Source organism: Cryptomeria japonica, chromosome 2 (genome assembly GCF_030272615.1).
Source record: "Cryptomeria japonica chromosome 2, Sugi_1.0, whole genome shotgun sequence".
In the NCBI taxonomy this organism is placed as follows: Eukaryota; Viridiplantae; Streptophyta; class Pinopsida; order Cupressales; family Cupressaceae; genus Cryptomeria; species Cryptomeria japonica.
The window spans coordinates 80,701,344-81,278,059 of NC_081406.1; the positions used below are offsets into that span (position 1 = coordinate 80,701,344).

Here is a 576,716-nt window from a genome sequence, read left to right on the forward strand (position 1 = left end):
GCAAAGTTTGAGAAGCAGCTGCCTAAGCTCTAAGATGACGCTTTCATCGGCGTTCACGTGCAGAACGATTCCGTCTAGTCTTAGTAGGAAGTTGAGAAGATTGAGGAGGAGGAATGTTCTCATCCTTATCACTTGGGTGTTTAGGTTGTGGTCTCTTAGGTTGAATAATAGGAGAAGAGGAAGGTCTCTTCTCTCCATAAGAGGAAGGAGGAGGAACTGCTCCATATAAGGGAGGAATATTCGGTTTAGGAAGGAGACCAAGTCCATCATGACGAGGAGGTATAGGTCTACTTTTAGGAAGTTTATTAGATATAGGCATAGTCACATTCATAGGGATGGGTTGGGAATCTTCTTGAGGAAAGACATTAGTTTTATCTTTCAAAGGAAGAACTTCCTTCTCAAGAACGATAGGAATGTCAAGTTTGGGTGTTCTAGGTTCACTTATAGATAGGATCATATCTTTCTTCCACTTTTGATAAGATTTAAAAAGATGATCACTTCGCGGAGGAAGAGATTGGAATTGTTTAGGCCAAAAGTAATCAATAGGAACGCTAGAAGTTCTTTCAGCTGGTTTAAAGAGACTATGATTGACAGTAACAACTTCACCATTATGGAGAAATTTCAAACACTTGTGAATAGGAGAAGCAATAGCTTTCATGGAAGATAGCCAAGGATAGCCTAGCTTCACACGAAATTGTTCGGATGATGGAATAATAGCAAAGTCCACATCAAGGGATTTGTTATGGACCTCAATAGGTAATGTAATAGAACCAATTGTGGGAGAAGAAAATGCATCAAATAATTTCACAACCACATTTGTTTCATCATAGATCACTTGATTCAATTGCAAAGTAAAAAGAAATTCTTCAGTAATGATATTAATCATACAAGAAGGATCAATAAGCACTCCACGACAAGGTGTATTCTTGACTTTTGCAACTATATATAAAGGACCATTAGGTGCCCTGATAGTTTCACTGGAATCAAATGTGATGGAAAGTTCTTTAGGGATTTTCTGCTGCTCCACAAAGTTAATCACATTCGGAGTCATAGACACAAGATCATCAGGTGAGATAGAGGAATCAGTAGTATCAATCGCATTAGAGGTATGAGAAGGCAATGGATCAGTAAAAATCTAAAGATTTTGGTTAGGAGGAGCTACAAATGTGTTGCCTTTATCATTCACACCAGAAACAGAGATAGTATTATTATCAATCAAATCTTGAATTTTACCCTTTAAAGCAAAACATTTTTCAGTATCATGCCCAGGATGACGATGAAATTGACAAAAAGATTTGTTATCAAAATAGGGTGAATTAATCTTTGCAGGATCTATTTGCCTTATAGGAGGAAGAGTAAGCACATTTTGTTCCAATAACTTATTCATAATACTATGCAATGATTCGTTCAAAGGAGTAAACTTTCTTTCTCTCTTGAAAAACTTAGAAATAGGAGGCACACCTGATGCCGCATTCACATTGTTGTTGATGATGTTTTCATTGAATTTAATGGACTCTCTGTTCGGTTTAAACTTCCCAAATGGTTGTTGACTACTATCACCCTTATCACTCGGAGCCATAGGATTTGCTTGTTCCATTTGGCTCACAGTTAGTTGATAATTGTGAAGAGTTGCGCACAACTGTTGGAAAGAAGTAAACTCAGAAAACAGGAGTTTTTCTCTAATATCTTTTTGTAAATTAGAAATAAAGATTCTTTGAATATCATTGTCAGGTACTGGAAAAGAAATTTGAGCATACAAATGCTTATATCTACCAATGAAATCAGTCACTTTTTCTTTAACACCTTGTTTACAATGCATTAAATCAATCAAAGTAACTTTAGGACTTATATTGTTTTGAAATTGTTGAATAAAAGCATTTGCAAGTTGTTCGAAAGAAGTAATAGAATAAGAAGGCAATGAGCAATACCATTGTAGGGCTTTATCTCTTAATGTTCTAGTAAACAGTTTTGCAAGCAACCTTTGGTCATAAGCAAAATCAGTACATATTGTTTGAAAGGTCTTAACATGTGTTAGAGGATCACCCTTACCATTATAAAGTTCCAAATGTGGAATTTCAACATGTTTAGGGGGGATAGCTCGGACAATGTCAAGAGAAAGTGGGCTTGCAACATCAAACGTGGGCACACTAAACTTAGATTGATTCATAGAGGCAATTTGTTGCTGTAAAGAAGAGACAGTTTGTGCAAGATTGTTAATGGTCGCTTCAGTCGAAGAGTTCATATTAGATGTGTTAGATTGTGATGGAGGTGTTATGTTATTGAAAGAAGGTAGAGAGTAAGGTGGTGGGACACTATGATAGTTAGTCATAGGAGATGATTGGAAAGGAGGAACACTACAAGGAGGAATGGAATGATTAAACGAATTGCCCCCTTGCGCCAGGTTCATTTGCGGAGATGTAATAGGAACACTCATTGAAGGAATGAATGAAGAAGTTGGATTGAATGAAGGAAGAGGGTTGATTGAAGAAGAAGGATTGCCCCCATGACTTGTGATCATAGGAGGAATGTCTTGTGTTGAAGTAGTCATTATGTTTGATGTAAAAGTAGGTATACTAGCAATAGGAGTTGTCAAAGGAATAGAATGATTGTCTTGAGTAGGAGGTTGTGTATAACCCAAAGTTTCGGCACAACTCTTCATAGGCATCACATTCAAATCCACAATGTGTGCAATACCATGCAAAATATCAATTCCATTCTTATCATTTTGAACCATACGTTTTAGACCCTCAATTAAAGGAAGAGCTTGACTATCGAGGTATTCTTGAGACATCCATTGTCGAAAATCATCAAATTGGTTATCCAATTTTGAAAGTTGTTCTACAGAAACGTCATGGAGAGCTTCTTCATCATTAAGAGGATTAGAGGAATTACCCATGTCCTCATTAAAAAGGCCATTCAAATTAGGTTCCATCTCCTCGGTAATTACACTTTGGAAAGACTTAATTCTAAGGCTTCGTCTAACGAGAATAGTGTAAGGAGGACTTATTGTTGTAAAACTCATGCACTAAAGAGAGAGAGAAGATTTTGAATTTTAGAGGTAGCAAATTTCAATAAAATCAGCCAATCTCCTAGATTTAAGCTATTAAATGCAATCAGGACAATCTCCCGATGTTTTGGAAAAAATGTCCGGGACCGTGGCGAACGGAGTGCACACGGTCCTCACAACTTTTTTCAAAATTTTCAGGGATGAAAGTTATGATGATTTTAAAGCTAATCTGAAAAAATTGAGTGATTTTACGATTTGTAGATAGGCCAAATTAAAGTTGCAATCTCAAAATTGAACCCTACCAAGATTGTTGAAAAATGTAAAATTTGAATTTTGAAAAAGAGAGGGAAACTGAAATTTTGAATTTTATGATTTTAGAGGGAATACTAAAAGCAATGCCAGTTTTGAAATTTAAAAGTTGACTCGATTTCATGCAAAATTCGAATTTGAAAGTGGAAATCAAGGTTGTTGCAATTAAAAACTTAATTTCAAAAGTCACAAACTGCAAAAATTTGAATAAAACACTGAAATTTTGAATGAATGCCAACACACTTTTCAGATTTAGGACTGTAAGAAACACAATTTTGATATGAATTTCAATTTCAACAATTTTTGAATGATTAGAAGCCTCAATCCAAGCAATCGCTAGACAAACTTTGACTTTAATTTTGAAAGTGTTAAAATTGATCAAATCAGCCAAAATTCTGGATTTTAGCAAAAAAATACAGTAAGATCTAGCTCCCGAAATTTCGAAAAAAATGTCAAGGATGATGGCGCTCGGGGTGCACACGGTCCTCGCAACTTTTTTCCAAATTTTCAGGGATGAAAGATATTGTGATTTTGTTGCGGAATCCAAAGTTACAACCGATTTGGAGGTGTTTTGATTAGTGAAATTATCAGTCAAAGGTTGAATGAAGAAGGTCTTAAAAATTAGGGTTTTGACATTTAACCACTTAATTTTCAGAATTAAAGCACAAATATGAATTGATAATTTGCAATAGAAGGGTAGATCTGAAACAAGCATTAACAATTAAACGTTTCACAAGTTTAATTACTAAAAAGAAAATTTTAGGGTTTTTTATGCAATCAACCTCTAAAATTTGCAAAAAATATAATTAGGAAAGCAAAATTTTCAGATCTAACCATGAATAATCAGAATGAGGATGTTCACGTCGGGTTCACCAAAATGTAAAGCGGAAAAATTGAACCCTAGTCGTTCTCCCCTCCCCCAACTCCAAGGAGAGAGAAGGGGGAGTCACTAGGGTTGATGGTTTTCACTTAGGGGAGACTTTACATTCAAAAGAGGGGTTGAAACCCACAAGATCCAATCCCACGCAATGCAAGATTGGATTCTATATGAGTTTCAAGGGTTAAGACATCAAGGATACCCTCTTTTGTAAAGAATGTAGATAGAAAGATTGAACTAGGAATGCATGTAAAGTAGGAAAGATTCGCTTATAAACAGAGATAGGGATATGGGAAGAAGCTACGGACCTGGAATCAGCAGTAAAATGTCGAGACGGTGCTGTTCTGCAAATTTGAGCGAAAGTTGACGGGACAATGGCGCTCGGCGTGCACACGGTCCTCTGAAAAATTTGCGAAACGAAGGGGGATCTGCTCGTCTCTGCACAAGGATTCCAGATCTTCAATTACAGCCGCGTACCTGCAACCTACACATAGAAAAGAGAGGATGATTGGGGGGTTAGGGATGAGGGGTTTGCCTTTAGGTCAAACCCCGGTTTTGGAATTAACCAAGAAATGAGAATGCTGTAAATGTAAATGTTTGTAATGTAAACAAGTACTGATACCTTGTTGTAACAATGTTTGTATTCTTACATGCGAAGGTGTAATGTATGTAGTATATTGTATGTTGTAAGTGATCTCCTCTTCAATGGTTGAATCCTTGTCTTGAATGCAACACTTAGCCTTGAATGGAGACTTAGAATGATCAATTGCTTGAAGGAAATGCTTGAATGCTTGAATGTTTGAATATCGTTTCCGCGTCTTGTACACATATATCCTTCCTCCTCCAAAATGGGAGAGAAAATGTAGTTTATATACTCGTCAATTAGGGCTGATAGACTGTTTTTTCCGACCTTAGGCCGACTAGGAAATATTATTTTCCAATTTGCAAACTTAAAGACCCGAAGCCTCAAAAGAGACCAGGCCCAAAATAGGGCCAGGGACCAGGGCGCTGGATGCCATGGTCCCACCTCCAGGGACAGCGGGGTGCAAGGAGGATCAGGCCAGGGTGCTGAAAAATGCAGTTTTTGGTGTCATGAACAAGTTTCGGGGTCTCCATTCAGGTTCAGTGTTGCGCCGCCATCGTGAAGACCCAAATGCAGTCGAAATTGCAAGTGTCGCAATTTTAGGACGCTACAATATGTAATATTTTGTTTATTATTGTAAGCCAACTTGGCAAATTGTAAAATGACTCTTGTATATAAAGGAGATCATTATAGACATTTGTAGGAAAAGTAAGGTAGCATAAATAAAATTATTAGACAGAACTAATGTGCGAATTATAGGTCAAGGGTATATGTAAAGAACAGAGCAAGAACCGGTACTGAATCTGGCATTGGAGATGCTATTATAATGCAGTACAGATCATTGGATTAGTTTAATCCTTATTGTAAGTCAGTGTGACTTCTCACTGAGCAGTGTGCTCTAGGTAGTTGGCCTTCCTGTATATGCAGGCCCCTATTGTAAGTAATATTCTCTTATTGGCCAGTAAGTGAATATTGTGGGTCACAAATCCCACCGAGGTTTTTCCCACACCGGGTTTCCTCGTTAAACATCTTGTGTTATGGTGTTCTTTTCATGTGGATGTTTTTTATTATGTTTATTACATTAATTCTTGCATACTGGTACACTGTTACTTTATGTTCTGCATGTTTTATCTTAAGAAAATTTTATTACATGTCAGATACTGATTCACCCCCCCCCTCTCAGTATCTGTGGGAACCCTAACACTATCTACCATAGTAATTCCTAGCTTGCAACATCTACTTAAAACAAAATTCTATTGAGCATTAGTAAAAGTAATCTCTTGAAAAATGCTACGAGGGAGAACAATCCAATGATATACAAACTTTTCTAAGAAATGTCCTTAAATGATTTCAAATCTTAACACTATAGGAATAAACTTTTGTAAACCATCATTTATCTTTTATGTCTTAAGTGTCTAGTTATTTCTTTATGCCCGTGGCAATGCTGGTGTTCAGTTGGGTTTTGTTAGCTCCGTTGTCTTTTGGCTACTGGTTTTAATGGTCTATTCTTTTTGGCAGCGTTGTTTTGTGGGTTCTAGGTCTTGGTAAAATTTGAGGGTTTCGAGTCCCTCTAAAACCTGTTGTAAGGGGTTTCGGGTCCCCTCAAAACCTGTTTTCCTATAATAAAAAACTTATGTAAACCATCATAGTTCATCTCATTTCTAACAACTATCGAATACCAAATGATTCTGAAATTCCAAATTAGTCTTGGAAAGGAACCATCATGTTGATGATGTGCCACTCTAATTTCAATAATTTGATTCTCATACGCAAACTGTATTCACCTCTTTTGGAACCGTAAGAAGTTCTCATTGTCTAAATCCAGAGATTCAATCCTGATTGATGGGAAAAGAAAATTGTGGTTACTAAACTCGTGAAGCCGGTCAAACTCTATCCTTCTAAGAAGCAACCTATTGTCATGCAATCTATCTACCATAATAATTCTTGGGTTGCAACATCTACTTAAAACAAAATTCTATTGAGCATTAGCAAAAGTAATCTCTTGAAAAATGCTACAAGGGAGAACAATCCAATGATATACAAACCTTTCTGAGAAATGTCCTTTGATGATTTCAAATCTTAACACTATAGGAATAAACTTATGTAAACAATCATAGTTCATCTCATCCCTAACAGCTATCGAATACCAAATGATTCTGAAATTCCAAATTAGTCTTGGAAAGGAACCATCATGCTAATGATGTGCCACTCTGATTTCAATAATTTGATTCTCATACGCAAACTATATTCACCTCTTTTGGAACCGTAAGAAGTGCTCATTGTCCTAATCCAGAGATTCAATCCTGATTGATGGGAAAAGAAAATTGTTCAACCATAAAATCAAAGTCTACATATTCTCTCGGGGTATGAAGAGGAAAATCCAAAGTTTTCCAATCTATTGCAACGGTCATAATGTAATAGGAAGAATTGTATAGCAATATCTTAGAATGTTTGCAGGAATTATTGTTCACTGAAGTGGAGGTAAAATTTTGAATTGTTCTTGGATCTCTAATTATAAGCTTTCATAAAGCTAGTTATGGTTCAACAACCACTTGGTCATCAACTAATGCTATTGGGAAAACAATAACTATTTTGTTCAGGAGGTATGGACATTGATATAATTGAAGTGTTGCCTCTTCTTTCAACCCAATTTAAGTGTCCAGCATTTGACTGTTGATCAAAAGAGTGAATTGTCCTATTGTGAGTTGCAATCTCTTGCAATTTGTTTGGAGAGTGATTGTCTCATAACTCCCATATTGCCTCAATACTTTATTGGTGGAAAATGTACTTGGATCCCAATTTCTTTGATTGACATCAATATTATCACAAGATTCTGGAGTAACTTTGTTATCCATCTCAAAAAATGGATTATCATAGATCACATTACCTTCAACTACAAACAAGGGATTATTAACAATTTGAAAGTTATCCTTGTTTCCAAAACCAAACCTATATTTTTCTAAAATTTTATTATCGGATTTCTCCAAACAATGGTTCGAGTCATAGGTCTCATCTATGTTGTCCAATTCCTTAATCTCATCATTTCTCCATTTGTCTTTTGGTTCCTTGAAGTGTTTAGTTACTACGTCTTGATTTTCTACTTGTAAGGTTTTATGAGGATTTTTCAACTTATCCTTTTCTTGCTTATATAGATATAAGGCCTCATGGCATCTAGTTGTCGATCTATTCTCTCTCACTATCTTTGGTACCTCATCCTCCAAGGCCTTCAATGCTATTTGTTGAGATCTTTGACTAGGAGAGTGTGGTTGTCAAACTCTTGATGAAATATTTGAATCACAATACTTAGTTTGAAAAGTCATCTCTAATTCCTCTAAGTGTCCATACTTTTGCTTGATTTTATGCAACTTATCTCTTGCTTTCAAACACTATCAGCTTGGTATGTTTAGTTTTCTCATTCCACCATTCATACAGTTGTAGAGTTTTCTCCACGTCTTTATCACTACCCATTAGTTTTCCTAGTTCTTTGCTTTCCATTGCTTCCCTAATTATTTTTCTCATCTACTTGTCTATATCCTCCTTTGAATTTTGTGCTTTTGTTGACCTTTTTCTTTCCATTGTCTCTTTTGGGACCCATATTAGTCCCTTATATTTTTATGATGTCAGAATTCTTTTTTTTATTTACCTCAAGGTGACTTGAACTATCATATAACATCTCTTTTGATTCACTTTTTCATGATCTTGATCTAATTGGCAGAACCTATTACGAGACTTTACAAATTCTTGAGCTTGAGATTGCAACCAACAGATCATGATTTCTTTATGGAGCATCCTCCCTCGCCTCTTTGAACAAGCAATCTATCCTTAATAAAATTAATTGATGAAGCAATAATCAATGGAGTAAATAATCCAATAAGTGCTAACTAATAACATTAACAAACATGAAGCATTAACCAATGGCATTAATCAGTTAAATATTGTGGAGGTTTGATTTTGAGATAAATAGACATGCTCTTCCCTAGTAGTCACAACCCTGAAGGGAGGGACACCACTCTATAGACCCAATGAGGGATATAAAAATGCTTCACCAACATTTGAGGAGAGTGGCAGGAGAAGTGAAGACATCCAATCATAGGCATCCATAATAGATCTGGTAGAAGAGGGCCAAGGAAGTGAAGGGAAGAAGTACATGTGACAACCTGTACAAAGGAAACAAATACAAACCAAGGTAAGATCATTATGAGAAGAAAATGCAAATTGGATTATACATGTAACAGATGAGGTCTAGTTCATTAAAGGACTTAATTCCAGGGGGTAATTGTGAAAAACATTCCATAGATTGTTCCCTTAGACTATGCTCGAGGAGGCGCATAAGATAAGTCTCGTTGTGTACAACTGAGTGATGAACGCAAATGGACCATTGAGAGGTGGGGTGAATCAATGGTAATAAAAACCTTGAGCTATTTGAATGATTAAAATATTAATCACATAAGTCATGCAACCATTCTAAACAATCAAAGTTATAACAACAAACATCAAGAAACCTATGTCCAGAGATCTTCAACACATTCACACACACACACACACACACACACACACACACACACACACACACACACACGGGAAACACATAACATCATAGATATGAGGAAAACCCATGGTGGGGAAAAACCTCAATGAGAAATATTGCTGGAGTCTACTGCTCCAATCTAGCCTCACAATGAAAAATAGGTTACAATGTTTATGGGCACCAACCTAAAGGAGCACCAACCCCTAAAGTTTATGGGCACCAACCCAAAGGAGAACCTAACCCTACTCTGAGCACCCACTCAGATAAATACAATGAAAAGCCTTTTACAATTGTGTTTTGTAACACTTATAAATTTTACCCTTGAGATTGATCTAATTCTTTTCAGCTCACAAGCTCTAACCTCTGATCTCTGATCAATCTTTATCCTTTGCGCTTTGTCTTCTCCCTTGTGTCTACAAATAGCTCTTTTCTCTCTCCTCCAATCACTCCTTCCTCTCTGCCTCTCATATTACATATAACCCACTGTGTTATCTACCACGGCTCTGCAATCTAATCTCTGAACTCTGCTCTTATTTTTCCTCTATTTTCCCGCTCTTTGCATGTGCTTCCTGCTAGCTCTTATGTCATCATCATCTTCTAAACATTTTGCATGCAATCCTTTTTTTGCAGTGTCATGTTTACACTAGCATCATGTTATGCACACCTGCAACTTCTCATTCTTTTCTACACTTATGTCTTCTATGTGCAAGGAAGTTAAGTAGCAGAGCAACTTCCTACACTAACCTTGAGAGGGGGTAATGCAAAAATTTTATAGATCATTACAATAGTTATAGAAAACAGAAATACTCATAAATAACTTTCATACCACAACACAGTGATTTGCATGGGGAAAACCCTTTCCAGAGAAAAACCTCACACTCCAAAAGCCGCCCAATATATTATTTTGCAATCAAAATAGATTAAAATATACTTGCAGAGAAAGAGCTTCGCAAGAGTACCACTAATCAGAGATTCAGAGGTAACTCAATAGCCATAAGAATCTTACACACAACCTCTATCTCACACACCTCATATATAGGAGATACAATATGAGAAATCGTCAAATGGTATTACAAAATCATGGGGTAAAACCACCCAATAAGGTGCAACTGACCTTATCTCCCTTCTATATTCCCTATGACATGTCCCTCCCTTTTTATAGCTCATTTATGTGTCTGATGTATTTTATATTTCCTATTTCAGGAGTACAAACTTCCAGAGGCCACAACTTATGAACCGTGTGTCTGATTGATGATCCCTTTGAAGCGCTGAAAATCTCGTGAAGTGCTCTATTGCCTCATAAACCAGTACAGCATTTATGCCCACTTTTTAGGGTATTTTGGGGCCTCTATAGTCCTCAAAATCAAATTTAAACCTTTCATTGCACCCCTCCAAAATGAAAAAATTTAATATCTTCAAAACTAGTTGTGATCTTGCAATGTAACTTTACTGGAATGCTTATCTAGCCAACCAAAAGCTTCGAGGAAAATTTCATACCATTTCGTGCCCAAATAATAACTTACTATAAATAGTAACCTTATGTAAATGCAATGTTGAGACACCATTTTGCCAACAAATCTCCCACTTGTCGAAAACCTTGCAAGAGAAAAGGGAGTATGAACACAATAAATCAGCTGCTAAGGGCCATGAGGCCCATAGACTCTGAACACCATCTAAACTTCTCTGTGCTCACAGCCTTCGTTAAAGCATCTGCAACATTCATCAACGTTTCTACCTTAACTAGCTTCACCTTGCCATCTTTGACCATATCTCTGACAAAATGATATTGAACATCAATGTGCTTGGTCCGGGCATGAAATGTCATGTTCTTAGCTAGGAAGATCGCACTCTAACTATCACAATAAACTTTGACGGCTCCTTGTTTTATTCCAATGTCTGAACACAGTCTCTTAAGCTAAATGGCTTCTTTACAAGCATGAGTAGCTGATGCAGAGGCCTTCTTACACCTAAGGACAAGTCCAAAAGGTTAAATTTTATCCCTTCCAAATAGTAACAAGGATCCTACAAGAAGGACTCCACAGCTTAAAGAATTGAACTACTCTCCACTACTCAAGCCCAACACCTACTCAAGATGAGCAAATGGCTTCAACTTCTCTAACATGCCTCATCGATGACTCTTTCTTTTGGAGACCTCGGATTTGGTCTATTCATACCATCTAGGAACTATTCCTAACAATGATCTTGGACTTAGGCGCCCATGCTCTATACCTCCTTTGGAAACCTACCCCCTAGGCTACTAGCCCTCCTAGACCGATATTTTGCCTTTAACTCAAAAATATTAAACACAACCTGGAAAACTATTTATCATTCCAGATACCCTTTATGGAGTTACACTCATCCCCATAAGGGATTGGCAAGATCTGCAACCTAAAGGTCTTAACCCCTTAGAAGCCTAGAGACCTAATTAGGGCGATTAGGCCTAATTTACAAAGAAACCCCCATTACCGGTTTCCCAACTTCCAAAAAAACTTTATGAGAATGTGGGGGATGGTAAATAACCTCTAATTATAGGGTTACATGCCTGGACTCCACTGCTATCAGATTTTAAGATGACTATCCTAATTTTGCTTAAGGTAGTCACATGGAGATGCCTACGTAGTTTCACTTCAAGTGCCTCACAACCAAGCCTTCCTTGCAAATACCCATGAAAACCTTAATTTACACTGACCAATATTGCACTCCACCAAAGGAATTAACTTCTAAAGGAAGGAGATGCAAGATATGGCCATTTTCAAGGAAAACCCTAGCCAAACCCTTATTTTCCGGGCAGCAGTCAGCAAAATGAAGGGTTCTCACTACTCACAAAATTTTTGGACCTCAGACCCCCACTAAATCAAATTTGATTCATCCCTCAAACTACTCCATGAATTTTTTTGTCCAACTCAATCCATACAAGGATGTACAATCTCTGCAAACTCAAAATTTCTAGGAAAACTCAGTTTATTCAATGTTTAATTGCTTCCACACTTCAAGCCACAACAACTCTCTCCTTGGGGACCTTCAAAAGTAGGTGAAGGAGAGATGGAAGGTGGATAGTTCTAGGATTAAAATTCGAGTGGGAATTCTGGATCAGCATCAGGACAGCATGAGGGAGATGATCCAAAGATTCCTGCGGAAGGAGAAGGTTCAGATGGTAAGGACCCCGATGATCCCGTGAACTTGGGGGACTTAGGGGGAGAAACAACACCATGTGAAGAGCAGTTAGCAATAGAGAGTGAGAAAGGGCAGGTTCAAACTTCAAAAATAGAAGACAGCAACTTGGAAGGAGCCCAAGGACAACAAACGACTTGTGTTTCAGAGAACACGGTGGAAGGTAAAGATCATCCGGAAAAGGTTCATTTGTCAACGGACCCTAAAGGGGGACCCAATGGGCAGACACATAAGTGGTCCTCGTTGTTTGGGGTCAAGCCCAAAGGTAAGTCCTCATCACCTCCTATTAAAAACTCCTCGAATGTGTCTCAGGGCAAGTTTGCTATCGTTGTTCCTGACTAAATCATTGATCAAAACATCGCTAGAATGGAAAACACTTTGATTGGTTATTTCTTTGGATCTAGACCTAATATAGAAATAGTTTGTGGATTTGTCAAAAGAAAGTGGAACCTAAAAGGTCAGATTGATGTGGTAGCAATGAACAAAGGTTGTCTATCCTTCTCCTTTTCTTGTGATGAGGATAGAAGAAACATTCTATGTAGTGGGTCTTGGGCAATAGGCAAATACATCATGTACATCCAGAAGTGGTACCCTAATGTAGTGAAAGGAAAGAATTTTTTGGCCCAAGTCTCGGTGTGGGTCAAACTCCATGGGCTCCCAATGGAATTTTGGAAGGAAGACATTTTTGCAGGAATTGCCAATACCTTTGGGGAGCTTATCACCATTGATTAGATCACGGCTTCTAGAAGAAGGCTGATCTATGCAAGGATCTGTGTTGGAGTTGGACCTGATACGAACTTGCCAAAGGAAATAGAGATAGAATCAAAACTGGGGAAGTGGAAGCAGAATATTGTTTATGAAACAATCCCCTTCGCCTATTTTCATTGTAAAAAAGTCGGACACTGGGCTAAAAAATGTCCATCTAAAGAGGATAAACCCCATATCCAAACTAAGGTTTGGAAAAGTGGACAAGCCACTAAAAGTTTGGGATTCCAATGATCCTAATCAGGAGAAGCAGTCCCAGATAGTAAGGGTGGAGGAAGAAATCACTAGTGAAGTGGGTAATGAACCAAAGATTCAAATGTTGGAACAGGGTGTTAAGGACTCAATACACAAAGAAAAAGACAACACTCAGCAAGAGGATCAGAAAGAGGACAAGACAGAAGTAGAGAAAGCAGATAAACAACCCACAAATAATAAAGAGGAAGGAGATAACTTCAACCTTGTCTCAAAATCTCAAGATCAAGATAAAGAAATAGACTAGTTCCAAGTGGCCCAACCTGATACCATTTTGGGCCAAGGGCTCTCGGAAATCTCATTAACCACCCCAGCAAAGGGAAAGTTGGCCTATTCAGAGGAACAAGATCCAAAATGGGGAGATGAAGAGGATATAAAAAAGGCACTGGGGAAGAATGAATCAAAGCAGGGGGACGAAGAAGTTGCAGAGGATAAAAGAAAGAACAAGCAAAAGAAAAAGAATAACAATAACCCGGTAAATAGTACACTGACTAGAAACACTAGAAGCAGGCTTGGTGATGTGGGAGCGCAACACACTTCTCCAGGAAGACACTCAAATGCCAAAAAAAGAACATTGGAAACAAGCAGGAATTTAGCAGATGGTACCCAAAGAACCATCTTTGAGATAGGTATTTCTAAAAATCCATGAAAATCATCTCCTGGAATATTAGGGGACTTAATAGCCCTCACAAACATAATTTAGTTAGAAACATGATTAGAGACAAAAACCCTGACATTTTTTTGATTCAAGAAACTAAGATAGTGAAAGATAAAGTTGAAAGTTTGAATATTTTCAAAAACGGAGGAGTCAGTGGAGGTAGTTCAGAAGGTGCCTCTTCCATTCTGGAACAAAAACAATATAGAAGGAGAGGTGTTAATTCAGGACAATAATCTAGCATGTATTAGATTTAAGCACATTAAGAATTGCACTACGTGGGTCCTAACAAATGTTTATGCTCCTAACACTAAGACTGGACGAAGCGAGATGTGGAGATATCTTACTGGGCTGAGAAGTGTTAGGGTTTCAAGCAGATCCGAAGCAAATATGAACTAACAATTATATGCAGATTTAAATACAAAAGATAAAGAAATAAAATAGGACACAGATAACATAGAGATTTAACATGGTTCACCCAGAATGGGTTACGTCCATCATACACAGCCATCCAATCTTTCTTATTATCCAACAAAAATAGTACATCAACCTTACAATGTCTTAAGCATCCCAGCCGCTTATAACGTGCGATTTTAGGGCAACAAACAAAGTTGGCCTTTTTAGGGTTTTATTACAATGTCGGTTTTCATCAACGAAAAACGGCAAAAAAAAATTTCCTCGGGGGTTGCCACCCTTGAACCCCCGCTTTTCTCGGGGGCTGTCGCCCCCAAACCCCTGCCCGGGGCCCAGCCCAGCCCTGGACCCCGGTGAGGATACATGCTGAGTGTACAGTACTTTGCTGATCAGTCACCACATTTCAACAAGAAGAAGATTTGTTGAGGACAGCTGGATAATAATGGGAGATTTCAACACTCCCTTGAAGGAAAATGAGAAAAAGGGAGGGAGTCATGCTAATCTGGATAGTAGATTGGACCTAATGGACTTTATAAACAATAATTCCATTCAAGATCTGGAGTTGCAAGGAATCAAATACACCTGGACTAATCGAAGAAGTGGTGAGAATTTGATTCAAGTCAGAATGGATAGAGCTCTTCTCTCCTTAGATTGGTTTAATCTTCATGAATGTTCTTTATCTTCTCACATAAGGGCAAGATCAGATCATTACCCTATAACCTTAACGGCTGAAGTAAAAAATAGAAGGAGACATTTCCCTTATAGATTTGAAAAAATGTGGACTAGACACTCGGATTTGGAAAGTAAGATTAAGGACTGGTGGCAGATCAGTATTGAAGGCAATGCCATGTATAAAGTGGTAAAAAAGCTGAAGAATGGTAAAGATGATATCAAGAAGTGGAATAAGGATTGCTTTGGGAACATCTTTACCTAAAAAGCATCGACCCTCTTAGAACTCAAGGAAATCCAAAATGAGATACAGCACAATGGTTATACCTATATGTCTAGAAACACTGAAGATGTTATTCTGATGAGATATCATGAAATAATAGCTAAAGAGGAAACCTACTGGAAACAAAGATCGAGAAATGTTTGGTTAAAGGAGGGGGATAGGAACACTAAATACTTCCATATGTCCACACTTAGACATAAGGCCATAAATAGAATTGTACAGATTAAAGTGAATGGCAGATGTGTTGAAGATGATGATTCCATGAGCAAGGCTGCAATGGATTTTTTCTCTAATCTACTTGCTAAGGTTCATAATTTGAATAAACAAGCCCAAAGGGAAATTCTGGACAGTATACCTACCATTCTGGGGGAAGATCACAATGACCATTTAACTGCCATTCCCTCCCATGATGAAATTCTGAAGCTGTTAAGTCCTTTGAGGGCAGCAAAGCCCCAAGTCCGAACGGCTTTCCCATGTTCTTCTTCCAAATGTACTGGCATATTATTGGAGATGATTTTACTAGAGTTGTGAAAGAGTTTTTTGGTGCTAGAAAACTTTTGAAAGAAGTTAATGGTACTTTTATAGCTCTTACACCCAAAAGATGGGGGCGGATTCAATGGATCTTTTCAGACCTATAAGCTTATGCAACTCTCTCTACAAGATTATCTCTAAGGTTCTTACCTCTAGAATTATCAAATTGCTTCCTTCCATTATATCGCCTCAGCAAAGTGGTTTTGTCCCAAGAAGGCAAATTTTGGACTCTATCATCTCTGTTCATGAAAACATCCATTCTCTAGCCTTTTCTAAAAAAGAAGGTTTTTTTTTTTTCTGAAACTTGACCTTTCTAAAGCCTATGATAGAGTGGATTGGGATTTTATGATGGATGTTCTTTCTGCTTTTTGTTTTAATCCTAGGAGTGTTGGCCTTATCAGGCAACTTGTTTCTTCGGCTACTTTCTCTATGTTAATGAATGGCTCCCCCTCTCCTTTCTTTAAAGCCTCAAGAGGTCTCAGGCAAGGGGACCCCCTATCTCCAGTGATCTTTATCATCATGGTGGAATTTTTGGGGAGATGTATTGGAAAACTGGTTGAGAAAAGAGAGTTTTGTGGTTTGAATCCTTCTTCGGCAGATCAAATATGCTCTCATCAGCAGTTTGTTGATGATTCTATAATAATGGGAATATCCACTGTGAAGGATGCTAGAAGACTAAAAAAGGCTTTGGATATCTATGGAGAGGCTACTGGTTATCTTATAAACTGGTCTAAAAGCTTTGTTTATTTTATCAATACCCCGAAGAGAAGGAGGATTAAAATTAGTAACATTCTGGGTGGCCAAATTGGTAGCTTGCCTGCCTCCTATTTGGGGCTCCCTTTAGGTCAAGATCCCCTGGATACCTTTTGGGGAGCCTTGGTGGATAAATTCCATAAAAAGCTATCTGGATGGAAGGGAGATCTACTTAGTCAAGCAGGTAAGGTTCAAATGCTAAAAAACACTCTTCAAAGTATCCCTCTCTATGCCATCAATATGTTTAGGATTCCTACTAAGTATGCTGAGGCCATTGAAAAAATACAAAGATCCTTTTTATGGACTGGGGTTGAGGAGAAGAAGAGAATGAACTTAATTGCTTGGGAGAAGGTCTGTAAGCTTATGAATAAAGGCAGTCTGGGCCTTAGAAGAATAAGAGACATAAATGAATACCTTATGGCCAAGCAAATTTGGAGAGGATATAGAAATCAAGGAGAGTGGAAAAAAATATGGGACAACAAATATAAAAGCCAATGTCCAAATCTTCAAAGTTTCCTCAAAGCGGAGATTATCCCAATTGGATCCAATATTTGGAAAAATATCTCTAGGACTAGAGACTTAATTATCAAAGGTACAAAATGGAAGTTGGGGAAAGGGAATCTTATTCAGTTCTGGGAGGACCCTTGGCTTATGGAGATCCCTTTAAATGAAAACCCTGAGTGGAACAGATATCAGAACCAATGCAAGGAAAGATTTGGAACCAAGGTGGAGGATTATTGGAAAGATGGACAGTGGAAAGACTTATCTCAAGTGGATCAGTCTTTGGGTAGTTTGAACAAAGTCATGAACTCAATGGTGAGGATTGAAGAAGAAGACCAGTTAATTTGAAAACTCAATGCTAGTGGTACTTTTCCTGTGGCATCTCTTTATCATCAACAGTACAATAACATGGAAAGTCCTTGCTGGGATAAAGCATGGGTGAAAGGCCTTACCCCCAAGATCAACATTTTCTTTTGGATAGCCCTCCAAGACAAAATTCTTGCTACAGAGAATATAAGAAAAAGAGGTATCAGCATACCAAGTTTCTGTACACTCTATAAGAGAATGAGGAGACAATAAATCATATGCTCTTTCATTGCCCCTTCTCAGCTGATGTTTGGGGAAGTTGTCTGGATCAATTCAATATCAGTTGGAGCTTCCCCAACTCGATTCAGGAGATTTTCAAGTCATGGCATCATCCTTCAAAAAACAGAACCACTACCTTACTATGGAGAATTGCTTTACCACACATGTGTTGGGGTATATGGAAAGAGAGAAATGATAGGATTTTCAGAGAAAAGAATACTAAGGCTAACATTGTGTTTGAAAAAATAAGAAGAAGCATAGTGGAAAATATGAATATTATAGGTGGTATTGGTAATCCTAACACTAAGGAGGATCAATTTGTCTATAAAAATGGAGATTAAAATCTCAAGAGAGTATCCAGAGTAACCCTAGAGAGGGAGTGATATGGACCAGCCCACCTAGGGGAGGAATGAAAATCAATTTTGATGGGGCCTCTAAGGGAAACCTGGGGGTTGCAGGATGTGGAGTGGTCTTAAGGAATGAATGGGGAATATGTAAAATCATAAAATGTATTCCTATAGGAAAACAGACCAACCATGTTGCTGAAGCCATGGCGGCTTATCATGGGATTATCCTTGCCAAAGAAGCCAAATGCACTAAAGTTTGGTGTGAAGGAGACTCCTTAAACATTATCAATTGTTTAAATATGAAATTCCTGCCATCATGGTCGATTAGTAATGCTATTAAAGCAACAAGGAAAATCAGCGAAGAGTTTGAAATGTGTGTTTTTACACATGTTTATAGGGAGGCCAACTCTTGTGCTGATTGGGTAGCCAACCTGGCTTGCCAATCGGGAGACATCATTACTAGTTATGGTGAAATGGAGATTGCAAGTGAAATGAAATCCTTGCTCAATCAGGACCGAAGCTATACAAGGAAACGTGGCACTTTTAATCATTATTTCTAATGACCTTTCCGCATTTTTTGATGCAGGGCTTGCTTGAAGATAATGAGCTATTAAATAGGTGTCATATCATCATTATTTGGCATGGATTATGGGCGCTCTTACAGAATAACCACAGAAACCAGAGGAAAAGTTATCAAAACAAGAGAAGGCATTGCAAGGAAGGTGCTGGAAAAATGGGAGGAAACAAGAAGAGATTTGAACCTGCATCCTGCTCTGAATGGAGAAAGAACGAAGAAGTCTGGAGTATCCTTCAGCACGGGGGTCTCAATGTTTTCATGGAATGACTGAATGGGAAGGACCCCACAATTACCAGCTACTTCATCAAGAACTGGAAAAATGGAAAAGTTATGATTGGATCACATATGATGAATGTAGACGAAGAGGTTATCGCTGAGGCCACGGGGATGACTACCGAGGGTATGAAATTTTACAGGGATAGAGGGGTATCAGATAAAGCTATAGAAAAGTTTCCTGTTATGGATGGTGAGAGAAGAAAGATGATCAAAATTGACAACTCCTACCACTCCCTGAAGAGAATTTGTAGGCCATGGAGGTTTGTCTTATTTGCTTCTATTGAATATATTACCTTAGATGGTAGGTTTACCAGGGCTTATGGGCATCACTTCATCCTTCTTAACCATTTCCGTCATGGAAAAAGGGTTAGCCTTCCCTATTACCTGGCCTGTTCAATGGACCATACTATAAAGGAGATCCAGAAGGACCCCAAAGGCGATCATGCCCTCCACTAGGGGCTTATGGTCCTGGTTTATAAAATGCTAAAGGGGAAGTGCATTGAAAAGCCTATTAAAGGCAAAAATGCTAGAGATGAGACAACGGAAAGTAAGGATAGTGGTTTCAACTTTGATTCTGAGACCGAGCAAGAGTCATAAAAAACTAGCAAAAAAGGGAGGATTAGGGCCAAAAAGAGGAGGATTATTGTGGAATCTAAAATGTCGGACTCTGAAACGGATTCCCTTGAGGAAAAACCTGTTAAAAAGAGGAAAGGGAAAGCCTCTAGAAAGAAGGCTCAGAAAAAGAATACTAAAAAGGGTAGCAATTCTGATCTCAATTATGTTCTGATTGAGTCTGAGGAGGAGGATGATGATAATAAGAGGATTGATAGTTAGGACAAAGAAGGGGAGGGTAACCCGGTTAAGGATAATTTGGAAACCGCGGAGACCGTGAATACCACTAGTCTGCATAACAAAGAAAAAGGGGGTCAAAGTGATACTGGTGACAAAGATACCATTAAGGCTTTCTGTGAGACCATTACTGCTTTGGTGAAGGATATTAATAGTTTGAAAATTGATACTCAGGCCATGGCAAGAATTACAGTTGGTGACAAGCCCTTGGCGGAGCATGTTAAAGAGTTAGTGGTTGTTCTGCATAATGTGCAAGCTATTGAATGTATGGTTGGAAAAATCTTAGCCACAGAGAAAAAGGTCAATGAGATGGGAGATAGAAAGGAAATGGACAACAAACTAAAAGATTTTGGCAACAGAATTGACAAGCTGGAGCACAATGTCAAGCAGCTTGCTGATCAAAATTTCCATATCCTCAAATCTTCGGTGGACAACATGAACATCTTTATCAATAGTGTTGGTGTAAATAATTATTCATCATGGATATTATTACACTTACTTAAGTTTACTTAGGATAATGCATTTCATAGTAGTTTGGATATGAGACACTTGGGTGTTTGTGCCACATTGGGATAGTGTGTGTAGGAGAAATTCCACCTCTTATGGTGTTGATCTTGTTATTACACTATCATATCCACTTATTGTGGAGTGATAATTCCACCTTCGGTGGGTGATCCACCTCATGTGGAATATTATATTATTTCTCCTACCTACCCACACCTATTTCCTACCTACCCTTGTTTCTTATTGAGCCACATGTCATGTTTGTGTGCTCATACATATCCCTAGCCTTGCCTATATAAGCAGGCTCATCTACATTGTATGCAATAGAGATAATCCAGTTGATTATTGATCATTTTTTATATTGATGAGAATACAGTTTATTCTTGTCCCATATTATGTCTCTATCTTGTACATTTCATGACCTCTTGATCTTGGCAAAATCCAACATGGTATCAGAGCTATTTGGGGCTTCATTGATTCATCTTGAAGAGGCATTATTGTGATGTCAAGAGGCAGATCTGAGGAGCATCATCATTTGGAGGCGTCCTAGACCAGATCCGACCTCTCCATTGCGTCCGGAAGGCCATTTCCATGAATTTTGGTTATAAAGTTGGCCTATTTTGGTGAGAAAAAAATTTTTCCCCAATTTTGCTATATCGTACGGATTTTTCGAATATTCTTTTTTTTTTTTTTTTTTTTTTAAATTTCATTTTTTCTGAAAAATGTTTTGAAAAAATTGAAAAATCAAAAAAAATTCGAAAAAAAAAAAATCAAAAAAATTGAAAAAGTGATCAAAAAAAATTGAAAGATCAAAAAAAAAAAAAAAAAAAAAATTGCATGTTTGGGGGTCCGCAGACCCCCGTACCCCCCGTTTTCCGCGTGTTGCAGGAATCGCGCAGACGACGTACCTGTGCCGCAGAGCCCGTACCATCCGCTCGCCCATCTCCCGCCGAGCACAGGCTCCGCCCGCCGTCACGACCACCGCCCGTCCTGTCAGCACCTGCAGCGCCGTGTTCCCGCCGGCGCCCTGCGACTCCTCCCGGCCGCGCCGCTTCGCCCACCGATTCTCCCCTCCTCTCCACCGCTTGCGCTGTTTCGTGCGCCGCCGCAACATACTCCGTCGCCGGCGCTCCGCCTTCAGCACCGCCCGTCCGTCCAGAGACAGCTCATCCGCCACGGGGAGATCCGTACGCAGAGTCAGAAAACTATACACCACATCATCTCTTCCGTACGCATAGTCAGCACGCCACATCAACCGTACGGACTGCCACATCACTCTGCACAGTCAGCATTTCCGTACAGTACGGACATACAGTCATCTGGCCACGCAATCTGTCCGTACAGTACGGACGCACAGTCAGTCAGAGAGGCGAAGTTTTGGCGACGGTCATACGGCCGTCAAATTTAAGAGAGTGTTTTGCTGACATCAGCGCCACATCAGCAGGGTTTGAAAATTTTTGGACCCCCTCTCATTTGCATTTTTGATTTTGCAGTTCAACTTCAAATGGCCATAACTTGCTCATTTTTGCTCCTTTTTTGATGCAATTTTTTTTTGAAATGGGCTAGAATTTCGTGCTCTCCGCAGTGGTGAAAGAATTTTTTTATTTTGATGCACAGATTTTTCAGAAAATGCAGTTTTTGGTGACTGTCCCTGAGTAATCCCAGTTTTTGCAACTTCAGAGGCTTCGTTTGGGGTCATCCGACCTCCTTTTTAGGTGCCATTTTTTTTGAAAGTGCGTATTTTTTCGTCTACTTTCACATGATGCTATCAGATTGATGTCATTGTAAGTAGAAATTGTACTTTCAGATCTTGGCCATTTTTGGCTATCTTGGTACTTGTATATTTGCTTGAATCTCAGTTAGATTCATTGCACTATTGATTGAAGTCTCTTGTATCTCATTTGGGAAGTTGTAAAATTTGCATCATAATCCCACTTTGCCTTGTTTTGCAAGTGGCTCATTGTAATCACACTAAGTATAAAGTGTCAAAATCATCACTTTTGGGGGGGTACTTTGATTGATTGAATTTGGGGGGTGTCTCTTGTGCTTTTGTGCTCTTGTGTTCTTTCCTTTTTGCTGCTATGGGTTCTTCTAAGTTTTCTCTCTTAACTCCACACAACTATGCTACTTGAAAAATTGATGCATGGAGTAAACTTATGGAAAAAGGACTCACTCATTACATTGATGGAACTATTGTTGCTCCAGCTGATCCTAAGGCTGATCCAGTTGGTCACTTAGATTGGCTCACTAAAAATATCATGGCAATTGGTACCTTAAGAAAGTATGTATCAAAGGATCTCATTTTTCATATTGAGAAATGTACTCTAATCAAGGATGCTTGGCAAAAGTTTCAAGACTTGTATGGTCAAGTTGATGAGATTAGAGGATATCAAATTGATAGTGATCTCACCATGTTAGATCCCAAGAACTTTGATACTATACAAGATTATGTCACTAAGGCAAATGAGTTGAGGGCACAACTCAAAGATTGTGGCATTGATAAGAAGGATACTCAATTGATATTCAACTTGATAGGGAAGCTTCCACAAGAATATGCAGCATTTGTTTCTAGTTTCCAAACTCATAGGATGACAATGGGTTCAAGCTACAAAATGCCTACATTTGATGCTTTCAATGAAATGTTGATGATGGAACAAACTAAGTTGATAAGCATGGGCATTCTTAAGACCTCTTCTAAGTCTCAAGCATTAGTGGCAAATCAAGGGAACAAAGGAAATCAAGGAAAGGACAACTCAAACAAGAAGAAATGGCAATCAAAACCTAAGGACAAAGCACCATCTTCTCCACAACAAGGAGATTCATCCTCTTCCAAGAGAGATAATTCACCAAAGAGAGAGAGACCTACTTGTGCTTATTGTAAAAAGATTGGTCATGAGGAACATCGTTGCCATACTAAGAAGATTGATGAACTCACACATATCATCAAAAAGCATAACATTGATTTGCCTAAAGTCTACAAGAAGGATGATTCATCAACTTCCACTTCCTCACATTCAAAAGGAAAAGGGCAAGCATTCATGGCTTCTACAAGTGGAAAAACTCACTCTTTTGGAACAAGAAAAGGAAAAGCTCTATGTGCTACAACAAATCATACTTCAGAGAGATGGCTTCTAGATTCAGGGGCTTCTCATCATATGGCATCTTCACAGTCTATGTTCTCTACATTTGAGCCTTGCACCATGCCTCAGATTTTGATGGGCAATCATACATACATGGATGTGATTGGGAAAGGATCTATTGACATTGGGGATAACTCCTTCAATGATGTGTTGTGTGTACCCCACTTGACAAACAATCTCCTTTCTATCTATCAAATCACACATGGCGCAACTAAGAGAGTTGTGGAGTTCACACCTGACTCAATTTTCATTAGAGACATGGAGACTAGAGCTATCATTGCAACTGGGGTGGTTGATCATGCATCTCGGTTATACTCCTTTTCAGATTTTGTTGATGATGATGATTTCACATTTGATGATTCTACACATGTTGATCACACTTATTATGATGATTCAGAATTTGAGAACTTTGGACACTTGAACATGGGGATTCTCACATGTAACCCAGTTCTTGAGTTTTGTATTTCATCTTCTCATATTGATATCACATCACCTATTGCACCTGATGATGCAGATAGTGCGATAGTTTTGCCTTCATGTGATTCAGTGCAGCAGGATATACATTGTCTTCCAGCTTCAGATTCATGGGATGATTACTTGACAGATATTGCAGGTTTGTTTATGGAATCCTACATTGCAGATTTGGGAGACATCATTGATGACATTCATCTTCTCTTTGATGAAGATGATCCTTCTTCGATTGTTGCGAGGGAACACTCTGACCCTCTTGTTCATTCTCTACATGATCATTCTTTCGAGGTTGACATGATTGTGGATACTTATGTACAACAGTTGGAGGAGGTCTCTTTATTCTTTGAGGAGACACATGAGTCTTTGGATATTGTTCTACATCCATCTCCACTAGATGTTGGAGTTCCTTTTTCAGCAGTGTGGCACAGTTTACCACCTTTGGAGGGGGTATCTTTCAGCATCGACATGGGGACACTTGAGCAATTTTCAGAGATTCCTTTCATCATGAGTTTTCTTCATACATCTTCCCTTCATGATTGGGGAGACTTCATGGATACACCTTTGGTATTGTTTCTTCCTAAGGGGAGGAATGTTGTTCGACGTTCGTGGAGCAGTTTCTTCATACATCGATCTTCTATCATTGGTGCAGATTCTTCATTGAGAGAGGATCACAGTTTGACTTCTCTTCTTCTCTCATATGGGGGGGACTTTTTCCTCACATGGGGTTTTGTTCCTCACATACTTCTTTGAGAGTTCTCTTGTATAGCTTTCATCTCTCCTTTTGGGGGAGGGTTTTTTCCCATTGGGTTTTTCTCTCTTTCCCCACTTTGTGAGAGATTTCATTGCATTGGTTTGCATGCATTTGCATTTGTTCATGGGTACCTAACATGGCCTCGTAGCCGGGACCCATCTTGCATTGCTTAGTTGCATTGTAGACTTAAGTGCATTCCCCTAAGTTGCACTTAAGGGGGGGTGTTGGTTTAAATAATTATTCATCATGGATATTATTACACTTACTTAAGTTTACTTAGGATAATGCATTTCATAGTAGTTTGGATATGAGACACTTGGGTGTTTGTGCCACATTGGGATAGTGTGTGTAGGAGAAATTCCACCTCTTATGGTGTTGATCTTGTTATTACACTATCATATCCACTTATTGTGGAGTGATAATTCCACCTTTGGTGGGTGATCCACCTCATGTGGAATATTATATTATTTCTCCTACCTACCCACACCTATTTCCTACCTACCCTTGTTTCTTATTGAGCCACATGTCATGTTTGTGTGCTCATACATATCCCTAGTCTTGCCTATATAAGCAGGCTCATCTACATTGTATGCAATAGAGATAATCCAGTTGATTATTGATCATTTTTTATATTGATGAGAATACAGTTTATTCTTGTCCCATATTATGTCTCTATCTTGTACATTTCATTGACCTCTTGATCTTGGCAAAATCCAACAAATAGGTACAAGAATAATGTAGAGAAGGATGGTGATAAAGAGCAGGTGAACAAGAAGGGTCATGAAAGGAGGACCAGAGCCAACACAAAGAATAAGGTCGACATCGAAGGTCGTGAGCTAGAGGATATGAAGACCTTAGCGAACAACATGAAACAAATGGTTGTTCACGCTGAGGAGATCCTGAATAGTATTTAGTTCTAGTTGTTGTCTTTGGTTCTGTCCCTTTGTTGTCTTTTGCTTTCCTTTTGCTGTCTGTTTTGAGTTTTATGTAATAATGTTTTAAGTTGTGCCCTTTCGGTGGGTTCATTTTGACTTTTTGAAGTGATCAGGCACTTTTTTAAGCTTTTCTGTTCTCCTGGCTTGTAAAAGGTTCGGGTACCTTTCAAATACCTATTTTTACTTAATCAAAACAACTCTCTCCTTGGGAATCATTTCCACAAGTATTATATCCCTCTCCAATGGTTATCAGCCAAATTTCAAGAGTTTGGAGCTGTTGAGAGGCTTACAACAACCAAACTTTGAAAAGTTGCACTTTTGCTCCCAAAAGTTGCACTTTCAAAAGTTGCATTTTTGCACAAAAGTTGTCAAAAACTACAAATTTGGGATCCACATAACTTGGATCAACCAAACACCACTAAGACACCCTAAAATCCTATCAAACACCAAAACAAACATCAATCTACCCCCTATACACCAAATTGTCCAAATTGGCTTATCAAGTTGCCTAATTCGTGACAATGGTTTACATGGTGGGGTCTTTATTCAAGACATGAAAATGTACAAACACAAGACACTAAGACAAACAATATGATCATATTCTTCATCCTCATATCCATGATTTGCTTGTTGAAGAGGTTCTCCTGCATCATACTCCTCAGGAGAAGAGATCTCAAGCCCACTTCAGATCAAAGTTTGGAGGTCTGCATCATGGTTAGAAATTTGTTTTTCTGTCATCCAAACTGCTTCAGAGTCTGGTTTTCCCTACCAATCCACTAAATACTCCATGTAATCCTTGTTCCTTTTCCTCTTTATGACTCTATTGTCTATAATCTTGCTCAACTTTGGTTAATCATGCTTTGGAATATCATCATCTGCTACAACCAACATTGGTTCTTCTTCTTCATTACCATTACCTTTGTAAGGTGTTAGATCACACACATTGAAAATGGGTGACAATCCAAGATCGAGAGGAAGTTGGATTTCATAAGCATTCTGCCCATATTTCTTCAAAATATGACATGGTCTAATCTTCCTCTGCATGAGCTTGGTATGCTTACCCTTTGGGAGTCTCTCCTTCTTCAAATGTACCCATACCAAGTCCCCAACACTAAACTGCACATCCCTCTTTTTCTTGTCAGCATAAGCCTTATACTTCTCTGCAAATTGTTGGAGATGAGACTTTACTTGATGATGTACCTCCTTTATGGCTGATGCAAAAGCTTCACCATCTGCACTAATGGGCTCTTCCTTAGGCAAATCCCTCAACTCTAATACACCCCTTGGGTGGATGCCATACACAATTTGGAATGGAAACTTCCCTATGCTCCTATTTATGGTATCATTGTATGAGAATTCAGCCTGTGACAGTATGTTGTCCCATTTTTCTCCATGTTGTCTTGTCAAGCATCTTAATAGGTTCCCTAAGGACCTATTGACAACTTTAGTTTGTCCATCTATTTGGGGATGGTAGGTTGATGAGAAAGTTAGGTTGGTGCCCAACTTCTTCCAAAGGGTCCTCCAAAAATGACCTATGAACTTCACATCCTTGTCTGAAACTATGTTTAGTGGCAACCCATGTATCCAGACTATTTCTTTGAAAACCAAGTCTGCAACATATGAGGCATCACAAGAGGTTTTACATGGCAAGAAATGAGCCATTTTGCTAAATTTGTCCACCACTACAAAGACACTGTCAAACCCTCTCCTTGTCCTAGGCAGACCCAATACAAAATCCATGCTTATGCTTTCCCATGGCCTAGAAGGAATGGGTAAGGGTTGGTACAAGCCTACATTGGTGGATTTTCCCTTGGCTTTTTGATAGATTACACATGTCTCCACAAACTTCCTTACATCTACCTGCAACTTAGGCCAGTAGTAATGTCTTTTCACAAGGTCAAGAGTCTTGTCAAGACCAAAATGACCTACCATTGCTCCACAATGCTTCTCCCTAATGATATTCAACCTCATAGAACACTTAGGAATACACAACTATCCACCTTTGAATAGAAATCCCTCTTGGATCAAAAAATCAAAAAATTCCACATGATACCGGTCACTAAAAGACTCGCATACCTTGTAGATCTCTCCAAAATCTTCATCAACATCATACATGTCCTTCAAGGAGTCAATGCCAACACTTTCCATCTTGATTTGGTTGATGGTTAAGACCCTCCTGCTCAAAGCATATGCAACTTTGTTCTTGACCCCCTTTTTGTGCTTGAGGTTGAAGGTGAAAGCTTGTAAGGTTTCTACCCACTTCATGTGCTGGTGGTTTAACTTCTCTTGACTTTTTAAGAAGCATAGAGCCTAGTTATCAGTAAAAAATATGAACTCTTTAGGCAATAAATAGTGCCTCCACTTCTTCAATGACTAGACTAAATCATACATCTCCAAATCATAGGATGAGTATCTCCTCTTGGCATCATTTAGGTTTTCACTAAAAAAGGTAATTGGCCTTCCTTCCTGACTGAGTACTACCCCAATAGCCATGTGGCTTGCATCACATTCTACCTGGAATATCTTGTTGAAGCTTGGTAAGGCAAGGACTAGTTGTTTTGCAACCTTCTTCTTCAAGGTTTCAAATGAGTCATCTGCCTCCTTGGTCCAACTAAACCTGCTCTTTTGTCCTCCTTTTATGGTGTCAAGCATAGGTACACAAACATGACAATATAGCACTTACCTTCTCCTGGTCCATCTTCAATTCACCTTATGAGATTACAAAGCCCAAGTAGATGATCTCCCCTGCATGAACAAACACTTATCCAAATTTATCATTAGCTACTCTTCATGTAACCTTTTGAGGACCATATCTATGTGTTTGAGGTGCTCTTCCCTTGTGTGGCTAAAGATCAAGATATCATCAAGGTATACTATCACATACTTTCCTATGAACTCCACCAAGACCTCATTCATCAACCTCATAAAGGTACTAGGGGTGTTGGACAGCCCAAATGGCATGACTTTCCATTCATACAAACCCACATTGGTTTTAAAAGTTGTTTTCCATTCATCCCCTGGCCTTATTCTAATCTAATGGTATCCATATTTTAGATCCATTTTGGTCAAATATTTAGCACTCCCCAAGGAATCAAGTAAATCCTCTATCCTAGGGATTGGGAACCTATCCCTTATAGTTATCTTGTTGATGGCCCTTGAGTCTGTGTATAGCCTCCAAGTGCCTTCTTTCTTCGGTGCAAGGACAACCGGTACTGCACATGGGCTTAAGCTTTTGCCAATTAGCCCTGAATCAAGCAACTCCTCAATTTTTCTTGCCATCTCTACATTCTAATCTAGAGTAAGTTTGTATGCTTCTTTATTTGGTAAGGTAGACCAAGGGATCAAATCTATGCAATGACTTATGTCTCTTACCCATGGCAGGGATTCCATCTGAGATGATTCCTTTTTACTTGTTAGGTAACTGTATGACTGCAGGGTCTATGTGCCTTTGTCTTTCTTCTTCCCTCTCTGCAAACTACTCCTTTGTCATCTTGGACTTAGGAATGAGGGCATAGAAAACTTCATCCTTCTCTTCAATCTCCTTTATGAGCTACTTGCCTTCTACCAACAATACTTTAGCATCCTTTCCCTTTTATTCTATCTCACTCTCCATCAGGGGTAAAAGCTCTATCACCTTACCATCTTTTTTGATTGAATAGGTGTTTCTAACCCCATCATGGTAAGCCTTCAAATCAAACTGCCAAGGTCTCCCAAATAGGACATGACATGCATCCATCTTGGCTATATCAAATAGCAACCTATCCTTGCATGATCCAATCTGAAACTCTACCCAAGCTTGCTCTTCTACCACTTCTTGTTGACCTTGGGTGAGCCATGAGACCTTGTAGGGGTAAGGATGTGGCAATCTTCTCAGCTTAAGCTTCTCTACCATTTCAAGAGACAAAAAAAATTTCAGTAGACCCGGAGTCTATCAAGACCTTGCATACCTTTCCTCCTGCCTTATAGGTAGTTTTGAAAAAAGACTTTCTTTGTGGGGGCTCCTTATTAGGTACTTTCATGGCAGTCACTTCTCTCCTCATCATCACAGCCTCTCCTCTTTCAAGGTAGCCATAGCAATCAAGAGAATTAACACTTAGTTATGTGTTTGCACTTGAAACACTTTGGCAATCAGATTCTTGCACCAAGTTGCTCCTCCTTTCTCCCATGGAGCTTGTAGCCTTCTATGAACACCTATTTTCCATGTACCCCTCTTGGTTGTAGTTGTAGCATCTAGGAGGTCCTCTGCCTTGGGATCTTCCTCTAGAGGGTGGTCTTCTTCCCCTAAAGTTCCCTCTTTGATTGTAGCCTCCTCCTTGGTAGTAACTACTCTCTCCTCTAGTGCCTTCTTGATTAGACTCGCCTTGGTATCCAAAACCACTTCCTTTGCCTCTGAAAGGACTTCTTCCCCCTCTTTTTTGTCTCCCTTTTCCTCTTCTATTTTGTTCTTGCCTCCTCTTTAGCTTCTCCTCCACCTTGAGTGCCAACTAAAAGCACTTTTGGACTGTCTCTGAGGTGTGGAGGTTCAAATCTTCCTAGATGGCAAATCTCAATCCATTGAGATATATCACCACCTTCTCATGTTCACTCTCCTTTACCTTAGTCTTCACACACAACTTCATGAAATCCTATGTATAGGAACTCACATCCATCTCCTTATGCTTCAAATTATGTCTTCTCTTATGCAATTGGACATTATAGTCCACTGGAGCATAGGCTTCCTTCACCAAAGCCATCATCTTCTTCCAAGTAGTCACTTTTCTCTTTCCCTCTTTCACCCTCTCATCTTGGATGAAATTCCACCAAGTCAGTGTAGCCCCTTTCATTTTGGATTGGGCCATCTTCACCCTTTGGTGCTCTGGTATGTCTTCACTCTCAAAGAAATTATCTAAGGAGTCTATCCACTCCATCACTATATCAGACTCCATCTTGCCTATAAACACTGGCAGATTAAACTTCACATCCATTGTTCTTCTTTCCATGGAATTGAGGACATTCATCAGGGGTCTCTGGTCTACAGGAACCTCTAGTTCTTCCTGCCTAGGGATCTCCTCTTCATCCCCTTCTCCATCTCCTCTAGAGTCTCTCTCTCCCCTCTCCACTTTGCCCTTCAACTGGTCCATTTCATTCCACAAGGCCTGATTCTTAGCCCTGACTGCTCTGCTCTCTGCCATTTTCTTCTTTACCAAGACAACCAACTCAGAATTGGTCATCCTTGATTGGATATCTTGGGATCCCTCTTCCTCTGACATCTTGTCTTCTCCTTCTATCCAAAGGGCACTCATAAGCTCTGATACCACTTGATGTAGAGGTCTTCTTACACCTAAGGATAGGTCCAAAAGGTTAAATTTGATCCCTTCCAAATAGTAACAAGGATCCTACAAGGAAGACTCCACACCTTAAAGAATTGAACTACTCTCCACTACTCAAGCCCAACACCTACTCAAGATGACTAAATGGCTTCAACCTCTCTAACATGCCTCACCAATGACTCCTTCTCTTGGAGACCTTGGATTTGGTCTATTCATACCATCTAGGAACTATTCCTAACATTGATCTTGGACTTATGCACCCATGCCCTATACCTCCTTTGGAAACCTACCCCCTAGGCTAGTAGCCCTCCTAGACCGGTATTTTGCCTTTAACTCCAAAATATTGAACACAAACTAGAAAAATATTTATCATTCCAGATACCCTTTATGGAGTTACACTCATCCCCATAAGGGATTGGCAAGATCTGCAACCTAAAGGTCTGAACCCCTTAGAAGCCTAGAGACCTAATTAGGGCAATTAGGCCTAATTTACAAAGTAAACCCCATTGTCGGTTTCCCAAATGCAAAACCAACTTTATGAGAATGTGGGGGATGGTAAATAACCTCTAATTCCAGGGTTACATTCTTGGACTCCACCACTATCAGATTTTAAGATGACTGTCCTAATTTTGCTTAAGGTAGTCACATGGAGATGCCTACCTAGTTTCACTTCCAATGCCTCACAACCAAGCATTCCCTACAAAAACCCATGAAAAGCTTAATTTACACTGACCAATATTGCACTCCACCAAAGGAATTAACTTCTAGAGGAAAGAGATGCAAGATATGGCCATTTTGAAGGAAAACCCTAGCCAACCCCTTATTTTCCAGGTAGTAGTCAACAAAATGAAGGGTTCTCACTACTCAAAAATGTTCACGACCTCAGACCACCACCAAATCAAAGGTGATTAATCCCTCCAACTACTCCATGAATTTTTTTGTCCAACTCAATCCATACAAGGATGTACAATCTCTACAAACTCAAAATTTTTGGGAAAACTCAGTTTATTCAGTGTTTAATTGCTTCCAAACTTCAAAACACAACAACTCTCTCCTTGGGAATCATGTCCACAAGGCTTATATCCCTATCCAATATTTACCAACCTAATTTTAAGAGGTTGGATCCATTGAGAGGCTTACAACAACCAAACTTTGAAAAGTTACACTTTTGCTCTCAAAAGTTGCATTTTTGCACAAAAGTTGTCAAACACTACAAGTTTGGGATCCACACAGCTTTGATCAACCAAAAACCACTAAGACAAAATAAAATCCTATCAAACACCAAAAAATACATCAATCTACCCCCTATACACCAAATTGTCCAAATTGGCTTATCAAGTTGCCTAATTTGTGACAATGGTTTACATGGTGGGGTCTTTATTCAAGACATGAAAATGCACAAACACAAGACACTAAGACAAACACTATGATCCTATTCTTCATCCTTAGATCCATGATTTCTTGTTGAATAGGTTCTCATACACCAGTAGCTACCATATACTTTGCTTCAGTAGTGGACAAAGCAACCACAGCCTATCGCTTACCCATCCAACTAATTGCACCACCAAATAAAGTAAACACATAAGCACTGGTGGATCTTCTGTTATCAATATCACTTGCCTAGTATGAATAACCATTAATGTCAAGGGAAATCACATCTCCAATTGAATTACCATGATAACACAAAGAATACTCTGAGGTACCCTTCAAATATCTGAAGACTCTTTTGACTGCATCCCAATGAACTCTACCAGGATTAGACATATATCTGGACATAACTCCCACTTCTTGGGCAATGTCTGGTCTAGTACAGACCATATCATATATCAAACTTCCAACTGCACTTTGGTAAGGCACTCTGCTCATGTTTTCCATCTCCGATGGGGATGTAGGACAATCTGCAACATATAATTTCGTTCCGAATGTAAAAGAAACACACAATGGTCTCCAATCTTGCATGTTGAACCTCTGTAACACTAAATTCACATACTTACTCTGGCCTAGCCATATCTTTCTGTTCACTCTATCTCTTCTAATTTTCATCCCAAGAATGTGCTTTGCTTCGCCAAGATCTTTCATTTCAAATTTAGCAACGAGATGACACTTAAGTTCTGAAATCATACCTTTCCCTTTACCAATGAATAACATATCATCAACATACAATGCAATGTACAGGAAATGATCACCATCAAATTTATAATAAACATAATGATTTGATTTAGAACGCTCAAATCCCAAAATCAACACATATGTATCAAATTTTTGGTACCACATCCTAGAACTTTGTTTGAGGCCATACAAAGATTTCATTAATTTACAAACCAAATTACTTTTACCTTTCACCACATAGTGCTCTGGATGTGTCATATAAATATCCTCCTCCAAATCACCATGAAGGAAAGCAGTTTTCACATCCATTTGCTCAACTTCTAAATCATAAGCAACAGCAATAGAAAGCAAAAATCTAATGGATGTCATTTTGGCAACAGGAGAAAATATCTCACCATAATCAACACCCTCAACCTGAGAGTAGCCTTTTTCAACCAACCTTGCTTTATACTTGTAGACACCTAAAATTGTCATGTCTAATTAAATAAATATTTTATTTATTTAGTTATCTAAGCTTAATTCTTCTATTAATTAAATAAATCTTTATTTATTTAATTAATTCATTTATCCTCTTCTAGCCTTATTTCTCATTTAAATAAATACATTTATTTATTTAAATTATCCTTTTCTTAAATTAAATAAATATTTTATTTATTTAATTGATCCCATTTCTTCCATTAATTAAATAAATCTTTATTTATTTAATTAATTCATTAACCTTTTCTACACATGACACATGTCATTCATCTCTTAATTCATACACTACCTACCTCTTTCATTATTTTTATTATTTCTTCTACCTACCCTCTAATCATAGCCGACCTCCTTTTACACCTCTCAATCTTATCCCTCCATTTCATATTGTGTCTTCTATTTAAGGAGATGCTTCCTTCATTATCAAACCCTAATGATCATTTTGACTACACTACGATCCTACTTGCAACCACATTCCGTTCTTTGTTAGAGCAAATATATCAAGCAAGATCAATGGAGATAGGAAGAATGGAGATCAAAACCCTATTGGACACGTGATGGTATAATCTTTGTGATTTTGTTTTATTTACATTTTCTTAGGTAATCTTCATATGTTATGGTGGATCTTTGTTGTTGTTAGGCTAGGGTTTTGTGGTTGAATTCATTTAGCCTTTCAATTCTGTTATTATTGTATCCATTTTCACCATATACATTTTGGCACGCCCGGTGGGACTCTTGTCCCTTTGCATCTAACCTCCTTGTTGCAGATTTTGCCTTTTTCAAGTTGCAGATCGGACATTTTTCGACAGCATTTTAGTTTTTTTCCGCGTTTGTGAACTTTCGGATCGCGTCTTTGATTTTCTGGCGCATTTGCAGGATCTGGAATCGCGTCTGTGTTTTCAACAAATTTTATTTTGCAGGTTTCAGAAAGGAGCGTCTGTGTTTCAGAAACGCGTCTGTGTTATTTCTACCCGCGTCTGTGTCGGAAAGGAGCGTCTGTGATTTTTAGGTGCGTTTGTGCATCACAGAACCGCGTCTGTGTTATCCAGACACGTCTGTGTTGAGGGTAACAGTGTCTGTGTATTTACTGTTTCAAAATTTTGAAGTTTTCATTGATTCAATTTTCGGATTTTGTATTTAGGGTTTCAGATCTGGTTTATTTTTGGACTAACACTTTCAGATCTAGCTAACTAAATTGGTGCAGCTTGTCTTGGAAGCAAAACGTTTTGTTGAAGGCCCCTATGTCACAAAGTCTTTTGGGTTTTTAAAATGTACCTAACTTGTGTGTTTGCAGGAAGGGGTGATTATGTCAAACAACCCAAACTACTAACAACTTTTGTTGCAGGTCCTTGGCTAAGGTTTTGAATTTTTGTTGTGTGCTTTGTTTTCATAGAATAGCAAACACTTCCATTGGTGCACTAAAATTGAATCATTGTCTTTTGTGTCTTGAGAAATAGGCTCTTTTTGTTTAATCTTTAGAGGGCCTGTCTTCCCGTGTGGTCATTAGGACTACTAGTGAGAAGAGAACGACCCAAGTGGTAGCGAGGAAAACCCACCTCTTCCGAACCACTATAATCAAATGTATTCATGGTGAAAACTATGAATAACGTGTGCTGATTAGTTCATACCGACACTATGTCTCCCCATAAACTCGTTTGAACAAATTTATTTGATCATTTGTAGGGTGTAACCCCTACCAGCTGGGAGCCTTCTGTATTTACAGAGCTGAAAGTGCCGCATGTATGGCCACACGAGCGGATGCCCTTACTAGCACCTTTTTGTTTTAGAAGCCCAAATCCTTCTAGTTGTTGGGGCAGGAGGTCGAACCTCTGGTAGCGGCCCACACACATACGGTTCTTAGTAGAGATACAAAGTTCGCCATGGGGAGTTTTCATGGGGACTGATGCTTGGCTGACCCGAGAAGTGAGTGTCGAGGGTGGAGCCAGTGAGGTCAAGCATCTAAGTATCCGCTCTAAATAGCGTAGCCTCGGGGGTAAAACCCTATGTGGGATCAACAACTATTGTCTTGGCCAGCCATAAGAATTGTGCTTGACTTATGTTAAACATTCAAACAATCAAGACCAAACAACAAAACATTGTGTCTTTTGTGTCTTCAAGTGTATGCAAAACAATTTTACATCAAACAACACACTTTTCTTAGAGTCATTTTGAGTCTAGACACTGGCAAACATTGAGTTCTCATCAACATTGTGTCCTCTTGTCACGACAAACAGTCAAACAGTCAGATTTGGTCACAACAAAATGACATCACATATTGGAAAAATTGCACAAAGTTTACAGAAACGCGTCTGTGTCTGTTTTAACTGCGTCTGGGTCATCTAAACACGTCTATGAAGGGCATAATAGCATCTATGTGTCTAGCAGCGTCTGTGTCGAACAGAGACATTTATGTGTCTGGGAATCGCGTCTGTGTCTAGAATTGAAAAATTTCACAGTCCAGCAAACAAAAGAAATCAGTTTCGAAATTCTTGAGCTTCCTAGGTTGTTTCTTCAGGTTTCATCTAGCATTCAACCTGTCTTTGGGTCTCACATAGTCCATCATTGCTTCACATCTCATTTTACATTCATACTTGTCTAAACTTGAGTCAAAAGGTCACTTTCTTGTCCTCATCATACTTTGTCAACATACTACATACAACAACACTTTGCTAAGTGGTCCCTCATCAAGGTTTCTTACCTTTGGGTCTCATTTGGTCTTACTTAGAGTCAAGGTCAACTTACCTCATCAAGAGAAACTATCCTCTCTTTGGAAGTCACACCTACTCTACTACATACATACTTGGTCTTACACTTTGGACATTGCAAGTACACCTCAGATTCATTTACATTTCATCCAACTCTTGGTCGTCCATACTTTTTCCATTTTCATCTAGTCTCACACATCTTGGTTAATACCTAGTTCATGGTTGAAACCCATCTTCAAAAATCTAGGAGAGAAACTAAAGAGGCTCAAGAGTCTGCAAACATGAGTTCTTATGAGTATGACAACGATTTATTTTTCAATCCTGAGCACACTACATTGCCTGACATGGATGTTTATAGAAACATTCCAAATGTGGAAAACGCAGACACTACAAACAACAATGCTACACACAATGACAATGTGGACAACTTTTCAATACATTCAGCAGATGTAGAAGAATCCATTATGAATCCCCATTTCAATCGATTGGCTGAGGAAATAATGAGGAGGGATAGACAATATTTTTTACACATGATGGCACAAAGTGGAGCCAAGATAACTCATGATTTTGACATGTCTCAAATAATGGAAAACCAACCTTTGCAACAAACTCACTCCAACATGGATCAAAGGAGACCTAATGGTGGAGGAAATGGAGGACCACATATGGTACCTGAATCACCATCAGCTTTGCTTCAAAAACCAGAAGTCCCACATACACATGGTCAAACATATGATACTTACCTTTGTAGACCATTATGGAAGTCTTATGCAGATAGATATGCTCAAGCTATGGATCAACCAAAACAATTGGACATTCAAAGGCATGCTGAAAATTTGGACACAAGAAAACCCCGTGTCAAATTTGGGGGCAACACAATAGAACATGACATGCCTGTAGAATATGGTATACATGCACAAAATAGATATGGGGTTCCTCAACATGAATCTATACCAAGTGCTCCATATATGCCGCATCAATATAGACCTCCTCCATATGAACATGTGTATGATCAATATCATCCATATATGCAATATGCTCCTCCTCCAATTGGTGCCTCAAACATGGGATATGGTTCAAGAAGTCGATCTCCACCTAAGAGCAATTTGGAGCAACAAATCAGGGATTTACAAAAGAAAATGGAGGACATAAATACACCAAAGCCAACATACACAATGAGAGACATATGTCCTTATCCATTTGACAAGAGCATTCCAATGCCTCCATTTCCTACACACTTTGTGACGCCTAAGTTTGACAAGTATAGAGGAAAAGGGGACCCCAAGGCACATATAAGACAATTTTTCACAGCTTGCATTGAGGTAGCTTCAGAAGAGACATATTTGATGAGATTATTCCCACAAAGCTTAGGTGATCAAGCTATGGAATGGTTCTCCCAACTCCCACCTGGTATTAAGTCATGGGGTGACTTAGCAGAGGCATTTATTCAACATTTCTCCTACAATATAGAGACAGACATATTAGTCACTACTTTGTGCAACACTAAGCAAAAAGAAGGAGAGTCCTTTGCATCATTTTTGCAAAGATGGAGAAATCTAGCTAGCAGATGCTCTTGTGAAATTCCACAAAAACAAATGGTAGAGATGTTCACACAAAATGTTAACAAAGACATTGGCTATGATCTAAGGAAAGCTTGTTTGTCCACCTTCAATGATGTCATTGAAAAGGGCTTAGCAACAGAAAAGATTCTAATTGAACAGGGAGTCATCAAGATATTCAAGGAAAACAAAGATGACTTTAAAGGGAAAGACAAGCCAAGATTTTGGAATAAAAACAAGAACACAGTCAATGATGGTGTTGTTGATGCCAATACAGTGCGACCCAAATTCGTCTTTTCGGGATCAAGTTCTACAAACAATCAAGTGAATACTCAAACAACTTCTAGACCACGAAGGAAGTACACCCCATTGGGAGAACCACTTGAATCAGTCTTCAAAAAGCTTGTGGCAAACAAAGTGATCACAGTTCTAGATTTTCCTCCATATGAACCAAAGGTCAAACCAAATTGGTGGAATGATGATGAGTATTGTGAATTTCATAAGAGCAAGGGTCATAAGACGGGAAATTGTCATCGACTGAAGAACATTGTGCAAGATCTCATTGATAGAGGTGATATTGAGATTGAGGGACACTCATCCAATCAAGAACATGAGATGTTTAAGGAACCATTCCCAAAGCATGACAAGGGAAAAGCCAAAGTCATAGATGATCAGGCCAACTATACTAGAGCACCTTACAACTATGATTCAACTATCAATCATATCTCGATGGACAATCATATCTCTACTATTACCATCAAGAACAAAAACCCTAAGAATCCTCCTCAGAGACCCAAGATTGTCCTAAGAGGTGTTGGATCTTCTTCCGGACCTACCTTTGAATGTCATGTTACAACTCATCGAGGTAAAATTACGTTGCCAGGTGCCTCCACTAAAAATACTGCTTCTTCATCAACCAAGCCTGAGTATGACCTTGTAGAACAGTTAGGGAAGACACCCGCGCTCATCTCCATCCTTGAGCTTTTACACATATCCCCCACTCATAAAGGTATTCTTGACAAAATCTTGAGAGACACCGCCATTCCTACTGACCTGAACATGGACCAGTTTCAAGCCATGGTGGGATACCTTTCCATTCCACATTCCCTCACATTCACAGAAGTCGATGATGCCTCCGTAAGTCAGCCACATAATGCACCATTACATGTTGAAGCCTTCATACACAAACATTGAATAAAGCGAGTCCTAATAGATGGAGGAGCTGGTCTAAACATTTGTACATTGAGCACCATTAAACAATTGGGATATTCTGATAAAGCTGTGAATTCAACAAATCAAATCACCATCAAGGCATATGATGATGAAGAACGCTCATCCAAGGGCACAGTCACCTTACCTCTAAGAATTGGGCCAGTCACAAAGGATGTGGTTTGTCAGGTCCTAGATCTGGATCTCACTTATAATATATTATTAGGATGTCCTTGGATTCATGAAATGAGGGCAGTCCCATCGACATATCATCAATGCATTAAGTTTCCTCACAACGGAGTTGAGGTAACAGTTAACGGTGATCCTAATCCGTTCATATATTGCAATAACTTGAGATCACATACTGAGACCATCATTCCCAGTAATCGTGAAGCTGTTCCTTCTTCGGCATACATTGATCCTGAGTCATTGAAACCTTCGACATCAAAACAAGGTGAACTTAAAGGCAAATTTCGGGACAAAGGCATGGGAGAATACACTTTAAATCAGACCATGTATTTACGACAAGTCATGAGCTCTCCAAAAGAATATGGAAGGCCACATCCTAACAAGCAAATATCCATCATGGTATTCAAATGGGATCCTACTACCTTTCAAAGATGGGGCGAACTGGAAGAGGAAGGTTTATACAAATTGCTCTACAAAGACATTGAAGATGACACACAAGATCAGATCAATATACCCTGTGAGAAATATGGCAAAGGCTTCAAGATTCTACAAAAATTCGGGTATGATGGAAAAAGCCCTCTTGGGTTACGCAAAGAAGGCGTTATGGAGCCCTTACAACCTGAATTGACTGTAAAAAGGGAACGCTCGAAGGGACTTGGTTTTCTGACTTCCAAGATCCATACTAAAAGGACAGAAAAGGCATCATAAATCAAAGTTGCCAAAGTTCAACAAGAGGAGTGCTATTCCACAGATTCCAACGAATGGGAATGGGGTTCAGACAAATCCTCCAGTGACTATGAGCTCACTGAGACATTCAGAGAGCCAGATGAACCTACAGAAGAAGAAGAATTTTATAAAAAGTTCAGAGTTGGTCAAGAAACAACCCATGAGGATTCCGCACAGTCTTCATCTCAAGGTTCTAGGTCGAAATCACGTAGGATGAGAACACCTATCCCAGAATGTGCTACTAGTGACGACAATTTGGATTCGCTCACAATCGAAACTGATGAGGAGAGTGCCATTGATGATCTCGACGATTGCCTTGATATACCCGAATATAATCACATCTTCACTCTTAGTCCCGCAAACTCCGAAAACATTACAGGCCTTCCCCTTGTTCACCACCAACTCATTGACTGGGATTATGAAGGACCAGCACAATTTGACACATTTCAAAATGATGAAGCTATTTTTGACTATCTTGGCCTACGAGATGATCTTCCCCCTGGGGACCACAAAGTAGGATACACTATAGAACTCAACAACATGGCATATTTTGGTGAGGGTGTCAGACCTTCCAGTCGCAAAAATGTGAAAATAAGAACAAATCAAGGGTCTTATGGCGAAAACCACACTGTGGCGCTATCTGATCCCAAAAAAGTAAAAAGAAAGGATGTATCTGAGGGCGAAAACCTCTCTGAGGCACCCGAAGATGGAAGGCTTGACATTCTCCTAGCCTTGTATGAGGAAAAGTCATCCATGTTGGTAGAAGAGACTATCAAGACAAACATTGGTACAGAAGAGGTTCCACACAATATATTCCTGGCTCAATCATTGACAGAGTCCGAAAGGTCACAGTTCATAAGCTTCTTCAAGGAACGACAAATCAACTTTGCATGGTCATACGCTGATATGCCTGGACTAGATCCGGATTTGGTAATGCATCATTTGACAGTCAAACCGGGGGCAAAGCCAGTGAAACGCTGGCCGTAATTGGCATATCCAACTCAATCCTGCACTTTGGGCCTACCGCACAAGTGTCCGCACACCTACAGGAGCTACACCCTATTCACTCGTCTATGGCGCTGAAGCCATCTTGCCTATTGAGGTTGAGTTACCTTCTTTACGGGTCTCTTTGCAAAACATCATCACTGATGAAGACTATAAGGTCTCTTGCTTACAAGAACTAGAACTGCTGGATGAACGGAGACAAACTGCTTTTAATCATCTCAAGGCTTACCAACAACGAATGAGTCGCAGCTACAATCACAAGGTCAAGCCTCGCACATTTGAGGTAGGTGACTTGGTTCTTCGAGAAAACCCCAAGAATCAGCAAGACAGAGAAAAGAAGGGCAAGTTTGAACCAAATTGGCTTGGTCCTTACATCATCACAGCAGCATATGGATCTAGGGCATATCAGCTCTCAACTACAGAAGGTGAACCTTTGGAGGATCCTATCAACAGCATGCACCTTCGCCGGTTCTACACATAGCTCTTCAGAGTATCCTAATTCAAAAATACAAAAAAATCAAAAAAATTCAAAAATAGAAAAAAAAAATCATAAAACAAAAAAATTGTTACTTGGTGAAAACCTGGCAAACAGGCGCCTTGTGACACAAAAAAAATTGAAAAATCGAAAAAAAAGTAAAGAGAAATAATTTTGTCCAACGGTGAAAACCACTTCGGTGGCGCCCTGGGCAAGTACCATGGTGAAAACTGGGTCACCAGTGCCATGTGTAGAGACATTGCTCCTCCCTCCTTCAGGATTCTCTTCATCATTTCACTTTGCACACACTCACAACCTATTCGTTCATAATAAACTTACCCATTCCCATCATGGCTTGTTATTGATCTACCCAAGATTGGTTAGCCATTCATAATAAACCTCCCTTTTCACATCTCTTTCCATCCATAATAAATCAGATCCTATCTGTGGCTAAGGCAAATCCTACGTCTAGTGATGGGTGTGGAACTGAGAACATCACATGTTTCAAGGAGTACAGTTTCTTCCAGCTTAGTCTATTCGCGTACAATCCACAATAAAGCAACATCTGCATCACAGATCCGCAATAAAGTTTCATCTTCTCCGCAATAAAGTATCAGTTTCATGGATTCAGTCAGTTTTAGATGAGACACAGCAGCAACAATGGGCTTCAACAAATCAAATCTTTCAACAGACTCAGACAACATTATGGTTCAGTGCTATCTGTCCTTTCTGTGAAAGTGAACATTGTGACCACAATCAAATAAGACTTATATAGGTGACAAGAGACACTAAACTTGAGGACTACAGTGGATGTTGGTGTCGAGTCTTGGTTTTCTTTTGATTTTATCTTTCTGGTGACATGTCTTTTAGCTTTTCCAGGATGTCTTTGACTAGAGATTCTATCTCCAGGATGTCTTTGACTAGAAAGGCGAGGATGGGGTATCGTCACCCATTTTCTTTTGTTGTCTGTGGATTGTCTCTTAGTAATGCTATGACTTGTCCAAGGATATGAGGACACTGTGAGTCCAGTGTGAACTGGGGCATTCCTTGTTTGTGACTGTCTTATCTCCATGCAAACAAGTACAATGACTTTATAGGTCGAACAAATGCCTCGATTGTCATAACCTATCTTTCCATAATAAAGCTCAATGATGATAACGCACAAGAAGCTCTTTCACGTTCATATCTTCTATCTTTCATCCCCATTTCTTGATTGACTCTCATCATCCTTCTTGAGTCCGCGTAGCCTGCTATCACATGACTGAGTATAATGACACACCAAAAACATTTGCATTTCATGTAGTTACACCTGCATTTCCACATATAAGCATTTCATACATACATATAGATATCACAACTGCATCACATCCTGCACACAACACCTGTTAGCACAACTTACATTTGCATTATTATATTCATCTACGTTACTTACATTATTATATTCATTTACATTACATACATTCACATTTGCATCATGCATACACATATAAAACATAAAAGAACAAAAATATATTGCATTACACCATGTACATATTTGCATCCATATCATAAACATACATCATGAAACATCTCATCACATAGGTACACATGCATATAGATGCCGCAAAAATGAATCATCTCATATATATAATCAAAAGTGTCATGATACAATGATGTCAAAAAAATCATATGGCTACAAAATCACCCGCAGGTGTCTACAATACAAAAATGGTACAATACTGATACATAGGGAGTCCTCTAAGGCTATGATGAACTCCCTCCCTCAGAGCCGCCTAGCCTCAATGGAATCTGAGCCCTTGAAGGACCCGCCCCAGGATCATCCCTCCTGTCCCCTCTATCTGGTGGTGGTGGAGGACCCATAACCCCACCACTCGATGCCCGTCTCCTCCAGCTCCCTCTCGTAGCTGTCGCTGTACGCAATGGTCTATGGAAGCTCCTCACCCACTGATCTGCTGGCACTGCACCATAATAAAGGTCTCTCCAGTAGGCAATCTCCTCTCCTGCCCACAGGACATATGCATAGCCTACCCCTGTGTCCTCTGCCACTTGCCTCCCTGCCCTTAGCGCTATCTCAGCCTCTGTGTAGCGCTGAATCGCCTGATCTCTCTCTCACTCAGTATCCCTGAGCCTCATCCTGAGTCGATCTCTCTCCCTCTCCAGATCTTGTATCTCATCTGCCTGGCCCTGGTAGATCTCCCTGAGCTCAATCAGCTCATCCTCCTCTGGATCTCCACCCTCTGCCTCTGCCTGTGGCTCTCCCTTAGCGGGTGCCTGCCCCTATCCCTGTACCTGTACTAGTGCCTGAACGGGTACCTGTCTCTGTACATGCCTAGGTCCCTTTACCTGTCTCCGTCCCTGCTCCTGTGCTGCTGGCACCTGTCCCTGTACCTGTCCCTGTCTCTGTCCCTGTACTCTGGGACCCTGTGCTGCCGGTACCTGTAGGGGCAATCCACCATGACCCCTCACCACCTGAGCCTATCCCTCCTGTCCACCCTCTCTCTGAGGTGCAACTCTCCTCTCCCCAAATACCCCCCTCCGCCTCCGTCGGCCTCTACCTCCATCACCCCCACCATCATCATCATCATCTCCTGCTCCATCTCCCTCCAGTAGCTCTCCTGGATCTGTCAATCGGGGGAATGGATGCGCTGCCCAATATGCTGCATACTCTGCATCCATCCCGGCGTCCTCGATCTCTGGCCACATATCCCAGGGTATGGGCACCATCTCTGCTAGCTGTGTCAGCGCCTGATCATATGACAATAAAGGCCCAAACTGCGCCTGATCCCTAATTGTACGGGCATACATACCCGAGCCTCGTGGCATCCTCTGGATCCTGCCATACTGCCTGCATACCCTGTCCACCAGCTGTCTCTCTAATATATAGGGCGTTCACCCAATCAGGTACCTACTCCGGAAGGTGTAGGGCAGCTCCACTGCATCATCCTCCCACTCCTTGCATCCTAGATATAGTCTCCAGATGACTACATCAATGTCATTTATCACTTGCCACCAATGCTCTAACCTGCCAATCTGTGGCTGCGAGGTGATCATGTCATATAAATGAACAAAGCTACGTCCATGACCTCTACCCCTGAAGTGTATCGGTCGGGTAATCGGCAGATGCTCATAGGCCCAAACCTGCAGTATTGTCACCCCGCAGCCCAATCCCACTGACCCATGGTATACAAACTGGTGAAGCTCATAATATAAGTGGGCCAACACACATGGTCCCCAAGCATATCTGGTGTGTTGGGTCACCAGTGTCTCCAGTGCTCCGCCCCAACCCACTGCCAATCCCCGTGTCACCCTATCCGGACACAAGAACCCACTGATAGCTCCTCCGATCACAGTTGGCAATGCTAACCCTGTGGCTGTCATGGTGTCCCATGCCACATGTCCTGCCCTCATGTCTAGGTCGGGATCCTGAAACACCCGTCTCAATGCCTCCCTGTCTCCATCATGATCATATGGAATCAAATCTCCATCAATCGGTATATGCAAAATCCTGTAGACATCCTCAAGGGTGACTGTCATCTCACCCATCGGCAAATGGAAAGTGCATGTCTCAGAATGCCATCTCTCGGCAAGTGCAGTCAACAGTCCCATGTTTGCCCGAAACTCAGGCACATATAGCACATGTCTCAAGCCCATCTCCTCAATGGCAGCTCTGTCCTCGAGTGACAACTCAGGTCGCAATCTCTGAGTCGACGGGAATCTTTCCCGTGACTCCAACATAGGCAAGTACTCTTGCAGTCAAGCAAATCAATCATGTCAATCATGGTGGCATTCACTGTTCATCACAAAATGCTACTTTTTATCTAAATGCATATGGTTATCTATCCTAGTGACACTCACTGTTCATCACAAAGTGTTGCTTCTATCCTAGTAGTACTCCCTATTCATCACAAAGTACTACGTGTGTGACACTCACTGTTCATCACAAAGTGTTACTCACATTTGCACTCCCTGTTCATCACAAAGTGCTGCTCATACTTTGGGTACTCCCTGTTCATCACAAAGTACTCTATCTTGGTGCTCACTGTTCATCACAAAGTGCCTTGATCTATCCTAGTCTTCCTAGAGGACCTGCTTGAGTGTATCCTCTCAGCAGCTTATCCAATCGACAGTGTATGTTCATCACAGAACTGTCGATTTGACCTAGAAGACACAACCTTGCATTTTCGGACATAAATGCGCTTTTAACTCACAAACGCGCCTATAGAATTCACAAGTGTGCCTAAACAACACAGACGCTCCTGTATGACATAAACGTGCCTATATTTTTCATAAACGCGACTTTGAAACACAAACGCCTCTGCATGACATAAACACGCCCACATTTGACATAGACGTGGTTCCAAACACAGACGTGCCTGGCATCGACACAGACGCGCCTATTGGACACAGACGCGCCTATTGGACACAGACGCGCCTGACACCGACGCAGACGCGGTTACATGATTTTAGACTTTTTTGTACCCTATTCCTAGGCGCATTTATTGCTCTAACTAGCATGCATTAATGACAAAAATAAATACGTCAAAGTACGAGGAGGTTTGGTGGTACTTACCGGCTCTCCTGCCTCTACTGGCCTCTGAAATCGTCGAACGCGGTCGAATCTGTGCACGAAAGCCATCGCTACTGACTGTTGCTGCTCTTTTCTTGCTCTGCACTTTGATCTCGTGGAGGTGTAGATGACAATGAGGATGTATTTTCCCCCGTGGTCTATCTTATAGCCTACCCTAGCCTTAGCCTTCATTTCCCGAGTCAGTCTTCATTATCCCGTGACTTTGTCACTTTATCTGGTCAATCCATTCTAGCTTGTCTTTCTTATTGAGAGATTGTCTGCAATCTTTTCAGACATTTTCATCCAATCTCTCGAGGGGGCATATCATTCCCATTCTGGGGCAACTTTGTATCAGTTCATCTTATCTTCTTTGAAACAACGTGACAAGCCGCATTGTCTCAAAGAGGGGCAAAATGTAGACACCTAAAATTGTCATGTCTAATTAAATAAATATTTTATTTATTTAATTATCTAAGCTTAATTTTTCTATTAATTAAATAAATCTTTATTTATTTAATTAATTCATTTATCCTCTTCTAGCCTTATTTCTCATTTAAATAAATACATTTATTTATTTAAATTATCCTTTTCTTAAATTAAATAAATATTTTATTTATTTAATTGATCCCATTTCCTCCATTAATTAAATAAATCTTTATTTATTTAATTAATTCATTAACCTTTCTACACATGACACATGTCATTCATCTCTTAATTCATACACTACCTACCTCTTTCATTATTTTTATTATTTCTTCTACCTACCCTCTAATCATAGCTGACCTCCTTTTACACCTCTCAATCTTATCCCTCCATTTCATATTGTGTCTTCTATTTAAGGAGATGCTTCCTTCATTATCAAACCCTAATGATCATTTTGACTACACTACGATCCTACTTGCAACCACATTCCGTTCTTTGTTGAGCTCTTGTGCACATAAAATCTGAGAGCAAATATATCAAGCAAAATCAATGGAGATAGGAAGAATGGAGATCAAAACCCTATTGGACATGTGATGGTATAATCTTTGTGATTTTGTTTTATTTACATTGTCTTAGGTAATCTTCATATGTTATGGTGGATCTTTGTTGTTGTTAGGTTAGGGTTTTGTGGTTGAATTCATTTAGCCTTTCAATTCTGTTATTATTTTATCCATTTTCACCATATACAATACTTCTCAATGCTTCCATTTGAACCAATCTTTTTCTTGAACAACCATTTGCAACCAATAGGCTTTCATCCTTCAAGCAATGGTACAAGATCCCATGTATCATTCTTTTTTAAAATTGTCATTTCTTCTTCCATAGCTATCTTCTAGGATTATGCATCATTCATACCTAGTCCCTATTCTACAGATTTTGGTTCATCCACATTAGTATTCAAAGAAAAAATACATCTCCAATCATCAGGTGAATACCTCTCAGGTGGTTGTCTATATCTTTTAGACCTTTGAACAAGCTGAGTTGGAGGTTCTTCCTCCTCTTCTAAAGATTCAAAGCTACACGAGCTCTCCTCAACTTCTTGCTTATATAGGGGTCTCGATTCAACTCTCTTAGGTGTAGAAGGAAATTGAATCACATCTTCCTTTTTAGTCTGTTATGGCTGCAATGTAACAAAAGGAGACTTAATTTCTCTAAAAATAACACTTCTACTATGCATTACCCTTTGTGCAATAGCGTCTGAAAGCCAGTATCCTTTCACACCATAATTATACCCGATGAAGATACATTTCACATCCTTCTTCTCCAACTTTGTCTGTTTTTCCTTTGGCACATACGCATATGCCTCACAACCAAAAACTCTAAGATGTCTCAATGAAGGCTTGTGACCCGACCATGCTTCCATAGGCGTTTTATCAATAAGGGTGGATGTAGGAGACTTGTTAATCAGGTAGCAAGCAGTGGCAACAATTTCAACCCAAAACTTTTGTTCTAGACCAGCACCACTTAGCATACTCCTAGCCTTGTCCATTTGTGTCTTGTTCATTCTTTCTACAACTCCATTCTGTTGTGGAGAATACAGAGTTGTCTTTTGTCTATTAATGCCATAGTCTTTACAGAATCTATCAAAATAATTAGAGCAAAATTCACTGCTATTATCAGTCCTCAAACTTTTAGTTTTCTTTCTAGTCTACAACTCAGCCATTACTTTAAATTCTTTAAAGCGACTAAAAACTTCAGATTTACTCATTATAAAATATACCCATCTCCTTCTACTAAAATAATCAATAAATGAAACATTATATGTAGATTTTCCAATCAAAGGAACATCTACAAGACCAAACACATCAGAATAAATAAGATTCAAAACACCACAAGTTTTATGAGAACTTCAGTAAAACTGAACGCGGTTTTATTTTCCATAAATGCAATGCTCACAAAAATCAAAGTCAAGATTACAATCATGCAAACCTTCAACAAGGTTTTTATTTTTCAAGGTCCTTAGACCCTTTTCTCCAATGTGGCCAAGCCTCTAGTGCCATAGCATAGTCTTCTCTATAGGTAACTTTTCTTCAGAAGAAAGAGTGCCCTTAGATACCCAAAAGACATTTCCATATGCTAAAGGTGAAACCCTCAAATATTCCACAAATTTATTTTTACAAAAGTGCTATTACACTCAACAATGTATGCATCTATCTTATACAAAGTGTCTAACCTAATACCTCTAGCAATTATCATAGTACCCTTAATCTGCTTACATCCTGCTTCATAAAAGGCTACCTGCACACACATCTATCAGTTTTCTCATAGATAACAGATTTCGTTTTAAACCAAGGATATGTAGCACACCATTAATCCTTTTTATTCTATCATTAGAAAACCTGATTCTAACTTTACCTCGACCAACAATGTCTAAATGTGAATCATCGCCCAAGTACACCTTACTTCCATTAAATTCTTCATATTCAAAAAACCAATCTCTATTGGCAGTCATATGAAAAGATGCACCTGAGTCAATTAACCAAGCATCATTATGTACATGAGTTGCCAAAGCTACAATAAATGCATCACCATCTTCCTTCTCAGACTCAGACTCGGAATCAATATTCTTCTTTTTCTTCTTCATTTCTTCTTCTTTTCTTCTTTGCAGTCCTTACGGATGTGACTTGGTTTACCACAATTCCAACAAATGACTTTGGACTTTCCATGAGATTTTGATCTCCCTCTCGATTTGGACTTATCACACTTCTCATTCTTCTTGCCTTTCTCCTTAGGTCTTCCATGAATAGTTAGGGCTTCTTTTGAACTAAGGGATACCTTCCTCTACATCTCTTCACCGAGTAGGGCACCCCACACATCTTCAAACTTCAGAACAACAGAAATACTACCGATAGCCATAACAAGAGAATCCCACGAATCCAGCAAAGAACAAAGTAAGATCTGGCATTTCTCCTCTTCGTTCATCTTAACACTGACATATACTAATTGAGCCACCAACATACTGTATGCTTCTAGGTGGTCTGCAATTCGTCCACCCTCTTCCATCTTCAAGGAATACAATTTCTTCCTCAAGAAAATATGATTAATAAATATTTCTCGTGATACATTTCACCAAGCTTAGTCCATAGCTTCTTTCTTCATGGACTTTGATCAAAACTAAGTCTACCAGGCACAGTCTGATTAGACCCTTAGCTTTTCGGTCCATAACATCATACTGAGTCATCACAGTAGGATCTGAGGGCCTTTGGATATTTGCAGCAACAACATCCCATAGATCTCGATCTATTAGCAGATCTTCCATCTTCAGCTTCCACATCTCATAATTTGTTCCATTAAATTTCTCCACCTCTATTTTCCCTGATGAACTTGCCATCTAAAAATTCTTGCAACAAGATCAAAAAGTGTCTTTTGCACAAGCTCCCACTCAAATCTGGATTAGTTCAAAAAACCCAACAACCCACAATTGAAACTAAAGGTGATCAAGCTCTGATACCACTTGTAAGCAAGTTAAGTAGCGGAACAACTTCCTACACTAACCTTGAGAGGAGGGTAATGCAAAACTTTTACAAATCATTACAACAGTTACAGAAAACAGAAATACTCATAAATAGCATTTGAATACCACAACACAGTGATTTACGTGGGGAAAACTCTTTCGGGAGAAAAACCCCACACTCCAAAAGTTGCCCAATATATTATTTCACAATCAAAAGAGATTACAATATACTTGCAGAGCAATTTCTTCACAGGAGTACCACTAATCAGAGATTCAAAGGTAACTCAATAGCCATAAGACTCTTACACACAACCTCTATCTCATGCACCTCATATATAGGAGATACAATACAAGAAACTATCAAATGGTATTACAAAACCATGGGCTAAAACCACCCACTAAGGTGCAACCAACCTTATCTCCCTTCTAGATGCCCTATGACGTGTCCCTCCCTTTTTACAGCTTATTTATGTGTCCAATGTATTTTACATTTCTTATTTCAGGAGTACAAACTTCTGGAGGCCATAACTTATAAATCATGTGTCTGATTGACAAACCGTTTGAAGCGCCAGAAAGCTCACGAAGTGCTCTATTGCCTTGTAAACTACTACTCCATTTACGCCCACTTTTCAAGGCATTTTGGGGCATCTAAAATCCTCAAAATTAAATTTAAACCTTTCATTGGACCCCTCCAAACAAAAAATTTAATATCTTCAAAACTAGTTGTGATCTTGCGACTTAACTTTACCAGAATGCTTATCTAGCCAGCCAGAAGCTTTGGGGAGAATTTCACACCATTTTGTGCCCAAATGAAAACTTGGTATAAATAGTAACCTTATGTAAATGAAAGGTTGAGACACCATTTTACCAACACTGTGTACACATTATTTCTACAAACCCACTATGCTTTGTTTGGCATTACAAGCCCTTCTAATTCCTTTTTATTTCTTTGCAATGATCTACTCTTTTATATTCTGCTTCTACTATTTTTCTCTCTACCACATACACCTTCTCAAGATGCATACCACTGTTCAATCTCAACACCCTTTTTTTTAGGCTCTCTTCCTGTTATCTCACCTTCTCCTTCTTTCCAACTCAAATCCACACACTTGGAATCCTTCTCATTATCTCTGTCAGCTCAATACATACACCCACTCTACATCATATCAAAAATATCTACCTTTTTCTCATCTTTGTTTATTGCCTATTTTACCTCCAAAACTATTCAAATATATTCCATCTCGAGATTCAAAGAAATATTATCTTCTGACTCTTTGAACTTCTATACATATCTTTCAAACAAACAGTCATCCATAATAAATTCCTCCTCTTGGAAATCATCTGCATTCAGATTATGTTTCTGAGATTGGATTTCTATACATAGTAACCTTTGGTTTGACATATTTTTCAAGCCTCGCAATGGTTTGCAATTGGTTATCCATTAAATGTAGCATCTTTCATTCTCAACCTGCCTAGATTGCACTTAATGGACTGCAAATATACTTCATTTATGATCAAAATCTCTCTACGCAATGGCCTTTGTCATTTTGATGCATCATCATTCATTTTGAGAGCTCCACGTTATCAAAATCTTCTTATGTCTTCTGGTCAATCAAATTCAACCCCCTACGTGGACCATGTGTCTATATGGTTGCATCTATGGTCTCAAAATCATTTTACCTAGTCAAAAATAGTCTATACAGTTTTATTGCTGAGAGTCTAAATTGTCATAGCAAAAAAGGTGATATCACTATGACCACCAGTGACTAGTAAGAGATAAATATTGTCACAGAGATAGGCTAACTTACACCGAAACCCAAAAGTCATCATCAAGACCTTAAGTCCATCACACCAAAAACAGAAGCATTGTCACCCAAACTTCTCCCGATCACACCGAAACTCAAGTATTTAGGTGTAGCAACAAAGAGTGGCCAAAGGGAAGAGAAGTCTTGTCGAAAGGGAAAGTCCTGCCGAAAAGGCATTTTTGTCGCCATTCCTCAAAGTGGCCCACGCAAACTGGGAGATCCAACCTGCAACCACCACATGGCATTATCGAGCACATAAGTGAAGGGGCCCACACGAAACTAACTCAACATGAATGGGCCAAAGAATAACTGCCATCTGTATACCTACAGACATAATTGAAGTGGGTCTGGGACTAAAGGGAAGACCATGTCACTGAGACTCCAAAGGGTCGCCTAAGTATAAAGTGAGTCTTTCTGAAGGGAAAGGTCTCACCGAACAGAGTCGAGGTTTCCAAGACCCGATGACAGTCTCACAGAAATAAGAGAGGGATATCGGTATGAAATGTAGAGTCTGTCGAATCCGATGGAGATATCGTTGAACGATGTGATCACACCGAAATGCACCGTGTTGCCAAAACACAATTACTGTCACACCGAAGAAGAAGAAGGCATTATCGACATGAGGCATCAAGGTCACAACAAAAAGAAATTTTTGTTGACTATCCAAGGGGTTGGCACAAAGTGGTTCAATTCTTATCGAAGCCCGAAGTCACTCTGAAAAGAAATTATGTTGGTAAGACACCTACAATATCATAGCGAAGAAGATTATGTCACTATATCTCCCAAAGGCAGGTAAGAGGCATTTATCATCTTGCCAAAGTCAAATGTCACAACAAAAGGGAAAGCTTCATCGACAAGACATGTTCATTGTCACTCCGAAGGAGAAAACCTTGTTGGCCAGACAATCATCTTGTCATACCGAAAAAGAGAAGTTGTCAGTATAGCTATAGGAGGTTGATAAGAGATAAAAGGGGTCTTAGCAGTATACCATGTCTATGAGACAAAAAGGTGGCCTCACCAAAATACTGCAGCCTTAGAGATTTTGACCATTTTTCAATCAACAACGTGCATAGATCGAATTTGATGGGTGAAACACACTAAGAAGAAAATATAGAACATAATGAAAACCCTCCATGATGTGAATTCAACCCATCTCCTCACCTGCATGTTATGTACTCCTACAACTAATACTCCCTATAGCTGCATAGTGATAACCTGTGTGTTATGAGCATCTCCAACCTATGTGTTATGCACAACCTTTCTCCTGTTGTAGTAGCCTTCCAAATGCACATACTCCATGCTTTTCTTCTATAACCCCCTTGTGTGACTAACATTTCCTGTAACTGAGTGGGACTAACCTGGTGTGTTATGTATTTCTGCAACTTCCCTTTGTGAGTTACCTACTCTAGGACACTTTGATCTTTACATGTTGCAACATTCATGTTGATCCATCTGCACATTCTTTGTCAAGATGATATTTATTGTTGACATTCTCTATGAGTTGCATCATCTCAACTGTTGACACGAATGACAATATAATCCAAACAATCTCCCCCTTTGGCATTGATGTCAACACTCTGATCTCATTCTCCCCCTTTGACAACAATGGCAAAGGGTCTGTCTACCTATAAAATATCCATCTTAGATGTGCAAAGGGACGACCAAATACAAATATCAATTAGTAAAACTTATGATATACAAATAGCATACTCCCCCTTAAATGTATAACTCCCTTGCATTTAATTGTACACCATTCAATCTGCATGGTAAATAATATGTCTCCCCCTCTAACCTTGCATCTCTGCAAGGACCAACTCATTTGTGATAATCTAAACCATCACACTACTCCTTAGACTCTTGTGTTGTGCCTCTGATGATACACTTTATGGTGCTCTCTGCTTCCTTCAAGCTAGATGAACCATTATTACAATATATGCCTTGATAAGTCACCATAGAGATATCTGCTAAAAGGATCATTATTACAATATAAAATTTGCAATTAGATGAACCATTATTACAATATAGAGTCTGCAGCTTCTTCTTATCCGTCTTTCTTCTATATCCTTTCTTATTGGTATGTCCTCTAAAACTATCACTTGAGCAGATACAAAGTTTTCTCTCTGTGATAATTGTGATTTGGACTATTGTAGACTCCTCTCATCTCCTTTGTCTTCTAGAGTCACAATGCAAAGTTGATCTGAATATTAAGTGCTTATCTATATTGTGTGTATCTTGGAAGACTATGGCTTTCATGCTAACAACTTCATGCTATAACAATAATTATTTTTTAATAGAAAAAAGATATCACAGTATTCACTTCCCTTGTTTTAGGCTGTCACATTGCCCTCATAAATTGATATGAACCTTGAATAAGGTCCCAAATGCCAAAACAACACATCTGAATCTTTCATACCATTATAGTCAAGTTTGACAAGAGATAGATGACCAACAATCACATACACACATGAGGTTTTATAGTCACAATTCATCATAGGAGGACTTAACTTTGTTTTATGACAATATTTTACATATTATATTCACCATCATAATCTGCACCTTATGACATATTCACCACTCATTATAGCTTCCATTCAAAATTGATGTGTTTGTCTATCTTTTCAATTCATTCACCATTGTTCTCTTTTTCCTTTATGTCTTTTGCACCAATCAATCCTTTTAAATCTCTATTCTTGCAAGCACATAGCCTCTATTGTTACATACACACAATTGTTGTCCCCATGCACACTATCCTTTTATCTTCAACACTAACATGAATATCTAATCCATCTTAACTAAAAAATCATTTCCTCATATGTTGAAATTACACACCTTCCTCATTATATTATAATAATCAGTCATTTCACTTTTATGCTTCACCATACTTATTCTTTCATTGATCCATTGAATTGTATCTTTCCTTTTTGAACCATAGTATTGTCACTAAAGTCTATGTAACATAAACAATGTGCTCAACCCTTTTCAAACCTATACACTGATCAATGCCAGAAATTATTTCCTTTATGAATGAGCTTTGATGTAGCACATTGTCTTCAACTTCTCAATATTTTTCTTTGTGGACTGTGTGCAAATCATTAAATGCCCTTTCACGGTGAACTGTATGCCAACAATGTCTAAATTAGATATGCTACCACGGGGTAAGCTTCTTCACTATAAGAAACCAAATAGATATGCACAACCTTAACTAATCACAACATCAATTAATATATGCACAAGCAATTTCCATTCTAATCAACTTTTATGTCACTTAATCTTCCAGTAATTTTGGGGAAAAAGGATGTTATCAGACTTAGCTCCCCCTAAGGTACTGCTTCTCCTTAATTTTTGGGAGATGCCACATGTGCATGAAGTGGACCATACTGGCCCATTGAATCATCCTTCTTATTTTGGCCATTACTTGTGTTCTATTTCATTATGCAAATTTGCTTCATCTCCATCCTTCTATTGGTTGCAACATTTGTAGCAACTGATGGAAAAAATGACCTTCTTGACCATTTTGGGATACTTCTATTTTTGTTCCATGTATTTTCTTGTCCCACACAAGCTCTACTCACTCTTACATGTTGACTATAGTAGTTATAGCTTGTGTTTTTTTTTAAAGATGAAGAGTAGGGGCTCCCATATAACTGAAATGATTTTCTTCAATGTTCATGTCTTCTATGACCAAAATCATTATAGTGATAGCATATAGCATTGACATCTTTGAGAGCAGTAAAGGAATTCTTTCTTTGTAACTAGGAGAAACCCTATGCATAAGTCTACATTATGAAAATCTATGTCCATATAGATTTCATTTATAACAGTAACCATGGAAATGAGGTGCATACTAGTGATTCTTGTTGAAAGTGTTTCTCATTTGTCTTTTCGAAGCAGCATGTCTCAGTCCTTTTGAACTCTTCCATTGTGACACCTTCATCATCCACCTTGGCTTTTCCTTTTGGATCAGTATGTCTGATCTTTCTAGCAGCAGTCTTAGTCTTTATATCTTCAACTATAGTGATTAGATCTATTTTCTTTCTTGGGCATTCTTGACTATGAAGGTTTGTCCATTACTCTTTTCACTTGAAGATGCAAAGTATATTTCCTTATTGGATGAGCCCATGCTAGTAGAACACTGACCATACTAGTATCCAATGCTTGTAGTATCCTTTGAATTCTTTTGTTTGCTCAGCATTTCGTCCAATGCATTGGAGTTGCCCTCATATTTTATTCTTGTCTTAAGATCATCCTTGCATTTTTCAAGTTCTCTTTTAAGAGTCACAATCTCCTACTCCAACCTTTGACACTTCTTTTCTTTAGTTTCTACTTCTATCTCTAACTCTTCACATCTTCTCTTCTTGACATCAAAACTTGATTTTAATGCTTCACACATCCCTTTAGCTTCTTCTAGCCGAGTTGTCGTTGTGTTGATAATCTTATTAGACTTTTCAAGATATTTTCTCACTTGATCACATTCCTCTTGGACTGACTTCTTGTAATTTTTATGCTCCTTCCTCAACTTCTTAACCTCATCAAGTGCACAATCAAGTTCTGCTCCAAAATCTACTTTAGCTTTAACTTCATCATCTTCAATACTATTAGATGAGTTATGATTTTCATATTGAGACCTACAATCTCTCCTTCATGAATGGCCTTCCTCTAGTTCCTCTTGTGCCATAAAGAGATGAGTTTTTTCTTCATCCCTATTGCTGCAACAAACTAATCTAGGTTTATCATCTGTACATTTCCCTACATCTTTATTTTTTTTTCCTTGCACAACTTGATCCAGCAGTACTAGGCTCTTCTCCATAGATCTTTCTCAATATCTCTCACACATCCTTTCCAAACTTACATTTCTTGACCTTCATAGAGACTTCATTAGACAACCCACTGAGAATAGCTCCCTTGGCTTCAGCATTGGCCTCATATTGCATTGTTGCTTTAGGGTCAGTTGGTGGAATAGCAGGAACAAAGTATCCATCTTTGACAGACATCTAGACATCATAACCTAAGGAGGACAAATAGACTTCCATTCTAATACTCCAAATGATAGTTTGATTCATCGAACATTGGTACACCAATAGAGGAGAACCTATTCCTAGCCATTGTGTTCACCCACCAAAATCGACCCAAGCTAGAGGAAGCTTATCTAATTGGGAACCTAGGTCTCTAATACCAATTGATGAAGACAAATGGACCACTAAGAGGGGGGATGAATCAGTGGTAATCAAAAACTTGAGCTATCTGATTGATTAAAACATTAATCACATAAGTCATGCAACTATTCTAAACAATCAAAGTTCTAACAACAAACATCAAGAAACTTATGGGCAGAGATGTTTGACGCATTCACTCACACACACACTAGGGAAACACATAACACCATAGATATGAGGAAAACCCACGGTAGGAAAAACCCTCGATGAGAAATGTTGTTGGAGTCTACTGCTCCAATCCATACTCACAATGAAAAATAGGTTACAACATTTATGGGCACCAACCCAAAGGATCACCCACCCTTACTTTGAGCACCCACTCAAATAAATACAATAATATCAAATTTTTACAATATAATGAAAAACCTTGTTACAAATATGTTTTATAACACTTATAAATTATGCCCTTGAGATTGATTTGATTCTTTTCAGCTCACAAGCTCTGACCTCTAATCTCTGATCAATCGTTGTCCTCTGCTCTTTGTACTCTCCCTTGTATCTGCAAATAGCTCTCTGCTCTCTTCTCTAATCACTTCTTCCTCCCTACCTCTCATAGTGTGTGTGACTCACTGTGTTATCTTCCACAGCTCTGCAATCTAATCTTTGAACTTTGCTCTTCTTTGTCCTCTATTTTTATGCTCTCTGCATGTGCTTCCTATTGGCTCTTATCTCCTCATCATCTTCTAAACATTTTGCATGCAATCCTTTTTCTATAGTGTCATGTTTACACAGGCATCGTGTTATGTACACCTGCAACTTCTTATCCTTTTCTGCACTTATGTCTTATGTGTACACATTATTTCTACACACACTATGCTCTCTTCATAATTATGCACACTTTTAATTCTTGTTTCTTTCTCTGCAAAACTCTACCTTTTATATTATGCTTCTACTCTTTTTTCTCTTTGCCACTTACACCTTCTCAAGATGCAGACCACTCTATTTGATCTCAACGCCCTTTTTCTGTAGGCTCTCTTCCTTTTATCTCACCTTCTCCTTATTTCCAACTCAACTCCACACACTTAGAATCCTTGTCATTGTCTTTGTCAGCTCGATACATACACCTTCTCTGCATCTATATCAAAAATATCTACCTTTTTCTCATCTCTGTTCATTGCAAATTTTCCCTCCAAAACTATTCAAATATATTCCATCTTGAGCTTCTAAGAAATCTCCTCTTTTGACTCTTGGAACTTTTGTACATATCTTTCAGACAAACAATCGTCCATAATAAATGCCTCCTCTTGGAAATCATCTGCATTCAAATTATGTTTCTCAGATTGGATTTCTATACATAGTAACCTTTGGTTTGACATAGTTTTTGAGCCTCACAATGATTTTCAATTGGTCGTCCATTAAATGTAGCATCTTTCATTCTCCACCTACCCAGATTGCATTGATTGGATTGCAAATCTACTTCATTTATGATCACAATCTCTCTACGCAATGGCCTTTGTCATTTGGATGCATCATCATTCATTTTGAGAGCTCCACGATATCAAAATTTGTTTATTTGTCTTATGGTCAATTGAATTCAACCCCCTGCATGGACCATATGTCTATATGGATGCATCTATGGCCTCAAAATCATCTTACCTAGTCAAAAACAGTCTTTACGATTTTATCGCTGAGAGTCTAAACTATCACAGCGAAAAAGGTGATATTACTATGACCACCACCGACTAGTAAGAGATAAGTACTGTCACATAGATAGGTTGAGTTACACTGAAACCCAAATTTCATCGCCAAGACCTTAAGTCCATCACACCGAAAAGAGAAGCATTGTCACACAAACTTCTCCCAGTCACACTGAAACTAAGGTATTTCAGTGTAGCAACAAAGAGTGGCCAAAGGGAAGAGAAGTCTTGCCGAAAGGGCAAGTCGTGCCGAAAAGGCATTTATGTTGTCATTCCTCAAAGTGGCCCATACAAACTGGGAGATCCAACCCTTAGCCACCACATGGCATTATCGAGCACATAAGTGAAGGGGCCCACACAAAACTAGCTCAACATGAATGGGCCAAAGAATAGTTTCCATCCGTATACCTCTAGACATAATTGAAGTGGGGTTGGGATCAAAGGGAAGACCATGTCATTGAGACTCCAAAGGGCTACCTATGCCTAAAGTGTCTTGTTGAAGGGAAAGGTCTCACTGAAAAAATTTGAGGTCACCAAGACCTGATGGCATTCTCACCGAAATAAGAGAGGGATATCGGTATGAAGCGTAGAATCTGTTGAATATGATGGAGATCTTATCGAATAATGTGATCACACTTAAATGCACCATGTCACCAAAACATGATTACTATTACACTGAAGAAGAAGGCATTATCGACATGAGGCATCAAAGTCACAACGAAAAAAATATTTCATTGAGTCTCCAAGGGGTTGGCACAACGTGGTTCGATTCTTGTCAAAGCCCGAAGTCACTCTGAAAAGAAATGATGTCGAGAAGACACCTACAATGTCATAGCGAAGAAGATTATGTCGCTATATCTCCCAAGGGCGGGTAAGAGACATTTATCATCTTGCCGAAATCCAATGTCACAATGAAAGGGAAACCTTCATCGACAAGACATGTTCACTATCACTCTGAAGGCGAAAACCTTTCTCAACCAGACAATCATCTCGTCATACCAAAAAGGAGAAGTTGTCGGTATAGCTATAGGAGGTCGATAAGAGATAAAAGGGGTCTTAGCGATATCCCATGTCTCATCAACAAGGAATATGTCAATGTGATAAAAATGTGGTCTCACCAAAATACTACAGCCTTAGAGATTTTGACCATTTTTCAATCTACAACGTGCTTAGATCGAGTCTGATGGGTAAAATACACTGAGAAGCAAATATGGAAAATGATGCCAACCCTCCATGACATGAATTCAACCCATCTCCTCATCTTCATGTTATGCACATCTCAGGTGTTATGTTCTCCTGCAACTAATACTCCCTATAACTGCATAGCGGCAACCTACATGTTATGTGCATCTCCAACCTACGTGTTATACAAAAACTTTCCCCTGTTGTAGTAGCCTTCCAAATGCACATACTCCATGATTTTATTGTGTATCCCCCTTGTGTGACTAACATCGTCTGTAACTGAGTGTGACTAACCCGGTGTGTTATGCATTCTTGCAACTTCCCTTTGTGAGTTACCTGCTCTAGGACACTTTGATCTTTAATTGTTGCAACACTCAAGATGATTCATCTGCACATTCTTTGTCAGGCTAATCTTTACTCAAGGACATTTATCATAGTTGCACCATCTTAATTGTTGACATCAATGACAATCTAATGCCAACACTGGGTATGTGCACTAAGATGGTGAACAAAAAAGTGGTGACTTACCTAAAAAAACCAAAGAATGCAAGTAACATGTTTGGGTATTTTGAAAATTCAAAAATCTTGAATGCATTATGACTCAAAAAATTTGAGCCTTAATGCATACGAGTTTTTGAATTTAAACCTTGTATGCGTTAAACTTATAACAAAATTGAGATCGGGTTTTTTAAAGAAAAAGAACCCAATCACGTTATTTTGATTATAAATTTGTTTAAAAGGGGCCAACTAGGTTATTTTCAACCATGGCCCTCAAAATAGCAACAAATCGCTCCTATATAGATTAAAAAACATGATCAGATTTTGAGTAGTTATAACTGAATTCACCATGCCATGACGTTGAAGTAGTTATTTTTTATTAAAATTTGACTTCTTTAATATTGTTATTTATTAATTTTCTATTTTTTCTAGTTTGACATAAAATGCTCAAAATCTTATGCCTAAACAAAATTTTCCTCATGAAAATCTTGAGGAAAACCCCTAGGATGGCCAACCCTCCAAATCCTCCAAGAAACCCTCCACAACACACCCAAGATGATTTATTAGGCCATTTACAACAACGCAAAGCCATAATTTCTTAGTTAGTTTCTAGAATAAAGACTTCAGAACACCAACATCATGCATCCCTTATTATAGCCTTGGAATCACTAGTCACAAATGTTGACAAAGTTACCAAATAAATAACTAATTGAAAAACTTATAGGGATTCATGTCACGATTATTATACAAATGGCTTGTCATATGATGTTGTGAAAGATAAAGAAATAAGCAAAGCACAAATATGTACTCTTTTCATTGATCCTAGAACCACTGAGCATCTTCCTCTTAATTCAAAGAGGTTTCTATGTGATGAAATTTGTGCTCAATATGTGAATGATTTAGCATAAAAACAAAACAAAACACAAAAATCAGACAAACACTTAAGATAAGGAAAAAGAGATCAAAAGAGCATATACAAACTATATCAAACCCCTTTGTTGAGTAGATTTGCCCATTATATTCTATTTGGATGTGTTCTCACCCAAGATTTCGATAACCTAATGATGCTCCAATGCAAAATGGGTGAGAGATCGATAAAATGGTTAAGGGTCGTATTTATATGATTTTGGATGAAATTGGATGAATGATTGAGATTGCTTGATGAGGAACAAGGGTTGAGGATGAAACAAAGGAATAAAAGAATAAAACATTCCTTTCTGGGTACTTGAGGGGACAAGCCCATGTGCTTGACATGATGGAAGGAATTGACTTCACTTAATCAAAGATTCGGTGTGTGCATGTGCTTAGTGGAGTGGGTTAGGTGGAGATTAGAATGCAAGTGGGAAAGTTAGGGGAATGCAAATGGATGAGGTAAAATAGGATTTTTCAATTAATTTAAATTCAAAATTGGAAGAAAGTGGGGATGGGGATCTAATTAAATAAACATAGACTTTTATTTAATTAAATAGATGAATGAGTAAAGATATAGATGAAATAGGTAAAATTAAATAAATTAATTCACCTAAAATGATAGAGGAATAGAGGGATAAATTTGATCCAATGGTAATGCTTCAGTTTAGGTGTCTATAGTTTCCAATACAATCTTGTAAAAACGAAGGCATCAAATCTAATTTTTGGGATAGGTGGTGACGGTGTTTGACCAACCTCCTTGCAATATGTTTGAGGTGTCTCTATATTTTTTGAGAAAACTATATTATGAGTTTATTCTTAGTGAAATTCCCATTTTTTTTAATATGAGGGAGTTCCAAGGTAGAGGTAGAGGCTCTGCCCAAGATAGACCAAGAGCTCGACAAGTAGATAAATGTCCAAATCAGAGACCACTAGCAATAAAACTCGTTGTTCATGTCATGGGCCCAATAGCCCTGAAGGATTTTGTGGAGGTACAGATTCTTTAAGAAACTGCCACATTGACTGATTCCATCATCCAGCATAGAAAATAGTTATCCTAGCCTCTTAACCCAAACAATGGAGCAACAATTCAACCATCTACCTCTAGTGCGCCTAGCTCTAACATTTGCTCTAGTTGTTATCATTTATGCTTTGGGAGAGATATCGATGCACATGTAGTTGGTTAGATCTCCCATGTGTGTTCACATTGCCAGTCTATATGTCAAGTCGGCACATCAAATGATATGGTGTTCACAAATGACTCAATGGAAAGGTGTTTGGTATTGAGATGCAAGTATGTTGAATTAAATTTATAACACTTTATTTATTAAATACTTAAAATTTTCAAATGAATTTATAGATTGAATTAAACTGATGCAAACATTATGCATTTTAGGATGTAGTGACAGAGGGTGATACATCATTGACCATTTGTGCCACAACTTGTCCAATTACATCTTCATTAGAGGTAAAAAAAAATTAACATGTAAAATAGAAGCAGACCTTGTATTCAAAATAAATTTTTAAAAGATATATTAACTTATTAATGTATATTTATGTGGGGTTTAATAGGTGTTGACAACGAACTAGATTTCATAGGTCCGTAATGCTACCATTATGGCCATTTCATTTGGCCTAGAAAGCTATCCAATGTCCTCTTTTGCATATACGTGAACTTAAATTTTTATTGAATATGCATATTATTTAAAGTTTTATTATTGAAATTATATTTTAAATTATGTGTTGATCTTATCTTACCCTTGTAGGGTACACCAAGTGTAACTAAGGTAGAACCTATGTCAATTTCTTCCTCAAGATCACCTGACCAAAGGAAGGTAATTGAACAAAAAATTAATTGAAATAATAGTTTAAACAGCTTATATGAGTTATTGTAGCATGATTTAGATGTTGATTTTTCAAATATATTATGATTATGCACATGCATCTAGATTGATAGTCTAACATATGTGTCCTCTATATATAGCAACCAATGGAGTTTACAATATTGATGACTGCACCTTATACATTGGAAGAAGAGAGGCAACAAGTATATGTTTTTTTTTAATTTTTATTTTATCAATATCATGATTATATGTACATGTGCATTCATTATATTACAATCTTGTCATTTTTTATACAAGAAATTTTTATACCTATTTCATCAACATTGACCCGTCCTACGACAACAAGAGAACGATCAGAAGCTTGGGTATACATTTATTGTATACTATAGATACTTTTGGAAAGAAGTAGATATATATTTAGTTTAATTTTTTTTGTCAACAATACATATATTAACTGTATGCGGGAAAAGTGGGCTGATAAAACTTAATATGTGAAAATATTGTTAAATACTAGTCCACACACACACACAGGACTTCTTGGTGCAAGCTATGGAGTAATGTAGTATTACTCAGCTTCCCAAGGTGGGTCCCATGGTTCTCTATCTCACAATGTCCCTTAAACCAATGTTTTTGCTCTCAGATCACTGAGCAAAATGGTTTAGGGATGGCAAATGCAAGAATGAGGAATGTTTTGATAGATTTTAGAATGAAAAGTGTGTTAAGCTATGTATGATTCTAGAAATGCAATAAACTAGATGATAAGATGACAAGGTTAGTATGAGTACTATCCTAACATGATATATTTAGTCTATGATTGAGCTAAATGATAAAGAAAGTATTCTAAACATGCATATTTAGACTAATTTCTACTCTGAAGAGAGGCTAAACGATGATCATAAAATGATATAAGAAAGCTTGAATGTATTTGAGCATAAGTGTGATACTACAAATTTGAAGGATGATTGTTGAAAATGGAGGAATGAGAGCTCTATTTATAGCAAAAATAGGGCAATGGATGGTCAAGATTGAAAGAGTTGATCAAGGGTTGAGTTTGAAAGTTCGGGATCCATGTTTGCAATTTGCACCAATGAAATGGTGACAAGTGTCAACATAGGGTTGGGTTGAGAGAAGGGGTTGGAGGCCTTAAATGCCTAAGAAGACCTCATGGTTATCTAGACGGTAAGGGTCAAGTCTAAGTTAAGATTACCCACTAGATTAAGAGTTAATCCAAGGATAAACCTTTGTGCAAATGATTAAGAGATAATCATGGTCAAAGCATTAAAGGCCTGATGAGACCCTTGGGTTGGATGAAGGTTGAGTCAAAACAAATGTTTTAACTATGTAGGAGGGTTTGAGTTAACCGTTAATGGTTATTGGAGACTTTGGGGGATTAAGTGGTTGAAAGTTGGAAGCCTTTAATGGTTATCAAAGACTTTGAGGAATTAAGTGGTTGAAGGTTGAAAGCCTTTAATGGTTATCAAAGACTTTGAGGTTTTGAGAAGTGACTTCCCTTTGCTTAGGGATGTGACAAAGTTTAGAGAAGGGGTTAGGTTAATTAGAAGTGATTAGAAGATTCTAGAAGGGATTAGAAAGGGGTTTGGGATTTTGCAAGTGGATGGAGGGATAATAGGATTTAATTGAAATAAAGTATTTTAATTCAATTTGGTTGCAATTTGGAGAAATTAAATAAATTAGATTTATTCAATTTTAGGATAACTATTTAATTAAATTTGAATTTAATTAAAAGTGGATAGGGGGGATTTAATTGAATAAAATGATTTATTCATTAAATGGGTATAGTGAATTTAATTGAGTAATTTACTTAATTAAATAGAGGAATGCGGGTAATTTAATTAAATTAGATTTAATCGAATAGAGAAATGAACATAAAATATTCATTTAGGAATATGGTCATTTTTATACGTCTACATTTTGCCCCTCTTTGAAGTGACGTGTGTGCACATGTTATTTCAAAGAAAATGATGCCTTATCATGATTTATGATCAAATGCAATTTTTGTGTCGCTCTTTTGATTTGCAAGTCGTGCCCTGGATTTGATTTGATGTGTGATGCCCCAGATTCGATATTTGATGGTGATGCCCCAGATTCGATATTTGATGGTGATGCCCCAGATTCGATATTTGATGGTGATGCCCCCTCGGGAGATGAATCAATATTTTGAAAAAAATTTATTTAATTTGATGAGTTGCGTATGATGTGTATGATTTCGTTTATGTGTAATGTGTGCAAATTGATTCATCTCCCGATAAGTTACAAATGTTATGGTATAGGGGAGACCGCGACCATATTACAGGTCCATTTGGCTAACCCTAATTTCATTTTCCTCCTATAAAAGGGGAAAATGGCTTGAATTAGATTCATTTGTGCTTTATTGATGTTGGAGAAAGAGAATTTGGTCTGCAGAGAGAATGCCTATTCCGTATCATAGACACCGTTTCGAGCGCGTTCGGAGGTACCGGAGACCTATAGCGCGTGGACCACCAGTAAGTCAACATTTTTGACCCTCTTTTGACTTTTCATTTTGTCGTTTTTAGTCATTTTTTTATTTTCAAAGTTTGGGTTTAATGGTTTAGCGCATCTAGGGCATAGATTAGCGCATACGAAGTTTGAAGTAGCGCATCAAGTTCAATATTAGGGGTTGCGTCTGAAATAGATAGGATAGCGCATAGCAATAATAGGTTAGCGCATATAGGTAGAATAGCGCATGGCAGTCGTCGGGTAGCGCGTCAGGTCAACAGGTTAGTGCGTAGGGTATACCTAGCGCATAGGGGTTGCAAGGGTTCACATAGGTAAGGGGGTTTAGCACATAGGGATAACCTAGCACATAGGGTCAAACGGGTAGCGCCTAGGAGGTGTAGATTAGTGCGTAGAGTCAGTCTAGCGCATAGGGTAGGGTAGGTGGCGCATGGGGGGAAAATTTTAACGCGTAGAGTCAGTCTAGCGCATAGGGTAAATAGATCAGCACGTAGGAAAAGCAGCCTAGCACGTGGGGGTTTTTTAGCGCATTGGGTATCTGTTTTAGCACATCGGAAAATTTTTTGCGACATGAGCCGATTTGAAAATTTGTTTTGGTTTGTCTGTCATGATTTTATGCTTTTGTCCAATATGAGTGTTGATATAACTTGTTTTGATTTGCGATTTTCCAAGTTATGTATAGATATCAATGTGTTGTGTTGATCAAAATATGATTTATTTGCGTGTTCTGTTTCAAGTTTAATGTGTGAAGCCTGAGTTGTGTTACAAGCTGATATGGGTTAGAAACTTGAGTTGTGTTACAAGCTGATATGGGTGGGAAACTTGAGTTGTTTTACAAGTTTATGTGATTGTGGAGACTTGAGTTGTGTTACAAGTTTTGATATGGTTTTTGAGAACTTGAGTTGTGTTACAAGTTGATATGAAATGATAGGATTTTGAACTTGATGTAGATGAGCAAATTGTTTCATGTTGTTGATATAAGTTTGATTTTGATATCTTTGTTTTGATGTGGAAACTGATATTGGATTTGTTTTTCTTGTTGATAGGAGTGATTGGGCATGGTTCAATCACAGGAGAGATTTTCCAGGCCATGGACATTAATATCGCAGTTGTCGCAGGGCGACCTTGACATTATTGAGAGATGTAGATTGACTTCTCTCTTGGATATGCCTCAGTTTACTATGAACCGGGGGCTATTGACAGCACTTGCGGAGAGGTGGCACAGTGATACGAACACCTTCCATTTTGCCACTGGAGAGATGACAGTCACACCAGAGGACTGTTACCGGATTCTATGCATCCCTGTAGTAGGGGCACTACTACCATATGAGCAGTCGGAGGAGGGTGGCACAGAGGCACTGCGCCGCATTTTCCAGGATGATACAGTCTGTGGCTATGAGATCCCATGGCAGGAGTTTCTAGACCTGGACTACGCACCACTGCCATCCGTACTAGCAGGGTTTATTGGTGGATTCTTTTGTCCTGATCGCAGGTCAAAGGGATTTTCGGTGGGATGGGGGCTGGTTTTGGAGGAGATGGTTACACAGGGGTGGAGGTTTGCATGGGGGTCAGCTATGCTGGCCCATTTATACAGGGGTCTGCATGAGGTAGTATACCTCGGTTACGGTAGTTTGTCAGTTGGCGTGACATTATTACAGGTATGGTGTTGGGAGCACATTCTAGCAGTGAGGCCACTAGCAGACAAGGACAGGCCCATAGGATGTGCATATGCCTATGGATACAGGGGTCTAGTTGTCCAACGTAAGCTGGGAAAACTAGAGCACTGGAGGAGAGTACTGGATGATATAGATACGGTCACCTTGCGACCGTATACAGGATGTGAGGTGTGGGTCGAGGATGGGCTGGAGATGCCCTTTGTATTTATGACCAGGTACCTAATCGGGAGGACCCCGTTCGTGATTGAGAGGTTTGTGGTCACCCGAGTTTTGAGGCAGTTTGGGCGCCAGTAGGGTATTCCTTAGGGAGCGTGCCTATATGCACAGTGGCAGCAGGATGTAGCGGATTGGGGGCCGACCATTGATAATGCAGTGGCGGTGGAGGAGTTTGTGGGGTTGGCTGGGCAGATATGGGATTATGCCCCTGAGATTCAGGATGCGGGCATGACGGATGAGTTTGCCCGATTGTTTGCGGCACAAGCGGTGGCCAGGATATCTAATCCTGAGGAGATGAGGCCAACCTTTGATTCAGATGAGGAGGAGGGAGACGGGGGAGACGATGAAGATGATGGGGAGGATGGAGGAGGAGGACGAGGGAGAGGAGCCAGAGGTAGGCGGGGAGATAGAGGGAGGAGAGGGGATAGAGGTGTGGATAAAGTGGTGAAACAGGGGAGGATAGATAGGGGGAGAGGTGGATTGGCGATCGGAGCCGGTGGAGAGGGGAGAGTGGGGGAGGTGCTAGCTGCGGTGGGTTGTATAGAGGAGGCTATGCGACCAACGCAGAGGAGGAGGACGGATGTACTCCCACCTCTAACACCGAGGACAGGTTGAGTGGGAGGGGTTCCTACAGCACAGGTACCGCTACGGGTTCGGGTCCCAGGTCATATGGAGGATGCTCAGATGCGGACCCTACAGATTACTATATAGTAGCTACATGCATAGATTTTAACCTATCAACGACAGATTTCTCAGTTGACCACTGAGTGAGATACCGAGATAGAGCGGAGGGGACGAGCAGAGGAGGTGGTGTCCAGCATGCAGAGAGCAGCGGCGGGTGGTCCGATGAGAGACACCCTGAGAGAGCTGGCGTTGAGAGCCCAGGAGGCAGAGTATTATCAGCGGCACTATGAGGCTGCAGTACCCAAGGACCGGCGAGTACAGAGCTTTGCACAGTCGAGATCTAGTCAATCTCGAGCTACTAGGTCACGGTCTGAGAGCCGAGGTGTTATGGGGCCACCGAGATAGGACCCTCTTGGAGATCCAGGGGCAGGTGCATCTGGAGCGAGACCATCTCCGTCAGGGGATAGTCATACTTGAGAGACATGGTCTCTGTTGTAGTTTTGCATCATTGTTATTCTTTGTATTGGACATAGTTTTGATACATTTTGTATATATATATACGGCACCATTTGCATTTGATCATGTGATGTGTTTATATGGATGCATGTTATGTGGGTTACCTCTTTATGATGATGCAATGCTTTTAAATATATGACATAATGTATGATGCAGGATGTATATTTTTATATGTTGTGAGATGTATCTTGAAAATGAGATGTATGATTTGATATGCAACTATGGTTAAATGATATGCAACTAATGGTAAAATGATATGCAACTAATTGTAAAATGATATGCAATGATGTTAAAATGATATGCAACTAATTGTAAAATGATATGCAACTAATGTTTTTGGAGCATCTCTCATTCTGTATTTGCCATCCGATATAGCCATTTGTTTGCTTTCTTTGTAGATATCATCATTGAGCATTGAGTTATTTAGGATATGTTGAAAATTTATACAAGCATAATGGTATAATTGAACCATAATGACCTGAGAAAAATTTACATGATGTTTGTTTTTGCAAGATAGCACAAGCGTCAAGGTATAATTGAACCAGGACGACTTGAGTGCGTATTGCGTAAACAGACAAGATTAGATCATTTGTATGTGTGAAGTGGAATCAGACCTTCAATGATATTCAATGTATCACGTCTTGAGGCATGTATTCACACAATACAAGTGATCGCCTCCCAGACAGAAGACTAAGAAAATATTGGAAGTTCCCCTTGATCTCTAGCTTTGAAGCGTTTTGTGAGATAAGAAAGAAAATCCCATAATTAAAAAAATTCAAAATGCAAAAATAGTCAAGATTCTTTATGCAATAATGCAACATTTAATATTTCAGAAAATCATCCATCCTTGGTATTTTTGTGATTTGTTTTGTTTTGGTTTTTGTGATGAAGTGTAGTTTTGGTTGTTGGATGTCTAGCTATTGATTTTTGCAAATAGCCTTAATGTCTTGAACGTTTACCAATTTTTAGATGATTGGAATGCCCCTAGCTGAGTGTGCCGCTTGATGTGAATAGGTACAGTGATTTCCAAGCCATGGTAGATTAGTGGTAAGAGGATATATATAGACAGTTCAAGATAGTGACTACGCTAAGTATGTCCTGAATGGATATGTGCTAAGTGTTGGGCGATGGCCGATAGTGTTTGTATGGATAAAATGGGATTGATATAGATGGAGGAACCATTCTTTTACAAGAGCGCCTATTTACCAGGTTTTCACCATTTGTTTTTATTTGTACTTTATGTTTTTGCTTTTGCTGGACTTTTTTTATTTTTTTATTTTATTTTTTTTGCGTATTTTGGCTTTTTCCGTGCACTAGGCCACTTAAGTGTAGTACCTCTTTAGATGGATGTTGTTAGTTGGTTCGTCAAGCACATCTCCTTCAGAATTAGTTAGCTGATAGGCACCTGATCCATAGACGGATATGATAACATAGGGACCTAACCAATTAGGTTCAAATTTCCCTTTCTTTTCTCGATCTTGCTGATTTCTTGGATTTTCTTTGAGGACTAGGTCACCAACTTTGAAGTTGTGGGGAATGACCTTGTGATTGTAGCTCCTGCACATGCGTTGCTAATATGCTTTGAGATGAGTATAAGCATGTTGGCATCTTTCATCTAATAGTTCAAGTTCTTGCAGTCGGTTAACTCGATACTCTTCATCTGAGATTAAACCTTTCAAAGAGACTCTGAGAGATGGGATTTCTACCTCCAGGGGCAAAATAGCTTATGATCCATATACCAATGAGTATGGTGTTGCTCTTTTAGGTGTGCGGATGTTGGTCCTGTATGCCCAAAGTGCTTGATTGAGTTGTACGTGCCAATATTTGCCTGCATCATTTACTGTTTTCTTGAGGATTTTCAGTATTGTCTTGTTAGATGCTTCCGCTTGACCATTGCCCTGTGGGTAATATGGTGTAGAGAACCTATGTTGGATTTTAAATTTTTCACATAGTTCTTGGACATCTTGATTCTTGAAGGGCCGTCCATTATCTGTGATGATTGAACTTGGAATACCATATCTGCAGATCAGATAATTGAGGATAAAAGAGGCAATTTGTTTCCCAGTCACTGTGGTCATGGGAACTGCTTCTATCCATTTGGTAAAGTATTTTGTTGCGGTTATAATGAAATTGTGTCCATTTGAAGATAAAGGATGAATTTTGCCAACTAAGTCCAGTCCCCACTGACAAAAGGGCCAAGATGTTGTAAATGGCTGCAGTTCCTGTACTGGTGCATGTATCAGATTGCCATGGATCTAGCATTTAGGACATTTCTTAGCGAAGTGATATGATTCTTTCTCCATTGTAGGCCAGTAGTATCCCATCCTTATAAGCTTTTTAGCAAGAGTAGTGCCACTTGAATGTGTGCCACAAATACCTTCATGAAGCTCGTGTAAAGAAGAATCGGAATCATTTCGATCAAGGCAACGAAGAAGAGTACCATCTAGACCTCGACGATACAAAGTATCAGCGGTAAGGGTGTAACGGGCAGCTTGTCGGATAAAGTTACGTTTTTGGTTACGGGATTGGTCAATAGGTAAGATATTGTGCTTGAGGTAGTCGTATATTGGTCCATATAACGGAGAATCTGAACGAGTCAAGGCATAGATAACCTGGGATTCAGAGTGGTCATAGGTGGGGGAGAACAGTTGCTCTACCAGGAACTCGTAACGACTCTGTTGTTCTGGAATTTGTAGTAATGAAGCGATTGTAGCCATTGCATCGGCTGCTTTGTTGTTCAACCTTGGTATTTGCTCGAAGGTGATGTGCACAAAATACTATTTGAAGTCATTCACCATTCGCTTGTAGGGTAGTAACTTGTCATCCTTTGTCTGATAGTCATTGTTGATTTGATGGACGACTAGTTGTGAGTCTCCATAGACTTTCAACTCTATGATTTTCCATTCTACGGCCATTTTGATGCCTATGACCAGTGCCTCATATTCAGCCACATTATTTGTGCATGGAAACATAAGCCTATATGATTTTGGTATAGTGTGTCCTTCGAGAGTGATGAACAGAATGCCAGCACCGGAACCATGTTGTGTATAGGATCCGTCAAAGTATAGGGTCCATTGTTTGGTAGAAAGAGCAAGAACATCCATGTCTGGAAATTCAAATCTCCATGGTGTGTTTTCCTGGTAGCGGTGCTTCAGCCAACTGATCTGTAATTGCTTGTCCCTTGATGGCTCATCTTTCTATGTATTGGATGTCAAATTCACTGAGAATCATGACCCAGTTAGCCAATCGGCCTGTAAGAGTTGCCTTACTGAGTAGATATTTGAGAGGATCAATTTTTGTGACTAGCTTGATGGTGTGTGCTAGCATATAATGTCGGAACTTTTGAGATGCGAAGACCACTATTAGGCAAGCCTTTTCAATGAATGTATAGTTGAGTTCATAATCATTCAATGTCCTAATGATATAATATATGGTGTGTTCCTTCCCTTGTTGATCTTCTTGTGCCAATAGTGCCCCTAGTGATATATCTGTTGTTGAGATGTATAAGATAAGAGGCTTTCCTACGACTGGTGGTACCAGAACTAGTGGATTCATCAGGTACTATTTGATTTGGTAAAAAGATTCTGCACACTTGGCCTCCCATTTGAATGGTACATTTTTGTGTAGTAAATGGTTAAATGGTAGACTTTTATCTGCTAGCTGAGCGATGAATCGCCTGATTGATTGAAGTCATCCCTGTAGAGATATGAGTTGACTGATATTCATTGGTGGTGGCATGTCCATAATGGCTTGTACCTTTGCTGGATCTACTTCAATACCTTTAGTTGAGACTATGTAGCCTAGTAACTTCCCTAATGTTACCCCGAAGACACATTTCTTAGGGTTGAGCCTAACCTAAAATTTCTCTAATCGATCAAAAATCTTTGCTAGGATGCCAAGATGTTCAGCTCTAGTGAAGGATTTAGCTAATAAATCATCCACATAGTCTTCCATAAATGTGTGCATCATGTCATGGAAGATTGTTGTCATTGCTCTTTGATAAGTGGCCCTTGCATTCTTTAAGCCAAAAGGCATAACATTCCAGCAATACGTTCCCCAAGGACAGGTGAACGATGTTTTATCTTGATCTTCAGGAGCTATTTTGATTTGATTATAGCCTAAGAAACCGTCCATTAGTGAGAGCATTGCATGGCCTGTTGTGAGATCTACAATTATGTCGATACTGGGTAGAGGAAAGTCATCCTTTGGACAAGCTTTGTTGACGTCTCTGAAGTCAGTGCAGATTCTGATACTACCATCTGGTTTTGATACTGGAACGATGTTGGAAATCCATTCTGCATAGTCAATGGGTTGGATGAATCCGACATCTAATAGTTTCTTTAGTTCAGTTTTGACCATGAGTGCCACCTGTGGATTCATCTTTTGTAGCTTTTGCTTGACTGGCTTAACTCCTGTAGAAATGGACAAGTGATGCATGATTAAGTGTGGATCTACTGCGGGCATATCAACATATGACCAAGCAAAGTTAATTTGTTGTCCTTTAAAGAAGATGATGAATGTCGATCTTTCTTCCTTTGTCAGGGATTCTGCAAGGTGTATGTTTCTGGCTGCTTCTGTGGTACCAATGTTGATTGATTTGAGTGGGCTCAATCAAAATGGGTGATCGCTCATGAAAGTGCTCAGGAAGAGTGTCAAGTCTCCCATCGTTAGGTGCCTTAAAAAGGTTTTCACCCTCAGATGCATCCTTTATTTTTACTTTTTTGTGATCTAGAGCTGCCATTGACTGGTTTTCAACATCAAATCCTTTATTTAGTGTATTTTTGTGACTGAGAGACTTGGCACTCTCTGGTTTGTAGACATCATTATTTTGTTCACTGGTAGAGCCTGTTTCTGGATTTACGGTACATAGGTAATGGATAATGGATTCATCATCTGGGAAAATTGGTATATCATGGATTTCAGGTTCATCCCAGTCGATGAGGTCAGGAAAGACAAGTGGTAAGGAATCGTTAGGTGGATCAAGTTCGGCTACTGTAAGTGTTAGGACAGAGTTTTCATTGTGATGGGCCTTGGTTTTAAAGAAGTCCAGGATTTCGTTGAGGTCCTCGATGGTATTATCTTCCACATAGACTTGTTCATAATGTTTTTGTTCGCTTTCCTTGGCATCATAGATATTTTGTGGTCCAAATTCAAGAGGTCTATCTTCTGCGTTATGTTCTTCTTGAGAAAGGGATATAGAATTAGTATCATCAGGGATATCTATAGTAGCATTGGAGCAGGTACCCCATTCATATTCATTGGAATCTGTCTCATAGGCATCATCCCAGATTCTATTAGTGCTGCAAACAGGTATGTTGTATGGTGAAAACAAATCTTTGATAATGGATACCATTTTGATGGTTTTTGTTGATTCTGTATCAGATCCGTCTTATACTTTCTGGATTTGTTCATAGATTGTACTTCCTCGGGGAGGAATAACGGTATCTGGAGATGACATGATTTGTTCTTGAGACATTGGTGTTTGAATATGAGCTACTGCTGCAGATAGGGCCTTTTTATGACTTAGAAGCTTTTCCTGATGCAACTTCTGATCTTGACGTTCCCGTGCCTTGTGGATTGTTTCTGCTGATTCAAACAGTGCTTCCTGCCATGATTCTTCTTTGTACTTCTTCTTCACCTTCCATTGAGGTTTTGTAGTTGTGTGTGGCAGCCTTTTCAATAGGAACGTGAGTTTAGAACCCAATCCTGCTTTGTTTCTACTAGGTTGTGAAGGAAGATCTATAGGTTCAGTGACTCCTTCTTTGCGTTTCCCAATAGGTCCTTTACCGCCATATCCCATTTGCTTCATGATTAAGTAGCCTTTTCCATACAGGTGTGTTGGTAGAACAATGTCCAGAGCGGCTGCTCCATGATCTTCTTCCTCATCTTTGTATAACCAGCTAAGAACATCTTTGTCTTCTGATTCATGTGCGAGAGTACCCAATTAGATGAAGGTACCAGCAAATTTAGTGATGGGCTGAGTGACCAGATGTGTCGATGTAGTAGGCAAACCATGCGATCTAGGTGATGTTGGCAATTTGGCGAAACATAACAGTTCCAAAGAGTATTCTCCCATGCCTTGGTCTTTGATTTGCATTTTCTGTTTGAAGTCTCCCCATAAGGAGTTTGATTTTGTTGTTGGTGGATCTGATGTTGAAGATCGCTGCTTTTCTCTATTATGAGGAACCAAACTGTCTTGGGCTGCCCCCATTGCGTTGCAATGTTGAAATGGATTGTGATCAGCTGATATGGAGATTTCTTGTCCATTATAAGGAAACTTGACACACTGGTCATAAGTAGAAGGTACTGCTTGCATTTCATGTATCCAAGGGCATCCTAACAAGATATTGTAGGTGAGATCAATATCTAAGACCTAACATATAGTATCCTTTTGTACTAGTCCTACTTGAATAGGTAATATCATTGTTCCTTTAGAGGATCTTTCCTCATCATCATATGCTTTTATGGTAATCTTCTTGCAAGGATCAATAGATTCTTTTGAGAAGCCTAATGCACGGATAAGCTTTAAAGTACATATATTAAGTCCGGCTCCTCCATCTATTAAGACTCTTTTAACTCGGTGTTTGCAAATAATGACTTCAATATGGAGAGGAGTATTATGCGGATGACTCAAGGAAGTATTGTCATGTTCTGAGAAGGTGAGGTTATGAGGTCCTGTCATATGGGTGACCATAGCTTGAAATCTGTCTGTATCCAGATTTTGAGGTACATTTGTTTCCAATAGCGCTTGCTCCAATATGTCTTTGTGCTTTGGTGATAGTTTCAATAATTCCAGGATAGATATCTGAACTGGAGTCTTACGTAGTTGGCTAACCAAGTCATATTGGATTTTTGGTGTGGTAGTTGTAGGTGCAGTATGTCCCTTCAAGACATATTTCTGAGTTCGGGTTGTTACATTGACAGATTCATGATCATGCCGATCTCGAATGGTGATGACATTGACTTGATGATCTTCAGCTGATATGTGATTTATGGTGTTATTGTAGATGTGATTAATACGAGCTCCGCGTGTATCATCCGAAGTTGATGCTCCATCTTTGTTGTAATTTGGGAGAGGATTTTTTAAGGCTTCGTGATCACCATTTGTTTTGAGACCATCCACCGTTAAGTCACCTCGATCAATCATGTCCTATACTATGTGTTTCAATCTCATGCATTCGTTTGTCCTATGACCCTTGTTGCGATGGAAATCACAATAGTGTGAATCATTCCACCAAGGTGGTTTGATTGGGGGTTCATAGTTGCTGATTGGAGGCAAAGAAAGAATCTTGTTTGCCAAAAGTTCTCTGAATGCGGATTCTAATGATTGTCCCAGTGGTGTGAAGATACGCTTTTGGAAATTGTTCGTGTTGTTGCGTGAATTGTTGTTAGGTCCTGGATTCATGTTTTTGCTTTGAGTATCATTGGTGTTGTTTGTGTTGAGTTGTCCTTGATCGGTGTTTGGTGCATATGTGTTAGCACTAGGAGTAGCATTTTTAGGATTTTTTGTATTTTGAGGATTTCCGGATAATGCAAGCACTGGTTGCTTAGATTTGGGATCATATGATTCATTGTTGCCTTCATTTTTGTTTCGAGTCCAAAATCGAGATTTGTCAAGATTGGTGTTGTTCTGATTATTGTAGTTTGATGAGTTTGTTCCTTGTAGAATTTGAGTGTGCCCTTTTTGACACATGCTTCTTCTACTTGAATGCCATTTTCAATCAATTTAGCGAAAGATGGTATGCATTGAAGTTTTAGTCTGTAACTCATTTCGCCATTCAAGTTATCAATGAAGATTTCCATTTTCTCCTTTTCGGGAATATCTCGAGGATATCGTGATACCATGCGTCGCCAGCGTTGAAGGAACACCATGAATGTTTCGTTGTTATTTTGTTTGGTGTTGCAAACATCTAGCATGGTTATGGCATGTTGGATGTTGTAGGAATAGTGGGTTATGAATTTGTTAACCAACTCATCAAAGGATCTGACAGGTGGCAAAATTTTGGATAACCATTCCATGGTTTGCCCTCCCAAGCTTCTAGGGAATAACCTCATCAAATAGGTGTCATCATGAGCAAATTCAAGGCTTAGTGTGCAAAATTCTCGAACATGATCTCGGGGATCACTTTTTCCATCATATTTATCAAATTTGGGAACGTCTGAGTTTGGAGGAAAAGGCACCATATTCAATCTTCTGTCAAATGGGTAAGGATAGATTTCGTTTAAAGAGTACCGCACTGTCGTCCCTTGTTGCATATCCTGTATTTTCCTTTGCAACATTTGCATTTGTTGAGTAAGGGCTGCCAAAGGTATATTGTCTCGTCGAGGGAAAAGTTCTTGCCTTGTATTGGTTCTCAGCTAAAAAGGTGTAGTAAATGGTATATTTTGCTCTAGTGTTTCTAGCTCAAGTATACGCATTTCTGGTATGCGCTGTTCTGGAATGTGTTGCTCTGGAATATGTTGCTCAGGTATGTGAGTTTCTTCTTCTCCTTGTTGTTCTTGATATGCATATTGTCGAGATTCGGTTTGAAAAATGTTTGGGTCTAAATCTTTGGGAAGTTTAATGCCTTTGCTTGTAAGCATGAGTAGATATTTTTCTTTGTCATTTTCCATGAGCTTTTCTACAAGTTTTTGGAAGAAAGAGTTTTCTTGATATTCCTGAAGAAGTGATTCAATAAGTTCAGGTTCTTCTATGGGTGGAACTTCAAAAGGATTTGATAATCTTCGATTCATACTAGACTCAGCGTGTGCCTCGCTTTGTTTGTCTCTTTGAGAACGAGTAACAGGCATTTTAGTAGAAACTTTCAGTGATGAAGGGGACAAAAGTCTCGTTGATATGTTGCTCGAGTGTTGGTGGTTCTGGTCGAGATGTGTTATATGTGATGCACTCGTCGGGCAAAAATGCTGGATTGATCTTTCCTCCGCGGTTTATGGTTTGATTAAAAGCAGGCTTTTGACAGTATGCTCTTGTTTTCAAAGGTTCTTTGTCAAATTCGCTAGATTTGTTTTGGATATAATGTTTGACGTGATGAAGGAATACCCGATGAGATTTGAAGAGTTGACGATTGATGTATAAAAACTTATTTCTCTTGATGAATTTGGAAAAACTAGGTTGTTGTTTCTTCAACGTGATGTTACGATAGCGGTTCTTTCTTCTCAGAATAAGGGGATTAGTCATGCATGAGTGATCAATGGTTTCCTTTGATTGGTTTGGATTTAGTTGATTCTTGTTTTTGAAAATTTCAAATCTTACTCTATCTAAGTGAAGGTTTAGATGCCCCTTCACGACAAAGTGTGTCAAATGATATGGATAAAAGTCTCCCGATCTGGAAACTTGATTTGACAATTTGAAAATTTTAAACAAGTGTTTTGAGATAAAAATCCGTAAGATGGTAAAGGATTCTGTTGATACTGATGATGAGATTTCCGGATTATGATAGGAGAGACATCCTCTATTGTGCAATTCGTTTAGGATTCTGACAATGTTCGTTTTGACACAAATTTAACTCAAGAAATAGTTTTTGTGGTTTGTTTTTGTCACTCTGGTTTGATGAAAAATGTTGTTGATAAAAAGGCTTCTAAAAATGTTTTTGAAATTTTCAAAAATTTTCCCGGTTTTGCTCTCTGTTTTTCTATTTTGGATCACGCGCTAGAACAGAGTCTATATGCGCTACTGAAATTTTTATATGCGCTAAAATAATAACCACACGTGCTAGGCTACCCCCAGACACGCGCTAAAGTTTTTGGACAGTTAAAATTGTTTTCCTAGCTGTTGCAAAAGCTATGCGCTATCCTGGGTCTGTGACGCGCTAACTGTTGGACTTTATGCGCTAATGTTTGGATGCCACGTGCTAAGTTGTTGTTTCCACGCACTAGACTGTTGTTCTAATGTGCTAAAGAGTGTTAGACTGTTTTGTCTTAAGATGGAACGCTACTGTTTTGAACCCACGCGCTAACTGGCGGTGTGGATGCGCTAACAGAAGTACTCTACGCGCTAAGAAGTTGCTCTTATGCGCTAAACTACCCTGAATTTTTTCTTTGGTTTGGTTTTTGTGAATTTTGAATTTTTGTTGCGAATTTTTCAAGTTTGATGGATGATTTTCTGAAGTAACAAATGTAAGCACAGCACAAAAACTACAACCATTTTGCCTAATCTAACAAAAAGTGTATGTTTAGCGAGGATGTGTTCAAATCCCCAATGTTTTAACAGGTTTGGATACAAATAATACACTTCAGAAAGACTCTTTAGTCAAGGGTCATAAATAACATCATAGCCCACTAGTCTCAATACTCCGTCAACTCAAACAGCCATGTCACCCCCTAGAGGGCACCCATTTTTTTGCCTTTTGCCAGAAATTAACTCAAAGTGAATCGCTTCACAGTTGAGTAGTTATCTTGGGAGATATATGGTGTGTAATCTTGGGGGCGAATTCTTCCCCGCCCTTGCACTATGATGTTATAAATGTCTAGTTACTGACTCGGTTCAAAGTTTTTATTTCTATGGTTCGTAATCAGGCTTCTCGTTCGGTCGTCAGTGATAAACTCCCTCAAGAGGGTTCCCAACCTTTAGAACAAAGGTTTTACATATCTCAAGGATACTGGGGGAAGGCTAATCGCTGTGCGCAACCGTTGAAAAGGACTTTCGTCACTTTCCACATTTGATTATAGTGGGTTGGAATTCTTGGCGTCAAAGTTGGTCCCCACTTAGGTCGTTCCCTTCACACCGGCCATAAACGGCTTTAAGAGTTGATTCCAACTCTTCGGGAAGGCAGGCCTGATAAAGGTTTTATTGCTTGAAGTAAAGAAAGCTGTAAGAGTGGTCTGGATTTTTGATCACCCAGTTAAGGGAAGAGCATATTCCTTCCACTTTCGAAACAAAGCAATCAAGTTGGTTTATTTTATCCTTTCAATTCAGTGATTTGCTAAAAATCTATGTGGAGATGTTGCTCCACAAAAACATGGTGTTTATTTTATCCTTTCAAAGCAATGATTTTCTGATCTATGAAAAGAAATTTGGTCAGCAAAGTAAATTCGATGTTTTGGTCAGCAAAAGAAATCACTTAAAAGAAAATGGCCCGCTCCACCTGCAAGAAAATTGTTAGAGTCCTGTCAAAAGTCAATGGAATAGTTAGAAAGTCTAGATTTTGGCGGACTTCTACAAGTCTAAATTTTAGTTCTGTTACAATTTTAAATTTTTGCTCTCTGTCTATAATGCGCTACAGAAAGGACAGTACGCGCTACACTACAACTTAGATGTGCTAAAATTATGTCTAAAAGCGCTAAACTGTTTGCTAGATGCGCTAAACAGTGCGTTGAAAGCGCTGCTCTATTTTTTTCTCCCGCGTTGAGACCTGCAGGAAAAGTGCTGGTTTGATGCACTAAAATATGGCCTTCACGCACTGGATGATGGGCTTTAAGCACTAGATTGTTAGCTAGATGCGCTATCTGACAAACCCGAAGCGCCAATATATGTTTCACATGTGCTACTCTGTTTTTCATCCGCGCTGAGACCTACAGGAAAAGTTTTGTGTGGGTTATGCGCTAAGGAATGGACTTTAGAGACCCCACACGCTGAACAATGGGTTGGATGTGCTACTCTATTTACGGGATGCGCTAAACAGTGATTTGAACGTGCTAATTCATTTTTCCCGCGTGCCTGCAAAAGAGGTTAGTTTCAAAAACCGATATGATATTTGGGGTCAGGCCCCACGGTGGGCGCCAGAAATATATGCGGGAAAAATGGGCTGATAAAACTTAATATGTGAAAATATTGTTAAATACTAGTCCACACACACACACACAGGACTTCTTGGTGCAAGCTATGGAGTAATGTAGTATTACTCAGCTTCCCAAGGTGGATCCCATGGTTCTCTATCTCACAATGTCCCTTAAACCAATGTTTTTACTCTCAGATCACTGAGCAAAATGGTTTAGGGATGGAAAATGCAAGAACGAGGGATGTTTTGATAGATTTTAGAATGAAAAGTGTGTTAAGCTATGTATGATTCTAGAAATGCAATAAACTAGATGATAAGATGACAAGGTTAGTATGAGTACTATCCTAACATGATATATTTAGTCTATGATTGAGCTAAATGATAAAGAAAGTATTCTAAACATGCATATTTAGACTAATTTCTATTCTAAAGAGAGGCTAAACGATGATCATAAAATGATATAAGAAAGCTTGAATGTATTTGAGCATAAGTGTGATACTACAAATTTGAAGGATGATTGTTGAAAATGGAGGAATGAGAGCTCTATTTATAGCAAAAATAGGGCAATGGATGGTCAAGATTGAAAGAGTTGATCAAGGGTTGAGTTTGAAAGTTCGGGATCCATGTTTGCAATTTGCACCAATGAAATGGTGACAAGTGTCAACATAGGGTTGGGTTGAGAGAAGGGGTTGGAGGCCTTAAATGCTTGAGAAGACCTCATGGTTATCTAGAGGGTAAGGGTCAAGTCTAAGTTAAGATTACCCATTGGATTAAGAGTTAATCCAAGGATAAACCTTTGTGCAAATGATTAAGAGATAATCATGGTCAAAGCATTAAAGGCCTGATGAGACCCTTGGGTTGGATGAAGGTTGAGTCAAAACAAATGTTTTGACTATGTAGGAGGGTTTGAGTTAACCATTAATGGTTATTGGAGACTTTGGGGGATTAAGTGGTTGAAAGTTGGAAGCCTTTAATGGTTATCAAAGACTTTGAGGAATTAAGTGGTTGAAGGTTGAAAGTCTTTAATGGTTATCAAAGACTTTGAGGTTTTGAGAAGTGACTTCCCTTTGCTTAGGGATGTGACAAAGTTTAGAGAAGGGGTTAGGTTAATTAGAAGTGATTAGAAGATTCTAGAAGGGATTAGAAAGGGGTTTGGGATTTTGCAAGTGGATGGAGGGATAATAGGATTTAATTGAAATAAAGTATTTTAATTCAATTTGGTTGCAATTTGGAGAAATTAAATAAATTAGATTTATTCAATTTTAGGATAACTATTTAATTAAATTTGAATTTAATTAAAAGTGGATAGGGGGGATTTAATTGAATAAAATGATTTATTCATTAAATGGGTATAGTGAATTTAATTGAGTAATTTACTTAATTAAATAGAAGAATGCGGGTAATTTAATTAAATTGGATTTAATCGAATAGAGAAATGAACATAAAATATTCATTTAGGAATATGGTCATTTTTATACGTCTACATTCATTTCTCTATTCGATTAAATCCAATTTAATTAAATTACCCGCATTCCTCTATTTAATTAAGTAAATTACTCAATTAAATTCATTATACCCATTTAATGAATAAATCATTTTATTCAATTAAATCCCCCTATCCACTTTTAATTAAATTCAAATTTAATTAAATAGTTATCCTAAAATTGAATAAATATAATTTATTCAATTTCTCCAAATTGCAACCAAATTGAATTAAAATACTTTATTTCAATTAAATCCTATTATCCCTCCATCCACTTGCAAAATCCCAAACCCCTTTCTAATCCCTTCTAGAATCTTCTAATCACTTCTAATTAACCTAACCCCTTCTCTAAACTTTGTCACATCCCTAAGCAAAGGGAAGTCACTTCTCAAAACCTCAAAGTCTTTGATAACCATTAAAGGCTTTCAACCTTCAACCACTTAATTCCTCAAAGTCTTTGATAACCATTAAAGGCTTCCAACTTTCAACCACTTAATCCTCCAAAGTCTCCAATAACCATTAATAGTTAACTCAAACCCTCCTACATAGTTAAAACATTTGTTTTGACTCAACCTTCATCCAACCCAAGGGTCTCATCAGGCCTTTAATGCTTTGACCATGATTATCTCTTAATCATTTGCACAAAGGTTTATCCTTGGATTAACTCTTAATCCAATGGGTAATCTTAACTTAGACTTGACCCTTACCCTCTAGATAACCATGAGGTCTTCTCAGGCATTTAAAGCCTTCAACCCCTTCTCTCAACCCAACCCTATGTTGACACTTGTCACCATTTCATTGGTGCAAATTGCAAACATGGATCCCCAACTTTCAAACTCAACCCTTGATCAACTCTTTCAATCTTGACCATCCATTGCCTTATTTTTGCTATGTGTGTGTGTGGACTAGTATTTAACAATATTTTCACATATTAAGTTTTATCGGCCCACTTTTCCCGCATACATTTCTTTGTCAACAATACATATATTAACTTGTATCAATTTTATTTACCCAATATAATCGTACTCATGATTTGGCCATGACATGGATCCTCTACCTCAATGATAGGGTAGGACTCCTGATCATCAAAGCAAACCATCATTTTCAGGATGCTTTTCAGCCAAAAAACAAAGACATGAGGTAACCAAAAATTTAATTTTAGATAAATTACAGTTCAATAGAGTTATTTTGACTTTTTTGATTAAGGAAAATCAGGTTTTAAGGGACCCGAAACCCACTTACAAAATGATATATGAGCAAGAAAGAAACAAGAGAAGATAGGACCAAAACAAAACAATTGCAAAAGACCAACACAAAAACCAGTAGCTAGGACAAAAGGATAGCAAGGAGCCAATGAGAAGTTGGCATCCAAAACCCAGCATTACATTTCAAATGAAAACTTTTATAGACTCCTTTGCATTCTGAACCAAAAGCATCATGGCCTTAGCGGCTTCTCTTAGATCATTGCTCTCCTGTTTTAGCTGGATGTCTTTCATTTTGGTCTCCATATCGGTGGTGGTCTGCCTGGTCCTTCACCTAGAGATTTGACGAGTGGAGCTGGAGGTTGGTACATCCTCAATAATTACCAAGTTCTTATCCTGATTTTTCCTCTCTAAGTGATCCACCAAGGCATTCATATTATGTGACGAGACTCTTAAGACCTCAAGACTGTGGTTCATGAAGCTTTTCAAAGCCTTCTCAGTTTGAGCAACCCGTGTGATGATGTTATCTTCATCCACCTCAGACTTTTATTTTACAATTCTAATAACATCCTCCAGATGTTTCAAATCCCCTTTTATCAGGTCTTTCTCCGACCAGTCCTGCATCTCAATTTCTTCCTCAGTTTCACTGGTTTCCATCTCCTCACTCTTTTTCTCTGAATTAGTTTCCTTAATCAAATTGTGTATCTTATTTTCCAGTTCCCTCTATTTGCTCTGAATGCTTGTTATGTTGTCAATAACCCACTTCTAGAGATTGAAAGACTCCAATGTGTAATTTTGGGCAGTATTCAAAATAGTATTCGCTGAATCCCTACCCTGCTCAGTGCTCACGGAATTAGGGTTGTCTTCCTCCATAGAGTTCTGGGCGACATTCCTGTTATCCGAACCCATAGGGTTAGAATAAGGGTTTTCAAAATTAGCATCTTGTTTCCCTTCCTCCTCTTCTCCAGCGTTCTCTACTTTATCACTCTCCATTTTTGTCTCAATATCCTTCCCCTTTTCCACCTCCAATTCATAATGCACCTCCATTTCCACAGTATCAATATTAGCTCTCTGTTTTTTATGGGTAGGGGCATTAGACTAGTCATCATCAGACTCAGAATCATTACAGCTCTCAGAAACATGTGCATTAGTTACCAGGTAATCATCCTTGTTAGCCCTAACTTTTTCTTTCAGGTATTCGTAAATGAGTAAAATAAGCCTCTGATGGGCTATGGGGTAAGAATTGGGCTTTTTAGCGTGGTCAGCTAAACTCTCATTTAGAGAAGAAACTAAGTAAAAGGGCAGGAAAATCTTAACTCCATGGCGGAAATGATTAAGAATTACAAAATGATAATTGTAGATTTTAGTAAATCTACCATCAACAGTAAGGAATTCCATCAAAACCCTTAACACTTTCTACCAAAAAGACTTTACCTGCTGGGGGAGGTAGTAGGAGATGTTGTCTTTCTTAGCAAGCCGAGCCTTCTCATCCTCAAATTTCAGGAATTTTTTAATCGCTTCAGCAGCATACTTCTGGTCTCTATAGAATTTAGTGCCCTCCTTCTGAAGACCCGTGACCTCCGCAACCAGATCCTCATCAATATTCGAGGTCTCCCCAAACAAGGTGACTCTATTGCTATTCCAGCCCCTAGCAAAGCCATGAGACACCGAATTTCTGCTTCCATGCAACTTTTCCATATAGTCGGTGAATCCATATCTATGAAGCCTCCTCCACACTTTCCACTCACTCTTCCAGTTTTCGCAACCAAAGAGCTCATTCCTGTTTAAGTGACCTCCCATATTGAACAGCAAGTCAAAGTACCCAAAGGTGTATCTCACAATCTACAGATTTAACCACAAGTTCTTGAGCAAAATTATGGAATAACATAATAGAGTCCCATCCGTGGTTTTAAAGATAATAATAATGGCCGCACAAAACCGGCACTTATTATTATAAACCCCATCACACATATGATCATAAAAACGATGCCTAAAAGCAATCATAACTGATAGTTCATTTTCTCCCAAACTTTGTCTTTGATTTCCGGACCCCAAAAGATAATCATGATTTTAAATTGACCCATTGATGCGATCAAGTAATAATTTCTCTCTAACATCCCTTTAACAATGGGTCTCTCCGATATATTTAACCTCCACCTCTAAATTGACCCCTTCATTAGCTAAGAGGTCCACAACCTTATTGCCTTCCCTTAGAGTGTGAGTTATGAGAATACTTACATAGTCATTTAATAACTTTTTAGCACTTTCAACTATATTTGTAATATTCCAAGATACAGAACTAGTACCTTTAAGAGCCTGGATGATGTTGAGGGAGTCCCTTTCCAGCCAATTTTTTTAAAATTTGAATTCCTGAGCAAGCTGGAGGCTTTTTAGCATAGCCCGAGCTTCAGCCACATGATTATTTTGGACCCCAAAAGGAGAAGCAATAGTAGCAATACAGGCACCTTGAGCATTTCTGATGACTCCACCACTGGACTTCCCAGGGTTGCCTTTAGCCGCCCCATCAAAATTCACCTTTATCCATTCATGATCATGAAATCGCCAAACAATATTATCTCTCCTAGTCTTATTGTCAGATCTGCAAACTTTGTGGATTAAGTTCCATTCAGTAAGGATGCCTTTTTCAATTTCATTCATATCTGTAAAAAACCATTGTTTATTATTCTTGTGAGGAATATTTATGTTTTCTTTTATAGCCCTTCAAACTTTTTCAAAGATCACCTGAAAGGTGCACTTAGCTTCCCTAAATATTTTGTTATTTCTCTCTTTCCAGATTCCCCAGCAAGTCATGGGGAGGATCAGGGACCAAAGGTTCTTGATAAGAGGAAATTTGGTGGGGAAGGTCCATTGCCAAATAATTTCCTTGAGACTCTTGTGCATGACCCAATCCACTTTCCAATTCACCCAAAACTTACTCCAGACTTCCCAAGTGAAGGAACAATGGAAAAACAGATGATCAACTAATTCTTCCTCTTTCTGGCATAGCTCACACCTGTTAGGGAACATAAAACCTCTTCGAACCAAGTTGTCAATAGTAAGGATCCTATTGTGAGTAGCAAGCCAAAGGAACATATTGACTTTAGGGATAAGAATTATGTTCCAAACTTTGCCCCATATAGGGTTACTGATCTGAGTGAAAGTGTTTTTGTAGGTAGAAGCAACCGTAAAGTCACCTCTTGGATTACTCTTCCAGAGGAAACCATCATCATAATCTTTGTTAATAGAAAAGGACAGCAGCTCCTGCTAAAGCAGGGAAAATCCAGCATAGACAACATCAAGCCTAACCCATTTGTTCTCCTTCCAGTAGTCACACACCATAGACCCAAACCTCATTTTACATTCCTCAATAAATTGACTGCTACCTTGATCAAAGAGAGGTTCATTGTTCATCCAAGGATCCTCCCAGAACCTTATTTTGTCACCTTTTCCAAGGATCCATCCAACTCCAGCTTTGGCCACTTTTATGGATTTGATAATACTATTCCAAATGAAGGACCCAATAGGGATGTCTTCAGATTTGAGGAGATCCTAGAGAGGCTGATTCTAAATATATTTGTCAAACCAGATCTAGTTCCAATCTTTCTTAATGTCATAAGCTCTCCATATTTGTTTAGCAAGGAGAGCTTTAATACCAAGCCCTCCTTTGCTCTTTGGTTTACACGCTTTGTCCCAAGCAACCAAGGATAGTGTCTTTTTTTCTTCAACCCCTGACCAGAGAAATCTCTTCTGGATTCTTTCTAATGCTTCAGCAAATTTAGTCGGGATACCAAATAGACTAAGAGCATATACAGGGAGATTTTGGAGAGTAGCTTGAAGAAGCTGCAACTTTCCAGCCTGAGATAAAATGGATCCTTTCCAACCATCTAGTTTTTTATTGAGTTTGTCAATTAACATATTCCAAAAAGTTTTTGGGGGGAGCTAATCCCAAGGGTAGACCCAGATAAGTGGAGGGAAGCATTTCCACCTTGCAACCAATAATTTTAGCAATTTTCTGTTGTCTTATAATAGGAGTGTTCATGAAGTATATAGCTGATTTGTCCCAATTGACTTGCTGGCCAGTTGCCAAAGAATAAGAATTAAGAGCACCTTTAAAGGAAGCAACCTCCCCAACATAAGAATATCCCATTAAGATAGTATCATCAACAAACTGTTGGTGAGAACAAAAAACATTAGCAGAGGAATGTTGAAGACCTTTGATAATTTTATTCACTTTCATTTTTTGGATCAGTCTGCTCATGCTCTCCACCAAGATGGTGAAAAGAATAGGAGATATAGGATCTCCTTGTCTGAGCCCCCTCGATGATTTAAAGAATTTAGTAGGAGATCTATTAATGAGAATTGAAAACATAAGAGTGGAGATCTACTCTTTGATAATTTTGATTATCTTCTCATCAAATCCAAAAGCCTCCATGATTCTAAAAAGAACTTGCCAATCCACTCTATCATAAGCTTTTGCTAGATCCAACTTTATCAGAAATCCTTCTTTACTGGTAGCATTGAGGGGGTGAATATTCTCGTGCACAAGAATGATAGAGTCCAAAATCTGCCTGCCAGGAACAAAACCTTTTTGCTCCTCGGAGATGATGAAGGGGAAGATAGCCAAAATTCTAGAAGTCAAAACTTTAGATATGATCTTATAGAAGGAGTTACATAGACTTATTGGCCTAAATTATCCCATTGAATCCGCCCCAGCCACCTTAGGAATTAAGGCAATAAAAGTGGAGTTGATTTCCTTAAGGATACTTCTTGAACCAAAAAATTCTTTTACCGCATTGACCGTGTCTTTCCCACAATATGCCAAAATTCCTGGAAGAAAAACATAGGGAAGCCATCAGGTCCTGGAGCCTTATCCCCTTGAAAGGACAAGACAGCTTTTTTAATTTCCCCAGCAGAGGGGATAGTAGAAAGGGCCTTATTCTGATTAGGATTAATAATCTTGGGGATAATGTCAACCAGATCTTGTTGTTGGGTACAATCAATATCCTTGCTACCGGTGAGGAGCTGAGAAAAGAAACTAACAACTTCATCCCTAATATCATCCTCATTAAGAATAATTTTGTCCTCGACAATTAATCTGGAAAATTTTGTTCCCAGCTTTATGTTTCAAAGAGGTCATGTGAAAAAATTTAGTGTTTCCGTCCCCAGCCTCTAGCCAAATAGCCCTAGATCTCTGCCTCCAATAGATTTCCTCCCTAGAGATGAGTTATTTTGATGTTAATTTGATAACTATAAACTATTACTGACATAGGTAATCTAATTTTTTGTTTGAATTATTATTGTGCAACCATCTTCAGAGCCACGTAATACTTCAAAGAGGCTCAATTTTGATGATCGACTACAATTATAGGATTTGGTAGAGACATATAGTGACAATTGTGGTCATTGAAGAACTGATACATGTAGCTATTCGATATTTTTAAAAGTTTTATATATCTTGATATGGCATATGTTGCATTTTTGTAAAAAAATTATTGAGTTGGCATATATGTCATTTTTATATATGTACATACACAATTATTCTACGACTTGATATATAAAAGTTGATATCGAATAGAAATTATTTGTTGTGAATGCATTCCTACTATGAAACTTAAAATTTGAATATATATTCAGTTTAGAATGATTGTGTGATGAACAATAGCATGTTATGGATTAATGAAATTGCACTTCAATAGAACGTATGGATTACAATTGCTATTCCATCTAAATTATAAGTGTTAAATTTAGTTGCCTTGGGCAACTTCACCACATTTTATGACCACTTTTGTAATTTTATTAATCATAACATGGATGCTTAGTTGAGACATATGACAAGTAATCAAAATTGGATTCAATTTCATGCCCTACCTCCTTTTCTCTTTGGAAAATTTCATTACATAATCAAACACATTACATACTATTTTATGACTAAATAGATTACTTAGTAAGTCTAGGATAACCCTCAAGTTGTAGAAGCAACATGACACCTAAGCGAGATGGAGCACAAATACGATTACATCAAGGCTTAATATAGACTTGTTAGTCTTTGTCTTTCTTTTCATCCTTATTTTCATTCAGATTCATTTACCATTAGAGTCACATCTATTACAATTTGCATTGGTAGGGATTTGAGGTTGTGGCACAAAAAAATGGATATAGGAACCTCATAAATATGTGAGTGCTTTTTAATACTAATCTCTCTCACATCTTTCAAAGTTGCACAATTAATCCACTCACAAATATTGTCACTTATCATATAAAAGGAGGAGAAGAAGTTGTTAAGCCGTAAAAGTTCAAGGGGACCAAAATGACGCTCAAAATACCATGAACAATGTGGCTACATTTGGAGGAAGAGGAGAAATCATATGATAAAATTTTAAGGTTAGGTAAGAAGGTCCAAAGTAATTTTCATCTTTTAGAGAGCATAGAATAACAGACTACATGTTTGAAAGGAACTTTATTCATAAATAATGGCAACACGCTATCTAAAAGATCATTTAGGTTCAGTCAATGTCTTTTAAGAGCCATAACTTTTCATTATCAGTTAATTACATTGCACATAACATAGACTTGTTAGTCTGTGTTATCCAGGTTAATAATATTCATCTCATTTATTCCTTTACATTCTTTTATAGTTTCATTATCGGTTAATTAAACTACACGTAGTATAGACTATTTAGTCTATGTTATCTAGGTTAATCGCATTCACTCATTTATTCGTTCAAGAGGCCTAAGTGTAAAAATTGTCAAAATTTGATGGCATGTTATTTTAAATTTGCAAAACAGAAAAAAAATTATTTGAACCTACAAGGTCACATGAGACCCCCCTAACCTATCTTAGTTTTGGAGGAATCCAATCCAATTGATCGAGGTGAAAAGATTTCAAATGTTGCAAAAAGTGTCTTATTTTGTTTAGTGGAAATTATAACATTGCAAATTTCATTGTTTTCATCATGAGCATGAACTGTTGGCACCAATGTGTCTGAGTGGGTGGGTGTATGCTAGGAATTCTCTTGTTTTTCTCCCCAACTTGTGGGAACATTTTAGGCCATACCCTGCCAATGCATTTTGTTGGTGTAAATAATTATTCATCTTGGATATTATTACACTATACTTAAGTTTACTTAGGTACATGCATTTCATAGTAGTTTGGGTATGAGACACTTGGGTGTTTGTGCCACATTGGGATAGTGTGTGTAGGAGAATTTCCACCTTTTATGGTGTTGATCTTATCTTGTTGTTACATTCCACCTCATGTGGAATATTATATTATTTCTCCTACCTACCCACACCTATTTCCTACCTACCCTTGTTTCTTATTGAGCCACATGTCATGTTTGTGTGCTCACATATCCCTAGACTTGCCTATATAAGAAGTCTCATCTACATTGTTTGTACGAGCAATCATTGAACATCTTGTAATGATCCAGTTGATCATATTTTGCATCTTGATATAATACAGTTTATTACTATCATCTATTTTGTCTCTCTTATTTGTGCTTTCCATTGCCTCTAGATCTTGGCAAAATCTCACATGGTAATAGAGTCTATAAGAGATTCATTGTGGTAGTTGTAATCATTGAAATTAGAAGTCCACTTTGTCATTATTTTCAAGTGCCCACATGATCGTTTTTATGGGGGGTCAGTTGTTCATTTATATCTCTTGGTGAAATTCCATTCGGAGGCATCTTCATCTACAGTATTCTATAGAGCTTCTTTGTTGGTGGCATCATTTTCATGTTTCCACATTTGAATATTTTATCATGATGTATGCTCTTGCTTTAGTAATGTTGTACTCGCACTATCATAAAGTGCCACACCTCTTTGTATCTTGTCATTGTTGACTATTTGATGTAATCCTCTTGTACACATAGATTAGGAATATCTTGTGAGACTTGGTGCATGGCTCCAATTGAGACTTAGATTGTACACATTTGTGCATGGCTCCCATGAGACTTTGATTGTACCGATATTTTTGTCATTTACGATTATCCAGATGATACTCAAAGCAAGTTGTCTCCATGCCTGATCTTCATTTTGTTGCAGCGAGTGATTCATCGTCATTGACTTGGTACCTCACACCTTGACATTATTTGTGTAGCATTGGCTCTCACTCTTCCTTATGGGGAGGTATTTTTTGTCAACATCATTGGACCATCTTTGTAGGAGATTCGACATTGAGGGAGGGCTTCATGGTCTCTTCTTCTCTCTTATAGGGGGGACATAGTATTTTCTTCGCATTCATCATTGAGAGCATTGTTTGCTTTCATCATCTCTCTTTTGGGGGAGGGTTTTTTCCCATTGGGTTTTTCTCTCTTTCTCCATTATGGGAGATTGCATTTGCATTTGTACATGGGTACCTAACATGGCCTCATAGTCGGGACCCATCTTCCATTGCTTAGTTGCATTGTAGACTTAACTACCTTCCCCTAAGTTGCACTTAAGGGGGGGTGTTGGTGTAAATAATTATTCATCTTGGATATTATTACACTATACTTAAGTTTACTTAGGTACATGCATTTCACAGTAGTTTGTGTATGAGACACTTGGGTGTTTGTGCCACATTGGGATAGTGTGTGTAGGAGAATTTCCACCTTTTATGGTGTTGATCTTATCTTGTTGTTACATTCCACCTCATGTGGAATACTATATTATTTCTCCTACCTACCCACGCCTATTTTCTACCTACCCTTGTTTCTTATTGAGCCACATGTCATGTTTTTGTGCTCATATATCCCTAGTCTTACCTATATAAGCAGGCTCATCTACATTGTTTGTACGGGCAATCATTGAACATCTTGTAATGATCAAGTTGATCATATTTTGCATCTTGATATAATATAGTTTATTACTATCAACTATTTTGTCTCTCTTATTTGTGCTTTCCATTGCCTCTAGATCTTGGCAAAATCTCACACATTTTCCTAAGTACACTAGAAGCAAAAAAAAATCAAACTTTGAGAGGAACCATGGCACTTACAAATATACCGTTTGAACCTACAAGGTCACATGAGCTCCCCCTACAATAATTTATCTCTTTTTTTAAAGAATACAAACTAATTTATTGCAATGACAAGTTTTCAAATGTTGCAAAAAGTGTCTATTTTGTTAAGTGAAAAGTTGTAATATTACAAATATTTCACTATTTTTGTTGTGGGCACAAATTATCAATGACAATACATCTAGTTCGGTAGGTGTATGCTAGGAATGCTCCTATTTTGCTCCACATTTTCTTGGAACGTCCCAAGCCATACCCGACTAAGACATTCTCCTAAGTGCCCTAAGTGCAAAAAATTGTCAAACTTTGATAGGATATTTATTATATGTGATACTTACAAATGTATGTTTGAACCTATAAAGTCACATAAGGTCCCCCTAATATAACCTCTCTAAGTTTTTGAAGAATCCAATCCAATTGATCACGGCGACAAGATTTCAAATATTGCAAAAAATGTCATTTTTTGTTAAGTGGAAAGTTACAATATTGGAAAGATTTTACTATTCCAACGCATCCAAGTGGGAAATTTTATGCTAGAAATGCTCTTATTTCACTCCCACGCTCATCGAAACATTCTAGGCCATATTGTATTAGCACTTTCCCTAAGTGCCCTAAGTACAAAAAAATGTTAAACTTTGAAACATTGTGTCTCAAAATTTGTGGCACTTACAAATGTGGTCACATGAGGTCCCCCTACAATAACTCATCTCAGTTTTTGAAGAATCCAATCTAGATGATTATGGTGACAAGGTTTCAAATGTTGCAAAAAGTGTTAATTTTATTTAGTAGAAAGTTGCAATATTGCAAAGATTTCACTATTTTCGTTGTGGGTATGAACTGTCAATGCCAACGTGTCTAGTCGAGCGGGTGTATGCAAGGCATGCTCTTATTTCGCTCCCCAATTCGCTAGAACATTTCATGTCATACCCTACCAGTGCATTCTCCTAAGTGCCCTAAGTGCAAAAAATTGTTGAATTTTGACAAGTTGTTTCTCAAACTCCATGGCACTTACAAATATACCATCTAAACCTAGAGGGCCAACATGAGGCCCCTCTATAGTAGCATCTCTCTTATTTCCAAGAATCAAACCCATTCTCTTGGGGCAATGATTTTTTGTTCATGTAAAAAGTGTTTGGTGCATGCAATGAATAGTTACCATGTTGTATAATTTTCGTTCTGTTTGTCATGGGACTGAATCGTATGTGCCAACATGTCCAGGTGGGCATGCTTATGATAGGAATGCTCTTGTTTCACTTGCCATCTCGCCACATCATTCTAGGCCATATCCTAGTTCCATGCTTGGTGAGTGATACTTAATACGCATGATGGGTTCACATCTTTGTCCAAATTCTCTAAGATGATAACATGTGAAGAATAAAATATTTTTTTATTAATCTTATACTTATATTGATCAAGCATTGTCATCTTCAAATACAATCATTGCCATTTCTTCTACTATAACATTATTTCCTTTGAGAATTGCATTTTGAAAATAGAAAGTGATTATTTTGCGAATGAATTACACTTTGACAAAATAATTGTACAATCATGCAAAATATCAAGTAGAATTGTAAATACAAAATTTATTAAAAAAATTATTATATATTTATAATCAAATGATGGTTAATATATACAAAATTTAGCCTCTAAATAGGTACAAATCAATTAATGGTCATTTATATATACAAAATTTGGCCTCTAAATTTCTACAAATCAGTTCATGGTCATTTATACTAACAAAAAATCAAATTTTCAACAGTTGGAACAATGAAAGGATGATATATCAATCATGTTAGCGTTAAGGTGCAATCAACGTTGTAAATCCTTTAATTTATTGTTTTCCTAAATATCATTTGTAATTTACCCATAAGAGGTTAAACCATTAAAGCAACAATGGTGGAAGAGACCATGTAAAGTCAAAGTTACATTTACCGTTAGTCCTCTAAGAAAAGGACAAAATAGCTAGGTGAACCCTCTTGGAATATTTTATTTTGATGTGCTTGGACACTTCTTAGAAGTTGTAAGGGAATATATGACATTTATGGCATTCATTATTGCTATGACAACATCTATGACAATATTTATGACATAACTCTTACACAAGTGTACATGCATGAGAGATGTCTTATGACAATTGTAAGAGGCTATTTTGGAAGATGGGTGTGAGATTTTCCAGGTAGATTTTCTACTTGTCATTTGGTGATACCATTGTGGTATTCATCCTCACAAACTCTTATAAATGAGTACCTTTAGCTAGTATTCTTCATTTAGTCTTGTTTAGTTTGCAAGGTAACAGAGTGTTGTTCACTTTTATAAAGGTATACAGAGAAGTGTATTGTTTTCATATTATTCATTAGATTAGTAATATATTTTCCTTTCTTTCTGTGGTGAAGATTATTTCAGAAAGGGTTTCTCAATGTAAATCTAGTGTTTCATGTGCAATGGTTTTCATGTCCTTATTTTGATTCTAACAATTTTTGTGTTAATGGTTAATCTTTAGTTTTAGTTTTGCAATAACTTTGAGTTTAAGTTCATGTTTCTTCACCTCATTTTATAGTGTTTGGTATTAGAGCTAATGGTTCTATTGAGAGAAGGACGCCTTTGTGTTGAAGTTTTTTTGTGTAGTGGGAAATTTAGTTTGTGGGTTTTTTGTAGATTTGAGAGAGATTGTATACCACGGCCTCCACCTTTCATCAAGATATTGATAAGTTAAATAGAAATGGTTACAATATGTGGAAGTTAAAATTTGAGGATCTCCTTAAAAAGAGATCAATGATTGATAGTTTCAGAAAAAAGAAACTAGAGGATTCTTTCTTGACAGATGATGATGGGAAAAAGTTAGAAAAGAAGCCACAAGGAACCATTCAATTGTATCTTTCTAAGTATGTCCTCTTGAATGTCTCTACATAAGACACTGCATAAAAGCTATGGATGAAAATAGGTGATATCTATCAAACTAAGAGTTTATCTAATAAGATTTATTTGAAAAGAAATTTGTATTCCTTGAAAATGAAAGAGGGTGATTATATAGTTGAATATATGAATGCATTTAATTTGATTATAAGTCAGCTTGCTTCAATAGATGTTATTATTGGAGATAAGATAAATGTATTCTTCTACTTTGTTCTTTTTGGTTGATTATTCAAAAAATTTAATTGTTGTCATAAGTAGTGGTGGTGCAAAGTCTAAGATGCACAATGTGATTCCCATACTTATTTCAGAAAAGGTGAGGAGAAAGACCTTGACTGCTGGCTCCCAAGATGCCTTGCATGTTCGAGGAGGGAAAATAGAAAAAGCACCTAAAGGACATAAAAAATGGATAAGTCAAAAGGATGTTCCAAGACCCCTGGAAAGAGAAGAGTTAAGTGTTAGAACTGTGGTAAAAGATGACATGTGAAGAATGAGAGTAGAAACAAGAAAAAGAGAACTGAAGATTCCATGGATAATTTCGTTGATGATGGTAATTCTGATGCTTTATTTATTTCAAATAATATATTAGTGATGATGCTTGGCTTGTTGATTTAGGTGCTTCCTACCATATAACTCCTAACACGGAGTGGTTTTTTTAGTATAAAGGATATGATGGAGGAGAAGTTTCTCTTGTTGATAACACCTCAGTGAAGATTGTTGGCAAAGGAAAGGTAAATTTGTATTTCAATAATGGGAATATTGTTTCCATTGATAATGTTTTACATATTCCAGATCTTGCAAGAAGTTTACTTTTGGTTTCCAAGTTAAATGATTCTGGAATGCATGTGACATTTGATAAGTCTAGTTCCAAGTTGGTAAGGGGAAATTTGGTAATTGCTAAAGGATCTCAAGCATGGACTTTGTTTAAGTTGCATACTTCTACTATTTGTAATTCAACTTTTGTAACAAGGACTAAAAATGCATGTACATTGTGGCACTATAAATTGGGTCACATTGGTGAAAAATGTCTTATTGCCATTCTAGATAAGAAACTAGTTGAGGGGATTTCCGATTATTTTGTTAATAAGAGTGATTTCTATGAACATTATGTGTTTGGTAAATAGAATAGATCTTCATTTCCTAAAGGAGTTAATAAAGATAAGAGACTTTTAAAGATTATTCATTTGGATGTATGTGGTCTCTGAGTGGATGTTGATTCTTTGAATAGATGTTGATATTATGTTTCACTCATTGATGATATCTCAAGATATACTTGGGTTTATTTTATGTATTCAAAATATGAGGTTTTCACTAAGTTTATGAAATTTAAGGCATTAATTAAAAAGTAATCAGATTATAAGATAAAAGTATTGAAATCTAACAATGGGGGTGAATATTGCTCTAAAGAAGTTGATGAACTTTGCAAACATGCAAAATTGTTAAGAAAAAGGCTACACCTTACACTCCCCAACAAAATGGGGTAGCAGAAAGAATGAACCATACAATAATGAAAAGAGTTAGGAGCATGTTAAGTAGTGCTAACCTAGATAAATTCTATTGGGAAGATGTTGTTGTTATTGCTTTTTATTTGTTTGATAGATCTCCTTGTAAATCTCTTGTTGATAAAACACCTTATGAAATGTGGTTGTGTAATAAGCCTTAAGTTTCACATTTAAGGGTCTTTGGTTGTGAGTCTTTTTTCATGTGCCTCGAGAGAAGCAATCTAAATTGGCTCCAAAATCTCAAGCATATTTATAGGATATGGTGAGAATGTAAAAGGTTATAATCTTTGGAATCCTCTAACCCATAAAATGTTTGTTTAGAGATGTGATTCATAGGGAATTTAGAGCTAACTTGAGTGAAGAACAACCAAAGGAAATGTATAAAACGGTGCATTTTAAAACTAAGCAAGAACATGCACATGTGGAAGAATAAATAGCTGGACAAGAAAATGAAGAAGAAGAATAGAGTTCAAGTAGAAATCTGAAGATTGAGTTGTGATAGAAGAAGTTGAAAATAATGAAGATGAACATGAGGAAGAACCTCTTACTCCACCTTTGAGAAGGTCCACAAGACTACAAAATCTAGTTAATAAGTATAGCCCACCAAATTTTTGTTGTAAGTTTTCTTTATTAAGTATTGATGATGAACCTAAATCTTAGAGGGAAGCACTCTCTTCTGAGGAAAATAGGTCTTGGATGCAAACCATGCAAAAGGAGATGACAACTTTAGATAGTTATGATACCTAGGATCTTGTTAATTTACCCAAAGGAATAAATACCATTGGATGCAAGTGAGTATTTAAGAATAAATTTGGAGCAAATGGTCCATTAAAGAGGTACAAGGCTAGATTAGTGACCAAAGGCTACTCCCAAGGAGAGGGATTTGATTTCAGTGAAATATTTTATCTTGTTGCTAAGCTAACTTCTATTAGATTTCTATTATCTATTGTTGCTTCTTTTGATTTTGAGATAGAGAAAATGGATGTTAAAAGTGTTTTCCTACATAGGGATCCTGAAGAAGATATTTATATGTGACAACTTGATGATTTTGTTGAGAAAGAAAAAGAAAAGTTGGCTTGAAAGTTAAAATGGTCATTGTATGGTTTGAAACAATCACCCAAGGTGTGGTACCAAAAATTTTATGCTTTAGAGTTAAATTTGGATTATGTTAGAAGTGAAGAGGATCATTGTGTTTATATTAAGGTTATTGATGTTTAGTTACTGATTAAATTGCCTTGTATGTTGATGACATGTCATTTATTGGTAATAGCAAGGTGATGATTAGAAAGCTCAAAACTTAGCTTTCTGGCACATTTGATATGAAGGATTTGGGGGTTGCTAGATATATTCTTGCAATGAAAATCAATAGGGATTGATTTCATAGAAAACTTTGGTTAAGTTAGAGTATGTTGATACCATTTTGGATAAATTTAAAATGCAGGACTATAAGCAAATAAGTATTCTTTTTTCTATTGGTACTAAGCTGAGTTTAGACATGTGTCCTAATTGTGATGATGATATTGAAGAGATGTCTAATGTTCCTTATGTTAGTTTCATTGGTAGTATAATGTATACAATGGTTTGTACTAGACTATATATAGCCCAAGTAGTGGGATTTCTAAGCAGGTTTATGTCTAAACCAGGTAAAGAGCATTGGAATTTTGTTAAAAGGGTATTAAGCCACTTGTGAGATACTTATAATTATTATTTGGTTTATCATGCGTACATACAATGTGGATAAGTCATTGGACATACAAGATTTTGTTGATGTGGATTGGGCAAGTGACATGGACAGTCAAAAGTCCACTAGTGGCTATGTGTTTACTTTGTTTGGAGGTGCAATGAGTTGGATGGGTAAAAGACAGCCTAAAATTACATTGTCCACCATTGAAGCAGAGTATATGGATGTTACACATGGCTCCAAGGAGGCAGTTTGATTGCAAGATAGTGAGGGTTGGATGTGACAGCCAGTGTGTCATATGTTTGGCCAAAAATCTTATGTATCATGCTTGTACTAAACATGTTGATGTTCAGTATCACTTTGTGTGAAAGATGATTAAGATTGAATAGGACCTGACTGAAAAAGTTGACACTTTGTATAATGTTGCATATTCTCTTACAAAGGCAGTGACCATGGATAATTTTTCTTGGTACAAGAAGGCCATGGGCCTTGATCACTTGATTTGTATTATGCATCTCTATGGGGTAATTTACAATGTATGATTTCAGGAGGAATAATATTTACCATCAACCCTATAATTCTTTAATTTATTATTTTCCTAAATATCTTTTGTAATTTACTCATAATAGGTTAAATCATTTAACAAACGGTGGTGAAAGAGAACATGTAAAGGAAAAGTTACTTTTATCGTTTGTCCTTTGGAAAAGGGAGAAAATGGCTAGGTGATCCCTCTTGGAATATTCTATTTTAAGGTTCTTGGACACTTGTCAAGAGTTTTAAGAAAATATATGATGGTTATGATAGTCATTATTTCTATGACAACATCTATGACAATATTTATGACAAAATCTTGATAGTTTTAATACTTAATATAAGTACAGATCTAATAGCCAACAAGATGAGAGGGGGGGGGGGGGGGTGAATCATACAAACTTAATCATTAATGAAAACATCAGATTCAACCTTGGTAACATATATCAGTCATAGAATAAAAATTTTCAAATATGCAAACTCAAAAGCATATGAGCAATATAAACCTCATAACACCAGATTTAACGTGGAAACCCAAATAGGGAAAAACCACTGTGGGATTTCGGACACACTAAGAAATATACTCTTCTAGAGTATGCTCGGTTAAAAGCCAATCTTGTTAAAGATTACAAAACACATTGCTAGATGTGACCCGGTTAAGGGATTTCCCTCAGATCTGTTAGGATCTTCACTTTGTTAGAAGTGACCTTGTCAAAGGATTTCAAACACTCATTTAGAATGTCACCTTGTTAGAGGATTTACTTATAAGACTGTTAAGTCCACTCGGTTAAGAGATTTCCTGTTACTTTCACAAGCTAATAGTAATACAATCTATCTGCAACTTTACATCTAAAATGCTAAAGCAGATTCTTATTTGTTCAACACAATCTAGACATAGAACTATTTTGGTCTATCTATTGGGCATCAATACTCTATTATTCCAATAGGTTTTCAAGCTTCTGTGCTCAGTGATCACTATGTAGCATCCCTGTGCATACACTTTCCCACATACATTGTTTATCAACAATTTCCTATTTATAAACAATCATCTAACCGCTTAATCTCCTTGATCACATTTCCCATGATCAATCATAGCCATCAGATCTTCAATCTTGTCCAGGTTCATTGTATCTTACGATCTAAAAAACATTTTACCATGCCTCAGAACTTGCACAATCATCTTGGAACTTGTGTTAGGGTAATGCGGTTCAATTTGAGCTGTAGATCTTCTTGTCGACTTTCCATTGCCTTAGATTTGTTAACAAACTTCTTCCACGGCTTGCCAATCATTGATCTGCTCCAGCTCATCAGCTTCTTTCATTAAATATCACATGTAACCATTTAATGCATTCTATTATAGCTCGATTACAACTCGGTGAATACTAAACTTTACTCGGTAGACATCCTGTCTTCATTAACCGACTGCGATAACCTTAGGGTTTACCGACTAGGTTCCTTAGGGTGATAACATAGTGTAGTATTAACCTTTACATTTTACAAAGTATGTATGATGTTAAAACAATCTAAAACATCAAGATCTCATCATTGTCTAACTCGGTAGAGTTGCCCATTGAATAACTTATCCCTTTATTCATCATATTCTTTCCTGTGTCTTTACCGACTTCTTTATAATCTTCATATCATATTTCTTAAGATATGGCAACATCATACTGAATTAGAAAATCAATTTCTTGACATCAATGACAAAATAATAATATCAAGACAGTAAAACATCTTTAATCAGTTATGTCCATAATCATCAACAACCTTCTCAATATCCTTGTTATATTGCCAACAAATCCTACATAGGTGCACATGCGTGAGAGATGCCTTATGACAGTTGTAAAAGCATCTATAAGAGGCTATTTTTAGAGGTGGGTGTGAGTTTTTCTAGGTGGTTCTTCTTCATATTGTTTGGTGATACCATAGTGGTATTCATCCTCACAAAATCCTATAAATTTGTGCCTTGAGCTAATGTTCTTCATTTACTCTTGTTCAGTTTGCAAGATAATAGAGTGTTGCTAGGTTTTACAAAGGTCTACAGAGAACTGTATTGTTGTTATATTATTCATTGTATTAGTAATATACTTTCCTCTCTTTTTTGTGATGGAATTTTTTCCTAAAAGGTTTTTGTTGTGACCTTTTCACACATCAACCTATTGCAAATGGGGATCTCCTATTTCTACCAAAATTTATAGGTCTTTGGCAATCTATTAGCAATCGAGTATCTCTTAGGTAAGATTGAAGTCATTATAGCTCTCAATGCTTAAGTGATAAAAAGAGATCAAGATTATCCTTAAGTGATGCTACACAATTTGACCTTCAAGTCAAGTCAGGGTATGAGTCTCAAGTGTGATGAGCTATCAAGGTAGCAAGTGGATGTCCTTAAGTTAGAGCATAAAAGTGAGGAACTATCAAGAAGTGATGATCAATCAACTAAGGTGAAATGTTTGACGAAGATAATCAAGGTCTAAGTGATGATAAAGAGAATGATACCACCAATTCAACCTTATGAGAAAGTCATTCTAAACTTGGTAAAATCAATGAGTGATGAGGTCAAAGTGAACTATCCATAAGTTGCCAAAATATGTGACCTTAAAGGTTTTAATGATGATGTTAAATGAAAGTGGAAAAGAGTGAGTTTTTCCCTTGAATCCTCCAAATTTGCAAGAAAACGTGTTGAAATGATTAACTTAGGCAAGAAATGAAGTGATCAACTCGAAGTGGAAGTAAGTGTTTTTTATCCTTCACTCACTCAAATCCAAGACCGAAGTGATTTTTATCCTTCAAATTGCCAAAATTCGTGACCTTGGATTCATTTATCCCTAGGTTGCTCAAATCCATGACCTTGATGTCATTTTTCCTTAAGTTTCTAAAATCCCCAACCTAGGTGATGAGGTGATGGTTTTGTCCTTGACTTGCTAGAATCCATGACTTGTGGAGGCTCAAAGATTGGAAAAATTTAAAGGCAACAATGAGTGAAAGAAATTCTATCCTAATGTCTTTATGAATGATGATTAGGTTGTCTTGGTTAATTGAATAAGGTGATATTCATGTTGAAAGTGAATGGAAATGATGAATTCATGACTTAGAATTAACCTTGACTTGCTAAAATATGTGCCCCAAACATGAAAGATAGCAAGGTTGATCAATGAAGAAAATGAGAAGTGATGAACAACTTGAACCTTGCTCGATGATTGAATATCAACACGATATTAAAAGTCGATGGATATATTAAGTGTTGAAATAGGAAAATTTCAATAATCATCAGATTTTATCCTTCACTTGCTAAAATCCATGACCTTGATCACATTTTTCCTTGACTTGCTAAAATCCACGACCAAGGAAGATTTTATCCCCCACTTGCCAAAATCCACAAGTTTAATCAATTTTTTCTTTTACTTGCTAAAATCCATGACAATGCTATATTTTCTCCTTGGGTTGGTAGAATCTGTGATCAAGGAAATGTTTATACTTGGGTTGCTAAAATTTGCAACCCAAGGTGATGAGGTAACATGTTTTGGTGTTAAGGCAAGCTGTCATTTAGAACATAACCATTTAAATTTAAATTTGAAAAAGCAAAAAAGCCTTTACATAGGAGTTTGAATAATTGCAAACCATTAAATTGTGATACGTCGGCTACATTGGGAAGTTGAAAAGCCAAACGACACACCCATAGGGTGAAGCGACTATAAAGGGGAGTTGATGATCATTTCATTTGATCATCAAGTCAATGATTTTAATCCTTCAATCAATGACTCTCACCAACATAAGGGAACTTCTAAATTGATTTCCTTCATCAACTAATGTGAATTTCCCATGATTGAATACTTATTTCTTTCACTAGGCAACAAACTTCTTTTATCAAAGGATAATTTCGCATTGTCTCAACAATTTTGATCAACATTGAAGCAGTTTCTTATAAACCCCTTCCATCAAATCAACAAATTTTTGTGTTGTCATAGTGAGATATTTCCTTCTCCAATCAAAGCAATGAATCCTTTCAACAATAATCAGTGATCCTAAAGTAGTTGGAGAAGGTAAACTCCGAATCATAGTAGTGATTTTGATCAATCAACATAAGGAAGAAAGAAAATTATATTAAGAAAATTAGACATCTTGGTAAATTCACTTGCATTGTAGATGATTTTTCTAGGCATCAACATCATTTTATTATAATTCAAGGCACATACTAGGTCTGATTTTTATGATTTTTGAAGTCATTTATTGAAATCAAGGTTATAAAGAGCTTTGAATTTTGAAATTCTTTCAATATCATTTGTTTTCAAGCCCTTAATTGCTAGTTTTGTTCCTATCAAATATTTGATTTTGTTCTTAATCAAATAACATTGCATTTTCATGATCAATAATAAGTAAGTTTGATTTTATAGAGGGTTATGCTTGAAGTCTAAGTCTAAATTCATAGCAACTCGTTAGGCTTTATATTGATTTTTTTATGTTTTCAAAATTGAATTGCTATTTTTGTTAAGGACTCCATGCTTTTACACCTTATATATCTATTTTAAAACCCTAACTAAGACAACTCTCACTTGTGAAAGATGTCAACCTCGAAGGTCGGAGGAGTTTCAACGCAAACTTTCATTAAGGAAGATTCAAAAGGAGTGCTACTAAAGTCAAAGATCATATCACTATGGGCTAATATTGGAGATATTAACTTAGGCAAGATCAACATGAGGAAGTTTCAGGGACCTCTCTACAAGAGAAAACCCTTCGGAGTATCAAAGAAGATGATTGAGAGTGGAGTTGTGCAAGTAGCTAGTTGTGCTTAAGCTATCCAATGCAATGAGCTGATAGTTGAATGTGCCAAACACTGTGATGCCAAAACAAGGTAAATGGTGGCACTTGATAGCAAGGTCTTAACGTTCCTACTAAAATCCACCATCTGTGAAGCATTCAACATACCTGATCACAAGGACGTGATATACAAGAACAAGGAAGGGGCACAAAAGATATATGATGACGGCCCTAAGAAGTGTTTGGGCATCATCAATAGATACTAGATATCAAAGGCTAGACCTCGTCCCTCCAAAATTCTTAACAAGCTTCATCAAATCGACTTCAAGGAGGAGTATAGTGACTTGATCAAATTCCTCAACTGAATCATGGGAAGTCATCAAGCCTCTTCTTTCGAGACTTGGATGTTTTGCTCCATGGAAGCAATGACAATAGTTGGAGAGTAGGTCAATCGGTCAAGGATCATAAGCAATAGCATTGACCAACAATTGAGAAGGTTAGAATGCACCAAGCAGTTCTACATGAGTTCCTATACCATCTAATCACTTGAAAGGGCTTATGGATACAAAGGATTAACATATAGAGGCCCAATTGGAAATAGAGAAGGAGAGATAAGGATTTGTGAATGTTATCCACAACTACACTTCCACAACAAGGCACATTTTAGGAGAGTGAATGATGCCTTCTCCATACATATAGTCAAGACATTGCAAGGTGGAATCCATCAAAGGCTATCCCCACAAGCAAAGGAATTAGTGAGGAATTATTTTCCTTGGTTCATTCAATGCCCCAAGTTTACCTACATAAGAGTTCAAGGATGCTCATCTCCACCGTACAACCTTTCATGGTATCCTATGGACAAGATGGTATTATTGGAACTCTTGAGGCAATTAGTCACATATGACAAGATTTAGAAGAACATGCATGAGGATGGGATTTCCTTCCCCATCCCAGTTGGACAATCAATGGAAGTATGCCCATCAAAACAAGTCGTTGAGAAGTCAAAAGAAGAGATGAAATTTTATCCCCTTGTTGGATATCCTTCACAAACCAACTTCGATCCATATGGTAACATAAGGAGGAAAGATGGTGGCAACCACAAGCACAGGCCGCATATAGAATACTATTGGATGAACGTCAAGGTTGAATTTAAGATGAGAAGGAAGGTGTTCTCCAGGATACCTATAGAGATCATGAGGACTTGTAGAGTATTCTATTAGAACATAATGTTATTAGGGATCACATCCTTATAACATTTATATATAATGTTATAATATAAGGTTATAAAATCTTATAAATTATATGCTTTATAAGCATAGCCCATTTGAAATAATTATAACCTAATAACTATTAGATTATTGATTATTTATGAGTGGGGGATATTGAAAAGGTGTGACTAGTGAAGCCACCCTTCCTCCTATATTTAAGGAGGTTCTCTCTCATTTGAGAGGTGTGTGAATTTGGAGCTTTATGGTGAGTTGTATCACTATGCACAAGAGGTATTATTGGCCATGTGGAAGTATTGGAGGAGTGTCCCCAGGTTCATGTCTATTTTATTATAGACTATATTTGTAAGTGTTTTAATTAAATGATGCTCTATGGGGTTTTTTACCCGAAAGGGTTTTCCCCATGTATATCTTGTGTAATGTGTACATCTATGCATGTATGTTTCATATTTCATTTACTTTATAATCTTGTTTATAATGATTAGTATCCTAAGATCCTATTTTCTAACATGGTATCAGAGCAGGTTAGGCTATACTAATCATTTTTATAGGTTATATTAAAAAATACATTAAACTTGATGAAAAATCTCTTTATGAAAATTCCTAGAATCCATGCAGCAAATATGAGTAAGTGACATAATTGTTCATTGCTATTTTTTTGAGGAAGAGATGCATCATATATTACATTAGTTCAGTAGCATGATTATAAGGAGACTTTTTCCAAAAAAAAAGAAAAGGGGCTAGCATGTTTAGGATTGCACTTCAAGAGGTAAATATTTTTTTTTCCAAGAAATTTTTTCTTTGAGAATACTAGACAAATGTTTTTTTTTAAATTATTACTTTCCTCCATCAATTTTGGAAATGTTGAATACAAAAAAATTATGTGCATCTTGTAAAATATAGGAAAAATGGAATTTTTTTTGAATTACATGTATCATCATATTAATTTAACATATACTTTTAAAGAGTTGTGAAAGGTGCATAATCATTTGAAATATTAGAATGCATTTTTTTTTCACCTTCTTAGGTACTTAAATGATATTAGTTAATTATGATTATTTTGAACAAGACTAGAGGATCTCAAATGCATATATATAATTTAATAATGTATCTAACTATATCTCCATGATAAAAAAAAAAATCCAATAACCTTAGAAAAATCCATCCCACAACTTCTCTTGCTAAAATATCTTCACATGATTGATTTTTGACATTAAATCAATTAAGAAAATTCTCATATATGGTATCTGGAAATAAATACATAAATACAACCATTATTAAATTTACCATATATCAAATAGTTTTTTTTTCAAACGTATCAATCAATCTTATTGATTTTATACATTTTTAAGAAATGTGTTCTCTTTATTAGATCAAAACTCTATGCAAAATCTAAATGATGTGTCTGTTGGTATTTTGGTATGGTTTTGTCATTGATGTCAACACCTACTAAACACTTATCAACTCTGGCACTTTGGAGAATCAACAACATTCACCAGCAAGCAATTGACTTATGAACAGTCACCGGTATCTGGTTCACCGGCGGGATATAATGATCACCAACAGGATATAATGATCACCGTCACTTGGAATGATATGGAAATCACATGGGTATGTCGAAGACATCATTTGGACACTTTGTATTGAAGTTTTGTTAATTGGCATATTCGTATTTGCATATTTGTTGTTACCAGCAAATAGGTCCAGGTTATGCACCGGCAAGTTTATCTTTTCCAGATCAGCACGACATGCTATGAAGATGACTTATTATTGTTGTAAATGCATTGGGCCGACATGTTGAATCAGTTATTGCATCAGATATTGTTTTGTTTGTAAAATGATTTTATTATATTATCTCTTAGAGTCGACCTACTAAAATTGGTCTTAGGGTATGGTATAAATGTAAGATCTTATTTGTAAGATTGGATGTGGAATGTGGAATAGAATTGTGTGAAGATATATGCGAGAATAAGCAGAGCTATACACGCAGACATCATTTGAAGATTGAAGGAGGGTTTTTGTGAAGACAATCAGAACTACACTAGTACTGAATCCAGCATATGAAGAATCTAGTTTGAGCAGTACATTCTTATTGGATTTAACCATCCAATTGTAGTCAATGTGACTCCCATTTTGTGTTTGAGCAGTGAGCTCTAGGCGCTTCGTTTTTCTACATGCGCAAACCCCATTTGTATACACTTACTATCTGCAGTAGTATCATCTGATTATTGGTAAGGTTTCCCACCGTGGTTTTTTCCCTTATAGGGTTTCCACGTACAAATATTGGTGTTATGTGTTGTGGATGACTTTGTATTTTTGTTTCATACATTAATCTTTACCGGTATTGCAATTATCTAATAAAACTATCCACTGGTATAACTGATTGTTTCACCGATATTAAGAAGAAAGTTGTTTAAGTTGTTTTTGGTTTAAATTCATTTGACAACTGATTCACCCCCCCCCCCCTCTCAGTTGTCTCCGAGACCTAACAGTGTCTTTTGTGAAAAGGTAACTATTCTTTAATGCGAATATCCTTACATATTGGTAACGATCCATTCTCACAACTTCCTAATATGAAGTCTATTCACCACACCAATGGTATAATAAATCATTTACTTTCCTATTCTCATTGTTGATGTCATACGGATCTAACTCTCTATCAAAATACATTGGCTTCCCATATATATTATTTATGTTAGAAGTTGAACTGTCATCGAGAATAGATGGTCAAGGGAATTCAATCAGTTCTTATTAGTTCGTGCCGACGACAGAAACTAACGCATCCGTTGGATGCATTTTAGTTTTGGAGTGGTGAGAATTTTTAGAGCTGGAATGTTGGAGTAAATGTTAAGAAATTTAAATTGGAATAAGAATTAATATAATAGTATTTATGTTTAATATGATTTGTGAATACCATTAAAATATTTGATTAAATACAATTAATAATAAGAAAATATGAATGCCCAAAAACTTTAAAAATTGAAATATTTTGGCTAACCATGACATTGAATTCTAGAAGTTTTCATTGAACTCTGGAAAAATCTAGAGAAATATTTTCTCATTCATGTAAATCCGAACAGAGCCATAATTTATTGTCTAGTTTTGTTTATGCTATTTGATTTTGTGCTTTGTTGGGGGCTTCCATCACTTCTATCGTTTCGGCTATTAGGTATGGTCTTTTCTTCTTCTGATGAATGATTCTCTGTCATTTTGTTCACTGTCTGTTTCAAAAAATAGGTTGAAGTCCCCCCACTACCCACATAGCGCATGCCATAAATAAATAAAACTGCAGGTTCTCAAATTCAGCCTTCTACCATCTTTCAACCTCGTCATCCCTTTGCTTTCTTGTTATGGGTGTTATCTGGCCATGTGAATGATCAAATATTCAAAGAGAATTTTAATTTTCAGTCAAGAAAACACAAAGGATCCATTGAATTTCCCCTACATTCTCGATCTCCATCCATATTTCCAAGCACTCCATAGCTTACTAATTCAATTCTACAGCTCCCCTATTTCGATTCAGGCTTCCTTGTTGAGTTCCATTAATGGATTCCAAGCTGAAATTTTTTATGACTTTTATCAGTTTGTTTAACGATCCCTTATTTATCGCCCCACAAAACCCATCTGCCTTTGATCCAAATCTCAATTTGGTTATGGCTAATGGAGGCACCCATGTTCCAAATTCCCAAATTAGGTTGCCCTGTGATGAGGCACCTGAGATGAAGTCATGGAGCTCCCCTGCAATCAATAGCACAACATGAAATTGATACACACTGTGTTCAAAAAGGTAACTTCTCATTCTACCAAATAAGACAAACGTTACCTTAACACACGCAGAAGCAGGAGAAAGCCTATCATCATGAAGAACAAATTATATATTGTGCACTTCATTCAGTCCATTAATGCCCTTCATAATTTAGGAAAAACAATCAATGCTTGATTGAAATCCAAAGATATGCTTAGCAAAAATGACTAATATTTGAATAAAAAATGAAAAATGTTGGTTGAAATGATAGTCCGTCGGATTTTTTAATCCGACAGCTTACATCTCTTCAATTTTACCTTTATTTTTCTCTCACGCAAACTATTTTTATTCGGATAGATAGATAGGTACATCACTACTGATAGAAGGGCAAAGTAATTCATCCATTGCATGTCAAAATTTCATCAACCAGAACTCTGAATTTTTCTCATCCTGGCAGACGGTTGAAAGGATTTTGTTCGGAGTTTGAAACTAGATTTTTCCAAATTGAATCGACAAGAACTGAAAAAATGTAGTATTAAATTCATATTTGAATAGAGCCTTGCAACCAAAACCACATCCCTCTGAGTCCATAGGCTAATATGATCAAACTTGATAGCAAATTCTAAAGGCATTACATGTCCTCGATGTCCAACACATCTTCCACACTCTTGTTATCCAAGACCACAGTTTTTTAGAGATTTTCCTCCATTGTGCAACCTGTCTGACCTTGCTTCTTTTGACCTCAGAATCAGATTTCAATTTAAGAAAGTTGCAATTCCCTTGAATATTTCCTCACACATGAAAATTCTGAGTAACTTCCTTTTTGGGTGTGCAATTTGCAAACATTTTCATGTCTTCTTGTTCATCTGTGCTCCAGGTATAATACCCATTATTATCATTATAGAGATTGGGGTAATAATATACCACAACATTCTACACAAAATGTGAAAGCATTTACCAGGCACGTCAACTATCCCAGAACATGCCACGCACCACAAGTATAACCCACGTATCATGCCTTCAACCAAAGGCACAAAAAATTCATTTATGCAATGCAAATGAGTAGAACTTTTTATTTACAAATTCATTTCCCTCAAAAAAAAATTAATATATTTATAATTTTTTATATCTAAAACAATATTGTTTGAAGATCAATAGTACAATTTATCATAAGATGATAGATAAAACAATAATATTATAATTTAATATTTTCTATTAAGAAATTTAAATTATTTTATAAATATAAAAATACTTAAATATAAAAACTATTTGATTTGATAAACCTCATAGTAATAGGTATGCTCGCACTGAGTGACCCTAATCTGAATTTGTTGTTAAAGGATGCGGTTTTCATTGTAAACAAATATTGATTGTCTTGTTAGTATTAGATCTTCTTTCAAGTGCTTCAGGTTATAATAATATTCTTAGCCTTGTTTATTACGTTAACTGAAATTCTATTTTATTTCTGAAGCACATACTACAAACATTTGCAGCAATTTATGAACTCTATAATTAAAGAATCATTGCAATTGTTTCAGGAATAGTTATGTAGACTATAGGGTAGATGTTTTCTTTAACATTGTAAAGAATTTTGCACAGAAATCGGGTAAATTATATAAGGATTTGGATATTATTATGAAGGATTTTTTAAGTATAAATAAAAAAGGATGACTATAGATTTGTCTTGTATATTTTCTTATGAAGTTTTTCCATTAAGAATTAGAGAAAGGGAATAATTAGCATCTAAACTATGACTTCATTCTGAGCTTATCTACGTAATTTGTCTCCTCAAGATTGTCTTGTAATTGTTATGGACTATGAACCCCAAACTTATTCTATGATCAAGTTTTCGTTATTAGATTGCACAGGCTCTTTCATGTCTGTAATAAAACAAAAAGAAATGGCACATAGTCTCAAGTAGACAAAGGATCAAGTGTATACACAGCTTATACATGCACCAAAATTTTAAACCACATCTCATTTTTCTAAAATATCATAAAGTTAATACCACTGCAATCCTCCATAATTCTTTACAATTCAGCAAAAAAAATCATTAAAGGATCCTAACTATATCAAAAATTTGTAAAGTGTTATTTGCCTAAACCCATCTCTACCTTCCTTTCTCTCTTCTACCTCTCACATTTCAAACTCTCGGCAGGAACATGACACTATGCGTCTCTTGTTCCAAATAGACAACATAATAAAATTCAATTGGCATTTAACATTTCGCCTTTGACAAAGGAATTATGGACACCATCATTAGAAAAATCTATCTATTAGCCAAGTATTTTGCATCATTCTCAATGAGATTTAACTTTCATGAACTAGAGAAAATGTTGAAATAATCTTCTTTTGGGCAAAATGGAATCAGATCTAAGTTTCTAGGTGAAACACAAACTTTCTTTTTCCACTGTCTACTCTCACATTCTTCCTCCCATCCATGAGAGGGTCACTCTTAATTGAAAGACCTTCAATGACATCCTCTTCTAATTGCTAAAGTGATAAGGCAAAAACAAATGTAGCAACACGAATTCAAGGAATCCATATTCAAATATAGTTTGTATTCCAAACTTATTGACTTTGCATTGTGTTGGGCCAAGAATAGTTAAAAATGGGTCTTAAATAGAATATTTCCTTTATGTGGAGTGAATCTCATGGAACACAAAAAGGATTAAGAAAAACGTATTTTGACCACAAGACATCTAGTTGCATGGATGGCATGTTACCTTTACTCTTCTCTTGAAAAAGCATGTAAAACTAAATTTGATAACGAGGTCAACATAGATTTTATGAGTTCTTCAAGAAAAAGTATGTATTACATTCTAAGTATAAAGAAAATATTGAGTACAATGGTCATTTTTTTAAATGTCAATTTCACAAAGCAATAATAGATTTATATACAAAATCTTCTTCATATTTTTCCCTTTTCTAAAGATCTAGTTGATAAATCATACATCTAAGACAAAATAATTCTGGATCAAAAGAAATTTACTTAGATAACATTCTTTGAGAAGAGAGAATCCGATATTTATATTATTGTTTTACTTCACAAGGAACTTATAGTTTCCTTTGATTAATAGAAAGTAATCATATATACACACTAAATTAGAAAGTTTGTCTACTTTATTTTTGGTGGTCCCACTAAAATAAAAATATTTTTATCAAAACCAAATAGACAAGGATAGTACCTTCTGGTGACATAACAACTCTAACTTTAAATTTGGCAACCTTCCAACTTAATAAAATTTACAATATAAGTGAATGAAGCATTGCATAAGACAAATTAGAAACTATACTTATGTCTAGCTAAGGACTTTTACCCAGTTCATTGAAATATTATGGCATCATTTGATGACATATTATCTCATTCCTTATGAATTTTTTAAATAATGGCATATTTTTCCTTTCTTTTACAACACTTTATGTTCTAATGAAAAGGGTGTATTCAAATAGATAAATAGATCCAATAATATGACATGTGTTTTTTTCACAAACATCTAAGGATCTCATTATTTCTATCAAAGAATTATCATTATTATTATATTGAAATAGACAAATTCATTCCATTTTGCTAAGACACAAGTATGACAAAATGAATTAAAAGGGAAGGAAAAAGGTTGAAAACACTTACACATCCATGAAAAAGTGGGATTGCTTAAATTATCAAAACATCTCTTGGCTACTATAATTTATCTTTTCTCTTGAGTGTCACTTTACTTAAATTTATTGGGTGTATATCAAGCCTACTTAAAATGGGTGGCTATCGCCCTTAGAAACTGTATGTGGAGCAAACCTAGAAAGGATAGCTCACTCGTCACTTAAATTTTTATGGATCATTACTATTTGTAGTAACATGTCTACTTTACTAATTATTCATGCTTATGCTTATGAAAAAATATGTCGATCTCCTTGATACCAATTATTGGACTAAAGTTTACTTTTGTGAGGAATATTATATGATATTTGTGAAATGACAAATTCATAATATTATGTTTTTCCCTTGCACCAAGAATCAAGTTTAATTGATTACTATGTTACTAACTATATTGGTTTCTTATGTGGTGAGATTATGCCCTCAAAACATTTTTGCAGGTGCTATTACATAGATGGTGAGCTATACTTTATTAAATAAAGACTATCTTCTATGTGTCTTTGAATCAAAAGGGTGAAATGTGAATGTTTCTCCTGAAGAATCAATATGACCTTGAAGATTTATGGAAGAGTTCCATTTGGATACATGTAAAATTACCATCTTACTTGAAGTTATTTTACTCTTTCCAAAGAATATCATTTTTAAAGTTCAAACCAAACTTCGAAGATTATGGGCACATGACTCAAGTGAAATTATTCTGTAACAAAGGCACCTTGAAGATTATGGGCACATCACTCAAGTGAAATCATTATATAATAAAGAAACTTTGAATATCATGGGCACATTCTATATATTGTAATTTTAGTCATCACTTTGAAATCCTCTGTGCAGTGATTGTTTTTAGGTGATGCCATTAAGGGGGAGTGTACATGACACCGCCTAGTGGCTAAATCCTAGATTTAAGACCTGATAGGCATAAGACCTTTAGGCATTATATGCTCCAAATTCAAATAATGCTTGGCCTTAGGTGATGCCATTGAGGGGGAGTGTGCATGTCAATGACACCACCTAGTGGCTAAATCCTAGTTTTTTAAATCCTACGGGTAAGTATATGTCCTAATAGGTATGAAATAAGACCTATATAGGCATTAGTAAGTCCTTTAAGCCTGTAGATAGACATATGTAAGTCCTTTTTTGTTTTAGTTACTACAGGTAGGCATTAGTAAGTCCTATAGGCACATTTGTCCTTAAGTCCTACGAGCATTTATAAATTCTTCTCCTTGTAAATCTTCCACTTGTAAAAGCATTGTATTAAGTCCTACTGGCACTATGTAATGAACCTGGGGAGAGGCTAATTTGAGGAGACCACGGCTCCAATATAATTTTTTAAGACCTCATAGCATCATTTTTAAAACACTGGGATTATAAATTATGACAAGATGTCTTTCATGTAGTCTGGAATGCATGATCTTCATGTTGGCATATATTTGTTTCCCTATTTATCACTGTCAAAGAAGACCTACGTTACTGGGGTACTTCATTTTTTTCTTCTATAGAAATTGACATGTGATCCCCTATTAGCATTAAGGGGGAGTGCTAGAACATAATGTTATTAGGGATCACATCCTTAAAACATTTATTTATAATGTTCTACTGTAAGGTTATAAAATCTTATATATTATATGCTTTATAAGCATATCCCATTTGAAATAATTATAATCTAATAACTATTAGATTATTGATTATTTGTGGGTGGGGGCTATTGAAAAGGTGTGACTAGTGAAGTCACCCTTCCTCCTATATTTAAGGAGGTTCTCTCTCATTTGAGAGGTGTGTGAATTTGGAGCTTTATGGTGAGTTGTATCACTATGCACAAGAGGTATTATTGGCCATGTGGAAGTATTGGAGGAGTGTCCCCAGGTTCATGTCTATTTTATTATAGACTATATTTGTAATTGTTTTAATTAAATGATGCTTTATGGGGCTTTTTACCTGAAATGGTTTTCCCCATGTATATCTTGTGTAATGTGTACATTTATGTATGTATGTTTCATATTTCATTTACTTTATAATCTTGTTTATAATGATTAGTATCCTAAAATCCTATTTTCTAACAATTCCCTATTCCCAGTCAAGTGCAAGATGATGGAAGGAACCTCCAACGTGCATATGAGAAAGAAAAGGACAAGGATATAGAAGTCAATTGGATTGACATTGAGATCATAGAATTAGAAGAGTTCATAAGGCTTGTCATGGCAAACACATTAAGGTGGGTGGATGCTTAAACTAACAAGATGAGGAGTCAAAATGTTCAATTAACATTTGATATGATGGGAGTTCTAGAATCAACTAACAAAGAGACAAAAAGAATAAGCATGAGTGATAATGCGAAGTTTAGCCATCTCAACCTAAGGGTTCCAAGAGGAAAGGAAGTCACAAAGAAGGATCAAGACAAAAGAAGCACAAGCCAAGTTCAACTCGTCCTTCCACTAGAACCTCATCCCTACAAGAAGTCACAATGAATTGAGTATCCACTAATGAAGTTCACTAACTCAAAAGATGTAGAGATGAAGCATGAATGAGTCCTTAGAATCTACTATACAAAAAATCAAGGTGAGAGGGTGGATAAGGGAAAGAAGCCTCAAACATAGGATGTCCAACAATGCAAGATATATTTGTAGATGAGACAGTTGTAGGGGATGAATGTTTGGAGATAGTGGATGAAGATGATAGTGAGAAAATAATCTCTCCACCTTGGGAAAATCAACAATTCAAGGAAGTGGAAGTAGAGAAGGAGAAATCCACTATCCCAACATGGCTTAGAGAAAGAGTGACTAGGAATGTGATAGTAGTAAAAGAGGAAACAAAAAATGACTTAGATAGCTTCTTGGAGAGAATTGGTAAGCCAATTGAGAAGAAGAAATCTACTAATCTCTCTATGATTACAAGAGATAATACAAGGTCCTAGACTATACAAATAGCTACTCCAAGAGTGGAAAAGCCAAAAGATCAAATCACTACTAAGGACTATGACTTAACAACCATTGAGTTAGGTCCTACTACCCTTGAACAGGAGATGGAAGAGCTAAGTGAGTCAATAAAGATAGTCCAGGATAGAATTGAGATTGTGCAAGAGGATAAGAGGAATCTAGAGAAAGAATTTAGTGTATTGAGGAGCTATGTCCAACAACTCAAGAATCTAATAAGACAATATAACCCTTCATGTATTCCTCCATCATTTCTTCCATTGAATTTAGTTGATGATTTAGAAGAAATGAGGACTACCTATCATGTAGAAAAGGGTTGGATTGATAATGCCTTCACCAAGGTAAATGAGTTTGTGGGAGAGCTAGCATGTGTATTTTAAAGAGTTTAAAGTATCCTTGATAGGACCCAAGTGCTTACTGCTTCTTATGATGTGTTTGATCATACTAAGGAGTTAACCATTATGACATTGCAAATATTTATGGATATCCCCAAATAAAATTTGGTGAATGTTGGAATGGTGAAGGATGGATAGTCATGCGAATCTATCAATGGTATTGCACACTCATGATGAAAAGAGATATTTTTAAAGTATCAAGAGTGATTGCACTCAAGTTGAGCATATGATTAAGTTAATAAATCATAGAATCATGGAAACAACTAAAACCATAATTGGGGTAGAGATAAAGTAAGAAGTAAACATACTTGTTGACAAGTTGACAGAAAGAGTAAGATGCATCTTCTTCGGGACAACATGATCACTTTTAGAAAAGTTGTTGGATGATATTCAGGAATTCATGACACTTTGAGAAACATCAATGACTTGGGGCCTATGTGGGAGAACATTTCCATTTCATCCTTAGCCAAGTTAGATTACATGGAGAATCAATTGAATATCATGTCAAGTGTCCCAATGTATGAGCTTGATTGCATCATGTCTATATTAATAGATTTTTCTCATGGAGAAAGAGATAATGGGAACACAATTCTAGATGATAGTTTGTTATGATCCCATGTGGCATTAAATTTTATCATTGGAGGATCTATCCTCATAGTTTGCATGCCAGAAAATTGTTCCTTCCTTATTGGTTGATATTTAGAGAAAATTCAATAATTAGGTATTTGTTGTAACAAACCCTAATTAGGGTTTAGGTGGCACAATCTTGGTCCTTGACTTTAGATTAATATTGACCATTCATTTGTATTGAGAGCTCTATATAAGCTCAACTCATTTTATTTGTAACTATTGAGAGAGGTTTTAAAGAATTGTTGCTTTTATGTTGCCAGAGATAATAAAATCATTGAAGTGTTGGTGACTTATTATGTTTGGAGTATTTACATGTATTTTCATCCTTTCAAATCAAAAAATCAAAATAAAAAGGGATATAATATATATTTTCTTCAAGTGTTTTAGATGAATGAAAGATAATTGTTGATGGTTAATGCTGAAATTTGTATGTTCATACTACTGGTATTTTGTTGATTTCCAGACTCTTTGCATGGCCAACTGAACTCTTTACACAAGATTAACTTTGATTGCTACTCACCTATTGATATTCATCACATTGATGGTGTATATTTTGTTGGTGGTGATTTGAATACCATTTTCTTACCTTAGAAGATCACACTAGCTTTGTGGAGTTGTTCTTTGAATGTCAAACTAAAGCCTAGTTCAATTTCACTAAAATTGTCCATTGTCCATTGTCCTTTCATTCCTAGAATTAGTTTAGGATTGCTAAAACCCTTGATCCTTTTGCACTTTTTTATCCATCAATTATTAGTAGCAGTAAACAAAGAGCCTCATTGAATATCATTAGAAAGCTTAAATTACACACATAGAGCATTGCTTGTGTTTGAAAGATTCATCTCCTAAGAGCAACTGCATAAGTCTCATTAGATAAACTAGTAATCACATCAACCATTGAAGCTATCCACATGTCAAGATTTGACAAGTATAAACCTTGGAGTCATCTCAAGTGATCATTTCACTTAGCATTTGAGAAGATTTTGTTTAAGAGATGATAAAGTATTCAATACTTTATTTTGTGTTTGAAAGTGTCATAAAATACACATAAATAGAATTGACTCTAGAAGGAGGGAATTCTCAAGGAGAATCATCAATCTAAGGATATTAACTAAAAAAATCTCTCACCATGATTCAAAATTGTTTTGCTACATGAGAACATATTCCCAGTACTTCAACCAAATCTAGGGTGGCAAATTGGTTGAGAGGATATCATTTCATAGTTGAACACTCTCATGTGGAACAATAGAAGAAGTGTGGCTGAATATATGCAAGTACAATTTGTTTTAGAAGAAGAAGAAGGGATAGGCTAGTGACCTCAAGTGGTTTTTGAAAGAGCAGTTGAATCATTCCCATGAGTGACCATCCAAAGGAATTCACAACCTCTCACACATCCTCAATAGATTCAAGGGAGCAATGTTGGATCATATCAATTCTTTTTCGCTAGAGAAGCATCAAAGAATACTAAGGTCTACACCAGGATCAAAGGAGATAGTTGAATTAAAATTTTTCTCCAAGCCAAGACATGTGAAGAAAGGGAACTCTTCAACTGAACAAATAAGTGGAGAAGATATCACAAGCTCATTCCAAACTTCACCACTTCAACATCGATTTCAAGCAGCTATCCAAGCAACTGTACAATCAGTTGGTTAAACAAGTTTAGTCACATCAAGTTGTCAATCAAGTACTCAAGGATTTCCCAAAATGGCTGCTCCAAATAGTGCTACATGGTTGGTCACCAACCCATCTCCACTTGAATTTATGAATTCTCATGATATACCAAATAATCCTGAGAGCTTTTTCACCAAATTTAATGTGTTTGATACGAATCAAATAGCTGAAGACCACATCAAGATTTTTGAAGACATCCTACACAATAGGAAAAATGAGTATGAGGATGTAGCCTGCAAGCTCTTCCCATATTCCTTGGGAGATGAAGTATATTATTGATTGATTCACTTATCCACAAGCTCCATTAGAACATGGGAAGCATTGAAAGACACATTCACTAGGAAGTTTGGTATTCCAATCACCCCTTTTGAGCTATATAGACAATTCATGGAAGTTAAAATACAGAAGCATGAACTAATCAACTCATTTAACAATTGGTTCCATAAAGCTTACACAAGGTTCCATACTCCTTACCTTGTCGTTGATGTCAAGGAGATATATTATTTGACCTTAGATCATCTCACCGCTATGTTTGTGATGTCTCATCCTACTCCAGTGGATTTGAATGCAACATATTACAAAGCTATTGAAGTAAGAAAAGGACTAGGATTGAATATTATTGGACCACTAGTTCACATGGGGCCACTAGCAACACACAATCAATTTATAGCAATATCACATCAAACCATTGAGTTATCCACACATCAAGACTTGACAGTAGAAACCTTGGAGTTACCTCATATGATCAAATAGCTTAGCATTCAAGAGGATTTTGTTCAAGTGAGGATAAAACACTTGGTATTTTATTATGTGTATGAAGTGCATTAAAAACACATCAATAGGTTTCTCCACGTAAATATAGTGTTTCATTTGCAATGGTTCTCTTAATCTTGTTTTGATTCTACAATCATTGTATTAATGGTTGATCTTTAGTTTTAGTCTTGTAATAGATTTGAGTTTAAGTTCATATTATAATCTTTCTTCACCTTGTTTTACCACAAATCAATCAACAATATATAAAAAATTCCAAAATCATTCTACTGTTCCATAGAACCAATCTTCATTGTAGTGCTCCAACACACTAAATACTTGTAATTGGTCCAAATTATATCTCTTAAAACTTGTGGATCAACTCTAACTCTTATTGTGTCAAGTATTTCCTTCTTGTCAAATTTGTGAACTTTTCATAATTTTTTATTAAGTGCTCTACCACGATATTTAATCAACTAAATATTTGTTGCAATAACAAGACCTTAGAGTAATGAAAAAGATGTTTGTGTGTATCAAATTCTTCAAACTATAAAACATTAGATTTCTTGATAGGGTACCTTCTAATCCATGTCCTCATGAGAACAACAAACCTTGTTAGATACTCAATATCCTCTCCATCAATAATTGTGGTAGTTTTTTTGTTGTCTCGATATAATGACACAAAGAATAATCTATTCCTTCGTCATTATTATTATCAACAATAACTGCATACACGTGACTTGCATTTTATTGAATGATGAATATTTCCAAAAAAACATGTAAAATATAATAAAATGAGTTAAAATTTGATTTGAACTATGTAATGAATCACAATACCTTGTTCAACTAGGTCAAATACATGGTCAAAGTCCACTAATACTTCCATTTGGTTCAACTACAATTCTTTTGGAACTTGATATATGTTAATAGGAACTAAATTTCTACAAGACAATTCATCAACCCACTTTTTTGATTCACATTCTTCCCACAAAAAAATCATACATAAAGAGAAAAAATATGTAATCTCTCTTGTATAAATTATCAAGGAACTTTCATTTGAACTTCTTAATGAGTGCAACTCACTCAATCCTGTAAGTGTATAAAAATCTAAATAGTTTGCAAAATTAGATTCACATATCAACTAAAAATGTCTAAAAACCATAGACTTACCTACATTACCTAGTCTCATCATGGAGCTACACCATTACACAATTGTTGTTGCATCAATCAACTTAGCACCCCCTTGGTACTTCAATTCTTTTTTAGCGAGGGCTCTATTTACACATGCTTCTGCACCATAATGCTCTCACTTCCCATGTATAGCCTCAATTAAATTCCAAAAATGTTGAACATGACTCATCACATGCATCGTAATCAACCAATACAACATCCATAAATAATTGAATTGTGAGGTGCAGTTATTTGACCATATGATGTATTGATTGTATTTGATATTTCTTTCTCTTAAATTATCATAGTAAATTTGAAATCATCCTTGCACAAACTCTGTGGAATGAGTATGATCATTGTTGATGTAGAATTGATACTCTCTTGATATACGTCTATACTCCTTCATTCTATCATGTGCATGCATGAATGTTGTGTGTACACAATTGTAACTTGTGTAGAGTGGTAATACTGAAATTGCACCTTATTTTGCAATTTTAGTGTATAATTATCAATAAAATCTATGTGTATGCATAGCATACTCATAAACTAGTTTCTCTTGAAAAAGGGTCATAAATTCAGCTAAGATATATCTATATTCACTTTCTTACATCTCTTCAACTTTTTACCATCTTTAACCCCATATGTTACTGACTTGTATTTTCCAAAAGTGACTAGCTTCTTTCCAATTTCATGTGTGCTCTCTAAATGTACACATCTTTCCAAGTGTAAATCACCACACATAGCACTTGATCCTTTCAAACATAAATTCTTATAAAAATGCAGCCATTGTCTCTTTTAGATAATACACTTGAAATAAAATCTCTTGATGACTTAGGAGAGACTTGTATGCCATATTCCTACAAAACATAATTAGTGTACAAAGTACAACATATATAATGATAGATATCATAATGCATGGAAAATTCAATATGCATCCTACAACAACATGTAGTGTATGCATGATTTATCTTAACATAAAAAAGGTTTGGTTGTTTCAAAAAATTGTTGAATAATTCTTACTTGAGGATAGCTTTGAACAAATTTATCATAAAATTGTGTTTGAGTCATATCCAAAAAGTGTTTGGGATGTGGTTCACGATTTCTAGATCATGTTCTCCTTCTAAGAACATATCTTTCATTGGGTAAAACTCTTACGTTGTCTTGCCAAAGTATTTCAATTAATGTTCTTAATGCATCAACAATGACCTTGTCTTTGTGTGGAAGTCTACTTGAGAATTCCCAAAGAGAATTATTATTAGGATCCTCAATTTTGTCATGTCTCCCTATGGCATAGTGTAGTGTTTCTCTACTTATCTATAGTGACTTACTTGTTTTGCTAATCAAATGAGATCTTTTTGTTTCCTTGCTCAGTATAGTTGATGTAATAACACGTCGATAACATCGCTATCTTTAGTGCGCGATGTTGAACCTATTTCTTGATACACAAAAATTCAATTTCTCACTGTAGTTATTTTTTAATATTGGTTATGGATGATCTTAAGCCAAGGATTTTCATAGTGTCTCTAAAATTCATATTTTAAATCATTTCAATGAACAATTGGAACCTTCTAGTTTGACTTAAGCTCTCAAATGATTTTTTACTTTTTTTCCATTGTTCTATAAGTGTGATTAGGAATTCTATCAAGCATTGGTTTCAATATGGTTTTCATCTATGTCAATTAGATACTTTGGTTTCGTATAGATAATTCTATAAGATGTTAAGATTTGTGTGTGTTCTTGCTTTACATTTGGTATATTTGATTGATCATTCCTTGTCTCAATACATAATTTGGTATTGTTCTTGATTTTCATTCGGTGAATTTGATCTATTATGTGTATCATCAATTCATGTTTTGGTATTTTATTCTATATTGAAATAAGTTGGTATAGATGGTGTATCTTCTCCTTTAGTTTTTCGCATTTCATATAGTCTTCTCATGCACTCCATTTGTCTTTGCTTTCTACCTCAAGTTCTTTGAGATTCCCTCACTTATTCCTTCTCGTTGTTGTTTTTTTATCAATAAATAGCTGGATAGGTCAGCATGTATGTATTGATTATAGAAAGGATTACATATCAGGGAGGTGTGATCTGAATTATGGATTCGGATGACAACACCTAAGTGAGAACTTGCGGTATTGTAAATTTTGTTACAAGAACCATAAATCATAGAATTGAAGTAAGCCAAAAAGTAATCTATTTCATTCGAAAACTCAACATATAGAAGTTCATGAGATTCCAAGAGTCACAAAAAACCTCTTGAGAATCGAAGTCCAACAGTCACATTTGTTCATTACATAATAAAATCTAAAAACTATGAAATTTTCAAAAAACTATATGAAATTTTATCCTAACTTCAACTAGACATAACTTTCTGCTCGGGACTTGAAATTACAAGCCGTTGATCTCGTTGGAAAGGTCTCAAACTAAAGTAAAAAAAAATATAATTCAAATTTAGCCCTTAAGACCTTAAAAAATGCAAAATACTAACATATAGACAAACTAAAATAAATAAAAATATAATTCAAATTTTCTTCTAATCAAGGTGTCTTTACACAGTTATCCTCCTAGACTAGAGAGGGAAAATCTGGCCATAGAACATATCAGTTATGCTTCATAGTATTTTCCAAAACTACCCAAAAAGGATACAAAATTCCTTTCGCTCTTTGTCAAAAATCTAGCAAAAATAAAATTGGAGAGTTTTTGATCTCTTGTACATACTCTAAACTAAAAATACAACTATTGCTAAAATAACTAATTGATATCAATTATTCCAATTAGACCTATTACTACCATATTTCATAAAACAAAAACAAAAAGAGATTATCAGCAACACTGGGGTGGGAACCTTTTTCAATCACCCTTAGATGAGGTTTGTTCATTTTCATGCATCCGTTGTGCTGAAAGTGTGTTCGCTATCACTGGTCAGTCTTGGCTACATTTGGCATGAGCCTCCCATCATCCTTTATTCTTAACTCTTCAGTTCCAACTCCCCATTTGTTCCCCTCTTCTTCCACCCCATTTTCATCTCACAAATCTCCCCAAATCATATGATTTAAGCCTCGCCAAGCTGCTAGTCACAAAGAGTAGGAAGGCTAGATTTTGGTTCCTTTCAGCACTATTATGATTGAAATTCTTCAAATCCATACTCTGGACCACCAAGAATTTCTTGACAATTGTTAATATCAATTTTCCCAATTTTTTTGTATATAAATATATGTTAATAAATATTGTAATTTGAGCAAAAGTAAACTACAATCATAAATTACTTAGATATGTATATGAAATCACTTAAACATATATGATATTACTTAAATAAAACACTCTATGTTGACATTTAAATAAATTATATATACAAGTTAATAAATCATCATAAAACACATGAAATAGTCATCAAAATAATCAAAAGTATTATAAAAACAAAAAAACATTGAACAATCATGAGTTGTAAAATTCCAAAGCATTTCAATCATTTGAACTCATGTAAAACAAAATAATCTATTATATTGTCGAGAAATGTTGTGGGGAAAGTAAAATCAAATGCAGTGGGACCTGAAACAAACTTCTCTTATGCTTTTTTGTCTATTGAGAATCCACTTTAATTAATAAAACACGTATGCATTATGCTCCGTTAACTCGTATGCATTTTTGGTCCTTAAAATGCCCATGGCCATATGACTTTGCAACACCTATAATGTTAAAAGCCCATACATGTTTTTGTGTTAAAAACCACATGTGGGTTTTTGATATTATATCTGTTGCTTGCTGGTATCGAAGATTCATGAACCTCTTTAAGAACCAAATACATGTACAAGTTAAGGAAACTTAACCCGTACATGTTTTTGGTCCCTAAACTTTATTGTTAGCACTTTGGCCTGCATCTAAGTGATATAAAAATTATGTGTTTTTGAGAGAGAGATCTAGAGGGGAAGAGAGGTGGGGGAGAGAGAGGAAGGGGAGATAGGGGGAAAGAGAGATAGAGAGAATTACCACAAGCAACATAGCACACATTGTCATCATTGACTGTACATAATTTTGAATCGTTCCTCACTTGCAAGACCATCATTGTGTGGAATCCAAATTTTTATAGAGTTCAAGGAACTAGGACATTGATGACAATGGTGAAGATATTTGTAAAGATATCTTATGACTTCAAAATTTATATGAATTTGGACTATTTTGGCAACTATTTCACATTCCATTTCAAACTCAACAACCACCCCAATTCGTTGGAGGGAACTCTTGAATTCATTTAATGTTCCTCTTGTAGATACTACTATCTACTAGTATATTTATATTTAAAAAATATAGGTACATTATGCCGAGAGATATCATATAATAGAAGGGAATCTAACGATTGCAACAATATTAGTAGTATACAAGATTTTTAAAAATTTGAAAAATAATAGAGTTGCTTAAGTATGACACTCTTCCATTATCATTTGAATGTAACGGTTTCATATAGTTGGAGACAAGTGGCAAGGGTTCTATCTTATTTGGAGTAATAAAATAACACTTCCACAAAACCCAAAAGATGGCATATTTCATGCATTTACCCGTCATTTGCATGTCAAATTGTTTCAAAATTGAGTTTTTGTTTATGAACAATTTGATGTCATTGTAGATGCCTCTCAAAATAATAAAAGAAAGGTCGTTTAACTTTAAACCAGGAAATTACCATTTGGTATTTGTTTGAATTATGAAGGGAAATCTAGTGACTATTTTTGTGGGAAGAAATGCATAAGTACCGACACCTACGTTGTTGCCTAGTGTAACTCGATCTTCACAAGGAAAAGCTAGTGTTATCACCAAATTGTTAATGGCTCTTCTCTTCTCTACCTATTCAATTTTATTGGAAATTGTTGAATCCACATGAAATAACTGCAAATTCTCCATTTGATTTCCCATTTTCCTTTGCCAATATATGGATACTAAATTATTTACTTCCCTCATTCTTCAAATTATGAAATGCTATATCCTAGGACATGGACACTGCATTCACTTGATGATTTAGATATTGAACATCTTCATGAATGAAGAGTCTTTTAATTTTAGACATAAACAAAATGACTCTAGATGAATGTGCGCAAGTTGTTCCTTCACGCCTTCCACCTTCTTGAGATGTAAAGGGAGAATTATAATAGTATTGAGAATCTCAACTTTGCATTCACTACCATATACCTTTTTGAGAGCTTCAACATTTGGCTTGTTGATCCACTCTAGAACTATAAACCCAATTTTGACCCCAATAGCTCCAATGGTGAGAGAGGAAGACATAGAAAGGGGGGGGGGGGAGAGATGGGGAGGAGAGAGGAATGGGGAGGGGGGGAGAAAGGGGAGATAGAGAAATTCCAAGATCTCTCCAACAAATTCATCTTTTTAAGTTTTACAATATCTCTAATCGTGTGGGGTGGGAAAGTTTGTTAGATATATGTATATGTATATGTATATGCACATGTGTTAACAATACACATGTGCATATGTATATGTATAGGTGGAGGCCACAATGCTAGTAGTTAGATCGCTGTTGACTTCCCAAACCTTGAGAATTGGTATATTGTTGACCTTGTGCATTTTATGGGGTTTTTTGTTGTACTCCTAGGTTTGGATTTTGGAAAACAACAATTTATTATTGATATTGGTCATAGATAGGCATCACGATGATAGGTCTCAAGGTAATAGTTTGTAAGTGGGATGATGGTGGCCCATGTATGGGAATATGTCCAAATGTATATACACTAGTGCCACTATCACTTTAATTGTTGGTCTCCTTAACTCGTGACACATCAAAGTTTGAAGGTAATTTAACACCTTGTTGGAAAAGTGACAAAAAGTAATGATTTGGATTTTAACTTAGCTCTACATCAAGGATTTTGTTGACTCTAGGATCTTATTGGGCACTCATTATGCCTTCTTGTGTGGGCTCATCCATGTCATCATTTGTTGGTGGTTCATTTCTAGGAGGTCTTTGACTGAAAGGATAGGTAGGGTTAATGAATTGAATATTTGTTGTTGTTCCATTTTCTTTATCTTTTGTGCTTTAGTTTGAACTTTCATATAAGAGTTTCAACCTATGGGATGTGGGAGAAGCGGAGTTAGACTCGAGGTGGTAACTCTAGACTTGTTTTTTAGATTAGATGAGGGGAGGTTGGATAAAGACTTTATTTGGGATGATAAAAGGATGTTAAAAGTTTCTATGGATATTAAGTATAGTGTGGTCATGGTAAGGACAACTTGAACTATGATGGATAGCCACAATCCAAGGATGAGAGTGGAAAGAAAAATAACTATGAGATAATGAACTCCAAATGAACCTATCCAAATCAAAGAACTAGAATGATCTCTCACTCAAGGATGGTGAAATCCAAGAAATAAAGACCAACTAGATGTGACAAAAGGGATAAGATCGAAATAGCTAAAGATAACTTTTGGTTTCACGAAAAAGACTTATTTGATGGTTTTTGGTTTGATTAAGGGGAGGCAATGTGATGAGGTAAGAAAGTCTAAAAGTGAAGCCAAATATCTTATGGACAACTATAAATTAAGCTATCACTATGAGGGGAAGTTATGTATTTGATTGACACTCAATAAGTTTGAAAATATAGAGTTAATGATCAGGATTTGTTTGGGTATTCTTTGTACGTAGGATCAGGAGTCAATAGCATAGATAGACAACTCAAATGTGCAAGAGCATAATCTTAATCACATAAAAAAAAGCTCAAATGCATGACTGAAAACTACAACTACATAGGAATATGAGGCAAACATATAGAAGTGCATGTCAAATGCACATCTAGTGGAAGTAAATATGCAACAATATGTGTCAAATACACCAGAAAATTGAAGAAGTGTATGAAAGTACATGACATATGCCTCAAACTACTAGAGGAAAGAAACAAATTGAGAAGCAAGAGCACAGGAACAGTTTGCAGCCTAGATTGTTAAACTTGAATATATTTCATTTGTTTCCTCAAGGTCACTAATAATTCTACAGTCAATACAAGGCTCAACAAGTGTCAGGTATTTTGAAAAGAACAATTGTAGTAGATAGATTGATTTTTACAAATGACAGATTGTATAAGATAGTTTACTAGTTTAGAAGAGAAGATAGATGGATCAATTGTGCAACAATAGGTCTCAATAGTGCTAGAATAAGGCTCAATTGCATTGACAAAAAGCTAAGTAGAGCAGGATCATAAAGTCAACTGTGCAAGAACATATTGCAACTATGTTGAAACAAGACTTAATTATGCAAATGAATAACTCAGTTGCATAGAAACGAGTCACATGCATAGACAAAGAGCTTAGTTAAGCAAAAATAGAGTCTAGTTGCTTAAGAATGCTACATTCTTGTATTCTAACTTGGTGTTTTGCCTAAAATCTAATTATTTTGGATGAAAATGGTTGAATGTGATTATTCCAATTTGGCAAGAAGACACATCAAATAATTTAAAACACAATGACTATTTTGCCTCTTAACTTGAAGAATAATAAGGCTAAGGCCCAAACAAGGCCAATGGATTCACTAGTATAGCACAAATAGAAGATACTCATAAGACAATCACAACCTAATTATTCAAGTTGGAGTGTATACTTACTATAGGCCCACATTGTAAGTTCTAATAGCTTGAGATAGATGTGAGAAGCCTTATTTTTTGAGACAAGATATCTAGAGGTCCAGTGGGACAAGGGCTTTCCTTTCTTTTCTCCCTAGGATGGCAATGAAGTCAAATCCAAAGAATTTCTATCTTAACTCAAGGGAGTACATCATGAGTAACTTTGAGGTGTGATATGCATCCCTTGCACCACACTAAGCAGTGACTAAAGGCTCTTAGGATACTACAACAAAGGTTCTCAATGGGGGACAATCGTGAACAAAGAGCCCATCTAAAATAGCCTAAGATTGGAGGGGTCTCCTCTTGCTCCTCACCAAACAAGTCATAGCAGATTGAGGGTCTTGAGGCTTAGCTTCAAATGATGATAGCCACTCCTTAAGGTAAAAATTTTACTCTCCCCCCTTTATATTCCCTAATTGGATATGTGGTTGAGGTCAAACTCAAGGGTGATAAAATCCCTAAGTAGTCTTCCTAGTTAGAAGGAAAAGAGATTGTTGTGTGTTTCTCTTGCACACAAATTCACATGGGCACGCAAAGGGAGGATACACACACAACCGGGATAAACATAAATGTGAAAGTGCACCAAAAATGAAAAACAAAGTTAATTAACTTTAGAAAACCAAATGTGAGCTAATCTAGAAATCAAAGACATAAGATTTGATTGTGTTGTCTCAACTTTTGAACTTTAAAAAATTTGACAACCCCAACAAATTTTTACTCAAAATTCATATTTTTATTCTCTAAGACATGTTTAATGAGGTTTAAAACTCATATTTGTTAGTTTCAAATCATCAGTGGGTATCTTGGTCATCATTGTCCAAGTTCTGGTTGGTTTCTGCTTTCACTTTCCTAGCTTTTTGTGCAATTTCAGGTTTTGAGTTCCTCATTGCAAGTAGGAACTTTTTGACCTCACTGCAAGAAGGAACTTTTTTCTATTACTACAAGTAGGAACTTTTTTCTCCCATTAAAAGTAAACTTTACTTGCAATCGGCTCTTAGAAACTCGATTACAAGTGTAATGGGTGAAAAATTAAGGTTTTCACCATAGAAGGATAATAACCACTAATTTTATCATTACATTCAAAAGAGGGGTGAAACCCAATAGATTCAATCACAAACCAAAAATATAAAGACTGAATACTAATTGTATTTCAAGGTGGTAGGATTTGTTTGCCCTCTTTTGTGAGTTGAATTGCTGAAATTTGGCTTGTAAAGTGCTGAAAATTAAGATAAAAATGCAAAAACAGTAAGCTACAGATGTGTGATTGAGACACGCACTTGGATCTGAGTAGTATAAGCATATTAAAATTTGATCCCTGAAAAAGATCCAAAAAATGTTGAGATCAAAATGATCATCGCTCTGGTCCTCCTAACTTTTTACACACCAAAGGCGATTGATTCCTCTTTGTGAATAATGGTTATTCTAAAGATCACAGCTTCATACCTATTTCTTGCATAGAGAAAGAAAGGGAAATAGGTTGGGAATAGGGGCTTGCCTAAGTCAAACCCCAATTTAGGAATTAACCTTGATTGAAATATTGCAAATATTGAAATAAAATAATTGAAGGATATACCTCAAATCTGCAATGATTGATAATGATGCTTTGCTTCTTAAATGTAATCACATGTGTTGTATGAAATAGCATGCACATGAAGAAACCCTAATCACACACACATGCTTGCAAATGAAAGATGTAATGATGCTCCACAATTGATGAATGAAGAATGCAACCTTGAAGACCTCTAGAGATGCTTGATGATGAATACTTCAATGCTTGAATGTTTGATGATTATAATTTCACCCCTCTTATGATGTTTGTATATGCAAATGAGAGGGGAAAGCCTCCTTATATACTTTCCCATCAAAAAAAATTCTAATTTTCTGACATGAGCTGACACAGAGAGAGATTTCTTGCTCAAATTTGATAATGCAATAGAGATTCAAAATAGGGCCCAATTAAGGAGAACCAAAGCATGGTACCCTAGTCCTGTGCTATTTTGGGGCCAGACCAAGGGGCCATGGAGTGTGTAAAATGAAAATAAGGCCATATCTACATGATGCAAGCATAATTAGGTCTTAATTAAACATTGGGAGATGAACACTAAGGTGAGGGCCCAAAATATGGACTAAATTGTAAGGGAGTACAATTTAGGATGCTACAACAAGTTACTTGCAAGGTTGAGTTTTTGAAGCATCATTAGAAGTTGTATTAAAGCTTGCAAGTCGGGTCTTAAGACCCAAAATGGAAGTTCAAACCTATAATAGTTGCAATTGGGTGTTTAGGACCCAACTACAACTAAATTCCCTTTGGTTCTACATTTTTATCAAAGTCAAATTGGGTTTTAAGTCCAGCATTGCAAATATGTAGGTATTTGTCTTTGATTTTCAAGTTGTGATCGCTTGCAATCAGGTTTCTAAAACCCAATTGCAAACATGTAACCTGGGGCCCTTTATTCTAAGTTTTCCTTTAGAATTTGTAGCTTGCATTAGCTGATTGGAAGCTTGTGCTTATTCACCATCCTGCACTTATAATCGGGTTTGAGAGACCCGACTGCAAGTATGCAAGCATCGTACTTCCATTGCAAGTCACCATCATATGAGCTTTCCATTATACACTTCCTTGGAATCAAATATGAGAACCTCGATTATAAATTTCCATCTATCTTGCTAAGCGTCTTTTATGTGTAATCGGATCTTAAGGTCCCTATTGCAAGATTACACCTATCAAGCAAGTCTTTCTTACTTGCATTTGGGTATGCAAGCTTACGCCTATCATGCAAGTCTTGCTTACACCCTTTTCCTACCCTATTTTGGGGCTAGACAAAGGGGCCATGTAGTGTGTAAAATAAAAATAAGGCCATATTTGCATGAGATAAGCATGAACAGTTCTTAATTAAGCATTGCAAGATGAACACTAAGGTGAGGGCCCAAAATGTGGACTAAATTGTAAGGGAGTACAATTTTGGATGTACATTTAGCCCCCACTTTAACAAGAGTATGATCTTGTGTAAATGTTCACGATAAAGTAGATGAAGAGAGATGAAGAAGAGGAGGAATGCGGAGCAAAATCACAAGGAGTATAAGACATCACTAATTTTGAGGAACCAAGCCCCCATATTAAGATCTTAACTCACTCAATCATATGCAAAGGCACAAAAATCAAGACAAAAACAAAAAGCCAAACAAAAACAAAAAAAACAAACAAAGGAAAAAGGCATGAAAACACACAAAAACTAAAGACCAAAACAAGACCTTAAGTCAACTAGCCAAAGAGACTTCGATATCAAAATGTCTCAACAACTAATATCATTCTTGGAAAATGCCATCTCACTAACAAAAGCGATCACATAAAAGAGAAAAGCATGCATCATCCATGAACTATCAATAGAAAAGCTACGAGTTCATGAGAAGAAGGAGATAGAGAGAACGGATACACACTAGAAGTATTTTTTTAGGTGATCCATGAGCAGAATGATGAGAAAGGACATAGATACCTCACCCCTAGATGTTTTTATATAGGTGATCCATGTTGGGGAGGAGAATAGGAATAGTCTAGCCATGTTCCGCTAGTTTCACTCATCCTTGTGCATGTGTGCAAGTGATGTCTGGTTTAAAGTATATAGCACCCCATATAAGAGTTTGTTTCCTTTGGTTTCGAGCATACACCAACCTGTTTAAGACATGTAATGTAAATGCAAATGCCAAGAGGCGACTGTGTAAATGCTAAGGGAAAAATGTCTAGCTTCAAGAACATCTCGCTCTAAGAGTTTCCTTTGGTTATGAGAATGTGTAACCCTGATTGAAATAGATACATGCCTAGTTTCGAAGACATCCCATGTAAGAGTTCATTTACTCTGGTTTTAGTGTTGTATAACCCTACTTAAGACATATATATTTTCTTCATTTGGTTTCAGGTGTGAAGCATCTCTCTCTCTAGGAGTTTGTTTACTCTGGTTCCGAGAATGAACACCCCATTTAAGACATGCAAAAACATGGTACAATATAGTACAAGGAGGGCAATATGGGCGCCCCTTCTTAAGATATCAACATAGCCCTATGTTGATGTCTTAAGGAAGCAAGAAATAAGGATACCTGCCTTCAACACTAAGGAGATATCCTTTAGGAAACAATACCATAAATCCAAGCTAAAGAGGAACTACTCTTCAAATAAGGATAAGATAGTTGAAAAAGAGATATCTTGCAACAAGTGTAAAGGAGATCTTTGGAGGAGAAGAGATCTTTTCTCGAAAGACATCTACCTCGAAGAGAAGTTTCTTGAAAAAATATAACATCTCTTACCAAAAGAAAGGAAGGAGAACAAGAATGCATAGCTTCCTCCTATTGCTAGGTGAAAGAAATTCTTGATGAAGGATGACACACTCTTGACCCAATGATTGGGGGTAAGTTTATAATTGATATAGATTGTGAAGTGAAGAAGAGGTTGTAGCCAAAAACTTACACCTCTTATATAAAAGAGAATCCTTGAGAAAACAACAACTTCACACAAGGAATGCCATCAAATCATAAAAAAACACTGCTCACAAAGGAAAAGTAGAGAGAGAGAGAGAGAGAGAGAGAGAGAGAGAGAGAGAGAGAGAGAGATCAATGCCCCCCAAGTGTAAGGAAAATGAGAAGAATTGCACAACCTCTAAGGAGAGATAAAACATTAGAAAATTCACAATATATTCACAAGAATAAATATCCAATGCAAGAAAAGATGTTAGTATATGTAAAATGCAACTCTAAAGAATTGGTAATCTTCAAAGAGAGAGAAAAAGAAAGAGAGATCACATATTCTCCTAAAGAGGGATTAATCATAAGAGACGTACCATTTCATGCAAGAAAGGATATTAACACATGAAAAATATAACCCCTAAAGGGAATAATGATACTATTCATAGCAAGAGAGAAAGGGGAAAAAATGTCATCCTTGCTCACCCAAGCATGAAGACAAGGATGGATTAGGGGGAAGAATTACATATTTCCTTAGGAGAGATTATTCATAAGAGACATGTCATTTAAAGTAAAGAAGAGGCACTAACAAGGGACACGTGTAATCGCACGAAGGATAATTCTATGCAATAAAGGCCATCAAGTTATGAATAATGAAATCCATAAAGGAAATGGTGAAACTTTAAAGATAAGAGATAGGATAGAGGTAAAATAAAATCATGTTGCTACCCCAAGATATTTGAAATTGAAAAATCACCACCTATAATGACAAAGAGCCCCCAATTAAGCAAACTAGTTGTGTCATAGGGTGAGGAGCAACATGAGAAGGAAAGGAGTGCTAAGGCACTACCTTTTCACCTAGAAAGAGAGCAATATCTTTTGAAACACATATACAAGCATGATCATATTGTTATTGAACAAATTACTTAAATGATTTACATGTTCCAATAGAATGAGAACCACCATGATGAAAAAGACAATATCCATGACCTTCTTTATGTTTAGTGCAAAACTTCACAAAAGGAAAAACAACATTCTTGTCATACTTCAATTTGTAAGAGATTCTAGTACCCAATTTTTCTTGATCGTCAATAGGTGTAGGATTATTATTTTGAGATTGAGGACAAGGGATATTATTATTAGAAGAAGGATTATCATTTATGATTTTAACTTTTCTACTATCAATAAGTTCTTCCATTGCATTTTGTAAATCAACACAATCATTAGCGTGATGATCGTAAGTTTGATGAAATGAACAAAAAGGAGTTTTTGAAGAAGAAGCACTTTTAGATGCACGAATGGCTTGTTGTCTTACAAGATGGTCTTTGAAATCTTGAATCCTAAGGAGGTCAGCCATAGGATATTTATTATCATTTCTTAGGCCTTATGTGGTAATTTCTATAGGAGGGTTTATAGGGACTCTAATTCCTTGTTTAGATTTTCCAAGTCCTCATCCTCTAAAACATTATTTTGATATTATGTTAAAGTCACTCTTATAAGAATCTTTTAATTGATAAGGTAGAGGAACATTGCAATAAATTTCTTTGAAGTTTGTAGTGTAAGGATGTTTATAAGGAATGAAGGGATTAGTAGATGAAGAAGGAATATCTTGTGAAGGAAGATTTTCCTTTCTTTCATCATGCATATCCTCTTTGGTAGATTGGGAAGGAAAATACTTATCATCTAAGGCCTCATCTTTACTTGATGTTATATGGGGAGAGAGATCATGAATGAATGCATAACATCATCTTATCTACAAATGTTTTGATGTTTAAGATATGCTCTTAGAGAATAAAGAGAATCTAGAGAGATGGAAACACCAATGTTTTGATCGTGCCCCCCTTGTGCTAGGGTATGTGTATGAGAAGAAGATGGGACCATGTTGCTCTTCAATGCTTGCTCTCCATTACAGAGATCATTCATAGGAGTATTATCTCTTTCTTCATTCATGCTAGATACCCTAGGAGAGGTACGAGTGTAAGGTTTTCCATTAACATCTCTAGAATTGGGATGTACAAAATCTTTGAGGTGGTCTATATATGAGATGCACTTTCCTAAAAACATCACAATAAAACAACATGCACTATAAATGAAAGCTTTTATATCAAATTGATTAAAAAGAAGGAGTTTTGAAACCCTAAAAAACACAATATGTCAAAGTGCTATGAATGAAAAGAAGCAATGTGAATTGAAAGAAGTCATTATCCAACACATGATTTTGATAAATATAAGTGAAAATCAAGGCAATCATATGTGAAATAGCAAATAAATCAGATCTATTAAGTGTCACGATGAATGTTTTAAAATCAAATCTGAAAATTGTTGTGACAAATTGAAGCAATTCACAAATTAAATTAATCAAAATAAATTAGGGTTTTTATGAATTAAACGTATAAATTTATATGATTTGATTAAAATGAGATATATGAGAATTTGAATTTTGAAATGTTTCTAAATTAGATCTGAAATAATTAATCCAAATTATGAAAATCAAAAGCCTAGGGTTTTTGTGAAATTAACCTCTAATGTTTTAAAATTCAATTGGAAATTAAAGATCTAAATGTAAATTTGAATTTTAAATTGCATAAAAACTCAGATCCAAGAATATAAATTAGAATTAAAGGTGTAAGGAATTAGGTTCACCAAAACGTAATGGGTGAAAAATTAGGGTTTTCACCATAGAAGGATGAAAACCACTAATTTTACCATTACATTCAAAAGAGGGGTGAAACCCTATAGATTCAATCACAAACCAAAAAGACAAGGACTGAATATTGATTGGATTTCAAGGGGTAGGATTTGTTTGTCCTCTTTTGTGAATTGAATTGCTGAAATTAGGGTAAAGTGTTGAAAATTAAGGTAAAAATGCAAAAATAATGAGCTACAGATGCAAGACCGAGACATGCACCTGGATCTATGCAGTATAAGAAGTTTTAGATTTCATCCTCAAAAAAGCTCCAAAAATGTTGGGACTAGAATGCTCGTCCCTCTAGTCCTCCTAACTTTTCACACACCAAAAGGGGTTGATTCCTCTCTATGAATAATGCTTATTCTAATTATCACAACTCCGTATCCATTTTTTGCACACAGAAAGAAAAGGGAAATAGGTTGGGAAAATGGGCTTGCCTAAGTCAAACCCTAGTTTAGGAATTAACCTTGATTGAAATATTGCAAACACTGAAATAAAATAATGGAAGGGTATACCTCAGATCTGCAATGACTGATAATGATGCTTTGCTTCTTGAATGTAATCACATATGTTATATGAAATGGCATGCACATGACAAAACCCTAATCACACACACATTCTTGCAAATGAAAGATGTAATGATGCTCCATAATTGATGAATGAAGAATGTAACCTTGAAGACCTCTAGAGATGATTGATGATGAATACTTCAATGATTGATGATTATAATTTCACCCTTCTCTTATGATGTTCATATATGCAAATAAGAGGGGAAAGCCTACTTATATACTTGCCCATTGAAAAACATGCTAATTTCCCAACATGAGCTGATACATAGAGAGATTTCCCGCTCAAATTTGTTAATACGAGAGGGATTCAAAATAGGGTCCAATTAAGGAGGACCAAAGCGTGGCACCCTAGTCCCAATGAGGACCAATGCACCACGTCCCGGTCCTACACTATATTGGAGCCAGACTAAGAGTCCATGCAGTGTGTAAAATGAAAATAAGGCCATATTTGCATGATGCAAGCATAATCAGGTCTTAATTAAACATTGGGAGATAAACACTAAGGTGAGGGCCCAAAAAGAGGACTAAATTGTAAGGGAGTACAATTTAGGATGCTACAACAAGTTACTTGCAAAGTCGGGTTTTTTCGAATCATCATTACAAGTTGTATTATAACTTGCAAGTCAGGTCGTAAGACCCGAAATGGAAGTTCAAACCTATAACACTTGCACTCAGGTCCCGATTGCAACTAAAGTCCCTTTGGTTCTACTTTTTTTTTTGTCAAAATCAAATTGATTTTGTTGTCTATCATTGCAAGTATGTAGGTATTTTTTTTTCATTTGCAAGTTTTGATCACTTGCAATCGGGTTTCTAAAACTTGATTGCAAGCCTTTTTATGGCCATTATATTATACTTGCAATCGAATTTGGAAACCCAATTGCAAGCATGTCACTTGACGCCTTTCATTCCAAGTTTTCCTTCAGAGTTCATAGCTTGCATTAGTTAATTGGAAGTTTGTGCTTATCCACCATCCTAGACTTGTAATCGGGTTTGAGAGCCCCAACTGCAAGTGTACAAGCGTCATCCTTCCATTGCAAGCCATCATCATATGAGTTTTCCATTATATGCTTACTTAGAATCGAATATTAGAACCCCGATTGCAAGTGTCCATATATGTTTCTAATTGTCTTTTATGTGTAATTCGATCTTAAGGTCCTTGCTACAAGCTTACGCCTATCATGCAAGTCTTGCTTACTTGCATTCGGGTCTCCAAGACCCGATTGCAAGTGTAAGTTTCAACATTTTTTTCCCTAACTTACATTCTTTCATTTCCGCATTCCAATTTCATTGCAATCCACTTGCACTCACATTCCACCTCCCAAGATCTAAAATTTACCTTGTCTCCACATACTCTCATTCCCATGTTTTCCCTTTGCAAGCTCATTCCCATGTTGTCTCCACATACTCTCAATCCACCTCCTAGAGACCCGATTGCAAGGCATTTTAATGCGTGTAAGGACATCAAGCAAAAACCAGTGTTGTCATATGTTGATGATATCAAATGCATATCTAATACATTGCCATATGCATAGAGATGATCAAAATGGCATGAAACATGAAGCAAAAAATAGTGGCTAAGTCAAGTCCTATCTAAAATCAGGGATGACAGTTCTAGTCTCACCATTGGGAATATTTTCTTTACTAAATGTGGAGGTCAATGCCATGATAAGAGATAAATTAACAAATGAAGGAGTAATGCAACAGAGGAATGCATTGTAGCAGTGCTATGTGGTTAAAAATAATGGTTTTCACTATCACAGTGGCCAACAAATAATGTTAAATATCTTCAAGTTTAGTGGTTGATCTTCATGAGGTCACTGTCATTACCATTCATGGTCAAGTGATGGAAGTTGTTGTTCCTGGAAAAATACCTTCACCGATCTTGAATACTTCAAATACCAGTATAATGAAGACCTCTTAGACAAAGGATGATGTAAATAAAGTCATGTTTTCGACACTTAGATTAGTTTTAATTATGCATTTGTAATTTCCCTTTGACAAATTACATGTAATGCCAAAAATTGTAATTGCAAGTAGTCACATTACTTGCATTCTCATAACTTGTGATTACATGTAAATAAATTACAAGTTGAAATGTAATAGGACTGTAATTTGGAATAAGTCATAGTTAGTTTTAGTGGTCGTGGAAAAAGTCTTAGTTAGTCATACTTTTCCCACTTTTTTCTCTCAACCCCTCTCCTATATATACCAAAGGCTGCTCTATGTAATTTGTATCTTTTCTTTATAATTTGCACCAACTGGGGTTACAACACCTTCATCTTTACTTTACACTACTTTTCTAGGTTCAAACCCTCTTCTTATTTCCTCTTAGATTATGTTAATCTGCCTCTAAAAAGTCCTAAATCCTTCCTCTATGACTGCAACATTTCTTCCACTATAGTTCCTATGTGGAGGCATCTTGTATTTCTCTTCTTACACTATCTACAAAACTTCTTAGTGCAAAGCTACCTCAAATCGATGATTATACTTCCACCTTGTACAAAACCTCCAAGTCCTAGTGTAAACTACCTCACTCTTTGGTGATCTATTTGCACATTCAAGAAAAACCCACACTTATGCCACCTGGTAGGGGTTAGCTCAAATAACACACACCACATATTTCACACATGCAAATATGACTTTCTTTATTAAAAATATGATAGATTATATAACATAAATATGACATGCAACATGAAATAGGTTTGAACACATTAAAACTTCATTCCCCATGGTTCTAGAGGCTTTGGTCTCTTTGTAACTTCCAAAAACTGAATTAGTTTCTATCTTTTCCCCCTTTTTATGACTTACCACTTTTCCCTTGTTTGGATTGGAATATGCTAAAAATATGCCCCAAATAGGTTTTGGTGCCCGCAAGAGTAATTTTAAATTTTTTATTTTTCCCTCCTAAAGCAGCATAACTTTCAGAAGGCCATAACTTTTGATCTAGGAACCCAGTTGAGCCCATTTTTTTAAACTAAAGATCTCAGAGTACACTACACCATTCTTTCCCCATATCAAGAATTGAACAAACATTCATCAAGGTCCTAGTCAATCATTTAAAGATCCTAAATTCAAGTTGAATATTTTTCATAGGATTTTTGAACCCTGAAACATTAGTATACCACTTTCTGTAAATGAACTCTAGCTAATTTATTTTTCCATAGGCTAATTTTACAATTCTAAAGCTCTAGGTAAGTTTTCAAATCTCTACATGCTAAAACACAAAATTTCTAAACATAAAATTTTTGTAAATTCAATCTTTTGAGGACTTTTTTAGAGGAAATGAGCTTCACAGGTAACACCTAGACCTACTAGGAATTAAATTAAACATTTTTTTGGGTGATGCAAGATTGCTCTTATAACTCTCGATGTTCCAAAATCAGCAAATTACACTATAAAATTAGGGTTCAATGTTATTTGTGTGATTGTGAAGGATTTTTTGGGGTTTACTAGATATGGGAAAAATAGATTAGGGTTTTTCAAGATTCACGACCAAACCTAGTTTTTGCTAAGCCTGATAAGTGTATTTAAAGCTTCACTTTATCGTTGATGGCGAACCCTACATGGAGTATTAGATTAGGGTAAATAAATAAAATTTAAAGTATATTTTTTATTTGTTAATGTTATTGTTTAATAGTTATGCAAATTAGGGTTTTTACAACTCTAATTTAAATATTTTTGAAATCTATTAAAGCCATTTATCCCAAAACTAGTTTAAGACATTACAAGGTATCACCTCCACTACAAGGTATCACCTCCACTACTACCATTAACTAGTCTTTTGCAATAACAAGTGAAGATGAGAAAGATGGTGCCAATTCAATTTGGGATGATGAATAATGATTACTATACTAGGGGGCCAAATTTTGATTTATATGAACCTTCATAATAATTTTGATATATGTAATGTGATGCTTTTCTTGCAGTTTGGGAGGAATGTTTACTCCTCCATAGACATAATTGGTGCTAGAGATTGCCCTCATGTCAAGAAACAACATACTATAAAAATTTAATACTTTATGACAAAGGTTGTGGTCTACATGACCACTTTTCATTGACCAGTAATAAGTTAAAATTAATATATACTACACACACACACACAATCCTATTACATTATATCACGTTCTAATGTATGAATTTTTGATAAATTATTCAAGGTTATTGTTTTAAGAAAATATTAGAGTTCACAAGTTCTATGAAAATTTACAAACTAATCAAATCACCTTGTCCTTTATTTTTTTTACATTTACAACAAACCTAGAAAATCTTATTATATTCAAAAATAAAAATAATCTAAACTTTAACATAGAATTGTTTGGAGCCATGGAGAGAGGGATATTGAAACAATTTAGTCTTAGAAAACCTCTTTTCCTCTTCCTATGATTTCTTTGTGTCAAAATATGATTTGTAAATTGGGCATATAATTGACTTGGAGTTCATCAATAAGAAATTTGTAGATGCTTGCTCTTCTCTAAAACATCTTCGAGAACATTGTTAAGTGCAACTTTAACTGCTAAAATATTATGTCAATCAAGTGTAGTATATAGTCATCAAATAAACATAAAAACAAAAATAATAGCACAAGAAGAAATCATGCCAACAATGGTACACATACAAGGCTATCATAGAGAAACCTTAAAAGTGTGAAAACTTTGGCAAGAGTGAGCTTTAGATCTCCATCTAGTTTATAATAATAATTTTTTACATTCCAATAGATGGAAGCATGACAAAACCAATATATTGGAATATTGTATGACCTATAACAATTGAAAGGAAGCAAGATCTATGAAAACACTTCCTACAACAATCTAATGAGAGGAGACAGTACAATTTTTTTTCTTAAAACCCTTTATAGTTATAATAATGAGATGCACACACTGCAAATAAAATAACATGCAATAAATAAATAATATTATAACATAAGATCTACATGGGGAGAACCCACACTCCAAAATATTACTCAATGTATTAGGATAAACAATGGTTTTACAATAACTTGCAGAGCAAGTCTTCTTAACAAAAGTTTATAGTGTCACTGTCTTGAGCTATTCGGGAATAATAATATTACTTGCAAATTACAACATACGAAATGCTCTCCAAGACATCTAATACATAAAGAAAACAATAATGGAGGAAGCTTTGACCAACCCAAAAGAGATGGACTTCCAAATTCAGGTGGCAAATTTTTCAATCACTTGTAAGCATGCCAATGACACTTGTACAAGATTATTTGGCCCCTCCTACATGCCTTCAAACTTGGGTGCCTAATTTTTTATATAAATAAACATGATAGATGCTCGAATACACACCTTACAATTATCATAAAATGTATCATAACTAAAAAAACTTATAGTTGTAAGAGAATCTTTCATAATCGACTATTAATAGTTGATTCTCTTATGGCTCATCATTACCTAATTTGGGCGCCCACCTTCTCCATGCAAAGATGCTTTTTGACACTAGTCTATTTTGTCATAGAATCTTGTCCTTATGCATCATGAATCAGGTCATAAGAGTTTTTCATTCATCATAAGTCATCATAACCTCTTACACGTTTCTCGAGATGTCCATACATGATAAAGAATCTATACCACAAAGTGGGATGCCTACCTACTCATGTGAGGACAAAAACATCTTTGTCATCTCCTCGCATGACGACAACTCACTATGCCAAGTCATGATGAAAGATGAAATAGGATGTGCAATAAAAATACATAGGCATAAATAAATATAAATAAATCAATGCTAGGAAATACTAAGGTTGAGACAACTTAATTCCCAAAATTCTCCTAGTTGTTGAAGACCTTAGTAAAACCAATATGAACATGACTTAATTGGCGTGAGGATCATAAACTTTAAACACCATCTAAACTTTTCCTTTCTTGTAGGTTTTATCAATGCATCTGCAACATTCGTCAAAGTGTCAACCTTTTTTAGTTTTAACTTCTCATCCTCCACCATATCTTGAAAAAAATGAAACTGATCATCAAAATGCTCTGTTCTTTGCTAAGAAAATGAAAGTTCCCTAACTATCACAAAATATAATAACCATCCTGGCATTAAACCTAATATTAGAACACATTTGTCTAAGTCAAATGTCTTCTTTACAAGCACGAGTAGCTACCATATACTCTTCTTCTGTCATGGACAAAATGACTACAACTTGTCACTTACTCATACAACTAATAACACCACTGAACATGGTGAAAACATAAGCATTGGTGGATCTCTTGTAGTCAATGCCACATGCCCAATATGAATCCACATATCCATGAATACTCATAGAATGTCGAGGTCTAGTAGGATAACTATGAAAATACATGGAATACTTGGAAGTACCCCTCAAATATCTAAATGCTCTCTTGACTGCATCCTAATGCACCCATCTAAGATTAGCCATATATCAACTCGAGACTCCCACTACTTGAGAAATATTTGGTCTAGTACTAATTGTTGCATAAATAAGACTGCCAACAACACTCACATATGGTACAGTAGCCATGCCCTCCACTTTAGCAGGAGATTTTGGATAATTTTCCACATATAACTCCATTCCTTATACAATAAGAACTATCATGGATCTACGAGTTGTCGTGTTGAATATCTCTAACACCAAATCTGTTGGACCTATCTCTTTTGATCTTCATTTCCAGAATGTGCCTAGTTGCACCTAAATCTTTCACTTCAAATTATGTTGATAATTGAGACTTCAAGTCAGAAATCAAATATCCATTTCCCAAGAGTAACTTATCATTCACATACAATGGAATAATGAGAATATGACCATTATTAGTTTTGAAATAAACACAATGACCAAATTTGAACATCTAAAATCCCCAAATCAACACATAGGTATCAAACTTTTGGGACCGCATTCTCAAAGACTATTAAAGATTATTTTAACTTGTGAACCATATTTTCTTTACCTCTTACCATGAATGTTTTGATTGTGACATATATATTTGTTCCTCCAAATCACCATGAAGGAACGCTATCTTGACATCCATCTGTTAAATTTCCCAATCACAAGTTGTAGTAAGTGATAACAAGAATATAATGGATGTGAAATTTGCAAAGAAAAATTTCTTTATCTTTTGAGTAGTTGGGTAAGACAAATTTCTTGTTGTCTTAAATTCGTCCTTCACCATATTCATTACTGTGATTGTAAACAAATTAGATAAGTATCTTAGCAATTTATATTAGTCCAGGTTGGTATTTGTATTGGTCTTCTCTATGTTCAATCTAAATATTTACAAGTTTAATGAAGGATCATTAAGTAAACATGTTTACATTATACCTTTTCTATAACTACTTTTTTGATATTTTAATGGTCACATATGACTCATAATAAGACATTAATTTTGAATAAAACATAGTTTTCACATACATTTCAAATCACCAAAAACCAATTACCCATCATATAGGGAGTAGGAGTAGATTAATACTTATTGTTTAAGATTTAGTATTGTGAACTGATGATGAATCTTAAGCAAAACAAAATGTTGCATGTTTTGTGAATCATCTCTAACATGTTTGCACTTTTCCAATGTCTACGAAGTTATTATTGAAACTTTCTCAAGGAATTGTCACATTGTCATTATCTAGAGATGCACGGGCAAAGTATTTATCAAATATAAAGAGGTTTACTACAACTAGTTAGGTTTAACCTAGTGACAAGTATGGGGGTTATATTTACATTTACATTTGAGTATAACTATTGTGGGTTGTATTAGATGTTCATTTTATTTGATTTGAATGCCTATTAAGACATACCTCTGGGATCAATCTCTCGAATTTAAATTGAGCTTAAAATTACAAGAGATTATTGACTCTCATGGTTGGCCTATCTTGAGTCTATTGATGGGCCTCTTTTTCCTTTCTCGAAGACAAATACTTCCTCTCAAAGGTCGAGAAAATCTCTAAGATTTGAGAGAGCGAATTTGGGTCCTAACAACTAGTACTAATCCTAATGCAAAATGTTACCTTTATTTGTAGTTGAGTTCCATAATAGTACAATTTTTTGTCACGATGCAACTATTAATAAATTGAACACTTCATGCTCATTTCATGTTCCCAACCTTCCAACTTCATTATTCAATATTATTTTGGCATTGACTAGATTGTCAATACAATACCTATAAATAACCATGTAACACCCACTTTGCAAAACCAATGTCTTGTTCATTTCATGGAAGAGTCTATTATTGCGCCTTCATCAAAGATTTCTAGCTCCCTGCCAACAAAACAATTCACTTTTGACATTGAAAATTCTATCGCTAAGAATTCTTGTATAGAATCAAGTTTGTTAGAAGGAATTTTGGATTCAAGTTTGTTGGATCAAGTAATCCATAAGTTCTTTTCTCAATTCAACCCCTTGAACAACAACATTGACTATGATATTAACCTTTTGTTTATGGGTCTATTAGTATTTCCACATTTAGCATTAACAATGCCAAGTCTAATTTTTGTATTGTTGACATAAAAAAATGAATACACTAAAATTGTCAATGTATATACATGAATTAGTAGCAATAACTACAATTCGATAAATACGGTATGTGTGTATAGGGAGTAGGAGTAGATGACCACTCAAAAAGACTTCAATAATACTAAAGAAGATTACCTTCTCATCTATTTCAATTATGTTTCTCAATATTTGTACATTGAAAGCACAAGCATATGATTTTTTCCAACACGATGATTAAATATAAACCAATATTTTATATTTGAAAACTAAATGGTTTCCATAATCAAACGTTATAATATCTTATTCCAATTAATGACATTAGATTTTCACAATCCAAATTGTTTAGATATGCTAAATCTGGCTTTGATTGTGTGAGAATTTTTGACATCGACATTTTGAATCACACTCCGTGAGAATGAGAGAGTGCATCAAAAGGAGGAGAAATATCAACAATTGACACGACTTAATTAAATTGCAACAATTGATTACACTTATAAAAAGAAATATCAATTATATTCTTTAATCAACATTAACTAATTTAATGTCGATTTATTGTTATAAACAATTAATAATTCAACAATTCCTTAAACATATTCTAACAAAAGTAAAATAAATAAGAACATTACTTCCTACTAACATATCAAACCAAATCATATTACTATGACTATGAAAATAAGTAGCCGTTAGTGTTGGCCGAACTCCAAGTTCGAACTTTTTGGAAAAAGAAGAAGAGAAATCTTCAATTATCAATCAAATATCTCTTTTGCGTGGCTGAGTTGCGCGCTGCACAGCGTTCTTTTCTTTCAAATCAGTACAACATTCGACTGTAGATATATATATATATATCTGCTTGCATGCTCGCATTGAATATACACACAGTTCTTGTAAATTACTCATCTTTTTTTCCCTCTTCTATCTCTTCTCCAAACTTGTGGAAACCGTTCAGAGTTCGAAATCCCTTTGCTGCGCTCTTTCAATTATCACAAAATGAAGTGGCTCAAGTAAAGCGACTCAGGCTGTACAGAATTTGGCTATAAACTCCATTCTTCAGCAATGTCAGACAGCTCAGGTTCGAACCCCAGCAACGACATCGACTCCTCAGCGCTCTTCGTTAATTCCTACAAAAACTTCATTCAATCCACATCAACCATCGCAGGTTCGAATTCTCTCCCGCAGCAGCCACCGCCAGAATCATACAAAATCCTCTCCCGACAATCCCCGCTGCCATGTTTTCCATCAAATTTTCCGCCATCAAAGCTCATCCCCAACACGCGCTTTATTGTCGATGGTTTCCGCTCTGCCGGGCCATTTTCTGTCACATACTTTTTAAGCCATTTTCACTCAGACCATTACGCGGGGCTAAACCCGCACTGGAGTAGGGGGCTCATTTTCTGCTCCCATGTGACCGCTCACCTGCTCGTCACTTGCCTCAAAATTCCTGATGCCTTCGTCGTCCCTCTGCAAATTGGGGAGCCGCTGTTGATTGACGGCTGCGAGGTCACGTTAATTGATGCCAATCACTGCCCTGGCGCTGTTCAGATACTCGTTAGGGTTTATGCGAGTGGTGGGGATATACGGAAGTATGTTCATACGGGCGACATGAGGTACGATTCTCAGATGAAGCTTGAGCCCGCCCTTTTTGATTTCATTGGTGCGGACACCTTATTTCTCGACACAACGTATTGCAACCCCAAATTTGTATTTCCTTCGCAGACGGAATCCGTAGAATATGTGGCCAATACGGTGCGTAGGATTATGACGGAACAACAGGGAGTGGATAAATCTTCTGTGTTGTTCCTTATTGCGGCGTATGTTGTGGGAAAGGAGAAGATCTTGACGGCCGTGGCAAGGCATTGCAATTGCCGTGTGTTTGTAGAGGACAGAAAGATGTCGATATTAAGTTGTTTGGATTTGGATGAGTATTCTATTTTTACTGTGGATGGCTCGGCTACTAATGTTCATGTTGTGGGGTGGAATGTTTTGGGGGAAACATGGCCTTATTTTAGGCCGAATTGGGTAAATATGGAGAAAATTATGAAGGAAAGAGGGTATAGTAGGGTTGTGGGCTTTGTGCCCACGGGCTGGATGTATGAAGTGAAGAGGTATAGTTTTCCTGTTAGAGTGAAGGGATGCTTTGAGGTTCATCTTGTGCCCTATAGCGAGCACTCGAATTATGATGAACTTAGGGAGTATGTGAGGTTTTTGAGGCCCAAGGAGATTGTGCCCACTGTAGGGCTTGAAGGTTTGGGGCTGGATAGCAAGCAAGCTGCTACAATGATGAAGTGCTTTGTGAATTTGGTTGATGAGACGGCACAGAAGCGGAGGTTTTTGAAAGGTTTTAGGCGCACGGATGTTGTTGTGGGGGCGACCAAGGATCAAGGCTCAGATGAGTTCAGTGAAGATGAGGGTGCTCAAGGAGAGGCAGGTAATGCTGAGGAAAACACCATGGAGATGGAAACTTTGTGTTCGGGTGAAGGGGTTACTGCTGGAAAGCAACGAATGGTAGAAGCTAGGAAATTGAATTTGACGCCAAAGTTAGTTTTGCCTAATGTAAAGAATGAGGACATTTTACAGACAAAGTCTTACTTACAACACGAATCGGCAACAGTTGGTGGCACTGAAGGAGGTACAATTGAGCCAGCTCCTCGGGTTTTTTTTGGCAAGAAAGCCAGGAAGCGGGGTGATAGTGGACCTGTTTTGTCGACAATGGATGTTGGCAATGCTTTAGATACCATTTGCAATCCAGGCAGTGCTTTAGGTGAGCTCCAGGGCCAGATGAATAATGCAGGCGATTCTTCTCAGAGTGCTGTGAATGGAATTGGTGGCATGGAAGATGATCCAGATTTTATCGGCTGTAATCCACTGCAGTCTATTGGCAGGATGGATGAAGCGATGGAAGAGATGAGGTTATGCCTACCAGACTGGGTTGTCAAAGATCAGATGTACAGCTTACTTGAAAAAACAGGTGGTGACATAACTGAAGCAGTTTCTGAATTCTATGAGCACGAAACTGAATTTTGGGAGCAAATTGTGGCTGTTACCAAAGCGAATCCTGGGGGCATTAATGATCCAATGAGTGAGAAGTGTGCAGGCGATAAATTTTCTGAGCAATCAAATTTAGTCTCTAGTGCTGCCATGGCCAGTAAACAAGGATCTTATTCACATGCAGCACCTGACAGTAAAGAATTTAAAATACCAGATATACATCCTTCAACTGTTAATCAGCATAACAAGAGCACTGGAAAAACTAGCTCAAAGAGGAATACTGCTTCCAAAGGTATTGACTGGAGTATTAGTAGTAAGCCCAAAAAGAAATCCAGGTTCTCTGTTAAGTCTGTTCCCAATAAAGGTAAACAATCAGCTATTACTAACTTCTTTAAGAAGGAAGTTGTGGATGGGAGTGTACCAGGCATTAATTCTGGTATTAAACAATCTTCTATTGCTAACTTCTTCAAGAAATCAGTAATGGATGGGGGTGTGTTAAATGTTGATTTCAATGTTACTGGTCCCGAATGTGCAGTTAATATTTCTAGCAGATCCCAATCAGTTGGTTTGGAAAGTATGCGCAGATCTAAAGATTCTAAACAGCCATATGGTGAAGGATTAACTCAGCTTCTTCAGATATTAGATGGCAATATGTCAAATGAAGATGCTTTGATCCTGTTGGATAAGGCAAAAGGAGATGTTAATACAGCATTGAATTTGTATTACACTGCGTGTTGTGAACCATCCATTAAGGAGACTACAAGGAATGAACTGAAGTTGGACAAATGTATTTCTCCTCTTGAAATGGGCAGTAACCTGCTTAACTGTATTATCAAGGAAAATTCAAGCTGCAATTCTGCTGAACCAACAGCACTGTCCATTCAAAAGCACTCAGAGATTTCTGCAGTGAATGTGAAGGAACGTTCTGTTGCACTTCCCCTTGAAAAGTACAATCCCATTGAGAATGGTAGGATGGCATGCCTTTAACGTGCTTTTTGGAAATGTGTCTGTCTATACCTTGCTTTTTTTGGTTCCAAAAATGGTCTCAAACTTGGTTCATTTCCATATAAATATATTTGAGATGGAGTTTTTTTAAAGGTAGAAAATAAAATGTCATGAGCAGCTTGCTAATAGTAATGTGTTTCATAATTTTGGTCCTTGTATGATGAAAGTTAATAATTCATATAAATATATTTGAGATGGAATTTTTTAAAAGGTAGAAAATATAATGTCATGAAAAGCTTGCTAATTAGTAATGTGTTTCATAGTTTTGGTCCTTGTATGATGAAAGTAAATGATTAAAGAGGATTTGTGTATGATAACATTTGTACTTTCAGCATGTTGGCGTGCAGGAGAATTAGCTCCTTACTTGCACTTAGCACGAACATTTGATTTGGTTGAACAGGAGAGCGGTAAACTGAAGACCACTATAATGCTATGTAACATGTTTCGAAGGTGTGATTGACAGTAGATTGATTACAATACTGATGTTTCCTTTTGTGTTTTAAATTTAAGAGCTTGATAACTTTCATTACACTGATGCATGCAAAACTCTAGCAGATGAGTGTTGACTTCTTTTTAAATCGTATATGCAGTTTGCTTGCTTTATCGCCAGAGGATGTACTGTCTTCCGTATACCTCTGTACTAATAAGATTGCTCCTGACTATGAGAATGTGGTGAGTTCTAGTTACTGCTAAAATATATTCATACTTATTCAAGCTGCAGTAAAAGATGTTCTTGGTTTCTAATTTCACCCTCTTCCTAGAGCTAGCACATATTCCAAGTGAGTAAGCTAGTGGCTCCAATGTATTTTTCAAGTTGTATTTTGTTGTAAAAGTTACTGCCAAAAGATTAGGTCTACTTTATATCCATACTTATTCAAGCTGTAGTGAAAGTTGTTCTTGGTTTCTATATTACCCTCTTCCTAGAGCTAGCATATATTTCAAGCTACTAAGCTAGTGGCTCCAGTTGGTGAGTTTCTAGTTACTGCCAAAAAATTAGGTCTACTTTATATCCATACTTATTTAAGCTGCAGTAAAAGTTGTTCTTCGTTTCTAATTTTATTCTCTTCCTAGAGCTAGCATATATTCCAATCTACTAAGCTCGTGGCTCCAATGTATTTTTCAAATAATATTTTGTTGTACTCGTATGAAACTTTCGTATTGTATCCAACTTAATCTTCATTTACTTACCTTGTATTGCTTTCAGAATCTTGTCTACTATACATCATCCTGTTGATTCTTTTTCCTAACCATGTAGGATCATAAATTCAAGCACTTGGAAAAATCAATACACCATTGCAAAGGATGTGCTATGATGTGCCTAGGATGTTAAAAATGTGCCAAGCAGAGCCACATGTCAAAAGTGTAAATTTTGAATTTCATTTGAAAAATTCCAATGTATTTGCAGGTGTAGAACCTTTAGCGCATGCCTCAACAAGGGATAGCGCATGCCTCAACAAGGGATAATTTTTTCAAAATTGGCAATGTAGACTATTGGTACCCACTTGAGCGTTGATGCGCACCAAAGCAAAGAGCCACTTCAAAACTAAAACGATCATCTAATGTATAGGTGTTTGTAGTTGGGGGTGTGCACCTATACTCAAAGATTGTGTCATGGTTATTTGGAATGCTTCTAGGAAGATAAAAGCATGCTGCAACAAAGAATGATGTTGTAGAGTAATAGGGTACACATGGTTGAAGATGCATGTCCTTCCTCTCTTTCTAAGGACAAAAATCTGTTGGATTTGTGAAGCAAAAAGGACGAAATCTTTCCTAGTTTTCTGCACTTCCATATAGGAATTGACAATGTGCTTCTTCAACTAACGATTTTCAAGATTCCAGTTTTTATTAATATTGGGGTTTGTAATTTTCAGTTTTGTGTGTGGGTTTTAGTTGATTTGAGATGGTGGTTTACAGAGTGAGATTTTGGTGATTATATTATATTAGTGCATATTTTGTGTGAGCCTAATTTGCAATTCAGGGCATACCAAGTCTACAGGGAAGCATGATGCTCTTCTTTTGCTGGTCTTACCTATTTGACTGGTCGTACCAGCCAATTAATCATTAATTTCAGTGATATCCTTTGCCCTTTCTACAGACCTTACTCATTCTGAGTAAACTGTACATTTCTGCTGGCACTTTCAAGGCCGTACTATCTGATAATATCATTATTGCAGTTTATTTATCATTTTCTTTGATCGCACCAGTTCTCATGACCTCGCTAATGCAGGAGTAGGAGGAATGTCTGAAACTGAACATTACACAACTTTTTATTATATTTCTGGCTGTACAAATAAGTACAGGCTATAGCATACTTGCAAAATTTTCTTTTTAATTTTATTCATTGTAAGACAGGGCAATTTGTTGCTTTAGCATTCATCACAATTAAGGATTATCTCTACTTTAAGATTAGCAAAGGTAAGTGGTCTAACCACCATGTTCAAAGGTCTATTCTTCTGGGCTGTGCATGTCTTTTGAGGAGCCTATGTGCAATAGCAAACCTAGGAAGGAGTTTATCAAATGGAAATTTCCACTTGCCTCCTCAAATATTTGTCCCAACTCCCAACAGAGATTTTCAGGTGCAAGGCCCCAAGGCATTTGGAAGTAAGTTTGCTGGTTGTTTTGCTGAATTACCTCAGCTGGACTTATTTGTTCTTTCATATGAAAGAGTTTGCTTTATAGGTTTAGTTCTATTTTGAATATTTTGGTAGTTATGATTGAGACAATTAACTCGTTGTTTTTGCTGTTAGAGACATTCCTTTAGAGCTTGAAGGCAATCTTTCTATGGTAGTATGCAAATAAGAAGTAGAGCAATACATTTTTCAAAGAAATCAATATCAATTCCCTTTTCCTGATTTCTTTCCCTGAACTATCTGAATGCTTTCGTAATGGTGGCGAAGGCAAAAATGTAGATTGTGTTGTCCTCTCTCACAACTTTTTTCTTTGAACCTTTAGCAGATTCAGTAGATTTGATGTGATAGCTATTGGGAGGAAGGGGGGAAGTGTCTAAAGAGATTATAATATCCTGTTGGCTGGCATAATTGCATGTGCCAAGTTCAGGAAGTGGAAAACTCAACTCCTACTTGAAACAAGACTCAAGAATCTCCCCAAAGGTCTCAGCATCACTAGGTCTTGATGTTGCAAGACAAATTGGTGGTGGAGTGAGAACCATTTAACAAGGGGCCTGATGTGAATCCTAATAGGTGTATCACAAGGTAAGGTTGAAGCTCAGCTTAATGGGGATGACAAATCAAGAAAACACACAGAAAACTATGTTAATCAAGTTAACTCCACACAGGTATACTTACTCGAGAGAATAACATGATAGAGAAGTGTGCAGATAAACACTCATTAACATGACATTATTGGCAATAATTGAGATAAAAATAAAACTGAAAGGCAATAAGAGAGATAAAAATAAAATTGAAACTAAGTAAAATCTACTGTTAACTATAAAATAATAAAAAAAGGAACAAAAGGTAAAAGGTTTCAGAGACATGGTAGTGCTTTATCCTAGAACTAAGTCTGATTCAGTGCTAGTGGTGGGCTGTTGTTGAAATCGATCTTTACCTGATTTGTTGTGACACAATCAGGGCATAACACAATGCTATTATCTGAGGAAGTTAATCAATGAAATTGAAACAGTTGTCCATCACATTACATGTGTAGGACAAAAATTAGACATCAAAGACCTTTGAATCAGAAAATGTTTTCATTGAGCAGCAACAGCAGTTCATTACACAACACATGGAATGCAAGATTGAATTCTAGAAGAGCATTACCGAGACAAGAAAAATCACCTATCAAGAAAGATGTAAGGGCTGTATTTAAAACACTAAAGCAGATGGAATTCCCAACAACCTTGAAATGGCATACAGTTTTCATTCTTATAGAGTTAGATCTACTCCAATAGGCAAGAAAAGTGAATTACAGAATGCTGGAAGGAGACATTAATGAGCAAGTACATTCTAGAGTATTCCCGAATATTTTATTTTTGGATCCTTCTGGCGTTGAAATAAAATGGAACCCAGAGAACCTCGAGCCTATTGCTTTGCAATCAAGGAGATTCTGTTGCATTTAATTTTTTGACATTCTCTGAATTCATATTCTTCTGAGTGTTTTTAAATTTGCTGTCAGTTAAATGCTATCCCATATCCAGTTGATTCTTCTCAGTTGAAGTTAATATTCTCTAGGCAATTTTGGTCATGACTTTCGTCTAATTCTGTAAGTCGTTGAATTCTCTAGAAAGAAACATTTAGCTCGTAAGGACAAATCTTGGTCATTCCGGTAATCTTTAGGCCATGAGCTTTGTGATATATTTCCCTTTGGAAGGTTTGAGTCATCATTTAAAAGATCTTGCACGCAAGATAAATCAATCAACATTACTAAGTAATTTGTGTCTTCTCTTCAGATTATCCTTTGCTTATCCCCTTTTAAATTTAATTGATGACTCCCTTTTATATTTATCAGGAATTTAATAATATCTTGCAGTCTTTTAAAATCCATGTTTGAGGTGTCAGGACTCAATACTCAACGAGTTGAGTCAAGGTGACATGTCAATAGTCTTAGGTTTTGACACATGGTGGGTGTTGGGCAAAGATAGGTCAATATTCAGTCATTGCCATAGCCTTAAAGGCATGAAACAGTGTCAATGCCTGCGACAGGTCATCAAACGACCAATTGCGATAGGGGATGCTGTCGAATTTATTTGGGTCAAAATCCACATGGCTAGTGTGGAAAATGGACACAGTAGCAGGTATCACGCATAGGTCTAAACATGGTGGCATTGAAGTTATCACAAGCAATCATGTTGATTTAAATGAGCCTCATGGTATAAGTGCTAGACTTGAAAAAAATTGCATTTTGCTCACATGGAGAAGTCTGAAAGAGATGGAGGAAAAGTCCATGTGAGTTTTGAACATGAGAGGGTAAGTAAGTTAGGGTTGATTGACAATTTAAAGATGGGTTTGACGTTGAGGGTGGATAGAATTGTCAAAATCAGGGTATTCCAGCCACATCTTTTCACATCTGAAGTGAAACCTTTGTGGCAAATAGTCTTCTTCCAAGTATAGTATGAAAGATTAGTAATTGGATCTTAATATTGTGAGTAATACATAACTGAAGATTAGTTTACAACTCATCCAAGCAGTTGCCATCAGGAACTTGTCCAATCTCACCAGAATATTTGCAGCATTGCTCCTTTCTTGGGTTTCATATCTTGGAGATTTGAGACATCAATGTGGGCACAAAAGGATGAGAGTCTTGATATTGGAGAGTTCCCCTTTGTTTCTTTGAGAGATCAATCCCCACGTTGAAGTCCCCAACAACATTCCACTACAAATGCGTATGTCATGCCCCCATTACAAAGAAATATGAGGTAAATCAAACATCGCTGGAGAAAAGCACGCAATATTGAACTTGGCCGATTTTATTGAAATCCAATAAATAATAATGAAATCATTATCATTATGGCCCATTCCTTCCTTGTTAAGCACCAAACCTATTCAATGAAGTTGACTTGAAATTATATTCATTTTGGTGGCTGACTTCATAGATATCATCCTATATAAGACATGCTGGGAAGTGATGACTCGATATATGGGAGCGATCAAACGTTAGTAAAAAGCAGAAATTAATATGATCACCAAAGCAAGATTAATTCTGTGAAGACATATTAGAGAAGCTAGCAATTATTAAATAAGAGATTGTGATTATATTTTCAAAGGTAGTGATTATGTTTAAAAGCAGCGGTTTCCTAGAGTAAGAGATCATTAAAATATAATGAAGTTTGCAATTAAGAGGAAGAGCCATGACTTTTCCAAAAGGGTAGAAATATTGAAGAGGCATGACTTCTCCCTCATATTGGAGGGTATAAAAGGAAGAAGAATTCAATTGAAGTGGGCAGGAATAGAGGAAATGGAATGATCCGAGTACATATTTGAAAATCAGAAAATTAGAAAATAAAACAAAACTCGAATGGAGTAAGCATTTGATCTGAAATCAGGCATCAAGCCAACAAAGAGCAGATTCTAATTTTATATGTGCAGACTAAAATAGTAAGTCTATGTGTGGAGATTAAACAGATTAGAGATCATTATCTATTTGAGTAAGAGCATGGGATAGCATTCATCAAAGAAATCACATCAAATTAGAGAAGGAAGAAACAGGAAGTTGATCAAGAGAAGAAAGTACATCAGCAAATAAGGAAGAAGATCAGATCAGATATTTCACTTGCAAATAAAGAAAGAGACCAGATCAGATATCACAGAATGGATATACCAGATCTGATAACCATTTAGGGAAGCAGGCTTCTAACCCAGCCAAGTTTGGTATCTGATATTAATAAATGATGCAATAAATCTATAATCTTAAGCTTGGTATGTAATATGGATAATGATGTCACGTATCTACAAATATTATTTGTCTTTGACCAAGATGTTAACCAGCTTTGCCAATCTATGATATCTCTATAACTAATGAGTTTATCTATTTCTTGTCCCACATGCACTCATACGTGGAATCGAAGGAAATATGTCAGGGAGAGGCAGCAGACCGATTCCCTTTGTAATATGCAGCCCTATTTGTGCTTTGTTTTTTTTGTTTTTTGAATGTATTTTTGACTTGTTTTTGCAATATAATCCATGACAATAATAGTGCAGATAAAGAGATAATAACGTAACACTTTTTCAGTTCAGAAAATGACTAACATTCAGGATTAACACAACTAAAATTTCCAGATTTAATTTCTGATCTGAAAATACATTTTTTTCTCAAAAATAACAACTCTGTTCATAAAAATACACAACGTATTTAAATCCAACATACACAGAAATTGAAGCAATGGTTTTGCTTGAACTGTTCACAAAAATCAGCAAAATATCACTTCAAAATGAATGCCAATCCTCACAATCTGCTCCTAAGGCTACGCTGAAGGTATGCAAGGAAGTGCAGGTCCAAAATGCTCCAAAACAGTAAGTGTAACATCCTCAAAACCCTAGACGCTCATCAAAAGAGTTAATGGCCAGCAAGGGAGAAGATACAACAACCAAAATAGAAATATACCCTCCTCAATCTTCTCCAAAATTACTCTTTTAAAATATGATATTCAATAAGCTTTGCAAATCTGAAAATGTGGACTTCAATATGCCTAAATGTGACCTCTGAATGAAATCACCATATTATTCTCCAGATTTTATTTCTCAACAACGTGGAGAATGTTGCCTGCAATGGTCTCTGTCCTCACAAACCAAGAGAAGAAGCAATCTCCCCAAATCAGAATCAATATCAAAATCAATACTTAACATATCCTCAAATGAGAGCCCCGATCCTTCTTCTATATTTTTTTGGCCTTTTGGTTGCTTTTTAAAAAAAAACACTTTTTTACTATTTTTTGGAAAGCTTTCATGCTTTTTAAAAAAAAAAACAATTCTTGCTTTTTCACTATTTTTTTTGGAAAAACACTTTTTTGCTTTTATTTAATAAAAGTCACTTCCTTCTTTAATCTCCCAATGTAGCATTAAATAATAAAGGTCCATCCATTAAAATAAATTACCTTTAATTTAATAGTTGGGGTCTCTATAGTCCCTTCATTAAATAAATTAAAATAATGATAAATTTAAATCTTTATTTTAACTTTATTAACTTATATAACTTATTGTTATTTAATTTAAAATCTCTAGACTATATCAAAAGTCGAGATGATCATCAAACCCACCAATAATACTAAAAATAGAAAGCATGCAAATTGACTCTGTTGGTGCCCATGCATGACTTAACCGACTTACTAAAAATAGTAATTGTGGGAGAATTAACCCGAAAAGACTCCAAAAAAGAGTGTTACGCTCGTCAAAAAAATCAAAATACGAAATCACACTTGATATTGCTTCTAAGATTCCCTAACCCTAATCAATAGCCCATAGGAATCTATTGAATAGGCTAATGACTCTACCATGCTGAACTAGCTTAGGAAGGGGACATTACAGTTTGCTCTTCACAAAATTGCTTGTTCGCAAGCAATCTCAACTCAATCCCACAATTATTAGTTTGATCCAGATTTAAACCAAGAATGATTCTTGAGTCCCAAGTCAAGCTAGGAGATTTGTAGCACCATCTGTAGAAGGCACTATCTTGCAAGCTACCAACATAAGAGACCTCTCAAAAACCTCCTGTAAGTAGAGCAATCGGATATTGCACCAACTTTGTCAACTCATTAGGGAATTGTTCTCCAAATGAACTGAACTAACACACCATAAAAACTAACTCAAGAAAGTCATCAAGAAAGTCAACATTGACTCTCCCATTTCCAACAACCGTTGGACTACAAATCAAAGTGATCCTAGGGCTCCAAGTGAATCTTAGAAAGGAACCACCATGCTGACGATGCGGTACTTTGATCACTGAGACAATTTAATTTGATCCATAACTGCAATCCTTGTAACTAATGTGATCCTGAGCAATTGAAAAAAATATCTGCTCAGCTCAAAACCATAATCCTCACTATATCTCCTCATGAAGTCCCAAACAAGAAACTAATCTATCACTGTGAAGGGACTGGCAATCAAGATGTGAGCATATCCAATTCTGAAATCAGCTAACCAGGTAGTGTCTTTGTGATTGCCAACTGAAATCGTATCACCAACGCTTAATCTCCAACTGTCAAGGGAAGAAACTCGAGTGTGCCAACAAACCCAACTCATTGCAATTAACCAATCTTCATCTGGAAGCATGCATACTAACATCATGAAGTGACTACAATGACCAATATTCTTGTAAGTGGAAGTGGAAAATAACTGAACTGTACCCAGAAGATCTCCTACAATTGAGTGCAATGAAATCTGCAAGAGCTCAAAATCAACCTGCCCATAGATTGAAGCCACCATAAACAATGTAGAAAAGAAAAGGCAACGGTAAAGAATCTGAAATCTCACTAAAAACATAGGAGATGTGAGAATGAAAATAGCTGAAGAATCAATTCCTATGATAAAAACACCTCTACCAACTAGCCACATCTATAAAGTACTCAACTGTTGATAAAAAAGAAACCATCCAACTCATTTGTCAGTCAAGGACTAAGTCATGCATAGGCCGATCAGACAGTGGATAGTGGTTCTAACACTCATTGTAACAACTGCAAGTGTAATGCCCCCACTTTGAAATATAATTTAATAATAAATAATAATAAAAAAAAAAAAATAAAAAAAATAAAAATAAAAATTAAATTAAAATATAAAAAAATATAATTTTTTTTTGATTAAAGTTAATGAATTGCCAAAAGACATGAAATGATAAGTTGTGACTCCCCCAAATATGAGGTCTAAAAGGGAGAAGATGTAATGACCCCCCTTCTCTTGTTGCTATTCAGATGCACAAATTTGCCTGTCATCTATCTTCGTAGGCAAATTCACAGTCTAAGGGGATGATTGGTTAGCCAAAGGGGACGAATACTTTGTCAAATTTTGCTTTGGTGAGCCATTTATAATAAAACTTTATAATATTATGTTATTAAGTTACTTTTTCTAAATTTAGAAAAAGTTAAAAAAGTAAATTTATAAGTTACTTTATTTTGGAATAAGTAAACTTTATATTAAAAGTTACCTTGCACACTTCCCTAGGAGGTTTGAATAACTTAAAAGGTGGCCACACTTAAATGTTATGTTGACCCCTCATGCTGGTCGAATTATTGAAAGGAGAAAAGATTCCATTGGAATCTTTAGAAGATGCCAAATGAGGTCGAATTAGGGATTGGAGGCTTAAAGAAGGTTGTATGTGCAAATTGGGCATTAGGTGATTTGGAAATTATTCATTCTTCTTCTCTGCAATATTCTGTCATAGCACATACAGCAGTGTGGAGGCCAAATTGGAGATGAAAACCTTCAATTTTAGGCAGGTTGAACGATACCCCAATCATTAATCCTTCTTCAGCGCTCAGGAAAGATCAGTTTTCAGGCCATTCAAGGGTCAAATCGTGTGGATTTTTGTATCAGATTGCAGGGTTAGCAATGTCAATCAGATCTGAGCAGTTTGGTCACATTTCTCAGCAAGTTTAATGCACATTTAAGCCAGCTGTACCTCTCCTAGGTCAGCCGTACCATCTTTGGAAGCCTGGGATTGCAAATAAATAAATAAGAAGGTTTTTGGAGCCGCTCTTGCTTGTGAAATCCTTGTTAGGAGGTAACTAAGGTATATTGGTGATCTATTTGGTGAAACCCCAGCACATTTGAATGATATCAGCAAATTAGAGGGGAAAAGGAAGCAATTTTGGTGATCTCTCCTGGCAAGATTTCAGAATAAGCTCCAGATCAGCTATTCATCCACTCAATTGTTTTTGATAATTATTGTTTTGAAGATTAAAACCCTTTGGAGCTGTTGGAACATTTTGGAAGCTCCTGTAGCAGCATTTCTCTTTAATAAAGTCAATAAAGAAACCCACAAGGCAAGGCGTTGGACCCTTGGTAGGCCAATTTCGCATGTTAGTGTTGAAATTATTCAATTCTTTGCATTTATTAATTGCTGATAATAAATCAGATATTCTGAAATTAAGTTTTAGTAGTCGTAATTTGTTCTTGTCTTGAATTCCAAATTGCATTATTCATTCTATCATCCCAAAACCCCCAAAAACGCATTAAAACTCAAAATTTCCTCAAAAACTCCAAGCTACAATATGCTGGTCAAAGATTGATTTTGAAACAAAACAAATCAGAATTGAGCCATCTCCAACATCTTTCAGAAGAGAACACATTTGAAGGGGGGATAATTTTTGCATCAGAAGTGCAGATCTGATTGTGAAAGGTTGTGTCCCTTTCAAAGGGCAGAAATAATGAAGAGTTGCACTCTTTCAAAGGGGGCTAATGGTGAAAGGGTGTGTCTCTTGCCATGAAGAGGTGTGACCTCTCCCTCACATTGAGAGATATAAAGGAATAAAAAGCATCCAGTGGGATCACCATTGATCGGATCAGATCAGAACTGTTATTAAGTTACAGGCAGTAACATCCTTGTTCTTGGTGGTATGCATGGGGATGTGCTTAATATGTATGCTTAATATATGAAGCTTGATAATATTCTTATGCAGAATTTAGTAGTAATATTAATATCGACTACAATATGTATGACAGCCATGCTTAATTTCATATACATTCATAGTACATATATGTATAGCCCAGTCCTTAGTCTTCTGCTAATGCTTACATAGGGATAGGGGGTTTGTGTAGGGAGAGGTAGAGTAATTTGATCACTAGATGGGTAAATCGCAAGATGGGTAAGGACATATATTTTTGAAGCTTTGAGGGAGAGTCCTGAGATGGGCATAAACATATGTTCCTAAGAAACCTTGAGGGAACCCGCTCGTAGACTGTTTACAAGCGCCCTAGCACAGTAATTCCACCATCTTCTATAGGGTTAGGGAAGAAGTGTGGGCGAACCCTAAATTTAATTAGCTATTTATTGCATTTTATATACTTACAATCTCAATAACCTAATTTAAGACATAATGATGTTAAATGATGTATGTAACTATTGGGAAACATGTAGCATTCTAATAGGGGACATTATACCAAGGGACTCTAAAAGATGAACCATAACATACAAAAGTTCGCTGTCCCAAACCAACTCTGAGGGTAAACTGTCAAAGCTTACAGCATAGACCTTCATAAGATGAACTCCTTTAGCTTGGAAGGTCTGAAATAAATAATAACTATTTCAATTCATGACTCAAATCAGTAAAGTACAATCTGATTTAAGTGCTCTACATAGAGGACAACAATAGTACTGATGAATTGCCCGAGAATAAGCATGCGTGAAAAACGTAGTGCTGCACCAAATCATCTCAGAATTGCTTAGGAACCACCTCCAAGCAATCACCAACTGAAAATCCTCACTACCTTGACAAAGAATAGTGTGCCAACTCCCTTGAATAAGAGCAAACCATGATGTAAAGTGACTGAATCGTAACCAATCAGCAAGCTCAAATCCGAAACTCTGATCGATTCTTTGCCAAAGAACACTCCCAAGAGTATCCATTTTATCAATTGCTTCAATTCTTACTTGAATACACTTTCGAATCTGCGTATAGATGAACCAATGGAATCACATAATGGCTGGTAAGAAAAGAAGCAGCATCTTTCAATTTGAAATTTTGATCCTTATTACTCCAAAGGTCACTCCTATGACTCCCAATAATCTCCATCAGTTCTTGTTGAGAATCCCAAGCATGAGTACCCTACCAAAAATGGTTTCCAATGTACCCAGAAAGGTGCACAACATAACTCCAAGAGCTATCCAGATCAAAATGTACATTATTGAAATTTGTTGGTAATCCCTTGTAGCCCATCCATGAAAGCATCAACAACTGAATGCAAGGATCAATTGTGGTTTTTAAAACTAACCCCAAAGAAAGATTAGTATGATACATAACATCACTCAATCTAAGAATGGATTGTCAAACATGTAGATATTTATGACCATTCTCCAAAGCTACATAAGTAGCAAGCTGGAAACTACCATTCCTTGCTATTGTTATGAAATTTCCAGCAAGCTCAAAAACAATGTTTGGCAACCTTTCAAAATCTGAAATGTAGAAGTCTCCATAAATCAATATATCCCATGAAAATGCTATGTTTCCAACTACATATGTAATGCATGCATTACTTCTTATCAACTCAAAGAAAGTATGAAATGTTCCACTTGTTGGCCAACTCCAAAACTCAAGACCAAACCTCATGTCAGAGTGAAGCAACTTAAAATAGATACTGACAAGGAAATAACTCTCAACTGAAATCATTAATTTGCATATCCAAGTTACCTTCCAATTCTTCATGTATGGAGGAATAATGATGCCTCCTAGTGTCGTATCACTCCATATGCAATCTCCAGTTGTCTCTTCTTTTGTCTATTTCATATTTGGTGGTCTCCCAAAAGGGTAACCAATTATCTCATGATGTGAACCAAGATCAAAACCAAGCAGAAAATCACACTCCAACCTAAGTTTTGAATCTTCTCCTGGATCCCACACCTTGATATTTTCACCAAGTGCAATGCTACAACTAGGATTAGTTCCATCATCCAACTCAAAAAGTGGATTGTTATAGGACATCTCAATATCCATCTCAAATAATGGGTTATCAATGGACACCACAAATTGATTATGCTAAGAAAGTGAACTGCTACTATGATGAATGCCAAAATCAGAACTATTATACGTGTCATCAGAGTCTGCAAGGCTGTCCCAAATCTTTGTGCATCTCCATTATCATTTTCAGCAGTATACTGTGGATCCAAATTATCAAAGTTCTTTAACTTCTGCTCAAAGTCAGTCCCATGCAAAGATAAATCAGATTTTGTTACAAGATCATCATCAGAAGAAATTTCATCCAATTGAAGATCCTCATCACACTTAGGTGCTAAAACACCCAGATCCCAAGTGCTAAACAACTGATTGCTCTGTACGTTGTGCTCATTGTTTTCCTCATGAATGGTAACCTTTGTAAGTAAATCACTCTCCAACTCCTTATTACTTAGAATGTCACAGTCAGCCTTCTCCATGGGCTTGGTTTGAAAGTCAAACCAAAAACCATTTGTGTCATCATTACTGAAATAAGATATGGAATCCTCATTAGCTGGTAAAAAGACATCATCATATTTGCTCTCATTATGCCCATCCTATAAAGGTGTATCAATGATCTCAACTATTCCATCATTTGCACTATTGTTGTCAGCTTCATTGGAAAGCTCTAAATGTGTAATTAAGGCTGCTACATTGTCTTTATCTTCATGCACAGTCTTCAACAGTAACTACACGCATGTCCAAAAAGTCTTCCTAAAATTTTGTTACATTGTCCTTATGTAACAAGGCACTATTTCCATCCGAATGATCTGCTATGAATCTCTTTTCATTTTTTTGTTTCTCATTGTTTCTTGCACTAGGAGAATCTTATTCATTTACTTCTGCTTTCTTTTTAAAGATGCATCTTAACCACACCCAGGATGCTCACACAAGTACTTTAAATTTTCCCAACTCTCCCTATAATTTTGACAACTCTCACTTTGTCTTTGATAAATTCACTTCAATTCTATCAGCCATTCTAGTTGTTGCTCTTCAAAAGTCATCTTCTTACTACCTTCAAGATGGCAGGTTACACTTCTCTGATATCATTGTAATATGCAGCCCTATTTGTGCTTTGTTTTTTTTGTTTTTGAATGTGTTTTTTGTTTTGTTTTTGCAATATAATTAATGACAATAATAGTGCAGATAAAGATAAAATAATGCAACACCCTTTTAGTTCAGATAATGACTAATATTCAAGAATAAAAACAACTGACAATTCCAAATTTAATTTCTGATCTGGAAATATATTATTTCTGAATTCAACATACCTAGAAAATGTAGCAATGGTTTTGCTTGAGCTGCTCACAAAAATCACCAAAATATCACTCCAAAATGAATGCCAACCCTCACAATTTGTGCCAAGGCTACACTGAAGGTATGCAAGGAAGTGCAGGTCCAAAATGCTCCAAAACAGCAAGTGTAACCTTCTTAAAACCCTAGACGCCCATAAAAAGAGTGTATGGCCAGCAATAGAGAAAATACAACTAGCAAAATAGAAATATACCCTCCTCAATCTTCCCCAAAATTATTCTTTTTAAATTTGATATTCAAGAAGCTCTGCAAATTTGAAAATGTGGACTCCAATACGCCCAAATGTGACCTTTGAATGAAATCGCCAATTTATTCTCTAGATTGTATCTCTCATCAATGTGGAGAATGTTGCCTGCAAGGGTTTCCGTCTGTTGACGTGTATTTTGTACACTATCAAACACAAAATAAAATACCTAAAGGTACCTTATCCTCTCTTGAATAAAGCCTCTGATTGCTGAAGATATCGCGGAAAAGGATCAATCAGGATGACTCCAAGGTTCTTGTATGTAGGGTCTCTACGTGTGGATAAGCTCTGTGTGGTATGATGTGATTTGCTGGAATCACAAGGGGACTTACATTTGATGATTGAACGTCTGATCTGCTTTGAATATTGCTGGAACACAGGCTCTTACTAGCTTTGATTGAAAAAAGGAAAAAAGATGAGGGCGAGGAAAGGATCTAATCCTAACACTAAGAATGTAAGAGCAATGAATGATCTTTGATGGAATTCTAACTAAGTCTTGTTTTGACATCCCAGGACCATCTCCACAAGGTTAGTGCGATCTTCGAAGGAAAGCTTTATGATGTTCAAATCATCACTGCAGGCATAGACACCATCAAGTTGATGCATATCAATGAAGAAGCGACAATTGAAGTTAAGCTTAAGCTGAATGATTCCAGTTGACTACGCAAGGCAAGTCTGCAATCAACAAACTGCTAGTAGTATGGATATACGAATTCCACCATCAATCAAGCACATTTCTTCCACTCATCTAATAACATGAAATCAAATACGAGAAGTATACCATGCAAATTGTCGAATCGACCCATAAATTTCACCATTTCTTCAATGAAGTTACAAGTCTTTTACAACAACATCTTGGCAACAATCTTTGCCTTCTCTCTCTACTCTACTCTAATTGCTATTCTATCAACTAGCTAATCACCTTCTAACTACTCTCTATCTGTCTTCTAACTGCTTCCAACTATATTCTAACTATCTATTCCTCCCTTTACAAAATGAAATGTCGGGGCTTATATAATGCCCTCAATACAATTCGATGGCTTAGATCAATTTGAGATCAATGGCCAAGATTCAACAATGAAAACCCTAATTAGGGTTTGTTACAACCATTACATAACATTTAATGCTTGACCAATGATAAAATTGTATTGCTTGGACACATGTCCTCTCTAGAAAATTCCACCAATGGATAGCTGGGGTAGGTACATCGGAGTTTGTGCCACCTTCCATGAGTTAGGTACATTGAATCTGGAAATGCTGAGGTGGACCACACTGACTGGAGAAGTGATGACTAGGATGCCACCTCGTCTGACACTAGTAACTTAGTAAATATTCAACTTGATGTTGTTGAGAAGCTAGCTTTAATTAATTCATCTGGAACTATCTGCTTCTTCAACGAACCCTTGTTCTAACTTCTTGTGTCCTTGATGTGCAGGATGATTGATGTACCTCGCCTTGAAATGCTGGATTGGAAGAGGTCGCCCTTGTCGATGCTAGGCTGGATCGAAGAAGGTCGTCCTTGTCGATGCTAGGCTGGAGGAGGTCACCCTTGTCCTTGCTTGATCATCCTTGATCTGGCTTGATTTTCCTTGAGGAGAGTCTTTCGACTTGTAGATCTTTCGAGCTTGGGAGTCGCCATCTTGATACCTACACAACATTTCACAATTAATAATATATCTTGAAATCTAAAAATTAAACTTTAAAAGGAAGATTCAAGATTTTAATTAGGAAACTTCATGATAAATCTTGAGTTATCATTTCCTAATTAACTACGCAATTTTCAAAGCAAAATTTAAATCTTCAAAAATGGTGCCAAGGTGATTACGCCATACCTTCACTTGGGAATTAATTCTAAAAAATGATGCAAAAATAGGAGAATTCGCTAGGCAAAATGTAGATCAAGACTCCCATTAGCAAAATGCGCCTCCTTTAGCTTGGAAAAGAACTCCATCTTCCACTAGCTTCTTCAAGATCTGGAAATTCGCCTTCAAATGTCTTCAAAAATCTGGAAATTATCCTCCAATCTAGCAAGAAATTTGCCTCTTCAATAGCCTTCAATATGAATTTCGCCCTCCTTAGTCTCCACACTTCGTAGAAATTTGCTCCACTCCAGCTAGATTTCGCACTTCTTCTTTGCCCTTCCAAATCGCATTTGAAATGATGAGTGAATGATGGATTAAAATCGCTCAACACACCTCTCTTATATAGGCGCTCACCATTTCATTTCCCATAGGCCGACTTGACAAAATAAGCCAAAAAATAAAATATAAAAAACACTAAGAAGAAGGCCGACTTGATAAATAAAGACAAAATAATGCCTTGTGCGCTCAACTTTTAATTTTTTATTTCACAAAAATGAATTTTAAATGCCTTTATAATAGAAATTCAATTTTTTGAGGCCCAAAATTAATTTATTAAATGCCAATTTAATTAATTTTTTCAAATATTTCGAAGTTGATGATTTTGGCATTTCATGCGATTTGGAGGATATTAACGCCCAAGTAGAAAATAGTGAATGCCAATAACTTCGCTCTGGTCCCTTGGAGAGGGACAGGACCGCTCTAGCCAATTTTCATTGAATTTTGTGGTCCTTGCAACTCCATTTCACCCCGAAGCACTTCAAGTATCATTCCAAACTTGTGCCTTGGCCTGGACTCGTCCCAATTTGGAGAGGAAGGCTTGTTAATGTGTTTTTCACCCTGGTCCCTTGGTGAGGGACAGGAGCGCCTTGGCAATTATGAGCTCACTTATGTTTTGCTAACTTTCAAAATTATCTTCAATGGACTGATTATGCCTCCCTTCATTCATCTCAAACATGAAACTTGCTTTACCTTTGCCAGAAATTTGTCTTGTGAGAAAATCGCTATGGTCCCTTGGAGAGGGACAGGAGCGCCTATTGCCATTTGGGTTGATTCTCTTCTTTGTGGCCTACTCAAGTTATATTCAACGGGCAAAACATACTTCCCTTGACCTCTTCAAATCGCGAAATCACTTAAATCTTGTAAGGATAATGCAAATTTGGAATTCAAGCTCCGGTCCTTCAGTGAGGGACAGGAGCGAATTTTGTCTTCTAGGTCAAAATGCTTCACTTTTCAACATGAAATGTCTTGGCTAAGGAAGATATCATCTTGTTACATGCCATGAATAAGAGTTCAAGTCTAAGAAAGGTCTAAAAATGTGTATATAAAGAAAATCGCTCTGGTCCCTTGGTGAGGGACAGGAGCGCTTTTACCTTTGTAGACAAAAACTCCATCATTTCATTGTCTTTGATCAAGTCTGGATGCTCTATCATGCTCATTTCGTCCTTCACCATGCCTTTGATGTTTCAATCTGACCAAACAAGGCTAGGAATGACTCAAATAAGCCTTTTCGCCCTGGACCCTTGGTGAGGGACATGAGCGCTTTGCCTTGGTCCCTTGGAGAGGGACAGGAGCGAAATTTGACCTTTTGAACTCTCTATCAGGATAATTTTTATGGAATATAACATTTAAGTGACATTTCCTTCTACATTTCCTTCTACTTCTATCTTTCTTCTTTCTTATACTTTAAGAGTTATATTCCATATATACTTTCAGGATGTTTGACAGTGGTTTCAGACCTCCAGGAGTTATATTGCAAAATCTAGTTTTTTGAGGTTTTTCAGTTTTCAGACTTTGTCAAATTTCAGGATCAGGACATTTCAGACTTAGCCAAATTTCAGGATTAGGACTTTCAGACTTAGCCAAATTTTCAGGATCAGGACTTCAGACTTAGCCAAATTTCAGGATCAGGACATCACTCAAGCCAGACTTGCTATCCTATTGATCTCCCCGACAGCACTCAAAATGCAAAGGCTAACTAACAAAACCCTAAAAGACCAAAAAACAATCCCTAAAAAGCAAAAAAGCAAGGGTCCCCATTTGCAATGGGGCGATGTGTGAAAATGTCACAACACCGTCCTCACAAACCAAAGAGAAGAAGCAATCTCTCCCAAATCCGAAGCAATATCAAAATCAATACTCAACATATCCTCAAATGAGAGCCCCAATCCTTCTTTTATATGTTTTGGGCCTTTTGGTTGCTTTTTCAAAAAAACACTTTTTTGCTATTTTCTGGGAGATCTCTTTATGCTTTTTATTGTTTTTTGGAAAAACACTTTTTTGCTTTTTTGTTAATTTTCAGAAAAAAACACTTTTTTTCTTTTATTTAATAAGAGTCACTTCCCCTTCTAATCTCCCAATGTAGCATTAAATAATAAAGGCCCATGCATTAAAATAAATCACTTTTAATCTAATAATTGCTACGTTACCCCAAGTTTCCGGGATGGTGGGACAGGGGGACGAGTTTCTGGGACGACAATTTTTTTTTGCCAAATTTGGGGACGCGTCCCCGGGTTTCATAGAATAATTGACTTCTATAGTCCCTTCATTAAATAAATTAAAATAATTATAAAGTCCCTGGACTATATCAAAAGTCGAGATGATCATCAAAATTAAACCCACTGACAATACTAAAAATAAAATGCATGCTATCTGACTGTTGGTGCCCATGATTGACTTAAAATAGTAAGTGTGGGAGAATTAGCCTTAAAAGACACCAGAAAAGAGCGGTACTCTTATCCAACTGTCAAAATAGGAAATCACACCTGATATTGCCTCCAAGATTCCCTAACTCTAATCGTTTGCCCACGAGAATCAACTCAATAGGCTAGCAACTCCACCATGTTGAACTGGCTGAGGAATGAGACATTACACCCTCAAATTAATTAGGCTACCCCAAGTGATTGAATTATCTTAGGTTGATGTTCCTGCCACTTGTGGGCCAAGGGGTTGAGTAGTCTTAGTTGGATGCTTAACGCTTTTGGGCTTAATTGGGCTGAATAGTCTTTAGGCACTCTTTCATACTTTTCCCTCAATAACATGGGTTCCCTCGAATTAAGTAGGCCACCCCAAGTGATGGAATTATCAAAATGGATGTTCTTGCCACTTGTGGGCCAAGAGGTTGAGTTGTCCTAGTTGGATGCTCTGTGCTCTTGGGCTTTATTGGGCTTAACAGTCATCCAGTGTTCTTTGACTTTCATACTTTCCCTCAAACCCTTACTATGTTTGGCTCTAAGGAATAATCTGTACTTTAGTTTCAAGTAGCAATATTATTTATCATTTCATATGATGTTAATTTGTTCATTAATTCTCCAATTCAATAACTTTAAATAAGTTAAGTTAGAATATGGTTGGAATTGTTAATTTTGGGCAAAATCAGGTATACCCCAATAGGGTACATTACAGCATAAGCATTTGATGCAATTGAACCCAAACAAACTCTTTTTCCTAGTTGCTTTGAGGGCTGTAGACATTTATATGACAATGGATTTGGAAGGCTGCTAATGGTTGGGGATTGGATAGCTTGCATTGAAAGAGCCAAGTCATTCCCAACTTTATAGAGGCACTGATAGCCTTTCCAGAAAGAGAACTAGCTATTCTAGAAACAAACCCATCCAAAGGGTCAGCTGATTTGTTTTTTATAGAAGAATGTTAGTCTTGTAAATTCCCAATAGTCTTGGGAGGGGCTTTGAGCCTTATAATATTCTAGGGGATGACCTTGATAGTAGAGATTTCTGTTTCTTGGTGCTTGCAGTTGGGATTGGTTTCTTGTAGTGATGTCTGCCATAGCTGTATTTTTAATGAAATCATGTTTGGATGGTCTTTCAGCTTTAGATTTCCCAATATGTCCTTTCCTCTTATCATTTTCCTTTTGCTTAGAAGGTGGATCTCGACTACCTTGTTTGGTTTATCTTGAAAATTGTATACCTTTCCAACCTTTCCAACCTAGTTCTGAGCTCTTCCTTCACACTTACCCAGGTTTGTATCTCTTCTATTTTCTTTATCTGAGAAGGAGTTTAGATCTTCCAGCAATATCTAATATCTCCTTTGAAACCATGCATCCAGTAGCTTGTCATTTTCCCTTTCGTTACTGTCTTCTTTGAATTTGGTTTTTGAGATGGCTTCCTCCTAGTCCAATTCCACGAGGGTCCTGATGACTTCTTTCACCTTGTTGGATCTGACTTTGGTACATCTATGATTAGTCAACTTCTTCACATATATGTTTACTTTGGTTTGGAGAAGCCATCTTTATCTTCTATACCTCAAATTTCTGATTTTTTCACGAAATCCTCTTTTTGCCTCATCAGGCATTTTCTTATTAAGTGACTGTATTCATGGCAGGCCCGAACTCTGAATGAGATCTTTTCATAGTCGAGGGCTTGCTTCCATTCTGCTTCCCTTGGTTCCAAAATGATATACCTTGGTAGAGATTTTGCTAAATCCAATTCCAAGCAGATCCAGGTATAATTGGAGAGTCCATCACCATGATAGGGGTTTGAGGTGTCATTGCTTTGCTCAAGGAATTGGCAATCATACCAAAACATATTTTGACCAGAATTCTTGAGGCAGTATGCACATATGACTCCAAACTAGTGTTGTGGAAGGGATTTCCTGTGTCATCAGAAAGCTCAGATGCCAGTGTTTTATGAAGAGCCCTTCATTTGTGAAAAAATATGGACCCCTTCCAAATTTTTTGTCTCTATTAGATTCATTGTCAAAGATAGCTGTAAAGTAACCTCTAGTGCAATTTCATGTTCTCCATTTGATTGTTAGTTTTTCTTATATTGTGCGTGCAAGTCCCCTAAAGAAAGTTGAGCCATCAGGAATTTGTAGCTACTATGCAAGGATGAAACAGTCTTTGTGAACTCATCAATGCCCAAACTGCTCACAAGTTTTTTGTCTGTTGCTGGGACTTGAACATTGCTCACAGATTTGCTGTCCATGATATTCCTTTTTCTGGTTTCTGCAATGGCCACTATAATTTCCTTGTCTAAGACACAGGACCTTGGACCCACTGTTACCTGACGGAAGGAGAAACCCTTAGGGGTGATGGTTCACCCCGATTGATCACATCTTGGAGAAAACAGGAACGGAAAGCAGAGCAGAAGAAAATGAGCCTATTGGAAAAGTATTTTAGTATCTGTAGAAAAGATGGATTAGCTCTGGATGATCCTAGGCATTATTTTAAAACACAAGTCAGATTCAGTGGGATAAGTTCTTTTGCATGTCTTCTGAGCTTTTTTACTATAATTTTTGGTCTAGTAGTTTTGTTGTGTTATTTTTCGCTTTCTGGATGTCATTTGGATTAAATTGGTCCTTTTTTGGTTGTGAGTGCTGATTGATTAATGTTTATTGCTTCTGCCAGTATTCAAATGAGATTATTCTGTTGTCAAAAAAAAAACTTGACATTTGTGTTATGATTTGTTATTATTTTTTTAAATTGTCTATTTTCAGGATTTAAATATTGGTGGCAGTACAGTTATAGCGGCAATTGAAGATGCTTTTGGTACACCAAAATCTAGACTGAAGGAAATGTACAATAACATGGGTGACCTTGGTACAAACTGCTATTTTATATATGACTTGCAATGAAACTTTCTTCATATTGGCATGCAAGTTGAGCTTGTGGAATGTTTAAAGCTTGGAAGGAGCAGATAAATTTCTCTTTTCTCATATTAAAATGCTTTTGCAAGGTGACGTGGCTCAAGCATGTAGACAAACACAATCCATGCTTTCTGTTCCACGGCCTCTTTCAATCCATCATGTCTTCATGGCACTGCTGCAAATAAGGTATGTAAAATGTGTTTAGGCATTTTGTTTTGATCATATGCTTTTGATAGTGGCATATATTAATTGTTTATTTCTGAACATCTGAGGTTCAGTATGTTATGCATGGTTTATGTATGTAGATGAGTTAATTGGTCCTATTTGTTTTGCAGATGCCTTTTTGATTCTCCATTTATTTTTCTTTTTACTTATTCTAGGGAATGCTGACTAGCAGTTCTTTTTGGCCAGAACTGGCCCTGAGAGATGACTCTAAGAAACTAGATTTTCTTTCAGCAATGTTGGCTGTTTCTGAAGAAACGTTTATTTCACCTGCAAATGGCATGAACAGCCAATGTTGCTTTCTTTTCCTACTATATTTCTGGTAACATAACATATAGTTGACTTCAAGAAAAGATTCCAGCAGAGTATTATTATTTTTTTCTTCTCAGGGATGATAGCAAAACACATGAAGCATGCTTAACAAAATTGATAACTTGTCGTGTGGCATGCAGATTATGCGAAAGCACTAAATGTTCGGAGCATCAGTTAAATTTAATTAAGGCTCTGTTGCATTACAGTTTACTCTGATCTAGGCCCTTTTGTCATGATGGTTACTTGGGGAGGACATTAACCATCAAAATGTGCATTTTAAGGATTTTATCACAGTTATCAGGAGATGAAGCCAAAATATTAATTCATTCTCTGTTGTAGCACACTGCTGGAGATTTTGCATTTCTGTCATGACCATAACTTGGGGAGGCTATCAACGATCAAAATGTGCATTTTAAAGGTTTCAGCACAGTAATAAGGAGAGGAGACTGGTATGGGAGATGGGACTGGGACCGGTATGCTATTTTTCAAGAAAGTGAGAGACAGGGTTGATATAATAAGCATGTCATTTTTCAAGAAAGTGGGAGATACTTGGAGATGGAAAACAGAAAATAGTAACATTCAACAATATTATAATTCAAATCAACCAAAAATAATGCAATAGCTATGCAACTTAAAAAATGTAAAATGCTTAACAAATTAAAAAATATGTATTAGAACTACAGAAATAGATAATGACAGCAGAGGTAATTATATTAATATCTGAAAATTACCATCCCGACATAACATAAACAGTTAAAGCTTAAACCATATTCACCTAGAAATAGTAAATGGGGACTAGGACAAGAATGGTATATTTAAAGAACATGGTATGGGTACTGGGTGACAACAATATAGATACACACAGACCATATAGTTTATTAGAATAAGATGTTATCATGGAGTATTCCTCATTCCCGTTTCAATCAATTGATACAATTTTAATGCATGGAGATTTTTAAAGCCTTGTTAATGTTTCTCATCTTATTAGGTCCTATTTGGCTCTTGATAAAAAATATTTTTAGCTTTGAAAAAATCTTGTAATGCTTCCTACAAAAAATATATATTTTGAGTTTTTTGTGTATTTCTTCAGTTATCTTAACTTTTCTCAATCAGATATCAGGACTTCGTGGAAAAAGCAATGTTGTTTATGTTGATGATATAGTGTCGGTAGAAATCCTACAGGCCGACTCAGCAAGATCAAATGTGTGAATGGCCTGTTGGCCTTACAACTTATGTTAATCCTTTAATATCTTTATTAAGTCACATATGCATTATTAGGTTCAATGATTAAACATACATTATCGAGTTTGACTTATCGGATTTGTTTCAAAGGGGCCGACTTTTGGTTAAAGTCCACCACCTCTCATTTCAAGGCATGTGATGCTTCATGAAGGTCGTGCCTCTTTGATGAGAGCCGACTCTTGGATATCTCCTTTCGACGGATATATATGGACGTGGTCTTCTCTCTATGGAATTGAGATCAGACAACAAGTTTGATCATAATCAGGCAGATCGAATTCATGTACAAGAAGTTCAATTGATGGTGAGAAATTTATGTAGCGTGCTCGGGGGTGATGATAAGAGCTTACCGTCTGTGGTTGGGAAGGCAAGAGATCTAATGTTTGCCTGTGGTTAACGAGCACTACCTTAAAATCAACATGGTATTAGAGCCAGGTTCCTTCTATAGAGCCTAACCGCTTGAAGGTAGATCTTGTGCTCTAAAGGGAAATTCGATTAGAAACAATTGCAGATTTATGATTTCTTCTAGATCGAAAGGCGACTACAAAAGATAATGCAGCGATTACACTCGCTGACCTCCGCCCTTCACAGTGGCGTCGGTTAGGCGTCTAAACAAACTAGGTGGCAATCAGGGGATCGAGTCTCCCCAAGCCTTGAGAACAAGTATGATGGCCCAAAATCCTTTTCGTTTGAAGTTCCGTGGGGGAACGCAGACACCAACCTATGCAAAAAGTTACCTGCTGCCCAGTCACAGGATTTCGCCCAAGATTTCAAAGCTCGGCATTGTCAGCGTTGAAAGATGCTGGCTTGTGACTTGAACTCGGGCTGTTGTGGCTGGAGAGGTTTTTGTGCTCGATACAAATTCTTTGAAGAAGAAGAAAGGGCTAGAGACGGAGCCCACAGCCTTGTGGAATTGGTACTTGGATTGGCTTTATCAGCACAAGGAGCTCGGATTGTATATCGATGTTAGCCGAATTGGGTTTACGGATGAATTCGTGGAGGCAATGGAACCCAAGTTTCAAAGCGCTTTTAAGGCCTTGGAAGAGCTTGAGGCTGGTTTGATTGCCAATCCGGAGGAGGGCCGCATGGTCGGGCATTATTGGCTCAGTAAGTCTGGTATTGCTCCCAATCCTAATTTGTGGCAGCAGATTGATAGAACGCTTGACGCTATCTGCAAGTTTGCTAATGATGTAATCAACATCAAGGACGACCTCTTTGCTCAGAGCATCGCCCGATTCTTGTTGCCAGCTTCCCAGTGTGAATTCACTTTGAATTTGGTTTTGGAAGAGTTGCAGAAGGATTCGTGGGCGGCGCAGACGGATGCAAGAGCTGCACATTGCACTGGCACTGCTCTCAGCGTGGCCACGGGGCTGGTTGGGGCTTGTGTGCCTGACACCGTTGCCAAAATTATGCTTTTCATTGGCGGTCCCTCTACCCAAGGTTCAGGCATTGACGAATCTCTATTCAAGGTAGGAAGATTGCTTGCATTTCTTCGCAGAAGAAGAATCAACATTCAGAGGGAGTCTGACATATCGTCAGAAGTAACCTTGGACGAAGAGATCAGAAGGTTGATATTTGTTTGAGAGGGAGCTTGTTTTTCAGCTTCAGAGGGAGCCTATCATTTCAGCTTCAGAGGGAGCCTGACATTTCAGCTTCAAAGGGAGCCTGACATTTCAGCTTCAGAGGGAGCCACGTCATCATGAAGATTCGGTTAATGCATTTTTCTCTGTGATGGAGAAATTTGAGGTGAAAGTGCTTGTTAATGAGTTCTTCTTTGAGAGAGAGAAGTTCGAGGTGCAATCCCTTGTTAATGCATTCTTCTTTGGGAGAAGTTTGAGGTGAAAGCCCTCGTTCCACCCTCTGCAAGTAGGTATGGTGGATCCACCCTCTGTGAGTAGGCATGGTGGAGATGCATTCTTCTCTGTGAGAGAAGTTTGAGGTTTCAGCCCTTGTTATGCATTCTTCTCTGTGAGAGAAGTTTGAGGTATCAGCCCTTGTTATGCATTCTTCTTTGTGAGAGAAGTTTGAGGTTTCAGCCCTTGTTAGGCATTCTTCTTTGTGAGAGAAGTTTGAGGTATCAACCCTTGTTATGCATTCTTCTCTGTGAGAGAAGTTTGAGGTATCGACCCTTGTTGTCCATTCTTCTCTGTAAGAGAAGTTTGAGGTTCCAGCCCTTGTTCCACCCTCTGCAAGTAGGTATGGTGGATCCACCCTCTGCGAGTAGGCATGGTGGAGATGCATTCTTCTCTGTGAGAGAAGTTTGAGGTATCATCCCTTGTTGTGCATTCTTCTCTGTGAGAGAAGTTTGAGGTTCCAGCCCTTGTTCCAGCCTCTGCAAGTAGGTATGGTGGATGTCATGTGAGAGACTCCATGACTTAGCATTTGTGTGTATTCACCCCTTGGGAGTAGCCATTGTGGTCAAACATCACGATGAGGTGATAAGCTTCTTTCATTCACATGAGGGTAGTCATTATGTTAGTCATCGATGAGGTGGTGTAACTTGTAGAGATTAAGAAGGATTCCTCCCTAGCTAAGAGGGAGTGTTGATGATATAGTGTTGGTAGAAATCCTACAGGCCGACTCATTAAGATCAAATGTGTGAATGGCCTATTGGCCTTACACATTTGATGAATCTATCAACTTATATTAATCCTTTAATATCTTTATTAAGTCACATATGCATTATCAGGTTTAATGATTAAACATACATTATCGAGTTTGACTTATCGGATTTGTTTCAAAGGGGCCGACTTTTGGTTAAAGTCTGCTACCCCTCATTTGAAGGCATGCGATGCTTCATGAAGGTCGTGCCTCCTTGATGAGAGTCGACTTTTGGATATCTCCTTTCGACGGATATATATGGATGTGGTCTTCCCTCTATGGAACTGAGATCAGACAACAAGTTCGATCATAATCAGGCAGATCGAATTCATGTACAAGCAGATCAATTGATGGTGAGAAATTTATGTAGCGTGCTCGGGGGTGACGATTAGAGCTTATCGTCTATGGTTGGGAAGGCACTACCTTAAAATCAATAGTTTATATGATATATTTAAGAAACTTCGATAGGAAATTTACCAATTCTCAAGCAACGCTTCCAGGCTGACTTATAGAGACACTAAGAAACATTATCTGAAGTCTCATGATGTTTGGAGATGTCCCCATATGTCTCAGATATGGGGACATTTCCTATATGGGAGACAAGAACTAGGGTAAGGTTATGAGAGTACATGTAATGCATAAGATATTGTTTGCATTTGTGCTTTGAGGAATGTGGTGAATTACTAAGTTTTTCCAAGTTGCAACATCTTTGAATTAATGGGCTTTTTGCATGCCAAAAACAGCAAAGATGCAAAATGCGATGATTATGTGGAAGATTACATAAATGTTGGAATATAAATTGGCAGTTACTGCAACTTTTTTTCTTTTTGAGACATTATTTCATTGCAGGAACCTAGCCAAGCACAACAATTCACATGTAATTTACAGGAGGATCCTAACAATAGCAAATTATTATACTCATGGAGGAAGAGAGGATTTGATCTTCTTATCTGAAGTCTTGAGGATATTTTCACATGCTATTGATGGTGCTTATATAATGAACAAGTACATGGGAAGATAATGAGAGTCACTCTCATGCAATGTTTGTAGATCATTGGATTAATAATGCTATATCGTAGCTGACATGTTATGTTTTGTTGGCATTTGGTACTGAGGTAACTTATTGTGTTTTGGTCATTGGCGGTTGTCTACCCAATAACTGTAAGCATTGTTATTTAAAAAGAAACTCTATCTTTTTGCAAGGGAATGTATGCTGTTCTTTGGGCACACGACGTATATGAAACGATTTTTCTTATTTGATATTCATTGTGCTCATTGTTTCAAATGTTATCATTTGCATTGCTTCAGTCTGGCAGTATAGAATTTGTAGTAAACATTTTGGTTTGAAGGAAATATTAGATAATATTTATTAATGGTGAATTTAGAAAGATAGCAAAATAAATGGTTAGGAATGTGAAACTGAATATGATCTTATTAGGGACCCCAAGTATTTGTGGGACATCTGTTTTTGAGAATATGTTTGCAAATAATCTAAAAGAAGTAAAGTACTGGAAGAGACAATGTGGAACAATTGGGTTGTAACCAAACTTGAGTGCGAAGCACAACGACAAATCTTATAAGAATACGAGGAAAGCTATTATCATTAGGAAGAGTAAAGATTAGAAGACTGATGTTGAATTGAAAGGAATCAAATGCCATTGATTCCAAACGTAGGTACTAAAAAGGGATAGATTGTCGAGGAAGTGGACCAAATTATTCGACAGTATAGCCAAGTTGTAGGACTTCAAGAAAGAAGACAAGGGCTGCAAGAGACAACCTCTTGATTTTGAAGCCGAGTTCAACATTGATTGCTGCATAAATAGACAATGCATGTGTCACTTTGAGGGAAGGGTCAAGTATGGGGATGTGTTTGACAGTGGTGAGGAACATTCAACATAGACCTTTTGTAGGGGGTTGGTATTGAGAGGGTCACCTAAGAAAAATCCCATGGTTAATCGATTTACTCCATCTTCTAAGATGCAGAAGTTGCTAAAATGTTATGTCCCCTCATTTAATAGGATTTAATTATAAATAATAATAATAAAATTAAAATACAAAACAATAAAAATAATATTAAAATAAAAATATAAAAGAATAAAATGAAAATATAATTAAATTTAATGAATGATCAAAACGCATGAAATGAAAAGTTGTGACTCCCTCAAACATGAGATGTAAAAGGGAGAAGAGAACCTCATTTGAAAGGAGGATGGGGGGAGGAAGAAGAAAGAAGGGAGCATGTGAAACAAGGAGGGATTAATGGAAGTAGAAAGGAAAGGGCAGAAATGATGAAGGGTTGTAACTCTTTCAAAGGGTGATAATTATTAAATGCTGTGACCCTTGCAAAGAGCAGATATGATGAAGAGTTGTGACTCTTCCTCACATGGGAAGATATAAAGGGGAGAAGATTTCATTTGAGGAATACATCCAAGGGAGATCAACTTGGGGAATAGAAAATAAGCATTTTAATGAATAATTAGAAGTGTAGATCTGATTTGAATAATAAGACAACATTAAGGAGACATGAACTCTTCAATGAGATATGAAGGTATAAAAAGAGCAAGCAATTAATGGAAGAAGATCATCATCGAATCGCTCAAGCAGAATCAGATTCCAAGCACAGTCAGTAAATAAATACATTTGCCAAGGAAGATCATAGCATTCAGCATTCAGCATAACAGCACTTAAGTCTAGGATCGACTCATAGAGGTTGAATAGCATATAAACCAAAGTGAATTCATTTTTAGATCAGGCATAATACGATAGACTGATACTATATCAGATCTGCCTTACCCAGTTTTGATGTGTTTTTTATGACACCATGCAACACAGAATAAAATACTAAGTATTCTACCATCTCTTGAACAAAGACCTCTTGGATGCTGATAAATAGAGGAAGGATTTAGAGAATCTATGCTAACTCGTAATTCCTAAGGACAATGGCAGTAATGAACGATGCTTCGATAGACAAATCCTTCGTGAAACTACTTTCTACTTAACTAGAGATAGCTCACAATGCCATAGAAAGAGTGCGATCTCCTAAGGTAGTGAAAGATCTTCATACAATAAACAATCCATTCAAATACCCAATACTGGCACGATCTAAATGAAGTATTCATAATCGAACTTAGCCACAATAATAATCTCATTTGAGGATATGACAAGAAACCATGCAATATGTAGAAGAAACACCACTATTCACCATTAATTCAATGAAAAAGTAAAAGTATGTTTCTTTACATGCCTTGGTAACAATTTTTGCCTTCTCCTTCTACTCTACTTCTAGCTAGTTGTTATCTAATGTTTGTTGATCAACTATTCTCTATTAACCCTTACAAATGAGGAGGGCAATCCTTATATAGACTTATCTTTACAAATGAGTGGTTAGGATCAAATCCAAACCAATGGCCAAGATCACAAGATAAAACTCTAATTAGGGTTAGTCGTAACTAACTTTGCATTCCATTTAATATTTGACTAATGGTTTCATTACATGTTCTGGACACATGTCCCTCTTTGAATTTGAACCAATGAGAGATGAGGTTAGGTAGTGTTGACTTGTTTTTTTGACAACGTCGAACACATAATAAAGCTACCAACGGTCACCTTACCCTCTCTTGATCAAGATTAGTCCGTATGCTAAGATTGCACAAAAGTTCAAACGGCTAATTCCAAGGTTCCTCTAGTGCGTGGACGTGACTCAGTTGTTTGATGGGTTTGCTGTTAACCCACGGGGCCTTACGTGTGTTCAATTGAGTTCAATTGAAGAAGATGATAAACTCATGCAAGCTCAAGGATTTTTGTATGGATGATTTGCAATGAAAGCCCTGGTTTTAGATTTTAGATTTTCGAATTATGCAAAAAGTAAATGAGAGTAGGGTAGAGAGAACTATGCTAAAGCTAATCTAATCCTAAGAATAGGAGACAAGATCACTCATGCAAAATCAAACCACGCTTCGCTTCGCCAACAGAGCACAACTACGTGAAGGCGGTGCAATCTTCAAAGGGTTTGTAGAGGTTTTCCAAATCACCAATATGGACCATCGGATCGAACAATCTTCACTGATGATCAAAGTTAAGCGTACACACATAACAAAAGGCTCAGGTTAACTTTGCATGGTATACAACAATCAGCTGCACACCAAAAGTTTGAGTTCGGATTCTGCAACAAGTACTCCTATCAAATCCAGTTCTCCTAACAACATGTAAGCAAATCTAATCTAACTGAAGAGAGCAAGACCATGCAGATTGCTAAGATAGAACAAGAGTACACCATCAAAATTGAACAATGTATTAAGCTGGCTACTTCAATAATCCTGATGCAACAATCTCAGATAATAATCTCTCCTCTCTACAAATGAGGGGGGTCACCCCTTTATATAGGCTTCTGGCCTTGGCTACATGCAAACCCTAATTAGGGTTTTCCCTAAAAGATTCTCCACTCAAGATGCAACAAGGTGGGAATCAACAATAAATACCCCATAAAGCCCATATACAATTAATTACAATCCTGCCAAAAATGGCACCCATAAAGCATTAATTAACCATCACATTCAAAAAGTGCCCACTATGCAATGAATGTACCCTCATGCAAAAATCACCCATGATGCCATAAATGCAGCATCACCTCCTGAACGTGAGGACCGCATGTAGAAGGAATTTGCCATAATGCCATAAATGTGACGACTGCATGCAAAGAGATGCTTTATTAATTCAACGTCTGTTGACTCGGCTACCACTTGGCGAGAAAAACTCCGGAGAGAGAAAACTTCAAGATGGAGAATCTCCGACTTTGGAAGTATTTTCTTGAAGTTTTTGAACTTGCCTTGCTCTGGAAAAGATTTTCAATGATTTTTCAACATCTCCTGTTTTTTAGGGACTTTCCTAAAATAGGGCCCGGATCTAGGAGAGAGAATTCCCTCATGATTCCAAATCTGCAAGAATTTTCAAATTTTGATAAGATTTGGTGTCCAAAAATGGAAATTTTAAAATTTTTCCTGAGGGGATTTCCTCTTTTCCATCCTCCTTGACCCTTGGATTTTCATTTCTTAGACAAATTTTTAAGACCCTTGGATTTTCATTTCTTAGACAAATTTTTAATTTTCAAGCTTAAGCATGGAATTCACCATGTCTTGGAATTTGATCATGTTGGTGCAAATAATTATTCATCATGGATATTATTACACCTTACTTAAGTTTACTTAGGAAATGTATTTCATAGTAGTTTGGGTATGAGACACTTGGGTGTTTGTGCCACATTGGGATAGTGTGTGTAGGAGAATTTCCACCTTTTATGGTGTGATCTTGTTGTTACACTCCACATTCAGTGGGTGATCCACCTCATGTGGACTATTATATTGTTTCTCCTACCTACCTGTTGACGTGGATGAAATCGCATTGCTGCAAACTCCATATGGCCAACGCAAAATAGAATAGCCGACTGATTATCCAACTCTCTCTTGAGATAAGGAAGTCTCTAATTCTGTTTTCTAAGTTTGATCAAAGGAGACTACCTCAAGGTTTCTTTTGTCAGGTCTTGACTGCGGGATCTCTCAGCGGCTTGATGTGTTTATGCTGGGAACACAAGGGGACTTATGATTTGCAACAAGCTAGCCTGCTGTGATTCTCGAATTACGCAATAAAGAGCAAAAGGAAAGGGTTAGGAGATCTAAAACTAACAACACGGGTATGCGGGTAGACGGATTCAACATAACCAATTCCTGCTTGGCCAGGATGGCTCACAACCTTGCAGAAACGGTGCAATCTTCAAAGGGACTTGGAAGATTTTCAGACTGGAGACGCACGGCTAAGCACCCAATTTTGGCGCAGCTCAGACGGACACCTGCAATTGAACTAAGCACAATCGAAGGCTCAGGTTAACCACACAAAAGGATACACAATCAACATATCCTCAGTGGTATGAGCTTGAATCTATCAAATACCTGCACACCCAAAATAGAAAGATCTATCTAAGATACTAAAAGAAACCATGCAAACAGGATGAAAACAAGACAATAAACACCAAATCAATGTTTATATATTGATTTCAACTGCCTATTACAACAATTTCTGCAGCATCTCTATGCTACTGCTAAGATCTAACCATTCTAACTCTAAAATCTAACTATCTAACCATCTCACTATCTAACAATCTAACAATCTAACAATCTCTAACCCTTTACAAAAGAAAGGCCTCTGCCTTTTATAGATATTACAATTTTGAACCGAAGGCTAGGATGGACTGTATCCAAGGGCCCTGATCCGTCTTCCAGAAGCTGACAGCTTTAACCCATGCCTAATTAATTCTTAGTTATCCAACCAGCAACTATCTCAACTACCTGCCACCATTTGGCTTTAATTCAGGTCTATCCAATCTTCTTGGTGGTTGGGAATAGTTATCCACAAAAATATCTTGCACGGGACCCATAGGCAGTTTACAATAAAGCAATTTCAGCTTTAAAACTGAATTTCTGGACTTAAATCCAGCTGTGTGCTTTTTTGAGAATGCATAAACTTGCAGCATTTAGAGTGTTCTTTGGTCTGTGGTCTCGGTGGTGGACTTCATCTTTGTTCAGCGGCACGGTTCCCAATGTTTGGTTGCTCTTGCGCTCCTGGATCTTTTCTTTTCCAATCTTCAGCGCCTGGCCTTGAATTGCGATCCTTCCTCGATTTGCGTTTCAGGTCTTTCTCCTGGTTCTTCGATGACGTCCTGCAATCAACCAATTTCACTTAATTAAATTAATTTGGAAAATTAAATAATTTAATTTTAACAAACATTAAATTTAATTACGACGTCTGGCTTGAGAAGCTCTTTGTGAGATGTATCTTGAAAATGCTTCTCTTTCTCTTCGATTGTGAAATCTGATCCTTGGGCGTTTACTTCTACGTGATTTTACCTTTGGAGTCTTGGGAATTTGAAATCTTCTTATGGTGCGATTCTGGAGGTTTGAAGAGCTTTTGCAAATTTTAAAACTCTAACTCTCATGCTTTTCTGGTAAATTTCGGAGAACTTAGACGTTTTGCAATTTGGAAGTGTTTCGGATGTTTTGCATGTTTGGAATTTTGCGTTTTTAGGCCAAATTCGGACTTTTTAGCATGTTTCGCAACTTTTCCAAAAACTTCGGACCACTGGGCATGTTTGAAATTTCGCGTTTTAACCCTCTAGCAAATTTCGGAGCGCTTAGGGTTTTTGTTCCAGCTGAAGGGTAATTTTCGGACCTTGAACACTTCTACAAATTAAAGAGAACTTCGGACCCTTCAACGTTTTTGCGAATCTTAAAGTGAAGTTCAGATTTTTTGGAGGTTTTATTTGGTGCCCAAAGGTATTTTTCGCGATTTTAACCTTCTGGAGCTTTCAACGTTTTTTAGCACATTTTGCGAACTTAAACAAACTTCGGAGCTCCCAGCGTTTTTTATAACCTGTAGAAATTTCGGACCTAAATGCCCTTTGTAAAACTTCGGATCTATAAACGCGTATGCAAATTTCGGAGGTTTGAAGGCGTTTTTGAAAATTCGGAGGTTTTCATGTTTTGGGCGAACTGGGAATATTTTCGGACCTAAACCACCTTTTGGCAAGTTTGATGGGTTTTAAAATTTCGGGGTTGGGGTCCGAAAATGGGTGTCTAAGGCGAACTTCGGACCTGGAGGAGCTTTGCAAGATTTCGCACCTTTATACCTTTTTTTCGATTTCACCCCATGGTCCGAAAATAAGAACCTTAAGCAATTTTCGGGGCTTTCACAATTTTTGCCAACTTTGGAATTTTCGGACGTTAAACGCCTTTTGGCGAATTTACCCAGATTTCGGACCATAAGGCATATTTCGCAATTTTAGAAGAATTTCGGACCTATAAACGCGTTTTGCAAATTTAGAAGAAACTTTGAATTTCGGCCCTAGGGTCCGAAATTGGTGCTTTAAGTGAAATTCGGACCTGAAGGCACTTTTGCAACATTTCACTTTTTCGGACCTCCTGCCAGTTTTATCAACTTTTTGACTTTTTGTCCCAGGGTCCGAAATTGGACAACTTAAGTGAAATTCAGACCTCTGGGGCATTTTCGTAACTTTTGAACTTTTTCACATTTTAGCCCTAGGGTCCGAAATTGGGCATTTGAAGTGTTTTTCGGACTTTGAGGGTCTTTTCACTTTTCAACTTTTGGCTTCTGGGTCGGAAATTGAGCATATGGAATATAACATTTAAGTATAAGAATTATACTTTAAGTTATATTCCATATATACTTTCAGGATGTTTGAGAGTGGTTTCAGACCTCCAGGAGTTATATTGCAAATTCTAGTTTTTGGAGGATTCCTCAGTTTTCAGAGTTAGCCAAATTTCAAGATCAAGATATTCCAGACTTAACCAAATTTCAGGATCAGGAAATTCCAGACTTAGCCAAATTTCAGGACAGGACAGAAAGGCACAAACTGGGGGGGTCCCTGTCCAAGACAGGGATGGGTGTGCGATTCGCACAACACTACCCACACCTATTTCCTACCTACCCTTGTTTCTTATTGAGCCACATGTCATGTTTGTGTGCTCACATATCCATATAGCCTTGCCTATATAAGCAGGCTCATATTCATTGTATGTATCGCTTGATGATCCAGTTGATCAGTATTTTCATCTTGATAGAATAGAGTTTATTTCTATCATCTATTTTGTTTTCTCTATTTGTGCTTTCCATTGCCTCTAGATCTTGGCAAAATCTCACATGATATCAGAGCCATTAGAGTGTCATTGGTTTGCTAATTGAGAGAAATTTGATGTTATTTAGGGTTGTGTATTTTGGATTTTTCTATTGCAGGTTATTATTGAAGCTTGATGGGTCAAGTCTGAGGTTACCATTGGATTTAGGAGGTCCAAGAAAGTTAGTTTTGCCTTTTGTTTTATCCAAATCGGACTTCGGAGGCCAAATCTAGAGGCATTTGATGTTTGACGCTATGGCGGAAATTTTCCATAAATTATAATTTTGCAGGCATTTTTCAAATAGCGATATCTCACTCATCCGGCAATTTTTTTTGTTTTGGGGTAGAATTTCGTGATCTGTACAATGGTGCATAATTTTTTTGATTTTCGGATACTTTGGAGGCTTCTTTTGGGCTCATATGGACTCCTTTTCAGGTGCTGTTTTTTTTGAAAGTGCATATTTTTTCATCTACTTTCATAATCTGCTATCTGTTTGCAGTGATTTTAAGTAGAAACTGTACTTTCAGTATTTGACCATTTTTGGCATATTTGGTACTTGCATTTTGCTTGGATCTCAGTTTAGATCACTAGCAGTATTTGTTGAAGTCTCTTAGATCTCATTTTGAGAATTTGTAAATTGAAATCAGAAGTCCACTTTGCTTTGTTTTGCAAGTGGCCCATTGTATATGCACTAAGTATAAAGTGCCAAAATCACCATTTTGGGGGGATTTCTTGATTGAGTATTTTGGGGGGGTGTCTTGTGTGATTGTGCCTCTCTCTATCTTGTGTTTTTTCCCCCATTCCACAGGGACGCATCCCCCCCCTTTTTGGGCGCGTCCCCCTGTCAGGGACGTCTCGGGGACGGGGGGACGGGGACGCGACGTCCCTCGCCGTCCCGCCACCGCCACCCAATCGCCGCTGGGACGTGGAGCCGTCTCGCCGTCTCCCCGGGAGACGTGGAGATGTCTCCTCGGAGACGTTTGGGCGACTTCGAGGGAGACGCCTGGGCGTCTCCCGCGTCCCCACGCCTAAACAAACAAAAAAAGCAATTTTTTAAAAAACATTTGCCTTTTGGGGGGATTAAGGGGTAACCCCCCGTCCCTCGAGAAACGCCCAGGCGTCTCTCGAGGGACAGGGAGACGCCTGGGCGTTTCTCGAGGGACAGGGAGACGCCCAGGCGTCTCCCGCGTCCCCACGCCTAAACAAACAAAAAAAGCAATTTTTTAAAAAACATTTGCCTTTTGGGGGGATTAAGGGGTAACCCTAATTGGACGTGGGCCCCACCCAACCCCCCAAAACAAAACAAAAGCATGTTTTTTTTAGATTTAACTCTCATTTTGGTAATCTGATTTTTTTTTCCAGCAAGCTAAAGAGGAGGAAAAATTTGAAGAAGACTGATTGAAGGGGTGAGAAAAGCTGATTGCAAGTGTGATAGGAGCTAGAAGAAGCAAGAAGAAGAGGAAGAAGAAGATTCTTCTACATTTTGGAGAGATTTTTCAAGCACAAGGTAGGGTTTTTCAACTTTTTCTTGTTTTTTTTTTGTTTTTTTTTGAATATTTTCTGATTTTCATTGTTCTATGTCATTTTTGGATTTTTTTTCCCTATTCATCTCAAGACTCAAATGAGATTTGATGTTGAATCTTGAGGGCAAAATGAGATTTGATGTTGAATCTTGAGGGCAAAATGATTCATCATTTTGCCCTCAAGATTCAACATCAAATCTCATTTTGAGATGAAGAGGAAAAAAATTTAAAAATATGTTGTTAAACTAGGCTGATTTTATTTTCATTTTGTGAAATGCAGTGTCAATTTCACAATGAGCTCCCAAGGCATGAGTGAAGATGACATGGAAATCCATTCTCATAGTGAGAATGATTCAGAATATGAACCTGAAAATGAGGGGGGTGACCATGGGGCTGATCCTGGAGCCCAATCTAGCTCTATGGCAAGTGCACCAGCTAGTATAGGTTGCCCTTTAGAGTTGTTGGCACCATATGCTAGGGGTCATTTTGATCCTAAGTCTCCTCTAAAATAGTTTGCTTCACGAATATCAGTACAAGGCACTGCATCACATTCAAGTGGGGGAACAAGGAAGTGGAAGTGCAATATTTGTGACACAGAATGGTTTGGTAGCATTAGTAGGGTGAATGCACACTTTCTGTTTTGGAGAGGAAAAGGCGTGAAACATTGTAAGTTTTTGGAGGAAGCCAAAAATATACAGTACAGAATTGAGTTTAACAGGATTTGGGGGGTTCCAGATGACACAAATATTTCAATGCCTACTACTTTGTCTGCTAGGGCAGCACTTCATACTTCTCATGCTTCGCAGACGGGAGGAATGATGTTTGGATCTCCATCCACTTCCACTTCTACTGCCGCCAGGGTTGGGAAACGTAAGTTGCAGACAGCACAGAGCAACCCCATTACTGATATGTTTAATGTGCAGCTGAGAGATGAGATAGATGAATCCATTGGCAATTTCTTCTTTGCCAATGACATTCCATTTCATGTTACACGGTCTCCTTATTATAGGAAGATGATGGATATGGTGGCCAAGGGAGGACCGTCTTATGTGCCACCAGGGGAGACGAAAATGAGGACCTCGATCTTGGATAAAAGCTATTCCAAGATCAATATTTTGATGGAGAAGATGAAGGCATGTTGGGTGGCATCGGGGTGCAGCATAGTTATGGATGGGTGGACGAACATTAGCCATCGTGCACTCATCAACGTCATGGTCACATGTGCAGAGGGCCCATACTTCCTTAGAGCTAGACTTCAGTTTCTAAACTCTTGAATCCAAGGAAGATTAGTGGAAAGCTTTTTCTCAAACACTCGACGGAAGGTGATCGTTGGGTCATCAGTTGGACTTACGCAAGAAGGAATCAAGCTGGAACCAGTTGAACGTTCAAGTTGAATCCGAGATATTCAAGATCTCTCTTATTCCAGAAAATCCAAAAAAAAAGTGAAAAATAGAAAATCCAAAAAAAAAAAATCAAAAAATCAAAAAAGAAAAGATTTCTCCATGGAGCGGCAACAGTTTCACGAGGAGCAACAAGTTGATTTTCCTGAACTTTGGTGGAGGTTAGATACACAACTTTATCCACGCAGATTGTCCGAGTTTGCAAGACCAGGGCAGTGTCGAGTTCACGAGACAGAGGAACATGATGAAATGCATTGCTTGAAGTACTTATCAAGGATGGAATCGGCAGCGCAGGGAAAAATCTTCTTTTGGGATGTCCCTAGGCCAGAAACGGAAGAAAACAATTTCAGTGTCTTAGAAACCAAAGATCCTCTTCTAAGCTTCATGTGGATGATCGAGAGTCGACTCATTTTGGATGGTGAAATACGTTTAGAGAACATATTGCTACCATTGTGGTGTAGAATTCACAACTCACCTCACTCTGAATTTACTTGCTCAGTATGTGAAATGGCTATCAATCAAGTCAGAAACCAGTTTGGAATAGCAACTTTGTCCGAGGAAGAGTGTATTATTAACAAATCTTGGGGTGCACATCTCGCAGCCGAATTTAGGAGAACCTATGAACAAGACATCGTTCCAGCATCTGAATGTGAGAAGGATCAAGTGTACGTTGACGATACTAGTGCACTTGATGATCAATGTATTACAATGGATAGCTCGCCATGCCTTGCACCTGAAAAGGAATACCATGAGACAAAAGTTGAAGAATTAGTTGAGAGTATTCAAGCCGTGATAAAGGAAGATCCAGGAGTTGAACAAGCAATTAAAGAAGAGGACGACTCATTCCTTGAAGAATTCTCACTTATGCTACAAAAGGAGATCCTTGAGATTGAATTGCAGGAGTTTTCAAATGGCCTCATTGAAGAAGACAATCAAGTTGAGATATTGAATGAAGAGATACAAATCATCACAAGTGAACCCAGGTATGAAGAACAATTCAAAGGGGCGCTTGAAGATTTCATCACCATTATGCTATTTGAGGAAACATTGAAGGATCTTGTAGAGGAAACGCAAATGGAATCACTGCCAAATTTTTTTCTAGATAAGCAAGTTACTGTGAGTAATATGATCCATCATCAGCTCCGACCTCCTGAGACTATGCATGAAGGAGAAAGGTCACCTGAGATTATCTTTGATCCACTAGAGGAGATGTTTGAAGCTCAATCTATCAAGGAGACTCTCATTTTTGAAGATATGCTAACAAAATTTCATGAAGATGCTTGGTTTATGCAAGATATCTCAGTAAAAACAGAGAATCTTGAGCTATTCGAAGGGGCGCTAAGCTTGTTTCAAGAGGAATTTCCTAATCTAGATCAACATATTGCGAATGCTCGTGGAATAGTTCATCATCAATGGCGACCTCCTGAAGCAGCTGGTGACCTCGCTTCCAACAATACAGTGCCGTCTGAGCCTGAAATATGCCAGGTTGTCTCTTTCCTTAATCCTAGCCTTGAAAGTTATTATGATTTTGATTATGGGGATTTTGGGAAAACAACTTGCATCTGGATTGATCATGGTCCTAATGAATTACCTCAGTTGATCATTTTGAGTGAAAACTTGCTTGAGTATGAAAGATGCATGGTGAGAGTTTGCCTTTCTGTATTTAAGGATGAATTTGCCCGATTGAGAACCATCACGTTTGCCATGCTCCTGTTGCACAACCTGAGAAATCATGTAAAGTCATGTATATATTTTGCTTCTTTGAGTCGTGTCGAGTCTAGGACTCTTGTATATAGGTTTAGAGTAGGTTTTCTTTTCGTGTTTTTAGATTAGAGGTCTTTTGAGCCTTGTTCTTAATTTGTCTTGAGTCATTTGACTCATGATCTAGTGTGGCTCAGGTAGTTTAGTTGTTTGCTTTCTTTTAGTTTGCTTTTGGTGTGCGTTTTAGTTTGGTTTGCTTTGGGTCGGTTTGTCGGTCGGTTTGCTTTAGTTTAGGTGTCTTGAGTGGGAGTCTCCATCTTGTGAGAAAGGCATTCGTGTTGTTGCTCACACACTGGCAATATCCTGGATCTTATGTTAGACTCATTTCTTAGATATCTATTCATGAAGTGTTTGGAATCCGAGGTTGTTCCTCTTTAGCTTTATCATCTGATCAGGACCTGTATTTGACTTGGAAGGGAATCATTTTCTATATCTTGATGCCGACATCTGTTGATTACTATATCTTCACACATTAATAGACTCCGAGTCATTATGGTTTTCAGGCAAAGCTGTGATTGGTGAAAAATCTAAAATCTGGCTTCAGCGCCACCGCAATCCTCAAACCCTAGTAAGCTTCACTGCTTACGAGCCAAAAGGAATTGACGAAGAGAAAAAGCAATATCAAAAGGAAAAAAAAAAAAAGAGAAAAATGAAAAAAATAAAATAAAATGAAATGAAATATCAAAATTGGCTAAAGGGAATATGCGAGTAACTCCATCGGGGCTATAGACGCCTGGCTGGCAATGGAGCAATGTTCGTGAGCTTGCGGCGATAACCTCGTCGGGACTATGGACGTCTGACTGGCAGCGGGGCTCTATCCAGGATGCTCTTGAAGTTCAGATAAATTACGTAGCCGATCACAGGGGAACCTGAAGGTTATAATTGTCTTGTCGAGAGGAATGAATACACTTGCACACTCCTAGGTAATCAAAGACTAAGTGTCTGGATTTGGTTAAAGATTCTCCTTCCACTTTGAGTGCATTTTCTAATCTCTTGATGAGCTAGGTTGAATCTTCCAGAGGTTCTAGGTGTCGATTGAGTCTTTATCTCTGAAATGTTTTTCAACATTTATTCAAGGTGGCGCTAGATGTTGTGACGTTTTCACACATCGCCCCATTGCAAATGGGGACCCATTTTTTTTTTTTTTTTGCTTTTTAGGGTTTGTTCTTTAGGTTTTTTAGGGTTTTGTTAGCTAGCCTTTGCATTTTGAACGTCGCCCAGGGGATCACATGGATAAGTAAGTCCGGCTTGAGTAAGGTCCTGATCCTGAAATTTGGCTAAGTCTGGAAGGTCCTGATCCTGAAATTTGGCTAAGTCTGGAATGTCCTAATCCTGAATTTGACTAAGTCTGGAAACTGAAAAAACCTCCAAAAACTAGATTTTGCAATATAACTCCTGGAGGTCTGAAACCACTCTCAAACATCCTGAAAGTATATATGACTTATACTTAAATGTTATATTCCATAAAAATTGTCCTGATAGAGAGTGCGAAAAGTCAAATTTCGCTCGTGTCCTTCTCCAAGGGTCCAGAGCGAAAAGCGCTCCTGTCCCTCTCCAAGGGACCAAGGCGAATCGCTCGTGTCCCTCACCAAGGGTCCAGAGCGAAAATGCTTAGTTGAGCCATTCCTGACCTTGTTTGGACGAATCGAGACATCAAAGGCATGGTGAAGGACGAAATGAGCATGATAGAGCATCCAGACTTGATCAAAAACAATGAAATGATGAAGTTTTTGCCTAGAGGGTCAAATTCGCTCCTGTCCCTCACTGAAGGACCAGAGCGAAATTCTTCATAAGGTACGATCTGGGCAAAGATCAAGTCAAGTTTATGTTTGAAGGCAAGGAAGGAGGTGAAATGAACTCATTGAAGATAAATTGAAGATTACCAAATGCCATCAAAGGACCAAAACCCCTAGTTCGCTCCTGTCCCTCAGGAAGGGACCAGAGCGATTTTTGTTGTAGATGATTTTCTTGCCCATTTTGAGTGGATCCCAAGGCATGGATGAATGAAAGGGGACATTACGAGACCGTTGAAGATAAATTTGGAAGCTGGCGAAGTGTGATGGAGACTACAAGTACAAATTCGCTCCTGTCCCTCTCCAAGGGACCAGGGCGATACAATGAGTATGTTGCCTTTTCCTCAAGTTCAAAACCGTTCTAAGTCAAGAGGAAGGGTGGCAAAGGCGTTTCGAAGCGTCCCAATGAAGAACGAAGTATCCAAAGTTGCTAAATTGAAAGGATTTACACTAAAACACCCAATTCGCTCCTGTCCCTCAGGAAGGGACCAGAGCGAAATTTGCATGAAGGCATAGATTTCAAAAGTTTCAAGCGTCCAAGGTGTTCAAAGGGACTTCATTCTACGCAATGAAAGTGATGGCAAATTGGTCGAAACAAAGACAAACTCAAAACCTTGAAGTTCGCTCCTGTCCCTCAGGAAGGGACTAGAGCGATATTGATTATATTGGCCAAATCTCTCAAAAATCACGTTAAGTCAAGGTTTTGTGGGGTCATACAAGGTCTAAGGCGTCATTTGAAGGTGATTTACAAAAGTTCCAAACGTCAAAATGCTATCAATTAAGCCAAGGAACTCATATCGCTCCTGTCCCTCAGGAAGGGACCAGAGCGATTTGCATAAAATCTTTCATGTTCCATCAAAATCATGACAAGGCAAGGATAGGCAACGTCAAAGATGCTATTAGGAAGATGATGAACGTAGAGTTAAGATCAAGAACGAAGTAATTTGAGCCAAGACATGGATCGATCCTTTCAATGTCTAAACGCCTTGTAGAATTCAAGTGGAACGAAAGGGGAACGAAAGAATAGCATTGTTTGTCCATCACAACAAAGATTAAAGTTCGAAGTCACAAAGATTAAGGAGAAATTATGAGGATCGCTCCTGTCCCTCTCCAAGGGACCAGGGCGATAATACATCCTAAGGCACTCATTCACACATGCAAGTCGATCTAGCTCGAAGGACTCAACAAACATGGCAAATCCAACGTAGAGATGAAGACCTGGGACGTAAAATTGTAAGAATCAAGACAAAAGTGATGAATCGCTCCTGTCCCTCAGTCAGGGACCAGGGCGATGAGGTTTGAATCTTCCCATTTTTTTAATTTTGGCGCTAAACAAACATTTTGAATTTATTTAAATGCTAAGAAAATCGATAATTTTTGAAAATTCAATTAAATGGCATTTAAATATTGTACTTAATATTAATTAATTGTTTTTGCCTTCTAAAAAATCGAAATTGTTAAATTAAAAAACGTTGGCAAATAATAATTAATTATTTTAATTAAAATTGAATGGAGCGCTTGGAATTTTACAAGGGTCGGCCTTTAAGTTTTTTTTAAATTTGTCTTATTTACCAAAGTCGGCCTAAGATCAATATGAAGGTAAGCGCCTATAAAGGGAAGGTGGTTTATTCATTTCAAATCATCATTTAACATCCTTCATTAGCATGCGATTTGGAGAATACAAAGGAGATTCGAAATTGTCATTCAAGAAGAAGGTACAAGCATTATCAAAGGAGTTCGAGTTTCAAGTTAGGCAAACTTGCCAAGGACATTGAAGATCACGTCAAAGTCATCTTATTTCAAATTTTGCCTAGGCGATTTTCCTCATTTTGCATTTTAGAGTTAAGCTCTTAAGTGAGGTATGGCAAGATCTCTTGTTTTAATTTAGAATTTTGATCGTCATTGCCTTAAGCTTGAATTTTGAATTTTGAATTGTATTAAATTGTTTTTTTTAGGAAATAATAACTCAAGGATTTATTATGAAGTTTCCTAAAAATTAATTTAATCTATGCTATTTGTTGCAAAATCATGTTCCTAATTTTGAAATGTTGTGTAGGCATCAAATGGAGATCTCTTCAAGGAAAATCAAGCCGGATCCAGGACGGTCTTCGCCAGGACGATCAAGAAAGGACAAGGGCGACCTCTTCCAATCCAGCGTTCCAAGGCGAGGTACATCATCCTGCACATCAAGGACAAAAGGAGTTAGGACAAGAGTTAATTAAAGATAGCCTCTCAACGACATCAAATTGAATATCTAGCAAGCTACAAGTGTCAGATGAGGTGGCATCCTAGTCATCACTCCTCCAGTCAGTGAGGTCCATCTCAGCATGTCCAGATTCAATATACTTAACTCATGGAAGGTGGCACAAACTCCGATGTACCTACCCTGGCTATCCATTGGTCGATTTTTTCTAGAAGGGACATGTGTCCAAGCAATACAATTTTATCATTGGTCAAGCATTAAATGTTATGTAATGGTTGTAACAAACCCTAATTAGGGTTTTCATTGTAAAATCTTGGCCATTGATCTTGAATTGATCTAAGCCATCAAATTGTATTGTGGGCACTATATAAGCCCAGGCATTTCATTTGTAAAGGCTAATTAGAAATAATTAGCAATTAGAGAGTAGTTAGAAGGTGATTAGCTAGTTGATAGAATAGCAATTAGAGTAGAATAGGAGGACAAGGCAAGAAATTGTTGCCATTGATTGTAAACAAATTCCATTTTCATTGAAGTAATGGTGAAATATGTCGTTTTCTTGCAATTTGCATGGTTTCTTGTTGAGTCTTCAATCTTAGATGGTAGATGATTAGATGAATGGAGGAAATGTGATTGATTGATGGTGGAATTCGTATATCCATACTACTAGCAGTTTGTTGATTGCAGACTTGCCTTGTGTAGTCAACTGGAATCGTTCAGCTTAAGCTCAATTTCAATTTGTTGCCTCTTCATTGATATGCATCAACTTGGATGGTATCTATGCCTACGGTGATGATTTGAACATCATAAAGCTTCCCTTAGAAGATCGCACTAGTCTTGTGTAGATGTTCCATTGATGTCAAAACAAGATCTAGTTAGAGTTTCATCAAAAATCAAGTCATTGCTCCTACATTCTTAGTATTAGGATTAGATCCTCTCTTCGCCCTCATCCTTTTTTCATTTTTTTTCAAATCTAAGCTAGTAAGAGCCTGTGTCCAGCAAAGCAGATCGGAAGTTCAATCATCAAATGTAAGTCCCCTTGTGATTCCAGCAAATCACATCATACCACGGCGAGCTTATCCACATGTAGAGACCCTACCAAAAGGAACCTTGAAGTCATCCTAACTGATCCTTCATGCGAATCTTCAGCAGTTAGAGACTTTATTCAAGAGAGGATAAGATACCCTTAGGTATTTTATTCTGTGTTAGGCGATGTGTGAAAACGTCACAACACAACCCCATTACTGATATGTTTAATGTGCAGCTGAGAGATGAGATAGATGAATCCATTGGCAATTTCTTCTTTGCCAATGACATTCCATTTCATGTTACACGGTCTCCTTATTATAGGAAGATGATGGATATGGTGGCCAAGGGAGGACCATCTTATGTGCCACCAGGGGAGACGAAAATGAGGACCTCGATCTTGGATAAAAGCTATTCCAAGATCAATATTTTGATGGAGAAGATGAAGGCATGTTGGGTGGCATCGGGGTGCAGCATAGTTATGGATGGGTGGACGAACATTAGCCATCGTGCACTCATCAACGTCATGGTCACATGTGCAGAGGGCCCATACTTCCTTAGAGCAGTTGATTGTACAGGGCATCGTAAAGATGCTGATTTCCAGTTTTAGGTCCTCAGGGAGGCTATTGAGGAGGTTGGGCCACAAAATGTGGTCCAAGTAGTGACAGATGCAGCCCATGTGTGTAGAGCAGCAGGGAGACTTGTTGAGGCAGCCTATAGACACATTTGGTGGACCCCATGTTGTGTGCATGCCATGAACAATGCACTCAAGGACATGGGGAAGATAGACTGGATTAGAGGAGTGGTCACTGATGTGAGAGATGTGCAGATGTTTATCTGCAACCACCACACTTCACATGCACTCTTCAGGACCTTCGCGAAGAAGGAGTTCTTGAAACCAGTTGAGACTAGATATGCATCCTATTTCATTCTCTTGGAGAGAATGATTGAGTTGCAAGAAGCATTGCAACTCATGGTTATGACTAATGAGTGGAATAGGTGGGCTGAGGCCAAGAAAGAGCAAGGGAGAAGGGTGAAGGAGATAGTGAAGAGTGATGTGTTTTGGACTGATGCGAAATACATTGTCTCTATCATTACTCCAGTATTCCAGGTGATCAGATATGGGGATGGGGATGCACCTAACCTTGGAGAGGTGTATGAGTGCATTGACTCTATGCTTGACCAGATGAGGGTTGCTGTGCGAGTGAAGGACCCCTCTTTAGCATTCTACAATGAGCAAATCCAGCCTATCATTCAGCGTAGATGGGACAAGTTGAACACTCCTTTGCATATGGCTGCCTTTGCCTTTAATCCTAAGTGGTACAAGGCTAGACCGGGTAGACTGACACCGATTCAGGATGATGAGGTGAAGGCGGGTTTCTTTAAGTGCATAGAGAAGATGTTTGATTCCAGAGATGCCGACACAATGCGCACTGAGTGGGGAAGATTTGCCACTCTTAGAGGTTATTCAGATGCGGCAAAGATGGATATAGACAACATGGCACAGGAGGACCCACTTTTATGGTGGAATTGTCATGGCCAGAAATCTTTGACCACCACTCTAGCCATCCGTCTGCTATCCCAGATTTCCAGTTCTTCAGCTGTTGAGAGGAACTGGTCTACATATAGCTTCATCCACTCTCTTAAGAGGAACAGACTTACCTCTAAGAGAGCAGAGAAGCTTGTGGCTGTACACAGTGCTTTGCGTCTCATTGACCGCAAGACACTTATGTACAAGGAGAGTCCAGCGGCACGATGGGATGTAGAGCCAGAGGAGCCTTCACAGATTGATGAGGATGATCCTACCACTTCAGATGCAGGGCTAGTTGGTGTGAGCTTGAGGGACCTTGATCCTCAGGAGTCCAGCAGTTCCAGTGAGGAGGAGTTCGCAGATGATTAGAGGCCTCCATTAGCTACAGTTTGAGTTTTCACTTTTCAGTTTTGTCATTTTGTATTTGACTCATCTCTTTTGTAATGCTATTGCTACACGTATTTGTATTTGGCTACTCATTGTAATGATGAATCATGTAATCATCTTTATTATTATAGACTTTGCAATGGCATTAGATATTCATATTTTCGTTTTCCTTTTTCGATATTCATATGATAGAAACGAGAAATCTCCAATTTGACAATTTCATTTGTCAAATTTTATTTACTTTTAGCAATTAGTTACGTATCACTAATCTAAGTAATCTTGATATTTCCTATAGTTTCATTTGAAATCTAATTCTTATACTGTTATACAGTTATACATCTTTTCAAAACTAGTTTTTCAAGTACTATATGTATATGTATAAGTATATGAGCACCACCACCCCGCCACCCCCCGGCCGCTGTCTCCCCGCCGTCCCCAAATTTAGACCCTTGGTCCCCTCGTCCCGGAGACGCGTCCCCGCGTCCCCCCGTCCCCGATGCCCGTGGAACATTGGTTTTTTCATTTTGGTGCTATGGGTTCTCCTAAATTTCCACTTTTAACTCCTCATAATTATGCATCATGGAAAATTAAGGCATGGAGTAAACTAATGGAAAAAGGACTCATTCATTATGTAAATGAAACTATTACAGCACCACCTGATCCTAAGGCTGATCCTAATGCTCAAATTGAATGACTTTCTAAGAATGCATCAGATGACCTCATTTTTCACATTGATAAGTGTACAACAATTAAAGAGGCTTGGGATATTTTTAAGAAATTGTATGGTCAAGTTGTGAGATTAAGGGCTACAAGCTTGATAGTGAACTCACAACTTTGGATCCCAAGGATTTTGATACAATCCAAGATTATGTCACAAACGCAACTGAGCTAAGAGCAAAGCTAAAGGATTGTGGAATTGACAAAAATGATGCTCAATTGGTTTATAACTTGTTGGACAAGCTTCCTTCAGAGTATGCAGCCTTTGTATCTAGCTTTCACACCCATAGGTTAGCTCAAGGTTCCTCATACACTTCTCCCTCATTTGATTCATTCACGGAGATGTTGATACTTGAGAAATCTAAGTTGACCATGATGGGGATTCTCAAATCTTCAAAGTCACAAGCTTTAGTGGCTAACAAAGGGAATCAAAGTAATCAAGGAAAAGGCAAGAATCAAAAGCAACCTAAGTCTAAACCACAACAAGATGAAGCACAATCTTCCTCTCCACAACAAGGTGATTTACCATTCTCACCTAAGAGGAAATCATATAAGGACAATCTTTTTTGTGGATATTGCAAGAAGTCGGGACATGATGAACATCATTGTTATAAGAAGGATATTGATGAGTTGAAGAATCTTCTTGAGAAGAATAGAATCAACCTACCTTCTAGAATGTCTACATCGGCTTCTTCTTCCAAGGATAAAGGAAAGGATCACTCTTTTGGGACAGATAAACGAAAGGGACAAGCTCTTTGTGCTACTACAAGTCATGATTCAGGGAGATGGCTTCTAGATTCAGGGGCTTCTCATCATATAACATCTTTGCAGTCTATGTTTTCTACATTTGAGCCTTGCCACATGCTGCAAATTTTGATGGGCAATCATACATACATGGATGTGATTGGGAAAGGATCTATTGCCATTGGGGATAACTCCTTCAATGATGTGTTGTGTGTACCCCACTTGACAAATAATCTTCTTTCCATCTATCAAATCACACATGGGGCAACTAGGAAAACTGTGGAGTTCACACCCGATTCAGTTATCATTAGAGACTTGGAGAGTGGAGCTATCATTGCGACTGGGGTGGTTGATCATGCATCTCGGTTGTACTCTTTTTAGATTTTGGTCCTATTGATAAGGTTGATTCTTCCTATGTTGATGATTCAGATTTTGAGGAGAACTTTGGGCATTTGAACTTGGGGATTCTCACATGTGACCCTGTTCTTGAGCCTTGCATTTCATCTCCTTCTATTGATATCACACCACCTATTGCACCTGATGATGCAACTAGTGCGACAGTTTTGCCTTCTTATGATTCAGTGTAGCAGTATATTTCATGTCTTCCAACTTCAGTTGATTGGGATGCCTACTTGACAGACATTGCAGGTTTGTTTGTGGAGTCCTACATTGTAGATTTGGGAGACACCATTCATGACATTCATCTTCTCTTTGATGAAGATGATCCTTCTTTGATTGTTGTGAGGGATCACTCTCTCCCTCTTGTGCATTCTCTACATGATCAATCTTTAGAGGTTGACATGATTGTGGATACTTTTGTACAACACTTGGAGGAGGTCTCTTTATCTTTTGAAGAGACATATGAGCCTTTGGACATTGTTCTACATTCATCTCCACTAGATCTTGGAGTGCCTTTTTCAGCAGTTTGGCGCAGTTTACCACCTTTGGAGGGGGTAACCTTCAGCATCGACATGGGGACACTTGAGCATTTTTCAGAGATTCCTTTCATCATGAGTATTTTTTCTCCATCTTCCTTTCATGGTTGGGGAGACTTTTTGGATACACCTTTGGTTTTGTTTCTTCCTAAGGGGAGGAACGTGGTTCGACGTTCATGGAGCAGTTTCTTCATTCATCTTCGAGCTTCTATCATTGGTGCAGATTCTAGATTGAGGGGGGGCTTCCTAGTCTTTCTTCTTCTTCTCTCATATGGGGGGGACTTTTTCCTCACATGGGGTTTTGTCCTTCACATACTTCTATGAGAGTTCTTTGTATCTAGTTTTCATCTCTCTTTTGGGGGAGTGTTTTCTCCCATTGGGTTTTTCTCTCTTTCCTCGCTTTGTGGGAGATTGCATTTTCATTTGTACATGGGTACCATACATGGCCTCGTAGCTGGGACCCATCTTGCATTACTTAGTTGCATTGTAGACTTAAGTGCGTTCCCCTAAGTTGCATTTAAGGGGGGGTGTTGGTGTAAATAATTATTCATGATGGATATTATTACACCTTATTTAAGTTTACTTAGGAAATGCATTTCATAGTAGTTTGGGTATGAGACACTTGGGTGTTTGTGCCACATTGGGATAGTGTGTGTAGGAGAATTTCAACTTTTTATGGTGTGATCTTGTTGTTACACTCCACATTCAGTGGGTGATCCACCTCATGTGAACTATTATATTGTTTCTCCTACCTACCCACACCTATTTCCTACCTACCCTTGTTTCTTATTGAGCCACATGTCATGTTTGTGTGCTCACATATCCATATAGCCTTGCCTATATAAGCAGGCTCATATTCATTGTATGTATTGCTTGATGATCCAGTTGATCAGTATTTTCATCTTGATAGAATAGAGTTTATTTCTATCATTTATTTTGTTTTCTCTATTTGTGCTTTCCATTGCCTCTAGATCTTGGCAAAATCTCACAGATCATTTTCCATGCCTCCTAGCACTCCTCAATAGGGCGCTATTTCCATTAGTCTAGGGCGCTATTTCCATGTGCAGAGGAATTCACACTTTGTTTGGAATCTTCCATCACTTCCTTGTTTTGGCACCTTCACCATGCATTGGGCGGAATTTCACTGAAGGCAAGGAATTTCGTTGAATATTGGATCCTCCATGACCCCTCCATTTTGGCACCCTGTTGAGTGTTTGTGTGGAATTTCACTATGGACCAGGAATTTCATCAAATGTTGAATCCTCCATGACCCCTCCATTTTGGCGCCTTGTTGAGTGTTTGGGCAGAATTTCAGTGTGGAGGAGGAATTTCATCTTTTCATGCTTCTCCTTGATACCTTGACTTGGGCACTTGCCTTTGAACTTGGGCAATGATTCTGCATTGGTAAGGAATTTTGTGATTTTGAAGCTTTCCATGACCATCAAGTTTTGGTGCCCTGGTACCTTCCTTGGGTGCAATTCTCCCTAAGGCAAGGAATTTTTAACTTCAACATTTTTCCATGCATCATCCACTTTGGTGCCCTTCCATGTCTCTGGGCAGAATTTTGCTAGGAAGAAGGAATTTCATCACATTGAAGATTTTTCAAGATAACACCTCTTTGGCGCCTTCATCATGGCTTGGGCGCTAATCTCCTTTAGGCGTGGAATTCTAAACTTTCTCCATTCTCCTTGAGCACTCCACTTTGGCGCTCTCCCTTGGAGTAGGGCGGAATTTTCACTAAGTGGTGTGGAATGTGGAATTCACAATTTTCCATGCTTTCCATGTCAACTTCACTTTGGCGCCCTTGGTGAAGTATGGGCGCTAAAACCACCTAGTTAAGGATTTTCACATTCTCCACGTTCTCTATGGATTGCGCCCTTGGCCAAACCTGGGCGTTGAATTGACTTGGGGAAGGATTTTCATGATTTTTCCTCATTCTCTTCATCAGGATATATGTGAAATATAACATGGAAGTATGAGTGGCATCTTCAATATGTCTTTTTCCTTTCTTATACTTTAAGTTATATTTCATATATATTGTCAGGGTGTTTGAGAGTGGTTTCAGGTCCCTAGGAATCATAATGCAAATTCTGGATTTTGGAAGATCTTTCAAATTTTCAGACTTCGTCAAATTTCAGGCCATTTTCGGATCAAGATCACATTGGTGGATTGATTTGAATTTCCAGACTTGGATGATTTTGCATGCTTTCCTCTTCTGAAATAGGAGATCCAAACTTAACCATTTTTTTGATCCAACTTGTTTGCCTTCTGACTCTTCCGGATTTAGATATGATCTTCAGGAACGTTCAGTCTTCAGTGTCTTCAGGGATGAACCCGCCAAAATAGATTTTCCCGAATAGTAAGTGTTTCAAAATGTTAGGGTTTGGACAAAACAGGCCAGGAAAGCACTTACTAAAAACAAAAACTTACTAAAAATAGAAATTACTAAAAATAGTAAGTTTTATTTTTGGCCAAATGAAGACATTCTGGGGCTCAGTTTAATCCCTAAAAAATAGGAACTTTCTAAAAATAGAAAGTTGCTCCGTTTTCGCTCAAATATTACTGGGAGGTTCCTTGAGGGGTCCTGATTCCAGCGATATGTTCTGTTTTTCCAAAACCCTAACAAAAACCCCTAAAATCTAGGACTAAAGGCAAAAACCTAAAATTGACAAAACGGGCCCTAGACTTCATCAAATTCACTCAAACGAAAAGCAGACTTAATCAATTCAATCCCCCAAACACCTGCAAAGCAAAGAGACTGATGAGACTGCTGCGAAAATACCGAAAAAACTAAAACAAAAGACCGAGAGGGCCTATAAAGTAGGGGGTCCTCATCTGGAATGGGGCGAGGTGTGAAAACATCACAACAGGTTACATAAACAATATTTGATAAAGTGACATGTGTTGCTCCATCCTTGAATGAGTGAAGTTCGTTGAACTTGGACAAGTTTGACCTCTTTGAGTTGGATGATGGAAGTGAGTTGTCTCCACCTCAGCATGTATATCTCTTTGATCATCACAAGTGTTTGTGGTTGAGCAATATCTTTTGATACTCAATATTTCAATTGCTCCATGATGAATGAGATGATGGTGAGAGATATTCCCAAATTGCATCATCTTATTTGATTTGATCACTTGTACCTATCTTTCATCATACTTGGGAATTTTGCCCTATGATGTGTTTCACCCTTCAGCCTTGGAATCCTCCACGTTGGAATGTATATTTGGTCTTGTGGTCAGTGAGACACAAAATACGATGTACAACCACAAGCTTCTTTGCTTTCCTAGAGGTAAGTCTGTTCCTCTAAAGAGAGTGGACGAAGCTATACGTAGACTGGTTCCTCTCAGTAGCTGAAGAACTAGAAACTTGAGATGCAAACGAATTGATAGAGTGGTAATCAAAGATTTTTGACCATGACAATTCCACCACAAAAGTGGGTCCTCCTGTGCCATAGCTGCTATATCCATCTTAGTCACGTTTGAATAAACCCTAAGAGTGGCAAATTTGGTCCACTCAGTGCGAATTGTGTTGGAATTTCTAGCATCATACATCTTATCAATTTACTTAAAGAACCCTTCCTTCACCTCATGATCTTTAATTGTTGTAACTCTACTAGGCCTAGCCTTGTACCACTTAGGATTGAAGGCATAGGTAGCCCATATGAAAGGGAGTATTGAGCTTGTCCCATTTTGTAATGTTCCCATTTCAAGTTCTCCAGCAGTGCAGTTGTCGCTGACTTTTTTGGGTTTGTGTCAACTTATTCAAAGGGGTTATTTGATGTTACTAGTGAGCTTAGATGGTTTAGAGGAGTCACTAGATGCTTTCAAATGTTTTTTTTGGCTTATGGTTTGGGCTCCAAGACTCTTGGAGGGAGCGTCTATTTATAGTAGGTCAGCCAATTGGGTTCGTTTATCATCTTTCATCATTGGGATCACTCCTACGCAATCAGGTTTCAATTCTGATGCTTATCGACCATTGTAGCTAATTGGGTGTAATATTGAGCTATATTTAATTAATTTCGCTAAGGTTGCTATTTTAATTAAAATAATGTATCGGGCACCTCAGTGTTATAGCTCGATGGAGAGAGAGCAGAGAGTTTTAAATATTGAGACACTTCAAAGTGACTTTAAGTGCTGGAAATGTTTAAAAAGTAAATTAAATCACTTTTTGGAGTGAAAAGGTTTAATAAATTAATTAAGTGATTTTAAAAGGAAGTTTCTAGAAAGTTCCCTAGAAGGCTTATATAAAGGTGAATTGAGAGCTCATTTGGTATGTTGAGTTTAGATTTTGATATTGCTTTTGTTTGGAGGAGATTACTTCTTCATCTTTGGTTTGTGAGGACGAAAAACCCTTGCAGGCAACATTCTCTACGTTGTTGAAAGATACAAACTAGACAATACTTGGTGATTTCATTTAGAGGTCATAGCTGTGCTCATTGAAGAAGATCTACATTTTAGTTTTGGAGAGTTTATTGAATATCTGATTGATAGAGATCGATTTGGAAGGTGATTTGGAGGGTTTTGTTGTTGTTCATTGCTAATTATACTTCCTAATGTTAGCACTAGTAGCACCATTTCAAGACTTTGGATGTGAGGGTTTAATGGCAGAAGATTGGTCTTTGAGGGTTTAAATCTGCATTCTTGGTGTTAATTATTTGCTGCTAATCAGTTCAACACCTAACCGTAACATTTTGGAGTCACTTGGTGAAGTACCTAGGGTTTCTGGACATTGTATTTCTGGTCATTGCTGTAGCAGACCTTTATTTCATCAAATCGGCAAATGGGTATGTTGGAAATAGATATGCAATATGGTTTTATGATTTGGGTTTCTCTTGCATTTGATACATTTTGTAAAATCAGATCATAAATTAATTTTGGAATCTTTCAGCTACTTGTATTTCTAAGTTTCTTTAATTTTCTGAGTTTTTCATTTATTATAAAGTTCTTTATTATCTGCACTTAATTTGGCAACTCAAATCCATTGCTAAAACACACAAAAAATAAAAGAAACAAACAAAAAAACAAAGTACAAACAAGGTAGCATATTACACATCTACACTAAATGATTGGTCGAATGTGCTCATTGTAGAATGCTAAAGTGGGGTCTTTCACTCGCACAACAATTCTCATCTAGTCAAGCATACAATTGATGCACTCATACACCTCTCCAAGGGCAGGTGCATCCCCATCTCCATATCCTATGACTTGGAAAACTAGAGCAATGATGGAGAGTATGTATTTTGCATCACTGCAAAACACGTCACTCTTAACTATCTCCCTCACCCTCCTCTGCTTTGTTTTGGCCTCAACCCACCTATTCCACAGACGCGGCTAAACTGGTTCCAAAATGGTCGTGTTATTGACTTTTTAAATTTTTTTCGAAAAATCAAAGCCAGAGCTAGTTCTGCTGATCACGATCAATGATCTTTAATTTTTGACTAACCTTTGTGTTATTGACTTCTCATGACTTTTTGGAGCCAGTTTAGTTGTGGCCCTATTCCACTTTGCTGTTATAACCACGAGTTGTAGTGCCCCTTGCAACTCAATCATTCTCTCCAAGAGAATGAAATAGGATGCATATCTGGTCTCAACCGGTTTCAAGAACTCCTTTGAGAAGGTCTTGAAGAGTGCATGTGAAGTGTGGTGGTCGCAAAAAAACATCTGCACAACTCTCACATCGCTGACCACTCCTCTAATACAATCAATCGTCCCCATGCCCTTGAGTGCATTGCCATGGCATGCACACAACATGGAGTACACCAAATATGCTTGTAGGCTGCCTCAATAAGTTTCCCTGCAACTTTGTATGCACGTGCTACATCTATTAGTACTTGGACCACATTTTGTGGCCCAACCTCCTCAATAGCCTCCTCGAGGGCCTCAAACTGAAAATCAACATCTTTGTGATGCCCTGTACAATCAACTGCTTTACGCCCTTTGCACAAGTAACCATGATGTTGGTGAGTGGACGATGGCTAATGTCTGACCACAAATCTATAACTATGCTGCATCTAGGCTCCACCCAATATGCCTTAATCTTCTCCATCAAAACATTGATCTTGGAATAGTTCTTATCCAAGATTGTGGTCCTCAATTTCGTCTCACCTGGTGGCACATATGATGGTTCTCCCCTCACCACCAATGATATCATCTCCTTATAATAAGGAGATCAAGCTACATGAAATGGGAGTTGCACATTGAACAATTCAGCTATGGGGTTACTTTGCATTTTGTGTTTCCCCTTACCCTCTAGTGATTTGGCCACACCACTGGAAGTGTATGAAGGTTGTGACATTATTCCATTCGTTTGACAATGCAATGTATGAGTAGAAGCATGTAGCTGGCTCTATTGAATCTATGCCCTACTAGACAAAGTAGTAGGCATTGCAACTGCACTGTCATCAACAATGCCCCAAAGCTTGTTGATGTCAATTCTATATTCAATATTTTTAGGATCTTCCAGAAAACAACACGGGTCCACACCTTTTCCTTGAAGAAAAAGGAAGTGAGCATTAACTCTAGTCATGTTGCGAAACCATGTAAGAGTACAAATGTTGCATTGCCACTTGTGCCACCACTTGTCCTTGATGTGGTTGGTATTTTTGATGCAAACCGTTTGAGAGGAGACTTAGGATCATAAGGACCCTTAGCATACTTTGCTAGTAATTCGGAAGGGTAATTTGTACTAGCTGTTGCACTTGCCATGGAACTAGATTGGGCTCTAGGATCAACCCCATGGTCACCCCCCTTAGCCTTAGGTTCATATTTTGAACCATTCCTACTATGAGAATGAATTTCAATCTCATCCTCACTCATGTCATGAGAGCTCATTGTGACACTGCATTTCATAAAGAAAAAATGAAAATAAATTCAATAAGCACCTAGTTTCAGTGTAGTGTAACAAATTTCAAACATTAATGTTGAATTTTGAGAGCAAAATGATGAATGAATCATTCTTCATTATGTCCTCAAGATTCAACATCAAATCTGATTTTGAAAATGAAACAAAGAAAAAATGACAAATGAAACAAACAAAAAACAAGAAATAACCTACCTTTTGCTTGAAATGTCTCTCCAAAATGATGTAGAATCCTTTTCTTCTTCTTCTTGCTCCTTGTTACTCCTCTTACACTTCCAATCACTCAACCTATCTCTTTTCACTCCTTCAATCGCTCTTTTCTGAGTTTTCTCTGCTCTTCACTTAGCTGTTAGAAAAATTAGAAAACTAAATGTGAGGAAAATAGAGGATTTGAGGGGGTTTTGTAAAGCATAGAGGGCATGGATGGGGCCCAGAACAAATTAGGGTTCGACCCTACCCCTAAAATTGCAATTAAATATTTGCTTTTTATTGACTTTTTTTTTGTCTTGCGATGGGAAACGCCCAGGCATCTTTGAGATGCTTGGGGGATGCATGTGCGTCCTTGAGACGCTTGGGCGTTTCACCGTCTTTGGACGTTCTGGCGGAGCATTGATGATGGTGGCGGGATGGTGGGGAACACCCTGTCCCCACGTCCTAAAGATGTCCCCGTCCGGAAAACGTGGGGCTTGGGGGGGAACACATCCCTGTGGTTCACTAGACTAATAAGCATCGGTATATCTTAAAAGTCAAGCAATGAAAGATGAAGTTTTGTTGTTCTACACCAGCAGGATTGACATCTTTGTCCTCATGAATGGATTATATTCTCCATGACAGCATCCCTTATTAGTGTAATTGTTGGGTAATTGATTATAGTCTCCAGTGAGAGACCTCTCTAAGTTTGAGTAATGGATTTTTTTAATCAAAATGCTTTTCGTAATCATTCAAATATGTGTCATAGCCTGTGACAAGAGGATTGGCCACTATCTGTCTTGTAAACTCATTTATGTTTTTGCTCCCTCAGGCAAGGGCTGGGGGATTTATTAGTTCACTCAAACTTATATAATTAATCCATTATCTATACTGATGTGTGGCATTGCAGTTTTAAACTTTTTATGCCCTAAAACTTCTTCACAGTATTTGACCTGCAATTTTAGGTGTCCACTAATTGTATGTTCCGTCAGCTTTTGTTTAAGCAAGCTTTATTATGGGACCATCACATTCTCTCTTGAAATTCTTATCTTGCCCATCCTGTTTTTCTTCTCCAATTCTTGAAAGAAAGGCCACGATAATGAAAAGCGTGATTACTTTTGGCTGGGCCAACTAGGGAATGTTTCTATTGAGTTTAGGTAAAGCAAAGACCTATTGAAAGATTCCAACTGTAATCTTGCACAAACTGATATGTTTTCTGAATTTGATTTCTTTGACCAGCGGTTGGAATTTTGGGTTTTAATGCGGTTTTTTGAGGTTTTATGCTTTTTTAGGGGTTTTTGCTTGAAGTTTTGATAACAAAGAATGGAAGATAAATGCAATGCATTAAAGAATAACTAGTGGAAATGAATTTCAGAGAGTTCTGATTTATTAACAGCAAATTATCAAACAAATTAAAATCACTTCTAAATGCATCCAGAGCCAAAGTTGGCCTACCAGGCGTGAGCTTCTTTATTGACTGAAATTAATAGAATGTTGACAGGAGCACCTCCTCTATGCACTAACAGCTCCAATAAGATTTATTATACTAATAAAGAATTATCAAAACAAACCTGAGATGAGAAATTGCACTACAATGTGATTTCTTGTCCCTTGCCAGGCTAAAACCCTTGAATTCAAGGTGCTTTCCCCACTAAAATGTTCGTACTGCTCTTACAAGTGACTGAAAGGTTGAAGAACCTGGTGGAATGCTGTCACTAACCCTCAACAAGGAATTCTGAGCCAAAAATCTGATTCAAAACCCCTGCAATTATTTTCTCTGTGTCCCTCGGCATGAAATAGTGGTATGGCCTGCCCTGGAAGGTACGATCTGCAAGTTTTATAGTTATATCTGCCCAGATCTATTAAGACAGACCTGTCAAAGCTGTAAATGGTGAATTTTTGCTGAGTAGGGCCCTTAATTACCAAATGCTGATCAATTAGTGCTGCCGTGGTGATGCTGGGAGTGTGGGGTTTCATCCACACAATCAGAATCTGGAGGGATTTCATCCTCCTATGGCTGCCAAAGCTGGTATGTGCTGTTACAGACCTCACAAATCAGAGAAAATAAAAAATAGTGAATTCAATATGCTCCAAAAATGAGCGGCCTCCTTCTCTTTATGCCTCTAAACACTCATCGAACCTCAAGATGGCATCCTTTAAATATTCCAAAGAATCTTATTCCCTCCAAAATGGCGTCTAAACTTGAGGGTGGGCTCATCATGGTAAAAGCCACCACATTTTAAAATAAACTTGGCCCAGGAAATCGAGCCATGGGGTGCAATTTTAATAAATTTGCTATTTATAGAATAAAGTAACTTATAAGCTTTTAATATAAAGTTTTCTTGATTTTTCTTTCACCCAATCGCAAAATTAATTAAATATGAGGCCTCCTGTAACTGGATAACGTCCTAGAAAGTTGGGGACATTACAGTCCTCCCTTCCTGGGGTTGCTTGCCCTCAAGCAAACATAAGCAATCTGCTGCTCCACTCTGGTTAAGCTATTCAACTCCACTAACCATGATGCATCATACTGTAATTCATACGTGATAACACACCAACAAATCAATCCCCGAATCCCATACCCAGATGAAGAATCGACTGTAGGAGCTTAATTAGGAGAATGCGACATCACACAAGTTATCAAACATACTGTCAAACCAATACCAATCAATGTAATACACCCCTAACTCTGTCTCTATCTCCAAGATACACCTCTGAACACTTCCATACTGCTGGAAAACTGATGTAGTCCCTGCCAAGTCCGAATGTGTCAAATGATCCTTACTAGGACAGTCACTAATCCCTCCGAAACCAAAGAAGATGTAATCACCAATCAGCAAGGATACTGCTGTCATGTGAAGTGGAATCGGTGACTAATCCATAGGTGAGTGATGGATACCTTCTACTATCATCAAGGGCACCTCTTGAGTAGCTGGGCCACTAAGAGTATTATGAATCACAACTTCATTCACATTAAAAGAGTAATCAGCAACTAAGTTTTCAGAATTAGACAAACTTTGTCCATCATCCAATATAGGATAGTGAAGGTCATGAATATGTAGGAGATGCTTCTTAGCTTGTTGGACTATCAATTTGGCTTGCCGTGCTCTTGCCAACCAATCTTCGTTCAAGCTCTGGCACTGCTCTATATCAGCTGTTCCAAAATACCTGAATTCTGTTCTGTTACAAGACGCACCATTATTGGCTAATGGATTTGACATTGAGTGAAGCAAACCAGCAATTTCGTCTGTTGTTTGGTGAATGCTGCCAAATTGCTGAAGATCCATCAAAGGTTTTTTCAGGGAGATTTTATACACAAAATATGCATTTTTGTAGTTGCTTTGAGGTGAATTGTCCAATTGACCACTTGAGTGATGACCACTGACATGCTTCAATTTGATTGATGAAATTTTACCATATGCTATATCATCGTTTGCTTCATTGTCCAATTGGCCACTTGAGTATTGAAAGTCATCTTTTGCTTCATTGTGTTAACATTTTTTAGAGTTTGTATTGTTATAGTTTTTCATAGTTTCCTCAATCATTACTTGCTGTCTTTTACTGACGGTGCAGATGGTTTTTAGAATTTATGATACAACAAAATCGGATATCATCTTCATTGTTGCCTTACGTTGGTGTTATTGAAAGACATTATGGTTCTACATTTTTTTTCTTCTTGTTGATAAGTTGTCTGAAAATTAGCAGTGTATGACCTGATTGTGAATGCAGCAAAGAAGGAGGAAGTGGAAGCAATGCTCGGAAGAAGGGTGTTATTTTGAGCTTGCTACGCTCTTGTAGAGAGAAAGAGACAAAATTTGTTGTTCGAACTTTGGTATGATGCTAGATTTCAATTAACTTTGTGGTTTTTGTACTTATTTTCCCTTGTACCTTGGAATATTTATCTTTAATAATAACTATAGGAAGTGTATTAATTTAACTAGAAATTAACTTTTATTTGTAGATGCAATCCTGTAACTGCTAATTATACTCTAGCCTGTTGCAAATGATCACAATAGAAACGTATAACTTTGTGGGAGAACAAAACTATTCAGAAATCTGGTCTGCAATTACATCAAAAGCAGCTATATGTCTTGAGATGACTCATGTTGCAAGACTTTGAGATTTTGCTAGATCAGGACTGCAATACGGACATTGTTATTTTAGAATGGATCAGCGTGGATTTTTGCAAATACATCTAAGTAGTCCAGAAGGTCCAGAATAAACATTAAAATTTAAAACCCATTTCTATATTTGAATAGTTTTGGTGCAAATATGCAACATAAATTTGCAAAACAGCTAAATAGGAAAAAATCCTTATTTAAGGAGTTTAACCAAGATGGGTTTAGTTAAAAAAGTCAATGACAAATATTGGATAAATGACATGATTTTTTTCTGGTTGTATTGTAAAAATATAAAATTAATAGAGCAAAGTGAGAGTGTGAAAAAGGAAATATTTCTGTTATAAAATTCAGATTTATCCAATTTCACACAAAACACGTGAGATCCTCATGCAAGCGATATTGGTCCATGCATCTTCTTACTAAAGGCATAGTAGGAGCTACACAAGAATTCAGACACCCAAACTTAATTACATGTTTCTACTTAGTTTTCAATTGATGCAAAGCTCCTACAATGGCTTCTAATTAATGTGTAGCTGCTACTTATTTTTCATGGAGGACAGATACTCTGAAAGAGCTATTCAAGTTTATCTGCAGCCAATTCTGGAAAGCATTTCTTGTTGTTTTTACAGGGAAAAATAGTAAGCAAATGGTACATAATAGTGTATTATTTAATACAATATTAAGAACATTCAAATTGAATTGCAATATATGCCTTTCCCACGAATTTGACTTCCAAACCTAACTTTCATTTCTTGGCACATCTTCCTCATTGATGTGAATCATGAATATAAAAACAAGGTTACCAACAAGCATATAAAAAATTATGAGTATTAGGTTTTCACAGTCCACATTCATAAACTTTTTAGCTTTTGGAAAAAAATTCCATATCAAATTGTTATATAAACATTTTTGATCATAGTCCATTGTCTATCACTAAGATGATTAAGTCAACAATAGATTGTAGAAAATAGGCAAACCTAAATAGTGCATTCCAAGATATGTGGGCTACCTTGTGATGTGTTAGGGGAGGTTAAATGATGGGTTAAAACATAAGGTGTAACTAGAAATTAAGAGATGAAGCTAGTGTTGTAATGTCCCCACTTTGAAATAGAATTTAATGGTAAATATTAATAATAAAATTAAAATTTAAAAGAATAAAAATAAATTTAAATTTAAAATACAAAATAATATAATTAAAAATTTAATTAAGTTAATGAATGGACAAAAGGCATGAAATGATATTGTGACTCTCCCAAATATGAGGTATAAAAGGGAGAAGAGAGCCTCATTTGAGAGGGGATAATTTGGGGGGAATAAAAAGTGCAAAACTGAATTAAATAAGAAGTGCAGATCTGATTGTGAAAGGTTGTGTCCCTTTCAAAGGGCAGAAATAATGAAGAGTTGCACTCTTTCAAAGGGTGCTAATGGTGAAAGGGTGTGTCTCTTGCCAAAGGGCATACATGATGAAAAGGTGTGACCTCTCCCTCACATTGAAAGATATAAATCACCATCGATCAGTTCGGATCAGAACTGTTATTAAGTTACAGGCATTAACATAGCTGATCATCTGATAAATGATCACAGTTATACAGTAAATATAGTGGATACTACAATCTCATACATGAACATAATCAGATATAATAAGAATATAAATGTGATGGGAATTAATTCTATAATGATGATAACTTGAAATATAATGTGATGAATTTAACTTATAAAGCTGATAATGAATGTAATTTAATGCTGTCACAAAATCTGATATAACACAATAATATGGACAATATAAGGACTGATTAATATGATGGTATAATAATGCTAAACTAAGGGAACTTGTAACCCTTACAAGACACTTATAAAATCATATCAATTGCAAACTAATTTCTTAATGTATGTGTGAGCCTCTCTTAGGTATGCCACTCCATAGTGGATGCCTAACCCCTGCCACATGGAGCCAAGAAGGATGAAGCATCTGCTCTTGGGCTTAAGAGAGGAGGTGGTTGTGATGAGGGGGAACGGTGATAGTACACCTCACTGGGTACGCCACTCCATGATGGATGCTTAACACCTGCCACATGGAACCAAGAGGGTTGTAGCATCTGCTCTTGGGCCTAGGGTGGAGGGTCTTTCAGACACCCTATCCAGCTAGCCTACCCTAGTGCACTAAGAATCGGATAATAAAGAATGGCAACTAACCTACAAATCTGATTTTATCTAACAAATATAATACTAATGGAAAACAATATACAAAGGTACTCCCATAAACTTAATTATCTATTTTAGATTTCGACAAATTTAGGTTTATTTAAAGTATAACTAATTAGGGGATGTTACAAGTGTGGTGAGAGGTTATAGACAAAAGCTTTGACTAGAAATAAAGAGATGAAAAAAGAGATGGTGGTTCTGGAGGTAGTCTGTTGTGGCAACCCAAAATAAATTTCTTGAATATTCTTCTGTGCTCACCCCTGTGTCATGTTGATAAACTCCTCTTGTTTTGTTTCTTTTGTGGTACCAGCTGAATTTGTACTCTTCTCTTTCCTCTTGTCCACTTATGTCTCTGCCCCTTTCAGGGTATCCAGATATGTTCATCTCTCCTTTAATTTAAGACAGTTTGGTTTCGTTCCTTTCTCTCTATGATATCATTCCAACTGATTTTTGCCAAGCTTCCCTACTTTTATGGGGTTACTTGTTTGTGTTATTCCTATAATAACTTTACTCACTTTTCTTCTATTATGTTTTTGTTCTTTTAACCCTTTCACTCTCTATAGGCCTCACCCATTCCACTTCATTATCTCTCTCCTCTATCGTAATGCATATTATCCTTTGTCCCATTAGACCATCTAATTTCTTCCATTTTAAGCCTTCAACTTTCCCTTTTATTACCTTTTGTTTCATCTACTCTGATCTTGCATGTTCCTTGTTCATGTTACCTCAACAAATTCTCCTCTAATTCCTTTTTGTCAAATTCCTATTCAAGTTATTTTTTCATATTTGCCACTCTAGAGGTATCCCTGCAACCTAGCTCAAAGCCCAACCTGCCTTACCTTGGTCTTACTTACTGACAAGTTGGGGCCAAGAAGGGCTGAGATGAGGCGAGACTAGTCCTCTAGGGATGTACGTAGCCATCCACAAGCCATGTGCATCGGGCGAACTCGAGCCTTAGAGTGTAACCCGAGACCAATGGGGAGTAGACCCACAACCCAAGCTGACTCCGCTACTTGTGCGTCTTTACTTTAATTTTATTAAGCAATTTCATATTTTATTTCTCCTTTTGTATTCATAGGGCTATGTAATGTCCCCTTTTGGGAGGACCCTTGATTCTTTCCCTAAAATCATAAATTCCATTAAAATAAGAAATGTAAAATAAAATCTTTATCAAGATAAATCTGGTTGAGATCCTGCAACCATGTTAGATAATATTTGAAGTTGAACTATAATTTATAAGATCAATTCATTTAATTAGGGTTAATAATCACACATATGAGTATAATTATCATCACATCTATATTCATCACAATGGGTTTGAATGCGGGAGCACGATAGTTTGGATCGAAGCAATCCTCACATTAAGCCCAAGTGTGGATATATCATCCCCATTGGCCCCAAGTGGCAGGCACATTGGACACCCATCACGGGGTGGTCTACTCAGTGGGATGCTTGTCTCTGCCCATCCTATTGATGTTACAATGTGTATATTCTTTTTTAGTATTCAATAACAATAGGGTTTGAATGAAGGAGCATGATAGGTTGGCCTGAAGCAATCCTCACACCAAGTGCAAGAGTGGATACAAATCCTCTTGGACCCAAGTGGCTGGCACATTGGACATCCATCAAGGGCTGGTCTACATAAAGGGATGCTCGTCTCTTATTTATCCTCTTATGACACTGATTTCTCTAACAATCAACCATCGTAGAGGTTGGAAAGAAAATTGCAATAGGGTGTCCGAAAAACCCTCCTACCTAAGCCCAAGAGTCGACACTCACCCTCTTGGCCCCAAGTGGTAGGTGCATTGGACATCCATCATGGGGTGGCCTATTTAGATGGTGATCTCGTATCTGCTCCCCTTGCTTACATCTCCTTCCCTTCTCTACACGATTGTTTGTCGGGTTACAAATAGATTGATGTTTTATGATACCAGATTGCTATATACGATTGCTGATGATTTGATCTGACTGTTTCCTTTCAGATGAGTGCAGATTACATATAATATTTTCTGTTCTGATTGCTATCCTTGATCTTGTTTGATGTATGAGTAGTTCTGCTCTTCTTCGATTGCCTGATTCCATTTATACTTTCATACTTTATTGGAAAGACACATCCCTTTGAAAAGAGACACCCATTTTAATTGTAATACGACTCATATCTCCTTATTGCTTACCGTATCATTCAAATCAGATCTGCACTTCTGATTATAGATTAAATACCACTTACTTCTATTCCCTTCCTCTTTTCTCCCCCTCTCTAATTGAATTTGTCTTCCCTCTTATATCTTCAAGTGAGGAGGAGTCACACCTCTTCATCATGTCTGCCCTTTGCTATGGTCACAACCTTCATAGTTATCACCTTTTGAAAGAGTCACAACCCCTCATTATTTATGCCCTTTCAGATTATAGCTATAATATCCCCTTTCAGATTTTCAATAAAACATGAAATTTTTGATGTTTTCTTTCAATGCACAATGGGGAAGAAAGAAGAGTGTGAAATAGCAATAATATTCAATCAAACAATGAAACCCTCTTTTTTTTATTAATTGTAGTTGCTTGAAATTGTAAAAATGCTGATATGCTGAATTGGAAAGCAATTATAAGCAGTTTTCTGATAATTTAAATCAATAATCCCTTATAGAACAATTACTGAATATACTATCTATAAAGTTTACTTACAAGCTGCTCTACTACTCTAGGGAATTGCAGATTTCGTAAATGGCAACGGTTGGGCTTAAAACTGTAATGTCTCCAACTTTGGTCTAGAAAACAACAAGCAGTTGTGCGATCAAGGGTGGCAGCCTCGATGACAATTTTCAAGTAGTTAGGAGGTAATAAGTGTAGATGGTACCAATATTAGTTTGTATATGTATGGGAAGCATGGAGAACATCACCCTATTCCAATAAATTATTAGGACAAAAGACAAATAAAAGATTTGATGGATGAGCCACCATTGAGGCATCGAGACTTGCTAGCATCCAAGGTGTACACAGCTGGTCTTTCATCAAAGAATATGCAGTAATAAGATGTTTATGATTCATCATCGTCATCAAGACCACAAGAAAGTGATACATATTCAAGAAGTGTTGCCGATCATAAATATATCTATTCATTATATGTGATGACAGATTTGCATCAAAGATGATCAACAGGACAAGTCAAGAATTCTGTAATATGTCTATATCAGATCTGTGTAAGCAAATCCACAAATAGTCAGTATAGGTAATCGGATCTAACATCAGCATATATATTCCAAGTTGATCGTAGTTGGAAGAGACCAATTGGGTCAAACATAGAATACCAATCATCTCAAGCACACTGACATATGAGAGAAATAATAATCTTTATGGCAACATCGAACTTAAGACAGCAAAACAATTATTAGTCTTTGATTAATCTCCAGTCATTAACCTAATAAAAGATACGATTATGATTAATAATTAAACTGGACACATGAAGGTAATTTTTTGATCAAAGGAGCTCGAAGACTGCAAGATGGTACTAATAATGAGACGGAGGCGCAAGCAGCACTTCTTGCAGTCGAGTTGGCTTGCAACCATAAAATTCCGAAGTTACATTTAGAAGGAGATTCTAAAATTATTGTTGATGCAATTTCGAAGGGTTCCTCTCCATGTTGGCGAATAAGTAAATTCATTTCAATCATTTGCTCAAAGTTAAATGCCTTTCAAGATTATCAAATTTCACATATTAAGAGGGAAGGGAACGGGGTGGCGGACCTTTTGTCCTATGTGGCATGTGAACTGGACCCCTTTGTAACCCGGTGGTGGGGTAGCGTTGATGAGGAAGTAACTTGGCCGACTTAGTTGGCAGTTGTCATTATTTGTTTTTAATGCTCGCAGTACTGATCTCATTCCCACACCTGAGTTTGTACTTGGTATCATTGCATTTCCTTGCCATCATTAAGTTGTTGCCATCATCTTACTTCGTCATTATGGCATGATTTTTTGGATTGGCTCAATTTGAGGTGGCACAATGTATGGTGAGGGAGGTGACTGGAGTTTTTTATATAGAATGTTCCAGATCTTTTTAATTGTGTGAAGTTTTTTGGCTTGTGGAGAGTCCCGTGTGTGTGAGTGAGGTGTTGAAGGGCTTTAATCTCCTGCTGCTGTGGGTGGACATGGAGGCGAATTTTACTCTCCACTCTACCAAACAACAACTTGCATTTCTGGGAGCCATCTTTGATAAGCGGTTGGGAGGAATTTGTAATTGTGACGAAGATGCTTTATTGGATATCATTAAAATGTTTGGTGGGAAGGGAATACCTGGTATCGGAATATAGGTATCGCACAAATATGGACATTGTGTCCATTTTGGTGGCTTGGGGACTGATTTTGCTACCAAGGCCGAGGTGACATGGGTTTTGAAGGCGTGTGTGCCGACTCACTCTCTTTGTGGCTTGGAATCTTAGTTGGCGCGTGTGGTTCCTGGGCAAGGTCTGCGGAGGCCTTTCGTTGAAGGAGTTATGTTGGACAGAGTTAATGTGGCATACCGGCCTTTCCTATTGTGGAGAGATGGTGCGGACCAAGTGAAGAGGTCAGAAGAGGCTCGTGAAGCTTGGGAAGACCTCATGGTCTTTGTCCGTTCAGCGGAAATGGAGAGGGACATGGCGCGAGCTGCCAAGAAAAAACAAGACCAAAGAAAGGTGGGGGAGGCTATATTTGCTGAAGGGCCTAGGTCCTCGTCTGGTCAGAGGGAGAATTTTAGAGGAAGCGGGTGATGAAGACTCTCCCTTCGTTTGTGATGCCGAGTGAAGATGAGAATTGTGAGCCCTAATTTTGGTATCACTAGTCTTTTTGATGTATTTTTTTGTCTTATTCAATGACTGTAGAAGCTTGTTTAGTAAGCTTGTTTAGTAAGGATATAGTGTGTATATGTTAGTTATATGTCCTTAGTTAAGGATTTGTCGATTGATGGATTCTATTAGACTGCTAAAGGTCATTATTCTGGTGTGAAAGGATTATTGTAGGGTTGCTTATGGCAAATTTTGTTCTATTGCCACTGTCCTGCTAGGTAGGGTTGGAAGAATTATGATGTATTGGTGTTATTGGGGAGTCTGCCTGTACTCACTTCAGGCTTTTTGTAGAATGTACACTCATTTATATTATACTTAATAAAATGATATATTACCGATAAAAAAAAATTAAACTGGACACATAACCGATTTGTTGATATGTGAAGGGATGCGATTAAAGATAGATTAAGGGAAACGATTTCAAAGAGACAAGAGATGTGTCTCTTTAGATGCCCTTCATCATCATATATTAAGACAATCTAATTCATTCCAATAAGATTTCCAATATATTTTATCTTGCTTCTTGATTCCAGTTTTGAAGAGCTCGAAGTGAGCAAGGCTGAAGGCCCAATATCGTGTGCATATTCCAGTCAGCGATATATATCAGAAATAGTACCCTCTTTGCATGGAGTTCAATTAATAATCAGAGACAGCAATCATCTCTCATCACTTTTAGTGATTGAGGATCATTATCAGCATAGTTCCATTCCCGAATTAGACACAACTTCACAGCATATCATATACTTATTGCAAGTTATTATATTCATATCAGATATAGTAGTTATATTGCTTCAAGAGATAATACAGATCAGACGTTGCATGATTCAAGTGACTATATTGGAAACAGCGATCCATATTGCCATAGATCACCTTATATCTCATTGCATGTTTACTTTGACATAATTGATATAGAAAGTGATTATTGCAATCAGTGCAAATATTCATCAATTCACTTAAGCATACCTTCAATTATACAAATCAGAGAGAGCAAGTGGCATTGATTATTGTCATATCTTATATGATTGCATTCATATTTTAATTACATAAGTTTATTGTAAAAATCAGATATTGTAAGTTAGAAAATTGAAGTAATTGTCCCAATATTCCTAGTTATCTAAAAAGGGACATTACAAAAACAATATATCAATGGTGCAAGTGTTTGTTATGGTTGCATTATGACAATTGCAGATGTACAACCTGTTGGATCTTGCAGATTTTCATACCCTCATCTCAGTTCTCATTATATATACCCAATCTAAGAAAGTTTTCATGGGTTTGTGGTGTTTTGGTAATGTTCTAGTCATTGTATTGATTCCACCCTTTTTGGCCTAGGTTCCTGTTGTCACAAAAGTTTGCACCCTTGCTGACCTCTCAACTCAACAACCTCGTGAAACATGGAAACAACCCCAAAGTGTGGGACCTTGCGCAATGGGGTTGAATCTCCGAAGAAGGCCGACTTCCTTTTCAATTCAAGTGCGAGTGTTGAACCAACTCAACACTCCAAATTCTACTTTTAAACCTATCCTAATAGCTTGCAGATGAAAAGGGAAGAAGGAAATGCTAAAATGAAAGGAGGCGATGCACCAAGATAAGAAATGTTCCTCTCCCCACCCCAAAATGACACAAAGAATCAATCAAAATACCTTGGAGATGCACAAATTTCAGTTGCATGAATAACCTCTATGCATGTATTGGAGGTTAGAATTTGCTGAATGTCAAAAGGGGAGAAGTTTTCCCACAAGTCACACCCAGAAACAAGTTAACACAGAACATACGTGAGAGAAAGCTACAAAACATGCACTTACAATGAAGGTAAGAAAACACACACAACATGCATAAGTTGAAGGAAGGTGAGCATGATAATTTCAATTCATCCAGGCCAATGGCCAAACTTACAGTTGTAGAAATGCAAGAAAATATACAAATCTTCAAGAGAAGTGAAAGAGCAAAGAGTAGCTCAAGCTAGCAGGGAGAGAACCTTGAGTGTTGATCACATCATCCAGAAGTGTCACAAGTTGTTGGAAGTTGGACGTCGTGTCCTATTGCAAGGGGAGAGGAGTCGGGAACCTAGGGGTTTCGGGATTTCGGGGTCATGAAGGAGTTCCGAGATTTCGGGGTCATGAAGGAAAAGACTTGGAACCTGGGGGTTCCAAGATTCTGGGGTCATGAAGGAAAAGGCCTGGAACTTGGGGGTTCTGGGATCATGAAGGAAAAGGCTTGGAACCTGGGGGTTCTCAGATTCCGCGGTCATGAAGGAAAAGGCTTGGAACCTGGTTCCCGACAAGACAACACTTAACACCTTATGATTCCATTGGCTTTGTCCTTGATCAACTGGGTAAGCACTGGTCCATGGAACATATCTTTGATCGATTCTCACTGATGGGCCAAGGATGTCATAAAATGACAACAATACCCAAATTAAAAAAATGAAAAATCTGTCTAAGTGTGATGGTTGCCAAGGGTCCCATCTTTTAGAACATCCAATTGGGTATCTCTATTTCAAGTTTGGGGAATATCTGACCAAAATTGAAAAAGCTATGGGATTTTCCTAGTGTTAAGTATGTCATGTTTCAAATTTGGAGATGTTTTGAGAAAAAATGTACAAGTTATGCAATTTTAGATTTTGCCCCCAAGATCTTTGCATTGGAGATCATGCCCCAAAATCTCCGTGATGGGGGAAATGCCCCCACCATCTCCGTAGTGGGGAAAATTAGCCTCAAGTGACCCTTGAATTCTTATAATGAAAAATACTCCATGGATTTCCACAATTTTTTTGAAAAACGTATTTTTTGCTGTCGACAGGTGCTGTTAACACTCTAGAACTACAGTTTGAGGGATGCAATGGTTGATTTCCTGCCATATCTTGGAATTAGCACTTGCATGAGGGAATTGCCAATAATATCTTTGCACCGGGGGCGCCCTGGGCGCGCATGCAATTTTTACTGCAGATTTGAGTTACTACATACTATAATGACAATGAATGCCTAGTTTGCATACTTAGTGTTGTTTATTCAATCTAAAGACAACTTCTCCTCACACCGACTTGAATTTGGATTCTCTTGTCTTTAAAAGGGGATTGAACACCATTTTTGTTGAGGCTGGAAAAGGTTTTGAGGAATAGAGAAGATTTTGGGCAATGGCTTGATTGTTTCTGTGTTTTACTCCTTTGGTACGTAGTCAATGAAGTAATTTTCTATAATAATTTTACATACTTTGATCTGAGTGTATATGAGTACATGCACTCACTGTGTGTCATCTCCAGTTTGTGATTTAGTATTCTTTTGAGAAAAATAATCAAGTATTGTGATTTTCATTAGTGTTTTTCTTATTGTTAGTCTTGTTCAAGCAACATTGTAATATTGCTGTTACAGAACACATCTTGAAGAAGGATCTCACTTTAGCCCTGTGCAGGTCAAAGTATGACAAGTTCATAATTCTAGATTGACCATTGGATTATATTGATTGTTATGAATGAGTGTATATGTTGTATTGACTTTGTCACCTTGAATAAGCACCTATGAGTTCAGTTTCTTCCATAGCCTCAAAATTGATCATAAAACAAAAAACCTTAAGTCAACCATTTTATATTTCTATATTTATTTGAAATCCTCATATCTGAAACAAATCGATTTCAAGGAGCTTGCATGTTTTAAGATCTATTTCACTAATACTTGTCATAAGCATACGGGAATCAATTTGTTAGGCGCTAAGTTATAGATCTGTTACATACTTACATTCATTTACATAAAGGGAAACCCACCTAGGTTTTGTGGAGCTTAAACTGTAGACGAAAACACAATTGAATATATTTCTTGCTGATTGGCCTAAGTTCCAGCAGCTTTGAGCATAAGAGTTATGTAAATATTTAGGAGTTGTTGGAATACAAGTTGGGGAACCAACAGATTGGCAACTTTGCTCAAGATTTAGTGGTTTGTCATAGGTCAGAGTTTGAATTGTCTGCATCCAATATTTTGCCAATAACATTGTGAGATCTATTATTACTTTCCCTTCTAAGGGTAGCGACTCTGTCAATGGTTAACCATGTGAGATTGCATAGATAGCATCAGACATGGATGGTAGAATATATCAGTTTTAAAATGATCCACAAAAGAAATCGGCAGGATACTTGCAGAAAGAGAAAGCAACATAGAAAGCTAAGAATTTGGGCAGGCCTTCCACTCCTAACTCTAGTTCATCTAAGTGAAAGGAAAATACTGGTGATAGGAATAAATTATATCATAGTAGCATTGATGAACCTATCAATAGAATAGGGTTAGATGAAGATGAGGATGGGACTTCAATACCATAAAGTCCTTAGCAGTGCTGAAAAGGAAAAATAAAGGTTGAGAATAGATAATGATATCAATGAAAGATTCTTCTCCCAAGTACATCCACTGGCAACCAAACCTAGGGATAATGATTATGTTGATCATGTCTTGTCTCCTATAAAGCATCTGAACATCTGAGAGATAGTGTAGATAGAAAATGATGAAGATTTGCAAAGGCAATTACATTCAAAAAGAAAATTCAAGGTTCAAGGGAAACAAAACTTCTCAAAGAAGTGAATGGCCTTAGGCTGAATTAGATAGGTTGGAAGCTCAGAGAATCCAAGATGATTTGAAAAGAAGGATTGATGCTTTTAGAAGTATAGATCAATCTGACAATTTTGCTAACTCAAAGAAATCATCTCAAAATATTCTTGCCATTAATGCTGCAGTTCCAACCAAAATCCAACAACAAGGATTGAAGTTAAATGTTAAAGGATCTGTTTATGGTGGATCACAAAACACTCTAGTTACGGGAGGAAAAGGTCATGTTTTTGCTAGTTCACCATTGGTTTTAGAGAGATACAGACAATTGATGAAGCAAGAGATTGGAATTGAGCACTTCTTGCAGTGAGCGTTGACTCGTAAATTCATAAATGAGTTCATGAATGTCACCGAAAGATCAAATGAGTCTGTGCTTGATTTAACTGCAAAATTTACCAAGGTAATGAATGAAATGCCAGCCTACCTTAGACCAAGTGAATCTATGTGTTTAGTTTTATACTTGTTGCTCCCATATTTGGCATACCTTTAAAATTAAATTTCAAGTCAGTCTCAGTGTCGAGTAAAGATAATGAGCACGTTGTCCAAGGTCACTACCAGCCAAAAAATGAAAAACACGTGTATTGAAAATTACCAAGAATTGAGGGAAATCAGTTGACAGTCAGGATCTAAGCGTCATTTTGTATCACGTGGCCAACTTTCACGTGAACCCAGTTCATACTTTGTCATATTTTAAAACTTCAATTACTGGTGTTTGTTGCCTAGAAATGATCAAAATCTCTCTTTTTAGGATTCGTCATGAGGAGTAAATTGTGTTGTTGTCTCGTTTCCCTATCGTAAACTCATGTTTCAAATTTCAGCACTTAACTCCTTACCGTTTGGAAGATATGGTCATTTTTCTCAAGCCTGTGCATTAAATTTAAAATATTTAAATTATTTTTCAAATAAATAATTTAATATTTTAGATAATTTTAATATTGTGGCCTTTTTGAGGGAAAAAGTTGTCTAGAATTTCATTTTCATCTCTCCTTTATTCTCCTCCGTGGTCGATGGTTTCTGGAGGTCAAGGTCATAATCTTTCAAAGTAATGGTTAGAAATACTCCATTTTGGAGCATTCTTAACCCATAATCATAACCTTTGCAAAAGAAGGTTAGAAATGCTCCGTTTTGGAGCATTCTTAACCCATATTTCTAACCTCTCTCTCTCAAAAAAGGTTAGGAATGCTCCAAAACGGAGCATCTCTAACCTCATTTCCTAACCTTGTGAGCCCGCCTTGTCAAAAAGGTTAGGAATGCTCCAAAACGGAGCATCTCTAACCTCATTTTCTAACCTTGTGGGCCCGCCTTGTCAAGAAGGTTAGAAATGCTCCATTTTGGAGCATTCTTAACCTTTTCAGAAGAGTTTTTGTGTGTACAAAGATAATGCTGTTGCAACTGCTCTGATTGACATGAATTCACGTCATGAAAGCATAGACACTACATGTGAAGTGTTTGACAAAATGTTGCAGAATGCAGATCGTGGGACATCACTAATACGCATAGACATGTTGTGAAATGCAGATATGTGTGCAAGATGTGAAATGCAGATATGTAGATAAGGAGAACGATAATGTTGCGAGTTGATTGACATAATGCCTTAAAGAAACGTGGTCGCATTAACTGCCAACCGTGTCGTGTCTAAACTGCATTTCATATGCATTTTAACCTTACAATTGCAATCTTTCCCCCCGCAAGCCAACATGGAAGCCGTTAGACTAGTCACGGTTTTTAGTAAAGCATAGAGGATAAAGGAATTTTGCCAGTCGTCTAGTTGCAGTTGTTTTGGTAGATATATATGCAGATTGTGTAGGCATAGATAATACACGTAAAGTGTTTGAAGTATAGTAGATCGCAGAAACTTAGACAAGGCAAGCGAACTGTCTGATAAAATGCTCCAAAGAGATGTGTTGGCAGGTGTAAAGCTGAATTCCACGATCAACGAATGGAGATTTGTTAAAGCGTAGTTGTAGTCGTAGCCGCTCTAGTAGTCATGGATGCAGATCGTAATGCATAAACAATGCACGTGGAGTGTTTGGCAAAATACCAAGTGAAACACAATAGTGGAAGCATAGACAAGGCGTTTAACTGTTTGACAAACCGCCTCAAGGAAATATGTCACACGGTGAATGCAAATCATGGAAGCATTGACATGGCACGTGAACTGTTTGACAATATAACGTAGCAGACACATACAAATCATGGGGGGCATAGACAAGGTAAGTGAAGTGTTCAGCATAATACCTCAAATCAATGTCACCTCATTACATGGAATGATCGCAGAATATGCACCAAATTGTCAACGAACATTCATCAAAACGTTAAAGGATAGAGGAATCGCGTTGGATGTTGTAGTCGCAGCTGCTCTGGTAAACATGCATGCATCGTGGAGCATAAACAAAGCAAGTGAAATGCTTGGCAAAATGCCTTAAAGAAATGTGGTCTCATATAATGCAATGATCGTAGGATAGGCACAAAACCAGTCACGAATTTTATCAGAGCATGAAAGATAGAGGGATTTCGCCAGATATTGTCATTGCAACTACTTTGGAAGACGTGGTGCAAATCGTGGAAGCTTAGCCAATGTCGTAATTGGTTGACAGAACACCACGTATAATGCAGAAAGTGGAAGCTAAGACACGACATGTGAACTGATTGACAAAATGCATCAATTAGATGTCATCTCATAGAATGTAGTGTTAGATCACATTTATAGGTAGAAAAACTATTTTGTAGAAGTCTCAATGAGATATCACTTCATGGTGCAATGATTACTAGTAAATGTCTTACGAAGTTCTTGAGACATGCAATGCATGCGAAACGTTTAGTATGGCAGCATGTGCGTATAATTCAAGTCATAATGTGAGTGTGTAGACAGAGCATGTGATCTCATGGAATGCGATGATCTCAGGATATGCACAAAATAGGTTTGCTGAAAAGGCCTCAGAGACGTTCAAGCAAATGCAATGTGCAGGTTTAAATCCAAACTCCATAACCTTTACTAGTATCCCTCCCGCTTGTGTAGAGACGACAAGCTATGAAGCCCTGGTATGAGCAGTCAAAGGCATTACACAAGAAAATGAGCAAAACCTCCTATATGAAATGAGCATTCATCTTACTTTGGTTTTAGAAGATAAAAATGTACACCATGGCCATCCTCATAATAATAATTTTGTGACATTGATATGGAGAGATGTAATGTATACTTCTCATGGGGTGTATTGTAAGCTTATTTTTTTTTGCTAAACACTACAATATCTATTTTGGCATAAAGTGAATAGATCGAGGATCAGAGTCATGCTAATTACATCCCTTGAGAAATAACTTAAAGTTTTGAAAAATCAATATGACAAAGGATGTCATCATTTAATCCCTTACAAGATGGGAGAAGACACTAGTCAATGTATTAAACAGGTTAATAGTTGCAACTTATGATTAGTCATGGGATGCCACCAATGTAAAGAATGTATTGATGGGTATGGGTTTTTCATTCAGTGAAGAGGTGACAATTCTTCTCAAAGGGATCATGGAGTAGTGTAAGCAACATGAAATATATTTTGAAATGATAAACATTCCATCAAACATGGTTGATTAGATACAACAAAGACGAGTATGTGAAAGGTAATGATGTCCTATTCAAGTGCCTCCTCATTCAAAAATTCATCACATTCCTGAGAGGAAAAGATGATCAATAGATGCAGTCAAATCACTTGTGTTTGAAGATCAAATTGTTGATGAGCAAGCAACTCGCAGATTAAATAAAGTCATGGAGGTTACCTCAGCAAAATCGACAACGAGTTATTTCTTCAATGTAGTGGGTTTGAAATTATTTTTGTAAAAAGTGACTTATGTCGCTTATTGTAACCAAAGGTTAGAAAGTTCACTTCTTCTGCGCATAAAAGTGTAAGTTACTAACTCATTGAAATTTACGCAGAAAAGGGTTAGTTATTAACCCAGGATTGAAGTTGGTTATAAGGTAGTTATCCTAGAAGCCTATAAATATAGGGCTTTTGCATTGTAAGTGGGGGGGACTTTTACAGAGGGGAAAACTCTACTGGAATTTTAGGAGAAACTTGTGATGACATTTTGATTTGCACTATGTATAGAAAGGATTTTGGACTTGTATATTTCCAAAAGGATAATGAAGAATACGTCTTAGTTCGTGTGTTCTAAATGTATTCATGTGTTATCATTGCTGATTTCTCGTATGTCAAATTGGTAGTCTTTTTATGCATATGTGATTTGTACATTGATGTGATGATGCACAAGCAACCTTTGGTATCTCAGTTTGAATGTGTTGAAGTATCTTATCTCTCCGTATGTTGAGATTTGTCATTCTTCTTTATCGTCATCCCATGGCTAAGCATATTACCTTATAAACTCCCCTTGTAATTTGTTGCTAATGTTGAGAAATCTCAGTTGATGGTCGTATGTCTGTTGTTGGGGTTTCTATCTTTATTTCTTTTTAGTTTTATGTTTTCTCCTTTATGTACTTTCAGGTTAAAAGTACACAAAAAACCTAAATACCCCTATCATATGAGGGAGCTGCCCCTCTCAAACGCAGAGGAAGATTGTGGTTTCACTTCAATCTCTCCAACTGTTGGAACGTTTGTCACTGCTCATTGAGCAAACATGGTCAGTTTCAGATAAACGACTGCAGTGACAAATCTGTTTACCAACAATACTGTAATGCATATGATCCTAAGTTGGGCTATCAGTCGAGTGACAAAGACCCTTAGACGTTGAGGGATGCATACAAGGTGGTTGCTCATATAGAGTATAACAAAATAGCATTAGGTAAGCTTAATAATAGGGATGCCATTAAGATCTTGGCTAACAACAAAGGACATCATGATAAGGTGCCTGCATCTGAAGACAAATTAGACAAAGTGATGAACACCTTTGAATATTTGAGCTACAAAATGGCTCAGAATGAAAAAAGGCTTGTCTCATGATAAGCCTAATCATCAAAAGCAAGAAAGAATTCCAAGGTTATCTAATCAGCCTTATCATACGATTTGGCATAATGGCGAGCTTGTCCATAATCATCAGAGGGAATCCTCAAGTAAAGAAACACCAAATCCTCTCAAAAAGTCTAGAGCAAATGTTGTGGAGGGTACTCCTTGGTGTATTGCATGCCAATTGCCTCATTCTCTCTGCAATGTATGGTAGCACAGTCTCTGTGATGAAGGCAATGATTTTGACATCGAATAGGTCAAGATGATGAAGACCAAGATGTTAATATGATATCTACTGGAGTATGCTGAGGGTTTGCAGATTATTCATCATTAGATGAATGTGGTATTTTATTAGACATTTATGACAGCAGATGTTTGAGCAGCAATTATCATCAGCAATCTTTTTTGAAGATGTGGAAGAGTGTTATCATGTCCACAATTTTTGAATCTACTTCTCCAAATTTCAGACCAAGGAGGCCTTTAGATTATGAAGTCGGTGCTATAACTGGTGCTACAGTGGCTCAGCTTAAGGGTAAGTACAACTTGAGAAGCAAATGAAACAGTGCTGGCCAAGATATCCAGACAACATCTTTATTAGAGAAAAGAAAAATGAAGTGAAGATTCCAAACCCTGCTACGAATGGTGAAGCAAAAGGAAAAGGTGGTAGAAACATTGCACCTCATGTGGAAACTTCTCAGCGTAAAAATAAGACCAAGGTTCAGAATAGCCGAGCAACACACTCCCAAGGATGTTCACTGCACAAAGGATCAAAATGCAAAAGATAAGTTGAGTACACATGTTCTTACCAATGATATCAGTTGTGTTTTACCAACATATACTCCAATTGATATCACTTAGGTCCCTAGTCAAATCGAAGTTCAAGTGCCCTTGCTGGAAATGATGAGGTTTGAAGAGCATAAAGGTAAAAATATGGCCTTGGTAGGAGAGATTGTTTCTAGTTCTTCAAATATTGTAAATAATGCCAGATAGTTTGCAAAGAACGAGAAGTATGTGTAAAATGTTGACAACAAAAATACAAGTTTTGAGATCCCCAAGGTCTACTTAGGAACTACAATAAGTGTCCATTCCAAGTGGACCCATTTTATGTGACCTTGTCTACGAATGGCAAATTAGCTATGTTACCCGGGGACATGTCCCCGGTATTTTTTTCAGCCGTCCCCGTCCCGGGGATAGGGAACTCCTAGGGGACGTCCCCATAAATTTTGCATATAGACAATGAATTTTGACAATGAATTCTATAAGCAATTTGACTTTGACTCTCAATTTAACACAAATTTGCCATAAGAACTCTGCTAGTTCTTATATTTTAAGGTTCTATAATGGATATGTGCATGTTTTATCCATGTTTTCATATGAATATTTAAATTTCCCTATTTATTTTAATTTTCCCTACTTTTATATAGTCGTCCCCTAGCCGTCCCCAAAATTGGCAAAAAAAATCACCGTCCCGGAAACGCGTACCCCCGTCCCCTGCCATCCCTGTCCCGGAAACTTGGGGTAACATAGCAAGTTAGTGATGAATTGCATGGGCCAATAAACAATGTCATGCCTCCGACAATCATGAATCAGCTTGGTCTTCAAGTGAACAAACTATATGGAAAATGTTGCGCAATGGACTCAAGGAAGGTACTTGTCATTAGCATTATGAAGGACGTGGAGTTCAAACTAGTGCATTACCAGAAAATTTGGTAGAGTAGGAATGTCACAGTAGTTAACATCCCTCCTCAATATGGGATGTTACATTCAAGAAGGTGGTTTGCAGCAGTAGGGGGAAGCATCCAGATGGATTCATCCTATGCCTTATTCTTATCATCGACAGAAATGTGAAGTTAGATAGAGAGGAAGTCTTATACCATTATAGAGGATCATGAGCCTCATGAAGAAGTTTGTTTCATTGATACAAACATAGACAACTTCAAGGTTGAGACAACTAAACATGTTCAAGATAAAGAATTATTCCTTTAGCAAGAGGCTCAAACAATTTTGGATGATGGTATTTGGTTAATGCACTTTGATGGTGCATGCTTAAAAGAAGGCTCAAGAGTAGGGGTAATCATTTCACCTATTGGTAAGTCATTTAAGTACTCCTTCACCCTTTCTTATAGTTGCACATACAATCTAGCTCAGTATTGTTGATTGCACACACTCCCCGTCTCCAATATGGACCCCCTTCATTTTTGCCCTACTAGCCATGAGAGAGAGAGAGCCTTCAGGGTATAGGGAGTCGGGGTGAAGTCCAAGCATGAGGCGATAGGGTGAACTTGGGCCCATGGACCTGTATTTGTACTGCAACATAGGAGTTTGAGAGCTTAGGCATAAGAAGAACAAAGCAAGTGAAAAGAAATAAGCATTGTTGCCAAAGAGCTTTTATTTGCTGAAATCATTCAATAGGTTTTTTAAGCTCCAGAGTCAGAATATTTCTTTTCTCAATCGCCTTGCAAATGCCTAAAAGGGCCGAAGTTCATCCGACCTTCCAAACTTTGGTTTGAGCAACAAAATCAGGAATAAGTCTTTTTCCCAAAATGCCTGAAAAGCTCGAGCTTTAGGCCGAAGTTCATCCAAAGCTCAACAACTTCAGTGTTTGTAGAACTTTTTGCCTTCTAGGGCCGAGCTTTGGGCCGGAGATCATGCAATTCTCTCCAAGTTCATGTGTTTGTTGTAGGAAAAAGGATGTGCTTTAGGCTTTTTGTGCCTTCCCACCATTGAGTTTCAATCCAAGACATCAACGACCCCTCATGAACATAAACAAAGTGTTACAACATCAAACCTATGTGTTTAGAAGGCTATACACTAAGCAAATGAAATAGAACCAAAGGTATGAAGTTGAGATGCAGACCAAACTTTGGTGTTTGCTAGAGAAATGGCCTTATTCCCTAAACGTCTTCCAATGCCTAGAAAAGGACCAAAGTTTATACCAATTCTTGAAAAAAGTTCAGAATTTTCTAAATTTTTAGCATTACAAAATGCTTGAAAAGGGTGGAGTTAATGTCCGGGGTTTTCAGATTTTTTGGCATTCAAACCCCCTTGAAAAGGCCGTTGTTTAGGTCGAGATTCATACTTGACTTTCCAAACTTCGGTGGGAGTAAAGCCTTGATTCCAGTGACCCTTCCAAGGCCAAGGTTCAGGCTGAACTTTTTCATTATGTGCGAGAATTCAGTGATGTTCTTAATACTCCTTGAAATGCTGAGGTTCATTCCCAAGTTTCCTTCTCAAAGTTGGATTTTGCAGTCACCAAGAGGTGGGATTTAGGGCATCAAGGACCTTTCCTAGACAAACAAGGTGGCATTCCAAAATTATTGTTGATTGAAGCTCAAAATTAGGAATAGTTTTCATTCCCAAGGTGCAAATCAGGCCAAGGTTTAGGCCAAAGTTCATCACTTTCTCAGAAATCAGAAACAACTCTTGTTTTTGTCAACCTTGCAAATGCCTCAGTTCAGGCCGAGCTATTTAACAAGCTCTCCAAAGTTGAGGTAAGAGTGTAGAGCTTCGTTAGGCCTTATCCAATAGGACTTCCTTATGCCAAGTTTGATCCTTGGCTCTTCTCAGATCACTTTCTCAAAGCCAAAAGGTCCTCGTAGTTTTGATGGCAAAGTAATGTTCAAATCCTTCGGGGGATGAGTAAGAAGTGGGTGATGACATAGGGTGGAATGTGATGGTGAGAATGAATGACTAAACAAAATGGTAATTGATCCTTGACTTACGTGTCCATGCAGGATGAAGAACGCAAAGGAGGCCGTGTGGAGATGCTTGGAATAAAATAAGCTCTACAGTAGTACCATTTGAAGCATTGATTGAGCCGAAGGATTCCCAGGATAAAGCCAGAAGAAGAATTCCATGCCAGTACCTTGAAGATGTCAATAAACAGAGGCAAAGACAAAGGAAGAGGGGTTGGATGAGCAAGGACCCTTACCACTATCAACATAGAGCTAGGGCATAAGATTGAAGAATGAGTTATAGTGTGGTGTGCTGCAAGGCCAATTGGTGCCATTTCCAGAATTTTGGAAAATAGTGACAGGGGTAGGCACAAAATGCTGTAGGAGTATGCAAAAAAAAAAAAAAAAACAGGTGGAGATGATAGAAAATAAATTTATTGTAATGGCAATTATTTTATTGTAAAATGACTATTTTTGGCCCTATTTAATGCAATTCAAAAGGGGGCCACGAATTAGTCATTTCCCAGCTGCTAAGTTTACCTTTTTGTGCCTTGAGCCTTGTGAAATTTTGTCTTCTAGTGCAATTAATCGGAAACAGTTGAAGGTAGTTGGAAAGGTGGTTGATGGTTGTTGAGATCATTAACCAAAAACTGTCAAGACTTCTAGAAGGCAAATCAAAGCCATTGGATGGATGAAATCTTGGCCATTGATTCAAAATAAAAAATCTATAAAAGACCAGTGCCCCTCTCAATAGAGGGATTAGACAGTTAGGATTTTAGAAGAGTTAGCAGGTTAGAAGTAGAAGTAGAATAGAGTAGGATTGTTGGACATAAATTGTTGTAATGGCAGTTGGAGCAGATGAATAAATCATTGAAATATGGTGTTTTTCCATTTGTTCTAACTTGTTTGCATGGTTTCTCTTCATCTAGCTAATTAAATGGTGCAGGAGCACCTAGGCTACAGGAGGTAAAAGGTTCTATTATGAACAATGTCATTGATATTTGAGCTTTAAAGGTCATTTGAATTTATTTCAATGTATTTTGAATCAATATGTCAGGCTACATGAGCCACTTGTATCAAGTTGTTCAAAATGTCTATATAAGTCCTAATAGGGTCACTCGAGTCAACATTGGTCTATATGGTCAAATTGTGCCAAATAACCCATGGGAGGGTAAATATGATGTAATTTGTTTTGTTAGTCCCCTGTGAATTGTCAAGATTGTGTATGCAAAGGTTTGAGGTCATTTGGGTTAAAATGCAAAAATTGTCAAAAAGTTGCAAAGAGCAACATTGCAAAAAGCTGCAAAAATTGATGTAAAAGGTTTCCATTTGGTCCTAAAGGGGTAGTTAATCAGTTATGGGGGGAAAGATCTTATATATTTCATGTAATGGTCGAATTTGAGTCATGGTGGTAGGTTTGGAGGAAGGGTTTTGTAAGGAGAGCAATTATTTGCCTCTAACTGTCACCCAATCTGCAGGTTGAAGGTGACAGTCATGGTGTTTGGCACCAATTTGAATGTAATTTCTCAGGGATGAATGAAATGGTGTGTAAGGGAGGAAGCATACACCATGAAGATCAAATATTTGTAATGGTTTTGGAAGAAGTAATGAAGATGTATTATGTTTTGTGTAACCCTCTATCTGTTGTTATGTTGACAGTCACATTACATTGCTGCTTTATGCATATTTTACTTGGAAAATGGATTGGATATTCCCTCTAATAGATTTGAGTGTGTAGAGTAGTGAGTTAGCAAACCTTTGGAACAAATTTGAACATCATCCGTTGAGTATGGTAAGAGATCCACTTGGTTTTATAAAATCTGTTTTAAAACCCTCATTAATGGAGTCTCTGGTAAAGTTTTAATGATATCTTATGTTTCAACCAATGGAAATTTACGTTTCTTGGCTCATTATAAATTATATTGAGAGAACTTTAATATTAATTTTGTTTGGGATTGAATGGTTTGGTATTCTATGAGAAATTTGATGCCCTAGCAGGCTAATCAATGAAATTTTCTGAGTTGTTTATGACAGTAAAAATGGGTCTTAGTACGGGGGGCATAACTCCAAAATTAACCGTTGGATCTGGCTAAATTTTCTATATGTTTTGGAAAACCTAGTTATCTGCATTCGCACCGGAGCAATTGGCCACGTGATGTCTTTTCAGAAAGTTATGAGCAACAGAACTCTGTACTATCAAAGTTGCAGAATGATGGTCTAATGAAAGTTGCATGTCAAGTTCTTGTTTTTGATCAGATTTAGGTGTTGTGGCTTGAATGTGATAGGGATATGGAGTTGGTATTGTATATGGTGCTTGGATGTGGATTAAGTAATCTGATTTATCTTTTTGTGATCAGGATACATGTGGTTTAAGGGTATGAAGGTAAGAACTTGTTGAATAGTTTATGGTTCTTGAAATCAGAAATGAGTTATGAATGTGACCTTGAAACATATGGATGGAATAATATTGCAATGATTGGTTGAGTGTTTAAGATGCCTTAAGGAAGTAAGGGTTTGGTTAAATTGCTGATTGGATGTTTATGTGACTATTGGAAGATTGGATCCTAATGATGGATTGGGATAGTTATGTTGTTTGATATGGTTGATTGGCTATTGATTATGCCTCTATTATAAAGAAATTGGTGATAAACAAATTGGAATGCTGATTGGATTAGTAAGATCCTTGGTTGTGAGTTGGTTTTCCATGATGCTCTGCATCATTAAAGTTCAGTGATCTTAATGGTGAAGTGTGAGGGTATTTGATTTGATTTCAGGTTCATACCATTGGAGACTTGCTGATTGTAGGTCTTTGTGCATGATTAGTTGGAGCCTATTGTTGCTCTTAGTTCAACTGTGAATGTTTGTTTTTGGATTGCACCAGAATTGGGTATCTAGATGAATGTTCGTGGTCTGAAAATCTTTTACTTCCCCTTGGAGCTTGCACTATTCCTATGGAGTTGTGAGTATAGCTTTGTCTGAGAAGAAACTAGTTTTATTCAAAATTTGTCTACCTACAACACCAACCGTTATTGTCATTGCCCCTAGGATCTCTAAACCCTACCCCTTCACTATTTATTTAACCAGTTTGAGATGTAAAGCATCACCCGATAGCCATACCAGATGCAAGCTAGCTTGTCAAATGCATAAATCCCCTCGTGATTACTAGCAAAACACATTGACCCTGAGTTATCCTAACCAAGTAAGACCTTACAGTTGGAATGTTGAGGTTATCTCCTATGATCAATTCAAATAGCATTAGAGATTTTATCCAAGAGGGGATAGGATACATTCAACATTCTATTTTGTTTTACTTTCGCTATCAACAAAATTGGCGCTAGAAGGAGGGTGCTGTAAATTTGCTACAAGCCGAGCCTTATGTACCCAATATGTTAGATCTCTCCTATATTGAAAAAACCAAAAAATCGAAAAACCAAAAAATACCCAAAAAAGTAGAAAATCTGAAAACACATTTTTTTTTTGAGTCAAAATGTGGGAGCAACCACTTCATAGAAATAGTCCTCAGGTTGACGTTTCCAAGCTTCATGAGAGATTGGGTGCACAGTTGTATCCTAGGCAATTATCTGAATTTGCATCTGCAGGAAGTTGCAGAATCCACAACACAACTGGACATGATGAGTTGAACTGCTTGACTTTTCTGTCAAGAGTGGAGCTAGCACTACAAGGAAAGATCTTTTTCTAGGATATCCCCAAGCCAAAAGTGTTCTTAGAACTAGGTAGTTCCAATTCTCTATCATGCAATGATGAGTTTACTCGATTTAGGGGTGTGATTGAGAACCAGTTTGGTGTCAATGAAGAGATATGCTTGGAATGCATGCTGTAACCTTGGTGGTGTAGAATTCATAATGCCCCTCATTGTGAGTTCACTTGTTCATTGTGCCTAGAGGCGGTCAATCAAGTTAGATACCAGTTTGGATTACCGGAATCACTAGAGAACTGCATCATAGATAAAATGTGTAGCGCATGCCTTGTTGTTGATGAGTACAGGAGAATGCAAGATCACTACAATGCCACATTATCTGAGGGTGAAAGTGGTGAAGTACAAGAAGTTGGATCGGATGAATTCATCGATCAGACAATGGCAGTAGGTGGCATTACATGCCTTGCACCTAAAGGGGAAAATATTGAAGAAAGTGATTGTTATCGGGAAAAAGTGTATAGTTAGTAATGTTAATTATCAATAGTTAGTTAGCCGACGGGTAGGTAGTTGGAGTCGCGACGGTTGGGTCGCACCCCTTCGGCAGTCATATATTGTACCACCTTCGGGTGTTGAGACATGTAATGTTAGTCATGTGACATGTAATATGTACGATAGATATAATATGAACATCCTTTGACATTAATGGAAAGATTATTCTGGTACTTCTTTTGTATTTGCATTGTGCATTACTGTTCGATTTCTGTAGTCTTCCTGTTTACCCAGTGAGGTAAACATTTGGCGCCGTTGCCTACACGAACTCAGGAACGGAAGACACGGATGGCGCACAGACACAAGGGGCCTACCCGTTGGTGAAGTAAACCCGGAGAATCGACAACAGCAAATTTTACGAGAATTTCATGAGCGCCAGGATGACGGACGTAGGGAAGACCGACAAAGGACAAATAATCCTTAAATTGTGAAAGGAGAGAAATAAAGAACACTGTTAGAAGCAGAAGAATTATGTTGATTGTATACAAAAGAATGAATTAATAAAGACGTGTTGTGTTTTGATTTATGTGTTGAGAAACATGAAATTGTACCACAATTAATGCCCAATTTACTGAATAAAGACAGAAATAAGAAATTAGAAACCGACGAGTGGGAGGCTGCGCAGAAGGCTTTGATTCTGGAACAACGTGTAGAATGTAGACGGAGGCTGAGGCAACTTGCCGAAGGACGACCTGCCGAAGGGTTGCCCGAAGGGAACCAAGAAGGTGTCACGGAAGGTGCAGAAGCCGAGGGGAATTTCTACGCGTCGCCAGACTACGGTAGAGCGAGAAGCCTTGAAGAGTTTCTGGAGGAAACTAGGTTACGGAGAGAACTAGTTGAAGAGACTCGAGATCGGTTCAAAAACTTATCTCTCACGCCACAAAGGGAGGATCACCGAAGGGAGCCGGGCACGGGTGACGACGAAGTGCCACAAAGGGAGGATCACCGAAGGGAGCCTGGCACGGGTGACGACGAAGGGGAAGTTAACCGCACGGTAGGTATAAGGCAGAACACTGTACCTTCGGTCACCACCACAGGAGACATCAGCGGCATCGGAGGAAGTAACCGCACGGTAGGTACAAGGCAGAACACCGTACCTTTGGTCACCACCACAGGAGGCATTAGCGGCATCGGAGGGAGCAGCACCGGAGGGCAGACACAGCCACAACCACCTCCAAGTAGACGATTTCCATCAATGGCGACCAAACAGAAGTTACCCAAATTCAACGGGGATAGCAAAGATGATCCCGCACGGCATTGCCGTACATGCGAAACCATCTGGACAGCCAACGGGGTGACTGACCAGGATGAATGGATGAAGCAGTTCCCCGCCACACTGAGAGGAGTGGCTATTGACTGGTACGCAGACTTGGATAAAACCAGTGTAACTACGTGGGATGAATTGAAGAAGGCATTCGAGAAGGAATTCCGGCTTCTCCGGGATGATAACGAGATAGTTTCCGAAATCTATGGAACAAAGCAAGGAAAGAAGGAGACTGTACGGGCGTACGGGCGCCGACTAAAAGAGTTAGTCGGGAAAATGGAAAGCCAACCGGCCGATGGCTTGAAGAAGAGGTGGTTTGTCGAGGGTTTGAACCTTAAGCTACGACGGAAGATGAAAATTGTGCCTCCAACATCCTACGACGACGCATACAACCGGGCCATGGACCTGGAAAGTGAAAATAAGACGGCCAAAAAGAAGAAGAATAGATCTTCATCATCATCTGAAGATGATGACACATCGGAAGAAGAGAGTAGTAGTGACGAGAAGCCGAGGAAGAAAGTCACAGCCCTTCAAAAAGATATGGAAAGGATGTTAAAAGAATTTAAGACAATGAAGGGGACTACAAGTAAGGACGATGAACTATGGTGCACGGAGTGTAAGGAGAGCGGCCACACGAAAGGTGCCTGTCCCAAGAAGGCATTTTGCGACATCTGCCAGATTATGGGGCATTCTACGAAGGAATGTCCATACAATCTGAAGGCACGTAACCAGCAAGTGCTCTTTGCGCAGGAGCAGCCATCCACATCGGAGGCAAACAATAATGCATCATCTGGAGGATACCGGGACAACAGACGCGGCGGTGGAAGGAATAGCAACAATACCAATAACGGAAGCCGTCTCTAGTATGACGCCAAGGGCCGGCCAATTATCCAATGTAGGGCCTGTAATCAGTGGGGGCACTTCGCCCGTGATTGCACGAAGGAAGCCACCCCTCAGCACCTCTGCCGTTGGTGTGGGCCAGGCGACCATGAGGACGCAAATTGCCCGCAGGCAGGGGTGAATCTCCTCAACATTGAGAAGGCTGAGAAGACTGGTGAGAAAGAAGTACTGGCGATCACCCGCGCCCAGACGAAAAAAGCCACTTATCCCGACCCCCGTACGGAGAAGGAGAGATTACGGGAGGCAAAGGCCAATATTGAACGTGAGATGACAACCGAACGACGGGACAACGAGGTGGCGAGTACATCATTCCGTACGGAAGTGGAAAATAACATCATTGGGCAAATATTGCAGATGGAGGTGCCGATAAAGGTAAAAGACCTTCTAGACTCTATGCCACAATTGAGGACTGCCATCCTCACCAATGTGCAAAGCACCGCATTGTCGAGTGCACCACAGGTAGGGGTTCCCGCCACCGCTACGAAGAGTACACCACAGGTGGAGGTTTCCGTCAGCCCTTCGACTGACCCGATGTTACTAGCCTTGAGCAGTGGTAGACACCCAGCTGTGGTAGAAATGGGTATCTGTGGGACCATTCTGAAGGACACCATTGTGGACGGTGGATCTGGGGTGAATGTACTACCAGAAGAAACATGGAAGCGGCTGGGGAAGCCCACCCTGTGGCCACCCACATTCAACCTGGTGGGAGCGGACCAACATGGCATTAAGCCACTCGGCCTGTTGATGGCCCAGCAAGTGACAATTGGTACGCAACCATTCTTGTTAGATTTCGTGGTCATTCCCTCGAAGAAGAAAGGCTATGACGCCATCCTGGGGAGAGTGTGGTTGATCAACACAAGGGTAAACCACAACTGGAAGAAAAATACACTTTCCATGGAGAAGGGAGCGCGAAAATATACCATTGACCTACACACCCAAAATGTCGGCGAAGAGCTCGCCTCTTCCGACTCGGAGGACTCTAATAAAGGGGAAGGGGGTCCCGATGAAAGTAAGGGCAAGAATGCGATGGAGCCGAACAGTGAAGGGGTGCTAGAATTGGAGGGATGTTCTGAAGATGAGAGATGCTCACTTAACGGGCTCTTCCATTGGCAGATGGAAGATTACGAAATGTTCCAAAGCTACAGGCTCGAAGTAGAGGAACCAGAGCAACCAACAGAGGTGTACCTGCCGGAATACAAAGAATATTGGAAGGGAGACGCCCCAAACCCTGGCGACGTAAATAATCCGAAGAGTGTCGGCACCGATTGGAACCCTGTGTGGAAGGCCGCAGCCTTCAAAATCTTTATTATCCTTCTTCTTCTTATGTACGGGAAGGAGGTCGTGGTCCCTGTAGAATTTGTGGTTCCAGGTCTTTCAATGACCAGTGAAAATAGATTGGCCACCAACGGGTACAAATTGAAACCTTACCACGCGAAGCGCGCAGGGGACCCGAGAGGCCAGACAGACACTCGAGAGTCCGGAGGGGGACCCGAGAGGATGGAAGGAGACTCGAGAGGCCGGGCAGGCGACTCGCCAGGTATAGGACCAAAACAGGAGACTGTCGAGCGAGGAAAACCGAGAAGGATGAAGGGCAATCCCAGAGACACGGGACCCGAACAGACGACTTTCTAAGACATCTAAATTAGGAGAGGAGGGAAAAAAAAAACAACCGTACGGTCGTATGACAGGCGACCGTACGGTCAAAAAATAATTTACAAAAAAAAAAAGAAAGAAAGAAAGAAAAACGAAGGAAAAGAGACCACCGTACGGTGGCACCACCAACGATGGACACCACCAAAGGTGGAACCCACCGTGCGGTGGAAGCCACCGATGGTGGAACCCACCGTGCGGTGGACACCACCGAAGGTGGAAGCCACCGTACGGTGGCACCACCGAAGGTGGAGCCCATCGTGCGGTGGAAGCCGCGAAGGGCCGCGTGGGCATAAAGCCGCCTACCGAAGGGAAAACCGCCGAAGGAGATAAAAAGCTACCGAAGGGAAAGCCGCACATGTCGAAGGAGATAAAAAGCTACCGAAGGGAAAGCCGCACATGCCGAAGGAAGAAAAGCAGCGGAAGGGAAGACAATCACCGCACAAATGCAGAAAGAATCAATTACACCGCACGAAGTAGGGAAGTCACCGCACGATTGGAGGTGGTATGGCGGGACATTACAGTGCCTAAAAAAAAAAAAAAAAACGACGACGGATTGAAAAATGATTCGATGACATCTGGAGCCTGGACACTAAAAATATTGGAGTGTAGAAGAAGGGTTTTTGACATCATAAAATATCACAGAAATGCAGTGCGCCATGGACTTTCATGGGGTTCTGAAGGTTGTAAATTGGCGTTGCCCCAGGACCCCGCGAGGGGCGCTGCCCCTCAACCCCGCGGGGGCGCTGCCCCTCGACCCCGCTGGGGCGCTGCCCCAGACCCCGCGGGGGTGCTGCCCCTCGACCCCGCTGGGGGCGTTGCCCCCAGACCCCCAGTTTATTTTGGAGCTACAGAATACCACGGGAAGTGTTGTGCTTGTCCGTACTGTGAGAAGGAAGCCTGCAGCTAAGCATTGGCGGGAATGCCATAAGCCGTAGAGGGAGACGGATTTGGAGGTTGGGAACAAACAGAGTTTGAGGGAAGGCATTGCAGGTCCGCACAGTTGTATGACACCAGGGAGTTATTCAGTTCAGTTTTTAGCCTTTGGGGAGTGTGATGGAGGATTTGAGGTGTCTCCTAGCATTTGTGCCAGCGGATTGTGGTCACCTCCAGGCATGACTGGTACGCTTTGAGGAACTCGGAGGATGTCTCGGCGGGACGTGAGGTTGCCGTGGTGGATGCATAGAGGGCTCGGGAGGAGCTGACCACCAGGTTGGAGGCAATAGTCGCGTGAGACTTAGTTCAGCGTACCCAGGAGTTGGATGCCGGGAGAGCAGCACGGGTGGCTATCGAGGACAAATTGGCTAGGGAGACCATATCAATTGAGTAGCAGTGGGTGGAAGCTGAGACTGAAAAACGTGTTTTGCAGACAAGTTTGGGTTAGGCACAGGAGGATTGTGATGGCCAAGGAAGCCATTCATCTCTATTTTGTATTAAGTCGTCGGAGTCGACTTCTTTTCTTGGGGGGGATGATGTTATCGGGAAAAAGTGTATAGTTAGTAATGTTAATTATCAATAGTTAGTTAGCCGACGGGTAGGTAGTTGGAGTCGCGACGGTTGGGTCGCACCCCTTCGGCAATCATATATTGTATCACCTCCGGGTGTTGTGGTGTGTAATGTTAGTCGTGTCAGATGTAATGTTGACGACAGATATAATATGAACATCCTTTGACATTAATGGAAAGCTTATTCTGGTACTTCTTTTATATTTGCATTGTACATTGCTGTTCAATTTCTGTATTCTTCCTGTTTACCCAGTGAGGTAAACAGTGATCAAGTGAGCCCCTGCAGAACAACCAATGAATGGAGAACAATTTGAGGAAGCCCCACCAATGGAGGATGCATTCCATAACCCGTTGGGGACATTTTTGAAGATCAAGCTATCGGAGAGTCCTTGCTATTCGGGGATATGCTTACAAAAACATATAAGGTTGCATGGTTTATGCAACAAGAAGATGCATCGATAGGCATGACACCCCACTTTCCTGGATGCGAGTTCCAGTCTGATTTTCGGCTTGTACAACTCATTGGCTAAGGTGATGTTGATCTACACACACCAAATGCAAGCGAGATGCTGCACCTCCAGTTGCAACCTCTTGAAGCTGTTGAGGATCTCCCATCGCATGACATGTTGCTGAATCATGCAACACACCTGGTCGTTTCTTTCCTTGCTCTTGTTAATTTTGATTACTATCAATTTGATTTCGAGTGTTTAGGGAAAACAACCTACATATGGATCAACCATGGACCCAATGAGTTGCCCCAATTACTAATATTGCTTGATGTCCTGGTTGAGCCTGAGAGTGGTCCACTGAAATTTTTTCTTTCAAAGTACAAAGACAAATCAGCCAGACTTAGGACTATGCCCTTTACCCTGTTGCTGCTACGCACTCTGAGAAACTGTCCTGGGTCAGGGATTCATACAAATGGTCCACATTTTGTACAGTCAGTCTCTCCTTGTACATGGTTAGTTTAGTTTTCTTTCCTATTTGGGTAGTTTACTTTCCCATTCTTAGCTTAGATTTCTTGCCTTTTGCATTAGGGTGGTTTGCTTTAGAGTAGGTTTTCTTTTGGAGGGGTTGTCTTTCTGTCATTTTGCATGGGTATGTATGCTTTGCCCAGCTTTGGTGTATGGAGTCGGGATATATTTTAGTTTGTTTCTTTGATAATCACTCTGGTAGGGCACTTAACTGATGGTGTTTTCATATTTTTTTGGCATTCAAACGCCCTTGAAAAGGCCATAGTTTAGGCTGAGATTCATACATGACTTTCGAAACTTCAGTGGGAGTAAAGCCTTGTTTCCAATGACCCTTCCAAGGCCGAAGTTCAGGCCAAACTTTATCATTTTATGCCAGAATTCAGTGATGTTCTTAATACTCCTCCAAATGCTGAGGTTAATTCCCAAGTTTGCTTCTCAAAGTTGGATTTTGCAGTCACAAAGAGGTGGGATTTAGGGCATCAAGGACCTTTCCTAGACAAACAAGGTGGCTTTCCAAAATCATTGTTGATTGAAGCTCAAAATAAGGAATAGTTTTCATTCCCTAGGTGCTTCCTAGGCTGAGGTTTAGGCCGAAGTTCATCACTTTCTCAGAAATCAGAAACAACTCTTGTTTCTTTCAAACACGCAAATACCTAAGTTTAGGCTGAGCTATTGAACAAGCTCTCCAAAGTTAGGTAAGAGTGTAGAGCTTGGTTTGGCCTTATCCAGTAGGACTTCCTTATGCCAAGTTTGATCCTTAGCTCTTCCCAGATCACTTTATCAAAGCCAAAAGAACCTCATAGATTCGATGGCAGAGTGATGTTCAAATATTCACAGACAGTGAAAGAATGGGGTTAATTTGATTCTGGCTCTTGGACAGATTTGCTTATTGTGGGACTTGGATATGTATGTGGGCATGATCTTTATAGAACACATTGGTAGTCATTGCGGTTTACTCCTCTGAAAGAGGTATAATATGAATAGAATTTTGTTTGAATTTCGTCAAATGTGCAATAGTTTAATTACATCATAATTTTATGAAAGAGGCTATTTGGAGTTGTAAAGTTTAGCAAACTTGATTTAGTTGTATCATACATGGTGAGATATCACATTATGAAATCGTTTGCATGAACACAGTCTTATAGTTATCTTGTGTGATTGTAGCATGGCAAGAGAAACTGTTGGTTGAGGTTTGCGTGTCCAGTCGACATGAAATGCAACTTCCATTTAGTATTCCAGTTGAGATGAAAGCAGATTCCTATGTTATTCAAATTCCATGTAGTAATTTTTGGGATGCAACACTAATTATCTGGCTGTCATACAACGTTTATTATTTGATTTTATCCTTTAATATCTCTTTTTATAAATACATTGAGTAATATGCATGTTTCTGTGGTGATAGCGAGCAATAAGTTCTGATTCAGGAAACTTAGTTTTTGATAGATCTAAATATATAATGGTTCTATATTGTAGTCAAAAAAGTGGTTTATAAGTTGTTTGTTGCTGACATTTTTGAATCTTTATCTGTGGAACAGAAATCGACTAATAGTAATGCATTGTTTAAATCATTAGCTATGCACTAGCACTAGCAGAAGCTATTAGCTTTTCTTTCAGTTTTAGTTTGTGTTGTACATACGTTTATTTGGATTATTAGAACTCTACAAGTTGCCAAGGATTCAATAGTTTGAGATAGTAGTAAACTCACATGTGGATATTTTAAAATTTTTCCATTTCGTATCAGATTTTTGGTGAACATTGGGGGCCTTTTTGTATTTATATCACTTATTTTTCCTTTAATGTAAAAGAACTTCTTCCAATATGGGAGACACAGAATTCTTCAATGTGCATCTAAGAACTGGAACTTTTTGAATCAGGTGAGGAATATGCGGATTGGAGCCATGATGAGAACTGTTTTGCCAGCACTAGCACAGGCTATAATTTTGAACTCCCTGTCGATTTGCTCACTGGAAGGATTCTCTGAGAACCTGAAAGCACAGCTTCAAGTAAGGAAGAATTTAAAATACACATCGAGGCAGCATGCTTCTTATGTTTTTCACAAAATAGTGCCATTTATGGACTTTCTAACTATCATTTCATTAGGGGAAGATGATTTGGTCAACTTTCTAGCTATTTGATTTTTGCACCAACGTTTCAGATAACACTTTGTAATCATCTGTGTGTTTTTGGATACAGGCTGGAATTTTTTAAGATTCTCTAGTTTTTCATCTGGATTTTTCTTTACAGGTTTTTTTATGAGTTTTTGATGACTCTATATAGGGTTAATGGGATATTGAAGGTAATAGATTGTCTATAATTTGTGATTGTGATGTTAAAACATCATTTCCTTGTATCCAAAGCTACAAGAATGGACAAAAGTCCTTACAACTTTTGGATCAAGGGAGGATGTGTTGTGACCATTTCACACATCGCCCCATTAAAATGGGGACCCCCTCTTTTTTTTGCTCTTGTTTTGCCTGTTCTTCTCTCTACTTTAGGGTTTTGAATCAAATGAGTGAGTCGTCTGGATTAGGATTAAGCCTTAGGGTTTCCGTTGATATTTTCAAGCCAAAGTCCAGTCCAATTTTGACAGATTATTAAGCATCCTCGCATTGATTGCAATTTTGAAATATGATGAGCCTGCCAGGAAGTCAAGTTTGTCTCAGGATGGGTCCAGTTAAGATTTTGAGGGCAAATTCAAGTTAGGTTTAAAAGTGTTAGCATTTCAATGATTAAATTATGCAATTTTGTCCGGGTGAATTTTGACCAAATTTTGGAAAGTTTACTAACTTGCCCCTGGCCTTGGAAATGGCCTAATTTTGCCTTGTCAAGTGATTGAAGACCCAAAAAGTGGATATTTTGGCCTGCAGAGGTGAAATCGCTCCTGTCCCTCACCCAGGGACCAGGGCGAAATTGATATTTAGTGCAAATTGGTTATTGACTTGTTTAATTTGTTTTATGCAGGGTCTTCGGGAGAACAAATTGGACGTAAATTGAATATTTTGAAGATTTCGAAGACTCAAAATGATGAATTTTGAAGATTCAAGACAAGTTCGCTTCTGTCCCTCTCCCAGGGACCAGAGCGATTTTCCTCAAACACACCTTCTTGGACTTTTTTTTGGATTTGGGCTCTTGGTCATAGCTTGCAAAATGATGATATCTTCCCAGCAAAGGAGAATTGAGATGAAAATTGTGAAGATTTGACCCTAAGGAACAAAATCGCTCCTGTCCCTCACTGAAGGACCGGGGCTCGAATGCCAAGTTTGCCCTATCCTTGCAGGATTTAAATGATTTCGCGATTTGAGAAGATCAAGGAAAGTACGTTTTGCTTATTGAATATAACTTGAATGGACCACGAAGGAGAAAAACGACCCAAGGTACAAATTCGCTCTTGTCCCTCTCCAAGGGACCAGGGCGATTTTCAAATGAAGCTCCTATCCCTCTCCAGGGGACCAGGGCGATTTTCTCAAGAGACAAGTTTTGGGCAAAGGAAAAGCGAGTTTCGAGTTTGAGATGAAGGAAGGAAGGCATGATCACCCCATTGAAGATAATTTTGAAAGTTGGCGAAACACAAGTGGGCTTATAGATGCAAGATCGCTCCTGTCCCTCTCCAAGGGACCAGGGCGAAATATAGATTGTCCAGCCTCCCTCTCAGAATTTGGACAAGTCCGAGCCTAGACGCATGATGGCAATGATATTTGGAATGCCTCAAAGAAGAACGAAGTTGCAAAGACCACAAGCATTTGATGAAATTGGCTAAGGCGCTCCTGTCCCTCTCCTAGGGACCAGAGCGAAATCTTCAAATTTGCCTGATTGCCTAACATTTTGAAGTGCCACTGTCGTTTGCAAGACTCAAGATGGGATAAGGAACAATGTTTTATGCCTTGAAGAGAATTCGATGATGATATGATTAAGGATTTGTGCCATGGACTGAAATTCGCTCCTGTCCTTCACTGGAGGACTAGGGCGATTTCTATAAAATCAAGCATCTCCCTCCAGAATCACGCCAAGGCAAGGTTTTACGAAATGAGAAACGCCTTTTGGAAAACGATGGACAAGGAAACATCCACAAGAATTGACAATTTTTGGCTCAAGTATAAAATTCGCTCCTGTCCTTCACTGAAGGACCAGGGCGATAATCCTTGGAGGAGCTCATTTAGTCTCGAGAAAGCGAATTGGACATGCATGAAGCAAACAATAAAGATCATTGCCTACCTCGCAACTCGATTTGGCAGTTAAAGAGACAAAGACCCAAGGCGAAAGGTAAGGATCGCTCCTGTCCCTCACCAAGGGACCAGGGCGAAAATGGTTCTAAAGAGCATTCATTCAAAAATTGAATAGATCAAACTCAAAGTCACGAATGAAAACCCCATTTTGGACGTAAAGGAAGCAATTTTGAACGTAAAAGGCAAGAAGTATGAGGTCTAGAATTAAATCGCTCCTGTCCCTCTCCAAGGGACCAGAGCGATCTTGTTAATATCTATTGTTTTCCATGCTTGGGCGCCGATATCATTCAAATTGCATTAAATGCCAAGTTCGATAAAACCTTGAAACATTTTGAAATTAAATTGACATTTAATAAGTGCGCATGGTATTTAATAATTAATTTAAGCCTTTAAAAAATCGAAAATTTTAATTATAAAGGCATTTTAAATTAATTAATATTAAATAAATTTAAGAAAGAGCGCTTGGGGGGTATTATTTTAATATTATTTATGAAGTCGGCCTCTTCTTTTATTTTATTTTATTTATTTTTTTTGACTTATTTTCCAAGTCGGCCTATGGGGGTTGCAAAGTATAAGCGCCTATATATGGGAGGTACTTTGAGGCATTTTAATCCATCATTCAATCATTGTCTACATGTGATTTGGAGAAGCAACAAAAGGAGCGAAATCTCATCCAAAGAGAAGGGCGAATTTTGATCCAAAGAGAAGGTGCAATTTTTCAATCCAAGGAGAAGTGCGAGCTTTGCTAGAGGTTAGAGGAGGAGCGAATTTTCCTCAAAGTGTTGAAGGCTAAGGGTGGTGAAATTGCTAGAGGAAGCTCACGTTGAAGACTTCGATCCACATTTTGCCTAGCAAACTTGCTTAATTTTTGCATCTTTTTTAGAGATAGTTCTCAAAGAAGGGTATGGTGAAGATCTTCCTAGCCTTGTTTAAATTTTGAAATTTTGAATTTCCAATTGCATCGTCATATTTAGGAAATGATAATTCAAGGATTTATCATGAAGTTTCCTAAATTTAAACTTAATCTATATTTTTACGTTCCAAGATATATTGCTTATTATGAAATGTTGTGTAGGTGTCAAGATGGCAACCCCAAAGCCAGGAGCATCCACCAGTCGTCCAGCTCTCATGAAGGAAGATCAAAAGAATGAAGAATTGGAGACCAAGATCGTGTCAAAATGGAGCAACATTGGATATACCAACTTGGGAAACTTAAGTGTGAAGAAGTTTCGAGAGGTCCCTTACATTGGCAAGCCATCACCTGTCGCAAGGAGAATAATTGAAAGTGGCATTATCAAGGCGGTCGGCTTCCCTCCTGCAGTCCAGTGCCATGAGTTGATGATCGAATGTGCCCGCCATTATGACCCACAGTCAAGATCGATCGTGTCCAAGGAAGGAAACACTTTGGCTTATCTTTCAGATGAGGCTATCAGTGAAGCTCTTCATCTACCAGAACATAAAGACATGATTTACAAAAGCTTGGAGGGAGCTAGATCCATGTACGAAGATGATCCAGACACTTGCTTGAGCATCATCAACAAGAATTGGTTACTCAAAAGTCGTCCTCGCCTGAGCAAGATTCCCAACACACCACACAGGATTGACTTCTAGGAGGAGTACAGAGATTTGATAACCTTACTCAATCGAGTTACAGACGCTCCTCAAGCCTTCTATTTTGAGAAGTGGATGTTCTTCTTCATCCAAGTGATAGTTCAAGGAAAAGGAACAATTCGTTGGGCTAGAATTATTAGCCATTGCTTGGACGTACAGTTGAGAAGATTGAAGGCTACTAAATCCTTCCACATGAGTTCGTACATCATGTATGCCTTAATCAGGAGTTTTGAATATGCAGGATTACCTCACAGAGGAGCAATTGGAAGAGGACCTGGAGAAGTCAGAGTTTGTGACTCTTATGCTCATTTGCATCATCCACCTGGGAGTAATTACAAGTTAGTCAATGATACCTTCACAATGAACATCACCAGGACACTGCAAGGCGGGATTCATAATCGGCTATCTCAGGAGGCACAAGAACTTGTAAAGAGGTATGGTGCTTGGTTTATCCAATTCTAGAAGTTTACATATATCAGAGTTCATGGGTGTCCTTCACCTCCATACATGTTGCCAAGATATCCGACAGACAGGATAGTATTACTTGAGGTGACTAGGCAGTTGGCAGCTTATGCAAAGGCATTCAGACACAGGCATGGAAATGGAATTCCTGTACCTATCATATTATGAAATTCAGTTGAGGTATGTCCTAATGTTCCAGCTTTAGATGATGCAGAAAGGGAGTTGGCCTTATATTCATTTTCATTCGTTTCATTGAGGGAGAATTTTGATCCTTATGGATATATAGAAGAGACAGTTGGTAGAAAATACAAGCATGAATGTTAGGTGGAAGACTTTTGGATGAATCTCTCAGATGATTTAGAAGTGAAAAGAAAGATGCATTCCAGATTGCCTTTGGATTTCATCGGGAAATGCAAAGTTTATAGAGTGGCCGATCAAGCTCAGGACAGTGGCAGGCACCTCCAGTCATCCTATGATAGAGAAGACAAGGCAATAAAGATAGATTGGAATGAACCTGAGGTTGTGGACTTGAAGAATTTGATGGCTCCAGTTTTGTCTTGTACTCGCAGATGGGTTGATGTGCAACATCAAAAGTTGAGAGAGCAGAATATATCAATGACTTTTACTTTGGAGGAAAGGTCGGCAGAGGGAGCAAGTGCAAGTGAAGGCCATCCTCATCCTAGAAACACAAGTGAAGGCAATCCTCACCCCAGAAGCGTAAGTGAAGGCAATCCTCATCATAGAGGTGCGAAGAGGAAAGAAAGACCTGAGAAAAGAGAATCTTCCAAGAAGAAGCAAGAGGCCAATCGAGATCGCTCGTCCGGCACATCTTCTCGACAGGAGAAGAGGACACTTGAAGTGGAGGAATCTATGGAATCAGTGGTTCAAAATGATAAACATGAAGGAGGACAGGCATCTCAACGTTCATCAAGTCAATCTCCCCAGGTCAATGAACTACATGAAGACAAGGATGATGATGAAGCAACATCTCCTCTCCGGAAGGAAGAGTCACTACCTAAAGAAATACAAGTTAGAGAGAGATCCGCCATTCCAGATTGGTTGAAGGAAAGACTAACAAGGGTGATTGTGATCGAAGACGAAGAAGATAACGTGATTGATTTAGATAGCCTTGTTGGAGATTCTCAGAGAATAACAGAAAAGAAGAAGGCCACCAAAATGTCCAAGATGATCAGAGATGAGATAGGGTCCAGGAAGTTGCAGATAGCTACACCGGCAGTGGACAAGTACGAGGGTGAGATCCTTGCAGAAGAATATGATGTAGAAACCGTGCCTAAAGAAATACAAGTTAGAGAGACAAGGTCCGCCATTCCAGACTAGTTAAAGGAGAGGCTAACAAGGGTGATTGTGATCGAAGATGAAGATAATGTAATTGATTTAGAAAGCCTTGTTGGGAATTCTCAAGAAGTGACAGAGAGAAGGAAGGCTACCAAGATGTCCAAGATGATTAGAGATGAGACAGGGTCCAGGAAGTTGCAGATAGCTACACCGGCAGTGGACAAGTATGAAGGTGAAATCCTTGCCGAAGAGTATGATGTAGAAACATTTGTGCTTGGTCCACTCACAGCCGAGTAGACACTGAATGAGGCAACTGATTCATTTGAGGCACTTAAAGATAAACTTAAGGAAGAAATGGAAAAGAGTAGAAAACTTGAGAGAGAGGTCGGTGCTTGGAGAAGCTACTTTAGCCACCTCAGTCAGCCCTTGGTACGTCAGGATCCAACAGTATCTCCCATGCAAGCACTTCCCCTTGAATTAGTTGGTGAGGCAGAGAAAGTTAAGAGCTTGGTCTAGCTTATGAGCTCTTGGATTGACAAATCCCATACAGTTGCCATTGAGTTTGCAACAAGAATGATGCAGACCATTCATCGGGCTATCCAGGTCCTTGAGATCATCCACAACCTAATGATAACAGTAGCCGCCTTTGCTCATACTAAAGGTGTTATCATTCTTGTCCTTCAAGTAATCAGGCAAACATCGAGGAAGACCTTAGCACAAGAAAAGATAATCGATGGAGCAGCTCATAATTTACTCCAGTGGTCTACTTTACTCTAGATGAAGGAAGTTCTTTTCGAGGACACCAGCGCCAAATGCAATCAAGTGGAGGAGGTCATCCATCCAATCCAGGACAAGGTGTTTGGGGTTTTATGCACTATTCTTGGCAGAAGGATCGAAGTTGAGACAGATGTGGATCTCCAAGAATTAGAAGAAAGGGTCAAAGTCATCTTTTGCAAAGATGAGAATGTAATTACAGATGAGCAAAGAGATCAAATGTTTGCTACTATGCTCCTGATTGAGAAAATCAAGGAACTCGAGCCTGAATGGGACGCAACTCTTCTCAAGGCCTTTGATCAGATTATTCACTTGGAAGAACGAATGAGGAATCTTCCTGAGATTCCTATTGCTGAGATCGAGGGAATCGTGTCTAGATTCATTGCATATGCTAAAAAGGAGCATTGGAAAGGGAATAAAGTTCTAGAAGAGAAGTTGTTATAGATGACATGGCACCTTAATTGTCATTGGTCTATGTTTCCTAGATTTTTGTGCCAAATTAAATATTTGGCTATGCATTTAATATTGTGCAATAAAAAGGGAACTTTTGCAATAAAACCCTAATTAGGGTTTAGGTGTCAGAATCTCAGCCGTTGATCTTCTTTTGATCTGGGCCGTCCATTGTAATTGAGGATGCTATATATACCCTCATTCATTTTCATTTTGATATTAGAATAGAAAATTAGAAAGAGAGAGAAATAAGAAATAGTTAGAAGTTTAGAGTTTTTTGAGAGAAGAAAGTATTTGTAGCAAGATTGAGCTTTGAAGAAGGAATTTCAAGCAATTGTTGTCTATTTTGGCTTTGAGATCAATAAAATATTGAAGTTATGGTGTTTTATTGCAATTCTTGTGGCTATCTTCATGGTTGTTTGTTTTCTTGAATCATTCTCAATCGAAGTAGTGTTTAAATTTGAAGGACTAAGTGTTGGGCTTGATCTTTGGTGAGATTCACATTCCAAACCACTAGCTTCTTACTGATTGTGGGAACGCCTTGTGTGGTCAACTGGAGAGATTTGAATTACTTAAACCTTCAATCGTCATTGAGCTTTGATATGTGCCTTTGTGGTAGTGTCCATGATCCCTGATGAATTGAAAAATCATTTGTTACCTTAGAAGATCGCATCAATTTCAGTTGAGTTGTTATTTCATGGCAATATTGAAATTGGTAGAATCTTGCCAAGACTAGCCTACATTGGGTCATTCATAGGATTAGATTAAAATTTATCCCTTGCAAACCCTACCTTTTGATTTTTTGAAGAATTTGTTAGTTTAGAGAAATCTTGTTCCTGCAGCTTGGAGGACGTAAGGCCCCTTGATGAAACAACATTTACAACGAGCACTGGTGCTTATCCACACGTAGAGACCCTACATAAAAGAACATTGGAGTCACCCTGATTGATCCTTTTTTGCGACATCTTCATCAATCAGAGGCTTTATTCAAGAGAGGATAAGGTACCCTTGGGTATTTTATTTTGTGTATGATTGTGTACAAAATACACGTCAACAGGATGTTAGAATGTGATCAAAATAGATGTAATGTCCTCTTCCTAGGTGACAGGCAGTTGAGATGGGATTGGCCTATCATCGAGGTCCCGTAGGTCAGAATGGTAGTTTGGGGGACCCAACCGAGGGTTGTGGAGCTCAACAGGGAGCTTTACGAGTCTTTCAGTTTGGAGTTTTGGGGTGAAACCATGATTAAAATAGAAATATTAAAGTTGGCCTTATGTGAATAGTAACAGAGAAACATAAGAGGAATAGTGAAAAGTGTCCTCCATCCTAGTAACTTAAGTTGTTTTTTTAAAAGGGGGCCAAGTTCACAATGAAAAATTATACCCTCAAGGATATTTTATGATTTTAAGGCCAAATAGTAACCCCAAAATAGATGAAAAAGCATTTTGCCTATCATTTGGATTCATTTTTTTACATCTCCATTTTTCAGATCAGCAGCTTGCATGAGAACTTCAGCAGCTTGGGCTTCCAGGAACGCTAACTCTTGGAAGAATTGGGGAATTTGGACGAAAACCCATCTCTCTGGGTGTTAGTTTCCATGAAATTTCAGCTTCAGTGTGCATATGGCAGCCTCTTTTGGGAATCTTTGAGCAGATTTATTAGTTAGAGGGCAGGTTTTCTTCAATCAGTTGCAGGACTGACCTTTTAGAGGTCATTTCCATCTTTTTCCAGCTCTATTTCAGTTAGCCGCTTCATTTTGGGTAGAAGGGTTTCAAACCCTAGAATGTATTTAGGGTTTTGACATTAATTGGAGCTGATTTCTATATTTCTATGGGCTGGAAACTTACATCAGACTTATGAGTTAATGTTAATGGTACGTACACTGCACTTTTAAGCAAATGACAGTTACTTATTTGCCTTCCTTGTGTGTTATGCATTGTATTAGTTTAAATCAGCAGTCTCTTTATGTCATATTTGAGAATTTTGCATAAAACTTCAAAACCAATCAAAACAAAAACAAAATCCAGTCAAACCCCATCCAAATATACGCTGGCCAAAGACTTATCAGCAATTAAACACTGCACATAACCTCCTAATTTGGATCAGATTGGGAAAAAATTGGAGTGGGGATCTTTCAATAGAGATGTCATATTTTGTACATAGTTTATAGTTCAAATCATTCCTTAACAAAGAGATTACAAAATAATAGTTGTTAAAAGGAATCTATTCTTGTATAATAGGTTTGAAGTCAGTTTTTTCTCGCATAATGGTTGAAAGAAAATAGTGATATTTATTGATTGAGGGAATTTATTCTCATAATAAAGAATTTAAAGGAGTTGAACACTTATCCCTTTACATGCAGATTAATATTGTTGAGACATGGACAAACTAGGACTCGAACCTAAAACCTTCCATATGCTGCTGGAGTGCTCTACCACTGAGCTACTGGCCCCTCTTGGACCAGTCCATCGTTGGTCCGGGTGTAGCTAATTTCCAACACCAACACCCCCCCTTAAGCCACACCTCTCGTGTGCTTGGGGCTCCTAGCCTGGACCTGGCTTTGATACCATGTAAATGATATTCAAATTTATGTTCAAAATCTAAAGATTATAGATTTTGTCTCTCTTTTATTTTCTAAGAAGACTTTCTTTCTATATTTACTTGAAGATATATTCAATATTTTATTGCTGGTTACTGATCGTAATTTCCTTTGTATTGCAGATCGCTATATAGAACATTAATTGATTTAGATGTCTTTCTACAACACTCGAATGGCATATATATATGTAAATAACCTTTGATCAAGGCGTGCCTTGATCTTGACATGTCCGATCAAGACATGTCTTGATCCTATGAAGTAGATGTCGTTTCATAACAAATAATAACAAACTTTATTTATACCCGATACCAATCGGTGTCATTTCAAATGCTAATGATTATTGATTAACCAGATAAGAATCGGTTTATTATAAGTGTAGATCGATAACCAAAATCGGTGATAGTTATCATACACGATAACTATGATATGCAATATTAATACGGTCTGATCTGAAACATATGAACAGGATCATGGCATAAGTAATATGATCATAACATGATCAATGGCAAGTTTGTATATGCTGTTTAAGTATCGATATATGTGTCATGTCCCTTCTTTAGCTCTATCTAGCAGAGACATGTGTGTTAGCCTATTATGGAGTCTTGTAGGTTGGCAATGGTGGATAGAGACTCAGTCAGGATATTCAGTGTCTGGATTTGGTGTTTCTGGCAGTAGTAGACCAGTTTGGAGCAGTTCCTTGATTTTAGGAGGCAGTTCCTAGATTTTAGGAGGCAGTTCCTACTTTTTAGGAGGTTGTGACAACGTCCAGGGTTGGGGTTCCATGAGACCATTCCTTTGTTTCAGTTTCAGGAGATTTGGGTGTGTTTCCTAGTTTCTAGGAGCATCCCTAGATTTTAGGGATGAGACTGCCAGTTGATCCATGATTTCCGACATCAGTCACAGACAGGTGACACGTTTCGTTTTAGACTTTTGGAGTCATTTGAGCCTTCTGCAGCTATTTGGGTTATATTTTTAATATATTTAAATATTTCCTAAGTTAGCGTTTAATTAGTTAAATAAGGCTATGTTTATAGCCATTTTGGAGTAATAAGGAGTTTTTGGTTTCATCTAGATGCATATGCCCATGTGTTATAGCTCGTTGGAAAGGTCTTCAACTTTTCTAAATGTTTTCCATTTGTCAAGGACCCTTTTGATGAATGAAATTCTTTTATATTAAAAAAGTGGCGTTTTCTCTATACTTGGCGACTAAAAAATGAGAAATAAGACTTTATAAGCCTAAGCGCACTTTTCATACACTTTTAGGGTTCGAGCTAGAGGGAAGGAGTTATAAGGAGATGGTAACCTAATTATCAATCATCTTTTACACATTTTCATCTTTGATTTGGAGAATTTGCTCTAGAGAGCGATTCAGCATCTGGGACGAAAACCCCAGGGTCTTCCCTGTCTGGGACGTAGCCCCCAGCACAGTGGTTATTTGGTTCTTGCATTCAATTTTCAGTGCCTTAGAGTTGGTACGATATCTTTTCTGGAGGATTCAGTGGACAGAGTTAGGGTTCAGCGTGGAGATTGGGGTTTCCAGCTTGGAATCACCCAGCAGCCGTACGGCTGTACTTTGCAGCCATTTCTCTTCCCACCTGGAGCTATGTAAGAGCTTTGGACGTTTGCGGCAGCCTCCTTATTTATTACAGTATTCACTCTTCATCCAGGTTGGACTCATTGCTTATTGTAATCTTCTTGGAATTGTTTGGAATCACTATCGGGATAATTATTTGATTTAAATAATCAAAAATCTGCTTGGTACGATTCTAATTTGGCTGTGTATGAACAATTATTTCCAGTACTCTTTTCATGTACTTGTTCTTCAATTATTACTTGCTGAAAAACTATCAAAACATAAAAAGAATTCAACCTTCTGCAACTTCTGTCTATTTCTGGAAGATTATAGTAATAAACAGGAAATTCAATTAAAAATAATTAAAAGACTTACAGCAGATCAGCGAAGGGATCCATCAAGGATCTTTTAATATGCAAATCGATACTTGAAATCATGAAATATATATGAAGATGATTATAACAAGTTTATTCAATCAAACTGATTGGTCAACATAAAGTCTACCATTTGTTTTGTAATTTCATTGATAAGGTAGATGATTGAATGAGAGATAAATGAAGTCTCTCATTCAATCATTTATCTGACCAAGGCTACTTAGTTTCAACACTCCCTCTTAGCTAGGGAAGATAAATGGAGAACTATTTAAACTTTGAGATAATCATCTAAGTATATAGCATCACATTTCACATGATAACCAATATGTCATATAGCACATGACAAGTGTAAATATCACATCATCTCGTGATAAAGAATGTTTCCTATCTCATGATAGGATGTATTACATAACCTTGTAATACAAAGGATCATATCACATATGCTCGTGACATGATGTATCACATAACTCGTGACACATAAATATATCACATCATCTTGTGATATAGATATCACATAACACGTGATATCAGTATCGCATAACAAGCGATACCATGGATATAAAATGCCCGAGCATATTAAATTCTCCTTATATCCAGGTTATGGTATGTGCACTGACATTACGTCACATAATGTCTACCATAACATATCATGGCACATCCATGAGTCAAGATAATATCAAGTCAACATGATATCAACATTACAAGATCGCCACCTTATAATGTTAAATAGAAGTGTTCATTATCTAAAAGATCGTCACCTCTTAGAAATGTACACAGGGGGTGGAGCCCATAAAGTCATAGCATGACAAAAGAAGTTTACACATTAAACATCTCATATATTAGTACATATTACAAAGCAAATTACAACTCAATCATACCAAGACCTTTCCTGAAGTGTTCAACTTTCACTTTGGATAGTGGTTTGGTAAGTATGTTTGCTGTCTGATCTCCTGTACTGATATACTTCAACTGAATCACATTCCTATCCACCATATCTCTCACATAGTGATAAGGAATCTCTATGTGTTTGGATCTATCATGAAATACAGGATTCACAGAGAGTTTTATACAATTTTGATTATCATAATGGATTATAGTAGGTTTCAGTGGCTCACCGAATAATCCCACAAACAGTTTCAGGAGCCATACTGCTTCTCTTGCAACCATGGAAGCTGCGATATATTCGGCCTCTGTCGAACTTTGAGCTACTGATGACTGTTTCCTTCTAATTCAAGATATCATGGCTGAACCCAAACTGAAGCAGCATCCTGAGGCGTCACACTTCCAACCCAATCTGAATCGTGAACCGATGAAGATCCAAATCAACTTTCTCAAACTTGAGGCCATAATTAAGAGTACCTTGAAGGTATCTCATAATATGTTTCACAGCCATAAGATGTATCTCCTTAGGCTCACACATGAACTGGCTCAAGGCATTTATTGCATAACAGATATCAGGTCTAGTATTGACCAGGTACATCAAGTATCCAATCATCTGCCTGTAGAGAGTAGGATCTACAAACGGGGAATCTGTTGCTGCCTCCTTTGGCTTGTGAAGATTTGTTTCCATGGGAGAAGTCATGGGTTTGCAGTTCATCATGCCAAATCTCTTCAATATGTCTAAGGTGTACTTCCCTTGATTAAGCACAATATTGTCAGAGTTTTGCCAAACTTTCAATCCAAGGAAGTAATGTAGAAGGCCTAAATCCTTCATATCAAACTCCTTCTCAAGGTCTTTCTTACATTGATCAATAAGGCGATCTTCTCCTGTAATCAAAAGATCATCAACATACAAGATCAATATCAACATATCACCTTTGATTCGTTTGAAGTATAGATTTGGATCTGCAGCGTTCTTTGAGAATTCCAATCCCATGAGGTATCTATCAATTCTTTCATACCAGGCCCTGGGGGCTTGTTTCAGTCCATATAGGACTTTCTTTAATCTGCACACATGTGATTCTGCATCGTGGATCTCAAACCCTTCTGGCTGCTCTAAGTAGATTTCCTCCTCAATTTTCCCATTCAGGAAAGCGGTCTTTACATCCATTTGATGGACTTTCCATCCTTTGGCTGCTGTAATGGCTAGTACTGCTCTGACTGAGGTGTATGTAGCAACTGGAGCGAATGTGTCATCATAGTCTATTCCCTCTTTCTGTGAGAACCCTCTGGCTACAAATCTGGCTTTATGTTTCTCTATGCTACCATCTGCAGCATGTTTGATTTTGAATAGCCACTTGGATGAAACAACAGATTTTCCTTTTGGTCTAGGAACAATTTCCCAAACATCATTGTTTAAGATGGATTTATATTCCTCTGACATGGCATCTTTCCATACTTGATGTTTAAGTGCTTCTGATACATTAGAAGGTTCTGATTTGGAGAGATCATTCATTAAGGCTACATAGCTAGTAAATCTTCGGGGCCTCTTACTTTCTCCAAAAGTCCCTGAAGGAGCTACAGAGTTTGTTGCATCTTCCATTGTTTTGTGAACCCATAGTGGTCTTTTCTTAGGGTTTTCCTGGGGTGGAATCTGAACTTCATTCTCATTCTCTTCTGAATACTCCCTCTGAACCTCAGGAACATGATCCTTTTCTAGGTCTGAAGATGGAGCATAAGTTTTTGACTCAATAGAGTATCTAGCCCTTTTGAGGGTTACGTCTTCTTCAAATATTACATCTCTACTAAGTTCAATATTACTATGCCCAAGTACAAATACCCTATAGGCTTTAGAAATTTCACTATACCCAACAAAGATCCCTTTTCTTCCCGAAGGTTCTAGGTTTGTTCTTTTCTCTTTAGGTATATGAATATAAATAAGGCATCCGAATATACTAAAGTGAGTGATATCCGGCTTTATTCTAGTGAAAACTTCTTCAGGGGTTTTGTCTTCAATGTGGGAGTGAGGACATCTATTTTGTATGTATACAACGGTGTTGGAGGCTTCTGCTCAAAGATGAGTTTCTAAATTTTGATCAAGGAGCATGGCTTTAGCTGCTTCTACAATAGTTCTATTCTTTCTCTCAGCAACCCCATTTTGTTGGGGGTTGTAAGGAACAACGAACTCCCTCTTAATCCCAGCTTCTTTACAGAATTCCCTAAATATGTTTGAGGTGTATTCCCTCCCATTATCAGTTCTTAGGGTTTTTATTTTTTTTCTTGAAGAGTTTTCAGAGAGAGATTTGAATTCCTTAAATCTCTTGAGGATCTCTTCAGATTCTTTACATTTAAGAAAGTAGATCCAGGTCTTCCTGGAGAAGTCATCAATGAATATTACATAATATAGAAACCCTCCTAATGAAGGTACAAACATGGACCCACATAGGTCTGAGTGAACTAGTTCTAAGACATTGCTTGTTTTACTAGAACTATTCTGAAAGGAACTCTTAGTATTCTTGCCTAGGGCACACCCCTTACATGTACCTGAATGGTATTGTTTTAACTTAGGTAAATCAGTGACTAACTTTTCCATTGAAGATAGAGCACAATAGTTTAAATGTCCTAATCTTCTATGCCAAATTTCATTAGAATTTGCAATCTCATGAAGTAGAGCTAGGTTAGGTTCAGAACATACCTCATACAAATAGCCTTTCCTATGCCCTATGGTTATAGCCTTCTTGATAGAAGAATTCTTTGGCCATGCACACTTTGCTATTCATGAAGGTTACGCTATACCCATCATCTTCAAGTGCAGAAATGAAGACTAGGTTCCTCTTGATGCCTGGAACGAAAAGAACTTCGGTGAGTTGGAGAGACATGCCTGACTTCAACTTAATGGTGCAGGTACCAATGCCTTTCACTGGATGTGCAAAGTCGTCACCAATAGTTACCTCTACATTAATCTCTTCTAACATGGAATCCAATAGTTCTCTATAACTTGTAATGTGTCTTGAAGACCCACTGTCTATGATCCAGGTGTTAGATTTGTTGGATACTTGGTTAGAGAGAGCAGAGTAGAATACATGTTTCTCGGAATCATGCACTTCCGTATTGTTTTTCACTTTTGCAAATGTAGCTTGTTGTTTAATTCTATCTGGATGTCTTGCTACATAGTGCCCATATTGATCACATCTAAAGCATTGAATATGGGAAACATCTTTTATAGATGAACCTTTCTCACAGTGGTTCTTCCTCTTCTTGAAGTGTTTCTTCTTGCTTTTCTTGTGGGAGTTCACATTTAGGACATGGAGATCTTCATCTAGGTTCTTCTGTTTGATACCTTTCTTGTTTAGTCTTGACTCTTCTTGAAGACAATGTGATCTTAGCCGGTCAAAGTTTGTATATTTAGCCCTTGCACTAATGCCTTGAACGAATGTTTCCCATGTACTAGGCAAACTATCTAGAGCAATAAGTGTTAGCTCTTTGCTTTGGATCTCATATCCAAGTGTTGCCAATTCATCCCTTAGTGCTAATATTCTCATAAAGTATGCATTGATTGATTCTCCTTTATTCATACTTATATAATTAATTTCCCTCTTCAGAGCTAGGTTGGAAGAACCTGAGGCATTCAAATTTGAGAAGTTCAAATCAAAGGTTATAAACATCACATTTCTCCATGGCCAATGCTATCAGATTTGAAGATAGACTTGAAGGGGGAGATAATTTCTCTCTGCTTTGCAAGTGTTTGAGGGTCATATTGATTAAATCTGCTTCTTTGTCGAGCGAGTTCTATGAAGTCTAGGGCCTGTTTTGTCCCTTTTTAGGGTTTCTGCCTTCTATCCTAGATTTTAGGGGTTTTTGTTAGGGTTTTAGGAAAACTGGACATACAACTGGAATCAGGATCTTTCAAGGAACCTCCCAGTAAAATTTGAACCCAAACGAAGCAACTTTCTATTTTTAGAAAGTCCCTATTTTTTAGGGATTATTTCAAGTCTCGTAATGTCGTCATTTTGCCAAAAATCAAACTTAATATTTTTAGTAAGTTTCTATTTTTAGTAAGTGCTTTTCTGACCTATTTTGCCCAAACCTTGACATTTTGAAACACTTACTATTTTGGGAAAATCTATTTTTGGCAGGATCTTCACAGGAAAACACTGAAAGCTGAATATCTTTGAAGACGCTGAAGACTGAATGTTCCTAAAGACCATTTCTAAGTCCGAAAGAGGCAGAAGGCAGACAAGTTGGATTAAAAAAATGGTAAGTCCGAAAGAGGCAGAAGGCAGACAAGTTGGATTAAAAAATGGTTAAGTTTGGAACTCCTATTCCAGAAGAGGAAAGCATGCAAAATCATCCAAGTCCAAAAATTCACATCAATCCACCAATGTCATCCTGATCCGAAAATGGCCTGAAATTTGATTGTCTGAAAACTTTAAAGATCTTCCAAAATCCAAAATTTGCATTATGATTCCTATGGACCTGAAACCACTCTCAAACATCCTGACTGAGTTTGTTTTTTGTTGTATCTATTTTTTGGATCAAGATGGATTCATTCAGCACTAATTTGTTGGTGGGGAAGTTTTCATTTCCCTCAACATAGAATAAAATACACAAAGTATATCCTATCTTCTCTTGACTAAGGAAACCTTGTATGGCCTCTGATTGTCCAAACAAGATATCCTCAAGGTTTGTAGTGTCAGGTCTTGACTAAACTTAGGATAACTCTGTGATGATGTGATTTGCTGGTAATCAAAAGGGACCGATGCATCTAACAAGCTAGTTTGCATCTAATATGGCAATCTAATTAGAGAATCTAGGGACAATGATAGTGACGATTGATGCTGTAGATAGACAAACTACAGATGAAACTAACTCTTGCTTAAGCAAAGATAAACTCACAACGCAAAATAAGAAGTGCAATCTCCAAAGGAAAATAAAAGATTTTCAGATCATGAACATACATTGAGTACCCAATTTTGGCACAACTCAAATAAACATCCACAATTGAACTAACAACAGTAATAGGCTCAGACTAACCATGCACAAAAACTTACAATCAGCAAATCCCCAATGGTATGAAGTAGAAATCAATCCAATATCCTCACATGTCATCATTAAAATCACTAAACTTTAACTAATTTGATAAAAGAAACCATGCAAACTTAAGAAGGCAATAGGCAAAACACCATACTTCAATGCTTTATTAATTTGCTTCAATTGCTATTACAATAATCTGTGTTCAAGATCTCCTACTCTACTCTAATTCTACTTGCTGGCTACTGCTACTTCTAATCCCCTTACAATGACAGAGGCATTGGTCTTATATAGATATTACATTTTACATCAACTGCTAGGATTTAATCCATTCAGTGACCCAAATTTGCCCTCTAGAGACCCCAACAACTTTTAAGTAATGATTTCAACATCTCTCAACCACTTTTCAACTACTTTACAACTACTCCCACTTCAAGACAAATTGATAGCCTGGCAAAATAACTGTTTGCCACATACGGTAAACGATTAAACGTAGAAAGCAAATGCACAGAACATAATAGAAATATATTTAAGAACCAGTTTCTGTATTAATTCAACAGTCCATGTACATCAAGTGCTTATAACATCACACCCAGATACGACTATGATATTGCCACTACGAAGGAAAGGTATGCAATATATAATACCCGAAGGGGTGCGATCAACCATCGTGTCCAACTGCCCTTCGGGAAGACTAACTGATTGCCGTAATCCATAATTGCCGACGACAACATGACATAATACGACAACATGACATAATGTTTATTCCTGGCAACATCATCCCCCCAAAGAAAATAAGTCGTCTCCGGATGACTTAATACAAAATAGAGATGATGTTCATACATTAAACAGAATCAAGGTATAGAACTGCAGGAACTGCTGACGCCAGTTGAGCCGGAAACTGATACACCTGATGCGTCCTCGCCTGGAGACCCTTTTCTACTACCATCTCATGCTCAAGTGCGTATGTCACCATTATTGCTTTCGCAAGGAGTTTTTTTTTTTCCTTGACATCACAGTCCTCCAGCACCTAAACCAAACTTGTCTGCAAAACACACTTTTCAGTCTCAGCCTCCACCAACTGCTACTCAAATGATACCGTCTCCCTAGCCAATTTGTCCTCGATAGCCACCTGCGCTGCCTTCTCGGCATCCAACTCCTGGGTACGCTGAGCTAAGTCTCACGCTACTACTGCCTCCAACCTGGTGGTCAGCTCCTCCCAAGCCCTCTGTGTATCCACCAAGCCAACCTCACGTCCAGCCAAGACATACTGCCTCCAACCTGGTGGTCAACTCCTCCTAAGCTCTTCGATTCCGAAGATGATGCCAGTTCCTCACTAACCAACTGCGTCCCGAGGTCTATGATAAACTTCCTTCCTCCATTCTCCATAGGCAGAGTGTTCTTCTTCCAGTTGTGGGTGGCCTTGGCTGCCACCAGCCACCCTCTCCCTAAGATCGCATCATACCCTTTTTTCTTTAGTGGGATTACCACAAAGTCCAGTATGAAGGGTTGTGTCCCAATGGTAACTTGCTGGCCCATCAGTGTCCCGATGGGTTTGATTCCATGCTGATCTGCTCCCAACAGATTGAATATAGATGGCTAGAGCATCGGCTTCCCCAGCTTCCGCCAGGTTTCTTCTGGAAGAACATTCACTCCTGATCCACCATTAATGATGGTATCGGTTAGAATGGTGCGAAGGATTCCCATCTCCACAATGGCCGGGTTCCTTCCAGTGTTAACTGCCAGCAGCCTGGGGTCTATTGCAGATTTCCTAGGAACATCTGTGCGGTGGTTGGTATTGGTGCATGGTTGGGAGAGATTATTCAGCAACACCGTTCGTAATTGAGGCATCATCTGGAGGAGGTCGTGTACCTTCACAGGCACCTCCAGTTTTAAAATTTGATTTAGTATAGCCTCCTCCACCTCCGGTCGGCTGGAAGTACCCGTCGTATCCTTCGCCTTCGCCCCCTCTCGTATCTCTTTCTCAATTTCTTCCCATGCTTCTTGTACCCTTCGCTTCTTCGTCTCCGGGTCTGGGCACATTACTTGTCTGGCTTGGGCGCGGGTTACGGCCAACACTTCCTCTTCTTTGGTTTCCTCAATATTGAGCAAGTTGACGCCAGACTTCGGGCAGGTGGTGTCTTCGTGGTCTCCTGGTCCGCACCATTTGCACAAATATTGTGTGGCCTCTCCCTTCGGGCAGTCTTCGGCGAAGTGCCCCCATTGGCTACATGCTCTGCATTGTATCATCAGTCGGCCTTTGGAGTCGTATTGGATCCGGCTCCCTGTATTGTTATTGTTGTTATTGTTGTTTTGTCCTCCCCACCGGTTATCTCGGTAGCCTCCCGATGTTGCATTGTTGTTCGCTCGGGAGCTGCCGTTATCGCCCGATGTAGTTGGTTGTTCCTGTAAGCAATACTTGTTGGTTTCGTGTTTTCATGTTGTAGGGGCATTCCCTGGTGGGATGCCCCATCAATTGGCATATATCACAATAGGCTTTCTTTGGGCAGGAGCCTTTCGTGTGGCCGTCCATCTTACATTCCATGCACCAAAGCTCCCCTTCGTCGGTCTTGCTTGGAGTTCCCTTCATAACCTTCAGCTCTTTCATCATCCTCAGCATGTCCTTCTGCAGGGCTTGCACCTTTTTGCCGGATTCGCCGTCGCTGCTGCTTCCCTCGGAAGAGTCATCATCCTCGGACGAGCTATCCTTCTTTTTCTTCTTGGATGTCTTGGTCTTGCTCTCGAGATCCATCACTCTATTATATGCATCTTCGTACGAGGTTGGTGGAACAATTTTCATCTTCTTTCGGATGGAGTGTTTTAGTCCCTCCACGAACCATCTCTTTTTCAACCCATCCGCTGGTTGACTCTCCATTTTCCCCAACAGTTCCTTGAGCCGCCGACTATAGGCTCGCACAGTCTCGTTCTTGTTCTGCTTTGTGCCATAGATTTCGGCTACTATTTCATTGTCGTCTCTGAGGAGGCGAAACTCTATCTCGAACTCCTTCTTCAGGTTGGGCCATGTGCCGACTTTGGTCTTATCCGTATCGGAGTACCAGTCGATGGCCACTCCCCTTAAGGTTGCTGGAAATTGTTTTACCCATTTGTCCTGGTCGGTAACACTGTTCGCTGACCATATGGTTTCGCAAGTGCGGCAATGGCGGACGGGATCTTTCTTCCCGTCGTCGTTGAACTCCTGCAACTTCTGCTTACTTGCCATCCCACTGCTGGGTTTCGCTCCTCTGGTGCCTTGTGTGCTTGTATTTGGTGATCCTCCGCCTCCGCGTCCTGCGCCTGACCCTCCACTCGTGGGTCCTCTGGAGAAGGTTGTTCACCCCTAACCGAACAAATTGCCTCCCGTACGGTACCCTTGTGCTCCCTCGGCACCTTCGGCCGTACCGTCACCTTCGGTCGTCTCCCTCCGGTTGGTCATCTCCCTTAGTTGTCCTTCGAAATGGACAAGTTCTTTAGTAGGTCTCTGGTAGCGTCTATCAGGTTTAGACTTCGCCTTGTTTGTTCCACCAACTCTTCGCGACTTCTTACCCTACGGTGGTATTCTGGGGAATTGTAGAGTTCTCCTTCGACACCCTCCGTGACTCCTTCTAGGTTCCCTTCGGGAAACCCTACGATAGTGTAGAGAGTGTAATTCTCTCTGTCTATCTCTGCCTCCGCAACCTCCGTGAGACCTCCTGGGTTCCCTTCGAGCAACCCCTCGGCCGGTCGTCCGTCGGCAAGCTGCCTTAGCCTACTCCTTCGTTCTATCCGTTGTCTGAGATTTAACGCACTTTGTGCCACTTCCCATTCATCACTTTGTATGTTTTTATTTTTGTCCTTATTTAGTATATTGGGCATAAATCACTTCCGTACATCGCAAGCACACACCATGTACACACAAAAAAAAAAACTTTTATTATTTTCCCTTTCGGCCACAATTTATGTCAACATTGTGTCAGGATTATTACAGGGTTCAATTTCCCCTTCGCCTCTTGCCATCACGCTTTGCGTCGCAACGACGATTGTTTTCTTTATACTGTCGGAGGATTTGTTGGTGTCGCTCCTCACGGGCAATCTCCTCTAGGCGGGTTCGTTGTGCCAGTGATGCCTGTGCAAGCAACAGGGGGAGGTGGTTCATCAACCGATTCACTACGGGGCTAACTTCCAGTGCGGTCCACACGACACTTGTTGGGACTTCAACCTCTGTGGCCTCTCTTCGAACGTAGGTCTTGATGGCCGCCTGAAGCAGGATTGAGAATTCCCTCGTTGTAGTGTCCTCTCTGTCGTAGAGTTCTGTTTGTGCATCGTCGTCCTCTCGTTTAATCTCACTGACAGTTAGGCACATCGTGTCCATATGCCATCCGCTCCTTCCTTTCTCGAGTATGTCTAAGCAACGGCACCAAATGTTTGCCACATACGGTAAACGATTAAACGCAGAAAGCAAATGCAGATAACGTAATGGAAATATATTTAAGAACCAGTTTCTTTATTAATTCAACAGTCCATGTACATCAAGTGCTTATAACATCACACCCAGATACGACTATGATGAAGCCACTACGAAGGAAAGGTATGCAATATATAATACCTGAAGGGGTGCGACCAACCGTTGCGTCCAACTGCCCTTCGGGAAGACTAACTGACTGCCGTAACCTGTAATTACTGACAACAACATGACATAATACGACAACATGACATAATGATTATTCCCGGCAACAATAACAACTTTTGTCACAAAGACAAAATTAGCAACTGTATAAATAACTAACTTTTGTCCTTATATTGTATTAAATTGGGCCCAAAAGTTGTCATTTTACAACAAATTAATTGCCATTACAACAAATCATATTCCAGCCATCTCCAACTGTTCCTTGTCTATTTCTGCATGTATCCTGTAGCACCTTTGTAGTCTCTCACTTCTTTCCAGAATTTTGGAAATGGCATCGTTTGGCTTTCTACACTTTGGTAGTGATATTTCATCTTCATACTTTGTCATTGGCTCTGCAGCACATTCTTCATTGGCACAACTCTACTGATATTTTGATCTTATGTTTCCCATTTGGTCTTAAACAATCCTTTGGCATGCCTGGTAACGACATTCTGAGGCACTTGTATGATTAGCTCTCTTAGGTGATCCATCAACCTTGGTTCTCCTCTGCAAATTGCTTCTTCACTTTGGCAACGTGCCTTGGATCCTTTGTCTCCAAGCTCCGTCCCAGTGGCATTCATCCTACAGCCATGAATAGGTTTTATTACCATTGCGAACCTTAAAGATTTTAGTGTTGGCCTTTCAAATATCCTTCAATTTGATCGACAATCATACTCTCATGATGGACGTTTTGGCAGATATACTCCTGTTAATAATCTTGGCTTGTATACATGAATCATAACAGGCAAATTAGGGCCCTCAAAGACTCTAAGGAAACCTTTAACCTTGGAAAGTTTGGAGACTTGGCATGCTGCAAGCATTTGTTCCAAAACCCTGACTTAGGATGGCAGATTGGATTTTGAAACCCAGCACTCTATGTTGGAATCTTCAGACCTCTGATAACTTGGGAACTCTGTTCTAGGACTGAGATTAATAAATCTGACCTTGAAACTTGACCGTAGGAAGGCAATTTGAATTTTCTACCTTAAAATTGGAATGTAGGAAGGAGAAATGAAACTTCGGCCTGAAACTTGGGGTTAGGAACATAATTAGGAATTCCTGAAATCATTCCTACTGCTGAGTTTGGTTCCTAAGCTGTGAAGTTCAGTGTTAGGAAGATACTTAGGAACTTGGTGAAAAACTCGGGCCTAGGAGCAATTCTGGAATTTAGGCCTTTGAATAAGTTTGGACATTGCAATCATCCCTCCTTTATCTGAGCTTAAGTCTGATTCTGCAATTTGCTCAATGATGTTTTGACTCATCAGTAATCTTCATGTTCTTCAATCCCCCAAGTCCTTCTTTGGACCAAGTTTGGTCTCTTTTGCATAGTGAAAATTAGGTAACTCAAACCTTGGAATGGTATTTGGAGTTCTACACTCAAGGCAAACTCAGACTGAGGACAATGGTTTTGCTGCAAATTCAGATCAGACCCTTGGACTCAGATTTGGAAGCTTGGGTTATGAAGGACCTTTAGGATGAACATGCTGATCTTGACCTGCAAACTCGGGTTAAGGAGAAGTTTTTAGGAACGTGTTGTGACGTTTTCACACATCGCCCCATTGCAAATGGGGACCCTTGCTTTTTTGCTTTTTTAGGGTTTGTTTTTTGGTCTTTTAGGGTTTTGTTAGTTAGCCTTTGCATTTTGAGTGCTGTCGGGGAGTTAGAAATAGTTAGGAATAGTTGGAAGCAGTTAGAAGATAGAGAGAGAATAGCAATTAGAGTAGAGTAGAGAGAGAAGGCAAAGATTGTTGCCAAGATGTTGTAAAAGACTTGTAACTTCATTGAAGAAATGGTGAAATTTATGGGTCGATTCGACAATTTGCATGGTCTTTATACTTCTCATATTTGATTTCATGTTATTAGATGAGTGGAAGAAATGTGCTTGATTGATGGTGGAATTCGTACATCCATACTACTAGCAGTTTGTTGATTGCAGACTTGCCTTGCGTAGTCAACAGGAATCGTTCAGCTTAAGCCTAACTTCAATTATCGCTTCTTCATTGATATGCATCAAACCTGATGGTGTCTATGTCTGCAGTGATGATTTGAACATCATAAAGCTTTCCTTCGAAGATCGCACTAACCTTGTGGAGATGGTCCTGGGATGTCAAAACAAGACATAGTTAGAATTCCATCAAAATTCATTGCTCTTACATTCTTAGTGTTAAGATTAGATCTTTTCCTCGCCCTCATCTTTTTCTTTTTTTTCTAAGCTAGTAAGAGCCTGTGTTCCAGCAATATTCAAAGTAGATCAGACGTTCAATCATCAAATGTAAGTCCCCTTGTGATTCCAGCAAATCACATCATACCACAGAGAGCTTATCCACACGTAGAGACCCTACATACATGAACCTTGAAGTCATCCTGATTGATCCTTTTCGCGACATCTTCAGCATTCGGAGGCTTTACTCAAGAGAGGATAAGGTACCTTTAGGTATTTTATTCTGTGTTTGATAGTGTACAAAATACACGTCAACAGAACGCCATGCCTTGAAATGCACAACTCCTTAAATTTGGGCTTAAGACAAACTTTGGGAACTCACTTTCAACATTCGGTCTCAAGAATGTCCTTAGTATTATTGTCTTAATCCTGATTTTAAAGCAATATCCTAATTTAGGGAGTTTTGGGTGAAAGTTTGGTGTTTAAAAGGTTTTTGGGAATAAAGCCTTTATTCCTAACTTTAATGCAACCACCAAATTTTTGGAGAAAAACTCTGATTCCAGGCTGAAACTCCGTACATGGAAGGGCTTTGTGATTAAGGCTAAATCCTTATTTGTGTGCTATCACCGAGTTTGGAAGTAAACATTGACTTAGCAGAAATTTGGAATTCCTAAAGTCTTCTTACTACTGAATTTAGGGAGGTCATGGGGCTAAATTAGGTGTTAGGAAGGTCTTTAGGATTAGGGACTTATTCCAATTCTGAGTTATCTCAACTCCCAAAACCTATATCTGGCCAACACTTTGGTTTATCTTAACTTTGTCCCTTGTCCATCTTTGGATCAAGTTTGACCATTGAAGGCTCCTCCCCTTCTTCTCTTCATTTACTTTGTTCTTCTCATGCTTAAACTTCACCCTATGCTCCATCCTCCATGCTCCCTCGCTCCTAGGATGCAATTCAAATTCACATCTGCTGAAAATTCTCAATGCCATATGGCTCAATGTCCAAATCTGATAATGATTTCCTCAGAGCCATTCTAACTGAAGCCCTATTCCTCTATTCTGATTCTCTATGCTCAGAGGATGCATTTTGGCCGAGGCTTTATACTTCTAACTTCTCTCAATCCTTAGGAGATTGATTTGATGCAAGACCTCTCTGTCTCCTGCTACCCTCAACAGGACAGAATTGCTACAATAACCAGCAAAGTAGACAAAACAAAAGAAAGGGGGTCCCGTTCGGAGCCCGGGTGTGTGTGTGTGCAACGCAACACAATTGATCCAGATATAGGTAATGAATTTGAGGGGGAATCAACTAAGGACAACCAAACCCCACAGGATCAAACAGCTGAATTGGGAGAAGAGTGCAATCATCTGACCCTTCTGAATAGTTGGCAATGGGCAATATGTGCCAAATGCCCATTCAACAAGAAAACTCCTTTACACCAGTTTGCAACATTGCTTCACATAAATGTAGTAGGTTATTTATGTGAAAATTAGAATTGGAATGCAATTCGATGCAGCAATAAAGACAAAATTGTGTACTGTGCATGCATTTCAAACTCCATATTTATTTTACATCTTTCACATTTCACTTGCCCCTTGGTTTCAATCGCTTTGTTAAGAAACAAAATTGAAAATGGTGACAACTCATTTCAAGTTCATTGGAATAAATTAGCATCTATCACAGCTGGAAATATACGACAAGAATACAGTTGAAGGTTTTTGGCTATGGTGATTCAGATGTCCAAACATCTTTGATGATTATTATATATTCTTAATAAAAATTATTGACTACATAGACCAACCGGCTCTTGACAGGCCACTGCATATGGATGTATTTATGGAGGCCACAAACTATGCTTCAAATGTTTGCTTGCAACTGCTAATGAGGTGATGTTTACAGCTGAAAAATGTATGAGTTCCTATCAGACATGGTTGCTTTCTTGCATGGCCTAACGATGTGTAATACATCCATAACTTGGAATCATGTCTTATGGGGTGATCCACCTTCACCTTAGAACATTTTATGTAAATCTGAAAATAAATTTATAAATTCTCAATATAGAAAACCTCCTTATGCAAAGATCTGCCAAAAGTGAATTATATATATTATCTTTATGATTTGAAGATTAGAATGAATAGAATGGAGAGAAAACTATGAAAAGAGAAAACAAGATCAAGAGATGAGAAGATGCAAATGGATGGTGAATGCAAGCAAGTTTGCATGAGTTGCCTTGGAAAATGGTTGGTAGACATCCAAGAGCAATGGATGGAAAAAACAATGTCTATTACGCAGAGTCTTCATTACACCATTTTGAGTACCACTTTGAAACAAAGACAGTCAAATTGAGGGTAGCCAGAGAAGTCCAAGACACCTGCTTTGATACCATATGGAAAATGAGACAAGAAGAAGAGCTAGAGGGTCCACAAGAAGAATCTGTCGATAATTAGTGTTCGTCACTCTGTTTATTCATTGAATGGCTTTATGTAGCCATTCAACCTTCTAACTACCCAAACCACTTAATAACTAACTAATTACAAAAATCTAATAAATCAACATAAATATGCAAATTTAATTATTACTGATTTTATGTCTTGTGCAAAGGCTTCCTAATTCAAGTTGCTGCCCTATAATGTCAAAGATGATGAACACAAGCTGATTGCCCTCCTCATGTGGTTTTGCTTGCATAAATATCAATTTTTTTCAATGCTTGTTACTCTTGACAAAATAACTGATTTGCCCCTTTAGGAATGGTACAGCATCCTTAAATCATGCCAACAATGACCTTAAATAAGAGCAAAACCTGAAAATCTGCAAATAAGTAATTATGATGATCTTCCCAAGTGTGATGCTCAAGGTGAATGGTAGAAATCAATGATGTATGATTTGTGGGTTTTTGTCCTGACCTATGGAAATGGAAATCAAAGAGGGTTTTTATCTGTAAGGATTTCTGAAAACAGCCAAAGTTCATCGTCCTTGGATGGGTAGAATGAATTCAATGCTTAATTTTGGAAATAAATGAAATGCTAAAGTGAATGTTAGATGCCAAGTGAAGCTAGTAATTCTCCTCCTAAACTGTTCCAAAGTGGGTGCATGATTAATAATTTTCCTCTAAAATATTAAAAATTACTTGTTTATAATTAAGTGTTTAAAACAATTTAATTAAATAAAATAATATTATAATAAGTTCCCCCTTAAATATAAAATTAGTAGGCCCAATTTATAATAATTTAAAAGAATATTTCCCTTGCTTTTATTATGAAAAATTTAGCACAAAACGAGTACCAAGATATTAATTGATAGGATCAGAGTAAGAGCTTACTTTTAAATGTGTGATTAAAAAGAATAAACTAATAAAGTAAAAAGAACATTCTAAAGTCTATTCTAAAGTTGATATTCTAAAGCTAATTGACCATTATTAATTAATAACTGCTTTAATAGCTATCATTTAGCCTAATGGAAATGGGGATAGGTTAGAGGTGTTCTTCTTGGAATTATTTTTGAAAAGGGGACATGGCATTGCAATTTTATTTATTTTGAGTGGCTGTATGAGTGAACTCCAGATTGGGCTTTCATCAGTAAAATTCAGAAGGAGCAATACAATTCTTATCAGCTACCGTTCCATTTGCTATATTATCTATGGTATTCAATTTGACTTTCAAATCATTTTATTGGTTGATATTATATTGATTATTGTTTCTGTTGGGTGGATTGTATGAGTTTAAAATTCAGTATATGCACATTATCAAAGTCAATAATCTCTGATTTAGTGATGTAAACTTGTGTGGTTCTCCGCTAGTTTTAGATTTTTCAGTTGTTCTGGAAGGCTTGCCTGTAGAACCAGTTTCACATCATTTTTAGAAGTTGTAATTGCAATTTTGAGTTGTGTGGCGTGCTGCCAACAAGAATAATAATTGAATATAATTCATATTGTTTCACCTTTCGCCACCATCCTGTCATTCCGAGATCTCAGCGATGAAAAGATGTTAAGTTTTCATGCGTAATCATTGTGTAAATGTAAAAAATATAAAAAGATACAGCTGGGGACATTACATATATTGTGCAAGTTCAATTCTTTGCTCTTTGCATGAACTGGCAAATTCATTATTCTTCTGTTGTTTCAAATTTGATTCATATTGTTTCACCATATGCCACTATTCTGCCCTTCTGAGATCTTGGCAATGAAAAGGTGTTAAGGTTTCATGTGTAATCATTGTGTAAATGTCAAAAATACTAAAGATACAGCTGGGGACATTATAGGACATTACATTTGTTGTGCAAGCTCAATTCTTTGTACTTTGCTTGAACTAACAAATCTTTATTCTTCTGTTGTTTCAAATGTTCCCATTCACAATTTTTTTGTTACTAGATTGTGCCAAAGATATGATATTGCTAAAATTGGAATTAAAGCACATAGAGCTGATTCACTATATTGAACAGAGAACAAATGATGCAAAAAAGTTTACCGTCACGAGGTAAATGATACAATGGTTTCCAAATTAGGGTAACACGAAAAAGTAATAACTACTGAATTATTAAACTAATTCTGTATGATGGTTGTATAATATATTACTTGTTTACTAGAAAGTGATTCAGCCTTTATGGTACTTTGCATATAAAGACATCTGAGTATGGATTCAAACTTTGTTGCATGTTGTTTATTGAATTTGGGGATGCATTTACTTGTTGAAAATTAGTTTTGCACAAGTAACAATGAGAATTTTTTTTCAGCAAACCTATTACGTCAACAGGTGACCTTAGAATGATATAATGACAGCAACATAAATTACAAGCTTTATGTACTTGCCCATATCTGTTATAATATCATCAGTTATAAAGACTAATGGTGCAAAAGAAAAATGTGATAACCTACAGTAGCATTTCAGTGATGATGAACAGATAAGTTTGAATGTTTCAAAATTATGTTGGTTTGAAATAGGAGAAAGCCTGCAAATTGGAAAAATGATATAGTTTTTCCTTAGGACTTATTTATCTGTGAAAGTTGGGCTGTATAATTAAAAACCTGCTTTTAAGGAATAATTTGTGTTTTACATGCATGTAATTGGAAAAATACCCTTTTTTGGAATTACACCTGAGTTTGACCAGATAATTCTTGTGTTTGACTACTGTGCCTTGTGATGGATCTGAATGGCAGAGGAAAACTGCTTTCCAGTTACTTTCATGTTTCACCTGAGTAATGGATTTTATGTAGCAACCTATTACAACAAGCACTTCTTGTTACCCAAAGTACACAGAAAATTTGATAGTAAATATTTGGTTTGTGTATCTGTGTTAATGATTGAGTGATCTTTTTCTATTAGAAATTGGCGAATTTTATTTTTTTTGTATAATATCCTAGTCATGTATGGTTACCCACAGGTGGTTTATTAAACTTGCTTTGGATGTTTGCAATTTCATTTTCATTGATTTTTATCTTTTAAAAGACAGATCATATTGTGTTCCAAAGTAATAGGCTGAAAAGCTTTTTTTTAATGTATTGATTTTTTCTGTTGTTTGTGTGTTAATTCTTGGTTGATTGAGAGATAATAAGAATGGGAAATGATATTTAACGTTTAACTTACATATTCAGTTCTATTTGGTTTCAGAGAAACATTTGGTAATGTTGATAAATAAATATCTTTCTAAACATTTCTGTATGAATTTTGCACTTATGTTGCTGTATACCTTAGATTATATAATATTTTGAGTCCTTGAGGATACTGAATTTTAGCAAGTCTGACAGGCCTTCTCTTTTGACATGACAGCAAGCATCTGTGTTGGCTATGGAGGCGTATAATATTCTGCCAAATTTGGTAAGTAGGTATTACAAAGGAGGCATGTGCTTGCTGAATGGTTTTATGTTTACAGGGATCATGTCTTTGAATCTATGTTCAATTTACTGTTTACTTCAATTGTAATGTTATATTTAGGATACATGGTACTAGTTTTGAAGCTAGTTAGGAGGCTCAAGCTTGGCTGTGTATAGTAATCTGGAAAAGAAAGGAGCCCTTGTTTATGCTCACAACCTCTTGCAGATAGATAGGAAATCCTTTATGTTTACAGTTCACACTTAATGGAAATGATAATAGATAATCCAAATTAGTTATTCTTCTTTCAGTTGTGCTATTTGTAAGTTCATTTTGTCGCCTTGGTGTTTTCTTGTTTTCATTTGCAAATTGTGAAAATAATGTAGCTATTGGATATTGTCACACGTTTTGTGGGTAGAGAACTTGTCCTTTAGAGTGCACATTTACATGGAATTAATAATAGACAATGCAAATTAATTATGTTCCTTTCACTTGTTTCATTTATTGGGTTGATTTTTCCTCTTCATGCCTTTTCTTTTAATTTGTTTTGTCTAGAATTTAAATTTTCTATTAGCGCATTTCTTGTTCCTCTAGTTTTATTTCTTTTTTGTTACCCTCTATTGTTGTTCATACAATGATTCTACAATTTTTATATTATATAAAAGTTTAATTTGTTCTTTAATGTCTTTGAACAATTGCACTTATAAACAAGTTCTATATAAACAGTAGGATTCTTGAAACTCAGTTTGTTACTATAATGTCCCCACTCTAGTCAGTTTCAGTGACTGATGGATTAGCCTATTATTTTGGACTCTCGTAGGCTAACGTTTTGGATAGAGAGTCTCAGTGGTAGTTCCACTTCTTCAATTCAGTCTTGGGTTTAGTTCCAGGGCCTTAGCAGTCAGTGTGTGGGCTTAGTTGAGGGACTTAATATTTATAGTAAGTCAATCTTGCAGTTGTGCTATTTTTAGTTAGGGCACCTGGATACATGGGGGTTATTCAGTGTTGACTCCAGCTTCAGAGGACATGTCAAAAGACTGAATAATGAAGGAGATATTAATATTTTAGTGGTTAAGTCTAAGTTACCGGTTCCGGTTCGGATTCAGGTTCGGATTCGCGGATTCGGCAAAATTTTTTTTTTTTTGGGTACGGGTACGGGTTCGTCCGTACATATATATATATTTTCTAATTTTTTTTTATATATATATATATATATATGTTCAAACTTCAAACATCAAAATTATATATGTTCACAGTTCAAACATACAAATATGAAACATACAATGTAACTTTCCCATACAATGATACATAAATGATAACAGATAAATGCAAGTAGAATAGGTTGAATGCATGTTTTGATGCATGAAATGCATCATAGAGGGGCGGATTAGGGTTTAGATGTAAAAATAAGATTAAAAAAATTGTTTTTTAATTGTTTTTAATTGCTTTCTAACCCGTGGGCCCCGTTTTTGGGAACCCACGGGCTTGGGTTCACCCGGGTCCTCTTGGGTTCACCCGGGTCCTCCTGGGTTCGCCCTGGGTCCCACCCGGGTCCTGCCCAGGCGGCTGGGTTCCCTGTGGGTCCTGTCACGCAGGACCCACAGGGAACCCAGCCGCCTGGGCAGGACCCGGGTGGGACCCAGGGCGAACCAGGCTGGGACTAGGACCGGGCAGGGACCAGGACCAGGACCCAGCCAGTTTAGGCAAGAACCGGTAACTGAGGGTTAAGTTATTTAATTAACTTATATGGTTATTATAAAGTCATAAAGTGACTTTATTAAATTAAAAGCCACTTAATATTATAAAGTGATTTATATTAGATCACTTAAGTGAATTTGGGCGCCCATGTTGATTATTATACTATGCAAAGTTAATTAAATACATTTTAATGTATTTAAAATGCATTTGGGCGTACTTCTTGAAAATCATGCCATTTGGGGGTTATATGGAAAATAAAGGCAATTCGAACTCTATTATTGATTATTTGACATTGCTTGATTTTGCTCTGTGGATTTTCTGAGACAATGTTTTTCAGAGGGTTTGCTATTGAAGAATGTTCATTCTTCATGGATCTATGATTCCGAGGTTGTGAAAGATCAGTTGAATTATTGCAAATTGAGAGGGCTTCATCTTGGAGTCTTACTGTGCTTCATCAGAGTTTGTTATTTCCAGTTATTTGCAGATTTTACAATTAGGAAAGGGCTTTCAAACTTAGTCGCCCCAATAAGCAGTAGTTGGCATCAAATAAGCAGGCCGTACATTTCCTTGGGCTGGTCGTACACCATCAGCCAGGCACGTGGGAGTCTAGAAAAGGGCGTGGGATTTGGAGGGCTGAAATGGCTTCCCCTTTGGCATTTAGACTACTCTACCTTGGACGCCTAGCCTATTCAGGCTACTTTATCAACTTTCTGGCTTAGAGAAATCATAATCTAGACTTGTATGCCTATTTTGGTTAGTTTCCCAGTTTTGGCTAGCAAACTCTAGAATTCTTTAATTTAAATAAGCTGAGGACCCCCAGGTATGTTTTATGTATTTGTTTCATTTGCAGCAGTTATCTTATTCATAATATAGTTGCATTTGCTCTCAATTTTGTTTCAATTGAGTTTTATGAGCAATTCTTGCCTGGTGCACTGGTCAAATTTTTATTTAAATTTGTTCAAAACCCTTGAAAATACAAAAACAAATCAGAACTAGCTTTTCAGAGAAGTTAGAACCAACAGGGTTCTTACAGTGGTATTAGAGCTCTGATCCTGCCTTCCTGGAGGGTTAGAAGTTCTTATGCATTAGCATCAGTTTGGGCCTCATAGGTATTATTCATGCAAAAGACCTGCATTACATGGGAATCCGGATGAAATTGAAGAGATACCATTAGAAATTATGGGGGACAAGAATGATGGTGAGCCACATAGAGACCCTGTTAACAATGAGGACCAAGAAGCCAAAATTATTACGAGGGGTCTAGTAACTAGGCAGCAACAGGTGGCAAATGTGTTGCAACAGTTGACTACAGCCATACAACAAATCACTATGCCAAGGGGACATAACCAGAATCAGGAAGAAAATGGAAGTGTTGCTGGTCGCCCAAGGGAAAGAGTGACACCCACACACACCTATGATAGGTCTACACGCCCAACTTTTGTGAGGAATAAACCTGAAGAAGACGACGTGGCTGAGGAGGAAAATGAGGTGGCATTTATAGATAACGTGATGACACTTCATGATGAATGGGATGCATTACCACCAAGAGTTAAGAAATATCTTAACTTTGACAGGTTCATGAGTCATGAAATATCCCCCGTCCTAATGGTGACTGAAAACAAGGAATATTTGCTGTCCAAGTTGCGTGTTATGCAGTTCTGAAGTTGGTGTGTTATGCTGACAGAGTTTTCAGATTGTAAAGAAGACCATCTTACATGAACATTTCATTAAAAAGTCAATTATAAATGACTCTTCTTAATCAATAGATGACTAGAGACACTTAAGCAACAATCTATGGATGATATTTATGTGTCTAAGTCATCAAAACCATGTCCTACAGCAGACTGACATTATGACTAACGCTTCGCATAGATCCTCGGACAACCACAAATGTAGAGGAAATGTAGATGCATCTCCAAACTCCTTTCTTCTTTATTTCATTTGACCATTCAAAGACATTACATAGGCAACACAATGATCAAATATAAGGACTGTTATTATAGACCTTTTTCAGACAGTTTGAACACAAATGTCAGTCCTATCTGAGGCATTCAATACTGAAAATTACAATGAGTTCTAACATGTAAATGAACCTGGTATGAGATGCCTTGAAGGACGCAGCAACATCATGAGTGAAGGAGTCTTAATGTGCCATTTCAACCGTCTTTACCAAATCGCCCCTGCTGCTCTTAACAAAGTTCTGAAACAGTGATGATAGATGGCTGCAAGTCCACCTCTCTTCACCAAAAGTGGTCGCCCTTCCTCCTCCAATAGAGCGCTATCCTTGCTGGTGTGTTTTGAAGCCAAATAGAAGAGATATGAGCCAAATCGATGGTATGAAGACCTGCCACAATTTTTGTTCAGACTGTAATATAGCACTGATTTGTCCCCAATAACACCTCCCAATATCTTCAAGAAGAATCGCCTAGTCTTGCAGATGAAGAAGCAACAATATCCAAACTTGCAAGCCCTCTCTAATGCCAAATCGGATTAATCTTTTAATCATCACTGCTGTAAATCAGTTCGTCTGATAATAATGGAAAAAGTAGCAGCCAGCACATGAATTCTTCTCCTAAAGAGTTCACTTTCTCTTCACAAATAAAATGCAATCTTCAATGATGACTTTTGATGCGTAATAGATGAGTGTTAGACAAAATCGAGCGAAGGAAGCGATCTGCTGTAGTTTTATCTCAGACTGATATAGAGCTGAAAACAAACCCTCAAAACACATCAAAAGGAATCGCCTCTCTTTCCAAAAAATATCGCTGTCTTTCTTGGTATGGTTTGGTGTCTTAATGATGAGGTATGAGCAAAATCGTGGGGATAGAGAAAACCCCAAATTTCACTTCAGTTCTGCAATTCTGATCAGCACACTTAACAATTCGACCAACAAAGATCTTCAATCAGTGCGCCTTTCTCCTCTACTGAAAATTGTGGCAATTAGGATGCTCAATGTGATAATCTGACAATGCTATGAATCCCCATCTCCATGGCAAATGTGACAATCTCAATAAGCTCTCTATGGAAGACTGATTTGTCTCCCACTCTCATCTGCAACCCCTCGGAAGGTCTTCCATGTAAAGTATATTCAATTTCTATTGAAGAACAAGTTAAATACTAGCAATGCTATGTGATTGCAATTTATAATTTTGTGTCTAACAATTCTGATTTATTTATGTGCAGACTGTGGGAGAGAGATCATTTTAATATATTTCTATATCTTCTCCAAATGAATTCAATTGGTATATATATCATTTAGGCAACCAGTCAATAGGTGTATTGACTAGTCATGCCTTTTAGGCATGACCGATCAATGCACCCATTGATCGGTGCCTTTCAATATACTTTTGTTTTATCTCTTAACACAATGCTATTTACATAATGGATCGGTTCACATATAACCCCGATAAACATATTGCATATCATAATTTGGATCGGTGCCTTAATGCACCTGATAACCAAAGGGCACATTGTATATTTGAATCGGTGCATATTTCATTAATTAACTAAAGTGTTTTCCAAGCAATGAAGCGGTGCTTGTTTACACCCAATAGCAAATACTGAATCGGTGCTTTATTAACAACAGCATTTAGTTGAGGTTCGATGCACATAATATGTTATCGGGTTTTAACAACCCGATAACATATCAATATATATAATAGCAATCGAATGAATACCATTATTTTATAGCAATTTATCATGTTTCAAATCAATAAGCAAAATATAAATGATAACAGACATATACGAGTATGGTTTACTTATCTTGCAGGAGCTACAATGCATTAACATTCCACTCCCTCAGTTATGCAATCTATGGGAGTTTTCATTCCCAAAGACTCTAGTTTGCAGACACCTCTCGGTTCTACAAAACCCAATCAATTATCAAATCCAATTCCAAACCTTCCTTGAAGCTTCATCTTGATCTCCCTTTATACTTTTTCACTCCAACATCCAGAAGCTTCTAGAAGTGACTTTATGAAATGATATTAAATTAGTCACTTTATTAAATTAATTAAATATAAAGTCATCTTTTAATTTTAATTTATTTTGATAACTTATAAATATTTAACTTAATATTATTAATTAAAATAATTAATCAAGCTATCCTTAAAATATATCAACTATTTAGACAACTTGATTAACTAATTCTTCTTCAAAATGGGGACATTACAAGTCAGAAGAGGGAACATGACAAGAAATGGAATTGCAATGACAGGAAACCTTGGAATAAAACTAATGATCTCAAATATGCAATCAACAAGTTCACACTTTCTACTTTTGATGGCAGCGGTAGAGTCATAGCTAGAGCTTGGATTAGCAAGTTGTATACTTTCTTGACGTTACAACCTATGTCAGAAGAAGATGCTATTAAGTTTGCAGCTTTGCATTTGGATGGGGTAGCCCATGATTGTTGGCACCATGGGATGGTTACCTTGCATCATGACCTTATTACTACATATCAAGAATTCACTGATAGATTTGTTGAGCGTTTTGACAAAAGAGATCCAGAGTTTTATTTCAGAGATTTATCTTAGCTGAAACAAATGGGCAGCTTGGAATCTTATATTAGTGAGTTTCAAAAGCTCTCAGTCATGGTAACAAATATCTTAGAGAGGAGGCTGGTCATTCTTTTTGTTGAAGGTCTTTATGAGCCTATGAAGGGATGGATTAAGGTTTTTGATCCCCCTAACTTGCAAGAGGCTATGAGGAAAGCTCGTAGCATGGAACTTACAGCTCCCCGTGGTAAGTTCAACACAAACTATTCAAAACCGTCCTCATCATTAAATGACAGCAAATTGGATCCAAAGAAATCAAAAAATGTGGACCAAAAGAAGAAGTTTGCAGCACCTCTGGATAGGGAAACACTTAATGATTTGCGTTATTGCAAGGGCCCTTATGATCAAAATCATGATTGTCCCCTCAAGCCTAAGGGTCAAAATAGGCATATGGAGTGGTTTTATGAGGGAGAAAACATGACTGATAACACAGACCAGCAAGCTGATCAAGATGATTCAGAGACTGAAAATTTAGAAAAGGGAGTTGAAAATGAAGGGAAATTTGATCTATAGGAAGCTCATAGGTCTAGCATGCAGAGAGAAGGCTCCTTTAGGTTGCGTGGACTTTTGCCTAGTCAAAGAGTCATTTTTTTACTGGATACAGGTGCAACTCATAATTTCATAGATGCACGGTTGGTGGAGAAGCGTGGAATTCAAACTCAAGAGTTTGAAGGTATAAGGGTGAAAGTTGCTGATAGTAACACTCTCACTTGTGATAGAATGATTTCAGATTTACCTATGAAACTCAATAACTATGAATTCAAACCTGATTTTTATGTGGTTAACATGGGAAACATGGATGTGGTCCTTGGCATAATGTGGCTTCATGCAATAGTTGAATTTACACTCAACCTTAGAGATATGGAGATGAAATTCAGTGTTGATGGAACTAATCATGTTATTAAAGCTATCAAGGCCAGCAACTTTTAGTTAATCACTCTCAAAAGAATGGAGAGACTTGTTAGACATGACATGGTGGAGTGGGCAGCATAGTGTAAATTAATGCCTACTTATGAGGTGCAGCATAAAACACCTTATCATTTAGATGTTCAGGAGCTTTGAGTTAAGCATACAAAGGTGTTCAGTGACTTACCACCTGGTAGACCTCCTGATTGAGGCATAGAGCACATCATTGAGCTTGAAGAGGGCACCAAGCCCATCATGATTACACCTTACTGGCACCCAAAGCATTTGAAGGATGAAATTGAGAAAACCATCAAAGAACTTTTAGCTATGGGACACATAAGGCCCAGTAAGTCTCCTTTCGCTTCATCTGTAGTTTTGATGAAGAAGAAAGATTGTACACTTAGAATGTGCATTCATTATCGGATGCTGAATAAAAGGACAATAAAGAACAAGTATCCCATCCCTCGCATCGATGAGTTGATAGATGAGCTTCATGGAGCTTGTTGTTTCTGTAAGATTGACTTGAGGATATGTTATCATGAGATCAGTTTCAGAGAGCAGGATATTGAGAAGACTGCATTCAAATGTAATTGTGGACACTATGAGTTTTTGGTTATGCCCTTTGGTTTAACCAATGCACCGGCTACTTTTAAGTCCACTATGAACAGGGTCTTCCAGTCTCAGTTGAGGAGATTTGTTCTAGTATTCTTAGACAACATTTTGGTTTACAATAGAACTTGGGAGGAGCACCTGGTTCACTTGGATACTGTTTTAGGCATACTTGACAGGGAGTCCTTTTATGCCAAGGAGTCCAAGTGTGCATTGGGCATGGCAAAACTTTTATATTTGGGTCACATAATCAGCAGAGAGGGAGTTCGCATGGATCCTAATAAGGTTCATGCCATTATTGATTGGCCTACACTTGAGACCTTGACTCATCTCAGGGAATTTGCTAGTTTATGTACCTTGTATTGTCGGTTTCTTAGTGGTTTTTCACGGCATGGCGCACCACTTACTGATTTGATAGAGAAGGGTGCATATGTTTAGACACCTCTAGCACAAGAGTGTTTTGAGAAGTTCAAACAGTTGATGACCACATGTCCCATTCTGGCCTTACCAAATTTCGCCAAACCTTTTGAGCTTCATTGTGATGTATGTGGAGAGGATATTGGTGCAATGATTATGCAAGATCGTCATCCTATAACTTTCGAGAGCAGGAAGCTAAGGGGTCCTGAGAGGAGCTATAGTATTTAGGACAAGGAAATTCATGCAATCATGCATGCAATGACTAAGTTCAGGCAGTACTTAGTTGGCAGCAAGTTTTGTGTCAAAACTGATCATAATAGCTTGAAGCATTTCCTTGGACAGCGGGATCTAAATGGGTGTCAACAGAAGTTGGCCAGCAAGTTACAGTCTTATGATCTTGACATCTCCTATGCCAAAGAGACCCAAAACGTTGTTGCTGATGCCTTATGTCGCCGTCCCCATTTGAGCTCCATGGCAGAGGTTTCCGAGGATTGGAAACACTTGATTATAGCAGAATATGCCAAGAATCCGTGGGCTTCTGGCATTATTGATGGGATAGTACTAGACAATAGGTACTCTCTTGTGAATGATCTCATCATTTACAAAGAGTGAATATTTTTAGTCCCAGATTTAGATACAAGGAACAAGGTATTGAGATCTTTACATGATTGACCTGTGGCTGGTCATCTCGGATACTTTAAGACCTATAGGTCGGTACGAGAGAGATTCACTTGGAAGGGTCTTGTTATCACAAAAGCTCGCACCCTTGCTGAGCTATCAACTCAGCAACCTTGTGAAACATGGAAACAACCCTGAAGTGTGGGACCTTGCGCAAGGGGTTGAATCTCCGGAGAAGGCCGAGTTCCATCTCAATCCAAGTGCAGGTATTGAACCATCTCAACACCTCAACTCTTACTTCTAAACTACCCTAACAACTTACAGAGGAAAAGGGAAGAGAGAAATGCTAAAAATGAAAGGAGGTGATGCACCAAGATAAGAGATTGTTCCTCTCCCCACTCGAAATGACACGAGGAATCAACTGAAGTAGCCAAGAGATTCACAAACTTTAGTTGCATGAGTGACCCAAACGTATGTATGGAGGTTAGAATTTGCTAAGTGTCAATAGGGGAGAAGGATTCCCACAAGTCACTTAGAAAAAAAAGTTAACACAACATATATGGAGAGAAGAGCCACAAAACATACACTTATGACGAAGGTAAGGAAACATATACAACATGCATAAGTTGAAGGAAGGCAAGAATGTAATTTCAATTCATTCACAGGGCAAAGGCCAAACTTACAGTTGCAGAAATGCAAAAATAATTACAAATCTTCAAGAGAAGAGAAAGAGCATAGGAAAGCTCAAGGAAGCAAGGAGAGAACCCTTTACAATGACGCTTAACAGCCTTTATATAGAAAAATGGTTACAAGGGTGATCATGACATGACATAAGTCACAAAAGGCAACCCTGAGAAGGGTGGATTGATTGACCTTCCAAAGTTAGAGTATGCAGACATGACATAAGTCACTACAACAAGCATGGCCCCGTACCTTCCTTGGTGGAAATCCTGCCAAAAACATTAAATGCACCCCTGTGGCTCCACAAAAGAAGGTGCACAAGTCACAAAAGTCGTCGGAGCATTTAAATCTTTGAGTGACGATCATGCCATTCGAAAGTGTTACAAACCAGAAGGAGTTTGGAAGACTTCAGAGACCTGGGTCACCGAAGTTGGGGAAACTTCGGAAACCTGGGTCACCCAAGTTGGGGAAAACTTAGGAACTTGGGAACTTGGCAGTTTCGGAGTTCCGGGGTAGAAGAATTAGGAACTTGGGAACTTGGGGGTTCTGGAGTTCCGGGGTTGAAGACTTAGGAACTTGGGAACTTGGGGGTTTCGGAGTTCCGGGTTTGAGGAATAAGGAACTTGGGAACCTCGAGGTTCCGTAGTTTCGGGGTAGAAGAACTAGGAACTTGGGAACTTGGGGGTCTCGGGGTTGAGGACTTAGGAACTTGGGAACCGAGGGGTTCCAGGTTGAGGAATAAGGAACTTGGTAACTTGGGTGTTCCAGAGTTTCGGGGTAGAAGAACTAGGAACTTGGGAACCTAGGGGTTTCGAAGTTTCGGGGTAGAAGAACTAGGAACTTGGGAACTTGGGGGTTGCGGAGTTCCAGGGTTGAAGACTTAGGAACTTGGGAACCTGGGGGTTCCGGAGTTCCGGGTTTGAGGAACTAGGAACTTGGGAACCTGGGGGTTCCAGAGTTCCAAGATAGAAGAACAAGGAACTTGGGAACCTGGGGTTTTCAGGGTTTAAAACTTAGGAACTTGGAAATCTAACGGTTCCGGTGTTGAGGAATAAGGAACTTGGGAACTTGGGGGTTCCGGAGTTGCGGGGTAGAAGAACTAGGAACTTGGGAACCTGGGGTTCCGGAGTTCTGGGGTTGAAGACTTAGGAACTTGGGAACGTGGGGTTCCAGAGTTCTGGGGTTGAGGAATAAGGAACTTGGGAACCTGGGGTTCCAGAGTTCTAGGGTTGAGGAATAAGGAACTTGGGAACTTGGGGGTTCCGGAGTTCCGGGGTTGAGGAATAAGGAACTTGGGAACCTGGGGGTTCCGGAGTTCCGAGGTTGAAGACTTAGGAACTTGGGAACCTGGGGGTTCTGGAGTTCCGGGTTTGAGGAAGAAGGAACTTGGGTTCCTGGTGGTTCCAGAGTTGAAGACTTAGGAACTTGGGAACCTGGGGTTCCGGGGTTGAAGACTTAGGAACTTGGGAACCGGGGGGTTCCGAAGTTCCGGGTTTGAGGAACTAGGAACTTGGGAACCTGGGGGTTCTGGAGTTCTGGTGTAGAAGAACTAGGAACTTGGGAACTTGGGGTTCCGGAGTTCCGGGGTTGAAGACTTAGGAACTTGGAGACCTGGGAACCTGGGGTTCCGGAGTTTCGGGGTTGAGGAATAAGGAACTTGGGAACTTGGGGGTTCCGAGGTTGAGGAATAAGGAGCTTGGGAACTTGGGGGTTCCGGAGTTCTGGGGTTGAGGAATAAGGAACTTGGGAACCTGGGGGTTTCGGAGTTATGTGGTTGAAGACTTAGGAACTTGGGAACCTGGGGGTTCCAGAGTTCGGGTTTGAGGAAGAATGAACTTGGGAACCTGGGGGTTCCGGAGTTGTGGGGTAGAAGAGCTAGGAACTTGGGAACGTTGGGGTTTCGGAGTTCTAGGGTAGAAGAACTAGGAACTTGGGAACCTGCTGGCTCTGGAGTTGAAGACTTAGGAACTTCTTTCTGGCAAGACATCACTTCACACTTCATAATTCCATTGCTTTTCTCCTTGATCAACTAGGGCACCGTTGTTCCATGGAACATATCTCTGATCGGTTCTCACTGATGGACCAAGGGTGTCATAAAATGACAACATTTTTAGTGACCTCTGCGGGATGCTTGCCTGCTAAGCATGAAGTCCAGAAGCTTTGAGCATCCATTGGGCATTGAGTCATTGAAATGACCCAAAACATGTGTGCGCCATCACTTGGAGGGAAACTTGAAAGTAGAGCACACACTCTTTTAAGGAGAATGCGGCAGGTGCACAAGCACTTATGAAAGCAAAACAACTTCTAGTCTAATATTTACATAGTCATCAACACCCTCTTTAGAAGCAGGGCTTGAGATGAATCCCATTCACTGGGATTGGAAGAACTTCGCCAACAAGCGTGGAGAGATGAAATGCATTGGCGTCCTTGCAACTAGTGATGACATATGGACCACTCCAGATAGCATCAAATTTGGAGTGTCGCCCAACTTTGGCTTTGTTTGCATCCCACTTTAGAACTAGATTTCCCTGTTTGAAGACCCTATTAGTAGTTTTTTTGTCAAAGACTCTCTTGACCTTGTTTTTGAAGAGTCTCAAGCGTATGCATAGCCTGACCTCTAACCTCGTCCGTCTCCATTAGCTCAGCTAGCCTTACTGTCATGGCATCATTCTCTATCAATTCTAGTTGATGTGCTAGTTGAAGAGAGGGTAACTCTAGGGAAGTTGGGAGTTTTGCTTCTTTCCCATATACCAGCATGAAAGGGGAGTTATTGATCGCCCTCTTGGGTGTGATCTTGTCAGCCCATAACGCTGTCCTCAACTTAGTATGCCACGACCTCTGGTTGTCTTCAATCGTCCTTTTGATTATCCTGATGAGGTTCTTGTTGGAAGATTCAACTAAGTCATTACCCTGAGGGTAGTAATTGGATGACGTCTTCAAGTATACACCATGCTTAATTGCCCAAGAACTGATTTGGGTTCCAACGAATGCCTTGGCATTATCTGATATGATGGTGGAGGGGACACCAAATCTTGTCACAATTCCATCAAGGAATTCCAATACTGAGGCCTCAATGGTATCTCTTAATGCAACTGCCTCTGTCCACTTGATGAAGTAGTCTGTTGCGGCCAAGATCCACTTGTGGCCAGCACTAGAAGGTGGATTTATCATGCCAATGAAGTCTAAACCCCATTGTGCGAATGGTTGATCTGCTCGGATGGGGTAAAGAGGTAGGGCAGCTAGTCTTTGCTTTCCAGAGAAGAAAGCACATTTCTTGCAATTCTTCACCCATCTATGTGAGTCATTGAATAAGGATGGCCAATAATAACCAGCCCGCATTATTTTGATAGCTGTAGTCCTTGCAAAGAAGTGGCCCTCTGAAGAGCCATCATGAAATTCCTCTAACAATTTGCTCACTTGGTTTTGCTCGATACATCTTAGTAAGACTCCATTAGAGTCTTTTCGAAAAAGAGTGCCATTCACTAAGACATAGGGAATGGACTGCAACCTGAAATGGCTTCTTTTGGTCATGTCCAGACCTTGGGGGTATCTACCTTCCATTAAGGTGGTGGTCATGTCACTTATCCTACTGAATTGAGTGTTGTTGCTAGTTGGTTGATCCTCTTGTAACACAAGGGCGACCTCTGAAGTAGTCTCAGAAGATGAGACAAGCTGTTCACATAGGCCCCTGCCTCTTACAAGCTTGGTCATCTTGATGTTGATGTCATACTCCATGACCTTGGTTATCCACCCAACCCTCTTCTCACTGATGTCCTTGTTTAGAAGGAAATACTTGCTTTTCTACATAACTATACTTAAGCTCATAGTCCTTTAGCCCCTCACTAAAGAAGGCAATAGGTTGCTCCAAATTATCATCATTCAGCTGTGTTAGGACAGCTGAGATGTTGGATTACCTTCGAAGGTATAGAGGATAAAATCCCATTCATAATTCAAATTGACAAGGGTAGGGGCTTGAGCAATTGCTTGTTTGATCTCTTTGAAATCGACCCTTCCCTCCTTGGTTCAACTGAAAGTCAAGTTTTTCTTCAACATGGAAGTGAGGGGTTTTACCATGGTGGCAAGGTTGGGAATGGACCTCCTTACAAAGTTGATCCTACTGAGGAAACTTTGCAATCCTTTCTTGTGACTGGGGAGTGGAAGAGAAAGAATGGTTTCCACTCGCTTTGGATCAATATTTAAACCCTCCTTGGATATGACGTGTCCTAACAATCTTCCTTGGTTAGTAGCAAATACACACTTGCTAGGGTTCAAGGACACACCATACTCCCTGCATTTCATTAACACATGCTCATGACCAAGATGGTCTACTGCATGCTTCAAATAAATAGTTATGTCATCAAGGTATACAAGCGCAAACTTTGCTAATACACCCTTGAAAGCCATGTCCATTGCTCTTTTACAATAAGCATAGGTACCCCACTTAGTAGTAAATGCAGTCTTGTATTGGTCTAATTCTTGGACCAAGATCTGATTGTAGCTTGAATACCCATCCAAGAATGAAAAGCTTTCCGAGCCACTGACCTTTTGGAGAATCTGCTCCATAGAGGGAAGGGGATAGTGATCCTTGAGGGAGGCTCTATTGAGATCCCTGAAGTCAACACATAGTCTGATTTCTCCGTTCTTCTTCCTTATAGGGACGAGGTTGGCCACCTAGGAGGAGTGCTTGGTAGGGAAGATGATATTGGTTTCTATGAGCTTGGTTAACTCCTTCCTCATTAGTGGCTCAATCTTGGGGTTTATTGGCTTTTGCTTTTGTCTAATTGGCTTTGCATCCGGGTTCAACTCTATGGTATGCTGGGCTAAGCTAGGGTCAAAACCCTTCAAGTCTTCATAGGTCCAAGCAACTATGTTATCATACTTTTGGCAAAGCTCAATAAAGGCCTCTTGTTCGGTTGAGGAACACACCTTGCCCAAGTTCAAGGACCTAGCCTCAACAACAACAATTGACTTGTAATCACCCCTCTTTGCAGCCAAGTTCATCCTCTTCTTCAACCGATCATCCGAGTTGAAAATGCCTTCCAAGGTAACTAGACCTTTGGGCAGGTTGTTGGAGTTGAGCTGCATGATTTGATCTCCATACCGGTCTTGCAACTTAGACTGATTTTTAGCAGAAAATTCTGCTTCATTTTGGAAGAAGTTGACGATCTGCTGATCGCTTTCGAACACTTGCCAATTTACCTGATTGTCTGGGATAGCAGGCCTCACAACAAGCCTGATGTGTTGCTCCTTCTCACTTGCAACATGTGCTGGTATGTCGAATTGAGCACCAACTGCTGCAAGCCTATCAGCATGCTTGTCCTGACTTCTAGGAATGGTCTGGATATTGGAGGCCTCAAATCGTTCAATCAAATCCCAAACCCTATGTTTGTATGATTTGAGTAGGTTGTTTTTTGCTACACATTGGGCTCGAATGTGGTTAACAACCAACTCACTATCTCCAAATACTTGCAAAGATCTGATCTTTTTGCTTTGTGCAAGTTGGAAACCTTGGATCAAGGCTTCATACTCGGCGACATTGTTGGTGAAACCAAATTGAAGCCTAAATAAGAAGAAATATTTCTCCTGCTTAGGAGAAACAAGCATCACACCGGCCCCTGCACCATTCTTGTTTCTTGAACCATCAAAAAACATGTTCCATAACCCTTCTGAGTCTCCTTGTGTCTTAATGAGGTTAGGGATAGGAGTATCCTCTTCATGGATACAATAGGTGCCAAGCCCAGTCTCTTCAGTCTCAGCTTATAGATCGAACTAAAAAGCATTGGCCCATTCATCCAGCAACCAATCAAGAACCTCTTGCAATAGAGTGGCAGGCTCACGAACAATACACTCCTCCCCCTCTTCATGCAAAGTGCAATTCATGTTTATAGGGCTGGGGGTGTAGTGCTCAATATGGTTTTGGACAATGGGCTATGCCCTTATGGTGACCTTGGTACCATACCTTGTTCGAAATAGCATGTGGGACCAATTAGAAGATAAGTACCCACGTATCTTGGTGGTGAAGTCTCTAGACAGGCATATGGCAAAGAAGCCAGGGAGGTGGATGATTGATACGTCTTGCTAGACAGTGCAACCAGGGCATGCATGCAAGGTTAACTTCAAATTTTGTACCACCCCCACTGTCTTAATAGAAGTGCCATCTAATTGGACCACACCTTTGGTCATAGGTTTGTATTCTATGCCAAGAAGATCAGCTACCTTCTTAGGCATGACTAAGCTACTAGCTTCTGAATCTATCATGCAGTTGTGAACTAAGTTATCACCTATGATTAAGGAGATATAGAAGCGGGGAGGCTTGCTGACCTTGCTTGAATCCTCTTCTTCCTTGGGTTGCACCAAACTGGTGGAGACTGCCTTTTGGCTGACTGTTGCCTCATCACCTAACTAATCGACGTGCTTCGGTGCCTCTTTAAGCAAATCCTGTTGAGATAGGATTGAAAGCGCCTCCCACATAGTGACATTGAGGTTGGCCTTCTTCATTTGATCAACTATGGTGAAAGGAACACCAATTGACTTTAGAGGCCCCTTTGAGGCTACAAGGTCTACTTTTGCTCTTTGGACGACTTGGGCCTCAACCTGCCTCTTGCTCCCTTGCATGGTACTCTGGCTTGTATCATGGGCGGCTACGTTGGGTGTTGGAGCTTGGGCTGATGTTGAAGGTGAGGCAGCCTCCATTGCTCTCTTCTTTGACCTTGTATATTGAAGCATACACTCACCATTTGTTTGGTTCAAACCACATAATTCTGCGTCCTACCAATTGACAAAGGTAGAATCCCCTTGTAAGTAAGCTTGAGTGCCAACATTGGGCTGATTTGGGTCATATTGCTGGCCAGAAGTGGTCGGCTCATCCTGGACCACTAAGGTTTGGACAAACCCTCCATTTTGGCATGCACCTTGGTTGTGTGGTTGATTGCATGGTTGACACCAATCTTGCTCTTGGGCGAGGTTATTTTGCATTGGAACTATTGCCTTTGAGTTGCTTGCAGCTGTGTGGTTCACACTATTCAAAGGCCTGGCGTTGCTCCATTGGTTTTGCCCTTGAAAGGGTGGCCTATTCAGCTGATAGTTCTGATTTTGTGCCTGATAAGGTCTGCTATGCTGGGCTTGTCGCCTCTTTAGTGTCACCAACTCATTGCTAAAGTTTTGCAATAGAGCCTTGACCTGATGGAGCTCATTGGAGGATGTAGATGGTGTGGATGATTGTCCTGCGGGTGCCATGGGGATAGGAGCCAAGGTGGGTTGTTGAGTAGGAGCTTCTGGGAGGAGAGGCATTGGAGGCCTTGGAGCTATCCTCCCTGCCTGAATCAAACAATTTTCTGCTCTTATGGCTGTTAGATGCACCCGGTAGAGAAGCTCCACCCATTGATTTACCATGACAGCTATATCACTGTTGAGAGCTCTAAGATAATACAAGAAGTCATGATTTGGAGATAGCTTCACTAGAGCAGGAATTCTATTCCATGTCTTATGGAATCTAAAATTGAAATTTCCCATGAACTCGTGGGGTGCCCTCTTGATTGTAGTCAACTGCTCCACAACTGATGGGTGGTCACTTTTGTCTTCGAAGTGGTTGCACAACCTCTCCCCCAATTCATCCCAATTGTGAATGGAGCTAGACGACAACCCTCTATACCACTGCAAAGCTTTGCCTTTTGAAGATGTGGCTAATAGTTTGACATCAACATCAGCCTGAGTGATATTATGGACGGAGCAGATGTTTGCAATGTCTTGAATGTGCTCAATGGGGGTAGTAGCTGTTTCACTACTGAAGTATGGTATACTCTTCAACGCAGCCACCGGTATATCATTCCATTGAGTCAAAATAAGGGGACTCCCCCCATTGAAGGTAACAAAAACCCGATTTCTTGCCATGCAAAACAATGGTCTATTGATATGAGTGGTGGGAGCCCTTGACAGTAATGGTCTTGTAAATGGAGGGGTAGAATGAGACCTGGGAGATGGAGTGTTTACAACCTTGACCTCCCTAACTGGTGATAATGAAGGTCTACCTCTTTGCCTTCTAGAGCCTGAAGATGAGAGTTCTTCGAACTGGAAACTACCTCTAGAAGACGCCCTTGTATGAATTTTGGGCATGAAATACGGAGCTGCAACAAGTCATGAGCAAGTAGACTGAACTGGTGAGCAGAGACTTCGGAACCTGGGGGTTCCGAAGTTGAGCACTTCGGAACTTCGGAACCTGGGGTGGTTTCCGAAGTAGCGAACCTAGTTACTTTGGAACCTGGGGGTTCTTGGGTTGAGATGGCTTAGTGACTTCGGAACCTGGAGACCTCAGGGTTCCGGAGTTAGCAACAAGTCATTTACAAGAGACTGGTCTTGTGAGCAGAGTCACCAACTGCTTGGAGATGATTGCCTCTAAAGGTTGAGATGCCAAGAACAACACTGAATCCTTAGCATGTAAATCGAATGAAGTCCCACCAGGCGTGCCAAAAATTGTTATCACAAAAGCTCGCACCATTGCTGAGCTATCAATTCAGCAACCTTGTGAAACATGGAAACAACCCCGAAGTGTGAGACCTTGTGCAAAGGGTTGAATCTCCGGAGAAAGCCGACTTCCTTCTCAATCCAAGTGCAGGTATTGAACCAACTCAACACCTCTACTCTTACTTCTATACTACCCTAACAGCTTATAGAGGAAAAGGGAAGAGAGAAATGCTAAAAATGAAAGGAGGTGATGCACCAAGATAAGAGATTGTTCCTCTCCCCACCCAAAATGGCACGAGGAATCAACTGAAATACCCAAGAGATGCACAAACTTCAGTTGCATGAGTGACCCAAACGCATGTATGGAGGTTAGAATTTGCTAACTGTCAAGAGGGGAGAAGGATTCACACAAGTCACACTCAGAAAAACATGTTAACACAACATATATAGAGAGAAGAGCCACAAAACATACACTTATGATGAAGGTAAGGAAACATACACAACATGCATAAGTTGAAGGAAGGCAAGAATTTAATTTCAACTCATTCAAAGGCCAAAGGCCAAATTTTCAGTTGTAGAAATACAAAAATAATTACAAATATTCAAGAGAAGAGAAAGAGCCTAGGAAATCTCAAGGCAATAGGGAGAGAACCCTTTACAATGAGGCTTAACAACCTGTATATAAAAAAATGGTTACAAGGGTGATCATGACCCCTGTATGTCAGTCTGGGAGTGTAGGCAAGTGCATGCACTTGACTTCTATACATGCAAGGAACCGAGCCATACCCACAAAAGGCAATCCGGAGAAGGGTGGATTGACTCTCAAGGGAGAGACAACATTTATTTGGTAGTTGATCGATTGACTAAGTATGTACATTTCTTCTTGATCACGACTACTTATTCAGCTGCACATGTGGCAGATCTTTTCGTTCGTGAGGTATTCAGATTGCATGGTTTACCTCAGAGTATTGTTAGTGATAGAGACAATAGGTTCATGGGTAACTTTTGGCAGAAGTTATTCAGACTATCCGAGACAGAGCTCACTTCGAGTACTAGCTACCATCCCGAGACTGATGGGCAGACAAAAATTGTCAACAAATGGGTGCAGGGATACTTGCGGAACTACATTTCTGCTTAGCAGAAGGCTTGGGTGAAGTGGTTGCATCTTTGTGAGTATTGTTATAATTCTACTCACCACATGACTATACAGATGACACCATTCTGAGCTTGGTATGGATATGATGCTCCTAGTTTTTTTGATTTATTTCTGAGCGATTGCAGAGTACCAATTGTTGGGGACCTATTGCAGGAGAACTAGGATATCATGAGAGCTTTTCGTGAGAACATTCAGAAGGCTCACAATCAGCAGAAGCAATATGCTGATCAGAGAAGGGTTCAGAGATCTTTTGAGATAAGGGATATGGTGTATTTGATGCTTCATCCCTATAGACAATCCTCTCTTAGGAAGAAGGGCTCAGAGAAACTCAAGCCACGTTATTATGGGCCATTCAGGATTATCAGGCGAGTTGGCGAGGTGGCTTATGAGTTAGATTTACCGATAGATAGTAAGGTTCATAATGTGTTCGATGTTTCTCGCCTCAAGAAGGCATTGGGACAACACATAGCTCCTTCTTCAGACTTCCACCCTTGGATGATGAGGGGAAGTTGATTTTAGTACCAGAGGCAATCATAGAGACTAGAGAGCGTCATCATCTTCGGAGGCGGGTCATCAGGGAAATTTTGGTTAAGTGGAGAGATCTGCCGATAGAGGATGCTACTTGGGAAAGTGAGAGCATTTCACAACATCCAACATTGAGTTTACTTGAGGACAAGCAAATTCAGGGAGGGCGAACTGTAATGTCCCCACTCTAGTCAGTTTCAGTGATTGATTGATGGATTAGCCTATTATTTTGGACTCTCGTAGGCTAACGTTTTGGATAGAGAGTCTCAGTGGCAGTTCCACTTCTTCAGTTCAGTCTTGGGTTCAGTTCTAGGGCCTTAGCACTCAGTGTGTGGGCTTAGTTGAGGGACTTACTATTTATAGTAAGTCAATCTGGCAGTTGTGCTATTTTTAGTCAGCGCACTTGGACATGGGGGTTATTTAGTGTTGACTCTAACTTCAGAGGACACGTCAAAAGACTGAATAATGAAGGAAATACTAATATTTTAGTGGTTAAGTTATTTAATTAACTTATATGGTTATTATAAAGTCATAAAGTGACTTTATTAAATTAAAAGCCACTTAATATTATAAAGTGATTTTTATAAAATCACTTAAGTGAATTTGGGCGCCCAAGTTGATTATTAAAATACGCAAGGTTAATTAAATGCTTTGGGTGTACTTCTTGAAAATCGTGCCATTCGGGGGTTATAAGGAAAATGAAGGTAATTCAAACTCTATTATTGATTATTTGACATTGCTTGATTTTGCTCTGTGGATTTTCTGAGACGAGGTTTTCAGAGGGTTGGCTATTGAAGAACGTTAATTCTTCATGGATATGTGATTCTGAGGCTGTTGAAGATCAACTGAATTGTTGCAAATTGGGTGGGCTTCTTATTGTGCTTCATCAGTGTTTCTTATTTTCAGTTATTTGTAGATTTTACAATTAGGAAAGGGCTTTTAGATTTAGTCGCCCTAATAAGCAGTAGTTGTGTTGTCCTCATTTTTGTTTTCAAAAATGATGGACCCTTACATAAATTTTTTGTCAAAAAATGAAAATTTTACTCTATGGTATGCTTCCCTTGGACTGGCTTAATCCTTTGTCCATCCTCGAACCATGTTTCACATTTCATTGCATTCTGTGTTCGTTTGCCATGCCTTTCTTTCAATTTCGGGTTTTTTCTCCCTGATTGCAGGTGGGAATTTTTCCTTAAGTTACAAGTTTTAATGTTTTCCTTTGTTTTAGTCTTTGTAGGGAAAGTTTTAGCTAATTACAAGTGCACTTTATTGAAAAAGAACTTGTAACTTACTTTTTATTTCCCCCTTGATGCTTTTTGGCTTTTTAAGTCATAATAGGGATTTTTGGATAAATTACAAGTTAATTTTAAATTGCAAATTTAAAAAGTCACTTGTAATTCTTTTATAATGTTCCTATTTTAGTCTTTTTACATGTAATGGGGATTTTATTCCCCTACTACACGTGTTAAGTTGTTAAAGCTTGTTGAAGGGATTTTATTTTCCCCTTTACAAGTTATTATAACTTGTCTTTCTCTCTCCAAAACCCGATTTGCTCCATAATAGAAAATAAAGGCATGTAATATTAAGTCGAAAACCCGATTTTCATTGTTTCATGCAAAATAAAACTTGTTCTTCATTTCCAAAAACCCGACCAGCCAAGAAGGCGGATTTGTTGAAGATTTCAAGCAAATTTTGTGGAGATTTTTTTGAAAGAAGAGGTGTTTTGGATTCTCATGCTATTTTCATGCATGTTGAAACTCTTTCCACACCATTTGGTATATTCATTTGCTGGTTTGAAGGCGAGTTTGCAGCAAACATGTGATTCTTCCAAGCCATGTTTTGGTGGGTTCAAGTGTCATGAATCTCTTCTTCCCTAAGTTGTTTTTGCTTACTTCACCTAGGGGTTGAGGTTAAAGGAAGATTTGACCGGTTCTTGTGCCATTTTACTTGCATTTTGCGCCACGTTTTTGCTGTTTAGTCTCCAAAATCGAGTTCGGAAAACGTGGCTAGGGTTTTGGGAGTTCGTTTGTTTATTTAAGGGATTGTCTTCTTCATTCATAGATTGTGTATGTTTTCTTTTCTTCTTGTTTCATATTCTTGTTTTCTTGTTTTTCCATTCTAGTTGTAAATTTGTATGTATGTTGGTTTTGCCCCAAAATCGGTTTTGTGAGAGAGATTTTCCCCTTTGTAAAGCAATTTGTGAATTGTAAAATTTTCCCCATTTTCCCTCTTTACTTTTATTCTGGATTTTAAATCCCGATTACAAGTTGGATGAAAATAATGGGTCTTCCCTTTATGGTTATAAGAATTTAACCATCTTTTGTTAAAATTCCAAGTTGCAAAGATGAAAAACACCCATGCTTCCAAAATTGGGTTTTTAGAACTGGATTGCATGTTGAAAGTTCTTCCCATTCTCTTGAAAATGACATTCCCAAAATCTTCTCATTTTTATCCATCCATATTGCCTATATCCGTACTTTACGTTCACGTCATTTCTCCATTTTCCATTTTACAAGTATATTTGCATTCGGGTTTCAAAAATCCGATTGCATGTTCGTTCTTCCCCACTTGTATACTTGTAAAATTTTCCCCAAGATCCGAAATTGGTCAAAGTCAAATTTCCAGCATTCCCATTTATTTCCCATCTTTCTCTCACAAAGTTGTGAAGTGCAAGGGCTGGAGTTCTTCCCATTTGAAGAAGGAAAAATGTTAGTTACAGCTGATTATGATGTTGCCTTAACACTTTTAAGTTTTCATTGCAGTATATCAGGTTGTCCTTCAATGTCAGATTTACCATCCTCTCCCATTCCTAAGAAGATCAAGTATAAATATGACAAGTACCAGGATGAAGTTTCACCTTCGCAAGTTTCCTCTCCTTTGGATCACATCAAGGACACGGAGATAGGGCATGTGGACATGTCAGAATTCATTAAGAGGGTGGAGAATCCGCAGGATAGTAATTATGCAGCGGTTGTTGGACAGCCATATTCATTATGCATCTTCTTTTCCAGTGGCTGCCCTAGAACTTGAATTTGTTATTGCTTGCGCCCATCACTTTGACAAGGAGACGAGAACCGTTACAAATGATGATGGTCAGGCAATAATCCGCCTTGATGCAGATACTATTGAGAAAGTCTTCAGAGTACCACCAACACCTGTTTATATGGAAATTTCAAAGCATAGTGTAGCTGAGTACTATGTTAAAAGGGAAAATGACTGCAAACGTCATATTAACAGGTGGATTCATGAGCCATGAGCCGCCTTCACGAGATGGGCTAAGTTGTACTGTTGTGACTTTAAGTGGGAAATTGGAGACATCATTACTCTCCTCAGCAGGATGATGGGTCTTGAACATTCTAATGTTTTTGAGCCCTGGGTGTATCAGTTTACCATGTTCATAAGGCAGTCCCATCATATATTATGGGGAGAGATTATCAGTGATGCTTTGTGCGAGCAACTTGCAGCAGTCCCTACTACCATGACTTTCTACATGAATTCATACTTAGTGTATTTGGCAGCATCACTTAGACATTTCCTTGGTCTTTCTACCAAGGGTGATCGCTCGCTTATACCTGTGTGGGAATATTATGATCAGCTGCCTTTGAGACCCAACAAATTACATTTCAGAAGGGTTCAAGATGCATTATTTGGTTACTTCATGTGCCAGTTTGACAAGACTCTAAAGAACAGAAGGGTGTCAGATGAAGCATGGGAAGTCAATGAGTATGGGTGCTTGTTTTTTCAATTCCCAACTTTCACTTACGTAAGAGTCAGATGCTTTCTAGATACCCGACTAATAAGATCATTCTTATGGAGTTGGGAAGACAAATCATGGCTGTACACGCTCATCAATCTGTCAGACATAAGGTCGAAATGGGGATCTCTACAACAAACCCATTGAAGATTGGCCCGTACTCTCTTGTCAGATTTGTCAAAGCCAAAGCTATGGAGACTGAGATGCAGGAGATTCAACTCAAAAGGTTTAAGTCTAGGGCAGATTTTGACTATCGGGGTATGAAGGAAAATATCAAAAAGTCCTTCGTACATGTGCATCATATTGAGGATATGTGGGTAGATCTCCATACGGAAATGGAGGTTCTCAAGATGGACTACTACAGGCTTATTGTTGAGCAGGTTATTGATTTGAACTTGGTGGACATTCCAGAAGGAATTATTGATGATGGGAATGTGCTCAATCCAGAGTATGTCTCACGAAGGGTTGAGGAAGCCCCACTTCCTTTAATCCAATGGTCACATAAAGAATGCACTTCCATTCTTGAAAGATTTCAGCCTATCTTAGCTAACACCAACACTTGGCTCAAAGGTAATGGTGTTAGACTCATCAAGATCAAGGTTGGAAAAAAAGATGACTCTATGGGGCCTCTTGGAGGTAAGTCTGAGATTCAGATTGACAAGGAGGAAGGTGCATCATCTTCAGGCACTAGGATCAAATTGCGGGTTAGTCGGGCAATAGTGCTTCCTCTTGAGGAGGCGACAGTTCGTGGGAAAGAAAAGTCCCGACTTCACGTTTATGTGATCGATCCTGATAATCCAGAAGAAAGACAACAATCAGATGATGCTCCTAAGTCACTAGCTTCGGACTCGCCTCATGAGATTCCCTTAGTTTCCATGGAGCTGCCTCTTTCTCCTCCTGACATAATAGTGGAGGATTCTCCTCAGAATGCCGTTCCTATTTCAGTAGTTGAGCCACCTCTTGATCATCAACAAGAGAGTTTGCTGGAAATTCCCGAGGATACTCCCACATGTATCCATTTGTCAGAGATTGATACCTCTACTTCTGGCTTTGAAGAATTTATGAGGCAATCTTCATGCCCTTTAGTTACTGAGCAAACCATGGTCACCATCCAAACAGATACTTCTCCCAAGGTGAGCACGACTGTTCAAACAGAAACTGCTTCTCCTTCGCCTTCAACAGCTACTAGAGGAGAACTAGTCGTTTTACCTCCATGGCTTAGTTCTTTTATCCCAAAGAGGAATGGTGCAGGGCGCACATAACTCCAAGCAAGCAATTTTGGTTTGTTCTAAGTTTCTGTGTTGTCTTTCAAGTTGTAATAATGGACCAACCATTTGGGACTCAGTAGAGCCATGGTTGAGTTGTCCAAGCTTTGATATGTTCAGGATGTTGATATCCTAGGAAGTTGTAATGTTGATGTTGTTACAGAGTCATCATGCCATAGGGTGCAAGGCATTGTTTTAGGTCTCCTAGAATGCATTGAGGGTCTTTTGGAGCCTTCAAGTACACCTAAGTGCAAAGTTGCATCTTAAGGCTCAAAAAAATGTAAAAGTTGTTAAGCAACATTTTGCAAAAGTTGCATTTTTGATGCTGGCGGTGAAGAAGTTGGTTCTAACCAACTGAAACCAGGTAGTTTAAAGCCCAAGACATCATCATTGCACGGGTTAGAAGATCTGGAATGAAAAAACAAGTTTTTGAGTTGTAAGGAAGTGTTTATTTGACACCGTTTTAACGTTTTTTTTTTTCTTTTTGTTGGATTGTACGGTCGAGTATGGCCTTGACAGAGGAATTTACTTGCTGGGAATGAAAGATTGTTGAGTCTACTTTCCAATAAGGTAGATTAGCAAGTTTGATTGTGTCTGGTTGTAGAGATTAAATCCATTCTCTGTGACTAGGTGTAAAACCCTTGACAACTAGGTTTAAGCAAGAAATGGCTCTAACCTGAGCATCCATTGATGGCACCGGTTGTAATCTTGTGGAATGCTAGGTTAGGGTCTTTAAATATGTTTAGAGTAGATGTTTTGGTTTTGCAGATCTTTGAGATGAATTTACAATGATGCCCTAGGCTCACAACTAGGAGTTGGTGAGACTAGTATAGCAAGACATGTGTGATTTAAGAGCACATATGGATTGGTAGAAGGGAAGTTGAAACATGTTTGGAGACCTGGTAGAATGTCTTTTGATATTCCTTGATTAGTTTTTGCAGAAGTTTTGACAGGTGAAGCTTTCCAAGACCAAATTTACAAGTCACCCGGGTAGGCCTAAAACCCTTGAAAATAGGACAATTTTGGTTACCCCGTGTGTACTGAGAACCTAGATGCTATTCTTCAATATTGTTTGTAACTTTGAAAAGGGTACTCAAATCTGTAATTTATTTGTGGCCTTGTGTGGGAATATTTGAAACTAAGCCCTTAAAACTGCAACAGGAGGGCTAATAGTATTAGGTCTATTTTGAGCTCGGTAAAGACATAGGAAGGTTGAGAGAGCTTGGCGAAGGACTAGAAGTGATCAAACGCCTAAAAGACATCAAAGACACTATGTAAATGCATTTGGAACACATAGAACAAATTGGTGAATAAAGATCCTTAGCAGAGGTTGTTGGAGTACTAGGAAGGTGTGATAAGGGATTGAGGTGGAATCCTCAATAGGAAGAGTTGAGTAAAGCACTTGTGGGTATACCTTGGAGGCAAGCTAAGGTGCATTAGGCCTTGGAGGTCTAACTATTAGAACTTAAACCAAGTAGCTTCGGAAGGGCTTGAGTAGTTAGTAGGTTGGAGTGAGAACAAGACAAACAAGTCGGTGGATTGGATCTATTCCAAGAACCTCTGCATCAAGGAAGAAGTAGGAAATCTCTCTTGATGTCTTTGATTATCAGCAATGCAACAGTCTAGGCCCAAGGTTGCTAAAAAAGCCAAAACAATCTCAAGAGTAACTGTTGATAGCAACAAGATGAAAGTGGCAGAAATTGTTCAACCCCTTGCGGATAAGCCACATGAGGAAATGCAAGCTGCTGATTACAGGGTTACAAGGATAGGTAAACAAATGCATGAAGTGGTCAAGCATGATGCCCAACATTCCGTAGCTTCACTAGTACAACGGTATGATCAACTTCTAGCAAAGAAAGACAAGCTAGAAGAGGAGAATAGGCAACTTCTTGCAGTTGTTCATAAAATTACAAAACCTACTGGTGAATGGAGTAATGCTACAAGTTCTTCCGGTTTGCAAGAATCAATTCGGGGAGTTGAAAGAGCTTCTCAGAAAGTACAAGCATTGGATTCTTGGGTGGATCAACTTCATGATCTGTGTGCACAAGTGCTGAAAGACATTTTCCAAATGATGTCTAAGTTGGAGACCATTGAAGAAAAATTGAATCATACCTCCAAGACTTTCAAACAAAATTTGGAAAGGGTTGAATGTAGCTTGACAATTTGGCGCACAATGCCTCGACAACAGTTGAGTGTTCTTCAGGAGCATGCCATTATTCCTTCCAGGGTCATGTATCTAGAATTTGAAGAACTTTTAGAGAACAAAGCCCTTGTTCTCAAATCCCTCATTGAGGAGATTGATAATGCAATGAGATTGCGAGTTGAAGTATTCCAAGGTGTTGTTTCCCACTGTGAGAAGGCCTCTTGCAACATAATGAGTCAGAATGGAGAGTTGATACCTGTTGACGTGTATTTTGTACACAATCATACACAGAATAAAATACCCAAAGGCATCTTATCCTCTCTTGAATAAAGTCGCTAACTGCTGAAGATTTCGCAAGAAGGATCAGTTAGGATGACTCCAATGTTCTTGTAAGTAGGGTCTCTACGTGTGGATAAGCACCAGTGGTCGTTGTGATTGCTGTGTCATCAAGGGGCCTTACGTTGCCGAAGATTTTGCTAAACTAAAGAAGCTTTTCAAAAAAATATCAAAAGGATAGGGTTTGCAAGAGATCTAATCTAGTCTAACCCTAAGAATGACTCAATGTGGACAAGACTTGGCAAGATTCTACCAACTTCAATTTTGCCATAAAATAACAACTCAATTGAAATTGATGCGATCTTCTAAGGTAACAAATGATTTTTCAATACATCAAAGATCAAAGACACTGCCACGAAGGTACATATCCAAGATACAACAATGATTGAAGGTTAAGTGATTCAAGTATTCTCCAGTTGACCACGCAAGGCGTTCCTACAATCAGCAAGAAGCTAGTGGTTTGGAAAGCGAATCCTACCAAAGATCAAGTCCAACACTTTGTCCTTCGAATTAACACACTACTTTGACTGAGAATGATTCAAGAAAATTGAACAACCATGAAGATAACCAAGAGAATTGCAACAAAACACCATAACTTCAATATTTCATTGATTTCAAAGTCATCATGTACAACAATTGTTTGAATTCTTTCCTCAAAACTCAATCTTGCTACAAAAGTAAATTGCTTCTAAACTCTAATCTCTCTAATACATCAATAATCTAATCTTCTTCTCACATCTAATTATGAAAATGAAATGAAATGAGGGTATAAATAGCATCCTCAATTACAATGAATGGTCCAGATCAAAAAGCAGATCAACGGTCAAGATCATGACACCTAAACCCTAATTAGGGTTTGTTACAAATGGCCTCTTTTTTACTGAACAATATTAAATGCATAGCCAAATATTAAATTTGGCACAAAAATCTAGGAGACATAGACCAATGACAATTAAGGTGCCATGTCATCTATAACAACCTCTCATCTAGAATCTTATTCCCTTTCCAATTCTCTTTTTTAGCATATGCAATGAATCTTGACACGATTCCTTCGATCTCAGCAATTGGAATCTCGGGAAGATTCTTCATTCTTTCTTCCAAGTGGATGACTTGATCAAATGCATCTAGAAGAGCTGCGTCCCATCCAGATTCAAGTTCTTTAGTCTTTTCAATCAGGAGCATGGTAGCAAACATCTGGTCTTGTTGCTCGTCTGTGATATTGGCGTCCTTGCAAAAGATGACCTTGATCGTATCCTCCAATTCTTGCAAATCCACATCCGTCTCGACCTCGATCCTCCTGCCAAGAATGGTACATAGTACCTCAAATACTCTGTCCTGGATCGGATTGATCACCTCCTCAACATGGCTACATCTAGTACTGATGTCCTCAAAGAGAACTTCCTTCATCTGGAGTAAGGTTGACCACTGAAGCAAACTATGAGGCCCTCCATCCATGATCTTTTCCTGCGCTAAGACTTTCCTCGATGTTTGTCTGATTACTTTCAAGACAGGAATGATAACCTCTTTGGTATGAGCAAAAGCAGCTACTGTTATCATCAAGTTGTGGATAATCTCAAGAACCTGGATAGCCCTATGAATAGTCTTCATCATCCTTGTTGTAAATTCTACGGCAACTGTATGAGATTTGTCCATCCAAGTACTCATACGCAGGACCATACTCTTGAATCTCTCTGCCTCACCAATTGATTGAAGGGGAAGTGCCTGTATGGGTGATCTTGCTGGATCTTGACGTCCTAAAGGTTGATTGAGATGGCTGAAATATGTTCTCCATGCACCAACCTCTCTCTCAAGCTTCCTATTCTTCTCCATTTCTTCCCTAAGCTTGTCCTTCAATGCCTCAAATGAATCGGTGGCATCATCAAGTGTCTGCTCGGCTGTGGATGGACCTAGCTCAAATGTCTCTATATCATATTCCTCTGCTAAGATCTCACCTTCATACTTGTCCACTGCCGGTGTAGCTATCTGCAACTTTCTGGATCTAGTCTCATCTCGAATCATCTTGGACATCTTGGTAGCCTTCCTCTTTTTTGTCACTTCCTGGGAATGTCCGACAAGGCTCTCCAAATCAATTACATTGTCCTCGTCCTCTATTACGATCACCTTGGTTAATCTTTCCTTCAACCAATCTGGGATGGCAGATCTTGTCTCTTTAACCTGTATTTCCTTGGGCAATATTTCTTCTTCTCTGGGAGGAGATGTTACTTCGTCATTATTCTTGTCTTCATGTAGCTCATAATCTTGGAGAGATCCACTTGGTGACTTTTGAGGTGCCTGTCCTTCTTTATGATTCTGAACCATCGACTCCATAGACTCTTCCACTTCAAGTGTCCTTTTCTCTTGTCGAGAAGATGTACCGGATGAACGATCTCGGCTGGCCTCTTGTTTCTTCTTGGAAGATTCTCTCTTTCCAGGTCTCTCTTTCCTCTTCGAGCCTCTTGGATGGAGATCGCCTTCACTTGCACTTCGAAGGTTGCCTTCATTTGCATTTCTGGGATTAGGATTACCTTCGCTTACACTAGCTCCACCTTCGACTGGTTTCTCTTCCAAAGTGAAAGTCATAGCTATGCCTTGCTCTCTCAACCTCTGATGCTGCACATCAACCCATCTGCGAGTACAAGACAAGACTGGAGCCATCAAAGCATCTAGATCCACGACCTCGGGCTCATTCCAATCTAACCTTACTGATTTGCTTTCTCGGTCATAGGATGACTGGAGATGTCTGCCACTGTCCTGAGCTTGGTCGGCCACTCTGTAAATCTTGCATTTCCTGATGAAATCCAAAGGCAATCTAGAATGCATCTTTCTTTTCACTTCAAGATTGTCTAGGAGATTCATCATAAAATCTTCTATCTGAAATTCATGGTTAAACTTCCTACCGACTGTCTCCTCTATATATCCATGTGGATCAAAGCTTTCTCTCAAGGCAAAGGATGAAAAAGAATACAAAGCTAACTCCTTCTCTGCGTCATCCATGGCTAAAGCATTAGGACATACCTCAACTGAATTGCCTAAGATGATAGGTACAGGAACTCCATTTCGATGTCTGTGTCTGAATGCCTTCGCATAAGCTGCCAACTGTCTTGTTACCTCAAGTAACACTATTCTGTCTGTCGGATATCTCGACAACATGTATGGAGGTGAAGGACATCCATGAACTCTGATATAAGTAAATTTCGGAAATTGGATAAACCAAGCACCGTACCTCTTTACTAGTTCCTGTGCATCCTGAGATAATCTGTTGTGAATCCCACCTTGCAACGTCCTCGTGATGTTCATCGTGAAGGTATCATTAACTAACTTGTAGTTGCTTCCTGGCGGATGATGCAAGTGGACATAGGAATCACAAACTCTGACCTCGCCGGGTCCTCTTCCAATCACTCCTCTGTGAGGTAGTCCTGCGTACTCAAAGCTCCTAATCAAGGCATATATGACGTATGAACTCATGTGGAAGGACTTGGTAGCTTTTTGTCTCCTCAACTGTACGTCCAAGCAATGGCTAATCATTCTGGCCCAATGAATTGTTCCTTTTCCCTGAACTATCACCTGGATGAAGTAGAACATCCACTTCTCAAAGTAGAAGGCCTGAGGGGCTCCTGTGACTCGGTTGAGCATTGTAATCAAATCTCTGTACTCCTCCTGGAAATCAATCCTATGTGGTGTGTTCGGGATCTTGCTCAGGCGAGGACGACTCTTGAGTAACCAGTTCTTGTTGATGATGCTTAGGCAAGCATCTGGATCATCTTCGTACATGGACCTGGCTCCTTCTATGCTCTTGTATATCATATCCCTGTGCTCTGGAAGATGGAAAGCCTCACTTATAGCTTCCTCTAACAGATAAGCTAAAGTGTTTGCTTCCTTGGACACGATCGTTCTGGACTGAGGATCATAATGACGAGCACACTCGATCATCAACTCATGGCACTGAACTGCTGGAGGGAAGCCGACCGCCTTAATGATGCCACTTTCGATTATCCTCCTGGCGACAGGTGATGGCTTACCAATGTAGGGGACCTCTCGAAACTTCTTCGTGCTGAAGTTGCCCAAGTTGGTATCTCCAATGTTGCTCCATTTAGACACGATCTTGGTCTCCACTTCTTCGGTCTTTTGATCTTCCTTCATGAGAGCTGGACGACTGGTGGATGCTCTCGCCTTCGGGGTCGCCATACCTACACAACATTTCATAATAAGAAACTAGATTTTGCAATGTATAACATAGATTAGAAATGAATTTTAGGAAACTTCATGATAAGTCCTTGAGTTATCATTTCCTAAAAAACGATTGAGCTACTGAAATTCAAAATTTCAAAATTCAAAATTTGAAGCTATGACGATCAACATTCAAAATTCAAGGGATCCTTGCAATACCTCACTTGAGAGTTTAACTCTAAAATGCAAAACAAGAAATTCGCCTAGGCAACAATCGAAATTTGGTGACTTCAACGTGATCTCTCTTCAAATGAACTCCTCCTTATCAATTTGCCACCCTTGGGGTCTTTGATGTGATCTTTTAACGTCCTTGGCAAGTTTGCCTTACTTTAACTTCAAGTTCGCACTCCCTTGATGATGTTTGCGCCTTCCTTGGAATGGAAATTCGCTCCACTTGAATACCAATCGCACTTCTCCAAAATCGCATATGGAAGATGATAAAATGATAATGTGAAAATGAAAATTTTCACCCTCCTTTTATAAGCGCTCACCTCTCATTTACCTGTAGGCCGACTTTGCCAAAATAAAGAAATTTAAAACAATTTTTAAATAAATAACAAGGGCCGACTTTTGTAAAATAAACAAATAAACACCAAGCGCCCCATTTGATTTTTATTTAAAATAATAATTAATTAATTAAATGCCATCGTTTTTTAATTAATTCGATTTTTAAATAGGCAAAAATTAATTAATTAAATATCCAAGCGCAATTTTTAAATGCTATCAATTGATTTATCGATTTTTTCTAGCATTTAATAAAATTTTAAAATTTGTTTTAGCGCCAAAAATTGGGAGAAGGGAAAGATACAAACCCCATCGCTCTGGTCCCTGGGAGAGGGACAGGAGCGAATTATCCTTTTGACCTTGATTCTTGTGCTTTCGACGTTCAAAACCATCATCTTCACGTTGAAACTGACATATTTGCAAGGAATTTCGAACTTGAGTGACTTGATTTTGTAACTGAATGTCTCTTGTGACCATCATCGCCCTGGTCCCTTGGTGAGGGACAGGAGCGATCTTGGTGTTTTCTCCTTGATCTTAGCTTCTATGATCACCAAATTTCATCATGAGGAAGAAACAACGTTATCCTTTCGTTCCATGCTTGTTCTACTTGTCTTTAACAAGGCATTTTGATGCTTGGAGGATTATCGCCTTGGTCCCTTGGTGAGGGACAGGAGCGAACCTTGTATCTTAACCTAAATTTGTCGTTTTGTAACCTTTGTTTTTTGTTCATTGCCTTCCAAACGATATCTTTGATCTTGTGTATCCTTGCCTTGTCATGATTTTGAAGGAAAATGAATGATCTTGTGAGAATCGCCATGGTCCCTGACTGAGGGACAGGAGCGATGTTGTCTCCTTGGCTCAATTGATCACCTTTTGACGTTTGATTTCTTTGCATATCATCTTCTTAAGACACCTTAGACCCTGTGCAACCTTGTACAACCTTGACTTGGCGTGATTTTTGAAGGATTTGGCCAATATGGTGATTATCGCCCTGGTCCCTGACTGAGGGACAGGAGCGAATTTGGGCATCTTGGGCTCAACCTTGTTTGTATCAACCTGCAATCACTTTCACCATGTAGAATGAGGTCCTTTGATCCCTCTTGGACACTTGAAACTTGATAAACCTTCAAAACCCAAGCCTTCATAGAAATTTCGCTCTGGTCCCTGACTGAGGGACAGGAGCGAATTTGGGCATTTGGTGCAATTCTTTCAACTTTAGCGGTCCTTGTAACTTTGTTCTTCGTCAAGATGCTTCAAAACATCCTTGCCTCCATGTATCCTGACTTGGAGTGGTTTGAACTTGAGTGGAAGGCAAGATAATCATCATTTCGCCCTGGTCCCTGGCTGAGGGACAGGAGCGAATTTTCATGTGCAAGCTCAATTACATTTTGCCAACCCCAAAATTTATCTTCAACGATCTTGTTGTGCATCCCTTCATTCATCCATGGCTTGGAATTCATTCAAACTTGGCGAGGAATTGACCTAAGGCAAAATCGCTCTGGTCCCTGACTGAGGGACAGGAGCGCCTAGGCCAATTTGAGTCCCCTGTTGATGTCTTGTAATCTTCAATTTGTCTTCAACGGGTTCATTTCATCCTCCTTTCTTGCTTCAAACTCAAAACTTGCTCAATCTTCACCCAAATTTTGCCCTATGAGGAATTTCGCTCTGGTCCCTGGGAGAGGGACTGGAGCTAGACTGAATTTCGCCCTGGTCCCTGACTGAGGGACAGGAGCGAATTTTGCATTTTTGGTCCGTTTTCCTTCACGAAGGCACTTCAAGTTATATTCAATTTATAAAACATATCTCCTTTGATCTCTTCAAATCGTCAAGTTGTTCAAATCCTGCAAGGACAAGGCAATGTTTGATTTTGAGCTCTGGTCCTTCACTGAGGGACAGGAGCGATTTTTACTCCTGGCACATTTCCATGCTTGTGAAATTCTTCAAATTATATTCAACGGAAAGATCATCCCTCCCTTTATCACTTACACTCGAAAGATCATCTTGATCTTGCAGGGACAGTAAGATTTTTTTGAAAACGAGCTCCCGTCCTTCACTGAGGGACAGGAGCGATTTTGCTCCTACAGGCCAAAATATCATGATTTCGGGATTACAATCACTTCACAAGGCAAAAACAAGACCTTTCCAATGCCCGGGATCAAATATCAAAATTTTCAAAATTTGGTCAAAATCACTCAATTGGACAAAATTCGCAATTTCATCATTCACACTTAGGCAAATTAGACTCTTCATTCAAAATTCCAATTGAAAATAGACCAACTCACTTAGCCTCTGGCGAATTCACTTTATTCAAAATTGCATCCTACGAAAGGAAGTTCAAAAAAACTCTCAAGACTGACTGGACTTTGGCCTAAAAACGTCAAAACGGGAACCCTAAGGCTTGACCCTTAATCCAGACAACTGACAAACTACCAAAACCCTAAAAAGCAAAACGAAAGGAACAGGCAAAACGAGCAAAAAGAGGGGGTCCCCATTTTAATGGGGCGATGTGTGAAATGGTCACAACAATACCACAAGAAGAAGCGATCGCAAATCTACAGATGAGTTCATAATGAGTGAAGGAGCGAACAATTTTCAGCTGCCTCAATTCAGGTTTTGATGAAACATCAAATCTTTTTGCACGAAATCCAGTCCACTTTGGAGAAGAACGACTCTATGCTTCTTTGATGCCATGACACCATCGTGAAGACCATGGTTGTTGCCAAGAACACCTACGAACCGAATCCTGCTGAGCTACGAATGATCATCCATAAGTTCGAAGGATTCATGTCTTCACATGCTGCAGCTTAAGTGTTTTTCAACACTTAGTTGCGTTTTTTCGAGAATTGTAATCTCTTAGTTGTAGTTTTTCTTTTGACAAGTTACATGTAAAAACTTTTCGTAAATTGCAAGTAAAGTCTTTACTTGCACTTTTGTAATTACATGTAAAGCAACTACAAGTTGTGTTCAGTTAGAACTGTAGTTGGGATAAGTCATAGTTAGTTATTGGTTAAGTCTTGGTGGTTGAGAGAATCTCTCAAGTTAGTTAGGATCCTCCCACCTTTTTCTGAAGACTCCTGTTCTATAAGCACTTGTGGGGTCTATTGTAATCTTTGTCTTTTAGAAAGCAAGCAAAAACTCTACCAAATTTACAGCAAAGAAGTCTTTGAGCTTTCATGTGTAAATTCAAGAATTGAAAGAAATAGAAGAAAACTACTCAAGCTTTGAGTCTTTGTGTTACATTCTTGAGTTTGTGTTCTATATTATCTTTCTGGCAAGTGTTTCTTTAAGAGCTTAATCGAATTTGATTTGCAGTCTTTGTGCTGCAAGTATTGGAGGTTAATATAAATTAGAGTAAATATTCTTTTGAGAGGAGCTGTAAGACTTTGTGCTTGCACTTGTTCTTAAGAGACTTTAGAAGCAGATTTTGTAAGAAATAGCTGAGAGTCTTTGAGCTCGTACTAGTTCCTACTATTTTATGTAGAAAAGAATCAAGTCTTTGTGCTTTTATAATTTGTTCTTGATAGCATTAATATAGAAAAGGGTAGATAGGGCTTCACATATTCAAGACTTTGAGCTTGATATTGCTGTCTCGTTCCGAAGGAAGTGATGAAAGTCTTTGAGCTTTCAGGAAACTTCATTTTCTTTCTCTCGTTTCATTTCACAAGTTGTTGTTGCTGTTTTATGTTAAAATTGCTATGACTTTTCTATGAAGAGAAAAGGATATTGCCTTTTTTGAAAAAAGAAGAAAGACTGCTGTCCCATCCTATTTTAATTTTAAGTTGTAGATAGATAGGGGGAGCCTTCCCTTAATTAGGAGAGTTTTACTCACACACTGTGGTTGAAACCACAATTTTGTATATTTCCCCATGAAAGATCCCTGATGGATCCCCTTGCTGATCCGCTGTAGTTTTTAAAATAATAAACTATATTTTTCGTGTGATTTTGCTGATGGTCTTACAGAATAGAGAGAAGTTGCAGAATGTTTGGTTTCTTTTTGTATTTTTTTGAATATATAAGCAAGTAATGAATAAAGAACAACAAATAAGGAAGGAAGCTGAAACAAGTAAGAACATTCAATTAAATCAGAATTGATACAAATCGTACCAGGCAGATTTCTGATTTATAATATCCAGATTATTCCCTACGCACTGGGGATGTGCTTACATCCAATAATGGCGCCAACTGAAGGGTAGATGATGAACACAAACCAAGAACACCAGCTATGGCTGAATGAAAGTCTTCACCACTTCCAGCATAAAGTGTACATGATGTAATGGTGGCATCAAGCTGAAACAATCACGCCCCAGCTGGGAAATTCAACCACCCTGCTGAAACCCTCACCAAGCAATCTGAATCTACACAAGGAAAGGCGCATACACTCTGACCAATAATGCCAATGCCAAAAGAATCCATTGCCAATCAATAGCTGAGGGCTACGTCCCAACCGGTACCAATCATGGGGTTTGCGTCCCAGATTGAAGAATTGCTCTACGAGAGCATTATCGCACCAAACAAGTTTTCAATATGTAAAAGATAATAAGAAATTAGGTTTCCTTCTCCTTATATCTCTTTCCTTCCAAATTGAACCCTAAAGATATATGAAAAGTGCGTTTTAATATAGAGTCATATTTCCCAATATTGGGCACCCAAGTATAGAAAAAAAACCACTTTTTCAATATAAAATAACTCCAAGCGCCAAAAGAACCCTGGCAAGTGAAAATCATTTAGAAAAGTTCAAGACCTTTCCAACGAGCTATAACACATGAGCATACGAATCCAGATGAAGCCAAAAACCCCTTATTACTCCTAAATGGCTATAGACATAGCCTTATTTGAAATATTAAAATGCTAACTTAGGAAATATTTAAATATATTAAAAATATAACCCAAATAGCTACAGAAAGCTCGAAACACACCAAAAGCCTAAAACTGAACCTGTCACCTGTCTGTGACTGATGTCGGAAATCATGGATCAACTGGCAGTCTCATCCCTAAAATCTAGGGATGCTCCTAGAAACTAGGAAACACACCCAAATCTCTTGAAATTGAAACCATCTGAAAGGTCATGAATAACCTCACGACCTCCTAAAATTTAGGGATATCCCCTAAAATCTAGGAACTGTTCCAAACTGCCTGTAAAGCCAAAATCTAGTCACTATATGCACTGAATGAGTCCCAATCAACCTCTTCTAGCCTATGAGACTCCAATGATAGGCCAACTCCTCCGTCTTTGATGTCCACTCTAGAAAGGGGACATGACACTCCAAGTGTACAAAATTTTCAACCAACAAGTTGGCATCAAATAAGCAGGCTGTACCTTTCCTTGGGCTGGCCCTACACCATCAGGCAGGGACGTGGGAGTCTAGAAAAGAGCATGGGATTTGGAGGGCTGAAAGGCCTTCCCCTTTGGCATTTAGACTGCTCTAGCTTGGACGCCTAGCCATTTCAGGCTACTTTATCAGCTTTCTGGCTCAGAGAAATCATAATCTAGACTTGTATGCATATTTTGGTTAGTTTCCCAGTTTTGGCTGGCAAACTCCAGAATTCTTTAATTAAATAAGCTGAGAACCCTCGGGTATGTTTTATGTATTAGTTTCATTTGCAGCAGTTAGCTTATTCAGAATATAGTTGCATTTGCTCTCGATTTTGTTTCAATTCAGTTTTATGAGCAATTCTTGCTTGGTGCACTTGTCATTTTTTTATTTAAATTTGTTCAAAACCCTTGAAAATACAAAAACAAATCAGAACTAGCTTTTCAGAGAAGTTTGAACCTAATCCTATTGTGTAAACTGACAAGAATTGACAAGAATTTTTATCGTGTAAACTGACAAGAACTGACAAGAATTTTTATTGTGTAAACTGATAAGAACAGTTATATTTATAAAAAGCTACAACCCAAAATTTTAGGGTAAACTGACAAGAACTCTCTATTTATACACATCATTCCTCTCATGCTTTTAATTTTGTTATGTGCTTGTTATCAATATGGTTATTTAATATAAAATGTTTAGGAGATGCACCACTTGCATATCTTGCTTAAATAACCATCATGAATGTAGAACCTTATATGAGGGAAGATGAGGATGAGATCAAGGTTGAAGTTTACTAGAGTCAAGATACCTTTTAGTGGTCATTTTGTCCATGGTTAATGATAATAATCAAAAGGCATGGGGGTGCACAAAGAACATAAGCATTTGCAACTTATGCCAGTAACTAGAACCTTATATCTGGTTTAAATAACCATCATGAATGTAGAAGCTTATATGACGGAAGATATGAGGATGAGACCAAGTTTGAATTTTACTAGAATCAAGATAGCTTTTAGTGGTCATTTAATCCGTGATTAATGGTAATAATCATAAAGCATGGGGATGCACAAAGAACATAAGCATTTGCAACTTACGCCAGTAACTAAGTGGAGGATCCTAAGAAAAATATGCAGGGTTTTGCACCCTAAAATATTGCTTTTAGATTGGAAATGATTTTGGCGGTTCAAATGCGTTGAAAACCTAACTTGTGTCACAATTATCACCAATATGGTATATTCCATATCGAACATATTTACTTTTCAAGTGATTGGAGCTCACACAATGCAATATTATTTAGGTGTTTCTATTTTTGTGAGTTTAATTGTGTTTACCATCAATGATTTGGTTCAAGGAAGGGTTATTTCTTTTGTGAATTCTTACTTGTACAATGTTAATACTCTCAAGAGAAGGGCACTTGAAAAGAATATAGGAACATCTGAATGATGTTAGTAGTTGATAAGAGGAGGGTGCTAAGTGCTAACACATCCATCTGTGGGTTTGCATCCAAAGGCTCCCATATTGAAATTCTTTCTGGTGCATGCAATCCCTTGTAATCATACATTATGTTACTATTGTCACTAAGATGGTATTGCTCATATGAAGTACTCTTTTTTGATTTAAGTAAATAACTCGTACTTTTGAATAAAATAATTTATAGAAAGTAATCTTTGAATTGTTAAAATATAAATAAACGAAGAATAGCTGATCTAAACAAACATAAAAAAGCTGAATTTAGAAAAAGACAAACTTTTAAATCTCTCTTTGAAATATATAAACACACCCAGATGAACCAATAAGTTCAAAGAATGAATTGGTCAAAGAGTTCACCAAATATTTGGCAATCCTGCCTCCAATAAGTTCAGAGAATGAATGACCAACCTTGGGGCTGTACATACTTATGCATTATTTGTGATCAATTGAACAAGTTTCTTTTGGGTCCATTGATCAATGACATACTTTTACATACTTTTGCGTTATATTCCGCTACTTTGAAGAACATTAGCTCCTTAGGCTCTTTGCAATCACATTGATCAATGACCTATTTTTTGTATCTTACAGCATGATTTAGATCAGGTCTAGTGGCTGTAAGATAAATGAGTCTGCCAACTAGTTGCTTGAATGCTGACTCATTCACCATTGGTGGTGAATCTGATTTGGCTGATAGTTTCTGCCCTTTCTCAATAGGTGTAGATGAGACTTTCCAATCTTATATCCTGTAAATCCTTGTTCATCACGTTTTGGAGGACCTTTCCACCTTAGCACAACCTCGCCTTAGCGCAATCTTGAAGGGAAGTTGTTGGTTTTGCAAATTTCGCCCTGGGCCTTCAGTGAGGGTCAGGAGCGATTTTTGCATATTGGGCTTAATTCTCCATCCTTTTTCATTAAAACCTTATTCGCCACTAGGCAATAACCTTGCTTTAGCACTCTACCCAAATTTGCTTCGTTGTTGTTAGGAAAAATGAGAATTTTCATCATTTTCGCTTTGGGCCCTCTCTGAGGGTCAGGAGCGACTTTTTCATTCTAGGCAAATTCCTTCATCTTTTGGATTCCAAATCGCCTCTAAGGCATAAAACATCACATCTTCCTCCCATCCACACAAGATTTTGTCTCAATTCCTCAAACAAAGGAGAGAATCCTGGAAAATAACTATGGGCCCTCTCTGAGGGTCAGGAGCGATTTTTGTAATTGCCTTCAAAATATTGATTCTCAACAATCTCTTTTCACTTCAAGGCCTTTCGAACATCGTTTCAAACCCATGCCTAACCTTGGCTTATCTCAAACTTGGATGAAAAGTTCCCATATTAGGTTTTTCGCCCTGGGCCCTCTTTGAGGGTCAGGAGTGATTTTTTGAATTTGGGTTGATTCCCTCTTTTGTTGATCATCCAAATTATATTCAACGGATAGAACATCCCTTCCAATCATAAAACACACTTTGATCTTGTAAGAATAATGCATATTTGAAAATCTCACTCTGGACCCTCTCTGAGGGTCAGGAGCGATTTTTGCTACCTGGACCAAAATGTTTCACTTTTCATCTCAAAATCACTTTGCCAAGGAAGATGTCATCTTGTTCTTTGCTATGAATAAAAATTCATGTCCAAGAAAGGTCCAAAAATGTGCACACAAAGAAAATCGCTCTGGACCCTCTCTGAGGGTCAAGAGCGATTTTACCTTTCCTGGGCAAAACTCATTCAATTCATCATCTTCAATCAAGTCTGGATGCTTTATCACGCTCGTTTCATCCTCCACCATGCCTTTGACATCTCAAATCGATCAAATAAGGCTAGAAATGACCTCCACAAGACTTTTCGCTCTGGGCCCTCTCTAAGGGTCAGGAGCGATTTTTCTGTTTTCAACAAGGTCCTTCATCATTTCTAGTCGAAACTTCTTCAGGTGGGTGGAGAAAGTCATTTATTTTCCATTTATGATTAAAACTTGGTCTCTTTCCATTGCAAAATGAAGGAAATCAAAATCTCGCCTTGGGCCCTCAGCAAGGGTCAGGAGCGAGCTTTGGACCTCCTGAGAGGGTCAGGAGCGAAATTCGCTTTGGACCTCCTGAGAGGGTTAGGAGCGAAATTCGCTTTAGACCCTCAGGAAGGGTCAGGAGCGAAATTTGACTTTTTTGAACTCTCTGTCAGGATAATTTTATGGAATATAACATTTAAGTATTCTTATACTTTAAGTTATATTCCATATATACTTTCAGGATGTTTGAGAGTGGTTTCAGACCTCCAGGAGTTATATTGCAAAATCTAGTTTTCGGAGGATTTTCAGTTTTCAGACTTCGTCAAATTTCAGGATCAGGACATTCCAGACTTAGCCAAATTTCAGGATCAGGATATCACTCAAGTAGGACCTGCTATCCAGGTGATCCCCTTGGCGACACTCAAAATGCAAAGGCTAACCGACAAAACCCTAAAAGACCTAAAAACAAACCCTAGAAAGCAGAAAAAAGCAGGGGTCCCCATTTGCAATGGGGCGATGTGTGGAATGGTCACAACATCTAGCGCCACCTTGAATAAATGTTCCTGAACATTTCAGAGATAAAGACTCAATCGACACCTAGAACCTTCGGAAAATTCAACCCAACTTATCAAGAGACTAGAAAATGTACTCAAAGTGGAAGGAAAATACTTAACCAAATCCAGACACTTAGTTTTTGATTACCCAGGTGTGTGCAAGTGTATTCATTCCTCTCGACAAGACAATTATGACCTTCAGGTTCCCCTGTGATCGGCTACGTAGTTTATCTGAACCTTAAAAGCATCCTGGATAGAGCCTTGCTGCCAGTCAGATGTCCATAGTCCCGACGAGGTTATCCGCAAGCTCACGAACATTGCTCCATTGCCAGCCAGGCGTCTATAGCCTCGATGGAGTTACTCGCATATTCCCCCAAGCCAATTTTGATATTTCATTTCATTTCATTTTTTTTTTCTTCATTTTTCTCTTTCATTTTCTCATTTTTTTCCTTTTGATATTGCTTTTTCACTCCATCAATTCCTTTGGCTCGTAAGCAGTGAAGCTTACTAGGGTTTGAGGATTGCGGTGGCACTGAAGTCAGATTTTAGATTTTTCACCAATCATAGCTTTGCCTGACAACCATAATGACTTGGAGTCAATTAATGTGTGAAGATATAGTAATCAACAGATGTCGGCATCAAGATACAAAAAATGATTCCCTTCCAAGTCAAATACAAGTCCTGATCAGATGATAAAGCTAGAGAGGAACAACCTCGGATTTCGAGCACTTCATGAATAAATATCTAAGAAATGAGTCTAACATAAGATCCAAGATGTTGCCAGTGTGCGAGCAACAACACAGACGCCTTTCTCACAAGATGGAGGCTCCCACTCAAGACACCTAAACTAAAGCAAACGACTGACAGACTGACCCAAGGCAAACTAAGCTAAAGTGCACACCAAAAGCAAACAACTAAACTACCTGAGCCACACTAGATCATGAGTCAAATGACTCAAGGCAAACTAAGAACAAGGCTCAAAAAACCCTCTAACTAAAGACACGAAAAGAAAACCTACTCTAAACCTATATACAAGACTCCTAGACTCAACACGACTCAAAGAAGCAAAATATATACATGACTTTACATGATTTCTCAAGTTGTGCAACAAGAGTATGGCAAACGTGATGGTTCTCAGTCGGGCAAATTCATCCTTAAATACAGAAAAGCAAACTCTCACCATGCATCTCTCATACTCAAGCAAATTTTCACTCAAAATGATCCACTGGGGTAATTAATTAGGACCATGATCAATCCAGATGCAAGTTGTTTTCCCAAAATCCCCATAATCAAAATCATAATAACTTTCAAGGCTAGGATTAAGGAAAGAGACAACCTGGCATATTTCAGGCTCAGATGGCACTGCATTGTCGGAAGCGAGGTCACCAGCTGCTTTAGGAGGTCGCCATTGATGATGAACTATTCCACGAGCATCCACAACATGTTGATCTTGATTAGGAAGTTCCTCTTGAAACAAGCTCAACGCCCCTTCGAATAGCTCAACATCCTCTGTTTTTGTTGAGATATCTTGCATAAACCAGGCATCTTCATGAAATTTTGTTAGCATATCCTCAAAAATGAGAGTCTCCTTGATGGATTGGGCTTCAAACTTCTCCTCTAGTTGATCAAAGATAATCTCAGGTGATGTTTCTCCTTCATGCATAGTCTGGGGAGGTCGGAGCTGATGATGGATCATATCACTCACAGTAACTTGCTTATCTTGAAAAAAATCTGGCAGTGATTCCATTTGTGTTTCCTCTACAAGATCCTTCAACACTTCCTCAAATAGCTTAATGGTGATGAAATCTTTAAGCGCCCCTTTGAATTGTTCTTCATATTTGAGTTTACTTACGATAATTTGTAGCTCTTGATTGTCCTTTTTAAGAATGCCATTTGAGACTCCTTGCAATTCACTCTCAAAGATCTTCCTTTGTAGCATAAGTGAGAATTCCTCAAGGAATGAGTCATCTTCTTCTTTGATTGCTTGTTCAACTCCTAGATCTTCCTTTATTACTGCTTGAGTATTCTCAAATGCTTCTTCAACTTTTGTCTCATGATATTCCTTTTCAGGTGCAAGGCATGGCGGGCTATCCACTGTAATACATTGATCATCAGGTGTATTTGTATCGTCAACTTGCAACTGATCCTTCTCACAATCAAATGCTGGAGCAATGTCCTTTTCATAGGTTCTTCTGAATTCGGTTGCGAGATGTGCACGCCAAGATCTGTTAATAATACATTCTTCCTCGGACAAAGTTGGCATTCCAAATTGGTTTCTGACTTGATTGATAGCCATTTCGCATACTGAGCAAGTAAATTCAGAGTGAGGTGAGTTGTGAATTCTACACCACAATGGTAGTAATATGTTTTCAAAACGCATTTCACCATTCAAAATGAGCTGACTCTCGATCATCCACAAGAAGCTTAGAAGAGGATCCTTGCTCTCTGGGACATTGAAGTTTCCTTTTTCTGTTTTTGGCCTTGGGACATCCCAAAAGAAGATTTTTCCCTGCACTGTTGATTCCATCCTTGATAAGTACTTCAAGCAATGCATTTCATCATGTTCCTTTGTCTCGTGGACTCGACACTGCCCGGGCTTTGCAAACTCGGCCAATTTGCATGGATAAAGTTGTGTATCTAATCTCCACCAAAGTTCAGGAAAATCAACTTGTTGCTCATCGTGAAACTGTTGCCGCTCCATTGAGAAATCTTTTCTTGAACTTTTTTTGGATTTTCTATTTTTCACTTTTTTTTTTTTTGATTTTCTATTTTTCACTTTTTTTTGGATTTTCTGGAATAAGAGAGATCTTGAATATCTCAGATTCAACTTGAACGTTCAACAGGTTCCCGCTTGATTCCTTGTTTTCGCAAGTCCAACTGATGACCCAATGATCACCTTCCTTCTTTGTATCACTTTCGTCGAGTGTTTGAGAAAAGGCTTTCCACTGATCTTCCTTGGATTCAAGAGTTCGTATCTGCTCACCTTTCTTCTGCTTCAATTCTGTCGAGCGTGGAGGAGGGCAAAAATTCTGGATAATTTCTTCAAATGCGATGTGACTTGACAAGATCGAACTTTCAAATGCTCAGGCCCTCCCTCTAGCGCCAATTCTGTTGACGTGTATTTTGTACACTATCAAACATAGAATAAAATACCTAACGGTACCTTATCCTCTCTTGAATAAAGCCTTTGAATGCTTAAGATATCGCGAAAAGGATCAATCAGGGTGACTTCAAGGTTCTTTGCTGTAGGATCTCTACATGTGGATAAGCTCTCTGTGGTATGATGTGATTTGCTGGAATCACAAGGGGACTTACACTTGATGACTTGAACGTCTAATTTGCTTTGAATATTGCTGGAACACAGGATTTTTACTAGCTTAGATTTGAAAAAAAGGAAAAAGGACGAGGGCGAGGAAAGGATCTAATTCTGATACTAAGAATGTAGGAGCAATGAATGATCTCTGATAAAATTCTAACTAAGTCTTGTTTTCATATCCCAAGACCATCTCCACAAGGTTAGTGCGATCTTCGAAGGAAAGCTTTATGATGTTCAGATCATCACTACAGGCATAGACACCATCATGCTGATGCATATCAATGAAGAAGCGACAATTGAAGTTAAGCTTAAGCTGAATGATTCCAGTTGAGTACACAAGGCAAGTTTGCAATCAATAAACTGCTAGTAGTATGGATGTACGAATTTCACCATCAATCAAACACATTTCTTCCACTCATCTAATAACATAAAATCAAATATGAGAAGTATAGAGACCATGCAAATTGTTGAATCGACCCATAAATTTCACCATTTCTTCAATGAAGTTTTACAAGCCTTTTACAACAACATCTTGGCAACAATCTTTTGCCTTCTCTCTCTACTCTACTCTAATTGCTAGACTAATTCGCTATTCTAACTACTGACTCTCTATCTTCTATTCTCTTATTAGCCTTTCACAAATGAAGAGTTGGGGCTTATATAGTGCCATTAACACAATTCGATGGCTAAGATCAATTTGAGATCAATGGCCAAGATTCAATAATGAAAACCCTAATTAGGGTTTGTTAAAACCGTGACATAACATTTAATGCTTGACCAATGATAAAATTACATCTTTAGGACAGATGTCTTCTTTGGAAAAATCGACCAATGGATAGCTAGGGTAGTGTTGACGTGTATTTTGTACACTGCCTAACACAGAATAAAATACCCAAGGGTACCTTATCCTCTCTTGAATAAAGCCTCTGATTGCTGAAGATGTCGCGAAGAAGGATCAATCAAGGTGACTCCAAGGTTCTGTAATGTAGGGTCTCTACGTGTGGGTAAGCACCAGTGGTCGTTGTGAATGCTGTTTCATCAAGGGGCCTTACGTTTCCGTTCAGGAACAGATTTTCCTAAAACTAACAAGTTCTCAAAAAGATCAAAAGGTAGGGTTTGGAAAGGATGAATTCTAATCTAATCCTAGGAATGACTCAATGTAAGCTAGCTTTGGTAGGATTCGACCAATTTCAGTATTGCCAAGGAATTACAACTCTATTGAGATTGATGCGATCTTCTAAGGTGATTATTGATTTTCAAATCATCAAGAATCATAGACACTACCATGAAGGTACATATCAATAGTTCAATGATGATTGAAGGTTTAAGTAATCCAAATATCTCCAGTTGACCACACAAGGCGTCCTTACAATCAGTAAGAAGCTAGTGGTTTGGAATGTGAATCTCACCAAAGATCAAGCTCAACACTTAGTCCTTCAAATTTAAACACTACTTCGACTGAGAATGATTCAAGAAAGTAAACAACCATGAAGATAACCACGAGAATTGCAATAAAACACCATAACTTAAATATTTTATTGATCTCAAAGTCAACATAGACAGCAATTGCTTGAAATTCTTTTTTCAATGCTCAATCTTGCTACAAAATAACTTTCTTCTCTCCAAAAGCTCTAATTCTAGTTCTAATATCTCATTTCTAATTTCTAATCTTAAAAAATGAAAATGAATGAGGGTATATATAGCATCCTCAATTACAATGAACGACCCAGATCAAAAGAAGATCAACGGCTGAGACTTTGATACCTAAACCCTAATTAGGGTTTTATTACAAAAAGTTCCCCTTTTATTGAACAATATTAAATGCATAGCCAAATATTTAATTGGCACAAAAATCTAGGAAACATAGACCAATGATAATTAAGGTGCCACATCATCTATAACAACCTTTCTTCTAGAACCTTGTTCTCTTTCCAATGCTCTTTCTTAGCGTATGCAGTGAATCTAGACACAATTCCTTCAATCTCAGCAATAGGAATCTCTGGAAGATTCCTCATTCGTTCCTCCAAGTGGATGACCTGATCGAAAGCCTTGAGAAGAGCTACGTCCCATCCAGGCTCGAGTTCTTTGATTTTCTCAATCAGGAGCATAGTGGCGAACATTTGATCTCTTTGCTCATCTGTGATAACACTCCCATCTTTGCAAAAGATGACCTCGACCTTCTCCTCCAACTCTTGAATATTCACATCTATCTCATCTTCAATCCTCCTGCCAAGAATAGAACACAACACCTCAAACACCTTGTCCTGAATCGGATGAATGACCTCGTCAACTTGATTGCATTTCGTACTAATGTCTTCAAAAAGAACTTCCTTCATCTGAAGTAGAGTTGACCACTGGAGCAAATTATGAGCTCCTCCATCCATTATCCTTTCTTGTGCTAAGATCTTCCTTGGTGTTTGCCTGATTACTTGCAGAACAGGAATGACAACATCTCTAGTGTGGGCGAAGGCGGCTATTGTTATCATTAGGTTGTGAATGATCTCAAGGACCTGGATAGCTCGATGGGTGGTCTGCATCATTCTTGTTGCGAACTCAATAGCAACGGTATGGGATTTGTCAATCCAAGAGCTCATAAGCTGAACCAAGCTCTTAACTCTTTCTGCCTCACCAACTGATTCAAGGGGAAGTGCTTGCACAGGAGATACTGTTGGATCCTGACGTCCCAAAGGCTGATTGAGATGGCTAAAGTAGCCTCTCCAAGCACCGACCTCTCGCTCAAGCTTTCTATTCTTTTCCATTTCTTCTTTAAGCTTGTCTTTAAGTGCCTCAAATGAATCAGTTGCCTCATTCAGTGTCTGCTCGGCTGTGAGTGGACCAAGCACAAATGTTTCTACATCATACTCTTCGGCAAGGATTTCACCTTCATACTTGTCCACTGCCGGTGTAGCTATCTGCAACTTCCTGGACCCTGTCTCATCTCTGATCATCTTGGAGATCTTGGTAGCCTTCCTTCTCTCTGTCACTTCTTGAGAATTCCCAACAAGGCTTTCTAAATCAATTACATTATCTTCATCTTCGATCACAATCACCCTTGTTAGCCTCTCCTTTAACTAGTCTGGAATGGCGGACCTTGTCTCTCTAACTTGTATTTCTTTAGGCACTGATCCCTCATCTCGGAGAGGAGATGTCACTTCATCATCATTCTTGTCTTCATGTAGCTCATTGACTTGGGGAGATTGACTTGATGAACGTTGAGGTGCTTGCCTTTTTTCATGTTTATCATTCTGGACCATTGATTCCATAGATTCCTCAACTTCAAGTACCCTCTTCTCTTGTCCTTGACTTGTCCTTTTTTCATGTTGGGAAGATGTGCTAGATGAGTGACCTCGATGGGCCTCTTGCTTCTTCTTGGAGGGTTCCCTTTTTTCAGGTCTTTCTTTCCTCTTCGTGCTTCTAGGATGAGGATCGCCTTCACTTACGCATCTAGGGTGAGGATTGTCTTCATTTGTGCTCCTAGGATGAGAATTGCCTTCGCTTGTGCTTGCTCCTCCTTCCCCTGGCCTTTCCTCCAAAGTAAAAGTCATCGATGTGTTTTGTTCTCTCAACTTTTGATGTTGTATATCCACCCATCTGCGAGTACAAGACAAAATCGGAGCCATCAAAGTTCTCAAGTCTGTAATCTCAGGTTCATTCCAATCTATTTTCACTGTTTTGTCCTCTCGGTCATAAGATGATTGGAGATGCCTGCCACTGTCCTGGGCTTGATCGGCCACTCTGTAAACTTTGCATTTCCTGATGAGATCTAAAGGTAATCTGGAATGTATCTTTCTTTTCACCTCTAAATCACTTGAGAGATTCATCAAAAAGTCCTCTATCTGAAATCCGTGCTTGTACTTTCTACCAATTGTTTCTTCTACATATCCATAAGGATCAAAGTTCTCTCTCAAGGCAAAGAATGAAAATGAATATAAGGCCAACTCTTTCTCTGCATCATCCATGGCTAGAGCATTAGGACATACCTCAACTGAATTCCCTAGTATGATAGGCACAGGAATTCCATTTCCATGCCTGTGTCTGAATGCCTTTGCATAAGCCGCCAACTGCCTAGTCACCTCCAGTAACACTATTCTGTTTGTCGGATATCTTGGCAACATATATGGTGGTGAAGGACACACCCATGAACTCTAATATATGTAAACTTCTGGAATTGGATAAACCAAGCACCATACCTCTTCACAAGCTCTTGTGCATCTTGAGATATCCAATTGTGAATCCCACCTTGCAATGTCCTGGTGATGTTCATCGTGAAGGTATCATTAACTAACTTGTAGTTACTTCCAGGTGGATGATGCAAATGAACATAAGATTCACAAACTTTGACTTCCCCTGGTCCTCTTCCGATCGCTCCTCTGTGAGGTAGTCCTGCATATTCAAAACTCTTGATCAAGGCATATACGATGTATGAGCTCATGTGGAATGACTTGGTAGCCTTCAGTCTTCTCAACTGTACGTCTAAGCAATGGCTAATAATTCTAGCCCAATGAATTGTTCCTTTCCCTTGAACTATCACTTGGATGAAGTAGAACATCCACTTCTCAAAATAGAAGGCTTGAGGAGCCCCTGTAACTCGATTGAGTAAGGTTATCAAATCTTTGTATTCCTCCTGGAAGTCGATCCTATGTGGTGTGTTTGGAATCTTGCTCAGGCGAGGACGACTTTTGAGTAACCAATTCTTATTGATGATGCTTAAGCAGGTGTCTGGATCATCTTCGTACATGGATCTAGCTCCTTCCAAGCTTTTGTAAATCATATCTTTATGTTCTAGTAGATGGAGAGCTTCACTGATAGCCTCCTCTGAAAGGTAAGCCAAAGTGTTTCCTTCCTTGGACACGATTGATCTTGATTGCGGGTCATAATGGCGAGCACACTTGATCATCAGCTCAGGACACTGGACTGCTGGAGGGAAGCCGACTGCCTTGATAATGCCACTTTCAATTATTCTCCTCGCGACAGGTGATGGCTTTCCAATGTAAGGGACCTCTCGAAACTTCTTCACACTGAAGTTTCCCAAGCTGGTATCTCCAATGTTGCTCCACTTTGACACGATCTTGGTCTCCAATTCTTCATTCTTTTGATCTTCCTTCATGAGGGCTGGATGACTAGTGGATGCTCCTGTCTTCGGGGTCCCCATCTTGATACCTACACAACATTTCATAATGAGGAATATACTTTGCAGCGTAGAAATATAGACTGGATTTAAGTTTTAAATTTAGGAAACTTCATGATAAATCTTTGAATTATTATTTCCTAAATATAACTATGCAATTGGAAATTCAAAATTCATAATTTCAATATTGAACAAGGGAGATCTCGCCATACCTCTTCTTGAGAACTAACTCTAAAAAACGATGCAAGATTAGGAAATTCGCTAGGCAAAATGAAGATCGAAGTCCTCTAGCAAATGCGCCTCCTTCATCAACTTCACCACCTTTTGGTCTTCAACGCCTTGAGGAAAACTCGCTCCACCTCTAACCTCCAACAAAGTTCACACTCCTTCTTAGACCAGATTTCGCACTCTTCCTTGGACCAGATTTCGCACCTCTATTGCTTCTCCAAATCGCATTTGAATAAATGATTGAATGATGGATTAAAATGCTTCAAAATACCTCTCTTATATAGGTGCTCACTATTGCAATTGCCCATAGGCCGACTTGGAAAATAGGCAAAAATAAATAAAAATTAAATAAGAGAAGAGGCCGACTTTGCAATAAACATTAAAATAATATCCCCCAAGCGCTCCATTTTTAAATTTAATTTAATAATAATTAATTTTAAATGCCTTTGTAATTAAAAATTTCGATTTTTTAAAAGGCATAAATTAATTATTAAATGCCCATGTGCTCTTATTAAATGCCAATTTAATTAAAATATTTCAAGTTATTTAGCGAATTTGGCATTTTAATGCAATTTGGAGGATATTGGCGCCTAAGCATGGGAAGAATAAGGGATATCAAACAACATCGCTCTGGTCCCTTGGAGAGGGACAAGAGCGTCCATGCATTTTGGCCTTGTCTCTGCCTTTTCACGTTCAAAGTCTTATCTTGGACGTCCAAAATAGCATTCTTGCTTGGAATTTTGAGTTTAATCAATGTGAACTTTGGGAGGAGCTTGTTTTAAAACATTTTCGCCCTGGTCCCTTGGTGAGGGACAGGAGCGATCTTACCTTTTGTCCATGGACTTTGTCTTCCAAATCGCCAATACATGTTGGGGGTAAACAAATAATCTTCATTCGTCCGTTCAACGCATGTTCATCTTGCCTTCTCAAGGCAAAATTGGCCTTCTTAAGATTTTCGCCCTGGTCCTCCAGTGAAGGACAGGAGCGATTTTTGCATTTGTGCTTAAGATAGTTGTTTTTTGGGGTCGATTCCTTGTTCATCGTCTTTTGAAAGGCATTTTTGACTTTGTACAACCTTGCTTTGGCGTGGCTTTGGAAAGGGAATGGTTGATTTTATGAAAATCGCCTTGGTCCTTGAGTGAAGGACAAGAGCGCCTTTTGGTTCTTGGCACAAACCCTTGATCGTATCATCCTTAAATCACTTTCTAAACGTAGAACATCACTTCCCCTTTCCACCTTGAGTCTTGGACACAAGAAATAGTATTTCACAATGTTAGGCGTCTAGATATTTTGAAGATTTCGCTCTGGTCCCTTTGTGAGGGACAGGAGCGCCCTAGCCAATTCTCATCAAGTCTTGTGGTCTTTACAACTTCGTCCTTCCTTGTAGCACTTTAAATATCATCGCCATCTTGTGCCTTGACCTGGATTCATCCCAATTTGGGAAGGAAGACATGATAATGTGTTTTTTGCCCTGGTCCCTGGGTGAGGGACAGGAGCACCCTGGCCATTATAGGCTCCACTTGTGTTTTGCAATCTTTCAAAATTATCTTCAATGGAGTGATTACGCCTTACTTCCTTCATCTCAAACTTGAAACTCGCTTTACCTTTGCCAAGAATTTGTCTCTTGAGAAAATCGCTCTGGTCCCTTGGAGAGGGACAGGAGCACCTATTGCAACTTGGGTCGATTTTCTGCTTTGTAGGCCACTTAAGTTATATTCAACGAATAAAACATGCCTCTCTCGACCTCCTCAAATCGCGAAATCACTTAGATCTTGCAAGGTTAATGCGAATTTGGAATTCAAGCTCCGGTCCTTCAGTGAGGGACAGGAGTGCCTTTATCTTTCTAGGCCAAAAGCTCAACCTTTCATTGCTAACGACTAAGTCTGGGTACTCCATTATGCTCATTTCATCCTTCATTGCGTCCTTGATGCTTCAGTTCGATCAACCAAGACCAAAAATGATCTAAATAAGCCATTTCGCCTTGGTGCTTCAGTGAAGGACAGGAGCGATTTTGCCTTAAACCTTAAAAACTTGTCATTTTTGAGTCTTCAAAATCTTCAAAATCTTCACTTCACGTCCGATCATATCCCCTGGCGACCCTGCACAAAACAATTAAAACAAGTCAATAACCAAGATGCACCAAATATCATTTTCGCCTTGGTCCCTGGGAGAGGGACAGGAGCGATTTTACCTCTATAAGCCAAAATATCCAAAATTTAGGTCTTCAGTCACTTCACAAGGCATAATTAGGTCATTTCCAAGGCCAGGGATCAGTAATCAAGTCATCAAAAATTTGGTCAAAATTTACCCAGACAAAAATGCACAATTCCATCATTAAAATGCTAACACTTAGACATAGCTTGAATTTGCCCTCAAAATCCTGACTGGACCTAACCTGAGACCTATCTAACTTCCTGACAGACTCATCCTATTTCAAAAAATTGCAATTCTCGGGAGGATGCTTAATACTCTTCAAAATTTGACTGGACTCGGCTTGAAAATATCCAATAGAAACCCCTAAGGCTTAACCCTAGTCCAGACAACTCATTCACTCACTCAAAACCCTAAGAGCAGAGAGAAGAACAGGCAAAACAGAAGCAAAAAGAGGGGGTCCCCATTTTAATTTGGCGATGTGTGAAATGGTCACAATAGGTAGGTACATGGAAGTTTGTGCCACCTTCCATGAGTTAGGTACATTGAATCTGGACATGCTGAGGTGGACCAACCCGACAGGAGGAGTGATGACTGGGATGCCACCTCGTCTGACACTTGGTTGATGCCAATTTGATGTTGCACTAGTGACAAATGCAGTATTTATTGATACACATACATTTGCATGAACCAGTTGCAGGAGCTTGGATGCTCTCCAAGCATCTCTGTCTAAGAGAGGAATGCGATGCTACTTCCTTGCATGGAAAGCTCCACATATACCATGTGACTGTGATTGAATCTCAAGTAAACCGTTTACTAGATTCTCTTGAGCCAATTGATAGAGATAGGATAGGTTGAGGTGCCCATACTGTTGATGCCAATCATAATTGATGGATGAAATCTTTGCAGCCATTGCATGCTCCAGATAATCTCTAGTGTCAAATAGTCTATATCATAGTTGAAAATCTCGGACTCGGACTCGTGAAAGACTCGTGAAAGACTCGGCAAAAAGAAAAACCGTAGTTTTATAAATAAACATTAAAAAATTAATGCATTTAGAGAGCGTAAGAGCCAGAATTGAAACATTACACATGTCACATACTCATAGTTTCAAACTTTCAACTCTAAAATGTATAATACCAGGATTTCTTCAATGCTAATTATGTTGTTATATGGAGCCTAATCAGACTCAGAGGTTAAATTTTCCCTACTTCCATCGGCGCAGTTTCCCCCTATATTTTTTGACGGGGGTTTGGGGGCAGCGCCCCTTGCGCGCTCCTTGTTGCGATACAGGGCGGGGTCGAGGGGCAGCGCCCCACGAGGCCAAAAATACTTTTATTATTTTATAAAGGCATCGGGTGTTATTTTTCACTCCCTCAGTTATGCCAAATGAAGTCAAAAATTTAAAAAAAACTCAATTTTAAAGCTTGCATGACTTTTTTTTTTGGGTCGCGCGAGTCCATCTGAAAGACTCGCGAGTCCATGCAAAAGACTCGCGCGAGTCCTTGCAAAAGACTCGCGAGTCTTTCAGATGGACTTGCCAGGACTCGCCTCGCGAGTCCTTGGCGAGTGGCTCCCATGGACTCGTGAGTCCGTGGCGAGTCCACAAGTTTTAAAACTATGGTCTATATAATCCATGATCTTTGAGGCCAACAACAATTGTGTTCTTGGACTCTTTATCAAGAATGCTGCACTTGTGTGCACTGAAGATGACATCCAACTTTAGATAGTGTCGCATAATTTTGACATACAGATGGTAGTTTGAGCTCCATGCTCAGAACATAGTAGACATTGAGAAATACGAAATTTCTCTCACTAGATGTAATCTGACTGTTGCCCTTTCTGACAATTGTGTACTCTTCACCTCCTCCAAATATCACAAAATCGGAGCAAGCCTTGTACTCGGTTAACCAATCTTTTTTGTGTGTGAAATGATGTGAAGATCAATGTACCATGGAGATGATTTGACATGATTTGCCTTGTACTCCATTAACCAATCTCTTTTGTGTGTGAAATCATGTGAAGATCAATGTACAATGGAGATGATTTGACATGATTTGCTGGTCTTTTGGCCATAAACGTGTATGCCATCTGTCTTGTTTTCCAATGGCTCAAAAAATGTGGTCTAAATCAACTCTAGCAACTAACTTCCATTTTTTATAGAAAAAATCAACAAAAACCTTCAGTGAGCAGCTGGCACGAATTTCGAGGTAATCAACCAAGAAATTAAAATCCTTGTTTTTTGGTTGAAAATCATCCAAAAACACAGGTACCTCATCAAAAAGTCGATTTTTCAAAAAAATCAATCAAAACAATTCTCATGCTATTGAAGATGCAACTTACAATTTTTGCAAAAAATCGTGCAAAATATTGATAGAGATGCATCTTTGAAAAAACCCTAGATGCGGGCAGAAAGAAAAAACTTAGTAGTGGGTGTAGAAAACCCTAGTTGCATGTGAAGGAAGTTTGTAGAGATTTGTTGCTTTGGAAACTGTCTAGAACACGTGAGCAAAAATAAAATTGTTCAAAACAGCAGCGAAGCTGCATGCGATTTTTGAGGGAAGAAAAGCACAAGTTTTATCTTGAAAAAACCTCTCAAATCTCCACGAAGATCCAAGAGGAAACCCTCTTTTATAGAAAAATCCTGTCGAACACAGATGAATCTGGTGCAAAGAAAAACTATCATGACTTTGCAACCAACGGTGACTCGATTTTTGCAAAAAACTCTATGATTTTAACAGAGAATAAACCCTCAATTTTGACTATAAGAATTCCACAGTTTCCATACCAAAACTCACAAATTTAACAGAGAGAAAGAAAACCCATGATTTTGTTTTAAAAAATCGATTAAAAACTTTTGAAAATCTTTTACAAAAATTTCCAAGTAATGAACCTATAAATTTTATAATAACTATTCTCCAAAAAGCAAACTTTGCTTTCATACCATGAAATGATAATTAGTTATTTAAATTATTAACAAAGTAGTTGAACACTCCTTAAGTAGTAAAAATATTACCATTATAGCAATATTACAATATCACTTTATCACATATATACATATAGATGTATATATATATACATACATATATATATATATGTATGTATATGTATGTATCTATATGTGTATATGTATGTATGTATCTATAATGGATTGAAGAATATTTGCCAACTCTAAATGTGGAGTGCTGAACAAAACCAAATAAAGAAATTCACAATTAACTAACCAAAGCTAACCTCCTAACAAGTAGGAAACACAATTTTGACATTGGACATTGACCTTTATATAAGATGAAATAAAGCATATTAAACTAATAGAACAAATCCTATGCTAATGTGAAAGGTCTACAAAATATATTATGTGCTGTGAATCTGATCAATTGTGCTGGGAACCTCTTGGTCAATCGTTATGGGTTGTCCGTTCATTGGATTTCAGTTTGCTTTAGGGGTGTGATGATTATGAATGTCTTCAAGCACTCTACATATTTTTTTTGAGATGTGCAAGTGTGTTCTAATATTGATTTCAACTGAGATTTTCAAGACATCTTTTGCTTCCAAATCCTACTCAATACAGAAACATTATCTCTTTTTATTTGAAAGAGACCCGTTTATAATTTTTTTCAAATTCTGTTCTAATTGTTTAATTTGATATGTAACCAGAATATGTTGATTCCAACCATGATAAGTAAAGGAATAGACTTTTTGTCAGCAACTCTATCCATATCACCTGGTGTTCCCATTAAGCCAATGCTAGCAAAGTGAGTTGCTACTTGATTGTTTTTTACTTGATTAATTATGTGGTTTTAGGTTTAAAGGGACGTTTGCTTTGCTTCAAACTTCTCTGGTGAAATTGGTGTTACTGTGTGGTTGGCTCTTATATAAATTGATTTTTTTTTGTTCTCTCAGAATAACAAATGGTGTGTCAGAGGTATTGAAGCGTTTCCAAGGGAAGGCTTTCACATGTGAATACAAGTAAGTTGAAAATATTCTATTCTGAAATTTTGTTTCCCTGTTTTCTTCGGTGTCTACATTTCAAATATATATTTTGTACCATTGTATGTAATCTTTCTTCTGGGAAGTCATATAATAAATGCTGTCTATGTTGTTTTGGTCACTTCTCATTATATAAAATGTCATTTGTGAAGATTAATAGAGAAGCCATGTGTTCTAATGCTATTTGCTGAAATAAAGAAGTTGTTGCTAACTTCTCCAACAGGGAGTCAACTATCATTAGATCACTGTACATGGACGTTAGTTTTGAATCTGATGATAGAACAACATGCTCTCTTATTTTATATATTTTAGATGTGAATTGATTGCATATGTATCAAAGAAGTGTTTACTAATGACCTTTGCCATCTCAAGTTGGTTCTCCCTGCTTCTGAATGATAAAAATAAATAGACATATATCTTTTGTTGTATATTTCTGATGATGTTTGAGTGTTGAGGATTCCTAAAGAAGAACTAATTTTAGAAGACTCGTAGAAACATGGATGCCATTTTGGAATCATAATACAAGCTTATACGCATAATCTTTGTCATTATTGCCATAGCCTGAACAAGATGCTTGATGAAGATTTAATCCTGATTTTAAAATTCAGTCTTAAATGGATCAAGGTTAAAAGTATCTTTTTCTTCTGACATGCTGCAGAATTCAGAGATATTTAATATCTCTACAAGGCACCATAATGTTCAGGACAAAATCTTAATCAAGCATCTCAATTAATTTATGACAGTCGTGACAAAGGATCAAGATTAAAAGAAGTATGTTTATGTGACATGCTGAAGAAAAGACATGGGACATCACTGCAAGACATCAATGACTTGTCAAGACATATATTAAAAAACCATGAAAATTCAAGTGAACATACCCATCATCAGACTTGAAACACCTTATTAAAATGTACCTAGGCCTCTAGGGGCTTCAAGTGTCATGGTGGCATTTGCAGAAGTTGAAATGAACATCATGAGGATGGGTACACTGTACGTCGAGAGGATCATTGTTGTGATAAATTACAAAAGACAATCATTGTACACCTGCCTAAACTGGAAGCATATTTTATGATTGTTCTTGATGTTTCCAAATCAAATCCATTTTGTCATGTTTGTGTATAAAATAGCTTTTTGAAGGAGCAGGGACTGTTTTTGTGGCATTCACGGATATTATTCAGCATGGTAGAGAGCTAGTAATGGTACAATAGAAGTGTGAAAGTGATTGAGCAGAATGTGAAGCAGTGGTGTTTCTATGCTCTACTGGAGAGTAAAATCTGTCCTCTTTAGGCTGTTGTTTTTGTTCATGTGGTATTTACTAGTTCCTTTACTTCAATTTCAGTTTTCTTTAGAGCATGCTTATAGAAATTGGACTTTTTTGGAATAATTTTGATGGGAAATTTAGGCATACTTAATAGGAATTAATGAATGATTTTACTGACGTCCACGAGACTGGTCAGTCTATGGGACCAAGAAATCACAGCCTAAACTATCTTCATATTCCTTTCAATGTCAGATCTCCTGCTATGTATCTTGACTAGAAAGCTAGCAGTCTGGTTGATCTTATCCTCGTCAAATAAATGATGCATGTTGACGGTCAAGATGATCTCATACTGAGCACAGATATCATCGTACGCTGTACACTGAATGAGAAAGTGCCATTGCGTCTCAATAGCACCCATCCTGCAGAACAAACAAGTTCTCTCTTCCCATATGGATATAGAATGGAATATAAACTCTCTTTATTATGAATTTTAGTGATTACTCTATTCTGTAATTTTGTCAGGAATAACTTGAGTAATTACAGGTTGTACATGTGTTAGAGCTAGTCTTTCTTGGTTGTGTGGAAATTACAATTCTATGTAAAGAGGGGGGTGTTGGTTGTCAGGAATAACTTGAGTAATTACAGGTTATACATGTGTTAGAGCTAGTCTTTCTTGGTTGTGTGGAAATTACAAAATTCTATGTAAAGACGGGGGTGTTGGAGAAATGTTGCCTTAAAATCTTGGTAGAGCTGGAACACATAAGTCACAGGCACAGGTTTGAATTATCCAGAATAGGATTTCCAAGATGGGAAGAACAATATATTCTTATTTTGACAGTGGTAATTATGTAAGGGCAATGGTCACTCTTTTCGACAACCTTATTTACATTTAATTTTTGCATGACATGTGGTAGATGGTGAAACTGAATATGAAATATGTGGATGCTTTATGGCCATCTTGATGCATTATGAGGAGTGTCTACTCAGCAACTATCTGAAAGAAAATTTAAGTGTTCCTTCATTAGTCTTTAATATGCTTGTTGGGGATTAGTAGATGTTTACCATTCTACTTGAAATTAAATTCCATATTGAGAGAGATTGGAATGCAATAAAGTGCTACAGATTGTGTTCTTAAGTTGCTGTAATGATTTGCATGAACACAAAGATGGAACCATAATATGATTGATACAAGAAATCTTGATTTATAAATACCTAATTACCAAATTGGAAATGGGAATAAGTGCAGGTATGTGGGTACGACCAATATGGAAAAATTATGTGAGGGGGCTGGGTATGTTTGGGTATAGAGCACGATGTTTTGATACCCCAACCAAGCCACACCTAGTAGTTGAGCAATAGAGTATCCATGGCAAAAGGAGGGTTCGACGATGGTGTAAGGGTATCTGTCTTGGAGTCGGGATGTGAACAAGGATCGCCGAGAGACCATGTCTCCTGGAGAAAGGCAAAAAATAAAGGACCCGCTCAATAATTTGGAGAATCGACTAGAGTCTTTGGAAGGCACATAGCTGTCGAGTCTTATGGATATGATTGAGGGAGAGCTCAAGGACTTCCACATCTAGATTGGTCAATGGTATATGGTTGATGATAACAAGAAGCTGGTCAAGGAGACAAATTTTCTGAAAGGTGTCATAGCCCAAATAGGGGTTTAAATAGCGCACAAGGCTAAGCCTCTAGAGCTGTATGATGGTTTGACGGATGACAAGGTTTTGGAGAAATTCTTCAATATTAGCAGTACCTGAAATCCATGAGGATATACTGATGAGGAGAAAGTAGAGACTGCTGCCACGTTCTTGTCCAAAGCTGCCAAGCTCTGGTGGAGGACTGGAATCGAGAGGATTTGAAGGTGGGCAAACTGGTAGTGAAGGTGGGCACGTGGGATGAGTTGCAAGGAGTGCTCAAGGAGTAATTCAAGCCTGAAAATTCTGATTTGACAGTATGGATGCAACTCAAGAACTTGAAGTAGATTAGGAAGGTTAGGGATTATATTAAAACCTTTCAGGCCTTGATGTTGGAGTGCAAGGAGATGCACCTTAAGGATAATTTCTTCTTGTCAGGTCTCACACTGTGAGCTTAGAATGAGCTTAAGAAGATGAGGTTCCAAGATGTAGAATAAGCCGTTTTTGTCACAGATTGACTGATTGACTAGAAGGATCTACCTAAGGAGAACATGGGTGGGTACGCTCCTCCAAAGAAAGATCAAAAGCAATCACAATAGAAGGATGAGGGAAAATCTAAGGGGATTTCTGTGGAGGCTTTGAGTAGTAAAAATAGTGTGACTTAGAAATCCTTAAACAAGAAGGGATCAGGTAAAGTATCTAAAGATGTAGAATTCGGGACACAGAGGAGGCGTGCGTGTTTTGTTTGTGGTAACCTAGATCATTGGTCTAGAGATTGTGTGGAGAGGCAGAGGTTAAACTCATCATAGAAGAAAGAAGATCGAGATTGTGCAACCGTAGCAATGGGAGTGATCCAAAGCTTGAGCACCGTCAATGTACAAGATCAACAAAAGTCTACAACAACTACATCACAAGTAGGAGAGCTGTGGAATTGGGGCTTAAGGTGGAATCAAATAAAAGCTCTTTTAAGGATGTGAACTAACCAACCAAGAAAATAACATGTGTTGTCAAGGACATACTAGTGAAAGTGGGCATGTGGCAGGCCCGCATGTATCTGATGGCTATTGAGATAAATGATTTTGAGTTGATATTGGGCCAAGAATTCTTGAAATTTGGTAATGTTGAGGTGATTTCTAACCTGGAGTCGTTTTTGGACCCGAAGCAGAGGTGCATCGTGAAGACAATAGAGAAGTGACAATTAGGGAAGATTTAGATGGTCTCAACATTAAGAATGAAAAAGGTGGTGACGAAGAACAACAAGGAACCATTGTTCTTGGCTGCACTACTTGGTTGTTGTGATGAATTGGAAGGAATGCAAGAGACACCCATCACAACTGAAGTAGAGGATGTCATTTTGGAGTTTGAGGAAACAATGCCTGTCAAGTTACCTGGACAACGTCCACCAAGACAAGATCACAATATTGAGTTGGAGCCAAGGGCGCCGTACAGGTTGTTGTGTCGAAAGATGGTTGAACTGAAGAGGTAGCTACAAGAGTTGCTCGAGGTGGGGTACACCAGGCCATTCCGTTGTTTGTATGGGGTACCAAGTTTGTTTTAGAAGAAGAAAATTGGAACATTGAGGTTATGTGTCGACATCAGGGCCTAAAGAAGTTAACCATCAAGAACAAGTATACCCTACCTATAATTGCAGATTGTTTTGATTGCTTGTCTAGGGCAAGAGTGTTTAGCAAACTTGTTCTTAAGTAGGGCTACCATCTAGTGAGGATTGCATTTGGGGATGAAGAGAAGGTTGCATATGTGAGTAGGTATGGGGCATACGAGTTCATGTTGATGCTCTTTGGGCTTACAAATGCAGCTGCGACATTTTGTACACTCACAAATGATGTGTTTCACCCTCTGTTGGATAAGTTTGTGGTGGTGTATTTGGATGATGTATTGGTCTACAACAAGAACATGGAGGAGCACAAGCAACATTTGGCAGAGGTTTTCAAGTTGCTTAGGGAGCATAAACTCTTTGTGTAGAAGGAAAAGTCTTCCTCTGCTTAAGAAGATGTGCACTTCTTGGGTCACATCATTGGAAAGGTTTGATTCCTCAAGATCTAGAGAAATTGAAGGCAATTAGGGATTGGGAACCCTTATAGAATGTGCATGAAGTAAGGTAGAGTTTGGGTTTGGCAAACTACTATCAGAGCTTTGTTGAGGGGTATTCCAAGTGTCCAATGCCCTTGATAGATCCTTTGAAGGACTGAAAGTGGAAGAGGTCGGACAATTGCAAGGCATCTTTTGAGATACTCAAGTTATGGAGCACAAGGTTTTGGTACCCCAAGCTAACCACACCTAGTAGTTGATCAGATCCATGTGACATGCCACATGCTCACTTTCGCAAGTATCTCCTTGACAACAATTTTTTTCCTAGATGGTGAGGTCAAAGCCTTAAAGGAGCTTTTATCAGGTTCCACCTTAAGGCCCAATCCATAGCTCTCCTAGTTGGGATGTAGTTGTTTGTGGCTCCTGAATCTACCATCTCCATGGTGATCTTCTTGTTTATTTGAACTTCCACATAACACAACCTGTTCTAGTTCTCAGGTTTGGCTGTTGTAGCCTTTGGTTTATCTTGTGGACTGACCATGCTCAAGCTTTGGATCATTCCCATTGCTACGACCATAGTTCCTAGACTCGGACTCGGCGCTGACTCGGCAAGGCTGACTCGACTCGTGACTCGGCTCGGACTCGGCAATGACTCGGCAACGACTCGGCAAAATAAGAAAACCCTTGAAATTTAGAGATTTTTAACTATTTAAAACTTGTTTCATACACCCATTATTGAATTAAGCTTAAAGACACTATAACATCATCAAATAGAAGCTAATTTGATCACATACATAAACATACATCCATCACATGCGTAGAAATGTAAATTGTAGCTGAAGGAATTAGAAAACATAGATATATAGAGTTATAAATGTTGTCCAATGTATAATATAAAATCCATGACTACAAATGTTCCCAAACATATATCTAACTGTAAAGTGTAAAAAAAAACAAGTCTATGGCTCAGGCTCTGGCTCAGCCTTGTCTATCTGCCTCCTACAAAGGCGTCTAAGGTAGGTCCTGGATGACTGAGTAGCCATAGTCTCTGCCTGTGATGTGCCAGTTTGAGTAGCCATAGGTGCTGTGCCTGATCGTGCTCTATCCTCCTCCTTTGCCATAGCCGCAGCCTCAGCCTCTCTGTCTGCCTGGTCAACCCACTCAAGGTCCTCATCAGTGAAGACTGGATCGGTGGACTCAGTGAGCCAATCGGACTCGGGGTCGACTTCCTCTAGAGTGATCGGAGAGGAGTCATCGTCCAAAATCTGTCTGGACCTGAGACGGAGGTTGTAATGAACAAAGACTAGATCATTCAACCTCTCCACAGACAATCTATTTCGCCTCTTCGAGTGGATGTGCTCGAACATGCTCCAGTTGCGCTCACATCCAGAAGCGCTGCACGGCTGGCTCAATATGCGGATGGCAATTTTTTGAAGGTTTGGGGTTGAAGGCCCAAACATTTGCCACCATCTATCTGAGATAAGGAAAAGAAAAAAACATTAGTCTCATTTCCAACTTTAAAGGTAGATTATAAAATGAAAAATTAAAATGCATGTCATAAACTTTAGAATTTTCTACCTGGCTGCAATTTTGTCCGACCTTCTTTACACAATTGGCTGGCAAAGATTGCCCTTGATGCATTATTAAATGCATCCATCTCAAGAAGTGTAGCTGTGGTATCAGTGACCATCCGTTGTACTACTGAATATAGCCCGCTAAGAACCTCCTCATCCGCTTTGAAATCAGCACGGAAACGAAATGATGGATTGAGGTAATAAGCTGCTGCATGGATGGGCCTATGAAGTTGGTTATGCCATCTTCTATCAATTATGTCCCAAATGGGCCTATACTTATCCTCAACTCCAGCATATATGGATCTAATGGCCTCCTTGGCCCTATCCATGCCCTCATATATGTAGCCCATAGCGGGCTTCTCCCCATCAACAACTCGTAGGAGACTACTAGGGGCTCAGTGAGCTGCAAATAATGTTAAACAAAAATAGTTAACTCACAAGTGTGCATGAAAATAAGAAAAATTGCAAAGTTGCACAATACAAACAAAACAAAAATATGCATGTAATATTATAAATTTATAAAATTACCTGCACGATCTCTGCACAAGGGATCCAAAAACCTAGCTCATCAAAAATGCAATCTACTACATCCATCCCTGCAGTGGTCGTAGCATAGGATGAGGAAGTCCACTCCTCACCAACAAACATGCGCCTCAAAGATGCCTTTGATTTTAACAAGGATTTCAATGTGAGGAAATTTGAGGCAAATCTCGTTATACCAGGATGAGCCAACTCCCTTTCCCCCGTGTATTGCCTCATAATGCTAAGGACCAATGCATGATTGTAAATAAATTTGCATATATTCTTGGCCCTTTCAACGCATTCTTTCACCCATCCAAGCTTACCTATATCCTCCAGCATGAGGTCAAGGCAATGGGCTGCACATGGAGACCAAAAGATTTTTGGGTGCCTCTCCATCAAAAGTTTTCTTGCAACAATTTTAAATTAGTTAAAGAATTAGATGTGATAACTTATAAGTATCAAGAAATTTTACCATTAATATTTAAAAGTTAAAAACTTAAAAGTTTAAAAGTTAAAACTTAAAACTTAAAAGAAAACTTTTAAAATTTACCTGCAGCAACATAACTTGCTGCATTATCCGTCACCACTTGCACCACATTTTCTTCCCCCACCTCATCTATAACTTCCTCAATGGCCTCACATAAGTATGCCTCATTTTTGACATGTGAGGAAGCATCGATGGACTTCAAAAACATGGTGGATCCTGAAAATAAAACAAATTAATTATCAATAAATTAGAATGTAAATTATTCAATTTCAATCACAATGCATATAGAGAAGTAAAATGATCAATCACCTCCGCTGGAAACAAGAAAATTTAGGAGTGTTCTATTCCTCCTATCAGTCCAACCATCTGTCATGATGGTGCAACCCTTCTGGCTCCAAGATTGGCGATGGTCTTCTAGGTCAACTTTCATATCTTCCACCATTTCCAACAAGAGAGGGCCACTCAACTCAGTATCACTGGGGGCTTTAAACCCCGGCCCACAAATGGTTATTGCATCAATCATGCCTTGCCAATAAGAAGACCTGTCACAAATTGAAATAGATTAAATAAGAAAAGTTCAATTTCAATTTCAACTTTCAAATTCAAACCATAAAATTTTAAATTTTAATTTAAAACAATCAAATAAAAAAGTACCTGGCTGCAATAAATGGAATGTTGCAGAAGTACCAAAACTTGCAAATTGCTTTTCTTCCTGCATCATGGACCTCCTTGTTCCAAGACATGCTCTCAAGCGAGGGTTGTGCGCCAGGAGTAGTGCGTGGTACAAAAAAATTGTCTATCTTAGATTTTCGCACTCTAGGACCAAAAGTGTGACTAGGAGTAGGAATAGAAGTACTGGCACTAGCAGAAGCACTAGGATGAAAGGGAGGCATAGAAGAACCCTCTCCAACACAACCTACGGATGCAGCTGTGGATGCGAAGTCAGATGCGGATGTGGGTGGAGGGGAACCAATATGACATAACTCCTCTCTTTGTCTTTTTTTGTTTGCTTATGTATTTCAAAGTTTTCTAATAAGACGTAACAAAAACGGATTGCTTCAGGAGTTGCCTTGTCACAAGGCTCAGTATCATGACCACGTATGCCAGCAATATGATATTTTATTCTATTTATCCCCCCATGGTTAATTTAATTCCAAAACATACACTTGGTTTGATTTCTTTGTCTACCAAGAAATTCTTCAGTGTATTTCCATGCCTCATCTTTTTGAGCATGTTTCCTAGGTGGAGGATTAGGATGAGCCATTAGGAAAAAAAATTGTTTTCAAAACGTGAGGGCTGCTGCAATAAGACAATTTTACAAATAACCATTTAAGCATTGTGTTTGACAAAGTTTTAAATTTAAAATTTTAAACTAATTAAAAAAAATCAGCAAAGACTAATTTGTGCATTGTGTTTTTTCTTGAAAATTTTCAAATTTCAAAGAAAGAAATTAACAATTCAAAAAAATCAGCAAACCCTAGGTTTTTTTTAGAAAAAATTATAAATACATGTATACAATTTTTTCAAAAAAAAAAGTCTAGGGTTTGCTATGCTATTGTTCTATTTATGTCATTGTGATTGAATCATTGAAGTATGCAAGCAGCAATATAGATTTGGAAAGCTGAAGTTTAAAAAAAAATAACAAAAAAATGAAAAAATCCATAAATATAGAAAAAAAACCAACATAATCAACAAAAATTAACACTTACCTCTTTCAAATTTGTTGACAAGTGTTTGAAATGAGCTCCTTGATGCTCTCAATGCAACTGTAGTGCTGCCCCAATGTGATTTGTGCTAGCTTTTCCCCTCTTCCTATCTGCTGGTTGCACAACTATGGTTTTCTTTTTTCCTCTCTTCCTCTCTTTTTTCCTCTCTTCCACTCATAAAACTAAATGGCAATCCCTTTTAGGGTTATAACAAAGGCAAATGGCACAAAACATAATAAAATTGTGTTGTGTTTTTTTTAATTTTGCGTCCACTTTTTGCAAGCAGCGCCGGCCGGGTCACAACCCTCGGACTCGGCGAGTCAGAGGGTGACTCGCTGACTCGGCGAGTCAGGCGAGTCATACCCTGTGACTCGTCCGGGCCCGGGTCAGGGTCGCCGTGACTCGGCAGAGGTCACCCGGCCCGCTGACTTGCGCGACTCGCGTGACTCGCCGCGAGTCTCGGAACTCTGGCTACGACTGAACCATCTATCTTCTTTCTGTGATGAGTCTAACCTCTGTCTCTTTGGACAATCTCCGGCCCAATGATCCGGGTTACCAAAAACAAAACACGTATGCCTCATTTGAGTCTCAGACTTTGCGTCTCTAGATCCTTTACCAAATCCCTTCTTGTTTGAGGACTTTTGAGTCCCACGATTTTTACTGCTCGAAGCCTCCATGGAATTCCTCTTGGATTTTCCCTCATCCTCGTGTTCTCTTTAGGTAGATCTTGTTAGTCAATCGAGCGATTTGCGACTAAAATGGCTTCTTCTACATCTTGGACCCTCATCTTTTTGAGCTCATTTGGAGCCCATGACGTGAGACTTGACAAGAAGAACAACTTATCCTTGGGGTGCATCTTGTTGCATTGCAACATCAAGATTTGGAAGGTTTTAATATAATCCTTGACCTTCCCAGTCTGCTTCAAGTTCTTGGGATGCATCCATACTGTCCTATCAAAATTTTTAGGCTTAGACTGCACCTTGAGCGCTACTTGCAACTTGTCCCATGTGTCCACCTTGAGTATTGGTTTGCCCGCCTTCAAATCCTCGATTCTTGAACTCCACCAGAGCTTGGCAGCTCCGGACTGTTGTGTGTATCACACACACACCCCGCCTTTGACAGGGACCCCCATTTTTGATCTAAGTCTGCTCGATAGGAGAGGAGAAATCCCTGAATTTCGTTTGCATGGTCAAATCTCAAAATCACACTATTAAGCCTTCAAAGGCAACAAGGAGTCTAATTCGCCCAAAAAAGAACAAATGCCTGAAGTTCACTTGCAGAAGGGCTCTCAACATCGTTCTCTAAGCCGAGAATAGGAAGCAATAAGAGGTCGCTTGATATCATCTCATAACTCGTAAACTAATCCCGCAAATTGCCCTTCTTAGCCGAAATAAGCAATTTCGTGAAATTTCTTCCCAATGGCCGAAATTCATGCAACTCATCATTCAAGTTGAAAGCAAGAAAGAATATTTCAAAATCGTGTAGAAGATTTAAATCGCGTGAAGTCATCATAGGCCAAAAATCACACAAAACCATCTTTTGACCCGAAAGGTGTTAATATCCCAAAATAACAATGCAGGCCGAAAATAATCCAAAATGCTGGAGATGCAATGAATAACCAAACCGCACATTTTGAGCTTCTTACCCGAAAGAAGAACAAAGTGAAAATCTCGCGTAAGGCTTCAAAGAGCCAAATTTCCTAAAATCGCGCATCTTAGTTATTTTGGCCGAAAATGGAATGCAGAGGTCAAATTGTGCATTAACACCTAAGAGCCCGAAAATCGCGACAACCAAATCTCGAGTTTGACAGAAGACAACTTAAACCTGAAAATCAAAAGCTTCCAAATTCGGCCTACAGGCCGAAAAAGGGTAAGTGCTTAAATTCGAAAATCCCTTTACGCCAATAATCATCAAAGTCTGCAAAGTCAATCATTAAGGCCGAAAATGGATCATATAGGTAAGGTCTCGCCCAAAAAAAACCAGCTCCAAAGGCCGAAAATCAAAGAGAAATGTTTGCGTAATAAGTAAAATGACCGAAAATTCCAAGAGTCATTTTCGCAAAACTCATTAAAATATAAATTTCACATTTGACCCATTTTGCCCAAAGTTGTTTGAGGAGTATGAAAATCTCGCATTTTGGTCTAAACGGCCGAAATTTTCAAGAGAGCACTTTTAAACTTCATAAGCTAGATCGCGCCAACTTCTTCAATAAGCCAAAATTCCCCGAAACTCGCAAAAGACTTCAACTACCCGAAATTCCAAGACAGAGATAAAATCACACGAAATTTCACAAGGATGGCAAAAGCATTCGAAATTGACATCTCGCAATTCACCTCTCAAGCTCGAATTTTGTCTAAGTTGGAGAGCGAATCAACACGAAGGATCTAATTTCACGTTCAAAGCAAAAACATTTAAAAGATACATCTCACAAAGAGCTTCTCAAGCCCGGCTTTGCGAAACAAAAGCTCGACCTTGCCTAAGAAATTTAATGTATTTGTCAAATTAATTTAATTAATTTTTCAAATTGATTGATTTAGGGTTGAAATTGATTGTTCACAGGTGGAAGGCATTGTCCGGAAGAACCAGGTTAAAGCCTGAAAAGCAAATCGAGGAAGGATCATGATCAAAGTGAGGTGCTCAAAGCTGGAGGAGAGAAGATGCAGGAACGCATTGCAAGGGCGTGAGATTGCAAGACCAAGCATTGGGAAGCGTGCCGCTAAACCACAAAGTTAAAGTCCACCACCGCGACCAAAGACCGAAGAACATACAAAATGCTCAAATTATGCATTCTCAGAAAAATGCACAGTTGGATTTAATTCCAAAAATGCAATTTTAAAAACTGAATTTGTTTTAATGTAAAACTGCCTGTGGCCCCCACTCAAGATATTTTGAAAGAAAGGGGACACAGGTTAGTTATGTCCAACTACCAGACTGATCAAATTGAAGCCAAATAGTGGTAGGCAGTTGAGATAGTGGTTGGGTAGATAACTAAAAATTGAGTGGGCATGGGTTAAAGCTGCCATGCTTCTCGAAGGCAGATCGGGACCCTTGGATGCAATCCATCCTAGCCTCTGATTCATATTGTAAAATCTATAAAAGGCAGGATGCCTCTCATTGTGAAGGGTTAGAATTTTGTAGTTAGATTTTAGAAGTTAGAATAGGCTAGAAGTTAGAAGGTTAAATTTTAGGAATAGCATAGAGATGTTACAGAAATTGTTGTAATAGGCAACTGAAATCAATATAGACATTGATTTGGTGTTAATCATCTTGTTTTCATTCTGTTTGCATGGTTTCTTTCAGCTAGTTAATTTTAGAGTGTAGGGATTTTAATGGTGAAGTGTAGAGGGGTATTTGATGCATTTTTGGTTCATACCATTGGGGGTCTGCTGATAGGTCACCGTGCATGGTTAGTCTGAACCCAAACTATGCTTAGTTCAATTGCGAGTGTTCGTTTTAGGCTGCGCCAGAATTGGGTGCCTAAAACGAGTGTCTCCGGTCTGAAAATCCCTCATCCCTTGGAGCTTGCACTGTTCTTGTCTAGTTGTGAGGGTGTCTCTGGCAAAACAAGAACTGGTTTATCGAAATCTGTCTATCCGCTTCACCAACTGTTATCATCCTTGTCCTTAGTCTTCCTGAACCCTTCCCTTTTGATTTTATTTCGCAGTCTGAGAATTGCAACAAACCATCTTGTTGCAAAATCGTAAGACCCCTTGTGCTCCCAGCAAATCACATCAATCACTGAGTAATCCTGCAGTCAAGACTTGACAATCGAAAGCTTGAGGTCGTCCCCATTGATCAATTGAAACAACATTAGGGATTTCCTTATCTCAAGAGAGGATAGGATACTTAGCATTCTATTCCGCGTTGGTCGGATGGAGTCGTAGCAATGCGATTTTAGCCACGTCAACACAGACAAGATCGTGGCAACAATCCCTACTTTCTCCTCATCAATATATCCTCTCGTGGATTTTAGGTATTGGCTCAAATTGAAGAATGTCATGCCTTAAATTAATATCCTTTATTAGCGAACACGTAGCAAGCAATGAATAGTCTTATTTAGTGAGACATCACAATTTCATAAAATTGAACCACTATTAGGTTTGCAAGCCCTTAACACATATCAGGTTTCCTTAATGACTACGTGTTTCCTTAATGATAAAGGTGCAGCGATCTTGTTCACAAATCATCAATTAAATCCACACGTATTAAGTGAACCGCTTCAATAAGATTTAGCGTGGATTGTGAAAGGGCAAGAGTTAATGAAGAGGAGGCGCCTCTTCACAAAAGACATAACTGCAGGGAATGGGCATGATCCTCCAACCGGGAAGGTGTATAAGGAGCCCTTCTAATTCTTGAAATTGCCTCTATATGCTGAGGATCAATCAAGATTCCCTGCTCTGTAATTAGGCGTCCTTTAACAATTTTCCTTCAGTGACCATGAATATACACTTCTTTGGATTTAAGGAAATCCCATACCTTTGGCATCTCTGAAATACCTTCCCGAGGTCTTCTATATGGTCTTCTATATGGTCTTCTCTATTCTTTGAGAACACTGTCAAATCATCCATGTAAATGATTATGCATTTTCCAATTAAGTCTTTGAAGGCGATGTCCATGGCTCTTTGAAACGTGGCCCCTACATTTATCAACCTGAAGGGCATTCTTTTATAGGTAAAGGTTCCCCATTTTGTAGTGAACACTGTTTTTATTCTATCTTCATATTCAACCAACACTTGATTGTATTTGGAATATCCGTCCAAGAAGGACATCATTTGCGATTCGTTGACGATTTGTAAGACCTCATCAAGTGATGGTAAAGGATAGTTATCCTTATCTAAGGCTCGGTTCAAAATTTGAAAATCAAGACAATCTAATTTCTCCATTTTTCTTTTGGACTGGGACCAGATTGGCGACCCACGTTGAGTGGTGCACTAGGAATATGATCCCTGCTGATAATAATTTGTTTACCTCTTGTTGGATAAGGGGTTCCAGTATTGGGTTAACCGGCCTCTGGTGTTGTCTGAACGATTTACTTCCTGGCTTGAGAGGAATTGTATGTGTGATGATGGAAGTATCACAAGTCTTTAAATCTTCATAACTCCAAGCTATGACACCGGCAAACTGTCTCATGTTCTGGATTATAGTGTACAAGCTTTACCTATGCATACATTCTTAATTTCATCTTCGGTTCCCAAATTTATCTTTACCTATGATAAGGTCCCACACTCTGTTGCGGTAGCGGATTAATCGCTTATCATGGCAAATTTATTGTTTTTTCACTTGCTTTACAACCACTTCTGAATCTCCAAAAGCTCGTAAAATTTTGGCTCCTTTCTTTAGGGCTAGCAGTATTCCATGAACCAATGATTCATATTCTGTGACATTATTTGTGTAGGGGAATTTCAGCCTGTGAGGCTCAAGGTATATTTGTCCTTGTGGACTAGTTAATTCAAAACCTTTCCAACTCTTTTTTTCGATATGGATCCATCAAACCTTAAGGTCCAAATTTGTTCTGCTGACTGAGAGGATGGTGGAGCTTGTATCTCGAGGTCATCCATGAACCAATGATTCATATTTTGACGAGGTTATCCATGAACCAATGATTCATATTCTGTGACATTATTTGTGCAAGGAAACTCCAGCCTGTGAGCTTTAAGGTATATTTCTCCTTGTGGACTAGTTAATTCAAAACTAGCTCCAACTCCTTTCTTCGATCTGAATCCATTAAACATTAAGATCTAAATTTGTTTTGCTGACTGAGGGGATGATTGAGCTTGTGTCTCGATAGTACTGTGATCATGGTAATCTTGCAATTGGTTCACTTCAACATATTCAACTTCCTGTTCCGTTATTTGAGAGGATATTGAAGCTTGTATTTTAATAGCATGATTACGGCGATCTTGCAGTTGATCTATTTTAGTACTTTCGACTTCTCGTTCCTTGGACTCTTGTATCTCAGGATCTTGTTTTTGGTCTTTTTCTTTATTCTCAATTTTATTTTTTTCTTCAATTTCCTTAAGATGTTCAAATTGTTGAAGCTTCTAACGGAGCTTCTTTTATGGCTTTTTGGCACATTTTGCATGTGAATTCTGAATGGGACGCGTCATGGATGTGACACTAGCTGGTCAACAACAACTCATGAATTCTGCTCTTCAATTGTACTTTTTGGCTTACACCTGTCCAAATGAAGTCCTTAAAGCTTTGAAATAGCCTTTCGTCTTTGTTTTGATCATCTCGTGTGGCTACTATTGCTGGTTTCGACTCTTTTTTAGCTTTCTTTTTGTTGGGTGGTGCATGTAACTCTAAGATTTCTTCCACCTTAGGTTTATAGGAACCTAAGTCTGGCTCAAGAAATAATATTTCATTGTTTTCTCCGTATTCCGTAATCATTAATTTGAGTCTCGGCGTACTGTCAATCTTTATCTGGTTTGGGACTCCTTTCCATGGCAACCACATATGAGAAAAGTCCGTGGAAATGTATTTGTTCAGCCTCCGTGACCAATCTCTTCTTAAGAGCATGCCATAGCCATCAGGGATATTGACGACTGAAATGTCAATGCAACTCTGTACTCTAGGATTTGTTGCTAGCTGCATGTGAATATTGTTTAATTCTCCAACCACAAGGATTTTTGTTTTGTCTAACTGATTAACTTTCTTATTGTTTTGTGTAGGTATCACTCCCAATCTTTCGCACATGGTGAGAGGCATCACATTGCTAGAAGCACCAAAACCTGGTAAACAGTTATGTCCAAGCTTCTCGAATATTCTTATTGATAGTAAGAACGTGGCGGGCTCATCCTTTCCTTGGTCTTTGGTAAAAGACCATTGGATGTTCTACTTGTTTGTTGTCATCTTGATTCTTTTCTTCCTGTCTCCTTTGGACAGATTCTTATTTCTGTGAAGCTAGTGGTAGCTCATTTGTCAAAATTTCTTCTTCTTGGAATATATCTGTGTCCTGAAGAAGTTCTTCTAGCGTGATATCTTCTTGCTTTGAGTTTCCTGACGATATTTGGACCATTCCTACAAAATTAGGAGGCTGTTGTTGTGGAGCTTCAATCAACATTTCTTGTATGTCTTGAATAACATTTTTTTTTGCCTAAGTATTGGATATATTTCTACTTGGCAAGTTCTGTGAAGTGTTCCTTGGGGCTGCAACTTCGGTTAGACTATTCACGAGCGTTTTTCAAATCTCTGGAATTTTCATCAGCTCGATCAGGGGTAAGTTGACCTTTATCTTCTTAAATTCTTCTAGTACTTATGAACTTAGTCTCTTGAGCTCTTCTCTGGGACGTTCTTGAGTCTGTGTTTGCGACTGTCCAACCTGAGGGGTTGTTTGTTGCCTTTGTTCAACTGGTAGCACAGTAGCTTGTCTCGTCTCATTTGCTTGGACATTTTGCTGATGATATTCAGGTGGGTCTCTTGGGAGAGACGACACATTAGTAGCATTTGGATTTGGTGGTGTCTAGAAATTATTCAGAGGAATGGATGTGGTTAAAGGTTCATTTTGGCGGACATTCCTCGGATACACCTTGAGCGGGTTTCCAGACATTTGTTGAAATGCTTGGACTTCTCTGGTAGCTTCCACCAATACACTATTATTCAATGGGGGAAAACTATAACCATTAATTATAGCTGGTCGGTTCGGTGGAACTTGAGTTTCCAGCCTAGTTTGATACTGTGGCGTCTCCACTTGGCCATTTGTAGATGCAGGTGGGAACCTTTGATTAGGCTAGTACAACGCATATTCTTTGACATTCTCAAGAACAAGGGCTTGGTCGTATCTTGGTGCGGGAACCAACTCATATCCCGTTACTGGAGTATCCTCTGTATTTCTTTTCTCATTCTTAAAAATATCTGCTGCTACATGAAACTCATGAAAATTCAATTCGGAATGCTGATCGTTTTTGTGTAGTCTGCACCATCCTGGTAATGCTGCTGCGGCCAGGAATACTTTGTCTGTGGGATGATTGTTAGCGACAGGCTGATTATCTAAGGGAGACGACACGGTACTGTTGTTGGGTCCGGTATTCCATGTTTTCTTTTGGAATCCTTGATTATTCCCTTGATAATTTTGATTGTCTCTTTGGTAATTTTGATTATCTTTTTGGTATCCAGAAGAACTTTGACCTTGATAATTCCCCTGAGTTGACTGATAATTCCTTCGCATACTTTGTATTTTGTTATTCTGATTGCTCAAATATGTAACTTCAGTTGACAATTTCCTGACTTGGTCAATCAATTCTTTCATTTCATCCCTCTCTTCTTGAAGTCGGACTGAGGTCATTGCATTTTGAAGATATATCGGCTGTGGGTTTGGTGCTTGAGAAATGGGCCCTCCCGGGTGAAGAAGCAATTGATTATTTGGAGTAGGAATTGGATTCATCACAAGAGTATGCTGAGCCAACGCTTGATTGATATCTTGAATTTGATTTTGGTTAGCAGGAATTCCCAAATAATTGAGCGGCCCTGAAGTAGTACCTACTCCCAAATCATTGCTAATTGTGACTGCTGCAGCGTATGCTTCTTTTAAATTTGCTGGGACTGGATTCTTTGACTTTACAAACATAGCGGTAAGATGGTCTAAGGCTGCGTAATATACTTTTAGTGCACCAACATTATCCAAGTTGTAAGGATCTCGCAATCTTGTGTAGGCCTTGTGGAATCTGTTGTTCAATGAGCTGATTCGTTTGTGTGGTTGTCTCTTCACTTCCACAAATTGTTTTTACAAATCTGTTTTGGAAATTGGTGCTCTGAATTTCTCTAAGAAAGCATCCTTCATTTCTTGCCAATTGTGGATAGAATCAGCTGGCAGATGGATATACCGATACGAGGCTTCCTCATCAAAAGTATATGGGAAGAATCTGCAAGCAACATCCTCTTCTTGGACATCTCTATTTTGGAGGAGATCTTCAAAATTTTTAATATGTTCCTCCGCAGTGCGGCTCAAATCAGCACTATGAAACTTGGAACAAAACTGTTTCGGGTTCTTTGGCATGTTATGGTAAACGGTAAAGACCATAGGCGATGCATTTGCTTGACGCCACACCATTGGAACGTTTGCTTGATGTACTCCTACTTGAATTTGTTGAGCAACTGGTGGCGGGGATGCTGATGGCGATACTCTTGAATTGGTGTCACTTGCACTAGAGATGTGTGAACTTTTTGGACCGGGGTTTCTAGCACTAGGATTTCTTGGATATCTCTTGGAATTGAAACCTCTAAGGTAAGTGTTTGGAATAAATTTGAAATATGGAAGAGACTGGAAATATCTTCTTCAACAAGTATCTCTTCTCTTGATGAACCTATCTTCTTCACTTGTCGTGACTGTTCTTTTGCTTTGCTTGATTCTAGTAGAAGATTCTAATTCTAGAAACTTTTTGGATGAATTTGGAGCTGATCTTAAGAATCTTTGGAACTTGCCCGGTGAAGGGGAATTTGTGCAATCCAGCGTGACTTTGCTTAATCTTGTCGAGGTGGTGCGGGAGTAGGTTGAGGAGTTGGTTCACCGGTTTGCAGCAGTAGTAGACGTTCTCTTCGTATTTCAGTGTCAATACGATCAACAATTTCTTCTTCCTCAAGAACAAAGCACATTCATTGCCAATCAACGTGGCCTCTTTTTACTTGCCACGCTAGAGTGTACAATTTTGTGATGACATTTTCTTGCTTGTCGTTGAGGCTCAAATCTAGTTGCATTATAGGGTCGGGATCTCTACTTGGTTTAGGAGGAGTGATTGGTAGTCCCATTTTTCATCATTTCTCTGATTGAGTGGCTGATTTTAGAGAAAGTCACCGTATATCTTTATGAATCTGCTGTTGTAGGGCCAAGAATCTTTGTTCCTTCAAATCCTTTTCGATTTCTACTTTAATTTTCCGGCCTTTCTCTTCTTCAGCAATAATGCGGCTCGCTTGTCTGAATTGAGCGTGGTCTGTCTTTGACTTCCAAGCAAGTGAACGCAATTGATTGGTAATGTTTGCTTGGTGCAGTTGTGGTTCTGGTTGCTTAAAAGGTATGTCAAAAGGAAACTCATGCAGCAACACCATACTGCTTCATGCCTACTATTTCAACTTGTGAATAACAATCAATTGTAGAATCTTTCTCGCCAATTTGTGTTGCGTGTGGAGAATGTTTTGGATAACTCTTGATATGATCTCAAGTTGATAACGATCATGCCCTCCTAGCGCCAATTTATGTTGGTGCGGGAGGAGGGTTAAAAGTTCTGGGCAGTTCCTCACAAGTACAAATTGATATGATCTCAAGTCCAACTGTTCAGACATTCATTCTGATCATGCCCTCCTTCTAGCGCAAATTTATGTTGGTGTCTGTTTTATCATCTACCAAACATTAGAATAAAATACCACAAGGATACTCTATCCTCTCTTGAAAAACCACTGCTTATGCTAAGATTGTGAGAAGATCGTATGGCGATTCCAAGGTCTATATGTGCGAACAAGCGACTGTAGTGGGATAGCTGCTTGGGTAGTGTATGCTGAAAATCTCAAGGGGGACTTACACTTGTCAACTCATGTCATTTAAGTTATACTTAGGCAGATTTAACAATTTATGCTCTATGTTTTTGGATTTTCTAGTTTAGGACTTCAAAAAAGGATAAAAGAGGATAGGGTCTAGGAATTCTAACTAATTCTAGGAACTCAAGAGACGGTGTAGACTGGGTGAAACTAATAACAATACTCTGTTTCGCCACACTTGGGATAACTATGCAAAGTATGTGCAATCTTCTAGGATTTTGCTTATGATTTTCACACTTAAGAATAGTACCAACAATTGAACAATATTATTCCAAGTAGAAGTTAAACATCCACAGTAAAAGCTCGGACTAAGTTTACACATTGAATGGAAATCATCCATCCAAAGAAAGTATGAGCAAAATCTCACCAATCTATACTATCAAATCTATGATTCATCTAACAACTTCAAAGCAAATAAATTAAGCAAATTTAATCTAAGCGTTGAAGGAAATATGCAACCATGCAACCATTTAGCAATAAAAAGATTTCAAGACAATACTGATAATGAACCTATATTACTCAAATAACTCTAAGCAACAATTTCATAGATCTCTCCACATTGAATGAAATGAGAGAATGAGCTTATATAGAGTTTCTGAAAAGAAATGAATGGCTGAGATCAATCTAAGATCAACGGTCAAGATCAAGACAACCTAACCCTAATTAGAGTTTCCCAAAATAAGATCCAAGATCAACTGCAAATGAGACAAGTGACACAAGATGCTATCTTTTAGGATTTCACCCCCTTCTTTTGATATAAGTAGGACACAATTTGGTCAACTTCCTCCATTGTGACATGTGGCAACATTTTGATCCTGAATTCTAATCCTTTCAAGTCATTTGCACATAGAGCAAAAGTGATTTCCCAGTCTAGTTCTTGTTTGTGAAAAGCATCTTTGATTGACAGGAGGTTCGATGCCTTAGCCAAATTGCTCTTCAAGATTGGTCCTATGATGGCAAAGAAAATGTCTTGTGTTCTGACCGTCAGATTCTTCAACTGTATATCCCTTTCTCGGATAGTTTCTTTCCCAAGTATCTCTGCAACTATAAGGAAAATCTTGTCCTGAATTGCCTTTACTTGTTCTTCTATTCTATCAGCATCAACCTTTACCTTTTCTAAGACTTCATTCCGTGCAACCATCGTCCAGTGCCAACTGTTGAAGTCATAGGCAGCTCCTGCTTCAATTATCTTTCCATTAACCAATTCTTGTGGTGTGACTCCTTTCAGCTCCCTAAGGCATGGGATAATTCTATCTTGGATATCCTGGAAGTCAGCCCACACTTCTGTCATGTTCACAATCCTGGAAAGTAAAGAAGAGGTTTGTTCATATGCTAATGATATTCCTTCTATAAACATGTCTGCTTCTTTTCTTATACTTTCCATCCAATCTTTAGTCTCTCTGGTTGTCACTGCTTCTTCCTCAAAACCTCTGACTACTTGCTATGAATTCAAAAGTGGGAGAGCCTCTGGATTGGCTTGATTGAGTGGCTTAGTTAAGTGCTGAATATATTCTCTTAAGCGCTCAACTTCTTTCTTATGGTTATTCTTCTTTCCTACTGCCTTATCCAGTCTCGCTTTCATGGAAGCAACTGAATTGTCCATATCTTTCGCTTCTGATAATGAACCTATATTACTCAAATAACTCTAAGCAACAATTTCATAGATCTCTCCACATTGAATGAAATGAGAGAATGAGCTTATATAGAGTTTCTGAAAAGAAATGAATGGCTGAGATCAATCTAAGATCAACGGTCAAGATCAAGACAACCTAACCCTAATTAGAGTTTCCCAAAATAAGATCCAAGATCAACTGCAAATGAGACAAGTGACACAAGATGCTATCTTTTAGGATTTCACCCCCTTCTTTTGATATAAGTAGGACACAATTTGGTCAACTTCCTCCATTGTGACATGTGGCAACATTTTGATCCTGAATTCTAATCCTTTCAAGTCATTTGCACATAGAGCAAAAGTGATTTCCCAGTCTAGTTCTTGTTTGTGAAAAGCATCTTTGATTGACAGGAGGTTCGATGCCTTAGCCAAATTGCTCTTCAAGATTGGTCCTATGATGGCAAAGAAAATGTCTTGTGTTCTGACCGTCAGATTCTTCAACTGTATATCCCTTTCTCGGATAGTTTCTTTCCCAAGTATCTCTGCAACTATAAGGAAAATCTTGTCCTGAATTGCCTTTACTTGTTCTTCTATTCTATCAGCATCAACCTTTACCTTTTCTAAGACTTCATTCCGTGCAACCATCGTCCAGTGCCAACTGTTGAAGTCATAGGCAGCTCCTGCTTCAATTATCTTTCCATTAACCAATTCTTGTGGTGTGACTCCTTTCAGCTCCCTAAGGCATGGGATAATTCTATCTTGGATATCCTGGAAGTCAGTCCACACTTCTGTCATGTTCACAATCCTGGAAAGTAAAGAAGAGGTTTGTTCATATGCTAATGATATTCCTTCTATAAACATGTCTGCTTCTTTTCTTATACTTTCCATCCAATCTTTAGTCTCTCTGGTTGTCACTGCTTCTTCCTCAAAACCTCTGACTACTTGCTATGAATTCAAAAGTGGGAGAGCCTCTGGATTGGCTTGATTGAGTGGCTTAGTTAAGTGCTGAATATATTCTCTTAAGCGCTCAACTTCTTTCTTATGGTTATTCTTCTTTCCTACTGCCTTATCCAGTCTCGCTTTCATGGAAGCAACTGAATTGTCCATATCTTTCGCTTCTTGCTTCTTGGTAGTTGGTCCCAAATTGAATGTAGTGATTTCGTATTCATGGGGACCAATATCTCCCTTTGCCTTGTCTTCTTTTGGCAGTGCAATCTATATTGTACTACATCCTATTTCATCTCTCTGGATGGTGGCGAACCTTTTGGCTGGCTTCTTCACAACAATTTGCTCGAATTTGGCCAAGAAATCAGCCATGCCATCTACTTCTTGTTCTTCTACTACTTATGTTATTATTTTCAATCTCTCCCTCAGCCAATCAGGAACAGTGGGCTGCTCAATGCCTTCTACTTCTTGGTTGCCTTCTGTTTCTTGGTTGCTTTCTTTACGTGCAATACCCCAGAGAGCGGAAATCATTCCCTCTTGAAACTCTCCTTAAACATGCATTTGACTTTCTGATTCTAGAATTTCTGTGCCAGTAGGAGACAGTGGTTGTTCATCTTCTTGGGGGACTGATTCTACATTCTCCTCATGGACTGGGGAAGGAATTTCTATCTCTGCCAACGACTGATCCATGGCCAATACATCCATGTTTGTGGATGCGGCTGAATGAGACGGCTCCACCCTTTGGTTCTTTTGAACAAGTCCTTTAGTCACAATTGCCTTTCCTTTAGTTTGCGAAGAACTTCCTACTTCCTTTTGTTTTGCACTTTCAATTTGTCTGGCACCTTGAGAAGCTTCAGCATTTGAGGAACATTCCTCTGCTTCTCCCATAAAGTCATATGTCAAGTTTACATTTCTTCTTCTCAGCCTTTGGATCTGTTGATCAACCCACCAATGGGAATAGTTTTCTATTGGTCGCATTAGGGTAGCTAAGTCAACATGTTCAGCTTCTGACCATTTGATAGGACGGAGAGGCGCATCCCCATCAAAGCGTGCCTGAGTGCACTCTTCACTTTCTTCCACTTGATCTGGCACAGGGAAAAGTTCAGTGATCCTGATCAAACAAATTGGCAACCTAGATCACATCCTTTTCTTGATAGCATACTCATCAGCAACATCTGACCAGTAGTCTCTATATCCACTCTATGTCTAAATCTTTCTCCATTCATTGATTCAATATTGCTGCGAGGATCAAAGCTTGCGCTGGATTGTGAAAGATAAGAAACCAGATCTCTAAGTGCCTTCCTCTTATCCATTGGGCCACAGAGTCAATCAATGCCTTCCTTTTTTTTTTGCGTTGATTGACTTTGTGGCCCAATGGATAAGAGGAAGGCACTTAGAGATTTGGTTTCTTTTCTTTCACAATCCTGAAGGATAAATGAAAGAATTCCCCAGTCAGAGCCAGTTGTTGTCCTCATTTTTGTTTTCAAAAATATGGACAATTACATAGAAATTTTTGTCAAAAATGAAAATTTTAGTCTATGGCACGCTTTCTGAGGTAGAAATATGCTTCGCCCTTGGACTGGCTTAATCCTTAGTCCATCCTCGATCCACGTTTCAAATTTCATCGCATTCTTAGTTCGTTTGCTATGTCTTTTCTTCAATTTCGGGTTTTTTCTTCCTGACTGCAGGTGGCAAATTTTCCTGAAGTTGCAAGTTTTATGTTTTCCTTTGTTTTAGTGTTGTTGGAAAATTTGAAGTTAATTAGAAGTGCACTTTATGTAATTTTTAAACATGTAACTTACTTTTTATTCCCCCTTGTTGCTTTTTTTCTTTTAAGTCATTGTAGGAACTTTTTGGACGTATTGCAAGTGAATTTAAAATTATAAGTTTAAAAAGAACTTGTAATTTCTTTTAAAAGTTCCTACTTAAGTGATTTTAAGTTGTGGTAGGGATTTTATTTCCTTATTACAAGTTTTGAAGTTACTTTTTAGTTGTAATAGGGAGTTTTATTTCCCTATTACATGTTTTATGTCCTTTAAGTCATTTTAAACTTGTAAAGGGGATTTTATTTCCCTATTACAAGTTATTTTGACATGTCTTGTGTTCTTTCTTCCCCAAAACCTGAATTTGCCCAAATGAAGGAAAAATGATGTAATTTAAAACTTGTAAAGGGGTTTTAGAAACCCAAATGCATCTTTTGGAGGGCACATTTTGCTTGGAGTTGGAAAGGAAAAACCCTACCTGCACATTTGCTCCCACAAATCCGTTTTTGGTAGCTTTTCTTCCCCAAAATCCGTCCAAGATGCATGTGAAATCATGGGAAATCAATGAATCTTGACACGTTTTTCTGCAAAGTCGGGTAGAGTAAACACGTTTTGCATTTTGGAAGGTGTTTTTGTAGGCATCAATAGAAAACGTCTTTGCTGGTTGTTACCACGTTTTGGGGCATGTGAATTTCTTTCTTGCCATGTTTGCAACATGTCCCCTATTGCAAAGTCTTTGAAGCCAAGCATCTTTCTTCCTCCAAGCCGTTTTTGTGGGAGAGTTTGAAGATAAAAACGTTTTGATTTGCTGATTGCAATTATAGTATGGGAGCTTCCTTTCCTAATTAAAGAGTATTACAGTTTCTCCCAAGTTCATTTTCTTTGATCTAGGGCATTTGCTCTTGCTTAGAAATCGGGTTTCAAAATGATCTTTCCAATTGATAGGTCATTTGCAATGCAATTTGTAAATGTGAAAGTTTTTCCCCTCATTCATTTTTACCGGTTTACTTGTATTCGGTTTTTAAAAATCCGATTACAAGTGATTATGAAATGTTGGTTTTCCCCTTTGGTTGAAAAGAGTCAACATTCTTTTTCCAAAATTGCAATATTGAGAATTATTATGAAGATTACCCACTTGCAATCGGAATTTAAAAACCCGATTGCAGTTATGTCTTTCCCATTTCCATACTTGCGGTCAGCCATCCAGAACCCGAAATTGGTCCAAAAAGCACTCAAAAGACACTTGAAAATGAGTTTTAAAGGTCCAAATACAAGTGCAAACTTGTACTTACCCATTACACATATGAAGTTGCATGTTTGTTCTCCACAATTGTAAGTTATTGCTCTTGTTTTTCCCACACATGTAATGCAGCTTCCAAAACCCGAAATTCACTTGTGAGCCCATTTTTGCATCAGTTTATACCTTCCCTTGTCAGTTCGGTTTGCACACACGATCTATCAAATCAATGGATTAAGGCATGGGCCTTATTCTGCAAGCAGATTTCAAGATTGGAGGATGATACAAAGAAGTGATACAACAACAATTCATGGTTGAGAGCATAGAATGCTTTCAAGACAGAGATGGTCATGACATGAAAAGAGGAAGGCAGCCCTTTCCCTCCTGAAAATCTAGTACTATCGCAAGCAAGAAGATAAGGTTGAAGTTCGTTGGCCAAGGACACAAAGATCATTAAAGATGCAAGTTCTCGTTCCGGTTCAAGATGTCTTCACTGATCTAGAATACTTCAAGTTCTAGCATCCTGAAGTAGCACGAAGATCATCACAGACAAAGGATGAAGCAGTTAGAGTCGTGTCTTTGGACACATAGAATAGTTTTATTTATGCATTTTTAATTTTGTTTTGACAAGTTACATCTAAAAAAATAATTTTGTAATTGCAAGTTAACTCATCACTTGCACTTTTGTAATTACATGTAAACCAACTACAAGTTGAGTTCAATTAGGACTGTAGTTGGAATAAGTCATGGTGGTTGAGAGAATTTCTCAAGTTAGTTAGGACCCTCCCACCTTTTTCTCAAGGCTCCTCTCCTATAAATATTTGAGGGGGTCTATTGTAATTTTTATCTTTGAGAAAACAAACAAAAACTCTGCCAAATTTGCAGCAAAGAAGTCTTTGAGCTTTTATGTGTAAATTGAAGAATTGAAAGGAATAGAAGAAGATTGCTCAAGTTTTGAGTTTTTGTGCTACATTCTTGAGTTTGTGTTCCATATTATCTTTCTTGCAAGTGTTTCTTAGAGAGCTTAATCGAATTTGATTTGCAGCCTTTGTGCTGCAAGTATTGGAGGTTAATATAAATTAGAGCAAACATTCTTCTAGAAAGAGCTGTAAGACTTTGTGCTTACACTTGTTCTTGAAAGAAATTAGTAAAAGATTTTGTGATAAGAAATAGTTATGAGTCTTTGAGCTCATACTAGTTCTTACTGTTTTGTGTAGAAGGGAATAAGATATTTGAGACTTTGTGCTGCTATAATTTGTTCTTGATATCATTGCTATAGAAAAGGGTAAATAAGGCTTCACATATTCAAGACTTTGAGCTTGATATTGCTGTCCCGTCCCGAAGGAAGTGACAGAAGTCTTTGAGCTTTCAAGAAACTTCATTTCCTTTCTCTCATTCCATTTCAAAAAGTTGTTACTGCTGTTTATGTTAAATTGCTATCACTTTTCTATGCAGAGAAAAAAGGTATTGGCTTTCTTGAAAAAAGAAGAAAGACTGTCATCCCACCCATATTAGATAAGTTTAGTTTGTAGATAGGGGGAGCCTTCCCTTAATTAGGAGTGTTTTACTCACACACTGTGGTTTAAGCCACAATTTTGTATATTTCCCCAAGTGTACAAAAATTTCAGCCAACAGTTTTTTGGTTCCGTTGTCGGGACAACGACCCCTCGTATGCTAAGATTGCGAAGATCATAGAGGTTACTCCAAGTTTCCTATTGCGAACTTGTGACTTTATGCTGGATATGAGCTCGTTCGGCTTGATGTTTTGCTAGTAATCCAAGCGGGACTTACGTGCAGTGAAGAAGACTTGATCAAATTTGTATATCAAGGAAATTTTGCGAATGATTTTGTTAGAGTAATCGAGTCTTTACTTGATTAATTAAACAACATTTGTTTAATTATTTAAGTTCCCTTTATCTCTTTTACACTTAAGCTAACTTTAGGTGCATAATAATTAATTCTTTTATTAATTATTATGTGCAAGCCTAGGTTTTCCCTTTTAGGGTTTCTTGACCTATTAGAGGTTAATTTTCTTTTCTTTGTGTTATTATTACATTACACATTTTTGGTGAATATTGAGCTCTCATCTTTTTGAGCATTCTTCTGTGTATTTGGTTTTTCTTTATTGCTTCCTTGCTTCTCCTTGTAACAGGTTTATTTCAGCTTGCAAAGTTCATTTGGGCTCCTGTGGTGTTGTATTTCTGAACTCTCACATGGTATCAGAGCTTCAGATCTGCAGCTACCTGTTCTTGTTTTGAGTTTTTTGCATTGGAAGCAGATCTGGGGTTTTTTTTCAGAAGTTTTTTTATGCACCTAGGGACAGTGCTTTTCTTTTGAGCGCTTTGAGCCTAAACGGACCTCACCATTGTGCTCAAAAAGCCCAAAAACCCCCATGGTCATATAAAACTTGACCATTTTTGAATCCTGAGCCTCTGGGGGTATTTTTTCTTCAGTACCAGGCCGTACGGCCCTGGCACGCAGTTTGAGAAATTTTTTTCCAAAAGGTTATTTTTTTTGCCTTTTTACGGTATGCAAGCCGAATTTTGACTTTCTACCCAAAAAAAAAAAAAAAAAAAAAATCATTCAAAAAAGGGCAAAAGTTGTTTTGTAAAAAAATCAATTTTTTTTTTTGGGGTTTGTGGGGGTCCCCACCGGCCCTGTCAGAGCGGGCCTCGCCCGTCGGCCTTTGGTCCCCACTGGCCCCCGCCGGTCCCCGTTCCCCCCGTCGGCTGCCTTCCCGCCTGCTGGCAACTCCACCCATCGGCAGACCGCAGCTTCGCCCTTCAGCCATTGCAGCTTCGCCCGCTGGCCGCTGCGGCCCTCCTCCGCCACTCCACCACCGGAGCACCGCCCACGGGCCACCTTCACCCTGACCAACCACCAGACCGACTCCCTCTTGCCTTTTTAGGGGGGGTTGGTGTTTTCTTCATAACTTGAGCATACGTAGTCATTTTTTCAAAAACGAATAGACGTCGGAAAGCTCGTTCCGAGCCGGATTTCATGGTGTTGGAATTTTTTTCCAATTTTGCTGTTTGACTGCACTTTTTTCCAGTCAAAGTGGGATCTCTTTTCTGCATTTTCGGGACCGTAGAATGGGCAAACGGACTCCATTTTTTGAAAACGAATAGGTGTTGGAAAGCTCTCAGCATGCTCTATTCAGATATGTGATCTTGTTTCTCAGATTTTTCATCAGGTACATGAGATTTCAGTTTGAAGTTTTTTTGCTTATGCACTACTTCCTTCTCATCAGTATGTACTACAGTTTGGGTTTATCTCTTGTGGGAGGGTATTTTTTCTCGCTTTCTGTCATTTATATCAGAAATCTAGAACACCAAAACTCTCAAAACAAACACACCCTTCTGCATCTTCTGTCTATTCTGAAAGATCACATAATAAAAAAAAATTACAAGCAGGTGCAGGTGCAGAGTTTCATGGCAGATCCTTCAGTTGAGTTGTTGACATCACACAACTATCACACCTGGAAGCTCGCATCACGAGGCTTCTCCGGGCACGAGGGTTGTGGTCTTGTTTGGATGAGGTTCAGCCTCTGTTGCAATGTCCTTATGAGCTTCTTTAACACAGAAACAAGATGGATGAGGCCATGGGTTTTCTCTCTTTACATGTTTTCGACAGTCTTTTGTTTCACCTTGATGAGTTGCTCACTCCTCGCGCTATGTGGTTGAAGTTTGAGTCCCTCTTCGAAAGGGTTAATGAGATCCAGGCATTACAGATTGAGGTAGAGTTGGTTTCCTTGTCACTTGATTCCTTTCCCACCATTGAGGATTTTCTGAACAAATTCAAGAATACTGGATCTGTTCTCTAGGGGTGTGGAAAGATGAAGACAGACACAGAGTGCATTCACTTGATTCTTTCGAAGCTTCGGGGTCATTTTCAGTTTTTTGCCTTTGCTTTCTACTCCACCATGGATGGCTTGGGTGCTCATTTCACCATGCCTACCTTTGATGTGTTTTGTGAGCATTTGTCTCGTGAGCAGTCTCACATTTCTCAGCTGGACATGCTCTCAGGGTCCAAGAGCAAAGCATTGGTTGCTTAGTCCTCTAAGGAGAAGCAAAAGCAGAAACCGAAGCCAAAGAAGAATTCTGCAGGCCTACAAGCAGTGAGCACTCCTCCAAGCCACCTCCAAAGTTTGATTCTAAACCACCATTTCCTCCGAAACATGGGAAATCTTCACAGTCTGGTGAGTCTTCCTCCAAGACTAAGAAGAAATCAGGAGATACTTGCAGTTTTTGTGGCAATGAAGGACATCCAGTTTCTAGGTGTTGGAAACACTTAGAGGCTTTAGAGGAAGCCATACAACAGCATCACATCTCCTCACCTTAGGCGTCTTCTCTTTCCACAGGGAAAGGTTATGGTCTCACTGCTTGAGCTTCGACCTATGGGTCCACTTGGATTTTAGATTCTGGCGCTTCTCACCATATGACTCACACTTAGTAGTTGGTTACTTCTCTTGCCTCTTGTGGTACTTCACAGATTGCAGTGGGTGACTCAGTTCAACTTTCCGTCTTGGGTTCAGGTTCTGTCTCTTTGGATGGGGGTACTCTGCAGGATGTTTTGGTTGTCCCTGACATCTCGACGAACCTTCTGTCCATTTATCAGATTTACCATTCTGGCTTTGGTAAGACAGTTGAGTTCTCACCACATGATGTGGTTATTCGGGACCTCCATGACTCTGATTTGGTTGTGGCTACTGGGAGTGTTGATACTGCATCTCGTCTTTACAGATTTGATGGATTTGAGCCCTCTGCGGGTGCAGGTTCATCTCTTATAGCACATGCAGATTCAGTGAGTAAGCTTTGACATGAGCTCTTGGGCCATGTCAATTACAGACATCTTTAGCAGATGAGTACACAGGCACTTGTTCTTGGGCTCCCACAGATTTCCAGCACTGATGGTGTTTGTCATGGTTGTGTGCTTGGCAAGCATCACAGGGATCCCATTCTGAAGGGAAAAGCCCCTCGTGCTTTGGCACCCTTGGAGTTGATTCATAGTGACCTCGTGTCATTCCCTACTCTTTTTTCTGGGCCCAAATATGTACTCACTTTAATTGATGACTTCTCCAGACGCACATGGGTGTACTTTCTTAAGTACAAGTCTGATGTTTTTGATTCATTTCGAATCTTCAAGACATTTGTAGAGAAGCAATTTGGTTGTTCTATTTGACGGATACGTATAGATAATGGGGGGGAGTATGTGAATCAGGCTTTCAAAGATTTTTGCACTGAGCATGGTTTGCAGCATCAACTTACTGTTTGTGCTATGGAGGAGGAGTATTCTTCTTTGATGAGGAATAATACTTGGGATCTCTGTCCTCTTCCTAAGGGCAGAAAGATGGCTCGGTCCCGTTGGTTGTATCGCACTAAGTATGCTGCTGATGGTTCGATTGATAAGTACAAAGCACGTCTTGTTGCGAAGGGTTTCTCACAAGTTGAGGGTATTGATTACTCCGAGACATTTGCCCCTGTCGCCAAGATGAACTCTATTCGCTTTGTACTCTCCCTTGCAGCTTCTAGGGGATGGCCCGTTTTTCAGATGGATGTGAAGAGTGCTTTCTTGCATGGTGACCTACAGAAGGAAATCTATATGGAGCAGCCTCAGGGATTTGTGCAGGACAGTTCTTTGGTTTGCAGACTTCGGCGTTCATTGTATGGTCTCAAACAGGCCCCTCGGGCTTGGTATGAGAAGATGGACTCTTTCTTGCTCTCCACTGGTTTCACCCGCTGTCATTCCGATCACATAGTGTACATTCAGCTTCTTGAGGGTGAGATTCTGATTCTTGTGCTATATGTTGATGATCTCCTCATCACAGGTAGCTCATCCTCTATGATTCAACATGTTCATCGAGCTTTGATAGACCAGTTTGAGATGACAGATCTCGGTCTTCTGCACTATTTTCTTGGTCTTCAGGTGATTCAGTCTTCTGATGGGATCTACATTTACCAGCAGAAGTATGCTCTTGACATGCTTCAGTGCTTTGGCATGTTTGATTGCAAGCTTGCTCCCACTCCTTTTCAGTTAGGGGTTGTTTTGATTACTACTTGCTCCACTCCTTCAGTAGATTCTACACTTTACAGGCAGTTGGTTGGCAGTTTGTTGTACCTGACGCACACTCGTCCTGATCTTTCCTTTGCGGTTGGCCTTGTCTCTCGATTCTCCCATGATCCTCATGAGAGTCATTGGCAAGCTGCCAAACACATTTTGCGGTACATTCGGGGCACTATTTTTCATGGCATTCACTACACATCAGGGGAACCTCACATTGTTGGCTACACTGACTCAGATTGGGCTGGTGATGTCATTGATCGGAAGTCTATTGTTGGCTTTGTTTTCTGTCTTGGCTCTGGTCCTATCACATGGTCTTGCAAGAAGCAGACTGCTCATGCATTATCATCTACAGAGGCTGAGTATCGAGCTGCTGTGCTCGCTAGTCAAGAGATCTTAAGAATTCGACAGTTGATGATTGAGTTTGGTTTTCCTCCTAATAGTCCCACTATTCTTTGGTGTGACAATCAGAGTGCTATTCATATTTCTCGCAACCCGGTAGAGCATCAGCGAACGAAGCACATTGAGATTCTCATGCATTTCATTCGCCAGTTGATTCAGGATGGTTCTCTCATTTCATTCGCAACTTCCCGCATGATATTCAATGAATTTTTAAACATACACAAATATTAACTTCACTTTTAACCAGAAAGCGAGAAAAGGCATTTCACATTCATAAGTCAACACCACATGAATGCTAGAAAGATAAATACTCTATATTTAAACCCACTGATTTACAACCAAAATAACTTCACTTCTCATAATTTTTTTATTAAAGAAACCATAATATCATGGATTCTGATTGAGTCTCTCTCGCATCTCACAGGACAAGGGGAATCAGAACATCCACACAAAGTTAACGAAAGGATTACTTATCAAATTCATTCACAGACATATGAAAAGTGGATAATCAAATAAGCAACAGATTTTGCGCAATTAGATATATCCCAACAGAGATTTTTCTTTCCGCATTTAAATGCACAGATTCGAAAGCTGCTGAAAATTTATAATTTTATTCATTGATAAAATGTCTTCATTGAAAATCCACAATATTCAAAACAAAGTCTGCTAATTTTTCTCAAAATTTCTCGGGCCTTTTTTAAGTCTTTTTCTAGAAATATATAGTTAAACTTTCTACCTCAACCACTCGGTAACCACAGAGTTACACCACCCTACCTGAGGGTAAGTTAAACAGTTTTTTTTAAAAACTAACTTATAAAATCGTTTCTTGACTAAACATAATAGAGAACAAAGAAAACACGGGAACAATTATCAATTGCATGACAACGGGCGACCAACTTGATCTTTCTTCCACTCCGTGAATGCCTCTGTGAATTGCTGGATGACAGGTTCATTCGGAATGCCTACGTGTAAAATCCGTTGTTGCCAAACCTCCTTATCACGACGCACTTGTTTTACTTTATCGACATGACTGTTCAAATGATCTATGCATAAAAATAGTAAGGATTCAATTTTGGCAAAGGTGGAGAAATCCTTCTTGGTGATCAACGTTGCACTCTTAACCATATCAATTTGCATTTCAAAGGATTTGCTTATGGCATCAGCAATGTCAACAGTTTGTCCACCCTCCTTCATATATTTCACCCCTATGCATTTCAGATCATTAAGCATGTTTTGCACCAATTCAGACAATTCTCGCCCAAGTTTTACAAATTCCTCATAGCCTTGTTTTATTACTGAATTTCTCCATTCAATGTTCTTTTTGCAGATGTACAGAACATTGTCATCAAATCCCTGTAAAGGCTTCTTTGCAAGGAACTTAATTACACCATGCCTTTGAATTTCTTCCATGTGGGCTACTGTTCGGGCCCATTTGGCTTCTTTGTTCTTCCAGGTTGTGATTTCTTTTCCCAACTCTCAGATGACTTTAGCAACATCATCATACACCTTGCTCAGATGCCAAATGTATTCTGTTCCCTCTTTTCTGATTGTATCCAACCATTCAAGGAAGACCCCATGCACCATTTTATTCCTTTGTACTTCTGCAAGCAACTTTTGATTGCTAGGGGATTTAGGATCGAAGAGTGTTGGTTGTGCAAACAGTGGTTGGGTATCTGGTCCATGGATTGCGCCAATGTATTCTGCCCTTTGTTTTAAGGCTTCTTTTAGTTCCTTTTTGTTTTTTTCATCCTTCCAAGTCTTGGTTATGATCTTTTTTGCTAAAGCTTCAAGATGAAGAACATCCATGGCCCGAGAAGCAGTACCAATATTCACCTTTTCAACGGTAAAATCCCGGGTTGTAGGGTCCTATGTTTTCTAATCTATCAATGGGCGTGCTATCTCCGCATTCCAATTCCCACTGTCGGCATCAAAATCAATTTTTGAAATAGTTTTCAGCTTCTTCACTTTGGGAGTTTTCCTGAAGCACTTGCACACCATGTCTTCCAGTGGAACCGAAACTGGAACTACATTCCTTTTCTTGCTATTCAGAGTATTTTCTAACCACAGGGGTCCAGTGCGCACAAAAGTTTCATCAGAGCCAACTTCGGTTTCTTTTTCATTCCTTACTACCAATGTGGTAGCAGTGTCTACCACATTATCCACTTGCTGAGTGTCATTTGCATCGTCAACATTTGGCACCTTTGAGTTTGGATGAGTTGAAGGATTGTCCATATTAGGAGAGGCTTCCAAATCAACTACCATTGAATACACATGAGATTTCTTAGTTCCGCTTCTGGTTCTAGCCCTGGTGATCCTAGTAGGAGCTGGTTCCTTTTTGATTTCCACTGGCCTAGCACTCTGATTAACTTTAGTTTGTGTTTTGGATGATATTGCAACGCAAGATGTAACACGCGAGTTAGCCAATGGGACTTCAGCGGACGAGGTTGAACCTTTCTTGGAGCCCTTTCCCATTCATCGCTCTCTTAGCCATCTCTCTGTTCTTCTGATAACTGGGAATGTTCTTGTTTGAATTTGGTACTCATCTTTTTCCCAATCCACTTCTGGAATGACTCCTTTCTGCCTATCATCCACAAACTGAGGATCCATCAATTCACTCTCATCATCTTTGACATTAGCAATATTCATTTTCAACTCAAAGGCCATGACCTGCTATAGGGTGAACCTTTGATGTGTCCTCTTCCTAACTTCAAACTCATCACAACAGTCAGCCCAAAAATTCTCTATATTTGGCACATGGATAAAATCCTTTCTCAATGTCAGATGGCCGACGGCGAATCCCTTGACATCAAAATTTGCTCGTGGACCATATAATTGAAAATTCAATTTCTTAAATTCTAATTCCAAATTCAAGGCATCAAAGACACTATTACAAATGAAATAAGTTAATTCAATAGGAAATGAGACACCTGATTGATGTCTAGCTCTGTACTTTGTATCAATATAGGCCAGCTGCCTGCATATCTCCATTAAAATCTGCCTCTCAAATGCATATCTAGGCAGCTTGTATGGTTCTCCTTCAAAACCCCGTACCCTTGGGTAAGTAAACTTGGGAAATTGTTCAATTCCCCCATGACTGGAACCTCTGTCTTGTCTAGCTGAGTGACTTTTCTTTTGGTCGGAGCAGGAGTTATTCCTAGTCTCTGACAAACAGCTAGGGGCATCACATTACTGGAAGCTCCTGAATCATAAAGGCAATTATGTAGTAATTTCCCAAAAATTTTGACTGATAGCAGGAACGGGGCCGGTTCATCTTTTCCTTGGGAAAGGACTGAGGAATCCCTACTGTGTTCTTGATGTTCTACTTCATTGACCTTCGGATTGTCATTCTTTACTAGGCCCTCCTCTTTTGAGTGATCGGTCTTGTATGGAGATTTCCCTTTCTTGACCACATCTTTCTTAACGGCAACCTCCTTTCCTAGAAGATTCTGACTAGTGGTGAGACTTTCTTTGATGGCGGGTTGAGTTTTCTTAGTCTCGCCCCTTTTGAGTAATATCTTGCCTTCCAACATATCTTCCTTTTTGGCTGGGAAGGCTATGGTCTGGACCATGCATTTGTTTTGTTCAGACTGCTCTTTGTTATCGGCTTCCTCTTGGGTCATATTGATGGTAGCTTGAGCTTTGTTGGTCGAGTTTTGAACATTCGACCTTAGTGTGCTTGACTCACTTAAGCTATTAATCACTGCATCTTTTATTTCTGAGACCTTGAGTAGCTCATAGAGTGGTAGGCTAACTTTGACCTTCTTGAGTTCTTCCAACACCAATGTGGCCAATCTTTTCATTTTGTCGCCCATGGGAGGTGTAATACTCTTTTGCCTATATTCTCGTGTATGCTAAGGATACTCTGGGTTATTGCTGGCCTGTGGATCTGGAGGAGTAGAGAAATTGTTTGGAGGAATCGATGTAGTTAGGGGTTCCTGATTTCTCTGATTTCTATGATATACCCTCTGATTCACACCCCCTGAGGACTGGTGGAATACCTTCTTTATCCCTTCAACTAGGACACTGTTGTTCAAGGGTGGAAAATAATACTTTGAGTCTTCAACGGGTCCATTTGCGGATGCAGGCGGGAACTGGGAACCCTGAGGTACCATTGGTCCATTAGCAGATTCTGGTGGGAATCTCCCATTTTGAGTCTGATTATCTTCTTCTTGTGAATATCTATAGCTTTCCACAATCATGGCTTGATCATACCGTGTAGTTGGGACCATTTCGTATCCATTCGTGGGCGGATTTTTCAGGTGGATCGTTGCTACGCATCTCTTGCTGGAATATGTCAGCTGCAATTTTGAATTCAGAACACTGCAACTCGGAATGCTGGTTTGTATTATGGAGTCTACACCAACTAGACAAGGCTGCTTCTGCTAGAAACACTTTACTGGTAGGATGACTTTCTTGATTCTGGGAATTTGATGGGTTATCCAGCGGCGTCACTATGTTTCCATTATTAGGAGCAGTATTCCATGGCCTCCTCTGAAAGCCCTGGTTGTTATTTCCCTGATAATTGTTCTTGAAACCTTGATTATTATTTCCTTGGAAATTTTGATTGTTTGTATGTTGGCCGTGGCTGACCCTCTACATGTTTTGGAGTTGATTATTCTGGTTTCTTAGATGAGTTACTTCGGTTGAGAGCTTCTTGACTTGTTCGATCAATTCTTTCATTTCATCCTTCTCTTCCTGTGTTCTTGATGAGTTTGTTGCGTTTTGCAGGTACACAGGTTGTGCTGGTGGAGCTTGTGAAAGTGGAACTCCGGGATGAGGCACCAACTGGTTTGTCGGCTGTACACTAGGATATGTTGCTTGTGGAATGGGATTCATAACTGGGGTCTGGTTGGCCAGTGCCATACTAACTGCTTGCATTTGATTTGGTGTTGCGACAGGTCCCATATGTAGTAGCGGCCCAGTAATATTCTGTCCCATGTGCTTACTGACTTCAATAGCTTTTGCATATGCTGCGTTTAGATCATTTGGTATAGGATGTGTCCTTATGAACACGGCGGTAAGATGATCTAGGGCTCCATAATAGATTTCCCTTGGGTTAGCAATGAGGTAGGGATGTCGTAACATCGTGTATGCGCGGTGGAACCTATTGTTGAAAGACGTGATTGGTTCATGTTCTCTCCTTCGGATTTCAACAAATTGTCTATACAGCTCGGCCGACGTGGTTGGTATACCAAACTTAGCAATAAATGCATCCTTCATTGCATGCCAGGTCCTGATTGACCCTATAGGCAAATGAATGAACCAGAAGTACACCTCTTCTTCCAATGAGTAGGGAAAAAGCCTACATGCTACATCTCCATATTCAATTTGTCTGTTACGAAGAAGATCCTCGAACATCTTGATATGATCCTCTGCCGTACGATTGAAATCACTGACATTGAATTTGGAACAAAAGTGCTCTGGATTCTTTGGCATATCATGATAGACTGCAAATTCCAACGGTGATGGATTGTTGATTAGCCAAGTAGCGCCATTAAGTGCATGAGCAGGAGGAGGAGGAGGAGGAGCATTGTGTGCCATCGTGCTTCTCGGAGTTTGAAAGCTTGACAAGAGACTTGATGAACTGGCTTGGCTTGTCGGTTGAGAAATCGCCTGGATACTCGCTTGAATTGCTGCTTGTACCTGTTCTTGAAGAGACTGAGCTTGTGATGACTCAGGAGATTCCTCTAATCTTAGTTCAAATTCTTTGGGAGTATCTTCTCTTTTGACTCGTTTTGATCTTGAAGTAAACTGAAGCTCACCCAGATTCTTGATGCCTGGTGTTGACCTCAATATCCTTCGATGTTTCTCGGGTGAGAAAGAACCAATGCGATCCAGCGTGAAGTTTTGTCTTGTGGAGATTACTGTAAGTTCCTTTGATTGCAAAGCCTTCTAGCGACGACCCTTCGGTGTTCTTCAGCCCTATCTTCCTCTTGTTCCAAGATGATTCTCACTCTATTGTACTCAGCTTCACTTCTCCTTACGTTCCACGCTAGGTGATTCAATCCCGAAATAATATCTTCTTGAATGTTGCCTATCTCCAAATTAGGTTGCACTACTTGATTCAATCCTTCATGTGGCAACACCATCGTGATTCATGATCATACTTGAAATGTATTCCCCTTTTTTTTTGGTAAATATTTTGGATAGTACTGTTTCCTTAACGGAAGTTTAGGCCCTCCTTCTAGCGCCAATTCTGTTGATGTGTATTTTGTACACAATCAAACACAGAATAAAATACCCAAGGGTACCTTATCCTCTCTTGAATAAAGCCTCTGATTGTTGAAGATGTCGCAAAAAAGGATCAATCAGGATGACTCCAAGGTTCTTTGATGTAGGGTCCCTACGTGTGGATAAGCACCAGTGGTCGTTGTGAATGCTGTTTCATCAAGGGGCCTTATGTTTCCGTATTGCAGGAACAGAATTTCCTAAAACTAACAAGTTCTCAAAAAGGATCAAAAGGTGGGGTTTGCAAGAGATGAATTCTAATCTAATCCTAAGAATGACTTAATGTAGGCTAGCTTTGGTAAGATTCTACCAATTTCAGTATCGCCAAGGAATAACAACTCTATTGAAATTGATGCGATCTTCTAAGGTGACTAATGATTTTTCAATTCATCAAGAATCATGGACACTACCATGAAGGTACATATCAATAGTTCAATAATGATTGAAGGTTTAAGCAATCCAAATATCTCCAGTTGACCACACAAGGCGTCCTTACAATCAGTAAGAAGCTAGTGGTTTGGAAAGTGAATCTCACCAAAGATCAAGCTCAACACTTAGTCTTTCAAATTTAAATACTACTTCGACCAAGAATGATTCAAGAAAGTAAGCAACCATGAAAGTAGCCACAAGAATTGCAATAAAACACCATAACTTCAATATTTTATTGATCTCAAAGCCAAAAATAGACAACAATTGCTTAAAATTCTCTCTTCAATGCTCAATCTTGCTACAAAATAACTTTCTTCTCTCCAAAAGTTCTAATCTTCTGATTTCTAACTTACTATCTTCTAATCTCTAATGACAAAATGAAAGTGAGTGAGGGTATATATAGCATCCTCAATTACAATGAACAGCCCAGATCAAAAGAAGATCAACGGCTGAGATTCTGACACCTAAACCCTAATTAGGGTTTATTACAAAAAGTTCCCCTTTTATTGAACAATATTAAATGCATAGCCAAATATTTAATTGGCACAAAAATCTAGGAAACATAGACCAATGATAATTAAGGTGCCACATCATCTATAACAACCTCTCTTCTAGAACCTTGTTCCCTTTCCAATGCTCCTTCTTAGCATATGCAATGAATCTGGACACAATTCCTTCAATCTCAGCAATAGGAATCTCTGGAAGATTCCTCATTCGTTCCTCCAAGTGGATAACTTGATCGAAGGCCTTGAGAAGAGGTACATCCCATCCAGGTTCGAGTTCCTTGATTTTCTCAATCAGGAGCATAGTAGCGAACATTTGATCCCTTTGCTCATTTGTGATAATATTCTCATCTTTGCAAAAGATGACTTTAACCTTCTCTTCCAACTCTTGAAGATTCACATCTGTCTCATCTTCAATCCTTCTGCCAAGAATAGAACATAACACCTCAAACACCTTGTCCTGAATTGGATGGATGACCTCCTCAACTTGATTGCATTTGGTGCTAATGTCTTCGAAAAGAACTTCCTTCATTTGGAGTAGAGTTGACCCCTGGAGTAAATTATGAGCTCCTCCATCCATTATCTTTTCTTGTGCTAGGATCTTCCTTGGTGTTTGCCTGATTACTTGCAGAACAGGAATGATAACATCTCTAGTGTGGGCAAAGGCAGCTACTGTTATCATTAGGTTGTGAATGATCTCAAGGACCTGGATAGCTCGATGGGTGGTCTGCATCATTCTTGTTGCGAATTCAACGGCTACGGTATGGGATTTGTCAATCCAAGAGCTCATAAGCTGAACCAAGCTCTTAACTCTCTCTGTCTCGCCAACCGATTCAAGGGGAAGTGCTTGCACGGGAGACACTGCTGGATCCTGACATCCCAAAGGCTGACTGAGATGGTTAAAGTAGCCTCTCCAAGCACCCACCTCTCTCTCAAGCTTTCTGTGCATCTTGAGATAGCCGATTGTGAATCCCGCCTTGCAATGTCCTGGTGATGTTCATTGTGAAGGTATCATTGACTAACTTGTAGTCACTTCCAGGTGGATGATGCAAATGGACATAAGAATCACAAACTCTGACTTCTCCGGGCCCTCTTCCGATCACTCCTCTGTGAGGTAGTCTTGCATATTCAAAACTCCTGATCAAGGCATATATGATGTACGAGCTCATGTGGAAGGATTTGGTAGCCTTTAGTCTTCTTAACTGCACATCCAAGCAATGGCTAATAATTTTAGCCCAATGAATTGTTCCTTTTCCTTGAACTATCACTTGGATGAAGTAGAACATCCACTTCTCAAAATAGAAGGCTTGAGGAGCCCCTGTAACTCGATTGAGCAAAGTTATCAAATCTCTGTACTCCTCTTGGAAGTCGATCCTATGTGGTGTGTTGGGAATCTTGCTCAGGCAAGGACGACTTTTGAGTAACCAATTCTTATTGATGATGCTCAAGCAAGTGTTTGGATCATCTTCATACATAGACCTGGCTCCTTCTAAGCTTTTGTAAATCATATCCCTATGTTCTGGAAGATGAAGAGCCTCACTTATAGCCTCCTCTTAAAGGTAAGCCAAAGTGTTTCCCTCCTTGGACACGATCGATCTTGATTGTGGGTCATAATGGCGTGCGCACTCGATCATCAGCTCATGGCACTGGACTGCTGGAGGGAAACCGGCCGCCTTGATAATGCCACTTTCAATTATTCTCTTTGCGACAGGTGATGGCTTTCGAATGTAAGGGACCTCTCGAAACTTCTTCACACTGAAGTTTCCCAAGTTGGTATCTCCAATGTTGCTCCATTTTGACACGATCTTGGTCTCCAATTCTTCATTCCTTTGATCTTCCTTCCTGAGAGTTGGATGACTAGTGGATGCTCCTGCCTTTGGGGTCGCCATCTTGACACCTACACAACATTTCGTAATGAGCAATATACTTTGCAACGTAGAAATATAGACTAGGAAGAGGATTTAAGTTTTAAATTAGGAAACTTCATGATGAATCTTTGAATTATCATTTCCTAATTAACTACGCAATTTCAAAAAAAACTTGAAATTCAAAATCAAAATTACAACGTTGGGACAAGGATGATCAAGTCATACCTTCACTTGAGAATTAATTCTAAGATATGATGCAAAAAATAAGGTGAATTTGCTAGGCAAACTGTGGGTCGAGGCTCTCCCTTTAGCAAAATGCTCTTCCTCTAGACTTCGCAAGTATTAATTCTACCACCTTTATCCTCCAATAAAATTCGCTCCTCTTAAATCATATTTCGCACTCCTCCTTGTTCTTCCAAATCGCACTTGAAACAATAAGTGAATGATTTGAATAATGAAAACACACCCCAAATATATAGAGTGCTCACCATTTCAATTTCCCATAGGCCGACTTAGCAAAAATATTAAAAATGATACCTTAAGCGCTCTGTTTTTTTTTTTTTACAATTTAATAATAATTAATTTTAAATGGCCTTAATAATAATAAAAATCGATTTTCCAAGGCTTAAAAAAAAATTATTAAATACCAATATATCTTTATTAAATGCCAATTTAATTAAAATATTTCAAGGTTTTAGTGAATTTGGCATTTAATGCGATTTGTTTGAAGTAAGCGCTCAAGCCTGGGGAAAATAATGGATATCAATAACATCGCTCTGGTCCCTTGGAGAGGGACAGGAGCTCCCATGCATTTAAGACCTTGCATTTCTTATTTTCACGTTCAAAACCTCACCTTTGGCGTTCAAAATGGCATTTTTATTGGGAACTTTGAGTTTAATTCATTCATTCTTCAGGAGGAGCGTACCTTAAGACATTTTCGCCCTGATCCCTTGGTGAGGGACAGGAGCGATCTCACCCTTTGTCCTTGGTCTTTGTCATTCAAATCGCCAATTCAAGTTTTGAGGTAAACAATGATCTTCATTCGTCCCTTCAGTGCATGTTCAACTCGTTTTCTCAAGGCAAAATAGACTCTCCAAAGATTTTCGCCCTGGTCCTCCAATGAAGGACAGGAGCGATTTTTACATTTGAGCCTAAGATTGTCGATTCTTGGGGGCAATTCCTTGTTCATCATCTTTCGAAAGATATTTCTCACTTTGCACAACCTTGTCTTGGCGTGATTCTGGAGGGGATTTGTTGATTTTATGAAAATCGCCTTGGTCCTTCAGTGAAGGACAGGAGCGCTTTTTAGTTTATTGCACAATCTCTTAACCACATCGACCTTCAGTTACTCCTAAGGCGTAAAACATGATTCCCCATTCCATCTTGAGTCTTGGAAACAAAAGTAGCATTTCAAAATGTTAGTCGATTAGGCATATTTGTAGATTTCGCTCTGGTCCCTTGGAGAGGGACACGAGCGCCCTAGCCCATTTGGGTTGATTCTCTTCTTTGTGGCCTACTCAAGTTATATTCAACGGGCAAAACATACTTCCCTTGACATCTTCAAATCGCGAAATCACTTAAATCTTGCAAGGATAATGCAAATTTGGAATTCAAGCTCCGGTCCTTCAGTGAGGGACAGGAGCGCCTTTTGTCCTCAAGGCCAAATCTTTTCACTTTTCATCTCAAATTTCCTTTGCTGGGGAAGATATCATCTTTTTACAATCCATGAACGAGAGCCCAAATCCAGAAAAGGTCCAAGAAGGTGTGTACAAAGGAAATCGCTATGGTCCCTTGGTGAGGGATAGGAGCGAATTCATCTTGGTAGACAAAAAGTTCAACCTTTCATTGCTTTTAACTAAGTTTGGATACTCTATTATGCTCATTTCATTCTTCCTTGTACCCTTGATGCTTCAATTTGACCAATCAAGGCCAAGAATGACCTTGATAAACCATTTCGCCCTAGTCCTTCAGTGGAGGACAGGAGCGATTTGTCTTAATCCTTCAAATTTCATTATTTTCAAACCTTCAAAATCCTTAAAATCTTCAATTCACGTCCACTCATCTCCCCTGGAGACCCTGCACAAAACAATTTAAAGAAGTCAGTAACCAATATGCACCAAATAACATTTTTCGCCTTGGTCCCTGGGAGAGGGACAGGAGCGATTTCACCTTTATAAGCCAAAATATCCACAATTTAAATCTTCAATCACTTCACCAGGCAGGGTTAGGTCATCTTCAAGGCCAGGGACCAGTTAGCAAGCCTTCAACAAAATTTTAATCAAAACTTACCTAGGCAAGAATACACAATTCCATCATCAAAATGCCAACACTTAGACATAGCTTGAATTTGCCTCAAAATCCTGATTAGACCTAACCTGAGACATACCTGACTTCCTGATAGACTCATCCTATTTCAAAAATTGCAATCTTTGGGAGGATGCTTAATAATCTTCAAAATTTGACTGGACTCGGCTTGAAAATATCCAAAAGAAACCCCTAAGGTTTAACCCTAGTCCAGACAACTCACTCACTTACTCAAAACCCTAAAAGCAGAGAGAAGAACAGGCAAAACAAAAGCAAAAAGAGGGGGTCCCCATTTTAATGGGGCGATGTGTGAAATGGTCACAACATCTAGCGACACCACTGAGAAATGTTGGTAAACATTTGGGAATCAATCTTTCTTGAAGAACACTCAGAGAACCTCCCTCAATAAAACAAGGAGTTAAACAACACTTACAAGAAGAGATCTTCATATTGAGACAAAGTATCAAGTCCACAGTTACCCATGTGTGTGCAAATGAGTTAATTCCCCTCAACAAGACAATCATGATCCTCCAGGTTCCCCTGTGATAAGCTACGTAGTTTATTTGGACCCCAAAAGCATCCTGGATAGAGCCTCGTTGCCGGTCAGACGTCCATAGTCCCGACGAGGTTATCGCCGCAAGCTCACGAACATTGCTCCATTGCCAGCCAGGCGTCTATAGCCCCGATGGAGTTACTTGTATATTCCCTTTAGCCAATTTGATATTTTCTTTTCTGTTCATTTTCTTTTCTTTTGATTTTTTCTTTTTTACACTTTCTCATTTTTTCTTTTTGATACTGCTTTTTAGTTCCGTCAATTCTTTTGGCTCGTGAGCAGTGAAGCTCACTAGGGTTTGAGGATTGCGGTGGCGCTGAAGTCAGATTTTAGATTTTTCACCGATCACAGCTTTGCCTGGAAACCACAATTACTCGGAGATTATAAGTGTGAAAAGATATAATAACTGGAGGACAAAAATAGCTAAGTTCAATAAGCTAATCTTGCTTCATTGCAAATATGGCTTGACTCAAAATTTTATCAAAAGAAACCCCTTTGTAATTCCAAAAGACCTCATAATTGCTCAAATGCAACCAACAACCTAGCGAGAAGTCAGAGTGCTTCACGACAAAATCGCCCAATTTCAAATGGACATCCCTCAGGACAAACAACTAACCTAAGACAAGACACCTAAACTAAGACCTAGAAAGCAAAGCAAAAAACAAACAAAAACAAAACAGACAAACGAAAAAAAAACGAAAGCAAACTAAACTAGCTATGTACAAGGGAAGGCCTTTTGCATCCTAAGACTGGAAATAATGTTTGAGATACCTCCCATTGATAGGCAATGGGACATCTTCTCCGGTTAAAGTCTTCAATCTGAATGCATTTTCTCCCAAAATCTCTGAAATTTGATAAGGGCCTTTCCAAAGCTTATCAAATTTGTCATGCTCTCCCCTTTTCTCGTGTGCTTTATCCCAATATAAGACAAGATCTGAGATCCGGAACGCCTTGACTTTAGCTTGCTGATCGAACCATCTTTTCACCACTCCTTGATGTTTTGCAAAATTTTCCAATGCTTGATCTCTCTCTTCCTCAAGATTCATTAACTGTGTTAATCGAGCTTGAACAGCATCAGTGTCTCCCATGTATTCCTGAATAAATCTCAAGGTCGGGATCCTGAGTTGCATGGGGAAAACTGGGTCTTGGCCATAAACCAGAAAGTAAGGTGAAATTCCTAATGCGTTCTTGGTCCTTATTCTGTCTGCCCAGAGGGCAAATCTCAATTGGGTATGCCATTCTCTTGGACTTCTTTCTAGCAGCTTCTTGATAACACTGAGTAGGTTCTTATTAGTTGACTCAGCTAACCCATTACCCTGAGGATAATAATTTGATGAGAATTTGAGGGTTATCCCATACTCAAAAGCCCAATTTGAAAATCTCAATGATGTGAAGGCTGAGCCATTGTCGCAAACCAATGCATAAGGACATCCAAACCTCGTGATAATGTTCTCTTCCAGGAATTTAATTACGGCTTCGGTAGTACATACCTTGAGCGCCTGTGCCTCTGACCATCTAGTACAATAATCAGTAGCAGTGATGATATATCTGTGTTGTGCCGAGGATGCGGGGTTGATGACACCAATAAAATCCATTCCCCATTTGGCAAATGGTCTCGCTTCAATCACTGGATTCAATGGCATGGCAAGATTTCTTTCTCTGAAAGCTGTGACTTGGCATGTGTGGCAAGTCTTGATATGATTAAATGTGTCTTTGAAAAGCGTAGGCCAGTAATATCCTGCTCTCAGGATCTGGTGAGCTGTAGCGAGGTTGGCCCCATGTCCGGTCCCAAACTTGGAGTGAAAATGTTCAATTATTTGTTTGGCCTCGCTTTCGCCAACACACCTCAGATATATCCCCTCGTGATTCCTGCGATATAGAACAGATCCTTGAAGCATATAATGTTGACACTTTATTCTTAGTGCTCTTTTCTGCGTAGGTGTCATGCGGGCAGGGCACTTGTTGTTGAGTAGGTATGTCACAATTTCTTTGTACCATTCATCAGGGGTGACATCCTCCAATTCATAAACTTGCTGGATTAATCCGGGTCCGTCAATTGCCAATGTCTGTGCCAAAGCTTGTCCTCGAACAAGTTTCATAGGCTGTATTTCAATATCGAACTCTTGGATAATGGCGACCCACTTGCCCCTTCTTTCTCCTAGTTCATTCTGCATGAGAAGAGTTTTGACTGCTGCATCTGGCACTATTGCATAAATTTTGGCCCTTAAGAGGTAATGTCTGAATTTTTTAATGGCTTTGACCAGTGCGTATGCTTGTTTCTCAATGTTGGGATATCTGAGTTCTGCATCTTTCAGTGGGGTGCTCATGAATGCAATTGGATTCTCGTCTCTTTCTTCACTTCTCTGGGTGAGAATAGCGGCACAAGTGTAGTCAGAAGCGAAAGAATACAGGTAGAAGGGCTTGAGATAATCAGGACTGATCAATACTGGCGCTTCTGCGATTGCCGTCTTTATCTCCTCGAATGCCCTCTTGGCTTGTGGCGACCATTCTATCTTTGCATCCTTCTTCAGCGTTTCATTCAAAGGTCTGACTATCTCAGCGAATCCAGTGATGAATTTTCTGACAAAGTTGATCTTGCCGAAGAATGATTTGAGTTCTTTCTTACTGGCGGGCAAATTGATAGTGGATATAGCTTTTACTCTTTCAGGATCGATGGAGATTCCTCTTTCTGAAATGACATGTCCTAAAAGCTTTCCTTCTGTTACCCCAAATATGCATTTCTTCGGGTTGAGAGATACCCCATATCTTCTGCATCTTTGGAAGACTCTTCTTAAGTCATCCACATGATCTTCTCTTTTTCTAGAGAAAACTGTTATGTCGTCCATATATATAATAATGCACTTTCCAATTAAATCTCTAAAGGCGATATCCATGGCCCTCTGGAATGTGGCCTCGGCATTGATAAGTCCAAAAGGCATTCTTTTGTATGCAAATGTTCCCCACTTGGTAGTAAAAGCGGTCTTCAGTCGATCTTCAGGCTCGACCAAAACTTGATTATAACCTGAATATCCATCCAGAAAAGACATCATCTGCGACCCATTGACAATCTGCAACACTTCATCCAGCGATGGTAGCAGATAATTGTCCTTTTCTGAAGCTCGGTTGAGATTTCTGAAATCAACACATAATCTGATCTCTCCACTCTTCTTTCTGACAGGAACCAGGTTGGCGACCCACGTCGAATGCCTTACTGGGAAGATCATTTTGGCTGAGAGCAGCTTCTTAACTTCTTGATATATCAGGGGTTCCAATAAAGGTTTAACCGGTCTTTATCTTTGCCTAAATGGTTTGCTTCCTGGCTTCAAGGGGATTGTGTGAGTGATAATTGCAGTGTCATAAGTCTTGAGATCTTCATAACTCCATGCGATGACATCTGGGAAATCTCTCATATTTTTCAGGATTCCATTTCTTTCTGGTGCGATGCAGGTCTTTCCAATGAATACATTCTTAACTTGTATGTCATCACCTACGTTGATTGTGTCGCACATGTTTCCTTCCATGCTGTGGTTTTTCATTTCTTTCAATTTGTCGGGATCAAAAATTCTTTCTAATTCCACCATACCTTTTGGAATAGTATTTGTCTTCAAATTCAGAACTCCTTCAGCATCCAATTCTGCTCCCTCGGCTTCTTCTTCGTCAATGATTTGAGCTAGGAAGACATCCGTGTTGGTCAAGAAATCCAGTATGTGCTTGTCATCTTCGAAAACTTGAAAATTGGTGATGTTATCCGGGATTGAAGGTACTGATGTTAATTCTACCGTGAACTTCTTTAACCCTTCCATTGCTAACGGTATCAAAGAGCTGGCGGCTTGTGCAAGGGAATTAGCCACTTGATTTTGATGCCTGTATATAGATTTGATGTTGAAGGCCTTGAAACTCTCGATGAGGTCCCAAACTCGATTTCGGTATCTGGTCAACCTTTTGTCATGGCAGACGTACTGTCTCCTGATTTGCCTTATAGCTATTTTTGAATCTCCAAATAGAAAAAGCAAAGCAGGGGAGACAAACTGAACCAATTGAACTACCAAACAAAGCTTCCAATTTAAGAAATCACAGGAATGAGAGGAAGATTTTGAACTCACCTTTCATGTAGAGCTCGGAATCCAAAGAGTCAAGAACATAAAATATGGCTTGTGCAAATCCTTTACTTAACAAATTAGGCAAATGAAGAAGGCAAGTATTTTGTTTTTCGAAATAAAGCAAATCTTGAGACTAGGTTTAAAAATCGGTCACAGGATTTGCTACGATTTGTAACTGCATACTTATCCGTGCCAAATCATGCCGAAAAGACTTAACTCTGACAATTCATTAATTACAAGTCTTTTCCCTCCATATCCTTCCTTGAAATAATTATTCTCAAGTACGGCTCTTCATCACGACTCATTCCCTTGAGGTTCACCTTTTAGATTGAGAATATTCCCTCCATGCTAATGCTTCGCCACTTTTATGTCCAAAGCTAACAATCCTTGAACTTTGAATTTTAAACCCTTCGAGAAGTGGTTTAAAAGTTCAAGTTCAAAAGAATAGAAAATGAACAAACTAAGACAAAGACACCAAAATGTCACGGCTTACGTGTTGCAAGAACATGACTCAGACAAGACTCGACTTTCTTAACTTTGAACCGTGAACCTTGAACTTTTTTAAAAGGTTCAATAGTTCAAGTTCAATGACAATTGTTACAAAGACATTTAACTCTTTTAAAACAACAAAGCCGCGATACAACATACTTCATTTGAACTTGAACCTTGAACTTAGATGAGTTTCAATTGAGAGGTTCAGTTCAAGACAAACTTTAACAAGACAAAAATCGAGAATTACACAAGCCCACACTGAATAAAACACTCATTTTTTAATAACGTGAGAACAAAATGCCTCAGGAAATTGAGGAGTGTAACATTGGCTCTGATTGGGGACCAGGACTGTAAAGGACTAGGGAGGAATTCTGAATCTTTGGTTTCGCACAAAAGACGGAAAATAAGACCGAGACCAACAAAACGAACACACCAAAACCGACACAACCAAAAAGAAAACAAAACTAACCTAGAAAACACGCAGGGGACTCCTGTTTTACAACTTATAAAGCTTAAGATCCTGTCCATTATAAGATAGAGGAAGAATGGTACCATCAACATAGGCAATCTTGAAAGAATTAGGCCCTTTAACCTCATGAATAAAAAACGGACCTTTCCACAGTGATTCAAATTTACCATGTGCCCCTTTAGGTTCTCTTCTTCTGTCCCAGAGTAAGACATGATCTCCCTGCATAAATTTTCTGGGTCTGGCTCTTTTGTCAAAAAATTTCCTAACATGTAGCTAATGTTCAGTGATCCAATCAACGAGTTTATCCCTTTCCTCTTCTATTTTCATCAAATGCATGATTCTTTTCTCTAGGGAATCTTGAAAATATGCATCCTCAACAACTGTTTGTAATTTTGAAGCTGCCAGTTCTAGAGGCAAAGATAACTGTACCCCCACACCATACATCAATTCAAAAGGAGACATCCCTATTGTCCTTTTAGGAGACGTCCTATTCGCCCAGAGAGCTTCATATAGCTTCTTGTGCTTGTCCTTCGAGTTCTCACTTATCGGCTTTTTCATAATGTTTATTAAGTTCTTATTGCTGGACTCCGCTTGACATTGCCTTGCAGAGAGTAATCTGATGAGTGGGCAAGAGAAATTCCATGATCATAACAAAACATAGAGATTTCTGTAGAGGAAAAATTCATAGCATTATCAGTCACTATCTTTTGAGGAACTCCAAAGCGAACCATAATGTTTTCTTTTAAGAAATCACAAACCACTTCAGATGTAGTCTTTCGTACAGGAACAACTTCCATCCATTTGGTAAAATAATCTGTTGCAGTATGTGTGTATGTCCAACATTTGAAACGGGCGACAATGGACCTATGAAATCCAGCCCCCACTGCTTAAATGGTTCATCAATAACAACAGGTCTAAGGGGTAATACCGCAATCTGTGGCTTTCTTGTGAACAACTTACATTTTTCACAATTTGCCACCCAGGTGTAAGCATCTTTGAACATGCCTGGCCAATAGTAACAGTTTCTCAAAATTTTATAAGCAGTCACCGTCGAAGAAAAATGTCCACCGCAAGCTTCATTATGAAATGTTTTTAGAAGAGCCTCCTGATGTTCCTTATCCACACAGCATAAGAAAGTGTCGTCCAATCCCTTCTTGTACAAAACATCACCAAACATGACATACGTAGCAGCTTTCAATCTCAAATTGCGTTTCTCCTTAGGTGACAAATGCTCAGGACATTCTGCATAGGTTAGGTAAAACACAACATCTGCAAACCAAGAATCTTGAAGACCCACAAATAGAACCAGAGGTAACTCTTCATGCACTTCATTCTTACTCTCTGCAATCAATTTACATATGCCTTGTCCCCTTACTAATTTAGTTGGTTTAATATCCAGATTGAACTCCTATATTTTTGATACCCATGTAGCTCTGCTATTCATTCCAATATCTTGTTGTGTCAAAATACTTATGACAGCTGAGTGTGGCACATACACTATTGCATGAGAATGAAGAATGTAATACCTGAAATGTTTAACAACTTTTACCACCACAAATGCTTGCTTCTCCATTAATGAATATTTCAGTTCATGCTTCTTGAGCGGTACACTCATGAAGGCAATTGGAACTTCCTCATTTTTCTCATTTTTTTGCAATGAAATTCCTAACATGGTATGCTCAGAGGCATAGCAGTAGATGATGAAATCCTTTTTAAAATCTAGATTGATGAGTGCAAGAGCCTGCGCTATAGCTTCTTTTACTGTCTCAAATGCTTTTTTCCGTTCGTCATTCCATCTAAACACTTGTTTTCACTCATCAAATTCACTATGTATCGGGTAATCTCTGCAAAATCAGGGACAAACCTTCTCAAGAAATTCACTTGACCAAAGAAGGATCTAACTCCATTTCTATTTGATGGTAAACTTAGCTGTTGGATTGCCTTCACCCTTTCCGGATCTACCTTGACGCCTTCTTTGGAAACGATGTGACCAAGCAGTTTACCTTCAGTAACACCGAACACTGACTTCTTCGGATTCAAAGACACTCCATGCTCCGTGCACCTCTACAAAACTTTCCTTAAGTCTCTCAAGTGATGCTTTCTCCTTTTCAAGAAAATAGTTAAATCATCAAGGTATACAACAATTATCTTATCTTTTAGGTGACCAAAAGACAAGTCCATAGCCCTCTGGAAGGTTGATCCAGCATTTATCAGACCAAACAGCATCCTGTTATATGCAAAGGTACCCCAGGGAGTGATGAAAGTTGTTTTGTGTTGATCCTTTTCTGAGACACTAATTTGATTGTTGCCTGAAAAGCCGTCTAACATTGACATCATCTTAGAACCCGAGACTGTTTGCAAAATATGATCCATAGCAGGCAATGGATAATTATCCTTCAAACTAGCTTGATTCAAATTTCTAAAATCCACACAAATCGTTATTTCTCCATTCTTTTTACGAACTGGAACGATATTAGCTATCCAGGTGGAATGATGAATAGGATATATAATTTTTGCATTTAACATTTTATCCACCTCCTTGAAGATGGCGTCTACAACCTTGGGATTAAAATTTCTCAATTTCTACCTGAATGGACTTGTTCCTGGTTTCATAGGAATATGATGTTGAAACTGCCCATCTCTGAAATTTTTCCAGATCGTCATAGCACCAGGCAAACACATCCCTGTGTTCCATTAACAGACTAACAAATCTTCTCTTCTCTTCAGGGGTACAACGCTTTCCCAAATTGATGAACTTAGGATCCTCTTCATCACCAATATTAATCCTCTCATAATCACCGGAATCATGAGTTGCTGGTAATCGTTCATCCTTCCTCTTGATGAAGCATCCTGACGGTCAAAAAGATGCGCTAAAGACACTAACCCTCTAGGAATTTTATTTCCTTTCAACTGGATAATTTTATCCCGCGGTTCCTCTCCTGTATCAGGGGAGAATTCCTTACATTCAGTTTCAGATCCTTCAAAGAATGTAGTCATGAACATTTCAGCACAATGTAGAAAGTTTTTTATGTGCTTATCATTTTCAAAGACTTGCCAAAATTCTGAGTTATCAGGGACATTTGGCCTAAAAACTCCACCCGGTAAGTATCTACTGTGAATTCAGGATGAGGAATCAAGAGAGAAGCCGACACTGCCAAAGAATCAGCTTTAGAATTGAATTCACATGGGATGTCTTCAATAGAAAAAGCATCAAAGCCTTCAATTTCATCCCATACCCTGTTCCGGTAGTGCTTTAATCTTTCATTCTTTACAGTGAATAACCCTCTTACTTGTTTTACAATCAACTTGGCATCTCTTTTTAACCGTAACAGTTTCACTCCCAATTTCACTAACAGTTTCCTGGGCCTTGCGCATTATGATTGAGAACAATGAGACATTCTCCAAATGTTCCCTCGAGAAGGATTTTAGGAAGAAGAATTCATGGAGTCTGTCCTTCGGGATGTCCTTTGTTGGCTCCTCGCCAGTTAGTCTTTTTGTAAACAATGCTTTGACGGTATTGAGGGTTTCCTCTTGAATTTTCTTGATTGCTATCCTCAATAGAGTTGGCTCCATATTAGATCTTTAGAAGAATTCCTTCTCGATACTTACTACATAGAACCACTGAGGGAAGTCATATGTTTCATTTTCCTTGATGACTTCTCCATCTATCAATGCCTGCTTGGGAATCTCCATTAGTACCTCAAGACGTGGAATAGTCAAGTCTTGATAGATGTGTGTATCCTCCCATGAATTGTCTACTCTTCCAAATCTTCCAAAGATAGATAGGATCGTCCAGTAGAACTAAGCCAAATCTTCAATGAATTTGCAAGCTGTAGTTAAGACGTTCTCTACTCATTCCTTAGAACATTGAGCAATTTTCCTTATTTCCTCAAGTCCATCCATTGATTCCTTCAGAAGAGAAGAGGAAGGAACAAAAGCCCGATCTTCCTCTTTGAACGGACGCATTAAGCATCGTACATACTCACATAAGGCTTTGTTCTCACTCTTCAACTTCCTATTTTTCTCTTCCACATTCTTCCTCCGCTCCTTCAGTGCTAGGGAAGATTCATCAAATTCTTCCATCACTTGTGCCTTGGTAGCACACCCCAGGTCCATTGCTGTAACATCATACTAATATGGAGTAATCTCATTTTTTTCCTTGTCAACCTTGGGCACAACCACATGCAAAGTCCTTGATCCCGATTCATCTCCTGTAACATTAGAGAATTTCTTTGCCACCTTTTTCTGTGGTGGATTGTTTATCCGGTTAAGAAATTTGTCAATCTCAAGTGTAAGATCCATTTCTTCCTTTGGCTCTTTCCTCATTCTTTCATTCAGCCAATTTGGAGTAGCTGCTCGCTGATCCTGTATTTCAAGCTATGCCTGTTCCTGTGTTACTTCCTCAAAAGGTCTCAAGTCTCCTATTGCTGTTTATCTGAAACAATCTTGAACATGTTCTGTATCCAGAGGAAGTTCTTGTTCTTCATTTCTTTGTAGAACAAGCCTTCAAAAAGCATTGGTGTTGAGTGTATCCTGTGTGCGTGGAATGTCGTGGACTTCTTCCTCGAGCTGACTTCTTGCTACTTCTCTTGTGAAGATATCAAATTGATGCACGCTTGAGGAGCTGTCAGGTGGTTGCGCTTCTTCCAATCATTGTCTCTTCCGTTTTGGTTCCTCCCTTGGAACCTCTTGCCTTTTCCTTGCTTGCAAATTCTCGGGGACACTTTTCTCCTTTCTACGTTCTTCTCTTTCCTAAGAAATTGCTTTTTGTTTGGCTTGGGCTCCCTTCATTGGCCTCATCTTGAGATTCCAAGTCTCCCATCAAATTGTAAGTTAGGTGGGCGTTCTTTGACTTCAACTTATTGATATGACGTTCAACCCAGTGTCTCGTGAATTTCATAACTGGCCGACTTAAGATATCTAGTTAGGAGCTTGGATTGGCTTATCATTTTCTTTTTCATAATCTGTGTGAACTGTGTTCCCATCTTCTTCTATCTAATTAGGCACTTGGATGATTTAATGTATTCTTATTAACTTAAGAGGCAACTTGGAAAACACTCTTCTTTTGATCTTGTAATCGTCCTTGGCATTAGCCCACTAATCCTCTAGTTGCATCCTATGCTTGTGCCTTATACTAGCCACCATTCTTATCTTGTCATACAAATTAAAATCCGATCTTGCAGTTGGAGGTTCGAGGTGGTAGAATAGCAGTTCATCCGTTGACTTCTCCGTTGCTGCCAATGATGGGCACAATTCATCATAATCTCCCATGACAATTGGAAATTCAAGTCCAATCTTCTTCTTTTTCTGATTTTTGTTATAGGCTGTCAATTGTCTCGTTACTTCCAACAACACCATTTTATTTGTTGGATATCTTGGAAGTCTATAGGGCTGGGAATAGAATCGACAATCAACTGTCTCGTTACTTCCAACAACACCATTTTATTTGTTGGATATCTTGGAAGTCTATAGGGTTGGGAAGAGAATCCTTGGATCCGAATTAAGTAAATTTGGGAAACTAAATGTACGAGGCCACATACTTCTTTACTAACTTCCTCGCTTCTCGTGACAACTTTGTGTGAGCACCTCCTTGTAAAGATCTGGGAATGTGCATGGTGAAGGTGTCACTTGATTTCTTGAAAGAAGTAGTGCTGTACAATTGCAACTATGGATAGCACTCGTAGATTTTCAACTGACCTAGACCGCATCCCATGGGTCCTTTGCCTAATAATCCGTTGAACTTGCCTATTCTAGCCAACATGTTGACAATAAATGGGCTCATGTAGAAGGACTGGGACTGCTTCAAATTTCTCAGCTTTTCGTCCAGGTTGTTACTAATTATTCTCGTCCAATCCACCATCTTAATGGCATCCAACACTTGTTCAATGAAGTAAAACATTTAAGACTCGTAGAGGTATGCCTATGGACATCCCATAATCCGGCTCATCATCAGCACATGATCACCATATTGTTGTTTGAAGTCCATGCTGATGAGCTACTTGGGCATCTTTGAATGGTTAGGCTTTAGCTTCTACATCCATTTTCTGTTGACGATTCCAGCACATCTCTCAATGTCAGAATCATAAATCAATGTCGCCCTTTCCTTGGTCTTGAACATCATGGATTAGAATGCGGTGATTCCAAAGGCCTCACCAATTGCTTCAGCGGTGAGATTTGCCAATAGTCTGCCATCAGGTGCCATAATCGCTCCTCTTAACGTCATAATGTTCTGCACATTCCATGATTAGCTCCGGGCACTGGATGGCAGGAGGGAAGCTGACAGCTGCTACAATTTCGCTTCTAACTATCTGCTTGGCGGTGGCTGATGGAGGATGTCCATCCTAACCAAATATTCTCCTTCTGAATTCTTCCAACTTGAATGTTCCCAGGTTGGTATCATTGACTTCTCTCCATTTTGAAATAATCTTTGTTTTAGGGAGGAATCCTCTTTGTTCATTATTGATCTGTGTTTGCCTGGAAGTGTTCGCCACCTTGCTTGATTCTGCCATTCCTACAAATCAAAATAATTAACATTAAATTCATGACAAGGAAAGTTTGGAAATCCACCAAGGGAAGAATTCCATGTTACTATTGCTGTTCAAAATAATAAAAACCTCTGAAAATAAGAACTTCTGGATAAAAATCACGCCCAGCCTGTTCTTCACATCTTACTATTGCTTCAATCTTTTTTCAAAATGTGATGTCAAGAATGAAATCCCAAGTCATGTTTAAATAGGAATTCATCCACCAAGTTGCTAAGTTGGCAATAGGATAAATTTAGCAACTGCATTAATCACACTTCAATTCTCCTTAATGAGAGGGAGACAACTTGTTATTTTGGTGGACCTTGCTTGTCATACTTGACTTCAAAATAGGAACTTCCATAATGTCTTAGGTTATGCTTCATTAATGCAGAATATTCCATTTTGCATGTTACCAACTTGTCTTTCACAAGATTCTTTCTATCTTGGGCGCATATGGGATATCCTAGAGGATTTTCTGGCCTTAGAAAAATTTCACATCTTTTCTCTCTTTCCTGGAAGTGAGTGCATTTTGACCCTAGAGAAGGAAAATCCCCTTCTTCGTGAAATTCTGCAATTTCATGTCGTGTGAGTGCTTGGGCGCATTCTGTCTGAAGGAAGAATTCTCTGACACTTAACCATTGTTTCCATTTTCCAAGATTACTGTCCTTCTTGGGGTGTAGAGGAGAAGAATTTCCAACACTCGGCCATTTTTTCATGATTTCCAAGACTGATTGCATACATGGGCGCATTCTGGGCTTGACGGAGGAATTTTGCACAAGAGGAAAAATCCTCTTGCACTGTGGATTTGTGCACCAAGAGCTTGCCTGGGTGCATTTTGGGGTTCAAGGAGGAATTTCCTCCTCAAGGCAAAACCCTTCGTGCCTTGGGATCTGTGTCGAAGATAGGGGTGTGGGCGCATTTGAAGGTCCAAGGAGGATTTTTGGAAATTTTGAAAAATCCTGCTCTTGATGAGAAATGCGCTCAATGAGCTTGACTGAGCATTTTGGAGGCCTAGCGAAGGATTTGGAAATTTGGAAGAAATCCTTCTATCCTTGGGAAATGTGCCCAAGATGGATTTTTCACGCTTTGTTCACTTAGGGAAGGATTTCCAGATTTAGACAAAATTTGATCATCTGCCTGCTCTTTTACTTTTCCAGATTTAGAACTAGATATCTAGGAACATTCTGCTGTCAATGCTTTGCCAATTGCCAGAGATAGACTTTCCAAAAATAGACTTACTAATAATAGTAAGTTCTTCCAAACATCAAATCAGGGCAAATTGGGACACAATGAGACTTACTAAAATTAGACACTGCTAAAAATAGTAAATTTGTTTAAACACAAAACTAGGCCAATCCGAGCCACAGTGAAACTTACCAAAAATAGTGAGTCCTCAGAATTTGCTCAATGTTCACTGGTAGCTTCCTTGAAGGATTATCTTTTCAATGCTTCACTCAAATTTCGCAATGCCTTAGATTACTAACTCCATTTCTAAGTTTGAAGGATAAAAACCCTAAAATAGACAATGCATGCTTCCAGACTTGGCCAAAATTCACCAAAACACTTGCAGACTCGAGGAGGTTGAAGAAATTGCTGCTAGACTAACCAAAAGACCACAAGCAAAAAACCAAGTGGACAAAAATGTAGGGGGTTTCCATTTGGAATGGGGTGATGTGTGATTAGGTCACAACAGGTACCCTTTGAAAATTTCAATGGTTAATCCTTGATGCTTTTTTTTATCATTACCTCAATATGTCTTTATTTTTTTTAAATGAGTGAAGAATTCTAAATATCAAAAAAATGTGAGATGTAACATGAACAAGAGTTTGATGTGGTAAGAATTGGGAGTGTCTTTGACTGTTTATGCTAGTGTTGTTTAATTTTCAAGATTATTTTTTTGAATATGAGATTCAATGAAAGATTGAAAAGATTCTGGAGGATCTTTGAGATGTGGTTGTAGAATTGTCTAAATATAAAGCTTGCAAAGTTGTGGGAAAAGGTAGAGGATCCCATTTACTCTCTCTGTATGGAAGAAAAGAAAGAATTACCAAGCAGAGATCAGTTGCTCATTTGTATCATTTGAATTTTTTTCATTTAAGAAATGATGTATAATATATGGAGATTCGTTAAATGGTCATTGATTATGTGCTACTAGTACTTAAGTTTGTCCTTGTTTCGTGGAAAATGAAATAATTACTTTGCCAAAAAGTTGCTAGATGCACAGAAATGCCCATTCCCTGTTTCTTTTGGTAGTTTTTACCTTTATAAATTTTTTTGAGATCTGTTCATTCAATGCTTGACAAGATATGAAAATGTCAAAATCCTGTCAGTATTTGTGTAGACAAAATCTTTTAGCGAAGTATGAAAATTGCAGAAGGGAATGAGGTCTCGTAATCATACATCCCAGACCAGGGAAAGAGGAAAAGTTACTTACGTTAAGAAGCTCAAAGGCTCATCATTCATGATAACTTAGTTGGAAAAATCATCTTTGTGGCTGGGGCAGATCCTCTTTCCTTGCATGTGTCCATGTTACTTGTCAGTAGGTCTTGAAGCTAAGTGTAGGTTATGGCATACTAGGGCCAACATCAAGCAAGTTTGTAAGATTGCTAGTTGTGACATATCTAATTCATAGAAAGGCAAAATATTAATTATACTATCCAATAAATGTGTCCTACATGCGAAGGGAGTTTGGAAGGTTGGATTGACGCTTGAAGGTAGTTATGCAACTACTTAAGAAACTCATCTGGTGTAAAAGACTTGAAGATGAATGGATAAGATTTCTTCTCTCTGCCCATTTTGTGGGTCCTGAAACTTTTGTGTTCTGTTTTACCAAAAATTTATGCTCTTTTTGCTGTATTGTAAATTTCTTTGTGCTTTCTTCACTAAAATCTGTATTATTGTTTATTAGAGGAAATGCATTGTGCTGCAAGGAATTTATCAGTTGCATGCAGTGACCAGTCCCTTGATCTGTGTCAGACTGTGTTGTGAGGGCTTAAATGAAAGGCATTTGAGATCAGTGTGTAGTTAATTTGGACAGAAATACGTTGAGCTTCTATGGTTTTTCAATCTGTTTTTAGCACATAAATTTGTTTTTGACCTATCTTGTTTGCAAGTTGTTTACATGAGGATTTTTCTGTCTTTACATTTTCGCTAGGTTTCCTATGTGGTCCTTATGCCTCTCACCTTGTGCCACCATTTTTCTTTTTTGTTTTCACAGTTTTATATTTATGTACTTTCATATTAAAATTATAGAAAATGCAAAAAGATTATCATGCAAGGGAAGTCACCTCACAAAAATATATGGGGAATTCACTTATTTATAGGGATTTCTTCAATTCCTTGCATTATTTTGATGTTGTTGTTTGTCAGGCAAGGGTTTGCAAAATCAACAAAAGTTTCATTGACAAAATACTCTCTATCACTTGGTTGGTCCATTTTTGCTTGAAAATGTATTAAAGTGAATAACTAGAAAGTCAGTAGTATTGAAGGTTATAATTCGTTTCAATTCTGTCTCCTGCCATTAATAAAACGCAAATAGTGAAGAAACTATATTTGAGTAGGGCTTTTGTTAAAAAAATTATGTGCAAATCATTTCCTCATTTTCACCAAAAATGATTGGCAAAGGGTTAAGAACAAGAACCTATTAATAAGCTAACCAAGACTCTATGAAATGAAAATAAGACAAAAAAATATTATGATCAGGAATTTTGATGAAGATGTGATAGTGTTTATTATTATGGGTTGCTTTGATGTCTAATGAGTCAAGTATACATCGTATTTGTTATTTATGTCTATGCTTTTATTTTCTGTTTTCTTGAACCTTAAATCCTTAGGTAGTTGATTTCCTAAAAGTTTTCCTTTTATATACTGTGCACTTATTTGTTTTTTAGTTTCTGATAATGGTTCTATCAATAGAGCAATTACTTTTTGGTGGTTTAAGGACCAGATATATAGTTCATTGCTATACAATCATTGTGATTCTTACCTTCAGATATGATGGGCAACGGGCTCAAATTCACATGTTAATGGATGGTTCAGTACGAATATTCTCTCGTAATTGTGAAGATTCCACCTCAAGATTTCCAGATGTGGTTGAGATTGTGCTTTCGTCGGTTACGTCAACTACAAAGAATTTTGTCTTGGATGCAGAGGTAGTATTCTGTAATTTTCTTTGCATTTGAGAGTGTATTGTTAATGTTTCCTATTATGTTTGTTTCATTTATCAAATAATTATTTGTTGTATGGGCATATGTTGCATCATACATCTTATTAATTTTCTTGTTTCTTTTGTTTTAGTAAACACCACTGTGTGCCCTATCAATCGCATTAACCTTTTTTTATATTAGTACATACCATGCTTATACTTACAAAATATATGCTTTTTCCTTTTAGTAGAATGTGTAAAGAGAATTATTTTACATTTAGTTTTTTTTTCATTAATGAGAGCTTTTGTTTTATGTCAATCAGGTGGTGGCTGTTGACAGAAATAATGGGAATAAAATAATGGCTTTTCAATATTTATCGTCACGTGAAAGAGGCCGAAATGGATCTTCTGTTCAGTCTCAAAATATCAAGGTTGGGTGTCATATAATTGTTTCCTTTATTTATCTTAATTGCTTGTGGATTCCTTAACTTGAATATGAGTTAAAGCCACTGTTCACAAAATGGATTTTGTAGATAATTGTTATGGTTAAATCATATTCATTTAAAATGCAAGAGAAAAAGATTGACTGGGATGTACACTAGTACAATTGCTAACTTGATTGGGTTATAAGCTATGTTTGTAAATAGAGTGGATTTCCTTTTACCTCACTCCCCTATTGTGCGCTTTATCTTAGTTTTCAAGGGTTATTTATCCTTCTCTTGGAAATGAAAGCCTACCCTAAGTCCTTAATTAGGCAATTTGTGAATCTCAATTATATTTTTGTCCAGTAAGTTTCAACTGTAAAGTTAAGTGTGGTTGGACAGTACAATTCTTTTGTCTGGCTGAGAAATTTTTTCTAACTTGGACAACTTACCAACCTCAAATTGTACATGTAAGATGATAGTCTTCAATTAAGTCAAGCTGTTCAGTACAATTACTCACACTAAGAAAGGAGCATAGTTCATGCTAATCTAAATCCAAAGGAATTTAGATGTTTCTAAGTCAATAATGGTTTTGTGCATATTATTTGAATCCAATTTATATCATCCAAAATGACGATAACATAAATTTGAGAATTTGTAGTTACTAGACATGGAACCTATACTTATGAAGTCACAACATGAATTAATCTCAGAAACTTAGATTACTTTTGAGATGTTTGATACAACTTTCTGAAATAGTACTACAGATTCTATCTTGGCTAGCTTACAAAATAATGCTTGTACATTGAGTGGTTATACCTTATTCATCTTTTCTACGCTTTATCATAGTTTTTGAATGGAGATTTCTCTTTTGCTGGGAAGAGGTTGTCCATCTTAGGATCTTACAAAAATTAGACAACTAGTGAACCTGAACTAATATATTTGTTTCACTAGCCTTGAACTTTAGAGGAATTGTGTTAGGTTTTGGCAACAAGCTAAACTGAATTTGTACAAATATCATTATAATTTCCTATCAATCATTGGTTAGCTACAACATATTACTCAATGTCAAGAAACTAAATCTATGTGGCCTAATTTGTGCTTGGATACAAACAACTTTCCATGTGTGGTTAAAGATTGCAAATGGCCTTGTCTGATTGACATAGGCCTCATATAAGTTTTTACAGGCAATATTCACTGGACTAATATCTTATTCACAAGCTTCTAATGGAATTTCTTAGCTGATTCATACATAACAAGTCAAAGTAGATATTAAAATATATTGCTTTCTTCTGATTCATAAGATAGTGAATAGGATACAACATGGCAGATCTTTTAGTGTTGTCTTCATGGCAAAAATGTTGAGTTATTGAAAATGTCTGTTTCTGATAATCCGGGGCAATAGTTGAAAGTTGCTATTAAAGTGAGCACGTGCAACCATAAACTTATTATTTATCAAATGTGAAAATGGCTCTTTTTAAAAAAAATCTTTCTTCAGATGATTGTATCTTTTAAAATCATGCGTAGTAGTTTGACTTATTCATCTTTTTCTTTTGTAGGTTGACGTTTGCATTTTCATCTTTGACGTCATGTTTGCAAATGGAGAACAGTAATTTTCAAAGACACTTCCTTCATGATAACTTGTTTTGGTTTTATGTCCTATATTTTGTGTTTATGTGCTTGCAACATTCTTTTTGGTGTCAGATATATAATGCATTAAGTGAGTAGCATATGATATCATGGACTGCTCCAAAAATTCCATGTGTAGTTTAATTGTTTATGTTTAAGAGGAGGGATCTATTTTATTGATTTCCATTGAAAACAAAATTCTTATGAAAGTCCCCTATTTTTTTAGCCATAAATGTCATTTGAAGCATTGCTCTAATAAAAGATGAAAAACTCTTACTCGGCAATAAATCTTTTGGCCCAAAATTTAAAAAAAATTGGGACTAGGCAAAAAATCGGGAAAAAATCAGCAATAAATCAGCAAATTTATCGAACATTTGAAAATATATAATTTCTTAAAATATTAGCAACATTATATTCCAACCAGCTATTCCAAAAAAAACAATATTATATGAAATATGAATCTATTACAATAAATTCAAAAATATTACAATGTAAATATTAATATATAAATTAAAAATATGCTAAAATTAATATGTTATTTCCAAAGATGTAAATATCTTAATCGGCAATAAATCTTTTGGCCGAAAATTTTTAAAAAATCGTGAATCAGGAAAAAATCGGGAAAAAATGGGCAATAAATCGACAAAATTATCGAACATTTGAAAATATATAATTTAAAAAAATATTCTAAAAAAACACATGTATACACTAAATTTATAGAACACAATAGCATATTACTGGTTTCCATCATATATAAATCATAGTTTGAGGCTGAGTCAAATACATACCATATGGCATATAGCAAAGTGATATACCAATAAAACAAGTTCAAGTTCTAAATAGTAAATATGACTGAGTCAAATCCATATTGTAGAGCCTAGAGTCCTAGACCACAAAACAAATCAGTGAAGTCTGAATACATATTAAGTTCATGGTTTCATATCATTGAAAACTGGAAATCATAGATTGCGTTTGCGACTAAAGCTCAAAAAACTCTGTTGCCGTTGAGTGGGTGCTGAAGTAGATGGTGTTGCAGCAGTTGCTGCTGCTGCTGCAATATCCTCAACCGGTGATGAATCTGCCTCTTCTGGATCAACAAACTCATCTCCCGCCTCCTCACGTTCTGCCACCTTTGCCACCCATTCAGCTGCCTCCCTCTCCATCTCATCTAACTGAGCGTCAGTGATAAATGCATCCACATCAATATCACCAGTAGCACCATCAAGTTCAGCAATCCAATCCGTTGTGTATGGATCAATCTCATCAATGTCAAGTGCGTCATATGAATTGTTCCCTTGTACCCTCTTTTCATGCAGTCGAAGGTTGTACCGCACATATACAAGGTCATTCAAGCGCTTCTGAGTCAACCTATTGCGCTTTTTTGTGTGAATGGCCTCAAAGACACTCCAGTTGCGTTCACAACCAGAAGCACTACAAGGCTGAGATAATATGCGGATTGCAAGCTTTTGAAGATTAGGCGTTGTGGCACCATAATCTTCCCACCACAGATTTGCAAGCATACAAATTGGCATTTATAACTTGGTAAATATTTTTATAAACTTAAAGATTGAAATAAATGGTAAAGTTAAACTGTAAAATAGATTTAAGAGCACATTTTTTTTTACCTGGCAACAAGGTGTCTCTCTTACGAATACCAATAGGTGAAGAAAACAATGGCCCATCTTCCTTCTTGTACCTCTACAACTCATCAACAATGATGTCTTGAATATTTTTATCAGGAACCAACCTCTGAATACATGTGTCAAGGCCAAGTTGAACCTCCTAATCTATTTTGAAACTGCGGGAGAAAAAGAACTTGGGGTTCAAATAGTAGGCAGCAACATGGATATGTTGGTGGAGTTGTCAGTTCCACCTTCGATCAATTATGTGCCATATGGGTTCATATTTAGTCCTCTCTGACCCATACAAGTGCTGAATTGCCTCTTTGGTCTTATCCATGGCCTCATATAGATACCCAATGGGGCTTTTATCCCCATCCACCATTCGTAGAACCCTCACCAACGGTTCTGACAACTAGACATGACAAATTTAACAAAAATCAGCAATGTGTAATATTAGAAAATTTAAAAAATATATCATCAATTGAAATTTGAACTTTGAACACTTACATTGATGATCTCCTCCATGAGTTTGGCAAATCTATCATCAAAAACGGCCTTAACGACCTTCTCTGCTTCAAGCTTCCTACAATAAGGGCTTTGCAACCATCTTTCATTCACGAACATCCTCTTCAGGTTGGGCAATGCACGTAATATGTTTTGTAAGTTGAGGAAATTAGTGGCAAAACGTGTGACTCCTGAATGCACAAGATCCTTACCATTAGTGTGTTGTCTCATAAGCTCCCAGACCCATGTGTGGTTGTAGATGTACTTTGTGATTTCCCTTCCATCTTCAACCACATTCTTCACCCAACTAAGTTTCCCTATGTCCTCAAGGAGTAAATCAAGGCAATGAGCAGCACAAGGGCTCCAAAATAATGATGGATGCCTAGCCTGTAGAAGTTTACCCGCTGCCACATATGCAGCTGCATTATCAGTCACAACCTGAACAACATTCTGCACTCCCACTTCGGTCACCACCTCATCCAACATGTTGCACAAGGTTTTTGCATTCTTCACTTGATTTGAGGCATCAATCGATTTTAAAAATACCACCTGTCCCTTTGAAGCAACTAGAAATTTTATGAGTGTCCTATTCCTACTATCTGTCCACCCATCAGATAAAATGGTGCAGCCATTCCTTTCCCAATTCCTTATTTGTTGTTCCACCAGCTGATGTGTGTTTTGGATCTCATCCTGCAATAATGGCCCACTCAACTCATAACGACTTGGGGACTTGAACCCCTTACTAGAAATGGTCAATCCATTGACCATTTGCTCCCAATATGGACTCTCAATAAAACTAAATGGAATATTGTTGTAAATCCAAAATCTAGCCACTGCCACTCTTGTCTGCTGATGCACTTCCTTATTCCATGAAGTATCTAACAATTCAGGTTGTGCACCAGGAGTGTTGCGAGGAATGAAAAAACCAGATGTATTGCTGCCCGCCCCAATATTTTCTGACTCTGTAGAACTGATATTCCTCATTGGGGCTGCCATTGCCTCTGCTGTCCTCTTTTTTTCTACCTTCTTTTGCTCAAATTCTGAAAGTCTTGCTTTTTGCCTCCCTTTGAACCTCTTCAGGACAATTGTCACATACTGTAATATTTTGTCCACTAATTTGTGCAAGGTGAATTTTGAGTCGGTATATGCCACCGGTCATAGTTTTCGTGCAATGGTTACAAATAACCTCTCCTGCCACTGCACCTGGTGTGCCTTGTTTCCACATAGGATCCTCTTTCTACCACCACCTCTACTTGTACCACCTCTAGTTGTTCGAAAGAAACCTATCAAAAGAGACCAAACATGGATCAATAAATATAAATTGAAGATGAACACAAACTAAAATTGGACAATTTAGCATGGTCACGACACACAGCCGAAGTACCAAACTACAGAATCCAGATAAATGTCTCATCAAGCTAATTGTAGGTGCCTCCATTATCAATTAGATACATCTCAATTCTATTATTTTTAAACCACTATTGCAGTGTGTAACTGTAGATTGTGGAAATAGTTAATTATTATTACATAGTGACACACCACTATTAGTAATTTATTACTATTATTACACAATACAGTGTATTGTGTAATAATAGTAATAAATTAAATTTTAATAAGTGTCTGTGTAGTAAACTGTAAATTAATAATAGAGTAAGTAACTGTAAGATAATAATAGTAAATTATAGTCTTAGGAAACTATAGTAAACTATAGTCTTAGGAAAACTACTGCAAATTAATAGTTAACAACTTAATATGAATTTTACAGTGTAATTGTAAATTAATTTTGTGACATTTTTTTAATTCAAATTTCATACTGTGTTGCAGAAAAATTACTGTAAATTAATAATATACAGTTACAGTTACACACTTAATCAATTAATAAATATTGATCTGTAAATTAATAATATATAATATATAATATATATTACACAGTTTTACACTATACAGCATACATGCTATTATTAATTTGATTTGGGTTACACAGTTGAATGAGTCGGGATATATCGAATAGCATTATACAGTTACCACTTGCCAGTATACAGTTTTGGGTTAGTTTTTTATTTGAATTAAATTTATTATTTATTACAAAGATGTTAAAACTTAATTTAACACAGTATACTGGAAATTTCGAATCACGAATTAGGAATGAGCAGATAAAATAAAAATAAAATAAAAATTTAACACAGTATATGCCCATGCCGTGGAAATTTCGAACACAAATGTCAACAAATAAAATAAATAAAAAACCTCAAACACAGTCTGAATGCCGCATCGGTGGGGAAGCTGCAGTCGAAACCTGCGAATTCGCGTCGTGTGCAATACGATTTCTGATTTCGCCTCTTTTTTTTTTTTTTAACCTCAACTTTTTTACTTTTTAGGGTTCCGTCGTTTTAGGCGCGCGATTTTTACATGACTTTTACGCGATAAAATCGTGCGATTTTCTGGTAAATGATGCATGATTTTTACTGAAAAAATCGTTTCCGATTTTTTGCACGATAAAATCAGTGGGCTGAATGGCTCGGGATATATCACGATTTTCGCGATTTTCTGCTGATATTTACAACCTTGGTTATATCAATGTATTATAATTAAAATTTAATTTCAATATTTTATTTAAATTTAAATATTGTTAATGTATAAAGAAAAATATATTAGAATTAATATATGAAATAATAAATGTACTATATATAAAAATCTTAACATTGAATAAAAAATAAAATAAAAAGAATCATTTTAAAAACAAAATTTAAAGATATAAAATTTTATTTAAAACAAAAGACTTAAAATGTAAACAAAACCTACCTTGTCGTGGACAACCGTGGTCATCAACTGGCTGACACGACAATGGACTTGCAAGGAGAGGAGTCATGCAGTGAGATTCAAAACAACCCAGTGAGTTCATTTTAGTTTTCTTTTACATTTGCCGATTTTCAAATAGAATGTTGTGACATAGAGTTGCGTCATAAAAACAAATCACTTTTTTAAAATGCTATTTTTAAAACTTTACTCGTGATTTTAACGTGATTTTTTCCAGGCGAAAGTCACAATTCTTTACCAAAAATCCTCCGCGATTTTCAGCAGATTAAATCGGCGGGACTAATGAATTCCGATAAATCGCAATTTGGATGATTTTTGGCTGATTTTTTCATCCTTGGCTCTAATAATCTTAAACAATTAACTTTTGTTAAAAATGCTGTTATGACTGTATGTGTGTTTTTTTGGTAATTACTTTATGGTTGGTTTTCTTTTTGTTCACTTTTTGCTGTTTTTTCTTTTTTTTTTGGGGGGGGGGGAAGTACGGAGCTGTGAGTGGTGCATGAAGATGGGTGGGAGAAGGCAAATGGTATAGGGTCTTTGTCTGAAATTTCCATGCTTCAAAGAATATTGTGACAAGATGTGTTAGATAATTAAAAATATATCAGAATTCTTCAAATACAGGTTTCTGACTAATTTATCTAAATTTTCTAAGGGCAAAGGTTCATTCATCTTGTTTATTTAATACTTAAATTTCCTGAGAAAAACATTTGTATCTGTGGGTTCTTTTTTCAGACAATTTTGTCAATTAAATGTCATTTATACCACACTACATATGGATATTTTCCCTTTTCCAAACTTTGTTCCATCAATAATTTTGAACAAATGTTTCTTTGAGATTTAGGGATGGGGACAATTTCTTTTATGAACTTTGGCAATGCTGGGGTTATGGTTATTAAAATTATATATAGAAATTATTGCTTTCTAAAATACAAATAACTTAAATTGGGCAAAATTATTACAAACAAACCATCTCTAGCTGCAATTTTAAAAATATGAATGTTTACACATGTCTACTAAAAATATTTACAAAATATTTAAGACTTGACAACTTCTTTATAATTGAAAGTTGTTTATGTCAATGTTAGTTGTACACAGCTTGAACTATGATAATGTGGAATTTAATTTGTTTTGTGTAAGTTTGTTCATATGACAACCACATTGAAGACACCGTCTAGCCAAAAATGAAGTTTAGATTGTTCAAAGTTTCAACGTAATTCCTTTGGAATGAAAATGCAGGTGTTCGGAAGACACTTCCCACACTAATGCATGTGGAGATAAATTTGTAGAATACATTGAATCTTATAGTTAGAAGAAAGAAATTAAATACAATATATCGAGGGGGGGCGGGGTGAATCAGTGAATGCCAATTGCAACTTGATTAAACATTAATTACCATTAATAACTTATCCAAACATCACACAATGATGTTTGACAATGGTTACAATCTCTAATTCCATTCAAATGATGTGAAATCAGGAAGAATGATACCGGTGAGCTAGTTGTGGAAGTAGGACTGAAAGTGATGTGTATCACCTTAATGAAGTTAATGGGCAAAATTGCTTTTCCATACAAAGGGAAGAGAGTTGGCTGTGGCACAAATGATTGGCACATATTAACTTTAATCTTGTGAGAATTAGCTCAAAGGGCATGGTAAGAGACTTGCCTAAGATTAGGAAGCGTCCATCTACAAGTTGCAAACCATGTCATGACGGAAAGTAGACGAAGACCAAATTTCCTACTAAGGAGTATTCTATTGCAAAGCCATTGGATTTGATCCATATATTATTTATCTATGTGGACCTTTGAGGACAAAGAGTTTACAAGGTGACAAGTATTTTATGATGCTTATTGATGATTATTCTAGACTTGGATTACTTTTCGAAAAGGGAAATCAGATGCTTTTGAGAAGTTTAAGGCTTTTAAGGCAATGGTAGAAAATAAAACAGGTAGAACAATCAAACGTTTGAGATTAGATAGAAGTGGAGAATTTATTTTTGACATATGTGAAGAATTTTGTGCAATGCATGTAATTCAAAGATAGTATTCAGCTTCTAGGACTTCTTAGCAAAATGGAGTGGCAGAATGGAAGAACTAGACTATTTAGGAGATGGCAAGAACCATGTTAAAGAAAGTGCAGCTACTTGATAAGTATTGGAGAGAAGCTTGTTAGGCAACCATATATATTTTGAATAGAGCCTAGAGCAGGCCAAGGGCTACTAAAACTTCGTATGAATTGTGGTAAGGGAGACCGAGATTGGTTAGGCATCTCAGAATTTCTGGAAGCAAATGCTACATCAACAAGATGAAGAAAATTTGGGTAAGTTTGATTCTAGATCTGATGAAGGTTTTTTTCTTGGTTACTCTGTGACAAGTAAGGCATATAGATGCTACAATAAAAGATTGAGGAGAGTAGTGGAAAGTGTTAATGTGAGTGTTGATGAGGCAATTTAATCATCTAATGCTCCGGATGAAGATTACAATGATGAACCAATTTGCAAAGGAGATGAAGACTCGGGAAGTGAATTAGATTTTACAAGTGTTAATACTCCGGCAAAGTATGTTAAGAAGAATCACTTTGAAGATCAGATTATAGGAGATAAGAACAGTGGAGTTTGTTTATGTGTTTTTTAGGATACCTCAAACACAGAAAATACTATGTATTCTTTCCTCTCTTGAACAAAAAAACCTCATATGCTAAAGAATATGATGAAATAAGGCAACTCCAAGGTTTACAATGGGAACAATCAACTTTAAATTGTGGACAGAGTCAGTGATTTGACATGATAATGCTGGTAATCACAAAGGGACTTATGTTTTGAATTACAATTGGAACGTGGAATCTAAATTGACTTACTTGGAAATAAAAGACAAAGGGATATAAGGTTAGAGAAATCTAAGTTAACACCTAACAATGTAAGAAGTGACTGTGGACTTGATAAAACCAAAAAACTACACAAAGATGGTGCAATGTCCTAAGGGTAAGCGAATGATTTTCATATCACTCATATCACTCATGCAATTTGTGTGCAATCAGGTCTGATTCAATAATATCTACTCCAAAACCTGACATAAATATCTTCCAAAGTGATCAAAATCAAACCTCACATCATTGCTCCTATGTTTGACCTTGCAATCTGCTCTATATTGTTTTCATTAGAATAGCTAGTCCTAATAGCCTCCAACTTGTGAAACAATAATACTAGGGCTCCAAAAAAGTGAGCAATTGCTAGGGGTTGAAATGCCCATAGCTATTTTATAGCATTTTTATTTCTCCATGCTCGTAGGTTTTGTCAATACATATATAATATTCATTTAGGTATCCTCATCCTTGATCATGCGCTTTTTGTAACATGCTAAAGAGAAATAACATGCTGAAATGAAATAAAGCATTTAAACATAAATGTAACATGCTGAAACGAATATAACTGTTAACATGAACATTGCAACTTAACATATAAAGGAAGAGTTTTTTTGTTTTTTTTTGAGTATGAACAAATATCCGAACATAACTAGTTCTAACTAGCTTTTACTGAGAAATGCATCATGATGAACTAAACCAAGAACATGTACGAAAGATATGAAAGTATTAACACATTGCATTAAAATAAAGATAGAGGGTTTAGAGAGTACATTTCATCGGATGCTGATATTCTGAACTTCATAACTTTATCAAGATACCAGTGAGGAGGGAAAGTATCATCAGGGCATTTTTCTGCCCAACCATGGACTTACTAGTCCCCGTGCCATATCCAACTAGATTGGCCCGACCCTTCGGAAGGAGGTAACGGGAAGTGGAACTCATGCCATCTAAGACTTGGTGTTATAGGACCTACATGGCTAGTCGGCCATACACTATGGGTAACTCCCAATTAGTATGACGCTCCTGACTAGAGGTGTATCCGGTACTAATGATCTGACGGTAGCTTGCACTAAGCAGCACCACCTTGGCCAAGGTTTAAACACTGCAAGCGCGATTACACGTGCTGTCAATGATCACCACCCTTCTCGGCATAGGTTTGGGGTCAAGTAGGTTCGACTGTACCCATTTAGGAACTATGACCGTTCAATTGTTTTATATTCTTTTGTTATCAGCACTAATACACTAAAAGGTTATTGTTTATCTCTTCTAATTCTTAATTGCAAAGGTTTGTAATGATTCAACTAATTCCCTGGAATGGGAAGTAAGGGGCATAAGAGCCGCCAGCTGCATATTCAAGCCTTAAGTAAGGAATGGTTCCACTGTGCTTGACATGACTCTGCTGTCAAGGCAATTTGAAAGGTGTTCTCATAAATGGTGATGCTATCTACATCAAGGTACAACTGTGCCCTTCTACCCACTACCTTCCTAGGCTAGGGTATTAGTTTAATTCATAATCTAGAGATGGTAATCTCAATCAATTAGTTTATCCTCATTGCCATTGGCTTTTCAAACTTAGACAATTCTGAAATAGCTCAATAAGGATGTAAGAAATCTTCTTATTTCAGGTCTTAGGAAGAGCACCCTATCTAAACTGAGAGGTATAGTTAAAAATCTTTTACTAGTTTACTCTGCTGATTATCAGTCATAAACCATACTGATATATGCTTACTAGTATATGTTAATGTACATATACAAGTATACACATGTACAAATACCTTCACATACACGTTAAGTATTACCAGTTATAAACCATACTGATATACACTTACCTGTATATGTCAATGTACATATACAAGTATACACAAGTACCCATACTAGTTGCTTCAGATAACAATATTTTTTTTTCTTAAAAACAAAAAGTGACATGCTGTTCTTATTCAAGGGTTTTTCGGTTAAATTCTCTCAACAACATTAAGACTACTGCTACAATCTTAAGATTTGTTACAATGAGAATTTATTTCACAACTAAACATAGGGATATATATGCTGAACCAGAAATTCCATTTAAAAAATCAGATAACTACAAGATACCCTCTAATTTTATGAAGAAAACAGAGGTTCTGATGCTAAGAAGAAGCTGATAGAAGATTAATAACAGAATAAAACATACATATCATTTTTATTTGCAAAAATACCCAAACCCTACTCAGTATTTAAGGGAACTAATATCATGCTGGTTGTTAATAAATGTTTTAGCAGAAAACAATAATATATATACTCTTCAAGACTGCAGAAGGGTTAATCCCTATACGACTTTCAAAGTAATTCTCTATACTTGCTCCAGATTGAGCATACTCTAGAGAAATCAAGATATATCGGAGGATTCTTAGAAATCTCTTTGTATATATATATATTTTTTAAATTTACCCAATACTTTAAACAAATCGCACACAACAAAAACATTTATGTATTTCATTCCACTATATTTTCGAAACTTAAGAAGCAGTGAAAGGAGTATAGAACAAAATCGCAGGGTTCTAGCCAGAATACATGACCTGGTATATTTGCAGAATAAAAACGACTGGAGAATACTTCCCATTGTCCTTCCTCACAGCAACCCTCTGTTCTTCAAAAAAAACACGAAGTAGAAAACCCAAAATCGCAGAGCAGAAACTTCTTTTCGCAGCTAGAAATATGTAAAAGAAGTGCCTCGTTCTATTCTCAAATTTTGCTTATGTATTTCCAAAAACGTTTTTCCTCCTGCCATACACCCTAATTCTCCCATTCATGAGAGTTTCCTTTCAGCAATCCTCACACCAAAAACATGATTCTCCCCTTGTTTGCTTCCTCGTGAAGATTCCAGTCACGCCAAAAATGCTCTCAGGCTTTTTTTTTTAATTCGATATAACAACATTTCATAATATAGAGCATTTTATGTTCCAAACTTCTTTATTGCTTGGTATTTTAAAAACATATCTCACTTTAATATCGAACTCCTTTTCAAAATGCGCGATAAAGAAATATAACTTTTCTCATCAAATAATAATAGTGTATTTGAGCATAGAGTTATTAAAGGGGGGGGGGGGGTTAATATTTTATTTCTTCACGCCACTTATACCTCTAGCGACTAGAGGATGGGTTTTCTTTATAATTAAATAAATAACAAGGTTTTTACCATTTCTTTTATTTTTTTATAAGGTTACTTAACCTTTTCAAGAGTGTGTATAACATATTCATATATTTACATATATGAATATATACGCCTTATGTATGCATGCCTATGGGAGCACGTATATTGTCGGTATACGTACTCTCATATTCATGCTATGCATAAGATGTATATATTGATATATATATATATAGATATTTAAAAATATATTTACATGATAAAATATGAGCCTCTGCGGAATTTAAATAATAATTAATTAAAAATTCCTTAAAATAAACGAGTTATCTTGAAACACAATAAAAAACCTAGGGTTGTGAACCCTAAAATCTCTTCATAGACCATCTAGGGTTACCGGATGCGACGACCAACGAAGTTTGACAAGGTCAATCATAAGTCTACCTGGCTTAGGGTTTGAGTTTCAGATGGCGTTAGTTCTTTCTTTCCTTTTACCTCCCGACTTGATGATACTTTCCCTCCTTTCGCGAACGACGACGATCTCATGCACACACGGCCAATTCAACGAGTTAGATCAAAATTTGTCCTCTTTTGACATTTCATAGATCATTGTCAAAAGTAAAACATCATGTCATAATGTTAACTATCAAGTCATCAATTTACCAACTATGATTCATCAAATCATCATTCTAAGCATAATTGACATCTTACCATATATGCATGAACTGAAAGATACCCACGACTGAATGGATTGCTGATTTGTTTGTTTAATTCAGTTCTTTGGCCAGCATATGCGTTTTTTTGGATTTTTTGAGGTTAATGCTTGAAACTTGACAATGTAGTATGAATACAAATGCAATACATAAAGTAATACTGACCGGAATCAAATTTTCAGACTTCTGATTTATTTATCAGCAATGAATAGTTAAATGCTATCATTCAAAGCCAAACTAACATATCAAGTTTCCTGTGCTTGCACAATGAGACAACAGCTCCAAAATGTTTTATTGACCCTAACATGAATTATCAAAAACAATTGACGAAGAAATATGCAGACCCAGATGGAATTCCAACTTCTTGCCAGGAGAAGCTCCAATTTGGTGTGCTCTTTACACACTGATTTGCTCCTATAGCTCCAGTATGAACCAATTCTCCCAAACAAACACTGGAATTCTTCTTATTAGCCCCTAACAATGATTTTTGTAACAAAAATTCTAGTTAAAACCTTCCAATTTATTTCTTTGGTGTCCCAAGCTGTCTCCAAATGGTACGATTCAGTTGGAGATGAATAGCTGAACCAAATTAATAAAATAGAGTCTGAAATGACTTCTAAACCTGCTGTGATCTGAAAATCAGATTGTCTCCTTGCTGTAGCAGTTGCAAAACTCAGAAAATTGGCCCTTTTTGGCAAGATATGAGCTTCCCAGACAAATAAATGTAGTGTAGATGAGGGGGATTTCGTCCTCTCACCCAAGATCTGAAGGTTTCCGTCTCCAAATCCCAAAACCAACCTTGCAAGAAACGTTGCAGACCTGCAATTACCAATGCTCTCCAAAAAACAACTTCAATAATAATTGAAATGCTGCCCCCAATGTTTTTTTAACATGCCTCAAACCCTAATTCGAATTTGGGGTTAGGGTTGTACTTTTGGCATCGTAAAACATATTAAATTGTTTCTTTTTATTAAAAAAATACTTCCCCTAAGTGGTTTGACCTATTGAGGGTCTAATTCCTCATTAAAAGTGGGCATATATTTAAGTTATAACTTCTAGGAAAATGTGCCAAGGGGCCACTTTATTAATATAAAGTGATTGTATTATTTCACTTTATTATTATTTATTTAATCCAACTTAGGAAATATTTTAATATTTCCTAATTTATTTATTCATAACATGAAATCTGTGACTCAGATTTGAATTCTGTCTGAAGCACTGTGATCATTGATGTTGTCTGAGTCCTGCAGGCCAACTGACATATCCTCCTAAAAAGTATGGACTCGCCCTAAAAAATAGGAACCTCTCTCGAAACACCTGTAACTGCTCAAAAGTATCCTGCTCAGCTCCTTGGTCCCCCGGGTGGTCATTCAGTCGACTATTGGTTCTCCCTAGAAAATAGGAGAACCTCCCTAAAAAGTAGGAACTGTCGTCTGAAGGTCCAAAACGGCTCACAGAGCCCCTGCAAAGCTCCATGGCTCTTAGAATGAGTCCCCTAATCATGTCGTTGACCTACGGGAACTTGAATGGTAGGTCAAACCCTACTCATCTCATGTCGCTTAGAAAAGGGGACATTACAAGAACATCTGAGCATATTCATTCAATTAAAACATGAAAAACTAGGGCACATTCATTCAATTTAAACATGAAAACTAGGGCACGTTAAACATCTTGCAAGTATAGCATAAATACACTAGGGCAAACATATATCATGCCGTAAACACTGCATATTACCAACTAGGGCACAAGTGGGATGTAACACTTTTTGCCATTCAGTATGTTGAAAAAACATGGCATTACGCATCAATGTGCTTTGTCCATGAACAAGAAGTTGAGTTCTTTGCTGAGTTGATGGGGCTCTAAGTCCCATTGAATTTTCTATATACCTTGAATCAACCCAATGTTTCAACACAATCTTTGAAGTGAAATCCTCTCCTTACAAATATATGTAGCTGGCATATACTCTACCTTTGTATTCATTGGCAAACAACAAAAATAAACCTCTTGATGCTTTTCTCCTTGTCAAATGTTTGGACAAAATAGGAGTTTCCCACACATAAGCATTTGGTGGGGGTTGGATGGGGTGCAAGTGGTTAAGGGATATTAGATATTAAATAATGTTAGAATGCATTTTGTATGTGTAGGCATTTATTGCTAATGTTAATGATGTCGTAACACCACATTTGTTATGTCTTAAAAATAACTTACTATTAAGTTACAAGCACCTTTTAGCTTCACAATTTAATAGTATATGCTATATACCATAGTTGTAAAAATTGGACTTCGCAAAAATTCATCAAGCCCAAAATTTTTAAAAACTCGGGACTTGGAAAAAAGTTGGCAATGACTTGACAATTTTATTAAACATTTTTAAAAACATAAAATTTTAAAAATATTATAAAATTTGTAGAACATATTATTGATTTCCATCATATATAAACTGAAATTAGAGTTTAATACATATCATAAACCCCAATGGGCTTGAGGAACAATGCCCCTCGTTGGGGTCGGTAGGTGATGCCCCCAATGTGGTTGAGGGGCAGTGCCTCTCATGGAGGTTTGGGGGAAATTTCCCCAATGGGGTTGAGGGGTAGTGGCCCTTGTGGGGGTCTGGGGTAATGCCTAGATTAAGGCCTTTGAAACCACACAAACCTTCATGGTGCATGCCATTTTCACAGTTAATCACTTAATGGCAAAATTAGGAGTTTGGTGCGTTGTTGTTTTAAGACGTGATCTAAAAATCATATAAAATTTTTAACATTACTTGAAAATAGTAGAATTATACTCATTTAGGCATGTTTTTCACAAAAAATTGCAAGTTTTTAGCATGTTTTTGGCGAGTAACTTGGTCTGCGAGTGACTTGCAATTTTTGCAAGTTTTTCACAAGTTTCTCAACTATGATATATACATTAATTGGAATGTGTGCCATCCAATTATCATGGATTCATGTTTCCAATGTTGAGGACTTTTAGTGTTAGATTCCAATATAAAGTTAGAATACATTTTGTACATGTAGGCACTTATAGCGAATGCTATTGATGTTAATAACCCACATGCGTTATGTCTGAAAAGTAACACTCTTACATTGCAAGCACCTTGTAGCTTATTTATTTTGTAATATATACATTCATTGAAGTGCATGCCGTGCAATTATGGTAGATTTGTGTTTTAAATGTTGAGGACTTGGTTATGATCACATAAAATGATTGTTTAGGGCTTTTCCATTTAGCATCCTAGAGTTGCAGCTCCATTTCCTCAAGTGTGAACCTGATTTTTGGTGTCCATTTCGAAAAATTATCCATTCTAAGTTTTCAGAAAATGTTGATTGTCTATGGCCCTTTTGCCATGCTATTGCCAAATTTTTTTAGTTTTGCACTAGTTAGCTATGTCAGCTTTTGGCCTATTGCATTCCTGAGAGATTATGTAGTAAGCAGCCCTGTTTGCCTTTGTTTTTTTTTTGGTTTTTTGAAAGTGTTTGCAATAGTTTTGAAATGACAAATAAAGTGCAGGTAACAGAAATATTTGCAGCTAAAAACTCGGATAGTGACAATATTCAGAAATTAAAATAGCTGAAATTCTATATTTATATTTAGATCATTCATTGACATTATATATCTAATTCCAACATACCCACAAAATGCAGCAATAAAATAGCTGGTGTTGTTCATAAAATATGCAATCTGGCTCATTGAAAATGGATGCCACACCCTAGGTTCATGTTCATTGGGTAAACTGAAGTTACCTCTGTGTTCTCTAGGCTTGTATGATCCAAAACAGCAAGACAGGCTCTCCAAACCCTAGCCGATGAAGTCACACGAAACCCAATTTCCCACTACACATGTACGAGCAACAATGGCACTGGTACAGACATCATAAAGCAAGATAATAACAGCTCCAACCCTCCTCACACTCCTCAATCTGCGAACTGAAAATAGGCCTCCATAAATCTGCAACTATAAATTGAGAAGATGCGTAGAATGAATCGCCATGAAAGCTCTAGTGTGTTTCCTGAATAGCAACACCAAGTATTCCTCCAGATTGTGTCTTTTAAAAACATGGAGAATTTTGCCTGCAAGGGTTTCAGCATCACAAACCTGAGTAGAATAATCTCCTCCAAAAGCACAAGTAATATCAAATATTCAATATCAATGTGAGAAATAAGCTCCACAAAACTGCTTTTATAGCTCTCCCAGGAAAATTGACCCCCTTCACATTTTGATTTGAATTTAATAAAAGTCACTTTATAATCTTCCAATGTAACGTTCAGATGTAGTTGGCCCCATTGATTTAATATAAATCATCTTTCACTTTCTAATTGGCCCCTATAGTCCTTTATTAAATAAAATAAAATAACAATAAAGTCAGTTATTTAATTTAATTAATAACTTATTGCTATTTTATTTAAAACCATTGGACTGTATAAAATGCTGATATAATCATCAAAACTACTAAAAATAGTAACCCTGCTAGCTGACTCAGTCGGTGCTTGAGAATGACTTACTAAAAATAGTAAGTATTGGAAGACTAATGCAAAATCACTTTGGAAAAGGACACTATACTCATGATAATGGTGGGAGCTCAACTAAATATCAAATACTGCCAAACTGCTGGACAAACTGCCTTCAAAGTTCCCTAACCCTAACTCATTAGCCTACGGGAACCAAACTGAATATGCTAACGGCCCACCAACTCAAATGGTTAGGAAGGGGATTGAAGGTCTTGTCAACAGGGTGCAAAGGCATCCTCAGGCTTGTTCTGATAAGAATAGTTTATCAAATCTGAGTGTTGATGATACTTAGTATGGAACTAAAGAGAGAGGAGGGAGATAGCAGCAAGTGGTTGGGTGCTGGTCATAAGATCAGGAGATGTTTTGATTCCTATTATTTTGCTTTAATATTTGCCTCTTGTTCAGAAGATTATGCTTATTGGGTTCAACTTATATGTTTTGATGACATTTTCATTAGCTCCTTGATTGGAGTCAGCTGTTAGTCATTGGCATCTTTATTTTATGCAGATTTGAAATTGACTGGATGATTCCATCTGACATGGTAATTGAACTGCATTGGATGTTCTGTTGGAATGCATTGCAATATCTGCATTATCCATACGGTCTTAACCAGTTGTTTCTTAATTCCATCACACAACTATATCTATTTATATCTGTTCCATGAATGGTTTTGAGACTTGAAGTACTCCTGAAGAGATTTCTTTTACGCAGAGTTGGACTCTGACTTGCAGCAAAAAGGACTCAACAGTTACTCAATATCTAAACAATATAATATATAAAAAGTTGTTTTTAATGCTTATCTGTTTTTCTTGGCAGAGTCTTGGGTCTGACAGTTGTGACTAATGAATCTGCTGAAACTTGCAAGTGTTAGATGTCAGAATTGGCTGAATCTCTGAGTTGAGTCTGTTGAGTCACTGTATCTCCAAATATTGGTTCCAATTGCATTGAGTTTCCCTTGTTATAATTGTGGGGAACAGAGATGATACTTATTATGAATCTCCCTTTAAAAGGACAGGTCCTAGAATTGTATGAGCTAAGTTTCTTTTTGCTTTGGTTCAATGATTAGCAATGCCAATCACCATCTTTCTAATTTTCCAGGGGGTTCATTTTCTTCCAATTCTGTAGACTTGCTGTATCTCATAATTATGATTCCAACTGCATTTGGTTTTCTTTGTCATTATCATGGGGAGCAGAGATGACATTTAATATGAATCTACCCTTAAGAAGTCAGGTCCTAGAATTGTATTAGCCTAAGTTACCGAATCGTTGTCCTTATCCCGTCGATTCTAGGTACGAAACGACCCGGAATCGGAATCTACAACGATACGTAATGGAGTCGGGTCAAAATTGTTTTTCAACCCTAAAATCGAACTTGTTTTTTTACCAGTTTTTTTGCTCCAACGTGGAGATTTGAAGCGTTTCCACACAGACCTGAGTTGAAAAATAGCAAGAAATCTTCGTTTCTTACCAACTTGCCTTCTCGAAGTTCCAAAAAAATGACAATAAATCCCTTACACGTTGCATCATTTTCTTTTATATATTCGCACGACCTTGCACAAATGCGACACAAGCCGAGAGAGGAGTCACATGGGAGCCACACACAGATGTGACGTAAGCCGAGAGAGGAGCCACACGGGAGCCACACACAGACATGACACAAGACGACGACATCCACACAGACACGAGACACGCAGGGTCGAGCCTCAGCCAAACAAAGGCGTCACACACAAAGGATTTCGCACAGGCAGAGTATTTCGTCCGAACAGGCAAAGGATTTCGTCACACGAACACAGGTAATTTCTTGCCTGATAAATATTTTATCGTTTATAATGTGGACTATAATTTTATTTTTATTATTATTGTTGTAAATTTATAATTTTATTGTTATAGTTTTATAAATTGTTATTATTTTAATTTCATAGTTTTATTTTCATTGTTATAATTTTAATTTTATAGTTTTATTTTTATGATTTCTTCAATAAAAAATAGCATATTATAATTATATTAGTATATTTTAATTTTTTAGTATTTTATTAAATTTTTAAAATAATATATTACTATATTTTAATATCAAGATTAAATAATAAATATATGTAGTTTTTGTTTAGATTTTAAATTTGTGTAAATATTTTAGATTTAATTAATTAATTTGTTCTAATAATTTTGAAGCTTGTCTGTATAAATTGCAGGGTGTTAAATTTTTTTACCATGGCAACTAGTTCCAATCCTGTTGTCAATCCTTCATTCACCGCTGACCTGACTTCACCATTATGGAGGCATGTACAAATAGTAGAGCACATTCCAGGTGGGGGGACATGTATTTGGATATGTCCGGGGTGCGGTATTCAGTATACAAGTTCCTACAGTCGGGTGAAGGGACATTTGTGTGGAATTCCCGAAAAAGGAGTTAAAGCATGTCCAGGAAAAAAAAATGCACCTATACCAGATTCTAAAGGAGCAGAATATATTAAGGAGCAAGAAGAAGCAAATACAAAAGCTGAAAGTAGATTGGCACATCCACTGAACAAAAAAAAAGGGCTCATGGAGACCACATACTTCATCATCTCAAGCTCCTGATATCGTAGTAGAAAGCCATTCAAAGAGAGCAAAGGGACCATTGGAGAGGGCATTTAATAATGATGCCAGAGATATTGCTGACCAATCCATTGCTAGATGCCTCTATGCAAACGGTTTATCATTCAATGTGGTTCGATCCCCCTATTGGCAAGACTTGATAAGAAAAATAAATGAAGCTCCAAAGGGATACAAGAGCCCAAGGTATGAGAAGGTGCATGCCACTTTACTGTTGAAAGAGGTCAAACATATAGAAACTGCATTAGCTCCCATTAAGGCCTCATGCAAAGAAACAAGTATCTATTATTTCCGATGGATGGAAGGATGCAAAAAATAGACCATTAATTAATGTGATTGCAGTATGCCCTAAAGGGGCAATGTTTCTAAAAGATGTTGATTGTAAGGGGCAAGTTAAGGATGCACAATTTATTGCTGACATTCTTATACAGTGCATTAATGAAGTAGGTCCTCAAAATGTTGTCCAAGTTATAACGGACAATGCAAAGAATTGTAGAGCAGCTGGTATGATAGTTGAGACACGATTCCCACATATATTTTGGACACCTTGTGCTGTGCATTCACTCAACCTCATGCTATAGAAGTTGGGTACGAAAAATAGCTTGGATCTATGCTGAAGCTGAAGAGATCCAAATGTTCATAACAAACCACCACATGTCGCAAGCTAGTTTTAGATCATTCTCACGGCTAGAGCTATTGAAGGTAATTCAAATTTCAAATAATGCAATGTTTTGATTTTATGTTATGCTTAGTAATTTATTTATTTTTTAAATTATATATATTCACTCTTCTTTAGTTTAATTACTTGGTTTTTTAATTTTCAAATAGGTTGCTGAGACTAGATTTGCATCCAACACAATCGTCTTGTGACGACTTGTGAAGGTTCGAGAGGCACATTCCGGTGTGGTTATCAGCCAAGCATGGAACATATGGAGGTAATCCAATACTGAGAGGGCAACAAATGTGAAGCAAAAGATTCTAGATGACACTTGGTGGGATCGTGCAAAATATCTTCTTAGTTTCATTGAGCCCATTCTGGGTTTGATCCGCTATACTGACATGGACAAGCCATGCTTGGGGGAGGTTTATGATGAAATAGACTCAATGATTGAGAAAATAAAATCCATCATAAATGCAAAAGAGCAGGACCCTGAAGAAACATTCTTCGAACAGGTGCAGTCAATTTGTGTTGAGCGATGGAACAAAATGACCACCCCACTCCATCTTCTTGCCTACTCACTAACTCCCAAATATTATAGTGAAGAGATCCTTGCTATGCCAACAAGAGTGCCACCATATCGTGATACAGAAGTCCGTGAAGTGTTTAGGAAAGCTCTTACTAAACTCTTCCCTGATGCTGAAATTCTAGATGAGTTACAAGTGAATTTGCCGATTTTACAGCCTCCATTGGTCACAGTCCTACTGCTCTTCGTGACAAATACAAGAAGGATGCTCACTCTTGGTGGTACCTCAATGGCCACAAAACGCCACACCTCCAACTTCTCGCGATCAAAGTTTTATCACAAGTAAGCTTATAAATTTTTACCCACTCTCTAAGTTTGGTTGTCATTTAAAAATTACTATTTTGAAAGTTTAAGTTTGATTTACAAAATTGTTGATTTAAAGACTCTAATGAGAGCTCCCTTTGCTTCAATAGGTTGCTAGTTCTTCTTCAGCTGAACGGAATTGGAGTACATACTCCTTCATCCACTCAGTGAAGCACAATCGATTGGCATCAAGCAAAGCAGAAGATCTAGTCTACATGCATTCCAACTTGCGACTTCTTACTCACAAAAATGATGAGTACAAGGAAGGAGCAACAAAGTTGTGGGATGTAGAACCTGAGCGTACTGACTTGGATCTCTCTATTGTTGCACAATCTTCAGATATTGAGGAGTCAAGTAGCCAACATACTTTTAGTGCAAGTGGCAGCGGGGTTCCATCATCTAATGTTAATGTTGATGACAATCTTGATTTTGTTGATGACCCATATGGTTCTGATTAGTGAACTCAGAACTGATTACTGATTAGTGATTGTAGTTTGTTCTTTTAGTTTTTGATATTGAAAACTGAATTTAAATTAGTATATTATCAGTTATGTTTCAAAATTAGAAATTTGTAATGATTTTGTTTAGCATATGTATTGGTATATGACATGCTAGACTTTATTTTGTTTTTTAGCTGCATATATATTATTTTATTTTTGTATGAACGTACCCAACCTCCAAAAAAAAATTCTGTCGTACCGGCGGTTCGTAACCACGTACCCATACCCATACCCCTACCCGATTCGGCAACTTAGGTATTAGCATTTTTCTACTTTTCAATGGTGTTTAATTTTTTTAATTATTGACTGATCAGACTTTTGGATTTAGCTTTTCAAACTATCAACCTTTGTAAAGTATAGCACTGTAATAATACAACTACAAATAAGTTTTCTATTTAATGGCATGTGACAATTGAGAAATTTCTTTATTGCGTATTAGTTAAAGTCACAAAAGTGATTGAAGAATTTATTCTTATTTTTTGATTCAAACCTCTTCCACTGTCTCCTAAATTGTCAATCTCTATTGTAGAGATTGTAAAAGGTGGTATCTCAAATAGGAAAGCATATTTAGAATATACACATTCTTACTTTTTGAGGAATAGCTCTTCCACTATCGCGTAAATTGTCAATCTCTAGTATAGAGATTGTAAAAGATGATCTGTCAAAAGGCAAAGCAAATTCAAAATAAATGACTGAAAGAAGGGTGCTGGATACATCGGCAATTTTAGAATCGCTATTCTATTATAGCCTGGGAGTTTTTCTTTTATTTTTTAACCCATGAAAGGTCTCTTAGTACCTGATATGCGATCTTTTAAAGCATTAATCTGAAGCTTTGGGAATTTGTTTTGCTTCTTAGATAGAATTCACCACAGTTTAGAGTTGTTTTTAATATTTTTATACTTGTTATCCATTATTCAGTTTAATGATTGGCAGAAACCTATTTAAGATCTGGCTTTATTTTATTTCACTAGATATAAATGAAAATTTATTAGTTCTTATCTATTTTTCAGATTGCTGGCTCTTTCTCTCCGTGAAAGGCGAAACCGTATGTATCTTAATTTTCTGATTTATATTTGTTCCTATATCAGAATTTTATTTCTAGGTTGTTTGTTTATATCTAGATTCTATATTGATAGGATATGTTCTCCTTTCCTACTATGTTTTATCGTTAATGCTGCTATACCCTTTCTTTTAAAAACAAATAACATCATTGCATACAAAAAGTTATAGAGTAATGGTAAAATCTGTTCTTTGTTGTACCAATCATTAGATGTGACCTGCTCACTTCTCCTTTTCACAAATTTTGTTTATGGAACAAGGTCCTATAAGCCAGGATGGAATTGAAACAATCATATTTGATCGTGTGGGAACTGCTATAGTAATTTACAGAGAATCTATTTGCATTGTCTCCAAAGTTTGTGAAGGTTTAGGCTGTTTATCAAGGAGTTAAATTGGCACAAGGCTCTTAGATCACACATCTAGTTGTTGAAAGATGAAGATGACTCACATTGTTCTTGATTTTATACATAAGCTCTACGTTTCTGAAGCTTCTCTTCACCAAGTCTATTCTGGATCCACACAAATTGAAACCTCAGTGATCCCATCAATAGTTTGGCTAGCTATGTACATTTATTCAGATTAGTTTTATCTGTATATAATGTCGAGGAAGCCGAGCTACACATTCCCTACTCAATGTCCAACAAAGTCCACATGTAATGGTCTATCCTTGATCCATACACATTTGCTCATAAACTGCACAGTTTTTCTGTCAATGATATTAACCAACATTACAAGTTGTTCTTTAGACTTTTGCAATAATTTTTTTCTCATTTTTTGGCTTCAATCTTTTCTTCTTATAACCCACCCCAGTCCTATGGTATGACATCTCATAATTCCCTTCACTTTTAAAATTTCTCCTGCCTTCTTCAATATCCAATATGATTCTATAGAAGTTGTTGAACCCGTCCAAAACCTGATGCTGGTACTAGATAGCCATTTTTGTCATCAATTTATTCATCATTTTGTGTCAAGTCTAGGTTAGCAATAAATGGTTCCAGTCAAGCAGCAAGATGTTGTTTCTTGGTCTAGTATTCTACTAATGAATTCTTGTGGCTTAATCTTTTTTTATTATAACCTACCCCAGTCCTATGGTATGACATCTCCTAATTCTCTTCACTTCAAAAATTTCCCCTGCATTCTTCAATATCCAATTGATTCTGTAGAAGTTGTTGTACCCATCCAAAACTCGATGCTGATACTACTTGATAGCCATTTTTGTCATCAATTTATACATCATTATGTGTCAAGTCTAGGTTAGTGATAAATGTGTCCGGTCAAGCACCAAGGTGTTGTTTCTTGGTCTAGTAGTCTACTAATGAATTCTTGTAGATTGCTTATTGTTGCATTTATTACAAGATAAAAAATAAATAAATTACAAATGGATGGTTAAGATTACTTGGAGCTAAAGATAATTTTTTGGCAAGTAAAGGGACAGTGCTGAAGTTACAATGCACATTAGTGATGTGAAGTTATCCCTACCTGGAATTATGTGCTTAGTCATATGCATTCCAGAAGCAGGAAGAAGAGTTGAGCATGTGCATGGGTGGTGGTAGAACTTTTCCTGATCCCACATAGTCTGGGGTCTACTCGGACCTCTCAAGCTATTTGGAGGCAGGAGGGTGAACACGTTACTGCAGTCAGCAATAATACCTGGAGAGATATGGAACACATGGGACACACATGATGAGGTGGCAGCTCAACAAGCATAGCCTGTTGTGGGAGGAGCTATATGTAGAACACAGTCCTACTACTAAGACGGGACGTGGGGTGAATCAGTAGTAGATGCAATATTTAAACTTTGATAACTTCGTAACTTTAAAACTTAACTTTGGTGTAACTAGAGATGTGTAATCTTCAAAATGAAAACTGAAAGAGAATGATAGCAAGCAACAGCACAAGAACCAATGCACAATATTTTTACGTCGAAACCCAGATTGGAAAAAACCACAGTGAGAAATGCTGCTAGGATCTATCGTCCTAGTCCAACCTCACAATTAAAGAAGTTTATACAATTTTAAGGCACCGACCCAAGGAATCACCAAACTCAATTTTCTACAAGATTTCAACAAAGCAAATCAGATTGAGCACCAACTCAATGTCTTAGACATTAAATTTCAGAATGTTTTTGATATAACAAAACTTATTTACTAATCCAATCTTCTTTCAATGTGCTGAAACTGAAAAGAATCAGAACGGTATCATCCTCGAACTGTAATAGATGAACAAACTAAAGTAACTTCTTCACAACCTTCAGACATATGAAGACGAAAAGAACATTACAGCCTAAATGATAGCACTCCTTCAAATAAGTACATCTGTATCACAACACAGTAATGATGTCCTGCAAATGAACTGATTCAACTTCTTGTATGATCAGCAATCTTTGAGGCATGTAAACAAGCAGTAAGATTTCAAATACCTGAAAGAGTTCTCAAACTGAATGTATAATCAATGTAAATATCCAATAGTCACTGAAATAACTTTCACTGTTATCAGCAGTATGCAATAGTTGTCTGTAACTTCTAACAGTCTATGAAGAAGAGAACCAAATTAATGAACTGTTATTATTATACCTGATTTAAAAGAACATTTCATCTTCAGCTAAAGTGCCTTCAACTGAAACATCTTCCTCCCTTATAACACAACCCAGATTCTTGCAGCATACTGTATATCTCAGAAGCTTTATGTTTTTCTGTATTTGAACTTTCAGACCATAGTAATCAAGGTTTCATTCTGAATGGTAACACAATATCTCTGCTATTTTCAACAACACATTTTCAACGTAATATTTCTTTTTAACATTCACACGATGCATTCACTATTTGTTTCATATATATTCACACATCCTAAAAACATCGAACTCCAATAAAGCATATATAAGAATGTGGATACCACATAGGGAGTTGTAACTACCACAAAACTGTCTTATGGTTCGAACTGCCACAGCAAACTTTTCAACTAATTAAAGTTATTAACTAGTTGTTGTTTTAAAGAAGATATAACCACTATCAACTGTCTTCTAACTCCCATACCAATTATAGGCACCGATATTATAAGCATGTTTCAATCACAAAACATGTGTTGCTGAAGACAATACTTACAAATATGTTTACTACGAATACATCTGTTGCTGATATCAATATAGAACGGATAGAACCAGTTCCAGAAAATGATACAAAATGAATATAAAAAAGAATGGTAATCAAATAGATTTTGAATTCTGTACATTCACATTCTGTGTTCTGTAATACTTATATATTCAAACTCTAAACCATAGGGATAATGGGGGACTTACAGAAATGATAAAGCTAGGATATCTACAGGCAATCTAACACCTTCCTTAGATGAGTTAAGAATTTAATAGCAGCAATTAGAAATCAAATTACATACAGTTCTTACTGTTACTTGGTTCTGGCAGAAAGTGCAAGATAATGCTGTAGAGCAGCACTGGTCATACTGAATTTTGGATTTCAAAGATTTGAGGTTCAAATTCTCGACAAATTGTAGCTTGAATGCATTATTAGCTTCATCAGGACTGGCACTGACTACAGAGCCACCAAACTTGAGACTTTAACTTTCTATCATAAAATGGTGTCTTGTAAAACAATATATCAATAGTTTTCTAAAATTATAAAACAGAATAATAGTAAATATGCACTTTCAATGTTTAGCTCCTGGGCAGTATTTCTATCTTGGTTTTCTGATTCAGTAACAGTACTGTAAGTATGGGCATTGAGAGCAATAAGTCTAATAAACTACAGAAGAAATAATGAGCAACCGGTGACAATATCTATTCCATCACTGGAACTTAAGACTTTGCAACAAGCCTCACCGGGCCCTATATGTTGAATATTTTGTCACTGATGTCAAAGGTACATTGTTTTTCTATGCTTGGCTTTCTGGAAAGAGAATTGGAATGAAATGCTTATCAAGCTACTTGGTTACTTGCTTGAGCTACTTGGTTATTTGTTTGAGCTGCTTGGTTACTTGCTTGAGCTGCTTGGCTGCGTGCTTGCGTTGATTGGTTGTCTGCTTGTGCTGGTTGCTTGTCTACTTGACCTGCTTGCTTGCTTTTGCTGTCAGCTAGTCTACCTCTTTGTGCCAAGTCTTGCCAAGTCAGATTGCCATGTCACCATTGAATTTTCAAAAGGTTGACTTATATTCTAGAGGCACGATTTCATTAATTATTGTAGTGCGGAAACGTTTGTGAATGGCAGAATAATACTGGAGTTGCGTGCTTTTGAAAGATATAAAGTTAAGAATCGGCATGGGATGATATTTTTGCCAATATTCCTAATGTTGGCGTTGGAAGCCTTTGAATTTCAATTAAATATGAAGTGTTATGATTGGCAGGTGAAAAGATTTTGGCTTTCGATTTCTCATTGTTGCAATGACCTAGCATGTCCCATTTGTGAAGTCAGCAACATTGGCTTGTGCTGTTTCCATTGATTATTGGAACATGATAATTGCAAGGAAGCGAAAGAAACTATTTCGGGTATGTATTGATTTATGGAAGCTACAGGTGTATGACGGCTAAATTAATATGCACTCACCACATACACTCAACAATATTGGACGACTTCAGAAGTTATTGCTCAGCGGTTATTTGAAACAAATACATTCATTCATTTATCCTTTCTTTAGTGCAGCCACTTCATATTTGTGTAATGTTTTGCTGCATGGGGCAGCTTTAGATTTTTGCAATGTATTTTTTTTTGCATTAAAGAGCTATTCTTAGGTAAATGACAAATGTACTTCAGCGGTTCATTCTTGGGGAGTGGGTTATTGAGTCGAGCATGATGTTTATGGGTTGAGTATAATATGACATGCGTGAGATTATTTTGTGAAGTCGATTCCATGTAATAGTGCAATTATCAGTTATTGTTTTAGGTGAATAGTGGACTTTATACCTTGACGCTTGGAAAATCTGGTGCAAATCGTGGAGGGAATAATAATCAGAATTCACATTATTTAGTGTTGTGTATATTTGGAAAGGCATGGAAACTATACGATTGATAGGAGATGGTTGACTTGGGCAGCAATTCTGTCTTCCTTTTTGAGTCTCTGTGTGGTTGTAAGTTCTACTAGAGAAGTGGCTAATACTTTGCATTGGAGCATGCTGGTTACAAGTGGTCAAAAACTGTTTTCAGGTTTTAGTACATTTTTGAGTTTGTGTGGAAACTGAAGTTAGTGCTTCGAAAAGGTTTGGTGTTCACTTATGTAATCTGGGTTGGTGCACATTTGTTTAATGAAAGCTATTGATCTGCTGTGGTTTTTTACCCGAAAGGGTTTTCCACGAGAAATTTGGTGTTTTCATTTTGATGTTTGCTCTCTACTCTAATTCTCTGTTTTATGTGGTTTCATGCATTTAAAAGTTTAAAATACTCATGTTACCCCCTGCTCGCCCGCCCCCCACACCCCCCTCCTGCCCCACCCTCTCAGTATTTTCTGTGTGCTCTTCACTATACACTATGTATGTGAGATGAATACAATTGTTAAAATGCTGTCTCCAGTGGACTCTTGATTGAGCTGATGCTGTTTTCATACTGGTCCACATATGATAACATGGAAGCCACTACCCTTGATTCAGGTTTTAAGGAGTATGAGTTAGTTCTCCAGGGAGGAGGAAAAAGAAAAAAATCATATGAATGCCCACAAGTACCAAAGGAGGTCAACAGGACTCAACAAATATGACCAGTCATAAATATTAAATTATAGTAGGATGGTGGAACCTAATAAAAATCTCTAAAGTCAGACTACATCCTAAGAACTAACTAGAGTTAGAAGTATCGATCTAGAGAGGATGGAATTTAAAAGGTCACGCCTATGCATGATGGGAGACATATTTATGTGAGTTATAACTGGTACAAATATTAGCAATGTAATAGAGATTACAATAACTTGTGTTTCTATTTGAGTCATCTAAGATAGAAGAGTATTTTATCATTTTCTTAAGTGGGTTCAGACAATACGTGTGGAAAGGAAATTTAAAGAGTTTTCTTTTAAACAGGTATAAAGGATCTTTTTACTACTGAGAAACCAGGGCATCTGAGATATGTAAATGAGATAACTGTAAGTATATGTCAGTTTGTGTTGTATTATTTATCAAATTTGGATGCAAATTTTGTACTTCAATTATAATTTCCTTATTATAGATTATTTGAGTTCTTGGAATTTGTTTTTTCTGTCAGGTCAAGGCTGATGAAGCACATCCCAGTTCTATATTGACATTGAACAAGGTAGATGCATTTCTGGCAGATGCTATTTCATCTTCCTGTGAAGGAATTATGGCCAAAGCTCTTGATGACAATTCTGAGTATGCTCCATCGAAGCGTTCTGATTCATGGCTAAAGGTTTGTTCCAATTTAGCAAGGTTGATAGAATTAAGTATTATGCAAGGAGCCTGCAGATTGATCTTTGTTACTCAGTGATAGACAAGAAGTGTGCCAAAGTGAGATATCAAGAGGACAACTTTGTTTCCCATCGCTCAGTTCAACATTAACTTTTAGAACAGTAAACTGGAATGTGTGCCTGTGCCTTTTCAGGTTAAACGAGACTATGTGGAAGGTTTACATGAAACCCTTGATTTGGTACCGATTGGAGCATGGCATGGAAATGGAAGGAAAGCTGGGTGGTAACAATCTAAAATCCTTGTTCTTCTAGTTTTTAAATATTTTCTTTCATATATTATTATATTCTTATATCTTAAACCTATTTTGATGATTTATCCTGTTTTTTTCTTCTGAGAACTGATCATATAATATTTTAACTAAATACATGTATTTTGAGAACCATTATATTCTTACTGACATATATTTGCTGAATTTCAGGTTCAGTCCATTTCTTCTTGCATGCTACGATCCTGATTCTGAAGAATATCAGAGTGTTTGTCGAGTTATGTCTGGATTTTCAGATGACTTTTATAGGGAGGTAAGCTTCCTCAAATGGTCTGTGTCATGCCCAAAACGGGATAATTTTTTTTTTTAAATAACAACCTAATAACATAAAATCTGCTAATATGAAACGCACTATCAAGTTTTGTCTTAACTATGTTTTGAGTTAACTCTAACCACTAACTCAAGTAAGCGAAAATAATTTAAATTAAATGCGGAATATTAACTCTCCAAAAGAATTTATTATTACCTCATCAATTTAATAAATAATAAATTCATTTTAAGCAAAAACCCCTAAATTAATTGACAAGGGATATTATTAATCTCAATTATTCTTTTTTAATTATTGTAGGAATTAATTAAATTAACTCTAGCAATTGGATTTTTAAATCCCACAATTTATTTTAACAATAATTATAATATGTCAAAAATTCGACTAAGGGCCAAATAATTCCATAATGAAAATTGTCCTATAAAGTTTAATCTCAAAAACCTATATCTAGGTGGACTAAAAATAATTCTCCATAGCCAAAATAACTTACCAAATTTGTTATAAAATTTTCTAAAAGAGTAAACTTCATAAGTATTTTAAATTTTAAATCATCTTATTTAACGGTTTATATAATCGTAAATAAAATATGAATGTACAAATAAAATAATTAAACTAATGTTAGATTTATACATTCCTATATTTATCTATATATACATATATTTATAAATATATATATATATATATTTATTTTACACATATTTATATGTGAGGATATTTATTTTTCCAACATACATTATTATAAAAATCCCCCATTTAACCTAATTAAAATTTAATAAAAACCAACAACAAAACAAAACCCTAAACAAACATGATATTTTAAGACAAAAACTACAACCTAAATTTTTTGTTTACAAATCTAGCTACCCTAACTCGAACTGGGTTAGGGTTTGTTCTTATTTGCTTCCAGGGCTCGATTTTACCATGGCGGCCTTTATTTGTTTGCAGGGCCGAGGGTTTATTGGGGGCCGCGAGGCGCACAGAGGGCGGTGGAGAGGGCGCGGCCACCGCAGCGGCGTCGTCAGTGCCGCTGCGGGCCGCGTCTCGCAGGGACGCCGCACAGAGGGCGGTGGAGAGGGTGTGGCCGCCGCAGTGGCGCCGTCGGTGCCATTGCGGGTCGCGGTCCACAAAGACGCCGCGGCGTCCCTGCGGGACGCGGCCCGCAGCGGCGACCACGGTCGCCTCTGCGAGGCGCGGCCCGCCGCGGCGTCTCTGTGGACCACTGCCCACAGCGGCACCCGCGGCATCTCTGTCGCCGCTGCGGGCCGCGTCCCGCAGGGACGCCGCGGCGTCTTTGTGGACCATGGCCCACAGCGATGCCCGCGGCGTCTCTGTGGACCACGGCCCGTAGAGGGCCTGCGTCGCCCGGGGGGGTAAGGTTGGGTTTCGCCCACCCAATTTTTTTTTTAAATCTCTTTTTTTTTTTAAACTCTTTTTAAAAAAAATTATATATATATATATATATATATATATATATATAATCATGATAGCTTAGGGGTAGAAATAATTCAGATTTATAATCATGATAGCTTAGGGGTAGATTTAATTCAGATTTACCTTAAAATGGATCTATTTTCTTAACCTCCTAAGCTATGCAAAAATAATAAAATATTGGCAGCATAGAATTAGAGGTATATTATTTTTATTTACTTTAAACAATCTGTTTATTTTTATTTTTCCAAAAAAAATCACATAAAGTAGTTTAACAATATTTAACAGGTTTAAATAATGCTTTCTTTTTCTTTGGGACAATCTAGTTGCTAATTTTAGAGATAGATTATTAATTTTAGATTTACTTTCTGTAATAAATCAAGGAAAAATAACATAATTAATTAAACTACCGCATGCAACATTAGTGCTCATACTAAATGGCTAATTAACTATATTTGCATTTAGAACTTCCATAAATAGGACTAAATGTTTTATTTCCAGTTTACTAACATACATGCTTTTCTATTTCATTCTTTTCCAATATTTCAAATGCATAAGGGGATAAAATGAATTTTTTGATTTTCAAAATAACATATACACAACAAATATTATTTTCAGAACTATAGGGACTTAATCCAGAAATACACATTTCATTTTTTGCAATAATCACTTAATAGAATAATGCATTTCTTTAAGACGTATTAAGAATACAATATAGTCAATATTTCAAATGGGTGAGATACCCAACTAGTCTCTCATTTCTATTAAATGAAGACTTTAAATAAAATAGATACATTTTCTTTTTTTCAAAGTAAATACAACATATAGCTTTCTTTTTTCATTTCTGCAACTAAAATATAAAAATATCCCATCCCCTAATCTTTTTTTGCAAATCAAGTAAATCCAACAACTCCTAGCTTGTCTTTTTCTTTTCTTTCCAAGCAATCTTGCAAATAATCATAAGGCTTTGACCATGGAGTGCTCACCTCCCAGCCTACGCTTACTAGAAGCCACCCCCGAGCTTGGAGAACCAAGCCCTAGACAGGTTACACACATGCAAACACAACAAGCAAGGGAAAAACACACAACAACACTTTCCCAACCAAGGCTACACTTCATCACAAAATGTGATGATTTTACATGGGTGGTAGTGGACCAAATACCCTGAGGAGACTGCAAGAACGGTAGGTCACAAAGCCACCTCATGGCAAACAAAGATATATCATAAGTTCATTAACCCCACATCTTTATGCCCCCCCAAGGCATTCATGCCATACTTTCTCCCCTTATGACCCCCAAATGCATAAACCAGGCCATGCAGCAAGGGTCACATATACACCCCTTGAGTTCACTCTCATAATGAGAGCCTCTCACTCGAGGGCTGTCAAACTTCTACCACCCACAAGACCATCCTACTCTCCCAAGAGTAGAAGGCCTTGGTTACTCCCAAATCACAAGAAAATGCATAAAAGAAGTAACAGATAGGCCACATAATAATTTTCACAAAGGAAAATACAAGAAACAACTTTTACATACAAGCAATCTTTCCAATATAAACATGCAACGTAAAAAGAAACAAAAAGGAGAAGATGAACCAACCTTCAATCTGCCCAAAGGTTTGCTAGAACTAGTTTGAGGATGAGTAGCCCAATTCCACAATTCTTCCTTCTACACTTAGCCCAAAATTCTATCCCAAAACTATTCTTTTCAAAATTGCATGATCTCCAAAAATGGAGTGGGTGATTACCCACAAAATCTTTAATCCCTGCCTAAAAAGACCTCAATGAGAGTTCTCACAGGTTACTAAAACTAAAAAAGGAAAAAGTAAGAGAAAGTGGAAAAAGGATCTCACATCAAAAAGGAAGGTTATCTAATCTAGACGGCACCTTCTAATTTTGAATTTTCGCTCACCTTAGGAAACTCACTTGTTGAGGTGACTAAACAGTCACATGGGAGTAGACACATGCCTAAAAATACTCCTAACCCATAGGTATACCTTATGGACTTTAGAAAACACCTTCAAACTACCCCTAGAAGTCCATTTGACCCCTTAGGAACCCATCTGAAGTTAACTTTCGAGTCAAACCTGAGTTGACCACTCCAAAGACTCTCTACCCAAGGAAAATTTCGAACCACATTCAAATGTTTGAAAAAGCTATGGTTGAAACAACTCCCTCCAAGAGATAAGTCAAAAATCAAGACATAAATCAACACGTGTCAAGTGACACAATAAAATACATTACAAAATTACACATGAAATTTGTCTCTTGTTGGATTTACACAAATTAATAATTCAATTTAACACACATGCAGCATTTACTTTCACAAATAAAATACGATACATACGGACTGTTGTCTCTCCAAATAGACAAACCCTGGTTTTACGAACGTACATAGGTCTAGGTTTGGTTCTCCATAATATTTCCATGGTCACATGGATAATTTTCCTGCTCATCTCAATTACACATTAGTACTTCCAAATAACCTCATATAATATTTAAACACATGAATAAGAATACACGTCAAACATTCTGCATACAATTGACATTAAACAAAATCAATATATCTTGTATCAAAATAAATCCACATAAGTAATTATCATATCCTCATAGTTTTGATCCATACATAAGACATGCATCCTATTTCTATCATCATAGTAAAGTCCTGCAAATCCAATAATGACATACATCATCACAAAGTTATCCTATTCTAGAATCATATAGAGTTCTATATCTATAATGCATAGAAATGAAGCATCAATATATATCAATGTTATCCAAATCATGGAATCATATAAGTTCTAAATCTATAATGCATAAAAAATAAAGCATCCATAATAGTCTCAACATGAAAATCACTGAAATGCTAGGATGAGTCGGGGTAGGGCCTCACAGTCTGTTCATTTTGCTTGTCAACTCCTAACACGCATTATTGGTTATTAACTAAGTTGTTGGTTCGGGTTCAGGTTCAGGTTCGAAGAACCGGTACGTTAGTATGACAAAATTTTGGAAAGGGGTTTGGGTTCGTTTGGGTTCGTTAGTACAAAAACATGTAAATTTTACATATATATATATATATATATTTATGCAGCCTATAAGCATGAATTAAGATTAGCATGTTACATAGCATCATATAAACCACAAAACCAACATAAACTTGTAATCATAGCATCGTGATCATACCATAATAGCATCATATACATCAAGTTTAATATCAAAATGACAAAACATTCAAGTATCATTGTTTCAACTTTCAACAATTTAAAATTTAATCATCAAATGAATTCTCTAATTCATCACCCTCATTCTCCTCCTCCTCCTCCTCATCCTCCTCATCATTGACATTGATATTAGATGAACCAATGCCAATGCCACTTGCACTTGCACTATAAGTTTGCTCTCTATCTGAGTCATCAAATGCAACAAGCTGAGAAGCGAAAGCATCCAAATTAGTATGCTTTGGCTCTATATCCCACATCTTCGTTTCCCCTTGCTTGTAGTCACGTTGCTTGTGTGAAATGAGGCAAGTTAATGTTTTAAAACTCACTTTTAGGGTTATATTTTAATTTTTTATGTGGTAGATTTTAAAAAAAAATTAAATTTTGCAAAAAAAAAAAACACCATTTTTGGTTCGTCAGACCCTCGGGTTTGACCTGGTCGGAACCAGGCCTGTGAATCACGGACCGTGTCCGGACCACAGGCGGACCGGACCAGAACCCTGAACCAATATCGGACTGGACCAGTACCAAGGGTCTAGGGAGGCGAACCCTGCAACTTAGGTTATTGACAAAAACCAATTGAGACTAAGTATGAAATTGTTGTCTGCAGTTTTGCACTTGTAGTGACCCGGAGCTGGGCGGTTTCATAATATTTTTATTTCTCTTTAATAATATTGAATATTTCAGCAATAGAACTTTTAGATAGGAAAATGTATAAGTTCGTCACCTATTTGAAAACAAAAAAGCTTTCTCAGATTTTGTTGGTATGAGAAGTATTTTCCATATGCATTTCCATTTTCAGATCACATGGCAAGCTAGTATTTTCTATAATTATAAGAAAGCCTATTGGAGAACTACAAACCTTTTCCAGATTGTGTCAGTGTAACATTGCTTCAAACATAGAAATACCAACATTTCTTTTTGTATATGCATTAGTCTTTTCTCAGTTGACTTCATCATTTATCCTATTTTGTGTGTCCTGGTTTGCTAAGTAGTTAGAGATAAAAATGATAGGAAATGACCTTTCATTTATTTCTTTAAGTAGTATGAAGCATTTTTCCTTCAAAAGCAGCTAAGATAAGATATAAGAAATTTTAAGTTATACTAGCACATGGTTGTGCATAGGTCTTCTTTTTGTTTGGAAAAGTCAAAGATTGTTTCTGTAGTTACTAAAGGACAGACCAGTGTTCCATGGAATTTTTTGATTGGGGGATGGGTGGACGTGGGGACAGGTTTTGGGGACGGGGGGACCAAGGGCCTAAATTTGGGGACGGCGAGGGGACGGTGGGGGGACGGTGCTGATATAAAAATAGAGGTGAATTGAAATCTAAAAGGCAAAATCTTGAAGTGAGCAAGTAATCAAGCATCATTAGAGTAGTGAAGGAGAGGTCAAGCATTCAAGCTGCATTGATGAGCAACTTTTTTATGAAGACATCCATGAATTCCTACATGACAACATCAAGCTTTCCATGAAGACTTCAAGACAAAGGAGATTCATAAATGTATAACATTTTAATCAAGCATTTCAATTCTAGATCAATCCTTTGCCCTTTTGAAGACACCCTTTCATTTCCATTTCAATTCATCATAGGGTTAATTCCAAACTTGGGGTTCAACCTAAGCAAACCCCCATCAACCCAACAACATTTTTCCCTCTTGTGTTTGCAGGTGACAAGATTTTGAGACAAAAAATATAGATCTGAAAAGAGTAGACTAAGACGCACAAGATTTGATTTTGAAGAATTAAAAACACTAGGACAAGGCTGCCTAGCATTAGTGTCCGACCCTTTTCCAATTAAACTTTAGGGATATATTCAGAGCGACATCCTTATGTTGAAACTGTTTCCGTTGTCTGCATTCGACGATTTTGGGACAAGGATGCCTAGCATCTTTGTCCCAGATTTTAGCCATAGGTTCCTCTCCGTTTCCCATTTTCAGATCTGTACTTTATGTCTGCATATCCATTTTGAAACTGTCTGTGCATGCTAATCAGTGTCAATGTTACATCATCAATCCTGGTTCTTGCATTCAATTCATATCATTTCAACAATCACTTTCAACTCAGCCAAGGAGTACCGAATTCACCTTGTGCTCAACACTTTCTTAATAAGTTTGAGGTTGAGCCTATTGACTTCATTCTCCTTGTAACGTGATTGTTGTGAAATATGTGTAATTTCCTATGTTTGCATGCATAAACTAGTGAACCTTATTTCCAACATTATGGTACCAAATCGTGTGAGTCATGATCCCAAGAGATCCTTACCATCAGTGTGATCTCTCATAAAATTTTAGCCCCATGCATGGTTGTAGATGTACTTTGTGATATTCTTTGCATCTTCAACCATATTCTTCACACATCTTATTTTCCTTATGTCCTCAAGTAGTAATTCAAGACAGTAAGCAACACAAAGGATCCAAAATAATGTTGGGTGTTTTGCCTCTAGAAGGTCACAATTTGAATGACATTGTTCACTCCCACCTCCATCAACACCTCATCCAACATTTTTTAAAAGGTCTTACTTTTTATTTCATTGGAGGCATCAACTAATTTTAAAAATACTAGTTGTCCCACTAAAGCCACTAAAAAGTTTGAGTGCCCTATTTTTGCTGTTCGTCCACCCATCGAATAAAATTGTGCAACTTTTCTTTCTCAGTTTTTCTATTGTTCTTCTACTAGTCGGTGTGTGTTTTGGACCTTTGTAATGTCCCCTTCTCTGACCTAGTTAGATTGCGTTTCATATTATGAAATATACTTCTTAATTTTTTTTATTTTTAACACAACAAGATTCACCCGTTAAGGTTAGGATAATCAAACTTGCGCAAAAAGGAAATTCTGAAAGTAACCCTTTCACTTTCTGATCACCGAGAACCTAGTATGTGAGGGTGAGAGCATATAGTGTCAAGGGGATCGTTAGCTCAATAAACTACTGGAAATGAAATCTCAAATACAATACTGGGCGGCAAGCCAACCCCTTCCGCTTATCTAGCGGGTATAAGAACTTCTACAGTAGTATGGCGGTGCAACCAACCGATTAGAAGATTACCAAACTGAAAGAACAACAATCACTCAACCACTTATTCAGTGGGAGGACTGAAAATGAAATTACAATCAACTCAACCGCTTCTTCAGCAGGAGGACAGCGTTACAACAAATAAGAAGGCGGCAAGCCAGCCTCTTCCACTTATGCAGTGGAACTAAGAGCAACAATCCAAGTAGATAGCTGTTAGTACTACTAATCAGCTTTACAATGCAAACATGGATTATTAGAATTACTAGAAATCACTGCCCAAAGCTAGACGGCGAAGCCAATCTCTTCCACTTATGCAGTGGAACTAGAGAAATCAATAGAAATTGTTGTTAGTACTACTAACCAGCATTGCAAATGATTCATAGTAGTTATTCAAATGCTAATAACCAAACCAACGGCTGCAACTTATTACCAAGACCCTTCTCACCACACCAATGAACTCACACACCTGAAAACCAACTTCAATCTCGAAAAACTGAATCTGATATGAATGAACAGCAGGCTAGAAATGCATACCAGCAACATAAAACCCCCACAAAACACTTCTATCTTGCTCCAAACACACCCAAATTAACTCTAAACACACTCCCAAAGACCCAAGACATTCAACGATTAATGCAGAACTGAGAAAATGACACCAACAATTCAGAAACAGCATAACAAGTAACCCAAACACCTCCCAACAAGGGCATCTACAATAGAAAAGTTCGCTTTGCCATATAAAATCCAATTCTTTGAGATAATCTGTAATGTCCCTTAATAAATTATAGTTTAGGTTCAACTAGAATATTATATTAATTGTTTTATATTAATTATCCATTTCATTAATATAAATTAATTAATAATTAAATAAATTATTCTCAGGTTAATTATTTTATATTAGTATTTCTTCACTAATATAAACTAATTTATAAGCCAATAAACTATTGTTTATTTTTGAAATGGAATAAGTTTTGGGTTAGTTTCCAAACAGATTCGGGACGGAACAGATTCCTTTCTAAATTCATTTTTAAATGGAGGCACCATTGGAAATGGGGCAGTGGAAAATATCATTAGATTTAATAACTGGAAGAGAGTTCATATTCATCTTTGTAGTTTCCGATAAGAAATACAGAGTATTCCTTTCGTCAATAATAATTGGCCTATTGGGATTTTCCTATTGTTATTATATCCATGGCGGAATTGAAGTAAGAGGAAGGATGCAATTAAAACAGAATGGTGTGATGAAATTTCCAAAAATTCAAAGATTCAATATCTTATGTTTTATTAGCAATCTTTTGCTTGACTTGTGACGGTGTTTCCGGAAAGAGTTGTTTGAGTATAATAATTTGAGTCAACACCGAATTGCCAACTTGGCTGTGAATGCTTCAGGTGCACAAATATTGAAATCTTTACCAGTTGCAAACTGCATATTCATTTCCTTTCATTTGTAGAATTAGGAACATTATTCGAAATGATCAATAATCATTCCCCTATTATATCGAACAAGTATAAATTTGTTGTGAATTAAGCAAGAGGAAGGATGAAATTAAAACAGAATGGTGTGATGAAATTTCCAGAAATTCAAAGATTCAATATCTTTATGTTTTATTAGCAATCTTTTGCTTGACCTGTGATATTTCTTTTCCTTGCAAATAAATTCAGTTAAGGAATTTTACAGTGGTATCAGAGCTTTTGAATCCTGCCAGCTTGTAGGGTGTTTTTTAAAAAAATTTATTAAAAATCTATGCACAGCTGAGTATGCACCAGGGAAATTATAATTTTCGAAATACTAGGGCCCGACAAAACAGATATCAAAACTTTCCTTTAGCACAAAGTAGTTTTTCTATTCAGTTTGAAATTGAGGACAACCATACTGAAACTGACGAAGAGATTATTTTTGCAACAAACAATATGGGGGAACCTTAAACCAATAGGGATCTCATAGCAGCTTTAATCAGAACTCAACAAGATATGCAGGACAATGTCAACAGAATGACTAATTTAATGACCCAATTTATGGCACAAAATAATTATCAACATCAAAATGTTGGGGTACATAATGGGGGTAGAGATGAGCATTCTGTTAATAATAATCAGCCGGAAAGAACAGGAACAACCAGACCCTTTATGCCAACCTTCACTGCTAGGAATGTGCAACCAGAAAATGAACCGACAATTAGAGAATTACAGGATGAGAAACACCATGATCGATTATTATCAGGGGATGATTTTAGATCAACAATGACATTTAGAGAATACTTGGATGTCAGAATGAAACATAGGCCAAGACGACAGCGAGGGAATAACAGTGAATTACAGAGGAAAATTGGTAAGATGTCTATTCCTTACTTTGATGGGTTAGGGAAAACCACAGCCAGGGCATGGGTGCAAAAACTTGACACCTATTTTCAATTAAATCCTATGTTGGAAGATGAAGCAATCAAATATGCAGCATTACATCTTGATGGTGTAGCACATGAATGGTGGCACCATGGGCAAGTAACTTTGGGTCATAATCAAATTATTACATATGTTGAATTCACTGAGAAACTTATTGGCAGATTTGATTTTAAAGATCCCGAACTTCATCTAAAAGATTTAACTCAGCTTAAGCAAACTGGAACTGTTGAGCAATACATTTTTGAATTTGAAAAGTTGTCAGTTTTAGTAACTGAAATTTCAGAGACATAAAATTGTTATATTCATAGATGGATTGCCCGATTCACTCAAAGGATGGGTTAAATCCTTAAATCCTCCAACATTACAGACAGCTATTAAAAGAGCAAGGGACTTGGAACTGTCTTCAAAAGGGAAAACCTTTAATAAATGACCACCACTTAAGCTAGACATACAACCCTTTAACAAGGAAAATTTCCCCAATAACAGGTTAGATAAAGAAGAAAGGGAAAAACTCAGAAGAAAAAAACTATGTTTCAGCTGTAGAGAATCATGGTAGCCAGGACATAGATGTCTGGGAAAGGGGAAAATTCATTACATTGAGGTTATGTCAGATAGTGACGATGAAGAGAATGTTGAACCTAACATAGAACCTGCATCAAAGAACACAGAATCAGAGACAATAAAACATGGTGAAGGGGTAATAGCATCTATGATAGGGACACCACATTATAATATTTTCAAAGTTAGAGGAGTTTTGAATGGGCAACATGTGGTTGTTATGCTTGATAGTGGTTCTACTCATAATTTTATAGATGCAGCTCTTGTGGAAAAGCGTGGTTTGCAAACTGAAAAACATGAGGGTTTTGATGTTAGAGTACTCATAAAGTTCCTAAATTGAGTATTACTCTTGGTAATTATACTGTTACTGATGATTTTTATGTGATTGATTTGGCTGACACTAATGTTGTTCTGGGTATTCAATGGATGGAAACATTAGATGAGTACACTCAGAGTTTTAAAAGATTGGAATTTTCTTTTAAAATTGATGATAAGAAAGTAGTACTTCGTGGAATGTCTAACGGTGGTCCCAAGATCGTTAGTGCTAAAAGAATGGAGGCTATATTCAAACATGGAGATGTGGCATGGTCAGCACAATGTTTAATCTCTAACAAGGTATCAAGATTTGAATCTAAATCGTATCAAGATGATTTGTTAAAAGTATTAGATTCACATCATTTGGCTTTCAGTGATATTCCTCCAGGAGTCCCACTTGATAGAGGATCTGAACATACCATTGAATTAGACAAAGGTGCCAAACCAGTTATCACAACTCCTTACATACATCCTAAAACATTCAGGGATGAAATAGAAAAGGCAATTAAGGAATTGTTGGATATGGGGCATATCAGGCCTAGTTCTAGTCCTTTTGCATCATCAGTAATATTGGTCAAAAAGAAGGATGGAACTCTTCGTATGTGTATTGATTATCGGGCTCTTAACAAGAAGACAATCAAAAACAGGTATCCAATTCCTCGTATTGATGAGTTGTTAGATGAATTACACGGTGTTGTCTATTTTTCTAAAATTGATTTGAGGTCAGGATATCATCAGATTAAGTTAAGAGATCAAGATATTCATAAAACTGCTTTTCGCTGTCATTATGGTCATTATGAATTTTTGGTTATGCCGTTCGGTTTAACAAATACTCCGGCAACATTTCAGTCTTGTATGAATCATATCTTTAACAAACAGTTGAGGAAATTTTTGCTAGTTTTCTTTGATGATATATTGATTTATAGCAAAACTTGGGAAGATCACTTGAAACATATTGATATAGTTCTTGGTATTATGGAATCTCAATCACTTTATGCAAAGGCTTCTAAATGTGAATTTGGAATGATAGAAATTTTGTATTTAGGGCATATGATCAGTGCTACAGGTGTACAGGTTCATCAGGAAAAGATAAGAGCCATTCTGGATTGGCCACCGCCACAAAATCTTATAGATTTACGAGGATTCTTTGGATTATGTAGTTATTACAAGAGATTTGTCAAAGGCTTTTCACAACTTGGGGCACCATTGACAGATCGTACCAAAAAGGGGGCATTCCGATGGACTGAGGAAGCACAACAAGTTTTTGAGAAACTTAAAGAGGTAATGAGTTCTTGCCCAGTACTTGCACTCCCAGATTTTAATCAACCTTTCGTCTTAGAATGTGATGCATCTAGTGAGGGAATAGAAGCAATCTTAATGCAAAATAAACATCTTATAGCTTATGAAAGCAGGAAACTTAGTAATCTTGAGAGGTTGTATTCTATTTATGACAAAGAAATGTTGGCAATCATGCACGCATTGGCAAAATTTAGACAATATTTGGTTGGTGGCAAATTTGTAGTAAGAATTGACCATAACAGTTTGAGATATTTCTTGGGACAAAAAGACTAGAATGACAGGTAGCAAAAATGGATCAGTAAGATCCAAGCTTATGATTTTGAAATTGAATATGTGAAAGGTAAAAACAATGTTGTTGCAGATGCATTATCTAGAAGGCCTGAAATAAATGCATTATTTGTAGTAACAGCTGATTGGAAATCTTTATTGTTGGTTGAATATTCTAAGGATTCTTTTGCATGTGACTTGCTAGATGGTAATATACAAGATGACAAATATAAGGTTGTAAATGATGTTATCTATTACAATGACAAGATTTATTTGATTCCAGGTTCGAAGTTGAAAGAGAAAATCCTCCAATCCGTGCATGATATTCCTTTAGCAGGGCACCCTGGATACTTTAAAACTTATCGACAGTTAAAAGAAAGGTTCACATGGAAAGGATTAAAAAACGATGCCCTTCGTTATGTCAAAGAATGTACCACTTGCCAGCAAAATAAAGTAGAGCATACTTATCTTGCAGGTTTATTACAGCCGCTGCCTATACCAGAACAGAAATGGGAAAATATATCAATGGATTTCATCACAGGTTTATCGAGGTCCCAAGGTAAAGATTGTATTTTTGTTGTGGTTGATAGATTAACTAAATTTGCACACTTCTTTTCTATCACTACAGAATTGACAACTGTTCAGATCGCAGATTTATGCTTTAGAGAGATATTCCGTTTACATGGTTTACCGAAGAATATAATCAGTGATTGAGATAGTATATTTTTTAGTATATTTTGGGGGGAGCTTTTCAGATTGACAGGTACAGAGATGAACCACAACACCAGTTATCATTCGCAAACTGATGGATAGACGGAAATAGTGAACAAATGGATAGAAGGTTACCTTCATAACTTTGTAGCAGGACATCAGAAAGCTTGGGTTCGTTGGTTATATTTGGGTGAATATTGTTATAATACTACATTTCATATGTCAATTGGCATGACTCCTTTCAAAGCATTATATGGCTATGATGTACTCTCTTTTCTTGACCTTGCTTTTGATCAAAGTAATGTTCCTAAATCTTGTGATTGGCTTCAGGAAAGCCAGGATATTTTGACAGCACTTAAGGAAAATTTGCAATGTGCACAGAATCAACAGAAAATTTATGCAGATAAAAAGCGAGTTGAACGCCACTTTGATGTTGGAGATTTGGTGTATCTCAGGTTACAACCGTATTGGCAGTCATCTCTCAAGTGTAGTGGGGTTGAGAAATTGAAACCCCAGTTTTATGGACCATATCCTGTTGTTCGACAAGTTGTAGCAGTTGCATATGAACTAGCTTTGCCAACAGAGAGCAAGATACACAATGTATTTCATGTATCTTGTCTCAAAAAAGCTTTGGGTCAGCAGGTGACAATTTCCGAGGATTTACCACCAATGGATGAAGACAGTAAGTTAGAGATGATACCTGAAGTTATTCTGGATACTAGGGACAGGCACTTGCGGAACAGGACAATCCGAGAATATCTTATCAAATGGAAAAATTTGCCTCATGACGACGCTACATGGGAGAATGCAAATGTTCTTGAGCATTCGAATTCACAGTTGCTTGTGGGCAAGCAACACGAGGCAGGGGAGACTGTAATGTCCCCTAATAAATTCTAGTTTAAGTTCAACTAGAATATTATATTAATTGTTTTATATTAATTATCCATTTCATTAATTTAAATTAATTAATAATTAAATAAATTATTCTCAGGTTAATTATTTTATATTAGTATTTCTTCACTAATATAAACTAATCAATAAGCCAATAAACTATTGTTTATTTTTGAAATGGAATAAGTTTCGGGTTGGTTTCCAAATAGTTTTGGGATGGAACGGATTCCTTTCTAAATTCATTTTTAAATGGAGGCACTGTTGGAAATGGGGCAGTGGAAAATATCATTAGATTTAATAAGTAGAAGAGAGTTCATATTCATCTCTGTAGTTTCCGATAAAAAATACAGAGTATTCCTTTCATCAATAATAATTGGCTTATTGGGATTTTCCTATTGCTATTATATCCATGGTGGAATCGAAGCAAGAGGAAGGATGCAATTAAAACAGAATGGTGTGATGAAATTTCCAAAAATTCAAAGATTCAATATCTTATGTTTTATTAGCAATCTTTTGCTTGACCTGTGACGGTGTTTCTGGAAAGAGCCGTTTCAGTATAATAATTTGAGTCAACACCGAATTGCCAACTTGGCTATGAACGCTTCAGGTGCACAAATATTAAAATCTTTACCAGTTGCAAATTGCATATTCATTTCCTTTCATTTGCAAAATTAGGAACATTATTTGAAATGATCAATAATCATTCCCCTATTATATGGAACAAGTATAAATTTGTTGTGAATTAAGCAAGAGGAAGGATGAAATTAAAATAGAACGGTGTGATGAAATTTCCAGAAATTCAAAGATTCAATATCTTTATGTTTTATTAGCAATCTTTTGCTTGACCTGTGATATTTCTTTTCCTTGCAAATAAATTCAGTTAAGGAATTTTACATAATCAACGAAAACTTACAGGATGAATCGCTCAAGACAAAGGAATCAAACAAGCAAACACCCAGAACGAGCTGACACACACACAAGTGTTAGTGTAGGTTTTTTTATTTTCCTTATGTTAGGGGGTATTTATTTTTCCTACACATATTATTAAGCTTGCTTAGGTTATTAGGTGTGGTTAATATGAGGACACGTGGCGGAATACATTAACTACATGTGTAACTCTCCACCTCACATGGGTAGTTGAGTTACACACCCTCTTTTGGCTTGTTGTGCCACCTCTCATAACCACTATTTTGTCATTTCCTAAGTGGGTTATGGGGTAGTTGGGTTTCTCACCCTTTTTTGGCCTTATGTGCCACCTCTTATAACTCCTTTTTTGTTTTCATGTAAGGAGGTTATGCCACATATTTTGACGTTTACCAAGTAGGTAAAAACCTCCCACCTTTTATGGGGTAGTAGGTAAAACCTCCCACTTTTTATGGAGGTGGGAGTTAATGCACCTCTTGGTTGTATATGCTATTATTTTTCTATATAATAAGCAATATACGCTCACCTTCACTAGTTAAGTGATAGCTCGGTGAGAGTCTTCTCTAAATTCTCTTCTTTATCTCTATTTTTCTCTCATATTAGATTTATCTTCATTCAGCTATTTTGATCTTCGATCATCCGTTGCTTGGAGTTGCATGTGATCTATGACCGACATCAGATCCTGGCTCAATTCTTGCTTCTCACAGAATTTAACATGGTATCAGAGCCGTGTTGTCTGGTATAGCTCATTGCTTTTCTGATTTATTTGAGAGATTTGAGATTGTTAGATAGCTAATATTTTTCTTAAAAACCAAGTATGCTCTTCTCCTTCATTTTCGTGTGATCTGGAGAATCAGAACAGTTTAAAGGAAAATAAGCTTCTAGTTAAATCTGGTTTTATATATGTGTTCTTTGAGATTTGGGTGATTGCAGCATTTTTGGTAATATTGGAGGCTTCTTTAGCATTTCCAGAGTGTCTAGAAGGCTTGTGAAAATCATAAGTGACTTTTATTTCACCAAATTCAGAGTTTGGAGAATATAGTTAAAAAAAATCAGAGTGAAATATTTTACTAGAGCTGTTTTCATTTCGGCCCTAGTGTTCTAACTTCCGTTCATTTTCAAAAAAAAAGATTTCTGGGTTTTGTTCCCAGCATCAAAAAACTTCTGGGTTTTGGAGAGTTTTTCTAGAAAGTTAATAATTTTTGCAGAAATCAAGTTTCAACAAGGCTTAAGTCGTTTTTCTATCAGGGAAATTCAGCAACCTTTCTTAAAAGTTGCATAACTTTTGCCTCGGGTGTCAATTTTTTGCAAATGAGTACTTGACGGAAAGCTGGAAATGAGCACTCTTCATAATTGCAGGTCTTATTGAAATATTCTACCCTTCTTTGTTAGATATTGCAGGTTGAATCAGCTGCATATTTTTTTTTCCCTTCTATAGATCATATCTTTCTTCTCACAACTCTATTTTACAAAATCGAATAGTTGTTGGAAAGGTATTAAGATACATTGAGCAGCAATAAGGCTAATTTTTTCAGATTTTGTGTTAAATTTATATGTATTTAAACTTTCTATTTTGGCCATTAAAGCCTTAGAAAGCTTTGTAATCTGATAAAAGCCTTGTAAACGCACTAATTATAAAGTGCCAACCTTGTAATATTTGGGGGGGGTGATTTCAAAGACTAGTGAAAAGGGGGGGTGTCTCTTGTGTCTTCTTTCTTGTACTCTTCTTGACTCTTTGCAATCTTCTTTTCTACTATCATGGATGCATCTATAGTTCCACTTTTAACACCATATAATTACTTTGAATGGAAATCTAAGATGATAATATATCTGAAAAGACATGGATATCATCGTGTTACTATGGGACTTGAAACTGAACCTCAAGATGCTGCAGAAAAGATTAAATGGTTTAATAAATGTGATGAAGCTTTTGGTACATTGTGCATGTCAGTCTCTCCTGACCTTCTTTTTCACATTGAATCTGCTACTACACCAAATGCAGTATGGACTACTTTGGGAAACCTCTTTGGTAAACAGGATGAACTAAGAGGTCATCAATTGGAGAATGAACTCATAGGGTTGAATCCAACCAATTTTGATACTATACAAGACTTCTTCACTAAACTTAAGTCTATAAGATTGCAGTTGGAACAGTGTGGAACTAAGAAAGATGATAAGCAACTGATCTTGAGTATTCTTTCTAAGCTTGGTCCTAACTATTCAGTGTTTGTTTCTACATTCTATGCTACCAAATGTGCCCTAGGTACCACATTCAAAATGCCTTCTTTAGATGATTTTGCTGCAGAACTCACTAGAGAGCAGGACAAATTGGTTCAAATGGGTACAATAAAGCCCTCTAAGTCACATGCCTTAGTTGTAAATCAAGGCACAAAAGAACATAAAGGGTCTAGTAAGCAAGATAAGAAACAAAAGAACCAAGGAGAGAAGAAGAAAGATCAGAAATCTGCTACTTCAAAAGCAAACAATGAGACCTCTTTATCAAAAGGTGAACAACCTAAGAAGGAGAAGGTCAAGTGTTCTTATTGTAAGAGGCCTGGTCATGATGAACATAAGTGTTTAAGGAAACAAATTGATCACCTTTCAAATCTTCTTGAAAAGAATAATATCAAGGTTCCTGATTCAGTCAAACAGAGTTCATTGGAAGGATCTTCTAAGGACATAGATAAGAGTAAGGGGAAAGGAAAGGGTAAGGCCCTAGTTGCTATTGCTTCACAACCAAATTCTTGGATAATTGACTCAGGTGCTTCACACCACATGGCTTCTTCAGAAGATGATTTCACATCTTTAGAGCCATGTTCTATGCCTTCCATCCTAATGGGTGATGACACTCTTGTTGAAGTGCATGGGAGAGGGTCTGTTGATGTGGGTGAAGGAACATTTCAAGATGTCCTTTGTGTTCCATCTTTATCAACTAATCTCCTATCTGTTTATCAGATCACTCACACTGGTTCTGGCAAGCGAGTTGAGTTCACATCAGATGCAGTGGTAATCAGCGAAATACATAATGGGTCTACTGTTGTTGTGGGAAAAGCAGATCATCATTCTAGATTATATCAGTTTTCTCACTTTGTTCCCGACTCTCCTTCGACAGTTTTACTCACTCATGCAGATGAGGTGAGTTGTTTGTGGCATCAACGGTTTGGCCACTTGAACTACCGTTACTTGCAACAACTCAGTCAACAAGAAATGGTTTCAGGGTTGCCTTCTATTCGATTTTCTGATGGAGTTTGCCAGGGGTGCATTCTTGGTAAGCATCCAGAGGAGAAGTATGATAAAGGTAAAGCTTGGAGAGCTACACAACTATTGGAGTTGGTACATAGTGACTTGGCAGGACCATTTCCACAACCATCTTTCAGCAAGGCTAGATATGTCTTGACATTTATTGATGACTTTTCTAGATATACATGGGTTTACTTTCTCAAACAAAAGTCTGAAGTCTTTGAAAATTTTCTAGATTTCAAAGCTTTTGCAGAGAAACAATCTGGGAAGTTCATCAAGATTCTGCGTACAAATAATGGGGGTGAATATGTTAATAATCAGTTTGAACAGTTTTGTGCTTCAGAAGGTATCAACATGCAGCACACAGTTCCATACAGTCCTCAACAAAATGGTGTAGCAGAACGAAAGAATAGGTCCTTGAAGGAGATGGCTAATTGTATGATTCACTCCAAGTCTTTGGCACCTCAGTATTGGGCAGAGGCCATCAACTGTGCGTGTTACATCCAGAATCGAGTTCCTCATAAAGCTGTGAAGGGGGTAACTCCCTTTCAAGCTTGGACTGGTCGAAAACCCACAGTTAAACACTTTAGAGTGTTTGGTTCTCTTGCATGGGCCCACATTCCAGCTGAAAAACGCAAGGCTATGGATCCGCAGAGTAAGCCTTGCATATTTGTTGGATATCCAGATGATGTCAAAGGGTATAGGCTTCTCCATCCCACTACTCATGAGTTGTTCATTGAGAGGAGTGTTCGTTTTGAGGAGAGTTCTTCTAGTTCTTCTCATACCACTTCTCCATCCACTATCACATTGGAGAGATTGCATTATGATGACAGTTCTTCAGTGGATCTTAGACCTCCTAATCTTGATGAGGAGTCTTCTTCCTCTACTTCAGATGGTGACAGTGATGATGAGGATTCACATTCCTCTCATAGTCATCATTCAGAGGCTGATGATTCTCCCCCAGACTCTCCAGCCTCAGTGCCTCTTTGGGCTCGACAAACTTTTGAGTCAGCAGGAGATTGGCTTGGTGATCCATTAGATACTAGAAGAACAAGGTCACAATTTCAGCAAGCTCCACATCTCTTCATTGCTTCAGCTTCTGATCCACAGTCCTTTCGAGAAGCTTCAGGTGTTCCTGAGTGGGATGCTGCAATGCAAGAAGAGTTCAATTCCTTGGAAAGGAATCACACATGGGATTTAGTTCCTCTTCCTAAGGGAAGGAAACTTGTTCGATGCAAGTGGATCTATCGAACAAAATTTGGAGCGGATGGGTCGGTTGATAAGTATAAGGCTCGCTTGGTAGCAAAAGGTTTTTCCCAAGTTCCAGGGGTTGATTACTCTGAGACTTTTGCTCCAGTTGCTAAGATGAATTCCATCCGGCCTGTTCTTGCTATAGCTGCTGCCCATCGTTGGGAAGTTCATCAGATGGATGTGAAGAGTGCATTTCTTCATGGTGACCTTCAGGAGGAAATCTACATGGAGCAACCACAGGGGTTTGTTCAGGATCCTTCACTTGTGTGTCGACTTCGAAAGTCTCTCTATGGCCTCAAACAGGCTCCTCGAGCTTGGTATGCCAAGATGGACTCATTCCTTCTGACAGTTGGTTTCACTTGGTGCCATTCTGATCCAAACGCATACATTCTACAACAGAATGAAACTCTCACATTTTTGGTTCTCTATGTTGATGACTTGTTACTCACAGGGAGTCACTCATCCACCATCAAAGCAGTGAAAATTGCTCTACATGATAGATTTTTGATGTCAGACTTGGGTCTTCTGCATTACTTCTTGGGAATTGAGATCACTCAATCATCTTCAGGAATCTTCCTTGGACAACCCAAGTATGCACTTGATATGCTCTCTAGATTTCACATGGCTGATTGTAAGCCTGCACCTACTCCATTTTTGTCAGGAGTCAAAATTGAGGCTAAGTGCTCTTCACCCTTGGTTGATGGCACTTTATATCAACAACTTGTTGGAAGCCTCATTTATTTGACTCATACGAGACCCGACATTTCTTATGCTGTGGGCATGGTCTCTAGATTCATGTAGGAGCCACATGAGTTGCATTGGAAAGCAGCTAAGTGGATCCTCCACTACATTCAGGGTACTCACAATTATGGAATTCAGTATGTAGCAGGTGTGGATATTGACTTGGTAGGATATACGGATTCAGATTGGGCAGGTGATTCTCAGGATCGCAAGTCTACTTTTGGGTATTGCTTCTCACTTGGTTCTAGTCCAGTTTGTTGGTCGAGCAAGAAGCAGTCTGCAATTGCTCTTTCATCGACAGAGGTTGAGTATCGGGGGGTAGTCAATGCCACCACTGAGGCTATTTGGCTTCAAAATATTCTTACTGAATTTGGTATTCCAGTCAAAAAGCCTACCATCATCTTTTGTGATAATCAGAGTGCTATACAGATCTCAAAAAATCCAGTTCATCATCAGAGGATGAAACACATTGAGATACATATGCACTATATTCGGGAGCTCATTCAGGAAGGCATCATTGATCTTAAGTATTGTTCTACATCGGAGCAAACTGCGGACATCTTCACCAAACCTTTCACTGAAAGCAAGTTCCTTCATTTGCGATCTTTGCTTGGGATGCAAAAGGTGTCTACTTCACGAGGGGCTTCTTAGTCCTTCATTCTTTCTCTCTCTCTATTTAGGGGGGGTCTATTCCTCTTATGGGGGGCTTCTTCTTTTGGGGGGGATATTTATGTACATGGGTACCTAACATGGCCTCATTTGCCGGGACCCATCTTTTCACCCACCTAAGCTACGCTTAAGGGGGGGTGTTAGTGTAGGTTTTTTTATTTTCCTTATGTTAGGGGGTATTTATTTTTCCTACACATATATTATTAAGCTTGCTTAGGTTATTAGGTGTGGTTAATGTGAGGACACGTGGCGGAATACATTAGCTACATGTGTAACTCTCCACCTCACATGGGTAGTTGAGTTACACACCCTCTTTTGGCTTGTTGTGCCACCTCTCATAACCACTATTTTGTCATTTCCTAAGTGGGTTATGGGGAAGTTGGGTTTCTCACCCTTTTTTGGCCTTATGTGCCACCTCTTATAACTCCTTTTTTGTTTTCATGTAAGGAGGTTATGCCACATATTTTGACGTTTACCAAGTAGGTAAAAACCTCCCACCTTTTATGGGGTAGTAGGTAAAACCTCCCACTTTTTATGGAGGTGGGAGTTAATGCACCTCTTGGTTGTATATGCTATTATTTTTCTATATAATAAGCAATATACTCTCACCTTCACTAGTTAAGTGATAGCTCGGTGAGAGTCTTCTCTAAATTCTCTTCTTTATCTCTATTTTTCTCTCATATCAGATTTATCTTCATTCAGCTATTTTGATCTTCGATCATCCGTTGCTTGGAGTTGCATGTGATCTATGACCGACATCAGATCCTGGCTCAATTCTTGCTTCTCACAAAATTTAACAACAAGGATCAACGAACAAAAATACGCTTCAGCTACACTAGAAAACAACAACTCGGAAACACACTACAACACTTCAAAAATCAGAAATCCATAAAACTTCATCTTCATTGAGCCCAAATCTGCTCCTCTAGATGAGAAACTGTCACAAATTCAGATAAGCGCTATCTCTCAAGTACAAAACTGAAAGCACTAGGAGGTATGCATCCCTCGAAGCAAGAGTCTGACAGTATTTCGACAACACTTCATTATCATAGCAAATAGATACCAAAATGAGAGCCCAAGGCTTGTATTTATAACTTTTGCCAGCCAAATTCAAATTCAAATGCTCTCCAAATGTGCCAAACCAAATGCCATTCCATTTCAGCCACATTTGGCATTGCATTTCGTTTCATTTCCTTGCACAAGTTTGCTCAACTCACATTCACCCTTAATCGCCCTTTTTTTGATAAATGTAAGTTTTATAAAATAAAATGTAAAGTGGGCGCCCATTTGCCTTGAGTTATAATTTAATCTCTAACACCAAGTCGACCCCCTTGAAGTGAAACAAATTTCGCCTAGGCCATGGATAAAAATAAAGTATAAAAAATACTTCCTCTTCCAAATACGGAATACTGCCAAAATGAATTGAGGCCAAAGTATTAAACTGCATTGCTAGAAATAGACACTGAGTTGAGCTGTCGAACCCCCGCTAAAAATAGCACTGCCAAAAATAGTACTTTTTATAAATAGCATACTGCTAATAATAGCAAGTGTTTCCAAAGTGATTTTTACCACATTCTGAGCAGCTGCCGAACTTACTAAACATAGTAACTCCTGGAAAGGTCTCCAGATTGATTTGCATGTTATACCATCGCAGAGCTCTCAGAAAACCCAGAAAAACCCAAAGAACTTAGTTGCTTCTACCTCCATTTACTAAAAATAGTAAGTTAGTCAAACTCCATTGCTTGCTATGCATGTACCCTCATTGCAAAGCTCTCTAAAAACCCATAAGGAATCCAGGACCCAAACTGACAAACTCCAACATGCAAGCCTTTGAAAATGTTGAAACATTCTTCCAAAGGTAGGAAACCCTAATTTTTGCTTCCGACTAGCCTACGGGTCTCCGAAATAGGCTAACAATTAGCTAAGTTGATTACGGTTGAGAAGGGGACATTACAGTCCACCCTCCCCAAGATTGCTTGTCCTCAAGCAACCGTAAGTCTAGATGCTACAAAATTTCCTCATTCTCCCAAGTGGCATCTCCACAGGCAAATTCTTCAACTTTACCAAATACTCTTTGATTGTCCTTATCCTCAAAGAGCGTTCTCGTGAATCATTGATCTCCTCTGGAATCAACACCAACTGTCCCTCCTCATCAAGGGGAGGTAAATATGAAGAGACCACAACATTGTGTCCAAGTGCCTTCTTGAGGCATGACACGTGGAAGACATTGTGCACCTTGCTACTTGCTGGTAGCTCCAATTTGTAAGCCATTGCACCAACTCTCTTGATGACTCTAAATGGCCCATAGAAACGTGGCTTGAGTTTCTCTGCTCCAATCTTCTTGAGGGTAGACTGTTGGAAAGGCTGAAATCTAAGATAGACTATGTCTCCAACCTCAAATGGACTCTCTACATGTTGTTGATAAGCGTACATCTTCTGCTGATTTTGTGCAATCTGGAGGTTGTTCTTCAAAGCCTTCAGAATATTCTGACACTGTTGCACCATGTCCCTAGCTTGTGGGGCTTTGCCATCACCAAACATCAAATTAACAAAGCTGGGAGCTTCGTAACCATACAGTGCCATGAAAGGAGACATCTTGATGGACATGTGATATGGGGAATTGTAACAATATTCCCTCAAATGTAGCCATCTCGCCCATGCTTTCTGCTGCTTCGAGACATAGTTTCTGAGATAGCCTTCCAACCATTTATTCACAATCTCCATTTGCCCATCAGTCTGAGGGTGATAACCCGTGCTTGGAGTAAGCACTGTGCCACACAATCTGAAAACTTCTTGCCAAAAAGTGCTTAGGAACTTCTTGTCCCTATCACTTACAATGTTCTTGGGCAGCCCATGCAATCTAAACACCTCGTGAAAGAACACATCAGCAACTTGAGCTGCTGTAAATGAGCTGGTAATGGCGAAAAAATGAGCAAATTTAGTCAATCTATCCACCACCACGTAAATACAATCCTTGCCATTAGCTCTGGGCAACCCGGTGATGAAATCCATCCAGATGCTTTCCCATTTTTGGTTGGGAATAGGTAGAGGTTGCAATAAACCAGCAGGGTGAGTATGCTCATTTTTGTTCATCTGGCAAGTATGACACTCCTTGTTGTAGTTCAACACTTCATGTTTCAAGTCCTTCCAAGAGAACCTCGCACAAATTTGCTTATAGGTCTTGAAATATCCTTGATGGCCAACAAGAGGAATGTCATGGAAAGTCTGTAGAATCTTCTTTTTGAGCTAAGATTCAAGTAACAAAAACATTCTACCCTTGTAAAGTATCAATCCATCAACCACCTTGTACCTTTCATCATGAAAAGTACCCTCAATAATGCTGGTTGCAAACTAATTTTTGGCATAATTAGCAGGCAACAAGTCCCTCCAATCAGCTGTTAGCTCGCATAGTGAGCTCAAATGGGGTCTTCTTGATAGTGCATCAGCTAAAATATTGTTTTTGCCTTTGACATATTCGATGTCAAAATCATAAGCTTGTAGCTTACTTACCCACTTCTGCTGCCTTTCATTTAAATCCTTCTGATGCATGAAGTGTTTAAGACTATTATGATCTGTTTTAACCACAAATTTGCTTCCCACCAAGTATTGCCTAAACTTGGCCAATGTGTGCATGATTGCAAGCATCTCCTTGTCATAGATGGAGTATGTCTTCTCAGCTCCTCTTAATTTTCTACTTTCAAACACAATCGAATGCTTGTCTTGCATCAATACAACACCCACACCTTCTCCCGATGCATCACATTGAAGCTCAAAAGGCTTGGAGAAATTAGGTAGAGCCAAAACAAGACACATGCTCATGATCTCTTTAAACTTGTCAAAAAATCCTTGTGCCTTTCCCGACCACACAAAAGCCCCCTTCTTAGTGAGATCCGTGAGGGGGGCAGCCATCTGAGAGTAAGCCTTCACAAACCTCCTATAGAAGCCACATAAACCCAAGAACCCCTTCGGATGTGTCAAGTTCTTAGGTGGAGGCCAATCAACAATTGCCTTGATCTTCTCAGGATCAACCTTAACTCCCTCTGCGCTAATGATATGGCCAAGGTAAAGCAACTCCTTCATTCTTGTTTCCCTCACTGGGTAAACAGGAAGAATACAGAAACTGAACAGCAATGTACAATGCAAATATAAAATAAGTACCAGAATAAGTTTTCCATTAATATCAAAGGATGTTCACATTATATCCATCGTCAACAACACATTTTTCCCCAACACCCGGAGGTGATACAATATATGACTGCCGAAGGGGTGCGACCCAACCGTCGCAACTCCAACTACCTACCCGTCGGCTAACTAACTATTGACAATTAACATTACTAACTATACACTTTTTCCCGATAACATCATCCCCCCCAAAAAAGAAGTCGTCTCCGACGACTAACAACAAAATGGAGACAATGTAATATAAATATACAACCAAGTGAAAGTCAAGGAGGGGGCTGAGGAAGCGTCCCTGAAGTCGAAGGGTGAGATGCGGGTGGCTGGGCCGCCAGGCGGGCGCGGAGCTCATAGACCTGCTGGGTGCGCGCTGCCACATCCCGCTCTGCTACCAACACCTTCTCTAAGGCAGTCTTCACCATAAGCGCAGCCTCCAGTAGCTCCCTCTCCTTGGTATCGGCGGACTCCGTCATGCGAACCAACTGGGCCTGAACAACATCTAACTCCTGCTGGATGAGACTCCGCGCACTCTGTTCCTTTGAAAGACGGGCGTCCACCGCAACCTTCTCTGCGCGGGCTGCCTCAAGCTGTGCGACCAACTCTAATCTCTCGCCTGCCCACGAGGCTTGTTGCCTGGCCATGTCCTGCTCTAACTCCACTCGAGCAGCCTCGCGAACCGCGGACTCATGCTGTGTCTGGCGTAAGGCATAGTAGGCCTCCCTGTAAACCTGCTCAATCTCCCGGACGAGAGTCGTCACTCTACTCTCCACGACGGGCTGAGGCACACACCAAGCCTCCAACATCGCATCCGTCTAGGTAACTGGCCACCCTCGTGCCTCAAAACATGAGGTGAAAGCTGCGGGACAGCCGTCTCGCATAAACTGGAGGACCTGCTCTAATTCCTCCACAACCTTCTATAGAGCCCGTGTCTGAGCTGCGGCCACCACTCGCCGACCCCTCGTCACCATATCTGCCAGATAACCCTCAATATCCTCTCCATCTAGCCCCGATGTAGGTACAGGAAGCCCACGTGGTAACTCAAAAGTCTCCTCAACCACACCAACTGCATCCTGCTGGCCCAATGGTGTCTCCCCCGCCCCCTCAAGTGTAGCAGTCGCCTGCTCTGGGCCGGTAGGAACACCCTCTCCAAGGATCTGTCCCTCTGCTGGTGCCTGCGTCTCCGCCGAGGAATCCTCCAGATCCACCACCTCAGTGGGAGGCTCTCTCCGAGGTGAGAGTACAGCTGCTCCTACGGGTGGCGTCACTGTCATCTGGAATCTCCGGGTCAGCCAACTCCCCATAGCCGCCACCGATGGAACTGCACTCCACACCTCCGACCCTCTCTCCCCCTCGGAACCATGTCCCGCGATGGGCTCCTCCAACAAGGAGGCAGCAACCGTCACCACTGCATCGGATCCCACGACGTCCAGTCGTACCTGAGGCTCCGTCTCAACCATCTCCTCTGCCACGCCTCCCTGCGGTGGACCACACAACTCTGCCGTGCTGTCGGTACATGCCTCTGGGGGAGTCGGTCCTGCGGCTGGTATGGCGGAAGGTGCTGCGGCCGGCTGCATGGGCCTGAGTGTAATGGGCGTGCGGCTCTGTCCAAATGCCGGAATCGAAGTACTGCCCGCGGACGACCCCACAAGTGTGCCAAGTGGGAGTGTGGGTGGTGCAAACAACACTCGCTCTCCGGCGGGCTCCATCCTCCCCTCGTCTGTGGCCCGACTGCTACTATCATCCTCATCCTCCGAATCCTCTGCACTACTGGACGTTTCTCGCCCACTATCCGGTTCTGCTGCGGTGGTCTCTAATACCCGTTTCCGCTTCGCGGAAGAGTGTCCAATATCCAGGTGTCGCCAATGCATGATAGGAGGCTCACCCTCCGCCAAGGGTCCCTGTGGCCGTACCTCTAACTCAGCTTCTGGCACTGCTTCCCGCGTAGCCTCCAAGAACAGTCCAATGGCATAGTGGGGCACGTAAAAGGTGCGCTGCTCCATCATCAAGAATGCGCACATCCGCTCTGATAACAAGGTAGCCCAATCATAGACGACTCCGTTCATCAACCCGTTCATCAATACTATCTGTGGTAGAGCGATGTCTGATGCCCTACCCGACCCTGTCAACCTGCTTTTGATGACGTCCATAATGCATCGCCAATGACCCTCTGCGACAAAGGACCTACGCATCCCCCGACCCTTCATGGCGTCTACGATGCTCGCCAACTCTGCTGGGGTCAAGTCTCGGGACACTCGCCTAATCCAATGTTCCTTTTCTTCCCGTGTCATCTTCTTCGGCTTCAAGTCCCACTTTCTTGCCATGTATGCCTGGGATGCCAAATACTCTGGTGAAATCTGCAGGTTTGAAGGATATGGTGATATCCTTCCCCAAATACTCAAATGTGCTCGTCCGTGAGCGGCTATCAAAGGTATCAACCATATATCGTAATGCTCCCTCGTACTCGCGAATGGCGAACACAGGCATCCGTATAGCCCATTCTACCCCTACTCGGCGAAGACTTGTTTTCACCAAATTATCGTCCGGCGTGTCTTGCCACCATTTCCGACATTCCACCCCATTCAATCCCTCAAAGGTGATATTTTGTGAAGTGGAGGTGTTCTTCCCTCGTGCAGTGGGCTGCTGTGGTGTCTTCTTCTTCTGTCTGGCTTCCATTGTGCCGCCTGCTATTCGAACACCTGAAGGAAGAATGCGTGCATCCGGCTTCTTATGGCTGCTATCCTGCAATTGTTTTTTCCAGTTTCTTTTTCCCGCGGACTCCATTAGCTTCCTGTAACTGATTCTTGATTCTAGCTGTAGTAAAAAAACGGCTAACTGCCTCCAGGCATCGAAGAGCGAAGATTGTGCGGTGCGTTTTTTTTCCCTTCGTTCGGTAGGCGTGGTGGTTGTGCGGCGTTTGTCCTAACCCTCGGTGGCTTCGTGCAGTGCCTTTGTCTCGTGCGGTGCCTTTGTCTCGTGGAGCCTTTGTTATGACCTTCGGTGGCTTTATACCCCGCGGCTGCCACCGCACGGTGGCTTCCACCGTCGGTGGTCCCACCGTCCCTACGGTGGTGCCACCGCACGGTGGTGTCCACCTACGGTGGTGCCACCGCACGGTGGTGCCACTACGTGGCCACCGTGCGGTGGTCCCTTTTTCTCCCTTTTCCAATTTTTTTCAATTTTTTTTTCAATTTTTTTCAATTTTTCCTTTATATATTTTTTTTCAATTTTTTTTCCGAATTTCTAAATTTTTTTTTTTCAAAAAAAATTTTTTTCCAATTTTTTTTCAAATTTTCATATATATTTTTTTCAAAATTTTTTTTTTTTTTTTTTTTCCCGAATTTTCTAATTTTTTTTTTCATTTTCATTTATTGCTTGACTGGGACTGTGCGCCTCCTGTCGGGCTGCTCCTGCGCGCTTCCATCCTCTGGTGATACACTTTCAATTTCGACCCATTGACGCCCTCTGGGATTTCCTGTCCATCGAGGGTAGAGAGCTTGACGGATCCATTGGCTGCGACCTCTCGGATCCTGTAAGGGCCTAGCCACTTCACTTTGAACTTGCAGGGCTTAATCTCGTTCCGTCCGTTATACTTTAGAACTAATTGGCTCGGCGTGAACCTCGCCCGCCGAATGTGTTGGTCATGCCAGTATTTCCTGCGTTGCTGGGCCACGTCTGTCACCCATTGTGCCATCGTCCATCTTTCATCCAACTTATTTAAGGCGTATAATCTCTCTCGAAGGCTTTCCATGTCGCCTAGTTTGTTGTCAATAGCGATTCTGAGACTTGGCACCATGAATTCGATCGGCACTACAGCTTCCTGGCCGTACATCAATTGGAAAGGTGTCTGCCCGGTAGTTACTTTGTAAGTTGTGCGGTACGCCCAGAGTACCGAAGGCAGACGCTCTTCCCAGTCTTCTTTTTCCACCCCACAGGACTTATAAATTACCGACACGATGATTTTGTTGGTTGCCTCGGCCTGACCGTTTGCCCTGGGATAGTACGGACTCGATAGAGAATGAAAAATTTTGAACTCGGTTGTCAGTAGTCGAACAATATGATTTACAAAGTGCCCCCCTCTATCACTTGTCAGTTGAATCGGTATTCCGTACCGGGTGATAATCTGTTCATAAATGAATTTCGCCGTGCTGACGGCGGAGTTGTCTGCCAACGCCCTGGCTTCGACCCATTTGGTCAAATATTCTGTCGCCACGACAATGTATCTACATCGTCGGGCGCAACTCGGTTTCAATGGACCAACGAAGTCTAACCCCCATCTTTCAAACAACTCTTGAGCATGCGCCGGGTTAAGTGGCATGAAATCCCTCTTTAATGGTCGCCCCGCACGCTGACATGTATCACAACTTGTCACCCATTCTCTGGCGTCATTATGCAGTGTCGACCACCACAAGCCAGCTAGTAGGACCTTCCTTGCTGTCGTATCCGGTCCCATATGTCCTCCAGCAGCCCCTTCATGGGCTTCTCTCAATACTCCTGGGATTTCCTCTTCCAAGACACATCGTCGTAGGATCTGGTCAGGTCCCATTTTGTAGAGAAGACCATTTATAAGTTGGAATGTTCGGCTTCTTAATACAAGTTTCCGTCTTTCACCTGGTGGCATTTCCTTCGGAAATTTTGATGTTGATAGATATTCACCCACACTCGTGTACCAATGAGGAAGGATGGCAATGCGGAAAAGATGGGTGTCCGAAAAATCCTCGCTAATGCCTTCGGCCGGCTCTCCCGACTTGATCCGTGATAGCTGGTCGGCTATGACGTGGCTCTTGCCAGGTCTGACAATGATGTTGAATGTAAATTCTTGTAACAGCAACAGCCATCGACTAATCCGCCCCTGGATGATTGGCTTGTTCACCAAATACATCAACGCCTGGTGATCCACATAAAATGTGAATGGTGTCGCCAATAAATAATGTCGGAATTTTTGGACGGAGTATACCATGCCGAGGGCTTCTCTCTCCGTCGTGCTGTAGTTCCTCTCCGTGTTTGACAAGAGTCGACTTGCAAAATATACTAGGTGGTCCAGCCCATGGCTGCCGACCTGTGCCAGGGTGGCCCCTATGGCGAAGTTGGATGCGTCGACATGTACATGGAACTCTTTGTCCCAGTCTGGGTATGTCAAGATTGGCGCACCCACCCATCGTGATTTTAACTCTTGAAAAACCTCTTCTTGGGCCGTCCCCCAGACGTACGGCTCCCCCCTTCGTGTCAGCTTATGAAGTGGGTATGATACTTGGGCAAAGTTCTTAATAAACCGCCTATAATACCCGATGTGTCCAAGAAATGACTTAACGCCGGTGACATCGTCGGGCGCCTCCATCTCCACAATGACTCGTATTTTGTCAAGGTCCGTCTTCAGTCCAGCCTTGCAGACGATGTGCCCGAGTAACTTGCCCTGAGGCACCATGAATCTGCATTTCTTGGGATTTAGGGCGAGGCGGGCTCGTCGGCATCTCTCCATGCATTCGCCAAGTGCGGCCAGATGTGCCTCCTCCGTGCTGTAAATGGACCAATCATCCAAGAATGCTTTGAAGTTTCCTACGGACATTTTATCGAAGATATGGAGGATTATCCGTTGAAAGGTAGCTGGCGCGTTGCACAACCCGAATGGCATCCGGTTGTATGCATAGACGCCATCTTCTACGACAAAGGTGGTCTTCAATTTGTCCTCTGCAATGGAAATTTGATTGTATCCGGAGAATCCATCCATAAAGGAATAAATTTCATGGCCCGCTACTTCCTTGAGGATGGTGTCTGTGAATGGTGTGGGAAACGGATCTTTAATTGTGACAGCATTCAAACACCTGAAGTCTACACAGATTCTTATCTGATCGGCCTCCTTTTTCAAAGATATCACAATGGGTGATACCCATTCACTCGTCTGGACCTTGAAGATAATCCCTGATTCCAGCATGCGGTCAATTTCATTGTTTACCTTGGCCGCATAATTTTTGTTCATTCTGTATGGCCTCTTCCGTACGGGCACGGCTCCGGGAACCAGAGGGATCCGATGTACACAAAGTTCTTGTGGTACCCCCTTGAGGTCCTTATATGTCCAAGCGAACACATCTTTGTATTCTGTGAAGATTTTGAACGCCGCCGTCTTTAAGACGGGATTCCAGTCGTCGCCGACTAGAATATTTTTCTGTTCTGAAGTTTCCCCAAGGTTTGTAACTTGAAGTGCGGATTCTTCATACCTTATGGGCTTACTTTTGTCAAACTTGTGCGCTGGTGCGTCATCCATAGGGACATCCCCTTCCTTGTATTGTCCATACTCTAGCGGAAACTCGTTCATGTCAGGTCCTTCAATCCCCAACATATTGCACCCGTACAATAATTCATAGTCTTCCATTTGCCAATGGAAGAGCCCTCTCAAAGAATCCGTCTCATCCTCAGAACAGGCTTGAATTCCTAAGATGCCTTCATCATTTGGTTCCCTGCCCTCCTTCCCTTCGTCCGTATCGTCTCTGTCGGACTCTGACTCCGACGCCAACTCTTCACTGACCAGTTGAGTTTTGAGGTCAATGGTATACCTTCGGCCAGCCTTTTCAATGGACAAGGTGTTTTTCTTCCAATTGTGATTTGCTTTGGCCGCCACCAACCAGCCTCTGCCGAGGATGGCGTCGTACCCCTTCTTCTTCAATGGGATGACCACAAAATTCAAGACGAATGGCTGTGTTCCGATCGTCACCTGTTGCGCCATGAGTGTGCCAAGCGGCTTGATGCCGTGTTGGTCTGCTCCCAATAAATTAAAGGTGGACGGCCATAGAGTAGGTTTACCCAATTTTTTCCATGTTTCCTCTGGCAAGACATTTACTCTCGACCCGCCGTCGACAATTGTGTCGGTCAGGATGGTGCCCAATATACCCATTTCCACCACTGCTGGGTGTCTACCATTGTTGATCGTCAGGGTTAATGGGTCTGCTGCTGTCTCGCCAAGGTTGTCCTTGCCATGTATTGGCTGGCCTACTGGGGTTATTATTGCGGATTGCAACGTCGCTCGCAAGTGCGGCATACTTTCCAGGAGGTCCTTCATTTTGACAGGTATCTCGACCTGTAACAGTTGGTTTATAATGTTTGTTTCTCCTTCAGAGCGAGAAGTACCCGCCAGCCCTTGTGCATCCTTGCTCCTTGACATCTCCTTCTCTAATTCCGCTCGTGCCTCCAGTGCCTTTCGTTTTTCCGTACGGGGGTCTGGATAAGTGGCTGCTTTCGTCTTGGACCTTGTTATGGCGAGTGCATCCTCCGTTTCTACATTCAATAGGTTCACGCCAGATTTGGGACAATTGCCATCATCATGGTCCCCCGGACCACACCACTTGCAAAGCTTTTGTGGTGCTTCCTCCACCGTACAGTCTCTGGCGAAATGCCCCCAGTGATTGCAAGCTCGGCATTGTATCATCGGCCGCCCTTTAGCGTCGTATTGGATTCGGCTTCTATTATTCGTATTGTTATTATTGCCTCTTCCTCGCCTGTTGTTTCGGTAGCCGCCAAACGAGGCATTGTTGCTCGCAGGCTGGGACGTGCCGGCTGACGCCGATGGTTCTGCAAAGAGAACCTATTGGCTACGGGTCCTCATATTGTACGGACACTCCTTGGTAAGGTGTCCGGCAATCTGACAAATATCACAAAATGCTTTTTTCGGACAAGACCCCTTGGTGTGTCCGTCGGTACGGCAGTCCGTGCACCATAACTCCCCTTCGTCGCCCTTGCTTGTGCTTCCTTTTGTTGCCTTTATCTCTCTCATCATTCGCTCCATATCTTTTTGGAGAGCTCGTACCTTCCGATTAGAGTCGTCATCACTGCTATCACTTTTGTCCGAAGAGGAATCATCGTCCGTCGAGGATTTATTTTTCTTCTTCTTGGACGTCTTTTGTTCACTTTCTAAATCCATTGCCCTGTTATAGGCGTCCGAGTATGAAGAAGGGGGTACTATCTTCATTTTTCGTCTAAGGGATTTCTTTAGACCTTCCACGAACCACCGTTTTTTCAATCCGTCTGCCGGCTGGTTCTCCATCTTTCCTAGCAGCTCTTTGAGCCGCCGGCTGTAGGTTCGGACAGTCTCGTCCTTCCTCTGTTTCGTGCCGTAGATTTCGGCTACGATCTCATCAAAGAAGATTAGCACGAACTTCCTCTACTGCTTCTGAAAAATCTTGTTCATGTAGGATTGGAAGGTAGTAGGTGCATTAGTCAAGCCAAAGGGCATGACTAAAAACTCAAAATGCCCAAAGTGGCACCTGAAGGTTGTCTTCTCAATATCAGATTCCCTCATCCTAATCTAATGATAGTCGGATCTGAGATCAATCTTTGAAAAGTAATCAACACCATGTAGTTCATCAATGAGCTCATCAATCCTAGGAATAGGATACGTATTCTTGATGGTCTTTTGATTGAGAGCTCGGTAATCCACACACATGCGCATGGTTCCATCCTTCTTCTTTACCAACACCACTTCTGAAGCAAAGGGGCTCTTCCTCGGCCTAATGTATCCCATATCTAGAAGCTCTTTTATTGCTTTCTCTATCTCATCCTTTTGCTTCTTTGGGTACCGGTAAGGAGTAGTGATGACCGGCTTAGCTCCTTCTAACTCAATGATATGCTCAGTCCCTCTCTCAGGAGGTCTCCCAGGAGGTGGATTTTCAAAGACCTTACTCCTTTTGGTGATCAATACTTGAATGTCAGGAGGATAGTTTCTCTTTTCATAAAGCGGATTGGATGGCATGATCATGCATTTTGTTGCCCACTCCACTTGGTCATGACGGATCAGTCGCTCCATCCTCTTCAATGATACAATTCAAGGGTCTCCATTAGACATCCCTCGTAACAACACTCTCTTCCCTTCGGACATAAATTTCAGCTCCATTGTTTGCAGATTGAGAGTGATCTCACCAAGAGATCGCAGCCACTGAATGCCAAGGACTGCATCATCAGTACCTCCGATGCTCACCACAAAGAAGTTATCCAACTTTAGAGACATGTTGGAAACCATTCGGTTGCAAGATATAGTTGAACCATCAACTACCATAACTTTGAATCCATCAACCTCATCAGTTATCAAGCCTCTCTTTGCAACAATCCTTTCATCAGTAAAATTGTGAGTTGCTCCAGTATCAATAAGGGCAATAACTCGGTGCTCTCCAAGCACTCCCCGAACTCTAAATGACTCATTTTTATGAATGCTAGATAATTGAGCAACTACACCCCTATCTTCTTGATCACTTTCAGGCCCTTCTGGAACCTCTTCATACTCAGTCTCCTCCATGTCAGTCCGCTGTTCAGAAATTTCAGAATCTGATCCATCAGCTGAATAGGCTTCCATTTGACGTGCATTGCCCTTTCCATGACACTTATGACCCGGGGCCCAAGGTTCCTTGCAAGAGTAACATAAATTCTTCCTTCGGAGCTCTTGGCGAAGCTCATCATCCATCCGAGAAGGGAACTTCTTTGGGTCTGATTTGTAAATTTCTTTTTATCCTTCCGATAGGAGAAAGGCTTGGACTGAAATTTAGACTTAGGGGCAGCCAACTCCATACTCCTTGACTTCTTGACAACTTCATTAAGCGTTGGAGGATCAAGTGCTTTCACCCATCCCTTCAATGGCTCCTCCAATCCTTCAGTAAAGAGGACCAAAGTCTCTTCTCTGTAATGTTTGGCACCATCACAACTAATCTCTAGAAATCAGCAATGTAGGTGTCTAATGACTCTTGCTGTTTCAGCTGTGTGAGCTCACGGAACTTCACCTTAGGGTCCTTAGTATCGAACCTTTCAATGAGCTTGTTGGTGAACTCATTGTAGGTAACAATCGAGCTATGGCCAAGGGTGACCAACACATGATACCACCACTCGTGAGTAGGTCCATCCAAGTGCAAGGTAGCGAACTTGATGGCACCTTCCTCCGGCATTGGTCTCAAAGACAAATAATTATCCAGCTTTTGCACCCAAGCTCTAGCGGAACACTTATCGCTTCCATCAAAATGAGCTAGAGTCACCTTCCCAAGAGCTTGTTGATAGTCTCTTGGAGCATGAGGGCGGTTGTCATATCTTCTACCTCTCTTCATTTTTGGGTTGATAAACTGGTCTAGAGTGAGGATATTTCGGATCTCAGCAAGAAGGGAAGCATACTCCATGTAACTATTCGTTATCTCATCAGTTGTTGGGACCTCAACTTCAGGTTGTGGCACTTCTCTAGGTAGGAAGATGAGTTGTAAGGGTCTTGAAACTGAACCTCCATTGTTACTCCCATTTCCATTACCTCCAGGGTTGTTGGAAGTGCTAGCTTCATGGCCATTAGTGGGTTGATCAGGAGTCCCTACAACATTCTGATTAAGCTTCGCCAATAACTGTGACATCATATCCATCATGGCGTTAAACTGTCTTTCTGCTCTAACTTCAAGAGCCTCATTTTGTTTTGTTGTTCTTTCTGCCATAGAATTAGCTGAATCACCTGCTTTCTCTTTGTTTCTCAAAACCTCAGAAAAGGTCTCTTCAACTGGCACTGCAGGAATCTGATATTGTTGTCTTCTTTGTTCTCTGTTGTAGTAGCGGATGTCTCTGTCACTCATGGAGAACTCTGGTCACTCTGAATTCACAGGCTGGCAGGAAAACCAGCTCTGATACCACTGAAATATACCCCTTACTTTTTAAATTTTTTTTAACACAAGTTTCACCTATTAAGGTTAGGATAATCAAACTTGTGCAGAAAGGAAATTTTGAAAGCGACCTTTCACTTTCTGATCACCGAGAGCCCAGTATGGGAGGGTGAGAGCATATGGTGTCAAGGGGATCGTTAGCTCAATAAACTGCTGGAAATGAAATCTGAAATACAATACTAGGTGGCAGGCCAGCCCCTCTTGCTTATCCAACGGCTGTAAGAACTTCATTTTGGTTAGGATTTTCATCATTTTTATGCAAATAAGGCTCATTTTCTAACCTTATTTGTGATAAGTGACAAAAGTTACATTTTCCAAAAGGGTAACTTAAAACCCATAATTTTGAATAAAGAAGTTAGTGGTTATGCCAGAATGGCCATTATGTCTCTTCCAATCCACAAATCATACATTCTGACTTGATTATTGAAATAAACAAATATTTGTCCACCAATAACCTAACTTCAATGCTCTCCGACTACATCTTCATCTGATAAGCATCCATTTCTTTCATGAATATAACATTCCTTTTAAAAATGAGAAGGCATATATGATGGTATGATCAATTGTCATGACTTATCTTCATTGCAACCTTGCTCATCTCATTAACCATCTTTGGAAAAATATTTGTCATCATAGAACACCTTGCAGGTTTCCACACCTCCCCAAATTCTTGGTAATACTTGTCAATATCTTTTATGTAAAGTAATTGATATTTTTTCTCATAAAGGTGAACTGACTAAAGAAAGCTTGCATATGCTGCCCATGATAAATATCTTGATAAATTTCTAAATCCTCACAAGAGTTCAACATTCTTTAGTGATAACTGTGGAATGTCTGCCAAGCACGTCAAATGTGCCACAAGGTTCACTTTTTCCATTCAAGTCTTTCTCCATTTACAATGCAAAGTTGCCAGCTTCTAATGATATGAGTCATGTGTTTCCCAAGTTCAATGTTTGCTTTATTATACCTTCACATTAAATATAATTAATAAATAGCTTTCGTATAGGCCCTTTGCACCATCTTGAAGACAAAAAGTTTTGAAATTGATGTACATGGCATGCATAATGAAGTAATGAATTGATGCAGCTTGAATTTTGACTTAGCTTCTTCCATCTTCCTTTCACATTGAAGTTTGAATCTATCTAACAAGAAAGTGATGTTGGATTTTAGGTCTTAGATTAACAGTAAGAACAAAAATCAGAATTGTATCTTTGACAACTTATATTAACATGAAGGTTAGCTGAACAATTAAACAAACATAGTCTAAATGAAATGCATAAACAATATAACACAAAACACGAGTTACCCTGGGAAACCTCCCTCTTGGAGGAAAACCCAGCAAGGAATGATCCTCAGATCTGATTGTCACCAATTGGATAGATTACAGTACTTATCCCTTTAATGCTAATGATGATGAACAAACAGCAATCTGTTTGTTCTAATCTGATAACTAGGTCAGCACACAAGCTTGACCAAGACTGCACCAAATCAGATATAAACAGCCTTCTTCTTTAGATCTGCTCCAGGTCTGATATGATGTCTCAGAGCTTTGATAACCTATCTTCAATATCAATATGAAGTACATAGGTCTGCACCTTTTGATGATGAAGTCTGAACTCTTTAATGGAGGTATTTGCATCTAGGATTATGCCCATGAATGGGATTCGCCTATAGTCTATATAGCATCAGTTCTTCACATACAATGGATCAGATTCTTCAGGCACGGATTGCTCCTAACAGCAGAGATAGTTCACACCAAGTTGGCTCAGATTCTTCATATACTGATTGCACATAATAGCTAAGAAGGTTCGCACTGTACGACTGGAGAATTTCGCACCATAGGGCAAAGGTAGAGTTCGCATCAATCTTTTGGAGCAGAATTATTTGCTTGAAAAACTTGTTTTATGCACTCCAAATGACACCATATATATGGTGCTTGCTGACTTATTGGGTTGGCCCAATAAGTAATTGGCGCCAACTTCAAATTTGATTTCCCACGCTAATATATATATATTTGAATGCTTCCACCTTATATCATATAGGGTCGGCCCTATATTGAATTTGGCGCCAGTGTTAGTTTGAATGCCCATGCTACCTTTGGGTGTGGATACAAGTAAGGGCGGGCCCAACCCTATTTAGCAAAAAATCAAATGTTGCCTTGGGCAATTTGATTTTTGCTTTATAATTAATTTTCGAACTAGTTACAAACAACACTCCCTCTTAACTAGGGAGAAAAATAATCTTACAACCAAGTTACATGATTAGGGCCCGGCCCTAAGTAATACATGCAATCTATTTCTTGTATTCTGAACTTAGCCAACACTCTTTTAGAGAGGATTACAACAAGTAGCCAGAAATAACATCACGAATAATAACCCATAGTATTCATCTTGCATTGCCATTCATTGTCTGCTAAGGATGAAGGAGAACTTCCATTTTAATCTTCTTTATTTACATCTTGCACACAGTATTCTCCTTTAATCTTCACCTAGAGAAGAATGTAATACCTTTACCTCAATCTTCTCCCAGAGAAGAGTATAACATCAGAAATTCATAATCTTGCACACAAGCAAAGAAGGGAATAAACATAATCTTCCATCTAGCACGCCTTCCATCCAGCACACAAGAATAGGATGAAGTTTCATCTGCCACACAAGCATAGAGTGGATCTAGCACATCTTTCATCCAACACACAAGCATAGGATGAGATTCCATCTAGCACACAAGCATAGAGTGGATCTAGCACATCTTTCATCCAGCACACAAGCATAGGATGAGATTCCATCTAGCACACAAGCATAGATTGGATCCACCTTACATAGCCCGCAGAGGGTGGTTGATGCAACACAATGCATCACTGAGGTTGAGACTTCTTCTCAACCAAGGTAGTGTTCTCCATAGCTCCAAGTTTATCTTATGAAGTATTCAAGCTTCAAAAGACTTGGTGAGAACATTTGCAACACAACCTGTCATAAGACATTGAATTGTCAGGTATCACTATACAACCCTGATAATAAATAATTATAAGAAACAATTCAACAAGAATTTGAAAAGCCACATAGTTTCTTTGATACAGTTCATGCTCCAATGAATTCAGCTTCGGCAATACTTAGTACAACTGAGGACTGTTTACTGTAGTCCTAATAGATCATAGAGTTTCCAAGCTGGAGCAAGGTGTTTGAAGTGTCTTTCCTATTTGTGTCACTTCTTGTCCAATACTCTAGGTGATAACAGCTTCAACTCACAATCATTTGTGCTTAGCAAAAATACTTCAAGGTATGCTTGGCAAGAACAACATACACAACCTTGATCATGAATTAGCTGAAGAACCCACCAATCAACTGCCTGTCTTCAGATGGATCTGTAAATCAGACTTAGCTGCAGACATCCTCAACTTCTCTAAGTTAGTTTACATAAATGTTTACAATCCATCAAATATCAATAGTATACTTGACTTAGAATACTTGGTTAGATCCTGGACATACTTCTAACCCTAGAAAGTAAAGCATTAGATTTTAGATTCTTAATTCATCCACATTAGAAATAAGAATTCACAATATATTACAAAACCCTACGCTTAATAAATGATTGTCAATTCTTTTATACCAAGTATTCATTGAGGATTGTGGGAATCCTAGGACTCCCTCTTAATCCTTAACCAAATATAAGAATTAACAAAAGAACCAGACATCATATAAAACTGAAGATGCTAATTTGCTTTTCTCTTATTTTCACATTCTGTGGAAGGACCTATGGCGTACCTTTGGACATCTTCTTCAGTAAGTAAATGAGTTGAAGGTTTGTATAGGCTTTCATACCTTTTTCAAGCTCCCTCTAAAACTTTGAAGCAAGAACTATCTTGAAGAGAAATCATCAAACATAAGGAAAGCTTATCTCTTTCATTGATTGGCAATCCTCCAGCATTCTTAACCCTAAGAACCTCTGAAGACTGAGAGGCCACCTTTATCTCAGCAAAGAGGCATAGCAACCTGTGAAGTATCAAACACATACAAAGATTCATGGATTAAGAGATACTAAGATTACTACAAAAATGTAGTTATGAGTTTCATCCTGATTGTATTGATATCACGAGTGGAATTTTAATTTTCCTAAAGGATATAACTTGAACTCAGAAGAGATCAATTACAACTCGAGTCATAAATTGTCAGAATCAACCTTACCAAGGAAATTTTTTTTTTTTTAAATAACCTTCACCTTTGACCCTGAGAGATGGATGAGGCTAATATATAACTTAGTCAATATCCGAATAGCCAAACCTGAAAGAGTCTTATAGATTAATCACAATATGGTTGATCATGTACATATAATATCAAGTAGAACAAAGTCTTCATACTTAGCCGGGCAAGAACCTAATTATATTCAGCTAGGATGGAAGAGGCCCAAAACTATCAAGTGAAATGCTTACCTCAACCTGAGGCATCTCAAAACACAAGCATATGAATAAAGAAGAAGAAACCACTATTGTATTGAATCATTCATCTTTTACTGCATATGCTATTTTACTGAACACAGACTAACTTCAACTATCAACACATCATCATAACTAATTAACAATGATATGTTGCTCTCATGTATATATAAATCATTGTCTAGAGAAGCACTATTCAACAATAATTGACATACCTTGCCAAGGTGAAGAAATGATCAAGGCCAATCGAAAGAAGCCTTTCTATGACATTAGGAGCACAAGACAACAATAATGGAACAAGAGAAGATTTGCAATTTATGTCCAGCAACACCTAGGTCCAATAATAGATGTTGCATATCTAGAAGCAAAATAAGTCTATCATTTAAAAGACTTCAACCATTGTCAATATTCAATCATATCACATCAGGGGTTAAGGATCATGAAAAATATGTCAATCTAGGGTTTGGACAAGAAAAATTATCACAAGGAAAATTACAAAGCCTAGAAAATATGCAAACCCTCGATAATACTCTTAATGTGAAAGAAAATAAGTTAGAATGACCTTATCTTTAGATAGGACCCCAACTAGGATTATAATAGCAAAGTACATCAAAGCAAATGTTCAAGTGAGCCTTTCTTGAAGGCATCTCTTGAATCCTGCATACCCATGATGTGGACCTGCCAATGCCCGTACTCTTCAACCTGATTCCCAACCTTTGGTAAAATATTCTCCTTAAGGGTGAAAGTAGTATGAACCTTTCGAGAGGCAAAGTTGAGTGCCCCATCAAGTCTCTCTTCAACCCTGCTATCATCTGAATCTGAAAAACAAAAAAAGCTTTACTGAAATCTGAATGTTAGTATGACCTTAGCTCTGATACCATGTTGGATTTTAGGTCTCAGATTAACAGTAAGACCAAAAATCAGAATTGTATCTTTGACAACTTATATTAACATGAAGGTTAGCTGAACAATTAAACAAACATAGTCTAAATGAAATGCATAAACAATATAACACAAAACACGAGTTACCCTGGGAAACCTCCCTCTTGGAGGAAAACCCAGCAAGGAATGATCCTTAGATCTGATTGTCACCAATTGGATAGATTACAATACTTATCCCTTTGATGCTAATGATGATGAACAAACAGCAATCTGTTTGTTCTAATCTGATAACTAGGTCAGCACACAAGCTTGACCAAGACTGCACCAAATCAGATATAAACAGCCTTCTTCTTTAGATCTCCTCCAGGTCTAATATGATGTCTCAGAGCTTTGATAACCTGTCTTCAATATCAATATGAAGTACACAGGTCTGCACCTTTTGATGATGAAGTCTGCACTCTTTAATGGAGCTATTTGCATCTAGGATTATGCCCATGAATGGGATTCGCCTTTAGTCTATATAGCATCAGTTCTTCACATACAATGGATCAGATTCTTCAGGCACGGATTGCTCCTAACAGCAGAGATAGTTCACACCAAGTTTGCTTAGATTCTTCATATACTGATTGCACATAATAGCTAAGAAGGTTCGCACTGTACGACTGGAGAATTTCGCACCATAGGGCAAAGGTAGAGTTCGCATCAATCTTTTAGAGCAGAATTATTTGCTTGAAAAACTTGTTTTATGCACTCCAAATGACACCAGATATATATGGTGCTTGCTGACTTATTGGGTCGGCCCAATAAGTAATTGGCTCCAACTTCAAATTTGATTTCCCACGCTAATATATATATATATTTGAATGCTTCCACCTTATATCATATAGGGTCGGCCCTATATTGAATTTGGCGCCAGTGTTAGTTTGATTGCCCACGCTACCTTTGGGTGTGGATACAAGTAAGGGCGGGCCCAACCCTATTTAGCAAAAAATCAAATGTTGCCTTGGGCAATTTGATTTTTGCTTTATAATTAATTTTTGAACTAGTTACAAACAAGAAGTGATACCTTATGCATTTCCATCTTTTTCACCATACATGAGGTTGAAATATTTCCATATACTATATAGAAGTCTGACGAAATTCAATTTGTTTTACCCAAGATAGTCTTGAGCTTAATAACCTCTTTAGGATTGGTGCCCTTGGATTTTCTCTCGAGTGTCAACAATTTAATACTTACAAGTAGAATCCAAGGGAAATTTTGCTTCCATTTTCTCACAATAGCTTCATTGAATGACTTGTGAACGATTATGACTTTTAGAAATCAACACAAATTATGACCTTGGGACACTAGTTGGGACAACTTGCTTGCCTCTTTATGAGTAGCACCAGATCCAATCTAAACCTGATTATTAGGCCACTCGTTCTTTTAAGATATTTGTTATCGTGTGGCAAGGGTAATATGGGGCCTTATTGAGTTTGTTTTTGATATCCTTGTCATTGAGAAATATCTTTGCATCTGAATCATTATCAACTATCTTGTAGCAAATCTTGACTTCGTCTGCAACAAGAGAAACTTTTGCAATAACTTGAAGATCCCCCAAAACATGTTTTACAAATGGAACCTGAATCGTATGAAGATAGTTTGAATTTTCAAAGAAAGTTTCACCGCATTTTGTCTCGAATATGAAATATTTCAACTGAGATCTATACCATTCATATCTACTCTCATGATACGATGCAAATTGATCATTTAGTTTGGTCTTATCATTTTTCGGCCAGCTTAAATCATAAAATGTCATGCCAAATATTCTTCTAAACTGTCAGCCCATGAATCTGATTCAATATTTTGTAGAAAAGATATATTGTTTGTTTGTACACTCCATAAATTCTGCACTGTGTAGTTAGATATCCCTCTTTTGTCTGCATCTATCCGTGGTCTATATCATTGTGTGCAAAATCCATCAAATTCAAAGTCTCTGATGAATGGTTTCACATCGGGCTTTAATCCATAGGATTTCCATACATGACTTTAATACTATTGAGAGTGAACCATTCAGAATGCAGACCATTGAGAAGTTTTTGTCTTCTTGAGCGCAATAGAGTTGAATCATTGATCACTTGCCAAGCCGTTCTCTCCAATCATTGCATAAATCTCCTATGCCTGTGGATGTGATCTTTCTCCTATATGAAATGCATGTACCATTTAATATCCTTCCATCCAATTACACCTGCATTATCACTAGAAATACTCAGCTTATATTCATATATGTATGCACCAAGGAAAACATGTCCACACAACCACCGTGGGCTTGAACTGGCATTGTAGTAGGATAAGAGTGACAATGTTGTGAAACTCAAGTTAACACCGGCCAATTGCATTAGCTTGAAAGTTTCTGAATCCATTCTGTGTAAGATGCAATCAACACATTCCATGAGATTACATTATTTAACTTTAATTTTAACATGTGAGACTGCATCCTATTTTGTCAAACAATTTGTGGGTTTCATTAACGATCCTGCATTCCCTTGATAGTTTCTAAAGCCTTTTCAACAAATCCATCTAATGTGCATATCACACAATCATCACATTCCAAATGATGATATTTCATTGAGGTATCCAGTCAAAACTCAACTTGTGCTCCCATACTCACCATGCAATCATTGAATTTAATGATACGAAGTATCTTATCGAACAATCCATTTACACACATATCTAACAAAGTATTTGCATTAGGTTGAGTTCGAGAGTACTTCATTAACAAAAATATTGAGTGCTTTGCAAAATCTGTTTCATGTGCAACCTGGAATCATTAATTTTCATTCCTTGAGATGATACCTCAGCTCACATGCCTTGTCTCTCCTTCAGGTGCATATTCTATTATCATTTATTCCATGGGACAACATTTCTTTTGAGGCATTCTGCCAAACAGTCTATATATCCTTCAAACACTTCCATATTCTGCAGGCAGCGAAGATGTTGACAAAGTTGGTGAGTTTGGCACTGCTGTGCCAATTGCATTTGTTTGAAAATTTACAAAGCCGTTTCATTAAAATGATTTTTCTCATTTTGTGACCATAACATGTTGCGAGAACTGACTAAAATGCTCTCTTTCAAACAAAAGCTTTATCAGAAAAAATCCTTTCATGCATAAAGAATTTTCTTCACCATTTCACATAGTTATGTCTAGCTTCAATGCCAAGTTCAATCATCTCACACAATTCTGCCAACAAACCAGTATGCACAGCTTTCTTAAGAGCGTCTGTAATAAGCTCATACGTGTAAGATCTGGGAATACTATTTTCCTCCATTTCTATCAAGAGCTTGTGAGTTTCATCCAACCTGCCTATCCTCATAATGTGCGCAAAAATCAGTATACAAAAACTTGCATGTCTTCGGCTTTCATGAGATGACATCTCGGTGAGGCATTCTGTCGAACAATTCAGGTGCATTGTCTACGATTCCACATTTTACATGTTTGTCTGCAAGGGAACTTGAAAATAAGACATTTAACAAAATTTTATTTTCTGCTATGCATGAATCGATGTTCATCTGTTGTTTGAAACTTCCATATTTGCATTGGTGGACAAGAAGCTAGTTTATATTGGAGAGCACCACTTTGATCAAAGGTTCTTAAAATATCTTTCAATTTATTTCCAGTTACTTGGCAACTATACTATGGCATCTCTGTGAGGATTCTGTCAATTAGTTTGCATGTTATCTATGCTTCTGCATACTGCCTGCATTAAGTATTTCCAACTATACTATTGACAAAAATCCCCTTTCCATTATGCTTCGATGCATGTTCATGGCTGTTTCAAAATCTCCACGGTGACACAGGTAGGAAGGATGCTAGCAAAGATTATGGAATTTGGCTTCATGCCCACTAGTTGCATTTGCTTGAAAGCTTTAAAAAAGATAGTTATAAATTGTTGTTTGATGTGCTCGTTTAACCACGGGCAATGACTCAGATCATTGATGCCCTCCCAACCATAGACGATAAATGGTTATCATCTCCCCTGAGCACTTCTCTTCTAAATAATGTAGATCAACTTATTATTCGATCTGCTGTAGGAAAATATATTGATAATAAGAGAGAGGAATGCACCCTTCCTTTATACCGATCAAGGGTGGCCCTTCCTCAAGAGTCGGCACCCTTCAAGAAAGGTCACGACTCAATGCGAGGTGGTGGATTTCCAAGTCGGCCTTGCAAGATAAATGTAAATTGATAATTACATAAACAACTCGTCTTATTTATGTTAACTAAATTGGAGTATATAAGTGACTATAAATCGGACCTATAATTTGTCTAAGGCCAATAGGCCAATTAGACAATTATATTAGCTATGCCGGTCTTAGAAGGAATCCGACCATAGCTACAAACATCAACATAAATAAATCCCCAAAACGAGAGGTTAATATGTTATAGAAAAATGAGCAATAGAGCATAGGGGATTGACTGGTTAAGAGGTTAATCACACTGAATTTTTCACGCAAATGGGATGAGGGATTAACTTCTGAAATTGGTTAAGAGTTATGCATTGTGAGTTTTTTGTGCAAAATTGGATGAGGGATTAATCTTTAAGAGGTTAAGCGTTGTGAACTTTTTGCACAAAATGGTATGAGGGATTAGCCTTTAACTTGGTTAAGAGGCTAAGCGTTGTGAACTTTCCGTCCAGAATGGGATGAGGTATTAACCTTTAACTTTTTGAATTTTTGAGCAACAATAGGGAGGAAATAGTATACTTCAAGGTGTTTTTAAATATTTCCCTCCCAAGTTATTAAAATGGGAAATATATTAAATTAATTAAAAATATTAAAATTATTTTGACAAATAATTTAATATTTCCCTATTTGAAAACTAGCAGCCTGGTTCAGAAAAGTGCGCATATCTTTTGACTCAAAAGAAATTTTGATCCAAAATTTTAACTTGACATTAAAGCGGGTGAGATGAGCATAACTGAAAGAGATTTCTTCATGACAAGGTCCCGAGTGAGAAATTTGAATGTTTTCCGAATGGAGGCTGACATAAATTAAAGTATTAAAGTCTAACAAATGGTGAAATGGGTTTTCATGAAAAATTGTCACATTGCTCAAAATGGTACCATGTACAAGCTCATAAGATGGTTTCCCCCAGCACTTTACAATTCTTAAGATTTAATTGTTTTTGCGTTTCAGCCCATACAAAAGTGTTATATTGTGTCATTGATGTCATTAGTTCTTTGTTTTGTTCGATAAGTTGATTTGAGTGGCATTGCTGTCTATATGCTGGCACATGTAAGTTCTTGTCAGTTAGTATGCCTGAGTTTCAATTGTGCCACCTGTGTAGTCTCTTTTGGAAGTTGTTGCAGATCTTTCTTCATCTTGCGTTGCAGATTTGTGTTCAGAATGTGCCACTTGTGTGGCTTATTTTGAAAGCGTCTGATGTTTGTTACAAAGCTTCTGTAACAGTGCGTTTGCCTTCTGATGTCAGTTGGCAGTTTTGATAGAACAATATTCTGTGCGTAACCTTCAAATTCAGACTGGGTGACTGTTTGTGTGTATCCAGCTACTCTGTTAATGTCCGTTTTTTAAGCTTCACAGCTGTTATTACGTGCTCAGAATGGAGTTACATTTCTGAAAATTGCAGAGTATAAGCTGTATCGTTTTTTTTTATATGATGGTTCCTTTCAGTCGTCAGGGAAAGATATCATTACTATATTGGTTACGTGGTTGGTGCAAAAGCTTCGGTTTTTATTTTGCTGAAAAAGAAGCTGTTTTCTGTGTATTTGTATGTCTACATTTTCAGGAGATGCGAAAATAATAAAATCTGGGTTAAATTAGATGAGCAGAAGTTTACGATTTCTGAAGTGATTGAAGTATTTTTTTTAGAGAACATAGAAAGACATTTTGGTGTGTGTCTATTTTTTGTTCCGTCAAAATGGTGATGATAAAATGATATTTTTGAGAAGGTAGACGCTGAAAATATAGCGTGAAGTGTTGCTGTGTATTATGCGAAAAAGGAGAGAAGATACATGAGGCGTATTCACTTAAAATTTCTGTGCACAAGTTCGTGAAATAAAGAAGTGTGAGGTTGTGTGACTGTAGATTAGCCTCAATACATTCTTCAGTGAGAAAGTATAGACTTTTAGTTGACAGAAACAAACATATTCAGTATTTCATCTAAAGCTTTCGGAGAACCTTGCTTTTAATCAGAATGGGCGGAATGTTAATTTGATCATGTTTAGAGCAAAATGAGTTTTACTTTTGCCTGAGTAAAATAAGTAGATGCGTTGATCATACTATTTCCTGTTCACAAAGATTCTTGGTTCTTGGAAAGAGGAAACTCTGTTACAGCGTTCTTCAGATATTTAAATGAGCTGCGTGTCAACAGTCAAAAGTGTGGTTCTACAGTCAAATGTTCAAGTTTTCATGACATTTTTCTGTGAAGCTGTTGTGTTGCAGGAACTTAAAGGAGAATTTTCACAGCTAAATGAGCTGTATCTGTTCTCATTTAAGAAAAAAACAATTGTGTATGTAAGGTTGAAGCCTTGTGACTAAGGTTAGAGCCTTAGGTAGTAAGAGTAGGTGCTCTTTGATGTAACTGGGTTGGAGCCCATCTTTGATAGTGAGTACCGTGGTTTTTTACCCTGTTGGGTTTTCCACGAGCTAAAAAATCTGTCTCTGTCTCTTTAGTTTCAAGCTGTTAATTTTGTTTCAGATTGCTAATCGTGTTAAAACACTGATTCATGCCCCCCGCCCCCCTCTCAGTGTTTTCTATTTACTTTTCAAAAAGGTCAGCTCAGAGCAGGCGCACAGGGCATATTATGATCTAACTCATAAGACTGAACATAAAATCATGGAACGACCTCTAGAATTGCAAGCTCACAATGAATTTGATAGTAGCAAAAATAGGACACATGTTCATTACCTTATGACACGACTAAAAAATGAAGACTTAGGCTGAACTGCATAATCATTCATCTCAAAAACTTCTGAAAGTACGCATTAAGGATTTACCCAACGTTAGCTTCAATGCAAAAGTTTGAAATTTGGATGTTAAAAATTAGGGCAACAGAATGAAGGAACAATGTCAAACAAATCAATGGGAAAATTCCTCTTAATTTTTTATTGTATTTCTTTCTAGTTCTTACCATGCTTTATTTCCTGTTATGCATCCATTTGTAGCTTAGTTCTCAAATGGTTATTTGAATAGCATGATACTGTCAAGAGTGTAATCTAGCATGTTTGTTCTGCTGCCAAGAATATAATTCTGTCTAGCCCCATTGAGTATTGTGTTTGACTACTCTCTTTTGATGCCCAACTTTGTTCCTGCCATCCAATGTTTTCAAATAGTAATGACTGTTAGTAAGAGCAGCTTCTATTTTAGTAAAATTACAGAGTTTATCTTTAAAAATTCCCGTCATTCTCTTAGTTCCTTGTGATGCTTGGCATTTGGTACCAAGTTATGTCTTCAGCAGTTAATAATGTACTTTTCTTATCATGAGTACACTTTAATATTTGTTATTGTTATTGCCTTAATGCAGGGTTTATTATTGAGCTAATGTTTATTTGAAAAGATACTTCCTGGCCTTGGTAGCTTCTTTTGCTCAAAATGTTTTTGTGTCAAAGTTTTGTAACATTTGTGGTAAAACTAGATCCTTGAAATCATCTTGTTGGCTATCATTATTTGTTCTGTTCATTGTACTCTGAGCTACCACGACTCCAAAATTGTTCTTAGTTGAAATTAATAGTTTTATTTCTCAACTTCTTTCTTTTGTTAGATATTAGTCCTTGATCTCGGGGAAGGGGGAAATCAATAAGAAAAGCAAGCATTTGGAAGAGTTAGATAAGCTTAATCTTTGAGCAAGGATACATCCAAGCAGGCATTGCTGAATTTTTACATCCAAGTAGTCCTTATTATGGCTCCTCTTACATTTACTCGAGTATAAGGCAAAATAAATCTTAATTCTCTTTTGTCATCTACTAAGATGCATTCAAATGGGTACACAATCCTTAGTCTTATTAATCTGATTCTGCAGTGCACTGGGACTTTAGTGCACTCTATTTACAAGGGATATTGATGCTTAAAGGCATAATTTGAGGAGTGGTCTTTCCATGACTCGTGCACAGTGGCTCAATCTATCATCCAAGCCCCCTCTCAATAGGGTTCCACCTGCACTTATTCTTATCAGTTGTCTAAGGGAATTGTCGGTAGACCACAAACACAAAGTAACTCCTTGTGCAGGGCAGCAGGGGTGTTTTCATACGAAGAGAGTGCTAATCATCATGTTGTCAAACCTCTTAGCAGCGGCATTGACTGCTTCTTCATTATAGATGTTAATGTCAAATTCCTAAGATCACCATCTTTCCTTCCTTAACCAAATCAAGGTCTCCTAGGTTACCTATTTTCTTTCATGGAAAGCTGTATAGCCCTATTGATTTGAACAATTTGCAAAAACGTGTTCTCGTACACATGGTTCTTGCTCTTGCCCATATGGTTAGGGCGTATGCTTATAATGAGAATAACTACTAAATATGTGTTTCTTTTTTATTTAAAAAAATATTGTTGTTTTAATATGGCACTCTCTTCTTTTGCAGATGGAAGAGTTCTTTTCAGGAGAAAGAATTTTGTCCAAGAAACCTGCTTACTACCAGACCCTTGAGGAGCCAGACCTTTGGTTTTGTCCAGAATTGGTTTGGGAAATCAGAGGTGCAGGTAAGATTTATATGGAAGTTTGATGGGACCTTTTATGCATGTTCCATTATATTATTTAATATTCAGTGTTTGCATATGTTACCTGTGACAGACCTGACAGTATCTCCAGTTCATCAAGCAGCTGTGGGTTTGGTTCATCCCTCTCGTGGAATATCCATGAGGTTTCCTAGATTCATTTGTCAGCGCACTGATAAGAAGGCAGAAGATGGAAGCACACCATTAGATATAGTAGACTTATTTCATCGACAAACACGCAAGATGGATTTTTCCATTGATGATCAGGAGTTAGAGCCATAAATGCATTTTTCATGGTATTTTACTATTTAATATCAGGGTATTTACCAGAAGTCATTCAGATGTTTTCTAGATTCTTATATGATTGATGTTAAGAAGCATTTTTTTGAAGGTTTACACAGGTCAAGGGTTCAGGTGCTAGTGGAATTCTTTAATTATGGTCTGTTGTTAAAAGAGGAAATGTGTTGAGCAATCAAAAGCAGGTACAAGTTTAAGAGTTGATTGCCTTCTGTGCGCTATGTGGTAACCAAGCTGTGTTTGATCATGTAATTGTTGGGCATTATTGTTGGGCATTTGCAGGTCCGACACTCATTTTGTATCTATGAAATTCAAGCTAAATTAAACAAAGCCCACATGTATATATTATCAGATGCTGGAGAAATTGCATATATAATATGTTAATGTATAGTTGAGTCCTAGAAAATATTTGTTTGCTGAGAAAACTACAGGTCTTTGCTGAAGGTTCTCATGTCAACCATTGTATGACAAAGGGGGCAAAGTCTCTTATTGTATATACTGGAGCAGGGCAGTTTGTTGAAAGTACCAAACCCTGCATTTTTAAAGGAAATTTACATTTTTGTCACTCATTTACTGCACTGGGATAGCCCATCTTATCGAATTTTCTCTGCCTTCATTTTGTTAATAAAATTTGCATCTCTTTGATTTCACACAATTTTTTACCATTTCAAACTGGTTGGTCCATTCTTTTAGTTATGGCGACTTTCCTTTGATTATGGTCTGGATCTCAACACAATTTTGGGTAAGTTTAGGCTATCAAATATCAAATATGTTTATTTGAGGCTATCTATTTTTTCCTTATTTTTTAAGAGAGGATGATACAATATTAAATTTTTAATGTGTTGGTGAAGTTGAATTTTTCTGAATAGCTTACTAAATAAGTCTTGCTGGGTGCAAAATCTATAGGTAATGATGCTGGGATCATGTAGCGATTTTGGTGGAATAGAGATCCCTCAGCCCTTGGCTTTTAGTTGAGGTACCAGTTTAAACTCCCGCTCCGTAATCTGATTACAAATCTGAATTTAATACAAAACCCTCCATCAAATGATAACATATTTTTCCCATGCTACCTCATGGAGGAGGATTTGGGCCAAATCCCAAAATGGTATTGACATATTAATAGTCTTTGTTGCAGATGTAGAGTAGCTACCTGAAATTACTTTGACATGCAGTTGGTTTTGAGTTTCTTATTATATTTCAGGACATAACCCTATTTATCCTCCCCATAGGATTAGTTCTTGTTATGTTTTGTTTTTTCTCGTGGAAGGCAGTTTTATTTATCAATGTTCTTGGTGTAGTGTCTTTTCATATTTTGGAGAGGAATCAAGACAACTGTGTGGCAATATTAAGGTGTATAAGTGTCGTATCGGTTTATCTCTGCAAAGAAGGTATTGTTCAAATTTATAACAAATTTTAAGGAATTCGATTATCTTTCCAAAGGCTAAGGCAGCACTTTATGGCACGTTTCGAGTGTTTTAGCAAGCAAATACGTTGTTGCCTCTTATATTTGTCTAATATCATTGAATTCGGGAGCAAATCCATAAGATAATTGATTTGAAGATGCCAGTGTATGTTGTAGGGAAGTGAGTACCTAACAAAATGGGTGCATAGGCAGCGTCATGGAAGGCAAGGGAGACTATGACCACCTTACCTTGCATCAATATTATTTGAAGGCAAAGGAGATGCTCCCACAGTTTGCATTAATATTTGCATGATGCTCGTAAATTTTTAGCTTACTATCAATAGAGAGACTCGCCTAACGGAAATTTGAAACCCAAACCTCGAATTTCACGTGCCAAAAGAAGTGATTTGGCAACAAGTATTGTCCTATCTTCCCAACAAAAGTCCAACGAACAAAATATCATGCATAAACAAGGTGTTCCCATTCGCTACAACATTTATGTCCACAAAATATAAGTAATTTCTTAGTAATGATCCATTTTAATAGAAAGAATAGAATAGAACAATTTTCAACATTCATGAGGTCAAAAAATAGTCTATGGGACAGCTAGACACTTCAATTAAGTTTTTTTAGACACTTCAATTAAGTTTTTTTTTACTTTCATTTCTTCTCTTGTTCAAAGTGATAATCAGTTCTCCAACTTTCTCATCTACCCTCTCAATAAATAAACTAGGTAGAATAGCATCAATCAAAATATTAGCATACTTGTTCTTGATGTCCTTGTAGGCATAACAATGAAAAATAGTGTTTTTCTACTATTACTGCAAAATAGCCAAAAATAAACTTTGTTCTTTCAAGCTTTTTTTTTTTTTTCATCATTTGGTTTCACATTGAAGCTAGTACAAATTAATCCTTAGCTAAACAATTAGAATCTTTTCTCTCAAAGGGATATTCACCCTTATGTATGTGTTTTGTTGATGATCACATCTAAGATTAAATTTCTCAAGGTAATACTACTTTCTCCCTAGAACTCTTCCCCATATAGCTTTGCAGAATTTCTCTATGACATATTTTTATATCTTTCTTGTCACTAGGACAAGCATTCAAATAAATGTTCCACTTGTTTTGCTTCATCCATGACTTCTTTCTCTCAAACAAAACCTCATTGAAGACAACTTTAATCTATTTGTTTAGTTTCATTAGATCAATTCTTTTGAAATATATGAGACAACCATCAAAATGGCTTTGATAAGAAAAGCCCTTGTTTTAGCTAGTAAAATCTCATATGAGATTGAACTTTTATTTTGAACTTTTTGGTGATGTGTGCTTTTGAGTTCTCCATATTCACTTCCACTTTGTCTCAAGTGTGTTGCATTCCCAAAGCTAACAACCAAAGCACCACTAGAACAGCCAAGAAGCCCAAAAAATCATAAATCATATAACTTTGTCTCTCTACATTTGTTTTGAAGGGCAAATAAAGCTCTCTAACTCTCAAAGTTCTTTCTTTTTTTTTAAAATTTCTTTTTGTTACAAGTCTCTCAACTAAGTTTGATATTGAACTCAATCTCTAGTTGCTTCTATTCATTTACCTCCTCAAGAGCGTTTTCGTTAAAGTAGAACTTATTTTGGATCTGTCCTTTTATTAAAAGAAATCGTAATTTTGGTCTTGTTAGTATTGACTTGCATATTACAAGAAGGTGCTCTTGTAACCCATAGACTTCTATTGAGATAGATTTTTGATATATTATTTTTTAATTATTTTTTAGAAACAAATTCTAATATGTTGTTGAGTTGGGTGTTACAGATTGATTAAATCTAAGTGGATATTCAATTTGCTGATTTCTAGTTTAAGACATGTTAAAGTATAAATTGAAAATCAACTTAAATTTAATAGTTGTGTACATGTCAAAAAATTAATATTTAATAATAAATATTACAAATATCTTAAATACATTTATTTCAAAATAATTAAGGAATATCAATAAGTGATTGTTTTAATTTAATTATTTTATTTGATATATATATATTTATTTGAAGCTTTAATTTTTTTAATTTAATTATTAAAAAAAAAATTGTTTATTCTATCTATATATGGACAAATTTTATGTATTATAATTGATACTATAAAAATAAATTATATGAAAAGATGATGGATAAATTAAAAGATATTTTTTATAATAAAAAGAGAATATGTAATGTCAAGCATTAATTCCCACCATTATAGTCTACCTAAAGAATTCAAAATATACATTTGTTTCTAATAAAAAAAACTATTAATGTAATAAATAACCAAAATAAGAAAATGGAAATGATTATTAACTGCTATTGCCAAAAACCAAAATAAGATAATGGAAATGATTATTAACTACTATTACCAAAATTAGAGATCTAATAGCGTGAAATGACTTTTCTTTTTTAAAGAAATTTCCATGACAAGATGCACACCTTGCATTCATGAATCATGGCTAATGATCTGCCTCCTTAATAGCTCCATGTGGTTGTGTTTGTTCATGAAAAGAAATGGAGATTGAGTTTGCAAATATGGAAATCTAAAGCATATGCTAATGCTTAGATTTTGATATGGGAAGTCTTGCATCATAAATTGTCAATTGGAGATAAATTGAAAAAAAGGGATAAATTGAAATTTTTGTTTTAGCTTGTCAACTGGCCCTTTTGTCAGCAAAAGGAAAGTTTGAAACACTTGTTTTGGTATTGTTATATGGCAAAAAAAAAAAAAAAAAAAAAGGAATGTTATTTTTAGTCATGTTCCTATCATTTTTTATCACTCTTTGAGTTGAAAAAAAGCTATCTTAGGTGCTGATTTGCGTAATATTTTTATTGTTGATTCAATTAGATAGTTTGTTTTATTTAATATGTGGAAGAACAAGTATTTAGCTTTGTTTGCAAACCAATCAAGTTCGGGGATCGAAATTCAAAGGTTTTACTCTAACATTTATCTTGTGTAAAATTGTTGCTCTTTGTTGGCAATTATAGGGGGAGACCAAGGATGATGTTAATTACATAAATTATTTGGATAATATTAAACTTCAAGTCCTTCAACACCACAACAAAGAGTTCATGTGCTCGAGGCGGCTTCATACTCTGTTCAAGTTCAAATTATAATTGCTACTTTTAGCCTTCTTTGTCTTGTTGGTTTGGTCCCCCTCATGAACTTTTATATGGTTTTATGTAATGATATAATGATGTTAGTATGGTTTTATGTAATGATGTAATGAAGTTATGGTTTCTAGTTCTTATTTTAGTCTTTTGACTACTTGTTATCTATCTAGTTTAACTTTTTAGTGTCTTATTGTTAGTTGAGGTTGTTGTTTTGTGTCTTTTTGATAGTCTTTTTAAGATTATTTATTTATTAATACGTTATTTATTAAAAAAGGAGAACATATAATTAGATTTTAAAATGAACAAAATGATTATAATAAATTTATATAAAATAATTGCTAATAAATAAAATAAATTTATAGTATTACATATAATATTATCTATTATAATTAGGGACCCATAATTATTAGACAAAAGTGAATGAGGTTAAAAGATGTTTCTATATAAAAAATAAATAAATAAATAGAGAAACATACTTAAAACAATTTTATTTTAAGTATCATATCATTAGAATGTTTTATATTATGTAAAGTCAAATTAACTAGATCTTATAATATTATCTATTATGATTGGCAATAAAAGAGGTGGATAAGCTATCAAATATATATAAATAAAGTTGATTAAATTATTTAATTTTAAATTTTAAAGTAATGTTTAATATTTTGAGTAAAAGTATTATAAATGGCTGTTTTTTTTTAATTCAAAATTTAAAATTTTATTAGAAAGATAGGATTTATATCAAAGTAAAAAATATTTTAGAAGTATAGGAGGTACTTGTAAGTGTAGTAAACACATCACAAGAAAATAAAATATAAAATTTAAACTATTTAAGTTGAAAAAAGATTTATCTTGTTCACTTACTAGTAATTGGTAGTTTTCTTTTGCTAAATAAATTTGAGTATGGTATTCAAGAGTCGAAAGAAAATAGAAATGCGTGATTGGATTATAGGAATCAATTAATTTACTAGATTCATCTTGATAAAATATAGTATTTATTTTTGCATTGCACGTTCTCACTCTAATTTCTTAAATGGAAAACTTGACAACTTGTGAAAATAGTTAAAGCCTTGATTTAACACCTCTCTACATAAAAAAAATGTCATCCTCTCCTCCATGGTAGAAATAAGAAGCATCCAAGTACATATAAGTATGTTATAATATTATTTTATTTCTTGTAACCACTATCACGAAACAACCCATATATACCAAAACACCAAAAGAACTATAATCTACTATTTTTTTAATCTACAACTATGGGAGGGATGACAAATTATCTCAACCCTCCTTGCAATAGTCATATTCAAAGTGTACTCTACATTCGTAAAGAAGTGGGCAAATTATTCAAGGCTTAAAGCAAGATTTTGATAGGATCATCTTGAGACCCTTTATCACATCAACGATCTAGATATTAATATTAGCCTTAATAAATACTTCTACTTTTCAAATTGTTGAAACTAAGTCCATAAAAATATCTCAATTGACAATTTGAAAATGCTTCAACTTGGTTCTTATCTCCCTCAATATCATGATGGAGGAAATAGGTACATGTAGCTAGGGATAATAAATATGTGCAACTTAAGGATTGTGTAGCATCAAATGCATTTCACTTGCACACCATTGGACATGGCTCAAAGAGAAGGTTCACCATAATCACTTTGACTCACACACAATGGAAAGCCATCCATGTCATTCATAAGTTCTCACTTTAACCAAATTCGTGAATTCAAATCTAGGTTTGCAAACTCTCTATCTAGGTAAGCAATAAAATAATCCATCATATCCCCCTTGTTGAATCTTTCTTTCCTCTTACTTGTTAGTGCACAAAGTTGAAGGTCTGTAAGTCCCTAAAGATAGGCATCTCATAAGCACAAGGAGTGTCAAATTCAAAGAGAAGACTTTGCACTTATGTTTAAGTAGGACAACTTTGGATGAATTTACTCTAAGGTGGGTAAGACCTTCGACATTATACTGTGAGACCAAGGGGGGCTTCCCTTAGGTGTAGCTTAGATATAATTACAACTAATGGACATGTACCTTGCCACAAACTATACCTAGCACATAGTATAATCTTATTCAAGTTATCACTTTTTATCTGTATTTTGGCTTGAGAATGCAAGTTATTTAACCAGATTAACTCCCACATAAATTGTCCAAGGATGTTAATATTGTAATGAACATCTAAGCATGACAATGAAAATGAATAACTACACCAAAAACTCAAATGATGTTTAGATTTTTATGTTTGGGTATGTTTGTGTAATGGGAGGTTAAACATGTGGTAGACGAGTGCCTTTATCTAGTTGGGTGAAAAAGTCTCAAATTTAAAACATAAAAGGATTCAATGGTTGAAGTCCATAATATAACACCTTAATCATGATATCATTGAAGATTACACATTCAAACCCTACACATAAGCTAGGGTTTATGCACAAAGATAAGAATATGAAATAAATTAAAGTTCATTAAAAGAATCAACAATAATCCATGGATAAAATTGCACCTTTCTTTTATCAAATTGAAAAGATACCTTGCAAAAGTTTTTACAGGGATTTTATAATCCTCTTGTTGGCCAACTAATTAGAATTAGTGTCTAAAAATATACATAATACACATAGAGATGTTCAAATAATATTGGATATACACTTTTAATTAACTCTTCAAGGATGATAATGTTTCACTACACATTTTGGACAAAACACAAATAATTTACAATGAAAAATGTCTCAAAACCATTTATTCGAGGCAAACCCTAGTTTCCTAGAAGTTCGTTCTCTTTGTTGTCACTCTACCACATATTTCTCCCCCTATTTGAGCTATTCAAATCTAAGAAAATATATATCCTTCAACATATTTGTGTAGCATTTGGAGAAGGAATAAAATCATTCACCATCATAGGGTTCACTGCTTATTGACAATATAAGCATCAATGCTCTCATACAAAAATTGCCTCTTCAAAATATGTAAATTTATAGTGGGCATTCATAAATATACATCTTTGGAATCATGGCCATCCTACAAATCAAGGGTTCCCTTCATTTTTGGTGTGTAGTATAAGGAGTCTACAAATTTTGTTCAAACAACAACTTGAAGATAGTGTGATAACCTTCAAGAGTTGGGATCCAACCGATATACTAATTGCTTTATGGGCCAAGTTCATCTTCTATAATTAATAGTGCTTTTGAAGCTCCACGGCCAAAATAAACAATGCCTTTTGGATGCAAAAGATTTCTCTATTATTTACAACATCAAATTTGGTCAATAATGGTGACAAAGTTCATGTAGGGAGGTAGTGGGAATTAATACTTGTAAAATCTAAAAGTTTCAATAATTTGGGGATGAGGGGTTGGGGATACCTCATGGTAGATACCATTTTTAAGGGACTGGGGATACCAAGGAGTTCCTCCCTTAAGGTATGCAAGTATGAATAGGTACAAATTCATGATCTAGACAAAATAATGAAGTGGAAAATTTCTAGGATTAGGAGTCAAGGATACATTATAAATTGTGTCCAAGGTATCATTGTAGTTATAGTCTTGTATCTCCAACTTTGATAAACCATATAGAAGGAAACATTAGAAGGTGGGGATTGGAGATGTCAAGGAACTAATGCTATAAGGTATATAAGTATTGGGATGACCAAAACTATGATTGTAAAGTATACCATGGTGAAAGAGATTGAGAATCAAGGATGAAGGATCAAGGATACACCATACCTCATGTCACAAGGGGTTTATATAAAAAGATGACTGAAATTGTTACTTCGAAAGGTAACCTAGTGTAAAGCATTAAAGTGGGGGGGTTTGAGCAAAAACATGCCAACAAGATAAAGTATATATAAAAAAAAAAGTAAAGGGAATGAGTGAAGGATAGATAAAATGGATTATAAGAAAGGAAACTTTGAAATCTTGACATATAACATAGTCCCTAGGAATTTGAACATACCTCCACACTTAGAAGTTTGGGACCTTTACAAATTTAGGACATGATAAACACATGGAGGATGCAGAGGAAGAAAATTTATGCAAAGTTTGGTCAATAGAGACTCATTCAGAGTTTTCTTAGATTGATTTCAATTGATGGACATAAAAAAGTAGATGCATGAAGGTTCTAGGATTCAAGTAGATTTGGACGAAGTAAGATTGGATATCAACATATGCTCTAGTTGGGAATGTGTCTTTTATACGAACAATGAGAATCTAATTATATTTGGGATGTATACCAAAGGGGAAAAAATAGGAATGGACTAGGACAACTACACTTCATCATGATCAAGAAAGGTCATGACTACATAAGACAAACACAATATATACAAGAAAAGTTATAAATGCTAGAGAAAGAGTGGATGTAAATATGGTCATACATGTATGAATACCATCAAGATAAGTAGTGCTTAAGATGCTATCCATGAACTAGTAGCTCCATGGATTCTCTATCTAGACTGCTAAGGTGGAATTTTTTTTACTACATGTTTTTCAAACTTGATAAGTCCCAACCCATATGGATTCAAATTTATTGTGTTTTTATTCATCTTTGGACACGGAGTTTGAAATAGGAATTATATCTACAATCTAAAACTCCCTTTCAATAACTTCCTATCAAAAAAGCACTTCATCTTTTATTATTGCATAAGGTTCCATCCATAGACAAACCTTCTTGATTCTTCTAATTCGATTATTCCATGCTCTCAAGGGGAGTGCATCACTCTGCTCTCATTAAATTTGTTGGAACAATTTGTATACAAACAATTCAAGGCTAATTGGCATCTGGGCTTTAGTTCCATAGACCAATTCAAAGGGGCTCATATCAATAGCATTGTTATTGGTTATCATGCTTTCCCAAACGGAAAAACTTTAATTTATCATCCCATCTCTTCCTATTTGAAATCAACACATTCTTAATGATGTTCATGATGCACTTATTACTAGATCATTTCCTTGTGGATGACAAGGAGATGAATGTGTTATAGTGATACCATACTTAGAACACGTATTCATGAGGTCATAGGATTGAAACACATTGCAATATCAACAATTGTCATCATTGGCACACTAAACCTTATGATAATGTTATTCAACAAAATGTCAATCACCACTTTGGATGTAGTATTTATTGTGGGGATTTTCTCCAAACATTTGGTGAAGGGATTAGTGGCCACTAATATCCATTTGTACTTGTCTTTGGATGTTTCAACAATCTTGCCAATAAAATAAATACCCAATTGTTGGAATAGTCCTTTAATTGATACAAAAGTGAGGGGGTGTACTTACAAACTTCATATTGCCTCATAATCTCTAATAATAAACATACCTCGATGAATTTAACCACATGCTTGAACAATGTGGGTCACCAATATCTTAATCATAATTTTAGGAGTAGTAGTTGCTGACATAAAATATCCACCAGAAAAGCATTCATGGCATTCCTTTATAACTTTAATAAACTAATCTCGACCTAAACATTTAAGGAGTAAATCATCAAAGTTCCTCCACTTCAATTGGTTCTAGAGTAATGGATACCTCTTAGCTATCAGATGCAATGTTCTCTTCTATTGATAATCCATTCTTGTAGGATAACTTAGGATCTCCAAATAGAAAGAGAATATCCTAATAGCAAGGACAGTCCTTCAAATGACAAGGAAGAAGTGACGAATCAGAGATTATTTGATATGCTTTAGTTGCATCTAAATTTTATTTAACATCAATTTGGCAAGTCATTGACCTCTGATACCTTTGTATTCTTTACCTCCAAGTCATACTCCTAAATCTTGTTGATCTATCTACATGTCTTTTTTTATGCCATTTGTTGAAAAAAATCTCTCACTATTGTATGTGGAAGAAAGGCAATAATTTTGGCTCCTACAAGATAAGGTCTAAAAAATTCCACTACTTAAAAGAGAATGGTTATGTTTCTCCATGATGGAATATTTCAATTAAACCTTTCTCAATGATTTTATTAAAAAAAGCTAAATTGGTTGCTCACATCCATCGTCACTATAATTTTGTAGTAAAATAACTAAAAAGGCTTTGGACAATTATGACTTGCCAACATAAATACCTTTCTAAGTGAATATTTGATATCCATGAAGGAATTAGTTGATTTCTTGTCCCAATTGGGTAATTGTCTCATTTTTAACTCTTTGGAGATAGCTTGAAGAGATGACTAAGTGAGCATGTCTTCTATCCATGTAAAGGTTAGTTATGATCAACTTACCTACATGAGGAACCTCGATTGAAAGTCTTAGTGCTCCCTAAGTGAGCATGTCTTCTATGCTCATACCATGCTTATACTATCACTTTGGCTATGCCATAGGAATCTTTATCTTGGTTAATTTTATTTCCCCAATGCCATTAGTCATCACTTATTATGAAAAATAGCACGTGGGATATCCTCAAGCCCGTTTGTGCCCTAGAAAACATCAAGAGCCACCCCTTGCCTACACCTTACTCCTCAAGTCCTAAGTTTATCACATCAATTCACTATTTAGACATGCATAGATTTCGGTAAAAAAAATTAGGGGATATAAATAAATATGTTTTCATAATATTTTAAACAAAAAACAAGCAAGAAAATTTTAATCCCACATTAGTATTTATTCAAAATCAAATAAAAATTCAAAATTTAGATACAATATTTTACAAAGGAAAAATCATACATTCTAAATCCACCATTAAAGAATGCTTGAAATTTTAAAATTAAAATTATTTTTTCTAAAAATGCCTTTTGAATTTAAATAAAAAATAAATAAAAGTGCTTTCCTCGTATTAAAATTTGTTATAAATTACTGATAATTCTATTTTTCTAAACTTAATCAAATTTTGAATTACAAAGTTATAAGAATATACTTTGGTGGCAAAAATGCACAACATGTCACTTTTCAAATAAAATTCAAATTTTAAATTTTTTAAAATATTTTTCTATAATCAAACCACAACATGAAACTTTAAAAAAAATTATAACATAATTTAAATTCAGCATGAAATTACACCTACAATCTATGCCCTATGCAACCACTATCATGGGCATGGCTCATGAAAACAATAGATTTCCTTGCAATTTCCTCAATTAAGAAAAAAATCTAAAATTCACCTTCCCAACCATGCAAATCAATTTCCAAGAATTTCCAACCATTTTTATTTTGACGGAGAGAGAGGGTTTTGAGAGCAAAATTGTCAAATAAAAAATACAAGTCTTTTTCTCTTTATGCCTTTCTATTTTCTAATTTTCATCTCACTTTTCACTTAATTTCTAATTTACTTTTATTTTCATTTTGTAATTTATTTTATTAAATTTCTCCTTTTATAGTATATAATTTGTATTAAATTAAAAAAATCTAAATTTTTTTTGTTTAAAAAGAAAAAAAAATTGATTTAATCTTTTTCAAACAAAAATTTCAATTATTTAATCAATTTTTTCATAGTCAAATAAAATATCTTTAAAATGATTTTAATTAATTTAATTTTTCTTTTTTAACTAATTATCAAAATCAGATAACATTTATAATGCAGATTAAGTTGTAATTTCTTCTTTTCTTTCTCTTTTTCTAATTTCTTGATTTTGAATGCATCAAGGACTATTCACACATAAAATTAAAACCTTTAAATATAATTACAAGATAATGGAAAATAAAGAATCATAATATTGAATATGCATTTATTATTTTTTCCACAACACAAGGATACCTAAATCACCACTAATCTAGATACAAACCATAGGTAAAACCAACTCATCTCATACACATACTGAGTATGATAGCGGCTACCAAACATGTAAGCCCAAAGTGACATATCGATTAACCATTGTTGGGGAATAACTCAAACCTATATATTAGGTGGAGAAATAAGCCTATACCTATATCCACCCAACAAACATGTCAATTGCACCTACTTAATATATAATAGTCAAATCACATGAAATTCATCCAATGATATTCAACATCATATAAAATATATAATCATGATACATGTACTAGTAACCATGAATTAAATTGCTATAATAATTAGATAGCATGATACAATATCTTTTTTAGAATACAACATTAATGAAATACATTGTTCACACAAGGAACTTGGTATAGTGGCATAAAAAATCACTATACAACTAAAACACCATCATAGAATGTTATCTCAAATATGTGGGTGGTTCAAACACACCATAAAGCACCCAAATAAATAATTGCAAACAAGAAATACGCTTTCCTTAATACATAGTAAAAAACCATGCTAAGATCAAGACATATCAAGGTCGTAAATGGAAGCCCATTAAGTGAAGGTCCTAAGAGAAAGGGCCTAAATGGGACAAAAAGGATAAGTAAAAAGGACATTCTAAAATCCATAGGAAGAGTAGAATGAAATGTTGAAAGTATGGTAAAAGAGGGCATGCGAAGAGAAAATGTAAAAACAAGAAAAAGAGTGTAGATTCCTCCATGTAAAATTCCTCAAATGACAATGATAATAATGTTTTGTTTATTATAGCTAACACTATTAGTAATGACACTTGGCCTATTAATTTGGGTCACTCAAATGTATGAATCCTCACAAGGAGTATTTTATACATATTTAGCCTATGATAGAGGAGAAATTTTCCTTGGTGATAATAAAACTAAACACATTGTCAATTTCAATAATGGAAGGGTTAGACCCTATATGATGTTTTGCATATTCAAGGACTTACTAGAGATTTGATTTCTCTATCCAAGTTAAATGATTTTGATATGCATTTGGCATTTGATAATTTCAATTGCAATCTAGTAAGAAGGAATTTGGTGGTTGCGAAAGGATCTCGGATTGGGACTTTGTTTTGTCTTAATGCCTCCACTTTTTGTAATTATTTATGTGCTTGGTATTGAAAATTCATGTATGTTATGGCTCCATATATCGGCTCACATAAGTGAAAAAAATTCTTAGGACTATTCTTAATATAAATTTCGTTGATGGTATTTTTTATTGTTTTATTGATAAAAATAATTTTTGTGAGCATTGTGTGTTTGGAATTTAAAGTAGATCATCATTTCCTAATGGGAGTAATAAAGGTAAGAGCTTATTATATGTTTGGACTATTAGATGTTGACTCTTTCGGATGATCTTTTTTTTTTGGTCGGTAATAGTCAATTTTATTTGAGAAATCGGGTTTTGAACTGGCCCGAACCAGGTGGGGCTACAATTAGGGAGCCCCTCCCCAAGAAAACTGACCTTTAAAGATATTAGTGATTACAATGTTCCATCCTTCCTCTCTTGCATTTTTCAAATTTCAATTTGGAAACCCCCAACACATCCTTCCCCCCCGCTTCCGAACTTTGTGGATCAGTATGGTTCTCAACAGTCTCCCCTATGGCACACCCCATCTTTGATACCTCTTTCACCACTGCTACACAGTTTCATATCTTTCCCTTCCTTATCTCCTCACACTTTGATGGGATTGATCTTACCCTAATCTATGACTCCATTTCATTGACACCAGTGTGCCCACCACTCAAAGCTTGAGGGGTGTTATAATCCACCACCACCTTCTCCACCGTGTAATGTTGAAGAACCTCCTCCTTCCACCAACAATTCGGTCGCTCCACTCTATGCCTGTCACATGAAGCAACAATATGCCTATTTTTAAAACACCTCCTACATCTAAAAGGAACCCCTTCAAAGTCCACCAGTTGAACCTAGCTCCCTCTCGAAGATTTAAAAGAGATAGTCCAATGGAAGTTCTTTAAACACATTCATCTCCACCAAAATCCAAGTAAATGTGGTATGAAGCAGATTTAGAGAACCTTCATCAGACATCAAAAAAGTCCCTAAATAATTACCAATAGCCTCAAAATAGGAGTCGAACTAGAACTGCATTGGAAGATTAGGAAGCCTGATCCAAAGAGGAATCCTGCCAAAAGATTCTGACAGAGGGTTAAAGGCTAGATGCCATGGCTTCAGCATCAACATACGACTATCCTTCCAACACCATTGATAGTCACAAAGGATCTTGTTCTCGTCCTTCTCATTTTCAAAAACTACAACAAAAAACCCTCGTGCATGTGGATAAATTTGCACACAACCATATAATATGAGTTCCCAATGAGCAGAAATATATTTATGTAGGTCACCTAAGCTTGGCCACAATCCTCTAAAATGACCAATAAGCCCTAGCCTTAAAAAACCCTTTCATTGTGATCCACCTCTTTCTCCACCTCCTCTGTCATATTAACTATGACAGGCTTAGCCATCAATGCTCCATTCAAAGATATGGGTCCATCTGAAGTTCTAACGCTATGCGGTTGCAACTCCAAATGCGACTCAAACAGAAACCCCATCCAACTTTGCTCATTACCTTTCTTTTCCCCCTTAGACTAACCTTCCTTTGAATCAGAGCCTAATGGGGGCCTTTTCCCTTGACCATTCCATGTTGTTGAGAAACCCCTAATAGCACCACAGTGAGAGCCATTGAAGCCCAACCCCAAATCATCTCTTCCTACACAATTGGAAGTAGCACCAAATCCATTACAAAAGTTTCCTTGTCTAGCTACAACTGCCCAACTTCCTCAGTTTCTAAATGTAGATCTCCCCAAAGGAAACTTCTAGTCCTGCAAAACCCTAGCAGCAGGAACAACTCTTAGCGACATCTCAACCCTAAAATTGACTTATTTTTAACTCTTTCGAAGAATCTTATTATTATGTTACATTCATTTATATAGTCTCAAGATACACTTAGATGTGTTTTATGCATGTCAAATTTGAGGTTTTAAATAAGTTTAAAGAATTTAAATCTTTAGTTGAGAATAAATAGATTATAAGATAAGGTGCTAAAATATGATAATGGTGGTGAATATTGTTCTAGGGAATGTTAAGATATCTCTAAGCATGCAGGTACTTTTCACTAGAAGACTACTCCTTATCCTCCCCAACAAAATATGGTAGAAAAAATAATGAATTGAACATTAATGAAAAGAGATAGGATTATGTCGAGTCATGGTATAGATTTTGATGCAGGACACTCTCCTAACACACCCAAAATAGATGCTCTTTTACACTATATGAGGGGTACTCCTCCAAAGATTCATGCATAGCATAACAAATAAAATTGTATAAAAATTGTTAGAATAGAAATAAATAATTTTCTACTAATAAGTAGGAGGCATTTTCCATAGCAAGTCAAACTATGATATTGCTATCAGGGTTTAACTATGTAGTTTTTGAGTCAAACTCATTGAACCATATTTCACGAGTAGTGGTTCACAAGAACCCATCTCCCATGAGAATGAATGGTCCACTTAGCACTCATTTCATCTAGGTGATGCTCATAGAGGTGAAGCATTGGGACTTCCCAGGAGGTCACCCATATCAGTACTACTCCAACTCAAGCACGCTTAACCACAGAGTTCCCTTCTACTACTTCAATATAAAGAAACATAAACATTCATAAGTTACAATCCTTAGCCTCATGGGTTTTACCACTCCTACAAGAAATACTACAACTTGGCTCTCAAATGAAGGAGAATTCTTCTCAACTTCAAATTATCACTCCACTTTTAGTGATCCACACCACTCTAGATGATCCACTCAACTTTGGATCAACTCTCAATAATCCACTCAATTTTGGAAGCTTAAAACTCTATCCCAAGCTCCTCTTTATAGTTGTCTTATGTCTCTTGCAATTGTCATGCCCCCTTTAAGAGAGTAACACATGACAATCAATAAATGCAACACATGGCCAAAAGATGACCTTTCAACTTCCTAGGAGGTCACCTAAAAAGGTTTCTTTTCAATTTTCCCAAGTGGGTGCCTAAAAAAGTATCTTTTCTAATTTTTGTGTAGCCATTCAAAAAATATAAGTGCATGAATCTTCCCCTTGTTCCCACATTGAAAAGGGTATTTTTATGATTTTAGAATTATAAATGGTATAAAAAGGCACCCCTTCTTGAAAATTACAACTACCTTTATACATAGGCCACAATATATTGAATATTTTCAACTCCCTATGCTCCCTTGGACACTTTCCTAGGTACCTAAAGACCCATAGATGCTTACATTTATTTTTGTTAACCTAACCTTAACTAAAATTTAAAATAACAATATTTGTTTTTGATGATGCATGATTGCCTTACACCCCTAGATGCTCCTACATCAAACACCTAGGGTAGGAAAATTTTGTGAGCTCGGTCTCATAACATGGAGTTGGATGGTAGAGACACCTTTTTAGATTGCCAACAATCTTCAGTGAACTCCATTACTACAATATGTACCTTAAACTAGTTATTCTTTCTCCTCTTCCAACACCTAGCTGGAGCAAGCATCCTCCTCTGAAAACTCTTCTTTGCACTTGTCAAGTCCTCAATGTGGAATTAACTCCACCATAACCTAAACTTCTTCGCAAAATGTTGCTCCACTCAGCCTCCCTACTCATCTCACCACTCAATTCCTCTTCTCTTCTTTGTGGGTTTTAACCCACACAAGTCCAACCACCTCCACCAAATACATTCTATAACATCCTCTACACTCCTCACCTCTCTAGCATTATCTTTTTTTACAACTAACCTCTCTCTACTTGGCTACTCCATGCTCTCCATCATCCTCATGCCCTCCAAAGGAAATTTCTCGACTTTTATTACATCTTCATCTTTCGCAACACCATCCATAGCTACAACCTCTTTCTTTTTTTCTTTCATGCCTTCCAAAAGACATGCTCCTTTATCTTCAATTTATGTGAACCGACCTACCTCCACTACTACAATATTATCCACTACTACAACTTTTTCTTCACCTTCCTCTTTTGCTATCAATATTTGTAGGCCTTCGCAAAGAATTTTCTCTACTACAATATCTTCTATCTTCTTCTTAGTTTTGTTGGCAAGAGACATTGCACAACTAGTCAGATGTTGTCATTGATGGAAACACAAGTCAGTGATCCAATCCGCGGTGCATGATTTTCTTATACCGGAAGTTTGAGTGAAGAGTTTTTTAAGTCTAGTAAGATAGAACAAAGCATTCGACAGAGTACAGTATCTTGATTGGTATTTCATTTCAGTTAAATACTTTGTGTTGCGGAGCTAAGGGAAGATTGTTAGATGTTTGGCATACCTTATTCTATGATTTTAGCCTCCGGTGATAGTTGTTGTGCAAGTTAGAAGATCCAGTATATCGGTTTTTGGGTTGAACAGTGCAGTATGGCCAACATGTGTAATTGATTGTTGTGCGGATTTGATGGAGCATTTTTTATGATTGTTTTTGTGATCGAGGATTTTTAGCTGACATTTGGGAAGCATGTGGACAATTGTTTTTGGTTTGCATTAATATTTGAGATTGGATTTGACCAATAGTTCATACACGTTTGGTGAATATGTTAAATGTTCTTGAGCTGACATGTAGCCAATATGATTTCATGTTGAAAATATATAAGATCTATTGTTATGATCATTTTGGATATCAGTGGGTATGCAGAAGGTATTGGTAATGGATTGTGCACACTTTCACGTGCGCAGGGAAAAGATCTACACTCCTTATTTATGACAGAGCAGTGAAACAAAGAAGATTGATATAAGTGTGGAAAGTGTGATTATTGAGCTTAACCGAAACTATCATCAGGCATTTGTAGATGCCACTTTTTAGTTCATATACTTCAGTAATCTGTTGTAATAGATTTATAAGCAGTGAGCCTTCTTTATTTGAGCAGTGAGCTCTAGGCAGTGTGCGTGAATGCATGTGCATTCCCCTTTATAATATTTCTATACTTCTGCAAAGTATATTTATATTATGGGTTCATCCCTATCGTGGTTTTTCCCTTAATCGAGTTTCCACGTACAAAATCTTGGTGTTGTGGTTATTTGCTTTAATTTCTTACATCTTTCTTTTGTTCATATACATTAAGTGGTTGAATGAGCAGTTAAATAAAGTTAAAAATTGCAGAACACTGACTCACCCCCCCGCTCAGCATTCCTTGATTCCAACAATTGGTATCACAACCTAGTTCCTTGGAGGAAGTTTAACAACTTGAGGAAGATCCGGGAAGGTGATTCAATGTATTTTGGTGGTCTTCAACATCAACTCCTAGTTGCACTAGATGATCTTGATCAGTCCAAAGTTGAAGTCCGGGAATTGCAAGGAAGCCTTAAGGATGTTGAGAACTTCATTCAATCATTGAAAGAGCAACTGAACAAGTCTAGGGAAAAGAGAAATTAACTTTGTGATAAGTTGAAAGAGAAGGAAAGCAAATGCATAGAAGATGGTCACCTGAATCAAGTCCTGCAAGAGAGATTAGAAGAATGTGGGAAACTTGCAAAAAAAATGTAGCCTTAAAGCATGAGATGGAATCTATTATGATGAGATTGACAAAGGAGATTCAAGAAAGGAAGAAGAATGAGGAGAATCTTTCTCAGTCCTTGAAAGATAGATCTGATGAATGTTGTAAACTTAATTGTGAGAATGATCAACTAAAGCTTGAACTGCAACAATCCAAAAATAATGAGGAAGAGCTTGAAATGCAGATTATCATTCTTAGGGATGAACTTGCTACTATAAATGAGTACAAGATGAAGTTCAATATTAACTCAGCTAAGCTTGATGAAATTCTTGGAAGCCAAAAGAGTGAAGTTGACAAGAGAGGTCTTGGATTTGAGAAACGTGAAAGCTCGGGATCTGGTCAAAGCAATCCTAAGTCAGCAAACTAGAAGAACAAAACTAAAAGGTCTCCGATAAGACAATCTAATGCTCAAAATTTCAATGGTAATTGCTTTGTTTGCAATAAATTTGGTCATAAAGCTATTCAATGCAGAAATAGGATGAATCATAATGGTCCATCTTTCTTCGGTTAATGTTTGAAATGCAATAAATATGGACATAAATGAAATAAGTGCAGAAGTATGATGAATAAATCTTTCAACGGAAGGAATATTAGATATTATGTATGTGGTAGGTTTGGACACATTTCTAACTAGTGTAGATCAAGAGGAAATCAAGGGAATAACAGGCTTGGACAGAGAAATGTTTTTTCTACAATTGCAACAAATCCGGTCACATTGCAAGATTCTGCGGAAGCAAAAATGTGAATAGAAATGGTTTGGAAGACAAGAACAAGAATGTGCATGTAGATGATAAAGGCAAAGAAAAAGCGGATGAGATCAAGAACCAAATGAAGAAGACATGGGTGGAGAAGAGTGAAACTGATGCAAGGAGTGGCTCTGCACTTGAATTTGGTGTTGAAAATCCATCGGGGAATTGATTTAAGGCCTATGGCCTAGGGGAGTTTTCATGAAAATCTTATGCCCCGTATAGCACATGATACCTAAATCCAACATGTTGAAAAATTGTATGAGGATATTGTAGATGATTTGAGGTGATCTCCAGAAGAATTTGAGCAATAATGAAGATCTGCAGATGAAATTTGTAGAGCAGTTTGTGAAAGCAGAGTATCTAGAAGGTTTAGAGTAAACACATTTATTGCACCCTAAAAGTTAGATATGCAAGTGATAAAAAGCGACTTTTCTTCTTCATTTGTCACTTTGCATTCAAGAGAAGAAAAGGAGAGCACTCTGTAAGAAGATTTTTGAAGAGATCAAAGCGTGAAGAAGATTCTCGTGCGGAACCATAATCCGACAAGTAAGGTATTTTTTGAAAAAAAATTCAAATCAAGAATTCTGGAAATGGAAACTCCTCTATTTGTCGATATTATTGAAAGAGCCCAACCCAATTTCAAGAAGCATCCATTTGTATATGTTGAAGTAGACCCACAAAGTGCATTTTCATCAGTTCCATATGGTGTTTTGCATATCGAAGATATTAGGGTTTATACTCATTGCAATTTTGAGGAATTAGGAAGTTCGCATTTGCTAAATCTTTACAACAAGCAGCTGATAGATGAGAATTTCAAGCTCAAACTGGAATTCAAAGTGTTGGAAGAAAAGAGTTTTGTGTAGTTTGTCAAATTCCCGTTGCTCGATGAACGCGAGTGGGTCCAGTATGTTCTAAGAAGGATGCATGATGAGTTTATATGGTTGAACAAGTTGTTCAATATCATTAAGAGTGCCATTAGGGTCGTAACTGGTCTATGCTCGTTTGGTGATCTACCCACATTGAAATATGTAAAGAACTAGACTATCATAGATACAACCAGTTCAAAAATTTATAGAAGGGCAATGAATATCAATGATATTTTGGAACATGATGTGAGATTTTCTTCTATGGTGATAGCTTATGAGATCTACAGCTCCAGTAGGGAGAATTCAGTATCTGGTACCGCTATCTATGCAGCATATGAAATGATCTGGGAAAACAAGAAATATGACCTCTGTGAGTTACTCTGGAGTAAGTTGATGAATAACCTAGCCAAGATTAATCAGGACGAGAAGCATTCATTCAAATATGAAACTTTGATCCTATGTTTATTCTTTTACTTCATGAATGAGGTTCCAGGAGTAGGTCAGGTCCAATGGGCATATGACAGTCTAGTAGCTATGCAAATTAGAGAATTTCTATACAATATTGGTGATACTAAGGCCCAGAAAGCTTCTTTATGGGGATACTTCAAGAATTTCCAAAATGTAATGCAGGATAGGGATATAATTCCTAAGTCTATAGTTGAGAAGTATAAGGATACTATATGCTTCATGGTTGACATTGATCAATGTCTAATGGAAGCAGTTGAGTCAAGAATTGTTTGGACCATGCCCATGGGGTATGAAGTTGATGAGAAAATTCTTGAACTATATGCTCAACATCTCTTGAGAAAGCCGGTAGATCCATCAGAAAAGAGATTTGGGATATTTGCTGAAAAGGACTTACAACTGTATTCCAAATTTAAGAAGTTAGAAATACAAAAGAAGGTGAGGAAGCACATAGAAGAATATGCAGAGAATATTGGAATCACAAAGGAAGCGATCTAAGAGGCCAAGAAAATATTCCAACAAGCAGAGAAGCCCATACAAGTTGAACCAATTGGTCCGGAAGCCTCTTGTTATAAGCCAAGGTAGACTATAAGCATTGTTCCCTCCTCCAAGTCAACCAAGTCAAAAAATCTCAAGCCAAATCATCTAGAAAGGGTGAAAAGAGGAAGCAAGATAAAATTTCTAAGGTGTATGTCATTGTGGAAGGTGATGAGGAGACAAAGTCTGATGAAGAAGTTATGGAAATAAAGATCAAGGGTAAGAAAGAAAGAAAATTCTGTAAGGACAAGCCCTCCAGTGAAGGGAAAGCTAACAAGAAGGTGAAGATAGATTCTAAAAAACATGGCATGTCAGTCAAAGACGTAGAAGAGGCCATAACTGTGCAAGGTAACTTGAAACCTCTCTTATAATTTTATGACAAATTTGATGATGTTGGTAAGAGAACTCTTGAGGAAGCTATAATTAAGTATTTAAACATTTTCAATAGAGTTCTTGTTGAAATTATGTCTAAGATCCCTAAAAGTTTATATAACCTGTTAGAGTTGAGAAAAGGTATTACAAAGCTAGAAGATGATAGGTTGAAAGAATGTGTAATAGTCAATCTATGTCCAGTAATAGTTGTAGAGGAAGTAAAGAGAATACTTAAAGAAGCCCAACAATATTCTAGGAGAAAAACAAGGATAAACAAACTCATGATTGGGAAAATAGATGAAGTAATAAAAGATACTAAGAAAATTTTGAAGCCCATTTTGGAAAAGAATCAATATGATGTTGTTTCATTAGTACAATCAAAAGTTGATCAAGCTGAGGTGAATGTCTTTTCTATTCTAGAAAAGGTAGGTATGGATGAAGAAAAGGGAGAAGAGTTGAATAAGGGTGAAGAGGAGACAAGAAAAGGAAATGAGGGTGAGGATATTCAGAATCCTCTAGATCAGCCTATGGACACAATGTCATTTGTGGAGACTCAAGCTTCGGTTGATGATAAAGGTTTGAAAGAAGTCAAGGCATAAATTGATACTGAAGATAAAAAGATTGAAGCAAGAGACACTATGGAGGATTTAAAAGATTTTTTTGAGAAGGATAAGTAGATCTTTGATGATCTGGCATTGTTCCAAGGGCCAATCAACTTGGATACTCTCTCTCCCATTCAGAAATTGAATCTTGCATCATTGACATAGGCCAAGGCAAGAGAGGAGATGTTGAAGTCTCACATTGAGGACAGTGAGTTTCTAACCCTTGCTTCTAGTGTTCTAGAAAAAATAATGGCTACATATGTGAGGGACACATTAGATTTTCCCTCCGGATAGCTGAAGTCTTATTAACTCTATAAGTACTCATTTTGAATCTTTAGAGAAGTCAGCAGAGATTAAGGTCCAGAATTAATTAAATGATAAAAGATTCGACGAGTTGAATAGAATGAATGCTCATGATAGAAGCTTGTTAGACGCTTGTGTAAAAAGTACTCATGATGCCTTATCAAAAGGCGGCAATGTCTACAAGTCTTGTTTGTCATACTCTAAATTTGTTGTAGACATTGAGAAGCAAATAAAGGAGAATGAGAAATAATTAGTTGATATCTCTTAGTCATTTGATCTGTTGACTGTCTCTATGGCCAGTCAAGAACCTCGGGTCATATCATTGCTACACAAAATTAAGAACTTGAGCCATGATAGGGAGAAGATCATTCACAAAATTGGTGAGCTTCGAAGCCTAATTACTCCAAAGTTAGACACCATGCTCAGTGATTTGAAGGAAGCTCGAGATGCTATAGCCACAAATGATCCTTCAAATCTTCAGTCGGCAGAAATGCAAGCATATCTTTTTTATGGCCTAGTCTCAGTTTTGGAATGTCTCAAGAAAGGTTGGTATAGTCACTTAAATTCATTGAAGAGCACTTTTCCAGATATCTTTAATTTTATTTAAGTCAGTAAGATCTATGTGTACATATATAGTTATATATAGACCATTTGTGTGAATTTTTTGCATGTGGATCCCTACCTTTGCCATTGATGTCAAAGGAGGAGTGTAGGGAAGTGAAAAATGTTGTATTCATCTTAGGGGGGGTTTCAAAATTTAGATTTTTGGAGTTTTGATGCTGAGTTTTGCAGTGGGTTCATATGTTGGTATTGATTCCGACACTTAATCAGTTTTTACTAAGTGTTGCCATCAATGCCAAAGGGGGAGATTGTTGGCAAGAGACACTACATAGCTATTCAGATGTTGTGATTGATGGAAACTCAAGTCAGTGATCCAATCCGCAATGAATAATTTTCTTATAATGGAAGTCTAAGTGAAGATTTGGTTAAGTCAGGTAAGATAAAATAGAGAATCTGACGAAGTACAGTATCTTGATTGGTATTTCATTTCAATTGAATACTTTGTGTTGCGGAAATAAGGGAATCTTGTTAGATGTCTGGCATACCTTATTCCATGATTTTAGCCTCTGGTTATAATTGTTGCGCAAGTTAGAAGATCCGGTATATCAGTTTTTGGGTTGAACAGTGTAGTATGGCCGACATGTGTAATTGATCATTATGCAAATTTGATGGAGTAGTTTTGATGATTGTTTTTTGTGATTGAGGATGTTTAGCCAACATTTGGGAAGTCGTGTGGATAATTATTTTTGGTCTGCATTAGTATCTAAGATCGGATTTGGCCGACAATTCATACACGTTTGGTGAATATGTTAAATGTTCTTGAACCGACATGTAGTCGATATGATTTCATGTTGCAGATATATAAGATCGATTGTTATGATCATTTTGGATATCGATGGGTATGCGAAAGGTATTGGTGATCAATTGTGCACAGTTTCACGTGCGCGGGACCGAGATCTAAGCTCTGGATTTATGGCAGAAAAATGAAATAGAGCAGATTGAGATAAGTGTGGAAAGTGTGATTATTGAGCTTAACTAGAACTATCATCAGGCATTTATAGATGTTACTTTTTAGTTCAAATACTTTTGTAATCTGTTGTAATAGATTTATAGGCAATGAGCCTTGTTTATTTGAGCGGTGATCTCTAAGTAGTGTGCCTGAATGCATGTGCATTCCCCTTTATAATATTTTTATACTTCTGCAGAGTATATTTATATTGTGGGTTCATCCCCACCATGGTTTTTCCATTAATCGGGTTTCCACATACAAAAATCTTGGTGTTATGATGTTGTGGTTATTTTCTTTAAGTTCTTGAATCTTTTTTTTGTTCATATGCATTAAGTGGTTGAATGAGTAGTTAAATAAAGTTAAAAATTGTAGAGCACTGATTCACTCCCCTCTCAGTGTTCCTTGATTCCAAAAAGTTTTAGCCTCTAAGAAGATATTGATTCTTTGAATCTCCTCTAAGATGACATCCTCATCTTCATTAATCTCTTTCTCTATCACCACTGCAACATCTTCTTTACTCTTACTTGCACTTTCAAATACCTGTATGTCCTCCAAAGGACTCTCATCTAATGCTACACTCTCCTCTTTCTCATCCTCAACCTCTACAAATTCACCTTTTCTCTCTTTCTCCATGTCATCATTAAGGAATGTTGCTGCAATATTTCCTTTTTTCTTTTCCCTTGCTTACACAAATTCATATTTGTTAGAAAAATAATGGGACTCCATCATACCCACATTTTCCTCTTTTCTTCTCTTTTCTATTATTGCTCTTTTATTTCTTAAATTTTTTAGCATACTCATTTCAACATTATAAATTATTTCTCTCTTAAGAAGGACTGAAATTCCTAAGGGATTTCTCACAACTAACCTCAAACTCGTCCTTTTTTCATCTTCAAATATAATTTCCAACCTACAAAAAAAATCACACTCACACCTATCCTCTACCCAAGAAATATTTTTGGAAGACACACCTCTCACTTTCACTACTCACTCGCTCTTAGTGGAGAAACTATGTGCACCTTCTACCCACCTTTAATCCTTATTGTAGGACAACCAACATGCTCTCATACTTCATCCAACCCAAGGTCATAGTGTATATTTCCTTGCATTTGGCAATCTATCTACACACTCAAGATCTGTAGCTCTGATACAATTTGATGCAAGAGACTCTCCTAACACACCCAAAACACATGCTCTTTTACAATATATGAGGACTCCACCCAAGATTCATGCATATCATAAAAAATAAAATTGCATAGAAATTACAAGAATAGAAATAACTCATTTTTTATTACTTCAATATAAAGAAACACAAATATTTATAAATTATGATGTTTAGCCTCATGGGTTTACCAGTCTTGCAAGAAAAAATTACAACTCAACTCACAAATGATGGATAATTATTCTCAACTTTAACTTATCACTCTACTTTGAATCATCCACAACACTCTAGATGATCCATTCAATTTTGGATCAACTCTCAATGATCTACTCAACTCTAGATCTACTCTCAATGATCCATTCAACTTTGGATGCTTAAACCTCTATCACAAACCTCTATTTATAGTTTTCTTATGTCTCTTGTAATTCGTGTGCACCCTCTAAGAGAGAAACACATGGAAATCAAGAAATGAAACATATAGCCAATAGATGACCTTTCAACTTCCCCAGGAGGCCACCTAAAGAGACGTCTTTTCAATTTTCCTAAGTGGGTACCTAAAAAGGTGTCTTTTCCTACTTTTATGTAACCATTCAATATGTATAAGTGCATAACCCTTCCCATTCTTTTTTTCCACATTCAAAAGGTTATTTTTATGATATTATCATTATAAATGATAGAAAAATGTGTCCCTTCTTGAAAATTATTATCTCCTTTACACATAGGTGACAATATATTGAATATTTTCAACCCCCTTGGACACTTTCCTAGGTACCCAGAGACCCATACATGCTTGAATTTATTTTTATTCAGCTAACCTTAACTAAGATTTAAAATAACAATATTTGTTTGGAGGATGCAAGATTTTTGTATACCACTAGATGCTCTCGCATCAAATTCTTTTGGGAAAAAGCTATAAGTATTGCCTTTTATTTAGTTAATAGATATATATGTTCAAATCTTATGATAATAGCCCTGATGAAGTGTGAATAGGTCAAAATATTTTTGTTTCACATTTTAAGGTTCTTTGCTTCTGAGGCTTTTGTTCATGTGCCTCAAAAAAAGTGATCTAAATTGGATCCAAACTCTCAAAATGCATCTTCATAGGTATGATGATAATGTAAAAGTTTATAAGCACCGATATATCTAACCTTAGAAAGTGATTTATTCTAGAGATGTCGTTTTCAAGTATTTAAGAGCTTACTAAAGTGAATAACAACTAAAAGAGAAAGAAAAGACTAAGATAGTGCACTTCAAGACAAAAACATAAAAGCAAGAAGATGTACATGTGGAAGGACAATCAAATAGATTTTAGAAAAAAGAATAAGAAGAAGTTTCAAAGAGTTATGTTGATGTGTAAGATGAGATTATAGAAAAAAATGCATATCCCATTACCTTTACCTTGAGAAGGCCCACAAGAAAATGGAATCTAGTTAAGAGGTGTAGTCCACCAATTTTTTGTTGTGTATTTTATTTTTTAATTATAGACAATGAACCTAGATATTTCAAGATAGATCTCTCTTTAGAGGAAAGTGAGTCTTGATTGTAGGCCATGCAAGAGGAGGTCATGAATTTGGATAGTTGTGGAACATGATTTCTTGTTAGTTTTCACAAAGAATTAAAGTCCATTGAATGCAAGTGGATATTAAAAAAAAAGTTGTGAGGATGAACAATTGAAGTAGTACAAGGCCAAAGTAGTGGAAAAAGGCTACTCCCAAAGAAAGGGGAGTTTACTTTGATGAAATATTGTCTCTTGTTTCTAATCCATATTCTATTATATTCTTATTATGTATTGTTTCTTCTTGTGATTTTGAAATTGAATAAATGCATATCAAAAATTTGGTTTCTTTCATGGGGTTCTTTAGGAAGAGATTTATATGTGATAACTTGATCGTTTTATTGTTAAAGGAAAAGAACACTTTGTTTTAAATTTGAAATGGTCATTGTATGGTCTAAAACTGTATATGGTGAAAAGTGATGATGAAAGCAACAATATTGAAAGACTAACAAAGATCCAACCACAAAACCCCAGCCTAACAATGAAAGCAATCCACCATACACAAATGAAGATACCTAAGACCATGCAAATAAATAAAATAAACCAAATATACCATTCACATGTTTGGTAGGGTTTGTAATGCGCCACCAAGAAACCCTAAAGGATACAACTACAACAACTCAAAAAGAGTGCATTTTTTGTTTTTTAAATAATTAGAACACATAAACATAAAAGATAAACCTTATAATTGAAGTTGCACATGCGGAAGACTTAACTCAAACTCATAAAGGGTTTCCCAATGTGAATTACTTAATTAAACGAATCTTTCCTTAAGGTCAATTAATTCATTTAAGATATACATTTAACCATTAAGAACTTAATTATACAAATCAATGATTAATTATACTTTGAATGAGATAACAATAACATTGCTATACTTCATTCATGTTAACAAATTCAATTAAATTACAACAATGATTTAATTAAAGATAGAATTCCTAACAACTAACTCTCATCATAGTACATTTATTTTACATTGCAAGGATAACTTAGTATTACAGTTGCACTTATACATCAAGTCTCATAAAAATTACATAATGATTACATCAAATTACAACTGCAATGAAGGCATACATATAAAATATGATACAAATGACCACATAAGGGTCCAAGAGGTACAAATATGATCCAAGGACATAGAGGATCCAACTAGTACAATGGAATGAAATGAATCTAAGAGAAACATCTGGAGCACCTATGAAGCTAATCCATTGCAAGAAGGCACGAAAGAAATACCCAATGGAAAGTGGCACTACCACCCAACCATGTGGCCCAAAAAGGAACCACCCCTCCATGCTAGGAGATAGTAATAAAGCCCTAAAGAAAGCCACGACAAAGAATCACATGGTCTAACATGTACATCAGGTACTCACATAATGCATACGCATACAAATATGACTTCCACAAGAGTGCTCCAAGTAAAGCTAACACATGACTACACACTACTGAACATAAGGGAAGAGTGTCATCACATAGTTGGTATGAGTTATCTTGGTAGGCCTCCATAGACCTCGGTCCCCATCCTAGGTTATCCTGATAGCCTCTCCCATACCCCCGGCCCCCATCCATGACTCATGCGGACCCAAAAAAACTTTTGTGAAGACAAGGTAGTTGGTTTGCCATTCCAGGCCTTCTCAATGCATCCTGAGTTTGTACTCGCACTTAACCATGAGCAGGGCACAATTAATCTTGATTAATGTTTGAAATGCAACCCCAGTTTATTAATTAAGTTATCACTTATTATACAACTTCCAAGGGATTGTCCTAGCAGCCACTTTGGGCCCTGATCCCCACTTAGAAGCCACTCTTCCTTATGACACTACACAACTTGCAAAGAATCCCAAGGCAAAACACAAAAGCCAACTAACACATGGAGTTAAAAAAATAAAACCGAAGAACAACTTGATTATTCAAACCTTCTACCAAGGTTAAACCACTGGAGGTGTGAAACGAACAACTGGTCTATCCACAAGCCAAGACCAAAACCCAAAATTAAGCAAATACAGACACACTTAACACTTAATCACTTAATTGTACAATCAACTTGCATTCAACAACATACCCGTATACACACAAGAATAACTCTTTCAACTCAACACCAGAATCCATCAATTAGAGTAAACACTCAAAAGGGCACACTTGCACTCTAAAAACATCCATGTTAAGGAATCATAACGATCACTCAAAATATAAATCAAAGCTAATGTTCTCTGATTACATCTCTTTCAATAACTGAATCTTTCATGATAAGAACACCACAACAAGGAATTTTGCATAAAGATGGTCTAAGTAAACCCACACCCCAAATAGACTTGCACAATGCTTGATTCAAAACCATACACCCTTAAAAAGAATAGAAACTGTAGTCACATAAATCTGTCCATTCTAATTATATGAATATTCGCTATTTATTTAATTAAATATCCACTAGCCATCAGTTAATTAAATTAATATTTAATTAATTCGTCTTCAAATATTCTCCTATTAATTAAATAAATTATTCAATTTATTTTAATTAATTCACTAAACCAAATTCACAATCAATTAAATGAATAAATCTTATGTATTCAATTTAATCCTCTTTCATCTTTTAAATAAATTAAATAAAACATTCATTTAAATCATTTATTCCCCCCCACTTGCATTTTCCTACAAATGCAAGTTGCAACCACAAGTTGAAATAAATTAATTTTATTTTAATTAAAATCCTATTTTCCCTCACCCACCAAATCCACTTGCACTCCTAAACCCCCTTCTAGATTCTTCTAAACCCTTCCTAATTAACCTAATCCATCCCCTAATTATTGTCATGTTCCTAAGCAACTTGGAGTCACTTCTCAAAGACTTCAAAGTCTTTGAAAAGCATTTAATGCTTTTGTGTGTTCAACAATTTAACCTCTAAAGTCTTCTAAACCACTTATGGCTCTTACATGACCATTTATGGTTAACCCCTAACTCAACCCTCATGTGACTCATGTGTCTCCTCAAGCATTTATTGCTTTGACCATGGTTATCCCTTTTACCCTTGCACAAGAGTTTATCCATTGGATAAAGGTTGTATTCTTTGAATAAAGAATTTATTCACTCAACCCAACCTTGACCTTAACTCCTAAGTTAACTCTCAGGTCATGTCAAGCATTTAATGCTTATTCCCTCTCCTCTCAACCTATCTCACATTAACACTTGTCATCCTGGGATTGGGTTGAAAGCCTTCACATGGATTTGATATCATTCAATCCTGGCCCTTGTTGAGATTACTCAATCTCAACCATCCATTGCTCCATTTTTCCTATAAATAGAGCCCATTTCTTCATAATCCAAATCCTGAAAACTTGTATGCATTTAATCTATAGTGAATTTTAGAGAGAGCATTTAGCATAAATCACATATATTGTCATTTTGGACTAAAATAAATCTTAGTTCATTTCATAATATATCTAATTAGTTTATTTTTACACTTGCATAGCATAGTTAATCATCTACAATCTTGAACCTCCATAAGCATCCATAGTGCAAAAAGTTGCTGAGAGCTACACTAATTTGGAACTTGGAGAGGAGACAAACAAAGGAGAAAGAGATAAGAGCATGTTAGAGGGTATTTGGAGATGCCTTGTGATATTTGTTTCCCTAGTTAAATACTTTAGCATGTTTTTAGTGTCTCTTTTGATATGCCTGCTTAGATTAGTTTTGGTTGAATAACACTAACTTTGATCCTTGTTTCTTGTGTTTTTGTGTGTTATTCCACCACAAGCTTTTAGTCTAACACTTGTCCATTTCATAGAGCATCAAAAACAACTCAGGAGCTAATCAAGCCATCATTTAAACAAATATAACTCTTTTCCAATTAAAGCCAATTTGGCTATAAACAAAATCCCATTTGCATTCAAAATTTCTAATAGTGAAAATAACAATTAAATACATTGGAGAACTAAAATCATTATTTAAATCAAAATAAATCTTTCCAATTAAAATCATATTGACTAACATAATTGATGACTATTCATATATCCTTTATTCTCACAAAATAATTTACGATTACATCTAATCAATCTTTGACATTTAATTTATATTACTAACCCTAAAATACATATTACACACACACACACACACACACACACACACACACACACACACACACACACACACACACACATATATACATACATATATACATATATACATACATATATACATACACATGCATATATACATATATACATATATATATACATACATATATACATATTACATACATATGTGTGTGTGTGTGTAGATATATATATGTATGTATAGATATATATATGTATGTATGTATATATATGCACACACACACACACACACACACACACATATATGTGTGTGTGTGTGTGTATATACATATATATACATATGTATGTATGTATATATGTGTGTGTGTGTGTGTGTGTATATATACATATATATATACATATGTATGTATGTATATATGTGTGTGTGTGTATACATACATACATACATACACACACACACACATACATACATACATACATACATACATACATACATACATATATATATGTATGTATGTATGTATATGTGTGTGTGTATACATACATACACACATATATACATATATATGTGTTTGTACGTATATATATACATATACATATATACATATATATATGTATACATATACATATATACATATATATATGTATACATATACATATATGTGTGTGTGTGTGTGTGTGTGTGTGTGTGTGTGTGTGCCGAACTTTTTTTTTTTAACAGTCGATTAATAAATAAAAAAATTGTGTTAAATGGGATATGGACATTTGTCAAAATATTTATTGGTAAAACACTCATAAAAATATTTTTTATAGCCTGAATCAAAGATTCAACATCAAAATTATGAAGATATTTCACAGTCTAAATTTTCTTCCCAAACAAGAAATTGAAAAGAAAACTCAAAACCCCAAGAACTCATTTTGCCCAAAAAGGAAGGTATAAAATTTTTCCCATTCACTAAATTTGATAGAAAACTCAGCTATAAGATAATTTCCCCAAAACAAATTCTTTCAAACACACAAAGGAGGAAGAGGCAAAACAATCACACAATCACAAAAAGTTTCTTTTAAAAAAAAAACCTGAACAAAGGAAGAAAATCAAGCAACCAACCTGCAAGTGCTTTCTTGGAGGAAACTTGAGGAAGAGTCATCCCAATCCTCCCCAAAATACCAAAGTTCACACCAAACCTCCATAACCAGCAAAGAGGAGAAATTTTATTCAGCATGAGAAGGATCCCCCTTTTCCAAAAATTTCCAAATTTTAAATCAATTCCCCAAAAATCAATCTAGGGCACAATTTCATTCTTTAATCCAAAAATAGAAAATCTAATTTAACGTAAAGCATTTACATGACCATATTCAAAAATTATATTATTCTTTTATTTTTTTAACTCAAAAGTCATAAAATATTTTAAATTTCTAAAAGTAATAATTGACTTTTTTATAAATACATAAGGCATAAATATAAACCCACTATATAATGACTTTTAAACAATAATTTAAATCAATCAACCTAGCATGCTTGCATTATTAATTTAACCATAAAAAAGGTATCCATAATAATTTATCCCCATTTAATCTATAAACGCAATTCATATAAAACGACACTAGAAGAATAAATAAAGTCACAAATGCATAACACACAAAACTCAACTTAAACAAAATAGAGACATGACCCACATACCAACGTCGGAACGATGGCCTACTTGACGATTCAATGGGGTAGATAAAACACTGATGACACTCACAAACGAGCAAGGCTAGGGATGACAGTAGGGCCTTAGATCTATCTCCTCCACTTCCATCAGGTTAATTAGGTATGCTCAGACCTGTGGAGCCAGGTGGAGTCGGTACCTTGTACTTGCAATTTCCTGCATCACCAAACCACGCATACATATATATACAAACACGGTAAACACACCGGTGAAGGAGAATCGTGACTTTCTATGTCTCACTAAAATGAGTGATGAAAAATAATCTCCTCGCACCCCATACACTTCCACACAACATGATGACATATACATAAAGTAGCTTGCGCATGAAGCAAATGTGTTAGTCCATCATTAGCAACACACAAATAAACTTAACATTTTATCATTTATAAAATATAATGCAGAAGCAGAGTTTACAACTAGTCATCAATAAGCAATAATGCATAATCATATTCACCAATCACACTATGAAGCATCATACTGAAATAAAGCATCACAATCATAATAAATCAACCATCCACGCAAGTCACCGAAAAGTCAAAAAGGGTTTGAATAGGGTAGGGGTACTATAGGGTTTCAATCTCCATTTCTTCCTATGTCCATTTATCTTGTTTGATATATTTGCTATCAGATTTTATGTGTGCACGAGAGCTCAACAAAGAATGGAAATGTGGTTGATAGCTTGATAGCAAGAAGGCTTAAGTTTGTCATTAGATCGATTAGGTTAGATGATTAGGGTTTATAATGAAAGAAGCATCCTCTTATATAGAAGACACTGTAAGAAATGGAGGGATAAGATTAAGAGGTGTAAAGATAAATGGTTGGCTAGGATTAAAGGGTAGGTAGAGGAAATAATTAAATGATAAAGGGGTAGGTAAGATAAGAATTAAGATTCATTAGCTTTTTCCTTCAATGACACATGTCATTCATCTCTTAAAAAAAAAAAAAAAAGAATTAAGAGATGAATGACATGTGTCATTGAAGGAAAAAGCTAATGAATTAATTAAATAAATAGACTTATTTAATTAATAGAGGAAGTGGGGTCAATTAAATAAATAAAATATTTATTTAATTTAAGAAAAGAACAATTTAAATAAATAAAAGTATTTATTTAAATAGGAAAGCCTTAGAAGAGGATAAATGAATTAATTAAACAAATAAAGATTTAGTTAACTAATAGAAGACTTAGGATAAAATAATTAAATAAATAAAAATATTTATTTAATTAGATAGGACAATTTTAGGTGTCTACATTTTGCCCCTCTTTGAGACAATGCAACTTGTCATGTTGACTTAAAGAAGAAAAACTGATACATGCCTCAAGACGAGAATGATATGCCCCCTCAAGAGATTGGATAGAAAATGTTTGAAAAGATCGTAGACAATCTCTCGATAAGAAAGAAAGGCTAGAAAGGACTGACGAGATAGGGTGACAAGGTCATGTAGGAAAAAGAGACTGACACAAGAAACTAGGGTTAAGTAGCCTATAAGATAAGGCCAGAAGGAAAATATCCTCATTTGCATCCACACACTTAAGAGATCAGAGAGCATAGAGGGAACTTAGAGAAGTCAAAGCAGTCAGTGACGATGGATAGAGTTCACAGATTCGATCAAGTCTGGCGATATCAAAGACCAGACGACATGGGTGAGTCGGTAAGTACCTCGAAGCCTCTTTGTACATTTTTGCATTCATTGTTGTCATTAATGCATTTTAGGGTAGATAAACAAAAATGCAAAATCGGTGTTTTGCAGTAGAAACGCGTCTAGGTCGATGTTAGGCACATCTAGGTAAGATAGTCGAGTTAAGGTTAGGTATGGTTGTGTTAATGAATGTAATCGCGTCTATGTTTAGTAAGGACGCGTCTATGTACTGAAGGCACGTCTATGTCACAAATATGTGTTTATGTAGGACAGTGGTGCGTTTGTGATGTTCACATGTGTCTAGGGCAAGAAAGCACGTTTGGATTGATGAAAACCATGTATGCATTGTAAAAACATGTTTGTGTCTAAGTGGGCACAAGTCAGCAGTTATGTGATGAACATACGATGCCGATCAGATACGCTACTGAGAGGATACACTTAAGTAGGTGTCACAGAGAGACAAATTGAGAGATAGGCTAGAATTGACAATTCTATGATGAACATATGCTGCTAGTTGGATAAGTTGTTGAGAGGATACACTCAAGCAGGGCCTCTAAATAGGATTAAGTGCAATGTGATGAACATATACACTAGGATGCAATGCCATGTGATAAACATAAGCACTAGGATAGGAGTAGCACTATGTGATAGGCATGAGTACCACTAGGATCGACACAATTGATTTGATTGGATGCAGGAGTACTTTCCCCAGATAGAGTCACGGGAGAGATTCCCTGTGACACAGAGGTTGTGACCAGAGTTGACCTTTGAGGAGCGGGCAACTGTTGAGGGTATGGGATTGAAACATATAATGTGTCTGCCTAAGATTCGAGTGAACAAAGGATTACTGATTGCTCTAGTAGAGAGATGGAACTTTGAGACATATTCATTTTATTTGTTGGCTGACGAGATGCCAAACACTTTAGAGGATGTTTATAGGATTTTGAGAATACCGACCCACGGTGAGCTGGTGTTGTATGACAAAGAGGGCAATAGGGATGCACTGAGATGAGTCTTGGAGACCCAGAGTTGGAGATGAGATCGGGGATCTCAAGAGAGACGCGACTCAATTGAGGCTATAGTTAGCAGAGATGCAGAGGGAGAGGGATCAGACCTTCCAACGGTATACTGAGGTTGAGGAGGCATTGAGGGTAGGCATGAGAGTAGCAGAGGACACAGTGGTTCCTCTAGAGTTTAGGGCTAGGAGCTTCAGGAGAGCTTCTCGGACTACTACCACAAGGGGAGGGGATAGATGATAGGCATCTAGTGGTAGAGTTATGGGTCCACCTGCACCATCGGGAGGGAGAGACAGAGGGGGTGATCCTAGAGCAGGGACTTCGAGAGCTCAGACTCCTTTGAGGCCAACTTGCTTTGAGGGAGGGTCTTCATCATAGCTCTCTTGGATCCCATTTTGTATTAGTATTTGTGTGATGATGTAGACACCTTTGGATGATTTTGTAGCCTTATGAAATATTGACATCATTATATCATGACACTTATGATTTTTTGATATATATATATATATATATATGAGATGATCTATCCTTGCGGCAGCTATATGAATGCCTACTATGTGATGTTCTATATGATTTATGATGCTTATGTTATGGATGCAAATACGAACATGATGATATACAATATGTTTTTTGTTATTGTTTGTTTTTATATGCTTATGAAAATGTGAGTGTACTATAGATGGATGTATGATAATTGACATGCTATGATTATTTACATAATGAGAATGCAAATGTATATATATGATATGCTAATTAGTGGTGTGTGTAGGATGTTATGTGATTATGATATCTATATGTATACATGAAATGAGATATGCTAACATGTGATGATATAGGTGCAAACTACATGAAATGTAGTTTTTTTTGGTGTGTCATTATACTCAGTCATGTGATAGCGGGTTACATGGACTCAGGAAGGACGATGGGGGTCAATCAAGAAAGGGGGATGGAAGGTAGAAAATATGGAAGTGAAAGATCTTCTTGTTCTTTATCATCATTGGGATTTATTATGGCAAATAGATTACGACAATAGAGGTATAGGGTCGACCCAGAAAGTCATTGTACTTGTTTGCATGGAGATCAGACAGTTGCAAACAAGGAATGCCCTAGTTCACACTAGACTCACAATATCCTCATATCCTTGGACAAGTCATAGCATTACTAAGAAACAATCCACAGACAACAAAACAATAGGTGAACATATCCCATCCTCACCTTTCTAGTCAAAGACATCTTGGAGATATAATCTCTATTCAGAGACATCCCAAAAAAGCTAAAAGACATGTCACCAAAAAGATAAAATCAAAAGAAATCCAAGACTTGACACCAACATACAATGAAATCCTCAAGTTATTTGTGTTTCTTGCCACAAATGTTAACATATTTGATTTGGTCACAATGTTGTCATCCTGATAAAGGACAGATAATGTTGCAAACCATGTTGTTGCCAAAGTCTGCTGAAAGATTTGATTTGTTGAAAGCCCACTATTGCTTGTGTCTCATCTGAAACTGATTGAATATTGCGAAGAAGATCGAAACTTTATTGCAGATTGGCAATGCAAAGGATTTCTTATTGAGGATTGTGTGTGAAAATAAGGAGGAATAAAAATACAATGCTCCTCAAAACATGCGATGCTCAAGGTACCACTTCCATCACTAGATTTAGGATTTGCCCTAGTTGCAGATTGGACCTGATTTATTATGGAAGGAAAGGGTGAAAAGAGAGGTTTATTATGAATGGTTAACCAATCTTAGGTAGATCAATAGCAAGCCATGATGGGAATAGGTAAATTTATTATGGATGGATAGATTGTGAGTGTGTGCAAAGTGAAAGGATAAGATTGAATATTGAAGGAGGGAGGAGCAATGTCTCTACAGTTGGCGCCAGTAACCTGGTTTTCACCATGGTACTTGCCCAAGGTGCCACCGAAGTGGTTTTCACCATTGGACGAATTTATTTCTCTTTACTTTTTTCTTTTTTTTTCAGTTTTTTTGTGTCATGAGGCACCTGTTTGCCAAGTTTTCACCAAGTAACGATTTTTTATTTTTTTAATGATTTTTTTTGTATTTTTTATTTTTTATTTTTATTTTTTGGTATTTTTGAATTAGGATATTCTAAAAAGCTATGTGTACAACCTACGAAGGTGCAAGTTGTTGATAGGATCCTCCAAAGGTTCTCCATCAGGTGTTGAGAGTTGATATGCACCTAATCCATAGACTGTTGTGATGATGTAAGGACCAAGCCAATTGGGCTCAAATTTTCCTTTCTTCTCTCGGTCCTATTGATTCTTAGGATTTTCTCTCAATACTAAGTCACTGACCTCAAATGTGTGAGGCTTTACCTTATGATTGTAGCTACATTGTTCCTTGACTAAATGATATGTTTCTCCCTTGATTATATTCCTTGATGAAGGAACTAAGGTAGAATTACTAATGTGTGGACTACGTTCGCCCATATGTGTGTCACCTAAAGAAGTTTGGGCATCCATGACAACAAAGTCCTTCGAGGAAGTTCCATTCATGTGATGTATCGCCAAAAGGGAATGGATGTGTGGAACAAGTGGATGAGTTATGAAGACTCATGATTGCAAAAAGAAGTGAAAGTAGGATATCATGATGGAGACTTAGGATCAACAAGTGTTGTTTTTGACTTGAAATTTTAGAAATTTTGCCCCTAGTTATTTTTATATTAGGGGAGATCAACTCTTTTTCTTTTTTCTTCATAGGATTTTTATCCTTGACTTTGATTTTTGCAGAGTCTAATAGCTTTTGATTTTGATTTGGACTAAAGGACTTTTCTTTATTTTTGACTTTTAGATTTTTCTTTTCAAGGCTTGATTTTTTATCCCCAATTAGTAAGGGCTTTTGTGATTCTTGTTGATCCAAATCTAGGAGAGGAGTGTAAATGGAATGAGTGGATGATATGGTAAGGCTATATGATTTCTCAAGAGGGTTGGCGATATATTCAATAGATTCTTTGTTGGAACCACTCTTAAGACTATTAATATCAAGAGTTTCTTGCACCACTATAGGAGATTTGCATTCAGACTTAATAGCCACAACACTACGTGGTTTGCACCCAATTCCTTGATATTGCAAATTATTTGTAGTTTGTTCTCGTCGACTAAATGCCTTAGGAGATAGTGGGAGTTGATCAACATGAAAGATATACTCACCACATCCCATGTCTTTAACCTTGAATTTTTCTTTTAGCTCTACTTGTTTTGATGTAGAAGCTTTCAAGGATTCTGGATCCACATATGTTGATGATGGAGTTGTTTCTCTATTAATTGGAATTATTATCTCTGATCTTGGTTGTAGGTTATTGCAATATATGAATGGATTTGGATCACCTTTTATCGTTACTTCAACTCCATTGTAAGGAAATTTGATACATTGATGATATGTTGATGGTATTTCTCTCATTTCATGGATCCATGGGCGTCCCAAGAGTATATTGTATGTAATCTCTAAATCAAGGACTTGACATACCACATCCTTCATAACTGGCCCAACTCTAAGAGGTAAGGTGACTATGCCCTTGGATGAGCGCTCATCATCATCATATGCCTTAATGGTAATTGCATGTGTAGGATTCACAACCTTTTCAGAATATCCCAATTGTTTAATAGTGTTCAATGTACAAATATTCAGACCTGCTCCTCCATCTATCAAGACTCATTTTATTTGGTTTTTATAGATAAAGGCTTCAATGTGTAGAGGTGCATTATGAGGCTGGGTTATGGATGCATCATCGGCTTTTGTAAATGTGAGGGTATCGGAATAGAAAGGTATCCCACCATGGCTTGAAACTGGTCCACGTTTAGATCAGTGGTTACAAAAGTCTCTCTCAATTTTTTGTCAAGGATGGCCTTATGTTCAGGGGATATGAGTAAAAGCTCAAGGATGGAAATGAGGGCGGGTGTCTTTCCTAACTGATCTACAAGGTCATACTCATTCTTGGTGGATGACGAGGTTGTGGTCTTGGATGGAATGCCTTGTAAGGTGACTTTACCTCAGTGGGTTGTGGCATTACATTCTGAGGTTTCGTCTTTAGAAGATGAGGAATATGGTCCAATTCCTTTTAAAACAACCTTACTCATTTGGGTAGAATTATCAGGAGCTTTATCTTTTATGATGATGGTAGAAACATGATTATCCATTGAAATGTGATTAATGGTAGAATCATAATCATAGAGTATCTTGGTATAATTAGCTTGATTCTTTGTAGTTTTTGCTTTTCCTTTGTCATGTTTAGGAAATGGCTCCTTAAACATCACATGCTTTTCATTGGAGGTGTGACTATCAACTTCTATGTCACCTTTGTTAATGAGATCCTGTATGATATTCTTCAATCTATGACAATTGCTATTTAAATGCCCTTTTCTCTTATGATATTCACAATATTAATCATCATTCCACCAATTTGGTTTTACTTTCGGCTCATATGGTGGACTATCTGATAGTGTTATGAGCTTGTTTGCTACTAACTTATTGAATGTTGTTTCAATCGGTTCTCCCAACATAGTGTACTTTCTTCAAGGTTTTGATTGTTCGTATTGGATGATCTTGCACCGGAGAAAGTTATCTTAGGTTTCATGACATTTGCATCTACTATCCCGTCATTGATTGTGTTCTTATTCTTGTTCCAAAAGCAGGGTTTGTCTTTCCCATTTGATTCCTCTTTGTTTTCTTTGAGTATCTTAATGACACCTTGTTCAATAAGGACTTTTTCTGTCACCATTCCTTTTTTAATGACCTCTTTGAAGGTAGACAAACAAGCCTTTCTTATCTCATATCCAATATCCTTGTTGACATTTTGAGTGAACATTTGTACCATCTAGTTTTGTGGGATATCACAAGAGCATCGACTAGCAAGACCTCTCCATCATTGTAAAAGTGACAAGAAGGATTCCCCATTTTTCTGCTTAGTATTGCACAGGGTAGCCACTAACATATCTATTTCAATATTATATGAGAAGTATTGTATAAAAGCCTTTGCAAGATCACTCCATGATTTAATTCCAAGGGGAAGTTGGGATAACCATTACATTGCTTGTTCGCCTAAGCTTTGTGGAAACAATCTCATCAAGCATGTTTCTTCTCCTGCTACCTCAATGCAAGCTGTGAAAAATTGTCTTATGTGTGCCTTAGGATCCCCTTTGCCTTTGTACTTATCAAACTTTGGTGTCACAAAATGTGGAGGAAATGGAGACATTAGAATTCTTCTGTCAAATGGGTAAGGACATATGTCCTTCATTGTATATTGTTTCTTTGGTGTATTCATGTCTGCCATTTGCTTTTGCAAATCCTTGATTTGTTGTTGCAAGTCATTCTTGGGTGGTGTATTTTCTCTTTGAGCTAGTCCCATGCCTAAGCCAATGGGCAGAGGAAGGGGGATATAATGCATGTATGGATGGTATTGATCATAGATGTGTTCATATGGAGGAGGAACATAGTTATAGCTTGTATATGGACCACTTGGTATGGTGTTGTAATGAGGAGCACTAGGTATAGGTTGATACATTTCATGACCATGATGATGGGAGGTATCATAAGAGTGATCTTGAGTATTTCTCCCAAATCTAACACAGGGTCTCCTCATGTCGTGATTTTGAATATTCACTTGAGTTTAATTTTATGCATTATTATTATCATGGGTATCATCATGGTCATGCATGGTGGTAGTTCTTGTCCATGGGAAAGGACGATTATGGGGTTGTTCATGAGAGGTTCTATCATAACTGGCATGAGAATGAGTGTATGTATTTGGAATCTTAGGTTTTTGAAATAGGGATGAAGGTGACTCAAGCATGAGATGCTCTTTCTTACAACCCTTATTAGGCCTGCTTTGTCTTGTATTAACTTGAATTATTTGGTCTGTATCATCCTCCAAAATTTGTGACATATCAAAATCACAGGGTAGTCTTGCTTCACTTTGTGCCATAACTTGTAGGAAATATTGTCTCCCTCTTCATGATTTCTTGAAATAATTTATTAAAATGGCGATCCATGATAGTTTCCTCAACTTCTGCAGAATTTGTAGATACATTGTCATTTCCTTTAAGATTTCCATTGTTGTTGTCATTATTGTCATTGTCTGGTATATTACTGTGGTTGTCAAATGGATTGTAGAATTATTCATCATCAAACTCATAGGTAGTCATGTTTAAAGACCTTATAGCTTCTTCAGCTTCCCTTCTAGACCTTTGTGAATGGGTTTCAATCATAGACTAAAGTCTTGACCAAAATGAAAGGATAAGATGAAGATGCAAAGACTATGGATGACCAAGAGGTGTATCAAGTGTAGATGAATCTAGTATAAACTTGAAGTGTCCAAGAGTGTAATACCAAAGTATGTATGTTTTTTGAGTAAGGTGTGGCTTCCAAAGAGATGATGGATCTCTTGATGAGGTGAGTTTACCTTGAATCAAGAAGACCAAATGAGACCCTAAGATGATATATCTTGATGTGGGAATTACCTAGTGTTATGTTGTAGTATGTTTACAAAGTTTGATGAGGACAAGCAAAGTAACCTTTTGAATCAAATTTGGAAAATATGAATGAGGGAAATGTAAGTGAAAGAAAATAATTGAGTGTATATGACCAAGACAGGTTGACTGAAAATTGAAGCCCTATAGGAAGCAGCCTTGGAAGCTCTTTGAATTTGAAAACTTAAGTCCTTTTTGTTCTCAATAATTTTCTGTAATCTTTCAACTATGAACGCAGACGCAGTTTTAACAAACCCAAACATGATTTATGATCCCATACACAGTTCCAATAGACACATACGCTATTTTTTGGTGATAATGACAATTTTAGCTTGAAAGTCAAAGACACAATTCTGCTCTACACAGATGTGCTTTGAACTAACAGAGATGTAGTTTCTGAAAAATGTGACAATTTCTTGTTGATATTCTGTTGTAGGACACAAACACTATTCTACACTGCATAGATGCAATTTCTCAACACAGACATGGTTTTAACAATCACATAAGTGTTTTCTAATACTTTGTGCAATTTTATCTGATTGTAAAGTTGGTTGATGTGACCAAATCTCAATGTTTTTTACTCTTTTTGTGGCAAGAGGACACAATAATAATGAAGGCTCAATGTTTGAAAGTGTTTTGTCTAAAAGATCCAAAATGTTTTCAAATGTGAAGTATAATGTGAAATGTTTTTGCATACACTTGAAAACACGATAGACACAATGTTTCTTTATTTTTACTTGAAAATGTTTTAGTGTTTTGATCATGCAAGCACAAATCTTAGGGCTGACCGAGACAATAGTTGTTGAATCTCACTTGGGGGGTTACCTCGAGCTATGCAATTCAGAGTGAATACTTAGATGCTTGACTCCACTAGCTCCACCCTCGACACTCACTTCTTTGGGGAAGCCAAGCACCAGTCCCCATGAAAACTCCCTATAGAAAACTTTGTATCTCCACTAAGAACCGTAAGAATGTGAGCTACTTCAAAGGCCTGACCTCTTGCGCCAACAACTAGAAGGTTTTTGGCTTCTAACAAAAAATGGTTTCTAGTAAGGTCATCCATTTGGGTGGCTATAATCAGCAACATTTTATGCTTCGTTAAATGGAAGGCCTCCCAACCTATAGAGGTTGCGCTCTATAGGGTTTATGGGGAGTCATAACATCGTTATAGCAGCATGTAACACCTGTTGCTTGCAACTTTCATCACACACACTCTTATTTATAGTGGCTTGGAAGAGCTTGGCTTTAGCCTGTTACCACTTGGGTCTCACTTGGCGTTATAGGCTACTCAAGAGGCAGACCCTCTAAAAGGTAAAACACAAAGAGCCTATTGCTCAAGACACAAAAGACACTTGTTAATTTTAGAGCACCAATTGAAGTGTTTGCTAAACTAAAGAAGACAAAGCAAGCAATTTCAAAATCAAATCTTTGCTGAAGGTCCTGCACCAAACTTGTTAGTAGTTTTGAAATGATACCCCTCCTGCAAGCACACAAGTTAGGTAAATTTTAAGATCCAAAAGACTTTGTGAAATAGGGGCCTTCAACAAGAAGTTTTCTCCTTTTTAAATAGCTGCACCACTTCGTTAGTCAGATCAAAAGAGGTTAGGCCTAGAAACCAATCTGAAAACCCTAATTGAAGTAGAAACGCAAAATTGAAAACACAGACGCAACTATACCAGACCCAAACACGAAGACAGATCACAGACGCAGACATATGAAATAGAGATGTAGTTTCTAGATCTGAGACTTGCAAAAAAGACAACAAAATGAAGATGCGACAAAAATCTGCATAGACGCGAGATTCAGACACAAATGTAACAATAAAGCTCATAGACATTGTTGGCATTTTGATGATGTTTTGATTGTCGTTGATGGACACACACTTTCTTGATGTATGAGTTATGCTCAATTGGTAATTATTCCAACCGGTATTGTGTATTATTGAATGTATAGTCTTTAGACTATCGGTATTTTGCAGAAGATGTTTTACCGGTCATAGATTAACTGAAGATCCCAAGCGGCATGAAGACCCCAAGCGGTTCGAGGATCTCAAGCGGTGCGAAGGACCCAAGCGGTAGTTAACTTTTGATTGGAACACTACGATCTTCCAGTCTTCATTTTTGACAACCAGTAATCGGCATATTGTATTAACCGGTATATATCTATGATGAGTTACCAACCGGTATTAATGTAATGTGTGATGAGTTATCATCCACCAACACTTTGATGGTGTGTTTGTGTCATGTTACCAAATGTGTCTAGATGTACTGTACCTAGGAACTTGTAGTCTAATTCTATTGGACCAACATGAAATCAGATTCCTTTATAAGGACATCATGTCTAGGGTTTGCATGTGTGAGATATAGAAAAAAAAAGGTTATGTGCGATCATTGAAGAGAAGATTAGGTTTGTATGAAGAGATAGAGAGTGGAGATATTGAAGACTAAAGTAATGTTGAAATGCATTAACAAGGAGTTGTCAAGGATATAATTAAGCATACTATGCTAGCATCTAGATCATTCACTTGTTGATTACTAATATCTTCGATAAGTCTGAAACCCTTAACTGGGTAGGCCCAGCAAAACCTTTGTAAATCCTCTAACAAGGTGGTTAACAACTATGGATCTGAAATCCTTTAACAAGGTAGTCTTTAATAGGACTTATCTCCTAACAGAGATCTAGATTCCTAATAGGATCTGTTCTGGTGTAGAACATTGTATGACCTTAACCGATTTGGTTTCTATTCTACAAATAGTTACTTGTGAGTTTCCACTCACCATAGTTTTTCCCATTTGGGTTTCCACATCAAATATCTTCTGTTATGGTGATTGTGCTCTTGTGGGTCAATGCTTTGTTTTCTATTTGGTTTGCACTTATCTTAACTGGTTTATTAGTGAATTTGTTGCACCGGTTATCTGCTAAACTGTTTAAAAGTTTGATTACAGTAATTTTTGGTATACTAATTCACCCCCACTCTTAGTATTCATCAATTGGTATCAGAGCCAACCTTTCTTTAAGTCTAACCACTTGAAAGGAGATATGGGGGAATACCATGTGAGGGAACTTACTCATCATCTCACTCTGACTGAGAGAGCCTATGATGAACTCAAAGTCAAGTATAAAGCCTCTTTGGCCAAAAGAAGTGCTAAGAAACTGATGGAACTCACTGAAAATAGCTCTTCTGATGAACCAAACATGGATGCCCTAGTTGAAGAAGTTGAAAAACTAAATGAATCTAAAGCCAACCTAAGAAGAGAGTTGGAAGGACTAACTATCAGAATGAGTCAGGAGCTTGAGAACAAAAGGAAAGCTGAAGATTTGGTAAAACACAAAGATCATGAGATCTCCAAGTTGAAGCAAGAAATTAGTACCCTTACTGCTCATCTCCAGGAGAGTAAAGTGGAAAAAGAAGAAATGCAAGGTGAACTAAACATGGCTATTTCTCATAATGCAACCTTGATGGAATCTAATGCTACTATTTCCAAGGAACTTACTGAGTCAAAGGAGATACTTGCCAAATTCAATCAGAGTACTGCTAAGCTAGAGCAAAAGCTAGAATCGGCAAAGCCAGTAAAGAATACCACTGGACTTAGTTTCTCTGGGTATGAGGAAGGTGAGTCCTCTGAAACAAAAGTTGAAACATCAAAGAAGCAACCGACATCCAAGGATAAAGGTAAGCAAAAATTTAAACCTATTTGCTTTAATTGTCTCAAAGGAGGACATACTACCAATGTGTGTAGAAGCAAGGCCTACAACAATTTTCCTTATTTTCAAAACAATATGCCTAGATCCAATAGATTCAATAGAAACTGTTATGCATGCAACATGTTTGGGCATAGAGAATTTGAATGTAGGTCGGTTTTGCACAACACTGGGAGATATCCTCCAAGGACTCAAGGAGTTATTCCAGAACTTCCTGTGAACCGGAATCCCAATCGGTATAATGCCTATGACCATCGGTCAGTTGATTATCAAGCGGAAACTAGTTGGAAAGGAACTTGTTTGATTTGTCGTGGTAGCAGTCACACTGTTGTAACATGCAAAAGGAAGAATGGAACTATGAATAACAGACCATGGAGAACACCACGAATGGTATGCTATCATTCCAACAAAATGGGACACATTGCCAGAACTTGCTGACTAAGAAAGAACATATCGGATGATATATCGATCACTCCAAAAGGGAAGATTGATGTTGAAACCACTAAGGTGGAAATGAATAAAACTTGGAAAAAGAAATTAGAAGAAGAGTCACAGGATGAACCTACTTCTGCACCTAGTGTGGAAGTCTCTGAACCAACAAACTGAGCTTCAGAAAAGCTTAGGGGGAACATATCAGTGAAATATTTCGAACCCCCAGTTTATATTGATGAAGACCTTTACCGATATATGTTACCTGTCAGGCGGTAGAAGATTTGAAGTGGTAAAAGGCAAAATTAGGGTTTGTACCCTAGCAGTGATGCATTTATTATGGTCAGTGAGAGTTTGTTTAAAAGGGTTTTCATCATCATTTTCACTTATCTATTTTAGAAAGAAGAATCTTCAAGAGTAGAGCAACTAGAGAAATTTGTTTGGCATTTAGAGAAATCATGTGTGAAATCTCGCAATCATCTTCAAACAATCTGTGAAGAACACTAAGCGGTGAACTAGCAACCGAAGTGGTGAACTGTACGCGATATTGGAAAACCTAAATTTCAGATTGTGAAGGTATTTTCTGAAAATTCTTTCTTATCATTTGGTTATGGCTTCTGCATCGCATTCTAGTTCTAGTGCACCTGAAGATTCACCTAAGTTTCTTCAAAAGAAAATGAGATACAATGCCCTATCTCAAATTTGTGTCAGAGTTATTATGGAGGAAGATATTTCAAGGTATATAGATTGTAAGTTGGAAGACCTAGGATCCCTAGTAATTCATTCCCAGCTAAGTCTGTTATGTGGAGATGACAAGAAGATCAAACTAGAGTATAGCATCCTCAAGAAGATGAAACTTCACAATGCAGTATACTTTCTAGAAGAATTTACAGAAGAACATATTCTCATTATCCTCAGCAGAGTGCATGGTGACAAAATGGATCTCGAGCAGACCCATGACATCACACCGGAAGCGGTTCATGCCGTCATCGAATTCTGCAATGTTGGAGAAGTACCAGCTCTACGGAAGGTCACCAAAACTAAAATGACAGAGCTCACTAGTTCTGTGAGTGACCAACGGGTAATGACTGTCAACACCATTAAAGATGATCTGGTAAAATATGCTTGCATGGTGATTGGTTACAAGATATTTTATGCTAGCAGAATGAATTTTGTCCCTATTGCTGCGGTGAATGCTGCTTATAGGATGATCAAGGAAGATATTGAATTTGACCTATGTACCTGTTTACATAAACAATTGTTGGTGAATTTGAAATCTATCAAACATGACAAATCACTGAGGTTCAAGTTTGGCCAACTTCTGGTCGGCCTATTCTTCTATTTTCAAGGTTATTTCCCTGGAGTAGGTGATGTTTAATGGTCTACTGACCTACCAGTTTCCAGATAGATTAAGGAGAGTCCACAAGTAGTGGGAACTGCATATCCTAAGGTTCTAGGTAAGTATTTTGATGAATTCAAATGAAAGATGAGATAGAGAATGAGGATATCTAGTGATATTGTGAAGAAGTATGAAGATGGCATCTGCTTCATAATAAGAACAGATGACTGCATAATGGAAGCTATGGAACCTAGAAAGGAAGTAGTTGGCCCTATGGGGTTTTAAGTGGTGAATGACTTATTGATCGGGTATGCCTCTACCCTACTTGCCTCACCACTAAATGTAAAGAAGAAAATAATCGGTACTTATTTGGAGAGGGTCACACCGATTGAGGAACCGAAGCAGAAAAAGGGCAAAGCAATGCCATCAGTATCTGCACCAGTTACATCTGCCAGTTCAAAAGTGACCAAGCAGTCACCAGCCAAAAATAAACCTGAGATCATTCTGACAAAAGTATTCAAGAGGAAGCGGAAATCCAGAACTCACTCATCGGAGGAAGAAGACACTGAACCAGAGATTCAAATAAAGAAGACAAGGCAATCAAGCAAAAAGTTGAAGTCTACCGGTAATGAACCAGCAACTTCTGCACCGGTAAATATAGATATTTCTTCTTATAAACCAATGACACATTGTCAGAGGACAATAAAGAATATTAGGAGGAAATCGCTTGATGACTTAAAGGAGCATTTTGATGACTTTAATGATAGTGAGAAAGAGGAGGTAGAATAGGAGGTCATTAAATATTTATGTATTAATGATCGGTCGCCTTTTGAGATTAAATATATTACTCCTAATTCCTTGTATAATTCTTTGGATAATAAATCGCACATTGCCATTGAGAGAGAACAAGAGATCAGGTAGAAAATTTTTGCACAATACTTTCCTAATGCTTCAAATTCTGAATTATTTGAAATTATGGACAAAAACAAAGTCATTTTCTTTATGAGAAGGAGGTGACTCATGTTATTAGAAGGTAAAACTTATGAAGTAGAAAAGGATATACACATACATGTTAAAGTTGTTGTCGAAATACATCGAGTATTTGAAGCCACCAAGAAGGTTGATCAAGAACTTGCCCTATCCTCAAGCCAATCGGATGAGGTATTTGACAATCAAGGTGAAAGAGTGACAGAAAAAAATGACCTTATTGTTGTTGATGCATTAGAGGATGTCACTCCTGACAAAGAAAAAGATGAAAAAGAGAAATAGGACAAAAAGAAGATAGAGAAAGAACAAGAGGAAAAAGCAAGGCAAGAAGAGATAAGAGAAAAGAAGAAGAGAAGAAGAGAGAAGAAGATAAGAGAAAAGAAGAAGACAAGAAGAGAGAAGAAGATAAGAGAAAAGAAGAAGACAAGAAGAAAGAAGAAGACAAGAGGAAGGAAGAAGAGAGGAAGAAGGAGGAAGAGAAGAAAAAGAAGGAAGAGGACAAGAAGAAGGAAGAAATGGAGCAGAAATAAGAAAAGGAGAAAAAGAAAGAGTCGGAGAAGAAGAAGGAGGAAGAAAAGAAAAGAATGGAAGAGGAGAAGGAAACAGAGATCCAAATTGAAGAAGGAGGGCAGACTCCTAAGGCAACCGGTGATCAAACCAAGCAGGTTGATTCCACCAGGCCTACTGATCTAACTCTTTCATGTCTGACTCAATCTCAAGATGAGTTTGAGCTACTTCGAGGCATCAAAATTGTATAGGAGATACTGGAAGAATTGCGGAAGAAGAAAGAAAAGGATTTCATACAAATTGCAGTTGACACCCTTACTAGTCTAATTCCCGGTACTAACCTCCCCAGTACCGACTCCTCTCTATCCAAGTTCAAACTTCTTTGTACCATAGTAGATGACCAGGTACAATGCTTGGAAGATGTGATCAAGCAACTGCAAGAAAGAACCATGAAAAGGTACTCAATATTGCCTTAGTCAAGCAAATAAATGAGCTCCGGACACAACTACTGAAGAAATAGAATGATATCAGTGTTGCTATGGGTGAGGGTAAATTACTTTTGAGTAAAATTTGCCAACCCCATCTATTTTGTGAAGATGTTCTCAAACAGAAAGCTCAACTCCAATCAGAGTTACAGGAATATATCAGCACCTTCAAGATGCCCTATGACTTATTCACTACCTATGGATAAACTATTCATCATTTTCAGTGTCAGACTACCAAGATGGACTTGGAGATCAGCAACTGGACTAAAGACTTGCAGGAGCTTCAATTGCTCCTATTGCCAAAAATGCAAGTTCTTCAGAGATATTTTCTCAACTTGGAAGCCATCACGGTAACTCAAGAGCTGAGTACCATTGATGCAATGGAAGACCTGGCATTCTAGATGAAGACTGAAAGTGAGGTTGCTACCTCATTACTTGATTCATGGACATTGGACATGAAAACTTTTGTGCAGAACTTTAAATCTGTTTTTGAGAAATTTCATTCCTTATTGTCATGAACATCTACTCTATTTTATTATATAAGGAAAAGGGGTTACTTTGCATTACTTTGTCATTGTTGGCAAAGGGGGAGTAGTGTACATTAAAATTTTGGTGAATATTACCATTTCATGCACTTACTTGTAATTTTTGCAAAGGTAGGAGTATATATGCTTAGGGGGAGTAATTTTGATTGTAGCATCTTCTTTGTTATTGTTGTAAAAGCACTTAGATGTCAAAATTTTCCTAAGTGTTTCCATCAATGCCAAAGGGGGAGATTATTGGCATTTTGATGATGTTTTGATTGTCATTGATGGATACACACTTTCTTGATGTATGAGTTATGCTCAACCGGTAATTGTTCCAATCGGTATTGTGTAATATTGAATGTGTAGTCTTTAGACTATCGGTATTTTGTAGAAGATGGTTTACCGGTCATAGATTAACTAAAGATCCCAAGAGGTATGAAGACCCCAAGCGGTTCGAGGATCTCAAGCTGTACGAAGGACCCAAGCGGTAGTTAACTTTTGATCAGAACACTACGATCTTCTAGTCTTCATTTTTTACAACCGGTAATCGGTATATTGTATTAATTGGTATATATCTGTGATGAGTTACCAATCGGTATTACTGTAATTTGTGATGAGTTATCATCCACTGACACTTTGACGGTGTGTTTGTGTCGTGTTACCAAATGTGTCTAGATGCACTGTACCTAGGAACTTGTAGTCTAATTCTATTGGACTAACATGAAATCAGATTCCTTTATAAGGACATCATGTCTAGGGTTTGCATGTGTGAGATATAGAAAAAAAAAGGTTATGTGCGATCATTGAAGAGAAGATTAGATCTGTATGAAGAGATAGAGAGTGGATATATTGAAGACTGAAGTAATGCTGAAATGCATTAACAAGGAGCTATCAAGGATCTAATTAAGCATACTGTGCTAGCATCTAGATCATTCACTTGTTGATTACTAATATCTTCAACAAGTCTGAAACCCTTAACCGGGTAGGCCTAGCAAAGCCTTTGTAAATCCTCTAACAAGTTGGTTCACAACTGTGGATCTGAAATCCTTTAACAAGGTAGTCTTTAAAAAGACTTATCTCCTAATAGAGATCTAGATTCCTAACAGGATCTGTTCTGGTGAAGAACATTGTATGACCTTAATCGATCTGACCTTAACCGATCTGGTTTCTATTTTGCAGATAGTTACTTGTGATTTTCTGCTCACCGAGGTTTTTCCCATTTGGGCTTCCACATCAAATATCTTGTGTTATGGTGATTGTGCTCTTGTGGGTGAATGTTTTTTTTTCTATTTGGTTTGCACTTGTCTTAACCAGTTTATTAGTGAATCTGTTGCACTAGTTATCTGCTAAACTGTTTAAAAGTTTGATTACAGTAACTTTTGGTATACTAATTCACTCCCCCTCTTAGTATTCATCAACGCGATTCCAAAAACTTGTAGCTGCAAAATTTGAACAAAAACCCCGCAAAACAAAAACACAACAATATACAGCGCATACGTGAAAAGAAAACAAAAACGTGATAACATGCTACGCATATGTAACTTTAGAATGATAGATCTGCAAAAACAACATAAAATCAAAAACACAGAAATGGTAGTCACAGACACAAAAACAAAACACAGATGTGGTTAGATCCATCGCAGACATAGAAAAACATAGAATCATCGCAATGCCAAACTTGCAACTTTTAAAAACAAAATCTGAAAACAAGATGTCAAAATAAAAGGGACAAGAGTCCCACTGGGTGTGCCAAAATGTATATGGTGAAAATGGATTGTGAAAGCAACAATATTGAAAGACTAACAAAGATCCAACCACAAAACCCTAGTCTAACAATGAAAGCAATCCACCATACACAAATGTAGATACCCAAGACCATGCAAATAAATAAAATAAACTAAATATACCATTCACATGACTAGTAGGGTTTCAATCTCCATTTTTTCCTATCTCCATTGATCTTGTTTGATATATTTTCTCTCAAATTTAATGTGTGCACAAGAGCTCAACAAAGAATGGAAATGTGGTTGATAGCTTGATAGAAAGAAGGCTTAAGTCTGTCATTAGATCGATTAGGCTAGACGATTAGGGTTTATAATGAAAGAAGCATCCTCTTATATAGAAGACATTGTAAGAAATGAAGGGATAAGATTAAGAGGTGTAAAGATAAATGGTTGGCTAGGATTAAAGGGTAGGTAGAGGAAATAATTAAACGATAAAGGGGGTAGGTAAGAGAAGAATAAAGAGATTAATGACATGTGTCATTGAAGGAAAAAACTAAGGAATTAATTAAATAAATAAAGATTTATTTAATTAATAGAGGAAGTGGGATCAATTAAATAAATAAAATATTTATTTAATTTAAGAAAAGAACAATTTAAATAAATAAAAGTATCCATTTAAATAGGAAAGGCTTAGAAGAGGATAAACGAATTAATTAAACAAATAAAGATTTATTTAATTAATAGAAGACTTAGGATAAAATATTTATTTAATTAGACAAGACAACTTTAGGTGTCTACAGAAACAATCAACCAATATGTAGTATGATAGATTTGATGTCTTTGTATTGAAGTTATGATTTATCTAGAGAAAGGAAGGTAATCATGTTTAAGTTGTTGAACACACTATGGGGGGGGGGGGGGTTGTAAATCAATCTAAACCTTAGAAAAACCTATTAATAATACTTTAAACTTTAAATCACAATTAACTTATCTCTTCAATTATGAAATATGAAACCATTAAGAACAACACACCCAAGAACACCATATTTATGTGGTAAACCCAAGAAGGAAAAAACCACAATGAGAATCACACTCACAATATGAATAACTAATTACAACATTTTATGCTCAAGGCCAAGGAAGCTCACTGCACTTAATTGGACTTGCAAAAATAAGGTGCACAACCTTAGGGAAAGATACAAGGGACTTGCATTATCAAGAGACACAATCTCAGTGCAAGATACAAAGGACCTGCATTACTAAAGCGCACTACTCTAGGGCAAGATACAAAGACTCCACAAATTACCAAAAGAACTCACTATATTTCGACGAGTACAAAGGAATGATGAATTGAAATGAAAAAGATCTCCTGATCATGAAACTGTCCTTGAATCACTATGTCAAGCAAACAATATCATCACAAACATATCTCACTTTATTCATTGTCTCAAAACACTATCACATTGAAGATATGATCATCAAAGCTCATCACAAACTGAAATTTGCACTTTTTCTTCTTCATAGATGATTGCATATCATTCACATCCAACTCACAATAATCCATGTACCCCAATTCACACATTTTCACTTCTATTTATACAAGGTTGTTCATTGAAACCCTCAACTAGGTCAGTCATAGACAAAAGATACATGAATTACATAAAGTCCACCACCACAAGAAAATATACACAATGTTGCCCACTCTAGGAGATAAAGGGGGCATAAATATATCTTTATAATTATATTCCAATGAACCGCACACACTAGCACATCCTCCAAAGTCATCATCCAACATAATGTGTAGAAAAACAATGAAGCACATTAATCAGACGGTCCAAAATCATCACCCAATGCAAATTACTTAATGTGGATCTACACATGTCACGATAAGACCTATATTAAAATTCTAACTCAATATCCAAACCAAAATAGTGTGATCTAAATAAGATAACCAATTGAGTCAACTGGAGACCAACACAATTTACAACTAAACACACAACATAACTTCACTTGGCGATTAAACCAAAACTAGAAATCTGAACTAGAACATTGCACAAACCATATGAAATGTGCTCTAATCTAGAATATGTGAACCGGATACCTAAATTTCACTTCCATCTCAATCAGGTAGAGTTGGGTAGCATTTGCATTAAAAGATTAAAATCACACATTTGATTATGCTCAAGTTCTCATGCAAGAGAGATGCTACCAAATGAATAAAGATTCAATGCAAGTGTTCAAGAAGCAAGAGTTTACAATAGTAAATGAAATTTTATTTCTTTATTCATGAATTCAATTACAAGTGTATAGCTTCTCACACAAGTTGTAGGATTAACTTATTCTATGCTATATGAAAATTGACTATACATTTGATGAACAAGAAAGAAAAAAGAATAAGAAGTGGATAGGGATCCGCCATTGCTTGGAATGATGAACCCCAAAGGTCTCTTGTTGAGTCTAATTGAATTCTCCTATTTGTTGCTCTGTTGTCCCTAAATACCTACAAGTGAATAGGAGGGTGATGTTAGAGATTAGGATCACTATACACATCTTATACATCAACAAATGTATAATCCATCCCGATAGAGCATTGAACATGTTATATAGAAATCAAAGAGCAGAAAAAAGGTAGAGCAATGTCATAAGAGCTCCATAAGATCCTCAATGGAAGCCTCTAAGCTTCATCATTTTTATCTAACATTGTTTGTCCAATGTGTAGATACAGGTAAAGTTTTATCACTGATTACTTCATTTAATATCACAACATGTGGAGTAAATGGACTCCCACAAGGGTTGAGCTCAGCATGTCGTAAATGTGTTTGAAGGTGACTAGATTCTTATTGCTTTAGTATAATTCAATCAAGAAAGGGTTCGTTATTAGCAATGATGAATTAATGAGTCCAATGGTATTAATCATTAATCAGTGGAGTCACCCTAAAGTGATAAAAATACAGTCATAATCAAGACCCTTCAAACACATTTCTAGAGACTAAGATAGTGTCATGAAGAGGTAATGACAGTTTATAATGGCAAAAAAAAAAATCACAGTGAGTATCCAATGATCATAAAGAGGTTATTAAGGAAATAAGATTCATTTAGGAACAATTTTGTAATCAAAGGATATAATACTATTTAGGACAACCATTAGAGAGCAATATTAAGTGATAAAAAGGACCAAGTATTCACAAAGAAAACACATTCAAAGGGTGTTAATGTGCAAAGATCAATAGGATGATTTGCAATTTGAATCTAAAGATTTGATAGCCACAAAGCTCACTCATCCTCAACAATACTACAATGTCAAATGACAATGGGCTGTAGATATGTGTTTATAGTGACAAATCAGAAATATAGCAGCCCATCAAAAGGATCATTGTCACATAATTTTGTTGTTAATGTGTTATAACTATCATAGTATTGATAAAGAGCCTCATATCAGAAAAAACAATGACAATATAATAAGGGCACCTAAAAAGCCTCAACAAAAAGCATTATGGAAGAAGGAAAGCACACTGCCTAGGTCATTCATAGTGAGAGCCTTAGTAGATATCATAGTCACATCCTTAGATGATAAATGATCAATCTATGATCAAGAGTGAAAGACAACTATTCTAAAGTGTGTTTGACAGTAAATAGTCAAGAAAATAACAAGAATACCAAGAAATGCAGAGGTATGAAGCTTTAGTCATAGTCATATTGGACCGTCACAATCGAATAATGTATATTTTAGACCATCATAGTGGAAGGATCGAGAAATGAGGATGAGATGAATTTGGAGTAGTAAAATGGATCAAAACATATCATTATGTGTTCATGTACAATTTAGAAATAGAGCATCAAGCCTTTAGTTGTAGCATGTGAAGAACAAAGCATTCAAGGTATAGAAACCCTTACACGATAATCAACAACAGTAACAAACGCATGATATCCTTGAAAAGTAGTGAAAGATCATAAATAGGTTTTGAAATAATATCAATAAGGATTTGAGACAGTGATCAAAGTTGTGTATGGTGAAAACGATGATAAATGACACAGTGCCTCCAAGGTCTTTGCATCATTATCGTAATCTTTGTTACAATCAAAAGCTAATACAGTGCCAAGATATTTTGATAGTCCGTGCATGAATACCATGACAAATGACAGAGTGGCAACTTTCCTACAACAGTTATCAATCATAAATCAACCACAGTAGCATGTCTAATGCAGTCATACAAAAGTGAAAAGACATCGAAGATCACAAAGATAGGTAGTCCTAAAGAAATGAGGAGACATCAGAGAACAACATATGATCATATATTCTAAGATAAAGTGAAAGATGCATCCATATGAATATGAGTAGCATTCATATATACCATATGGGGGGTATAACAGTTATATGAGCTTGAGGTCATTACAAATACCATCCATGCATAATGGAGGGTAGGGTAATGACAGTATACACAAATCAAGAAGAACATAATGTGACCACAAAGTATAAAGGCCACAAACAGTTATATGCTTGCAATCACAAAAAACATTCATTAATGAGAGGGCAACCATCATGATTCACAGGGATCTCAGTCTTCAAGAAGCAATTATTATTTCATTCACAGTGAAACAAACAAATGACAATTCTTTTCAACAAAACATAGAGAATACATGATGCATATTCACTATCATTCTAAGGACAAGGAGTTCTCAATATATGCAGTCATAAATCACAATAGCTAGGTTTATCTCATTCTTAAGTCCAAAGTGTAGCAACCATCTTAGCTGTTGTCAAAACAAATGAAATTTTTTTCACAAGACACAATACCATCTTCAAAAAATGATGAGTGAACTGCCTAGATGAAGCCATGAATAGTAAAATACAATTAATCTTCTTCACAGAGATGGCAAAAATGGCTTACTTGAAGCGGCCAACAATGGGGTCATTTATCTTCAAATCATTTCCAGAAAGGCCCTTTCAGACCCTCAAGAATGTGAAATGCACCACGATAGCCTGAAATCCTTTGAAAAGTTCTAGAAACACAAGCATGGCGGCCAAAGCAGAGCAGATAATCAGAGAACAAAATCAACAAAAGAGATGCATCAAAAAACTAGTTAAAGTCGTGGCCTTAGAGGACCAAATCGCCCTCAAAATGAGACAAATGGAGGTCGAAATCTAAGTTTTGATGATAAATGTAGCTTACCACGCATTCTACACAGTAAATCTGTACGGCAGCACTCAGAATCAGCAGAAAATGGTGTAGTTCAAACCTTCAAACCCTGCAAACTTCCCCATTGTGGCACCTCAGAGAAAAAAAAAAAAGAATATTGAATGCCAAATGAAGGATGAAATGAAGCGCTTTAGGGTTTCATTCCCTATTTCATCGAATTGCCCAAGGCATTTTATTTTTTGCCTTTTTTTTTCTCTCTTTTTGCTAATATGCCCGTGAAAGTGAAGGGTAATCGATGTTTTATTTTTTGCATCTCCTAGTCAATGCATGTTACATATTTATTAAGTGATTTATAGATTATCACTTAGTAATTATGTCAATGTAAAAAATATATTTATTAACTGATAATCTATAAATCAATTTAAATATTATCTTATGAAAATTAAAACATGGGTTTAATAAATAAAATAAGAAAAACATTTATTAAAGTGATTAATTAAATTATCACTCTATTAAATAAACTTTCTTATTTTCATTTACAATTAATAAATGTAATAATAAAAATGTTTATTAAAGTGATATTGATAAATCACTTATTAAATATGTTTCTTATTACATTTACTAATATCTTGACTTAAAATATGCAAATGAAATGAAAAAGGGTATTTATTAAAGTGATAATTTATAAATCACTTTGCTAGATATTTTTCTTATTTGCATTTATTAGGAAGTCAAAGATATTTTTTGCATTTATGAGGGATTGCAGGCCTGTTCAGAGATATTTAGGGGCCATTTAATGTGCATTTAAGGGATTTTATGGTAGGAGATAGGGTGACTTGACCTTTTTCTCAAGAAGATCCCCTTTTAGACTTGTTTAGGGCCCCAAAAAGGGGGTTTTTTGAGTCTAGTCAACCAAGAGGAGGTGGGTTTTTATTTCCATTAACTGCTTTGTAAAGCATATATATCTCCAGAATTCACTATTGAGAGGGGTTCTTACTTGTTCACTTGGTGCATATTGTAATTTTATGAGTTCTTTTGCAGAAGTGGATAGTTTTGTAACCCATTTTTTAGAGTAACATAGTGTAACACCTTTTAGCAGTAATAAGTAGTTCATACCTTCCCATTTCTTCTAATATTGTGGGTTCTTAGTGTTAGTATATATTCTTGTGTTGGCAATTGACACTCATTTGATTGGTTTCATATGTTGTCATTGATGGCAACACGTTTCGGCTTCATTCTTTGGTTTGGTTCTTCATCGACACCAGTAGGTATCTTCACCGATAGGAAGGGTTCTATGGGTACCGACACTGAAGACCGACATGACTTACTCACAGGGTACCGACATAGGAGGCCAACATCAATGGGAGATCCGACAATCGGCAATTCATTTTGATATTTGTGTATATATGTAATGAGCCGACATGTATAATCATTTTGTAATTATCTATGTAAGCCGACATGAATCATGAAGGATTGTAAGGGTATCTAGGTCAGTTGATTAGACCATTTTGTGTAATAATAGGATATGATGGTAATGATTGTAATTGAGGATGTTGTAATGTGAAGGTTATTCTGGTAAGGGTTTAGGGTTTCAGAACCGGAACAGACAGAGCTTGAACCAAAACTCAATCAGGCATAGAAGATGCATTAAATGAGTTCAGTCTTATGTTTTATTATTCAAAGTGACTGTAGTCAGTGAGACTCCTTTGTGTTGAGAATTTTGCTCTAGGTTGTAAGCCTTCCTGCATGTGCAGGCCCCCATATTATGTAATATATTTTCATTTGGCCAGTGGATTGATATTGTGGGTCACAAATCCCACCATGGTTTTTCCTCTTTGAGGTTTTCCACATATAAATTCTATGCATTATGTTATTCATTTGTGTGATTGTCTTATTGATTGCTTTACTTCTTTCAATTATATGTATCGGTTTACCAGTTGGTGAATGCATGTTATAATAAGGTTAAAATTGAACATTCTGGTAGAACATTGATTCACCCCTCCTCTGTGTTCTTGGATTCCAACAATTGGTATTAGAGCCTTGTGCCTCAGAGGAAGTCTAACATCTTGAGGGAGATCCTAAATCCAGAATCCATGGATATGAGTATGGAGAAGCAACTTGAGGTAGCACTTGAAGATTATGATGCTGAAAGGATGAAGAACTTGAAGTTACAAGATGAATTGAATTCTCCCAAGGAATTCATTCTTATCTTACAGGAGAGGTTGTCATCTATTCAAACTAGGAGAAAGGAACTTCTGCAAAATCAGGATAATGAAGAGAAAGATGCCCTTAATGAAAAATGTCAGAAGCTGAGTCAGGAGAATATGGTCATGAGGAATGAAATGCAAGCCCTAACTATGAGGATGTCAAAGGAGATTGAAGAAAACCTTGGGAGATCTTTGAAAGATAGATCTGAAGAATGCATTTGGTTGGCTCATGAAAATGATATGTTGAGAATAGAATTAATGCAATCCCAAAGCAATGAACAAGAACTTGAAAGACAAATGATAATTCTAAGAGATGATCTAGCTATTTCAAGTGAGTACAAGGACAAATTCAAGGTTAGTTCAGCACAACTTGATGAATTATTGAAAAGTCAAAGACAGAATAGAGATTCCAGTGGACTTGGATTTGAACAAGGTCAAAACTCTGGTACTGCAAATGAAGATCAAAACCAGAAGACACCGGCAAGGAAGCTTAATGCTTACAAATTTAATGGTAGATGCTTTGTTTGTAATAAATTTGGTCACATGGCTAGGCAATGTAGAAATAGAAAAAATCAGAACTATAATTCTACTCCCGGTCAATGTTCTAAATGCAATAAGTATGGTCATAAGACAAAAGATTGCAGAATGAATGTAAAATGTCATGCATGTGGAAAATTTGGACATATGGCTAATCAGTGTTGGTCAATAAATTATATCAATTATAGAAAAGCAATTCAAAAGAACAATGTTACATGTTATGCATGCAACAAGATTGGACACATAGCTAAGTTCTGTAGAAGCAAAAATCCACCAGTTAGCAATGATGGATCAAATGATAAAGGGAAAGAAAAGATCAATGAAATCTGGCAAGATCATACCAAGAAATGGGTCAGGAAGTCAGATGATATATCAGTAGATGGGAATGCTCCGGTTACTTAGCCGACAGAGGAGGTTGCTCCTGCACCGGCAGGAAGCTCATTTGGTAATTGAGGCAAATGCCTTAGGGGTAGGAAAAATTCATTAAAATATTGCATATGCTCCGAGAAGAGGTTCTGGAAGATGTTCTAGACATGGGAAAAGGTTTATCCAGTATGGAGATGTTCGATCGAGATCCGATATGTTCCACCGAAAGTCATTCATATCAATGATAGATTAGGGTTTCTTGAAGGTTAAAAGGTTTAATCCACTTCATTTTTAATCACCTTGCATTCAAAGTGATTAAGATAGATACAGAGCGAGTCTAAGGCAATTCAGTGTGATCAGATATCTTCTTTAGTGATTCCACCAGCGATCGGAAGATTTCTCTAGGGTTATTCATTGACAACCATTTCTCAAGTACTTATCAAAATCATCTTTCATCATGGAAGTGATAACATCCTCTGCACCTACTTTCATTGCAAATCCTACTATTGTTGAGGTTAAGGATCATCCCAAGCCAATTTTCAAGCAATGCCCACATATTGCCACCTTAGATGATTTGGTTGGCGCATTTTCTCGTGTTCCAGAAGGAGTTGTTTATGTAGAAGATGTTAGAGCATACATTCACTTCCACATTGAGGATCTGGGTACCAGTGACATCAAGAGCATGTATATGAGCGAGTTGATGGGAGACTCTAAAAAGATCAAGCCTGAGTATAAGCACATTGTGGATCTAGGGTTTATTGACATTCTTGATATCCCTGAATTTGAAGATGAGATCATCAGATATGTATTGAGTAGAGTTCATGGAGAGTTCATTTGGTTGGAGAGACCTTATAAGATCACAAAGGAGGCCATTAGGGCCATCACCGGTTTTCCGCAGATTGGTCAGCGTCCGGAGAAAAAGATTTCAAATGATCAAGTTAACAAACTCATCGGTGCAACTTCGGACAGACGATCGATGAGGGTCAACACCATCACTGATAGAGACATCAAATTTGGCAACATGATCATTGGGTATAAGGTAACTCAATCCAATCATCTCAATTCCGTTTCTATCTCCTGCATATATGTCGCACATAAGATTATGAAAGAAAATGAGAAGATAGATCTATGTGGGTGGTTTTTAGATGAGTTGTTAACTAACCATGGGAAGATCAAAGGAGAGAAGAAGGGGATATTCCGGTATGGGAATATTATTGTCTGCTTGATGCTATTTTTCCTTAATGAAACTCTCAGTTTTGGGAAGAGACAATGGGCATTTGATATCCCAGTAGGAAGACAACTGAAACAATCTATTGCTAGTTTGGGTAGCCAGCGAGATGATAAGGTTTGGGGTTATTTCAAGGCATTCCCAAAAACAATGAAATCCAGAGAGAGGGTTCCTAAACAAATTGTTGAGAAATACTCAATCGAGATGTGCTTTATGGTAAAAAAGGATGAAAGCTTAATGGAAGTAGTTATACCCCGAAAGATATGGATAGAGGAGATGGGATATGAGGTTGATGGTGAAATTTTGGATGCTTATGCCAAGATGTTGATTGATGCTCCTATTGATGAGACTGAAAAATCCTTTAGTGCTACAAAACAAAAGAAGCACAAGGTTCAAATTGAATTCAATCGGAAGAAGATGGAGAAATAGCAAGGCAAGGCTAGCAAATTTGTTGAACAAGTATCCCAGGACATCAAGGCCTTAATGAATGTTGTTCTGGAAAAAGGAAGGAAGAGGAAAGAGCCTGAAATCTTCATTGCACCTATTCCATTAGACTCTGGAACCGAAGATGAAACACCTTTAGCATTCAAGAGGGTATTGAGGAAGAAAGGTGAGGAGTCTAAGGAGGAAGCAAGGAAGCAACCAGTAAGGAAGGTCACAATCAAGGTACCGACAAGCAAACCTGGAAAGAAAAGAGCTCCAAAGGAAACATCTCATACACCTTTTGCTTCATCTGTTATGGCAGAAGAAAGAAAATGGATGACACAAACCTTGCTATTGTATCTGGTAATGTAACTATTATCCCTTTCAAGACTTGTGCAGAATTGATAGATGAAATCACTAAGGATTGTATGTTGAAAAATGTATAGTTCTATTATGAGCACTTAGATGATGATGAGCAAAGAGAAATTGAAGAAGCAGTTTTGTTACATCTGGATATATTTAAGAAAGCTTTGTTGGAAATTGAGAAGTAAATACCGGCATAATTGTACGACAACCTAGATGCTAGGATATTATCAGCTATGGAGGAGGATAAGCACATAAAAATTCAAGAGATATTAACTACTCCAAATGAGTTGGATATGACACTTGAAGTTGCAGACAGAACAATTTTTTGAAGCAAGCACAGGATATTTAGTCTTATGTAAGGTAGGGTTAATGAAATAATCACTGAAACCCACAAGACATGGGTTCAATTCTTTATTGACAACCTTGGTTTCTACACTTCACCGAAAGCTAAAACTGAGACTACTAACATCTTGGTTGAATGGAAAGGAAAAGATGTAATGGGTGCCTCACTCACAATTTTGAAAGATAATAAGGCATTGGATGTAGAGCCCCTGGTAGAATCTAATGTACATGACACAGAGGAGATACTGACAGATTCACGGAGTGTACATGTTACAAATGTTGAGGACAATAGTCCTCCGGATAAGAATGTATAGGTTAAATCCTCCGGATAAGAATGTATAGGTTAAGGATACAATTCATGTGAAACCGATAGTAATTGATACTACACTAAGTGGTGAAGCCACTGGTGCAAAAGAGGAAGTTATTAAAGTTAATAAACCATAAGAGAAGAAAGAGGAATCTGACAGGGAACTGGTATTGAGCACATCATTGTTGTCAATTGACACCTCCCAGGTAGAGCAGAAGAGAATAACTGAGATGAGTTATATTGAGCTCATGATGATGGCTACTCAGAAAATAATGAAGGAAGGATCAGTGGAAAAAGGAATAATTGATCAATCAATCCCAATTTCGCACAAACTTGTCCCGGAGTTCCATTTTGAAAAAGGAGCAAGCCCATCTAGAAAGCTCAAAATAATTATTGAGCACATTTCTAAGTATTTTCAATCACTACAACAGATATCTAACCGACAGGCATTGGAGAGATTCACACAAGCTAAGAGAGCTACTTTTGATCAGATGATTGAATCAAAGAAGAAAGAGATTTATGAAAAAATGAAGTTAATTGATAATGCTTTAAGGCAATGTACTAATATATACAGAGTATGTTGTAACACCAGATTACTTACTTCAGATATAGATAAAGGGATTAACAATTATTGGGATAAAATTGAAGGTATAGTCAATTCTTTTGATGGTTCCAATTCTTTGACTACATCTATTGATGGACAAATTTTGGTATTAGAAGCTCAAGTTTCTTCTCTTGAAAGGGATAAAGACAAAATTATTAGGAGAGCTAAAGGGCTCAAAGGTTTGTTGAGTCCCCGATTGGACTCTAAGTGTACATAAGAAGGAATGCATTGATATGGTTGGTAAGCCCACACCGACAAAGCTTAAAGAGAAAGAGTCCTATTCTCACATGCTTAATGGACTTGTATCAATTTCCAGGACATTCAAATCCAATTGGGACACTTATCTAGAGCTTTTGGAGAAATCCTATATGGAAATTTTCAAGTATATTCAGCTCCGGTAAGGTATTTTGGGACATACTCTTTAAACAATATTTCATTCTTTGTCACGGTTTTTGGTATTTCTTTTTTGGCATTGATGTCAAAGGGGGAGGTATAGGTGAAAATAATATTCTTGACATCAAGAGATATGGAGTATATATGGATTATTTGTATAGATCATGATCACAGATGAATATTTAGCTCAAGGGGAGCAGTCTTAGGGTGAAACTGACAGATGGAAACCATTATCATTTTTCACATGAGTGTTGCCATCAATGCCAAAGGGGGAGATTGTTGGCAATTGACACTCATTTGATTGGTTTCATATGTTGTCATTGATGGCAACATGTTTCAGCTTCATTCTTTGGTTTGGTTCTTCACCGAGAGACACTTCACCGGCACTGACAGGAATCTTCACTGGTAGGAAGGATTCTATGGGTACTGGCACTGAAGCCGACATGACTTACTCACAGGGTACTGTCATAGGAGGCCGACATCATTGGGAGATCTGGCAATCGGCAATTCATTTTGATAATTATGTATATATGTAATGAGACGATATGTATAATCATTTTGTAATTATCTATGTAAGCCGACATGAATCATGAAGGATTGTAAGGGTATATAGGTTAGTTGATTACATCATTTTGTGTAATAATAGGATATGATAAGATATGATGGTAATGATTGTAATTGAGGATGTTGTAATGTGAAGGTTATTCCGGTAAGGTTTGGGGTTTCAGAACTGGAACAGTCAGAGCTTGAATCGGAACTCAATCAAGCATAGCAGATGCATTAAATGAGTTCAGTCTTATATTTTATTATTCAAAGTGAATGTAGTCAGTGAGACTCCTTTGTGTGGAGCAGTGTTCTCTAGGTTGTAATCCTTCATGCATGTGCAGGTTCCCATATTATGTAATATCTTTTCATATGGCCAGTGGATTGATATTGTGGTCACAAATCCCACCGTGGTTTTTCCTCTTTGAGGTTTTCCATGTATAAATTGTCTATGTTATGTTATTCATTTGTGTGATTGGCTTATTGATTACTTTACTTCTTTCAAGTATATATGTTTCTGGTAGAACCCACCCCCCCTCCCCCCCCCCCTCTTAGTGTTCTTGGATTCCAACATCTTGTGATGTTTTTCTATCCTTGGAACTATATTCCATGTTGGTACCTTTATGTAGGAGTATAATTATTTGTAGGTTATAAGTTGTGTGTATGAAATAATCAGTCTTAGGTTGTGAGAAAGAGTATTTTCTCCTCTTAGGATTGTGATTTTTCAGCCTTCTTATGAACTATTGATGCAAAGATTATGATTTATTGGGTTGTGTAAGAGAGCCTTTTATTACTAGTTTTATTGTGTGTTATTTGTTTGTGTAATTTCAGATTAACATTTTGGTGCATCACCTTAGACTATAGGTTTCATTTTCATGCAATCTTTCTTACCCTTTTCTTTGCAAAGGCATTAGTATAAGTAGTTATAGGTGAAGTACCAGCTAGGAGTCAGCCTTATCTAGAGATTCACTCCAAGTTTTAGGTGACCCATAGCCTAGGAGTGTTTCCATGTTCCTCTAAAGTACCAAGTTATGCAACTTGGTGAGGGTGCAAAATTTAGAAACAATAGAACCAACACAACGTATCAATGCAAAGCATTCTCTGAACCAATCTTGACAAACAACCTCACTATTAGGAAAATGCCTCAACCAACTTCATCATCTAAGCAACTAAGGACTTGAAAATATGATAGTGCAACATCCACAAAATGTTGACATCATATCCAGAACCACAAACCATCATCATCAAGAACTAGAGGAATGCAAAGAATTCTTCCCTAAGGACATTAAATACTCTTTCCTACATATTGTAACTTCCATTGATGTATCCTTCTAGAAACACCTCATACTCACTTAACATCACCACCACACACCATAACAACATCCGAACACTCATTTCCAGACCATATACTACACCCACACAATTGAATGACTTCAATTCACTCTTCACTTCTATTACCTCATCACACAACATCATCATTTAAGGCAACACTAGACAAGTTCTACATCAATGACAATACACCCCAAGTTTCCAACATAAGTTAAGATTATTGATAATCAAATATTGATTATTATATTATATGTTAATGAAATGTTATTTATGGGTAACAATAAGGTGACAATTAGGGAGCTCAAGATTCAGATTTTTAGCACATTTGATATGAAGTACTTGAGAGCTTCTACATATATTATTGGGATGGAGCTCAATATGGATCAAGTACATGAAAATATTTAGTTAATTAAAACTAACTATGTTGATACCATTTTGTGAAGGTTTAGTATGCAAGGTTTAGTTAATTCAAACTAAGTACTCCATTTTTGGTTGGTACTAAGTTTAGTTTAGACATTTGTCCTAATTTTGATGATGATTTTGAAGATATTTTTAAGTGTCTTTGTTAGTTCGATGCTTGCAATAGTTTGGACTAGACAAGATATTGTTAGGTCCCGGAGACAACTAAGAGGGGGGGGGGGGGAGGGGGTGAATCAGTTGTCTAATAAATTCAAATCAAAAACTTTAACCAACTTAATACTTAATACCGGTAAACCAGTTTAGTATGCAGGTAGACATTGTTAACAGTAAATTGCTATACCGGTAAGAATTAATGCATGAAAAATAAACACAAAGTCATCCACAACACATGACACCAATATTTGTACGTGGAAACCCTGTAAGGGGAAAAACCATGGTGGGAAACCTTACCCACAATCAGATGATACTACTGCAGATAGTAAGTGTACAAAAAGGGGTTTGCACATGCAGAAAGGCCAACAGCCTAGAGTTCACTGCTCAATCACAAATGGGAATCACACTGACTACAGTTGGATGGTTAAATCCAATAAGAATGTACTGCACAAAACCACATCTTCATATGCTGAATTCAGTACCGGTGTAATGCTGATATGCTTCTACAAAAACCTAACTTCTCCTTCAAATGATGTCTTCGTGTATACCTCTGCTTTATTTCGCATATACCTTCACTCAAATCTTTTTCGCATTCCACACTTGATCTTACAAATAAGATCTTACATTTATACCATACCCTAAGACCAATTTTAGTAGGTCGGCTCTACAAGATATTACAATAAAAACATTTTACAAATAATATAATATCTGATGTAATAACCAATTAATCATGTCGGCTTAATGCATATACAATAATAATAAATCATCTCCATAGCGTGCCATGCTGATCTGGAAAAGATAAATCTGTCGGTGTAACACTAGTTAACCTGGACCTATTTGCCGGTAAAAGCAAATATGCAAATATGAATATACCAATGATTATTGCTTCAAAATAAAGTGTCCACATGATGTCTTCGACATTACCAAGTGTCTTCCATGTCATTCCAGGTACCGGTGAACATTATATCCTGCCGGTTAATCATATACTAGTAACTTTTGCACAGATTACTGCTTGTCGGTGAATGTTGTTGGATCTCCAAAGTAGGTGTATTTAGTAGGTATTGACATCAATGACAAAACCATACCAAAATACCAACAATCTCCCCCTTTGGCATTGATGGCAACACAAGATGGAAAAACCATCACAGTGCCAAAACAGAAATGCCAAAAACTAACAATCTCCATATCTCCCCCTGGGAGTAACAATCTTCCATACCAATTTCTTCTTAAATGTGTTTTTCAAAATCTCTCCCCTAAAATCTCTTTTACCAAAAAGATAATGTGTTTTTCCATAGATATCTCTCCCCCTTTGACATGAAATGCCAAAGTCAGAAAAGGTAAGGTTCATACAAAATACCAACCAATTCAATATACCAACTACTCCCCCTTTGAAGTAGCTTTCTCATCAAATACCGGAATAAAGATTTGCCCATTTAATTCTATCGGTTGATGACAATCATTAACTGTCTAAGTCTCTACCGGTGGTGGTATGACTCCAAGCTGATTTCTGAGATACTCAAAAGTTTCCTTAGGCAAATGTTTTGTGAAAATATTTGCAAGTTGTTCTTTAGTATTCACATAAACCAGTTTTATCTCTTTTTCTTCAACTTTTTCCCTTAGAAAATTCAGTTTGATAGAAACATGTTTTGTTTTAGAATGTAATACCGGATTTTTAGATATATCAATTGCTGCAGTGTTATCACAGTATATAGTAATAGGTTCCTTGCATTTTACCTTTATGTCTTTCAACATTTGCTTAAGCCAAAGTACTTGTGTACAATTTGTTGTTGTTGCAACATATTCTGATTCTGCTGTTGATAAAGATGTACAACTCTATTTCTTACTCAACCAAGAAACTAATCTTTTTCCAAGAAAGAATGCTCCTCCAGTGGTGCTTTTTTTATCATCCACATCTCCTACCCAATTTGCATCTGTATATGCACATAGATCAAAATTTTCATCTTTAGGATACCATAATCCAAGATTTGTTGTGCCTTGTAAGTACCAGAAAATCCTTTTCATTGTTGATTCATTATTTTCCCTAGGATTACTTTGAAATCTAGAAACTATACATATTGCATTCATAATATCAGGTCTGGTTTGTGTCAAATATAGTAAACCTCCTATCATAGATTTGTATCTAGTTGGATTAACAGGCGTAGATTCATCCCTTTGGGATAATTTGTCATTTGTAGTCATAGGTGTGCTTACCGGTTTAGAATTCTCCATCCCAAATTTCTTTAGTAGTTCTTTCAAGTACTTAGATTGACTCAAAAATATACCTTTATCAGTTTGTAAGATCTGCAACCTAAAAAGAATTTTATTTCTCCAATCATAAACATTTCAAATTCTTGCTGCATTTCAAGAGAAAATTCTTTGCATAATCCATCTTCTCCTCCAAAGATTATATCATCAACAAATACTTCAATGATCAAGATGTCATTATTAGTTACTTTGTAATATAAATTGCTATTTGCATTTCCTTTAGTAAAACCAATCTTTAAAAGATACTTATCCAATCTTGCATATCAAGCTCTTGGGGCTTGTTTTAATCCATACAGAGCTTTTCTTAATCTGCAAACATTTTCATCTGTCAAAGAAAATCCATTAGGTTGTTCAATATAGACTTCCTCTTCAAGATCTCCATTCAAAAATGCACATTTAATATCCATTTGATAAACTTTGTAATCCTTGTGAGCTGCAAAAGCCAAGAATAATCTAACTGCCTCAATTCTGGCTACCGATGCAAAGGTTTCATTGTAATCAACTCCTTCTTTCTGAGAGTATCCCTTACACACTAGTCTTGCTTTATTTTTGACAACCTTACCATCTTCATTAAGTTTGTTTCTAAATACCCATTTGGTTCCAATTACATTTTTATTTTTAGGCCGGGGAACTAATGTCCAAGTATTATTTTTCTCAATTTGTCCTAATTCTTCTTCCATAGCTTTAATCCAAAATTTATCTTCACATGCCTCATTGATAGATAATGGTTCAATTTGAGAAATAAGACATACCTCTTCATTTGCCAATCTTCCTCTTGTCATAACTCCTTTAAATTTTCTTCCAATTATCTGATCTTCAGAATGATTCAGTCTTACATACCGGGGTGTCTTAGTTTGTTGTTTTTCTTCAATTACTGTGGAATCCTCTGATGATACCGGAGTAACTAGATCATCATTCTGTACCGGTGGATTCATTGTAGGTTCATTTGTCATAATTTCTATTTCCGGTTCAGAGTCTATATATCTTGAAGTTCCTCTGAATTGTTCATCAATCTTTACATTTGTACTCTCAACAATTTTCTGTAATCTTTTATTAAAACATCTATATGCCTTGCTCTTAGATAAATAACCAAGAAATATTCCTTCATCACTTCTAGGATCAAATTTGCCAATATACTCATCTCTTCTAATATAACATTTACTTCCAAACATTCTAAAATACTTAAGAGTGGGAATATTACCAAACCATAGTTCATGAGGGGTCTTACCGGCTTCACCTTTGATATGAACTTTGTTTAATGTATAGACAACAGTTCCTACTGCCTCTCTCCAATACACATGTGGTAGATTTGCTTCTAATAACATACTTCTTGCTGCATCCAAGATAGTTCTGTTTTTCCTTTCAACAACTCCATTCTGTTGTGGTGTCCGAGGTGCTGATAACTGTCTTTTGATTCCATTCACTTCATAGAATGTATTAAAATCTTTAGATGTGAATTCTCCTCTTTGATCTAATCTTAAACATTTGATTTTCTTACCGGTTTCATTTTCAACCATTGCTTTGAATAGTTTGAACTTCCCAAGTGCTTTTGATTTTTCTCTGAGAAAAGTAACCCAACACATTCTAGAGTAATCATCAATAATTAGCATGAAATATCTATCACCTTGTAAGCTTTTAGTTCTAGTTGGACCACATAAATCAATGTGAATTAAATCAAGAGCATTATTGGATTTTTCTGGAATACTTTTAAAACTAGCTCTAACTTGTTTTCCAAATTGACATTCCTTGCAACAATTTTAGGTAGATCTCTAACTACCTTAGAAGTACTGATTTTTACCATGCAATCAAAATTTACATGACATAGTCTTTTATGCCATAACCAACTTTCATCTATATGTGCAATTAAGCATGCCTTTTCACTGTTATTCAAATGAAAGATATTACCTCTAGTCTGATTACCGGTTGCAATTTCCAAACCAGTTCTATTCATGATTTTGCATTTTGCATTTTAAAATTGTAACTGAAAACCTTTCTCAACTAATTGACCAACACTTAAAAGATTATGCTTTAATCCTTCAACATAGTAGACATTATCAGTGTTATGTTTACCATCAAGAGATATTGAACCCTTACCTTTGATTGAACAGGCTTTGTCATCTCCAAATCTTACTAAACCTCCATTGTATTCTTGAAAGTTCAAGAATTTACCTTTGTCTCCAGTCATATGATGTGAGCATCCTGAGTCAATAATCCATTCATCCTTTGATTCAACTTTAGCTGCTAGGGCTTGTTCTACCGGTTGAGCAGCAGGTGTCAGTTGATCTTCTGTTATAGCAACAAAAACCCATCCATTGTCTATTGGATCCTCATCAGAATCATCAATCACACCTTCATCAGCAATGTAATAAGATTTATCTTTGTTTTTCTTAACTGTATCTCTAATATTCAGGATTAGGTTTGTATGTTCTTCTAGCTTCTTCTCTTAGTCTAGCATGTCTATCAGGGCATCTTGAAGCCATATGACCAATCTTATTACAGTTAAAACATTTAAAAGGTGCTTTACCTTCATACTTGCTTTCAATTGGACCTTTTGGCATTTTTCTTGCAAATAGTGCTTCAAGCTCTTCAAGCTCTTCATTCTCCTTCCTAGTTTCTTCAAGTTCTCTTGCATAAAAGGCTCTCCAGTCTGATTTGTCAAAAGATGGAGTAGATGATGTTGATGCTTTGAAGGCCAAATCAGTCTTTATAGTAGCAACAGAACCAAATTCCTCAATTTCAAAAGCTGAAAGTTTTCCAATCAATGTATCCCTAGTTACTGATGTATTAGGCATTGTTCTTAACTCATTTATAGCAGTAACCTTCATTTTATATGCCGGTGGCAAACTTCTTAAGATTTTTGAAACAATCTCATCCTCACCCAAGGTTCCTCCACAACATTTGATACCCAAAACAATTTCATTTACTCTTTCCATAAAAGCAGAAATCCTTTCATCTTCTTCCATTTTCAGATGTTCATACCTGACTCGGAAGCTTTCAAGTTTTGCAATTTTGACTGTGGAATCTCCTTCATTTAGTGTTTCCAAATGTTCCCAAATAGCTTTAGCAGTAGACCTATCTGATAATCCCATGATTTGTTGATCTGATAATGCGCTCAAGAGTGCTTCTCTTGCTTTGCAATCATTTTCTTCATCTTTGGCTAAAGTAGTTGGAGCAGTCTGACCAGCTACAGCAGCAGTATAACCATTCTTAGTAACTTCCTAGATGTCTTTACCGATGCAATTTAGATGTGTCTCCATTCTGATCTTCCATATCCCATAGTTGGTTCCTTCAAGTTTAGGACTATCCCTCCTGAAATAATTAGTAGACATTGGATCTCCTCAAGTTGTTAAACTTTTGCAAAAAGAGGACTAGGCTCTGATACCAATTGTTAGGTCCCGGAGACAACTGAGAGGGGGGGGCGAATCAGTTGTCTAATAAATTCAAATCAAAAACTTATTAACCAACTTAATACTTAATACCGGTAAACCAGTTTAGTATGTCGGTAGACAGTGTTAATAGTAAATTGCTATACCAGTAAGAATTAATGCATGAAACATAAACACAAAGTCATCCACAACACATGACACCAATATTTGTACGTGGAAACCCTGTAAGGGGAAAAACCACGGTGGGAAACCTTACCCACAATCAGATGATACTACTGCAGATGGTAAGTGTACAAAAAGGGGTTTGCACATGCAAAAAGGCCAACAGCCTAGAGCTCACTGCTCAGTCACAAATGGGAGTCACACTGACTACAGTTGGATGGTTAAATCCAATAAGAATGTACTGCACAAAATCGCATCTTCATATGTTGAATTCAGTACTGGTGTAATACTGATATGCTTCTACAAAAACCTAACTTCTCCTTCAAATGATGTCTTCATGTATGCCTCTGCTTTATCTCGCATATACCTTCACTCAAATCTTTTTCACATTCCACACTTGATCTTACAAATAAGATCTTGCATTTATACCATATCCTAAGACCAATTTTAGTAGGTTGGCTCTACAAGATATTACAATAAAAACATTTTACAAATAATATAATATCCGATGCAATAACCGATTAATCATGTCGGCTTAATGCATTTACAACAATAATAAATCATCTCCATAGCGTGCCATGCTGATCTGGAAAAGATAAACCTGCTAGTGTAACCCTAGATAACCTAGACCTATTTGCCGATAAAAGCAAATATGCAAATATGAATATACCAATGATTATTGCTTCAAAATAAAGTGTCCACATGATGTCTTCGACATTACCAAGTGTCTTCCATGTCATTCCAGGTACTAGTGAACATTATATTCTGCCGGTTAATCATATACCAGTAACTTTTGCGCAGATTACTGCTTGTCGGTGAATGTTGCTGGATCTCCAAAGTAGGTGTATTTAGTAGGTGTTGACATCAATGACAAAACCATACCAAATTACCAACAGCTATTGCCTAAGCAATGGAAGTTTTGAGCAAGTTTATGTCTAACCTTGGTAGAAAGTGTCACACTTTTGTTAAAAGGGTTAAATATTTGTGAGGAAATTTTCATTGATATTTTGGTTTTTCATGGTACTGATGATGCACTTAAGACATTGGGCATATAAAGATTTGTTGATATAGGCTGGACGGGTGACTTGGATAGTCAAAGATCCAATGGTATCTATGTTTTCTCTTTGTTTGGAGGTACATTGAGTTAGACAAGTAAAAGATATTCTATAGTTGATTTTTCCAACATGGAATAAAATGTTATGCCTTCTACATATACCTCTAAGGAGGTTGTATGGTTATTAAAACTTGGTACATGTATTGGTTTTGATTACAAGATTGTGAGGATATGATGTGACAGTCAAAGTGTCATATGTTTGGCCAAAAAGCCCAATATGTATCATGATCGTACTAACAATGTTGATGTTCAACATCACTTTGTACAAGAAATGGTTGATAATGGTAATGTCTTGTTAGAGAAAGGTGACACTTTGGATAATGTCACAAATTCTCTCACAAAGCCAATGGCCATGGATAAGTTATCTTTATGTAGGAAGGTCACAGGTCTTGATCCTTATAATTGATTATTATTTTTATATTTCTCATGAATGTAATTACAATGCATACTATCAAGTGAGAGAATGTTAGGACATGTGACATTAACCTTGTAGTCCTAAGTCATTTTCATGTTTCTCTATGATCCTTAGAATGGATTCTTGGATGTGTAGGATAATTCATGATAAAAATATTTAATATTTATTTACCTGTGACAAATTATAATTTTATTTATAAATGTGGATCCAATCATTGGCAGCGGTTATAGATCAAATAAGGAGAATTCCTTTCGGGTGTCCATTTTAGGTGGGGTAAAGTTGCACTTTCATGTCTATGCATGTTGACCTATGCCATTTGCATGTCTTGTTTTGTTGGCTATCAAAGTTTCCATGTTGTGTATGTTAGCCATTAGAGGAATGAATCACTCTGACCAAATTTCATTGGCTATGGGTTAGGAACCCAAGTGAAGGCCACATGATTATATGATTCTTAGGAGGTGGTGCATATGATTTTTTGTAAGTTATATTTATGTCTTGTTTGAGATACCATAGTGGTATTATCATGGACACACTCTTCTATAAATTGGGTACTTTTGATGGTAGAAGATATTTTTTTGCAAGTTGTTGGAGTAACTAAATGCTATAAAAATTCAAAGATAAATGTTGAGTTGATTTAAACTTTGTTGAAGAATTAATACAAGCATTGCATCTATTTGGGTATGGAGTTTTCTCTCGCAGAAGCTTCTCCATATAAATATCATGTCACTTTATTGTGTGATTATTTTTCCATACTCTCATTGTTAAATGTTATTAAACATTCAATTTACCTATTTTCAAAAAATAATATCACCATTAGGATATAGGCTAAAGTAGTTTTAAGATTTGAGTGGAAATGATGATTAATAAGAATACCAAAAAAAAAAAAAAACTAGAGCACTTGGTTTAGTAGAGCCAAGGGCCAAGTGTGCCCTAAACAAAAATTTAATTATTAAAACATCAAGATTTCTTGAGTCTAAAGTATGTGCTATTATAGTAATGTTAGAGAATTTAAAATAATAATAATAAAATGCGAGAGGAATTAAGCATGAAATTGTAGATAAAAAATTATCATTTGTTAAACCAAAGTCAAAGATAGAAATGAAACCCTAAACTTTCAAACAACATAAATAGAATGAAAAAATTAGAAGAAAACTTGGGAAATTGGATGGTTGCAAAAGTGGAATTGTCAAAAGCAAAGTCATGCTCATGAGAATATATAATGATGGGAAATGGAAGTGTCTCTATGCTTTAGATACCCTTTGCATGCGTCAATAATGACAAACTAATAAGCTTCTTACCTAGGGTTTCAAGATTGTTTAACAATAAACCACCATTGGACTTCAACATTTTCTTAGCAGTTTACAAATTCAAAGTGGAAAGAGGTTAGAGTTTCAAATTAAATTTGCACTTCAAAAATTAAAAAAAACTTTATAATTTTAAGAAAATAAGCATAAAATATGCTCCTTAATTATAATGTCCATGCATAATCATTAGGATTTTTTCAACTTTTGACAATAGAAATTTAATGAGGCAACACATAAGTTGCAATAAAGGTAAAAGAAACATTTTCAAGACACGTAAATCATAAACTCTAGCTCTATTGTCCTCAAAATTTTAAAATTGAGGATGTGTTGTGAAGGGCCACAAGAAGACCTAAGTGTGATTAAGTGTAGGTTCTTGAAATTTGATATGATGATTAATCATGGCGATACCACATAGTGTGGTAGACCAATAAATATATGTTTGAGTCTTTTGATTAGGCAACCATAAGTAGTGAGAGTCATGCAAAGTCGTTAAGATTTAAGCAAGTGTTGATCATTGATCTTGCAATATTAATGAAGCACTGTGATGTCGCATAGCCATGGTGGACCAAAAGTGAAAGTTTGATTAGGTATTTACAGATTGATGGATGAACATGCCCATGAATTAAGATCACCCACCAACTATTGATTTGTTGGAAAACATAGTTAGAGATATCAATACATGTTACTCAAGCATGAGTTTTACATGTTGACATTGATTGGTTACACTAGTTTAGAAATTGTTTGAGTAGGTGTTTAATTAGTGAGAAGCACCCAAGGTTTTAAGGTGAATAAGCACCAACATCAATCTCTAAAGGGATATACTTGTGCAGTCTTGTCACATGATTGTGGAGGCCCCAAAAGAAAAGAGTTGTTCAGTTCTGGTTAGGTTATTCGATATTATCATTTGAACCACACGCGATCTTGGAAAAGCTCATAGATCATTGATTGATTGCTAAACATGCCTTGAAATTACACCACATGAGTCAATAATGATAGTTGCTCATTAACAATTAATCATTACCTCAAAATATAAACACCCAATAGAACAATCAAAAATATATTTATCTAAAAAGTGATAAATTTTTTTTATTAAAATAATAATAAAACTAGTCAATAATTATATATTTGTTAAGCATTGTGTCTCTTGAAGGAACTTTGATAAGACTTCAAATAAATAAGTCCATGTAATATTCTACTAATTCGCTTTTAAAGGAAAAAAAAATTGGCTTAAAAAATGTAATGCAGATTGAGGCGAACATTCTAGTTAAAGGAACTCTTATGAGACATTAAAGTTAAAGTGTCCAGAATATTCTACTAAAGTGAACTTTATAAACGATTAAGAATCTTATTTGATTTTATGTACCCTCTCTATATCAATGAGCATTTTTTTTATATATAAAGTTAAACTATTGTTGTTCATGTATAATTAAGGGTTAAAAATGCATCTTTACAAATATTTTGTCCATTTGGTTTGATTCTTTTTGTCTTTCAGTATAATAATAAGTGCTTATCAAATTTGTTGTGTATTGGATAATTTGTTGTGTATTGGATAATTTGTTTATGGAGTTTTATTTGTTGGATACAATTTTTTTTTTTTTTCTAATGATTTTGTTTGAGCTATAATGTGGCTTTTTTTTATTTTAGAATTTTGAAGAATTATGACATTGATTTGGTAAAGATTTTAGTTTGTTATTTTAAGTTGAGTTAAATGTTTATGATGTTATATGTTATTTTGATGGGATATTGTACTTTTTATATTGAAATTTTTTATCATCATTTTTTTTTTGTTGACTGAAGATTTCACATTACTTTTGAATATCACTTTTCTCCCATCTTGAATTTTGAAATGAGCAGGAAGAAGAGCGGGAAGGGGGAGGTAGGGTTTCGAGTGGAGAAGGCATAGTAGGCGAAGAGGATGATGATGATCTAGATGGGGTTCTGGGCGACCCTATTCTGTTTGCCTTGGAATGGCTGGGATCGTTGCCTGCAGAGGAATATGGTTGGTTTTTTGGAGGCTATGCTTTTGCTGAGGAATCGGTCATTGGTGGTACAAAGGTAGATGGCGTTGGTGTTGAGATTTATGGTGTTTTGCATTTGGGTGGTGTATGCAAGACCTCTCTCTGTTGGGTTTTTTCAGTTGTGGGTTTTCCCTATTCGAGGGATCTTGAGGCTTAGTTCCTCTCTTTCAGGGCTTGGTTTGGGGCCTATGTTATCTTGGACTAGCCCCTCCTTTAGGGGCTATCATTGGTGTTACCAATGTGTCTTTGCTCATCTCTTTTGGTGGCTTTTGTGTTTTGTGGATATTGCTCTCTTCTCTGCCCTTCTCTCTCACTCTTGAGAGGGTTTAAGTTGTGTCATTATTGATGGGGCAGTTAGGATTCAAGCTTTGTGGAGCCTTTTTGGGTGTGGCTTCCTGTTCACTTTTATGGGATTTCCTTGGTTTGTTGGCAAACTATGTTTTTGTGCAGTTGGCTAGAGCTCTTTGGCTTCTTGGACTCTGTTATCTTTTGCAAGCTCTTGATGGTTTTTCTTTGGTCCCCCTCCTTTCTAATCCTATTGAGGTGGATATTTCTCTTTTTGAGGTGGGGAAATCTTGTGTGGGGATGACCAAAGTTTGGTTTTCTTCTTGTCCCTCTTCCCTACTTGTTGATCCTATTGAGGTAGATGTGGTTCCTATTGAGATGGATCTTGGTGTGGTGAGTGAAGGTGATCGATTCTTGATGGGTACCTTTGTTCCTCATGTTCTGGTGGATATGTTTCCTATTGGCATCTCTGCTCTTTCTCTCTATCCTTTTTCTCCTATGGAGGTGGAGATCTGGGGGGAGCTTGAGTTTTTGGTGGTTGATGGGTTTTTGTTTCTACCATAGGTGAAGGTTTGAGGAGCCTTTTTAAAACCCGGTATTCTGGATTGGTTTGGTTGCTTCTTTTTTATGTCCCCGGAGGTTGTGGTTATGGGAGCCTTGTTAAATCCTATGCTCGTGGTAAGGGAGCATGTTATACCCCTGTACTTATGTTTGGTTCATTAGTCTATGTTTGATGGCTTTGGCCTTGTGGGCATTTCAACCAGTTCTTTGATGCCCTTTTGTTGGTGTTTGGGTGATGTTTGGTTGTTGTTAGTCTCTACGTTATCATTTTGCAACGTCTTGCTTTTGGGTTCTAGCTTCCTGCTAAGTCCAGAGGGTTTCGGTTCCCTTTAAAATCTATTTGATCCTTAATCAAAAAAATTACTTTTGAATGGTAAAATTTGTGAGTTCACCACCATTTTTTTTTCTAATTGAGAACTCAACATTACTTCTAAGTGATGAATTTTTTAGAAGGTGGTTTAACTTCTAGCTACAACTTTATTACACTTGGATGTGACCTAAAAACTCGATAAACCAAGTTAGTCAATCCCCATGAGTAGCTCAAAAGTGTTCCAGCTCGATTGTTTGACTTGAAATCTAGATAAATTTTGTTGATTGTTCCCACGATAAACTAAAAGTGTGTTGAAGTATGCATTTAATGACCTAATTTTTATCAAGCTAAAACTATGAACTACTTTCCATCCATAATGTTGTCAAATGAAGATATATATTTTTTGTTCCCTACACATACACTCAATTTTAACTTTGTAAAATTGGATCCCTCTTTATTTATTTTTCTATTGTTTATTTTAGGTTTGGGCTTATGTGTTTTCCTTTTGGCTTTTATTTTTGTTGCCCTGTTGGTATTTTAGGGTTTGTCATTTTGGCATGTGATTGTAGAAACATTGACGTCTTCCTTGTTCTTGGGCACCTATCGGCTTGTCAAACTTGCCTCAATCCCCAATCTCTTTTTGGGATGATGCTTGTGGTTGCTTCAATCTCTAATCTCTAATATTTCATCTTTGTTAAGTTTTTTGAGATTGTTTGAATGGGCCTTCCTATTTGACCTACTCTTTGATCATATGTTAGCCAACATTCTTGATGTCTTCACTTAATAAACTATTGAGATTGGGTTTCCTATGTCTTATCTACTATCTAGTATGAGTTATCTTATAACATCTTCAATTCTTGATTTACAATAACCTTATCCTATATCTTGGACATTTCAAGGTTTCAAAGTTTTCCTTGATAATTTACCATTTTTGGAATGAGTTATGAAGAAATATTGACCCTCAATCCTTGATATGTTGTACTTTATACCATTAGTGGATTTGGGGTATTAGAGTATTTTGGTATTTTATGATTGTTGGATAGGAGTTATGAAGCATTCACAATCCTTGATACTCAATATCAATACAAAAGTTGACATCCTTTATTTAGTATTGAATTTTTTAGATCTCCAATACTCAAAGATGAGTTATTAATAATCCTTACCTACCCCTCTGGGCCTAACATGTTTTCATTATTATACAAATTTATGCCTTATTTGAGTTAGAGTTTCAAAGTTTTCATTCTAGTACCTCGTTAGTGATTCTATTATAGCCCAACCCTAATGTCTTGTTAAGTTAAACTCTTTTCAAAGTCAAGATTTCATATTCTTCATATTCTAGTACCAAGTTATATCCTTCCTAAAGTCCAATCCTAGCAACCATTCAATCTAACATCCTTTCGAGATCAAAGTTTTGGAGATACCTTATTCATGTACCTAGTTAGTATTCCTTTCAAAGTCCAACCTGGAATATACTGCAATATAACATTCTTTCCAAATCAGAGTTTAAAAATCTTCTTTCCCCAATCCTTACTTGGTGTTCCTTTTAAAGTCTCAAACCATCTCATACTTAAATATAATATCTTTTCAAAGCTCCCCTACTTGAATATTCATATAGCTTATGATCATCCTAAAATTTGACCTTGACATATTCAAAGGCACTAGGCATATCTTATTGGGATGTCAAAATTCCCTACCCAAAAATACTCTTGGAAGGTATCCCTGATCCATGAACTTAGACACTCCCTTAAATACATATTCCTTAAAATTTTAAAATGATTGTGTTCTCGTTTTTGTTGATTGTATATCATTTTGGAAAATGCACTTGAATACAATGATGTCTAAAGGAATATGCTAGGATATTAAATTTAATGATAGGATAACTTAATTAAAAATTCTAGTGGATTTCATGTGTACTAATGTAATGAGGGCCTAACCAAGTTTAGAGAATTGAAAATGTGTATGGTACCAAAAGAATTGGATCAGATTGATTATTGAAGATATTGTTGATGTTTATAATGAGGTCGCTTATGTTGATCTTGATCATTTGCTACAACTATAGTGCATTTTATTTTTATTCATCATCAAATATTTTGATTTTTCCAATTTAATTCTTGGAAATCATGCCTCTCAAATATGTATTTATTACAAATTATTTCTTAAGACCGACCTACCTTAGAAACTACAATATTTTCCAATTGTGTGGATATTAGAGGAACCAAATTATTTAATTCTTGTAAATTGTTTGATTAGGATGAATCCAAGGTTTAATTATTAATACACAAAAGTGTAAATTTCCTCTATAAAATGAGGAGTGTCATTCATTGTTAAAGGGTTGTTGATATCTGGATATCACCAAACTGTTGAATTTTGAAAGTTAGATTAAGACATGAAGACAACCAAAATTATTTATAAAATTTCTTTCAAAAGAATCAACATGCATTTGAGACTTCATCCAACCTATTTTTTTGGCCTCCTTTAAGTTTCTTCAATCTTACCAATTTTAATTTTTTATGAAATCTCATTGTTATCTAATCTTCTTTAATTATATGTAAAATTTTACAAACTATTATTATTTAAATTAAATTCATATTTATAAATTAAAAGAGTACATTTAAAATAAACTCTTTATTCTATAAATAATTTGTTTTTATTCTATAAGATTATTGTTGTTGGAAATAATGTATCTCACCAGTCATGAATATAGTGATTAATGAATGGAAATTACAAAAGTGAGAAAATGATAGAAAAGGAAGGGACAAAAAGTGAGAAATTTATATATTAAAGTAAAATAAAAAATGGAAGGAGATTGAAAATATAAAAAGAAAAAATAATATATTAGTCTTTAGTCTTCAAGTCAAATCATTATCATTCAAGTTAATTCATTATCAAGAGAATTGAAATCAAAAGAAAACTATAAATATTAATTGATAAAGGTGAGAAAAGTACATATTAAATAAAATAAAATAAGAGAAGGACATTGAAAATATAAAAGGTCTCAAACTTAATTCATTATCGAGAGAAAGTTGAAATCAAAATGAAGTTACAATATTATTAAATTGAAAGAAACTACTCGCTTTATCATTTCGAATTAATAAATAAGTAATGAAGGTAGAAAGAGGATGAATGAAATAAGGGTATTGGAGAAGGAATGAATGTTACAAAATTTTAAAAAATGAAACAATAAAAAAAAAAAATTAATAATTTTTTTTATTGAAAAAATTATTGAACTAAAGAATTTTCAAGATAGAGGATCTATTTATTAAGGATACAATCAAATAGCTGATTGCAATTTAGAAGCTCAATATTGGCCACATCCATGATGGTGATTTGATTAGACTTTTTCCTCTCCACAATCATTTTATCCATGGGCAGGAAAATGTTTGGGAAGATTATGACAAATAGTTTCCTTAAGGGGAGTTTTCTCATATCGTCACCCCAACAATCTCAACCTTCAACAAAATGTTAAAGATCGAGCTCTTGTGCGATGCTATAAAATGCAAGAAGGCATAAAGCAACAAGAAAATGGTGGAAGCAATGGAAGTGTACCATGAATGCATTATAAAAAATAATATGGAGTCGTTTCTTAAATGCATCAACTCAAATGTAGAACAAATAGAAAGAATACAAAAGTTGGCTAAGGGGTTGAGAATACTGTACACATACAAGCTCAAGTAGAACTAAACATATTGTACAAAGTAAAAATGTACATGGATATGTAACTTTCTATTTGGAACTAATATAAGGGAGCTACCCCATGGTGGCAATTTGTCATAAAAAAAATTATGAAGTTGTATAATATGAAGATAATGAAAAAGTTTTCTTTAATGGTATACTTTTAATTTTGAGCATATGTTATTTTTTCATTTTACAATTGAATACTATAGAGAGATAAAATGTATTAATTGTCATTGTTTTTTATATTTTGGTAATTTTTTTATAAAGAATAAATGATATTTGTTTCATTTTTTATTGTTTGTCTTGTATAAGGTATTATTCATAAATCAATTCAAGTTTTTCAAAAGATCATAAATGGATTTGAATCAAAATTATTTTTTACATTTATTTTGAAGCTGTTATTTCTTACAAGGTCTTTGATATTATTTACTTATTGATAAGTTATGTAGTTGAGCATTTAGGGTGTAGAGAAATTTTGCATCATTAATTTAAATGATTTAAATTTTTATTTATGTTTTGGTCTGGTGAGTAAGGGCTAAAAATAGTAGGTTTCTATTTTTATTAAGTTTGCATATGAATGCATTGGAAGTAAAAAATATCTTTAAAAACTCCAAATTGGTAAATTGCACATTATGGGTGAGTTTCGAGCCAAGATTAGTTCTAGAATGATAGATATTAACCATTTAAGTATTTGGCATCCTAATGAAATTATTTAGATTGAGATATTAGGCCTTAAATGATCTTTTTAAGGCCAAAATGTGACCAAGATATATTTACAGATTTTGGCATTGTAGAGCACTTTGAGTACTTTAGTTTAAATAAATGGCGTTTGAATAAAAAATTATGGCTCCCCAAAGTTGTGCTAAATTTGGGGAAAAAATAAGGGTGAGAAAAAGGGACAACTAGATTCTTATGGCGCTCAAATGGAAGTCACAATTATGTGATATGTGAAAAAACCATATACATTCATGACAAATAGCAAGAAGCTCATTTGAGATAAGGAGATTAGTGAAGTCGTCGATTTCAGCAAAAGGTTAAGTGTTGTTGTTTCTAGTGGTCATTATTGTAATTTTAGACTTGCATGTCTAGTTACCTGCACATATTGCAACCCATATTGCTACAACAAAGGTCTTATGACCTTGATAGTTTGTATTGCTTGTTTTGTAGTTGCTATGATAAAAGAATAGATTGAGTTGCATAATATTTTTTTCTTGAAGTTTTATTATTTGTGTATGATTGTGTTTTTTTTCCAACACTTATGTACTCATGAAAATAATTTCATCTAAAATCTTTATGAACCATTCAAATTTATCAACAAATCTACAATCACTTAACAAATTTAACCTTTTTAAAATTTTACTTTGAATACATTTAAACTTTTAGCTATTTTATTTGATAAAAATATAATAATTTTAAATTATAATCTTTAAAACTAATTATTATAACACAATCATTTAAATTGATATCACATAAATTATAATCATTAAAATTAATATAATACTAACTTATATAAATTAGCATTCTTGGATTCACTTGAAAGAACTCAACAAGTTTTAATTAAAGCTAGAAAGAGACATTAGTAGTCAAAAATGGCATAGCCATTTGAGGACCATAAAAGCTCTAAAGGTCTCTAAAACTGTAGATTACTAAAATGTAGAAATATTAATTTTATTTTTTTATATTTCTTATATTTGACCATACAAATCTCATTCAAATATTATTTTACTTCTTTTGGATCATGAGATATCTTTAAATGATTTTGATTATGTCAGGATAGGTGATCAAATTGAAGAGTTGTATTTGAGAGGTGATGCAACATGTAAGAGCATTTTCTAAAAATAGTTTACAAAATTATGATCAACTTGACCATTAGAATTTGTGTCATTTTGAGTGTCAATTTTGGGTTCTTGAATTTTGGTGTATGATTTTGGAAACCACTTTTGATTCATGATTTGAGGTTTGTTTATGAATTGGGTGTTTGGGATGGAGTATGCATAGTTGATTTGTAGGTGCTTTTAAGCTACCAAAATTACTTTAGAATTGTATGTCGATGATATTCTTGTGGGGGCATGTCCTTGAAATTGTAGTGTAGCCTCTGTTGTCAATTATACAATTGGTTCATATTTTGGAGTGTGAGGTTTTTCTCTCAAAAGAACTTTCCCCATGTAAACCTATTTTATGATATTTATTGTAGTTATAAAGATCATTTGTTTTTTAATATTCCACTCTTCAGAGATTAGTGTAGCAAGTGTTTCCATATATTTTGCATCCTTTCAATATGATTGATATACAGGATGAGATTGCAATCATACCCAAAAACGGTTGGAAGTGCGATCCATATACTTGACACAATAAGAAATAAAGTTAAGATCGTGGTTCTAAACATAATATAACAAGTAATTAGGTTGAGATTATTTCTATAGACCTAACAGAGTAGAAAAAGTGCATTGTAATTAAGATTATGTGTTTAAAGCAAAAAGTGCATTGTAAAAGCATTGTTTTTAGAAGTGGTTTAAGTTTTTTATTATTATTTTACTAATTCTTTGGAAGGGACATTTTTCATTTTATTTTAAAAACTTGATATCTATCAAATATTTTGCATAGATTTTTAAAAATGTAGATATATTAATAGGGGGAAAACACCATGTTCCAATTACCATTCACTCCTTGCTCACCCAACCCCACAATTACTAAACAAACCAAAAAAATGATAACTAAAAGCTTATTAGTAAATTTCACAAGTTCCCCCAGTTGTTAGAATTTTTGGACTTTAATTGGAGTAGGTGTTCAACTTTATTGGTACCCATAGCGCATGACTATGGGACATTTGTGCATAAGTATTGGCCATTTTTGACGTTGCTATAATGCACGATTATTGGAGCATCTCTAAATTGGGTATCATACAATACTTTGAAATGACCACTTTTTAACCCTTGCATGCATAACAAATCTCACTATGTGCATTGCTATTACCCAAAAGCGAAAACAATAGCAATAAGCAATTAAATCACATACTAAGCTTAAAAAAATCATCGAAATCTGATGTACCATTTAGGATATGTAGATACGTGAACTTTGCTATGACAATCACTCACACATTTCCTATAATCCTTCCAATAAAAAATATTTTCAAATTTAAATAAATAAAAATTGAAGATAAAAATATGTACTTGAAACAAAAGGCCACAATCAATATCCATAAAAGAAAAAAATGCAAAAGTCATCGTACCAACCTAACTAAAGATGCAAAATTCACATGGGAGTTTCTATTTGAAAGGACTCCCCATCCTCAAAATTCTTCATACAATAAATAAAAAATATAAATTCACTATCCCATAAAAAATTTAATTAATAATAATAATAATAATCCAGAATACTTATTGCGTGATAAGTGCAGTGGAATACTACGTTATCTTATCTTATCTTTGCTCATTCAATCTTTTTCGGCTACCAAACCCACCAAAACAAATAATAATAAATAAATAAATACATGGGCAACCGGTTCACCGCCTAACCTTCAAAAAAACATGCACAGAATTTTCCTCATCAACTGTCGGGCCGTGCGTTTTCCTTTCCCATGTAGTTAAATGGATGTCTGTACCGCGTGACCGGCAGGACCGGTGAGACCGTCTCCGCCGGTCTACCGACCGAGTTGACAGCGCATCCGAAACGGAATCCGTACGCCAACCTTAATTTCCCATCTGTCAGTTCCGTTACTTTTCTACTGTCGTTGATTTGCCCTAACACGCAACACGTCGCGGGTTCGAATAGTCGCCCGCACAGTACAATCCCTGGTATTATTATGTTTATAGATCTGAAATTTTATAATTAGCCGATGAGCTTTTAACCAATACCTGCATGCCGGGAAACAACTTTCAGGTTTAGAAATTCCGGCTCTGGCAAACAACTTTCAGGGGAGATCTAATTGATGGAGTATTGATTCCAAACAATGCGGATTCAGCTATTCTGGTTTCAAAAACAGACTAACGTATCATGGAAAGTCGACTAACACTAAGTTATGGGATCCATTATCGTTAAAGCTACGACTGTGATTTTTCAAAAGAGTCAATAATACGAATTGTTTTCAAACCAATTCATAGACATCCAATCATATCATTCTATTTAATGTATATAACAATTAAAACACATTTAAAAAGCCTTTTCATGTATTTCAAAAAAGCTGCAATTCTTTGTCTTTGTGACATATGAGAATATTATTTCTAATTTTTAAGTTCTAAGATTTTAATACTGTTTTTAAATTTTAATTTTTAATTTTTATGAGTTTGATAATTATTAATAATTAATTATATATATATAAAAGACGAAATATAGTATATAATAAAATAAGAGTTACATAAGGAAGAGTATTATAAACAAAAAGAGGGGAAATATGCACCCTCATAAGGTTCCAAAAAGACACTCAGAACCATTGGGTGCCCATACATGTTCCCAAAAAACAATCAAAACATATGCAGACAGAAAATAGTAACCATTTCTGATAGATAGAGAGAAGGAGAAAACAAGTATCCTAGAACACTATACATGAGCAGAATGTATGAATTGAGAACAAAATTACTTTCCATTTGAAGACGAGAACCCATGAGGATCCTCCAGATAAAGATAAAATTATTAAAAGTTGATATTATAAAAACTAAAATAATTCAATTTTTTTATTCATAAAATTAAATTTATTTTTTTCAATTTTAATTTGAAAATAATAATTTTACTAATAATGGGGATGTCCCTGCAGCGCAACGGTATGTTGTGATCCCTATTGATAGGGAGGTTTCATGTTCGAAGCCTTGCAGGTATTGTGCATGCTGAATGAAGCTCGCTTGTTTCGGTACTTTTGATGGTCCCCCCTAGTGATTGGTACTCACGTTGGGGTTGGTGTTGATGCCTCTTCATTCGTTGTCCAGACAACACAAATCCTTGTGTTGTGGTCCCTCTCGTGGCTTCGTTGGTGTTGATGCCTCTTCTTTCATCATCCACGTAGCACAAAAATCCTCATGTTGCGGTCCCTCTTGTGCCAAAAAATTACCGATGATTCATGATGCCCCCCTACTAGTTTAAGGAGCGACAAATCCCGATCCCGTGTTGGAGAGATAAGGAGAATTGTAATGGAGTGATAAGGAGATGTTTGGAGAGATAAGGCGTATGGAATGATAAGGAGAGATAGATATAACAAATATATGTAAGTGAGGCATTCATATCATCGAGGAGGTGTTAATACCTCATCATGTAATCCCTCGAGGAGGGGGTCCCCCATTGTGACCCCCACTGGTCCGTAGCTCCAGTTAAAAGCATTCTTAATAAATAAAAATCACAACATTACCGATAAAAAAATTGATTTTTTATTTTTACTAATAATGAATATTTTAATATAATTTTTTTTTCTCAATTTCAATTTCTAAAAAAAACTTAATAATAATACTATTTTTTTACAATTTTAATTTTTAAAAATGAATTATTAATGATTGATATTTAATAACAATTAATTTAAAGAAATAGGAAAAACTAATTTAAATTATTAAAAAAAATTTAAGCAATCATATAATTATTAAATATAAAACATTCAATTACAAATAATAATAAAATATTAATCAAGAATCAAATGTAAATAACAATTTTAATTATTCAGTCTTGATTATTAATTATTTAAATATGAAATTAATGAATAGATTAAAAGTTATCCACAATTTTGAGATCTCAGATTTGGCAACATGATTTATGATTTGATTAGAGATTGATTATTATGGATCTTGACAAACTTAACACACATGATTTTGTATTTGATGGTAGCCAAGTACGGATTCGAAAGAGGTGTTAGCAAAATATTATTGATCACCCACATTTTCAATCCATTGACCTTGTTCTATGTCTTGAGAAGGGTCAACCACCTATGGAATTGAAGCGGGGGAAGTACTTTGTGTTTTTTGAGAGCCACAAATTTGTATAACTATAGCTTTGTAGTACATAAAACCTTAATTTTATTTTTCATATATAATAAATAAAATTTTAATCTAATTTGATTGTCTACACCCACATCCAAAATCTACAAGCTCTCGGTACCCATTTGCAACTGCTCTAAAATAAGTAGTTGATCCATCGTTGATTGTAGCATCCCTATCTGCACTAGGTTCTAATAAAAGTTTGATATAGTCTACATAACCCTTTGTGGAAGCACAATGCAATATAGTTTTCACTTTTTTGTGCTTGGAATTTTTAGATTTGCCCTTCTTTCAATCAAAAGTGTCAGAATTTTATACCGATTCTAGGTTGCAGTGAAATGAATTATGGTCCAAACTTCTAAATTACTTGTTTCTATATTTATTCCTTTGTTAAGTAATTCCTTGGCAATTTCTAAATGCGACATGTAAATAGCTTCTAATAGAGGAATTTGTCTTGTCTTATTAACTAAATCCACTATGGCTCTACATCCAATAGCGTTTTTCACATCTCTATGTTTCCTCTAGCCGAATCTATTTGCAAAGCAGTTTTACCCTACTCATCAATGTAGTTACAACATTTCTACCTCTTAAGAATTTGTTTAATAGAATCTATATCTCTTTTTGTAGCAAGATGACAAAGCAGGTGACCTCCTATCTAAGAAACCTTTAACTTGTTATCTATAAAGACCTGTTTTTCCTTAAATGCAAACTAGTTGGTGGGAACCTTATTTGGTAAGATATTTCCCTTTTTTTTTTGTAGTCAAGGATTGAGGTAGTTTTTATGAGAAATTTGTCTTTAGAACTAGGGTACTCCTTAGAGAGAACATTTCTTGGATTCAACATTATCTTAAATAAGTCTCCTTGGGGATGTATAGACTCAATTGGAGGCTTCACCAAAAATTTATTTGGAGAAGAAGTATGCACCTTGAATGCAACTAACTTTGTGTACATCAAACTCTTGATGTGAATTGTTGTCCTGCACTTCAACAAGCTTGCCCATCTTTAAATTTAGGTTTAGTTATTAATGCATAGGCCTATCAATTCACAAGTCTTCTTTTTTTGATCGGTTAATGTTGATTTCTATTGATGTAAAAACATAAGATACATTTAGTTTTATAAGCCATCCATTGAATCCAAAACCATCAAGATAAATTATTTGGATCAAAGCATTATCAAAGGACTACCTATCACCTAATCTACTGCCTAGTTCCTAGTCTTAATCAGTTTACATATTCATATCACAAAAAACAAGCTTGAATATTAAAAAACTAAGATCCACTTGCTAATGCAAGTTCCTTGCCTCTCCCTTCGTTGTTTGGCTCATCATCCTATGGGTCTTCCACATTATCTAGGTCATCATTGTCTTCTGGCAGGAATCCAATCCAAAGATTGTGCTTCACTAGTCTCTTATGTGATCCTCTCGGTCACCCTCTCTTTCTTTTGGAAGATGAAGCTGAGCCTTCATCCATTGAATTTTGATCAATAGGGCCCCATTTCTCCAACTCCCTATAAAATCTCTTGCCTCTCCCATGCCCAAAGGTACTCTTGAATCCCATGCATCTCATTTTGTGCCAACGCCCTTGGAACCTCCTTATTACTATTAGCGCTCCAGAGGAGGTAGGGTCATAAGGGAGGATGAAATTCACTCGAATGGAGCCAAACCCCATTCGGGCACACAAAGCCACTCTCGTCTTGTGACATCCTCAAAAATATCTCTAACCCCCCACGCTACTTCTCCTTCACACAGTTTGTAGCTATCCATTTCACCTTCTCTGAGCTAACCAATTCAAAACACCATGCTATGAACATGAAAGCGATATTTGCATTTGTGTGCTATTTGTATTGCCCCTTTAAGTATTCTTCCCCTAACACAATCTCGATTCACGTTAAAAACTATTGCTCTTCAAAACGAAAGATGTTAGATAGTCTTTTGTCCGAAATCTGGCCCTAGAAGGCCACCATTGGTCTAGCCGCCTGCGGGGAAAAGTTGGGCTCCATGCGAATCCAAAATTCAAACTTTGCAACACTCCTTGACACCACCACCTTGAAATGCCCAACTCTATGTCTTTGTCACACTTCAAACTACTTAAGTCTCTTTTCCTTGACGAGGAAGCCAATATGAAAAAGATAAGCCTCACACAAGAGATTAATGAGGCTCGATTAGCCTCATAGTGGCAAACTTGTGTGACCTTCTTGTCACCATTAATGTGCCTGCATCAGGTACTTTTCTAAAAGAAATTGCCACATTTCCAAACTAAACAACTCCTCTTCCAAAAAACATATCCACCAAGATATGCATCAGGATATGTTCAATTTTGAGTTTCTAAGAAAGCACATCATACCACCTCCATGTAGAGCTATTAAAGCTCAATGTTGTGCCCACCTACCATCCTTGAAGAAGCCAACGGACATAAAGTGCAATTTAGGCACTACCTATAGAACGCAGTGAGAGTATGAAAGACATAAACCGGTAAACACTTAGATCTCTACACAATCTAATATCTCATTGCCACTTCACCCGTATGCATAAACAAGTAATATATCATCAAAAATATAATGACTGCCGGTTCAACATGCTTTACCACTTGACAAAAAATATTAAAGCATCACATGAGAAGCATCACACATGACATACTGATTTTTCACGTGGAAACCCAACTGGGAAAAACCACGGTGGGGATGAATACCCACAAGCTGTTCTTTGAACTCTTTTGAAGTCCGCTCTGTTAGGAGCCTAGTCCGGTTAAAGACTTTTACAATAGGTTTTGCTAGGAACCGATCCTACTAGGGAACACCCGGTTAAGGGATGGCTAAATACTCAGTTAAAGGTTACCTCGCAAGAGGATTTGAAGAACTCATTGAATTGAGTCACCCTGTTAAAGGATTTACACAAAATCTTGTTAAAGCTACCCAATTAAGGGATTTTCCAACTGCTGAAATGGTTAGAAGTCAACATGTAATACACTGATCTGATAACAACACTCAATGCCAAGGCAGATCCACTTTATCTCCTTTGCTTCTGCAATCACACTCTGTAGGTATCAATACACTTCTCCGATTTGGCAAGAATCAAGTATCTCTTCACTTGGATACACACATAGCATTTTCCAACAACCTCAAAATGAAAAACATCATTGACCTTATAGGAAATAGATAGGTCAGTAGCATAAACCCTAAACCCTAAACATTTAGGTTTAACAATTCAATCGGTTCAATCCTGATCGTTAATCATACTGCATTGAATACAAGAGTCTTGAACATATCTCAAGACATTCTCCAACGTTCATTCTGCCGCTTCAGGAAGTTGATAACCCATCATGCGCTCCCCACCGTTTACAGAGACTTCGCACATTCTCGAGGTAGATAGGATCAATCTCCATGCAAGATCCTCAAGGAAATCCTTCACGCGCACAAGGATGACGTGGCAACACTATCTAGTCTTCATTACAATGCTAACTCATCACAAGATGTCATCGGTTGAATCACACAGGCTTGGAATGCATCAACTAGAAACCTTGAAGTTGAGACTACCAACTGGTAGTCATGCCAAATGAAACCCCGATACAAAACTTCCCATATACCGGTTCTCATTCCAACATACCGCTTCACTTTTTCACATATACCAGTTCACATTATCATACCGGTTCTCACATTTATCGGTTCTCACATATACCGGTTCTCAATATCATACCGGTTCTCTTGCCTATTTGCTTACTTCAATATATTGACATCAATGACAACATACAATATCATCATGTCATCAAGTTTTGCACATATGCCAACAATCTCCCCCTTTAGTATTGATGGCAATATACAAAGATATCTCTCTGCTTCACATCTTCTCCGCTTCACATCTTCTCCCCCTTTGACAACAATGCCAAAGTGAAGGCACAAACAACTATGTTCCACAATGCTGCTCCCCCTAAGGAGTAGCATCCTTCAACACACCAATCCTGAAAAAATATTTATCAATGCAATACCTGACTGATGTGGAGCACACACCTTTAGTTCACCTCTTGAAGGGGCAGCACCCCTAATTTGCCTCTTAAATAGGTAAATGTAGCCTTCGGTAGAGGCTTGGTGAATATGTCTGCTAACTACTCCTTACTGGAAACATGTTCCAATACAACCTCTTTGTTTGAACATTCTCCCTCAAGAAATGATACTTGAGCTCGAAGTGCTTGGTTCTAGCATGTAAAACTGGATTCCTGGAAATATTAATTGCACTTGTGTTGTCACAAAATATGCTTACCGGTTTAGATACAAGAACTTTGAAGCCACTTAATACATGCTTCATCGAAATTGTCTGGGTGCAGTTCATAAATGCTGCAACATATTCCGCTTCTGCTATAGACTGAGAGATACAACTTTGCTTCTTACTCATCCATGAGACCAGTCTACCACCAAGAAAGAATGCACCACCGGTTGTGCTTTTCTGGTCGTCCACATTACCAGCCCAATCAACATCTGTAAACACTTTCAGGTTGAAATCATTACTGTATGGGTACCATAATCCATAGTCAATAGTCCCCTTCAGATATCTAAGAATCCGCTTGACTGCTACCAAGTGGGATTCTCTAGGACTTTTCTAGAACTGTGCAGTAATGCCTACTGCATGTGCAATGTCCAGTCTGCTATGTACTACATAGTGCAACTTACCAGTCATTGATCGGTATTCCTTCTCATTCACCAACGCTAAGTCATCCTCTTTTGATAGTTTGCAACTGGTCACCATCGATGTACCAACTAGTTTATTGTCTTACATGCCAAAGGTCTTCAACACCTCTTTGACATACTTGGACTGAATGATAAAGATACCATCTTTCATTTGTTGAATCTATAGTCCAATGAAGAACTTAATCTCCCCTATAAGTGACATCTCAAATTCCTTCTTCATCTCATCTGCAAAATCATGACTCATCTTGTCATCTCCACAAAAAATTATGTCATCAACAAATACCTCACAGATCATAATCTGATCTCCTTCTGACTTCAGATAGATATTGCTATCTTCACTTGTCCTTTCAAATCTAATCTTCACAAGATGGGAGTGTAAGCATTCATACCATGCTCTAGGTGTCTGCTTCAATCCATACAGGGCTTTATGTAACCTACACACCATGTCACTATCTTCTGATAGGGCAAACCCATCTGGTTGCTCTATATACACCTCCTCTTCAAGTATTCCATTCAGAAATGCAAATTTTACATCCATTTGATATACTTTGAATCCCTTGAAGGTTGCATATGTAAGAAGCATATGAACTCCTTCCAATCTAGCTACTGGAGCAAAGGTTTCTCCATAGTCTTCTCCTTCTTCTTAATCATATCCCTTACACACCAGTTTGGCTTTGTTTCTTACCACTGTGCCATCTTCATTCAGCTTATTTCTGAAAACCCATTTGGTGCCAATGACATTTTTATGCTCAGGTCTGGGAACCAAAGACCATGTACCATTCTTTTCTATCTGGTCAAGTTCCTCTTCCATTGCCTTGATCCAGTCTTCATCCTTATGTGCCTCTTTAAATGTTTTAGGCTCAAATTCAGAGATTATGCAAGAATTTTCTCTGACCTTTCTTCTTGTAAGAATTCCTACATCCTTGTCTCCTACGATCTGCTTTGGATCATGATTCAACTTTACATACCTAGGAATGATCTTAGCTGTTTCCTCTTGCTTTTCTTCTTCATCCTCATCTTCATCAGCATCAGCATCTATCGGTGTAGGGCACTTTTACTGGTACTAGGTTGTTTTGCAACCAGTTCCTAGAAGGTTACAACTGGTTCATCTACCACTCACTCACTACCGGTTTCCTCAGGTTTCTCAGAGGTTTCATCAACTTTGACATTAATACTTTCAACAATTCTCTGAGTGTCCTATTTTTGAAACACTTGAGAGCTTTGCTTTTGGTGGAATATCCTAGGAATATTCCCTCATCACATTTTGCATCAAAATTTCTCTGATGTTCACTCCTCTTGATATAACATTTTCTACCAAACACTTTAAAGTAGCTTACTACAGGAGTCTTACCGGTCCAATACTCATAAGGCATTTTATCCTTACCTTTCTTGATGAGTACCTGGTTCATAGTGTAGACTGCAGTGCTCACCACTTCTCTCCAGAAGGTGTGAGCAACCTTCCCTTGAATCAGCATCGTTCTGGCTACTTCAACTATAGTCCGGTTGTTCCTCTTTGCTAGGCCATTCTGTTGTGGAGTCTGGGGGGCAAACAGTTACCTCTTGATGTCGTTCTCTTCACAGTACTTGTTGAATTAACCAGAAGTGAATTCTCCTCCTTGATCAGTTCTTAGGCACTTAATCCTCTTACCACTTTCCTTTTCGACTAGTGCTCTAAAAGCTTTGAACTTTCCAAAAGCTTCAGACTTATCTTTCAAGAATGTGACCCACATCATTCTTGAGTAGTCATAATTGAGAATCATAAAGTACCCATCTCCCTGCACACTCCTAGTTTTCATAGGACCACACAAATCAGTATGCACAAGATCACATAAATTGCCTGCAGTGAAATGTTTACCTTTGAAGGTTGAGGAAGACATTTTCCCCAGTTGACACTCTCTGCACAAAGGATTCTCTGGTTTGCTCAACACAGGCAATCCTCTGGCTGCCTTGATCTTACTGGCCTTCACATATTATCAAAGTTTACATGGTAGAGTCTCCTATGCCATATCCATCTATCATCAAACTTAGCCATTAGACATGTAATGATATTTGCATTCAATTGAAATAAGTTACCTCTGGTCTGCATACCGGTGGCCATCAGTTCACCACTCTTTCCTTTTATTTTGCACTCCATCTTTGAATTCCAGAGTGAGTCCATTATCATTCAGCTAGGCAACACTCAATGTTGGCATATGGACACTCCAATGAGACATTGTGTGTGATTGAAGGTTTTTTCATTGATGACAACCTTGCAATCCTATGGCACCGGCAAAGCATTACTCAGGCAACCTTGTAATCCTATGGCACCGGCAAAGCATTACTTAGGCAACCTTGCAATCCTATGGCACCGACAAGACATTATATCGGCAAAGCTTTACTCAAACAAAACAGTGCTCCGACATCAACAAAATCAATCTACACCAGCACCGGCACAAAAGATGTACACCAGCATAGAAGGAAATATGTATACCAGCACAGAGGCCGACAGGATTTTTGATATGTAATATTTTGTTTATCATTGTAAGCCGACTTGGCAAATTGTAAAATGACTCTTGTATATAAAAAGAGATCATTGTAGGCATTTGTAGGATATGGATAGAAAGCAATAAATAAAATTATAAGGTAGACCTAATGTGAGAATTGTAGGTCAAGGGTATATGTAAAGAATAGAGTAAGAACCAGTACTGAATCTGGCATTGAAGATGCTATTGTAAAGCAGTACAGAATATTGGATTTGTGTAAATCCTCATTGTAAGTCAGTGTGACTTCTTATTGAGCAGTGAGCTCTAGGCAGTTGGCCTTCCTGCATGTGTAGGCCCCTATTGTAAGTAATATTCTTATTGGCCAGTAAGTGAATATTGTGGGTCACAAATCCCACCGAGGTTTTTCCCACATCGGGTTTCCTCGTTAAACATCTTGTGTTATGGTTTTCTTTTCATGTGGATGCTTTTGATTCTGTTATTTGCATTAATTCTTGCATACCGGTATACTGTTACTTTATATTCTGCATATTCAGTTTTAAGAAAATTTCATTACTGGTCAGATACTGATTCACCCCCCCCTCTCAGTATCTATGGGAACCCTAACAATTGGTATCAGAGCTTGGTCCTCTATTTTCAGAAGCCTAACAGCTTGAGGAAGATCTTGACACCAGTAAAGATGGAAAATATGATGAAGCAACTTGAAGGAGCTCTTACTGACTATGATGCAGAGAAGTTGAAAAATGTCAAATTAGAAGATGATTTAAAAGCAGCTCAGGACATTATTCAGGCACTTCAAGAAAATCTTACTGTTACAAGAAACAAGAGAAGAGAACTTTGTGAAAAATTACAAAATGAAAATGACGAAAAGGAATCACTAAATGATATGATAAGAAAATTGAAACAAGAGATCATGACAACAAAAAATGAAATGCAGGATATGACTATGAGATTCTGCAAAGAGATTGAGGACAGAAAGAAGAATGAAGAAGAATTGACCAGAAGACTAAGTGATGCAGCAAATGAGAACACAAGACTTAGCTATGAAAATGACATGTTGAAGATAGATCTGATGCATACTCAAAATGACTCGAATGAACTAATGAGAAAAAAAGAGATCTTGGAAAGGGAATTGGAAACTGCAAATCAACACAAAAAAAAATTCAAGAAAAGCTCAGAAGAACTTGGTACCTTATTGAAGAATCAAAAACCCAAAGGTGACACTTCTGGAGTTGGATTTGAAGTTGGAGAAAGCTCTGGTACTGCAAAAACCCAGGATCAAAGCAAACCGGTAAGACCCTCTAATACTTACAAATTCAATGGAAAATGCTTTAACTGTAATAAATATGGTCATAGGGTAAATGAATGTAGATCTAGGAATTATCAGAACATCAATCCTCCCACCGGTCGATGCACCAAATGCAACAAAATTGGTCATAACTCTGAAAAATTGCAGAATGAATGTAAGATGTTATGTTTGTGGAAGATTTGGTCATTTATCAAATAAATGCAGAACACAAACCGGCATAGGTTATGGGAAAGCTATTCAGAAAAATAATGTAACTTGTTATGCATGTAACAAGATTGGTCATATTGCTAAATTATGTAGAAGTAAAGGTACACCAGTAGATAACAAAAGTACTAGCTTGAAAGGTAAAGAAAAGGTTGAAGAGGTTAAGCAAGAATTTTCAAAGCAATGGATTAGAAAAGGTGATCTAAATATTGGGGTTACTCCTCCACCGGTAGAACCAACAAATGCTTCACCAACAGGACAATATGATGCTCCATCGGCAGGATAGAGCAATCCTCCACCGGCAAGATGTTCTTCATCAAATTGAAGAAAATTATCTTGAGGGTTTGGCAATTTAATGACACATGTGCTATTATTCCCTCGGTTAGAGAAAAGAAGTTGAAAATCCTTCATTACCGGCAAATAAAGTTGAGTTAATACATTGCCAGCAAACAATTAATGTGGTAGGTAGCAGAAAAGACTTTATAAAATAAGGTTTTTGGCTCCATTTCATTTCACCGTGAATTCAAACTTTCAGAGAGCGCGAAGATTTCCGAGCTAAGGCATTCCGAGCAAAGAGGCAAAGCACTTCAGCAATCAATCCATCCAAAGGCAGAAAAAGGTATTTATCATCATGGCATCCTCCTCTGCACCTGAATTCATAGCAAACCCTACAGTAGTCGAGGTTATAAAATGACCTAGGCTCGTGTTTCAGCTAGTTCCCGAGGTAGCTAAGAAAGATGACAACACAGGTGCTTTTTCCCAAATTCCAAAAGGTGTTGTTTATGTAGAAGACCCTAGAATGTATATTCATTGCAACATAGAGGAATTAGGTGATGAAGAAATCAAAAACATGTATAAATCTGTTATATGTGACAATGTCGGAAATGTGAAACCTGAACATGAAATTGTTGAAACCCTAGGATTCACTGAAATCCTCTGCATTCCTGAATTTCCCAAGGAAGTGGTTAGGATAGTTCTTAGCAGGGTACATGGCTCATTCTTTTGGCTTGACTCAGTGCATAAAATTACAAAGGTAGCTATGAAAGCAGTAACAGGGTTACCTTCCACCGATACCAGACCCGACAAAACCAAGAAGGTCTCCAATGACCTAGTCATGAAATTAACTGGTGCAACATCCAACAAAAGATCATTGAGGGTTAATGATGTGACCGATACAAATGTGAGATTCATTAGCATGATTCTAGGTTACAAAGCAACTCATGCAAATAGGCTTAACTCTATTTCCAGTTTATGCATAAAAAGTGCTTATGACATGGTTAAGGACAATGTAAAAATTGATATCTGTGAATGGTTAAAAGATGAGTTAATTGACAATTTGGCAAAAATCAAGAAGGATAAGAAAGGAACCTTTAGATTTGGAAATTTTCTTGTATGCTTAATGTTACATATAACCAAACAGGCTCCCAGTATAGGCTATAAGGATTTTGGATTCGACATATCGGTAGGAAAACAATTGTCTGACTTATTCAACAACATTGGTGAAAACAGAGAAAAGAATATCAATGAGTATGTTCAAGCACTAAAGTTTAGAATGAATAAAAGAATCAGACTATCACAAGAAATTGTCAACAAATACAAGGATGATATATGCTTTGTAATAAAAAAGGATGAGATTTGGATGGAAGCAATCATCCCAAGAACAATCTAGGTTACAGAGATGGGGTATGAAACAGATGACCACATAGTGGAAACTTATGCCAAAGCACTTCTGGAAGCCCCCAATGAACCAAAGGAAGAAGTATTTGGTAGTGCTGAGACCATCAAAAGTCAAATTCAATCTAAAAAGAGAGTAAAGAAAGTTGAGGCATTTGTGAGGAAAGGAACCAGGCAAGTAAAAGCCATAAAAGATGATGTATTAAAGAAAACCGGCATAACAGAAGAAGAGTTGGCAGCCAAATAGCCTGAAACTCATCTATCACCGGTAGATACCTCCTCAGAAGGAGATATGCCAGCAACTTTCAAAAGAGTTGTTAGGAAAAGAGACCCCTCACTGGTATCCACTCCTTCACCTAGAAGGACAAGACAGAAGCAACAAGCTGTGAGGTCTCCAGTCAAGAAAGCCACACCTAAGAAAAAGCTAACCCCCAAAAAGAAGAAGAAGACAAACACTGACTTGGCCCCTTTTGACATATTACTGAATGAGATCACACAGGAAGGTAAATTGAAAAACATAGGGAAAATCTATGACACCCTATCAGATGATGAGAAAGGACAAGTCGAGGAAAGTGTTATATTACACATGGACATGTATAAAAAGTTTTTGATGCAAGTCCTAAATGAAATTCCTAATGAATTATATAAAAGACTTGAGGCCAGAAGGCAAGGAATAGTTGAGTTGGATAAGAAAATTAAAATAGAAAAATTACTTGCAATATACTCGATCAACTCACCTAAGGAAATTGATGATTTGATAGCTCAGGCCAACTGGACAGTTTTTTCCACTGCACACTGGCAAATATCACTAATGGCAGGTAGAGTTACTGAAGTTTCAAATGAAACAGAAGATGGTTGGGATACATTCTTTGTTGAAAAAGAAAAACAAGAAGAATATAGGAATCCCAAGCCCATTCTGGTATATCAAAAGGACAAAGGGAAAGGTAAAGTTGGTGGACCACCAAGTATCAAGATTAGAGACAACTTACCCCCACCTCCTTTAAATACTCCATCGGTAAAAATAACAACTGCAGAAGATCAACCGATAGCTGAGAGCATGGACACAGAGGATAATAATCCTAATCCTGAAGTCCTATATACTGTGAATGTTGATACTCAAAAAATCAACATAGTGGTAGATAAGGATACCACAGATAAATCTGATAACAAAGAGCAACCGGCAACAGGAAACAAAGAGCAACTGGCAACAGGAAACAAAGAGCAACTGACAGTAGATTCAGAGAAAAAGATGGAATCTGGAACACAAACAAAGCAACCAACAGAGCTAAAGGCTCCAGAACAGATGCCACCGGTAAGAAATGATGCAGGAAAAATTGTGCTTAAAGAGATGGAGACACAAATAGACCTACCAGAGGTCAATACCAACATGGTCACTTCCACCGACACTCAGTTTATTGGGTCACCATCAAATGTAACAGAGGTATTGCTCGAATCTATCAAGAAAATAACTGATTATAGCTCACAAGCCTATAAAGCGATAGATGATTCAATTCCAGTTTTGAAATAAATAGCTCCCAATTGTAATATAGCCAACAAAGATTCTTTAGGCCAGTTGGATACACTTTGTAAATATATTTCTGGAAATTTTGAGCAAACAAAGGTAGAAACTGTAAAGGAAAGTGTAGAAAAAGAGAAACATAAATTCTTTGAGGAAGGAATAAAGAAGTGTAACAGGGAATTTGACACACTTCTACCGGAACTGTGCAATTTATTGAAAGAGTACAAAACTTTGTACAAAGACACCTGTAAGATAAACTTTTTGACCACAGATGTAGACAAAAAGATGAGCAAGGTATAGGAAGAGATCAATAAACTTGTTGATAATTTTGTTAACTCACCCGATACATTATCAGTTTTTGAGGAAAAGATAACAAATTTTGAGGAAGAATTGCTCAAATTAGAAAAAGAAAAAGAGAAAATAATAAACAAGGCAAAAATTTTGAGATCTAAACTAAGTCGGAGATTGGACTATTTAGCATCTCTGTGTAAGGAAATCTCAGAGGCACTAACATAGGGTAGCAAAACACCAGCATAGCACTTGCAGCATCTCATCGGTACAATATACAAAACTGAGATAGCAATAAAGGAGAGCAAGAAGTTTATGGATGGCATAAACTTAATTTTGGGAGATATTCTTCAGATAATAACTACCCAACTACAAGGTTGAGGTTATGAATTGGTACAACTACAAAATCTACTAACCTTTGTCATTGATGCCAAAGGGGGAGTAGTAGATGAGAAAATTCAAAACACAGGGATCACATGCTCAGGGGGAGCTCTCACATTTTTGGTAACATTTTTTTGTCTACACATTTTTGGATATCTTTTTGAAATTTCTCATGAGTGTTGCCATCAATGCCAAAGGGGGAGATTGTTGGCATATGGACACTCCAATGAGACATTGTGTGTGATTGAAGGTTTTGTCATTGATGGCAACCTTGCAATCCTATGGCACTGGCAAAGCATTACTCAGGCAACCTTGCAATCCTATGGCACCGGCAAAGCATTACTTAGGCAACCTTGCAATCCTATGGCACTGGCAAAGCATTACTCAGGCAACCTTGCAATCCTATGGCATCGGCAAGACATTATACCGGCAAAGCTTTACTCAAACAAAACAGTGCTCCGGCATCAACAAAATCAATCTACACCGGCACCGGCACAGAAGATGTACACCGGCATAGAAGGAAATATGTATACTAGCACAGAGGCCGACATGATTTTTGATATGTAATATTTTGTTTATCATTGTAAGCCGACTTGGAAAATTGTAAAATGACTCTTGTATATAAAAGAGATCACTGTAGGCATTTGTAGGATATGGATAGAAAGCAATAAATAAAATTATAAGGCAGACCTAATGTGCGAATTGTAGGTCAAGGGTATATGTAAAGAATAGAGCAAGAACTGGTACTGAATCTAGCATTGAAGATGCTATTGTAAAGCAGTACAAAATATTGGATTTGTGTAAATCCTCATTGTAAGTCAATGTGACTTCTTATTGAGTAGTGAGCTCTAGGCAGTTGGCCTTCCTGCATGTGCAAGCCCCTATTGTAAGTAATATTCTCTTATTGGCCAATAAGTGAATATTGTGGGTCACAAATCCCACCAAGGTTTTTCCCACACCGGGTTTCCTCGTTAAACATCTTGTGTTATGGTGTTCTTTTCATGTGGATGCTTTTGATTCTGTTATTTGCATTAATTCTTGCATACCGGTATACTGTTACTTTATATTCTGCATATTCAGTTTTAAGAAAATTTCATTACCCATCAGATACTAATTCACCCCCCCCTCTCAGTATCTGTGAGAACCCTAACACTCAAAAGGTTGTTCCTGAGACCTTCTACCCAATACACATTATCAGCATTGTTTTTTCCATTGAGAGAGATGGACCCTCTTCCTTTTACCATACATGGTGCATCATTACCAAATCGGACCACACCAACATCATACTCTTCCAAAGACATAAACTTACTCTAATCACCAGTCACGTGGTGAGAAAAACCACTGTCAATAATCTACTCATTGGAATTATCAAAGTGGGAGACAAGAGCCTTCTTGTTTGACACATCTTCCTTAACTGCTACAAACACGATGTCTTCACTTTCTTCATCTTCTGATTCCTCATTAGTGACACCTTCATCAACTGCTACAAAATAGTTTCTCCTGTTTCCTCCTTTAAACTTCTTGAACTTCTCCAGTTTGTCCTTATTATCACCATTAGGACAATTTACAGCAATGTGTCCTATCCTATTACAAGAAAAGCATTTCAAAGGGAGCTTACCTCTGTATTTACCAGTTCCCTTAGGAAGTCTCTTGGCAAGAAGAGCTTCAAATTCCATCAGGATCTCCTCATCATCCATTTCTCTGCTTTGTCTTGGTTCACAATTGGTACTAGCTTCTTTACCCTTTCTAGATGGTGCTGCAGATTCTCTAAAGGCTGATTCAGTCTTCTGAATACTGTCATCATAATTATTTAGCTCATAAGTTGTCAACTTAGCAATGATGGAGTCTAGGGATACATTTGTCTTGTCTGTAGACCTCAACTCCTGAATAGCAACAACCCTTATTCCATAGACCGGTAATAAGGATCTCAAGACTTTGCTAACAATAGTGGAATCATCTATTTTACCTCCTGCACTCTTGATGTCTCCAACAACAAGTTTGATTCTTATTCCATATTGTTGAATGGTCTCTCCTTCAACCATCCGCATGTCTTCAAACTTCCCCCTAAGGCTCTCTTCCTTAGCTTGTTTCACATGCTCCCCACCGCCATAGATATTCTCCAGAGCATCCCATACTTCTTTGGGATTATCTTTATCCTGAACATCAATAAACTCAATGTCAAATAGACTGTTGATTAGGGCTTCCATGACTTGCCCATTCTCCTGAATCTCTTTTTTTATCATCGGTGAGAGTATTGGTAGGAATAACATAAGCATTCTCAACGTAGCTCCAGTGTTGAGCACCCATGCTTCTAATGTAGATCTTCATTCTGTCCTTCCATATCTTGAAGTTATCTCTGTTGAACTTTGGACCTTCCCTCTTCATCATTAGAGTAGGATCTTTTCCTCAAGCAGTTAAGCTTACAACACAGAGGACCTGGAAGATGCTCTGATACCAATTGGTGAATAGTGATGAATCAGTTAGTACCAAACCGGTACTGAGAGCGGGGGGGGGGGGGGGGTAAATCAGTACAGACAAAAACTTTCCCAGAACCAGTTTGACTGCAAAGACTGCACTTAACTAGAAAATAGTAACACCAATCTAAATCTAGGCACTATTGGTAGAACATAGTGAGAGTATGAAAGACATAAACCGGTAAACACTTAGATCTCTACACAATCTAATATCTCATTTCCACTTCACCCGTATGCATAAACAAGTAATATATCATCAAAAATATAATGACTGCTAGTTCAACATGCTTTACCACTTGACAAAAAATATTAAAGCATCACATGAGAAGTATCACACATGACACACTGATTTTTCATGTGGAAACCCAACTGGGAAAAACCACGGTGGGGATGAATACCCACAAGATGTTCTTTGAACTCTTTTGAAGTCCGCTCTGTTAGGAGCCTAATCTGGTTAAAGACTTTTACAATTGGTTCTGCTAGGAACCGATCCTGCTAGGGAACACCCGATTAAGGGATGGCTAAATACTCGGTTAAAGGTTAGAACCCTGTTAAAGGTTACCTCACAAGAGGATTTGAATAACTCATTGAATTGAGTCACCTTGTTAAAGGATTTACACAAAAGTCTGTTAAAGCTACCCGATTAAGGGATTTTCCAACTGCTGAAATGGTTAGAAGTCAACAAGTAATACACTAATCTGATAACAACACTCATCTCTTTTTCTTCTGCAATCACACTCTGTAGGTATCAATACACTTCTCCGGTCTAGCAAGAATCAAGTATCTCTTCCCTTGGATACACACATAGCATTTTCCAACAACCTCAAAATGAAAAACATCATCGACCTTATAGGAAATAGATAGGTCAGTAGCATAAACACTAAACCCTAAACATTTAGGTTTAATAATTCAATCGGTTCAATCCTGACCGTTAATCATACTGCATTGAATACAAGAGTCTTGAACATATCTCAAGACGTTCTCCAACGTTCATTCTCTGCCGCTTCAGGAAGTTGATAACCCATCACGCGCTCTCCACCGTTTATAGAGACTTCGCACATTCTCGAGGTAGATAGGATCAATCTCCATGCAAGATCCTCAAGTAAATCCTTCACGTGCACAAGGATGATGTGGAAACACTATCTGGTCTTCATTACAATGCTAATTCATCACAAGATGTCATCGGTTGAATCACACAGGCTTGGAATGCATCAACCGGAAACCTTGAAGTTGAGACTACCAACCGATAGTCATGCCAAATGAAACCCCAATACAAAAATTCCCATATACCTGTTCTCATTCCAACATACCGCTTCACTTTTTCACATATACCGGTTCACATTATCATACCGGTTCTCACATATACCGGTTCTCTTGCTAGATTGCTTACTTCAATATATTGACATCAATGACAACATACAATATCTTCATGTCATTAAGTTCTGCACATATGCCAACATATTCCACGATTGGATGTGTGCTCATGATGTATCTTCGGATGCTCAATATTGCTCCATGATGTTGATGCAAAATAATGAATGATGAGTGATAAAATATGAAAATGATGGAGTGTGGGTTGAGTAATGATTTCTGCAGAGTAACAGTACGGTTGAGTGAAAGTGGATGATTTTGGTCCAAAATGAGGGGGATTTAATAAGAGATGAAAGGAAGGAGAGGGGATCTCAAAATGCAACACTTGTCCTCAAAGAAGACAAGTGGTATGCCAAAGAGAGCCAAGTGGAAGAAGATTCCACACTTCTCAAAGGGAAAAGACAAGTGTCCCAAAGGAGGGACACATGTCTTGGGAAGGAAGGACCAAGGACACATGTCTATTTGGGGAATAACCACCCAAATAAAGGAATATCTTCCTAATAAATAGGAAAATTAGTTAGAATGTGCACACATGTGTGAGAGGGGAGGAGGTTAGAAGGGATAGTATAAGGTTGGTTGGAGGGATGACTAGGCTAGGGAAGTGGGTTGGAAGGATAGGGTTGGAAGGAGGTTAAGGAGAAAAGCTAGGAGCCATGTGCTTAAATAGGAATTTGAACCAAATTAATTAATCCATGGGCTTGGAAAGGGGATATTTAATTAATTAAAGTAATTAATCAAAAGGGATGGACAACAAGGATAATTAATTAATTAGGAGGAAACATGTTGGGGAATTAAATAATTGGATTAATTAATTAGAAGAATAGGATTGGGAGATTAATTAATTAGAAGAAAGGGATAAGAAAATTAATTAATTGGAAGAATAGTATTGGGGATTAATTAATTGGAAGAAAGGGGTTTAAATTTGATTAAATTAATTAGTCAAATTTAGGTGTCTACAATTACTATATTACTCATAGTGAGAATGTGTAAATAGTTTTGTAAAAATAAAAATGAAAAAGCAATACAAGGATGTTAGCAATTATTATCATGGTTGAAAATCACACATTTATTAATGATAATTTATTTCATATTATTTGATGAAAGATATATTACATCAATTATCTTCTAATATTTTAATCTATTTTCTTCGGTCTTTCACTTTGCAAGTTGTCTACCTTTTTTCATTTTTTTCATAATGATCAAATGAGAATGTTGGCATTATTTTGAGACTTTCCAAAGACTTTACACGAGACATTGCCACAAATGTTAATCTTGTTCTTTCTCATGGTCCTATATCAATTGTGACTTTTGATAGAGTTAACCCTTGAGATTTATGTATTGTTAATGCCCATGCCAATCTTAATGGTAATTGAAGTGTTTTGTCCCTTTATATTGTTGTTATTGGAATTATAATTGGATGATGGTCAAATTAAACCATTATATATATTGTTGGTTTAAGTGGAGAACTTCCTGCTTTATTGATAATTTTTCAAATATATCCTAGAGCTCCATTTACAAGTCCTCCTTGTATCCAAAGATCTTTAATGTACACACAAAGAATGAATTCAACTGGAAAATAGAGAGATAGTCTTAATACATAATTGAAGATTGGAATACTTTGATAAAATAATGAGAAAGGATATATGAAGAAAGTATGAATGATAAACTAATGTTAGAATATGTGAATTGTTGTGTACCTTCAAAGTTACACACTAACATTGTCCTTTCCTTTCCTCGGCTTCCTCAAAATCCACAATGAATTTTTATTATTTTGTAATTGAAGGTAAATAAACAAAATTGTCACTTTAAATAAAGTATAAACAAAATGTTCTAAATATAGAATGAATTTATCTATTTGAATACATGGAGATGTCTTTTTATAACTAGTAGTTATGCATTACATATTAGATATCTTGTTGCCAATTGACACTCATCTAGTGGATTTTAGTACATGGATAATGGATTAGGGTTGTCATTGATGGAAACTCTTTATGGAAATCCTATTCGGTAGTCATGGTTTATGGTAACCGGTGGAGAAAGTGATTCGGTGATCCATCTTTGGTATTTCAGGCTAAGCAGAGCACTTTTGGTATGGAATCGTTGCGGTGATTGTGGTGGTTAGATTCATAAATAAGATGATAGGGCTGACATAGAGAAATAATTTGAATGATATTTGGTTGATCCACATGTGTTTTTGTGATTCGGTCTTAGCCGACACCTGGTTACACGTTACATTGCATATTGTGCTTGGCCGACTTAATGAATGTTTATTTTGTAGTTGTGGATATATATGATCGATGTAGAAGATCTTTTTGGATGATGATATGAGCGAATTGTGATTGAGAAAACTTTTTAGTGCAGCTTCACGTGCACATTCTTGATCTGGTAGCTAACTACAAAGAAGAACATAGCAAAGTTGTAGAGGTGTTACAGTCAGATTTCTTGCACTTAACCGAAACTCATCCTAGCATTGTTTGATGCTATTTTGGACTTCAAACATTTTAGTTATCATTGTAATTGATTTGTAAGTCAGTGAGACTTCCATATTGCAATTAAACCTTTGGTTCTAGGCAGTGTGACTAACTGCAAGTGCATTCCCCTTATGTAATATTTATGTACTCTTGATCATAGTATATGAATATTGTGGGTTCCAATTCCACCATGGTTTTTCCCTTTCCAGGTTTTCATGTAAAATTCCCGGTGTTATAATTTTGTGGTTGATTATCTTATGTTTCTACATTTTACTTTGTTGCATTTGCGTCCGATGGTCTAAGAATAAGTTTGGAAGTTTATTTACTGGTAGAACATTGATTCACCCCCCCTCCCTCTTAGTGTTCCTTGATTCCAACAATTGGTATCAGATCCTAGTTCCTCTAAGGAAGCCTAACCACTTGAGGAAGGTCTGGGAGGTTGAATCAATGGATTCTGGTTTGCAAAGACAACTTTATGTGGCACTTGAGGATCTCGATGCAACAAGAAATGAAATAAGCTCCTTAAAGAGAAACTTGAATGCAACATAAGACTTCATTAATGATTTGAAAGATCGAGTAAATACTTCAAGAGACAAGAGGAAAGAGTTGATGGACAAGCTGAAGGAGAAAGAAGAACAAAGCATGGAAAATTGAGACAAAGGTGATGAATGTGATAAGCTTGCTAGAGAGAATGTTGTATTGAAAAATGAGATGCAATCCATTGTGATGAAGTTGACTAAGGAGATTGAAGACTAGAATAAGAATGAAGATAGCTTGAATAAATCATTGAAAGACAGATTAGATGAATGCTTTAGGCTTACTTATAAGAATGATCAGTTGAAGCTTGAGTTGACACAATCAAGGAATAATGGTCAAGAACTTGAAAGACAAATTGTTTCCCTAAGAGATGAACTTGCTACTACAAATGAATATAAAGACAAATTCAATGCTAGCTCAATAAGGCTTGATGAGATACTAGAAAGTCAGAGACATGGAAAGGACATGCGAGGACTCGGGTTTGAGAAAGGTGAATCCTCTAGATCTGGACAAAGCAATGCAAAGCCTAATCATAAGAAGAGCAAGAATCCTCCGATAAGACAACCTAATGCCCATAAATTCAATAGTAGATATTTTACTTGCAATAAATTTGGTCATATGGAAAATCAATGCAGAAGTAGGATGAACAATGGATTGAATAATATGAACAATGGTCCTACCTTTATTGGTCAGTGTTTCATATGCAATAATTTTGGTCACAAGTCAAACATGTGCAGAGCAGTAATGAACAATTTTCAGAACAGGAGATGTTATGATTATGGAATGCTTGGACATATATCTAACCAATGGAGGATGAGACCAAATCAGATGAATTTTATACCTATGCAGAGAAATATTGTTTGTCTTGCATGCAACAAAACTAGTCACATTGCAAAATTCTGCAAAAGCAAGAATAATGATCCAATAAACAAAGGCAAATCAGATGAGAAAGGCAAAGAAAAGGTAGAAGAGATCAAGAACAAGCATGAGAAGATGTGGGTCAGGAAATATTAATCCAAGACTGACAATGGATCTACACTTGAATCCGGTGTAGGATCTTCATCTGGTAACTAAGGCTTTTGGCCTTAGGGGGTGGCATCTTCATGCACAATCTTACAGAACTCCCTGGAGATATCTGTGACCAATCAAGGTTGATTGCATATGCTTGGAGATTAATATCTAAAATTCTTCTTGCCGATATTGGAATCTGGTAAAATGGATTATGCTAAATAGGACATCCAGTTGAAATGTACAGTTGCATTTATTTCAACTTACAGTTAGGGTTTGTGAAGTTAAAATAGGCAAAATATGAATCATTTCTCACACTATGAACAAAGAGTTGAAGTTGTAGAGCGAGGTGAACTAGCTTCTAAGACTATTAGAAGGCTTGAATTCATCTGACAAGGAGTTCTTGTGCATCTGACAGAAGAAAAAGGTATTTACCAAAGCGTTTGAACCCTACATTTCTTGAAATGACATCTTCTTTTGTTGATACACCTTTGGTAGTAGAAGTTTATGAGCGAGAAAGGCTACAATTTAAAAGACATCATTTTAAGTCTATTGAGGATGATCCCAATGGTGCTTTTTCATCTATTCCCTACAAAGTTTTGCATGTTGATAATGTGAGGGCATATATTCACTGCACAACTGAGGAAACTGGAAACAAGGACATCCTAACCCTATATACTAAGCGGATAATGGATGAAGATGGAAATCCCAAGACGAAATATGCATAGTTGTAGAGAAAGGGTTACACACAGTTTGTTCACTTCCCAACATTTGATGAAGATGAATGGGTGTGATACATTTTGAGTTGTGTCCACAATGAATTCATATTGTTGGACAAACCCTACAAGATAACCAAGCAGGCCATCCATGCAGTCACATGCTTGAATCAAACCAGTGGGAAACCTAATTTGAGGAAGGTGACAAACCCTATCATTAAAAAGCTAATCGGTGCTCAATTTGTCAGCAGGTCAATGACAATTGATGATATCTTGGAACATGATATCTTGTTTGCATGTATGATTTTTGGATACAAATTTTATCAGTCTAGCATATTGAATTCAGTCTTCAATACAACGATATATGCAACCTATCAGATGGTGAAAAAAGATATGTAGTATGATTTGTGTACAGTTCTTCTTGAAGAGCTCATGAGCAACTTGAATAAAATAAAAAATGATAACAAGAATCTTTTCAAATTTGGTTCACGGATTGTTTGTCTAGCACTGTACTTCATGAATGAGATCCTTGGCAAAAGAAGAGTCCAATGGTCTTATGACTTACCGATGGCCTCTCAGATCAAACAAGGTTTGCAGAGATTGGGAAATAGAGAGAATCAAACAACTACCCTGTGGAGATTCTTTAAAACCTTCCAAGGCAGAATGAATAATACAGTAAGGATCCCTAAGGAGGTAGTAGACAAATATGCAGACTCTATGTGTTTTATGGTGGATAAGGACCAGTGCCATATGGAGGCAGTAGAGCCTAGAACAACACATGGATAATGTTGATGGGTTATGACCTCGATGCTCAAACTCTTGAAAGCTATGGTCAACACCTTCTGAGCAAACTGGTTGACCCTTCTAAAGAAAAATTTGGCACATTCAAGGAGAAAGACATGGAATTGCATAAGAAATTCACTTAGCTAGAAAGGAAGAGAAAAGTAACAAAGATGGTAGAGGCAGTGGCAGAATAGATGAACTTTACCAAAGAAGCTATTAAGAAGGCTAAGGAGAAAGTAGAGATTGAATCTAAGAAGCCCAAGACTGAGTCGGTTCCTCCCAAGCTAAGCCTAAGGAGACTAAGTCTTCCTCTACTCTGGTAAAGTCATCTACAACTCAAAGCTCATCCAAAAAAGGAGTATTCAAGTAGAAGAAGAAGCCTAAGAGAACTTATGTAGTGGTATCTCATGTTGCTTCTGAGACTGATTCAGACGAGGAAGCAGAAAAAACAAAGAAGAAAGGAGAATTTGTCCAGGTGATTAGGAAACACAGTCCGATAGTGCTCAACCGAGCAAGAAGACACAATCTGAACCCTCTCTAACCGGTAGGCCTAAAAGGGGAAGAAGGATAAGGACATAATTTGATAAGGACCTTGAATCTGGCAAGGTGGAAGGTAAATACACCATCATTCCCCCATTAACTACAAAAGAACTAACTGATGAAATAGTTTAGGATGATAATCTTAAGAATATTAGTGTATACTATGATAATTTTGATGAGAATGAGCATAGGGAAGTTAAGGAAGATGTAATGTTGCATCTGCATAACTTCAACAAGTCATTAATTGAGTTGGAATGCAGTATTTTGAAAGATTTGTATAAT

At 37.6% G+C, this 576,716-nt stretch overlaps 2 protein-coding genes across 8 annotated transcripts; one reads left to right on the forward strand and one right to left on the reverse strand.

Moving 5' to 3' along the window:
* The first annotated feature begins 144,062 nt into the window (after positions 1 to 144,062).
* LOC131078854 (DNA ligase 6) lies at positions 144,063 to 467,183 on the forward strand. 7 transcript variants are annotated; one of them, XM_059215982.1, is made up of 22 exons: positions 144,068 to 147,298; positions 147,669 to 147,786; positions 147,927 to 148,008; positions 169,301 to 169,403; positions 169,540 to 169,636; positions 207,300 to 207,402; positions 240,297 to 240,425; positions 270,261 to 270,308; positions 325,963 to 326,060; positions 326,209 to 326,274; positions 385,539 to 385,698; positions 386,015 to 386,122; positions 387,673 to 387,722; positions 409,540 to 409,574; positions 415,599 to 415,660; positions 415,780 to 415,941; positions 416,134 to 416,222; positions 416,419 to 416,518; positions 428,537 to 428,743; positions 466,185 to 466,302; positions 466,394 to 466,613; positions 466,709 to 467,183. In XM_059215982.1, the coding sequence occupies exons 1-21, from the start codon at positions 144,400 to 144,402 to the stop codon at positions 466,597 to 466,599; spliced, it is 5,040 nt and encodes a 1,679-aa protein (XP_059071965.1). In that variant the 5' UTR covers positions 144,068 to 144,399; the 3' UTR covers positions 466,600 to 466,613; positions 466,709 to 467,183. The 7 variants fall into 7 exon arrangements, 6 of the variants coding, with proteins under 6 accessions (XP_057872647.1, XP_057872646.1, XP_059071966.1 ...); XM_058016663.2 differs by lacking the exons at positions 428,537 to 428,743; positions 466,394 to 466,613; positions 466,709 to 467,183 and adding an exon at positions 465,131 to 465,179 and having other exon boundaries at positions 144,065 to 147,298; XM_058016662.2 differs by lacking the exon at positions 428,537 to 428,743 and having other exon boundaries at positions 144,067 to 147,298; positions 466,369 to 467,183.
* LOC131871442 (uncharacterized) lies at positions 334,110 to 334,750 on the reverse strand. The gene is made up of 2 exons (XM_059215984.1): positions 334,480 to 334,750; positions 334,110 to 334,367 (listed from the first exon to the last, which is right to left on the reverse strand). The coding sequence occupies exons 1-2, from the start codon at positions 334,716 to 334,718 to the stop codon at positions 334,127 to 334,129; spliced, it is 480 nt and encodes a 159-aa protein (XP_059071967.1). The 5' UTR covers positions 334,719 to 334,750; the 3' UTR covers positions 334,110 to 334,126.
* Positions 467,184 to 576,716: the final 109,533 nt, after the last annotated feature.

Coding starts and splice junctions, on each gene's coding strand:
- LOC131078854 (XM_059215982.1), top strand. CDS start 144,400: ATGTCAGACAGCTCAGGTTCGAACCCCAGCAACGACATCGACTCCTCA. Junction 385,699..386,014: donor ATTTTGTCTTGGATGCAGAG/GTAGTATTCTGT, acceptor TATGTCAATCAG/GTGGTGGCTGTTGACAGAAA. Junction 416,519..428,536: donor CAGATGACTTTTATAGGGAG/GTAAGCTTCCTC, acceptor ACAGGTGTACAG/GTTCATCAGGAAAAGATAAG.
- LOC131871442 (XM_059215984.1), bottom strand. CDS start 334,718: ATGCCTCCCTTTCATCCTAGTGCTTCTGCTAGTGCCAGTACTTCTATT. Junction 334,368..334,479: donor ATTCCATTTATTGCAGCCAG/GTACTTTTTTAT, acceptor AATTTGTGACAG/GTCTTCTTATTGGCAAGGCA.